General features: G+C 50.2%; 3 protein-coding genes across 4 annotated transcripts; 1 reads left to right on the top strand and 2 right to left on the bottom strand.

Moving 5' to 3' along the window:
• Window positions 1–20,801: 20,801 nt before the first annotated feature.
• Window positions 20,802–29,119, bottom strand: LOC146813602 (uncharacterized). 2 transcript variants are annotated; one of them, XM_085620347.1, is made up of 3 exons: window positions 21,745–29,119; window positions 21,546–21,641; window positions 20,802–21,065 (listed from the first exon to the last, which is right to left on the bottom strand). In XM_085620347.1, exon 1 carries the CDS (start codon window positions 26,772–26,774, stop codon window positions 25,620–25,622), a length of 1,155 nt encoding a protein of 384 aa, XP_085476473.1. In that variant the 5' UTR covers window positions 26,775–29,119; the 3' UTR covers window positions 20,802–21,065; window positions 21,546–21,641; window positions 21,745–25,619. The 2 variants fall into 2 exon arrangements, with proteins under 2 accessions (XP_085476473.1, XP_085476472.1); XM_085620346.1 differs by having other exon boundaries at window positions 21,546–29,119.
• A 4,873-nt stretch (window positions 29,120–33,992) lies between these two features.
• CASP2 (caspase 2) lies at window positions 33,993–372,488 on the top strand. Its single transcript, XM_085620348.1, has 11 exons — window positions 33,993–34,094; window positions 64,672–64,816; window positions 64,916–65,083; window positions 115,269–115,344; window positions 142,249–142,346; window positions 174,287–174,463; window positions 224,784–224,912; window positions 227,383–227,473; window positions 241,283–241,432; window positions 320,809–320,918; window positions 371,750–372,488. The coding sequence occupies exons 2-11, from the start codon at window positions 64,673–64,675 to the stop codon at window positions 371,891–371,893; spliced, it is 1,287 nt and encodes a 428-aa protein (XP_085476474.1). The 5' UTR covers window positions 33,993–34,094; window position 64,672; the 3' UTR covers window positions 371,894–372,488.
• Window positions 103,842–106,113, bottom strand: LOC146813604 (uncharacterized). The gene is made up of 2 exons (XM_085620349.1): window positions 105,042–106,113; window positions 103,842–104,877 (listed from the first exon to the last, which is right to left on the bottom strand). Exon 2 carries the CDS (start codon window positions 104,788–104,790, stop codon window positions 103,999–104,001), a length of 792 nt encoding a protein of 263 aa, XP_085476475.1. The 5' UTR covers window positions 104,791–104,877; window positions 105,042–106,113; the 3' UTR covers window positions 103,842–103,998.
• Window positions 372,489–535,406: the final 162,918 nt, after the last annotated feature.

Here is a 535,406-nt window from a genome sequence, read left to right on the forward strand (position 1 = left end):
GATTCAAAGACTGTCCCGCTACCCCTTTTCCCCTCATCACGAGATCGCTGCCGCTCGTGGCATTAATTCTGCACCTGCCTGCCGGATCATAAAGATCCCTGACAACCACCGATAAAAGCATATTATCTTACAACGAATTACTGTGTGGTGTCCCTCTATCCGAAGAAGAGAGTAAGCGCAGCGTGTGCGATCCTAGGTACGAGACCCTTCCAGGAAGGGCCTCCCTGCTCTTGCTCGGCCTAACTCTGGGTAAGGTGGGCCTCCGGGTGGTCAGGAACGCATTCCGCAGCCTCCCCGGGGAACGCCTTCCAACATTTGGTGGCAGGCGACGGGATCCGAGCCAACACCTAGAGATCGTGCAGTAGACGGCTTACGCACTACCAAAAAGAATGGAAGGAGAAACTTCCCTAGGTGCCGCAGGCACCAACCCGAGCACGGCATTCCAAAAGGACCAGTTAGAATCTTATACGCACCGAGAACTGAAACAATTTTGCAAAGACTTTGGAATCGCTACCACCGGACTAAGCACGAAAGAGGACTTCCAGGGGGCATTAAAAACTTGGGTCGAGGCGGAAACTCCCCGGACACCAACAGAAGGAGAGCCTCCCAACGAAGCACCCCGGGGAGGAACGGCGCCCCCGAGAGGGGCCTATCCCCAGAGGAACTAGCGGACCGAGAAAGAGGTCGCAACCACGAACTAGAACTAGCAAAATTAAAAATCGAAGGAGAGCTAAAACTGGCTGAAAAAAAACTGGCGGTGGAACAGTTACGCCTACAAGGAGAACTAGAGGAAAAGAAACGACAGAGAGAACACGAAGAGAAAAAACTCCAACTAGAGCACGAACGTAGCCTAAAAGAAATCGAGCTCAAGGCTAAGAAGGAGGAGGCCCGACCCTCGGAAACCCAACCCATCTCCTCCACCGTGGAACCAAAGGTCCACATCCCCAAAGATGTGGTGAAAGAATACTATAAGAACGACGATATTCAGCAATGGTTCAAGGCCTACGAAGTCGCCATGACCTCCCACCGAGTCCCGCAGAAAGACTGGGGGGCTGGGCTGTGGGGCCGGTTCCTGAGCGAGGGGAGAGATACCCTGCTGGACCTGCCCTCCACGGTGATGAACTCCTACAGTCACATGAAAGAGGCCCTAGTAGCCAGATATGGGCTCACCCCTGAAATGTACCGGCAACGGTTTAGAGACTGCAAAAAGATACCCGGTACCACCTGGGTGGAGTACGTGAACTTTTACAGCCGGGCCTTGGACGGATGGATCAAGGGCAGCAAGGTCTCCACCTTTGAGGAGCTGTTCGACCTAATCGCATGGGAACACTTGTCCGCTAATTGCTTCGTAGAGCTGCGCCAGCACCTCCTGGACAGCAAACTCACAGACCCTCGAAAACTGGCCGTCGAGGCTGACCGGTGGGTGAACACCCGGGCCTCCCGGGGCCCCGTGGGAGACTACGGTCGCCACAGTCAGGGACCCCCCCCGCCAGAGGGGCGGAGGGAATCAAGGCCGGCAAAGGGAGCTCCCGGGGGGATCCCCGCTCAGCCCTCCCAGAGGACAATCTCCGCCCTTTCCAGCTCCACCTCCGGCCAGCACCGGGCCACCAGGGAGGCCGGGGCCCCGAGTGAGGATCACCTGTTTTCGCTGCCAACAGACCGGACACTATGCCAGCGACCCTCAATGTCCCCTGTACCAGCGGACCACCACAACAACCCCGCCGGCTCGACAGATGGCCTCCGTAGCGCTGGGGGAAGAGATGGAAGACTCCGAAGAATGGAAACCAGCCGCCATGGCCTTGATCTCCCTAGGGGACCGGGAGATGGTCCCCGGAACGTCCCTGCCCGCCAACACGAAGAAGTACCGACAGCAGGTAACGGTCAACGGTCACCGCATCGAGGGCCTCCGGGACACGGGGGCGAATGTCACGGCGGTTCATTGTCACCTGATCTCCGAAGATCAGATCCTGCCTGGCGCCTTTTGCCCCGTCATATCATCAGACAATTCCGAGAGCCTCTGCCGGATGGCCCTAGTCCCCTTCGAATGGGGGGGGAGTCACCAGCAAGTTAAAGGTGGCGGTCCGAACCTCCCAGCCCGTGGACTGCCTCCTGGGCAACGACCTTGAGAACTCCCCGTGGGGACAAGTGGAACGAAGAGCCCACCTCGAGATGATGGGCCTACCCGAGTGGGTATGCGCCACCACGCGCTCAATGACTCTCAGGGCGCCTTCCTCCGAGGGGAGAGAGGCCATGCCGCTAGACACCGCCACCATCCCCGAGATCCAGAATACACCACCAGAGGCCAACGATCCCCTTCTGGACGAACAGACCGCTCCCGACGAAGGGTCAGTGCCTTCCGACCCCGACCAACCTCGAGGACTTGCCAGAACTGGCCCAGTGGCCCTGCGAAGGGGGCCCCTCCCGTGAAGAGTTCTGCCAAGAACAATCCACCTGCCCGTCCCTCATTGGACCACGACAACAGGCCGAGGCCCAAGCAGCAGGCGACCGGACTGGCACCCACTGGGTATAATGGGAGAACGGCCTCCTGTACAGCGAACAGAAGTCGGCCGAGTTGGGATCGGCCCGGGTACTAGTGGTACCCCTACGCTTCCGAAGTCTCCTCCTGGGCCTGGCCCATGATGTACCCCTGGCCGGACACTTAGGCCAAGATAAGACCTACCAACGACTCGTCACCCACTTCTATTGGCCCAAGATGCGAGCAAATGTGGAGGCCCACTGCAAGTCCTGCCCCACGTGCCAGGCCAGCGGAAAGAGTGGGGGCAAGCGCAAGGCTCCGCTACAGCCCTTCCCCGTCGTCAGTACCCCTTTTGAGCGGGTAGGAATCGACATTGTGGGACCGCTGGACCCCAAGACCGCCCAGGGCCACCGGTTCATCCTCGTCCTGGTGGATCATGCCACCCGTTACCCCGAAGCCATCCCTCTCCGCACCGTGACGGCCCCCGTGGTAGGCCGGGCCTTGATGGGGATCTTCTCCCGCATGGGGTTCCCCCGCGAAGTCGTGAGTGACCAGGGTACGAACTTTATCTCCCGATATATGAAGTCCCTCTGGCAGCAGTGCGGAGTATCGTACAAATTCACCACCCCGTACCACCCCAAGGAAACGCCCTAGTCGAGCGCTTTAACAAAACACTGAAAGGAATGATCATGGGCCTCGAGGAACCCCTACGCCGGAGGTGGGACGTCCTCCTCCAATGTCTCCTGTTCGCCTACCGGGAGGTTCCCCAAAAATCCCTGGGATTCAGCCCATTCGAACTACTATATGGACACCCCGTCCGAGGACCCCTGAGCCTGGTCAGGGAGGGGTGGGAAACAACCCCCCGGGGGACCCCTCCGGATGTGTTCCGATACATCTTGGCGCTCCGCAACCAGACCCGAAAATTCAGAGAACTCGCAGAAGCGAACCTCGAGGCTAGTCAGGAAGAAATGAAGCGCTGGCATGACCAGAATGCTACGCTGGTCGAGTTTCAGCCGGGCCAACAAGTCTGGGTCATGGCCCCGGTGAGACCCTGCGCTCTCCAAGATAAATGGACTGGGCCCTTCAAGGTGGTCGAGCGGAAGAGCCAGGTCACCTATCTCGTCGATGTGCAGTCCCCGCGGAACCCCCTCCGGGTTCTCCACGTGAACCGCCTCAAACCTCACTTTGTACGGACCGAATTGAGTTTACTCCTGGCCACTGACGATGGGGCCGAAGAAGACACCGAGCCCCTTCCAGACCCCCTGGGGGCGGAAGAGACCGATGGGTCCGTGGAGAGAGTGAGACTGTCAACCGCCCTCACAGCCCAACAGTCCGACGACTGCCGCCAGCTACTAGGGCAGTTCGCGGACCTCTTCTCCCTGACCCCTGGGGTCACCAACTGGTGTGTCCACGACGTAAACACCGGCGACAGCCCGCCAGTGAGACATCGGGCCTACCGGGTCCCTGATCGGGTCCGAACCTGCATCCAGACCGAGGTGGCGAAGATGCTCGACCTCGGGGTGATTGAACCCTCCGACAGCCCCTGGGCCAGCCCGGTAGTCCTGGTCCCGAAAGCGACTACCCCGGGTGTTGCCCCCGAGCTGGGGTTTGCGTGGACTACCGAGGACTCAATGCGGTCACCCGAGCGGACGCTCACCCTATCCTCCGTGCCGACGAGCTCATTGACCGCCTTGGGGCCGCTCGCTACCTCAGCACCTTCGACCTGACTAGTGGATACTGGCAGATTGCCCTCACCGAGGGAGCCAAGGAGCGCTCCGCCTTCTCCACCCCGGATGGACACTACCGCTTTAGGGTGATGCCGTTTGGAATGAAGAATGCCCCGGCCACTTTCCAGCGGCTGATGAACAGGGTCCTGTCCGGACTAGAGGGGTTCAGCGCAGCATACCTCGACGACATAGCGGTCTTCAGCTCCCAATGGACCGAGCACCTCCAGCACCTCCGTCAAGTCCTGCTGGCTCTGCGCCGGGCCGGCCTCACCATCAAAGCCAGCAAATGTCAAATTGGGCACGGCTCCGTAACCTATCTGGGGCACCAGGTGGGAAGTGGGCAGGTCGCCCCCCTCCAGCCGAAGATCGACGCCATCTTGTCCTGGGAACCCCCCGCAACCCAAACGGAAGTCCGGGCCTTCCTGGGCCTCACCGGCTACTACCGAAGGTTTATTAAGAACTATGGCAGCATCGCAGGCCCCCTCACAGAACTAACCTCCAAAAAACACCCCAAGAAAGTACACTGGACTCCCTCCTGCCAGAAGGCGTTCGACACCCTAAAGGCCACCATGTGCGCGGCTCCAGTGCTCAAAGCACCCGACTACGCCCAGGAGTTTGTGGTCCAGACGGACGCCTCGGAACACGGCATCGGGGCAGTCCTCTCCCAGTTCGACGACAAAGGCATAGATCGGCCCATAGCCTTCATCAGCCGAAGGTTGCTGCCCCGGGAACAGCGGTGGAGCACAATTGAAAGAGAGACCTTCGCAGTAGTCTGGGCCCTCAAAAAGCTACGGCCCTACCTGTTCGGAACACACTTCCGAGTACAAACAGATCATCGACCCCTGCGGTGGTTGATGCAGATGCGAGGGGAAAACCCCAAGCTGCTACGCTGGTCCATCTCCCTCCAAGGGATGGATTTCACTGTGGAACATCGCCCCGGGACGGACCACGCCAACGCGGACGGCCTGTCCCGATTCTTCCGCTTCAGCGAGGAGAACCCCCAAGTGGATGGGTAGTTCTCCCCGCCTTTCAGCTGGGGGGGGCACGTGTGAGACCGGCCTCGTGGCGTGGGCCCTCCCGACCAGCAAGTTACACTACAACCACGCCGAACCTCGTGGACACGGCCTTCCGGCTCCCGTGGGCCAACATCCCGAGGGCCGCCCAGATCCCCAACACGCATGCCCGGCCGAGGGCGAACGAAACCCCCCCCCCCAAACCAGACCGAGAGGCGCCGACCCTGTCACACCTCTGGTCTCTCCCCCGAGGGAGGTTTCGATCGACCACCAGGCCCCCGGTGAGCGGGCGCCTCGCCTGCTGGGCGTCTGGAGTCCCTCCCGGACCCACCTGAACAGATCAAAGGGCCGAGCGACAGGAAACCCCATCACACCGCCCCCCAGGCACCAGACCCCTCTCCGCGAGGACTCCGGACTTCAAAGAGGAGGGGGGAGTATAACAAGGGGTGCTGACGGGACGGGGGCAGAGAAGACCTGGACTGATGAGAGCCTGCTGACTTGGTCGCGGCTCGATCGCTCCCCGAACAGAAGAACGCTACCCGAACTCTGAACCATCTGAGCCCTGCTGACGCTGTCGCGGCTCCCCGAACTCTGAACCTTCTGAGCCCTGCTGACGCTGTCGCGGCTCCCCGAACTCTGAACCATCTGAGCCCTGCTGACGCTGTCGCGGCTCCCCGAACTCTGAACCATCTGAGCCCTGCTGACGCTGTCGTGGCTCCCCGAACTCTGAACCATCTGAGCCCTGCTGACGCCGTCGCGGCTCCCTGAACTACGACCCTCCGGTGCCTGCTGAGTGACTCGCGGCCCGCTCCTCCAAGAGAATCGGCAGAGATTGCCGAGAGAAGCAACATCCCCTCAGCTCGAGGATTGAGAGCTGGGCGCCGGATACCTCGCAGAGACACTGATTCAAAGACTGTCCCGCTACCCCTTTTCCCCTCATCACGAGATCGCTGCCGCTTGTGGCATTAATTCTGCACCTGCCTGCCGGATCATAAAGATCCCTGACAACCACCGATAAAAGCATATTATCTTACAACGAATTACTGTGTGGTGTCCCTCTATCCGAAGAAGAGAGTAAGCGCAGCGTGTGCGATCCTAGGTACGAGACCCTTCCAGGAAGGGCCTCCCTGCTCTTGCTCGACCTAACTCTGGGTAAGGTGGGCCTCCGGGTGGTCAGGAACGCATTCCGCAGCCTCCCCGGGGAACGCCTTCCAACAGTGCCGGAGTGGGAGGCAAACCTAAGAGGGGGTAGGTGATGGGGACATAGAGGGAGTGTACCTCACATGTCATTCATTGGGTGGTGGGGACTAGGGCAGAAGTGGGTGAGCGACTGGAGCCCATGAGAAGGGGAGGGGGGAAAGAGGGCGGCTTATGGGGAGAAATTAATGGGGAGGGGTGAAACTGGAAGAGAATCGAGGGGTCGAAAAGGGAAGGCTTGAGAGAAGAAGGGAGGGGTCAGAGAGAGGGTGAGGGGACAAGGAATAGCAGGGTGTGAAAAGAAAAGGAAGGGGTGAGAGAGGAGCGGGTGGACTCGGAGAAAAGAGAGGTGGGAAGGAGAGAGTAGTGTGAGAAAGTGCCATCTTTCTTGCATGGTATGCCCCCACTTTTTGCTGAATTGCTGAATGTACTTTGACTGAGTGTGCCCTGGACTCCTGCCAGTCAGGTGCCCAGGGCCTATGTTCCTCACCTAAAACACACAAAACCAAAATTGGCAAACCCTGGCCACATGTCAGCCCCTGGTAAATGGTACCCTAGGTACCCAGGGCCTTGTGACCAGGGAAGGCCTCTAAGGGCTGCAGCACTCATTGTGCCACCCTAAGAGGCCCTGTACCCTTACACACACACACTGCCTTTGCAGGCTGGGTGTCTGGGTGCAAGACAAAACAAAGTCGACATGACACACATCCCTGTGTGCCATGCCCATCACCTACACTGCCATGGCATACATCAGCCACCCCTCTAGCTGGGTGCCTTATACCAATGGCGTGGGCACAGGAGCCCTGTGCCCCTACAGTACCCAGGTCCATTCTTGAGCACTGTAAGTGCAGTGCTGCCATTTAAGAGTACATGGTGCTGAGAGCTCGTCAAACACGAACTCCACAGCACCATAATGGCAACACTGAAGAATGAGAAGTTTTGTATCAAACTTCTCAGCACATTAAACCCACACTGATGCCAGTGTGGGATTTAATGTACCAAGCACCCCAGAGGGCATCTTAGAGATGCCCCCTTAAACCTAACCTACAATCCACGTCTGCTCTGAGGCTGCCTAGGCTGCCACACAGCAGACATGTTGCTGGACCCCTGGGTGGGAGAGCCCCTGCTCTCCTGGGCCTGCAACAATGCACATCCTGGGCGAGGTGCTAAATCTCCTCCCCCAGGATGGGCAGGGGGAAGCTTCAAAGGCATGCCGCCTCTGTGAGCTTCCCCAGGCCGCTGCAACCCCCCACTCTGGTGGGAAGCTTTGGCCGGAAACCCCAAATAAGGACAGGGGATGTGCCAGCCTGCCAACCCCACCCCTCAGGTGGGGGAGGCGAGGTGAAGCACATCTCCGGGCTCTCGCCATCTTGAAGATAGGAAGCCCTATCAGGACTAGGCTACTGCCCCCCTCCCACAGGAGAGAGGCAGGATAGGGGGTGTACCCACCCCAGGACAGGGACCCATTGGTCCCTGCCCTTCAACTACCCTGCCCTTCAACTACCTGTAACACCCCTAAATCTAGTATTTAGGGGCACCCTGAACCTTCCTTCCCCAGATTCCAGAATACAAAGAAGAGCAAGAAGAAAGAAGACCTGCCCTGCAGCTGCTAAGAAGAGGAAGACACCAACTGCTTTGGCCCCAGCCCTACCGGCCTGTCGACCCTCGAACCTGCTCCTGCGCCAACCCAGAATCTCTTGTGGCCAGCAACCTCACAAACCCCAGAGGACCTGGCTACCTTTTGGCTCTAAGCCCCTGGGACTCCCATGAGTAGAGGCTCTACTCAAAACCTACCTCTAATCCCTGGCAGAAGCCCGGAACCGCGAACCCAGCACACTCTGCACCAGCCAGGCCTGGCCAGTGCCGGAGTGAACAAAGACCACGAGGACGACCCCACGGCGACTGTGACCCCGAGTCCGGCACCCAAGGACCTCCCTCGACACTCCTGAAGAAGCCTGCAGCCTCAGAACAAGGTGCCCCCCCTACCGCGATCAAGAGGATAAGATTTCCCGACACCAAAAGGCACCCCTGCACGCAGCGCCCCGCGGCCCCCTGTGCCCAATCCCGGGGTACCTACCTATACTCCAACTACCCAACTTACCTCTCGAAGTGGTGGTGGCACCTGAAGAATCCTCGCCCCCTAGCTTGCAGTCTTTTTTCTAAACCGGCGATTTCACATTGAAATCAATTGAGCGCCCGAAGGCTCATAAGCACCCTGCACCCAGCCGCCCGACTGGCCCTGGCAGTGCAACCTCTACACCTACCTACTTCCCCACTTGCCCGGAGTAAGTGACCAGGAGCCCGGCTCCCACAGCCGCGTGGCTTGCTAGTCAGCAGCCACCAACCAAGGCCCCCCTATCCCTCATAGGATAACATTGGGCCTAACTCTCTCTGCACCCGGCCGCCCTAGAGTCGCTGTGTCATGACCCTGCTAAGGGGACGGCTGTCGAGGCACAGTTCCCCCGTCCAATCCACAAGCCAATGCCAAAAAACGACACTTCCCAGAACACCTCCTCCTTCTCAGCCGCATCACCAGAACCAGAGAGCTTCCTGATAGGTCGGCTATATAGCCCCGCCCGTTCCAGGAAACAGGGCTTGACAATCTTCCCTGATCCACAGCCACACGAGAGTGCCAGGCGGACGGTGCTTCCCCGCCGGAGGTCGGGCGCTTTTCCACCCTTCACGAACCCAGTTCGCAGCGAGGCTTCCCGGAGCTGTTTTCGGCACTTCAGGCGAGCGCCAGGCGGATGGTGCTTCCCCGCCGGAGGTCGGGCGCCTTCTTCCGTGACTTTCCCGCAATCTCTGCAACCGGAACAGGTAGAGTTCCTTGCTCGTGCGAGACCCTCGCTTTTACTATTCCGGACGTAGCTTTGAGCTTCCTTTCATACTAGGTACTTAGGACCTCGCGCTTGTCTTTCGACGCGTGTCCCCGTAAACCCGTGCTACTTCCAGCAGGAGAACTATTGGGCAGTGACATTAAGCTACCATGCCCTCGTTGTGCAAATAACAGTGTGAGTGTGGGATTGGCTTAACTGCTGAGAATACGACGCCTCACAGTGCCGCTACGGTACGTGGAAGATTACCAGCAAAAGACTTCTTGTTTTGTTTCCCTCTTGAGGCTCTTCCGACGGGGGGCTCCTTCGCTCAACCTACTCACGTGCAGGTAGGCGGGGGGAAAAAACCTCTTATAAAGAAGGGTAGCAGACTCCACCGGATATACCACATTCCTTCCTTCTAACGCCAGTCCTTGTAACTTTCTTTTGGTACAGTGCCACCCACGACACGTGAGCGGATACAGCGAATCTCCATAGCCGCCCTGAAGGGGTACCTCACAGAGCCATCCTTTACTATTCCCTTCTCCCCCGGGGGGGCGCCTTCCTACAGAGTAGTGTACTCCTCTCTGGGGAACGATGCGCCTTCGGGAAGGAGGGAACATTCTTCTGATCACCGTCCCTGCTGCCTTCTTGTCAGGTTAGCGGCGTTCTCACAGTTGTGTCACTAACGGTGCTGCGACACGCTGAGGGTGAACCAACTGTACCTACCTGACCCTGGGGGACCCCTGAGTCTATGCCCAGAACCTCAACTCTGCCAGTCGAGTACTTACCTTTAAACCGATAACTCTATTTTCTTCATAGGGCAACATTGACTGGCTTTTTCCTGAAATTTCTTCTAAGTGTGGACTTTTCAAATCTTAAAATATTCACCAAAAATCGGCCGAGTGACGAAAACAAAAATACTCACCTGCTCTTATGTGAGCTCCCAGTGCTGGATCTTGGTGCCCAGCACCGACTCTGAAAAATACTTACAACTGTACCAGTAACCCAATTTTCTCCCATAGGAAATCATTGACTGTTTTTCTGTGAAATTACTTCTAAGTGTCAATTTCTGCAATCTTTAAATATTCTTTAAAAATCGTATAATATCTGAAAACATAATTACTTACCCGTTTTGGATAAAGGTCCCAGTACTGAGTCTAGGCACCCAGTACTGGATTACAAAAGTAACGAGAACATACTGTACCTGCAACTTGAATTTTCTTCCATAGGGAATCATTGACTGTTTTCTTTGAAATATTTTTTAAGTGTCAACTTTTAAAACAGCTAAATATTGTTTAAAAATCATCACAGTAATTAAGTCGACTTTCATCACTTGATTCTAAGTACTGACCCAGGACTGAATCTAGGATCCAGTCCTGGAATTCCAAAAGTAATCCTAAAAGTAATCTGTTGCAAATAACTTGAAATTTCCATTGAGCTCAATGCATTGTTGCGTTTAAAATAGAGTTGCCTATTGCAACCACTTGTAACTGTTTACAAAAGTCAATTGCATATTGCAAAAGTATTTATATAAAGCATATCATTCTGAGAAAGTATATTTTAAATCCAATTGTTGATTCTAAAATAAAACAAGCATATATTTTTTATATATAAACCATTGGCCTAGAGTTCAGTTATTGAGTGTGTGAGACCATTTGCTGACTGAGTGTGTACAACAAATGCTTTACACTGTCCTCTGATACTGCCTTACTGCTCGACCAAGCTACCACTTTAGAGAGTAAGGTTATATCTAACTTTAGCCTCTGTCAAACCCTTGGGGACTGTGGACTCTGTACACCCTGTACCTATTAAGGAACAGTATATACAGAGCCACTTTCCCACAAGTAGGCATTGATAGGTGAAAGGACAGAGTGAAGCGAGGTAGCAAGCATAAGCTGGAGAGGATGCAAGAGTGAGAGCCCTGACCCCCACCCTGTGCAGGTGGACACGATAATAAAACAGGGAGCTGGAGGGGGGTAAAGGGAGAGTCCAAGGAGGAGGGGGTGACGCCGGTGAGTGGGAGAGAACGAATAACAGGACTCATCAGAGGCAGATGAAGGCAAACGCATCGAGAGTGGAGGGCAGTGAATAAATGAGGGCAAAAGCGAAGGTTAAAAGAATAACACTGCTAAAAAATATTTTTTACTCTTAACACAACTGCTTGGATCACCAAGCTGCAGGTAATGGCTCCCACACCCCTATCCCAACTTCCTCTGGGGGAGAGACCGAGGTACTTTATACGCAATTGGGCAAAGGTCACTTTGATTCTTGAGTTCTAAATACTACTCAGGGTTATCGGATAGAACTGTCTCACCCTCTCCATCAAGACTCCCTACACACCCTCCTTTTTTCCAACAAGATGAGTCTTTTATAGACACCAAACTTCTGGAACTTTTGTCGAAACAGGCAAGTGCACTGACGTCCCCTCACCCCAAGGACGTTTGCAGCAATGCGTTTCTAGTACAAAAGAAAGGTGGGGGTCAAAGATTAGTTCTGAATCTCAAGCTTTTCAATCTTTTTTGTGATTTATCATCACCTCAAGATGGAGGGCATCCATCTATTAAGGGATCTTCTGCATAAACCAGACTGGATGGTTTGTCTAGATCTCAAAAATGCATCTGTCAGTCCCTATTTGCCCCTCTCATCATCAATACCTGCAAGTTCACTGGAAAGGTCTTTGGTGCCAATATCACTCTCTCCCGTTCGGTCTATCCTCGGCTCCCTGGGTGTTCACCAAGCTTTTGTAACCAGTTGTTGTCCGTTTAAGAGAGATTGGGATTTGTATGATCATCTATCTAGACGACATGCTCCTCCAGGCTCAAGATCACGGTCCTATGTTAACTCATTTGTTTTGGACAATGTACCTTCTCCAAGATCTGGGGTTTGTGATAAACACCAAAAAAATCCATGATCGTTCCATCCCAACAAGTGGAGTTTCTGGACTTTCAAGTGAATTCCTTCACAGCGCAGTTGCTCCTTCCGCCCTTGAAAGTGAAGTCCATCAAGAGGGAATTCAGATCGATTCTGTGGAAACAGATGGTGTCTTTAAGGTCCCTGGCCCGTATCGACAGGTTGCTGGCATCTTCCATTCAAGCGATTTTTCTGGGCCCATTGCACGACAGGGCTCTCCAATGCCAGAAAGCTCTCCAATGCCAGAAGGTTCATTACTTGCAACAGGGTTTCAATTATGACCATCTGATTCCCTTAGCGGCCGAAGCACAAGAAGAACTTCAGTGGTGGCTCCTCCACATGGAAGTCTGGAACAGCAAGATCATTTTCGGAGCATGCCCAAACGTAATCATCGAATCAGACGCAATTTGTTGGGGCTGGGTTGCTCGATGCGGAGATTTTTCTACAGGCGGTCGTTTGTCAATCAAAGAATTATGACTGTATATCAATTGCCTGTAGCTTTTGGCAGGCTCTTTCACCATTCAGTCAATCTCTCACATCAAAAGCAACTGCTGCATTCTCTTGCGGATGGACAATATCTCAGCAGTCCAATACATCAACCACTTGGGAGGCATGAGATCGCGTCTGCTGGCCAACATTGCCCGAGACTTCTGGTACTTCTGCCTTTAACAGAAAATTACGGTTCTGGTGGAGTATCTTCCGGGCAAAGAAAACCTAGTAGCGGATTGGAATTCCAGATTCATGAGGGCCTATAGCGACTAGAAACTCTATCCTCACATTTTTCAGGAGATGTCTGCTTGGGGTCCATGCAAGGTGGCCTGTTTGCTACCCAGCTCAACACTCGATTGAAACGGTTCTACAGCTGGAGGCCGGATCCGATGGCCATAGGGACGGGGGCCTTACTCCAGTCATGGAGAAATCAGTTGAATTAAGTTTTCCCACCATTTGCCATGATTCCGAGGGAGGCGGCACAGGTCCAGCGCAACTCAGGTTCTGATTTCCCCTTTGTGGAAGACTCGATCATGGTTTCCAACTCTGTTGGAATTATCTGAAGCTCTTCCCATCCTCCTCCTGGTTTTCCCTCAGCTACTCCTGGATCCTCTGGGTTCGCCGCATCCTCTAATTCTTCAGGGCCAATTGAATCTCTTGGTCTGGATGGTATCAGGAGACATGAACAGATTGTGGGACTTTCGGTGGGAGCTGCAGAATTTATATATCAAGCTTGGGCTTCGTCCACCCGCAAACTATATTCTTCTTCATGGAAACGATGGGTTGGTTGGTGCCTCAAAGGGAAGGTGGATCCTGTGAGAGCCTAGTTGAAAGATATCCTGAATTTGCTTTCTGAGTGTGCTCAATCTGGATTATGTTACAGGTTAGTAAATAATTTTAGGTCAGCACTGTCAGCTGGATATAACCCTATCGATGGCAAACCTGTGTATGTAAACTACTAAAAGGTATTAGGGTGGTCGTCCTCTGAAGCCTAAGTACAATCAGTTATGGGAAGTCACAAATGTTTTATCTTTATTAGAATCATGGCCTAATGATTTAACCTTGAAACAAATTTCTGCCAAATTGACTATGCTTTAATGCTTGATTTCGTGCCCATGGGTGTCAGACGTACGTGCTCTGGACCTGGCAACCTCCGTTTTCTCTTCATGTGATGTCATTTCTTTTACTATTACAAAAAGAACGAAGACCATGTCACAATCTATTGATTACCCTGCTTTTCCACACAATACTAAATTATGCATTGTAGAAAATTTAAAGGATTATGATGAACGTACTTTGGCTCATAGAACTGATCCTCTTGGTCCATTATTGCTGGCTATACAAAAACCACTGTGCCCAGTAACAGCTGTGACATTGGTTTGTTGGGTCATGTCAGAAGCTGGAATTGATATTTCATTGTATAGTGCTCACTCAGCTAGAGGGACTATGGCTTTTAAAGTTTTCGCTTTGAGTTCTAGACTGAAAGATATTCTCTGGGCTTCTGATTGGTCATCTGATTCCATGTTTAAGATTTTTTACTATAAACCTTTGTGCATGTATCCTCGGTTGTTGTTGGTGAGCTTTGAACCAGCATAATTGGAGCCTACGGTCCTGTCATAGAATAGAACATTTTCTAGCATCTGCAAGAAGAATTTTAGATTCTATTAAGGACCCGGAGGCGAGGATTATACCACCCGTTGGAACAGGTAAAATGTATGATCTCATTGCTGTCAATGTATGTGTATAAATATTATTGTGATTCAAATTTGTAGAGCGCATTATCGCCGTCAGGTCTCCAAGCGCTGTCAAGAGTGAGAGGAGCGTCCGGCCCGGGGGCGATTTTAGATTAGGGAGAGCCCCCATGCTTCAGAGAAGAGGATAGTTTTTAACCTTTTCCTAAAGGGGAGAAGGGCCTGCTCCTTGCAGAAATTCTCTGGCATTTTGTTCCAAAGTGGGTGGGAATCGAGTTAGAGAAAGCTCTTCCTCCCATGGTGGCGAGGCTGATGCGGGGACATGCAAGTAGGCATGCCTCTGAGGATCGTAGGGTCCGGTTAGGGGTATAGAGGTTTAGGCGGTCTTTAATGTAGGTGGGGCATGGCCATAGATGGCTGTGTGTGCAATGCAGAGGCCCTTGAATTTGGCTCTCTGCTAGACGGGTAGCCAATGCAGCTGGCGTAGGAGGGGGGTAGCGTGGGTTTTCCTGGGGAGTCTGAAGATCAGCCTGGCTGCGTCATTCCTAATGACCTGAAGTCTAGTTAGTGATTTTTCCGGGAAGCTGATGTACAGGGCGTTTCCATAGTCAATGCGTGACATTATCATGGCCGACACGGCTAGTCTAAGAGTAGAGAAGGTAAGGAGGGGGGCCAGTTTACGCAGTAGTCTCATGAGGCCAACACATGTTCCCACCACAGCGGACACTTGCTGGGTCATCGTGAGTTTGGCATCGACCTTTATCCCTAAGCTCTTTACAACCACTGCTGGTTCTGGGTTCGTGCCCAAGTCCTGGGGCCAGAAGAGGTCGCTCCAAGGATTGGAGTCGGTGGTGACGGCCAAAATCTCGGTTTTATCAGGGTTGATTTTGAGGGAGTTAGCAGTCATCCAATTGCCAGTGAATTTAAAGAGGTTTTGAATTCTGGCGTGGGAGATAGAGGAGCTATCAATTTGGATGATGATTTGGGTGTCGTCTGCATAGTTGTAGATCTGGCAATCCATGAAGTTCAGTGCGGCTCTCAGGGGTTGTAAATAGGCGTTGAAAAGAAGGGGAGACAGCGCCGAGCCCTGTGGAACCCCACAGGAGAATAGATCTGTGTCGGATGCGTGCTTTGACAGTTGGACTTTCTGCGAACGGCCACTGAGGAAGGATGTGAGCCACCTCAGGGTTGTGCCCTGGATACCTAGTTTGGAGATTCGTGACAGGAGTATGCAGTGGTTGACAGTGTCGAACGCTGTGGACAAGTCCAGCAGGACCAGGGCACACGGCTTCTTTTTGTCGGCCCGAAGCCTGAGATCATCTAACACTGCTAGCATGACAGTTTCCGTGCTGTGATGGGCCCTGAATCCGGCCTGGTTGAGTTGTAGATTGTTTGCTTCTAGATGATGGGAGAGGGTTTTTAGCACATGCTGTTCCAGCACTTTCGCCAGGAAGGAAGTTGGGAGATAGGCCTGTAGTTTTTATGGTTCTTCACATCCGCCCCTGGTTTCTTTAGAAGTGGGATGACCCGGGCTTCCTTGAAGTTGGCAGGGACGTGGCCAAGTGCCAGTGATCGATTGAGGAGCGACCGCACCTCATTTTCGATCCCAGGTAGGGACATCTTGAAAACCCTCGGCGGGCAGGGGTCCGCAGATGTTCTTTTTTTCCCTCTCTTCTTCTTACACTCAAATTAAGATTGGATTAAAGTTATTTTTCTCTTTTAGGATCAGATTCGAAACAAAATTAATGCCCATGGCTTGGCTGATTCTGTGGGTTGATGTTCAACTTCACTGGCTCAGTCTGGATTTCCTTCTTGCTGCCCCACACTGCCTTGAATGCACATGCTGGCGCAAAAACAGACTACCCGGCCCATAACCAATGCAAGCTTTGCTCTCATGCTTTTTATAATTCAAGCGCAAGACAGCAAAGCAATGATTGGTGTGGACAGGTGAAGCCAGTCTTCCAAAGGAGACCAGGGGGCTGTGCTGAGCTTGTTTATTTATTTATTAAGCTTATAATGCGCAGCAGCTACCCAAAAAGGGTTTCCCCGCGCAGGGGCAGATCAGACTGAGATGGAGAGGCTAGTAGGTTACTTGTTAAAAGTCACGTCTTCAATGACTTGCGGAATTTGACGTATTCTGTTTCATTTTGAAGAGCTGTAGGCAGGGCATTCCAGAGGGCGGGGCCCAGATAAGTGAAAGATCTTCCACCCATCCTGCATCCTGAATAGTTTAATTTTGGGAACAATGAATTTCCCCTGAGTGGATGAGCGGAGGTTCCGAGTAGGAACATAAGGACTAACCAGAGATTGAAGGTATTGGGGGGCAGCTCCAGCTTTTATTTTATCCATATAGCTCAGAGCTTTGAACTGGATGCTGTTCTCCACCCTGAGCCAGTGTAGATTATGTAAGTGTCCAGAGATGGAGGCGGTACTCGGCATAAAAGCCTAACAGTGGAGTTCTGGACCATCTGGAGCCTGTGAGTGGCCTTGTTTGAGCCCAAGTAAAGAACATTTCCGTAGTCCAGCCTTGATGTGATCAAGGCATGGAGCACCGTGTTCCGAGTGGGTTTTGGTAGCATCCAGATGACATTCTACAGCCATTTAAGAATGGTGAAACAAGTAGCTGCTACTTTGACCGCTTGGGCATGCATGCTGAGCGAGTCATCAATGGTTACGCCCAGGTTGAGGACTTGGCGGGTGGGGGAGGGAAAGGGACCTAGCTCATACGGCCAATGTTGCGGGCCCCAGAGATCCTTATTTTTCCCAAATATAAGGACCTCAGTTTTCCCCATTAAGTTTTAGGGAGTTTGATCGCATCCCTGATGCTATTCTGCTCAAATCCAATTGAAGGGGAGAGGGTCCAGCTGCGTTCTTCATAGAGAGTGAAAAAATTATTTGGGAATCATCCGCATAAGGAAACAGGGACAGCCCGGATTCTTCCGCCACCTTGGCTAAGGGTCGCACATATAAATTAAAAAGTAGCGGACTAAGGATAGAGCCTTGAGGGACCCCATGGGTGATTGAAAGGGAGTCGGATCTGGCTATAGGGGGAAAAACCTGAAGTGTTCGATTTGAGAGAAAAGAAGAGAGCCAGCTCAGAGCGGAGCCGCAGATGCCTAGCACACTTAAGGTATTAATTAGCACGGTGTGAGACACCGTGTCGAAAGCTGCGCTCAGATCCAATAAAATGAGGGCCACTGTGTCACCGGCATCCAAAAGACGACGCAGTCTTTCAGTTACCCCCAGTAGGGTAGTCTCTGTGGAGAAGCCCGCTCTAAAACCAGACTGGGCGGGATGAAGAAGCCCTTGAGTTTCGACGAATAGAGACAGCTGTGTGTGGACATGCTTCTCCAAAATTTTAGAGAAGGCGGGAAGTAGCATAATGGGTCGATAGTTGGAAGGTAGATCGGGGTCAGCAGTGGCCTTTTTGAGGAGAGGTAGAATCATGGCATGTTTCCAGTCAGGCGGGACGGTGGCTTCCTGTAAAGAAGCATTTAGAAGATCCTTGATCACGAGCAAAGGAGCCGGGTCCAGCTGCTGCAGTACAGAGATGGGTAAAGGGTCCATAGGTGATCCCGATTTTATACTGTCTAAGAGTTTTTTCAAGGTAGGAACGTCTAAGCAGTGGCCATGTATCAATATAGTTTGCAGATAAATTAGATGTCACAACCTGATCAGCAGTCATGCTATACGTTAAAAAGGGAGCAAGTGTTACTAGAGGGGAGAGAGGGTTGTCATCAAGTTATGCATGGACTATGTCCAGGTACATTTTCTCAACCTTATGGACAAAGAAGGAAGCTAGCGCCTCACATTGATGTTTATTGATTGCAGGGGGCCTGGTTTGGGTTTTGGAGCCAGCGAGCTCCTTGACCGTGTTAAAGAGGGTTTTGGAGCAGTTTAGGGCATCAGAAATGGTGGATGAGACATAGTCCGCCCTAGCAGTTTTGCGAAGGTTATGATAAACTTTTAGGGTGGTTTTGTAACTGATCTTAGTTTTGGGAGAATAGTTCCTTCTCCACCTGCGCTCCATAGCTTTGCATTTGGCCTTCTCTGCCTTCAGAGTTTCGATGAACCAGGGTGCTGGGGGCCGGTGATTGTTAGTCCTTTTTTTGGAGAGAGGAAGACAAGTGTCGCACAGAGGTGGAGAGCAGGTTTACCGTCTGCTTGGAGATGGGCAGGTGCGAAAATAAAAACTTGTTTAAGGCAGTAATGTCTAATTTTTTCCAATCCCTAGTTGAAATGCCTGGGATAGGGGAGGCAGACGCAGAGTGCCCAGGAAGTGTCAGATTGAATTTGGTAAGAAATTGATCCGACCAGCATATCGGCAGTGCCAGAGATCATTTAATCCCAGTGAGATTAGAAAAGATGGAGTCCAGCAAATGACCTGCTTCATGCGTGGGGCCTGAATTAATTAGTTCAACATTTAAGGCTGACAGATCAGAGATTAGTGCTATTTGTGCATGTGGGGTCCTCTAAATGAAGGTTAAAGTCACCAAGAATTGAAAAATTGGCTGCTTTCATATTTAGAGGGGCGATTAGTTCAGGGAGGGCAGAGGTCCAGAGGGACCGGGAGGGCGATATAGAAGAACGCCGAAAAAGGTAAAATTTGGCGTTAGGGCCAACTTAAATACGGCTGCTTCGCAGTTAGGAAGTAATAGATGTTCAAATTTGCATTGGTAATCCCTTTTAAAAATAATGGTAATGTCCCCTCCAATCTTAGGATTGTGTTCCCCCTGCCATCATAGCAGAGAGCTGGGGCAAAGCGCGAAGTGCGCCAAGTAGGGCTGGCCACAGTCAGAACTGTTCAACCGACATGTGCACTAAACTTCAGCTGACATCTACGAAGATTGGTTCCAGCAGAAGTACTAGATTCCGCCACGATGTACAGCAGCGTGGCTGCCTTGCAGCACTGCTGAAAATTTAAAAAAAACAATGAAGTGACATGGCATTTTCATTTTTAATTGCTGGCGGAAGGGAGGGCGGGAGTCAAGACGACAGGATGAAAGGCATGTAGGGAGCAACATAGGCAAAGAAGTGCGTATGGAAAAAAATGCTATGAACTAGCCAGCGCTGGCCAGGTCAGGGCTTTTTTTTTTTGTTAAGGCAGGGGGGTACACGGACCATGGAAGAAAGACGCTTGGGAGGGACGACATGGAAAACAGAGAGAGAGCAGGTGCGAAGGACAACACAGACAACAGAGGGAGGGTGGCAAGGGCAATACTGACAGAGGCCCAGGTAGGAAGGACAACGGAGGAAGGGCAGGTGGCTGGAAGGTAAACAGACAGCCAAGGCTCGGCGTACGAGAGCAACACTAAGTGGGTAGAAGTTCTCCTCTAGTACAGTGCTTAAACAAAAAAGTAGCGCCAAAAAGAACAAGCATTTGCAATGCAACAGGACTCGCGTTTACTCGAGTTTGAGCTATTCGCATTGTAAATGACGATGACTTTTATGTTTTAGTTTTTGAAACATAAATAAAATGCACTGTCATTTACAATGCCAATAACTTAAACTTGTGTAAATGCGAGACCTATTGCATAGCAAATGATTGTTCTACCCAGGCTTTCTAGTCTCATACACACGTCCAATATAGTACTGGACCGGGTACAGCTCCTAAAACAGGTTATGTGATATTAGCCAACTTTGAGAAAGATTATAGGTTTCTAAGCTGCTACCAGAGAGATTATAGGTGCTTGGCCAGCCTGCACAAGGATGATAATGTCTTTCTAACCGATGGCAAAAAATGATAGCTTCTGACCACGTGTGAAAACGACAAAATAGTAAAATATTAATGTTACAAAATATGCCTCATTTCACACCCAATGTGCTTTTTCTTACCACATAATTAAGTCAACCCTGCCACATAAATTGGTCCTACCCTTTTGAACCGGTTGCATTATTCCATTTTCCTACTTATTACTCTCCTTAAACCCCATATTTAAGCATGCGATTATTCTCCTTTTGCATCCTCCAGTTTTATGGATTGTAACCCTTGCTTTGGGGCTTCCTCTAATTTTCGAAAGTCCAGCGTGTTACGGACGTCACTTCCAAACCTAATTCTGGATCTCCATTGCGTTGACCCCAGGGCATATCTTGAGCCCTGTCAGAGGACATGATGTCACTTCTACCTTGATAAGGTCGTCTGGACCTATGTCTCCAGTCTCCTTGTTACCCTCACTGGGGATTTATATTGTAGATTATGAACACCTCATAACCCTTTCACTGCAGATCTCTCAAGCTATAAAAAGCACCTAGAAATAATGCGGTCACAGAGTGCACGCTTTACAGGCAAACATACCTACGCGCATAACATTCAGCAGGTTAATCACGCCCTAGAGATACACACACAGAACAAGAAGCAGCACAAACACACATACTGGTTACACACAGAACAAGCAGCACACATAAATACTGGTTACACACAGGACAATACACAAACGAAACGGGGTAGGTATCTCAATGCACCAATTCATCTAGTTAGGTCAAAAATTATCAATATTTTTCAGGTGCCACGGATCATGAGGTTAGATACCCCTAAACCTCCTTAGGATCAAAAGATCCAGCAATATGTCAACAAAACACTGAGATCCAGCACTCCACAACGTTATTTTGCAATCATGTAATATATCAGTCCATTCAGCAGGTGTGATTTCACAATTGTTTCTTTATTATATTCTTCTTTTCTTTACAAATGTAAAAGACATAAACAGCGTAGCCGACGCGTTTCGTCCAAGCGGACTTCTTCAGGGCTACAAACAAACAGATACAAAATATCTTACAAACATGTCTATCAGATTATATACAATTTAAAACATTTATAATATTAAAATTCTGTATAAACCACTCTTTTATACAGAGAAAAGCTAAAAACACCAATAATTTTTCTATAGTTCCTTATACACATATCTTACAGGTTGCTACAGTAATCCATTATAAACCTTGCTACACCTGCCACTTCAATTTTCAATTTTGCATTTCTTCCTTATGTTCATGTTCTGGAAATATATTGATTCATTATTACACGAACAGTCTTTATATTTAGTCAAGTGAAGGCATTCAGATAAATCTATTCTCCTCTTCATATGTCAGGTAGTTTCTAAGTATTCATAGAACCACTTGTTATTACACATTTCACACAAATATTGTCGATGTACATAGTTGAAAACGTCTCATTATCTAGCATCTTATTCCAATCCTAGATTAGTCATAAGTATATCATATGCTCTTACCAATCACTTGTGTAAAGAAGGTTTCAACTTGTTTCCCTCCAACTTCAAGAAATATAGCTATACCTTCCTCTAGTAGTCCCAGTCAAATACGTTTTCCTTATAATCAAAAGAGAGAGTGAATATATCAGTGATAACCTTCCTATTTCTTATAATGTATTGAACTTTTGTTGCAAAAGTTTAAGAAAATCCTAGTGCATACCTTATTCTTCGTTTGTTTGATCAGGTTAAGTTCTTCAAATATATTTATTTCATTAGTATACAGTTAAAATGATATCTGAAAGTTATAAAAAAGAGAAAGGAAAATGGATTGAAGCTAAAAGGTATGTCATTATTCTTAAGATCTTTGGTCCAATAAGATAAATTAGATTGAATAAGAGACAATGCGATCAAAGTGATCCCTATCAATTAGACAGCAATTGTTTTCATCAACAATTATACCTCTCATTGTGTAAAGCATTATGTAAAGCATTAAAATTATTAATAGCATAACGCGTCTAATGCTAATTATGCATGTGAGTAGAGGAGTTTATCCTTAAAGCATAGGGGTCAAACCCTATGATAAGTAAGGTTTCAACCAACTGGAAATTATGACTAGGACCTTTAAGAGATCAACCAGGTATTGGGTACAGGGGAACAAACACCATTATTTTTTTATTTTATTTTTTTAAATAATAGCAGCAGCAATGTTTAACCCAGAAGCATCTAGGTCAAAATTAATACTATGCAAAGTTCTGATTAAATGACTATTGTTAGATAGTCACATAAGAAGATCTATTCTGGGATCACTAAAGTCCTAAATTGTAGTCAAGCTTACCCGTATGTAGGAGCAGATTCCCTCCATCTAGAGGTCCCGGCTGTAATGAGCTCTGTTTTTCAGTTGGTTTAAATACACTCTCAAAGGCTCACCTGTTCAGAGTTAAGGCTATAACGAGGGAAAATTATGGAAAACCAGGCTGCCATCTTGTAATAGTGTATTTTAGCACCATATCTATATATTTCACATATGGTATTGCGTCATTTATTTAAAAGCATGTAAATTTCCAAAGATAGAGTTCAACACATCACAATGTTTGAGATGTGGACGCATTAAGGCTATAACGAGAGAAAATTATGGAAAAACATTATGGAAAACCGGGCTGCCATCTTGTAATGGTGTATTTTAGATAGTGTTTTAGCACCATATCTCTATATTTTACATATGGTATTGTGTCATTTATTTAAAAGCATATAATTTCCAAAGATAGAGTTCAACACATCACAAAGTTTGGGATGTGGACGCATTAAGGCTATAACGAGAGAAAATTATGGAAAAACATTATGGAAAACCGGGCTGCCATCTTGTAATGGTGTATTTTAGATAGTGTTTTAGCACCATATCTATATATTTTACATATGGTATTGCGTCATTTATTTAAAAGCATATAATTTCCAAAGATAAAGTTCAATACATCACAATGCTTGTGATGTGGAAACATAATTATAAAGTCTCTTAGTAATCGAGAGTATTATCTCCATTTTGAACTATAGAGATCGGAGCCACCATCTTTAGATGGAGTGTTTAAGTAACGTGTACCAACTATTTTAAACAAACACTGTTCGGTCTAAAGTTTTATTTATCAAAAACATATCACAAGTTCCTTTTTAGTATTTTGTCCTATTGTATATCCGTTATTTAAAGGACAATGTCTGTAGCTCACTGATGTTACTTGCGCATATTCTAATGTAGGAGTATCAGGCCGCCATTTTGGAATGGGCAGCAGATTTTAAACGATATTAGCTACATATATCCAACCAGGTTCTTATATCAAAACCGAAGTAAAGATCACCCCTGATATGGGCATTATCTAAACAGATCCAAATGGTACCTAATAAATGTTAAAGGTCATAATAAATAAATAAATTTTCGCCGCTATCCTCGACTGTAGCACATAGTGCGTATTGATTCGCTGTGCAAACCCAATAATTTAGGATGTCAACCCGAAATCAGACAACAGATCCAGTTTATCTCAATACTATGTCCATTGGTAATAGATGATTATAATTACCTAACTAAGCCATAGTTCAAAACGTTATGACATAAGATCCATATGAGTGTAATTCAGTTTTCTAACATGGCCATTCCTTCTCCAATAGGAATACATTATGCCAATTTATTCAATTAAACAATTCAAAGAAAATGATACATTTCATTGTTAATATTCAAACCCATGTTGATAGTCCTAAGGCGACAAATCCAACTTGCCTCAGCCTGTCTAAACATTCTTTCTCTGTCTCCACCCCTTTCGGGGACCTTTATATGGTCAATTGCATGAATCCAGATTGTTGTCTTATCCGGGTGTAGTTCAGCAATGTGAGTGGCAATTGGGTATCTATCATCTCTGTTCCTTATTGCTCTCACATGTTCCTGTATTCTTGTTTTGAGGCAGCGAATACTGCTACCCACATAGACTTTATCACAGGAACATCCAATTGCATATACAGTAAATGTCGTGTTACAATTGATAAAAGCGTTAATCTTAAACTCCCTTTCAGCAGGGATGTGGAATTCCTATAGCCCGACGTCCGTTACATACTGTTTGGGGTCAAGGGCCACAAGTTTTCATGTGTATTTTGTCCTTGGGACAAGTAGGCCCAACCCCCTACAGCACAAACCCTTTGGCTGCCAGTTTACAGTACCACATTATGGATCAGGGAAAGGCATTGCCTGCAGTTAAGGTAATATATGTGTCCATGTGTTAATGCTGTCCAAACCTGTATTTATGGTTCATTAATGCAAAGCCTTTATTATTAGGGTGAGCTCTCTAAGTAAATGTTGTAAGCTCAGACTGCACTACTGACAGTGGTTAGAGTATAAAAATGTGCCACACGTTAGCAAAGTTTAACAATATGAGGATATGTATGCTGCTCCCAGAATGCTCTCTGTTTACATGCAAATATTTGAAGAAGCCTGAAAGCATGTTTGATTCTTTGTTTTCAAAATAAAATGTTCACATGAAAAATGTAAAACATTTTGCTAAACTACTGAAAAAATGTAGGTAACATTTCTTTGTAGCATCATTTAGTAAAATGTGTTGATGCATGCTAGTATTTCCCAAAAAGATTAATAATGGAAAATAAGTGTAACTAGTTTTAATAAAATTATGGGAAACAAAAATAAACAAGCATTGGTAATGCCAGTACATCGGAAATTGTTGGTCAGCCTTTTGGTTTTGTAAATGCGTGATTTGTTTTGGCATGGTGTTTGTAAAACATTATTAGTGTGGGAGCTGCTGGGCCCTGAGCCATTATAGCAAACATTGGAAAAGCAAAAATTGTTTTGGTCTCAAAAAGCACACATTGCATAGTAGTTCCTGGCACTGAACAAAACAACTGTATCGATATGCTCCTTGTGAAAGAACAGAATGCTGTCACTCCCAGTGAAGCTAGCCGATAGACAGAAAGAGAGACTACATTTTAATACATACCAAAGGTCATGATTAACGCCAGACCTATAGGGGCCCAATTATAAAATAAAGTGCACCCATGTCCTTGGATTAAGTGCAGATGTACAACTCTCGTGAATTCACAAGACTTTACAGAAGTAGGCCAAGAAATAGTACTCCTAGAAAATATTTTTGAACTGCATTTTAGCATGATCAAATATGCAGGTGTAGATTTGCTCATGCAAAAATCTGAGTGTTCGCAAGTTCACTTTCCCTCTAAACCACTTATTTCTCAACCCTTGAAGAAGTTTTAGGTCTGCCATTGTCAGGAGTAAATATCCATTCTTTCTCAGTATGGGAAAAGATTAGAGAAGAGTTGGTGAAAACTCTTAAAACATGCAAGTTAGTAGATTTGCACAGACTCAGAAGGGCCTTCCAACCCTGGAACTACTGCTTACCTTTACCTTTACCTTCAGCCCCAGTATGTAGATCTGCGGAAACGTGGCAACATAGGGGAATTGCTGGTATTCAAACCCTACTATGAAGGAGCCCAGGCATAAACAGAGAGGCTATTTCAGAGCTCTCATATAATGGGATTGCTGTCATAATTTGTCGCCGCATTACATTGCACAAAAGGGACAGCTGGATTTTGTTACAGGACAAGTAGATTTATGAAGCAACCTGCCCTATGGACAAGTAGATATGTTATTAAATTCCACACCCCTGTTTCAGTATTGTATTTAAACTTGGATTTTTTATGTACTCCAAATTGGCAGATGTTACAATTACCACAGACAAAGAAGCCAGACGGTTTTTGGGGGAGCCACATACCTGTTTGTTCTTTTTGTTTTTTCACATAACTGGGGCATAAGATGTTTTTAATGGTTCTGCCTTTCCTGTAAACCACCTTAGGTTTTGGAGAGATAGTACCCTCTGGAAGTTGTGCTTTCATTAATAAATGCCAGTTTTTTCGTAGTATGCCATATATATGATTACTAAAGGCATTATATTCAGTTATGAAAGTTACATTTTCCTTGTTCGTTCTATTCTCGTTTTTCTTTTTTTGTAGAAGGGTGCTTTTCCTATCCAATCTCCTGATTTTAATTTCAGCATGCTCCAAAGATTTTTTAGAGTATCCTCTCTTCATGAAGTTATTTTTTAAGGACCCTAAGTTAGTGTTAAAGGAATCTTCCTCACTGCAGTTCCTGCGAGTGCGGACCATTTCGCCATATGGTATCGCATTAATCGTTGCACTGGGATGGGCACTTTCAGCATGAAGTACACTGTTACATGCAGTGGGTTTTTTATACACTTCGCTTTGTATTCTTTGATTCTTTATATATAGTCTCAAGTCAAGAAATTCAATTTCCTTACGTGAATAGTTCATAGTTAATTTAACATTGAATCTATTCGTATTTAGGTAAGTCTGGTATTCCAGTAATTGCATTTCAGACCCGTTCCATATCATAATCACATCATCAATGTATCGACCAAAGAATATGACATTGTTGGTCCATTCCTTAGCACCTGGTCCCCAGGCATGCTCCGCCTCATACAAACCCATGAAAAGGTTTGCATAAGACGGAGCAAACCTGGATCCCATGGCCGTACCCTGCTTCTGTAGGAACCACATTCCATTATGTAGGAATACATTCATGGTCAGGATACTACGTGACATCTCCAAAAGCATGGTAGAGTGTTCTAGATGTTGGGCATTTCTTTTGTATAGGAAGTGTTGTAAAGCTTCCATACCACGCTCTATATGGATACAGGTGTACAAGCTTTCAACATCCATGGTGACAAACATAAGATTTATGCTGTCCCATTCAAAGTCTTCGAGCCTGCACAACACATCCCTACTGTCTTTAAGGTGGGAAGGTAGGTTTTTCACAAAGGGTTGTAAGAAACCGTCAACATATTCTGAGAGTCGTTCGGGCCGCCATTCCCCGAAATGATTGGTCTACCTGGTGGGAATGCCCCTCCTTTATGTATCTTCGGGAGTACATATATACATGGATATCTTGAGTTATGAGTCTGTAAATAGCGGTATTCATGTTCAGACAATAGACCTGTTTCATGCCAATCCCATAGTTTGGCATTGATAGTTCTTTCTATTTCAGGAATGGGTTTTGTCCTTATCCTCTCATAACAACACTCATTATTCAATTGTCTCTCTATTTCACCCAAATAATCATTTAGATCCATAATCACTACATTCCCCCCTTTATCTGCTGAACGTATCACCAGTTGTGGATCTTCCTGTAAATCCTTGAGGAGCGCTTCCTCCATTCTTGACAGGTTATGATGATGTGTGCAGTGGGAGTTTTTACTGTGTCTATCCTCTAGTTTATGTAACTGTTGTGTCACTCTTTCAACAAATTCCTGAATATGGGTATCTTGAGCTGTTGGGGGTATGAACTTAGATTTATTTCTTAACCCACTATCAATGGTTGTGTCTTCTCTTATGTCTAAGAGACACACAGGACAAGCAACATCACTGACACACAAACCCGCACTAGGTACACCCAGAATGTGTCAAGAATTCCTGTCATACAAGGGAAACACGCCCTTATGTAAACAGGAGAGCTGTTACATAACTCAAGGGAAACACGCCCTTATGTAAACAGGAGAGCTGTTACATAACTCAAGGAAAACACGCCCTATAAAGGGAGGAACCGGGAGGTACAAGGCTGTCGGATATTGTGTTTACACCGACGTACCTGCTTCGTGAAGAGCAGTGTTCCGGAGTGGTGCTCCAGTAAGGCAAGAACGGAGGTAGGTCGAGTCGTTACTCCCTGGGCCGTGTCTTGCCCCATCGTCACCTGTGAAGGACCCGGAAGCTCTACCGGTCAACCATTGAGCTTCGCTTTTTGACTCGGCTGAGTCCAAGCGCAGTGGCGCTTTTGCTGGTTGGAGTCGTAACTCCCAGCCCGACCAGAGACACAGGGACTGCCAGCTGTAACGCACACCAGGAGGTGTTTGCCGCGTTACAGACTCGGAAGTCCACAGGATCGATCGAGCGGCTGCTCTCGGTTCAGTCTTCTTGCTTGTGATTGGGGTATCGGTGACGCATCACCAGGAGGTGACTCCGCGTCCCGGTGCAGTCTGAGGAAGAGGTTGAGCGGCTGCTCCCTTCAGGTAGAGACCCCGGCTGGGTGTTTCCCTGACTCCTCGATTCTCCCCAACACTCTTCGTGCCCCTCACAGCCTACCGATTGGCATTGTCGGCCATTTCATTTCTGCCCTCTGTTGGCATACGCCGGGATCGGCGTATATGCAGAGGACGGTTAGGACCATCCGTGCTGTGGGCTGGTAACGTACTTAGCCTGGAGGATTCCAGTGACTATAACTTTTGTTTGTTCTTTGTATTTTATTTGCCTTCATTAAAAGAACTAACCCTTCACAAGTGGTTGCGTCCTCATTGTCGTGTCTGTTAAACGATCCTGAGACGTTCAGGGCGTTACAGAATGGCAGGACAGACACCAACTCACACTAGGTGCACACAGAACAGCAGCACAAACACATACACACTTGGTGCACACAGAACAGCACCAGCACAGACACATCAACCCGCGCTATGTGCACACAAAAGAGCAGCACAGACACATAACACTTGGTATACACAGCAGTGATAGTGGCACTGCTGCCTGTTCCTACAGGATACACCCCGGCGCCAGACCTCCCGTTGCCGTCACTCACGTCACCCAGTTCTGCTGCCAGAGCACTGTTCGCACCAAGGTGAGAGTTACCAAATCAGAAGAGCAGCATGCACCATTTGCCCAAGGTAAACAGGGCGCCAGCTCAGGTCAGCTAGGCCGGGAGTCACAAGTGGGCTGAAACAATGTTCGAGGTGGGACACACACCGGCACATTATCGGCACCAGCACCACTTGTAGGGAAGTGAGAGTTACTGGGATAGCGCCTGCACTTCTATTCTAAACAGGACAGCACCACTTTCTGACAGGGCAGTGTCAGTACTGCTCCATGGAACTGTGTAGGAGAGTAGGGTCTGCTTTCTATGTTCACCCCCACTTTTTGCTTTTGCTTTACTGGTTTTCGACTTAGATGTGGCTGTGGGCCTGCTAATCAGACCCACAGCCCTGCTGTTCTCTCTCTAAATTGATACTATGTACTTTAGGTGCATAACCCATTGGAATAGGATCACCTTATTGGCCCCTGTACAGTGTACCCTAGGTACCCAGGGCATAGGTGTACCCTAGGCCTACCAGGGGCTGCAGCATGTATTATGCCACCCCTGGCCTGGCCTTCCATTTTGACACAACTGGCTGATCACTCAGCTGGGGCAAGGTCGTGTAATCACCCCTTGCTTAGGTGTAGTATTCTTATACCTAACTTACATATAGACACATGTGTACCTATCAGTCACTCCTATGGCAGGCCTTGACAATCCTGGAGGCAGAGTGCTTGGTAACATGTGAGATGGTGCTCTAGCATGAGCTGAGCCTGTCTGCAGCTTTCGGAACCTTGTCCTTATAGCTGTTCTATGATATAGCCTACCATATACTCTTAAAGTGCCTTATAATCTTAGACGGTTATGGTAACTATGGTTTGGCTTTATCGAAACATGTTGTGTAAGGTGTCTAACACTGTGGAATAATACCCCCATGCCATTTCTGGGCATGAGAATATTATTCCCCCCTTCTAGAGGGAAAGACATGTTAAAATCATACTTCAACTGTTAGCCTCTAACCAAAGCCTCAGCATCACAAAATGGATGCTGCTGCCACAGACACAAGTCTGACCTCCTGCTGCTGGGAGTGATCCCAGCCAGAGAGGCCTGGACAATAGGTTTCCTGCTTGGGGAGGTGCTAGCACCTCCCCAGACAGCCTTTAGTGTATTGGGGCAGGGTGGGCTGAAAGGAATGAGACATGCCTGGGGCACACAAGGTGTTCCTTGCATAGTCCAGTTCAAACCGGCGCTGGGGCACTCCAGCCCCAGCTCTGGCGCGAAACTGGACAAAGGGAAGTGGGTGTAACCACCCCCTCCCAGGTCCCACCCATAAGGCGTGACCTAGCAGGTATCCCAGCCCCCCAGATTAGTATAAGAGTGGGAGTTGGGCCTCAAGAGATTAGATTATCCTGAACCTGCAAAACTGAACAGAAACTCTGGACCTTCGACATAAGAAGAAGACTGAAGAATCTCCCTTGTAGCCAAGGAGTGGCTACCCTGTGCAAACAGGCACCATCAAGAGACTACCCTCTGCTTTGCCCACGTTCTACGAGGAACCGACTGCAGAGCCCGACCAGAGCCTTGACTTCCAGACTTCTCCGACCCTGATCCACATCTACAGCAGAGCTGAGATCCGTGGAGGCGACGAGCGACGTGGGACCGGCTACCTGGAAAAAGTGGCTAGTAACTTAAGCGCAGCTTCTGAGGTACCCTCGAAGTTGTGCACCGGGGATTGAGAAGCCCCAACCCCAAGCACCATCTGCACCGAAGATCAGCCCTCCACACTCCACGAGTCCTGCGTGGGGCCCTTCAGCATTTTCCTGCTTGCCGCGTCTGTCCGGTTGCTTGCCCGCTGGCTAGTGGCCTTTGTGACGACGCACCCTGAAATCTTCTGCGCTTGTTTGGCTCCTCCAGACTGGCTCCCGCTTCTCTGCAAAGAAGAAACACCCCAGACCTTCCTGGTCTGCACCAGAAGCAAGTCCTCCGTTCTTCGTGGGTTCCGCTTGCCAAGGCTTGGTGAGTCCTAGTCCAACTTCGACGCCGCCGACAGCAAGAGCCTTCGTGGGACAGCTCGCCTCCTGGTCCTGGTCGTCCTCGACGCTTCCTGGTCCTCCTGGCTGCAGCGACAAGCTTCACCTTCACCTGCAATCTTCACGACATCGCCTGGTTCCTTCCTGGTTCCACGTGGTCACTGGCTAGTGACCTTGACTCTGTCCCTTCTGCTTGCAGGTTTCTTCTCTTCTTGATCCCAGCCTTGGGATCCACCGGACACTCTTCACTGACTGCCTGTCAGCATCTTTCTTCAGGCATCCATAGGAGTCGACGACGAAAACGACGCATCTTCACCCCTATGCACCCGCAGCCTGTGGGCTAGGTAACTTGGGTACTCCGGTGCTCATCAGGATAGTGACTATCCTAGTGTCTAGTTTTCAAGTCTCAACTTCCTAGCTACTCCGGAAGTGTCCTAAATCTACCGTTTTCTAAACTGTACTATTGATTTTGACTTTTACGCATTACGCGTGAGTGTTTCCACTCTGCACACGAATCCCGTGGGCCTCCCACTTCCTAACTAACGCTAGTGTAGCCCCAGCGATTCCCTAGGCCTATTCTATTTCCGTGACAGTGGTTCTTATACCACTTACTTAGTATATGGTTTGCGTGGCCCCTAGGGCCTAACTGTATTACTTACCTGTGTGACTTAATGTATGCTTAAATAAGACTGTGTTGTACTTACCTCTAATCTCATAAAGAGTGCTGAGGGTTTGACTAGAATAAATACACTTTATTTTATATATATATCTGTTGTGGTGTCCTTTCATTTGGTATTCAAGGGATTATATATGGTATCACAGCTGGCTTCACATGCCATTCAGAGTTTAGCCTAAGACTGCTCTTGTCCATGCTACCACTAGGATAGCTGGTCTATAAGGTTGACTTTACAACCAATCACCATAAGGGTATTTGGACTGATATAAGGTGTACACTAGAACTAGTGACATCATACATCAGGCCAACTTCTCACAAACTGGGAATGGTTAGTACTAGCACTTCTCAGATGGGGGTTTAATGGGACAGCCCCAGCACTTTTCTGGGCTGGGACAGTAGTGTCCTGTATTTCACTCCGCCCTGCTCGCAGCAGCGCCCCCCGGAGTGTGATAACTCGCTGGTCTTGTATGGCGATATTACGGAGCCATGTCTGAGAAGCCCTGGCTTCCATGAGGAGAAAGGCAGCTTGAGCGGTCACTCTCCTCTGGGAAACCTTTGGATACCTCATGGCCACCCTCTGCGCGGCTGTACATCTGCACGAGGCATCCCCACGGACCCCAAATCTCTCGCATCAGCTGTGAATGTGGGAGTCCTTTGGCCTTGCATTATTCTATTGCATTCTATCTCTCTGCCCCTCCTGCGCAAGAGCCCTTCGCAGCGCTTTACCTCTTCTAGCGGAGGGCACGCTCGGCTGCTCTTTCCCTTGAAGAGTGCAATGACCTCTGGGTGTGCCTCGGCACCACGCGCTACACAGTGCTAGGACTGTCCCAATAGGGCTCCGAGGGGCGGGGGCACACCGTGTGTGAGAGCACACAGATAAGGGAACTACACCTCTGTGAGAGGGGTGGGAATTACACATAACGACCCTCGAAACAGTATTAAGTATGCAGTACTCTTTATGTCGACCCCGCAAAGATAAAGGGCTGAGTTACGCAGCATTAAAACTTTCGCCTGCATGTTTTGACCATCTGCGCACGGACAAAGAACCCATGCAGCTGCCTTTACATTGAGAAGACTGTCTGGCAGGGGCCTGTCCTATAAGCCCCTGTTCTTCTGCCCAACTTCTACTGCGATCTCTCTGAAGGTTGCTGCCTTCTCTGCAGATCTCGTCCACTCGGGCCTTTAGTGAGCATTACCCCCAAGGAAGGGGTGCCCGAATCTTCACAGCAAGTAACAGTCAACAGGGGTACTTCCCTGTGTTCGTCATAATCGACGTATTACTATACAAGCGGTCGCCATTGTGCGAAAAAATAAAAAGTGCTTTACAGACTAATTGGAGGACACAGTATAACGCCGCAAGTAAACTATCCAGTCCAGATGGGCAGGACCAAGAGGAGACAGGGCGGTAACAAAAAAGCCTAATTTTCAATGGGAAGCCACCATTTAACATAAATGACGACACCAGCCAATAAGGCTTTATGTCCACTAATGAAGTCTCCTGCATTACAATAAGCCTCGCAGAGCGAGCAGCGCATGCGCGCTGCAACGCTGGTCTGCGAGACCTAATAATGGACACAAGTGATGCGTACAAAGAGCTTGAAGTATAAAGAAGATCAAGAATTACACCTGTGAAAGCGATGTACTCTCAAACGGATCCCAAACCTCTTATGTACATTTTCAATACAAACAATCTTCACTCTTCTATGGCTGGCTCGAACCCTCGGGTTCAGCACCGGACCGGTAATAATAGAGAGAAGCCAGCGCGGCCTCCTCCTACTTAGAAATGACAGATGTTGACTAAAGAAGCGGAGATGCGTCCCAACAACCGGGAGATGTGTTCAACACTAGGAAAAGACTGCCAGGCGGTGCTCTGGAGGGCTGGCGGGGATCCGAGCCTGTCCAACCGGCAGAGGGTGGAGCGCAGCGGGCGGTGCTCTGGAGGGCAGGACTGGCGGGGATCCGAGGCGCCTGTCCACCCGGCAGAGGGTGGAGGGCAGCGGGCGGTGCTCTGGAGGGAAGAACCGGCGGGGATCCGAGGCGCCTGTCCACCCGGCAGAGGGTGGAGGGCAGCGGGCGGTGCTCTGGAGGGTTGGCGGGGATCCGAGGAGCCTGTACACCCGGTGGAGGGCAGCGGGCGGGTGCAGAGAGAATAAACTCCGTGTTGTGGCTCTTGGTGACCCCGGTTTTGGCTCCTGATGGCCGCGTGACCCCGGTTTACTGATCCGGCTCCTTTCAGGGTAAAGAAGGAAAACAACCAGACACCGAATCTGGGTCGAACCCGGCGAAGTCACTTCCGGGGCAGCTGAGCGCGGCAGACTCTCTGCTACTGCAGCGGCTTCTTCCGGGTCACTGAGGGCGGAGATTTCAGGAAGTCTATTTTGTTTTAACCAATCAGAGGCTGTGGGCGGCGCGGCCTGCCTCTTGTCTGGCCCCGCTTCCTCTCACTCACAGAGGGCGGTGTTTTCCGGGTAATTGATTCGTTTTAACCAATCATATGCTGTGGGGCGGTATAGCGTTCCCCTTCGTTAGTCTGTCAACGCTCTCCACGCCTGCCATTGGTTCTGTCCCTACCTGCGGGGTGATGTTCCCTCAAAAGTTGATTTGTTTGGACCAATCACAGGCTGCGGGGCGCCACGGCCTCCTATTGGCTCTGTCACTTGTCACTCACTGCTGGCGGTTAGAGTGGAAGCTGAGGGTCCTGGAGCTCCCGTGTTGGGGGCGGGAGCCGGGAGGTAAGGGCACCCCCCCCTCCATCCCCGGGGGGCTCTGACTGAAGCCAGACCCCCAGCTGAGCCTTTCAGTAAAGTTCCTGCTCTGGACTTTGGGAGAGGGGCTATTGTGCATCCCCCGTGATGTAATTAGAGTCCCCACAGTTCCTCTCCCTAGAGAGCAGAGGATTACACCCGATACCCCCCCCCCTGCATACCACTCTCAGCCTGGGCTGCTTCCCTCTGTGCCCCCCCCCTGCAGCCTCAAGCTGGGGGGGCATGTCTTGCAGATCTCCCCCCCCCCCCCCGCTACAGGAGGCTGAACAAACCCTTCTACATACCACTCTCAGCCTGGGCTGCTTCCCCCTGCCCACCCCCCTACCGAGGTGCAAGAGGCTTAACGCCCCCCCCCCGCTCCTACATCCTCAGCCCGTGCTCCTTCCCACTGTCCCCCCCCCCTTTTTTTTATTTTTATTTTGTAAAGTTTTATATAGCACTAGCTTGACCCGTAGGTATCAGAGCGCTTTGCATACATACTGTAAAGAAAAACAGACGGACATTGCATTACATAGTAGGCTACATAGTAGGCAGGCAGTACGGAAGCAAAACCAGGGATAAAAAAAAAATACAGCATGGATGATAAGGTGGTTAACACAGTCCGGTCACCAACTATCCTTGGATGTCAAGAGAGAGAGAAGTAAACTCGGATATCTGGCGGGTGGGGTCCTCTGTAGGCCTCATTAACAGACCTCCATCTCTTTTACACTCGCACAGATTCCCCACTTAACCCCCCTCCCCCTGAGCTACAAGAGGCTTAAACCCCCCCCCCCCCAACTCCTACATCTACCCCCCTCAGCCGGGGCTGCTTCCTACTGCCCCCCCCCTCGAACTACAAGAGGTGTAACACCCCCCGCAACCCCTACCCCACCCTCAGCAGGGACTGGGTCCCACTGCCCCCCCACGAGCTACAAAAGGCATAACCCCACCAACTCCTACATCTCCCCCACTCAGCCGGGGCTGCTTTCCACTGCTCCCCCCCCCCCCCCCCCCCCATCGAGCTATAAGAGGCGTAACACCCTAATTGCTGGGGCTGCTTCCCACTGATAGCTGCCAATGTTTCAGGTTGCCTATGTGTGACATTTACATAATGTCAGTGTAATTATGAGTGACATTCAACGACTATGAGTGACACTTTCTCCTGAGCAAAATAAGCAATGATGGAAAGCGGTAAATATTAGAAATTACAGCTTTTTAACAATGGAAAGCACTAAAATGTCTTCGAACTGTTCAGAATTCCTGAAATGGAAGGTTAAGATACTGATACCAATGAGACATCAGTTTAGGGCACCAATATCACATTATAACAGTCAGAAATGTAATAGCAATAGCGCTAAACGTTTGCAAAGAGCTGCAGAGTGTACAAGGGGAAGCTTGTCTGGAGGATAAAACCGTGCAGACAGTTGCAGGTTACGGCTTCTACCATCGTCTTCAGCCCTAGCTATCCTGCTGTCTTGGAAGACCCCAAAGCCTTGCTGTTTTCAAGCCTCCAGGGCCTAATAGCTAACTCTCAGCGTTGATTCCTCTCCTGCTTATGGCACTTGGCACCCACCATCTCACAGAGGAGTTGTTGGAAACAGCCCACTCCGCAGGGTGGTGGTGGACCTTCCCGACACAATGGGGTAGCTTGGCTCGAGTGGTCAGGAAACAGGCGCAGTGCTAAGCATACAATATACCCATACAATAACCATGCGTGCATCCGTTCCAAAAACGACTCTACACCGTAAAAATTATGAAAATATTCTTTCTTTATCTTTTTCTCTTAGTTGCTGATTGGAAAAATAAATAACAATCACAATATACAAATTCTTAAATAGAGCAGGTCAAATAAATATTTGCTGTTTGCTGAAATAAATAGGGGTGATCATAAATAACAGGGCATAAATACAAGTGCAATATATACAGACAATTAAATACTTTGAGGTAATAAATACTGTACCAATAAATACTGTACCAATAAATACTGTACACCAACAAGTCCTGTGGACCTATAAATACAGTGCAGCATTAAATAGATAAGAATTTAATAAATACAGTTTCCCCAATAAATAATTAGAAGTATACAATAACACTCATGAATCAGATGACACTCCAATACTTAAGGGCTGATTTGGCCCAGGCACAGCTTGTAGGGTGTTGAAGGCTTGGGGGGTCCTACTCCCTGGCTGAGGCAAAGGCTGAGGCCTAAACTGAGGTAGATCAAAGGGGGGAATTCCAATACCCTGGCTTTCCTCTCCACACAACCTCTCTAGGTTAGTCCCAGTTCACCCCAGGCACAGTCAGATGGGTTTCAGCACCTCCCTAGCCCCTTAGAGTAGTCTCTCAGGTCTCCACAGGGCCTTAGGCGCCCTCTACTCCACTTACTGCCCTTTTCTGATGTTCCGACGCCGCTGGAGTCGTGTCGACGCCGTGAGGCGGTTCCGGTTCGGTCTCGGCGGCCTCGGCACAGTGTCAGTTCTTTGTCGACGCCGGTAGGCGGTTCCGGTCCGATGTCGGTGGCCTCGGTTCGATCTCGACCTCCGATTCGACGGCGTCGGGCAGTCTCTTCACGATGTCGACTTCGGGCGGCTCCGGTCCGATGGCGCTCTCGGCTCCGATGACGTCGGCCGGCCTGGCCTCGCTGTCGACTTCCGGCGACTCCGGGGTGCGATCCTCACCCCCGACCTCCGGTGCTCTTCCTCACAGGTTCCGGGCGACTCCGGAGTGCGATCCTCACTCCCGACCTCCGGTGCTCCTCTACCTCGGTCTCCGACGACTCCGGAGGGCGGACTTCACTCCTCCGATGACGCCGCTCGCTCGACCTCGGTTCACTTCCTCCTCGACCTCTGGTATTCCTCACGACCTCCGTCGGCGCCCTCTCACGACCTCAGGCGGCTCCGGGTACGACGTCTGCTACTTCAGTCAGCGCCGCTTCTCCACCTCGGGCTCCAGGTCTCAGGCTACTCGACGCCGGACTCCAGGGAAACCAGTTCTCAGGTCAGAATCTTGCTGTTTTCTTGGTTCTAAGGCCTGTTCCTGCTGTCCAGGTCCTTAGGATAAGTTTCTTCTGTCTTCTTCCCACACAGGGCTATAGGCTGGGATCCATCAGTAGGGACAAGTATCAAGGGTGGGTTTATGGACCCCACTCCAGGCACAAGTTTCCACCCCTGCTGCTTCACTCCTTCCTCCTTCACTGTTGTGCTCCTCTCTCTTCACCAGTCAGGTGCCAACTGCCAGCTCCAACTGCCAACTGCCTCTCTTATCCTCCCAACATTCTAAACGGTTTCCAACTGTCACACAGTTCTGGAATCTCCTGGAAGGTTCTGGAAGGTGCTGGTAGGTTCCAGTGGATGCTGGTGATGTCACAGGAGGCCACCATTTTGTGCTTCAGGCCCTCAGACAGAAGTTTCAGGGGTAGCCAAAATGGCTCCCTGAATCTGTAGCAACACTAAAAAGTCTGGTGGTTCCCAAAAAGGAAAAATTCAAACAGGGTTTTGAGGCAAAAGTGGGACAAAATAAATAATGATGAGGAGGGACCACCCAAAGGGCTGACAGGTCTAACACGCGTCCCCCCCAGCTGAAAGTGGGGAGAGCTACCCAACCCCTTGGGAGTTCTCATCACTAAGGCGGAAATACCTTGAGAGACCGTCTGCATTGGCGTGGTCCACTCCAGGCCGATGTTCCACCTGAAAGTCCATCCCCTGTAGGGAAATAGACCACCTCAACAACTTGGGATTCTCCCCCTTCATTTGCATCAGCCAACGAAGGGGTCTGTGGTCGGTCTGAACTAGGAAGTGCGAGCCAAACAGGTATGGCCGCAACTTCTTCAGAGCCCATACCACTGCAAAGGCTTCACGCTCTATTGCACTCCACTTCTGTTCCCTGGGAAGTAGTCTCCTGGATAGGAAGACCACGGGTTGATCCAGACCCTCTTCGTTGAGTTGCGATAACACTGCCCCAATGCCATGTTCTGATGCATCTGTCTGGACAATGAACTTCTTGGAAAAGTCTGGGGCCCTTAAGACCGGGGCCTCGCACATGGCTTTCTTCAATTTCTCAAAGGCTTGCTGACAAGCCTCCGTCCAGACTACCCGTCGAGGTTGTTTCTTGGACGTGAGCTCCGTGAGAGGGGCTACGATGGTACCGTACCCCTTCACGAAGCGGCGATAGTATCCCGTGAGGCCCAAAAATGCTCGGACCTCAGTCTGTGTCTTGGGGGGTTCCCAGGCCATGATGGCCTCGATCTTCGCCTGGAGGGGTTGCACCGTTCCCCTACCCACCAAGTGTCCAAGGTACACTACCGACCCCTGCCCGATCTGGCACTTGCTGGCCTTGATCGTCAATCCAGCTTGTCTCAGGGCCTGGAGAACAGCTTGCAGGTGACGCAAGTGATCCTCCCAGCTGTTACTGAAGACGGCTATGTCATCCAGATAAGCAGCAGAGAAACTCTCCATTCCGGTGAGGATCTGGTTTACCAGGCGCTGAAACGTGGCAGGTGCGTTCTTGAGCCCAAAGGGCATCACACAGAACTGGTAGTGGCCATTGGGCGTGGAGAAGGCTGACCTTTCCCTTGCTCCATTAGTCAAAGAGATCTGCCAGTACCCTGAAGTAAGGTCAAAGGTACTTAGATATTGGGCAGCTCCCAGCCGGTCAATTAATTCATCCGCCCTAGGGATCGGATGAGCATCAGTCTTTGTCACTGAATTCAGTCCCCGGTAGTCCACACAGAACCTCAGTTCTGGTTGGGCACCCGGTGGTGCAGCTTTTGGTACTAACACCACCGGACTGGACCAGGGGCTGCTAGAAGGTTCAATCACTCCTAGCTCCAGCATCTTAGTGACTTCACTATGAATGCTGGCCTTCACCTTGTCTGACATCCGGTAGATCTTGGACTTCACCGGTGGGCTGTCTCCTGTGTCCACGTCATGGACGCACAGGTGAGTCCTACCCGGGACAAGGGAGAACAACGCAGAGTACTGCCCCAGGACCTGGCGACAGTCCTCCTGCTGTTCAGGAGTTAGAGATGGGGAGAGAATCACTCCCTCCACCGACCCATCCTTTTCTTGAGACGCAAACAGATCAGGGAGAGGCTCGCTTTCCACGTCCTCTCCTCCGTCAGTCACCATCATCAAGATGACTTCGGGCCTCTCGTGGTGGGGTTTGAGGCGGTTGGCATGCAGCACCCGCAGGGGCTGACGAGGGGTCTTCAGGTCCACCAAGTAGGTAGCCTTACCCTTCTTCTCCAACACCTCAAAGGGTCCTGACCAGCGATCCTGGAGGGCACTAAGCTCTCCTGGTTCGATCACCCACACCTTCTGGCCAGGCTCCAACTCCACCGGGTGAGCGTTGTGGTCATACCACGCCTTCATTACTGCTTGGCTGGCTTCCAAGTTGTCAGAAGCTTGCTTCCACAACTTAGCCATTTGGCTCCGGAAGGCCAGCATGTAGCTCACCACATCCTGGGGGAGCTTTCTGGGAGTTCTTTCCCATCCGTCTCTCACCAGGTTAAGAGGTCCACGTACAGGGTGCCCATACAGAAGCTCGAAGGGGCTGAAGCCCACTCCCTTCTGTGGCACTTCCCTGTAGGAAAAAAGTAAACAGGGTAGGAGGACGTCCCATTTCCTCCGCAGGCTTTCAGGCAGACTTCTGATCATGCCTTTTAAGGTTTTGTTAAACCTTTCCACCAGACCATTGGTCTGGGGGTGGTAAGGAGTTGTGAACCGGTAGGTCACTCCACACTCCTTCCACATTGCCCGCATATATGCTGACATGAAGTTGGTCCCCCTGTCGGACACAACTTCCTTGGGAAAACCCACTCGGGTAAAGATTCCCATCAGGGCCCTAGCCACAACAGGTGCTGTTATGGTCCTCAGAGGTATTGCCTCTGGGTACCGTGTGGCATGATCCACCAGAACCAGGATAAACCTGTGACCAGCTGTAGTTGGTGGATCTAATGGACCCACAATGTCGATGCCCACCCTTTCAAAGGGGGTGCTAACGACAGGAAGTGGTTCCAGGGGAGCTTTCAGCTTCACCCCTGTTTTCCCACTGGCTTGGCAAGACACACATGTCCGGCAGTAGGTATCGGACGACACTTTCATCTGAGGCCAATAAAAGTGTGGGACAAGACGGGCGAAGGTCTTGTCTTGCCCCAGGTGTCCTGCCAATGGTATCTCGTGAGCCAACTCTAAAAGGAAGGCTCGGTAACGTTGAGGAACTACCAAGGCTCGTGACGATCCATGTAGGGGTGCCTTGGGTTCACTGTAGAGGAGGCCATCCTCCCAGTAAACACTGTAGTTCCCTTCAACGTTCCCTGCTGCCTGGGCTGCGGCCTGTCGCCTCAGCCCCTCAAGGGTAGGGCACTCCCTCTGGCCCTCGCAGAATTCCTCCCTGGACGGGCCTCCCTCCACGTGCCACTCGGCCGGGATGGGTAGGTCCTCCAGGTTGGTAACGTCCCCCTCCGCAGACTCCTGGCCCACCACCTCCGGTGGCCTATCCGTCCTACGGGGTGGAGACGCCGAGGCAGGCTCCTCCTGTCCTCGGTTCTTCCCTTGACTGGCAGCTGGCTGGGCCTTTGTTCCAGGCTCCAGCCGGAATAAACTCCCTCTTCGGGTAGTCTCGGACCTTGTGCTAACACAGGCCCAGTCAGGTGTACCCAGCATCTCGGTATGAGTCCGGTATTCCACCTCCTTCCAAGCGTTGTGCTCCATGTCATTGCCCAGCAGACAATCGACTGGCACGGCAGGGCTTACGGCAACTCGAAGTGAACCTGCAACCCCCCCCCATTCAAAGGGAACCTCAGCCACGGGATAGTGGCCGGTTCTGCCGTCAGCCATCGCGGCTGGGTGGAGTACATCGGGAATTACCTGCTCTGGAGACACCAGTTGGCTACGCACCATAGTCATACTGGCTCCTGTGTCTCTCAGAGCCTCCCCTCTTTGGCCGTTGATGGTGATCCACTGCCCATACTTTGCAGTATTTGCGGGCACCTGGATCTTAGGAACCATCTCCCGTTCTCCCAGGGACACTAAAGTGACTCCCGCCCACTCCCTTCCCTTAGTTAAGGGCATCTCCTCCCCGAGCACTACACTAGCTACTCCGGGGGGCTTTCCTCCAGTGGGAGGGGGTGATCGTTTCTGACACTTCGGATCTCCTTTATAGTGTCCAACGCCACCGCACTCGTAGCAATGGACAACCCTTGGCTGCTGACTCTGGCCAGGATTAGGGTTTCTGGGTGGGTTAGCCTTAGAGGTGAATCCTGTTCCCTTCCCTTGGAAGTTATTTTGGGGGCCTTTGGAGAACTCCTTTTTCTTTTCCCCTCCCTCTTTCTTCTGGGGGGCGCCCTGTCCGGCCTTTTGAGTATCCCCTCCAGTCCCCCTTGTGGACACCCGGGTACTAGCCCAAATGTCCGCCTCCTCAGCAAGCTTCCGGGGACTGGTCAGCTTGCTATCCACCAGGTGTTGCCGCAGTTCAGGGAAACATTTCTCGAGCAGGTGTTCCTTCAGTACTAGGTCAAACAACTCCTCGTAGTTCCTCACTTCACTGCCCTGAATCCAACCTTCCATTGCCTTCTTCGCATAGTCCAGGAAGTCCACCCAATTCTGCGTGCCCAGCTTGTGACTACCCCTGAACTTCTGTCTGTACTTTTCAGGTGTTAGTCCAAACTTTCTGATGAGCGCCAGTTTCATGGTGGGGTAGTGGGTCTGCTCATCCTCTTCGAGGGCCAATAAAGCATCCCTACCAGCTGGAGGCATGTACTTGTACAATCCCCCTCCCCAGTACTTCTCCGGAACCCCATGGGCCCTCAGTGAGACCTCATAGGCCGCTAGCCACTTGGCGATATCGTCGCCCACTCCATAGCTAGCCACTATGTCCTTTGGCAGGTAAGGTTTGGATTCCCTGGTGTTCTCTTGGGTTTGGCTGCCACCATTAGGAACAGGTTGTGCCCCGATTCTCAAGATCTGAAGATCTATTTCTTTCAGTCGCAATTCGTGGGCCATCCTCTGCTCCTCCTTTTCCTTTTCCAGCCTTGCTAAGTCCCATGTGAGCTGTCTTTTCTCCCTCCGGTCCGTTAGCTCCACTTCAGACAAGCCACCGCTAGAGGCACTGCTGCCCTTCCTAGAAATGGTTCTGGGCCCTGCTGACAGGTTCCCCACCTCAGGTTGGTACATCTCAGCCCCCTCAGGGTCAGGCTCTCCATCCCTGTCTTCCTCCTCAGCCTTGCTTTCCCTGCGTGCCTCCCCCCAAGCCCTTAAGCTGGTTTGAAGTGCACCCTTCTTTGCTCCTGGGGGACAGTACACCCCCTCTCGCTGGCAAAACTCCCTGAGTTGGGCCACAGTGTACGTGTCTAGATTTTCAAGAACAAACTCCATCTTGCCCACTCAGGTTAGAGGACAGGTTTTGTGTAGTAACAATGCAGGGGGGTACCTTTAGTAATACCTCCTCCCACCACCAGAGTAAATTTGGAAAAAACAAAAACCCACAATTAGGAAGGCCGCTTTTGAGAAAACTCCCGGTGTAGGCCTATGGACTACCCACAGTTATTGTTGAGTATATGTAGGCACAGCTCTATCCCACCGCTGCCACCAATTTATGTTGGAAACAGCCCACTCCCACTCCGCAGGGTGGTGGTGGACCTTCCCGACACAATGGGGTAGCTTGGCTCGAGTGGTCAGGAAACAGGCGCAGTGCTAAGCATACAATATACCCATACAATAACCATGCGTGCATCCGTTCCAAAAACGACTCTACACCGTAAAAATTATGAAAATATTCTTTCTTTATCTTTTTCTCTTAGTTGCTGATTGGAAAAATAAATAACAATCACAATATACAAATTCTTAAATAGAGCAGGTCAAATAAATATTTGCTGTTTGCTGAAATAAATAGGGGTGATCATAAATAACAGGGCATAAATACAAGTGCAATATATACAGACAATTAAATACTTTGAGGTAATAAATACTGTACCAATAAATACTGTACCAATAAATACTGTACACCAACAAGTCCTGTGGACCTATAAATACAGTGCAGCATTAAATAGATAAGAATTTAATAAATACAGTTTCCCCAATAAATAATTAGAAGTATACAATAACACTCATGAATCAGATGACACTCCAATACTTAAGGGCTGATTTGGCCCAGGCACAGCTTGTAGGGTGTTGAAGGCTTGGGGGTCCTACTCCCTGGCTGAGGCAAAGGCTGAGGCCTAAACTGAGGTAGATCAAAGGGGGGAATTCCAATACCCTGGCTTTCCTCTCCACACAACCTCTCTAGGTTAGTCCCAGTTCACCCCAGGCACAGTCAGATGGGTTTCAGCACCTCCCTAGCCCCTTAGAGTAGTCTCTCAGGTCTCCACAGGGCCTTAGGCGCCCTCTACTCCACTTACTGCCCTTTTCTGATGTTCCGACGCCGCTGGAGTCGTGTCGACGCCGTGAGGCGGTTCCGGTTCGGTCTCGGCGGCCTCGGCACAGTGTCAGTTCTTTGTCGACGCCGGTAGGCGGTTCCGGTCCGATGTCGGTGGCCTCGGTTCGATCTCGACCTCCGATTCGACGGCGTCGGGCAGTCTCTTCACGATGTCGACTTCGGGCGGCTCCGGTCCGATGGCGCTCTCGGCTCCGATGACGTCGGCCGGCCTGGCCTCGCTGTCGACTTCCGGCGACTCCGGGGTGCGATCCTCACCCCCGACCTCCGGTGCTCTTCCTCACAGGTTCCGGGCGACTCCGGAGTGCGATCCTCACTCCCGACCTCCGGTGCTCCTCTACCTCGGTCTCCGACGACTCCGGAGGGCGGACTTCACTCCTCCGATGACGCCGCTCGCTCGACCTCGGTTCACTTCCTCCTCGACCTCTGGTATTCCTCACGACCTCCGTCGGCGCCCTCTCACGACCTCAGGCGGCTCCGGGTACGACGTCTGCTACTTCAGTCAGCGCCGCTTCTCCACCTCGGGCTCCAGGTCTCAGGCTACTCGACGCCGGACTCCAGGGAAACCAGTTCTCAGGTCAGAATCTTGCTGTTTTCTTGGTTCTAAGGCCTGTTCCTGCTGTCCAGGTCCTTAGGATAAGTTTCTTCTGTCTTCTTCCCACACAGGGCTATAGGCTGGGATCCATCAGTAGGGACAAGTATCAAGGGTGGGTTTATGGACCCCACTCCAGGCACAAGTTTCCACCCCTGCTGCTTCACTCCTTCCTCCTTCACTGTTGTGCTCCTCTCTCTTCACCAGTCAGGTGCCAACTGCCAGCTCCAACTGCCAACTGCCTCTCTTATCCTCCCAACATTCTAAACGGTTTCCAACTGTCACACAGTTCTGGAATCTCCTGGAAGGTTCTGGAAGGTGCTGGTAGGTTCCAGTGGATGCTGGTGATGTCACAGGAGGCCACCATTTTGTGCTTCAGGCCCTCAGACAGAAGTTTCAGGGGTAGCCAAAATGGCTCCCTGAATCTGTAGCAACACTAAAAAGTCTGGTGGTTCCCAAAAAGGAAAAATTCAAACAGGGTTTTGAGGCAAAAGTGGGACAAAATAAATAATGATGAGGAGGGACCACCCAAAGGGCTGACAGGTCTAACAGGAGTGTTCAAAGCAAACCTACCCAGGGCTTCAGTCCAGTTCTACCTTGGTGGATCTCAGTAATGTAGCAACACAGCCGGTAGGGCTGGGTTGTGGGGCAGCGGGCTTGGTTCCCTGACATGACGGCAACACACAAGAAAAGGAAGCACAAACTATAACATTGCACCCTCACAATGAATTGGTGCTCACAATTCACAAGTACGTTATTTATTCTGATAGAAAACATCCCCTCTTTGGAATCTCCATGTGTGGTGCGCCGACCGGCACAGGTTTAATTGCTCCGACTCTCTCGGAGGTTGATTACGTTTCATTTACACTATTTAGGTCTCACCTATGAGCTGAACCTTGTATGGACTCCTCTGAAACACTCGTACAGCTCTTCTAGTAACAGCAGCAGACAGCAGCAAGCACCCCCAGTCACTTTGGGCAAGACAGCCTCAGGCATACACTTGGTCACACCCAGCCCACTGGCACCCTCGAGCCTGCAGCCGTGCCTGGGCACAAGAACTCTGAGCTACAGTTTACTGAAAGACGACCAGCACTGAGGCAGCGGATTGCACTGCAGCCAAAAAGCAAATGATTTTCTTGAATTTAACCCACTCTGTAGCAAGCACTATCTGTCTAACTTACTTGGGAGGCCTCAAGGCCGCGATCCGAGCCACCACAATTCAGGTTTACTGCGGCAGGCTGGCCTGGCTGCCCGCCTCTTCAAAGTCCAGACCTGCCAACTGCAACGTTCACTCCCCCAGCAATTAGCAGCGGGGCCATCATTGTAATTTTACATTTATTTACTGCAGCCTGGAGCCACGTGGCAATGCGATTAGGGGAGCACGGCCATGATTTGCTGAACAGCTACCTCAACGTGATGCCGTCAGCCTGAGCCGCGCCAAAGCTGGCAATCTCCTATAGTGATTGATACATTGTAGCAGCCAGTTGCTGCTAGCTCGGCCTACCAAGACCCCAAGCCTGTAAATGGTGTGTGCACGCCAGTCCGTGTGCTGCCAGTCACTCCAGCTCTACTTAAACAGTAGGTAGCGCTAGCGGCATGACAGCTGAAGCGCTATGTTAATGCTTGACAATGCATTTCAGTGCGGTGATGCGCAGCACCACACTGAAATGCGTTAGTGTAACGCCTGATGCGTGGTACTTGGCAGGAATGCCCACTGTCTCTTCTCCTCGCCCCACGTGCTACAAGAGGTGTAACACCCCCTAACTCCTACCCCGCCCACCACCCTCAGCCAGGTCTCTGCTTCCCACTGCCCCCACCCAACCGAGCAACAAGAGGCTTAACACCCCACCAACTCCTACCCCACACCCTCAGCCGGAGCTGCTGTGCCCCCCCCGTAGCCTCAAGCCCTGAGGGGTTCCCCCCACCTAGTATGATGTATCTACCTGTTATAATTTCTTTCCCACATGTAGCCGGGACTTTAGTCCGTATTTTTCTTGCATTATGTATCCCCTATTTTGCCCAATTGATCCCTCCCTTCCCAACGCTTTGTATACCACCCTTAATCCTGTAAAGCGCTCTGATACCCTCACGGGTCTGGTTCGCGCTCTATAAAATAAATAAATAATAAATAAATAAACAATCTCTGACAGGGTCCCATTCAAGCCACTCTCTGATATTTATGCGGTTTTATATCGCACGGGCATTACCCAGAGGTGCTGGAGTTTTAGATTGGACTCTGCAAAGTGCTCCCTCTGCTTCCTTTCCAGGCGAGGAGAATCATGGTTCAGGCCCTGATACTCTCCCGCCTGGATTATGGAAATGCTTTATACCTAGGAGCCCCGGCAGCAGTGACCAACAGGCTCCAAGTCACGCAAAACTGTGCCGCCCGATTACTGTTCAACATCCCCCGTTGGCAGTCAGCCAAGAAAGTCCTAAAAGAACTACATTGGCACCCAGTGGCTGCTAGAGCACAGTTTAAGGCCATGTGCATTGTGCACAAATCCTTCCACCGAACAGGCCCTTCCATCCTGTTCCCCTTAGTCGTGCCCTACGCCCCATCCAGAGCCCTCCGCTCCGGTTCACTGCATCTAGCAACCACAACTAAAATCAACAAAGCCCGATGGGGCGGCCGTTCTTTCTCCCACACCGCCGCGAGGCTTTGGAATTCTCTCCCCCTAGCTCTTAGAGAGAATAATAACCGGATGGCATTCAGAAAAGCTTTGAAAACTCATCTGTTCGCAAAAGCGTGTTAACCCACCCTGTAGCCCGCCACAGTAATCAGTCAAAGCGCTGCGAGGCCTCCGGGTAGTTACACGCAATACAAATATAATTTTTCATTTCATTTCATTACATTACAATACTATATTAGAGACTATATATATTAAGTAACCTCATAAACGGGTATGAGGTTCAAGAGAGTATGCAACATCGAGGGAGAGATGGAAGCTTCAAGGCAGGGCCCCCAGCAGACCCCCCATACACTTCCAGGCTGTGCTACTTCCTACCACCATATTCTCTAAAGGCTCCAACGGTTTCTCCTCTTTATCCCCACCGTCGCTCAAATATTTGTCACGCTGACACCCCTTTTCTCCTGCACACCCGTGGGGGGCAGAGAAGTTGGAAAGGGTTCATTCATCGAAGGCATTGGAAACAGTTCTTTGGGTTGGTGGGTAGTCTGATCCCTTTCAGATCCACTGGAGGTGTCTGATATGAGCCCAAAATACTTAGCATATTGTGCCGCCCGACTTGTATTTTGCTGTTTCAGTCATTGCATCCAGATATATGATACAAGTAACATCATACCTACAAGAAGTCAGGATTATTGGCTTTGTCAATTGCATAAGATAAATAAGCAGCAACTATGGCTTGTATATAATATTGAAAAAGCTTCCACTTAAAGACCTGGTGACACCATGACAATGTTGCTGCGCCTGAGTTTTAAAAAGAGAAGGGAAATCCAGAGAGAAAATGACTCTTTAAAGGATTTTCTTTCCCCTACAACGCTCACCTGGCATGGCGTCATGCTGTAATTTCTCCACTAGTGAGAAGTGAGCAGTGTACATCCATGTGCCTGCTGTCACTGCAGTCCGGAAAATAACGGACCGCCTGTGCCACGGCACAACACAGAGCCCGATAGAGACCCTTTCGAGACCTTTTTTAAAAAACTGCCGGTGCTCAGCTGTAACGCCCTGAACGTCTCAGGATCGTTTAACAGACACGACAATGAGGACGCAACCACTTGTGAAGGGTTAGTTCTTTTAATGAAGGCAAATAAAATACAAAGAACAAACAAAAGTTATAGTCACTGGAATCCTCCAGGCTAAGTACGTTACCAGCCCACAGCACGGATGGTCCTAACCGTCCTCTGCATATACGCCGATCCCGGCGTATGCCAACAGAGGGCAGAAATGAAATGGCCGACAATGCCAATCGGTAGGCTGTGAGGGGCACGAAGAGTGTTGGGGAGAATCGAGGAGTCAGGGAAACACCCAGCCGGGGTCTCTACCTGAAGGGAGCAGCCGCTCAACCTCTTCCTCAGACTGCACCGGGACGCGGAGTCACCTCCTGGTGATGCGTCACCGATACCCCAATCACAAGCAAGAAGACTGAACCGAGAGCAGCCGCTCGATCGATCCTGTGGACTTCCGAGTCTGTAACGCGGCAAACACCTCCTGGTGTGCGTTACAGCTGGCAGTCCCTGTGTCTCTGGTCGGGCTGGGAGTTACGACTCCAACCAGCAAAAGCGCCACTGCGCTTGGACTCAGCCGAGTCAAAAAGCGAAGCTCAATGGTTGACCGGTAGAGCTTCCGGGTCCTTCACAGGTGACGATGGGGCAAGACACGGCCCAGGGAGTAACGCCTCGACCTACCTCCGTTCTTGCCTTACTGGAGCACCACTCCGGAACACTGCTCTTCACGAAGCAGGTACGTCGGTGTAAACACAATATCCGACAGCGTTGTACCTCCCGGTTCCTCCCTTTATAGGGCGTGTTTTCCTTCAGTTATGTAACAGCTCACCTGTTTACATAAGGGCGTGTTTCCCTTGAGTTATGTAACAGCTCTCCTGTTTACATAAGGGCGTGTTTCCCTTGAGTTATGTAACAGCTCTCCTGTTTACATAAGGGCGTGTTTCCCTTGAGTTATGTAACAGCTCTCCTGTTTACATAACCTCTCAACCGCTAAGCATCCTGGGAGATGTAGTCCGTTTTCGCTGGTTACCGTTTTCCTCCCCTCGTATGACAGGAATTCTTGACATCAGCACAGGTGAGACCCGGTCCACTTAAAGCCCTGAGTCTGATGATGATTTGTGCACGCTGTCCCTTGGTATTGTTGTGGGTGTTAAGATTGAGATTTTTACCCAGGGTGAAGTCTATGGATTTTGCTGTATCCATGATTGAGGGTTTATAGTTGACAATGTGTGATATTTAGCCAGGATTGATTGGAAGTGCTACTCCGGCATTGTGAGATCAGATGGAATACAGTCTTCTGAGGCTTCAGTTTGGGGTGATAGCGAGTCACCCAAGAGGTGTGGCTCCATCATCACTCTCCCAGTGAAGTTATGTCATCTGGTGAAGAGACACTCATGTAAGATTGTGTGTTGTCGGCGAAGTGGTGGAATGAGGCACCTGAGTTATTCAGGAGAGTGGTCAGGGGATCCATGTTTAAATTGAAAAAGGTGGGTGAGAGAATGTAACCTTGAGGGGGCTTCTTGTTAAAGTAGGTGGGGGCAGTTGGGATGTTTGTGATTTTACCTGTTGGGCTCGGTTTAAGAGATAAGATTGAAACCACAATAGAACTGGGCTCTCGAGCTACTCGTTCATTGAGGATCTTTAGTGGCGAGACTGGTTGGCTAAAAAATGGTTGCTGCGCATCCTAGAAAGGGTGTGTCCCCCTGGGCACAACTTTGCGTTTTGAATTATTGAGATCCTCAGGTTGTAAATAAAGATAATCCAATGGTAGTGTTCAATATTTGCTTTTATTCATGCTTCATATTGGTTCTTCGCATTATATATTTATGGCGGTAAACCTTAAATCATAATGACTGGACTAGGATATCTAATGCATTCCGGTATTTTACCCTTCATCAGGGACCAATCCTACAACAAACATATAATTTCATGAGGAACTCAAAAATTACATAAAGTTTGACGTTACAGTAATGCATGTGAATTGCATACAGTCACGTTAATCACAACCATATTATTGTGCACATGCTAATCAAAGGTGTTGGTCTCTCAGAGATTGCTCTTTGTAGATCGATGGTATAACATTTATAAATTAATGGGGCTTGTGTCTATATCTGGGTTAAGTTGTGAGTAAATGGTGTCAGAAATATATGCTTTTGAAAGCAGGGGTTAAGTTAAAGATACACGTTAGAGTGCCCTTAGTGTATTAGTTGTGCATTATTGTAAGCTACAGTTTTGAATTTTTTTTTGGGCATGCTGGTATGTATTGATGTGGTCTATTCAATGAAAAGTTCAAATCTACATTGGTTTTACGAGAGCCTGGATATTTTAAACAAGGTCAATATATTTGAGTTGTTATCGTGCTGTGACTAAACAATGTGCGTAGCGATGCGTGGTAAAATTAAAAAACGCGGGTAGTGAATAATGGTGCAATTTTTTCGCGTAGCGAGCGTGTGGATTTCAGTGCTCGGCCATAATCTAAGACGAGTGAGCGATTAAAACGGTGCGCTATTAGAAATTGAGGGACTTACGATCCAGTCATCTTGTCTTTGCTCGATTCGGCTTTTTGTGTACACGCAGGTGTTCACGGGTTTTAAAACGGGTGACTTAGAAATTGATGAAGGACTATCCGGTTTTGGTTAGGCGGCCATCTTTGAGTGGTTGTTGCGATATGTGTGTGAGTGTAAGCCCGTTATCAACCTATGTGGTTGCAATCTTTATGCGTGTAGATCCCAAATGGTGTATGTAAAGTGTATAATCTATAAGGGGTGATGGATACTATAGTGAATCATTTCATGGATGGTGAATTGAAAATTAATATGTAAACAATATCATAAAACTTCTAACTCTTAATGGGCACAATAAGAAAACAAACATGTCAATGTACATAAGCTCTGTATACTACAGATCGTACGCAAATCCTATGCGCTCATTCATGCCGTATGGTTTCAAACAGTCCAATGTTTTTATCCAGTGATTTTCACGCTGGAGGAGGAATTTTCTGTTATCGCAACCCTCTTTTTTTGTAACCACTTCTAGGATCAAGAATTTTAACGGACTAATATTATGGTGATTTTCATGGAAATGGTTTGCCACAGTTGATTTTATGTTCTTCGTATCAATGTTTGATTTATGTTCATTAATTCTTACTTTGATTTTTCGTTTGGTTTTTCCGACGTATACTTGTGCGCAGGGGCATTTAAGTAAATACATTGTGTTCATTGTATCACATGTGGCTGTAACATGTAGTTTGATATTATGGGCTTTTCTAGGATGTGAGATGGTTGCTCCTGTTATTATGTTGTGGCAGTTATTGCCGTTGTGACATGCCATGGTTCCTTTAAAAGTTGCTTGGTCTTTCTTTTTGGTGTATTTCAGCATCTCACCCATATTCTTGTTTCTAGTATATGCAAAAATTGGAAGTTCTTCGAATAAATGGTTGAAGTCCGGTTCTAAAGCTAGTATCGGCCAAAGTTGTTTTATGATTCTTTTGACGCTTTTGCTAGCAGTGGAATATTTAGACACCATCACTATACGATTGGAGGCTTAGTTGGGTGATTTCTGTAGACGTTCTTGCCTTTTTTTAGAATGGCATCTTTGTTTTGCTTGGTCCAGTATGTGCGTTGGATAACCTCTTTGTCTAAATCATTGTCATTTCATCTAATCGTTTTATCGCAATTTGCTGATTGGATACTATCTGTCTTACTCTGAGCATTTGGGAGTATGGTAGGTGTCGTTCCAATGTTTCCCGATGAAAACTCCAATAGTGTAAGGTGGTGTTGTGATCGGTGGGTTTTCTGTAGATGTCTGTTTCAAAGGTGTTCTCTATGATAGTTATTTCTACATCCAGGAACGTGATTTTTTTCTTTCTGTATATCTTAGGTAAATTGTATTCTTTCATTGATGTCATTGAGGTTGGTCAATGCTTCATTTAGTATAGCTTCTGAGCCATTCCATATTAAGAACATGTCATCTATGTAGCGTAAAAATTTACAATGTTCAATCCAAGGTTGTTTGGTTAAGATATTTTCTTGTTCAAATTTTTCCATAAACAAATTTGCATACGCCGGCGCGGCACAATCGCCCATAGAAGTGCCTGTCGTTTGTAAATACCATTGGTCTTTCCATCTAAAATAACTTTGGAACAGAGTGAATTGTAACAGTTCCATCAGGAATAATTGCATATCTGGACTTAAGTCCGTGTTTAACAGAGTATGTTCAATGGCTTCTATTCCCAAGTTGTGTGGTATCGAGGTGTACAATGATTTGACATCTATTGTGCACAAGTACGTGTTCATCCGTGCTGATTTTCGTCTGTTGGAATTTGTTTAGGAAATCTGTTGGCCGCTGACGAGTCCAAAATAACTAATGTATAGGATTCAACCAGCCTAAGACGGTGAGAGCGTAGTCCGTTATTTGTAGCATAGCCAATACTGTACTACAGCAATAGCTGACTCCAGATTGGTGAGGGTCGAGCATGTTGCTTTCCTGGATAAATGCTTTCAGCTGATTCTCCAGACTGCTTCTGTTAGGATCTCTCACCAAAGTATCAGCAGCAGCACGTGAGACTCCGCCCAAAAATATCTGAACCAGCCCATGGAAGCTGACCAGAGTATCAGCTGTAGCACGTGAGACTCCACCCAAAGTATCTGCTCCAGCCCATGGATCGCTGACCAGAGTATCAGCTGCAGTACTTGAGACTCCGCCCAAAAGTATCTGCTCCAGCCCGTGGATCGCTGACCAGAGTATCAGCTGCAGTACGTGAGACTCCGCCCAAAAGTATCTGCTCCAGCCCATGGATCGCTGACCAGAGTATCAGCTGCAGTACGTGAGACTCCGCCCAAAAGTATCTGCTCCAGCCCATGGATCGCTGACCAGAGTATCAGCTGAAGCACGTGAGACTCTGCCCAAACGTATCTGGTCCAGCACATGGACCGCTGACAAGAGTATCAGCTGCAGCACGTGAGACTCCGCCCAAAAGTATCTGCTCCAGCACATGGACCTCTGACCAGAGTATCAGCTGCAGTACGTGAGACTCCGCCCAAAAGTATCTGCTCCAGCACATGGACCGCTGACCAGAGTATCAGCTGCAGCACGTGAGACTCCGCCCAAAAGTATCTGTTCCAGCCCATGGACCGCTGACCAGATTATCAGCCGCAGTACGTGAGACTCCGCCCAAAAGTATCTGCTCCAGCACATTGACCGCTGACCAGAGTATCAGCAGCGGCATGTGAGACTCCGCCCAAAAGTATATTTGGCAGCATATGGACCTCTCACCAAAGTATCAGATGCAGCACCTGAGACTCCGCCCAAAAGTATCTGTGGCAGCACGTGAGACTCCGCTCAAAAGTATCTGCAGAAGAATGTGAGACTCCACCCAAAAGTATCTACTGCAGCACATGGACCTCTGATCAAAGTATCAGCGCTCTGACCAGAGTATCTGCGGCAGCACATGGACCTCTGACCAGAGTATCTGCAGCAGCACGTGAGACTCTGCCTAAAAGTGTCTTAATTCAGAACCCCACCATGCAAGAACCTAAAGAATCCAGGTCTGTTTAGTCAGTGATAAATTCAAAGCCTCCCCCTCATCACAAGCCCTTCATCTCACTCACACAGTAACAAAGTGTTCTTGGTTGCAAGGTCTGCAAACCCCTACTTTAAAAACCACAGACCCCGTTGATTCTATGTAGCTATGTGTATTTTTCTGGGCTCACGTGAGTCCATCCTTCTCCCCCTTTTCCTCTATCTGTTCAATTTCTCTCTTCATTATATCCCTTTATACTCTTTCTTTCCCTCCTCTCTCTCTACCATGTTTCTATCACTTCATTTACTCCCATTTTCCTACTCCTTTTCCACTTCCTTTCTCTCCTTTCTGTTTCTTTTCCTCCTCCAGCTCTCTCCCTCTTCCGTCCCCTTCTTCCCTTCTCCCTCCCTACTTTCCTACTCCCCTTTGACCCTCTTAGTCTCTCCGCTCCCTTTATTTTCTTTCATTCGTCTGTACTCTTTTGTCCTCGTTTTGCCTCACCCTCAAAAATATCTTTCTGTATTTCCTGTCCACCCTTCCTCCCTCCACCTCCCCAATCCCACTGTTTAGCTGGTTGGAAACGTTGAATCTGCTCAGAATGATATCCATGCTGAAGATCCTTTCATGTGCTGTGCACTTTGTAAAACCTTTAATCTGTAGGTGAAGGATTCAGTCTGAAGATCCTCCAGTAAGGCTTGGGATGTTATAAGGGCTTGAATCTGCGGGAGACTGGATCCATGCTAAAGGTCCTCCAACTCTCTGGGGATTTTTAAAACACTTGAATCTCCAAGCAATGGAATCCATGCTGAAGATCCCCCTCCTGGACTAGAGATGCTGTAAGCACTTGAATCTCTGGAGAGGAGATCCATTCTGAACATCCTCCACTGAGGCTTGGGATGTTTTAAATGCTTGAACCTATAGGAGACAGGATGGGATCCATGCTGATGATCCTGCTGTGAGCCAGAGTTAGTGTAAGCTCTTGAATCTCTCGGGGATGGGATCCATGCTGATGATCCTCCCGTGAGCCAGAGTTGGTGTAAGCTCTTTAATCTCTCGGGGATGGGATCCATGCTGATGATCCTCCCGTGAGCCGGAGTTGGTGTAAGCTGTTTAATCTCTCGGGGATGGGATCCATGTTGATGATCCTCCCGTGAGCCAGAGTTGGTGTAAGCTCTTGAATCTCTCGGAGACAGGATGGGATCCATGCAGACAATCCTCCCTTGGGCTAGGGTTGGTGTAAGCGCTCAAATCTGTAGGACATATGATCCATGCTGAAGATCCTCCCGTGAGCCAGAGTTGATGTATGTTCTTGAATCTGTAAGGGATGGAAATCATGCTGAAGATCCTCCCAGAGGCAGGGGTTGGTGTTAGCTCTTGAATCTCTAGGATACGGGATGGGATCCATGCAGATGATCCTCCTGTGAGCCAGAGTTGATGTATGTTCTTGAATCTGTAAGGGATGGAAATCATGCTGAAGATCCTCCCAGAGGCAAGAGTTGGTGTAAGTTCTTGAATCTCTTGGGGTTTGGATCCATGCTGACAATCCTTCTGTGAGCCAGACTTGGTGTAAGCTCTTGAATCTCCAGGGGATGGAATCCATTCTAAACATCCTCCTCTGAGCTAGAGTTGGTGTTAGCTCTTGAATCTGTAGGAGACGGGATATGATCCATGCTGACGATCCTCCTCGGAGCTAGAGTTGGTGTTAGCTCTTGAATCGCCAGGGGATGGGATAGGATCCATGCTGACGATCCTCCTCGGAGCTAAAGTTGGTGTTAGCTCTTGAATCTCTAGGACACGGGATGGGATCCATGCAGACGATCCTCTCCTGAGCAAGAGTTGGTGTAAGTTCTTGAATCTCTCGGGGTTTGGATCCATGCTGACAATCCTTCAGTGAGCCAGATTTGGTGTAAGCTCTTGAATCTCTTGGGGATGGGATCCATGCTTAAGGTGTTCCCGTGAGCCAGAGTTGATGTAAGTTCTTCAATTTCTAAACGATGGAATCATTGCTGAAGGTCCTCCCAGAGGCCGGGGTTGATGTAAGCTCTTGAAGCACTAGGAAACAGGGTAGGATCCATGCTGATTATCCTCCCCTGAGCCAGAGTTGGTGTAAGCTCTTGAATCTGTAAGAGATGGGATGGAATCCATGCTGACAATCCTCCCCTGAGCCAGAGTTGGTGTAAGCTCTTGAATCTGTAGGACTCGGGATGGGATCCATCCTGATGATCCTCCTGTGAGCCAAAGTTCACTTGAACTCTTGAATCTCTAGGAGATGGGATGGGACGGGACCTATGCTGACGATCCTCCCTTGGGCTAGGGTTGGTGTAAGCTCTCAAATCTGTAGGACATGGGATCTATGCTGAAGATTGTCCCGAGAGCCAGAGTTGGTGTAAGCTCTTGAATCTGTAGGAGACAGGATGGGATCCATGCTGAAGATGCTCTCTTGGGCTAGGATTGGTGCAAGTGCTCAAGTCTGTAGGAGACAGGATGGGATAAGTTCTGATGATCCCCCCGTGAGCCATAGTTGGTGTAAGCTCTTGAATCTGTAGCAGATGGAATGGGATCCATTCTGACAATCCTCCCCTGAGCCAGAGTTACTGTAAGCTTTTGAATCTGTAGGAGACAGGATGGGATCCATGCTGAAGATCCTCCCGTGTTCCAGAGCTGGTGTAAGCTCTTGAATCTCCAGGACACGGGATAGGATCCATGCTGAAGATGGTTCTGTGAGCCAGAGTTGGTGTAAGCTCTTGAATCTCTCGGGGATGGGATCCATGTTGAAGATCCTCCTTTGAGATGGGTTTGTCTAAGCAGTTGAACCTGCAGAACATGAGATCGATGCTGACTATCCTCCCAAGGGCAGGGTGTGTTGAAAGCACTTGAATCTCCCAGAGATGGACTAGGATTCGTGCTGAAGAACCTATTCTCAGCTGTGGATGTTGTAAGTAATTATTTGCTGTGGCAGATGATCTCCATGCTGAAAACCCTTTCACGGGCCAGAGGATGTTGTAAGCACTTGAATCTGGAGGAGATGGGATTGATGCCGAACATCCTCCCACATCTTGCTGCTTGAATATCCTCCCAAAGGCTGAGGGTTGTCTAAGCTCTTGAATCTGCAGGACATGGGATCCCATAGGCAGGGTGTGTTGACAGCACTCCCATCTCTCGGAGATGGGATAGGATTCATGCTGAAGAAACTATTCTCAGGTGTGGATGTTGTAAGTACTTAGTTGTGAAGACCCTTCCATGTGCCAGGGGTAGTTTTAAGCACTTGAATGTATTGCAGATGGGATCCATGCTGAATACCATCCCATGGGCCGAGGCTTGTCTGAGCACTTGAATCTGCAGGACATAGGATCGATGCTGAATACCCTTCTATGGGCCAGGGTTGGTGTATGCTCTTGAATCTCTCGGAGAAGGGATGAGGTCCATGCTGAAAATCCATCTCCTAGGCTGGCAAGTTTGTAAACACTTGAATGCTGTGCAAGATGTTACCCATGCTGAAGATCTTCTCTGGGGCTGCGAATGTTCTAAGCACGTTAATATTTCACAGGTGGGATCTATGCTGGTTGTTGTAAGCTCTTGAATCTCTCGGAGATGGGATGGGATCCTTGCTGAATATCCTCCATAGATGGTTGGTGTAAGCACCTGAATCTGCAGCAGACTGGGCCATTCTAAATAACCTACCATGGGCTGGGGATGTTATAAGCACTTGTATGCGAGGAGAAACAGCAAAGGTCCTCCTTCGAGCTGGGGCTGGTGTAAGCACTTCAGGGCTCGAAAAATCTGAAAAATGGTACTAGTCCTGCAGGACTAGTACCTTGAAAAATCTCCTCGCCCTAACAGTGACCTACTTTACCTCCGTCTCTGAAAGCGGAGCAAAAGTGACAAGATAACAAGATTTAAAGGCATTTTTATTGCTCATTTGCTTTGTGAGCAATAAAAAGGCCTTTAAATCTTGTTATCTTGTCACATTTGCTCAGTTTTCAAAGACGGAGGACAAAAGTTAGTATCTTTTCCTACTCGCCAGAAAGGGCGAGTAGGACCTAAAAATAGCTCGACCTCATAAAATTTACCTCGCAAATGCGAGCGGTCGAGTGGATTTGTCGAGCCCTGCACTTATATGCGAGGAGAAACATAGCGAAGGTTCTCCAGTATTGGGGTGTCTTTCATAGATTCACATGCTTGAATATTCCCCGTCGTCGAAGTGGGAGTCCCACGGTACATAAAAAAGCAATAAGTCTCATGTATCTAGATACGTACATAAACCATATAAGAATAAAATGCATGTCTAAATAAACTTTATAAGTTCAAAATAACATATCAAGTCAAAAGTACCATAGGATAACATTGACACATAGGAAAGCATTGAGAACAAATAATCACTTTTTCTGACATATCCATGTCGTTTTTAATAGTCCAAACTCTAGCCAATCAGGCGCAAGCACCCTCTAGAACCTTCTCCTCAGAGGCTCAGGCCCTCAGATTTTCTACCGCACGTCGTGTGAAGGGAGTCTCCCTGAGCTCTGCTCAGTTTATTACTCTGGTTTGGATTTTTCCTCAATTTCTCCTCATGTCTTCAAGTAAGAAGTCTCTTTTTCGTCCCTGTGCTTCTTGTGGGAAGTTAAGACTTTTTTCTGAGGACCCTCATGAAAAATGTATTTACTGCCTTTATCCCAACCATAAGGTGGGCAACTGTAAAATCTGTAGAACTTTCTCACAGAAGACTCTAAAGGACAGGGAGGGTCGCCTCCTGTTGTGGCTCCAAAAATTGAAGGACGAAGATAATCCTCTCTCTGAGGTGGAAAGTGTGGCTTCTGCTCGCACCGGAGTCTCCTCCAAGCGTAGTAGTGTACAGGACTTGCCCTCTCCCTTTCTAAAAAAGAGAAAGCTTCACCCTTTGGGAGTTTCTAAAGTGCCAGTACATTCTGCTACTACGTCAACGCCCCCGAGATCTTACTCTCAGGCGTCTGTGACTCCTTCAGCGCATGTTTCTGCTAAAAAACGTGCCAAACCGTCGACGGGCTCGTCGTCGACGAAATCTGCTGCTTCTTCAACCTCGTCGACGACGGTTTCAAGCAGATTCCCTATGTCGTCAACAACGGCTTCGTCGACGTACTCTCCGTCGACAGTGGTATGTGTTTCATTGAAGGCTGTCTCGTCGACGATTCCTTTATCCCGTCGACGTCCAAATCTTCATCGACGATGAAAAAGAAGAAGTCGTCGGCGTCGATGATTAAATCTTCGTCGACGGCAGCTTCGTCGACGGTGGCCTCGTTGGGGGTGGCCTCGTCGACGGTGGCTTCGTCGACGATGGCTTCGTCGACGGTGGCCTCGTCGGGGGTGGCCTCGTCGACGGTGGTTTCAACCTTCGCATCTCTGCCTCTGGTGCCGTTGTCTACGCCAACATCTGCTCCTGTTGACGAATCCTTGCTTCAGCGTCGTCACGCTGTTTTGGACTCCGTTCCTATGCCACCGGCCACTCAGCCACCGCAACAGTTGTTTCCCTCTGGCAACGAGGATGACTCTGCTTCTGATGAGGACATTCATTCCACTTTCCGGGCTGCTCGGAGTCCTTCTGAACTCTTCATCAAATGTCAGGATTTCGAAGACGAGAATCTGGAAGATTATTGCTATCAGGAAGAGGAACAGGATCCTCCTAAACAGGTCCCAATGGCACAGCTTCCTTTGTCTCTCATCTCCAACCTCCAATTTATGTTGGAGGATTACAACCGCCGTTTTCCACCTTCATCTCACAGTTCTCCACGTGACACACCATCAAACTTTCCGAATCCTCCTCCAGTGCCGGCGGAGCCAACGCCATCCACCCCTTCACTCGTGCCCCCTGCAGAGGGTGACGGTGACGTTCTTCAGGATACGGAAGATGGAGAGCTCCAGGGCGATGACGACGACACCATGGCCGACTGGGATGATTATCAAATAAATTTGCCTTCTTCGCCTCCAAAGTCGCCAGTGAACTCTCCACCTGTTGACATTGCAGGCTTCCATCAGGTGATGGAAAGAGCGGCACAGCGATTTCATCTCCCCATGATCATGAGAGAGGAGCATTGCTTTCTGTATGACTTCAAATCACAACCACAGAAACAAGTTTGGGCCGTGCCCATAATTGACGTTATTTGGAATGAAGGGATTAAGCTAATGAAAACACCAAATTCAATCCTGGCAGTTCTTCCGAGGTTGGAGAAAAAGTACAAGGCCCCGGACTCTTTTCCCGCTTGCTTGGTGTCCCAGCCTAAGCCGGATTCAGTCATCACCCAGGCGGCACAACGTCGCTCGAAGAATCCCTCGTCTCCACTTTCCTCTCCACCTGACCGTGATGGCCGTCGCCTGGACGCCATAGGGAAGAAGTTCTCTACCATGGCTTCCACAACAGTACGGGCGGCGAATTCTTTGGCCATCTTGGGCCGTTACGATCGCCAAATGTGGTCGGACATGGAGGCTTTCGTTAAGCTCATTCCAGAGCCCTCTAGAGCGGACGCCCTCAAAATCTTGCAAGAAGGTGAAAGAGCTTCTTCAGAGATTATTGATTGCTCTGTAGACCTTGCCTCCACTGGTTTTCGACAGCTGGCTGGAGCAGCTGTTTTAAGGAGGCAAGGCTGGCTTTGTTCCACTTCTTTTTGTCAAGAAGTCCAGGCAAAGATTCTCGATATGCCCTTTGATGGGGAGTCCTTGTTTGGACAACATGTGGACGAGGCCCTCCAAACAATCAAGAAGGACACTGAGACGGCTCGTTCCCTCGGCACGCTCCAGTTTAGAAGGCAGCCTTTTCGGGGTGCTGGCGGACGCAGCACCACCTCTTCCTTTCGTGGTAATTCCACCCAGTACCGCTCCTACAGCCAAGGACACCAACGTTTTTCATCCCAAAACTCAGTCTTACAGACAACAGACTGGTAAATCCTACAGAGGCAAGTCCAACTATAGGGGGAGCTCCTCCAAAAAACAATGACTCTCTTTGTTTATGTCCCCCTCCCCTCAGCCCCCCCCTCATCCCGAGTTGGAGGACGGATCTGCCAATTCTTTTCAAATTGGTCATTGATCACTTCAGACCGTTGGGTGTTGGATATCTTTTCGAAGGGCCATGCCCTCGAATTTGTCAAGTTCCCTCACAACACCCCTCCATCCGGTCCTCCACCCGCTCATCTCAAAGAGCTTTCCCATCAGATCAGCATTATGCTCAAGAAAGGGGCCATCAAAGTGGTTCCGAAAACACAGAAGGGGCTAGGCTTCTATTCCCGTTTTTTCCTCGTATTAAAGAAATTTGGGGAGTGGCGCCCTATCCTTGACCTGAGGTCCCTCAACAAGTTTCTGAAAGACCAATCATTCCGCATGCTCACGCTGAGGGACATTCTTCAGTTCCTTTCTCAGGACGACTTCATGACAACAATCAATCTTCAGGACGCTTATTTCCACGTGCCAATTTTACCACGCCACAGGAAATACCTACGCTTCCGTGTAGGCCACAGGGACATTCAATTCAAGGTTCTGCCCTTCGGGCTTCGCTCAGCTCCTCGAGTCTTCACGAAAGTCCTTGCCCTGGTGATGGCCCATTTGCGGTTGCGAGGCATCCAAATATTCCCATATTTGGACGATTGTCTCCTCAAGTCTCAGTCCTCCCACCAAGCATCCCTAGATACTCAGTATTGTCGGACTTTGTTCCACTCTCTGGGACTGTCGGTCAACATACAGAAATCTCAGCTCACGCCAGCTCTGCACAGAACGTTCCTCGGCGCTACCATCAATACCTCCATGGCCATGGCTTTCGCATCCGCCGATCGGCAAACACGGATCCTGCAGCTCGCAGCTTCCATCAGATCAAAGCGGTCCGTTTCAGTCCGCATATTGAAGTCCTTTCTGGGGATGGCGTCCTCATGCATTTCTTTGATCCCACATTGCAGACTGAAGAGTCGTCCCATTCAAGAGGAACTAGACAAGCAATGGCGTCAGGTCTCCGGTTCTTTCAGCGACCGGATCTTCGTAACCGCTCGCATGGCTCAAGCTCTGCACTGGTGGACACATCCTCGCAACATCGCAGCTGGAACTTCTTTTCTGGCGACAGCCCCGGAACTCGTTCTTACCACGGATGCCTCCCTGGAAGGGTGGGGCGGACACCTTCAAGATCTGTCCATCAAGGGCAAATGGACTCTGTCTTGACGTTCTTGGCACATCAACAGACTGGAACTGATAGCAATTTTCCTTGCGCTCAAATCCTTCCGGCTCCAGCTTCAAGGGGAATCAGTGCTCATTCAGACGGACAACACCACCAGCATGCACTACCTGAACAAGCAGGGTGGGACAAGATCTCCACTGCTTTCCCAGCTGGCTCAGAAGATCTGGGATTGGGCCATGCTCCATCGGATCACACTCACTGCCGTCCACCTGCCTGGCATTTCCAACATTCTCGCAGACGCACTCATTCGGTCAACGTCATCAACCCACGAGTAGGAGTTGCACCAGCCGACTCTAGACTTTGTCTTCAGCCTTTGGGGTCACCTGAACCTCGATCTCTTTGCAACTCCACAGAACAGCAAATGCCAGTCTTACGCAAGGCGGCTTCCCCACAGAGGGTCGCGCGGAAATGCCCTTTCGATGGACTGGTGCAAGATATTTGCTTACGCTTTTCCGCCGATCCCTCTGAATTCTCGAGTGTTGTGGAAAATGTGGAGAGAACCGTGCCACATTCTCCTGATTGCTCCACGGTGGCCTCGGCAGGCATGGTTTTCGGAGCTGCTGCTCCTCTCTCAGTGCGAGCCTATCCTTCTTCGCCCTCGGCCGAACCTTCTAACAATGAACAACGGTCGGATCTGCCATCCAAATCCCAGTTCACTCAAATTGTCTGCTTGGAACCTGAGCACCTTGAATTTGCTCACTTGAACATTCCACCTGCCTGCAGGGAAGTTCTGGCCAGGGCTCGGGCGCCTTCCACGGTGAAGACCTACAAGCTAAAGTGGAATCGCTTCTGTCACTGGTGTTCGTCTGTTCACATCCACCCAGTGCATGCCTCCCCGGCGCAGACTCTGCCTTTCTTTCTGCAGTTGGCACAGTCAGGACTGTCTCACTCCACCTTAAAGGTCTTTCTAGCGGCAATCTCTCGCTTTCGTCAGGACGGCTCTTCCTCTCTCTATTCATCTAGAGTAATTCAGCAATTCTTTAAACGGCTGCTCCGGATGTTCCCGCCCATTCGGCGTCCTCCGCCCACGTGGCGTCTTAACATCGTATTGGCGCAGCTTATGAAGGCGCCCTTTGAGCCAATCCATTCAGCGGATTTCAAATTTTTAACATGGAAGGTCGCCCTCCTGCTTGCACTGACTTCCTCTCGCAGTCAGTGACATTCACGCCTTTACAATCCAACCTTCTTTTCTTCAATTTAAATCGGACTGTGTTATCCTCCGCACTAACCCAGCTTTCATGCCAAAGGTGCCGTCCGATTTTCATCTTAATGAACCCGTAATTTTAAAAACATGTTTTCCTCATCCGCAATCTCCAGCGGAACAGAGTCTACACTCTTTGGACTTAAAGAGGTGTCTCCAGTTTTACATCAGCAGAACGGCGCCCTTTCGCAAGTCTGATCAACTGTTCATTGCCTACAGACAAACCAGTAAGGGACATTCTGTTACCAAACCAACAATTGCACGTTGGATTTCTTCAGCGATATCTTTCTGCCATCAGAAGGCTGGCAAGCCTCTTTCTTCTGGAGTGAGGGCGCATTCTACGAGAGCAATGTCCTCCTCCACTGCTTTATTCGCTGGTGTGCCCATCCATCAGATTTGCCGAGCAGCTACATGGTCCAGCAGGCACACTTTCACGAGGCACTACTGCCTGGATGCAATCAATGAAGCGGATACGGCTGTGGGCCAAGCAGTTCTTCGGAATCTCTTCAAATAAGGTGAGCCTCTGTTACTTCCCTCCTCCTTGGGTTGTTATCAGCTGCGTATTTTTATCATGCAATGTCATTGTATTTCATGCAACGTTGATACGGCCTCTTCAGGCTGCAGAGTACTGCTCACTATTCTATTCAAGCATGTGAATCTATGTAAGACACCCCAATACTGGAGAAGAACAAATGTTACGTACCTGTAAACTGTGGTTCTCCAGTATTGGTGTCTTTCATAGATTCACATGCGACCCACCCTCCTCCCCTCAGAGGCTCTCTTCTCCTCATTAGACTCTTTTGTCACTCTTGTGCTACGAAAATCTGAGGGCCTGAGCCTCTGAGGAGAAGCTTCTAGAGGGTGCTTGCGCCTGATTGGCTAGAGTTTGGACTATAAAAACGACATGGATATGTCAGTAAAGTGATTCTTTGTTCTCAATGCTTTCCTATGTGTCAATGTTATCCTATGGTACTTTTGACTTGATATGTTATTTTGAACTTATAAAGTTTATTTAGACATGTATTCGACTCCCATATGGTTTATGTACGTATCTAGATACATGAGACTAATTGCTTTTTTATGTACCGTGGGACTCCCACTTCCACGACGGGGAATATTCAAGCATGTGAATCTATGAAAGACACCAATACTGGAGAACCACAGTTTACAGGTAAGTAACATTTGTTCTTCTCCTTCGGACTGCGGCTGGTGTAAGCACTTGTGTGCGAGGAGAAACATAGGGGCCCTCCTTTGGGCTGGGGCTGGTGTAAGCACTTGTATGCAAGGAGAAACATAGCAAAGGTACTCCTTCGGGCTGGGGCTGGTGTAAGCACTTGTATGCGAGGAGAAACATAGCGAAGGTCCTCCTTTGGGCTGGGGCTGGTGTAAGCACTTATATGCGAGGAGAAACATAGCGAAGGTGCTCCTTTGGGCTGGGGCTGGTGTAAGCACTTGTGTGCGAGGAGAAACATAGCGAAGGTCCTCCTTCGGGCTGGGGCTGGTGAAAGCACTTATATGCGAGGAGAAACATAGCGAAGGTGCTCCTTCGGGCTGGGGCTGGTGTAAGCACTTGTGTGCAAGGAGAAACATAGCGAAGGTCCTCCTTCGGGCTGGGGCTGGTGTAAGCACTTGTGTGCGAGGAGAAACATAGCGAAGGTCCTCCTTCGGGCTGGGGCTGGTGTAAGCACTTGTGTGTGAGGAGAAACATAGTGACGGTCCTCCTTCGGGCTGTGGCTGGTGTAAGCACTTGAATCTGTTGGGGATGGGACAGGGTCTCTGGTGAGAATCCTCCTCATTTGAGGCCATGGGAGGTGATATCCATGCTGAAGACTCTCCAGTGCAGCCTAGGATTTTGTGAATCTGTAAGGTCCTTCTCTGGTGCTGGACAGCTTATGAGTATTTACCACAGTTTGAGCTGGTACCCATGCTGAATACCTGTGTCTTTCCCGCAGGATGCTGGGGGGCATGCAGGACGCCCACCAGCAGGCCTTGAAGAAGAACCGAGTGTCCCTGGCCAAGCAGCTGGAACTGGATGAACTCCTGGAGTTTCTGGTAGAAGAAGATGTCATCACCATGGTCATGAGGGAAGCCATTGAGGTACGCAAGCAGTGGAGTGCTGGGGGCTCCTAGCTGATACTCCATAGTCATCGTAAGATGTGGATGTTTATTACAAATGCATCCTTTTTCATGCTCCAGGCCAAGAGTGGGAGTTTCAAGCAGAACATTGAGCTTCTGAACCTCCTGCCGAAGCGCGGACCCCGGGCTTTTGAAGTCTTCTGTGAAGCGCTGCACGAGACCAAGCAGGGGCACCTGAAGCAGCTTCTGCAGAATGCCATCTGCAACCAAGAAGAGCACAGCATGAGGGTGAGGAGCTGGGCACCAAGAAAGGCTCTGAGGGACCAGATCTGGAAGGGTGCAGTGTGGAGCAGCACAGGATCTGGAAGAGTGCAGTGTGGAGCCGCGCAGGATCATGAAGGGTGCAGTGTGGAGCCGCGCAGGATCTATAGGGGTGAAGTGTGGAGCAGCGCAGGATCTGGAAGGGTGCAGTGTGGAGCAGCGCAGGATCTGGAAGGGTGCAGTGTGGAGCCGCGCAGGATCAGGAAGGGTGCAGTTTGGAGCCGCGCAGGATCAGGAAGGGTGCAGTGTAGAGCAGCGCAGGATCAGGAAGGGTGCAGTGTGGAGCAGCGCAGGATCAGGAAGGGTGCAGTGTGGAGCAGCGCAGGATCAGGAAGGGTGCAGTGTGGAGCAGCGCAGGATCAGGAAGGGTGCAGTGTGGAGCAGCGCAGGATCAGTAAGGGTGCAGTGTGGAGCCACGCAGGATTTGGAAGGGTGCAGTGTGGAGCAGCGCAGGATCAAGAAGGGTGCAGTGTGGAGCCGCGCAGGATCAGGAAGGGTGCAGTGTGGAGCCGTGCAGGATCAGGAAGGGTGCAGTGTGGAGCAGGGCAGGATCAGAAAGGGTGCAGTGTGGAGCAGCGTAGGATCAGGAAGGGTGCAGTGTGGAGCAGCGCAGGAAGGGTGCATTGTGGAGCAGTGCAGGAAGGGTGCATTGTGGAGCAGTGCAGGATCAGGAAGGGTGCAGTGTGGAGCAGCATTGGATCAGGAAGGGTGCAGTGTGGAGCAGCAATGGATCAGGAAGGGTGCAGTGTGGAGCCGCTCAGGATCAGGAAGGGTGCAGTGTGGAGCCACACAGGATCAGGAAGGGTGCAGTGGGGAGCCGCGTAGGATCAGGAAGGGTGCAGTGTGGAGCTGCGCAGGATCAGGAAGGGTGCAGTGTGAGATCAGGAAGGGTGCAGTGTGGAGCAGCGCAGGATCCGGAAGGGTGCAGTGTAGAGCAGCGCAGGATCAGGAAGGGTGCAGTGTGGAGCAGCGCAGGATCAGGAAGGGTGCAGTGTGGAGCCACGCAGGATCAGAAAGGGTGCAGTGTGGAGCAGCGCAGGATCAGGAAGGGTGCAGTGTGGAGCAGCGCAGGAAGGGTGCATTGTGGAGCAGCGCAGGATCAGGAAGGGTGCAGTGTGGAGCCGCGCAGGATCAGGAAGGGTGCAGTGTGGAGCCGCGCAGGATCAGGAAGGGTGCAGTGTGGAGCCGCGCAGGATCAGGAAGGGTGCAGTGTGGAACAGCGCAGGATCAGAAAGGGTGCAGTGTGGAGCAGCGTAGGATCAGGAAGGGTGCAGTGTGGAGCAGCGCAGGAAGGGTGCATTGTGGAGCAGCGCAGGATCAGGAAGGGTGCAGTGTGGAGCAGCGCAGGATCAGGAAGGGTGCAGTGTAGAGCCACGCAGGATCAGGAAGGGTGCAGTGTGGAGCTGTGCAGGATCTGGAAGGGTGCAGTGTGGAGCAACGCAGGATCTGGAGGGGTGCAGTGTGGAGCAGGAAGGGTGCAGTGTGGAGCAGGTCAGGATCAGGAAGGGTGCAGTGTTGAGCAGCGCAGGATCAGGAAACGTGCAGTGTGGTGCCCCGCAGGATCAGTAAGGGTGCAGTGTGTAGCAGCGTAGGCTCAGGAAGGGTGAAGTGTGGAGCAGCGCAGGATCAGGAAGGGTGCAGTGTGGAGCCGCACAGGATCTGGAAGGGTGCAGTGTGGAGCCGCGCAGGATGTGGAAGGGTGCAGTGTGGAGCCGCGCAGGAACTGGAGGGGTGCAGTATGGAGCAGCGCAGGATCAGCAGGGGTGCAATGTGGAGCAGCGCAGGGTCAGGAAGGGTGCAGTGTGGAGCAGCGCAGTATCTGGAAGGGTGCAGGAGCACAGGATCAGGAAGGGTGCAGGGTGGACCGCGCAGGATCAGGAAGGGTGCAGTGTGGAGCCACGCAGGATCAGGAAGGGTGCAGTGTGGAGCAGCGCAGGATCAGGAAGGGTACAGTGTGGAGTCACACAGAATCAGGAAGGGTGCAGTGTGGAGGAGCGCAGGATCAGGAAGGGTGCAGTGTGGAGCAGCACAGGATCAGGAAGGGTGCAGTGTGGAGCAGCGCAGAATCAGGAAGAGTGCAGTGTGGAGCCGCGCAGGATCAGGAAGGGTGGAGCCGCGTAGGATCAGGAAGGGTGCAGTGTGGAGCCGCGCAGGATCTGGAAGGGTGCAGTGTGGAGCAGCGCAGGATCTGGAAGGGTGCAGTGTGGAGCCGCGTAGGATCAGGAAGGGTGCAGTGTGAAGCCGCGCAGGATCAGGAAGAGTGCAGTGTGGAGCCACGCAGGATCTGGAAGGGTGCAGTGTGGAGCCGCGCAGGATCAGGAAGGGTGCAGTGTGGAGCAGCATTGGATCAGGAAGGGTGCAGTGTGACATCAGGAAGGGTGCAGTGTCAAGCAGCGCAGGATCAGGAAGGGTGCAGTGTGGAGCCACGCAGGATCTGGAAGGGTGCAGTGTGGAGCCGCGCAGGATCAGGAAGGGTGCAGTGTGGAGCAGTATTGGATCAGGAAGGGTGCAGTGTGACATTAGGAAGGTGTTAGAAAAGGTAGACGGACCGGGAGGGTCGGCCGGGGTCAGGAGGAGAGGTCTCCGGGGAGAACCGTCTCCAGCGATCGTACAGACAAGTAACTTCCCCCCCACAGACAGATACCACACACGGATAAGGTTCAGTGTTCTTTATAAGCACTTCTTAAGGTACGGTTGAATGGTACAAGGAGGTCTGGACTCAGGGGTCCCCTCGATTCGAGTCTCGCAAGGTAGGAAAGGGGGTAGCGGGACAGTCTGTTTACCAGTCAGGTAGTTCGGATGAGATGATGAGCTCACAATCCTCGAGCTTGGTGGTTAGGTGGTACGGGCCGCGGCAGCGCCAGCAGGTCCCGGTGATTATGGTCGTTACAACGGGCCGCGGCAGCGCCAGCAGGTCCCAGGAAGACGGTCGATGTACGGTCCGCGGCAGCGCCAGCAGGTCCCGGTGAAGATGGTTGTTACAACGGGCCGCGGCAGCGCCAGCAGGTCCCAGGAAGATGGTCGATGTACGGTCCGCGGCAGCGCCAGCAGGTCCCGGTGACGATGGTTGTTACAACGGGCCGCGGCAGCGCCAGCAGGTCCCAGGAAGATGGTCGATGTACGGTCCGCGGCAGCGCCAGCAGGTCCCGGTGAGGATGGAGATTGCAGAAGGCCGCGGCAGCGCCAGCAGGCAGAACGATGGGTCACAAGAGCGGGCTACGGCAGCGCCAGTAGACCGTCAAGGCTGAGTTCACTCGGTGTCTCTCGACTCCAGGATACAACTGCCTTCCTGCTCCGGAGCTGCCCCAGTTATAGGGCTGGTGCCCTTTGATGTCCGGACCCTCGCACTTGGAGGTCGGAGGGTCCGGGATGAAGGTGTCCAGACACCCAGCAGGGGGTGGAGCCAGTGCCTGGGGGAGCTGGGGGCGATCGGCACCTGGCGGGGGAGAGCCTTTGACACCTCGTTCTCCCATTGACCTGCCAAGTGGTCCGCTCACCTCCTGGGTGGATGGTGGTGCCGGGATGTCGGGGCCGGCCAGGCCCGGGGTTGGGGTCGGGGTGAGGCCACGCGGCCGCGTGGTGCAGGGCCCAAGATGGAGGCTTGACCCGGCCGGGGAAGCCGGTGGGGCTGGACCCCGTGATGAGTAGTGGTCCGAGGGCAGAAGATCCGTCGGGAGACGGGGTACAGGTGCTTGTCGCGGGGGTATGCCTGGTGGGCCGGAGCTCGGGCCCTGTCGTGCGGGGAGGGAGCAAGCCCTCTGTGTGGCCTGTCCAACATGCGTCCCCCCCAGCTGAAGGCGGGGAGAGTCACCCATCTCCTTGGGGACTCTCTTCGTCGAGGCGGAAAAAGCGGGACAGGCCATCCGCGTTGGCGTGGTCTTGGCCTGGTCGGTGCTCCACGGTGAAGTCCATTCCCTGCAGGGAAATGGACCAGCGCAAGAGTTTTGGGTTCTCCCCCCGCATCTGCATCAGCCATTGCAGGGGTCGATGGTCGGTTTGTACCCGGAAGTGGGTACCGAAGAGATAGGGTCGGAGCTTTTTGAGGGCCCACACTACTGCAAATGCCTCCCTCTCGATGGTGCTCCAACGCTGTTCTCGGGCCAGGAGACGTCGACTGATGAAGGCCACCGGCTGGTCATGACCTTCGGGGTTCAACTGAGAGAGGACGGCCCCGATGCCGTGGTCGGAGGCGTCGGTCTGCACCACAAATTCCCGACTGTAATCGGGGGCCTGGAGCACAGGGGCGGTGCACAGGGCGGCCTTCAGCTTCTCGAAGGCCGCTTGACAATCAGGAGTCCAGTTAATCCGCTTCGGTTGGTTCTTGGACGTGAGACCCGTGAGGGGCCCCACGATGCTGCCGTAGTCCTTCACGAACCGCCGGTAGTAGCCGGTGAGCCCCAAGAAGGCTCGGACCTCGGTCTGGGTGACGGGGGGCTGCCAGGACTGGATGGCCGCAATCTTAAGTTGTAGGGGGGCCACCAGCCCGCTCCCCACTTGGTGCCCAAGGTAGGTCACCGACCCTTGGCCAATTTGGCACTTGCCGGCCTTAATGGTGAGGCCGGCCCGCTGGAGGGCTTGTAGGACCTCTTGGAGGTGACGGAGGTGGTCGGACCAGTGGCGGCTGTATACAGCGATATCGTCCAGGTAGGCAGCGCTGAACTCTTCGAGCCCCGCCAAGACCTGGTTCACAAGGCGTTGAAACGTGGCGGGGGCATTCTTCATGCCAAAGGGCATGACCTTGAATTGATAGTGGCCATCGGGGGTAGAGAAGGCTGACCGTTCCTGAGCCCTGGGTGTGAGGCCGATCTGCCAGTAGCCCGCTGTTAGGTCGAAGATACTAAGGTAGCGGGCGGCCCCCAGCCGGTCGATCAGCTCGTCTGCTCGGGGGATGGGATGAGCGTCGGTCCGGGTGACAGCGTTCAAGCCCCGGTAGTCGACGCAGAATCTCAGTTCAGGTGCGGTGCCGGGGGCAGCGGCTTTTGGAACCAATACAACCGGACTGGCCTAGGGACTGTCCGAGGGCTCGATGACCCCGATCGTGAGCATCTTGGCCACTTCCTCTTGTATGCAGGCCCGTACCCGATCTGGTACGCGGTAGGCCCGGTGTCGGACAGGGGGACTGTCCCCGGTGTCTACGTCGTGCAAACACCAAGGGGTGACCCCGGGGGTGAGGGAGAACAGGGCAGCGAACTGCAGCAGGAGGTTCCGGCAGTCCTGGCGTTGCTCCGAAGTGAGGGCGTCAGAGAGCCGGACCCCGTCCACGGAGCCGTCATTCTCCTGAGTCTTCAGAAGATCCGGGAGGGGTTCGGAGTCTTCCTCTGCCCCACTGTCCGTAGCCATCAGGAGGCTGAGTTCTGAGCGCACAAAGTGTGGTTTGAGTCGGTTGGTGTGGAGGACCCGAAGGGGGTTCCGGGAGGTCCCCATGTCGATGAGGTAAGTGACGGGGCTTTTGCGCTCGACCACTTTGAAGGGCCCCGTCCACTTATCTTGCAAGGCACATGGTTCGGTGGGGGACATCACCCATACCTGCTGACCAGGCTCGAATTCAACGGAGGAGGCATTGTGATCATACCACCTCTTCATGTCCTCCTGGCTGGCCTCGAGGTTCGCCTTGGCCATCTCCCTGAAGCGCCGGGTCTGGTTTCGTAGGGCCAGGATGTATTTGAAGACGTCTGGAGGGGTTGTTAGGGGGGCCATCTCCCAACCTTCCTTGACTAGGCTGAGGGGCCCTCGCACAGGGTGCCCGTACAGGAGTTCGAAAGGGCTAAAACCGAGGGACTTCTGGGGAACTTCCCGGTAGGCGAAGAGGAGGCACGGGAGTAGTACATCTCACTGGCGACGGAGGGGCTCTTCCAATCCCCCAATCATCCCCTTGAGAGTGCGGTTAAAACGCTCCACTAGTCCGTTCCCTTGGGGGTGATAGGGGGTCGTGAATCTGGAGGTGACCACGCATTGTTGCCAGAGGGACTTCATGTATTTGGATATGAAATTTGTGCCTCGGTCGCTGACGACTTCTCTGGGGAAGCCTACCCGGGAGAAGATCCCCATTAGGGCCCGGCCAACCACCGGAGCTGTCACGGTCCGTAGGGGCACCGCCTCGGGGTAGCGGGTGGCATGGTCCACTAGCACTAAGATGAACCTGTGTCCTTGTGCCGTGCGGGGGTCCAGAGGCCCCACAATGTCTATCCCCACCCTCTCGAACGGGGTGGTGACCACCGGGAAGGGTTGCAGAGGGGCTTTCAGCTTCCGACCACTCTTCCCGCTGGCTTGGCATGTGGGGCAAGATCGGCAGTGGTTCAGGACGTCATTCCTCATTTTTGGCCAGAAAAAGTGGGTCACTAGGCGACTGTACGTTTTGTCCTGGCCCAGGTGTCCAGCCAGGGGGACATCGTGGGCTAAGTTGAGCAGAAAGTCTCTGAAGCGGAGAGGTACCACCAGAACTCGACCGGCCCCCAGCTCGGCGATTCTTTGCTCGCTGTAGAGCAGGTCGTTATCCCAGTAGACCCAGTGGGTTCCGGTGGCGTCCCCTGCGTTTTGGGCGCTGGCTTGTTGGCGGAGTCCCTCGAGGGAGGGACAGGTCTTTTGTTCCTGGCGGAACTGTTCTTGGGTGGGCCCCCCATCTTGACGCCACTGAGCCAGATCCGGAAGGTCCTGGGGTTGCGCGTCCTCTTCGGTCGTCGGGTCCGGGAGGCCGGCCTCGCCGTTGCCCTCTACTGGGGCGACCGGGGGCGGAGGTGCTGGCCATTCGGGTTCTTCTGATCGGGGGGCGGCACGGGCGGCCATGGACCGGGTGGTTATGCAGGCCCAGTCCGGGAGGCCCAGCATCCCCAGGTGCTCTCTTCTCTCGACGGTGGCCCACGGGGAACTCTCGAGATCATTCCCCAGGAGGCAGTCCACGGGGGCATCATCCCGGACCGTCACTTTCAGCAGGCCGGCGACCCCTCCCCATTCGAATGGGACGCAGGCCATTTTACACATACTCTCAGAGTTATCTGCCGAGCGGACGGGGCAGAGAATGTTCGGCAGGATCTGCTCGGGCTTCACCAGGTGACAGCGGACGGCCGTCACACTGGCGCCGGTGTCACGCAGGGCCTCGGCCCTCTGTCCATTAATGGTCACCCACTGACCGTATTTCCTGGTGTTGGCGGGTAGGGGAGCCCGCGGGACCATGTCTCTTCCCCCTAAGCACGCCAGGACCATGGCGGCCGGTTCCCACCCTTGCTGGGCCGGCTCATACTCTTCGGGTTCCTCCGATAATCGCTCTTCCCCCAGGGCGGCGGCCGCTACCTGGCGGGGCTTGGGTGTTTGGTTTAGCGGGCAGCTCGGGTCATTGGCGTAGTGGCCTAGTCGCTGGCACCGGTGGCACGTGACGTTGGCTCGGAACCCGGGCCGCAACGGGGGGTTGCCCCGGCCGGCCGGAGGCGGGGTGCTGGCCACGGGTGTTGCTGGCAAGGCGTCTCTCCCTCGACCCTGGCCCCCTCCTCCTCCCCGAGGACGGTGCTGGCCTTGGTTGCTTCTGTTCTGTTCGTGTGGCCCCCTCCGGCCCACTCGGGTGCTTTCCCATCGGTCAGCTTCGGCGGCGAGCTGCCGGGGGTCAGTCAGCTTACTGTCGAGGAGGTGCTGCCTGAGCTCGACGAAACAGTTGTTTGACAGGTGCTCCCATACCATAAGGTTGAAGAGTTGTTCGTAGGTGGTGACCTGACTCCCCTTGATCCAACCCTCGAAGGCACGGCTGAAATAGTTCACGTATTCTACCCAAGTTGTACCTGGGATCCGGGTGCAATCTCTGAACCTCTGGCGGTACATCTCGGGTGTGAGGCCGTAGCGGGTGAGGAGGGCAGCCTTCATGTGGTCGTAGGACGAGATTTGGTGATCTGGGAGCTGCAGTAGGGCATCGCGACCCTCGTTGATAAACCTCCCCCAAAGTCCGGCTCCCCAATCACTCCGGTCGATCCGGTGGGAGGTCATGGCGATCTCATAGGCTTTAAACCATTGCTGTATGTCGTCTTCTCGGACATACTCGCGGACAACATCCTTGGGGATATGGACTTTTTTCTCAATTGGCCCCGGGGTGTGTGGTCGCTCAGGCACCCCCAGTTCCTTATTCTGTTTTCGCAGTTCTATCTCCGCTAGTCGGCGCTCGTGCTCGAGCGTTATTTTTTTCTCCTCCAGCTCTCTCTGTCTCTGCTTCTCTTCTCGTTCATCTCGGAGCCGCATGTGCTCGAGGTTGAGTTTCTGTTCAGCTAACTTGAGTTCCCCATCCATCTTGAGTCGTGCCATCTCCAACTCGTGTAATCTGATTCTGTCTCTTTCTCGGATCTCCTCCTGTGAGAGGCCCGTTCCCCGCTCCTCGGGAGCCGTGGCGTTCCCCTCTGGTGTGATGCTGTTTTGGTCTGGTGTGACGCTGCTTTGGTCGGAGGGTCCTGCGACCCCAGTTTCTGTCCATGACTCAAGGGCGCGCTTTAGATCATCCTTGGTACTTAGGCCGGTGGTAGCAATGCCAAGTTCTATGCAAAATTGTCTCAGTTCGCGGTGGTTGTATTCTTCTAATTTCTCCATTTGGAATTTCTCGGTGGGGCTGCTATCTTTGGTCGACATCGTGTTTTTGTCGTGGGGTGAGCTACTCTCTGTACGATTACGCGTTGATTCGGATCGCGCCGCTGGCCACCAATGTTAGAAAAGGTAGACGGACCGGGAGGGTCGGCCGGGGTCAGGAGGAGAGGTCTCCGGGGAGAACCGTCTCCAGCGATCGTACAGACAAGTAACTTCCCCCCCACAGACAGATACCACACACGGATAAGGTTCAGTGTTCTTTATAAGCACTTCTTAAGGTACGGTTGAATGGTACAAGGAGGTCTGGACTCAGGGGTCCCCTCGATTCGAGTCTCGCAAGGTAGGAAAGGGGGTAGCGGGACAGTCTGTTTACCAGTCAGGTAGTTCGGATGAGATGATGAGCTCACAATCCTCGAGCTTGGTGGTTAGGTGGTACGGGCCGCGGCAGCGCCAGCAGGTCCCGGTGATGATGGTCGTTACAACGGGCCGCGGCAGCGCCAGCAGGTCCCAGGAAGACGGTCGATGTACGGTCCGCGGCAGCGCCAGCAGGTCCCGGTGAAGATGGTTGTTACAACGGGCCGCGGCAGCGCCAGCAGGTCCCAGGAAGATGGTCGATGTACGGTCCGCGGCAGCGCCAGCAGGTCCCGGTGACGATGGTTGTTACAACGGGCCGCGGCAGCGCCAGCAGGTCCCAGGAAGATGGTCGATGTACGGTCCGCGGCAGTGCCAGCAGGTCCCGGTGAGGATGGAGATTGCAGAAGGCCGCGGCAGCGCCAGCAGGCAGAACGATGGGTCACAAGAGCGGGCTACGGCAGCGCCAGTAGACCGTCAAGGCTGAGTTCACTCGGTGTCTCTCGACTCCAGGATACAACTGCCTTCCTGCTCCGGAGCTGCCCCAGTTATAGGGCTGGTGCCCTTTGATGTCCGGACCCTCGCACTTGGAGGTCGGAGGGTCCGGGATGAAGGTGTCCAGACACCCAGCAGGGGGTGGAGCCAGTGCCTGGGGGAGCTGGGGGCGATCGGCACCTGGCGGGGGAGAGCCTTTGACACCTCGTTCTCCCATTGACCTGCCAAGTGGTCCGCTCACCTCCTGGGTGGATGGTGGTGCCGGGATGTCGGGGCCGGCCAGGCCCGGGGTTGGGGTCGGGGTGAGGCCACGCGGCCGCGTGGTGCAGGGCCCAAGATGGAGGCTTGACCCGGCCGGGGAAGCCGGTGGGGCTGGACCCCGTGATGAGTAGTGGTCCGAGGGCAGAAGATCCGTCGGGAGACGGGGTACAGGTGCTTGTCGCGGGGGTATGCCTGGTGGGCCGGAGCTCGGGCCCTGTCGTGCGGGGAGGAAGCAAGCCCTCTGTGTGGCCTGTCCAACAGAAGGGTGCAGTGTGGAGCAGAGCAGGATCAGGAAGGGTGCAGTGTGGAGCAGCGCAGGATCAGGAAGGGTGCAGTGTGGAGCAGCGCAGGATCAGGAAGGGTGCAGTGTGGAGCCGCGCAGTATCAGTAAGGGTGCAGTGTGAAGCAACGCAGGATCTGGAAGGGTGCAGTGTGGAGCCACGCAGGATCAAGAAGGGTGCAGTGTGGAGCCGCACAGGATCAGGAAGGGTGCAGTGTGGAGCAGCGTAGGTTCAGGAAGGGTGCAGTGTGGAGCAGCGCAGGATCAGGAAGGGTGCAGTGTGGCGCAGCGCAGGATCAGGAAGGGTGCAGTGTGGAGCCACGCAGGATCAGGAAGGGTGCAGTGTGGAGCCGCGCAGGATCAGGAATGGTGCAGTGTGGAGCCGCGCAGGATCTGGAAGGGTGCAGTGTGGAGCAGCGCAGGATCTGGAGGGGTGCAGTGTGGAGCAGGAAGGGTGCAGTGGGGAGCAGGGCGGGATCAGGAAGGGTGCAGTGTTGAGCAGCGCAGAATCAGGAAGGGTGCAGTGTGGTGCACCGCAGGATCAGGAAGGGTGCAGTGTTGAGCAGCGCAGAATCAGGAAGGGTGAAGTGTGGAGCACCGTAGGATCAGGAAGGGTGCAGTGTGGAGCCGCGCAGGATCTTCAAGGGTGTAGTGGTGAGCCGCGCAGGATCAGGAAGGGTGCAGTGTGGAGCCGCGCAGGATCTGGAAGGGTGCAGTGTGGAGCCGCGCTGGATCAGGAAGGGTGCAGTGTGGAGCAGCATTGGATCAGGAAGAATGCAGTGTGGAGCAGCATTGGATCAGGAAGGGTGCAGTGTGGAGCCGCGCAGGATCAGGAAGGGTGCAGTGTGGAGCCACGCAGGATCAGGAAGGGTGCAGCGTGGAGCCACGTAGGATCAGGAAGGGTGCAGCGTGGAGCCGCGCAGGATTAGGAAGGGTGCAGTGCGGGATCAGGAAGGGTGCAGTGTGGAGCAGCGCAGGATCAGGAAGGGTGCAGTGTGGAGCCGCGCAGGATCAGTAAGGGTGCAGTGTAGAGCAGCGCAGGATCTGGAAGGGTGCAGTGTGGATCAACGCAGGATCAAGAAGGTTGCAGTGTGGAGCCGCGCAGGATCAGGAAGGGTGCAGTGTGGAGCAGCGCAGGATCAGGAAGGGTGCAGTGTGGAGCAGCGCAGGATCAGGAAGGGTGCAGTGTAGAGCCACGCAGGATCAGGAAGGGTGCAGTGTGGAGCCGCACAGGATCAGGAAGGGTGCAGTGTGGAGCCCCGCAGGATCTGGAAGGGTGCAGTGTGGAGCAGCGCAGGACCTGGAGGGGTGCAGTGTGGATCAGGAAGGGTGCAGTGTGGAGCAGGGCAGGATCAGGAAGGGTGAAGTGTGGAGCAGCGTAGGATCAGGAAGGGTGCAGTGTGGAGCAGCGCAGGATCAGGAAGGGTGCAGTGTGGAGCCGCGCAGGATCTGGAAGAGTGCAGTGTGGAGCCGCGCAGGATCTGGAAGGGTGCAGTGTGGAGCTGCGCAGGATCTGGAGGGGTGCAGTGTGGAGCTGCGCAGGATCTGGAGGGGTGCAGTGTGGAGCAGCGCAGGATCAGGAGGGGTGCAGTGTGGAGCAGCGCAGGATCAGGAAGGGTGTAGTGTGGAGCAGCGCAGGATCTGGAAGGGTGCAGGGTGGAGCCGCGCAGGATCAGGAAGGGTGCAATGTGGAGCAGCGAAGGATCAGGAAGGGTGCAGTGTGGAGTTGCGCAGGATCAGGAAGGGTGCAGTGTGGAGCAGCGCAGGATCAGGAAGGTTGCAGTGTGGAGCAGTGCAGGATCAGGAAGGGTGCAGTGTGGAGCCACACAGGATCAGGAAGGGTGGAGCAGCGTAGGATCAGGAAGGGTGCAGTGTGGAGCCTCGCAGGATCTGGAAGGGTGCAGTGTGGAGCAGCACAGGATCTGGAAGGGTGCAGTGTTGAGCCGCGCAGGATCAGGAAGGGTGCAGTGTGAAGCCGCTCAGGATCAGGAAGAGTGCAGTGTGGAGGAGCGCAGGATCTGGAAGCGTGCAGTGTGGAGGAGCGCAGGATCTGGAAGGGTGCCTTGTGGAGCCATGCAGGATCTGGAAGGGTGCAGTGTGGAGCAGCGCACGATCAGGAAGAGTGCAGTGTGTAGCCGCTCAGGATCAGGAAGGGTGGAGCAGCGCAGGATCTGGAAGGGTGCAGTGTTGAGCAGCGCAGGATCAGGAAGGGTGCAGTGTTGAGCCGCGCAGGATCAGGAAGGGTGCAGTGTGAAGCCGCGCATGATCAGGAAGAGTGCAGTGTGGAGCCGCGCAGGATCAGGAAGGGTGCAGTGTGGAGCAGCGCAGGATCAGGAAGGGTGCATTGTGGAGCAGCGCAGGATCAGGAAGGGTGTAGTGTGGAGCCGCGCAGGATCAGGAAGGGTGGAGCAGCGCAGGATCAGGAAGGGTGCAGCGTGAAGCAGCGCAGGATCAGGAAGGGTGCAGTGTGGAGCCGCGCAGTATCAGTAAGGGTGCAGTGTGGAGCCGCGCAGTATCAGTAAGGGTGCAGTGTGGAGCCACGCAGGATCAAGAAGGGTGCAGTGTGGAGCTGCACAGGATCAGGAAGGGTGCAGTGTGGAGCAGCGTAGGTTCAGGAAGGGTGCAGTGTGGAGCAGCGCAGGATCAGGAAGGGTGCAGTGTGGAGCAGCGCAGGATCAGGAAGGGTGCAGTGTGGCGCAGCGCAGGATCAGGAAGGGTGTAGTGTGGAGCCGCGCAGGATCAGGAAGGGTGCAGCGTGGAGCCGCGCAGGATCTGGAAGGGTGCAGTGTGGAGCAGCGCAGGATCTGGAGGGGTGCAGTGTGGAGCAGGAAGGGTGCAGTGGGGAGCAGGACGGGATCAGGAAGGGTGCAGTGTTGAGCAGCGCAGGATCAGGAAGGGTGCAGTGTGGTGCCCCGCAGGATCAGGAAGGGTGCAGTGTTGAGCAGCGCAGGATCAGGAAGGGTGAAGTGTGGAGCAGCGTAGGATCAGGAAGGGTGCAGTGTGGAGCCGCGCAGGATCTGGAAGGGTGCAGTGTGGAGCCGCGCAGGATCAGGAAGGGTGCAGTGTGGAGCAGCACAGGATCAGGAAGAGTGCAGTGTGGAGCAGCGCAGGATCTGGAAGGGTGTAGTGTAGAGCCGCGCTGGATCAGGAAGGGTGCAGTGTGGAGCAGCATTGGATCAGGAAGGGTGCAGTGTGGAGCAGCATTGGATCAGGAAGGGTGCAGTGTGGAGCCGTGCAGGATCAGGAAGGGTGCAGTGTGGAGCCACGCAGGATCTGGACGGGTGCAGTGTGGAGCCACGTAGGATCAGGAAGGGTGCAGTGTGGAGCCGCGCAGGATCAGGAAGGGTGCTGTGTGAGATCAGGAAGGGTGCAGTGTGGAGCAGCGCAGGATCAGGAAGGGTGCAGTGTGGAGCAGCGCAGGATAAGGAAGAGTGCAGTGTGGAGCAACGCAGGATCAGTAAGGGTGCAGTGTGGAGCAGCGCAGGATCTGGAAGGGTGCAGTGTGGATCCACGCAGGATCAAGAAGGTTGCAGTGTGGAGCCGCGCAGGATCAGGAAGGGTGCAGTGTGGAGCAGTGTAGGTTCAGGAAGGGTGCAGTGTAGAGCAGCGCAGGATCAGGAAGGGTGCAGTGTGGAGCAGCGCAGGATCAGGAAGGGTGCAGTGTGGAGCAGCGCCGGATCAGGAAGGGTGCATTGTGGAGCCGCGCAGGATCAGGAAGGGTGCAGTGTGGAGCCGCGCAGAATGTGGAAGGGTGCAGTGTGGAGCAGCGCAGGATCTGGAGGGGTGCAGTGTAGAGCAGGAAGGGTGCAGTGTGGAGCAGGGCAGGATCAGGAAGGGGGCAGTGTGGCGCAGCGCAGGATCAGGAAGGGTGTAGTGTGGAGCCGCGCAGGATCAGGAAGGGTGCAGCGTGGAGCCGCGCAGGATCTGGAAGGGTGCAGTGTGGAGCAGCGCAGGATCTGGAGGGGTGCAGTGTGGAGCAGGAAGGGTGCAGTGGGGAGCAGGGCGGGATCAGGAAGGGTGCAGTGTTGAGCAGCTCAGGATCAGGAAGGGTGCAGTGTGGTGCCCCGCAGGATCAGGAAGGGTGCAGTGTTGAGCAGCGCAGGATCGGGAAGGGTGTAGTGTGGAGCAGCACAGGATCAGGAAGGGTGCAGTGTGGAGCAGCGCAGGATCAGGAAGGTTGCAGTGTGGAGCAGCGCAGGATCAGGAAGGGTGCAGTGTGGAGCCGCGCAGGATCAGGAAGGGTGCAGTGTGGAGCAGCGCAGGATCTGGAAGGGTGCAGGGTGGAGCAGCGTAGGTTCAGGAAGGGTGCAGTGTGGAGCAGCGCAGGATCAGGAAGGGTGCAGTGTGGAGCAGCGCAGGATCAGGAAGGGTGCAGTGTGGCGCAGCGCAGGATCAGGAAGGGTGCAGTGTGGAGCCGCGCAGGATCAGGAAGGGTGCAGTGTGAAGCCGCGCAGGATCTGGAAGGGTGCAGTGTGGAGCAGCGCAGGATCTGGAGGGGTGCAGTGTGGAGCAGGAAGGGTGCAGTGGGGAGCAGGGCGGGATCAGGAAGGGTGCACTGTTGAGCAGCGCAGGATCAGGAAGGGTGCAGTGTGGTGCCCCGCAGGATCAGGAAGGGTGCAGTGTTGAGCAGCGCAGGATCAGGAAGGGTGAAGTGTGGAGCAGCGTAGGATCAGAAAGGGTGCAGTGTGGAGCCGCACAGGATCTGGAAGGGTGCAGTGTGGAGCCGCGCAGGATCAGGAAGGGTGCAGTGTGGAGCAGCGCAGGATCAGGAAGAGTGCAGTGTGGAGCAGCGCAGGATCTGGAAGGGTGCAGTGTGGAGCCGCGCAGGATCTGGAAGGGTGCAGTGTAGAGCCGTGCTGGATCAGGATGGGTGCAGTGTGGACCCGCGCTGGATCTGGAAGGTGCAGTGTGGAGCAGCGCAGGATCTGGAGGGGTGCAGTGTGGAGCAGGAAGGGTGCAGTTTGGAGCAGGGCAGGATCAGGAAGGGTGAAGTGTGGAGCAGTGTAGGATCAGGAAGGGTGCAGTGTGGAGCAGCGCAGGATCAGGAAGGGTATAGTGTGGAGCCGCGGAGGATCTGGAAGGGTGCAGTGTGGAGCTGCGCAGGATCTGGAGGGGTGCAGTGTGGAGCAGCGCAGTATCAGGAGGGGTGCAGTGTGGAGCAGCGCAGGATCAGGAAGGGTGCAGTATGGAGCAGCGCAGGATCTGGAAGGGTGCAGGGTGGAGCAGCGCAGGATCTGGAAGGGTGCAGGGTGGAGCCGCGCAAGATCAGGAAGGGTGCAGTGTGGAGCAGCGAAGGATCAGGAAGGGTGCAGTGTGGAGCAGCGCAGGATCAGGAAGGGTGCAGTGTGGAGTTGCGCAGGATCAGGAAGGGTGCAGTGTGGAGCAGCGCAGGATCAGGAAGGGTGCAGTGTGGAGCAGCGCAGGATCAGGAAGGGTGCAGTGTGGCGCAGCGCAGGATCAGGAAGGGTGCAGTGTGGAGCCGCGCAGGATCAGGAAGGGTGCAGTGTGGAGCCGCGCAGGATCTGGAAGGGTGCAGGGTGGAGCAGCGCAGGATCTGGAAGGGTGCAGGGTGGAGCCGCGCAAGATCAGGAAGGGTGCAGTGTGGAGCAGCGAAGGATCAGGAAGGGTGCAGTGTGGAGCAGCGCAGGATCAGGAAGGGTGCAGTGTGGAGCCACGCAGGATCAGGAAGGGTGCAGTGTGGAGCAGCGCAGGATCTGGAAGGGTGCAGGGTGGAGCAGCGTAGGTTCAGGAAGGGTGCAGTGTGGAGCAGCGCAGAATCAGGAAGGGTGCAGTGTGGAGCAGCGCAGGATCAGGAAGGGTGCAGTGTGGCGCAGCGCAGGATCAGGAAGGGTGCAGTGTGGAGCCGCGCAGGATCAGGAAGGGTGCAGTGTGGAGCCGCGCAGGATCTGGAAGGGTGCAGTGTGGAGCAGCGCAGGATCTGGAGGGGTGCAGTGTGGATCAGGAAGGGTGCAGTGGGGAGCAGGGCGGGATCAGGAAGGGTGCAGTGTTGAGCAGCGCAGGATCAGGAAGGGTGCAGTGTGGTGCACCGCAGGATCAGGAAGGGTGCAGTGTTGAGCAGTGCAGGATCAGGAAGGCTGAAGTGTGGAGCAGCGTAGGATCAGGAAGGGTGCAGTGTGGAGCCGCGCAGGATCTGGAAGGGTGCAGTGTGGAGCCGCGCAGGATCAGGAAGGGTGCAGTGTGGAGCAGTGCAGGATCAGGATGAGTGCAGTGTGGAGCAGCGCAGGATCTGGAAGGGTGCAGTGTGGAGCAGCGCAGGATCTGGAAGGGTGCAGTGTAGAGCCGCGCTGGATCAGGAAGGGTGCAGTGTGGAGCAGCATTGGATCAGGAAGTGTTAGAAAAGGTAGACGGACCGGGAGGGCCGGCCGGGGTCAGGGGGAGAGGTCTCCAGGGAGAGCCGTCTCCAGCGATCGTACAGACAAGTAACTTCCCCCCCCACAGACAGATATCACACACGGATAAGGTTCAGTGTTCTTTATAGGTACTTATTTACGATACGGTAGAATGGTACAAGGAGGTCTGGACTCAGGGGTCCCCTCGATTAGAGTCTCGTAAGGTAGGGAAGGGGGTAGCGGGTCAGTCTATTTACCAATCAGGTAGTTCGGATGAGATGATGATGAGCTCACAATCCTCGAGCTTGGTGGTTAGGTGGTACGGTCCGCGGCAGCGCCAGCAGGTCCCGGTGAGGATGGTCGGTACAACGGGCCGCGGCAGCGCCAGCAGGTCCCAGGAAGATGTACGGTCCGCGGCAGCGCCAGCAGGTCCCGGTGAGGATGGTCGTTACAACGGGCCGCGGCAGCGCCAGCAGGTCCCAGGAAGATGAACGGTCCGCGGCAGCGCCAGCAGGTCCCGGTGAGGATGGTCGTTACAACGGGCCGCGGCAGCGCCAGCAGGTCCCAGGAAGATGAACGGTCCGCGGCAGCGCCAGCAGGTCCCGGTGAGGATGGTCGTTACAACGGGCCGCGGCAGCGCCAGCAGGTCCCCGGAAGATAAAGATTGCAGAAGGCCGCGGCAGCGCCAGCAGGCAGGACGATGGTTCACAAGAGCGGGCTACGGCAGCGCCAGTAGACCGTCAGGGTTGAGTTCACTCGGTGTCTCTCGACTCCAGGATACAACTGCCTTCCTGCTCTGGAGCTGCCTCAGTTATAGGGCTGGTGCCCTTTGATGTCCGGGCCCTCGCACTTGGAGGTCGGAGGGTCCGGGATGAAGGTGTCCAGACACCCAGCAGGGGGTGGAGCCAGCGCCTGGGGGAGCTGGAGGCGATCGGCACCTGGCAGGGGGAAGAGTCCTTGACACTTCGTTCTCCCATTGACCTGCCAAGTGGTCCGCTCACCTCCTGGGTGGATGGTGGTGCCGGGATGTCGGGGCCGGCCAGGCCCGGGGTTAGGGTCGAGGGGAGGCCATGCGGCCGCGTGGTGCAGGGCCCAAGATGGCGGCTTGACCCGGCCGGGGAAGCCGGTGGGGCTGGACCCCGTGATGAGTAGGGGTCCGAGGGCAGAGGGTCCGTCGGGAGACGGGGTACAGGTGCTTGCCGCGGGGATAGGCCCGGTGGGCCGGAGTTCGGGCCCTGTCGAGCGGGGAGGGAGCAAGCCGTCTGTGAGGCCTGTCCAACATGCGTCCCCCCCAGCTGAAGGCGGGGAGAGTCACCCATCTCCTTGGGGACTCTCTTCGTCGAGGCGGAAAAAGCGGGACAGGCCATCCGCGTTGGCGTGGTCTTGGCCTGGTCGGTGCTCCACAGTGAAGTCCATTCCCTGCAGGGAAATGGACCAGCGCAAGAGTTTTGGGTTCTCCCCCCGCATCTGCATCAGCCATTGCAGGGGTCGATGGTCGGTTTGTACCCGGAAGTGGGTACCGAAGAGATAGGGTCGGAGCTTTTTGAGGGCCCACACTACTGCGAAGGCCTCTCTCTCGATGGTGCTCCAACGCTGTTCTCGGGCCAGGAGACGTCGACTGATGAAGGCCACCGGCTGGTCATGACCTTCGGGGTTCAACTGAGAGAGGACGGCTCCGATGCCGTGGTCGGAGGCGTCGGTCTGCACCACAAATTCCCGACTGTAATCGGGGGCCTGGAGCACCGGGGCGGTGCACAGGGCGGCCTTCAGCTCCTCGAAGGCCGCTTGACAATCCGGAGTCCAGTTGACCCGCTTCGGTTGATTCTTGGATGTGAGACCCGTGAGGGGCCCCACGATGCTGCCGTAGTCCTTCACGAACCGCCGGTAGTAGCCGGTGAGCCCCAAGAAGGCTCGGACCTCGGTCTGGGTGACGGGGGGCTGCCAGGACTGGATGGCAGCAATCTTAAGTTGTAGTGGGGCCACCAGCCCGCTTCCCACTTGGTGCCCAAGGTAGGTCACAGACCCTTGGCCAATTTGGCACTTGCCGGCCTTAATGGTGAGGCCGGCCCGCTGGAGGGCTTGGAGGACCTCTTGGAGGTGACGGAGGTGGTCGGACCAGTGGCGGCTGTATACAGCGATATCGTCCAGGTAGGCAGCGCTGAATTCTTCGAGCCCCGCCAAGACCTGGTTCACAAGACGTTGGAACGTGGCGGGGGCATTCTTCATGCCAAAGGGCATGACCTTAAATTGATAGTGGCCATCGGGGGTGGAGAAGGCTGACCGTTCCTGAGCCCTGGGTGTGAGGCCGATCTGCCAGTAGCCCGCCGTTAGGTCGAAGATACTAAGGTAGCGGGCGGCCCCCAGCCGGTCGATCAGCTCGTCTGCTCGGGGGATGGGATGAGCGTCGGTCCGGGTGACAGCGTTCAAGCCCCGGTAGTCGACGCAGAATCTCAGTTCAGGGGCGGTGCCGGGGGCAGCGGCCTTGGGAACTAATACAACCGGACTGGCCCAGGGACTGTCCGAGGGCTCGATGACCCCGATCGTGAGCATCTTGGCCACTTCCTCCTGTATGCAGGCCCGTACCCGATCTGGTACGCGGTAGGCCCGGTGCCGGACAGGGGGACTGTCCCCGGTGTCTACGTCGTGCAAACACCAAGGGGTGACCCCGGGGGTGAGGGAGAACAGGGCAGCGAACTGCAGCAGGAGGTCCCGGCAGTCCTGGCGTTGCTCCGGAGTGAGGGCGTCAGAGAGCCGGACCCCATCCACGGAGCCGTCCTTCTCCTGAGTCTTTAGGAGATCCGGGAGGGGCTCGGAGTCTTCTTCTGTACCACTGTCTGTAGCCATCAAGAGGCTAAGTTCGGAGCGCACAAAGTGTGGCTTGAGCCGGTTGGTGTGGAGGACCCGCAGGGGGTTCCGGGGGGACCCCATGTCGATGAGGTAAGTGACGGGGCTTTTACGTTCGACCACTTTGAAGGGCCCCGTCCACTTGTCTTGCAGGGCACATGGTTCGGTGGGGGACATCACCCATACTTGCTGCCCAGGCTCGAATTCAACGGAGGAGGCATTGTGATCATACCACCTCTTCATGTCCTCCTGGCTGGCCTCGAGGTTCTCCTTGGCCATCTCCCTGAAGCGCCGGGTCTGGTTTCGTAGGGCCAGGATGTACTTGAAGACGTCTGGAGGGGTCGTTAAGGGGGCCATCTCCCAACCTTCCTTGACTAGGCTGAGGGGCCCTCGCACAGGGTGCCCGTACAGGAGTTCGAAAGGGCTAAAGCCGAGGGACTTCTGGGGGACTTCTCGGTAGGCGAAGAGGAGGCACGGGAGTAGGACATCCCACTGGCGACGGAGGGGCTCTTCCAATCCCCCAATCATCCCTTTGAGAGTGCGGTTAAAACGCTCCACTAGTCCGTTCCCTTGGGGGTGATAGGGGGTCGTGAATCTGTAGGTGACCCCGCATTGTTGCCAGAGGGACTTCATGTATTTAGATATGAAATTCGTACCTCGGTCGCTGACGACTTCTCGGGGGAAGCCTACCCGGGAGAAGATCCCCATCAGGGCCCGGCCAACCACCGGAGCTGTCACTGTCCGTAGGGGCACCGCCTCGGGGTAGCGGGTGGCATGGTCCACTAGTACCAAGATGAACCTGTGTCCTTGTGCCGTGCGGGGGTCCAGAGGCCCCACAATGTCTATCCCCACCCTCTCGAACGGGGTGGTGACCACAGGGAAGGGTTGCAGAGGGGCCTTCAGCTTCCGACCACTCTTCCCGCTGGCTTGGCACGTGGGGCAAGATCGGCAGTGGTTCAGGACGTCATTCCTCATTTTCGGCCAGAAAAAGTGGGTCACCAGGCGACTGTATGTTTTGTCCTGGCCCAGGTGTCCAGCCAGGGGGACATCGTGGGCCAAGTTGAGCAGGAAGTCTCGGAAGCGGAGCGGTACCACCAGAACTCGACCGGCCCCCAGCTCGGCTATTCTTTGCTCGCTGTAGAGCAGGTCGTTGTCCCAGTAGACCCAGTGGGTGCCGGTGGTGTCCCCGGCGTTTTGGGTATTGGCTTGTTGGCGGAGTCCCTCGAGGGAGGGACAGGTCTTTTGTTCCTGGCGGAACTGTTCTTGGGTGGGCCCCCCCTCTTGACGCCACTGAGCCAGATCCGGGAGGTCCTGGTGCTGCGCGTCTTCTTCGATAGTCGGGTCCGGGAGGTCGGACTCGCCGTTGTCCTCTACGGGGGCAACCGGGGGCGGAGGTGCTGGCCATTCGGTTTCTTCTGATCGGGGGGCGGCACGGGCGGCCATGAACCGGGTGGTTATGCAGGCCCAGTCCGGGAGGCCCAGCATCCCCAGGTGCTCTCTTCTCTCGACGGCGGCCCACGGGGAACTCTCGAGGTCGTTCCCCAGGAGGCAGTCCACGGGGGCATCGTCCCGGACCGTCACCTTCAGTAGGCCGGAGACCCCTCCCCATTCAAACGGGACGCAGGCCATCTTACACATGCTCTCAGAGTTATCTGCCGAGCGGACGGGGCAGAGAATGTTCGGCAGGATCTGTTCGGGCTTCACCAGATGACAGCGGACGGCCGTCACGCTGGCGCCGGTGTCACGCAAGGCCTCGGCTCTCTGTCCATTAATGGTCACCCACTGACCGTATTTTCTGGTGTTGGCGGGTAGGGGAGCCCGCGGAACCATGTCTCTTCCCCCTAGGCATGCCAGGACCATGGCGGCCGGTTCCCACCCTTGCTGGGCCGGCTCGTACTCTTCGGGTCCCTCCGATGATTGCTCTTCCCCTAGGGCAGCGGCCGCTACCTGGCGGGGCTTGGGTGTTTGGTTTAGCGGGCAGGTCGGGTCGTTGGCGTAGTGGCCTAGTCGCTGGCACCGGTGGCACGTGACGTTGGCTCGGTACCCAGGCCGCACCGGGGGGTTGCCCCGGCCGGCCGGAGGCGGGGTGCTGGCCACGGGTGTTGCTGGTAAGGCGTCTCTCCCTCGCCCCTGGCCCCCTCCTCCTCCCCGAGGACGGTGCTGGCCTTGGTTGCCTCTGTTCTGGTCGTGGGGCCCTCTCCGGCCCACTCGGGTGCTTTCCCACCGGTCAGCTTCGGCGGCGAGCTGCCGGGGGTCAGTCAGCTTACTGTCGAGTAGGTGCTGCCTGAGCTCGACGAAACAGTTGTTTGACAGGTGCTCCCATACCATAAGGTTGAAGAGTTGTTCGTAGGTGGTGACCTGACTTCCCTTGATCCAACCTTCGAATGCCCGGCTGAAATAGTTCACGTATTCTACCCAAGTTGTACCTGGGATCCTGGTGCAATCTCTGAACCTCTGGCGGTACATCTCGGGCGTGAGGCCGTAGCGGGTGAGGAGGGCAGCCTTCATGTGGTCGTAGGACGACATTTGGTGATCGGGGAGCTGCAGCAGGGCATCGCGACCCTCGTTGATAAATCTCCCCCAAAGTCCAGCTCCCCAATCACTCCGGTCGATCCGGTGGGAGGTCATTGCGATCTCATAGGCTTTAAACCACTGTTGTATGTCGTCTTCTCGGACATATTCGCGGACAACATCCTTGGGGATGTGAACCTTTTTCTCACTTGGCCCCGGGGTGTGTGGTCGCTCAGGCACCCCCAGTTCCTTATTCTGTTTGCGCAGTTCTATTTCCGCTAGTCGGCGCTCGTGCTCGAGCGTTATTTTTTTCTCTTCCAGCTCTCTCTGTCTCTGCTTTTCTTCTCGTTCCTCTCGAAGCCGCATATGCTCGAGGTTGAGTTTCTGTTCAGCTAACTTGAGTTCCCCATCCATCTTGAGTCGTGCCATCTCCAACTCGTGTAATCTGACTCTGTCTCTTTCTCGGATCTCCTCTTGCGGGAGGCCCGTTCCTCGCTCCTCGGGAGCCGTGGCGTTCTCCTCTGGTGTGACGCTGGTTTGGTCGGAGGGTCCTGTGACCCCCGTTTCTGTCCATGACTCCAGAGCGCGCTTTAGATCATCCTTGGTACTCAGGCCGGTGGTAGCAATGCCGAGTTCTATGCAAAATTGTCTCAGTTCGCGGTGGTTGTATTCTTCTAACTTCTCCATTTGGAATTTCTCGGTGGAGCTGCTATCTCTGGTCGACATCGTGCTTATGTCGTGGGGTGAGCTACTTTCTGTACGATTACGCGTTGATTCGGATCGCGCCGCTGGCCACCAATGTTAGAAAAGGTAGACGGACCGGGAGGGCCGGCCGGGGTCAGGGGGAGAGGTCTCCAGGGAGAGCCGTCTCCAGCGATCGTACAGACAAGTAACTTCCCCCCCCACAGACAGATATCACACACGGATAAGGTTCAGTGTTCTTTATAGGTACTTATTTACGATACGGTAGAATGGTACAAGGAGGTCTGGACTCAGGGGTCCCCTCGATTAGAGTCTCGTAAGGTAGGGAAGGGGGTAGCGGGTCAGTCTATTTACCAATCAGGTAGTTCGGATGAGATGATGATGAGCTCACAATCCTCGAGCTTGGTGGTTAGGTGGTACGGTCCGCGGCAGCGCCAGCAGGTCCCGGTGAGGATGGTCGGTACAACGGGCCGCGGCAGCGCCAGCAGGTCCCAGGAAGATGTACGGTCCGCGGCAGCGCCAGCAGGTCCCGGTGAGGATGGTCGTTACAAAGGGCCGCGGCAGCGCCAGCAGGTCCCAGGAAGATGAACGGTCCGCGGCAGCGCCAGCAGGTCCCGGTGAGGATGGTCGTTACAACGGGCCGCGGCAGCGCCAGCAGGTCCCAGGAAGATGAACGGTCCGCGGCAGCGCCAGCAGGTCCCGGTGAGGATGGTCGTTACAACGGGCCGCGGCAGCGCCAGCAGGTCCCCGGAAGATAAAGATTGCAGAAGGCCGCGGCAGCGCCAGCAGGCAGGACGATGGTTCACAAGAGCGGGCTACGGCAGCGCCAGTAGACCGTCAGGGTTGAGTTCACTCGGTGTCTCTCGACTCCAGGATACAACTGCCTTCCTGCTCTGGAGCTGCCTCAGTTATAGGGCTGGTGCCCTTTGATGTCCGGGCCCTCGCACTTGGAGGTCGGAGGGTCCGGGATGAAGGTGTCCAGACACCCAGCAGGGGGTGGAGCCAGCGCCTGGGGGAGCTGGAGGCGATCGGCACCTGGCAGGGGGAAGAGTCCTTGACACTTCGTTCTCCCATTGACCTGCCAAGTGGTCCGCTCACCTCCTGGGTGGATGGTGGTGCCGGGATGTCGGGGCCGGCCAGGCCCGGGGTTAGGGTCGAGGGGAGGCCATGCGGCCGCGTGGTGCAGGGCCCAAGATGGCGGCTTGACCCGGCCGGGGAAGCCGGTGGGGCTGGACCCCGTGATGAGTAGGGGTCCGAGGGCAGAGGGTCCGTCGGGAGACGGGGTACAGGTGCTTGCCGCGGGGATAGGCCCGGTGGGCCGGAGTTCGGGCCCTGTCGAGCGGGGAGGGAGCAAGCCGTCTGTGAGGCCTGTCCAACAGGAAGGGTGCAGTGTGGAGCCGCGCAGGATCAGGAAGGGTGCAGTGTGGAGCCACGCAGGATCAGGAAGGGTGCAGTGTGGAGCCACGTAGGATCAGGAAGCGTGCAGTGTGGAGCCGCGCAGGATCAGGAAGGGTGCAGTGTGAGATCAGGAAGGGTGCAGTGTGGAGCAGCGCAGGATCAGGAAGGGTGCAGTGTGGAGCAGCGCAGGATCAGGAAGGGTGCAGTGTGGAGCAGCGCAGGATCAGGAAGAGTGCAGTGTGGAGCCGCGCAGGATCAGTAAGGGTGCAGTGTGGAGCAGCGCAGGATCTGGAAGGGTGCAGTGTGGATCCACGCAGGATCAAGAAGGTTGCAGTGTGGAGCCGCGCATGATCAGGAAGGGTGCAGTGTGGAGCAGCGTAGGTTCAGGAAGGGTGCAGTGTGGAGCAGCGCAGGATCAGGAAGGGTGCAGTGTGGAGCAGCGCAGGATCAGGAAGGGTGCATTGTGGAGCCGCGCAGGATCAGGAAGGGTGCAGTGTGGAGCCGCACAGGATCTGGAAGGGTGCAGTGTGGAGCAGCGCAGAATCTGGAGGGGTGCAGTGTGGAGCAGGAAGGGTGCAGTGTGGAGCAGGGCAGGATCAGGAAGGGTGAAGTGTGGAGCAGCATAGGATCAGGAAGGATGCAGTGTGGAGCAGCGCAGGATCAGGAAGGGTATAGTGTGGAGCCGCGCAGGATCTGAAAGAGTGCAGTGTGGACCCGCGCAGGATCTGGAAGGGTGCAGTGTGGAGCTGCGCAGGATCTGGAGGGGTGCAGTGTGGAGCTGCGCAGGATCTGGAGGGTGCAGTGTGGAGCAGCGCAGGATCAGGAGGGGTGCAGTGTGGAGCAGCGCAGGATCAGGAAGGGGGAAGTGTGGAGCAGCGCAGGATCTGGAAGGGTGCAGGGTGGAGCAGCGCAGGATCTGGAAGGGTGCAGGGTGGAGCCGCGCAGGATCAGGAAGGGTGCAGTGTGGAGCAGCGAAGGATCAGGAAGGGTGCAGTGTGGAGCAGTGCAGGATCAGGAAGGGTGCAGTGTGAAGTTGCGCAGGATCAGGAAGGGTGCAGTGTGGAGCAGCGCAGCATCAGGAAGGGTGCAGTGTGGAGCAGCGCAGGATCAGGAAGGGTGCAGTGTGGAGCAGCACAGGATCAGGAAGGGTGCATTGTGGAGCAGCGCAGGATCAGGAAGGTTGCAGTGTGGAGGAGCGCAGGATCAGGAAGGGTGCAGTGTGGAGCCACGCAGGATCAGGAAGGGTGGAGCAGCGTAGGATCAGAAGGGTGCAGTGTGGAGCCTCGCAGGATCTGGAAGGGTGCAGTGTGGAGCAGCACAGGATCAGGAAGGGTGGAGCAGCGCAGGATCTGGAAGGGTGCAGTGTGGAGCCGCGCAGGATCTGGAAGGGTGCAATGTGGAGCAGCGCAGGATCAGGAAGGGTGCAGTGTGGAGCCGCGCAGGATCAGGAAGGGTGCAGTGTGAAGCCGCGCATGATCAGGAAGAGTGCAGTGTTGAGCCGCGCAGGATCAGGAAGGGTGCAGTGTGGAGCAGCGCAGGATCAGGAAGGGTGCATTGTGGAGCAGCGCAGGATCAGGAAGGGTGCAGTGTGGAGCCGCGCAGGATCAGGAAGGGTGGAGCAGCGTAGGATCAGGAAGGGTGCAGTGTGGAGCCACGCAGGATCTGGAAGGGTGCAGTGTGGAGCTGCGCAGAATCAGGAAGGGTGCAGTGTGAAGCCGTGCAGGATCAGGAAGAGTGCAGTGTGGAGCCGCGCAGGATCAGGAAGGGTGCAGTGTGGAGCAGTGCAGGATCAGGAAGGGTGCAGCGTGGAGCTAGAAATGGGGCAGTGTTGGGGCTCAGTAAGGGCTTGGAGGGATGGAGGAGGTTTTCAGAAGGGAGATTGTGTGATCTAGGATAACAGCGACCCTTGCATGACAAAGTGGAGTCCAGGATGGCTCAGAAGGTAAACTGTACTGTGATAATCAGTAAAGGGTTGGAGGTGAGGGAAGACAGCTCTAGGAAGGGGGGGGGTGTGTGACGATTTGGGGGTGGCAGAGGCTTGGGTGATTAAGTGGTTCTCAAGATCAAAAGAGGTAAAGCAGGCGCCCAAGGAGGGATTTTCGCGCTGGGAATGGGAGCCTTTAGTGAACGTGGTGGCGATGTTTTCGGGCAGGAATGGAAGGCCGCTGCGATGGGCTGCTGCGGAGATGGAAGTGGAAACCCCACAATGACAGTGGTGTGGGAATTGTGGGACAGGAAGCGAAGGCCTCTGAGAAAGGAAGCTGTGAAGAAGGTAGTATCGTTAGACAGAAAGTGAAGGCTTCTGGGTGCAGGACTGTGGTTTTTATGAGACGGTTCTAAATGACGCTCAGAGAATCCTATAGTGAAATATGAAAGTAATTTGAGTGGTGGATAGGTTAGTCAGTGTTGGACAGGCCTCACAGACGGCTTGCTCCCCCCCCGCACGACAGGGCCCGAACTCCGGCCCACCTGGCATATCCCCGCGACAAGCACCCGTACTCCGTCTCCTGACGGACCCTCTGCCCTCGGACCCCTACTCATCACGGGGCCCAGCCCCACCGGCTTCCCCGGCCGAGTCAAGCCGCCCTCTTGGGCCCTGCACCACGCGGCCGCATGGCCTCACCTCGACCCTAACCCCGGGCCTGGCCGGCCCCGACATCCCGGCACCACCATCCACCCAGGAGGTGAGCGGACCACTTGGCAGGTCAATGGGAGAACGAAGTATCAAGGACTCTCCCCCGCCAGGTGCCGATCGCCCCCAGCTCCCCCAGGCACTGGCTCCACCCCCTGCTGGGTGTCTGGACACCTTCATTCCGGACCCTCCGACCTCCCAGTGCGAGGGTCCGGACATCAAAGGGCACCAGCCCTATAACTGAGGCAGCTCCGGAGCAGGAAGGCAGTTGTATCCTGGAGTCGAGAGACACCGAGTGAACTCAACCTTGACGGTCTACTGGCGCTGCCGTAGCCGCTCTTGTGAACCATCGTCCTGCCTGCTGGCGCTGCCGCGGCCTTCTGCAACCTTCATCTTCCTGGGACCTGCTGGCGCTGCCGCGGCCCGTTGTAACGACCATCCTCACCGGGACCTGCTGGCGCTGCCGCGGACTGTACATCTTCCGGGGACCTGCTGGCGCTGCCGCGGCCCGTTGTATCGACCACCCGCACCGGGACCTGCTGGCGCTGCCGCGGTCCGTACCACCTAACCACCAAGCTCGAGGATTGTGAGCTCGTCATCATCTCATCCGAACTACCTGATTGGTAAATAGACTGTCACGCTACCCCCTTCCCTACCTTGCGAGACTCTAATCGAGGGGACCCCTGAGTCCAGACCTCCTTGTACCATTCCACCGTATCTTAAATAAGTGCTTATAAAGAACACTGAACCTTATCCGTGTGTGATACCTGTCTGTGGGGGGGAAGTTACTTGTCTGTACGATCGCTGGAGACGGCTCTCCCCGGAGACCTCTCCCCCTGACCCCGGCCGGCCCTCCCGGTCCGTCTACCTTTTCTAACATTGGTGGCCAGCGGCGCGATCCGAATCAACGCGTAATCGTACAGAGAGTAGCTCACCCCACGACATAAGCACGATGTCGACCAAAGATAGCAGCTCCACCGAGAAATTCCAAATGGAGAAATTAGAAGAATACAACCACCGCGAACTGAGACAATTTTGCATAGAACTTGGCATTGCTACCACCGGCCTGAGTACCAAGGATGATCTAAAGCGCGCTCTTGAGTCATGGACAGAAACTGGGGTCACAGGGCCCTCCGACCAAAGCAGCGTCACACCAGACCAAAACAGCAGCACACCAGAAGGGAACGCCACGGCTCCCGAGGAGCGGGGAATGGGCCTCTCGCAAGAGGAGATCCGAGAAAGAGACAGAGTCAGATTACACGAGTTGGAGATGGCACGACTCAAGATGGATGGGGAACTCAAGTTAGCTGAACAGAAACTCAACCTCGAGCATATGCGGCTTCGAGAGGAACGAGAAGAAAAGCAGAGACAGAGAGAGCTGGAAGAGAAGAAAATAACGCTCGAGCACGAGCGCCGACTAGCGGAAATAGAACTGCGCAAACAGAATAAGGAACTGGGGGTGCCTGAGCGACCACACACCCCGGGGCCAAGTGAGAAAAAAGTTCACATCCCCAAGGATGTTGTCCGCGAATATGTCCGAGAAGACGACATACAACAGTGGTTTAAAGCCTATGAGATCGCAATGACCTCCCACCGGATCGACCGGAGTGATTGGGGAGCCGGACTTTGGGGGAGATTTATCAACGAGGGTCGCGATGCCCTGCTGCAGCTCCCCGATCACCAAATGTCGTCCTACGACCACATGAAGGCTGCCCTCCTCACCCGCTACGGCCTCACGCCCGAGATGTACCGCCAGAGGTTCAGAGATTGCACCCGGATCCCAGGTACAACTTGGGTAGAATACGTGAACTATTTCAGCCGGGCCTTTGAGGGTTGGATCAAGGGAAGTCAGGTCACCACCTACGAACAACTCTTCAACCTTATGGTATGGGAGCACCTGTCAAACAACTGTTTCGTCGAGCTCAGGCAGCACCTACTCGACAGTAAGCTGACTGACCCCCGGCAGCTCGCCGCTGAAGCTGACCGGTGGGAAAGCACCCGAGTGGGCCGGAGAGGGCCACACGACCAGAACAGAAGCAACCAAGGCCAGCACCGTCCTCGGGGAGGAGGAGGGGGCCAGGGGCGAGGGAGAGACGCCTTACCAACAACACCCGTGGCCAGCACCCCGCCTCCGGCCGGCCGGGGCAACCCCCCGTTGCGGCCTGGTTACCGAGCCAACGTCACGTGCCACCGATGCCAGCGACTCGGCCACTACGCCAATGACCCGAACTGCCCGCTAAACCAAACACCCAAGCCCCGCCAGGTAGCTGCCGCTGCCCTAGGGGAAGAGCAATCATCGGAGGGACCCGAAGAGTACGAGCCGGCCCAGCAAGGGTGGGAACCGGCCGCCATGGTCCTGGCGTGCTTAGGGGGAAGAGACATGGTTCCGCGGGCTCCCCTACCCGCCAACACCAGAAAATACGGTCAGTGGGTGACCATTAATGGACAGAGAGCCGAGGCCTTGCGTGACACCGGCGCCAGCGTGACGGCCGTCCGCTGTCATCTGGTGAAGCCCGAGCAGATCCTGCCGAACATTCTCTGCCCCGTCCGCTCGGCAGATAACTCTGAGAGTATGTGTAAGATGGCCTGCGTCCCGTTTGAATGGGGAGGGGTCTCCGGCCTACTGAAGGTGACGGTCCGGGACGATGCCCCCGTGGACTGCCTCCTGGGGAATGACCTCGAGAGTTCCCCGTGGGCCACCGTCGAGAAAAGAGAGCACCTGGGGATGCTGGGCCTCCCGGACTGGGCCTGCATAACCACCCGATCCATGGCCGCCCGGGCCGCCCCCCGATCAGAAGAAACCGAATGGCCAGCACCTCCGCCCCCGGTTGCCCCGGTAGAGGACAACGGCGAGTCCGACCTCCCGGACCCGACTACCGAGGAAGACGCGCAACCCCAGGACCTTCCGGATCTGGCCCAGTGGCGTCAAGAAGGGGGGCCCACCCAAGAACAGTTCCGCCAGGAACAAAAGACCTGTCCCTCCCTCGAGGGACTCCGCCAACAAGCCAGTACCCAAAACGCCGGGGACACCACCGGAACCCACTGGGTCTACTGGGATAACGACCTGCTCTACAGCGAGCAAAGAATCGCCGAGCTGGGGGCCGGTCGAGTTCTGGTGGTACCGCTCCGCTTCCGAGACTTTCTGCTCCACCTGGCCCACGATGTCCCCCTGGCTGGACACCTGGGCCAGGACAAAACGTACAGTCGCCTGGTGACCCACTTTTTCTGGCCGAAAATGAGGAATGACGTCCTGAACCACTGCCGATCTTGCTCCACATGCCAAGCCAGCGGGAAGAGTGGTCGGAAGCTGAAGGCCCCTCTGCAGCCCTTCCCGGTGGTCACCACCCCGTTCGAGAGGGTGGGGATAGACATTGTGGGGCCTCTGGACCCCCGCACGGCACAAGGACACAGGTTCATCTTGGTACTAGTGGACCATGCCACCCGCTACCCCGAGGCGGTGCCCCTACGGACAGTGACAGCTCCGGTGGTTGGCCGGGCCCTGATGGGGATCTTCTCCCGGGTAGGCTTCCCCCGAGAAGTCGTCAGCGACCGAGGTACGAATTTCATATCTAAATACATGAAGTCCCTCTGGCAACAATGCGGGGTCACCTACAGATTCACGACCCCCTATCACCCCCAAGGGAACGGACTAGTGGAGCGTTTTAACCGCACTCTCAAGGGGATGATTGGGGGATTGGAAGAGCCTCTCCGTCGCCAGTGGGATGTACTGCTCCCGTGCCTCCTCTTCGCCTACCGGGAAGTTCCCCAGAAGTCCCTCGGTTTTAGCCCCTTCGAACTCCTGTACGGGCACCCTGTGCGAGGGCCCCTCAGCCTAGTCAAGGAAGGTTGGGAGATGGCCCCCTTAACGACCCCTCCAGACGTCTTCAAATACATCCTGGCCTTACGAAACCAGACCCGGCGCTTCCGGGAGATGGCCAAGGCGAACCTCGAGGCCAGCCAGGAGGACATGAAGAGGTGGTATGACCACAATGCCTCCTCCGTTGAATTCGAGCCTGGGCAGCAAGTATGGGTGATGTCCCCCACCGAACCATGTGCCCTGCAAGATAAGTGGACGGGGCCCTTCAAAGTGGTCGAGCGTAAAAGCCCCGTCACTTACCTCATCGACATGGGGTCCTCCCGGAACCCCCTTCGGGTCCTCCACACCAACCGGCTCAAACCACACTTTGTGCGCTCCGAACTAAGCCTCTTGATGGCTACAGACAGTGGTACAGAAGAAGACTCCGAGCCCCTCCCGGATCTCCTGAAGACTCAGGAGAAGGACGGCTCCGTGGACGGGGTCCGGCTCTCTGACGCCCTCACCTCGGAGCAACGCCAGGACTGCCGGGACCTCCTGCTGCAGTTCGCTGCCCTGTTCTCCCTCACCCCCGGGGTCACCCCTTGGTGTTTGCACGACGTAGACACCGGGGACAGTCCCCCTGTCCGGCACCGGGCCTACCGCGTACCAGATCGGGTACGGGCCTGCATACAGGAGGAAGTGGCCAAGATGCTCACGATCGGGGTCATCGAGCCCTCAGACAGTCCCTGGGCCAGTCCGGTTGTATTAGTTCCCAAGGCCGCTGCCCCCGGCACCGCACCTGAACTGAGATTCTGCGTCGACTACCGGGGCTTGAACGCTGTCACCCGGACCGACGCTCATCCCATCCCCCGAGCAGACGAGCTGATCGACCGGCTGGGGGCCGCCCGCTACCTTAGTATCTTCGACCTAACGGCGGGCTACTGGCAGATCGGCCTCACCCCCAGGGCTCAGGAACGGTCAGCCTTCTCCACCCCCGATGGCCACTATCAATTTAAGGTCATGCCCTTTGGCATGAAGAATGCCCCCGCCACGTTCCAACGCCTTGTGAACCAGGTCTTGGCGGGGCTCGAAGAATTCAGCGCTGCCTACCTGGACGATATCGCTGTATACAGCCGCCACTGGTCCGACCACCTCCGTCACCTCCAAGAGGTCCTACAAGCCCTCCAGCGGGCCGGCCTCACCATTAAGGCCGGCAAGTGCCAAATTGGCCAAGGGTCTGTGACCTACCTTGGGCACCAAGTGGGAAGCGGACTGGTGGCCCCACTACAACTTAAGATTGCGGCCATCCAGTCCTGGCTGCCCCCCGTCACCCAGACCGAGGTCCGAGCCTTCTTGAGGCTCACCGGCTACTACCGGCGGTTCGTGAAGGACTACGGCAGCATCGTGGGGCCCCTCACGGGTCTCACATCCAAGAACCAACCGAAGCGGGTCAATTGGACTCCTGATTGTCAAGCGGCCTTCGAGGAGCTGAAGGCCGCCCTGTGCACCGCCCCTGTGCTCCAGGCCCCCGATTACAGTCGGGAATTTGTGGTGCAGACCGACGCCTCCGACCACGGCATCGGAGCCGTCCTCTCTCAGTTGAACCCCGAAGGTCATGACCAGCCGGTGGCCTTCATCAGTCGACGTCTCCTGGCCCGAGAGCAGCGTTGGAGCACCATCGAGAGGGAGGCATTTGCAGTAGTGTGGGCCATCAAAAAGCTCCGACCCTATCTCTTCGGTACCCACTTCCGGGTACAAACCGACCATCGACCCCTGCAATGGCTGATGCAGATGCGGGGGGAGAACCCGAAACTCTTGCGCTGGTTCATTTCCCTGCAGGGAATGGACTTCACCGTGGAGCACCGACCAGGCCAAGACCACGCCAACGCGGATGGCCTGTCCCGCTTTTTCCGCCTCGACGAAGAGAGTCCCCAAGGAGATGGGTGACTCTCCCCGCCTTCAGCTGGGGGGGACGCATGTTGGACAGGCCTCACAGACGGCTTGCTCCCCCCCCGCACGACAGGGCCCGAACTCCGGCCCACCTGGCATATCCCCGCGACAAGCACCCGTACTCCGTCTCCCGACGGACCCTCTGCCCTCGGACCCCTACTCATCACGGGGCCCAGCCCCACCGGCTTCCCCGGCCGAGTCAAGCCGCCCTCTTGGGCCCTGCACCACGCGGCCGCATGGCCTCACCTCGACCCTAACCCCGGGCCTGGCCGGCCCCGACATCCCGGCACCACCATCCACCCAGGAGGTGAGCGGACCACTTGGCAGGTCAATGGGAGAACGAAGTATCAAGGACTCTCCCCCGCCAGGTGCCGATCGCCCCCAGCTCCCCCAGGCACTGGCTCCACCCCCTGCTGGGTGTCTGGACACCTTCATCCCGGACCCTCCGACCTCCCAGTGCGAGGGTCCGGACATCAAAGGGCACCAGCCCTATAACTGAGGCAGCTCCGGAGCAGGAAGGCAGTTGTATCCTGGAGTCGAGAGACACCGAGTGAACTCAACCTTGACGGTCTACTGGCGCTGCCGTAGCCGCTCTTGTGAACCATCGTCCTGCCTGCTGGCGCTGCCGCGGCCTTCTGCAACCTTCATCTTCCTGGGACCTGCTGGCGCTGCCGCGGCCCGTTGTAACGACCATCCTCACCGGGACCTGCTGGCGCTGCCGCGGACCGTACATCTTCCGGGGACCTGCTGGCGCTGCCGCGGCCCGTTGTATCGACCACCCGCACCGGGACCTGCTGGCGCTGCCGCGGTCCGTACCACCTAACCACCAAGCTCGAGGATTGTGAGCTCGTCATCATCTCATCCGAACTACCTGATTGGTAAATAGACTGTCACGCTACCCCCTTCCCTACCTTGCGAGACTCTAATCGAGGGGACCCCTGAGTCCAGACCTCCTTGTACCATTCCACCGTATCTTAAATAAGTGCTTATAAAGAACACTGAACCTTATCCGTGTGTGATACCTGTCTGTGGGGGGGAAGTTACTTGTCTGTACGATCGCTGGAGACGGCTCTCCCCGGAGACCTCTCCCCCTGACCCCGGCCGGCCCTCCCGGTCCGTCTACCTTTTCTAACAGTCAGTTATTTGGATTCAGAAGGATAGCGGAAGGATAGAAGAGGGAAAAAGGTTTGCATTTATATAGCGCTTGTAACCCTGATGGGGTGTTGAAGCATGCTACTCCGGAACCCATAAAGGATTAGTGGTGAATTAGTATAGTGAAATATGAAAGTCATTAGAGTGCTGGATGATATGTTAGTGATGTTAACCTGTGGGTTGCGCTCTGCTCCGAGGGTGTGCTACGCACTGAAAGGGGTGGTCTGGCTGTGCACGACATTCAGTGCAGGAGTTGTGAAATAAGTGACTTGATTACCTTTTTAGTACTGTATAAATATTTTAGATATTGACTCAAAGTTAACCCTGTCTTCTCTGTGCCGTCGCATCCAGGGGGTTGAGCTCAGATTAATTTAGTGACTTTGAGCATTCACCGTGTCAAGGATTTTGATCATCATTTGTGGTGGGTGCCTACACCCCTCAACTAATGCCTCAATTTTACACGCATGCAATCAGAAATCTGGTAATCACGTATTAGGAAATATGTGATTACACCTTTCACTATTTTTTGTACCACATCATAGTGGGTCTTTAATTGGCGTTAGCATAACCGTGACTTAAAACAGCCATCCCCACTTCACTGAATGGGCGGAGAGGTGTATTTTGTTATTTGGTATCCATACATTTCCGCAGTGTCAAATGTAAATGATATTAATATAAAATCTCTACAAAAGTAAACTGTACTTTGCTATGACTTATCATCACCATTATAACAAGTACCACTGCATGTTTCTTAGCACACTAGTGAGGTCAATCATTTTTGTGGTGCACAGAGAGAGAGAGACAAATACTGGAGTTGATTTATGAAAACACTGAGGCTGTTGAACTTGTACGACAGAGGCCGTGTTGTCATCTCTAGTCTTTTGATGCCGCTTCCCTTGATGGCATGTGTCGAGGCAGGTAGATGGGGAAGTTCTAGCCCGGGGCTAGTAGCAGCGGAGAGAGGTGGTTGAGGCCTGCTGTTAGTTTATTTGAGTCTGTTTGCACCGCGTGATAATACAAATACAACATAAACCAACAAACCTGTACAATAAACAAAGATACCTAAAACAAGGGCAAACAACCCATTATATCCACCACAGGCATAGTGTAAACGGAATGTAAATATACACGACAGCAACCGGAACGGCTCCATAGAGAACAAGAAAACATCAAGGTGCAATGAATGAATGAATGAAAGGGGATTTATAAAGCGCTCTTACCCTGCACGTATCAAGGTACAATGAATGAATGAATGAAAGGGGATTTATAAAGCGCTCTTACCCTGCACGTATCAAGGTACAATGAATGAAAAGGGATTTATAAAGCGCTGTGAACCCGCAGGCATCAAGGCACAGTGGTTGCTAGGCAAAAGCAACAAAACGCTCAGCAGGTGTATCGCAAAGTGCAAAATTGATTGAACTGTGGATAATGCAAGGATGATAAAAGAAACATTGATTTAAACCTAACACAATTTAAAAGGAAAAACTTAAACCAATCAGGTTTTGAAGGGTATTTGAAAGCAGTCTATCAGATTCGTAGATCTGATGTTGTTAAGTAACTAGTTTCACTTTTTCTGACCAGGAAGAGTCCTTTCACTCTTGCCCCTCTAACGTAGGTCATGGTACATCAGGCAACTAAAACTTGTTGGTAGACTGATTTTCTGAGTGGATAACGGGTTGTTTTCTCCTCTGTATGCTTGGGTTTTGTTTATTGAAAACATTGAACAATAAGACTCAGAATTGTATAGTCTCGCGCTATTCAACAGGTCACAGACTCCAGGTTGGGGTGTGACTGGATACCCTTGGAGGGAGTTGTGCCTTCTTCTCCGAACAAAGCCGTTTGTTGTCACAGCTCTGCAGGGTAATGATCTGAGTTCTAATGGAGACCAGAACTTTCTATACTGAGGGAACGTAGAAAAGTACAAAGTGCCCAGTGAATGTTAACCTCCTCTCGGCTCTCTTCGTCAGGAGACAAGAGCTCTAGATTCTTTGACCAGTTATGGTTTAAAATGCTTTGATAAGATGGAATAGATTCCTTCAAGTATGATAGCTTTTAAGTAGAGAGTTATTGATGGATATGATTTAAGGGCGGGGTAGTAACCAGTGGAGCTAGAAGTTGCCTGGGTTGATATAGGATGATTACTAATGGCATGAAAGGGTACAGGCCAATCCATGACCATCGAACGGCTCTGACTGAACTATCAGCATCAAAGGTACAGGCAGCTTTGTGAGTGGTGAAGGACACAGACCAATCTGTGAGCACATGAGGCTACAGGCCAACACCGGAGCATGGAACTTCACTGATAGGTCTCTGAACATTGAAGGATACAGACAGATCCATGCTCGTCGAAGGCTCCAGACCTATCTATGGACATTGAAGCACATTGACCAATCTATGAGCATAACTCTGAACAATCTGTGAGCATTGAAGGATACAGACCAATCTGTGAGCATCAGCGGCTACAGGCTAACCCTTGAGAACGGAAATAAACAGACGACTCTCTGAACATTGATGGGTACAGACAGACCTGTGCTCATCGAAGGCTTGAGGTGAATCTATGAGCATTGAATGATATAGGACAATCTGTAAGCATTAGAAGCTACAGGGCAGTCCCGGAATACAGACATTTAAAGACGAATCACTGAACATCGAAGGATACAGACAAATCGCTGAACATCGAAGGATACAGACGAATCACTGAACATCGAAGGATACAGACAAATCTCTTAGCATCGAAGGATACAGACGAATCACTGAACATCGAAGGATACAGACAAATCACTGAAGATCGAAGGATACAGACGAATCACTGCACATCGAAGGATACAGACAGACCTCTTAGCATCGAAGGATACAGACAGATCTCTTAGCATTGAAGGATACAGACGGACCTCCGAACATTGAAGGGCACAGACCAATCTGTGAGCATCAGAGGCTACAGGCCAACACCTGAGCACGGAAAAATACAGATGGATCTCTGAACATTAAAGGGTACAGACAGATCTATGCTCATCGAAGACTTCAGACCAATCAATGAACATCAAATGGCACAGACCAATCTGTGCGCATTAGAGGCTACAGGCCAACTTCTGTGCACGGAAAAATACATACGGATCAAACATCGATGGGTACAGATGAATCTATGCTCATCAAAAGCCTCACACAGATCTATGAGCATTGATGGATACACAGCAATCGATGAGCCTCAGAGGCTGCAGGCCACTGTCGGAGCACATATCCAGATGGATCACTGAACTTCGATGGGTACAGATGGCTCTATGCTCATCAAAGGCTCCACACCAATCTATGAGCTTTGACGGATACAGAGCAATCAATGAGCATCAGTGCTCCAGACTGATCTGTAGGCTTTGAAGGAGTCAGACCAATCTATGAGCATTGAAGGGTACAGATCGATTTATGAACATTGATGGGCACAGACTAATCTATGTGCATCAAAGGCTTCTGAAACCAATGTGTTCATCAAAGGATACAGATCGATCTAGGAGCGCCAAAAGCTCCAGACATATCTAGGAAAACCAAAGGCTACAGATGAATTAATGAGCATCATAGGCTCCAAACAGATCATGAGCATCAAAGGTTACACATCGGTTAATGAGCTTCACAGACTCCAGACAGATTTATAAGCATCAAAGGATACCGATCAATTAAGGAGCATCAAAGGTTAGAGATCAGTTAATAAGCATCGCGGGCTCCAGACCGATCTATGAGCATCGAACGCTGCAGACCAATCCATGAGTGGGAGGAAATGGGGTGTATTATATGGTGCGGTTGTGCGACCTCCCCATGTAATGTGCTTACTAACCCCCTTAGGTCCAGTAGGTTTCATCTGTAAAACCCTCTGCTCAACCCTGGGTAGCTGTGGCACTGAGCAGCGAGGCTCACACGGGAGCAAGTGTAAAGCTTTTAAAGAACATCAAAACAATTGAGGAAGAAATCAACAAGACACTCAAGAAATCCCACACCAATTTATAAAAATAGATTGTATTTTTAAAAGAATTTAGACACTAGAATTAAAAGGATCCACCGGAGGTTCTGGAGATACAGATTTTACAAGCAATAATACATCAGAGCCGTTTCACACCACCGCAAAGAAGCCGTGGCAGAGTCAACGAATTGGACACTTAGAAACGTTATAAAAGAATACTTGGGTAAGTGTCATTGCGGTGGACCAACTCCGGCAGGGAGCTAGTTAGTTAAGTTCTCAAGGTCCTCTAGAACAGTTACCTTCACAGAGGATGCCGTCCTTCAGCAGTTCTAGGCACTTGATGTGTGTTACAATGGATTCCGACAGAGTGGTCCTGATACAAGGCATGAGGGATGCTGAAGATGCTTTCAGGATGCTGAGCCGGTGTTAGGGGAATCATGGGCGTGGTCCTGATACAAGGCATGAGGGATGCTGAAGATGCTTTCAGGATGCTGAGCCGGTGTTAGGGGAATCATGGGCGTGGTCCTGATACAAGGCATGAGGGATGCTGAAGATGCTTTCAGGATGCGGTGGATGCGATGCCTTCAGGGGTTTTCCTGCCATGATTCCTTGGTCCACAAAGGTGGTGAGGGGGTCCGAGCTGCAGGGTTGCCATCCCACGAAGCCCTCCCTAATGAGGCCGACATCCAGCCACAACTGGGCTGCCAGTTGCTCGTTGTCATAGTTGTAAGCCATTCCTTCCGGAGTTGATACCTCACCCTCTCAGGGTTTGTGCAATTCACTGACAGTACTCCCAGGCTCAGTGAACTCGGGTGCAACTCTGAGTGTCGGGTCTTGGTCCTCAGTGCTGCACAGCAGTGGTGGTTGTGACTTGAAGACTTGGTATTGTAATTTGTATTGTGATTGCATTTATATAGCACTTACTACCCCTGACGAGGCGTCAAAGCGCTTTTTCGGCGAGTAGTACGCTACTCTGGAACCCAAGAAGAATTAGTGTTGAATTAGTATAGTGAAATATGAAAGTAATTTCAGTGGTGGATAGGTTAGTCGGTTATTTGGATTCATAAGGATAACGGAGGGATAGAAGATGGAAAACGGTCTGCATTTATATAGTGCTGGCTATCCCTGAGGGAGTGTTGAAGTGCTTTTTTTGGCGAGTAGCACGCTACTCCATAACCCATAAAGGATTAGTGGTGAAATAGTATAGTGAAATATGAAAGTAATTTGAGTGCTGGATGATATGTTAGTCGGTTATTTGGATTGAAAAGGGTAGCAGGGGGATACCAGAGGTTTGTGTGTGTGTATGTATATATGTATATATATATATCTCGCTTGATGCGGTGTTGAAGCCCTTTTTCGGCGAGTAACGCGCTACTCCGGAACCCATAAAGGATTAGTGGTGAATCAGTATAGTGAAATATGAAAGTAATTTGAGTGGTGGATATTGGTCAGTTATTTGGATTGGGAAGGATAGCGGAGGGATAGAAGAGGGAAAAACGGCTGCCTCTGGAGACCTCTTTACCTACATATTGCGATACAGACAGATTGATGACCATCTAAGGGCACAGACTGACCAATGAGTATTGACCAACTGATGAGCATCGAAGACTGAGTCCAAACTGATCTATGTTCTTTGAAGGATACAGAGCGATCTATGAGCATTACTGGATCCAGACCGATTTATGAGTGAGTATCTTAAGGCACAGACTGATCGATGAGCACTGACTGATGAGCATCAAAGGCTTCAACATCAAATGATGCTGATTGATGAGCACTGATGGATGAGCAGCAAAGTCTCCAGTCTGATCTATGTTCATCGAAGGATGCTGATCGATAGGTACTGACGGATGAGCATCAGTGGCTCCAGGCTGATCGATGAGCACTGACTGATGAGCATCAATGGCTCCAGGCTGATCTATGTTCATTGAAGGATGTTGATCGATGAGCACTGACTGATGAGCATCAATGGCTCCAGGCTGATCTATGTTCATCGAAGGATGCTGATCGATGAGCACTGACTGATGAGCATCAATGGCTCCAGGCCGATCTATGTTCATTGAAGGATGTTGATCGATGAGCACTGACTGATGAGCATCAATGGCTCCAGGCTGATCTATGTTCATCGAAGGATGCTGATCGATGAGCACTGACTGATGAGCATCAATGGCTCCAGGCTGATCTATGTTCATTGAAGGATGTTGATCGATGAGCACTGACTGATGAGCATCAATGGCTCCAGGCTGATCTATGTTCATCGAAAGATGCTGATCGATGAGCACTGACTGATGAGCATCAATGGCTCCAGGCCGATCTATGTTCATTGAAGGATGTTGATCGATGAGCACTGACTGATGAGCATCAATGGCTCCAGGCTGATCTATGTTCATCGAAGGATGCTGATCGATGAGCACTGACTGATGAGCATCAAAGGCTTCAGACTGACCTGTGTTCATTGAGGATGCTAATTGATGAGCACTGACTGATGAGCATCAAAGGCTTCAGACTGACCTGTGTTCATTGAGGATGCTGATTGATGAGCACTGACTGAGCATCAAAGGCTTCAGGCTGATTTGTGTTGATTGAAGGATGCTGATCGATGAGTATCAAAGGCTCCCGACTGATCTATGTTCATCAAAGGATGCGGAGTGATGAGCACTGACAGCATCAAAGGCTTAAACATCAAAGGATGCTGATTGATGACCACTGACTGATGAGCATCAAAGGCTATAACATCAAAGGATGCTGATTGATGAGCACTGACTGATGAGCAGCAAAGGCTCCATGCTGATCTATGTTCATCGAAGGATGCTGAGTGATGGGCACTGACTGATGAGCATCGAAGGCTCCAGACTGATTAGTGTTCATCAACGGATGCTAAGTGATGAGCGCTGACTGAGCATCAAAGGCTCGATACTGATCTGTGATCATCGAAGGATGCAGAGCGATGAGCACTGACTGATGGGCAGCAAAGGCTCCAAGCTGATCTATGTTCATCGAAGGATGCAGAACAATCTAAGAGCATCAGGTGCTGCAGACAGACGCATGGGCATCGAAGGACACAGACCAATATTTGAGCATTTGAAGATGCAGCCTAAGCCATGTACATCGAAGGGCACAGATAGATCTAGGAGCATCAACATGTTCGAACCAATCTGTGATCATCCACCCCGGGTCAGAGTGGGGCTCGGATGGGCCGAGTGTCTAATGACAGACCGTGTCAGTAGGCATTAACTTCGTCAGACCCGCTAAGCCGGGTGGTCGAGGACTGTGTGCAGTGACTGATTCCACCGCTCCTTCTGCTGGTATCAGAAAGGAGGCAACTCCTCTCTCAGGCTGGCTTCTCACTGCCCAGGAGCCCACGCACACTCCAGATCACAGGATAGGAGTGGGACCCATGCCAGCTAGCACTGCCGAACTAAAGAGCACCTGTGGCATACTGGAGCCCGCCTAAATGTCAGCAAGAAGTTCAAAATGCAACCGCATAAGGGTAGAGTGCTCAAAGGCATGAGTCCCAGACAGTGAGACTGAGCACAACAAGCATTTACAATGCAATAGGTCTCGCAACTGCGAGTTTTGGAGCTATTGGCATTGTAAATGTCAATGCCTTTTATGAAAAAAATTAAAAGGCATTGTAATTTACAATGCCAAAGCAACACCTATTGCATTGCAGAGCGCGGTGTCCATGAAGTGGGTGCCACACTCATTAAAGTGAAAAAAAGAAAAAGAAAACCCAAGCGCGGTGTCCCTGAAGCGAGCGCTGTGTTCGGTATGACATTTAAAAAAATAATAAAATAAACCGAGCGCGGTGTCCCTGAAGCAGGTGCTGCGCTCTGTATTAAATTAAAAAAAAATAATAATAAACCGAGCGCGGTGTCCCTGAAGCAGGTGCCACTCTCAACATGCAAATACGACAAAATAAGGCAGCCGCCATTGTCCCCATCACTGTCAATAACAAATAGTGCTCACTCACTAGATAAAGCAGTCTGTGTAGCGTGCCAGGTAAAAGGTCCAGTCCTTATGAGCGGTAACAAATGGCGAGAAGGCGGTAACATGGAGGGACTAACAAGCCTCATAATGAAGGACAATGACACTAGCGGAGAGGGGCGAGGCTTCCACAGCATACTCTGCTACAGCATGCCTCGCAGAGCGAGCAGCTCATGCGCGCTGCTGCTAGGCTCGACCTAAAAAGAAAAATTAAACTTTTCAGTTTCGTTTTTTAAGGGCAGGCAGTGGTCCCTGGACCACTGCCTGCTCTTAAAAATATTTACGCACCCATTCACAAAGGGGAACCTTCCCGTTTGTGAGTGGCTTACCACCCTTTTGGAAATGCGGTTGCAAAACAATCTCACATGGGTGATGGACTCGCTATTAGGAAGGGATGCCCTTGGTACGCCCTTCCTAATAGCGAGCCGCAAACCATATTTTGCGAGTCGCTAATAAGTTAGTAATTAACAAAATATGGTTTGTACATGGGGGTGACCTATTTTGCGGTCGCAAAGGGGCCAAATTCTCGTTTGCGACCACAAAAAATTGGTCGTATATCTGCCCCATAATGTATTAATAGTTGGAAATGACAGAATGTGAGCTGGGCGTACAACAACCGGTCTTAGAATATTTGTTAGAAATGGGATTTCTGGCTGGCTAGGGCTTGCGCCTAAGCTAGGCAGAAACCACCACTCTAGTCAGGGCTGGGGAATTACACGCCAAAGATAACCCCTGCTCACCCCTTTGGTCGCGTGGCACGAGCAGTCAGACTTATCCCAGAGGCAATGTGTAAAGCGTTTGCGCAAACACACATGAACACAGCAGCAACACACTAGGCACAGCACAAAAGGAACGCCACACAAGGTTATATAAAAAAAATAGCCTTTATATTTTCATAAACACATTAGAAACACAATCACACATTTACACTGTGCCAACTGGCAACAGGCAATATTCACAGGGGATTATATACAAGACAGGGCCAATCGAGCCACTGTCAGAACCATCAGAACAGGTAAGTAAATATAAAACATAAGCAGTAACTACTGGAATAATGACCTTAGCATTATCACATTAGGCATAAACCCAATAGGCCCACCTCATTAGCATAAACAGATTACGCAATAGGCCAACATGAACACATTATGCAATAACATCATAAGCATAAACATCAGAGGCATAAATCATGGTGCATAAATCACATTTGTCATAGGCATCACATAAATCACATTAGGGCCTTGCGCCCTCCCAACCTACAGCTGACCCCCTGGCCAACTGGCCTGTGTCCCAAATGTCAGGGCTTACTCCAGGGCGATCCAATTAGTCCTCTGGCTGCCAATGCAGCAAGCAAAGTGAGCAGTTGCGCTGGGGCGTGGGGTGCAACTCACCCCTATCTTATCACAAAGAAATGACCACCCAAACGTGGGATCTGCCTGCGCTCTCGCAGGGCAGCTGGGCTCCTCACATAAGCGCAAAGAACTGGCACTACTAGTGCCTCCGGGGTCCCCACTGGGACTCTTCAAATCAAAGTACCCACATTGCAGCTGCCTGCGACTGCGGTGCAGCTGTGTAGCAAACCAGGACTGGCACTCACTGTGCTTGGGGAGCACTAAACATGCTCCCAAACTCAGCCCCCACGGTGCAGCTGCCCGCAGCTGTGAAGAAAAACAGGGGCCCGGCCACCTCTGTGCCCTGGAAGTGACCATGGGGGAAGGCACCGACAATGTGCCTCGACACCCCCCACCCACTAAGCTCACCACATAGCCCCACTCACCGGGACTTCCTCGCGATCTCCGCTCCTCCGGACGTCTCCGTGTGCAGCGCGGTCCCTTGGTTGCGTCTGCCTCTCTTTTGGGGGCGGTCTTCTGGCGACAGGCTCCCTCCTCACTCCGGTCCCCTCCAGGCAACACCGCAGGGCTCCCCCACACTCAAGGGAGCCCCGTTTCAAAAGGCACTATTTGGCCGGACCTCCTCTCCGGCCGGACTCCCCACGGGCTCCGCCCACAGTCAGACGGCTCTTGCCTGGCTTCCTGCTGCTCCATTCGGCAGTGCAATGCGGGGTGGGCACCCGCTTTAACATAAACATAACAGCGGGGTGGGCACCGGCTCTCGGAGGCAGGAAACAGTGGGGTGGGCTCCCGCTGAAAATCACAAACGCGGCGTGGGCACCCGCTTTGATGAGCAAAACGCGGAGTGGGATCCCGCTAAAGCACACAATGCGGGGTGGGCACCCGCCAGTAGACACCCGCTTTTCAAAGGTGGCTGAGTGCCGGGTGGGCTCCCACTCTGATCAGCAGCGCAAGGGGGAAATCCCTACGCTCTGGATTCCCTCGGCAGGCCCTTCAGCAGCGCGCTGCCAGACGCCAGCTCCTTTTAGTAATAAAAGTAAAGCGCTCACAAGGCGCAAGAATCCAAAAGAACAGGGGGGCAAGGGCTGGGCCCTGGCAGGCCAGCACACAGGGCCCTCCAGCAGGGAGGCAGTCCCTCGTGGCGGAGCCTCCTGGGGCCCAGCAGCAGCAGTCCTCTTGGAACCCAAAAGCACAACAACGTCATGGGGTCACAGCCCCTATATTTATATTAACATTTTTCTTTGTCTACAAAGCACAGGGCTTGGGGGAACCAGTCCCAACTGGTTCTGTTTTTTTTTTTTAGAGCACTCTATTTACAGGGCTCCTCTTCCCCTTCGTCGGGTGGGAGCTCTGTGATCAGACACACAACAGGGGGCGGAGCCAGCATTGTACAGGCTAGGCACAGACCTATTCAGGGACCAGGGACTTCTCCCACTAATCCAAATGCAGATGTTCCATTCAGCCTAGCGCTGACTCAACCTGCCCCTCTTGGAGCCACACACACCTCGCCAGCCCCTGTCACTCAAAAGCCAGACATGCAATTCACATCAGGCAGGCAGACACATAGCACACAGAAATGCCAACTTCTAAAAGTGGCATTTCTAAAATAGTTATAATAAATCTGCGCACACCATTGCTCAGTATTTATTATTACCATTCCAAATATACCAAACTTGACCACGCTGCTCCTCTCATATCAGGAATTACCACTGAAACACTTATCAGGGAATCCCCAATGCATTCCTATGGGAGGGCAGCTTCACAGTAGTGAGAAACCAAAATGGCTGTTTGTCACTAACAGGACATGTCACACACTTAAGGTACATGTCCTACCTTTCACCTACAATGCACCCTGCCCATAGGGCTAGCTAGGGCCTACCTTAGGGGTGACTGACATGCAGTAAAAGGGAGGTCACAGGCATGGCACACACTTTAGGTGTCACGTCACAGCGGCAGTAACACTGCGCGCACAGGCCCTGCAATGACAGAGGCCTGGGATAGGTTTGAAAGGCTACTTTGGTGGGTGGCGCTATAAGCGCTGCAAGCCCACCAGTAGCATTTAATTTAACAGCCCTGGGTATATGAGATGCCACTTTACAAGGGACTGACAGGTAAATTAAACAGGTGTAGACCAAACGTACCATGTTTATCACCGAGAGCACACGCACTTTACACTGGACAGCAGTGCTAAAGGGCCCAGAGGCCTAAAACCACCAACACCATGTCAGAACACAGGTGCACCACTGACCTACCCACACCTGTCTATACCACATCACTCGGGCACAGAACACTGGTGCACCACTGACCTACCCACACCTGTCTATACCACATGACTCAGGCACAGAACACAGGTGCACCACTGACCTACCCACACCTGTCTATACCACATCACTCGGGCACAGAACACAGGTGCACCACTGACCTACCCACACCTGTCTATACCACATCACTCAGGCACAGAACACAGGTGCACCACTGACCTACCCACACCTGTCTATCCCACATCACTCGGGCACAGCACACAGGTGCACCACTCACCTACCCACACCTGTCTATACCACATCACTCAGGCACATGCCACAGGTGCACCACTCGCCTACCCACACCTGTCTGTACCACATCACTCAGGCACAGAACACAGGTGCACCACTCACCTACCCACACCTGTATATACCACATCACTCAGGCACAGAACACAGGTGCACCACTGACCTACCCACACATGTCTATACCACATCACTCAGGCACATGACACAGGTGCACCACTGACCTACACACACCTGTCTATACCACATCACTCAGGCACATGACACAGGTGCACCACTGACCTACCCACACCTGTCTTTACCACATCACTCAGGCACAAGACACAGGTGCACCACTGACCTACCCACACCTGTCTATACCACATCACTCAGGCACATGACACAGGTGCACCACTGACCTACCCACACCTGTCTATACCACATCACTCAGGCACATGACACAGGTGCACCACTGACCTACCCACACCTGTCTATACCACATCACTCAGGCACAGAACACAGGTGCACCACTGACCTACCCACACCTGTCTATACCACATCACCCAGGCACAGGACACAGGTGCACCACTGACCTACCCACACCTGTCTATACCACATCACTCAGGCACAGAACACAGGTGCACCACTCACCTACCCACACCTGTCTATACCACATAACTCGGGCACAGAACACAGGTGCACCACTCACCTACCCACACCTGTCTATAGCACATCACTCAGGCACATGACACAGGTGCACCACTGACCTACCCACACCTGTCTGTCCCACATTACTCAGGCACAGAACACAGGTGCACCACTCACCTACCCACACCTGTCTATCCCACATCACTCGGGCACAGAACACAGGTGCACCACTCACCTACCCACACCTGTCTATACCACATCACTCAGGCACATGCCACAGGTGCACCACTCGCCTACCCACACCTGTCTGTACCACATCACTCAGGCACAGAACACAGGTGCACCACTCACCTACCCACACCTGTATATACCACATCACTCAGGCACAGAACACAGGTGCACCACTGACCTACCCACACATGTCTATACCACATCACTCAGGCACATGACACAGGTGCACCACTGACCTACACACACCTGTCTATACCACATCACTCAGGCACATGTCACAGGTGCACCACTGACCTACCCACACCTGTCTTTACCACATCACTCAGGCACAAGACACAGGTGCACCACTGAGCTACCCACACCTGTCTATACCACATCACTCAGGCACATGACACAGGTGCACCACTGACCTACCCACACCTGTCTATACCACATCACTCAGGCACATGACACAGGTGCACCACTGACCTACCCACACCTGTATTTACCACATCACTCAGGCACAGAACACAGGTGCACCACTGACCTACCCACACCTGTCTATACCACATCACCCAGGCACAGGACACAGGTTCACCACTGACCTACCCACACCTGTCTATACCACATCACTCAGGCACAGAACACAGGTGCACCACTCACCTACCCACACCTGTCTATACCACATAACTCGGGCACAGAACACAGGTGCACCACTCACCTACCCACACCTGTCTATAGCACATCACTCAGGCACATGACACAGGTGCACCACTGACCTACCCACACCTGTCTGTACCACATCACTCAGGCACAGAACACAGGTGCATCACTCACCTACCAACACCTGTATATACCACATCACTCAGGCACAGAACACAGGTGCACCACTGACCTACCCACACCTGTCTATACCACATCACTCAGGCACATGACACAGGTGCACCACTGACCTACCCACACCTGTCTGTACCACATCACTCAGGCACAGAACACAGGTGCACCACTCACCTACCCACACCTGTCTATCCCACATCACTCGGGCACAGAACACAGGTGCACCACTCACCTACCCACACCTGTCTATACCACATCACCCAGGCACAGGACACAGGTGCACCACTGACCTACCCACACCTGTCTATACCACATCACTCATGCACAGAACAGAGGTGCACCACTCACCTACCCACACCTGTCTATACCACATCACTCAGGCACATGACACAGGTGCACCACTCACCTACCCACACCTGTCTATACCACATAACTCGGGCACAGAACACAGGTGCACCACTGACCTACCCACACCTGTCTTTACCACATCACTCAGGCACAAGACACAGGTGCACCACTGAGCTACCCACACCTGTCTATACCACATCACTCAGGCACATGACACAGGTGCACCACTGACCTACCCACACCTGTCTATACCACATCACTCAGGCACATGACACAGGTGCACCACTGACCTACCCACACCTGTATTTACCACATCACTCAGGCACAGAACACAGGTGCACCACTGACCTACCCACACCTGTCTATACCACATCACCCAGGCACAGGTTCACCACTGACCTACCCACACCTGTCTATACCACATCACTCAGGCACAGAACACAGGTGCACCACTCACCTACCCACACCTGTCTATAGCACATCACTCAGGCACATGACACAGGTGCACCACTGACCTACCCACACCTGTCTGTACCACATCACTCAGGCACAGAACACAGGTGCACCACTGACCTACCCACACCTGTCTATACCACATCACTCAGGCACAGAACACAGGTGCACCACTCACCTACCCACACCTGTCTATCCCACATCACTCGGGCACAGAACACAGGTGCACCACTCACCTACCCACACCTGTCTATACCACATCACCCAGGCACAGGACACAGGTGCACCACTGACCTACCCACACCTGTCTATACCACATCACTCATGCACAGAACAGAGGTGCATCACTCACCTACCCACACCTGTCTATACCACATCACTCAGGCACATGACACAGGTGCACCACTCACCTACCCACACCTGTCTATACCACATAACTCGGGCACAGAACACAGGTGCACCACTCACCTACCCACACCTGTCTATACCACATCACTCAGGCACAGAACACAGGTGAACCACTGACCTACACACAAGTGTCTACACCACATCAGTCGGGCACACACACTCTTCTCCCCACAACTGCCTAGACCACATCATTCAAACGCACAAACAGACGATTGGTTTACCACTTCTCCACACAACTGTTTATGCCACATCACTAAGGCACACTCACAACACAGGTGCACCACTCTCCACCGTATAGCTGTCCCATATCGCTCGGACACAGTGAAGACAAGTGCACCACTCTTACCCACAACTGTCTATACCACATCACTCAGACACAGAGCACAGGCGCTCTACTCTCCTACCCACACCTGTCTATACAACGTGTCTAAGGCGCACACAGAACACAGGTGCACCACTGATCTACCCACACCTGTCTATACAACGTGTCTAAGGCGCACACAGAACACAGGTGCACCACTGATCTACCCACAACTGTCTATGCTACATCACTCAGGCATACACTCTCACAGTTTGTATCACGAGCGCAGACCTACACACAGTGCACAAGTTTAACCCACTACCCCACCAGTATGGATAACACCCTGTACCACATCACTTAGGCGCACACAGGTTTACCACACTTCTTTGTACAACTATACTACATGCACATACACTGAATACAAATGTACCACTTTTACGCACAAGTCTATCTGTATCAATGCCTCACGCACATAAACCATTGTAACACTCTCATAAGCACAGTAATCTGTACCACATCCCTGAGGCACACTGTGGCATGGAGAGATGTTAGAGCGCTCTTGAGGCATAGGGGGCTATGGCATGGAGAGCTGTTAGAGCGCTCTGGAGGCATAGGGGGCTATGGCATGGAGAGATGTTAGAGCGCTCTGGAGGCATAGGGGGCTATGGCATGGAGAGATGTTAGAGCGCTCTTGAGGAATAGGGGGCTATGGAATGGAGAGATGTTAGATTGCTCTGGAGGCATATGGGGCTATGGCATGGAGAGATGTTAGAGCGCTCTGGAGGTTTAGGGGGCTGTGGGATGGAGAGATGTTTAAGCGCTCTTAAGAGGTAGGGGGCTGTAGAATGGAGAGATTTTAGAGCGCATTGGAGGCGTAGGGACCGGTGGGAGGGGGAGATGTTAGAGCGCTCTGGAGACGTAGAGGGCTGTGGCATGAAGAGATGTTAGAGCGCTCTGGACGCATAGGGGGCTATGGCATGGAGAGATATTAGAGCGCTCTGGAGACATAGGGGTCTGTGGCATGGAGAGATGTTAGAGCACTCTGGAGAGGTAGGGGGCTGTGACATGGAGAGATGTTGGAGCACTTTGGAGAGGTAGGGGGCTGTGACATGGAGAGATGTTAGAGCGCTCAGGAGAGGTAGGGGGCTGTGACATGGAGAGATGTTAGAGCGCTCAGGAGAGGTAGGGGGCTGTGACATGGAGAGATGTTAGAGCGCTCTGGAGAGGTAGGGGGCTGTGACATGGAGAGATGTTAGAGCGCTCTGGAGAGGTAGGGGGCTGTGACATGGAGAGATGTTGGAGCGCTCTGGAGAGGTAGGGGGCTGTGACATGGAGAGATGTTGGAGCACTCTGGAGACATAGGGGACTGTGGGATGGAAAGAGGTTGGAGTGCTCTGGAGGCGTAGGGGACTGCGGTACAAGCACCTCTGGAGATGTAGGGTGCTGTGGTACTGGTTCTCTGGTGATGTAGGGGCTGTGGTATGGAGGCCTCTGGAAATGTAGGGGCTGTGGTACGGGTGCATCTGAGATGTAGGGGCTGTAGAACGGGGTCTCCGGAGTCCACCTTTGTTAACGGAATTCTGAAGGGCCGTGGGACTCTGGGGGGATGTGGAGCTCTGTGGGGCTCTGAGGGGTTGTTGGTTTTAAAGCTCTGAGGGGCTGTGGAGCTCTATGGGGCTGTGTGAGCTTTGAGGGGTTGTTGGTTTTGGAGCTCTGAGGGGTTGTGGGGCTTGAGGGGCTGTGGAGCTCTATGGGGCTGTGTGAGCTTTGATGGGTTGTTGGTTTTGTAGCTCTGAGGGGCTGTGGGACTCTGAGGGTCACCTCCATGGGCCTGACCTCGATTTCTCATTCTCCTTTTGTTTCCGCAGCGGACCAATGACGAGAGCTGCCCCCGTCTCTCCATCCAAGAGACCTACCCATCCGCCAAAAAGATGCGATGGAGAGGTGAGTGAGAGCCTGGGGTGGGGTGAGTGAGACCCGAAGGTGGGGTGAGGCCTGCTTCATCAGTGCTTGACCGATGCAGAGCAGCGCCTTCTTAAAGGCATGTCATGGGGTGCTTTGGGGTGAGACCCTGAGGTGGGATAAGGCCTGCTTCATCAATGTTTGACCGATGCAGAGGGGTGCCTTCCTGAACGCATGTCACGGGGTGCTTTGGGGTGAGACCCTGGTGTGTGGAGAGACCTGCTTCATCAGCACTTGACCGATGCAGAGGGGTGCCTTCCTGAACGCACGTCATGGGGTGCTTTAAGGTGAGAAACTGGGGTGGGGTGAGACTGGCTTCATCAATGTTTGACTGATGTAGAGAGGCACCTTCCTGAAGTCATATCATGGGGTGCTTTGGGGTGAGACCTTGGGGTCGGGTGAGGCCTGCTTCCTCAACTTTTGACTGATGCTGAGGGGCGCCTTCCTGAAGGCATGTCATGGGGTGCTTTGGGGTGAGACCATAGAGCTGCAGTGAGACCTACTTCATCAACCCTTGACCGATGCAGAGGGGCGCCTTCCTGAAGGCGCGTCATGGGGTGCTTTGGGTGAGACCTGCTTCATCAGTGCTTGACCGATGCAGAGCAGCGCCTTCCTGAAGGCACGTCATGGGGTGCTTTGGGGTGAGACCATAGAGCTGCAGTGAGACCTGCTTCATCAACCCTTGACCGATGCAGAGGGGTGCCTTCCTGAAGGCGCGTCATGGGGTGCTTTGGGGTGAGACCATAGAGCTGCGGTGAGACCTGCTTCATCAGTGCTTGACTGATGCAGAGCTGCACATTCCTGAAGGCGCCTCATGGGGTGCTTTGAGTTGAGACCCTGGTGTGGGTTGAGACCTGCTTCATCAACGTTCGACCGATGCAGAGAGGCACCTTCCTGAAGGCACGTCATGGGGTGAGTGTCAGCAGGCTTGGGTGGGACAAGCTGTGTGGACACAGACGCAGATGGGCCCCTTCCTGAAGGCACGTTATGGGGAGCTGTTTGGTGAGTGAAACCATGGGGCAGGTTTGGGCTTGACACAGAGGTAGAGGGTGCCCTCCTAGAAAAAACCTGGGGTGCTGAGGCGCACCCTCTAAGAGATCCCATTCTGAAGGCCTTTGCTATTTTAGCCCTGGGCGCCCCATGCTGTCTCCCATACATACCGCTGATGGCACCAGGCTCCTTCTGTCACAGCTTGCAGACCCCTTGGTGAAGCATGCTCTCTTCAATTGTGAGCCGGAACCGTGAGAGGCTCAGTGCAGAGAGGGATCTTGGTGAGCAGGGACCGTGTGCGTGAGAGGCTCAGAGCAAAGAGCTTCTAGTGAGCAAGAATCGTGTGTGTGAGAGTCTCAGAACACAGGGCTCCCAGTGAGCAGGAACCGTGTGCTTGAGAGGTGCAGAAAAGAGAGGGCTCCTAGTGAGGAAGAACGTGTGTGAGAGGCTCACAGCAGAGAGGGCTCCTAGTGAGCAAGAACGTGTGAGAGGCTCACAGCAGAAAGGGCTCCTAGTGAGCAGGAACCATGTGCATGAGAGGCCCAGAGCAGAGAGGGCTCCTAGTGAGCAGGGACCGTGTGGGTGAGAGGCGCAGAGCAGAGTGCGTGAGAGGAGCAGAGAAGGCTTCTAGTGAGCAGGAACCGTGTGGGTGAGAGGCGCAGAGCAGAGTGCGTGAGAGGAGCAGAGAAGGCTCCTAGTGAGCAGGAACCGTGTGCGTGAGAGGCGCAGAGCAGAGGGGGCTCTTAGTGAGCAGGAACCGTGTGCGTGAGAGGCATAGAGCAGAGGGGGCTCCTAGTGAGCAGGAACCGTGTGCATGAGGGGCAGAGCAGAGAGGGCTCCTAGTGAGCAGGACTTGTGTGCCTGAGAGGATCAGAGCAGAGAGGGATCCTAGTGAGCAGGAACCGTGTGCGTGAGAGGATCAGAGCAGAGAGGGATTCTAGTGAGCAGGAACCGTGTGTGTGAGAGCATCAGAGCAGAGAGGGATCCTAGTGAGCAGGAATCGTGTGCGTGAGAGGATCACAGCAGAGTGGGCTCCTAGTGAGCAGGACTCGTGTGCGTGAGAGGAGCATAGAAGGCTCCTAGTGAGCAAGAACCATGTGCGTGAGAGGCGCAGAGCAGAGAGGGCTCCTAGTGAGCAGGAACCGTGTGCGTGAGAGGCTCCGAGAAGGCTCCTAGTGAGAAAGAACCGTGTGCGTGAGAGGCACAGTGCAGAGGGGGCCCCTAGTGAGCAGGAACCCTGTGCATGAGAGGATCAGAGCAGAGAGGGATCCTAGTGAGAAGGAACCGTGTGTGTGAGAGGATCAGAGCAGAGAGGGCTCCTATTGAGCAGGAACCGTGTGCATCCGAGGCGCAGAGCAGAGAGGACTCCTAGTGAGCAGGAACCATGTGCGTGAGAGGCACAGAGAGGGCTTCTAGTGTGCAGGAACCGTGTGCCTGGTAGACGCAGAGTAGAGAGGGATCCTAGTGAGCAGGAACCGTGTGCGTGAGAGGATCAGAACAGATAAGGATCCTAGTGAGCAAGAACCGTGTGCGTGAGAGACGCAGAGCAGAGTGGGATCCTAGTGAGCAGGAACCGTGTGCGTGAGAGGATCAGAGCTGAGAGGAATCCTAGTGAGCAGGAACCGTGTGTGTTAGAAAAGGTAGACGGACCGGGAGGGCCGGCCGGGGTCAGGGGGAGAGGTCTCCGGGGAGAGCCGTCTCCAGCGATCGTACAGACAAGTAACTTCCCCCCCACAGACAGATATCACACACGGATAAGGTTCAGTGTTCTTTATAAGCACTTATTTAAGATACGGTTGAGTGGTACAAGGAGGTCTGGACTCAGGGGTCCCCTCGATTAGAGTGTCGCAAGGTAGGGAAGGGGGTAGCGGGACAGTCTATTTACCAATCAGGTAGTTCGGATGAGATGATGATGAGCTCACAATCCTCGAGCTTGGTGGTTAGGTGGTACGGACCGCGGCAGCGCCAGCAGGTTCCGGTGCGGGTAGTCGATACAACGGGCCGCGGCAGCGCCAGCAGGTCCCCGGAAGATGTACGGTCCGCGGCAGCGCCAGCAGGTCCCGGTGCGGATGGTCGTTACAACGGGCCGCGGCAGCGCCAGCAGGTCCCAGGAAGATGAAGCTTGCAGAAGGCCGCGGCAGCGCCAGCAGGTCCCAGTGAGGATGGTCGTTACAACGGGCCGCGGCAGCGCCAGCAGGTCCCAGGAAGATGAATGTTGCAGAAGGCCGCGGCAGCGCCAGCAGGCAGGACGATGGTTCACAAGAGCGGCTACGGCAGCGCCAGTAGACCGTCAAGGTTGAGTTCACTCGGTGTCTCTCGACTCCAGGATACAACTGCCTTCCTGCTCCGGAGCTGCCTCAGTTATAGGGCTGGTGCCCTTTGATGTCCGGACCCTCGCACTTGGAGGTCGGAGGGTCCGGGATGAAGGTGTCCAGACACCCAGCAGGGGGTGGAGCCAGTGCCTGGGGGAGCTGGGGGCGATCGGCACCTGGCGGGGGAGAGCCCTTGACACTTCGTTCTCCCATTGACCTGCCAAGTGGTCCGCTCACCTCCTGGGTGGATGGTGGTGCCGGGATGTCGGGGCCGGCCAGGCCCGGGGTTAGGGTCGAGGTGAGGCCATGCGGCCGCGTGGTGCAGGGCCCAAGAGGGCGGCTTGACTCGGCCGGGGAAGCCGGTGGGGCTGGACCCCGTGATGAGTAGGGGTCCGAGGGCAGAGGGTCCGTCGGGAGACGGAGTACGGGTGCTTGTCGCGGGGATATGCCAGGTGGGCCGGAGTTCGGGCCCTGTCGTGCGGGGAGGGAGCAAGCCGTCTGTGAGGCCTGTCCAACATGCGTCCCCCCCAGCTGAAGGCGGGGAGAGTCACCCATCTCCTTGGGGACTCTCTTCGTCGAGGCGGAAAAAGCGGGACAGGCCATCCGCGTTGGCGTGGTCTTGGCCTGGTCGGTGCTCCACGGTGAAGTCCATTCCCTGCAGGGAAATGGACCAGCGCAAGAGTTTTGGGTTCTCCCCCCGCATCTGCATCAGCCATTGCAGGGGTCGATGGTCGGTTTGTACCCGGAAGTGGGTACCGAAGAGATAGGGTCGGAGCTTTTTGAGGGCCCACACTACTGCAAATGCCTCCCTCTCGATGGTGCTCCAACGCTGCTCTCGGGCCAGGAGACGTCGACTGATGAAGGCCACCGGCTGGTCATGACCTTCGGGGTTCAACTGAGAGAGGACGGCTCCGATGCCGTGGTCGGAGGCGTCGGTCTGCACCACAAATTCCCGACTGTAATCGGGGGCCTGGAGCACAGGGGCGGTGCACAGGGCGGCCTTCAGCTCCTCGAAGGCCGCTTGACAATCAGGAGTCCAGTTGACCCGCTTCGGTTGGTTCTTGGATGTGAGACCCGTGAGGGGCCCCACGATGCTGCCGTAGTCCTTCACGAACCGCCGGTAGTAGCCGGTGAGCCCCAAGAAGGCTCGGACCTCGGTCTGGGTGACGGGGGGCTGCCAGGACTGGATGGCCGCAATCTTAAGTTGTAGTGGGGCCACCAGCCCGCTTCCCACTTGGTGCCCAAGGTAGGTCACAGACCCTTGGCCAATTTGGCACTTGCCGGCCTTAATGGTGAGGCCGGCCCGCTGGAGGGCTTGTAGGACCTCTTGGAGGTGACGGAGGTGGTCGGACCAGTGGCGGCTGTATACAGCGATATCGTCCAGGTAGGCAGCGCTGAATTCTTCGAGCCCCGCCAAGACCTGGTTCACAAGGCGTTGGAACGTGGCGGGGGCATTCTTCATGCCAAAGGGCATGACCTTAAATTGATAGTGGCCATCGGGGGTGGAGAAGGCTGACCGTTCCTGAGCCCTGGGTGTGAGGCCGATCTGCCAGTAGCCCGCCGTTAGGTCGAAGACACTAAGGTAGCGGGCGGCCCCCAGCCGGTCGATCAGCTCGTCTGCTCGGGGGATGGGATGAGCGTCGGTCCGGGTGGCAGCGTTCAAGCCCCGGTAGTCGACGCAGAATCTCAGTTCAGGTGCGGTGCCGGGGGCAGCGGCCTTGGGAACTAATACAACCGGACTGGCCCAGGGACTGTCCGAGGGCTCGATGACCCCGATCGTGAGCATCTTGGCCACTTCCTCCTGTATGCAGGCCCGTACCCGATCTGGTACGCGGTAGGCCCGGTGCCGGACAGGGGGACTGTCCCCGGTGTCTACGTCGTGCAAACACCAAGGGGTGACCCCGGGGGTGAGGGAGAACAGGGCAGCGAACTGCAGCAGGAGGTCCCGGCAGTCCTGGCGTTGCTCCGAAGTGAGGGCGTCAGAGAGCCGGACCCCGTCCACGGAGCCGTCCTTCTCCTGAGTCTTCAGGAGATCCGGGAGGGGCTCGGAGTCTTCTTCTGTACCACTGTCTGTAGCCATCAAGAGGCTTAGTTCGGAGCGCACAAAGTGTGGTTTGAGCCGGTTGGTGTGGAGGACCCGAAGGGGGTTCCGGGAGGACCCCATGTCGATGAGGTAAGTGACGGGGCTTTTACGCTCGACCACTTTGAAGGGCCCCGTCCACTTATCTTGCAGGGCACATGGTTCGGTGGGGGACATCACCCATACTTGCTGCCCAGGCTCGAATTCAACGGAGGAGGCATTGTGATCATACCACCTCTTCATGTCCTCCTGGCTGGCCTCGAGGTTCGCCTTGGCCATCTCCCTGAAGCGCCGGGTCTGGTTTCGTAAGGCCAGGATGTATTTGAAGACGTCTGGAGGGGTCGTTAAGGGGGCCATCTCCCAACCTTCCTTGACTAGGCTGAGGGGCCCTCGCACAGGGTGCCCGTACAGGAGTTCGAAGGGGCTAAAACCGAGGGACTTCTGGGGAACTTCCCGGTAGGCGAAGAGGAGGCACGGGAGCAGTACATCCCACTGGCGACGGAGAGGCTCTTCCAATCCCCCAATCATCCCCTTGAGAGTGCGGTTAAAACGCTCCACTAGTCCGTTCCCTTGGGGGTGATAGGGGGTCGTGAATCTGTAGGTGACCCCGCATTGTTGCCAGAGGGACTTCATGTATTTAGATATGAAATTCGTACCCCGGTCGCTGACGACTTCTCGGGGGAAGCCTACCCGGGAGAAGATCCCCATCAGGGCCCGGCCCACCACCGGAGCTGTCACTGTCCGTAGGGGCACCGCCTCGGGGTAGCGGGTGGCATGGTCCACTAGTACCAAGATGAACCTGTGTCCTTGTGCCGTGCGGGGGTCCAGAGGCCCCACAATGTCTATCCCCACCCTCTCGAACGGGGTGGTGACCACAGGGAAGGGTTGCAGAGGGGCCTTCAGCTTCCGACCACTCTTCCCGCTGGCTTGGCATGTGGGGCAAGATCGGCAGTGGTTCAGGACGTCATTCCTCATTTTCGGCCAGAAAAAGTGGGTCACCAGGCGACTGTACGTTTTGTCCTGGCCCAGGTGTCCAGCCAGGGGGACATCGTGGGCCAGGTTGAGCAGAAAGTCTCGGAAGCGGAGCGGTACCACCAGAACTCGACCGGCCCCCAGCTCGGCGATTCTTTGCTCGCTGTAGAGCAGGTCGTTATCCCAGTAGACCCAGTGGGTTCCGGTGGTGTCCCCGGCGTTTTGGGTACTGGCTTGTTGGCGGAGTCCCTCGAGGGAGGGTCAGGTCTTTTGTTCCTGGCGGAACTGTTCTTGGGTGGGCCCCCCCTCTTGACGCCACTGAGCCAGATCCGGAAGGTCCTGGTGTTGCGCGTCTTCTTCGGTAGTCGGGTCCGGGAGGTCGGACTCGCCGTTGTCCTCTACGGGGGCAACCGGGGGCGGAGGTGCTGGCCATTCGGTTTCTTCTGATCGGGGGGCGGCACGGGCGGCCAGGGATCGGGTGGTTATGCAGGCCCAGTCCGGGAGGCCCAGCATCCCCAGGTGCTCTCTTTTCTCGACGGTGGCCCACGGGGAACTCTCGAGGTCATTCCCCAGGAGGCAGTCCACGGGGGCATCGTCCCGGACCGTCACCTTCAGTAGGCCGGAGACCCCTCCCCATTCAAACGGGACGCAGGCCATCTTACACATACTCTCAGAGTTATCTGCCGAGCGGACGGGGCAGAGAATGTTCGGCAGGATCTGCTCGGGCTTCACCAGATGACAGCGGACGGCCGTCACGCTGGCGCCGGTGTCACGCAAGGCCTCGGCTCTCTGTCCATTAATGGTCACCCACTGACCGTATTTTCTGGTGTTGGCGGGTAGGGGAGCCCGCGGAACCATGTCTCTTCCCCCTAAGCACGCCAGGACCATGGCGGCCGGTTCCCACCCTTGCTGGGCCGGCTCGTACTCTTCGGGTCCCTCCGATGATTGCTCTTCCCCTAGGGCATCGGCAGCTACCTGGCGGGGCTTGGGTGTTTGGTTTAGCGGGCAGTTCGGGTCATTGGCGTAGTGGCCTAGTCGCTGGCACCGGTGGCACGTGACGTTGGCTCGGTACCCAGGCCGCAACGGGGGGTTGCCCCGGCCAGCCGGAGGCGGGGTGCTGGCCACGGGTGTTGCTGGTAAGGCGTCTCTCCCTCGCCCCTGGCCCCCTCCTCCTCCCCGAGGACGGTGCTGGCCTTGGTTGCTTCTGTTCTGGTCGTGTGGCCCTCTCCGGCCCACTCGGGTGCTTTCCCACCGGTCAGCTTCGGCGGCGAGCTGCCGGGGGTCAGTCAGCTTACTGTCGAGTAGGTGCTGCCTGAGCTCGACGAAACAGTTGTTTGACAGGTGCTCCCATACCATAAGGTTGAAGAGTTGTTCGTAGGTGGTGACCTGACTTCCCTTGATCCAACCCTCGAAGGCCCGGCTGAAATAGTTCACGTATTCTACCCAAGTTGTACCTGGGATCCGGGTGCAATCTCTGAACCTCTGGCGGTACATCTCGGGCGTGAGGCCGTAGCGGGTGAGGAGGGCAGCCTTCATGTGGTCGTAGGACGACATTTGGTGATCGGGGAGCTGCAGCAGGGCATCGCGACCCTCGTTGATAAATCTCCCCCAAAGTCCGGCTCCCCAATCACTCCGGTCGATCCGGTGGGAGGTCATTGCGATCTCATAGGCTTTAAACCACTGTTGTATGTCGTCTTCTCGGACATATTCGCGGACAACATCCTTGGGGATGTGAACTTTTTTCTCACTTGGCCCCGGGGTGTGTGGTCGCTCAGGCACCCCCAGTTCCTTATTCTGTTTGCGCAGTTCTATTTCCGCTAGTCGGCGCTCGTGCTCGAGCGTTATTTTTTTCTCTTCCAGCTCTCTCTGTCTCTGCTTTTCTTCTCGTTCCTCTCGAAGCCGCATATGCTCGAGGTTGAGTTTCTGTTCAGCTAACTTGAGTTCCCCATCCATCTTGAGTCGTGCCATCTCCAACTCGTGTAATCTGACTCTGTCTCTTTCTCGGATCTCCTCTTGCGAGAGGCCCGTTCCCCGCTCCTCGGGAGCCGTGGCGTTCCCCTCTGGTGTGATGCTGTTTTGGTCTTGTGTGACGCTGCTTTGGTCGGAGGGCCCTGTGACCCCAGTTTCTGTCCATGACTCAAGAGCGCGCTTTAGATCATCCTTGGTACTCAGGCCGGTGGTAGCAATGCCAAGTTCTATGCAAAATTGTCTCAGTTCGCGGTGGTTGTATTCTTCTAATTTCTCCATTTGGAATTTCTCGGTGGAGCTGCTATCTTTGGTCGACATCGTGCTTATGTCGTGGGGTGAGCTACTCTCTGTACGATTACGCGTTGATTCGGATCGCGCCGCTGGCCACCAATGTTAGAAAAGGTAGACGGACCGGGAGGGCCGGCCGGGGTCAGGGGGAGAGGTCTCCGGGGAGAGCCGTCTCCAGCGATCGTACAGACAAGTAACTTCCCCCCCACAGACAGATATCACACACGGATAAGGTTCAGTGTTCTTTATAAGCACTTATTTAAGATACGGTTGAGTGGTACAAGGAGGTCTGGACTCAGGGGTCCCCTCGATTAGAGTGTCGCAAGGTAGGGAAGGGGGTAGCGGGACAGTCTATTTACCAATCAGGTAGTTCGGATGAGATGATGATGAGCTCACAATCCTCGAGCTTGGTGGTTAGGTGGTACGGACCGCGGCAGCGCCAGCAGGTTCCGGTGCGGGTGGTCGATACAACGGGCCGCGGCAGCGCCAGCAGGTCCCCGGAAGATGTACGGTCCGCGGCAGCGCCAGCAGGTCCCGGTGCGGATGGTCGTTACAACGGGCCGCGGCAGCGCCAGCAGGTCCCAGGAAGATGAAGCTTGCAGAAGGCCGCGGCAGCGCCAGCAGGTCCCGGTGAGGATGGTCGTTACAACGGGCCGCGGCAGCGCCAGCAGGTCCCAGGAAGATGAATGTTGCAGAAGGCCGCGGCAGCGCCAGCAGGCAGGACGATGGTTCACAAGAGCCGCTACGGCAGCGCCAGTAGACCGTCAAGGTTGAGTTCACTCGGTGTCTCTCGACTCCAGGATACAACTGCCTTCCTGCTCCGGAGCTGCCTCAGTTATAGGGCTGGTGCCCTTTGATGTCCGGACCCTCGCACTTGGAGGTCGGAGGGTCCGGGATGAAGGTGTCCAGACACCCAGCAGGGGGTGGAGCCAGTGCCTGGGGGAGCTGGGGGCGATCGGCACCTGGCGGGGGAGAGCCCTTGACACTTCGTTCTCCCATTGACCTGCCAAGTGGTCCGCTCACCTCCTGGGTGGATGGTGGTGCCGGGATGTCGGGGCCGGCCAGGCCCGGGGTTAGGGTCGAGGTGAGGCCATGCGGCCGCGTGGTGCAGGGCCCAAGAGGGCGGCTTGACTCGGCCGGGGAAGCCGGTGGGGCTGGACCCCGTGATGAGTAGGGGTCCGAGGGCAGAGGGTCCGTCGGGAGACGGAGTACGGGTGCTTGTCGCGGGGATATGCCAGGTGGGCCGGAGTTCGGGCCCTGTCGTGCGGGGAGGGAGCAAGCCGTCTGTGAGGCCTGTCCAACAGTGTGCGTGAGAGACGCAGAGCAGAGTGGGATCCTAGTGAGCAGGAACCGTGTGCGTGAGAGGATCAGAGCAGAGAGGGATCCTAGTGAGCAGGAACCGTGTGCGTGAGAGGATCAGAGTAGAGAGGGATCCTAGTGAGCAGGAACCATGTGCGTGAGAGGCGCAGAGCAGAGGGCTTGTTGGACTTGGCCCTTCTGGCAGGTTCACCCCTGAAACTTTTTGCTTTTTAACTGTGACTTGTGTTAGTGATTTTTGGTTTCTGCACACTTTCCCTGTGTCCCAGAGTAAAGTGCGTGCGCATTCTGAGTGCATATGGTGAGATAGGCCTGCCCTTCCATAGGAATGCATGGGGAATGTATGTGTCCCTGGTAGTTCCTGATGCGTGGGGTGTGCAGGCCCGAGTTTGGTATGTGCGGACTCGTGTGATTGAATGCTGCGCGATGATGTGTGCAGCGTGCATGTACCTAGTGTGGAAGTGCCACTTCTAGAAGTGGGCACTTCTGTGTGCAGTATGAAATGTGTACCTTGTCTGGCGATTGGCTGTTTGAGGTCATGTGACGGGTTAGGGAATCCCCAGAGTAGGATGAGTCACCCAGTGGTGAATGGGGAGATCAGCAGCTAGATGGGTGGGAGGAGTACACCTGGGTCCTGAATAGGGCTGGGTTTTCCCTACACAATGCTGGCTCCGCACCCTGTGGTGCGTCTGATGACCCTAGCCCTGCCAGTGAATAGGGAGAGGGGCTGAGCAAAACAAAGTGCTCAGGAACCAGTTGTAACTGGTTCGCCCCTTCCCTGCACCTTGAGACAAAGGGTTTTACAGTATAAGAAGGGGCTGTATCCCCTTACAATTTGTTCTCTTGCTGATCCTAACTTGAGGGGGGCCTGCTGCTGCTGGGCGCCAGGAGAGACCGCCACTGGGGACTGCCTCCCTGCTGGAGGGCCCTGTGAGCTGGCCCCTGGGCCCAGTCTTTGCCCCCCCTGCATCTGAGGGACTTTTCCTGGACTTTTGCCTGCAGCGCCTTGGAGCGCTTTATTTCTCATTCGGAAGGAGCACTTGACTTTGGCGCTGAGGAGCGCTGTGTTTCTGGCCAAGAGGACTGCTGGTGGCCTGCAGCGCCAATCTGCAACGTGGGGGGAATCTCCCCTCACCCTGCCCCGGTGTTTTGCTGCGTTTCTGCAGTCTTTGGTGCTCCTTTTTAATTGTCGAGCAGGAGCCCACCCTGCTTATTCTTGTGTGTTTGATCAGCGGGTGCCCACCCCGCGTTTTTGTGTTTCGTCGCTCGCGGGTGCCCACCCCGCTTATTTCCTTGTCCTCAGTGCGGGAGCCCACCCCGCATACTAGTGCTGCCTTGAGGGGTGATTTGCTGATAGCGGGTGCCTACCCCGCGTTATTGCCGCCATACGGATTCACTGCTTTGAAAGCGGGTGCCCACCCCGCATCACGGCGCTCATTGGCGGGTGCCCACCCCGCATTTGTTTAATCTAAAAACGGGAGCCTACCCCGTATTTCTCGCCAAAGAAAGCTTCACCGCCGCGGCCCGGAAGCCGCCTGACTGGGGGCGGGGCCTCGCGACGGAAGCAGGAAGCCGTCCGGGAGCCTCGCGGGCTCCATTCCCACCCCCTCCCCTCCCGGGTCCGTGAGGAGAACCGCACCAGAAGAAGAGGCCGGTGTCTACCCCCGGGGCTCCTGGGAGGGAGGAGAGCCCTTTGTGCAGCGGAGAAGGGCTGAAGTATATGAGGAGTCCCAGTGAGTGGAACACGCGGGAGGAGGGGTTGGGGGGTGTGTTAGGACACAGTCCCGGGGCCCGTCCTCCCCCTAAAAACCGTGCCTACTTCTTCTGGGGGCATTATTCTTTAGCATTCCAAAGCGCGAGTGGCGCTCCAACTACGGGGGCATTTTTCCTGCAGTCAGAGCGGCCCCGGAAGGCAGCGGGCCGCTCCAACGAAGGGGCAGAGTATTTGTTTCGAACCCACGAGGCTCCACATATAAGGGGGCATTGCTTTCGCAGAGCCCAGTGAGGCTCCAACGTGTGACATTTGTTCCAAGGGCACAGTGGTGCCCACGCTCCTCTCCACAGCTGCCCAGCACTTAGTGGGCAGCTGCCACGTTTAGGTTGGGGGCCCTTTACGCTTTGGCTTGCACAGCCTGCACAGTCTGGCCCTGACTCTGCTGGACAGGGCGTCCCCGCCCCGACAAGGCCAGTTGGCCTAGGGACTGCCACAGGTGGTGGCTTATGTGAGTTCTTGCGCAATTGTGTTTCCCTGCACCTCTGAATGTGTTTTTATGCGTCATGTGCCTTGTTTTACACCGCTGAATGTATTTTATGCATCATGTGTTTTCCTTCCCTACACCTCTGAATGTGATGCATCATGTGTAATGTGCGTTTACCCCTACAGGTATTGTGATACTTAGGTGGTTGTTTTCTCCTAGTACAGGTGGTGCTAGTGAGGTCCTGGTTCCCTGCGCAATATTTTCCTAAGGTGGTTAGGGTTGCGTAGGTGGTACTTACCTGTTACCAGTAGTTACTGGTTGTGTGCTACATCTGCTATTTTGTACTACAGTATTATTCCTATGTTCTAAGTGCTAATTTCCAAAAGTTCTAATTCCTGACAGTGGTCCATGTGGCCCTGTCCCCTGTACATATAATCCCTTGTAAATTCTGCCCGTGCCTGTTGGCACATTGTAGAGTGTGTTTTTATCTAATGTGTTGTGGTATAATACAAAGGTTATTTTTATATAATACCTTGTGTGGAGTTTCCTTTGTGGTGGGCCTTGGGTGTTGTTGCTGGGTGCGCGCGCAAACGCTTTACACATTGCCTCCGGGATAAGCCTGACTGCTCGTGCCAAGCTACCAAGGGGGTGAGCAGGGGTTATCTTTGGCGTGTAACTCCCCAGCCCTGACTAGAGTGGTGGTTTCTGCCTGGCTTTGGCGCAAGCCCTAGCCAACCAGAGATCCCATTTCTAACAGGGCTCCTAGTGAGCAGGAACCAAGTGCGTGAGAGGCGCAGAGAGGGTTCCTAGAGACCAGGAACCGTGTGCGTGAGAGGCGCAGAGAGGGCTCCTAGTGAGCAGGAACCATGTGCGTGAGGCGCAGAGAAGAGAGGGTTCCTAGAGACCAGGAACCGTGTGTGTGAGAGGAGCAGAGAGAGCTTCTAGTGAGCAGGAACCGTGTGTGTGAGAGACGCAGAGCAGAGAGGGCTCCTAGAGACCAGGTACCGTGTGCATGAAGCACAGAGAGGGCTCCTGGAGACCAGGAACCATGTGTGTGAGAGGCGCAGAGAAGAGAGGGATCCTAGTGAGCTGGAACCATGTGCGTGAGGTGCAGAGAAGAGAGGGTTCCTAGAGACCAGGAACCGTGTGCGTGAGCAGATCAGAGCAGAAAGGTATCCTAGTGAGCTGGAACCGTGTGAGTGAGAGGCACCAAGCAGAGAGGGCTCCTAGTGAGCAGGAACCATGTGCGTGAGAGGATCAGAGCAGAGAGGGGTCCTAGTGAGCAGGAACCGTGTGCGTGAGAGACGCAGAGCAGAGAGGGTTCCTAGAGACCAGGAACCGTGTGCATGAGGTGCAGAGGGGGCTCCTAGAGAGCAGGAACCATGTGCGTGAGAGACGCAGAGCAGAGAGGGATCCTAGTGAGCAGGATCCATATGCGTGAGAGACGCAGAGCAGAGAGGGATCCTAGTGAGCAGGAACCATGTGCGTGAGAGGATCAGAGCAGAGAGGGATCCTAGTGAGCAGGAATCGTGTGCGTGAGAGGATCACAGCAGAGTGGGCTCCTAGTGAGCAAGAACCGTGTGCGTGAGAGGCTCAGAGAAGGCTCCTAGTGAGCAGGAACCATGTGCGTGAGACTCGCAGAGCAGAGAGGGCTCCTAGTGAGCAGGAACCATGTGCGTGAGAGACGCAGAGCAGAGAGGGCTCCTAGTGAGCAGGAACCAAGTGCGTAAGAGGCGCAGAGAGGGTTCCTAGAGACCAGGAACCGTGTGCGTGAGAGGCGCAGAGAGGGCTCCTATTGAGCAGGAACCATGTGTGTGATGCGCAGAAAAGAGAGGGTTCCTAGAGACCAGGAACCGTGTGCGTGAGAGGATCAGAGCAGAGAGGGATCCTAGTGAGCAGGAACCGTGTGCGTGAGAGGAGCAGAGAGAGCTCCTAGTGAGCAGAAACCGTGTGTGAGAGACGCGGAGCAGAGAGGGCTCCTAGAGACCAGGAACCGTGTGTGTGAGAGGCGCAGAGAAAAGAGGGATCCTAGTGAGCTGGAACCATGTGCGTGAGGCGCAGAGAAGAGAGGGTTCCTAGAGACCAGGAACCATGTGCGTGAGCGGATCAGAGCAGAAAGGTATCCTAGTGAGCTGGAACCGTGTGAGTGAGAGGCACCAAGCAGAGAGGGCTCCTAGTGAGCAGGAACCATGTGCGTGAGAGGATCAGAGCAGAGAGGGATCCTAGTGAGCAGGATCCGTGTGCGTGAGAGACGCAGAGCAGAGAGGGATCCTAGTGAGCAGGAACCATGTGCGTGAGTGGATCAGAGCAGAGAGGGATCCTAGTGAGCAGGAATCGAGTGTGTGAGAGGATCACAGCAGAGTGTTCCTAGAGACCAGGAACCGTGTGTTTGAGGCGCAGAGGGGGCTCCTAGAGACCAGAACCGTGTGCGTGAGGCGCAGAGAGGGCTCCTAGAGACCAGGAACCGTGTGCATGAGGCGCAGAGAAGAGGGATCCTAGTGAGCAGGATCCATGTGCGTGAGAGACGCAGAGCAGAGAGGGATCCTAGTGAGCAGGAATCGTGTGTGTGAGAGGATCACAGCAGAGTGGGCTCCTAGTGAGCAGGATCCGTGTGCGTGAGGCGCAGAGAGGGCTCCTAGTGAGCAAGAACCGTGTGCGTGAGAGGCTCAGAGAAGGATCCTAGTGAGCAAGGACCGTGTGCGTGAGAGGCGCAGAGCAGAGAGGGCTCCTAGTGAGCAGGAACCGTGTGCGTGAGAGGCGCAGAGAAGAGAGGCATCCTAGTGAGCTGGAACCGTGTGTGTGAGAGGCTCCGACCAGAGAGAGCTCCTAGTGAGCTGGAGCCGTGTGAGTGAGAGGCGCCAAGCAAAGAGGGCTTCTAGTGAGCAGGAACCGTATGCATGAGAGGCGCCAAGTAGCGAGGGCTTCTAGTGAGCAGGAACCGTGTGCGTGAGAGGCGCAGAGAGGGATCCTAGTGAGCAGGAACAGTGTGAGTGAGAGGCGCAGAGAGGGCTTCTAATGAGCAGGAACCGTGTGCGTGATAGGCGCAGAGAGGTATCCTAATGAGCAGGAATCGTGTGCGCAAGAGGATCACAGCAGAGTGGGCTCCTAGTGAGCAAGAACTGTGTGCGTGAGAGGCTCAGAGAAGGCTCCTAGTGAACAAGAACCGTGTGCGTGAGAGGCGCAGAGCAGAGAGGGCTCCTTGTGAGCAGGATCTGTGTGCGTGAGGCGCAGAGAGGGCTCCTAGTGAGCAAGAACCGTGTGCGTGAGAGGGGCAGAGCAGAGAGGGCTCCTAGTGAGCAGGACTCGTGTGCGTGAGAGGAGCAGAGACGGCTCCTAGTGAGCAAGAACCGTGTGCGTGAGAGGGGCAGAGCAGAGAGGGCTCCTAGTAAGCAAGAACCGTTTGCGTGACAGGCTCAGAGAAGGCTCCTAGTGAGCAAGAACCGTGTGCGTGAGAGGCGCAGAGCAGAGAGGGCTCCTAGTGAGCAAGAACCATGTGCGTGAGAGGATCAGAGCAGAGAGGGCTCCTAGTGACCAGGAACCATGTGCGTGAGAGGCGCAGAGAAGAGAGGGATCCTAGTGAGCAGGAACCGTGCGCGTGAGAGGATCAGAGCAGAGAGGGCTCCTAGTGAGCAGGACTCGTGTGCGTGAGAGGATCAGAGCAGAGAGGGCTCTTAGTGAGCAGGAACCGTGTGCGTGAGAGGATCAGAGCAGAGAGGACTCCCAGAGATCAGGAACCGTGTGCTTGAGAGCATCAGAGCAGAGAGGACTCCCAGAGATCAGGAACCGTGTGCTTGAGAGGATCAGAGCAGAGATGGCTCCTAGCGAGCAGGAACCGTGTGCGTGAGAGGATCAGAGCAGAGATGGCTCCTAGCGAGCAGGAACCGTGTGCGTGAGAGGATCAGAGCAGAGAGGACTCCTAGAGACCAGGAACCGTGTGCTTGAGAGCATCAGAGCAGAGAGGACTCCCAGAGATCAGGAACCGTGTGCTTGAGAGGATCAGAGCAGAGATGGCTCCTAGCGAGCAGGAACCGTGTGCGTGAGAGGATCAGAGCAGAGATGGCTCCTAGCGAGCAGGAACCGTGTGCGTGAGAGGATCAGAGCAGAGAGGGGTCCTAGTGAGCAGGAACCGTGTGCGTGAGAGGATCAGAGCAGAGAGGACTCCTAGACACCAGAACCCGTGTGCGTTAGCAGACCCTCGTTAGCAGACCCTCTTTTGCAGACCCTCTTTTGCAGACCGTCGTTAGCAGGCCCTCGTTAGCAGGCCCTCGTTCATTAGCAGACCCTCATTCGTTAGCATGCCCTCGTTGGCTGGCCCTCGTTGGCTGGCCCTCGTTTGCAGGCCTTCGTTTGCAGGCCTTCGTTTGCAGGCCCTCATTAGCAGGCCCTCATTAGTAGACCCTCATTAGCAGGCTTGATTTACCACTGGCAGCATAGGGCTGGAGAATTAAACCTGACATGTTTTGGTCCACACAGATGGAACAAGGCAATGAATGGACAGAACGCAGGGACGGTAGAGAGAGATTGGAAATGTGTGCCACTGAGCCCACAGGGGCCGCTGAGCCCACAGGGGCCGTTGGGCCCAAAAGGGCCGCTGAGCCCACAGGGGCCGCTGAGCCCACAGGGGCCACTGAACCCTCAGGGGCTGCTGGCCTCTTTTAATATCAGACTGCTCAGCTTTTAGCCTGTTGGCCCTTGAAGTCCTTCCATGTGAATAGATTGAACGTGTCTGGTAAAAGCTGTCCAGAGGATCCGAGGGCCCCAGGCCTCCTTGTTGTGGAGCTCGGAGGCACGCCGGTCCTCTATGTATTTAGGTGGCCTGAGAGCGAATCTGTTCAGTGGGGTGTGGCCCTTCGCCCCTAAGACAGGTCTAGGGCTTTAAGGTTTTAGTGAGAAGAGTCTGCCTTTTCACATGCTCCTTGTAGGAAAGTGGCTCTGTATATACTGTTCCCTAATAGGTACAGTGTGTATAGAGTCCACAGTCCCCAGAGGTTTGGCAGAGGCTAAAGTTAGATATAACCTTACTTTTTAAAGTGGTAGCTTGGTCGAGTAGTAAGGCAGTATCAGAGGACAGTGTAAAGCATTTGTTGTACACACTCAGTCAGCAAATGGTCTCACACTCTCAAGAACTGAACTCTAGGCCAATGGTTTGTATACAAAATATATGGTTGTTTTATTTTAGAACCAACAATAGGTATCAAAATATACTTTCTCAGAATGAGAGGCTTTAGTTAAATACTTTGCAAAGGCAACTGACTTGGAATGCAATAGTTACAGTTTGTTGCAATAGACAACACATTTTCAAACACAATAATACATTGAGCTCAATGGGAATTTTAAGTTCTAAGCAGTTGATTACTTTTCTAACTCCAGGACTGGATCCTAGATTCAGTCCTGGGACAGTTCTTGGAAACAAGTGAGTAAAGTCGACTTAGTTACTGTTGTGATTTTTAAACAATATTTTACTATTTTAAAAGTTGACACTTTGAAACTTTTTCTAATAAAATCACCAATGTTATCCTATGGGAGGAAATTAACTTAGCAGATAAGTGGGGTTAGGGTTACGTTTTCTAGGTCAGTGTTGGATCCTAGATCCAGCACTAGTGTACCACCTGTAAGCAGTTGAGAAACTACTGGAACATCTATCTAAAACAGGTAAGTAATTAAGTTTTAACAGTTGGTACGATTTTTAAAGAATATTTGTAGTTTGCAAAAATCGACACAGAGAAGAAATTTCACAGAAAAACAGTCAATGGTTTCCTAAGGAAGAAAATTGAGTTAGTGGTAAGTACGGTTGTGAGTTCTTTTCAGGGTCAGTGCTGGGCACCAAGATCCAGCACTGGGATCTCTCCTAATAGCAGGTGAGTATTTCCGTTTTCGTTACTCGGTTGATTTTAGGTGAATATTTTAAAGTTTGGAAACTCCACACTTAGAAGTAATTTAACGAGAAATCAGTCATTGTTACCCTATGGAAGAAAAGTGAGTTATCGGCTTTTGGGTAAGTTTTCGACTGGCAGAGTTCTGGGCACAGACTCAGGGGTCTCCCAGGGTCGGATAAGTACAGTTGTTACACCCTCAGCGGCACAGAGGCAGCCGGGTGCAGAGTGAGGTAGGCCCAATGTTATCCTATGGGAGGCAGGGGGCCCTTGGTTGGTGGCTGCTGACTAGCAGAATACGCGGCTGTGGGAGCTGGGCTCCTGGTCACTTGCTCAGGGCAAATGGGGAAGTAGGTAGGAGTAGAAGTTGCACTTCCAGGGCCACTCGGGCGGCTGGGTGCAGGGTGCTTTTGAGCCGTCGGGCGCTCAATGGATTGCAATGGAAAAGCTCAAGAACGAACAAGGACTGCAAGCTCGGGGACGAAGATTCTTCAGGTGCGACCACCACTTCGAGAGGTAAGTTGGGTAGTTGGAGGATAGGTAGGTACCCAGGAGTTAGGCACAGGGGCCCGCAGGGCGCCGCGTGCAGTGGTGCCTTTTGGTGTCGGGAAATCTTACCCTCTGATGATCACGGTTGGGGGGGTCCCTGGTTCTGAGGCTGCAGGCGTCGTCAGGAGCTTCGAGGTGGGTCCTTGGGTGCCGGATTCAGGGTCAAAGTCGCCGGGGGGACGTCCTCGGGGTCTTTGTCCAATCCGGCACAGGCCAGGCTTGGCGGGTGCAGTATGCGCAGGGTTCGTGGCTGATGCCAGGGGTCAGTTACTTGCTTTGAGCAGTGCCACTGCTCGTGGGAGTCCCAGATGCTCAGTCTTACAAGGTAGCCAGGTCCTCCAGGGTTTGTGAGGTTGCTGGCCACGGGAGGTGCCGGGATTTAGCAGGAGCAGGTTCGAGGGTCGGCAGGCCGGGAAGGCTGGGGCCAAAGCAGTTGGTGTCTTCCTCTTCTTAGCAGCTGCACGGCAGGTCTTCTTGCTTCTTGGTCTTCTTTGCTGTTTCGGAATCTGGATCTAAGGAAGGAAGGTTCAGGGTGCCCCTAATTTCTAAATTTAGGGGCGTTACAGGTAGGTAAAGGGCAGGGACCACTGTTCCCTGCACTGGGGTGGGTACACCCCCGATCCTGCCACTCTCCTGTGGGAGGGGGCAGTGGCCTAGTCGTGATTAAGCAGGGCTCCACTTCTTCAAGATGGCGAGAGCCCGGGGATGTGCTTCAACTTGCCTCCCCCATCTGAGGGGTGGGGTTGGCAGAGGCTGGCACACCCCCTGTCCTTCCTTGGGGTTTCTGGCCAGTCTTCCCGCCAGAGTGGGGGTTTAGAACCGGTAGGGGCCAGTTGCTGAGTACAGCAAGTGGCCTGGAGAAGCTCACAAAGGCGGAATGCCTTTGAAGCTTCCCCTGTCCATCCTGGGAGAGGAGACCTAGCACCTCACCCAGGATGTGCATTGTTGCAGGGCCAGGAGAGCGGATGGTTCTATACCCAGGGATCCAGCAACATGTCTGCTGTGTGGCAGCCTAGACAGGCCCTCAGACAAGACGTGCATTGTAGGTTAGGTTCAGGGGGCATCTCTAAGATGCCCTCTGTCGTGCATTGTACATTAAATCCTGCACTGGCATCAGTGTGGGTTTAATGTGCTGAGAAGTTTGATACCAAACTTTTCAGTCTTCAGTGGAGCCATCATGGTGCTGTGGAGTTCGTGTTTGACTGTTTGACGATCTCCCAGCACCATATACTCTTAAATGGCAGCACTGCACTTACAGTGCCCAGGAATGGACCTGGTTACTGTAGGGGCACAGGGCTCATGCTCCTGTGCCCACACCACTGGCATAGGGCACCTAGCTAGAGGGGTGGCTGATGTATGCCAGGGCAGTGTATGTTGTGGGCATGGCATACAGGGATGTGTTTCATCGACTCTCTGTTTTGTCCTGTACCCAGACACTCAGCCTGCAAGGGCAGTGTGTTTGTGTTAGGGTACAGGGCCTCTAAGGGTGGCACAATACGTTCTGCAGCCCTTAGAGGCCTTCCCTGGTCACAAGGCCCTGGGTACCTAGGGTACCATTTACCAGGGGCTGACATGTGGCCAGGGTTTGCCAATTTTGGTTTTTGGTTTCAGCATAGTTTTTAGGGAAGGAACATAGGCCCTGGGCACCTGATTGGCAGGAGTCCAGGGCACACTCAGTCGTAGTACATTCAGCAATTCAGCAAAAAGTGGGGGCATACCATGCAAGAAAGATGGCACTTTCTCACACTCCTCCCTCCTGTTCTCAGTGGCGGGGCCCTTCTTCCTTAGACAGGTGTAAGAGGTTTAAGGTTTGTAGTAAGAACAGTCTGCCTTTTCCACGTGCTCCAGCCCTTGTCAGAGCAGTCCCATGGACATGATGGTCTCTGTCCATCTGCTTTGCTTTACGAAAGGAGCACTGATCATGGGACAAGGCAGAGAATAATATTCGAGGCATATGAGCTGCAGATCACACACTGAGGATAAGATCGCCATCTGGTGTTGGGCTCGGATGATTGCAGGTTGTTGTTGTCTTCGGAAGAAGCCTTTGGTCACGAGATAGGTGACTCCTTCCCTGGACAACAGTGCGCATGGGCATCCACTCCATCGTCAGATTGTTTTTTTCCGCCATTGGGTTCGGATGAACTTTTTTCCGCTCCAGCAGAAAACTTCCAGCAATCGAAATAACTCTTCAATTTTCATTCCATCGACATCGAAATCAACTCGGACCGGTTCCGGAAGCGGCTGATGGACAGGACACCTTTTAAAAAATGGCCCCAGTGTGGCGCGAAGTTCCCCCACAGTGATCACCACGAGGTTTGCAACCTCTGCCTGTCGCCGGAACACAACGAATCGAACTGTCCAGCTTGTGCCGCTTTCCGTTCCAAGAAGACCATCCGGGACCGAAGAGCTCGACGCCATATTATGGCCAGGCCAGCTCCAGAACCGGAGGACATCTTTGCTCAGGATGTTCCTGAAGATGACACCGAAGATCTCGAGATCGTGTCCGAGGCCGACGATTCCGATGACCTCATCACTCCAGGGCAGCGTGTCAGTACCACCCCCCCTGCCCCTACCCCATCCAAAAAGACATTGGTCAAGACTCCGCCAGCTGGGCCCAGTCGTGACCGAAAATCCTCTTCAGAAGCCCCGCCCTCGGGCCCGGCTCCGAAGACATCTAAGCCTGTAGGTGGCTCGGGCTCGAGCAAACCTCATGTTATTGTACCTATAATACCTCCGGCACCGAAAAAACTCCACTGTCGGCACCGAAACAGGCTTCAAGACCGAAATCTCGTTCGGCACCAAAACGTTCCTCGGCACCGAAGTCTCCACCGGCACCGAAACGTTCTTCGACACCGATGCCAAAAGATCCATCGGCACTGAAAAGTCCCTCGGCACCGAAGATTCCATCGGAACCGAAAAAACCTTCGCACCGAAAACTCCGTCGGCACCGAAAAAAGTTCATAAAGACCCGAAACGGCCATCGCCACAACCACTTTCGGAGCCGGATGAACTTTTTCGCCCAGATCCTACTCAAAAGCGGATCTACATTAATCCCAAAACCGGACATGTGACCGCAGTCCCATACAAAAAACGGAAGCTGGACATCACACCACCTCCAGCTCCCATACGGAAGAAGGACTGTGCTACTTCACCGCTTCGTCCTTCCTCTCCTGTGTTACCTCCTGACCCATCCCCCCCTCCCCCTCCTCCTTCTCCTTTACCTTTACCATCTCCTTCTCATACACCACCTCCACAGGATGATGATGATGATTTAGGGGGAGGGGCGGACACTGATTTCCTTAATGATCCTCTTGATCCAAACGACCCTTTTACATTCCTAGACACAGCACCAGTAGATGACTGGTCTTATCCAGTACCTGACATGCCTGACCCCACTACCTACCCTTCCAAGCCCTCCCCTCCTGATGACCATTTGAGGTTTGGCCAACTTATAAATAGGGCAGCAACATTCCATGGTGTCACAATGCACACAGACGCCCTTGAAGAGGACTTTCTCCTCGATACTTTTGAGCAGTCACAGAAAACTGTTCACATACTGCCCATGATTAAAGGGGTTATAAAGCATGCCACTGAAGTCTTTAAGGACCCTGTTAGAGCTAGGGTTCTCAACCCCCGCATTGAAAAAAAAATACAGACCAGCCCCGCAGGACCCCGCATACATTAAAGCTCAGCTCCCTTTAGACTCCTTGGTCGTGTCAAATGCCAGGAAGCGTGTTAACTCACAGACAACTGGAGAAAGGCCTCCCCCGGACAAGGAGTCTAAGCTTTTAGAGGCCTCAGGCAAACGAGTCGCCGCACAGGCGGCAAACCACTGGCGTATTGCCAATACCCAAGCCCTGTTAGCCCGGTATGATAGAGCGCATTATGACCAACTTGAGGACCTTATGCAACATCTGCCTGAGCCATTTAAATCCCAGTCTAATGACCTCATTCAAGAAGGCAAATTAATATCTAATGCCTCCATTAAATGCGCCTTGGATGCAGCAGACACTGCTTCTAGGGCGGTCAATACCAGCGTCTTACTCAGACGACATGCCTGGCTCCGTATTTCCGGTTTTAAACCGGAGGTACAAACCACAATTCTAGCTCAACCTTTTAACCAAGAGCAGCTATTTGGCCCTGCAGTGGACACTGCATTAGAAAAAATGAAGAAAGATAATGAGACTGCCAAATCTATGGGAGCACTGCAGTCTCCTCAAACCCGGGGTTCCTTTTCATCGCTCCTTTTATAGAGGAGCCTCCAAAAATCTGGGAACTGAGACCACGTCCACCTTTAAAAATTCTGGACAAACATCCCCTAACAGAGGATATTTTCGAGGGGGTTATAGGGGAAATAACACCAAAGGTCGAGGGCGGGGCAACACCACTACCCGCACCTCCCCAGCCACTAAACAGTGACTTGCCACCACTCCCCCCAGACCATTCCACTCCGGTCGGGGGGCGGCTCCAACAGTTCCTACCTGTCTGGACTTCTATCACCACAGACAGGTGGGTAAGACAAATTATCCAGTCTGGCTACTGCCTCGAACTGATACAATCCCCCCCAAACATACCACCCAAACACCGTCCAATGTCCTCACATCATCTCTCTCTCCTCAAACAAGAAATTCAATCCTTGTTACAAAAACATGCAATAGAACCAGTCCCTCTTCAACATCGGGGAACAGGAGTATATTCCCTATACTTCCTCATTCCCAAAAAGGACAAAACGTTAAGGCCCATACTGGATCTCAGACTACTAAACCAGTATATACATTCGGATCATTTTCATATGATCACCCTCCAACAAGTCCTCCCACTATTACAACAGGGAGACTTCCTCGCCACATTGGACCTCAAGGACGCTTACTTTCACATCCCTATGCATCCCGCTCACAGAAGATATCTACGATTTGTGGTAGACGGGCAACACTATCAGTTTACAGTTCTCCCATTCGGAGTAACAACAGCACCCAGGGTGTTCACCAAGTGCTAAGCAGTCGTGGCAGCGCACCTCAGAAGACAACAGATCCATGTCTTCCCCTATCTGGACGATTGGCTCATAAAAGCCAATACTCACCAAAAATGCGTTCTCCACACTCATCGCACTATTCAAACCCTCCACAACTTGGGATTCACTATCAACTACCCCAAATCCCATCTGCAGCCCTCCCACGTACACCAGTATCTAGGAGCAACCATAGATACATCCAAAGCCATAGCTTATCCCAGCACTGCCAGGATAACCAGTATACAAAATCTCATCTCTCAATTTCAAACTCATCAATCTCTTCCAGCAAGAGTGTTCATGCAGCTATTAGGCATGATGGCGTCATGCATCTCCATAGTCCCACACGCACGACTTCAAATGCGTCCCTTACAGGAATGTCTAGCACAACAGTGGAACCAAGCTCACGGACAACTTACCGATCTGGTGTTGGTGGACAGTCGCTCACTGAAATGGTGGAACACCATCAACCTGTCCAAAGGACGGCCGTTCTTAGAGCCTCTTCCACAAGTTGTGCTGACTACCGACGCATCTCTCACGCGGTGGGGAGCCCACCTCCTTCAACATACCACTCAGGGCAGATGGACCAGTCAACAAAAACTGCTCCACATCAATCACCTAGAACTTTTAGCGGTGTTCCTGGCACTAAAATCCTTTCAGGTACACCAAAAGAACAAAACTGTCCTCATACGCACAGACAACATGACGACAATGTATTATATACAAAAGCAAGGGGGGACACATTCTCTCCAACTGTCCCAACTGGCACAGCAAATCTGGAGATGGGCAATTCCCCAAAACATCTACCTGTTAGCAGAACATCTCCCAGGAATTCACAACCAGGTGGCTGACCTAAGTCGCCACACACAGCAGATCCACGAATGGGAATTACACCCCAAGGTTCTACTCCCATTCTTCCAAAAATGGGGACAACCAGACATAGACCTGTTCGCCACTCCCGAAAACACAAAATGCCCAACCTTCGCCGCCAGGTTTCCACACCCACAGTCGAAGGGCAATTCCCTATGGATGAACTGGTCAGGCAGATTTGCATACGCTTTTCCGCCTCTCCCACTGGTTCCATTTGTGGTACGCAAACTGAAACAACAGTCGCTAACACTAATTCTAGTAGCTCCCACTTGGGCACGCCAACCGTGGTTCACCACACTTCTGGAACTATCTCTAGTCCCACATCAAAAACTACACCTCTCCCCGGATCTATTAACCCAGAACCATGGAGAAATCAGACACCCAGATCCTCAAACACTGAACCTGGCGATCTGGCTCCTGAAGTCTTAGAGTTCGGGTACCTCAACCTCCCTCCAGACTGTATGAATATCATAAAGGAAGCCAGATGACCTACTACTAGAGCATGTTATGCCGCAAAATGGAAACGATTTGCCATTTACTGCGCTAATAATGACATACATCCATTGGATGCTTCCATCCAAAACATCATTTGCTATCTACTACACTTGCAAAGATGCAATCTAGCGTATTCCTCTATACGTTTACACCTAGCGGCCTTGGCAGCCTACTTGCAAAATAGGCAACACCTGTCCCTCTTTAAGGTACCAGCCATCAAAGCGTTTATGGAAGGTCTTAAAAGAATTCTTCCTCCAAGATTACCACCTTCCCCAGTGTGGAATCTCAATATTGTTCTAACAAGACTTATGGGTCCCCCATTTGAACCAATGCACAAATGTGAATTACAGTTCCTGACATGGAAAGTAGCTTTCCTTATCGCAATCACTTCCCTACGAAGAGTAAGTGAAATACAAGCCCTGACTCTGGAGGAACCTTTCTTACAACTACACCGTAACAAAGTAGTTCTTAGGACAAACCCTAAATTTCTTCCAAAAGTGATTTCCCCTTTCCACCTTAACCAATCAGTAGAGCTACCAGTCTTTTTCCCTAACCCAGACTCCGTAGCTGAAAGGGCCCTACATACCTTAGATGTTAAAAGAGCCTTGCTTTATTACATCGACAGGACAAAACCTTTTCGAAAGACAAAACAACTCTTTGTTGCTTTCGCACCACCACATAAAGGCAATCCTATCTCCAAATCCGGTATAGCCCGGTGGATAGTTAAGTGTATCCAAATATGCTACCAAAAGGCTAAACATACTCTTACAGTTCCCCCTAGGGCGCACTCCACGCGTAAAATAGGGGCTTCTATGGCCTTCTTAGGTAACATTCCCTTAGAAGACATTTGCAAAGCAGCCACGTGGTCTACCACGCATACCTTCACTAAACACTACTGTGTTGATGTGCAAGCCAAACAACAGGCCTCGGTAGGCCAGGCTGTCCTAAAAACTTTATTTCAAACTGCTGCAACAGATACAGGTGACCACCGCTAAGGGGAGACACTGCTATATAGTCTATCCTCAGTGTGTGATCTGCAGCTCATATGCCTCGAACGGAATATGCTACTTACCAGTATGCATCTGTTCTTGGCATGTAGAGCTGCAGAGCCACACACGCCCACCCGCCTCCCCGGGACCTGTACCTGTTCCAGCATTTGTCTTACTTAGACATTACACATTGACATCCTTTCTTTTCATTCCTATACACTCCATCTTTTGGCGAAAAACAATCTGACGATGGAGTGGATGCCCATGCGCACTGTTGTCCAGGGGAGGAGTCACCTATCTCGTGACCAAAGGCTTCTTCCGAAGACAACAACAACCTGCAATCATCCGAGCCCAACACCAGATGGCGATCTTATCCTCAGTGTGTGGCTCTGCAGCTCTACATGCCAAGAACAGATGCATACTGGTAAGTAGCATATTCCTTCTCACCAGTACATGGTGGCCACGTAACAGCTTTTATGTATGGAAGGAAGAAGGTCAAAATAAATACCTGCGGCGAGGGGGCTTTAAGTTCATATTCACACACAAATAGTTCAGTGTCGATGAGGCACCCCACAGGCAGCAGGAGGGAAGCTTCAGGGAAGCAGTGGTCTACTGGTCCCCAGCCCTGAGCTCGAGAGGCCTACAGGTGCTGTATCAGGTGCTCTTGTCTACCAGGTGTCCCACGCAGCAGGTGCGCTATCTTCCAGAAGATGTAGAGTTCAGAGGTGCAATTCTGGCTCCACGTAAACCACAGGTATCTGAGACTTTGGCGATGGTTTGAACACTGAGAGAGTAGAGGTGCATACTAGTAGACGCAGGAGGACAAACCAGGCTGCTACTTCCAGTGTGATGCTTTGTGTCTTCGTGGATGTGTCCACACAGACTGCTGAGTACCAAGAGTTCTTCTATGTTTGATTGCAGAAGTGATGTTTTGTTCTGTTCTTTGTTTAACAGACGCCCTCTCTCCCTTTCTCTAGCACCACCCATAGAAACCTCCCTGGATGATGGTGATGGTCCCCCAACTCCCTTCTTGAAGCCCTGCTCCCCCGACTTCTACCGGATACACCTTTACTCTGTGAGTACCTGAACACGAGGGCCTCAGGGCCACACCTCATAGTAGCAGGATGCAGCCAGTTATGGGTGTTCCGAAACCCAGTGTGAGTTGAGAAGGATGGGTTCTGAGGTTGGCATAAGAGATTCATTTTCACACCCCTAGCCTGTGAAAGAATGGCTATTCGCTTTCATGTCCCAAGCCTGTGAAAGAATGTCTGTTCTCTCTTTCATGTCCCAAGGCTGTGAACAAATTCCCGTGCTGTCTTTCACGCCCCTTGCCTGTGAGCTGTGCTCTCTTTCATGTCGCAAGCCTGTGAAAGAATGGCCGTGCTCTTTCACATCCCAAGCCTGTGAAAAAATGGCCATGCTCTTTCACGTCGCTAGCCTGTGAGCCGTGCTTTCATGTCCATAGCCTGTGAGCCGTGCTCTCTTTCACGTCCCTCGCCTGTGAAAGAATGGCCATGCTCTTTCACGTCCCCGGCCTGTGAGCCGTGCTCTCTGTCACGTCCCTCGCCTGTGAACCGTGCTCTCTGTCACGTCCCTCGCCTGTGAACCGTGCTCTCTGTCACGTCCCTCGCCTGTGAGCCGTGCTCTGTCACGTCCCTCGCCTGTGAGCCGTGCTCTGTCACGTCCCTCGCCTGTGAGCCGTGCTCTGTCACGTACCTCGCCTGTGAGCCGTGCTCTGTCACGTCCCTAGCCTGTGAGCCGTGCTCTTTCATGTCCCTAGCCTGTGAGTTGTGCTCTTTCACCTCCCTATCCTGCGAGCTGTGCTCTTTCACGTCTCTAGCCTGTGAGCTGTGCTCTTTCACGTCCCTTGCATTTGAGCCATGCTCTTTCACGTCCCTTGCCTGTGAGCCGTGCTCTTTCACGTCCCTAGCCTGTGAGTCGTGCTCTTTCACCTCCCTAGCCTGTGAGTCATGCTCTTTCACGTTCCTAGCCTGTGAGCTGTGCTCTTTCATGTCCCTAGCCTTGAAAGAATGGCCGTGCTCTTTCACATCCCTTGCCTGTGAGCCGTGCTCTTTCACGTCCCTTGCCTTTGAGCCGTGCTCAATTTCACGTCCCTTGCCTGTGAGCTGTGCTCTTTCACGTCCTTTGCTTGTGATCCGTGCTCTCTTTCACATCCCTTGCCTGTGAGCTGTGCTCTTTCATGTCCCTTGCCTTTGAGCCATGCTCTCTTTCAGGTCCCTAGCCTGTGAGCCGTGCTCTTTCACGTCCCTAGCCTGAGAGCCGTGCTCTTTCACGTCGCTAGCCTGCGAGCCGTGCTCTTTCACGTCCCTAGCCTTGAAAGAATGGCTGTGCTCTTTCACGTCCCTTGCCTGTGAGCTGTGCTCTTTCACGTCCCTTGCCTTTGAGCCGTGCTCTCTTTCATGTCCCTTGCCTGTGAGCTGTGCTCTTTCACGTCCTTTGCCTGTGATCCGTGCTCTCTTTCACATCACTTGCCTGTGAGCCCTGCCCTTTCACGTCCCTAGCCTTGAAAGAATGGCTGTGCTCTTTCACGTCCCTAGCCTGTGAGCTGTACTCTTTCACGTCGCTAGCCTGCGAGCCGTGCTCTGTCACGTCCCTCGCCTGTGAGCCGTGCTCTGTCACTTCCCTCGCCTGTGAGCCGTGCTCTGTCACATCCCTCGCCTGTGAGCCGTGCTCTTTCACGTCCCTCGCCTGTGAGCCGTGCTCTTTCACGTCCCTAGCCTGTGAGCTGTGCTCTTTCACGTCCCTAGCATGTGAGTTGTGCTCTTTCACGTTCCTAGCCTGTGAGCCATGCTCTTTCACGTCGCTAGCCTGTGAGCCGTGCTCTTTCACGTCCCTTGCCTTTGAGCCACGCTCTTTCACGTCCCTTGCCTGTGAGCCGTGCTCTTTCACGTCCCTAGCCTGAGTCGTGCTCTTTCGCGTCCCTAGCCTGTGAGTCATGCTCTTTCACGTCCCTAGCCTGTGAGTCGTGCTCTTTCACGTCCCTAGCCTGTGAGCTGTGCTCTTTCAAGTCGCAAAGCCTGCGAGCCGTGCTCTTTCACATCCCTAGCCTTGAAAGAATGGCTGTGCTCTTTCACCTCCCTTGCCTTTGAGCCGTGCTCTCTTTCACGTCCCTAGCCTGTGAGCCGTGCTCTTTCACGTCCCTTGCCTTTCAGCTACGATCTTTCACGTCCCTAGCCTGTGAGCTGTGCTCTCTCACGTCACTAGCCTGTGAGCCATGCTCTTTCACGTCCCTCACCTGTGAAAGAATGGCCATGCTCTCTTTCACATCCCGAGCCTATGAGCCGTGCTCTTTCACGTCCCCAGCCTGTGAGCCGTGCTCTTTCACGTCCCTCGCCTGTGAGCCGTGCTCTTTCACGTCCCTCGCCTGTGAGCCGTGCTCTTTCACGTCCCTCGCCTGTGAGCCGTGCTCTTTCACGTCCCTCGCCTGTGAGCCGTGCTCTTTCACGTCCTTCGCCTTTGAGCCGTGCTCTTTCTCGTCCCTAGCCTGTGAGCTGTGCTCTTTCATGTCCCTTGCCTTTGAGCCGTGCTCTCTTTCACGTCCCTAGCCTGTGAGCCGTGCTCTTTCACGTCCCTAGCCTGTGAGCTGTGCTCTTTCACGTCGCTAGCCTGCGAGCCGTGCTCTTTGACGTCCCTAGCCTTGAAAGAATGGCCGTGCTCTTTCACATCCCTTGCCTGTGAGCTGTGCTCTTTCACCTCCCTTGCCTTTGAGCCGTGCTCTCTTTCACGTCCCTAGCCTGTGAGCCTTGCTCTTTCACGTCCCTAGCCTGTGAGCTGTGCTCTTTCACGTCGCTAGCCTGCGAGCCGTGCTCTTTCACGTCCCTAGCCTTGAAAGAATGGCTGTGCCCTTTCACGTCCCTTGCCTGTGAGCGGTGCTCTTTCACGTCCCTTGCCTTTGAGCCGTGCTCTTTCACGTCCCTTGCCTGTGAGCTGTGCTCTTTCACGTCCTTTGCCTGTGATCCGTGCTCTCTTTCACATCCCTTGCCTGTGAGCCGTGCTCTTTCACCTCCCTTGCCTTTGAGCCATGCTCTCTTTCACGTCCCTAGCCTGTGAGCCGTGCTCTTTCACGTCCCTAGCCTGTGAGCCGTGCTCTTTCACGTCCCTAGCCTGTGAGCTGTGCTCTTTTACGTCGCTAGCTTGCGAGCCGTGCTCTTTTACGTCGCTAGCCTGCGAGCCGTGCTCTTTCACGTCCCTAGCCTTGAAAGAATGGCTGTGCTCTTTCACGTCCCTTGCCTGTGAGCCGTGCTCTTTCACGTCCCTTGCCTGTGAGCCCTGCCCTTTCACGTCCCTAGCCTTTGAAAGAATGGCTGTGCTCTTTCACGTCCCTAGCCTGTGAAAGAATGGCTGTGCTCTTTCACGTCCCTAGCCTGTGAAAGAATGGCCGTGCTCTCTTTCACATCCCTAGCCTGTGAAAGAATGTCTGTGCTCTTTCATGTCCCTAGCCAGTGAAGGAATGGCCTTGCTCTTTCACATCCCTAGCCTGTGAAAGAATGGGCGTGCTCTTTCACGTCGCTAGCCTGTGAGCCGTGCTCTTTCACGTCCCTTGCCTGTGAGCTGCGCGCTTTCACGTCCCTAGCCTGTGAAAGAATGGCCATGCTATTTCACGTCGCTAGCCTGTGAGCCGTGCTCTCATGTCCCTAGCCTGTGAGCTGTGCTCTCGCCCGTCACTAGCCTGTGAGCCATGCTCTTTCAGGTCCCTCACCTGTGAAAGAATGGCCATGCTCTCTTTCACGTCCCGAGCCTGTGAGCCGTGCTCTGTCACGTCCCCAGCCTGTGAGCCGTGCTCTTTCACGTCCCTCGCCTGTGAGCCGTGCTCTTTCACGTCCCTCGCCTGTGAGCCGTGCTCTTTCACGTCCCTCGCCTGTGAGCCGTGCTCTTTCACGTCCCTCGCCTGTGAGCCGTGCTCTTTCACGTCCCTCGCCTGTGAGCTGTGCTCTTTCATGTCCCTTGCCTTTGAGCCGTGCTCTCTTTCACGTCCCTAGCCTGTGAGCCGTGCTCTTTCACGTCCCTAGCCTGTGAGCCGTGCTCTTTCACGTCCCTCGCCTGTGAGCCGTGCTCTTTCAAGTCCCTCGCCTGTGAGCTGTGCTCTTTCATGTCCCTTGCCTTTGAGCCGTGCTCTCTTTCACGTCCCTGGCCTGTGAGCCGTGCTCTTTCACGTCCCTCGCCTGTGAGCCGTGCTCTTTCACGTCCCTCGCCTTTGAGCCGTGCTCTTTCACGGCCCTTGCCTGTGAGCCGTGCTCTCTTTCACGTCCCTTGCCTGTGAGTCGTTCTCTCTTTCACGAGTCTTGCCTGGGAAAGAAAGGCTGTGCTCTCTTTGCGTCCCTTGCCTGTGAGCTGTGCTCTTTCACATCCCTAGCCTGTGAAAGAATGGCTGTGCTCTTTACGTCCCTTGCCTGTGATACTTTGTCTTTTATGTTTCTCGCCTGTGAAAGAAAGGCCATGCTCTCTTTACGTCCCTTGCCTGTGAGCCGTGCTCTCTTTCACGTCCCTAGGCTGTGCTCTTTCACGTCTCTAGCCTGTGAGCCGTGCTCTCTTTCACGTCCCTAGCCTGTGAGCCGTGCTCTCTATCACGTCCCTAGCCTGTGAGCCGTGCTCTCTATCACGTCCCTAGCCTGTGAGCCGTTCTCTTTCACGTCCCTAGCCTGTGAGCCGTGCTCTCTATCACGTCCCTAGCCTGTGAGCCGTTCTCTTTCACGTCCCTAGCCTGTGAGCGGTGCTCTTTCACGTCCCTAGCCTGTGAGTCGTGCTCTTTCACGTCCCTAGCCTGTGAGCAGTGCACCTTAACGTCCCTAGCCTGTGAAAGAAAGGCCATGCTCTCTGCAGCCTCTTGTATAAATCTTGGCATTACTCTGAAGGTTGCAGCAGTTAGCAGTGTGAGCTCCAGGCTGATGCCTACAGGTTAGTGTTCTATAGAGACACAGGTGAAGTTTTCAGTTTGTGGTCCAGTCCTCCAGCTCTCACAAGCCATGCTTGACACAAGTAGTTTGTGGTTTCCACCTTCTTTGTTGAAAGATCTGTTGTGTGCAGTAATGATACTTGCAATGGGCTTTGAGTCAGTCCGTTGCTGATCGATCATTGATTGGCGTCAATCTCATTTGCTTGCTTCTTATTCGATGGCTTGCCTTCCAGTTGCCGTCTTTGTCCCTGTCTTGGAGAATAGCTTCTTTACATTCTTTGAGTGGATGATTTGTGGCGCCCTCTCGCTTGTGGCCCGGTGGAGGCGCCCTCTCGCTTGTGGGCCGGTAGAGGTTCCCTCTCGCTTGCAACCTTGTAGAGATGCCTTTTTACTTGCGGTATGGTAGAGGCGCCCTCTCGCTTGCGGTCCGGTAGAGGCGCCCTCTCCCTTGTGGCCTGGTAGAAGCGTCCTCTCGCTTTCTGCCCGGTAGAGGCGCCCTCTCCCCTGTGGCCTGGTAGAGGCGCCCTCTCGCTTGCAGCCTGGTAGAGGCGCCCTCTCCCCTGCAGCCCGGTAGAGGTGCCCTCTCCCCTGCAGCCTGGTAGTCGCCGTCTCCCTTGCAGCCCGGTAGAGGCACCCTCTCCCCTGTGGCCTGGTAGAGGCGCCCTCTCCCCTGCAGCCCGGTAGAGGCACCCTCTCCCCTGCAGCCCGGTAGAGGCACCCTCTCCCCTGCAGCCCGGTAGAGGCACCCTCTCCCCTGCAGCCCGGTAGAGGCGCCCTCTCCCCTGCTGCCTGGTAGAGGCGCCCTCTTCCCTGCAGCCTGGTAGAGGCGCCCTCTCCCCTGCAGCCCGGTAGAGGCGCCCTCTCCCTTGCAGCCTGGTAGTCGCCGTCTCCCTTGCGGTCCGGTAGAGGCGCCCACTCCCTTGCGGTCCGGTAAAGGCGCCCTCTACCCTGCGGCCTGGTAGAGGCGCCCTCTAGCTTGCAGCCTGGTAGAGGTGCCCTCTCCCCTGCATCCCGGTAGAGGCACCCTCTCCCCTGTGGCCTGGTAGAGGCGCCCTCTCCCCTGCGGCCTGGTAGAGGCGCCCTCTCGCTTGCGGCCCGGTAGTGGCGCCCTCTCCCTTGCAGCTTGGTAGAGGCGCCCTCTCCCTTGCAGCCCGGTAGAGGCGCCCTCTCGCTTGCAGCCCGGTAGAGGCGCCGTCTGGCTTGAGACCTGGTAGAGGTTCCCTCTCGCTTGCGGCCTGGTATAGGCGCCGTCTGGTTTGAGACCTGGTAGAGGCGCCCTCCCGCTTGCAGCCTGGTAGAGGCGCCGTCTGGCTTGAGACCTGGTAGAGGCGCCGTCTGGCTTGAGACCTGGTAGAGGCGCCCTCCCGCTTGCAGCCTGGTAGAGGCGCCGTCTGGCTTGAGACCTGGTAGAGGCGCCGTCTGGCTTGAGACCTGGTAGAGGCGCCCTCTCCCTTCCACCCAGCAGTTTAGGAATTATAAAGGTAGGGCAGAGACTGTTTTGAGCACCTCTCACCTTCTGTGTCTGCAGTTTACTGAGCATCTCTGCCCAGGCCTCCAGCTCTGAAGAAGCAATCATTGTCAACCCTTTGGCATTCATGCAGTGTCCCACGTTGTTTTATTTATTCATTTACATTTTTTGTACAGTGCATGCATTCATCCCCAGAGGGATATCACGGCGCATATACCTACCGTTACATTTCCGCATAATAGTGACTGGAGTCGGGGCTACACGTCAGGGAAGAGTCAAGTTTTCAGTCTTTTTCTAAAGTCTGAACAAATTGCCCCACTTGGGGCCAACTATGTCACCTCGGACCACCTCTCAGCCTTCCATGCTAAATGAAGAGTCTGAGAAACAGCGGAGAATATACACCAATAATAATTTATTATACACTCTCAGAGCGGGGCTCCGTCTGCTCAGTCTCGTGAGAGTACTACAGAGGGAAGTGAGTAACAGTAAGCATAAGGATTCCGTATATGCATTGCATGGTCAACTAGTAACACACCCACAGTGGAATTTTCCCAACAGATGGTGATGATCTACGTAGAGACAAAAAAAAGGTTTTCACTCTTGTATCTTGCACAGCTCAGAACACTTTCAAGGCTGCTCCACCCAGAGCTGCGATCGAGCTGCCAGACAGGTGGGAGAGGTTCTTTATCGAGGGAAAGCTACACATTGGCACAAACAGGTCCTTGTTACAGAAGCAAAGCTTAGCAAGGGGCATTTCTCGGAATCAAACAGGATTAGTTTTGAACAGTAAAGAAAATGGCGCCTGCAAAAGAAAATGGAGTAGCGAACGCTAACTTATACATGGCATTAAAGAGCATCAACGAGCATCAAGGGGCATCAAGGAGCATCAAGGGGCATCAAGGAGCATCAACGAGCATCAAGGAGCATCAACGAGCATAATCCAACAATGCAAGGCCGTCCTCGGATCTTCGAATATCCAGGGGGAGCACTTTTCGGTGGGTGGCTGGCAAAAAACCAAAGGAGCGTCCACCTGCTAGGCTTTCTTGAGCTTAATCACTTTAGCAAAGGTCACAAATGATGATCTTCGCTGTGTTGTAGGTTCATAGAACTCCACCCTATTTCTCAGGAGCAGTGGAACGGAATTAGGGAGCGCTCTATGCGCATGACAGCATAGCTTAAATTGAGCCTTCCTATGTACTGGCCACCAGTGTAGTGATTTTCAGCACAATCGTGTCTGCCTTTATTGCCAGTTAGTTTAGCGGCTGCAGTATGGATCATTTGGAGGCGTGCAAATAGATACTCCGCCATACCAATGTATAGTGCATTTCCGTAGTCCAGGTGACTGATGATCAGAGCCTGGACAGCTGTGCGGCGCCAGTCCTTCGGGATTCATCTAAACAACTTTCTAAGAAGTTTTAACAGTCCAAAGCAACTGCCACAGGTTGCCAACGCTTGAGTTTCATGGTGAGAGATTGATCTATAATGATACCAAGATTATTTGCCGCCTTTTTCAATCAAAATTGGTGATAGCCGTTAAAACAATAAAGTGTGGGCATGGGTCCTGTTGGAAGGCGTTCCCCGGGGGGGCTGCGGAATGCGTTCCCGACCACCCGGAGGCCCACCTTACCCAGAGTTAGGCCGAGCAAGAGCAGGGAGGCCCTTCCTGGAAGGGTCTCGTACCTAGGATCGCACACGCTGCGCTTACTCTCTTCTTCGGATAGAGGGACACCACACAGTAATTCGTTGTAAGATAATATGCTTTTATCGGTGATTGTCAGGGATCTTTATGATCCGGCAGGCAGGTGCAGAGTTAATGCCACAAGCGGCAGCGATCTCGTGATGAGGGGAAAAGGGGTAGCGGGACAGTCTTTGAATCAGTGTCTCTGCGAGGTATCCGGCGCCCAGCTCTCAATCCTCGAGCTGAGGGGATGTTGCTTCTCTCGGCAATCTCTGCCGATTCTCTTGGAGGAGCGGGCCGCGAGTCACTCAGCAGGCACCGGAGGGTCGTAGTTCAGGGAGCCGCGACGGCGTCAGCACGGCTCAGATGGTTCAGAGTTCGGGGAGCCGCGACAGCGTCAGTAGGGCTCAGATGGTTCAGAGTTCAGGGAGCCGCGACAGCGTCAGCAGGGCTCAGATGGTTCAGAGTTCAGGGAGCCGCGACAGCGTCAGCAGGGCTCAGATGGTTCAGAGTTCGGGTAGCGTTCTTCTGTTCGGGGAGCGATCGAGCCGCGACCAAGTCAGCAGGCTCTCGTCAGTCCAGGTCTTCCCTGCCCCCGTCCCGTCAGCACCCCTTGTTATACTCCCCCTCCTCTTTGAAGTCCGGAGTCCTCGCGGAGAGAGGTCTGGTGCCTGGGGGGCGGTGTGATGGGGTTTCCTGTCGCTCGGCCCTTTGATCTGTTCAGGTGGGTCCGGGAGGGACTCCAGACGCCCAGCAGGCGAGGCGCCCGCTCACCGAGGGCCTGGTGGTCGATCGAAAGCTCCCTCGGGGGAGAGACCAGAGGTGTGACAGGGTCGGCGCCTCTCGGTCTGGTTTGGGGGGGGGGTTTCGTTCGCCCTCGGCCGGGCATGCGTGTTGGGGATCTGGTCGGCCCTCGGGATGTTGGCCCACGGGAGCCGGAAGGCCGTGTCCACGAGGTTCGGCGTGGTTGTAGTGTAACTTGCTGGTCGGGAGGGCCCACGCCACGAGGCCGGTCTCACACGTCCAATGGGGAACCAGACTTTCTTTCGGTTATGGTTTTCTCCACCTGTTATATAGAGACACAGGTGAAGTCTCCAAAAGGTGCATGGGCTTAAGGATGCGGCCCAGCAGTTTATATGGAGCATCTAACCTAAGAGCTTGGAGTCAAAAGAGCAGTATATTTTCTCTATTTTGTCAGTGAAGTAGCCAGCAAGGGATTCAAAATGTTGCTTGTGATTGTTTGGGACAGGCTGCTGGGTTTTGATAAATCCTTGACTATTTTAAATAACTCCTTTGACGACCCACTGTTCTTTTAATAATGTTTTTTTTTACTTTCTTAATCTGTTTGTAATAATCATTTAGTTGGAGTTTATAAAGCTTAAAATTTGACGCTGACCCTTCAGTGTCAATGTGGTGGAGGTTGTCGACCCTTTGGTGTTGACGCAGTGGCCCACGTTGACCCCGCAATCTCAGTGCAGTGAAGGTTGACATTGCCGGGGTTTGTATGTCCCCTCAGTCTCTCTGGACAGATGTCTGAACACTATACTAGGTGTCTCTGGGCCGGGGCTGTCTGTGTGCTGCATTACATGCCGGGGTCTGTATGTCCCCTCAGTCTCTCTGGGCAGATGTCTGAACACTACACTAGGTGTCTCTGGGCCAGGGCTGTCTGTGTGCTGCATTACATGCCGGGGTCTATATGTCCCCTCAGTCTCTCTGGGCAGATGTCTGAACACTACACTAGGTGTCTCTGGGCCTGGACTGTCTGTGTGCTGCATTACATGCCGGGGTCTGTATGTCCCCTCAGTCTCTCTGGGCAGATGTTTGAACACTACACTAGGTGTCTCTGGGCCAGGGCTGTCTGTGTGCCGCATTACATGCCGGGGTCCGTATGTCCCCTCAGTCTCTCTGGGCAGATGTCTGAACACTACACTAGGTGTCTCTGGGCCAGGGCTGTCTGTGTGCTTGTTGGACCCGGCCTCGTGGCGTGGTCTTAACCCTCTTGGATTGTGCTCGTCCCCCCGCACCGGCCTACACGGGCCGCCCTTTCAGGCCGCCAGGGACCCCTCCTCCCTTCGAGGCCCCCTTTGGATTGTACCCGTTTTCCTACACCCGCCTCAGCGGCCCCCTTTTCCAGGCTGCACAGGGGCCCCTCATTCCTTCGGGGTCCCCCCCCCCATACTTGCTCCACGCACCAGCCCACGCAGCCCGGCTCCCTCCGGCCTCGGCCCCAGCGAAGCCCCGACATCGAGGCACCAAGATCTGGCCAGGGGGCACCGCATGGCCACTTCACCACTCCCGGAGGAGGAGAGTTTCGATGGGACCCCCACCGTCCCTCAACACCTAGGTGCGATCGTCCTCCGGCCTCCCCGGGCCTGGCGCCTCTCCCGCTTGGCGTCTGGCCTCTCCCAGCCCGGCCTCTCCGCTCCCCCAGGCGCAAGGGTCCGGACATCAAAGGGCTCCAGACCTATATCTGGGGCAACCCCGCAATGGGACAGTAGTTGTATCCCGGAGTCAAGAGCCCTGCTGATGGAATCGCAGCTGACCCTACGGAGAAGAACTCTTGCTTGACACTATACCACGAGCCCTGCTGACTGCGTCGCGGCTCCACCTTATTGAGACAAGGAACCTCACGGAACATCGGAGCCCTGCTGACGCTGTCGCGGCCCAACCTCGCTGAAACCTCCCCCAGAGCCCTGCTGACGTCGTCGCGGCTTGAGCTGAACTGAAACACCTTAAAAGCCCTGCTGACCTAGTCGCGGCTCAAGCTCCACGAACTGATCACCAGAGCCCTGCTGACGCTGTCGCGGCTCGACCCCTCCGGGACCCGGAGTCCCTCCAGCTTGAGGATCAAGAACTGGGCCTAAGGTACCCAGCTGCTACTAAAGACTGTCCCGCTACCCCGTCCCTACCAAAGACTTTGAGACTCTTGCGGATCCCTCGATCCCCCCTTGTATATATCGATAACCGTAACTTCCTAAATGCTGATAAAGAATTGCTCGTCTTGATAAACATCCTCGAGTCCTGTGTGGTGGTGTTACTGTGCTAGTACGGTATAGGAGAAGGACCTCTCCTAGGAGGCTTCCCAGCAGCGCTCGGCTACTTCGTACAGTGTGGGGGGGCCCCCCTGGGTGGTCTCTCCGACCCCCCCGAGGTCCGCCTTCCAACAGTGCTGCATTACATGCTGGGGTCAGTATGTCCCCTCAGTCTCTCTGGGCAGATGTCTGAACACTACACTAGGTGTCTCTGGGCCAGGGCTGTTTGTGTCGCATTACATGCCGGGGTCCGTATGTCCCCTCAGTCTCTCTGGGCAGATGTCTGAACACTACACTAGGTGTCTCTGGGCCAGGGCTGTCTGTGTCGCATTACATGCCGGGGTCCGTATGTCCCCTCAGTCTCTCTGGGCAGATGTCTGAACACTACACCAGGTGTCTCTGGGCCTGGACTGTCTGTGTGCTGCATTACTTGTTGGGGTCAGTATGTCCCCTCAGTCTCTCTGGGCAGATGTCTGAACACTACACTAGGTGTCTCTGGGCCAGGACTGTCTGTGTGCTGCATTACATGCCGGGGTCTGTATGTCCCCTCAGTCTCTCTGGGCAGATGTCTGAATACTACACTAGGTGTCTCTGGGCCGGGGCTGTCCTTGTGCCGCATTACATGCCGGGGTCTGTATATCCCCTCAGTCTCTCTGGGCAGATGTCTGAACACTACACTAGGTGTCTCTGGGCCAGGGCTGTCTGTGTGCTGCGTCTCTCTGGGCAGATGTCTGAACACTACACTAGGTGTCTCTGGGCCAGGGCTGTCTGTGTCGCATTACATGCCGGGTCCGTATGTCCCGTTAGTCTCTCTGGGCAGATGTCTGAACACTACACTAGGTGTCTCTGGGCCTGGACTGTCTGTGTGCTGCATTACATGCCGGGGTCCGTGTGTCCCCTCAGTCTCTCTGGGCAGATGTCTGAACACTACACTAGGTGTCTCTGGGCTGGGGCTGTCCGTGCGCAGCATTGCATGCCGGGGTCTGTATGTCCCCTCAGTCTCTCTGGGCAGATGTATGAACACTACACTAGGTGTCTCTGGGCCTGGACTGTCCGTGTGCTGCATAAGATGCAGGGGTCTGTATGTCCCCTCATGCTCTCTGGGCAGATGTTTGAACACTACACTAGGTGTGTCTCTGGGCCTGGACTGTCTGTGTGCCGCATTACATGCCGGGGTATGTATGTCCCCTCAGTCTCTCTGGGCAGATGTGTTAACACTACACTAGGTGTCTCTGGGCTGGACTGTCCGTGTGCTGCATTACATGCCGGGGTCTGTATGTCCCCTCAGTCTCTCTGGGCAGATGTCTGAACACTGCACTAGGTGTCTCTGGGCCAGGGCTGTCTGTGTGCTGCATTACATGCCGGGGTCTGTATGTCCCCTCAGTCTCTCTGGGCAGATGTCTGAACACTACACTAGGTGTCTCTGGGCCAGGGCTGTCTGTGTCGCATTACATGCCGGGGTCCGTATGTCCCCTCAGTCTCTCTGGGCAGATGTCTGAACACTACACTAGGTGTCTCTGGGCCAGGGCTGTCTGTGTCGCATTACATGCCGGGGTCCGTATGTCCCCTCAGTCTCTCTGGGCAGATGTCTGAACACTACACCAGGTGTCTCTGGGCCTGGACTGTCTGTGTGCTGCATTACTTGTTGGGGTCAGTATGTCCCCTCAGTCTCTCTGGGCAGATGTCTGAACACTACACTAGGTGTCTCTGGGCCAGGGCTGTCTGTGTGCTGCATTACATGCCGGGGTCTGTATGTCCCCTCAGTCTCTCTGGGCAGATGTCTGAATACTACACTAGGTGTCTCTGGGCCGGGGCTGTCCTTGTGCCGCATTACATGCCGGGGTCTGTATATCCCCTCAGTCTCTCTGGGCAGATGTCTGAACACTACACTAGGTGTCTCTGGGCCAGGGCTGTCTGTGTGCTGCATTACATGCCGGGGTCTGTATGTCCCCTCAGTCTCTCTGGGCAGATGTCTGAACACTACACTAGGTGTCTCTGGGCCAGGGCTGTCTGTGTCGCATTACATGCCGGGGTCCGTATGTCCCGTTAGTCTCTCTGGGCAGATGTCTGAACACTACACTAGGTGTCTCTGGGCCTGGACTGTCTGTGTGCTGCATTACATGCCGGGGTCCGTGTGTCCCCTCAGTCTCTCTGGGCAGATGTCTGAACACTACACTAGGTGTCTCTGGGCTGGGGCTGTCCGTGCGCAGCATTGCATGCCGGGGTCTGTATGTCCCCTCAGTCTCTCTGGGCAGATGTATGAACACTACACTAGGTGTCTCTGGGCCTGGACTGTCCGTGTGCTGCATAAGATGCAGGGGTCTGTATGTCCCCTCAGTCTCTCTGGGCAGATGTTTGAACACTACACTAGGTGTGTCTCTGGGCCTGGACTGTCTGTGTGCCGCATTACATGCCGGGGTCTGTATGTCCCCTCAGTCTCTCTGGGCAGATGTCTTAACACTACACTAGGTGTCTCTGGGCTGGACTGTCCGTGTGCTGCATTACATGCCGGGGTCTGTATGTCCCCTCAGTCTCTCTGGGCAGATGTCTGAACACTGCACTAGGTGTCTCTGGGCCAGGGCTGTCTGTGTGCTGCATTACATGCCGGGGTCTGTATGTCCCCTCAGTCTCTCTGGGCAGATGTTTGAACATTACACTAGGTGTCTCTGGGCCGGGGCTGTCTGTGTCGCATTATATGCCGGGGTCTGTATGTCCCCTCAGTCTCTCTGGGCAGATGTCTTAACACTACACTAGGTGTCTCTGGGCTGGACTGTCCGTGTGCTGCATTACATGCCGGGGTCTGTATGTCCCCTCAGTCTCTCTGGGCAGATGTCTGAACACTGCACTAGGTGTCTCTGGGCCAGACTATCTGTGTGCTGCATTACATGCCGGGGTCTGTATGTCCCCTCAGTCTCTCTGGGCAGATGTCTGAACATTACACTAGGTGTCTCTGGGCCTGGACTGTCCGTGTGCTGCATAAGATGCAGGGGTCTGTATGTCCCCTCAGTCTCTCTGGGCAGATGTCCGTACACTACACTAGGTGTCTCTGGGCTGGACTGTCTGTGTGCCGCATTACATGCCGGGTCTGTATGTCCCCACAGTCTCTCTGGGCAGATGTCTGAACACTACACTAGGTGTCTCTGGGCCAGGGCTGTCTGTGTAGCATTATATGCCGGGGTCTGTATGTCCCCTCAGACTCTCTGGGCAGATGTCTGAACACTGCACTAGGTGTCTCTGGGCCGGGGCTGTCTGTGTGCTGCATTATATGCCGGGGTCTGTATGTCCCCTCAGTCTCTCTGGGCAGATGTTTGAACACTACACTAGCTGTCTCTGGGCCAGGGCTGTCTGTGTGCTGCATTACATGCCGGGTCTGTATGTCCCCTCAGTCTCTCTGGGCAGATGTCTGAACACTGCACTAGGTGTCTCTGGGCTGGACTGTCTGTGTGCCGCATTACATTCTGGGGTCTGTATGTCCCCTCAGTCTCTCTGGGCAGATGTGTTAACACTACACTAGGTGTCTCTGGGCCAGACTATCTGTGTGCTGCATTACATGCCGGGGTCTGTATGTCCCCTCAGTCTCTCTGGGCAGATGTCTGAACACTACACTAGGTGTCTCTGGGCCAGGGCTGTCTGTGTGCTGCATTACATGCTGGGGTCTGTATGTTCCCTCAGTCTCTCTGGGCAGATGTCTGAACACTGCACTAGGTGTCTCTGGGCCAGGACTGTCTGTGCCGCATTACATGCCGGGGTCTGTATGTCCCCTCAGTCTCTCTGGGCAGATGTCTGAACACTGCACTAGGTGTCTCTGGGCCGGGGCTGTCTGTGTGCCGCATTACATGCCGGGGTCTGTATGTCCCCACAGTCTCTCTGGGCAGATGTCCGTACACTACACTAGGTGTCTCTGGGCTGGACTGTCCGTGTGCCGCATTACATGCCGGGTCTGTATGTCCCCTCAGACTCTCTGGGCAGATGTCTGAACACTACACTAGGTGTCTCTGGGCCGGGGCTGTCTGTGTGCTGCATTACATGCCGGGGTCTGTATGTCCCCACAGTCTCTCTGGGCAGATGTCTGAACACTACACTAGGTGTCTCTGGGCTGGACTGTCCGTGTGCCGCATTACATGCCGGGTCTGTATGTCCCCTCAGACTCTCTGGGCAGATGTCTGAACACTGCACTAGCTGTCTCTGGGCCAGGGCTGTCTGTGTCGCATTATATGCCGGGGTCTGTATGTCCCCTCAGTCTCTCTGGGCAGATGTCTGAACACTGCACTAGGTGTGTCTGGGCTGGACTGTCTGTGTGCCGCATTACATGCCGGGGTCTGTATGTCCCCTCAGTCTCTCTAGGTCAGGGCTGCTTGTGCACACCATACACACAGACCTTCCAGGCCAGAGCTGCCGCACCCAGGCTCTCTGAGCCAAGGTCGCGCCGGCGCTCTGCACCGCAGGCTGGAGTCTTCCCTGTGTTTGTTTCGTGGGCTGTGCTGGAGCCCGGCCTCTGAGGCTGGGTGCGCCCAGCGGGGAAGCGGCTCTGTCCTCCGGGTGCTGAGCTGCAGCAGTGTGAGCAGGTAGAGCGAGTCGACGACAGCCTTTTCCTACCCAGAGGCAGTGCGACGCGTCTCGCTTTTGAGACGGCAGTTGTCATCTGGGTAAGTCAATCCGCTGTAATATGGAGGGTGAATCCAAATGGCGCGCCTGGAATCACACATGGCTTTCTTCAGGGATGGGCAGTTTCTACAGTGTGTTGATGCGCTGCTTAAGACCTCACATATTACATCATGAATGACATCTCAAATCTATGTCAGAGCAAGTTATACTTATGTCAGTTATGTACACCTGGCAGATTGCCCTGTTTTTAAACAGTGCTTCTTGTTTTCTGAATGTTTTTTTTTATCTTAAGTTTAACTTAAGTTAAAATCTTCTTTACGTATTGCTCAACTTTAAGCTTCGTTTTTGTAGTGAAAATATGTATATATATATGTATATACACACACATTACTATCAATAAAGCCACCAACAGATGCAGACATACTCAACTCCCTTAAAGATACTTCTTTTGAAGATCAAGTTTTGCCATCAGAGCTGTGTCAGGAGCTTCTCTTACCCCTACTCACAACCGTCAATGCTTCCCTCATTCAAGACATCTCTCAGAAGAGCTCAAGAGCGGCCAGATCCTCCCAAACCTAAAGAAACTTACACTCGACCCTTATGACCTCACCACTACCGGCCAATCACTCACCTGCCACTCATCTGCTGGATCATTGAAAAAGCAATCTGTTAAACTCCAAGATCACATCAGTGCTAACCTGCACGACTACCAGTCTGGCTTCAGATCGCCCTGCAGCACGGAGGCCGCCACCTTCCACAGCACAGACGCACATCAGTGCTAACCATCTTCAGTGCCGGTACCAGTCTGGCTTCAGATCGCCCTGCAGCACGGAGGCCGCCACCTTCCACACCATAGACTCACATCAGTGCTAACCATCTCCTGCGCGACTACCAGTCTGGCTTCAGATCGCCCTGCAGCATGGAGGCCGCCACCTTCCACAGCATGGACGCGCATCAGTGCTAACCATCTCGTGCGCGAGTACCAGTCTGGCTTCAGATCGCCCTGCAGCATGGAGGCCGCCACCTTCCACACCACAGACGCACATCAGTGCTAACCATCTGGTGCGCGACTACCAGTCTGGCTTCAGATCACCCTGCAGCATGGAGGCCGCCACCTTCCACAGCATAGACTCACAGTGCTAACCATCTTCAGCGCCGTTACCAGTCTGGCTTCAGATCGCCCTGCAGCACGGAGGCAGCCACCTTCCACTCCATAGACGCACATCAGTGCTAACCATCTTGTGCACGACTACCAGTCTGGCTTCAGATCACGCTACAGCACAGAGGCTGCCACCTCACACACCATGGACACGCATCAGTGCTAACCATCTTGTGCGCGAGTTCCAGTCTGGCTTCAGATCGCCCTGCAGCATGGAGGCCGCCACCTTCCACACCATAGACGCACATAAGTGCTAACCATCTTGTGCACGACTACCAGTCTGGCTTCAGATCGCCCTGTAGCACGGATGCAGCCACCTTCCACACTATAGACGCACATCAGTGCTAACCATCTAGTGCATGACTACCAGTCTGGCTTCAGATCACGCTACAGCACAGAGGCTGCCACCTTCCACACCATAGACGCACATAAGTGCTAACCATCTCGTGCGCGAGTACCAGTCTGGCTTCAGATCGCCCTGCAGCACAGAGGCCGCCACCTTACACACCATAGACTCACATCAGTGCTAACCATCTCGTGCGCGAGTACCAGTCTGGCTTCAGATCGCCCTGTAGCATGGAGGCAGCCACCTTACACACCATAGACGCACATCAGTGCTAACCATCTGGTGCACGACTGCCAGTCTGGTTTCAGATCGCCCTGCAGCACGGAGGCCGCCACCTTACACACCATAAACGATGCCCCCTAACCACAAATGAAGGTGACCGCTGCCTCCTGCTATTTCTAGACCTCATCTGCCTTTGACACTCAACCATCCCTCCCACCCTGGAGTCTTGAATGGGATTCACCAGTGATGTCCTTCACCTCCTACCTTTCAAACCAACACCAGTTTGTACACTTTGGGGACTTTGAGGTCACAAAAGGTCCCTAACATCTGTAGAGTCCTCCCGGGCCCCATACGGTCTCCTGTTATCTTCAGCAGGTACATGGAGCCATTCAATGCTCTAATCACAGGCAGGAGCATCAAAATTCACCAATATGCCGATGATACACATCTCTACTTGTAAGTCTCCACTGCTTCAGACATCCAAATCCTCAAACACTGTCTTACGTCATCCAGACCTGGATGTCCCGCGACTACCTGCAGCCCAGCTCAACCAAGACAGAATGGCTCTTATTTGCCAAGAACAGCAAACAAGATACAGTATGAACCCGACTCAATGACTAGAAGCTTGATGACTTTGAATCACGGCTTTCACTGAATGCCAAGTTACTTGGATTCACGCCGGCCAACAACCTCACCTCAAGGAATACATCCCCCAAAAAAACAAAGACGGCTTGGTGCCAACTGTCTCTTCTAAAGAAAGTCTAATCTTTTCTTTCAGAATGCAACTTCAGAACTGCTGTTCAAACCCTCGTCCTTCCATATCTGGCTGGATTGTATGCCCGACTCTGGAGCCCTGTGGGTGCCACGCTGGCTCTTCGGGCATCCTGCTTGCTGCAACACATCTCTTGCAGGGCCTGAAGAAGTGTGATCAGATAACTGTCATCCTTATGGAACTCCACTGGCTCCATTGCCAGCCTGTACCATGTTCAAAACCAGCATTATTTGCAAAGCCATTGTGTCCAGCACCCCCGCTTATCTTGAAAAACACGCTCACCATCTCGGTGGCTCTGGGCACCCCTCCCTGGACACCTTCAGGAAGACCCTCAAGACCTGGCTCTTCGACTGAACGGAACTGCGGGCCCCCGCCTCCCTCCAGCGCCTTGAGACCCTCACGGGTGAGTAGTGTGCTTAAAACACCCTGATTGATTGATTGGCACACCAGCAGGCAGGACACCATCAAACTACTGACTAAGAGCCTGATTTAGTATTTGGCGGACGGTTACTCAGGTACAAAGGTGACTGGTAACCCATCCTAATGCACGTGTAATGAGCTGGACGTGCTGTCCATCATGTTTATGACCGAGTACATGTCCTCCAAACTCTAAATCAGACCCTAAGAAGTGTGGAAAAAGAAAAAACAAGAACGAAAGACCTGTTGCATCTATGCACCCTTGATCTAGATAGAACAGCACCCCGTATCCATCAGGACCTCCTGAACGCTGCTTCTGTTTAGGAAAGAGTTGAAGCCTTGCCTCTTCGAAGGACACTACGTCACGGTGCCTTAACCGTCCTCATTCCAGCTCCTCTTATTGTTTGACTTAATGCTGGTCTTCGACCATGCGCAGTGCTGCGCTGCCTTTTGGCTGTTTGTGCTACTGAAATGCCACAAACGTACATGTACGTGTTCACTGAAAAAAGAAAGCTTAGAATAACGTTTTGGTTAGCTTTGTTTCATACACATTTATACATGTAAACTTGAGAAATTCATTGAAAGAAACCACAAATAAAGTGGTGTTATGGTTGCTAATTGGAACCGAAAAACCACTGAAAGCCACAGTTAATGGTTATTTTTGTATACATAACTTGCACAACAGACATGTAAACCATAAGACGCGCACCGGATGCAATGCTCTTAACCTCACCCTTGATGTGAGAGATGCAATGTTGTACATAATCTGACAGATATGAAATTACACTAATCAAGAGATGGCTGTGAGTGTCGCAGTATTTATTGTTTTCAGTCTGTGTTAAGTTTGCTTTTAGATAGTGTTACTTTGGAGATAAATATTTTGAGGTCGTAAGAAGTGCATTGGGTGTGCAAGTTGTGGTTTGCATGAGCCTGTTGGTCCGGTTAGGTTCACCGTCCCCATTATGCCCTTTTTAGGTCTCGCCTGGTGTTAGCAGCGTGCATGTGCTGCTCTTGCCATGTGGGGGCTTCTTGGAATCGATACGGTTCCATAAGTCATGTCTGAGCTCCGCCCGCAGTTGTGATTTGTGCGCGTCGTTTGTCGTCATCAATTATTCAAAACACAGTGTCATGATTGTACCTGAGGTATTTTAATCCCTCCTGGTTGCCACCCTGTCCACTTTTGGCCCCGCCCACCAAGATTGGATCGTTTACTTGCGGCGGGAGACAGTGTCTCTTAATTAGCCGCTAAGCACTTTTTTGGGGCTATTACAGCGTTTTGCTTCAACAATGGCTGACCCGCCTTTTCTTTTCTCTGGCGCGGTGGCTTGTTTTTTTGTAGTTTTAGATAGCGTGAACCGGACCCGAAGGACACGTTCATTATTTGATAGGAATGCCGTGATTAAGTGATTTGCCCAGAATCACTTGATGTTGAGCCGATGCCGAGGCTTGTTTTTTAAAATCATTTGCATGGCGCCCGCTTCACATTACTTTTCTCTGCACGGGCGTCATGCTTTATATTAACATCAAAGCATGACATGATATTGAGTTCTACCCCCTGTGGGACCAGCGATCCGTCTCCCGCTCAGTTTAAGACTAAAAACTCCCTAGGTCCTCCGTGCCCACCTAAAGTTTCTGCATAAAGGTACTCCGTGCCCCAGCCTCTCCACACTGCAGCGTCTGTCAGCAAGTGCCTTGAACCTTCTAGGTGCCCTGAAGGCGCCCGCTCGTCCATTAGTGAGCGGCAGCGCTCCACGCCTTTCACTAATTGCCAGCTAGAGCTGATGCCAAGTGGTCAGCACGCCCTGCTTCCGCCCCGAGCTTTCATTTGATAACCTATTGTGATCTTGGAGTTGAAGTTTCGGTTCCTTTCCATTGAAAGAACCAGTTACACCATCAGTCCCAGTGCCAATGTTTTGCCACAGATATGCCCAGGCCTGCAAAGATGGCAGCTAGAGGGAGGGGCATCTAGAACAGGCGTGCCCTCGATGGGTCGGTTGTTCAGTGTGGCATAATAACCACAAGCCGACCTGCAGGTTCCTAGCTGAATATATTGGTGGCTGTGGACAGGTAATGCCTAGTGAAGACGCAGGCCTGGGAGTCTTGCAGCGGGTAGGTAGGGCTACGTTTCATTCCCATGTTAGTTCTAAATTGTGTAATCTAGGATAACGCCGGCAATGAGACTCGTCTCTGCGGGACACGAATGGGGGGCGTGAATGCTCTTTGAACAAGCATTGAAAATGCAATAGATCTTGCCTTTGGTTAAGTTAAAGCCATTTGCTTTGCTAATGGAATTGTATAGCAAAGCAAATGTCTTTAACTTAATCAAAGGCGAGACCTATTGCATTTTCAATGCTTGTTCTTTTAAGTGTGTCTCAACACAGTGCTGAGTTCACTGTGATTGGTAATGGGGACTGTACCAGAAATTTCCTGTGATGGCAAGACAGTCAGAGTGCGATGGATTTGTGGATCTGCAAATCCTGCCCCAGGCGTAAAAGCCACCTAGTCTAATGGTCCGGTGATTCCTAGGTCTGCTGGCTTCCTGCATTCTCCTAGTCCCCGGGGCACACAGGGGTCTTTGCAGTGGTGTCTAATATGGCAGTGCCTACAGTACGGAGGAGACCTGGCGAACTCCATTGTCTCCCCCAGCACTGTGACAGAAGTTGCTTAATGGGTGAACGAGGTGAACCTGATATACGGATGGCCTTCACTTCTCTGCCCGCTGCGGCTACAGTAGCGACAAATGCCTCCAACCTGGGCTGGGGTCCTCATCTGGAAATCAGGGTCTGCTGGTCTCCAGAGGAGCACGTGCTTCACACCAGACTGCTAGAATTCCAGGTGTTTCGGCTGGCGCTCAAGGCTTTCCTCCCTTCCGTTGGCGGTCGGTCCATCCAGATCTTGACAGACAACATGACAGCAATGTGCTATGTCAACAAGCAAGGGGGAATAGGGCCTCACCGCTGTAGTCTGGAACCATGAAGACTGTGGTCTTGGACACACTGCCAAGCGCTATGGCTCCTCGCCAATCACCTAGCGGGGTCTCTGAATGTCAGAGCCAACAGCCTGAGCTGGCATCTGCTGCCGGAGGTAGTCCAAGACATCTTCACCCAGTGGGACACTTCTCGGGTGGACTTGTTCACTTCCTTGGAAAATGGTCAAAGCCCACATTTCAGTGCCCTCCAGTATCCATTGAGAGGAGCCTTGTAGGACGCCTTTCAGTTGAGGCGGACGATTGAGCTGCAGGTCACGTTTCTCCCCGTACCCTTGATTCCTCGGGGTCTGAGGAACATTTGCCAAGACTGGTCCCAAGTCATTACCGTAGCCCCAGATTGGCCAATAAGGGTGTTGTATGCAGACCTCCTGGGCTTCTCTGCTCCGCCTGCCAATCGGGCCGGATCTTCTCTCCCAGTCTGTGGGAATGGTTCTGCACCCCAGTCTGAGACCTCCACCTGCATGCTTGGAGATTGAGAGGGCACAATCCAGCTCCTTTCAGATACCACCAGAGTTTTAGATGCCATCTCATTAGCGTGTCGCTTCTTCACTAAGGCAGTCTATTCCGGCAGATGGGGAACTTTATTGTATGGTGTGCGGACAATAGTGTGCAGCGTGAATCCCTTGCAGGCCACATTATCCCACGTGCTTCAGTTGGCACTTTCTTTGGCTTAGAGAGGATGTGCCATTGGCACTGTGAAGGGTTATTTAGACGCCTTGTCCGCCGGATCTTCAATTCCTGATTAAGTCCCCTGTTGTCCTGCGTTTCCTCAAGGGCCTGACCAACCTTGTTCCCCTACTCCCTTTGTGGTTCTTCAATGGGACTTAAATGTGGCTCCTACATTTTTATGGGGACTCCGTTTGAGCCACTTCACGGTTGTATTCTTTAGTATGGTAACTCTGAAGACAGTGTCCTTGGTTACAAAAACGTCTGCTAGGAGGGTCAGTGAGTTACAAGCCCTTAACTGTTGCTCTCTCCTGGAGCCAGGGCTGCTTTCCTTCCCGAAGAAGTCACTTCCTTCCACCTTGCCCAGTCCATCACTCTTCCGATGTTTACTCTCCTCCTCATCCCACAAAGGAGTAAGAACAGTTGCATTGGTTAGATCCTAGGCATGCCGTGCCAAAAAGGGAAAGGCAGTTCAAAAAGGGCTCTATCAAGATGAGGCCGCCTCTGCATTAAAACTTGCTGCGCCTTGGCCAAGGAGCCGACTGAGGGGATCTGTGCTCATTCTGCTAGATCCAAATCTACCCCTTCTGCTCTGGCGTGGGGCGTTTCAATTGCAGATCTTTGTAAGGCAGTGACTTGGGCCTCCCTACACACATTTGCAAAATATTATTGTCTGAACTCAAATGTGAGAAGAGATGGTCAATTCGCTAGGCTGGTTCTACGCGATGTCCTAGTCCAATCATCCATCCACCGTCGTCCTACGTAGGGTATTGCTGTGGAATCTGTTCTACTGGTGAGGAGTCTGCAGGTAGAAGTATCCATCAGAAGAAAAAGTTACTTACCTGTGGTAATGATCTTTCTGGTGAAACTCACACACATTCTTTTGCTACTGTGAGAAGTTTTCAGCATTGATTCTGCCCTCTTGCCTTGGAGAAAATGAAGGGTAACAGACGTCAGTGTTGGCTCTGTATTGCCTCAGAGGCATCAACTGACATCACTTCCGGCACCAAGTCCAGCGCCCTAAAGTGGCGAACTCGATGCCTTGAAGTTTCAGGATCCAGTCTGACGCCTGGGATAGTTCTACAGGTGAGGAATCTGCAGGTAGATAGAGTATCCATCAGAAAAATTGTAACTGCAGGTAAGTACCTTTTTCTTATGCCCCAGTAACTACTGTACCTTGATCCCAACTTTAGAAAAAGATAAACATTTACCCATCTATGCAATGCATGGTCTATTGAGCTGTTGAAATGTGGTTCTCTTCTGTCTGTTCTTGAACAGAGGACTTGTTTGTAGGATTCTTGGTGCTTAATTTGAGTCAGTGGGGCCCACCGGCGCTTATTTTTGGGGACTAGCACCTATTTTTCTTCATTGGACATTTCACGAGAGCAAGAGAGAACAAGCCATACAAAGGCGGGAGGGGGAGTCGGTACAACCATCTCAAAGGGGGAAAGCAGGAACCTACAAGTGTTGGGTAAAAGGGCAGGGAGTGTCTAATAATGGATTAAAAAGGCCTGCGGCAGATTCAGATCTACTCAGCCTTGGTGTCCGTCATGGTGACATTTAAGAGCCCCAGCCCGGGCTTCTCGGCAGAGCGCTGGGCACAGACACTCCTTCTTTTAGAAATTCGGCACAGAGTAGTCTAAGATGGGCACAAAAAGAAGACGGAGAGCAAATTGTCACAGAATGTTTCCACCCCTCCTGCTCCAGGCTCCAGACACAACAGCTGAACTCTATATTATTATAGGAAGGTGGTCCCAGGGCATAAGTAATTATATAACAAAGTCAAAAAAAGGGAAATCAAATTATAATGCAAACCATCAAGTGATGCTGAAGCGTTATTTAATCACACTTCAGCAAAGTTATCAATTCTTTATAACAATCAATTTGCAGCAATCTTACAAAATTAAATCGCAACGAGGTGCCCAAGGGGGGAGAAACGGGAGAGAGGGGTGAGGGGGGTGGGGGGAAGGAGTGGGGGGAAAAAAGTGTTTGAAAGTGACTTCAACACATTTCTTGCAGTATCACACGTCAATTGTTAGGCATAGGATTCATTGCCAACAGATTGAAACAGAGATAGAATCTTCAATTATACATTTGTTGAAAAAACCATGTACATTTTGAGACAACACAGTGGTGGATGCACTATTGCTGGTACTGGTACAGGTTAAGTGTCGACGTTTCGACCCCTGAATCACTAAATATAATTTTACCGAAATATTTAGTGATTATCCTCACATTGACACCTTATATTTTTTCAGGTGTCCTTTCACTCCCACCTCCCGTGGAGCGCGACAGCCCTACATCTGCGACGTCCATTTAATACCCACCTGGTTCCTTCTAATCGGTAAATAGAGGATTCATTTCCCGCTGAGTCCTTTTAAGTGCTCTTCTAGGACTTAAATCATTTTCTACCCTTTTAACATGTAATTATCCCATTCCTAGGTGCCCCTCCTCCCTTCCTTCACCCGAGTCCTGATGAAGACCCCGTCTGTAAGGACCCAACTAACCTACTTGATGTTCAGGGGTCGAAACGTCGACACTTAACCTGTACCAGTACCAGCAATAGTGCATCCACCACTGTGTTGTCTCAAAATGTACATGGTTTTTTCAACAAATGTATAATTGAAGATTCTATCTCTGTTTAAATCTGTTGGCAATGAATCCTATGCCTAACAATTGACGTGTGATACTGCAAGAAATGTGTTGAAGTCACTTTCAAACACTTTTTTCCCCCCACCCCCCTCACCCCTCTCTCCCGTTTCTCCCCCCTTGGGCACCTCGTTGCGATTTAATTTTGTAAGATTGCTGCAAATTGATTGTTATAAAGAATTGATAACTTTGCTGAAGTGTGATTAAATAACGCTTCAGCATCACTTGATGGTTTGCATTATAATTTGATTTCCCTTTTTTTGACTTTGTTATATAATTACTTATGCCCTGGGACCACCTTCCTATACTACTAGACACCCAGGTCCCAGTGATCCTTGGGTATACCCTTTGTCCTAACGAACTCTATATTATGTCAAGATGCTTGCAGACACCAGTTCAGGTGAAGCCTTCGACCATCCATCCCCCCATTCCTGCTCCACCCCTTTTGTTCACTTGCACGTTTGTCTGGTGACCTTGTGAGTTTGTTGGAGTTCTGTTGTTGGACCAGTTATCCATACTGTGAAGTGTTCTCAGCCCCTGCCCCCGGGAGTCTAGGAGTCCCACATTGGAGAAGGTAACGTTTATTCTGTGCAGCAATAGTTTTAGCATTCCAAGTGTCCACCTGTGCATCTGCAGAAGACCCTGTAACGGGGAAGGGATCTTTTGGGTCGTACCCATAGTTCTTTGGCATTGAAAGTTCTGTGGACCCTCCCACGACCATCTCTTGGAGAAGGAACATTTTTATAGCGCAAATCTTTCTGGATTCACTATTCTGTGCATTATTCCGCCATCTTGTGGTTGGGTCCGCAATTGTAGTATTTTCTCTTTTTTTTGTGGCCCAGGTGGGCGGCGACGTCCCACCATTTGGTGTCCTTCATGACGTCGGCGCCCTTCATGCGGAAGCTCCCACCTTTGGTCGCCATCTTCAGATTCTTTTTTCCGCCGTTGGGTCTGCATCATTACCGAAGAGTTCCCGAGTTTTGGAAGAGGAATCAAGAAAAATCGCAGAAGATCGACGAAAATCAAGTTGTCAGCGACACCGGACTACAGGTCAGGTAACCGGAACGACGAGGGAGATATTTTGCGACCAAAACCTCGACGTTCGGAGAATGCGCTCGCAGGGGGCTCCCTGAGCGAGGGGATAGACAAAACACAGTTCAAGTTTTGCACCAATTGCCACCACAAGTACACCCAGAAGGATCAGCATTCAGTCTGCAACCTCTGCCTGCCGCTCAACCACAGCAGCGAAGACTGCAACGTCTGCTCGACATTTACACCCAAGACCCTCAGAGTAAGGGAGAGGCAGAGAAGGGTGAACCATAGCATGCATGGCCAGGGGCCACCTCCATCGCTCCGAGACTTGGGTCTCTCCAGTGGAGAGGAGGACAACAGCGCCAAAGGACCGGAGAACTGCATGGTCGTCGAGGTCCATAAGACGTTGAAGGAGGTAAGGGAGTCGTAGACCCCTAAACACTCAGGCGACACTCGAAAGGGTGAAGCAAAAGCCATGAGCGACACTCGTAGAAGTGAAGCTAAATCCTCGAAGGGAGCTTTGCCGTCGAAACACTCGACGAAAGCAACAGCTACCAGGGACAATCAACCGAGCGGATCCTTCCAAAAGGACTCCCAATCGGCGAAAGCCCTCGAGAAACAAAGTTCGAAGGTTGGCCTCGAAAAGGACACCTCGGCGCCGAGAAAAAAGGGCAGATGTCGACGTCCCCGAAGAGAAGCGCCCCAACCCTCGACGACGAATATGCCACCGAGATGGATAGGGAGAAGAGGAGGTTCGAGGTCGAAATGGCGAGCATCCTGCAGCAGAAAAAGGACAAAGATGAGAAGATGAGCCAATATACCATCCCGTCGAAACCCCGCGGTCGAAGTCGAAAGAGACGACGCAGAACCGCCCAAAACGCCCAAACCAGTCAAGGAACTCGGAGATAAAGACTTCTATTTCGAGGGAGAAGGCGATGAAGACCTTCAATCCTACCGGGACGCGATGTCCTCGGAGGCACAAGATATGGAATGGCAAGATCTCGAAGCTGAATCGCTGGAAGAAGGGGTAGACACGTACCCTTTGAGACCCTCGCCGCCAGACGACTTAGGGATCTACAACATGGTCGTGCAGAAGGCTGCACAGACTTATGGAGTAGACTTATGGAGTGAAGATGGAGGAGGAGAAGCCCAAGGCATGTTTCCTCCTGGAGACTCTACTGCCTCAATAAACTAGAAGCCAATTCCTGCCCATGCTCCCTAGTGTGCTGCATCAAGGAAGAGAGGCCTTTAAGGAGCAAGCAGTATTCAAAGCTGTGACCCCTAGAACGGAGAAGTACAAACATTCTTCAAAGGACCCTGCATACATCCAGGGATCAGTGCCAGCAGACTCCATAATTGCAGCTATGCCTAGGAAGAGGGCCAATGTACCCACTAATGCCGGACCACCTCCAGACAAGGAAAGTAGGAGGATGGATCTCACAGGGAGGAAGGTGGAGAGAAATGCGGCAATACATTGGTGCATCGCAAACTCCAACATTCTGATCAACAGGCACGCATACCAGCACTGGGATGAAGTGGGGCAGCTCCTAAAGCATCTACCAGACCAGTTCCAACAGAGAGCAGCTCACCTGGTAGAAGAAGGGAAGAACATGGCGAACACATGCCTAAAATCGGCATTGGATGCTGCAGAAACATCTAGCAGGCTAATGATGATAGGAGTGACCGAGAGAAGGGACGCATGGCTCAGAATTTCTCGATTCAAGCCAGAAGTGCAAAGCAGCATCCTGAACACACCTTTTAACGGAGAGCAACTGTTTGGCACGCCAGTTGACACAGCTCAAGAAGGACAACGAAACAGCAAGGTCCATGGGAGCGTTGCAGTCCATAGAAATGAGAAGAGGCACACCCACAAGAAGGCCGGGCGGTAGAGGAGGCAACGTGCCTAGCACATCGCACCAAACGTTCCAGCAAGGCTACCGAGGTAACAACCAAGGCCAGCAGCAGCAGGGACAGCAGCAGCGGAACTGGCGGTACCAGCCCCGGGGACAGTCCTTTCGAGGGCACGGAAATGGACGAGGACAGACACGAAGATGAGGCCAACAGCCCTCAACCAAGTGACTCCACCATGGAACAGGCCCCCACCCTAGCAAAACCTCGGCGTGGGTGGAAGGACATAAAAACTGCAGCCGAGCGTTCAACGACAAACAGTACCTCGAATACTCAACACCGGAAGGGGGAAGAATAAGAGACTTCATCCAGGAATGGAGGAAGGTCACATCGGACAATGGATACTAAACACCATACAATACGGATACTGTATAGAGTTATAAACACCCTCCGAACAGAAAACCAAGAAGGGCACACTCAGCAAAGGAGCTCTCGCTCTTGCAACTAGAGGTTCAAGAACTGCTCAGCAAGGAGGCAATAGAGGTGGTACCAAAAAAACAAAGGAACAAAGGGGTTTAATCAACTTACTTCCTGGTGGACGAAACACTAAGACCGATCTAAGGTTCCTGAACAAATTCATAAGAACTCAAAAGTTCAAGATGACTTCCCTACCAGAGGTAATACCACAAATACAACAAGGGGACTTCATGGCCACCATAGCTTTAAAGGACGCATACTTACACATCCCCATCAACCAAAAACGCAAGCGCCTGCTAAGGTTTGTGATCAACCAAAGCCACCACCAGTTTACAGTACTGGCATTCAGCCTGAAATCCGCACCAAGGGTGTTTACAAAATGCCTAGCAGCTGTCGCAGCACACCTACGAAGGCAAGGAATACATGTATACCCCTATCTCGACGACTGGCTCGTAAAGGCAAGTTGGTACAGCCAATGCAAGCTACACATCCAGCAGGTCATACTAACACTGACAAGACTGGGGTTATCGATCCATTGGGAGAAATTGTCAACAGAACCAGAACAAATCAAGATATTCTTAGGGGAAGATCGACACCATACAGGCCAAAGTGTTCCCCAGCAGGAAGAGAACATTGGCGATACTGAAGGAAACGCGTTATTAACGCAAGGCGCAAGTTCTGACAGTGAGGACGGCGAGCAAACCAATGGGAATAATGGAGTCATGCATCCACCTAGTCCCAAATATACGACTACACATGAGACCATTCCAGGAATGGATCCAGCAGCAATGGTCACTGGCAACAGGGAGGTGGGAAGATCTTGTGGTTGTCACACACGCAGTGCATCAGGAAATAGCATGGTGGAAAAAGGAAAACATATCACAGGGGAAGCCATTCACCCAACCAACTCCAACACTGACCATCACAACGGACGCCTCCCAGCTGGGGTGGGGCGCGCACATGAACAAACTCAAGGTGAGGGGTCTATGGTCGCATCAAGATACGGTCAGACACATCAACTACCAGGAGCTAAGAACTGTATTCCTAGCCTTAAAAGCCTTTCAGAAAGAGTTGTACGGAAAAAGGGTGTTGTTCCAAACAGACAATACAACCACCATGTTCTACATCAACAAACAAGGAGGAACACAATCAGTGGCACTATCGGGGCTAGCACAGGAAATATGGAGATGGGCCATCCCACTAAGAATAGACCTACTAGCAATACATCTCCTGGGGAAGGACAATGTGGAAGCAGACCAACTCAGCGAATGGGAGCTCAACCAGCAGGAAATAGAGAAGCTTTTCAAGAAATGGGGTACTCCGCAAATAGACCTATTTGCAACACACAAGAATGCAAAATGCCAACACTTCGCGTCCAGACAACCAGACCATCGGTGCCAAGGGAATGCGCTATGGATAAGTTGGTCAAAGACATTTGCATACGTTTTCCCCCGATACCACTGATACACAGGGTACTCAGCAAATGCAGAATCCGCAACATGACACTAATAGTGATAGCACCTCAGTGGGCCAGGAAGTCCTGGTTCTCACCGATAGTGGAAATGGCACGAGAAGCAGGACACAGGTTCCCAAGAAGAAGGGACCTGTTAACGACGCAGAACGGAAAGGTACTGCACCCAGAACCAGAGAGGCTCAGCCTAGCAGCAGGGTTCCTGAAGACCTAGAACAGAGAGGCCCAGCCTAGCAGCAGGGCTCCTGAAGACCTAGAACAGAGAGGCCCAGCCTAGCAGCAGGGCTCCTGAAGACCTAGAACAGAGAGGCCCAGCCTAGCAGCAGGGCTCCTGAAGACCTAGAACAGAGAGGCCCAGCCTAGCAGCAGGGCTCCCGAAGACCTAGAATTTGTGCACCTCAAACTACCAGCAAGTACTATGGCTGTACTCAGGGAGGCAAGGAGGCCGACCACAAGAAAGTGCTACGTAGCAAAATGGAAAAGGTTCTCCCAATGGCGCATCAAGGAGAAGCTACAACGGAAGGTCACAAGGGAATCAACAGTACTAAAGTACTTAACGCACCTGCTACAAAGCGGATTAAGCTACACATCCCTAAGGGTGCACTTAGCTGCGGTAGTGGCCGACACGAGGAGAAACAGGGAAAAGTTTCTTCACCTCTCAAGTGGTGAAGAGATTCTTGGAAGGGGCGAAGAGAATCGCACCCCCTAAGAGGATGCCAGCACTAGCATGGAACCACAACGTAGTGCTAACTCAATAGATGAAGGCACCGTTTGAACCTATTCACAAGGCTACACTGCACATGCTCACACTAAAGACGGCCTTAGTGGCTATCACATTACTACGAAGAGTAAGTGAGTTGCAAACGCTCACACTCCAAGAGCCCTACTTTCAAATACACAAGGACAGGATTCTAATGAGAACGGACCCACACTTCATGCCAAAGTTGGTGTCTCGGTTCCATATTAACCAAACAATCTAAATACCAAGTTTTTTTCCAAAACCCGACCACAAGAACAGAAAGGGCGCTACACACAATACACGCCAGAAGTGCTGTAAGGCACTATATGGAGAGGACAAAGGAGTGCAGAAAGACAAAACACTTCTGTGTCTCCTTTTCCAGCAGTTTTCTGAGACGAGCAGTCACCAAGAATACCATTGCACGATGGATTGCGCAGACAATTCAACTCTGCCACAAGCAGGCAGGACAACAGTTACAAGGAGCAGCTCAAGTTCAGTCAAGGAAGAAAGGAGCAACAATTGCGTTTCTAGCGAACACACCTATCCAAGACATTTTCCAAGCGGCGACATGGTCTTCAGTGCATACGTTCACAAAGCACTACTGTGTGGATATCCAGATGAACAAAGAAGCGCAAGTGGGACAGAAGGTCTTACAGCACATATTCAGTAACCAGTGCTCATCTTCCACCCAGCCACCACAATAAGGACAAACCGCTGCAAAGTCTATGCACAGCATAGTGTATCCAGAAAGATTCACGCTGCAAAACATATAGTTTCCTACCTGTCGGTGTAGTTTTACAGCTTGAAGACTTTCTGGATTCACTAGCGAACCCACCCTCCTCTGCCAGAAAGATGAGACAGGAGGAAAGGGATTAAAAATGAACAAGACTTTAAGAAAATAACAGGGAAAACAAGATTAACACAGGACAAGAAAAAATAATCCGACGATGGCGACCAAAGGTGGGAGCTTCCGCAGGAAGCGCGCCAACGTCACGAAGGACACCAAATGGTGGGACGTTGCCGCCCAGCTGGGCCACAAAAAAAAGAGAAAATACTACGATTCCGGACCCAACCACAAGATGGAGGAATAATGCACAGCATAGTGAATCCAGAAAGTCTTCAAGCTGCAAAACTACACCGATAGGTAAGAAACTATACTTTACTTTCATTTCACTATAGTTCTCTTCTCAAAGGGGTTCAGGGTTCGCCCACCATACTGCTCCACGGTGTGCCCTCACTCTAATGCTTGAGGAGGTCACATGCTGGAGAAATGAACCTTTCTCGTGCTGCATGGCTTTCAAAATGGAGTCATGATGGTTCTTGCTGGGAATTGAAGGAAGTTGTGAGCTAGTGAACCTGCAGAAGGTTCCATGCTGGAGAAGGGAGGGTTACTGCTCTGTAAAGCTGGGTGAGCAGCATGTTGAAGAACTGATCATAGATTTGTGACTTCAGCTTGTTCGAGCAGATGGATACTAATGCTTCTTTCGTTCTCTCACTCTCTTTCCCTCTTTTCTTTCTTGGCCACTCCCAGGCCTATCAAATGAAATCCAGACCCCGGGGCCAGGCCATAGTAATCAGCAATGTGCAGTTCGGTGGCAGCGGGGAGCTGGAGTTCCGCTCAGGCGGTGATGTGGACCAGGCTGCACTGGAGAAGCTCTTCTCCTCCATGGACTTCACAGTAAAGCTACTGGAGAACCAGACTGCAGAGGTGAGATGGGAGAGGGCGCGACTCCCACATGAAAGACTCCCTAGAAGAGTTTGATGGTCGCCTTGTCTACTCCTACCACCCAGATCACCCTTATCCTCCTATCCTCTTACTCCTACCACCCAGAGCCCCGTAACCTCCTCACCTTACTGCCACCACCCAGACCCCCGTATCCTCCTCATCTTACTCCTACCACCCAGACACCCCTAACCTTCTCAGCCCTTTTTCCTACCACACAGATCCTCCTCACCTTACTCCTACCACCTAGACACCCTGTATCCTCCTATCCTCTTACTCCTACCACCCAGACCCCCTCTTATCCTCCTCACCTCTTATTCCTACCACGAGACCCCCACATTCTCCTCACTTCTTACTCCTACCACCCAGACCACCGTATCCTCCTCAGCTCTTACTCCTACAACACAGACCCCTGTATCCTCCTTACCTTACTCCTACCACCCAGACCCCTGTATTCTTCTCAGCCCTTATTCCTACCACACAGATCCTCCTCACCTTACTCTAACCACCCAGACCCCCTGTATCCTCCTATCCTCTTACTCCTACCACCCAGACCCCTCTTATCCTCCTCACCTCTTACTCCTACCACCCAGACCCCCGCATTCTCCTCACCTTACTCCTACCACCCAATCCCCCTTATCCTCCTCACCTCTTAATCCTACCACCCAGACCCCTGTATCCTTTTCAGACCTTACTCTTACCACCCAGATCCCCTGTATCCTCCTCACCTCTTACTCCTACCACCCAGACCCCCGTATTCTCCTCACCTCTTAATCCTTCCACTCAGAACCCCATATCCTCCTCACCTCTTACTTCTACCACCCAGACCCCGTATCCTCCTCACCTCTTACTCCTACACCGCAGAACTTCCTATCCTCCTCACCTCTTACTCCTACCACCCAGAACCCCATATCCTCCTCTTACTCCTACACCCCAGACCCCTCTTATCCTCCTCACCTCTTACTCCTACCACGCAGACCCCCGTATCCTTCTCACCTATTACTCCTATCAATCAATCAATCATTTGTAAAGCGCACTACATACCCGCGAGGGTCTCAAGGCGCTGGGGGGGAGGGGTGGGGGGGCACTACTGAATTGAACAGCCAGGTCTGAGTATCCTCCTGAAGGTCAGCAGGTCTTGGGTCTATCGTAGGCTCAGTGGGAGGGTGTTCCATGTCTTGGCGGCGAGGTGGGAGAAGAATCTCCTGCCGGTGTTTTTTCTTCGGATGCACAGGACGGTGGCAAGTGAGGGGTCGGGGGAGCGTAACTGGCAGTTGGGGCTGTAGAAGGAGAGCCGTCTGTTGAGGTAGGCTGGGCCAGTCTTGTGGAGTGCTTTGTGTGCGTGGATGAGGAGCTTGAAGGATATCCTCTTGTTGACAGGGAGCCAGTGCAGGTTTCTCAGGTGGGGGATGATGTGGCCGTGTCATGGTACGTCGAGTATCAGTCGTGCCGAGGCGTTTTGGATGCGTTGTAGTCGTTTGATGAGCTTGGTCGGGGCTCCCGCGTAGAGGGCGTTTCCGTAGTCGAGTCTGCTGCTGACGAGGGCCTGGGTGACTGTCTTTCTTGTATCTGTCGGTATCCATCTGTAGCATGCGGAGGGTGTTGAAGCAGGAGGAGGAGACGGCGTTGACTTGCTTGGTCATTGAGAGCGTTGAGTTGAGGATGATTCCCAGGTTGCGAGCGTGGTCGGTGGGTGTCGGGGCTGCCCCCAGTGCCGTCTGCCACCAGGAGTCGTCCCAGGCTGAAGGGTTGGAGCCGAGGATGAGGACCTCCGTCTTTTCCGAGTTCAGCTTCAGACGGCTGATATTCATCCAGTCGGCGACGGCCTTCATTCCTTCGTGGAGGTTGGCTTTGGCGGTGATGGGGCCTTGGTGAGGGAGTGGATCAGTTGAGTGTCGTCGGCGTAGGAGATTATGTTGAGGTCGTGCTGTTGGGCGATGTTTGCGAGCGGGACCATGTAAATGTTGAACAGTGTCGGGCTGAGGGTACGCCGCAGATGATCTCGGAGGCTTTGGAACGGAATGGGGGGGGGAGGCGGACGCTCTGGGTTCTGCCGGAGAGGAAGGAGGTGGTCCATTCCAGAGCCTTGTCTCGGATCCCTGAGGCGTGCGCGTAGTGTGCGGTGGCAGACGGTGTTGAATGCGGCGGAGAGGTCTAGGAGGATGAGTGCTGCGGTCTCACCGTTGTCCAGCAGGGTCCTGATGTCGGTGGCGGCGATGAGGGCAGTCTCTGTGCTGTGGTTGCTGCGGAACCCTGACTGGGAAGGGTCCAGGATTCTGTTTTCTTCGAGGTATCGGGTTAGCTGTCTGTTGACGATTTTCTCGATGACCTTGGCCAGGAAGGGGAGCAGAGAGATGGGCCGGAAGTTCTTGAGGTCTCTTGGGTCTACCTTAGGTTTTTTGAGTAGGGCGTTTATCTCGGCTTGTGTCCAGCTCTCTGGGAAGGTCGCGGTCTCGAGGGAGAGGTTGATGACGTTGCGTAGGTGGGGTGCGATGGAGCTGCTTGCTTTGTTGAAGACGTGGTGCGGGAGTGGGTCTGACGGAGACCCGGAGTGGATTGTGCTCATGGTCTTGATGGTGTCATTGACGTTCACGCTGGCCCAGGCTAGCAGGGGGTCGTGGTTGATGGTGTGCAGAGGGTCTGTTGTGTTGCTGTCTGTTGAGGCTGTCTGGGTGTTGAAGCTGTTGTGGATGTCTGCTATCTTGCGGTGGAAGAACGTGGCGAGGAAGTCGCACAGGGCTTGAGACGGCGGGATGTCGTTGGTGTTGGAGCTAGGGTTGGAGAGTTCCTTCACGATGTTGAAGAGCTCCTTGCTATTGTGTGCGTTGTTGTCGAGGCGGTCTTTGAAGGAGGTCCTCCTACCACCCAGACCACCCCCTATCCTCTTACTCATACCCCCAGACCCCTCTTATTCTCCTCACCTCTTACTCCTACCACCCAGACCCCCGTATCCTTCTCACCTCTCACTCCTACCACCCAGACCCCCGTATCCTTCTCACCTCTCACTCCTACCACCCAGACCCCCGTATCCTTCTCACCTCTTACTCCTACTACCCAGATCCCCCTTATCCTCCTCACCTCACTCATACCACCCAGACCCCCTGTATCCTATCCTCTTACTCCTACCACCCAGACTCCTCTTATCTTCCTCACCTCTTATTCCTACCACCCAGACCCCCTTATCCTCCTCATCTTACTCCTACCGCCCAGACCCCCATATCCTTCTCACCTCTTACTCCTACCACCCAGACTCCCTGTATCCTCCTCACCTTTTATTCCTACCACCCAGACCCCCGTATTCTTCTCACCTCTTACTCCTTCCACTCAGAACCCTGTATCCTTCTCACCTCTTACTCCTACCACCCAGACCCCCGTATCCTTCTCACCTCTTACTCCTACCACCCAGACCCCCGTATCCTCTTCACTTCTTACTCCTACCACCCAGACCCCCGGTATCCTATCCTCTTACTCCTACCACCCAGACCCCCGTATCCTCCTCACTTCTTTCTCCTACCACCCAGAGCCCCATATCCTCCTATCCTTTTACTCCTACCACCCAGACCCTTGTCTCCTTCTCGCCTCTTTACAGGTGACGTACAAGATTGACTGAATGTTGGGAGGTTGCGTTTTCAGGTTTATGGTCAGAGTGAAGTCTCAGGTAAAATAACGTCATTATCCAGGGATGGAAATGTTTTTCACCCTGAATGGCAGTTCTAAAGGAGAGACTGTCCCCTTGATTCAATTTGTAGAATATTTCATAGCCAGCAGACTGGACCCTAAAACACCAGCATTTTGTTATATGTCCTCAATAATCCACTAATGTAAATATGTTTTGTCCTTTCACTTTTCAAAACCCTTTTTGGTCTCGCCTGGCTTTAGCAGCGCGCATGCGTTGCTCTCGTCATGCGAGGGCCTTTTGCGATCAATTCAGCCAAAGCTGAACATGCACACTTACAGATGGACAAACATGGCTGCTCTCGCCATTGACACAAAGCAAAACATGTACGCGTACGTACGGACAGTGGACAGTCCGACACCATCTTGTTTTACTTGTGCCACACACGCGCGCATGGCGGCGTGCTTTTAATTACAATCGCTTTTACTTTCACACGTCAATAGCTTTCACACGCACGCGCATGGTGGCGTGCTGTTAATTACAGTCGCTTTTACTTTCACGCCGCACTTGTTCTTGTTGTTATCATTTCACTAAATTGTTTTAACTTGTTCTTTATTGAGCCACTTTTATCGCACGCACTGTGAGAAAGTGCCATCTTTCTTGCATGGTATGCCCCCACTTTTTGCTGAATTGCTAAATGTACTTTGACTGAGTGTGCCCTGGGCTCCTGCCAATCATGTGACCAGGGCCGATGTTCCTTCCCTAAAAACTATGCTGAAACCTAAAACCCAATTTGGCAAACCCTGGCCACATGTCAGCCCCTGGTAAATGGTACACTAGGTACCCAGGGCCTTGTGACCAGAGAACGCCCCTAAGGGCTGCAGCACTTATTGTGTCACCCTTAGAGGCCCTGTACCCTGACTCAAACACACTGCCCTTGCAGGCTGAGTGTCTGGGTATAGAACAACACAGAGAGTCAACATGGCACACATCCCTGTGTGCCATGCCCACAACGTACACTGCCCTGGCATACATCAGCCACCCCTCTAGCTGGGTGCCCTATGCCAGTGGTGTGGGTACAGGAGCATGAGCCATGTGCCCCTGCAGTACCCAGGTCCAATCTAGGGCACTGTAAGTGCAGTGCTGCCATTTAAGAGTATATGGTGCTGGGAGATTGTCAACACGAGCTCCACAGCACCATGATGGCAACACTGACGATTGAGAAGTTTGGTATCAAACTTCTCAGCACATTAAACCCGCACTGATGCCAGCGCAGGATTTAATGTACAATGCACGACAGAGGGGATCTTAGAGATGCCCCCTGAACCTAACCTACAATGCACGTCTGGGCTGAGGGGCTGCCTAGGCTGCCACACAGCAGACATGTTGCTGGACCCCTGGGTAGAGAGCCAGCGGTCCCTGCCCTTTACCTACCTGTAATGCCCCTAAATTTAGTATTTAGGGGCACCCTGAACCTTCCTTCCTTAGATTCAGAATCCGAAACAGCAAAGAAGAGCAAGAAGAGAGAAGACCTGCCGTGCAGTTGCTAAAAAGAGGAAGACACCAACTGCTTTGGCCCCAGCCCTACCGGCCTGTCGACCCTCGAACCTGCTCCTGCTAAATCCCGGCATCTCCCGTGGCCAGCAACCTCACAAACCCCGGAGGACCTGGCTACCTTGTGACTCTGAGCATCTGGGACTCCCACGAGCAGTGGCACTGCTCAAAGCAAGTAACTGACCCCTGGCATCAGCCAGGAACCGCGAACCCTGCACACTCTGCACCCGCCAAGCCTGGCCTGTGCTGGAGTGGACAAAGACCACGAGGACGTCCCCCTGGCGACTGTGACCCCGAATCCGGCACCCAAGGACCGGATTTGACGCCCCCGACGCCTGCAGCCTCAGAACCAGGGACCCCCCCAACCGTGATCAACAGAGGGTAAGATTTCCCAACACCAAAAGGCACCCCGGCGCCCTGCGGCCCCCTGTGCCCAACTCCTGGGTACCTACCTATCCTCCAACTACCCAACTTACCTCTCGAAGTGGTGGTGGCACCTGAAGAATCTTCGTCCCCGAGCTTGCAGTCCTTGTTGGTTCTTGAGCTTCTCCATTGCAATCCATTGAGCGCCCGACGGCTCAAAAGCACCCTGCACCCAGCCGCACGAGTGCCCCTGGCTGTGCAACCTCTACTCCTACCTACTTCCCCATTTGCCCTGAGCCAAGTGACCAGGAGCCCTGCTCCCACAGCCGTGTGGCCTGCTAGTCAGCAGCCACCAACCAAGGGCCACCTGCCTTCCATAGGATAACATTGGGCCTAACTCACTCTGCACCCGGCTGCCCCTGTGCCGCTGAGGGTGTAACTACTATACTTACCTGACCCTGGAAGACCCCTGAGTTTATGCCCAAAACCTTAACTCTGCCAGTCGAGTACTTACCTAAAAGCCGATAACTCACTTTTCTTCCATAGGGTAACATTGACTGGCTTCGTATGAAATTTCTTCTGTGTGGAGTTTCTAAACTTTATAGTAACGAAATCGAAAATACTCACCTGCTATTAGGAGAGATCCCAGTGCTGGATCTTGGTGCCCAGCACTGATCCTGAAAAATACTTACAACCGTACTTACCGCTAACTCAATTTTCTCCTATAGGAAACCATTGACTGTTTTTATGTTAAATTTCTTCTCTGTGTCGATTTTGCAAACTACAAATATTCTTTAAAAATCGTACCAACTGTGAAATCGTAATTACTTACCTGTTTTAGATAGATGTCCCAGTACTGAGCCTAGGAGCCCAGCAATGGATTACAAAAGTCTCTGCTGCACGCACCGGGTCCCGTCTTTGCTGCTCGCACTGGGTGCCGTCTGTGCTGCACGCACCGGGTCCCGTCTGTGCTGCACGCACCGGGTCCCGTCTGTGCTGCACGCACCAGGTCCCGTCTGTGCTGCACGCAGCGGGTCACGTCTCTGCTGCACGCAGCGGGTCACGTCTCTGCTGCACGCAGCGGGTCACGCCTCTGCTGCACGCAGCGGGTCCCGCCTGTGCTGCACGCAGCGGTTCCCGCCTGTGCTGCACGCAGCGGGTCCCGCCTGTGCTGCACGCAGCGGGTCCCGCCTGTGTTGCACGCAGCGGGTCCCATCTGTGCTGCACGCACCGGGTCCCGTCTGTGCTGCACGCACCGGGTCCCGTCTGTGCTGCACGCAGCGGGTCCCGTTATATTCTGCTTGTTGGTGGCTGTAGGGTGGAGGGCTGTTCACGAAAATCGTGGCTTTAATCTCGGGGCCTTCACTCGCCTACAAAGTGATTCTGAACTGGGAACTTGACCCCTCTATGCCAGAAATATCCACGAGATGGATGAGGGGGGGCACTTACATTTCAGCTCTCTGACCGTGTACACAGTGTCCTCCTAATGCAAGCCAACAGGTGGACACTTGTCCCGTGAGAGCAGCGTCCCCTCGGATGGCGTCCGTGGTGTATACTACATCCCCCCTCTTCAGCGTCGCCCATTAAAGCCCTGCGTGTCACAGCAGCGGGGGGGACTTGTGTGCTCCTCTGCACAGTCACCGCAGCTTGGATGTAGATCGTCATCCTGCACGTGTGATAAACGTCATGTGCGGATCCTGTGCCACCAGCCTTTGACCCTGTCACAGCCTCCTAGCTTTGCCCCTCTCTCCTCCATGCTTTGTGGGTGGTAAAGACAAACATTGATACATATGTTTTTAGTAGGGTTTGCTACAAAGCAGCGTTTTAGCGCCGGTTTGCCTTTTCTAAACTCTGTGAATAACGTTTTACTATTACCTGATTTAACGGTACTCTGCTTTTCGACCTCGGAAGGATGATGGGCTGAGGTGGCTCTGCAGAATGGCAAACTTAATTTTTCGACCTTGGCTCTGTTTGAGGGAAACAAACCTGTGCCACGTGCAAAATGTCAGCTGTGATCGAGTAATGTTTGCTTTATAGTAAAAAGAAAACACGAATTTGTTCTCCAAGATATCAGGTAGGAAATATTGATTGCAGTGCGGTGGTAGACGAAAAAGCGTCCACCGTGGGAAGTGTTTGGAAAAGTCGTGGATGAGTGCGTTGCACTTTAAGAAGCACTTAGCCTGTAGGCACTTATACCGTGTATCTCCTAGGGCACATTTGATCGCTTTAAGAGATACCGTCCCTTTGAGGAGCTGTTAATAGCATACTTACCCGCCCAGGATCACACATTGTGGTCAAACGTGAAAGCCCGGACTGGAACCTAGACAATAAAAATCAAAACACAACTTGACCCTACACTGGGGCCTCCCAGACTTACCTGGAGCCGAGAAACAGAGACTTAAAAAAAGTTATAATACCCCGGATGGGCAGTGCGGCAAAATCTAAGACTAAATAAGCTGCAAAGTGGTGGTTAGAGGAGGGTGGCATGCTCCTTCTACGATGTTGGCATCTTTTATAGCTTCGCGTGACTCTCCTTACTCATCAAACTGCGATTACTTTCCCTTTGTGTCTTCTCATAGGATTGTGGATTTAGACCTTTCCACCTCTTTGGCTCTGATGCAGAACCTAGCAATGACGCAGATGTTCTCCAGATATATACTTTTAATCATATACAGTTTAATACTATTGTGCACAACGCTTTTAGAGCGATTTACACCTTAATGACATTTAATTCTGTAAAGTATTCAAAAAGTAGTGGATAGAATCCTTGAATGAATCTCAAACACTGGCCATTAATCTGCCATTAATGCAGCCGTTGTTATTTTGATCACCGTGACACCTCACTTTGAACCCAGCCATATGCAAATCAGTCTTACACCAATATGTACCCGACTGATTGCCGTAACTGGGGCAAAACCAGTCCTGGGTTGCTTCTGTTTCGGTTCACTCATAAATAAAAGGCATTTAAATTTACAATGCCAGTAGCCCAAACTCTTGCAAATGCGAGACCTATTGCATTGCCAAAGCTGGTTTGAACTTGTCTGGAGGTCTGTAACAGCATCAAGGGGAGGCTCTGAATTTAGTGGTTTGCACTTAATGCATAGTTTGTCAGCACCTGGATTTTAGAAATGGATTACATTTTTCTTTTGTATTTTTTTTGCAGGGCAGTCATTGAAGGTTTAGTTTGGTTCTTGCATGTGCCAAGAGTTTTGCAGCGTGAATCTTTCTGTATTCACTATGCTGTGCATTATTCTGCCATCTAGTGTTGGGTCCGGAATCGTATTTTCTCTTTCTTCTTTTTTTAATTTTTTTTCCCATGGCCCAGGTGGGCGTCGACATCCCACCATTTGGTGTCCTTCGTGACATCGACGCGCTTCCTGCGGAAGCTCCAACCTTTGGTCCCATCTTCAGATTCTTTTTTCCGCCGTTGGGTCTGGATCGTTGCCGAAGAGTTCCAGAGTTTTTGGAAGAGGAATCAACGAAAAGGAGAAAATCAACAACAATCAAAGTTTTCAGACACACCAGACTACAGATCAGGTAACCGGGACGACGAGGGAGAAGGTTTTCGACCGAGATCTCGACGTTCAACGGAGAATGCGCTTGCAGGGGGATCCCTGAGCGCTGGGATGGACAAAACATCCTTCAAGTTTTGCACCAATTGCCACCACAAATACGCCCAGAAGGACCAGCATCCAGTCTGCAACCTCTGCCTGCCGCTCGACCAAAGCAGCGAGGACTGCAACGCGTGCTCGGCGTTTACACCCAAGACACTCCAAGTAAGAGGAAGACAGAGGAGGGCGAACCACACCATGCAGGAGCAGGGGCCACCTCCTTTGCTCCGAGAATTGGGCCTCTCCAGTGGAGAGGAAGACAACATCGCCGAGGGACCGAAAGACTGCACGGTTGTTGAGATCCAAAAGAAGACGTCGAAGGAGGTAAGGGAGTCGTCGACCCCCAGGCATTCGAGCGACACTCGAAAGGGTGAAGTTAAAGCCCCGAGCGACACTTGTAGGAGTGAAGCTAAGTCCTCGAAGGGAGCATTGCCACTGAAACACTTGGCGAAGGCAACAGCAACCAAGGACAAACAGCCCAGCGGATCCTTCGAAAAGGACACCCAGATGGCGAAAGCCCATGAAAAATCTAGGTCGTCGAAGGATGCCCCCGAAAAGGACACCTCTGCGCCGAGAAAAGAAGGGCCAACAGCTACGTCGACGACCTCGAAGCGGAGCGCTCCATCCCTCGACGTCGAACAGGCCGCCTAGATGGAAAGGAAGAAAAGGAGGCTCGAGGCCGAAATGGTGAGCATCCTGCAGCGGAAAAGGGATTTCGACGAAAGAATGAGCCAATACACCATCCCGCCAAAACCCGCGCTCGAAGTCGAAAGAGACGACGAGGATGCAGAACCTCCTAAAACGCCTGAACCGGTCAAGTAACAGGAGGAAGAAGCCCTGTATTATTTCGAGGGCGAAGACGACGAGGATCAGCAGACCTATCGGGACTCGACGTCCTCGGAGACACAAGACTTGGATTGGCATGACCTCGACGCCAAATCGCCGGAAGAAGGGGTAGACACATACCCTTCGAGGTCTTCACCACCAGACGACATAGGGATCTACAATGTGGTCTTCCAAAAGGCTGCACAGACTTATGGGGTAAAAATGGAGGAGGAAAAGCCCAAGGCATGTTTTCTCCTGGAAACTCTACTGCCTCAACAAACTAGGAGCCAGTTCCTGCCCATGTTTCCTAGTGTGCTGGACCAAGGAAGGGATGCCTTTAAAGAAACAACTGTATGCAAAGCAGTGACGCCAAGAACAAAGCAAAAGTATAAGCATTCCTCAAAGGACCCTGCATACATCCAGGGGTCAGTGCCAGCAGATTCCATAATTACAGCAACAGCTAGGAAAAGGGCCAATGTGGCAACAAATGCCGGACCACCTCCAGACAAGGAAAGTAGAAGGATGGACCTCACGGGGAGAAAGGTGGAGCGAAATGTGGCAATCCATTGGCGCATCGCGAACTCCAACGCCCTGATCAACAGGCAGGCTTACCAGCAGTGGGAGGAAGTAGGGCAATTCCTGAAGCATCTACCAGACCAGTACCAGCAAAGAGCGGCTCACCTGGTAGAAGAGGGCAAAAGCATGGCAAATACATGTTTAAAATCGGCCTTGGATGCTACGGAGACATTCAGCAGACTAATGATGGTTGGAGTGACCGAGAGAAGACACGCATGGCTTAGAATTTCAGGATTCAAGCCAGAGGTACAAAGCAACATCCTGAACACGCCTTTTAATGGAGAGCAACTGTTTGGCACACCAGTTGACGACAAGTTAACCCAGCTCAAAAAGGACAACGAGACAGCAAGATCGATGGAAGCGCTGCAGTTCAGAGGGATGAGAAGGGGTACACCCGCAAGAAGGCCAATTGGTAGGGGAGGCAACGTGCCGACCACATCGCACCAAACGTTCCAATAAGACTATCAAGGCAACAACCAAGGCCAGCAGCAGCAAGGTCATCAGCAGCAGAACTGGCAGTACCAGCCCCGGGGACAGTCCTTTCGAGGGCGCGGAAACTGACGAGGACAGACACGAAGAGGAGGCCAACAGCCTTCCTCCAAGTGACTTCGTAATGGAACAGGCCCCCACCCTAGCAACACCTCGGGGTGGGCACAAAGACAGAGAGAAAAACAGAACCCTGACGTCCCACAAAAAACAGTCCCTCGAACACACAACACCAATAGGAGGCAGGATAAAGGACTTCCTCAAGGAGTGGAGGAAGGTCACTACAGACCAATGGATACTAAACATCATACAATACGGACACTGCATGGAGCTAGAAAAACAACCTCCGAACAGAAAACCAAGAAACAAGGCTCACTCAGCAAAGGAACTTTTGCTCTTGCAACTGGAAGCAAAGGAACTGCTCAGCAAGGAGGCGACGGAGGCGGAACCGCACAACCAAAGGAACAAGGGGGTTTACTCAACTTATTTCCTCGTGCCAAAAGTGGACAAAACACTAAGACCTATCCTAGATTCTTTTCTTTTTAAACTGTTTTTTATTGATAACAAAAATGCATCGGTGCAAGGCATCATACAGACATCTTTTGTCATGTCAAAACAATATATCAACAGTGTTTCACTGCATAGTCTGGATCAGGAGTGCATAAATCCGGTAGCCCCGGAGGTTGCCTCTTCCTCTATAGGTACTACAGTATCACAAGTCAAAAAAGACATGAGAAAGCAAACAGCTGGTCCGTTTGCAATAGCCTCTTATTGTTGGCTGCCCAGTGTGGAGGTAACTATAGTCTCTCCCAATCTGCCCACCAATGTTTGTCTCTCCCTTCTCAATTCCACCAAAAGAGAAATGCAAATGTCCCCCCTATATTTGTTCCACTTTCCCCATTTATGGTCCCATTTTTTGGGACAACCCCTTCCCTCGAACACCGTTTTTTCTGCAATCATGGCACTGCCCATGTCAGTTGCCTAATCCTGTACTCGTGGAGTCATGTCCACCCCCCATTTTTGGGCAATATCGCGTTTGGCGATAGTCCATCCCATCGTTGCCCACGACTGCTCCGCTTGTGAAAGGTCTGTAGCCTCCCAGATATTGAGGAGGCAAAGTTTGGGGGAGTGTTGACTGGGTTTGTCACATGTCCTAGCGAGTTGCTGGGTGACTTCTTTCCAATACTGTTGCATGTGGGGGCTGGGGGCAGTCCCAAGGATATGCGTGAATGTGCCGGTCTGGTTACATCGTCGGAGGCAGAGCGGATCAGGTCTCCTACCCAACCTAAACAATAGTTTGCATCAAAATGGACCCGGTGGCGAACTTTGAGTTGGACAAGTCGAAGTCGCATAGGGATCGCCACCTCTCGGGGAGAGTCGAGTGCATCTCTCCATTCCTCGTCATCTATATCCCCAAGGTCATTTTCCCAGCACACTCGTGGTTTCAGCATTGGGTCAGTATGGTTATTCACTAATGTTTTGTATGTGAGGGAAATGGCTTTGCGGTCCTTTGGATCCAGTGGTAGTCGGTCCTCCAAAGGGCAGAAGTCTGGAAGGGGGTACCCGAGTGACCCGAAGTCTCCGAAGGTGCAAGGTGATACTTAACCTGAAGATCAGCAAATGTGGCCTTTTCCCTTCACCCACATGCCCCCCACGGTGGAGATACCAATTGTGTCCCATTTATCAAAACCCGGACAGGTGCTGAGGCGACCCAAAGTATCAGGTTCCCAATAGAGGAGTTGCCTTTGTCAGGCGGTTATGCCACCCCAGTTTGCAGTCAAGTGTAACTTCCGATAGTTAGTATAGAGTACCCTAGTGTAGCCCCCCTTCCCCATGAGCCAATGGTCCTTGCGGAAGTTGGGATCATTGTGCGAACCGAACACCCGTCTATTAATGGCCGTCAGCTGTAATGCCTGATAATAGAGACGCATGTCCGGTAACCCTATACCTCCGTCATACCATCCCATGGTAAGTTTGTTGATGGCAATTCGTCAAGGTCGGCCCTCCCACAGTAACCCTCGCACTACTGCTTCAATTTGTGAGAAGTATGAGTCAGGGACAGGATTGGGGGCGTTTTGCAGTGCGTAGAGAAAGCGCGGGATGGCGAGCATTTTAAACAGGGATGCACGGCCCAAGACAGTAAGAGGCAGCGATCGCCAATGTGTAACGTCCGACTTCAAACGCTGAAGGGGCACCAGCAGGTTCCGTCCGTAAGAGAGATTAACATCGGATGTAATAAAAATGCCCAGGTATTGAAAACCCTGTCGTGCTACTGGAATGTCATAGCCCCGCGGACTATATGGGGGCTCATCCCAGAGTGCATACATCTGGGATTTGGACCAATTTATCTGATATCCCAAATGCACACCAAATATATAGATCTGAGATTCTTGAACAAACTCAAAGATTCAAGATGACTTCCCTACAGGAGGTAATACCACAAATACAAGGGTTTACATGGCAACTATAGATTTAAAGGACGCGTACTTACACATCCCATTGTGAGATGTTGGCCTGGTATATGCTGTTCACTAGTTAAAGTGGACACCTTGCACCAGCACAATTTGACTCTTATGGTAGATAGGTTTAAGACAACCTTTAAAGAAAGCTATCCTAGTGGTAGCTGTGGAGAGCAGCCTTCAGGCTAAGTATTTAGAGGAATGTAAAGCAGCTTGTTTTACCTTATAATCTCTTGAATCACTAAATGGAAGGACACCACACATGTATATATATCAAATATAGATCTATTTATTACTAGACACACTCTACTAATCTCTTTATGAGATTAGAAGTCAGGAACATATGCACAAATCAACGTTTCACAATAAATTAAGCACAAATATGGCTGGGGGCGTACCAGACCATATACTAAGAAAGAGACTTAAGAATAACTACTTGAGAGGGGACAAGGCCTAAGGTCTTCAGAAGCGCTGGGGCCTCACTAATCCACCCAAGGCAGGTAAGTAAAGGAGACGCATGCAGTGTGAGAACACAGCCGTGGATCCAAATTGACTTCAATGGAGCAAGTTGCGGTTGGAATTTTAGAGTTTTAGGATACTTCGGGAGAGTCTACAAGCAAGTCACTTACAGGGTAAGTAGTTCTAGAGCCGACACACAGGAGCACCGTGGTGCTGGAGTTACCTCACCCAGGGAAGCCGGGTGCATAGGTGTCTTTTGGTGTCGGGTCCCGGCGTTGTTTTCAATGGGATCCAAAGAAGATTTGCTGCTAGTGAAGACAGGAGAAGTGTCCGGTGGAATCCAAGACTGGATTCAGAAGAAGGAAGACATGAAAGCAGAGGGAACAGTGTTCAAAGTCACTTGGCAGTGACCCGGGGCAAGGAAGCCAGATGCCCACAGTCGTCGGATGATTTCAGGTGATCACGGGCCTCTTGACTCTTCAGCCACGAGGTCCAGGAGGTGTCGACGATGACCAGGAGCTGGATTCGTCGTGTCCCATGAAGTCTGCAGCTTACTGCGGTGTCAGTGACCAGATTGGAGCCAACAAGCCTTGGTAACAGCAAGTCTCGGGGAAAGGATAAAAAGTTAGCGGTGCAGACCAGAAAGGTCTGAGAGACTCACCCAGTGAGGGTAAGTCAGGGCAGGCCTGGAGCAACCAGGGAGCCCTGTGGAACTGTAGAAAAGTCTTCTGGGGACCCACAAGCCAAGCGGCAAGGGATCGCGAAGACGCCTCAGGAGGATTCACTCAACAGGGGCCCACGGTCACTCGGGACGGGGTAGGCCTCTGATCTTTGGTGGAAATCCTGCTGGAGGCTTGGACCACTCGTGGTCCAATGCACAAGTTCGTAGAACGTCGTGAAGGGTTTGCACTCGAAAATAGTGCACGGTAGCCATGGATTGCGGTTCCTCGTCACTCGTGGGGTCCACTTGTCTCAGCGTCGCTGGGGACTCACGATGGCCTTGGAGAATTCAGGCAATCCTCTTCCTGGGCTGCAGGGACTTCGGACTCCGGCGGGAGCAGGAAAGTTTGCGACCGTTGATTGTAAGATTGGGTGCCTGCCAAGCAGGGGAGTCACTCCTTGACTCCAAGGAAGATTCTGCCGTCTTCCAGAGGTACTGGAACGTCGGAGGTCCAGGATTCTTCTTCAGAGTGTCGTCCAGGGATATCTAGTTTGCAATGGCAAGGGTTCCCTAACTTATACTAGAAGGAAGGTAGGGACTAGCTCTATGACCCCTCCTATGGGAGGGTCAGGGGAGTGGGTGGTTACACCAACTTCCCTTTGTCCAGTTTCGCGCCAGAGCAGGGGCAGGTAGCCCCTGAGCCGGTTTGAACTGGCATATGCACAGAGGAGCCTACTGCTCCCTCAGTGCAGGGCTTCAAAGCACTCTAGGAGTGCACCCACCCAGCCCCAATACACTAAACCCTGTCTGGGAGGTGGTCACCCCTCCCTGTGACAGGATACCTATTGTTGGGCCTCCTCCACTGTGAGTTTCGGTCATCAGCAGGAGGGCAGCCCAGTGTCTGTGACTGGTGGCATCCATTTTGTGATGCCAGGGCTCTTCAGGATTCTACCGCTTTTCCACAGTAGGTGCATGTCTATCCCTCTAGAAGGGTGGGATCATACTCCCACACCAGTTACTGGTGTGGGGTTATGATTCCAAAGCGTTTGACACCAAACACGACATGTTTTGATGCAGTCATTCCAAAGTTAGCATTAACCGCGAGGTTATAATGCACTTAAGAGTATATGGTTTGACCGCATTCACAAACAGCCCCAGAGAATAGACTTTGAGAGCTGCAGAGGGGCCCTGCTCAGAGGCACCCCCTCACATGGAAACCAAGCACCCTGCCCTCAGGATTGACAGGGCCTGCCTTAGGGGTGACTGATAGGTTTAAATGTGTGTGCAGGGAGAGATATAGTAAACCTATATCTCAGTGAGGGGTGCTAGCACCACCTCACCCAGTCTGCAGTAGCAGGCCTGTGGTATCAGATTTAGTCTGCTTCCCAGGGGTGGCATAATACATGCTTCAGCCCCTAGTAGACCTGTGAAGAACCTATGCCCTTGGTACCTAACGTACGATATACTAGGGGCTCATAAGGTACCACAGTATCCAATCACTAGTGCACCTAATATGCACTCCAAGTTGTTTAGAGAGAACAGAGAGGCTGGGACCCTGATTAGCAGGGTCCCAGCCAGACTATAGTCAGAAACCAGTGTAAACATCAGAAAAAAAAGTGGGGGCAACATAAGGTGCAGATCCTACTCTCCTACACCCATCAACCACAAGCACAAACGTCTAATAAAGTTTGTGATCGACCAATCTCACTACCAGTTCAGAGTGCTGGCATTCAGACTCAAATCCGCACCAAGGGTGTTTACAAAATACCTAGCAGCAGTAGCAATGCACCTATGAAGGCAAGGAATACACGTATATCTTTACCTCGACAACTGGTTCGTAAAGGCAAGTTCATACAACCACTGCAAAGAACACATCCAGCAGGTCGTTCAAACACTGAGCAAACCGGGGTTCTCAATTCATTGAGAAAAATCGTCAACCGAGCTGGAGCAGATCAAAATATTCTTAGGGGCCGATATCAATACCATACAGGCCAAAGTGTTCCCCAGCAGGAAGAGAACATTGGTGATACTGAAGGAAACACGTTATTACCGCAAGGGGCAAGTTCTGACAGTGAGGACAGCGAGCAAACCAATGGGAATGATGGCGTCATGCATCCACCTAGTCCCAAATATACGACTACACATGAGACCATTCCAGGAATGGATCCAGCAGCAATGGTCACTGGCAACAGGGAGTTGGTAAGATCTAGTGGTTGTCACGCATGCAGTGCATCAGAAAATAGCGTGGTGGAACAAAGAAAACATATCACAGGGGAAACCATTCACTCAACCAACTCCATCAGTGACCATCACAACGGACGGCTCCCAGCTGGGGTGGGGCGCGCACATTAACTAACTCAAGGTGAGGGGGTCTATGGTCGCAGCAAGATGCGGTCAGACACATCAACTACCTGGAACTAAATACGGTGTTCCTAGCCTTAAAAGCATTTCAAAAGCAGCTGTACGGAAACAGGGTGTTGATCCAAACAGACAACACAACTACCATGTTCTACATCAACAAGCAAGGTGGAACACAATCAGTGGCACTATCGGGGCTAGCACAGGAAATATGGGCATTAGCCATTCCACTAAGGATAGACCTACTAGCAATACATTTCCCAGGGAAAGACAATGTGGAAGCAGATCGACTCAGCAGGCGGACGTCAGCATCCCACGAATGGGAGATCAACCAGCGGGAAATATAAAAGATATTCCAAATGTGGGGAACACCGCAAATAGACCTATTTGCAACACACCAGAATGCAAAATGCCAACACTTCGCATGCAGACAACCAGACCATTGGTCCCAAGGGAATGCGCTATGGATAAGTTGGTCAAAGACATTTGCATACGCTTTCCCCCCCCGATACCACTGATACACAGGGTACTCAGCAAATGCAGAATCAGCAACATGACGCTGATACTGATAGCACCTCAGTGGGCCAGGCAGTCCTGGTTCTCACCGATAGTGGAAATGGCACAAGAAGCAGCGCACAGGTTCCCAAGAAGAAGGGACCTGTTAACAATGCAGAACGGAAAGGTGCTGCACCCAGAACCAGAGAGCCTCAGCCTAGCAGCAGGGCTCCTGAAGACCTAGAACAGAGAGGCCCAGCCTAGCAGCAGGGCTCCTGAAGACCTAGAACAGAGAGGCCCAGCCTAGCAGCAGGGCTCCTGAAGACCTAGAACAGAGAGGCCCAGCCTAGCAGCAGGGCTCCTGAAGACCTAGAACAGAGAGGCCCAGCCTAGCAGCAGGGCTCCTGAAGACCTAGAACAGAGAGGCCCAGCCTAGCAGCAGGGCTCCCGAAGACCTAGAACAGAGAGGCTCAGCCTAGCAGCAGGGCTCCTGAAGACCTAGAACAGAGAGGCCCAGCCTAGCAGCAGGGCTCCTGAAGACCTAGAACAGAGAGGCCCAGCCTAGCAGCAGGGCTCCTGAAGACCTAGAACAGAGAGGCCCTGCCTAGCAGCAGGGCTCCTGAAGACCTAGAACAGAGAGGCCCAGCCTAGCAGCAGGGCTCCTGAAGACCTAGAATTTGTGCACCTCAAACTACCAGCAAGTACTATGGCTGTACTCAGGGAGGCAAGGAGGCCGACCACAAGAAAGTGCTACATAGCAAAATGGAAAAGGTTCTCCCAATGGCGCATCAAGGAGAAGCTACAACGGAAGATCACAAGGGAATCAACATTACTAAAGTACTTAACGCACCTGCTACAAAGCGGATTAAGCTACACATCCCTAAGGGTGCACTTAGCTGCGATAGTGGCCGACACGAGGAGAAACAGGGAAAAGTTTCTTCACCTCCCAAGTTGTGAAAAGATTTCTGGAAGGAAAGAAAAGACTCGCACCCCCAAAGAGGATGCCAGCACCAGCATGGAACCACAACGTAGTGCTAACCCAACTGATGAAGGCACCCTTTGAATGTGTTCACAAGGCTACACCACCCGCTCACACTAAAGACGGCCTTCTTAGTGGCGATCACGTCGCTACAAAGAGTAAGTGAGTTGCAAGTGCTAACACTCCAAGTGCCCTACTTACAAATGCACAAGGGCAGGATTGTAATGAGAACGGACACACACTTCATGCCAAAGGTGGTGTCTCGGTTCCACATTCACCAAACAATCCAAATACCAAGTTTTTTCACAAAAACCGACCACAAGAACAGAAAGGTCGCTACACACACTTGACGTCAGAAGGGCTGTAATGCACTATATAGAGTGGACAAAGGGGTGCAGAAAGACAAACCGTTTTTTGTCTCCTTTGCCAGCAGTTTTCTGGGACGAGCAGTCAACAAGAATACCATTGCACGATGGATTGCTCAGACAATTCAACTCTGCCACAAGCAGGCAGGACAACAGTTACAAGGAGCAGCTCAAGCTCACTTAACAAGGAAGAAAGGAGCAACAATTGCGTTTATGGCGAACACACCTATCCAAGACATTTGCCAAGCCGCAACATGGTCTTCAGTGCATACGTTCACAAAGCTACTACTGTATGCATATTCAAATGAACAAAGAAGCGCAAGTGGGACAGAAGGTCTTACAACACATTTTCAGTAACCAGTGCTCATCTTCCACCCAGCCACCACAACAAGGACAAACCGCTACAAAGTCTATGCACAGCATAGTGAATCCAGAAAGATTCACGCTGCAAAACGTATAGTTTCCTACCTGTCGGTGTAGTTTTGCAGCTTGAAGAGTTTCTGGATTCACTAGCGAACCCACCCTCCTCCGCCAGAAAGATGAGACAAGGGGGGCTAAACTGCACACATAGCTAAATGGATCAGCAAAGAAGATAACACAAAACCAGAAAAAAGAATCCGAAGATGGCAACCAAAGGTAGTAGCTTCCGCAGGAAGCACGTCGACGTCACGAAGGACACCAAATGGTGGGATGTCGACACCCACCTGGTCCACGGGGAAAAATAAAAAGGAGAAAGAGACAAAATACTACGATTACGGACCCAACCACTAGAATAATGCACAGCATAGTGAATCCAGAAAGTCTTCAAGCTGCAAAACTACACCGACAGGTAAGAAACTATACGTTATTTGAGTTTGTTCCGTGAGCTGTGAGTTTGCTGCCGCAGACATGTGTTTGGCATCAGTATGCCCCATTTATTGGTTTTCCTTTCTTTTTACATTCAGTCAGATTTCGGGTGAGTCTTTGAGCTCTGTTTGAATCCAGTCTCCTGAGTGTTCATCTTTCTTAGAGTGAAGCCTCGGAAACAAGTGAATGTCTCCATTTGCCTGTTTCCCTGCAGTGTGATCAGCGATCGTCAGAATAGTGTTGCTAAAGTTGTCAACTCTGGTATGAACGTTGAAGTTTAGAGCTTTGGACGAGTGAGAGCCGTTAGTCGCTGGTTCAAGTCCATCAGAAGTGATACTTCGAGCGATATCCTGAGATGTCTTGTTCTGCTTGTTATTGGTGAGGTGCGTTTGAGACCAGATTTCCACTTGGATGATCACGTGGTTGGACAGATCCACATGTATGGGGTGGGCGAGATCCTCCTCTGCTGTGAGTGGGTGGAGCGCAGAGTTAGTTTAGTCGCTGCTGCTGAGCTGACGAAGCTGAAAGGTTTGTCCTGAGGATTTCTCCAGCGGCTGTAAAAGTGCACCTTAGAAGTAAAATTTTGGAAGCATATTTGTTGTTGCTCTAATTTATTATTGCTTGTAAAATCAAGTTCGAGGCATATGAGCTGCAGATCACACACTTAGGATAGTAGATCGCCATCTGGTGTTGGGCTCGGATGCTTGCAGGTTGTTGTTTTCGGAAGAAGTCTTTGGTCACGAGATAGGTGACTCCTCCCTTGGACGATGGTGCGCATGGGCATCAACTCCATCGTTAGATTGTTTTTTTCCGCCATTGGGTTCGGATGCAACTTTTCCGCTCCAGTTGGAAATCTCAATTCCAAGCTTTTCGAAGCGAAACACTTGTTATGTTATGTTAATGTTATGTTATGTTAACATGGGACTTATATAGCGCAACGGCTACTCCAAAGGAGTGTCCCGGCGCTTTGTACTCCAGACCTAAAGAGAGAGCTGGAAAAACATAACAATAGAAAGACAGGAGCCTACAAGAGAGAACAGACTAACCAGAGAACAACCAAGTTTTCAGGTCTTTCCTAAAGGCAAGCAAGTTCGACGTAGCCCTCAAGGGCACCGGTAGAGAATTCCATAGCTGAGGGGCAAGAAATCTGAAGGACCGGCCACCAAGGCGGGCCCTTTTGATGCGTGGTACCCGAGCCAGAGCTAATGTTTCCGACCTAAGGGATCGTGTAGGTCGGTAAAATTCCAGCCTCTTCTGGAGATATTTTGCACCATTACCATGCAAGGCCTTATGGGCTAGGGTCATGGCCTTGAACAGTATCCTCTTCCGTACAGGAAGCCAATGGAGGGCAAGAAGAAGATTAGAGGCACTAATACGACGATGTAGACCGAAGATCGCTCGAGCAGCCGCGTTCTGGGTCACCTGCAGACGCTGAAGGAGATATTCTGGCAGACCCAGATATAGCACATTTGCGTAGTCCAATCTGGATCCTATAAGTGCCTGGACAGTTATCCTCCGATGTTCCTCAGTAAGAAGGGGAAGGAATTTACGCAACATTCTAAGGATCCCGAAACATGTTCCCGTCAGAGTGGAAACCTGGGATTTTAACGAAAGCTCATTATCAATTTTTACTCCCAGGTTCTTAGCCCACTTGGATGACTGACTTGGAGGGAACATGTCAGCAGGCCACCATCCATGCCAATCTGGTTCCGATGGGCACCCGAAGAATAGTATTTCGGATTTGTCCGAGTTGCACTTGAGGCTGCAGAGTTGAAACCAATTAAAAACAGCCCCAAGGCACTCGCGGATCCTTCCTCCATCGAACTCTTCGCTCTTACGGCAGGTGAACAGAAGCTGGGTGTCGTCAGCATAAGGGACGATCCGGGCCCCATAGGACTCTGCCAGTGTCGCCAGAGGGGTCATAAGAATGTTAAATAGAGTGGGGCTCAGTACGGAGCCCTGAGGCACTCCGACTCCCAATGGCGGCATTTCGGCAGATCCAGGTGGGACCCAGACCGTCTGCCGGCGGTTGGCTAGAAAGGAACGAAAACTTCGAAAACATCGAAGCACCTTCATCCTCGACATCGATTTCATCGGTTCGATTCTGGACGTCGACGCGGGCCGCTGGGCCTATCCACGCCGTGAGGCCTACGGCTCATGGAAAGGATGCCTTTCAAAAAATGCCCCCAGTTTTGAGCAAAATTTCCGCACAGTTGTCACCACAAAGTCTGTAACCTGTGCCTATCACCTGAACACGACGAGTCCAGCTGTCCAGCCTGCGCATCATTTCGAGCCAAAAAGACCATCCGAGATCGAAGGGCTCGACGCCACATCATGGCACAGAGACCAGCTCCGGAACCAGAGGACATCTTTGATGAGGGCCCCGATGTCCCGGAAGAAGATTCTGAGGATCTACAAATCATCTCCGAAGCAGGCGACTCAGACGACCCCATCACTCCTGGGCAACGTGTGAGTACTACTGCCCCTGCTCCAACCCCTCCAAAACCAAAGGCATTGGTCAAGACTTCGCCTGCTGGCCCCAGTCGAGACCGAAAATATCCTTCAGAAGCCCCGCCTCCGGGCTCGGCTCCGAAGAAAAATAAGCCTTCCGGTAGCTCGGGACCGAGCAAGCCGCATGTCATTGTTCAACCGGCACCTTCAGCACCGAAGACAAAAGACCACTCGGCACCGAAATCGGCTCCGAAGCCTTCGGCCCCGAAAACACCAAGGCCAATAGATGAACCGGCACCGAAGGTTCCCAAGCCTAAGGATACAACTTCGGCTCCGAAACCATCATCGGCACCAAAACCACCGGCTAAGGACTCTCATACACCACCTAAAGCCAAAAACTCCACCGATCAACCAAAACCTCGATCGGAACCGAAAAAATCGGCGCCAAAACCTGTTCCAGAGGAACAAGAACTTTTCCATCCAGATCCCATTTATCCAAGGCAGAAACAGATTTATATTAATTCCAAAGACTCGACATATCACTGCGGTGCCATGTAAAAAACGGAAACTGGACACACCACCTGCCCCAGTTCCTATAAACAAGAAGGACTCTGCAACATCGCCTATGCCTCCTTCCTCTCCTATACTGCCTTCTAACCCACCCCCTCTGCCTACACCACCCTTGCCTTTACCCTCTTCATCACATACACCACCTCCACTGGATGATGATGACCTAGGGGGTGGGGGTGACCCTAATGATCCGTTTACGGATCCAGATACCGCACCACTGGATGATTGGGCATTTCCTCTACCAGACATGCCTGACCTTCAGCCATATCCCTCCAAACCATCGCCTCCAGATGATCACCTGGGGTGTGGCCAATTATTAACTAGAGCGGCACTTTACCATGGCGTCACAATGCACTCCGACGCACCTGAGGAAGACTTCCTATTAGATAGTTTTGAGCAATCTCAAAAGTCTGTACAAATTCTGCCTATGATTAAAGGAGTCATAAAACACGCCCCCGAGGTATTTAAAGACCCCGTCCGTGCCAGGGTTCTTAACCCAAGGATAGAAAAGAAATATAGGCCTGCCCCTGAAGATCCTAGTTACATAAAAGGGCAGCTCCCTTTGGATTCTTTGGTCGTTTCCATTGCTAGAAAACGCGCCAACTCCCAAACCACAGGAGATACACCACCCCCTGACAAAGAATCCAAACTGTTAGAAGCCTCTGGCAAAAGAGTAGCAGCACAAGTCGCTAATCATTGGCGTATTGCCAACACCCAAGCCCTACTAGCACGCTATGACAGGGCCCACTACGACCAATTAGAGACTCTTATTACAACATCTGCCAACAAGTGGGTAAGACAAATTATCCAGTATGGTTACTGCCTGGAACTCACAACTACCCCCTACACATACCGCCCAATCAGCGTTCCATGTCACCAGACCATCTTTCGCTCCTCAAACAAGAGGTTCTCTCATTGCTTCAAAAACACGCAATAGAACCAGTTCCCTTAGAACATCAGGGTACAGGGGTATACTCACTCTACTTCCTAATCCCCAAGAAGGACGGGACTCTAAGATCAATACTCGACCTCAGACCCCTAAATATGTACATAAACTCAGATCATTTCCATATGATCACTCTTCAACAAGTGCTCCCACTACTGCAACAAGGTGATTTCCTTACCACACTAGATCTCAAGGACGCCTACTTCCACATTCCCATACATCCTGCCCACAGGAAGTATCTAAGGTTTGTGGTGGACGGACAACACTACCAGTTTACAGTCCTTCCATTCGGGGTAACAACTGCGCCCAGAGTATTCACGAAATGTCTAGCAGTAGTAGCAGCACATCTCAGACAGCAACAAATTCATGTCTTCCCGTATCTAGACGACTGGCTAATAAAAGCCAAGTCATTCAACAAGTGTGTTCTACACACTCGCCAAATCTTACACAACTTGGGATTCACAATAAACTATCCCAAATCTCATCTCCAACCCTCTCACATACATCAGTATCTAGGAGCCACCATAAACACCTCCACAGCCCTAGCATATCCCAGCCCAGCCAGGATAGCCAATATACAAGCTCTTATCACAAAATTTCAAATCCAACACTCTCTTCCAGCCAGAGTGTTCATGCAACTCATAGGCATGATGGCATCTTCATTGTACCTTATGCAAGACTTCAAATGCGTCCCTTGCAAGACTGTCTAGCACGTCCGTGGAACCAGGCTCACGGACAACTCACAGATCTGTGTTGGTGGACAGCCGCTCACATCGCTCTCTGAAATGGTGGAACATAATAAACCTGTCCAAAGGGCGGTCGTTCCTCGAGCCTCTTCCACAAATAGTGCTAACAACGGACGCATCACTCACGGGATGGGGAGCCCATCTCCTAGGACACACCACTCAGGGCAAATGGACCACTCAACAGAAAGTGCTCCATATCAATTACCTGGAACTACTGGCAGTATTCCTAGCACTAAAATCATTCCAAATACATCTCCAGAACAAGACTGTCCTCATCCGTACGGACAACATGACAGCCATGTATTATATACAAAAACAAGGAGGCACACATTCTTTGCAGCTGTCCCAGCTCGCACAGAACATTTGGAGATGGGCCGTTCCCCAGAACATATTCCTGCTTGCAGAACACCTTCCAGGGGTTCACAATCAGATTGCCGACCTGTTAAGTCGACAAACTCAACAGATCGACGAATGGGAACTACATCCCCAAGTCCTACTGCCCTTTTTCCAACAATGGGGTCAACCAGACATAGATCTGTTCGCCACACACGAAAACGCAAAATGCACAACCTTCGCTGCCAGGTTTCCCCACCCGGAGTCAAAGGGCAATGCGATATGGATGAACTGGTCAGGCAGATTTGCGTACGCTTTTCCGCCTCTCCCACTCTTTCCATTGCAAAATGAAAGAGATTTGCCATTTACTGCACTAACAATCATATAAACCCACTGGATGCATCCATCCAGGACATCATTTGCTACTTACTGCACTTGCAAAGATGTAATTTGGCATACTCATCCATACGTCTCCACCTAGCAGCATTAGCAGCCTACTTACAAAATCGACAACACTTGTCACTATTTAGAGTACCTGCGATCAAAGCCTTCATGGAAGGCCTTAAGAGGATTATTCCTCCCAGATTACCACCCTCTCCAGTGTGGAATATAAACATTATTCTTACAAGGCTCATGGGATCCCCATTTGAACCTCTGGATAAATGCAAACTACAGTTCCTCACATGGAAAGTGGCTTTCCTTATGGCTATCACATCCCTCAAAAGGGTAAGTGAAATCCAGGCTTTAACCATACAAGAACCATTCTTACAATTACACCGTAACAAAGTGGTTCTTAGAACAAATCCGAAATTCCTTCCAAAAGTCATATCTCCGTTCCATCTTAACCAATCAGTAGAGTTACCCGTGTTCTTCCCAAATCCAGACTCGGTAGCTGAAAGAGCTCTTAAATACCTTAGACGTTAAAAGAACCCTGCTCTACTACATTGACAGAACCAAATCATTCCGCAAAACAATTGTTTGTTGCTTTCTCTCCACCACTTAAAGGCAACCCCATTTCCAAGTCTGGGATAGCTAGGTGGATAGTTAAATGTATCCAAATATGCTACCACAAGGCTAAACGCACACTAACGGTTCCCCCTAGAGCGCATTCCACACGCAAAATAGGGGCTTCCAAGGCATTCTTAGGAAACATTCCCTTAGAAGATATTTGTAAGGCAGCCACATGGTCTACAACACACACCTTCACTAAACACTATTGTGTTGACGTGCAAGCAAAGCAACAAGCTTCTGCGGGTCAGGCTGTCCTTAAAACTTTATTTCAAACTGCTGCAACTGATACAGGTGACCACCGCTAGGGGAGATACTGCTACATAGTCTATCCTAAGTGTGTGATCTGCAGCTCATATACCTCGAACGGAATATGCTACTTACCAGTATGCATCTGTTCTTGGCATGTAGAGCTGCAGAGCCACACACGCCCACCCACCTTCCCGGGACCTGCATCTGTTCCAGCATTGTCTTACTTAGACATCACACATGGACATCTCTCTCTTTTCTACAAACTCCATCATTTCCCATCATGGCGAAAAACAATCTAACGATGGAGTTGATGCCCATGCGCACTGTCGTTCAAGGGAGGAGTCACCTATCTCGTGACCAAAGACTTCTTCCGAAGACAACAACAACCTGCAAGCATTCGAGCCCAACACCAGATGGCGATCTACTATCCTAAATGTGGCTCTGTAGCACTACATGCCAAGAACGGATGCATACTGGTAAGTAGCATATTCCTTTCTCGGAAACCCTCCAGTGGTTCTTTTTCGTTGTAGTGTCTATGGGACACATGTATGAAAGTACAGGTTTGCGAGTCCTTGATAGTGATTTTTTGTGAATCGCTATTAAGGACTCGCAAACTGCTATGTAGGTAGGTTTTGCATTTAAAATTACGATCCCTACGCATTCCTTATTTGCGAGTCGTAAATAAGGAATGGCTTCACATTCATTTCTATGGGCCTAGAGGCCCATAGGAATGAATGGGAATTGCGTGCGCAGTTTGTGAGCACCCAGTAGGTACTCACAAGTTGCGCACTCAATTGCAAGGGTTCCAAAAGGACTCCCTGTTGCACCCCTGAAATGTGCATGTGTGCACATTTGGCGCACACACATGTCCAAAGCGCATCTATGTGTGCCGCATGGCATTTGAAAAAAGCAAAAAAGTGCTTTTTTTGATGAAATCACAAATGACCACCAACTTGAAGTTGGTAATTTGCGATTCCTTACAGCAATATCGCAGTTTGCGATGTCTATTAGAATAGCATGTAGGGAATTGCAAATTGCGATTCTCAAAATGTTGCGATTCCTTACTTTGTGAGTAGGTTTTTGCTTACCTACATTGCACACAGCTAAAGTGTGTTCGCAGTTTAGCTTTATACATCTGGTCCTAAATTCCTACAAAAATACAATCTATTTTTGTCAATTGGTGTTGCATTTCTTGAGTGTTGTCTATTTCTTCTTCAATTGTTTTGGTGCTGTTTAATGCTTCACACTTGTTCCTCTGTGTCAGCCTTGCTGCTCAGAGCCACAACTACCCAGGGTCAAGCTGAGGGTTTGATAGACGAACCCTAAGGGTCCTAAAGGGATTGGTAACTGCGTTACCCGGTGCGGTTGCACAAACACACCATACAACACACTAATTTCCTTGCGCTTGTGCCTAGCGGTGGGATCCAGAACGTATGTCAAGCCGTACCATACAGTTGTTGAAGTTAAGACCTCTGAGAATGCGCACAGGTAGACATCTAGAAAAGAAGCTCTTGCTCCCAAAAAGTATTTTCTGTGTACATAGTTGAACTCCTGAGTACAATCTCCAAAGAGTGAGAACCTTTCCCAAGGAGCAGAGGAGATTTTGAAAAGTTTGTCAAAGTTCAAGTAAAAGTTTTGAACGGAGTCCAGGAGGCACATTCGACAAGGAAACATGGAGCTAGACTTGGCAAATCTGTCCTTCTACAAGAGGGATGACCTGCGGGCATTTTGTGAAGAGAGGAAGCTCATCATGGGAGCCAAACCCAAGAAACGTTTTGATTAAGGCCATGAGAGCTTGGGAGGAGGCTCACAGGGAACCTCCATACCTGAGGAAGGTTTTACCCCAAGGTAGTGAGAATGAAGAGGAGTTGGAGGACAATCGCAGCCTGGTAAGTGGAGCCGGTAGTGCAGGTGGAGACCTGTCCCCCCTCCCCAATCTTCACCCACCCTGGAAGACCCAGGAGGGTCCCCAGGGCCCACAGTCTGACTTGCTCTGAACACAAGAAGAGAGACATATAGGAGAGCATGGTAGCCCTGGTCTTGTAGGAGAGGGCCACTGATCTGGCTGTCGCTCATGGAAAGCAGGCCAGGCTGGGCTTGGAGCCCAGAGAAGATGGTGGCAGCATATCTGGAGGTGCTGATGGTGGTGCCCCTGGTGTAAGGTTGCCTAAAGGGCTTGTCCCTAGTTATGTTCCAGGGGGTGACATTGACAAATGGCTGGCCTCACACGAGACCTCTCAAGGTGTGAGGGTGGGTACACAACACTCGTGAACTTTACAAGCAATAATAAATCAGAGCAATTTCACTTTACTTTCCACAGTAAAAAGAATCATTTGGTGTTTTTATTGCTGGAACATGTAAAAGTACAGGTCCCACCTTTTTTAACATACAGCACCCTGCCTTGGGGCTTGTTAAGCCTGCTGTATGAGTCACTTGCATACATTAAAAAGAGAGGTTCGGGCTTTGCCATTACCTTAAATGGCAAAGTTGAGTTAGTTTTAAACTGCTCTTCCAGTATGCAGTGGCAGACCTGGAGCCATGTTTTACCTTCTCCTACTCTGGATGCTGCAAGGGGACACTCTAACCTACAGACCCTAGGTACCCCATGTACAATATACTAGGGACTTACACGTAAGTTAGGCAATGCCAAATAAACATGCACAATTTTAAGGTTCCAGACACATTTAGTGAGTCCTGTTTAGCAGGGTTCAGGGCATTTCAGAGTCATTACACCAGTACTTTGTAGATACATTGGGGCAAAAAGTCAGGGTAAACCTGCAAAAAGCCTGTTTCCTTGAAGTGACCAGAAGAAAAGTGGTCAGGCCCCCTTCTGAGGGGCAAGATGGGAGGGGGGATAAAAAGAAAGATAGCACAAAAGCGTCCACAAACGTAGCCCATGGGGAGTCCCGAGCCACATCCCATTTAAAGGGTAATGGGTACCAGAAAATTAAGGTTTATTTTATTTATTTTTTAATTTATTTTATTTATAGAGATTTATATAGCGCGAACATGATCCTTGGGTATCAGAACGCTTCACAGTTACATGAGGTATGATTGCGAACATCTAGTAAAGCAGCAATAACATCTATGTACAGTTTTGATATACAACTAGAAAGCAGGAGTGTCTTATCAATCTGAGATTCCTGCACAAGTCTTTCTTCTCGTGTTCGGATAGCAATTTTTGAAAGCTAACTAGTGTACAAGGTGTAACAGTTTTCACCCGTTGAAGGCAGGGGTGAGCTTTGACTGTACCCAGCATGCACCAAAAAGGCACCCACTGGTGGCCAATCCAAATGGGTGCCTAGTGTAGGGATTGGTTGGGAAGTTGCTCCTATAGACCCCAAAGGGTACACAGAGGCCACCTTGGTGTCCCTGGGGTGGGAAGAACATTGAACCTTTGGCCCACTGGCATCCTAGCATGGAGAAGTACAGGCAGTGGCCAATAATCAGTGGAGTGGAGGTGAAGGCTCTGAGGGATAGCCATGGTGATGGCCAAACTGGTTTCCCCAACCAGATCCTACCTGAGGAGGTGCACGAGATTGTCAGCGCTGACAATGTAACAAAGTATGGAGCAATAGTTGGTTGTGTAGGGAAGAACAATATCACTTGTATAAACCTCTTTGTTTCCTGTTTAACCAGGAATGCGTGGCACAACCCATCGGGTTAGTAACAAGAAATGAATCATTGTCACAACGGGTTTTTGAAATATGACGTGGTATATTAACACTCGTGTACCATGGAGAATTACATATAATGACGTGCCTCAACAGTTCACAGGACCAAACATAAACATAGAATTTTTTTTTAAAACTAATAGATGCAGAATTGATACAGTGTATCACAACTAAAAACATTTAAATACACAAGACATTACATAATTTAATGCAAAATTCAAAAATTACTCCAAGGGGTGTCCAAAAGAAGTTTATATAGATTCAAGCATATGTCCTTATTAGTCCTTATTATTTGGATGTGGGATATGCTCAACCGAGGTCTGGAACACCAATAGTAATCGTTGACGTTTTGACCCAATACAGTTCTGTGCTCAGATCAAACACCACCACAGGTCTTCATCAGGACAAGTAAACAGAGTGTGTTGCCTGTGTGGCAAAAGATAATCTGTGTCAGTGATGTGAATAAATCCAAATAATTATTGTGGCAAGATCTATTCACAGTTACAACGTCTCACCTTGTGAAAATGGCCGCTAAAGGGACTTCCTCTTCAAATCATTAATGTAGTATCCACAGTGAGAAGGCCTTTATGATTAGTAGATTTAGATACCTAAGTAATAGAACATATGTTAATTAGAAAATATATGGAAATGATGAGCAGCAAATGTAAGGAAAGGCAAACCAGAATTGGCCTTACCTTAGGCACCATGTAGGTATTCAAAATGCTATTTTAATTCAGTTTAGAAGGTGAGCCTTCTTGTCGACTCACAAATAGGTATGGTGAATTAACCAATACCTTAGAGAACTAGTGTGGATTCTCTGTTGAAACAAAATTAGTAAGAAGCGATTAGTTCACCTCACTCTCTAACGTAACGGCCAGTCAATTTCATGTTTATCACATATAGCTCACAGTAACGGGTCAATAAGTGCGAATGAGTCACGTCTTGACAGTCAGGAAACCAAATCAAACAACGTGTGGCCAAAACCTGCATAGACTTATGTGGTAATAAACCGCTGGAGGATCCATGCAAGCCACACTGCCAGCCAAGCGCTATCCAGCTACACCACCAGCCAAGCGCTATTCACTCACATTGCCAGCCAAGTGCCGACCACGCACATCAGCGGCCAAGCGACAGTATACGCACATCACCAGCCAAGTAACAGTCCACGCACATTGCCAGCCCCCACCCCTTCTTTATTAAAACAAGAAATCATCCCTGATGCCTAGTGGGCTTTCTGCCCCCCCCCCCCCCTCCCCCCCCCCCCCACCCGGGGGCCAGATTGGGGGCTATTGCCCTCATCGGCACCCCAGTGGGGAAAAGATTGTGGCAATTTTTCTTTTGGGGGGGGGGGGCTGAGGTTAGGGTAAGTCCCACCCCTAAGTACTAAAATAAAAAAAAACCCTGGTGTCTAGTGGGCTTTTGCCCCCCCTCCAGGGGGCAGATCCGGGGTAATAACCTTAATCTGCCGCCCGGGGGAAGGGGGGGTGGAAAGACTGTCCCCTTTGTGTTGGGGGCATTTGTGGGCAGCCCCCATCCCTCTTATAAAAATAAAAACCTATCATCCCTGATGCCTAGTGGGCTTACTGTCTCCCCAGGGGGAGCAGATCGGGGGCTATTGTCCCCATTTTCCCACTAGGGGGGTGGAAAGACTGTGGCAAATGTTTGAGAGGGTTGGAGGCATTATAGTGCCCATTTAGGCCAGCCCTCACCCCTAAGTATTAAAAAAGTTATCCCTGGTGTCTCGTGAGCTTTTTGCCCCCCCATCCTCCCTCGGGGGGCAGATCAGGGTAATAACCTGGGGAGGGGGCAGAAAAACTGTCCTCTTTATGTTGGAGGCATTGGTATGCCCATTGTTGGCAGCCCACACCCCTCTTTTATAAAAATAAAAACCTATTGTGCCTGTGGCAGCCCCCACCCCTACTGCCCCCATCTGCCTCTTGGGGGGGGGGGGGGGCAGCAAGACTGAATATGGCCATATAGTAATGGGGGGGAGCAAAGGCCCTTGCCCAAGGGGCCGCTCCCCTTCCCTACTACCTAGTGGTGGATCCCTGCATGGGGATCGCCCTCCTGCGACGATCCCCAAGCAGGGATCAACTAGAGAAGGATACCATCGGAAAGGGGAGATTCTCCTCTTTTCAATGATACCTCTCGTGTGTTTCGGTGCTTGGGCGAGATAACCCCACGAGCTCCGAAGCAGTGAACCTGAAACAAGCCGATCGGCTAATCTCAGTTTGAGTTTCAATGTAATGACGTCAGAGCGCCATCCGCGCAATCGTCATTACATTGAAAATAACATGCCTCGGGAGGTTGGAGAAGCTCTTCCCCACCTCCCGAGGCAAAAAGAGAAAAGGAAATCCCTCTGCTGTTTTCAGCAGAGGGATTAGTCGGCGGTGTCCCTTGGGTGTTACAGTTACGTCCATGGCACCGGAGCACCACAGTCATGGACGTAACAGTTACGTCCATGGCACCAAAGGGGTTAAATGCCTTTAAAAAAAAAAAAAAAAAAAAACACTTAAAAAAATGCTTCGGCATAATCCATATATACAGATTCACGAAGTTTAATACGCTATTTATTGGCGCTGTTACTGGAGGGGTGGGGTGTTCTAACCCACAAAAGGGGTTGCCACACTGTAAAAGCTCCTAATACCCTTATACAGTACCCATCCTTGAGCCCTAAACTCTCCTTACCATGCTAACACTGCTCATCGCTGAACCACCAAAACTCCTTAATACCGACGAGGAGCCTAGCGCGCAACCAAGATGGCCGCGTAGGTGCGAGGCTCCCGAGGACCTCCGCGACCTCCTGAATTAATCCTGGCGATATCCTGTCCTTGTTGAGGGGACTGTGTCGGTGAACCCGAGCTGAGGCGCCGCCCGTTTTTTGGGCTCGAATCGGACCCCGAACACCGGTGGGAGCATCGATTGAAGGTTGCGGCCTTCTCCTCGCCGGCCCCCCGGATTGGAGTAGTGGGGCGATCCGGGGCCGAAGTGAATAACAGCGGCGAGCGGGGCTGGGCGACTCGCGTACCCCGCACTTTCACTTTCGCTTTTGTGCCCTCCTTGCCTCAGGCGGGGTCGGGCTGCGGAGCGGGGTGCGGTGGTGTTGCCTTGTCCAGGTGCCCGGCTGACCCGCCGGCGGTGGGTTGACCCGCGGCCCGGTGGTCGCCCCCGTCCCCCCCCCTGACACCCGTGATTTGGTGTGGCGGCCCGTTTGGAGATCTTGGCACGACGGTGTAAGGGCCAGCATGTCCACCAAACAAGATGGCGACCGGGCGAAGATGAAGACAACCCGCCGTGGCACGGCGCACCAGGCCAATAGTATGGATCGCTATACGCTCCAGAAGGGTTCTCCGGAGACAGCGCGGTCATCCCTGGTGGGCCCGACGGAGGCGCCTGCCCAACCGGTGGATCTGACCCTCCGGGACGTCATGGGCGCCATCGCAGAGATGAAGGCCTCGGTGGACCAGCGTTTCGATACCTTGGCGCAAAAAATTGACTCGGTCCTGGTGGATGTGGGCCTTGTGAGGGCAGACTTGTCAAAAACGAACGACCGAGTTGACTCCCTGGCCCACACCACAACGAGCCTCACGACGGACGTGGTGGCCCTCCAGAAGGAGGTGCGCCGGCTTGGCCAGGCGAGCGCCCTGATGGACCGGCGACTGGAGGATTCCGAGGGTCGGGCCCGGAGGAACAATGTTCGCATTATTGGTGTGCCGGAGGGCCGAGAGGCGGAGGCGGCAGATCTCTTCGTGGAAGAATTGATCCTGACCCATCTCCAGCCCCGGGGGCTGAGTAAGCTTTTTGCGGTGGAGCGTGCCCACCGGGTCCCTGGGGGCCGCCCTAAGACCGGTGCCCCGCCGCGGCCTATTATTGCCCGGATTTTTAATTTCCGGGACAGAGACGCCATCCTCCAGACCTCCAGGCAACAGGGACCGGTCAGGCTGGACAACATGGATGTACACTTCTACCCAGACTTTACTCCGGCGGTCCAGAAGCAGCGACAGAGCTTTCTTGGTATTAAACGTCGCCTAAGGGACCTAAACCTCAAGTACTCAATGCTCTTTCCGGCTAAGCTGAGGGTGGAGGTGGATGGCCGTACGCACTTCTTCGACCGGCCCGAGGCGGCTGGGGACTGGTTAGATACTTTGCCTGGAGATCGGGGTGGGGGGGGCGCGGCTGGCGGGGAGGGCCCGCCGGATCAGAATTGAGGGGTGACTGTATAGGCCTTGCTCTGGATATTATTCCTTTACCATATATTGCTTTCGTATGTTCCCCTCCCATGGAGGTCGGGTGGGGTCTGCTGGGGGCTTCCCTCCTCCTCTGGGGGACTAGTTAGTACTTAGCTATGGGGCGACAGGCACACTGCACTTTGGGGGGGCTGTCTGGGCTCATGCAGGGGTGCAGGGAGGGGGGAGTTCTGTTGGGACCGGGGGGTGGGGGGGGTGTGTTGTTTGTTAACACCGCAAGGCAAACCCGCAACTGTTTTGTTGTTTTTCAGATGCTCGGTGGGGGGCGACCGATTGTTTTGACGTATGATGGGGGGTAGGGATTTGATTGTGTTGTCATGGAATGTTAACGGCCTGGGGGATAGGATTAAGCGTGGTGTGGTCCTGCAGTATTTAAAACGTATTTCACCAGATGTTGTCTTCCTGCAGGAGACACACCTTATAGGTAACACCTTTCATGCAATGAATCGGCGGGGATATCGTTTGGCGGCCCACTCCGGCTTCACTTCGGGCTCGCGGGGGGTGGGTATTATGGTCAAGAACTCGCTCCCGTTGGAGATTGACGAGGTGCGCCATGATGAGAGGGGACGTTACACTGTTCTGGTGGGACGAATGGAGGGTAGAGTGTTTATCTTTATATCAGTGTACGTCCCGCCTGGGTTACAAGCCACTACATTTGCGGACCTGGGGCGCCTCCTTCTGGACCTTCCGGGTGGCCTGTTGGTGGTTGGAGGGGACTTTAACGCGGTTGCCTCTGGGTCTATGGATCGCCATCCCCCTAGGGACCTCCCCCGGGCACAGGCGTGGCTGCCCGGCCTTTTAGACACGCTGGGCCTGGTGGATTGCTGGCGCTTAAAGCATCCCGTATTGCAACAGTACACCTTCCACTCGGGGGCCCATGGTAGCCTCTCGCGGCTTGATTACATCCTTGTCCCGGCGGCCCATGCAGGGAGGGTGGGGGAGGTGCGCCATTTGGCACGGGGTATCTCAGACCACTCCCCATTGTTGTTGCATTTCGATGTCTTCCCGAGGGGGGATGGCAGAGTGGCCCCGATCAATGCATGGTATTTGCGCGACCCCACCATTCGTGCCGACTTGATCAAATCCTTACAGCGCTATTTCGATGAGAATGTGGGGTCGGTCCCGTCTGCCATCTCCCTGTGGGAGGCTTTCAAGGTGGTTCTTAGAGGGGAGGCCCTCTCCTTTATTTCCAATGCCCGGCGGCGCGAGCGGGAGGAGGTGACCCGGGTTGAGGCCGAGATTGCAGAACTGGAGGGTGACCTGGGGAGCGGGGTAACAGACGCCAAGTTGCATGTTTTGCACTTAAAGCAGGCGGCCTATCGGGCCCTCGTCACGGAGGCGGCCAGGGGCCTCAGTAGAGAGCAGCAGGGGCGATTGTATGATGTGGGTGACAAGGCGGGCAAATTGATTGCGTGGTTGGACAAGAGGGAAAGAGCGAGCCGCGTGGTGCCTTTGATTGAGAGCATGGATGGTGTGTGCGTCACTGAGCCGGAAGCCATTGTCTCCTGCTTCGCGGATTATTTCCGCGAAGTCTACTCCCCGGTTTCTCCCTGCTCGGAGGAAGATTCCCATGCCTTGCTTCGGGACATCGCACTGCCCTCCCTTACGGTGGAGGACAGGGATTCGCTGGATGCCCCGCCCACCTCGGACGAAATTGCCTCGGCTATTCGCTCGGTTGCAGCCGGCAAGGCCATGGGCCCCAATGGTATTCCCATTGAGCTATACAAACTACGCCCGGATGTGTTGGCGCCCCACCTGCGCGCGATGTTCCTTGCGGCCCACTCGCAGGGCTCCCTCCCGCCGGACCAGCGTCTGGCTACAATTGTGGTGATCCATAAGGAGGGGAAGCCCCGTGAGCGGGTCACATCCTATAGGCCAATTTCGCTTCTGAACGCGGAGCCCAAAATCCTCGCCAAGGTGTTGGCCAACCGGTTGGTTGGCGTGGTGGGCGATTTGGTCCACCAAGACCAATCGGGCTTTATACCACACCGCAACACGGCGCTTAATCTGCGGCGCTTACACGGGGTGCTCGCGCGTGTCCCGTTTGTGCGGGAGCCGGCCATCTTGGCGTCCTTGGACGCCACCATGGCGTTTGATACGCTCGAATGGCCATATATCTGGGCGATGCTGGCGAAGTTTGGGTTCGGCCCGGGTTTCGTCAGCTGGGTCAAATTGCTATATTCGGGCCCGTTGGCGCAGGTGGTGGTGAATGGGCGAGTATCTGCCCCATTCGCGCTGGGGCGGGGCACGCGACAGGGTTGTCCCCTGTCGCCTCTCCTGTTCGCCCTGGCCATGGAGCCCCTGGCGGAGTGGCTGCGGTGGCACCCTTCTATCCGTGGTCTCCGCTGGACCCCCGAGCATGAGGACCGCGTGTCCCTCTATGCTGACGATATCCTTTTGTATCTCGCCTCCCCGCGCAAGTCACTGATCGTCCTGGTTGATGTTTTGCGCTCCTTCGGTCGCAACTCAGGCCTGGTCATCAACTGGGCGAAATCCTGTGTCTATGTGCTCTCCGGGGAGGCCCCGGTCCTGCCACGGGACTGTCCGATCCAGATTGCCTCCCAGGGTTTCCGGTACCTGGGTATATATATCACTCTTGACCCGGAGGCCCGCTATGAGCGGAACTTGCTGCCCCCCCTCCAGCGTCTGAGGGAGGACGTGGTGCGCTGGCGGCGTCTGCCGCTCTCGCCGCTCGGCCGAGCGGCCTTATTTAAAATGATGTCCCTGCCGCGCTTCCTCTACGCCCTCCAGAATACCATGGACTTGGTCCCGGCACGCTACTTTCGCGAGGTGGAGGGCCTCCAGCGGCGCCTGTTCTGGGACGGGAGGCCGCGTATTGCTCTGGCTAAATTGACGCTCCCGTGGTACGATGGAGGGGTCGCCCTCCCGGACATCAAACGGTATTACTGGGCCTCCCAACTAGCTGCAATTAATCATGGCCTTTACGGGCCCGCCTTAAACCCGGCATTTGAGATGGACAGGACGCTTCTGCCCGGTGGCGATTATAATCGAGCGCTCTACTCTGGCGCGCCCGACTCCCGTTTGACGGGACCGACGCGTGTCATGGTGCGTGTCTGGCACGCGGCTAATGCAGCTATGGGGTGGAAGGACCGTTTGACCCGAGCGTCTCCGCTGTATGCATCTGAGAGGTTGGGCTCCCTGTGGACGTCGAAGGGCTTCGAGAAGTGGGACACGATCGGAATCAGCACGGTGGGAGATCTCTGGACGAGGGGGGGATTCAAAACTTTTGAGACGCTGCAGGCGGAGTTTCAGCTGCAGGGCAGTGAGTACTTTCGGTACCTACAGGTCCGCCGTGCGCTGGGCTCCGTCTTCCCGGATGTTGCATCCATTCCGGAGTCTTCCCCCCTGGAGGACAGAGTGCTAGATGGCCATGTCCCGGACAGCACGATCTCCCTCATATACAAAAAATTGATTAACGATAGATCGTGTCTGCTGACTAGTCTCCGCGAGGCTTGGGTTGCCGACGGGCTGGAGCTGGACGACGAGGATTGGATTTCCGCGGTGGCCTCTCCGAAAGAGGTGGCCATCCCGGCTCGCCTTCGTTTCGTCCAGCTCAAGATCCTTCACCGGGTCTACGTGACGGGGCCAAGGCTTTTACGTATGGGTTTTGCCGGTGATGGAATGTGTAAGCGTGGCTGTGGTGCGTTGGCGACTTTCATGCATATACTGTGGGAGTGCTCGGAGGTGGAGCGATTCTGGCGTGGTGTGCATGAGGTTCTACGAATGGTTACGCGTGTCGCGCTGCTGCCTGAAGCGAGGAGATGCTTGCTGAATGTCTGGGAACCAAATGACTACTCGGTCCCGCAGGCGCGGTGGGTGACTCTGGGATACATGATAGCCAAGCGTGATATTGCCCAATTGTGGGGATCCCAGAGCCCCCTGCGGTGTCGGCCTGGAAAGAGCATATGGATTGGTGTATGTTTCGTGAAAAGGTGGTGTATGTGGCGAGGGGTAAGCCTGGGGCGTGGATGAAACTCTGGGGCCCCTGGAACGCCTACCGCGGGGGTATTTGTGAGCCGCCGCTGCTACCGGCGGCCTCGCCGGCTCCGTCTCCCTAGATGGCGCCCCTCCCTTGGCCGCGGGCGCGCGGTCCCCCAGTCCCTGATCTACTCCCGTCCCCCCCTTCAGAATTTTGCTGCTGGTTTGGATCCCCCACTTATGGAGCACGTGTTGTCACTTTGGATCGAGGGTTGCCTTGCGGTTGTGGTTTGTTTACGTTGTTTTGCATTAAGAAAATGGAACCGTACTGTGGGCATGGAGCTGTGAGGCCTGCACCATTGATCACTCCTGTCTTCCTACTGTGCACCGCTGAGAAAGCTTTTTGCTGTATGTATGTAATATGCTTCTGATGCTCTAGCGGCCGGCCGGGTGGTTGTAGGCCCATACCTGTAACTTCTATAAACTGCAATAAACGGTTTCAAAAAAAAAAAAAAAAAAAACTCCTTAATACCAGTTAACCCAACTCCTTACTACCTATCCCTGAACCCCAGGAACGTTTTACTACGCCTATACACTACCCATCCCTGAACCTTAAAAACACATTAGTATTCCTATAACTACCCATCCCTCAACCCTAAAAACTACTTACTACCCCTATACACTGCTCATCCCTAAAGACGTCTTAGTATTCCTATCACTACCCATTCCTGAACCCTTAACCCCTTCCATGCTCATGACGGAACGGTTCCGTCATGAGCCACGGTTGAGCTGTGCTCATGACGGAACCGTTCCGTCATGAGCCCGCCCGCGCTCGAACCCTTCAGCACCGCGGCGGAATTCGCCCAGCGCTGAAGGGGTTAAAATACCTTAATACTCCGATCACTACATTTCCCTGAACTCTAAAAACTCCTTAGTACTCCTATCAGTATCCGTGTCTAAACCCTAAAAACTACTTGCTACTCCTACACGCTAACCATTGTTGAACCTTTACAATGACTTACTATGCCCATACACTGTCTATAGTTGAACGCTAAAAGCTCCTTACAACCTCTACAATTAATTTAAAATATTTAAAATACTATGACATATTTAGGAAACAAAACTTTAACACTATATATGTTTGTGTATAATACATATCATACACAGAGAAGTAAAGATCTGCAAAGTCAGAGGCAGAAAACTAAACTGTGATGTAACTCTTGCGATGCAATGACTCCTGATGTAGAGCCTGCGCAGTAAAGACAACACATAAGTCTGGGTGCCGAGAGCCTGGAATTCTACCCTTGTAAAGAATAACCTACCAGTCTGGGTGCTGTGAGCCTGGAATTCTACCCCTGTAAAGGATAACCTACCAGTCTGGGTGCCGGGAGCCAGGAATTCTACCCCTGTAAAGGATAACCTACCAGTCTGGGTGCCGGGAGCCAGGAATTCTACCCCTGTAAAGGATAACCTACCAGTCTGGGTGCCGGGAGCCAGGAATTCTACCCCTGTAAAGGATAACCTACCAGTCTGGGGGCCGGGAGCCAGGAATTCTACCCCTGTAAAGGATAACCTACCAGTCTGGGTGCCGGGAGCCAGGAATTTTACCCCTGTAAAGGATAACCTACCAGTCTGGGTGCTGGGAGCCTGGATTTCTACCCCTGTAAAGGATAATCTACCAGTCTGGGCGCCCGGAGCCTGCAATTCAACTCCTGTGGTTGGTGCTTATTTTGTGAAACACTCAGTATCCCTCTTTCTCAATTTGTTAATATGCTGTGACCGAAGTACCTTTGTTGTGTAAAACAGACCTACTGTGCTCGCTCTTGAACGGTCTCCGAAGACCTCATTGATGTACAGCCTTTTTGCTTCCTGGCGTGGTTGGATAGATATATATATATATTACCTACTGGCGGTCGCCAGTAGGTAGATATAGTTAGGACCTATTTTCCATAGGAAATCCGCAACATTCAATTTGGAATAACGTTGGCGCCGATTGACGAATCTTCTCGAAATTTTCCAAACTTTTGGCCAGCTCCGGTCCGCTCCTATCCTGAAAATTTCAGGCCCAAAAAAAAAGTATTTTTTTTAAAATCGCGGGATGCATCTCACTGACGAAAAAAAAACGAAGCTGGGCCTCCCGCGCTTCGTTTTTATTTAGCCCCCGGCAAATTGATATTATAATGGGGAGCCCAGAGGGGCCCCCCAGCCCCGAGGACCGCATGGCGCATACTGGAGGTACCTGGTGGGCTAGTTGGCCCCCAGGGGACCTCAGGATTGAAGAGGAATTAATTCCCCAACTTAAAACGCGCCACAGGGCGTGTTTGCACACGTCACCTCAGGCCCCGCCCCCTTCCTTCACCATTGTACAAATATTCCTCTAAAATCAGCCAAACTACGAATTCCGATTTACTCACCTGTTATCAGGAGAGAACCCAGGGCTGCATCTTTTAGCCCAGCACTGACCCTGAAAAGTAATTCTAAGCGTACTTACCAGTAACTTGTATTTCCTTCCATAGGAATCCATTGTGTGGTTTTCAGCAGAAAAGTTTCTAAGTGTCCATTTTTGAAACGTACAAATATTCCTCTAATATCAGCCGAACTACGAATTCCGATTTACTCACCTGTAATCAGGAGAGAACCCAGTGCTGCATCTTTTAGCCCAGTACTGACTCTGAAAAGTAATTCTTAGCGTACTTACCAGTAACTTGTATTTCCTTCCATAGGAATCCATTGTGTGGTTTTCACCAGAAAAGTTTCTAAGTGTCCAATTTTGAAACGTACAAATATTCCTCTAAAATCAGCCGAACTACGAATTCCGATTTACTCCCCTGTAAACAGGAGAGAACCCAGTGCTGCACCTTTTAGCCCAGCACTGACCCTGAAAAGTAATTCTAAGCGTACTTACCAGTAACTTGTATTTCCTTCCATAGGAATCCATTGTGTGGTTTTCAGCAGAAAAGTTTCAAAGTGTCTATTTTCACAAACTAAAAACATTCCTAAAAAATCGTCTGTATGACTTAAATACATTCTTTCAACTGTTTACAGGAGGTTGGCCAGTGCTGGATCCAGGATCCACCACTGAGTAAGAAAAAGTAATGAAAACACTACTTACCTGCTAAGTGAATTTTCTGCCATAGGATAACATTGGTGATTCTATGTGAAAATTTTTCCAAGTGTCAACTTTTAAAATACAATAATATTCCTTAAAAATTACTACTGTAACCAAAATGCTTTTACTCAACTGTTTACAGGAGATGTCCAAGGACTGAATCTAGGATCCAGTCCTGTGGTTAGAAAAGTAATCCATAAAGTAACTAATTGCATTTAACTAGAAATTCACATTGAGCTCAATGTTGCTTTGTGTTTGAAATTGTGTTGCCCATTGCAACAACTGTAACTACTGTACTTAAAAGTCTGTTGCCTATTTGCCAAGTATTTAAACTAAAGTAATTTATTCTGAGAAAGTATATTTTGTATTGTAATGTATAATGTAATTAAAAATATATCTAAAGATAAATAGTTTAAAAAATGTAGTAAATCAGTATAAAAAAATCAGTATAATAATTAATACATAAAAAATTGTCATTTACAAAACCTTTGAAAATCACTGAAAAAATCATAGGTTTCAGGCCTGATATAGTTAGGAATTTGCATTTAAAAAACCTTAGAATTTCACTGAAAAAACAATAGTTTTTAGGGGTGTTATAGTTAGCTGTACATTTCACTCGAACAAAACCATTGAAATTCCTCCGATATAGTTAGTTGTACTAACTACATCTCGCGCGCCCGCAATCCACTGCTGATGATGTCACATATCACATCATTCATGACATGGTCAGTGACATCACTGATGACATCTCAAATGATATCACTGATGGCATCATCCACGTGACAATCAGATACACCTCATCATACACTAGTATAACCTTTCATCACTCACTGTAAAATACAGAGCGCCAGATTTAAAACCATTGACACACCAATACAAGTTTCTAAACACCCACTCAGTGATTCCTAGATCTATACATACATCTAATCACTTACCTATAGATTCACTCATACATGCTGTCAATGATCAATAGAACACTATCACTTATACACCTATATCGACGTTACACACCAGCACACTTCCTAATCACTTATGAAGTCATCCTACTCACTTATGCAAACAATGGATCATACTTACTTTTACTTACCTATACACTTATAAAAACACCACTTCATCTATTCATATAGATAATAAATCATACTTAGTGTGTTATAAAAACACTATTACAAGTATACAGTTATCCATACAGTCACTCATACAATCACTGAGTCATATATATACTTATTTTATACAACTGACACATACACTGGCTTTTATTTTCCTAGTTTGTTGGACATGTACCATTGAGACATGTATTGGCTCATAACCACACCCATAAAGATATTCACTCACCCAAACAACTGTTATAACATGTAGTTTTAACTTCATATATGTACTGAATCAACTATTCACACATCTTTGAGCAGTCACAGACCCCCCACCGAACCCCACACACCAGGGATGGTCAGCTATAGACCCCCCAGCTCTAGCACTCAGGTTCAGGCGCTCCTGGATGTCGTTGCGGCTCAGTCACTGACCCACTCAAGAATGTTGCTCTTGGGGGATTTTAATATGTGGGAGAATGGGGTTCATGATAGCCATTTAAGAGACTTGACGGAAATTTGTGAGAGTCTTAACCTGCATCAGTTGGTCCAGCAACCTACCCATCAAGGGGGGCATATTTTGGATCTTCTGTTTGCTGACGCTAAAGAAACTGAGGTGGTTAATATCCTACCTCAGACCTGGACAGATCATTCGCTGATCCAGTTCCGGATTTGTATCCCGGATGGTAAAATAAACAGATTGCCTCCTGTTACATACCGGATGGGGAGAGATTGGGCGAAACTCATGAGGAGCAGGGCTGGGCCACTTTTTCAAAATCTGCCTCCTTTTAATCCTCATGAGTCTGTGGACCTAAACTATCGTCTATATCAGAAATACATTGTTGAGGTACTAGATCAGCATGTACCTCTGAAACGTTTGAAGGCCAGAACAAAGCCCTCCGCGCCGTGGTTTACTGAGGAGTTGAGTATTATACGCAAAGCCTCTCGGCTGGCAGAGAGGAACTGGCGAAAGCATTATGCTGAGGACGATAAAGTGGCTTTCAAAAAAGCACAAGCCCAATATAAAGAACTGTTGGCTAAGGCCAAAGTGGACTTTTTCCTCAATTCTATTCTATCAGCACCAAATAGTGCCAGAGCTCTTTTTAAGATCATTAGGGACCTTTCTAACCCCACTAGTGTGGGACATAAGGTGGTAGCTTCACAGAGGTTATGCAATAAAATCGCCTCTCATTTTGAGGAGAAAATTGCTAACATTGTAGGAGGTCTTAACATGTCCGACCCATCTCTGTTGAATGCTATTGGACAATCGCCCCTGGTAGAACAAGAGGGAGTTACCTCATTGGAGCACTTTACACCACTCACTAATGAGTTGTTTTTTAAATGTGCACAGAATGTGAGGTCAGGGTCTCCATTAGACCCCATACCTAACAGGATCTGGAAAGATCATGCTCCGGCCTTGTTCCCACGACTTTGGCAGATATGCTGTCAATCCCTGGATGAAGGGATGGTGCCTGAAACTTGGAAGCTGACTGTGGTTACTCCATTATTAAAAAAAACATCTTTAGATCCAGGAGACCCTACTAGCTTTAGGCCCATTTCCCTGCTACCTTTTCCTATTAAAATCCTTGAAAAGGTAGTGAGTAGCTCTCTTTCTGGGTACCTGGAGGAGTTCCATCTCCTGGATAAGAGCCAGTTTGGCTTTAGGCCAGGGCATGGAACGGAGACAGCCCTGGTTACGGTGCTAGACAACCTCCGGATGCGGGCTGACAGAGGCCTCTCATCAGTAATGGTCCTCTTAGACATGTCAGCCGCATTTGATACGGTAGAACACCGAATCTTGCTGAACAGACTGGAACATTTGGGAGTTAGGGGATGTGCTCTGAGGTGGATACGTTCCTATCTCACAGGGAGACAACAATTGGTCTCCCTGCCCCCTTTTACTTCCAGCAAGACCTTGGTGGAGCATGGGGTTCCCCAGGGATCGGCCATCAGCCCCATTCTCTTTAATATCTATTTGCAGCCACTAATTCCCATCATCAAGGCGCATGGGGTTGATATTGTCAATTATGCGGACGACACCCAGTTGGTGTTCTCACTAGAGGGAAAGGATGCCTTAAATATGGATGAATTCCAGAAATGCATGAGTCAGACCTCGGACTGGCTCAGGGCTAACTCCCTGCAATTCAACGGAGGCAAGACTGAGATGATCTACTGTTCCCCAGCGAGAGTAAGGGATATGCCTTTTGATTTTAGACTGGCCCCTGATATGGATCCCATTGTCCCTGTGACTTCGGTGCGGAACTTGGGGGTCATGTTCGATAATGATCTGCAAATGACTTCGCAAGTTAAAAAAACTGTGGGGGTCTGCTTTGCTCTTATGAAAGCTCTACGGCAGATTCTTCCTTTCCTGCCGATGGAAAAAAGACCTCTGGTAGTTCGCAGTATTATCTTGAGTAGGCTGGACTACTGCAATTCTCTGTATTTATGAGCACCTCTTTACATCTTTCAGAGATTGCAGAGGGTCCAGTCTATGGCAGCCAAACTGGCGCTGACCAGAAAACGTGACTCTTCATCCACGCTGGCGCTTCGAGAGCTTCATTGGCTTCCTATGAGGGAAAGGGTCAAATTTAAATCCCTGTGCATTGTTTACAAAGCGGCACATGGCCTTGGCCCTTTTTCCTTACAAGAGAAGATTTCTTGGTACAAACCTAAAAGGACTCTTCGTTCCTCGAACACTTTTCTGTTAAACACTGGCAGGATTAAGAAGGCCAGAATGGGAGGTAGGGCTTTTAGTAATGTGGCCCCACGCTACTGGAATGAACTCCCGCTGAATATCAGACAGGCTAACTCTCTGATGGAGTTTAGGCAAAATCTAAAAACCTGGCTCTTCCCTAGAGAGGGGTCTATGGCCTCGCTACTTCCCTAGTTTTGGTTGGGCTCGTGCTCAGCCTTTTTCCTCCCTCCTACATGTCTCTGCCGATGCACTTCTCGTTGGTTTTAAAGGTCTATTCCATCACAGTCTACGCGCCAAGATACCCGGTGGGTGAAAGCTGCGCGATATAAAAACTAAATACAAATACAAATACAAATACAATTCACACTCCCATACAGATACTCAGTTACTAATCAATCAATAATATAGACTTTCACGTAGCTAGTAACCAACTGGTGCAGCAGTTTACACAACAACTTACAAAGTGATACCGATATTCACACAGTTTAGTCACTATCCAATATATTTAGTGAGACACTATACATTAGTCAGGTAAACAGTCAATCACACTGCTACTAAATCCTCCATCCAGATATTTATATTTATATATCCACTCATTCTTCAATGCAAATTGCTATATATATATAATACATATTTAAATAACGAACCGAACCACATTGACTGGATGATGTCATCAGGGATGTCATTTGAGATGTCATCAGTGATGTCACTGACCATGTCATGAATGATGTGATATGTGACATCATCAGCAGTGGATTGCGGGCGCGCGAGATGTAGTTAGTACAACTAACTATATCGGAGGAATTTCAATGGTTTTGTTCGAGTGAAATGTCCAGCTAACTATAACACCCCTAAAACCTATTGTTTTTTCAGTGAAATTCTAAGGTTTTTTAAATGCAAATTCATACCTATATCAGGCCTGAAACCTATGGTTGTTTCAGTGAATATATATATATATATATATATTACCTACTGGCTGTCGCCAGTAGGTTGTTATAGTTAGGACCTATTTTCCACAGGAAATCCGCAACATTCTATTTGGAATAACGTTGGCGCCGATTGACGAATCTTCGCGAAATTTTCCAAACGTTTGGCCAGCTCCGGTCCGCTCCTATCCTGCAAATTTCACAGTGATTCGTCAAGCGGGGACCGAGAAAAAAAGGGGGTTTTAAAACGCATTTTCCCCATGCATTTTCCCATAGGACCTGTTGACGCAGCTACAGCCCGAACTGCTGAACGGAATTACACCAAATTTGGCAAAGAGGTAGTCCCCAGTTCTGACTCGTGCCTTTTGCTTAAATGGTGTAAATCCGTTCAGTAGTTCCTGAGAAAATTAGAGTGAAAAAGATAGATATATCTGGGCGGAGCCTAACCACACATCTCATTGTGAGATCTGATTGGCTGTCAGTACTTCATCCAAGAAGTGTTGGCAGCCATCTTGGGACCAATATACCTGATAGCACCTCATTAAAAAGCACTGCAGTTAATAGAAGGTTTTAAGACTTTAGTTACATTATAAATCATTTGTTGATGGTACCATACTCATTTTAGGAATTGTGGTGTGTTCTAAGGTGATTTTACCATGTGAAAAAACCTTCTGCTGTGATATCATGAATCATGTTTGAGAGAAAACTATTTTCTCATGCTTTTCCCACAGAGGTTTGGAAGGTGATCTATAAGCTAAACTGAGAGCATATTTTCTGTAAATTCACATTATCTTTCTCAGTCATGTGAGAATGAAGTCTGACATTTTCAGTAAAACATGTACATCCAACAAGGGCAGAGACTGTCAGTTGATTCCTTTGTGTTCTACTGCAGCTTCCCAGAGTGTTCTAAAGAACAACGAGAGCGCGAACAGTCTTACTTATGACAAAAGTATGGCACACCTGAAGCCATCTTGATTGTAATAAAGTGGTAACACTTAAAACATTTAATTTACAAAGGAACAAAATGAGGGGGTTCATTTTGCCATAGAAATTATGATTAGTGCTGCAGAAAGAAAAATTAGGGCACATTTTGACTTCTCAAATCCTCTTCTATTTCATAAAAAAATTCTGACATGCAGACTGAAACATGCACTTTGAATACCAGCAGCAGGCTTCCCTGGTGAGCAGTAGCTTTACTACAGTGATCTAATGAGCAACTAGAGTGCTAACATTCAGAATGTATGGCAAATGTGTGACACATCTGAATGCCTTCTTGATGGAACTAAAGTAAAAAACTTAAATATTTCCTACTGAGGAGACTGCAGTAATTGAGGAAATTAGGAAACTTCATAACAAATACATTTCACAAGATGGCCACCAGAGACAAAAGAGCCCAAATGTAGCCCAAATATCACCCAGATGTAGCCCAAGTATAGCCCAATGACAGAATGTCCCAGAGTCTTCTTAAGAACAACTAGAGCGCTTACTGTCTTACTTATGACAAAAGTATGGCACACCTGAAGCCATCTTGATTGGAATAAACTAGTAACACTTAAAACATTTAATTTAAAAAGGAACACAATGAGGGGGTTCATTTTGCCATAGAAATTATGATTAGTGCTGAAGAAAGAAAAATTAGGGCACATTTTGAGTAAAAAAACTGAAAGCATTTCCTACTGAGGAGACTGCAGTAAATGAGGAAATTAGGAAACTTCATAACAAATAAATCTCCCAAGATGGCCACCAGAGACAAAAGAGCCCAAATGCAGCACAAATATCACCCAGATGTAGCCCACATGTAGCCCAATGACAGAAGTGTGCAAAACACTTATTTTGTGTGTATTTGCAGTTTTATATAGTGCAGACTTGTCAGGTATTGGAGTGCTTTACATGAGCATTGGTTACATCACACAAGATCAAATTCATTTTGGTTGTAGACATGGGGAGATACTGGGGCATATCAGCAACACCCGGCGATAATTATTGCTCAGCGCTCTTAGCGTGAGGATAATTATCGCCGGGTAACGTGGATTTTTATCGCTGAGATAGCGTGCTATTAGCAACGCTTTTCTCCTCAGCGATAAAAATCCTCACGCTAACTGCCTAACGTGAGATTATCGCTGGAAACCCAGTATCCTAATCACTTATGAAGTCATCCTACTCACTTATGCAAACAATGGATCATACTTACTTTTACTTACCTATACACTTATAAAAACACCACTTCATCTATTCATATAGATAATAAATCATACTTAGTGTGTTATAAAAACACTATTACAAGTATACAGTTATCCATACAGTCACTCATACAATCACTGAGTCATATATATAATTATTTATATACAACTGACACATACACTGGCTTTTATTTTCCTAGTTTGTTGGACATGTACCATTGAGACATGTATTGGCTCATCACCACACCAATAAAGATAATCACTCACCCAAACAACTTTTATAACATGTAGTTTTAACTTCATATACCTACTGAATCAACTATTCACACATCTTTGGGCAGTCACACACCCCCCACCGAACCACACACACATTCACTCTCCCATACAGATACTAACTAATCAATCAATAATATAGACTTTCACGTAGCTAGTAACCAACTGGTGCAGCAGTTTACACAACAACTGACAAAGTGATACAGATATTCACACAGTTTAGTCACTATCCAATATATTTAGTGAGACACTATAAATTAGTCAAGTAAACAGTCAATCACACTGCTACTAAATCCTCCATCCAGATATTTATATTTATATATCCACTCATTCTTCAATGCAAATTGCTATATAGATATATATAATACATATATGTCATGAATGATGTAATATGTGACAACATCAGCAGTTGATTGCGGGCGGGCGAGATGTAGTTAGTACAACTAACTATATCGGAGGAATTTCAATGGTTTTGTTCGAGTGAAATGTCCAGCTAACTATAACACCCCTAAAACCTATTGTTTTTTCAGTGAAAATATATATATCTATATTCACTGAAAAAACTATAGGTCTCAGGGGCGTTATAGTTAGGAATTGGCATTTAAAAAACCTTAGAAATTCACTGAAAAAACCATAAGTTTCAGGGGCATTATAGTTAGCTGGACATTTCCCTCATACAAAACCCTAGAAATTCCCCCGTTATAGTTAGTTCAGCTAACTATAACTCGCGCCCCCGCAATGCACTGCTGATGACGTTACATATTACATCACTCATGACATGGTCAGTGACATCACTCATGACATCACTGATGACGTCATCCAGTGAGTCTGTGTTTCTGTAAAGTTTTAATATGTTTAATATATATAGGGAAAGGCCTGTTGAAGAGTGAGTGGGTGTACAAGTGTGTGAATGGATGATTTTCTATGTGCGTAACTGACTCTATAAGTGAGTCATTAAATGTATCTTACTGCAGACTAGTGACTAAACTGTGTGAATGTCTGTATGTGTCTGTGTGTTGGTGTATAAGTGGCTGCATGGTTTTGTGAATAGCTATATGAGTGTCTATATGGGTTATTGATTGGTTGTTTGAGTATCTGTATGGGTGCCTGAGTGTTTGTGTGGGTAGGGTGTGTGTGACTCTGTGCATAGATGTGTGAGTGGGTGTTTCTATGGGTGCATGGTTTTAAGAGTGCAACTGTGATGGACTGTATGGTTGGGTGAGTGTATGTATGGGTGTGTTAGTGATTGAATGTATATCTCAGTTGTACATGTGTCAGTAACTACATATGTGAAACGCAGTGTATATGTGTGTAAGAGTATATAACTATCTATATGTGAGAGTGTGTGATTGCGGGAGTGGCTGTATGGATGAGTGTGTGCTTGTATCAGTAATTGTATAAGAGCGTCAGAATTTATTAGTATTTTTATGAGTAAGTGAATTTGAGTGTGTTTAACTGTATAGGTGAGTAAATTGGACTGTGATTAATTATTTGCATGACTGACTAGGTGTGTCAGTACCTCAATGGATGATTGGCGGTGTGTGAGTGTCTATATAGGTATATAAATGCATATGATAGTCCTGTACGGAGTGACTGTAAGTATGAGTGACTGTACAGGTGAGTGAGTGGAGATGTATGTAGACCTAAGAGTGAATGAGTGGGTATGTAGTTATTGGTATTGGAGTATCTATGGTTTTCAAAATGGCCGTCTGAAATTTTGAGTCGGTGTATCAAAGGTTATATTAGGGTGTGAGAAGATGCACTAATTCATCACATGGATGACGTCATCAGTGTTGTCATCAGTAATGTCATTTGAGATGTCATCAGTGATGTCACTGACCATGTCATGAGTGATGTAATATGTGACGTCATCAGCAGTGCATTGCGGGGGCGCGAGTTATATTTAGCTGAACTAACTATAACGGGGGAATTTCTAGGGTTTTGTACAAGGGAAATGTCCAGCTAACTATAACACCCCTTAGACCTATGGTTTTTTCAGCGAATTTCTAAGGTTTTTTTAAACGCCAATTCCTAACTATAACGCCCCTGAAACCTATGGTTTTTTCAGTGAATATATATATATATCCTCATCATCAGTATGTTGTTAATGAGGTCTCCTGCTGATTGTCATTCATGAGCCCTCATCAAGCGGACCCCACTGTGACACCTTTTCCTGAAGACTGTGCTCCTGTGCTCACTTTCTCTTCCTTCCTGTCTCCAGGAGATGAAATCCCAGCTCGGGTTGTTTTCCCGCCATCCTGACCATCAGCAGGCCGATGCCTGCATTGTGGCGCTGCTCTCACATGGTGTAGAGGGGGCCATCTACGGCACGGACGGCAGCTTGTTTCAGGTAAGTGGTCCTGGGATGAAAATAAAAGTTGGTGGGTCAAAGGGTGTGGTCAAGTCCATAGGAGATGTCACTTATCTTAGGGCTTTGGGAGCACAGTGAAATCATTAGACGGAGCCATGAATGTTCAAGGTGTGGCGTCAGAGGTCTTTTCCCCAAAGTTGGACAAAACTCTGCTTTATTTTGTTGTGAATGTCCTTGGGTTAACCTCTCTATCCTTTTTGTGACACTTTGTAGTGAAGTTCCATGGTCTCTTACTGAACCCACCCTTTTACCCCACTTCTCTCTCCCAACATACATCTGCCATAGCCCACCTTCGCACCACCTTCTGCAGGTATGCCAATGGGTAGTATTGTCAGTGGCTTGGATGTTCCAAGTGGCATGGCTGCCCCTGATTACTTGGATGTTTCTGTTGGTCTGGATGGCCCAGTGTCCCTTGGTGTCACCCCTTCCCTTGGCCTGACCCCTGCCCTTGGCCTGACCCAGTGTCCCTTGGCCTGACCCAGTGTCCCTTGGCCTGACCCAGTATCCCTTGGCCTGACCCAGTGTCCCTTTGTCTGACCCAGTATCCCTTGGCCTGACCCAGTGTCCCTTTGTCTGACCCAGTGTCCCTTGGTCTGACCCAGTGTCCCTTGGCCTGACGGCTGCCCTTGGCCTGACGGCTGCCCTTGGCCTGACGGCTGCCCTTGGCCTGACGGCTGCCCTTGGCCTGGCGGCTGCCCTTGGCCTGACCCCCTGCCCTTGGCCTGACCCCCTGCCCTTGGCCTGACCCCCTGCCCTTGGCCTGACCCCCTGCCCTTGGCCTCTCCTCTGCCCTTGGCCTCTCCTCTGCCCTTGGCCTCTCCTCTGCCCTTGGCCTCTCCTCTGCCCTTGGCCTCTCCTCTGCCCTTGGCCTCTCCTCTGCCCTTGGCCTCTCCTCTGCCCGTGGCCTCACCTCTGCCCTTGGCCTCACCCTTTCCAGTACCTCTGTCCTTGGTGTCACTGCTAGCCTTTGTGTTTCTGGTTTCTTGGTGTTCCTGGTGACCTGGATGTTCCAAGTGACTTGGATGTTTGCATTGGCACAGACGTTCATAGTGGTACAGATGTTCCTGATGGCCTAATTGCTTTTGTGGGCCTGATGTTCCTGAAGGCCTAAATGTTGCTGATTTGTTGGTGTTCCTAGTGGCACGGATGCTCCTGAAAGCCTAAATGGTGTAGAAGCTTGGATGTATTGGTGATTCTGGTGCACCAGATGACTGATGGCAATGGGCAAGGTGTCCCAGATTGCTTGGGATTTCTTTGTGGTTTAAATGTTCCTAGCGGCTTAGATGATCCTGCTGGACTACATGATCTAGGTGGCCTGATGTTCTTGGTGCCTACATATTCCTTTTAGCGTGGGTGGTGGCTCCGTGTGTTCGTGATGGCCCTAACTGTTCCTGGTGTGGTAGATGTTCCTCTTGGCCTGGGTGATGGCCTGGGTGATGACCTGGGTGATGACCTAGGTGTTGATCTGGGTGTTCCTCATAGCTAAATTGATCTTGGTGGCCCAGGGTGTTCCTATTTGTTCGCTTATATGTTCCTCTTGCCTAGATGGTAAACTGGATGTTCTTGCTTGCTTAGATGTTCCTGGTTACTCGCATGCTCCTCATCACCTTGGTGTAGCTAGTGTCGGTGTTGATGGTGTCGTGGGTGTTGATGGTGTCGTGGGGGTTGATGGTGTCGTGGGTGTTGATGGTGTCATGGGTGTTGATGGTGTCGTGGGTGTTGATGGTGTCGTGGGTGTTGATGGTGTCGTGGGTATTGATGGTGTCGTGGGTGTTGCTGGTGTCGTGGGTGTTGCTGGTGTCATGGGTGTTGCTGGTGTCGTGGGTGTTGCTTCTGGCCTAGGTAGTGACCTGGATGTTTCTAAAGGCCTGGATGCTTTTGTCACCTCAGTATTTCTGGTGGCCTAGGTTTTGCTAGCTGTCCTGGCAGTTGCTGGTGGCCCTGGATATTCTTATTTGTCTAGGTGTGCCAGGAGGCATGAATGTTCTTAGTGACCACCATACGTGCGTAACAGATTCACGACTCGGAAGTGATTTTAGAGTCTTATCTACCACGGCTTTACCTTCACCTACACGAATGATCTCATTTCTAAAAGATCTTGCCTCCCAGAGCTGAACTCACTTGATGAGTGCATGCCGGCCTGAAATCGTGTACGCCCCTCCATAAAACCAATGAGGCCAAAAGGGAGAAGCCTCTTAGTTGGACCCAGAGCAGAACCAGTTCTCCAGCCCGCTACCTTCAACGAAGTTTGTCCAGATTATGCCTGCTCATGTTCTACTGTGTAGGACAATGCTAGGCATAACCTCACACTCTCTATCCCTGCTGGCAGACTGCTGCTGTTTCATGCAGCCTATTGTGTGGTGACCCTCACACTTATGCCATGTCTTCAGTTAGTTCATGTTAGATTGCTGGACATGAACTAGTTCTAACCCTTCTTTTACGCCCACAGATACATGAAGTGTTCCGGCTCTTTGACAATGCCAACTGCCCTAACCTGCAGAACAAGCCCAAAATGTTCTTCATCCAGGCATGCCGCGGAGGTGAGTTTAGGGTGGGCATAGAGGGTCACTCTTTGGGGGTGGGAAGGGTTTCTCTCTCTTGTTCTTTTCTTAACTCTCTTTTATATCTCTTGTCTGAATCTGCTGTCTCTTGCCCGTAGTGGATCTTGCCCTGCAGCTGAATGTTTTACATAAGCATTTCTGTAAGTCTCATATTGCTTCAGCTAAGCATGGGCTGACACTGGGTGCAGGATTTGCATCTATAATAACTAATGTTTCTAGGTTGCAGTGTTGTACGAATTCTCCTCAATGTTTAGTTTGGGGTTCTTGGTCTAGTCTTGATTGATACTTGGCTTCGAATGCAGCGTTCAAACAGGCATGATTTGGTGTATTGTACTGCTTGGTGATTGTCATGCAATCTGCTTTAACCTGGATATTGCTGAATGTGTTGTGCTTTCGTGTGGTCCTTGCTCGGGCCTCTGCTTTCACTTGGTTACGAGTGGGTGCATTATAGTTTTTATTGGTCCTTTCTCGGGCCTCTGCTTTCACTTGGTGATGAGTGGGTGCATTATAGTTCTTATTGGTCCTTTCTCGGGCCTCTGCTTTCACTTGGTTATGGGTGGGTGCATTATAGTTTTTATTGGTCCTTGCTCGGGCCTCTGCTTTCACTTGGTGATGAGTGGGTGCATTATAGTTTTTATTGGTCCTTGCTCGGGCCTCTGCTTTCACTTGGTTATGATTGGGTGCATTATAGTTTTTATTGGTTCTTTCTCGGGCCTCTGCTTTCACTTGGTGATGAGTGGGTGCATTATAGTTTTTATTGGTCCTTGCTTGGGCCTCTGCTTTCACTTGGTTATGATTGGGTGCATTATAGTTTTTATTGGTCCTTGCTCGGGCCTCTGCTTTCACTTGGTGATGAGTGGGTGCATTAAAGTTTTTATTGGTCCTTGCTCGGGCCTCTGCTTTCACTTAGTTATGAGTGGGTGCATTATAGTTTTTATTGGTCCTTGCTCGGGCCTCTGCTTTCACTTGGTTATGGGGGGGTGCATTGAAGTGTTTATCAGACCTTGTGTAGGCCTCCACTTTCACTTGGTTATGGGTGGGTGCATTGAAGTGTTTATTGGTCCCTGCTCCGGCCTCTGCTTTCACTTGGTTATGGGGGAGTGCATTGAAGTGTTTCAGTCCTTGTATAGGCCGCCACTTTCACTTGGTTATAGGTGGGTGCCTTGAAGTGTTCATCTTTCCTCACTCGGGCCTTTGCTTTCACTTGGTTATGGGTGGGTGCATCGAAGTGTTTATCGGCCCTTGCTCGGGCCTCTGCTTTCACATGGTTATGGGTGGTTGCATTTTAATTTGATTGGTCCTTGGTATGGCCTCTGCTTTCACTTTTTATGGGTGGGTGCATTGACATGTTTATTTGTCCTCGCTTAGGCCTCTGCTTTCACTTGGTTATGGGTGGGTGCATTGAAGTGTTTATCTTTCCTCGCTCGGGCCTCCGCTTTCACTTGGTTATGGGTGGGTGCTTTGAAGTGTTTATCGGTCCTTGTATAGGCCTCTGCTTTGAATTGTGGTCTGGGGGGTGTTTTTTTAAGTCTTCCCATGGATCTGTTGCCTCCTAAGCATGGCTTGGTGTGCTCTGTATTTGCAAGATCCCTGGTTCAGGGCTGGGCCTGTTATGGTGGTGTTTGCTCCCTCCGTGGTGGGCCATCTGCAGAGCATGACGGTGAGTGGCTTTTGGTTTTGAGTTGTTCTTGCATGGGTCTTTGCTTTCACCAAGGAATGGCAGGATGTGTTGTATGTTTGTTTGGTGCTTCCTTGGGCCTCTGTTAATCTATTCTGTTTGTGTGTGATCAGGTGCTGCTTGACCTTCACATGGGATTGCTTTTGTTATTAGTCTTTGCTTTGTGTCATTTTGATGCATGCGCTCAGGATTGTTGGTTTTCTTGTATGAACGGATTAAAATATCAGACACCCCCTTCAGAAGACGTGCAGACCTCGGCCAGTCAACTGGAATAGGTGTTTTTGTAATAAAGTATGCTTTGTTGTTTAATTATTTGTATAGAGCTCACTCATGGTCCGATAGAGCCTGAAGGTGAGTAGAAGGGAAGCCTCTGAGTCAAGGTGCTGGATAAATAATCACTTCTTAGTTCTCTTATAAACTAAACGTTGTAGGTCGTCATTTGCTGCCCAAGTGGTAAACTTTTCAAGGTTGTGGTGCTAAGTAGAAGCCCGGCCCAGATATGCTGTGTACTGTAGGTTTATATGGAGGCGCATCTGATGTGAATAGCAAAACTGCTTAGTATCTTAATCTGAAAGAACAAGGGTGCTCGACCGTAGATTGTTTATTGCACAATGCACATCACTTTAAGTGGCTTTACTGCTGTACATTTGTGTACCCTTCTCAGGATCCTTACAACCAGGTTTTGAACATCCTCCGGCACAAGAGAGCCCCATTGATAGAACTAGGCACCTTTCCTCAACAAATATAAACAGTACGAAACTCCTATCTGGAGGAACCTTTGGGAACAATCCTGCACCACGTAGTGAAATTGGATTCTTGTGGACTATCAGTGCACCCTGAGATCCTCGGTATAAGTCAGACTGAGCAGGGAAAACATGACCTCAAATGCTCTTAGATGGGGTAGACATCTCTGGTGCCGTGAAGTGAATCTAAATATTCTGAATCACACACACAGCCAGTACACACAAATGTGGCACAACCGGAGTCTCTTCCAGGATTGCACCATATAATGGGTGGATGGTGTGGATAGGCTTTCAGAGTTGCACAGTTGAGACCCAAGTTTGACATGGTACTACTGCAGTGTCTTTGAAACTGCTCTCTCGCCTGTGAATCTATACCAGACATCAAACTGCAGATTGTGCTCCCTTCTAACGCATGTGAATCTGTACCAGACCCCACACCGCAGACTGTGCTGCCTGCTAACATGTGAATCTGTACCAGACCCCACACCGCAGACTGTGCTCCCTTATAACATGTGAATCTGTACCAGACATCAAACTGCAGATTGTGCTCCCTTCTAATGCATGTGAACCTGTACCAGACCCCACACCGCAGACTGTGCTGCCTTCTAACATGTGAATCTGTACCAGACCCCACACCGCAGACTGTGCTCCCTTATAACATGTGAATCTGTACCAGACCCCACTCCGCAGACTGTGCTCCCTTCTAACATATGAATCTGTACCAGACGCCAAACTGCAGATCGTACTCCCTTCTAACGCTTGTGAATCTGTACCAGACATCAAACTGCAGATTGTACTCCTTTCTAACATGTGAATCTGTACCAGACCCCACACCGCAGACTGTGCTCCCTTCTAACACATATGAATCTGTGCCAGACCCCACAGCGCAGACTGTGCTCCCTTCTAACACATATGAATCTGTACCAGACACCAAACTGCAGATCGTACTCCCTTCTAACGCATGTGAATCTGTACCAGACACCAAACTGCAGATCGTACTCCCTTTAACACCTGTGAATCTGTACCAGACCCCACACCGCAGACTGTGCTCCCTTCTAAAACCTGTGAATCTGTACCAGACACCAAACTGCGGATCGTGCTCCCTTCTAACACGTGAATCTGTACCAGACCCCACTCCGCAGACTGTGCTCCCTTCTAAAACCTGTGAATCTGTACCAGACCCCACACCGCAGACTGTGCTCCCTTCTAACACATATGAATCTGTACCAGACACCAAACTGCAGATCGTACTCCCTTCTAACACATGTGAATCTGTACCAGACACCAAACTGCAGATCGTACTCCCTTCTAACACAAGTGAATCTGTACCAGGCCCCACACCGTAGACTGTGCTCCCTTCTAACACATATGAATCTGTACCAGACACCAAACTGCAGATCGTACTCCCTTCTAACGCATGTGAATCTATACCAGACCCCACACCGCAGACTGTGCTCTCTTCTAACATGTGAATCTGTACCAGACCCCACACCGCAGACTGTGCTCCCTTCTAAAATGTGAATCTGTACCAGACCCCACACCGCAGACTGTGCTCCCTTCTAACACATATGAATCTGTACCAGACAGCAAACTGCGGATCGTGCTCCCTTCTAACACATGAATCTGTACCAGACCCCACTCCGCAGACTGTGCTCCCTTCTAACACCTGTGAATCTGTACCAGACACCAAACTGCGTATCGTGCTCCCTTCTACCATGTGAATCTGTACCAGATCCCACTCCGCAGACTGTGCTCCCTTCGAACACATATGAATCTGTACCAGACACCAAACTGCAGATTGTGCTCCCTTCTAACGCTTGTGAATCTGTACCAGACACCAACCTGCAGATTGTGCTCCCTTCTAACACATGTGAATCTGTACCAGACACCAAACTGCAGATCGTGCTCCCTTCTAGCATGTGAATCTGTACCAGACCCCACACCGCAGACTGTGCTCCCTTCTAACATGTGAATCTGTACCAGAACTCAAACTGCAGATCGTGCTCCCTTCTAACACCTGTGAATCTGTACCAGACACCAAACTGCAGATTGTGCTCCCTTCTAACACTTGTGAATCTGTACCAGACACCAAACTGCAGATTGTGCTCTTTTCTAACACCTGTAAATCTGTACCAGACACCAAACTGCAAATTGTGCTCCTTTTTAACACCTGTGAATCTGTACCAGACCCCACACCGCAGACTGTGCTCCCTTCTAACATGTGAATCTGTACCAGAACTCAAACTGCAGATCGTGCTCCCTTCTAACACATGTGAATCTGTACCAGACACCAAACTGCAGATCGTGCTCCCTTCTAACACCTTTGAATCGGTACCAGACACCAAACTGCAGATTGTGCTCTTTTCTAACACCTGTAAATCTGTACCAGACCCCAAACTGCGGATCGTGCTCCCTTCTACCATGTGAATCTGTACCAGACCCCACGCCGCAGACTGTGCTCACTTCTTACACCTGTGAATCTGTACCAGACACCAAACTGCAGATTGTGCTCCCTTCTAACACATGTGAATCTGTACCAGACACCAAACTGCAGATCGTGCTCCCTTCTAACACCTGTGAATCTGTACCAGACACCAAACTGCAGATCTTGCTCCCTTCTAACACCTATCAATCTATAACAGACACCAAACTGCAGATTGTGCTCCCCTCTAACACATGTGAATCTGTACCAGACCCCACACCGCAGACTGTGCTCCCTTCAATACAAGTGAATCTGTACCAGACACCAAACTGCAGATCGTGCTCCCTTCTAACGCTTGTGAATCTGTACCAGACACCAAACTGCAGATTGTGCTCTTTTCTAACACCTGTGAATCTGTACCAGACACCAAACTGCAGATTGTGCTCCTTTTTAACAACTGTGAATCTGTACCAGACCCCACACCGCAGACTGTGCTCCCTTCGAACATGTGAATCTGTACCAGACACCAAACTGCAGATTGTGCTCCCTTCTAACACCTGTGAATCTGTACCAGACACCAAACTGCAGACCGTACTCCCTTCTAACGCATGTGAATCTGTACCAGACACCAAACTGCAGATCGTACTCCCTTCTAACGCTTGTGAATCTGTACCAGACACCAAACTGCAGATTGTGCTCCCTTCTAACACCTGTGAATCTGTACCAGACACCAAACTGCAGATTGTGCTCTTTTCTAACACCTGTGAATCTATACCAGACACCAAACTGCAGATTGTGCTCTCTTCTAACATAAGAATCTGTACCAGACCCCACACCGCAGACTGTGCTCCCTTCTAACATGTGAAACTGTACCAGACCCCACACCGCAGACTGTGCTCCCTTCTAACACATGTGAATCTGTATCAGACACCAAACTGCAGATTGTGCTCCCTTCTAACACATGTGAATCAGTACCAGACCCCACACCGCAGACTGTGCTCCCTTCTAACATGTGAATCTGTACCAGACCCCACTCCGCAGACTTTGCTCCCTTCTAACACCTGTGAATCTGTACCAGACACCAAACTGCGGATCGGGCTCCCTTCTACCATGTGAATCTGTACCAGCCCCCACACCGCAGACTGTGCTCCCTTCTAACATGTGAATCTGTACCAGACCCCACACCGCAGACTGTGCTCCCTTCTTACACCTGTGGATCTGTACCAGACCTCACACCGCAGACTGTGCTTCCTTCTAACGCTTGTGAATCTGTACCAGACACCAAACTGCAGATTGTGCTCCCTTCTAACACATATGAATCTGTACCAGACACCAAACTGCAGATCGTGCTCTTTTCTAACACCGGTGAATCTATACCCGACCCCACACCGCAGACTGTGCTCCCTTCTAACACATATGAATCTGTACCAGAACCCAAACTGCAGACTGTGCTCCCTTCAATACAAGTGAATCTGTACCAGACACCAAACTGCAGATCGTGCTCCCTTCTAACACCCGTGAATCTGTACCAGACACCAAACTGTAGATTGTGCTCTTTTCTAACACCTGTGAATCTGTACCAGACACCAAACTGCAGATCGTACTCCCGTCTAACGCATGTGAATCTGTACCAAACTGCGGATCGTGCTCCCTTCTACCATGTGAATCTGTACCAGACCCCACACCGCAGACTGTGCTCCCTTCTAACGCTTGTGAATCTGTACCAGACACCAAACTGCAGATTGTGCTCCCTTCTAACACATGTGAATCTGTATCAGACACCAAACTGCAGATCGTGCTCCCTTCTAACACCTGTGAATCTGTACCAGACACCAAACTGCAGATCTAGCTCCCTTCTAACACCTGTGAATCTATACCAGACACCAAACTGCAGATTGTGCTCCCTTCTCACACAAGTGAATCTGTACCAGACCCCACACCGCAGACTGTGCTCCCTTTAATACAAGTGAATCTGTACCAGACACCAAACTGCAGATCGTGCTCCCTTCTAACACCTGTGAATCTGTACCAGACACCAAACTGCAGATTGTGCTCCTTTTTAACACCTGTGAATCTGTACCAGACACCAAACTGCAGACTGTGCTCCCTTCTAACGCTTGTGAATCTGTACCAGACACCAAACTGCAGATTGTGCTCCCTTCTAACACATGTGAATCTGTACCAGACACCAAACTGCAGATCGTGCTCCCTTCTAACACCTGTGAATCTGTACCAGACACCAAACTGCAGATCGAGCTCCCTTCTAACACCTGTGAATCTATACCAGACACCAAACTGCAGATTGTGCTCCCTTCTCACACAAGTGAATCTGTACCAGACCCCACACCGCAGACTGTGCTCCCTTTAATACAAGTGAATCTGTACCAGACACCAAACTGCAGATCGTGCTCCCTTCTAACACCTGTGAATCTGTACCAGACACCAAACTGCAGATCGTGCTCCCTTCTAACACCTGTGAATCTGTACCAGACACCAAACTGCAGATTGTGCTCCTTTTTAACACCTGTGAATCTGTACCAGACCCCACACCGCAGACTGTGCTCCCTTCTAACATGTGAATCTGTACCAGAACCCAAACTGCAGATCGTGCTCCCTTCTAACACCTGTGAATCTGTACCAGACACCAAACTGCAGATCGTACTCCCTTCTAACGCATGTGAATCTGTACCAGACACCAAACTGCAGATCGTACTCCCTTCTAACGCTTGTGAATCTGTACCAGACACCAAACTGCAGATCGTACTCCCTTCTAACGCATGTGAATCTGTACCAGACACCAAACTGCAGATCGTACTCCCTTCTAACGCTTGTGAATCTGTACCAGACACCAAACTGCAGATTGTGCTCCCTTCTAACACCTGTGAATCTGTACCAGACACCAAACTGCAGATTGTGCTCTTTTCTAACACCTGTGAATCTGTACCAGACCCCACACCTCAGACTGTGCTCCCTTCTAACATGTGAATCTGTACCAGACCCCACACCGCAGACTATGCTCCCTTCTAACACATGTGAATCTGTATCAGACACCAAACTGCAGATTGTGCTCCCTTCTAACATGTGAATCTGTACCAGACCCCACACCGCAGACTGTGCTTCCTTCTAACATGTGAATCTGTACCAGACCCCACTCCGCAGACTGTGCTCCCTTCTAACACCTGTGAATCTGTACCAGACACCAAACTGCGGATCGTGCTCTCTTTTGCCATGTGAATCTGTACCAGACCCCACACCGCAGACTGTGCTCCCATCTAACATGAGAATCTGTACCAGACCCCACACCGCAGACTGTGCTCCCTTCTTATACCTGTGAATCTGTACCAGACCTCACACCGCAGACTGTGCTCCCTTCTAACATGTGAATCTGTACCAGACCCCACACTGCAGACTGTGCTCCCTTCTAACACATATGAATCTGTACCAGACCCCACACCCCAGACTGTGCTCCCTTCTAACTTGTGAATCTGTACCAGACTCCACACCGCAGACTGTGCTCCCTTCTAATTTGTGAATCTGTACCAGTCACCAAACCGCAGACTATGCTCCCTTCTAACTTGTGAATCTGTACCAGACCCCTCACCGCAGACTGTGCTCCCTTCTAACTTGTGAATCTGTACCAGACCCCACACCGCAGACTGTGCTCCCTTCTAACTTGTGAATCTGTACCAGACCCCACACCGCAGACTGTGCTCCCTTCTAACTTGTGAATCTGTACCAGACACCAATCCGCAGACTGTGCTCCCTTCTAACTTGTGAATCTGTACCAGACCCCACACCGCAGACTGTGCTCCCTTCTAACTTGTGAATCTGTACCAGACCCCACACCGCAGACTGTGCTCCCTTCTAACTTGTGAATCTGTACCAGACTCCACACCGCAGACTGTGCTCCCTTCTAACTTGTGAATCTGTACCAGTCACCAAACCGCAGACTGTGCTCCCTTCTAACTTGTGAATCTGTACCAGACCCCTCACCGCAGACTGTGCTCCCTTCTAACTTGTGAATCTGTACCAGACCCCACACCGCAGACTGTGCTCCCTTCTAACTTGTGAATCTGTTCCAGACCCCACACCGCAGACTGTGCTCCCTTCTAACTTGTGAATCTGTACCAGACACCAAACCGCAGACTGTGCTCCCTTCTAACTTGTGAATCTGTACCAGACACCAAACCGCAGACTGTGCTCCCTTCTAACTTGTGAATCTGTACCAGACACCAAACCGCAGACTGTGCTCCCTTCTAACTTGTTAATCTGTACCAGACCGCACACCGCAGACTGTGCTCCCTTCTAACTTGTGAATCTGTACCAGACCCCACACCGCAGACTGTGCTCCCTTCTAACTTGTGAATCTGTACCAGACACCAAACCGCAGACTGTGCTCCCTTCTAACTTGTGAATCTGTACCAGACACCAAACCGCAGACTGTGCTCCCTTCTAACTTGTGAATCTGTACCAGACCCCACACCGCAGACTGTGCTCCCTTCTAACTTGTGAATCTGTACCAGAACCCACACCGCAGACTGTGCTCCCTTTTAACATGTTGATCTGTACCAGGCCCCACACTGCAGACTGTGCTCCCAACCGCAGACTGTGCTCCCTTCTAACTTGTGAATCTGTACCAGACCCCACACCGCAGACTGTGCTCCCTTCTAACTTGTGAATCTGTACCAGACCCCACACCGCAGACTGTGCTATCTTCTAACTTGTGAATCTGTACCAGACACCACACCGCAGACTGTGCTCCCTTCTAACTTGTGAATCTGTACCAGACTCCACACCGCAGACTGTGCTCCCTTCCAACGCTTGTGAATCTGTACCAGACACCAAACTGCAGATTGTGCTCTTTTCTAACACCTGTGAATCTGTACCAGACACCAAACTGCAGATCGTACTCCCTTCTAACACGTGAATCTGTACCAGACACCACACCGTAGACTGTGCTCCCTTCTAACATGTGAATCTGTACCAGACCCCACACCGCAGACTGTGCTCCCTTCTAACACATGTGAATTTGTACCAGACATCAAACTGCAGATTGTGCTCCCTTCTAACGCATGTGAATCTATACCAGACCCCACACTGTGCTCCCTTCTAACTTGTGAATCTGTACCAGACCCCACACCGCAGACTGTGCTCCCTTCTAACTTGTGAATCTGTACCAGACCCCACACCGCAGACTGTGCTCCCTTCTAACTTGTGAATCTGTACCAGACCCCACACCGCAGACTGTGCTCCCTTCTAACTTGTGAATCTGTACCAGACTCCACACCGCAGACTGTGCTTCCTTCTAACTTGTGAATCTGTACCAGACCCCACACCGCAGACTGTGCTCCCTTCTAACTTGTGAATCTGTACCAGACTCCACACCGCAGACTGTGCTCCCTTCTAACTTGTGAATCTCTACCAGACTCCACACCGCAGACTGTGCTCCCTTCTAACGCATGTGAATCTGTAACAGACCCCACACCGCAGACTGTGTGCTCCCTTCTAACTTGTGAATCTGTACCAGACCCCACACCGCAGACTGTGCTCCCTTCTAACTTGTGAATCTGTACCAGACACCAAAGTGCAGACTCTGCTCCCTTCTAACTTGTGAATCTGTACCAGACCCCACACCGCAGACTGTGCTCCCTTCTAACTTGTAAATCCGTACCAGTCACTAAACCGCTGACTGTGCTCCCTTCTAACATGTGAATCTGTACCAGACCCTCCCTTCTAACATGTGAATCTGTACCAGACACCAAACTGCAGATTGTGCTCCCTTCTAACGCATGTGAATCTATACCAGACCCCACACCGCAGACTGTGCTCCCTTCTAACTTGTGAATCTGTACCAGACCCCACACCGCAGACTGTGCTCCCTTCTAACGCTTGTGAATCTGTACCAGACACCAAACTGCAGATTGTGCTCTTTTCTAACACCTGTGAATCTGTACCAGACACCAAACTGCAGATCGTACTCCCTTCTAACACGTGAATCTGTACCAGACACCACACCGTAGACTGTGCTCCCTTCTAACATGTGAATCTGTACCAGACTCCACACCGCAGACTGTGCTCCCTTCCAACGCTTGTGAATCTGTACCAGACACCAAACTGCAGATTGTGCTCTTTTCTAACACCTGTGAATCTGTACCAGACACCAAACTGCAGATCGTACTCCCTTCTAACACGTGAATCTGTACCAGACACCACACCGTAGACTGTGCTCCCTTCTAACATGTGAATCTGTACCAGACCCCACACCGCAGACTGTGCTCCCTTCTAACACATGTGAATTTGTACCAGACATCAAACTGCAGATTGTGCTCCCTTCTAACGCATGTGAATCTATACCAGACCCCACACTGTGCTCCCTTCTAACTTGTGAATCTGTACCAGACCCCACACCGCAGACTGTGCTCCCTTCTAACTTGTGAATCTGTACCAGACCCCACACCGCAGACTGTGCTCCCTTCTAACTTGTGAATCTGTACCAGACCCCACACCGCAGACTGTGCTCCCTTCTAACTTGTGAATCTGTACCAGACTCCACACCGCAGACTGTGCTTCCTTCTAACTTGTGAATCTGTACCAGACCCCACACCGCAGACTGTGCTCCCTTCTAACTTGTGAATCTGTACCAGACTCCACACCGCAGACTGTGCTCCCTTCTAACGCATGTGAATCTGTAACAGACCCCACACCGCAGACTGTGTGCTCCCTTCTAACTTGTGAATCTGTACCAGACCCCACACCGCAGACTGTGCTCCCTTCTAACTTGTGAATCTGTACCAGACACCAAAGTGCAGACTCTGCTCCCTTCTAACTTGTGAATCTGTACCAGACCCCACACCGCAGACTGTGCTCCCTTCTAACTTGTAAATCCGTACCAGTCACTAAACCGCTGACTGTGCTCCCTTCTAACATGTGAATCTGTACCAGACCCTCCCTTCTAACATGTGAATCTGTACCAGACACCAAACTGCAGATTGTGCTCCCTTCTAACGCATGTGAATCTATACCAGACCCCACACCGCAGACTGTGCTCCCTTCTAACTTGTGAATCTGTACCAGACCCCACACCGCAGACTGTGCTCCCTTCTAACGCTTGTGAATCTGTACCAGACACCAAACTGCAGATTGTGCTCTTTTCTAACACCTGTGAATCTGTACCAGACACCAAACTGCAGATCGTACTCCCTTCTAACACGTGAATCTGTACCAGACACCACACCGTAGACTGTGCTCCCTTCTAACATGTGAATCTGTACCAGACCCCACACCGCAGACTGTGCTCCCTTCTAACACATGTGAATTTGTACCAGACATCAAACTGCAGATTGTGCTCCCTTCTAACGCATGTGAATCTATACCAGACCCCACACTGTGCTCCCTTCTAACTTGTGAATCTGTACCAGACCCCACACCGCAGACTGTGCTCCCTTCTAACTTGTGAATCTGTACCAGACCCCACACCGCAGACTGTGCTCCCTTCTAACTTGTGAATCTGTACCAGACCCCACACCGCAGACTGTGCTCCCTTCTAACTTGTGAATCTGTACCAGACTCCACACCGCAGACTGTGCTTCCTTCTAACTTGTGAATCTGTACCAGACCCCACACCGCAGACTGTGCTCCCTTCTAACTTGTGAATCTGTACCAGACTCCACACCGCAGACTGTGCTCCCTTCTAACTTGTGAATCTCTACCAGACTCCACACCGCAGACTGTGCTCCCTTCTAACGCATGTGAATCTGTACCAGACCCCACACCGCAGACTGTGTGCTCCCTTCTAACTTGTGAATCTGTACCAGACCCCACACCGCAGACTGTGCTCCCTTCTAACTTGTGAATCTGTACCAGACCCCACACCGCAGACTGTGCTCCCTTCTAACTTGTGAATCTGTACCAGACACCAAAGTGCAGACTGTGCTCCCTTCTAACTTGTGAATCTGTACCAGACCCCACACCGCAGACTGTGCTCCCTTCTAACTTGTAAATCCGCACCAGTCACTAAACCGCTGACTGTGCTCCCTTCTAACATGTGAATCTGTACCAGACCCTCCCTTCTAACATGTGAATCTGTACCAGACACCAAACTGCAGATTGTGCTCCCTTCTAACGCATGTGAATCTATACCAGACCCCACACCGCAGACTGTGCTCCCTTCTAACTTGTGAATCTGTACCAGACCCCACACCGCAGACTGTGCTTCCTTCTAACATGTGAATCTGTACCAGACCCCACACCGCAGACTGTGCTCCCTTCTAACGCTTGTGAATCTGTACCAGACCCCACACCGCAGACTGTGCTTCCTTCTAACATGTGAATCTGTACCAGACCCCACACCGCAGACTGTGCTCCCTTCTAACGCTTGTGAATCTGTACCAGACCCCACACCGCAGACTGTGCTCCCTTCTAACGCTTGTGAATCTGTACCAGACCCCACACCGTAGACTGTGCTCCCTTCTAACATGTGAATCTGTACCAGACGCCACACCGCAGACTGTGCTTCCTTCTAACATGTGAATCTGTACCAGACCCCACACCGCAGACTGTGCTTCCTTCTAACATGTGAATCTGTACCAGACCCCATACCGCAGACTGTGCTCCCTTCTAACGCTTGTGAATCTGTACCAGACCCCACACCGCAGACTGTGCTTTCTTCTAACATGTGAATCTGTACCAGACCCCACACCGCAGACTGTGCTCCCTTCTAACGCTTGTGAATCTGTACCAGACCCCACACCGCAGACTGTGCTCCCTTCTAACGCTTGTGAATCTGTACCAGACCCCACACCGTAGACTGTGCTCCCTTCTAACTTGTGAATCTGTTGCGGAGGCTAAGCTACAAACTCAGCATGTTATTGTATTGCCAGTATTTCACCCCTGCATGTCCCAGCATCTCTGTGGTGTAATGTCCGCTCTCACTTGTCTTCATCCAGAGGAGACTGACCCTGGCGTGGACCAGCAGGATGGCAGAGGGCGCTCGGACTCACCTGGCTGTGAAGAGACCGATGCTGGCAAGGAAGAGAGCCTGCGTGTACGACTGCCTACTCGCTCCGACATGATTTGTGGCTATGCCTGCTTGAAAGGTGAACCATTCCTTCCACAGCAGTGGTTTGTGCATGCCACATTCAGCTTTGCTGTATACATTCCCTGCCTCTTTCTGCTCGGAATCCCTTTTTCCATCCCCCCTTACTGAATTACCTTTTCCCCTTCACTTAGTCTATTCTCTGACCCTCCGTTTTCTGTGAATTATCTGTCCACCCTCCTTTTTGCTGTCTACCTCTTTGTTAAATGTATTCCATTTCCGCTAGAATCTTCTAACTGCAGATTCCTCACTTTGATTTTCCCCAAGTGCCAGGCTAGAGTCGGACATTCTTCAGCAATTCCTGTGTGGGCGACAGGTGGCGTCGTGCGGGTCCGCCTCCGAGCTGTCCCACTCTGGATATGACGTCAGGGCTCCTATATATGTGCTATTGACTGGCACTCAGTGCATATATAAAGGACCCCCTGCTAAGACTGAAAGTCTCCTAGGGCAGGGCAAATAGCAAATATGAATCTAAACACCCTAAGCAGTCTAGATATGACAACTATGTAAGGATAACAACCATAACTTATTCAAAAGGGATCTCAGTGTACACAATATTTATAAAAACTTATTTGATTTTTATTATATATAGATTACAAAAGACATATTGATAATATATATATCTACATTGAAAGCAATGATGTGTGTATAATCTCAAATTCTTAGACAAAAATACAATACATTACGTAAAACATATATATACATGACAGATCAATATACAATGTGATAAACATAATTACACATAAACAAAGACAAAAACGGTGGCTGTAATCAAGATCTTCTCAACGCGCGTTTCGACGCTAGGAAGCGTCATCAGGAGAGCCACAGATTCTTTTCCTTTGTAGATTGTCTTCTGACAGACTTTTTCCCTCAAAAAAGTATTGTAAAGAGTGCAGCCATGGCCCTAAACTAGAGTTTTCGAGCAGTGTCGGAACTGTAACTGGCAGATGTCGGTTGTGACACCCAGGACACCTAACTCTGGTGCCTCACACGACACGAAGTCATGAAAGGACGACAGGACAATCTGCAACCGTGAGGCCAAACTCCAGAACTCCACAAGAAGTCACTGAGGCGGTCCCGGCCGCAGTGGAGAGTTTGGAGGCCTCTCTCTGCCGAGACCAGTCATGTGACTAGTTCACTTCGAGGTTGGAGAACCCGGGTAAGTCCTAAATGTTTCATGAAAAGCACCAAATAACCCCACGCTGCTCCCTGACGTCCCGCCATTCGCAGGTTTGAGTCATGCGATGTCCTTGGTCCCTCCATTCCTAGAGGGAACTTCTCCAGGTCTGCACCCTGATCGCCCTCTTTGTCGGATAGCCACAGCAGAGGAATTACACCAGCGGTAAGAGGTTGGGGACAACATCTTGTGTACCGCACTGAATCCCACTGGAGTGACTTCAGGCCAACGGATTCGAGGAGGCTTCCCTGACTCCGTCCATGCGACTTGAAGTCCACCGGAGGTCGGCTGCAGCCCCAGTGCAACACCCAGTGCCATCAATAACACCGAGATCGACACACCGGCCGAGCCTCAACACCATCTGTCTCTTTTTAAATGTTTTATTTTGTGACATTGCTGATTTTGCTCTTTGGAGTGTGTTAAACTCCCTTTTTACTGGCTAATCTCGTCCTGGCATTTTGAGGGGAAACGTGGGCTTGACTGGACATTTTGTTAGTGCCACGCGTTCTCCCCAGTCAGCGCTCTAGTCGCTGCTCGCAGGACGTCAATCCTCACTTCTTAATGGCCACTGCTCGGACGCGCATAGGTTGCGCGCAGCGGGCGCGCCGAAGGCACGCCTAAGGCAAGCCCGCCTGCGCCCGTCAGCGCACCGACAGTGGCTAGGACCAGTTATGCTGCCCAATTGAAAGAGGCGGGTGGTGAAAGGTTCATATGGTCTGCGGCGTTCCTTAAAGCTCTTCGACCAACTACGTGTTCTCCCCAAGGCAGGAGTATCTCACCGTGCCGCCGGGACTATGTGTGCGATACCTGTGGTTTTATGCCGATTTTAGACCCTCCAGATAGGATTCCCCTTAGTTTGGCATCTAGGTCCCAGTGTATTCAAGCTGCTCTTATTAATGTGAGATCTCTGAGGAAGCACCATGTTCGACCTGATATTAGATAACGGCTTAGATTTGCTGTTCATCACGGAGACCTGGTTAGATGACACTTTGAATCCTATTGCTGATCTTGCCACCCCAGTTGGCTTTAAGATCGCCCGTTTAGACCGGAAGGTTGGAAGGGGGGGGCGGGGGTGGTGGTAAATTTTGTATAGGGAAAAGTGGTCTCTCCACATGGAGGACATCAATGTGTGGGGTGACAGTGAAGTGCTGGACTTTAGCTTGCATCTTTCCGCACTCTTTACGTTGGGTGGCTCTCTTATTTATCGCCCCCCAGGCCCGGCTAGCTCTTTTCGCATTGCCTTTAGTGATGCCATGGCGGAACGGGCGCTTCGTTTTTCACATTACCTGGTCTTAGGAGATGTTAATCTCCATCTCGATCAGCCTGAGACCAGGGATTCCAGTGACTTCCTGGATTCGCTCCATTTGGCTCAACTCTCACAATGGGTCCGCCTTCCCACGCACCAGGGTGGCCACTTATTAGATCCCATCTGCTCTAATTTCCCTATTCAGGCTGACCAGCCTCGGCCGGTCTCTTGGTCAGACCACTTTCTTGTCTGCTTTTCATGGGAGGTTCTGCAGCAGATGGTGCCATTGGAGTCCAATCTGCCCCCAGTGTTTCGTAAAATTGATCCTCAGCAGTTTAACAGTGCCTTAGCTTCTTCGCGGCCTATTTGTCAGCAGGACCTGGAAGGGTGTCTGCTGTCGTTCACCAAATGGATCTCTAATTCGGTGACCGTGCTTTCTTTACCGCGTGCCTCTACGCTCGCTAGAGACTCCCCCTCCAAACCCTGGTTTTCGCCGGAGCTCTGTTTACTGAAACATGACTGTAAGGTATTGGAGAGATTATGGCGTGCCAATAACTACTGTCCACTGGCGAAACATGCGCTTAGAACCAAACAAAAGGACTATTATAGGGCGATTGTTGAAGCAAAAAATCGGTATTTTTCCTTGCGCATTTATCAGGCGAATAATAACCTGAAAGAAATCTTTTCAATTGTACAAAGCTTTGTGTCTCCTCGTGCCCAGGTCTGTTCGACACCAATCTCGGAGGCTTGGTGCAATGTTCTTGCCAAGTTCTTCCTAGATAAGATTCAGGCTATCCAGGCGGCTTTTTCCACCTGTTTCCAGGGACCTTTTGTTCCCTCTATTCCCTCTGGATTCTTAGCTGGCCCTACTCACAAATTACTTGCTTTTTCATCAGCAGAGCTGCCTTGTACCCTTAGAATTTTTAAGGGTTTGAAATCGGGCTCACCCGCTGATCCGTGTGCAGCCAGGCTGCTAGCCTCAGCTGCTGATATCATTAATATTGTTAATATGTCCCGGTCAGAGGGGCGGGCGCCTGTTACGTGGACGCAGGCTTTGATTCTTCCTCTCTTAAAAAAGCCTTCACTTAACCCTTTGTCCCCGGGAAATTACCGGCCAATCTCTTCTGCCAAGCTTGGCAAAAGTTTGTGAGAAGGTGGTTACGAGACAACTCACGACCTTTGTTGAAGATGCTGGCCTGCTGCACCCTGCGCAGTCTGGCTTTTGAGCAACCTATAGTACAGAGACTGCGTTGATAGAGGTTTCGGAAGCCATCCAAGAGTGTCTGGATGCTGGCGGGAGGGCAGCCTTGTTTATGCTGGACCTCTCTGCGGCATTCGACACGGTGCCTCACTCCCTTCTTCTTGCTCGCCTTTCGGAGATTGGTATTGCCGGTTCCGCCTTAGGCTGGCTCACCTCTTTCTTGGCCGACAGGTCGCAGCAGGTCTGGCTCCCACCTTGTGTTTCAGCATCTCAGCCAGTACCTACAGGTGTTCCGCAGGGATCCTCCCTTAGCCCCTTACTCTTTAACATCTAGGTTACCCCGCTGATATATTTAGCGGAGGAGCTTGGGGCTGAGGTGATTGCCAATGCGGACGACACTCAGTTGCTGTTTACCTGGAAGGGTGACGATGCAGAGGTCTGCTCTGCTCAGCACTTCTTGCTTTCAATATTTCGCTGGTTGGCTCAGGCCCAACTGAAGTGTAATGAGGAGAAATCCGAAATACTTCTTTATGGTAAATTTCCGCCTAACTTTAGAGAGTTATTATGGCCGGCGGGGTTTCCCCTGCCCTGTATGTCAGACACGGCTGTAAAAAATCTGGTCAACATTAAGAAATTGGCGGGGTCCTGTTTTGGCATTCTGAAAACCGTGAGGAAGTTTCTACCTCTTCTCCCAGAGGATGCGAGGGAAACTGTGGTCCGGGCATTGATTCTTTCTCGCCTGGACTGTGCTAATGCACTTTATGTCGGGTCCCCCGGTTATTTGGTAAAGAAGCTTCAGGTGGTGCAGAATTCAGCGGCCCGCCTCCTCCTAGATCTCCCCAGAAGGAGTAGTGTGCGCCCTCATTTGTGCACCCTACATTGACTTCCTATGGATGTGCGGATCAAATTTAAAGTCTTGTCAATTGCCCATTCTGCCCTGTACGGTCGGGGACCCAGTTATTTGCAGAAGAGGTTCTCTTTTTATTTACCGTCAAGACAACTGCGTTCCGCCTCCAAATTGTTGGTTCAGATTCCCCGTTTTATCCGTCAAAGGTTGGGCGGCTGCTCCCTTGTTCGGAAGGCGGCTCTTGGTTGGAACGCATTGCCTTTGGCTATACATAGTATTCAAGACGCTCGGATCTTCAAGAAAAAGCTGAAAACGTTCCTGTTTTAATCTCTAGAATCATGATCTATTTCATGTTTCGCACTGGGACACACTCTGGAGTAGCTGCGCGTGCTATAAATACATATAACAATAACCAGCACCAAAATCACAGATGACGACCCAGTCATTAGTGTCAGATTTGAAAACTCAACCCCTAACTCCATGCAACACTTGCCTCTCCAACCCAGAGACACACATCACTATGAGGATGATGGTGGTGGTGTTGACGAGGAGCATTTTTACGAGGGAGGAAACACTTTTTAAAAAAAAAAGAACCTTCAAGATACCAGTGGGTTGCGCACACCCCCAGACATTAAATTTGCGTCTTTAAACCAAGCTATGGCTACAGAAGACTCTGCCGCTTCATTCATGGTGATCAGGAAGGCGACAAAGGTTTGCACCTCACTCTACCAATGCAAGAAGTCAAAACCAAAACTAATGAAGGTCCCTAACCCTGCAGCTGCCCCACAAGAGCTCCTATTGCCCTTCAGTGCGGCACTTACGAACATTACGGCAGGAACCACGAAAAAACCAGAGCTTGCCCATAGTAAAAGGCAGGGAGCAAGAGGACATGCGCCTGCTCCCAGGTAACCCTGACTTTTTGTTACAACATCCCACCCCCGAGCGCTCGGTAGTGCAGGCGCCCTCCAGTCGCCCCAGCCCATTTCCTTCAATTCCTGTTCTCCTCATTAGGAGTTTAAAAGAATGGAAACCTTTGTACGAATAGAAAGTATGTTTCCGGTGTCAGTACCGCCCTACAGTCCGTTAACACTTCATGCTTCCTTGGAAGGTACATTCATACTTTATGGGGAAAGGTGGCAGCCATCTTGCTGGCTGTCCCGGATGAAATTAGACCAACCCTGCAACTTCTTATGTTAGATGGGCAGGTTGCAGCTCAGTATGCCTTCTTTTCAAGCCTGCCGACTACCAGCTGCCTGGGAAGGGCAGCTGGGACCACTGTGGTGAATCCGCACCACCCCTGGATTCGCTCCACGGGCTGTTCATCGGACATGCAGCCGTCCCTCATGCACCTGCACTTTGATGGCTCAAAACCTTTTGGAGCTACGGCTGACATGGCCCTTTGAAGTTCAAGGAGAGCATGGCCACCACCCGCTCTGTTTTCTGTGTGCTCAGCACCAAAGGAACCTATCAAACTCCATCCAGGTATTGAAGGAGACTGCGAAAATCTGCAGTGGTGGCTGCTCAAACACAATTGGACCAGCCGCAGGCCCCTTTCCCCACACCCACTAGAGCTAACTATTGTGACGGAAGCATCGTTGCTGGGTTGGATAGGTCACCTGGGAGTGGTGGAGATCAGAGGACTCTGGTCTCCAGCAGAGGCTCGCCTCCACTTCAGTTAGTGGGAGTGGCAGGCAATTTGCTTGGCACTGAAGGTCTTCACCCGACCATCAAGGGGGAGTGGGTACAGATTCTCACGGACAAACCGACCGCCATGAGGTATGCAGAAGATAGGGTGGCCTGGGTTCTGTGCCAACAGGCATTGTGTCTGGAAATGGCTGAATGTGCAGGGCATCTCTCTGATGGCTCAGCACCGGGCAGGATCTTTAAACACCAAAGGAGAGGAAATCAACCGAGATCGCCTTGTGGATCACGAATAGCAGCTGCACTCAGCGGTGGCGCGGGACATCTCCCTCACGGCCCAGCACTGTGCAGGATCTTTAAACGCCAGAGCAGAGGAACTCAACCGACATCTCCAAGGGGATCACAAATGGTAGCTGCACTCAGGGGTGGCGCAGGGCATCTCCCTTCGTCCCAGCACCGGGTGGGATCTTTAAACACCAGAGCAGAGGAACTCAACCGACGTCGCCTGGCAGATCACGAATGGCAGCTGTACTCAGGGGTGGCTGCATCATGTGCTGCTTGGAGCAGGGAAGGAGGCTGCATCATGTGCTGCTTGGAGCAGGGAAGGAGGCTGCATCATGTGCTGCTTGGAGCAGGGGGGAAGACTGCATCCTATGCTGCTCGGAGCAGGGAAGAAGGCTGCTTCCTGGGCTGCTTGGAGCAGGGAAGGAGGCTGCATCCTGTGCTGCTCGGAGCAGGGAAGAAGGCTGCTTCTGTAGTAGGGGATCTCTGTGTATAGTCATAATCTATGAATAATCCCCGCCCACGTGCGGGGACCCCGGAGCAATCAAAAATATCTCTTAAGCTGTCCCGCATTTGCAAACCTGCAAAGACACTTAAGAGACAGACAAAATAATACAGCCTAATAACCACAAGGCTGCACTGGCCAGCACTTCCTCTGAAGTGAACACAAAAGCCAAAATAAAGTTGAAATGTCATTTTTATTCACATTTGACATGTTCCTTTATTATCACACACTCCCTTCACCAAAATCCCTTTAAACAATAGAGAGGAAGGGGTGGACAGACAAGCCCTATAGGCTGTCATTATGTGTCTGCTAAAGGGATACCGTGCCTTTAAGAAACTCTCCTGAGACCCCCGGTATCCCAGGATGCACAGCCAACACAAGTTACTTTCAGTTCTTTTTTCCGGCTCCTGCTAGCAGGACCCTGGAGCTTGAGCTCTACCCTTTTGGGTGGTTTAATTGATTAAAATCGGATTTTTTGGATTAAAAGTGGTTTCATTCGACGTCTAAAGCCTTTGTCTACTACTGCCTGCAATCTGGAGCAGTTTTGGCCCACTCTTTATTCGATAAATGCCCTGAGTGTGGGAGGAAGAAGGCTAAGACGGACCCACATGAGGTGTGTATCCTCTGCTTGTCGCCCTCACATGTCCCAGCTGCCTGTGACATCTGCAGCACCTTTTCGAAAAGGACCCTGAGGGACAGGGAGAAGACTCGCCTTCAGGGACAGGAGAAGCAGAGGACCGGTGAGACTTCAGGGCATGGAGGGTCCCATTCCCCCTCCTCCGCCCATGCTTCAGCCCCTGGAGGGACCTCCGGGCAGAAAAAGGAGCAGAAACGACACCTACCGGCTGGTAGGTCGCGTTCGACGTCGAAGGCGACGTCGTCGACGGCGAGAGAGAAGGCACCGGTATGTTCGCCGTCGATCCAGGGCTCTGGGTCGCGGCAGCCTCGGCGTTCGACGTCGAGGGAGGGGCCGGCGAGACCCGGGACCGGGTCGCCGTCGCAGGTGTCACGGTCGACGTCAACAACACATCGACGTCGTACCGAGCCCCATGGACTGCACTCGCCGCCGTCTACCCACGGCTCGACGCTGACGGAGTCGACGCCGAGATCCCGGCGCCCGCCGTCGAGGCGGAGGCGGTCGACGCCGAGACGCAGGTCGACGTCGAGACATCAACGATCGACGTCAAGACATCAACGATCGACGTCGAGATACCAACGATCGACGTCGAGACATCAACGATCGACGTCGAGATACCAACGATCGACGTCAAGATCGCAGCGGTCGACGCCGAGGCACCGGCGGTCGACGTCGAGACGCCAGAAGTCGACGTCGAGGAGACAGTCGACGTCGAGGCAGACACCCCGGCGACGGCGATCAAGGCGGGGCTCGACGCCGAGGAGGCATGGGTCGACGTCGAGGAGACTTGGTTCGACGTCGAGAGGACGATCGACTGCGGGGCGGCACTCGTCGTCGAGGGCGAAGAGACGCCGTTCGAGGTCGACGTACAGTTCGACGTCCCAGACATCGGGGAATACGTCCTCGGTGATTACGATCTCCAGTCGGGGATCGGGGAGGCGCGGACGTTCGCCTTCGGTGGCTTCCCCGCGGGACAGGCCCGCCAAGAAGAGGAGAGTGGCCGCGAGCCCGGACAATGATGATGGGGGCTCTCCGGCTAGAAGTGATGGGGCTTCAGACCATCTGACCCCGCTGCGTACCCAGCAGCCGCCTTTGCCTCCGGTGCCCGACCTTCCACCGGCGCCTCCACCGGTGCCTGCACTGCCTCCTCCTCCTCAGCCTCCTCCTCTTCCTCCTCCTCCTCTTCCTCCTCCGCCACCTCCTCCGCTGCCTCTGCCCGTGCCTCAGCTGCCTGCCTCACCACCGCAGCCACCGCCTCCTCCCCCGAGGGTCCCTCACCGGCAGAGATCTCGCTCTCGCCCTCGCAGGCGATCACGGAGTAGGCGCAGATCCTCCACTCGCTCTGGACATGGTCGACGGAGGTATCGGTCCCGTTCCAGAGGGTCGAGGGGCACGCACTCTTCGGGGGCTGGCAAGTATTCGCCCTCGCTGTCAGAGACGCCTCCTACCCGCGTCTCTCCAGTGGATGACATTGCCACGTTCCAGGAGGTGTTGCTGAGAGGGGCTGCGAAGTTGGGGATATCAGTGACTACCCCTATTCCCACTACTTCTGTGATTTTTGAGACTTTGCATAAAGTACATCTGTCGCGCCCCCTCCTCCCGCTGGTCCCAGGACTGGAGGAACCTGCGATGGAAGTGTTCTTAACGCCGGCCGTGGTGAAGCCGGCGCCCTCGAGACTGTCAAAGAAGTACAGGGCCCCTGACTCGGATCCGGCGTTCCTCAGAGTGGACCCCCCACCGGATTCTGTTATCGTGGCGGCGGCTCGTAAGCAACACTCTACGACGCCTTCCTCCACGGCTCCCCCGGATAAGGAGAGTCGCAAAATGGACTCCTTGGGGAGGAGGATGTGCTCCACGTCGGCTACTACAATGAAGGCCGCTAGCGCCTCCGCTCTGTTGGGGCGCTATGACAGGTCTCTTTGGGACTCCCTGCAACAGTTCGCAGCCTCCCTGCCCAGAGACAAGAGGGAGGATTTTCAAGAGGTGCTGAACGAGGGCATGATGGTCTCTAATCAGATCATCAGTGCGGCGGGGGACGTGTCGTTGCTGGCGGCCCATGGGTACTGCCACGGCATACATATGAGGAGGCATTCCTGGCTGCGGCTGACTCCGCTCAAGCCGGAAGCGCAGCAGAAGATCGCCAATCTACAATTCTCTGGCACGACGTTATTCGGGTCGCATGCGGATGACGAGATGGCCCGCATGAAGGCTGAGGCGGAGACTCTGAAGGCGGTGGGGCTGGAGCGGCCTAAGGAGCAGAGGAGGTCCTTCCGTTCCTCGGGCAGGCGCTACACCAAGCAGAGGGGCCAAGGGCGTCAGTCGGGCCCCCAGCAACAGCCCCAGCAACAGCAGCAGTACCAGAGGCAGCCCTTTCAGAAGCGCCAGAGGGGCAGAGGCCAGCATCAGTCCTCGGCGGGGAACAAAGGCCCGTCCGGGTCGAAGCCCTGAAAAGTTACTTCCCCCTCATCCGTTACCCGCTCCGGTGGGGGGGAAGTATTCAACACTACCTGGCAGAGTGGAGGACAATAACACAGGACAAGTGGGTGCTGAATATTGTTTGCAATGGCTACTGTCTTCGTTTCACCAGTTCGCCTCCACAGATTCCACCAGTGCTCTCCCTTTACATGGTGCGGGAGCTCCAGCGGGAGGCGGACGTTCTATTAAAAAAGAAGGCGATAGAAGCTGTTCCTTTGAGGCAAAAAGGAAAAGGTCTCTACTCACGGTTCTTTCTCGTAAGAAAAAAAGACAAGAACGAGTTCAGGCCTATTCTGGATCTGCGTCAAGCAAACAGGTGGATCCGACGAGAAAGGTTCCGTATGTTGTCCCTGCATCAGATTTACCCTCAGTTGCATCGAGGAGACTGGCTGTGCGCCATAGATCTGCAGGACGCTTACTTTCATGTGCTGATCGCACCGAAGCATCGCAAGTTCCTGAGGTTTCTGGTAGGCAACAACCATTACCAGTATTCCGTACTCCCGTTTGGCCTGAAGTCTGCGCCACGGACGTTCTCCAAGTGCATGGCAGTGGTCGCGGCACACCTGCGGAAGACCAAGGTGTTTGTGTACCCTTACCTGGACGACTGGTTGATCAAAGCGTCCACTTATCAGGAAGCCCAGTGCCATTTCAACAGGACGGCGGCTTTGCTTCACCGTCTGGGGCTGCACATCAACATGACGAAGTCAGTGCCGATCCCTGTGCAGTGTCTCCAGTACTTGGGGGCTGCAGTCAATACCTTGACCGCAAGCGTGTGTCCTTCGGAGGAGAGACGCTTATCGATCCGTGGGAAGGCTCTGCATCTCATCTCAGCCCGCTCTCCTACGGTGAGGACGGTGTCTTCATTACTGGGGTCGATGGCTTCTTGCATCTTCCTCACCCCCAATGCACGTCTGCATATGAGGCCCCTGCAGGAATGTCTGGAGGATCAATGGGACCAGAGGAGGGGGCGCTGGGAGGACAAGATCCAGTTGTCTCAGCACGCTCGGCAGTCTCTGAAATGGTGGTGTTCCCCAGAGAATGTCTGCAAGGGGACCCCTTTTCACAAGGACATTCCGGCCCAGACCATAGTGACCGATGCGTCTCTCCAGGGCTGGGGAGCGCATTCGGGCCCTCTTCAGATTCAGGGGATATGGTCGCAGATGGAGACGACCTACCATATCAACTTTTTGGAACTCAGAGCAGTACACTTGGCCTTGAAGGCGTTCCATCACTCCTTCAGGACGTCCTCCCTGCTGGTTCAGACGGACAATACTACGACCATGTATTACCTCAACAAGCAGGGGGGCTCCCGGTCACGCACCCTGTCTCGGGAGGCACAGGCGATCTGGAACTGGCTGGCGGCCAGGAATCTGACGATCACGGCGACCCACCTGCCGGGAGTGCAGAATGCCCAAGCAGACGCGCTCAGCAGACTCGTTCAAGAGAACCACGAGTGGGTGCTAAACGACGACGTGCTAAGAGACGTCTTCGCAGAATGGGGCACTCCGGATATAGATCTGTTCGCTACGGCAGAAAACAGCAAATGCCGCGACTTCGCGTCCAGGTACTACCAGCCAGGGACGCTGGGGAATGCACTATGGATCAGCTGGTCCAACAGCTTTCTCTACGCCTTTCCACCCATTCCCCTGATTCCGGCGGTGCTGATCAAGCTGTCGCAATCCAGAGCCAGAATGATCCTGATTGCTCCGGAGTGGCCGAGACAATGGTGGTTCACCGACCTTCTTCACCGGTCTGTTCTGCCACACCGGCGCCTGCCGTGCCGGCCGGACCTCCTCACGAAGTTCGGAGGGCAGATGGTTCACCCCAATCTCTCGTCCTTGAGTTTGGCAGCATGGCTCCTGAGCTAGTGCAGTATGGACACTTGAAACTGCCTCAGGACTGTATGGAGATCTTAAAAGAGGCTAAGAGACCGTCTACGAGGACCTCCTACGCCTATAAGTGGAAGAGATTCTGCTTATGGTGCAAGGCGAAGGACTTTGACCCTACATCCTGTAAAGAAGACGTTATTTTGCCTTATCTGCTGCAGTTAGCTCAGTCTGGGCTTAATTTTCAATCTATTAAGGTTCATCTCGCAGCTCTGACTGCGTATAGGAAGGGCCCTTCTCAAACCTCATTTTTTCAAATCCCTGTGATTAAGGATTTTTTGGAGGGTTTGCGTAAGGTGTTTCCCCCTGTTAGAAGGCCTTCTCCACCTTGGGAATTGAATGTGGTGTTATCTAGATTGATGAGGGAGCCTTTTGAACCTATCCATAAGGCTTCGCTGCAGCATTTGTCTTGGAAGGCGGCCTTCCTTGTAGCCATTACATCGGCCAGGAGGGTGAGTGAGATTCAGGCTCTGTGTTGCCAAGAGCCGTATACTGTTTTCCATGCTTCTAAAGTAGTGATGCATACCCATCCTAAATTTTTGCCTAAGGTGATATCAGATTTCCATGTGAATCAGATGATAACTTTGCCTACGTTTTTTCAGCATCGTCCTCTCCGGCGGAGAGGTCTCTGCATTCACTTGATGTGCGTAGGGTGTTGAAATTCTACCTGGATAAGACAAAAGATATCCGCAGGTCGGATCAACTTTTTGTGAATTATGGTTCGGTAAGAACTGGTTTAGCTACCTCAAAGCAGTCCATCTCCAGATGGATTGTGTCCTGTATTCAGCTTTGTTACCAAAAAGCTAATAAGACGTTATGGGGTAAGCCTACAGCACATTCGACTAGAGGAAAGGCGGCTACCACCGCTTTGCTTAGGAATGTTTCCATTGCTGACATTTGTAAGGCTGCCACCTGGAAGTCAGTCCATACGTTTACAAAGCATTACTGCCTGGACTCTGATGCTAGGGCAGATGCGCAGGTTGGACGGGCTTCGCTAAGGAATTTGTTTGCACAGTGATTTGTTGGTGGTTGGTCTTACTCCACCGCTTCTTGTTGGTTGGGTTGGGCTTGCCATTCTATTCATAGATTATGACTATACACAGAGATCCCCTACTACAGAAGGAGTAGTTTCTTACCTGTAACTCCAGTTCTGTAGTAGGGGTATCTCTGTTATAGTCATAAGCGACCCTCCCTCCTCCCCGGTGGAGTAACCTGACGGTATCAGGCCTGTTGTTATACACCTTCAAAAAGAACTGAAAGTAACTTGTGTTGGCTGTGCATCCTGGGATACCGGGGGTCTCTGGAGAGTTTCTTAAAGGCACGGTATCCCTTTAGCAGACACATAATGACAGCCTATAGGGCTTGTCTGTCCACCCCTTCCTCTCTATTGTTTAAAGGGATTTTGGTGAAGGGAGTGTGTGATAATAAAGGAACATGTCAAATGTGAATGAAAATGACATTTCAACTTTATTTTGGCTTTTGTGTTCACTTCAGAGGAAGTGCTGGCCAGTGCAGCCTTGTGGTGATTAGGCTGTATTATTTTGTCTGTCTCTTAAGTGTCTTTGCAGGTTTGCAAATGCGGGACAGCTTAAGAGATATTTTTGATTGCTCCGGGGTCCCCGCACGTGGGCGGGGATTATTCATAGATTATGACTATAACAGAGATACCCCTACTGCAGAACTGGAGTTACAGGTAAGAAACTACTCCTTCCTGGGCTGCTTGGAGCAGGGAAGGAGGCTGCATCTTGTGGCGTTTGAAGCAGGGAGAAACTTGCATCCTGTGCTGCTTGGAGCAGGGAAGAAGGCTGCATCCTGTGCTGCTTGGAGCAGGGAAGAAGGCTGCTTCCTGGGCTGCTTGGAGCAGGGAAGGAGGCTGCATCCTGTGCTGCTTGGAGCAGGGAAGAAGGCTGCTTCCTGGGCTGCTTGGAGCAGGGAAGGAGGCTGCATCTTGTGGTGTTTGAAGCAGGGAGAAACTTGCATCCTGTGCTGCTTGGAGCAGGGAAGAAGGCTGCATCCTGTGCCGCTTGGAGCAGGGGAGGATACTGCCTCCTGTGCTGCTTGGAGCAGCGAAAACGGCTGCATCCTGTGCTGCTTGGAGCAGGGAAGAAGGTTGCATCCTGTGCTGCTTGGAGCAGGGAAGAAGGCTGCTTCCTGGGCTGCTTGGAGCAGGGAAGAAGGCTGCTTCCTGGGCTGCTTGGAGCAGGGAAGAAGGCTGCTTCCTGGGCTGCTTGGAGCAGGGAAGAAGGCTGCTTCCTGGGCTGCTTGGAGCAGGGAAGGAGGCTGCATCATGTGCTGGTTGGAGCGGGGGGAGACTGCCTCCTGTGCTGCTTGGAGCAGGAAGAAGACTGCATCCTGTGCTGCTTGGAGCAGGGAAGAAATCATGTGCTGCTTGGAGCAGGAAGAAGTCTGCATCCTGTGCTTCTTGGAGCAGAGACAAGACTGCCCTCTGTGCTGCTTGGAAAAGGGGGAGACTGCATCCTGTGCTGCTGGGAGCAGAGACAAGACTGCCCTCTGTGCTGCTTGGAAAAGGAGAGACTGCATCCTGTGCTGCTGGGAGCAGAGAAGAAAATATTCTCCAGTATTGTATCTTTTATCGATTCACATGCTTGATTCTTCCCCGTCGTCATGCTGGGAGTCCCACAGTAACAGTAAAATAGCAGTATTACAGCTTAACATTGAAAAGTCCTTAAGAATTCAGTAACTTTAGTAACCTATAACCATTGCTATAAAACATCCAAACGCCAGCCAATCAGCGCATAGACCATAGAATCTCCCCCAGATTTCTTACCGCACGTCGTGTGCTATGGAGTCTCCCTGAGCTCTGATCAGTCAGTGTTTCTACTGTTCCCTTTTGAACTCCAGCTAAAGATTTATCTTTGCGTTCGTTTTTCTTCTGAGGCACCAGTCAGGAGTGTGAGTGCCCATTTTTTCTTCATTATGCCTGAGTCTTAAAAAGGGTTGTTTAGACCCTGTAAGACTTGTGGAAAGTCCAGACTTTATTCTGAGGACCCACATAAAGAATGCTCTACTGTCCTTACCCAGAGAATGCAAGTACTGTCGTACTTTTTCCTCAAAAACCCTTAAGGACCCTGAGGGTAGGCTGCTTCTCTGGCTGCAAAGGAAACAAGCATTTGCAATGCAATAGGTCTTGCATTTGCGAGAGTTAAAGCTATTGGCATTTTGAATGACAATACCTTTTATTTATGTGTTTTGAAAACCAACACATAAATAAAAGGCATTGTCATTTACAATGCTAACAGCTCAAAGTATCAAAACGGCGAGACCTATTGCGTTGCAAATGCTTGTTAGAAGCAGTAACCAGCCGATGTCTATTAAGGAGGACAGCAACCCCACAGCAGTCCACGAGGGGGCAGCAGAGCAGAGGTACTGCTCAAGATTTTACAGTCATACACTTGGACCATAACATTCAGCAATTTATCCCAGGGTTCAAACTTTCTGCGTTACCCTGTAATAATAACTGAAAGTGCATGCACGGTCAGGGGGCTGCTTAATGCTAAAAAGGAGACTGCCCTGCCGTAGCATCCAAGTCAAACGTGCAGAGATGCTGCCATTCTGTTACCCAGTTATTAGCCACTGTATGGCAAGCCTTGACAGCTCAGACTCGTCACTAAGGGCAGGCAGGATGCAAAGTGACCGACTATAAGTCCTGAAAGCAGTGAAAGGCAGGCATGCGCTTTAATAGGCCACACATCTTAGGAACCCTCAAAGGCCTTATGGGTGTTGTGCTTAAGCGATGTCCTCTCTTGACTTTGCCGGGACTACGATAAAGATCAAAAGCAAAGCTCTAACCATCATTACGTCTTTTGAAAGATATGAAGAACAAGGGCCTCGTCCTTGTCCCCCCGGCTGGCTACAGACTGGCCTCAGACAAGCATCATTGCTGGCCTGTCTTATTTTGTTCCCATGACTCTAGAAGAACATTATTGTGGAAGGGGGTACATTACAGAGCCGCAGACTTTAATGAAGTCTAGTGAAACTCTTTGACCCTCACACTACTCGCAGGTTGTGCTGCATTTTGAGTCTGGCTTTAATGATTAGTCATTGGTAAATCTGGCCACAACAGCGCTAAAGACAGTGAGTGCCTTTAGTCTGTGAGAGGAATAGGGGCATATTTAGTAACTGCCAGACCCCTCTCCTTTTGTTGCCAGCAGGGCTAGCACGGGGGCAGTTAGAGCTAATGCAAGATCTTAAGGCTCAAACTGCAGCCAGGTTGAAAGATGGAAAAGGACATGTTCACTCCTACCACGAGACACACAGATAGCTTGAATGACTGTGGGAACCAGACAATACGCTATTTTCAGTGCAGTTCTTGGTTGCTTTTCGGTATCTTTTATAGTTTCACGTTCTTAATTAATGACTTCAGGGCTGTGACCATTTCCTCCCAGGGAACCGAGCTTTGACGCAGCCTTCTAGCCTCAGGCCACACCAGCTATAAATTGTAATAAAAAGGCAGTGCTCTCTTTACGCTTTGAATACGTTTGCGTATTTTTTCACAAAATATAGGCGTTCAAATCACAGGGCAGTTAGACCAAAATAACGACACATCAGTGCAATTAAAATGTGTTTTTGGTTATGAACTAGTTACCAGCAGGCCACCTCGAGACAGGACCTAGTCCGGGTAATGTAGAATTTACTATAAGTAACCGCATATCAATACCAGAAATACAGACAAATGCCAAAATAAGAGACTAACATAAGAGACCGATCAACAGCAACATCGATGGAATACCACTAGTATTTCAAATAGTATCATATGTTGGCAAGGATTGAGCTGCAGACACACTCAGAGCAGGACCTAGCTACATTCAGATTAACATAAGCAACGTGCATTCGCAAAACCGCAGGGAAGCGTAGGATGGAAGCAGGCGAGGGGGACACGTTTGAAGCAGGCAGAGATAAAGAGGGTGTGAGATGGGATCAGGCAGAGAAGGGCAGAACAGGGTGGCAGCGGGGACTGGAGCAGGCAGTGTAGAACGGGAGCATATGGTCGACCAGATGATGGTGGAAGGAGGGAGATGGGTATACTTGGCAGAATCGAAGCTAGCGGAGGAGGGCAGAACATTAATGGAACGAAGAGACAAGGGTAGAAGGGGACAGCGATCAGAACAGTCGGGGCAAAAACAGGCGGGAGCGGTCACTTGAGGACAGACAGGGAGGTGAGGTTCTGGACTTTTCTAGAGTCCAGAGGTGTCAGGGAAACAACACCCAAAAGACCCCTGAGTTCCTTCCTGCCTTGGTGCACAAATAAACAGAGACACGGGCTTCTCGATGGTGGCGTCAGACACAAGGTTTATTTACTGCAGGGACACAGAAGTCGTAGGAACCACACAAAGGCAGAATCTAGGAGACTGTTCAAATTGTATAAAGTGGGTCGCTCCTTAAATACACCAAATGTGTCCTCAGGCAACGTTGCAAAAATATCTTTCATGCCTAGCCCGGTATCCCAAACAAACAATAAACATATACCAAACGATAATTATTTGTAAGTTTCCAGTGTTCGATCAAGTCTTCATGTCAGTTTTCCATTCTTCGACGATCCTCCCCATCATAAAAATTGTATCCTCCCCATAGTAAAAGCCCAGAAGGAGAGGAGCGGAGCCAGGTGGGAAAGATTGATAAGTAGGATAAGAGATGCTTGTGGGTCATAAACGGGCATGGCTACTGGCTTCGGCCTCCTAATCGTGATCAGGCCAACGAACACAAGAACCAGTATAGCACGATTGGCCTCAGGCAAGGGAGGTAGCTTCTGCCTAGTCACGCAGCATCAGCTTCCTTGGACTAACGCTTACGTGTCCTTAACAAGGTGATTCAGCCAGGGTCATTGCCTGTCCATTGACTATGTGAGGGCAAGAAACAAGATGGATGCCGTATCTAAGATGGATGCCATGAAGTTACAACGGAATGCCCTATTTCTCAGTGAATCCATGCTCGTAGCACAGCGAAAACACTGTCACATACTAAATGGATCATTTACAGTTCACTGGTGCCAAGATCGTGTCAGTGCTACGATACCGAACACACAGGTTCGGATCGAGACAGAACCTCAGACCGTCCTTTTGCCCTTACATAGGCAATAACTTACTCTAGTCAGAATCCATTTCTATATTCATCAGGTCACTGATATGTTGTTGGAGCATTATTCTATCCCGTGGCGTATCTCCTAAAACCGGTGGTCTTCTTACGCAGGTTGCAGCACAGAGGCCACATAAGGCAGGACCACACTGAACGATGAGACAACATGAGTATAAAAATACCAACAAAACACCAATGACTATCAGAACCTTCCATCCCCACGCAGATAACAGATTCCAGAACGATCCCATCAGTGACCAATCACCTTTGTCTACATGAATAGAGTCAGTGATCTTGTGTAACTTAGAAATGGCCTCATATACTGTTGGCGCATTATTTGGGATAAAGACACAGCAACTCGATTGGATCATCTTACATACTCCACCTTGATCTGCAAGTAATACGTCAAGGACCATACGGTTCTGCAACGTCATGAGGCGATCCGCTTGAAGCTCAGCTGTCAGGTTACTAAGGGCACCAGCAGTTTCAGTAATGGTGGATTCAACTACCCGTGTTAGTTGACGCAAGTTCCTACTGTTGGCCATGGGCCCCCAGAACGGAAGGAAACCTTTGAAAAAGTCTCCTGCTTCTTGGCCAGCTGTATCTTCCTTGTCGAAGACACCTCTCACAACTCTAGTCTTGTGATAATCCGGTGCAGCAGTGTATGTCGGAGGTAATAGTCGGGCAATATAACATGAGCCTGAAAAGTCAGCAGGCAGCCATGTATATGCTCTGTCTTTGCAGACAAAATAGGTACCCTTAGCAGCTAAGAATGCAGGGGAAGACTGTGATGGAAAAACGTACGTTTCAGTACAGTCACTCTTCCCTAGTCGAGCTCTCGGATTCCTCTCATTCCCTTGTAAACAGACCTGACCTTGGTGAGGTACGACCCAAATCGGAGTCGAGCTTTTACGCTTGTTTTCACCCAAACTAATGCCGTACCCCGTAGCATTCCAACCCATATAAACTCGTAACTCATCCTTGGGAATAAATGGAGTGTCATTGACATCTCTAACCATGTCAGTAATTCCCTTTACCAAGGCTCTATTAGCAGAGTTATACCTAGTGGAACGCGGAGGTCGCGGGGGATAGGTCTCTAGAGCATAGGCGAACATGGTCTGAAATGCCCAAAATGATCCATTATAACTAAAGGGCAGAACCAGATAGGGGATACCCTTGTTCATGGTATGTGGTATCAGACCACACACCCAGCAGTTCGTTGTATTTACTACTAGTTGGTGTTGGTGCAAGAGCTGAATGAAAGTGTTATTTATAAACTCAGAGCGTCGAGCTTGCTCGTGTGCAGGAAAAGGGTGAAAAGAATGAAGAGAAACAACAGTCGGAGAAACAGAAACATGGGGAGGCACTGTAGATGTAACAGGTGCAAAAATCAGTTGGATACCAAAAACGATTCCGCCTACCAAAGTTATTAAAACAATCAGAAAGGTTAGAGCGCATTGCATCATGAAACATTTGCTATGCAAAATTTTATACAGTTTTGTCTTACGAGCATTTATGACGTTAGCTCGTCGCAGTTCAGGAAGCTCCATCTTCTACAACCGTTCACAACGGATGGTTTGTACCTGGTGAAAAATTGCCTCTGCTTACCCTGGGAGTTCCCAAAATAAACAGAAGAGACCGACCTTGTGTCTGGCCCCTTGCAAGTTAAAACAAGGCACACGTTACGACCCTACGGCAACCCAGATGGCAAGGCGAGAGAACAACAAAAACAAAAGGACAAAAAAATCATAGAGCAAACTTCCTGACTGAATGCAACGTGATAAGATCAAAAACAGTTTTCAAACGGAAAGGTGATTATGCAATGTTATTGGTTCATGGAATGAGAACGTAGGTTCAATGTTATCGGTTCATGGGATGAGAACGTAGGTTATATCTGTACTTTCCGGGTCTTGTCTGATCTTGAAACAGCTGATCCGCAGGTGCAGTAATGTTCAAATCCGCAGGTGGCAAATGTTCACTTTGTACAACGCTCTGTTCAGGGTTCAACGGAAACGTTCCCGGTGCAGTATCAGAGTTCTGTGTTTCAGATCGTTTGTCCGTCATGTACTCTGCATCACTGAACGGGATAAGCCTAGGAACAGGTCCTGTTTCGGATACACCAAATCCCTGTCTAACCCAGTTGTCGTAGGGGAGTGGGAGAGGCTCACGCTTCGTATGGGCAGCGTGCACCCAATTTTTCCTGCCAGCCAGGCGTACAGCAGTTCTCGTGGCCAGGAGCACCTGAAACGGACCCACGAATCTTGGCTGGAGGTTCCGGGTCCGTCCAAAGTTCCGCACCACAACCAGATCACCGGGTTTCAATGTGTGACCTGGACTCTCTGGCAGCTTAGGCAAGGATTCAAATACCTGTTGGTGAATAAGACTCAATTTAGCAGTCAGGTCAAAAAGGTAATCGATCAACATTGGATATTCGATCTGTTTGAACTCCTTGGGCCTAGGGACTCCCCAGACATTAGCAGGGCGACCAAACACAATCTCATATGGGCTAAGCCCTACTCGAGAGTGTACAGTCGCTCTGGTGGACAATAAAGCCAAAGGCAGTGCGTCTGGCCAAGATAAACCAGTGGAAGCTTGGATTTTAGCAAGTTTCAGCTTCAAGGTACCATTGTACCCCTCAACCAAACCTGCTGCCTGTGGGTGATTCGCGCTATGGAATTTTTGCTTGATTCTCAAACCCGTACACACACTCTGCATAACTTTCCCTACGAACTCACTTCCATTGTCCGACCATACAATCCGTGGCATACCATACCTGGGGAAGTACTCTTTGAGGAGGATTTTGGCGGTGGACATAGCAGTGTTATCCTTTAACGGATAAGCGTCAATCCATCTTGAAAAAGCACAGACCACCACTAGGACATATTTGAGATTATTACACCTGTCCATGTGGATAAAGTCCAACTGAATCACTTCAAAGGGACAAGAAGGGGGAGCAAAGTGACCAGTTGGGGTTGGGGTTCCCTTGCCAGGATTATGCATCAGGCATACCATGCAATTTTTCACCACTATCTCCGCGCACTTAGTAATTCCATCGTTCTTCCATACTGGAGCTAACATCTTACAGATCCCTTTCGAACTGATGTGCGCCGCTCCATGCGCCATAGTGACTACCGCAAGTACATACGCGTCAGGTAGCATCCAACGCTGATGCTCAGACAAATCAACCCAACATCCACTCAAATCCATTTTACCCGTTTTCTCCCTCCATGCATTCTTCTCATTTTCAGTTGCTTCATTCTGGATTGCCTTCACACTTTCAATCGTGTTCTCACACATTCCTGATTCAGCAATCCATCTTGCAGACGTTGCAACGTACATTCGGCTCATCATGTTCTTGGCCGTCTCTTTGGCGACCTCATCAGCAAACGCATTCCCACGGCCAACATCATCCGTAATCTTCCGGTGTGCACTGCACTTCACAATCGCAACTTCATTCGGTAAGGTCAGAGATTCCAACAGGTCATTGACTAACTGTCCATGTTGGATCTTAGTCCCATGGGACGTGAGAAAACCTCTCTCTTTCCACAAGCGACCAAAACTATGTGCTACGCCGAAGGCATACTGGCTGTCAGTAAACACATTCACTCTCTTTCCCTCAGCTAGAATACACGTTCTTGTCAATGCAATTAATTCTGCAGCTTGGGCAGAATTCTGACTCACTCTTGCAGTCTCGACAACCGTACTCAAAGTCGTAACTGCATACGCAGCCGTCACATCACCAGTCTGTAGCTTGAAACACGATCCATCGACATACAAAGTACCATCTGGATCCAGTAACGGAGTATCTTTTAAATCAATTCTACCTTTTGTCTCTTCCTCAGTTCTAAAACAACAGTCATGGGGCTCTGAATCACTCGACTCTTGAGTAGTCGGCAACAGCGTTGCTGGATTCAATATGTTGCATCGCTTAATCTGAATGTGACTTGCCAAAAGTGTCAGCTCATAGCCTGATAGTCTAGCACTGGTGAGGTGCTGAGTTTTCGTTCGATTCATGAGTGTATCCACAGCATGTGGGACCATGACTACTAACATGTTGTTCATGACTAGTCCAGCAGACTGTCGAATAGACACTGCAGCTGCTGCTGTAGCTCTCAAACAACTTGGCAACGCTCTGGCTACCGGATCTAATGTGGATGAGAAATACGCACAAGGTCGCTGTTTGCCACCAAATTGTTGCGTCAAGACACTCAACGCACATCCCTCTCTTTCATGGACATATAGTGTAAACGGCTTACCGTAGTCAGGAGTACCTAACACAGGAGCTGAGCATAACGCATCACGCAATTCCGAGAAGCTCTGTTGACATTCATCAGACCATGGCAAAGGACTCGGAACGCCTTTTCCAGTCAGAGCCACCAATGGTTTTGCCATGAGAGAAAAATTTGGGATCCATTGTCTGCAATATAACGTAATACCCAAGAACGCCCGCACTTCTCTCTGTGTGCTTGGTACAGTCATCTGTGAAATTGCTTTGATTCTCTCTGGGGTCAGCCTTCTTCCCTCCTTTGACAAAAGATGACCTAAGTAGGTCACTTCTTGGCAACAATATTGTAGTTTAGAAGGCGAAACCTTGTGATGCAAGTCTGATAAATGACGCAGCAAAGAAATTGTAGCTATTTTGCAAGTTTCCTTGTCGTCAGCGGCTACTAAAAGATAATCTACATATTGGATCAGAGCAACACCAGGTGGAAGTACAAAAGCATCTAATTGGCTTTTTAATGCTTGGCTGTAAATTGAAGGGCTTTCACAATAGCCTTGTGGGGCGCGCTTGAATCTGAAACTACGACCACCTAAGGAGAAACCAAAAATATCCCTACTTTCCTCGGCTATCGGAATGCTGAAAAAGGCATTCTTCAAGTCGATCACTGTAAACCATGAGGCTGAGGCAGGAATCAACGTCAATAATGCAGTGATATCTGGGACCACAGGAAACTGTGGAACCACTATTTTATTAACCTCTCTGAGGTCAATCACAAATCTGTAGATTGGAGGTTTGGAAGGGTCAGTGCGTTTCAAAATCGGCAGAACAGGACTATTGCAGACGTTTCCTCTAGTTTCTTCTATCACATCTTTCTGTATCAAATCTTGCACTATCAGTAAAAGCGCACGTTCACCTTCATTTGAAATCCGATACTGTGGGATTCGTGGGAATCTAACATTTGCCTTCAGACTCACTACATAAGGGGGGATTTCCAGAAGACCTACATCATTAGGACCAGTCGCCCAAAGGTTATCAGGGAGAGAACGCAGCTCCGGTGGGAGCTTATCCATCGACAAGTACATTGGAGAGATGACTCTCTTACCCAACGTGAGCTGTACTCCCGAAGGAGAACAGTACAATGTCGCATGCAGGCGTTTCAACAGATCTAAACCAAGCAGATTCTCATTACAACCGGTCGTCAGAATAAGGGATGCTTCTAGTTGACATGGCCCAACAGAAATTGACAAAGGACCAGAAACAGGGTTGTGAACAGGGGCGCCTGAGAAACCTACTGAAATGTTCGTTGAGCCAGACAAAGGTGCGCCAGGGAGTTTCGCGTGCATAATTGAACTTTTTGCTGCACCAGTATCCAACAGAAACGGTTCAATCACGCCTGATGTAGCTACTGCGACATAAGGTCCACTCTGATCAACTGGAACTGATACTACTCCCTCTCTCTGCCTGTGGCTGTCCTAGTACTCACTTTGCTGAACTTCTTCACTACCTTCATAGTAATCCTCGACATGGTATTGGGGAGATCTACCTGATTGTGTAGATTGTACATTTCGCTGATCGAAATAATTAGATGGGCGATCAGTCTGTGGAGGCATAGTACCACGTCCTCTACCTCTAGGAGCTTGCATAGACCCACCACGACCTCTCTGAGCTGGGACACCACTAGTTTGTGAGTGCAGAACTGGACACTCATTTTTATAGTGACCCTCCTTTTTACAATAGGCACACTGATTCCATGCTAACTGTTGTCGGGGAAAACCATAGTCAGATCTTTGGGACATCCCTTGCTGGAATTGTGGCTGTTGCTGAAACTGAGGTCGTTGCTGCGAATCTGACTGATTCGAGCGAGACGGATACGCCTGTTGCAAAAGAACTTCAGTTTTCAAGTCTTTTGTCTTCTTTTCTGACTTTTCCTTCTCTTCTTTTTCTCTATTTTCGTAATACTGAGCAGTTGCGAGTATCTGTGCTGTCGTCGATACCGCCCATGCACTCTCAGAATCCTTCAACTTGTTACTAAGCTCAGGCAATAAATTAAACACAAACTTGTCGACAAACAACCTCTGACCTCCCTCAGTACTCATATCTTGCCCACTGTGGTCTACGAAGGTCTCTTCAAATCTAGTGAAGAAATCAGAGACGCTTTCGTCCTTCTTTTGCTTGCATGCTGATAATTTATCCCAGTTGACCCGTAACGCCGGCATCAGCGTTTTCATCAAATTGATTATTCTGCCAGGCAAAGCAGCAATCAGAGGCTCAGGTTTAGCACCACCAACTTGTTGTGCATCTGCCGCTACAATAGCTGGCCAATCACCTCCTAAAGCAACTTGGTGATTCTCATGGCGAATTTTGGCCCATATAGGCTGTGGCACTACGTTGCCAAATAGCATTTCGATGTCTGCCAAATTCATGACGCATGCTTGAACTGTCTGGGTTAACTCTTTATAATACCCAGCAGGATTCTTACGCGGGTCCGGCAACGCCTGTTTTACTGCTAATACTTCGGCCCGCTTCCAAGGGATGTGTATCCACACTCTATGGAAATGTGCTGGAGCAGCTAAAATATTATTAGCCGCATCAGCTTGAACTGCATCGCGCCATATCGGCGGAACTTCCCTCATCGGATACTGACCTCGCTTCTTCCTAGTAATCGGAGAACCATCAGAGTCCCTTGGTGCTCGAAGAGGAGAATCAGACCTGTATGCTAGAATCAGTTCTATCGCTTCCTTTACTTCCGAACCTATTACCATTCCTGCAGCGAACCTTCTCTGAATATGTATCAAGTCAGCGGGAACGGAATCTAAGTCATCATCATCCCATTCCTCACGCAAAAGGGAACACATCACGTCAAAGACATAACGCTGAGTTGGTTCATTCCATTGCATAAATGTATCCAACACTCTTCGTGCATCATACTTCACAGCTTTCGACATCCACCTAAGAGCTGTCGAATCTAATATTCCTCGCTCCTGGGGACCAGGAAGCTGACTACGTCTCTGTGTAGAGTCAGAAACGGGTGTCTTAATTAAAGACCTGTAGAGAGGAGTTAAGATATTAGTTACAGAGTCGGTTATTTTCCGACGAACAGAAAGCGGAGTCAGAATGTTTACAGGGTTCGGGGACAAGGAAGCTGGAGCAGATGAAATTGTAAGGGTAGAAGTAGTAGAAGTAGTAGGTAAAGCAGTTTGCGAAACGTCAGGCAAAGGCGGAATAGGCAACCCAGGCAGAGGGGGTGCCGAAGGAACATTAACCACAGGAAGAATAGGAGCTCGAATCAAAGGAAAAGGAACAACTATTCCAGGCTGACCATCAGCCGGTTGCACAACAGGTGGTAACTGTGGTGCTGCAATACCCTGTACGTACGGTGGAGGTGATCTCAATAGGTAAGACAACAGGGGATCCTTTTCAAAGTCCTCTATTGGCTTAGCAGGACACGATGGCAAGGCAGGGTAGCACTTGTCAATCGCCAAATTATGTTCTCTATTTGCTACCTCTATTGCTTTTTCAGTTTCGTTGACATGCAACTGCCTAGCAGACTGCATTAAAGTCAACCCTTTCTCTTTCTGTTACTTCTTTATTTTTCTAATTTCTCTCTGTCTAGCTTCTTTCCGCCAAAAGCGAAAAGAATCGAACATTGCCGGCCGGGCTTTCTTTTTAAACAACTTCACTTCTAGATTGTCTAGAATTTTAGTTTCAAAGCTACCATGTGGTGGCCAACTAAGGACACCATCTTTCCTGGTGTAACGGACCCACACTCCATTATAAGCGATAGGACCCACACCATGTTTACAATAGAGCTCATATGTAGGAGTTCCGATTGGAGGAACCGGACACGAGTCCTCCAACCGGGAATCCCTGCTGCAACTTAACCAGGACAAGAAACAATTACTACGGTTAGCCATTACGAGCTGAAGACAAATTTTAACCAAAATGCGCAAGGAACTTAGGCCTACCAAATGAACCAATACCAAACCAAAGATTATCTTAACAAGAGCAACCAGTGATAATCTACAAATCCAAAACAAACGTACCCAGAGAGCAAAAAGGATTATCCGAACAAGAGCAACCAGTGATAAATCCTTACAAGAGCAACTAAGAGCAATCAGACTGGGCGCGACCCACTTAATACTAAACTGAAATGTCGAAGACGTCACCAAGGAGAATTTGCCTACGTCTCGCCGTACTAAGGTCTGCACCTCGGGTCCAAGACAGGGCGACAGTCAGGGCAGCGGTCCTCTGTAGCCGTCTGGGAGCGGGAACCCTCGTGGAAGAGATCGTCGGGCCACTTTTACGACATACAGGGATCGATGAAGTGGGGTACCCCCTTCCGGAATCTTCACACGAAGCTCCTCGAAATCTTCAGGCTTTGAACCGGTACCGGTTGACGTCGCCCCACGTTCGGCGCCAAATGAGGTTCTGGACTTTTCTAGAGTCCAGAGGTGTCAGGGAAACAACACCCAAAAGACCCCTGAGTTCCTTCCTGCCTTGGTGCACAAATAAACAGAGACACGGGCTTCTCGATGGTGGCGTCAGACACAAGGTTTATTTACTGCAGGGACACAGAAGTCGTAGGAACCACACAAAGGCAGAATCTAGGAGACTGTTCAAATTGTATAAAGTGGGTCGCTCCTTAAATACACCAAATGTGTCCTCAGGCAACGTTGCAAAAATATCTTTCATGCCTAGCCCGGTATCCCAAACAAACAATAAACATATACCAAACGATAATTATTTGTAAATTTCCAGTGTTCGATCAAGTCTTCTTGTCAGTTTTCCATTCTTCGACGATCCTCCCCATCATAAAAATTGTATCCTCCCCATAGTAAAAGCCCAGAAGGAGATGAGCGGAGCCAGGTGGGAAAGATTGATAAGTAGGATAAGAGATGCTTGTGGGTCATAAACGGGCATGGCTACTGGCTTCGGCCTCCTAATCGTGATCAGGCCAACGAACACAAGAACCAGTATAGCACGATTGGCCTCAGGCAAGGGAGGTAGCTTCTGCCTAGTCACGCAGCATCAGCTTCCTTGGACTAACGCTTACGTGTCCTTAACAAGGTGATTCAGCCAGGGTCATTGCCTGTCCATTGACTATGTGAGGGCAAGAAACAAGATGGATGCCGTATTTAAGATGGATGCCATGAAGTTACAACGGAATGCCCTATTTCTCAGTGAATCCATGCTAGTAGCACAGCGAAAACACTGTCACATACTAAATGGATCATTTACGGTTCACTGGTGCCAAGATCGTGTCAGTGCTACGATACCGAACACACGGGTTCGGATCGAGACAGAACCTCAGAGGGGAGCGGGAAGGATGGATCCGGAGCTGGGCAGAGGGTGGACACGGGGGTAGGGTCGGAGCAGGCTATCGACGTGAACAAGGTGAGAAGAGGCAGTGAAGGGGAGGAAAGAGCAGGGGCGGCCAGAGTAGGACTCAAGTCCTGAGTCTCTGGAGTAGGGTGGCAGTGAGGAGATGCGTGACGAGCAGAGACGGGCCGGAAGGGCAGGTGGGACCGGAAGGCGGGGACAGGAGAGGCGGGCTGATAGTGGTGCGGGGGAGATAGAAGTAGTAAACAAGCCAGCGAGTGGTGTGCACGCTCCACAGCGAGACGTGGTTTCACTTATCGCGCCCGTGTCTGGGCACGATAATTGAAACCACATGGCGGCGGTGCGGGTAACCGACACCAATAGGCCATGGGTGGAGCAATGCGCCCGCCTTTGGCCAATTGCGTGATGTCTTTGTTAAAAAGGCACACGCAAAGGCCAATAACGTGACCCAAAAGGAAAAGCCCATGCACGAGCGTGTGCGATTTCTAGGTCAGCTTTCAAACCCCCTACAAGAGGTCTCTCGCGCGAGCAGTGCTGCACACTGCAACGCTAGGCGCGAGACCTAACAAGCAGCAAAGGACTCTGAGGCAGAGGAGAAGTCCCATACCTCCTCCAAGGAGAGAAAATAAGAAGGATTTTCTTCATCTCTTAGAGATCCCAAAAAGTCCAGATTTCAAAGTAAGGAGAGAGTTGGGAAAGGAGGTAAAAAAAAAGCCAGCCTAGCCCCTCCTCATCACATCAGAGGTCAGGTTCTGCCTCTCCGTCAACGCCTCTATCTCCTCCCAGGGATTCTTCAAGTGACAGAGAACGCCCGTCGAAGAAGAAAACACCATCTACAACATCCAGCTGGGCGTTCAGTCGTCGCTTTTGTCAGCAACACCTACTACGTCGACAGTCAAGACGACGACGGCGGCCATGTCGACGACAGCAGTGATGGTATCACCGTCGTCGACCGCGGTTAGGCCATCTCCGTCGAGAAAAGTTTCCCCGCCGACGGCTCAACAAGTTGGTTCACTGTCGACAGCTATCCTTCCGTCCATTACTCCGTCGATGATACCGTCGACAATCCCGTCGACGAAGGTGAAGATTGGTCTGCTTCTGAAACCGTCGGCTTCTCTGATGCAGGATTTTTCAAAGGTTTCTCCTCTGCCTCCTTCCCGCCTTCTAGATTTTCAGGAGTCTAAAGATGATGGACACTTCAGTCCTGCTTAGTCCTTCGCAACTCCGGGTTAAATGCCAGGACTCAGAGGATGAAGGCATGACGGAGGATCCATCCACTTATCTGGAAAGAGACTATTCTTTCTTGGATAGGGAAAGTCCAGCTTCTCATCGGTTGTATGCTTCCAAGAACAAACTCAAGAACCCTTAATTAAAGTCCCAATTTCATTGGTGTCTGACCTCCGGCTAATGCTCAATGACTATTATAAAAGATTTCCAGAGGCGAATTCTGCTCCACCTCTCGCTCAGGAAGTCACCACTCAAGCGTCGCGGGTACTACCTCTGCCTCAGAAGAGTAGCACTATAACAACTTCTGCTCAGGTTCCTGCGTAAAGTCGAGATGATGACGACCAGCAGTTGGAGGTAGGGGAATTACGTTTGGACCAGGATATCCACGACGAGTGGGATGACTAGGCGATCCCCACTCTAACTTCTCCTACTCCACCCTCAGCTGACTCTCCGCCCGCAGACATCGGTGGGTTTCATGATCTGCTAGAGAGCGCCTTCAGGCGCTTTGACCTTCCCATGCCCGTTAAACAAACCGAGTGCTTTTTGTATGATTTTAAGCCTACTACACAACGCTCCTCTCGTATCCCGATTGTGGACTTCTTGTGGCATGAAGGCTTGAAATTAATGAAAACACCAGCCTCTATTCCTGCTGTAGTACCGAAGTTGGACAAAATGTACAAGGCACCTGAAGACTCTCCCGCGTACCTGATCGGGCATCCTCGGCCTGATTTGGTCTTTATGCTAGCAGCTTTAAGGAGTTTGAAGAACCCTTTCTCTCCGTGCTCAGCTCCCTCTGACAAGGATGGGCGCCGTTTGGATAACATCCAGAGGCAAAAGCTTCTCCACTTTGTCAGCCACTGCCATCAGACCCTCCAACGCCTTATCTATCCTTGGGAGGTATGACTGCCAGATGTGGTCCGACATCTCGGCTTTGCTGGAATTCCTTCTAGAAGATAAGGAGGAGGAGGCACGGGAGGTGCTGTCAGAAGGTGAAAAAGCTTCTTCACAGATGATTGACGTGGCCATGGACATTTTGTCAACGGCCTTCAGACAGATGGCAGGTGCAGTGGTACTGAGACGGCAAGGGTGGCTGAAGGCTACTGTCTCTCGACCAGAGGTTCAGGCAAAGATTCTGGACATGCCATTCGATGGCAAATTGAATCGCTATTTGGGAAGCATGTGGATGACACTTTGCAATCAATTAAGAAGGATACGGAGACAGCTAAATCTTTGGTAAACCTTCAGCAAAAAAGATTTTCTTCTTTCCGGGGCAGAGGCAGAGGTTAACCTCTCTCTCGCCCCCAGCTTCAACAGCGTTTCCAGCCCTATCAGGGTTTTCGTACACTGTACTCTTAGCCCTTTTGGCAAAACTCAACATCGACCTACTCTAGACCAGCAGCACATTGACACCAACCATCAGGTGGTAAGGCTCTTACTCTAACAAGAGACAATGAGGTTCCGCAGGCCCCTGCCTCCGCAGTCCCACTTCAGTTCGGCTTCTTTTGTTCCAAATTCTTCAATCAATGGAAGCGTATATCTTCCGACAAGTGGGTGTTAGACGTATTTCTCCACAGTCACACCCTGGAATTTGTTAAACAGCCTCCTATCATGCCTCCTCGAAGGACTTCTCTCCGCCATCTCCGTATTCTCAAGAAGGAGGTCCAGTTGCTCCTAACCAAACAGGCGATCAAAGAAGTACTGCCGGTCAACACAATCAGGGGTTCTATTCCCACTTCTTTTTGATAAAAAGAAAGACGGGAACATGGATGCAGATAATGGACGTAAGATCACTAAACAAGTTCATCAAATCCCAACCTTTCAGAATGTTATCGCTCCAGGAAATTCTGCTTCTAATGGATACAGGAGACTATATGTCTTCACTGGATCTTCTGGACGCTTATTTTCACATTCCTATTCACCCAAAACATCGTCCGTTTCTGAGGTTCGAGGTTGCAGGGTGCCATAACCAATTTTGAGTACTTCTTTTCGGGCTGAAATCGCCTCCAAGAGTCTTCACCAAGTGATTGGCTCCGGTGGCGGCCTTTCTACGATGAATCGGTCATCAAGTATTCCCTTATCTAGACGACTGGTTGGTCAAGGCCCCATCACTTCAACCCGCCAAGAGATCGACAAATGTCTGTGTCCAGCTCTTTCGTTCTCTGGGGCTCAGAATCAACTGGGAGAAGTCTCCCTGGATCCCTCCAGGTAAATAGTGTTTCTAGGAGCAACTCTGGACACTACACTCTCGAAAGCTACTCCCACAAAAGATAGAATCCTACGTCTGCAGAGGACAGCGAGGGGTCTGTCCGCAAAAAAGTATGTATCTGTAAGGACATACAAGTCAATGCTAGGGATGATGTCATCCTGTATCCCGCTGATTCCAAATTGCTTCTTAGGGATGAGGCCTCTCCAGGAGGAGCTAGACATTCAATGGAGGCAATTTCAAGGCTCATTCGAGGACGTCATATCAATCACTTCGAGGATGGTCTCAGCAATGTCCTGGAGGACGGTCAAAGACAATCTTTCACAAGGTCTCTTTCCTTATGAAGAAAACAAAGTTGGTCATGACATCAGCTGCTTCCATGGACGGATGGGGGGCTCACCTGCAAGAATTGCAGGTCCACGGAAAATCGTCTGTTCAGAAAGCTCAGTGTCACATAAAATTCTTGGAACTCAAAGCGGTCTTTCTGGGTCTTCAAGCTTTCCTGCCAAAAATCAGGTCATCGATCCATATCTGTGCGGACACCACCACCACCTCGTTTTATCTGCTAAAGCAGGGAGGAACAAGATCTCAGACCCTCTTAATCCTGGCTCAACAAATTTGGGAATGGCTAATAGCCAACGAGGTATCGATTCAGGTTCAGCATGTGCCGGGAGTCCAGAACGATTTGGCAGATTCAATCAGCAGAGACACAAGGCAGTGTCACGAGTGGGACTAGACAACAAGCAGTTTCAAAAACTTTTTCACTGCTGGGGATTTCCAACCCAAGATCTGTTCGCTATATCTCTCAACAAAAGTGCAGATCCTCCGCTAGCAGGTCTCCTCAACCAGGCTCTCTGGGAAATGCCTTCCACTTCTCATGGGAGGGAGCGTTCGCCTACGTATTCCCTCTGTTTCATCTCATTCTAAAAGTTCTCCAAAAGATCAAACGGGAACCTTGCTGTGTCATTCTAATCGCCCCGGCGTGGGCGCGACAATATTGGTTCACAGAGCTGTTTCGCCTATCAAGGTGCTCTCCGATTCACTTGCAGCCAAAAGAAAATCTCCTTTCTATGAACTAGGGTCAAGTAGTTCACCTCCAGGTTTGCACGCTCAACTTGACAGCCTCGCTCCTCATCACACAGAGTTCGGCCGATTAGAGATTTCTGAAGCATGCCAAACAATACTACAGAATGCTCCTGCTCCCTCCATGATAAAATGTTACTCGGCCAAGTGGAAAAGATTCTGTATATGGTGTGCCACAAACTCTCTTGATCCGCTTTCTTCGTCACCTGATGACGTTTTGCCTTATCTATTATCTCTTGCCAAGGCTGGTTTGGCGCATGCATCCATCAGGGCACATTTGGCGGCAATCTCCAGGTACAGACGACGTTCTGGTTCTTTGTCTCTGTGGTCTAATAGACTAATAAAGGAATATATGAGAGGACTTTTCAGAGTTTATCCTCCAATAAGACCTCCTCCAGTACAATGGCAGTTAAATACTGTCCTGTTGCAGCTCATGAATTCACCTTTTGATCCTATTCACAAATGGGACTTAAAGTATCTCTCTTGGAAGGTGGCCTTCCTGTTAGCTGTCACGTCAATAAGACGCGTTGGTGAGATCCAAGCCTTCATGACAACAGAGCCCTACCTCCAATTCTTTCCAGTCAAGGTGATTCTTCGGACAAACCCATCTTTCATTCCTAAAGTGCCTTTGGCATTTCACCTAAATGAACCAGTGGTTTTGCCCTCCTTCTTTCCAGCTTTTTCTGAGAGGGCACTCCATTCTCTGGGCATTAAAAGATGTTTGAAATTTTACTTGCAAAGGACTCATTCTTTCAGAAAGTCTACTCAGTTACTTGTTGCCTTTTCTGACCCTAAGAAGGATCAGGCTTTGACGCAGGCGTCTATCGCTCGCTTGGTCTCATCAGTTTTGCAGCGAGAATCTTTCTGGATTCACTGTGCTGTGCATTATTCCGCCATCTAGTGGTTGGGTCCGGATTTGTTGTATTTCTTCTATTGTTTTTTTTTCTTTTTTCGTGGCCCAGTTGGCATCGACATACCACCATTTGGTGTCTTTCGTGACATTGACGCGCTTCCTCTGGAAGCTCCCTCCCTTCGTTGCCATCTTCAGATTATTTTTCCCGCCGTTGGGTCTGGATCATCAGTAAAGGAGCTCCACAACTTTGGAGAGAAGAATCCACAAAAATCTACAGGAAGAGCGAGAAATCACCGGAGAACATACCGGATTACAAGTCACGTAAAGGGGACGAGGAAAGAGGAGAAATAACATCGAGAACTTTGACGTTTTTACGGAGAATGCGCACACAGTGGGCTCTCTGGGCGCTGTGATGGACAAAACTCCCTTCAAATTCTGCGCCAACTGCCACCACAAGTACGGGCAAAAGGACCAACACCCAGTTTGCAATCTCTGCCTGCCGCTCGACCATCGAAGCAAGGACTGCAACGCCGGCGCGGTATTCAATCTGAAGACCCTCAAAGTAAGGGAGAGGCAAAGAAGAGCAAACTACAGCATGCAGGGGTAGGGGTCACCTCCATCTCTCCCAGATTTAGGACTCTCCAGTGGAGAAGACAACATCGCCGAAGGACCGGAGGACGCCATAGTCGTCGAGGTCCAAAAGAAAATGCCGAAGGAGGTTAGAGAGTCATCGAACCCGAGGCACTCCACTGATACTTGCAAAAGTGAGTCAAAGTCCTCGAAAGGAGCATTGCCGTTGAAACACTCGACGTCCACAACTGCATCCAAGGACAAACAGACCGTCGGTTCCTTCGAAAAGGACTCTCAGACGGCGAAAACCCAAGAAAAGGGAAAGGCGTCGAAGACCAGTCATGAAAAGGACGCTTCGACGTCGAAAAATGAAGGGCTGAAAGCAGCTACGACTTCAACGTCAACAACTGCGAAGAGGAAAGCCAAAACCCTCTACGCTGGACACGCCGCCGAGATGGAGAAGAAAAAGAAAAGCCTCGAGGCCAAGATGGCAAGCATCTTGCAACGCAAGAAGGACTTTGACGAGAAGATGAAACTGTTCACTATACCATCGAAACCCACACCCGAAGCCGAAGGGTGCGTCGAGGAAATTCAATCACCAACCACACCAGACCCTGGCGAGGAACAGGAGGAGGAAGAGCTGTACAACGGCGACGCCGAAGATGAGGAAGACTAGCAAATTTACCAGGGCTCGGCATCCTTGGAGGCGCAGGACTTGCAGGGACAGAATCTCGACGCCGAATCACCGGAAGAAGGGGTAAAGTCCTATCCTTCGAGGCCTTTGCCGCCAGACGACATTGGGATCTATAACCAGGTCATCAAAACAGCTGCAGACACACATGGAGTACAGCTAGAAGAGGAGAAGCCCCAATCTTGCTTCCTCTTGGAGACATTGTTGCCATCACAGACAAGAAGTCAGTTCCTACCCATGCTCAAGTGTGCTGGACCAGGGGAAGGAGGCCTTCAAGGAACCTGCTATGTGTAAAGCAGTAACCCCAAGGACTGAGAAAAAATATAAGCACTTTTCTAAAGACCCTATGTATATTAAGGGATCAGTATCATCGGATTCAATTATAACATCCACGGCTAGGAAGAGGGCAAATATACCCACAAACACAGGACCACCTCCAGACAAGGAGAGCAGGAGAATTGACCTAATGGGGAGGAAGATGGAAAGAAGTGCGGCGATACAATGGCGTATCGCCAATTCCAATGCGCTCATCAACAGGCACGCATACCAGCACTGGGAAGAAGTGGGCGAACTCCCAAAACACCTACCAAAGCAATACCAGAGAAGGACAAGCCACCTGGTAGAAGAGGGAAAGAACATGGCAAATACATGTCTGAAGTCGGCCCTGGACGCAGCAGACACATCAAGCAGGCAGATGATGCTGGGGCATGCATGGCTGAGGATTTCGGGCTTCAAGAATGAAGTACAAAATAAGATACTCCACACACCCTTCAACGGGGAACAGCTTTTCGGCGCTCCAGTTGATGAGAAACTGAATCAACTCAAAAAGGACTACGATAGACCGCTAGGTCCATGGGGGCACTGCAGTTCAGAGGAATGAGAAGGAGTACACCTTCAAGGAGACCAACGGGTAGGGGGAAATCACCAACCTGTAGCACAACACCAATCCTTTCAGCAGGGTTACCAAGGAGGTAACCAAGGACAACAGCAAGGACGGCAGCAGCAAAACTGGCAGTACCAGCCCCGAGGACAATCCTTGCGAGGGCGCGCACAAGTAAGAGGAAACAGACAGAGAGGGGGTCAACAACCCACATCCAAGCACACCCAGTCTACATCTCTAGGGGTGCAGCAAGAGACAACACAAAGACTAACTCAAGACAAACAACAGTTCCTCCAGCACATACCGCCAGTAGGCGGCAGGATAAAACACTTCCTCCAGGGGTGGAGGAACATCACATCAGACAAATGGATACTAAACCTTATACAATACGGTTAGTGTTTGAGCGAAGAAAAACCAACTCCAAACAAAAGGCCAAAAGGCAGAGCACACTCAGCAGAGGAGCGTTCTCGTTTGCTACAAGAAGCACAAGAACTTCTAAAGAAAAGGGCCATAGAGATAGTACCATACAAGGAATGGGACATGGGGTCTACTCCACCTACTGCCTCGTACCAAAGGTGGACAAAACCTTACGGCCAATTCTGGATCTAAGGTTCTGTAGTAGGGGATCTCTGTGTATAGTCATAATCATGTGAATAGTCCGGCCCATGTGAGTGGACCCCGGAGCACTTCAATAGATATAGTCTCTTAGGTTGTCTTCTTCTGCAGTCCTGCATAGACACTTAAGAGATAATAAAAGACAATAGTGCAGCCTGAAAACAACTAGGTTACTCTGGCCATTACTTCATCCTGAAGTGAAAAAGATAGCCAGGTAACAGTTTAATTTAACTATTTTACAAAGTTTCACACATAGAGAAACTCCCCTTCACAAAAATCCCTTTTTCATGGTCGAGATGAAGGGTTGGACAGACATGCCCCATAGGCCCCCATTTGAACCTCTACATAAATGTGAACTTCAATTCCTCACATAAAGTAGCTTTCCTTGTAGCAATCACCTCTCTCAGGAGAGTAAGTGAGATCCAGGCTTTAACCATACAAGAACCATTATTGGGGTCTTGGCTATTTTATTTTAGTTTATAGATTTAATTTGCTTTACATTATATTATAAGGCTGACTGTTTTTTATTCCATTTTACTGCTCCAAGAAGGCGACTCTCGTGAATGCACTCTGACCTATTGTCCTTCTTCTAATTATTGACTAGCGACGCGAACGCCTGTGCCAGTACGTATATATACAGGACTGTCATGGCGCTCGCTCTCTTACTTTCATCTGATTTCAGAACACGACTGGAGTACTCTCCATTTATTAGGTAAGAATCTGGACGTTGAACGAATGGTTCACCGCTATTGGACTGCCTTATCCGTTGATATGGAGGTTTCTTTCATTAATATTTTAAGGAGTCTTTATATTACGGTTTAAAACAGAGCGGATCTTTAATGTCTAAATAGCGACATATATATGATTTATTAACTGGATGCGTTACCATGTAGGGGCCTACATAGGGGTTGATGTTTGTGGATGTGTGTTCTTGATGGGACGAACCTTGCGATGACATGCCTTGGTACTTCTTTGTTTTTAGACCGTTTACTGCTTCGCTGACTTCACTTGCTGACCGGGATATACTCCTTCGAGTCATCTTCGAATCCCCCGAGACTTTCAGGGTAGGAGCGGAGCGGAGCGCCCCGCCTATTTTGAAAATTTCGCGAGGATTCGTCAACCGGCGCCAAAGTTATTCCAAATAGAATGTTGCAGATTTCCTATGGAAACACGGTCCTAACTATAACTATCTACTGGCGACCGCCAGTAGATAAGATATATATATATATATGCAAAAACAATGAATCGTTCCCGAGCATAAACAAATCAGTATTCAAAATAAAAGTATCAGCATTTCAAGAACAAAGTCCAATCCATATGTGTAAGAAAATGTTCTTTATTGTCTCAGTTGTCAGGATCTCCCCTCATGAATTTGACATGATAGATCATGTTTACAAGAAGACCAAGGATGTTTGTAGCCAACACGTGTTTCGTCTTAGGGTAAATAGCCCAAACGACTTCCTCAGGGCTACAAAATAATGACAGAAGATTCTAGTCAAACAATATATTATTGCTGATAACATGAATTCCTAATTGGCAATGACACCAAATAGGTAAACCATTAAAACAAAACGACCCAGATTGTTAGAGGTAAGAAATTAGAAATTAACACCCAGTGAATACAACTATAGATTTAATAGTGCATTCAGATAAAGCCAAAGAACGAGATGAATAGAGAAAGAGTGTGAAAGGAAAAATAATCCAGAAGATTGTGTATAGCAAGATAAAAAGAAATCTCGCGAAATAAGTCACAAGCCCAAGTCGAGCATTACAGTCAAAAACATTCTGTTCAGACTGGCTATGCATCTGTGTAGTAGAACACAGATGCCAACATGTAGTCAGGAATTCTAAAGATAGCGACTCGTGGTTACCGTATTCAAATGAAGTGAGACACCTTCAAGAATAATAGCGTGAATTGCGAGTAGTAACCATCCCAAATAGGGTAAATACTTCAGTCAATTTCCCTCAAGGATAATTTAAAAGCAAGTATCTGAAAATAAATATAAAGTGGTATTAGCAAAGGTCAGGACCTGTGCACAGACAAGAAAGTTCAGGGGAAGGGGCCTCACAGCAGACCGCACGGGGCAGGCAGGAAGAGCAGTTGCAGCACAACAGACCAGGGAGGGCAGAAGGGTGTGGCAGTACAATGGACCATGTAGGACAGGAGGAAGAGGATAGGGGCATGGCATGTGGACAGGCAGGGTGGAGGTGGCAGGGACAGGTTACAGTCAGCTGACAATGCTAGGCAGGTGGGAGGGGAGTGGCAGCTCAACAGAACACTCAGAGTAGATAGGAGTGGCAGGTCCATGGAACATGGTGGGCAAAAAGGATGGAGCAGGGACATGCACAAAGACATTGGAGGGCAGGGGGAAGGAGAATAGGGGCAGCAAGCTAAGCACAGAGTTTAAACAGGAGGTCAATGATGGGGCATAGAATTGGGCAATGGAGGGCAGGAGGAGTGGACTGGTACATCATACTAAATTGAGGGCAGTGGCAGCACATCAGACCATGCATGGCAGAGGGGAGGAGGCTAGTCCATGGATTCACACAACAGAGGATAGGGAGGAGGGGGATGGGGCAGCAAGCTAACTGTTCAGAGAAGGCGGGTATTAGGAACTTTATTGTTTTTAAAAACAATAAAGACGTGTGTCTGTGCGAACTACTTAAAATATGAACAAGTATGCAGCATAATCTCACTTTTATTCAGGAAGAAGAGGACGTTTGTGACTGTGACTCCGGGCTCACTTGGCAGAAACACCCCCTGACCCTCCACCCCCTATCGCAAAATGTAATGCCTGTGAAAAGGGTAGGTGAACACAGTGTTATATAGAACATAGTCCTGAGAGCACGATTGAAAATGAAAACTAGATATAGTGTATGGTATAAACTATGCACCAAAAAGTGTGATATAAGATGAACCGGGCGTGAAATATAATATGCAATACATTGTGCGCAATGACAGATTCATTGGAGAGCGCGAGATAGCACAGGCACTAGCGCGTGCTATGCGATATGCGCCTTGGAGTGTAATATGCACAGGGCAGTGTTGTGTAACCTAACTAGTCTCTAAAGTTGTAATATAAAATATGTGCTGGGGAGTGTAACGTTGCATATGCACTGTGACAAAGATATGGATCCCAGATTGTAATATGTATGGCATAGCACTGTGCGTTATAACATAGGCATCGAGGAAGGCACGTTAGATGACAAGACAAGTGTGGCATGACATATTCACGGGGTGGTGTTACAGTGCACATGGGCTAGAGAGTGTCATTGCATATGCACTAGCTAGTGGAATACAACACAGAGGTGTGTGGCACTCAGCAGGCAATGGTGGGTGTAACACAGCATTGGGCTCTGCCAGGAGCGCGCTGTGACTCTCAAGTGATGTTCGTCCCCTTTCCAGAGAGTAAAATAAAAAGTATTACACATCTGGCAGTGGATGTGTGTTTTATTAACCGTGAGTGGGGTTTCTTGCATAGTTTTGGACTCATTTTTGTCGAATCCCCTTTGAATGGCTTGGTGTGCATGTGTATTAAATGTGCCCGTCAATAGCTACCCATGTTTGTATAAATAAACGACAAGGGTGTCTACCGGGATTAGGCACGGTAGGGCATCAGACATGTCAGAGCTTCACTAGTGGGTTAAATGCATTCCACGTGGATTCATTGTATGCATAGTCACCTTTTAATGAATATCACGCAAATCGTCATGGTGATAGGTACGTACGGTTTGTCCAGCATGTCCTAGGTGTGTCTATAAATATATATTTTTTAAAAATAATAAAAATCAGTGGCCGGCCCTGTGGATTGGGGTCAAAAAAATATAATTAGGAGACAGGCCCTGGGGGATGGGGTCATCAGGGCCAATAAATTAGAATAAGAAGGGGAACCACACAGCCCCTCTTCTTAAAAAATTAAAATAAATAAAAGACTGGCATCGTGCCGGAGGCCACGCCCCCTCCTTGCAGCACTCTGCAAACGCGCCCCCTGGCGAGTTGTAAGTTGGGGAATTAATTCCTCTACAATACTGAGGGTCCCTGAGGGCCAACTGGCCCAACAGGCATCTCCAGTATGCGCCAGGGAGCTGCGCTGCAGACAGGTGTTCTGAGGCCAAGCCCCTTTTTACACCTCTCTGCAACGCAGCTCTGTGGCGCTTACTGGAGGTACCTAGTGGTCTAGTTTGACCCTAGGGACCCTTAGGATTCAAGGGGACTTAATCTCTCAACTTAGAACAGCCACAGGGCGCGTTTACACAGTGGCGAAGGGAGGGGACGGGGCCTGAGGTGACGTGTGCAAACACGCACTATGGCACGTTTTAAATTGGGGATATAATTTCCCTTCAATACTGAGGGCCCCTGGGGGCTAACTAGCCCACCAAGTGCTTCCAGTAAGCGCCACTGAGCTGCATTGCAGAGAGGTGGTCCAGGCCGTGCCACTTTTTACACCTCTCTGCAACGCAGCTCTGTGGCACTTATTGGAGGTACCTAGTGGGCTAGTTGGACCCTAGGGACCCTCAGGATTCGAATGAACTTAATGTCCCAACTAAAAACGGACACAGGGCGTGTTTACACAGTGGTGAAGGGAGGGGACGGGGCCTGAGTTAACGTGTGCAAAAACGCCCTGTGGCCTGTTTTAAGAGGTAGTTTTAATCCCCCTGCCCTATTATATACTGGGGGCTTACAGAGGAGGTCATGCTAATCACAGGGGGACCCCAACGCATAATGTTCCCTAGTGTATGTAGGTGTTTTCACTGTATTATAAGTATCTTTTAACATAGCACTGGCTCTAGGACTGGTTAGTCAGACTCAGTTACCACCAGTATCCGTCTGAAAAAGTTGAGGGTACAGGATGATTTTGCAACAAGGCTTCTTTCTGCTCTTCTTTTTGTTCTTTCTGCACGTTATCCTTCTTCCTGCACTTTTCTTCGTCTTTGAGGACTTCTGTTGCTTCTTTCTGCACTTCTTTTTTTTCTTTCTGTGCATTTTTTCTTCTTTCTTCACATGTCCTATCTCTGTAGGCATAGTTAGAAATTAGCATTTAAAAAACCTTTGAAATTCACAGAAAAAACCATAGGTTTCAGGCATGTTATAGTTAGGAATTAGCATTTAAAAAACCTCAGAAATTCACTGAAAAAACCATAGGTTTCAGGGGTGTTATAGTTAGCTGGACTTTTCACTTGTACAAAACCATTGAAATTCCCCCGTTATAGTTAGTTCAGCTAACTATAACTCGCGCGCCCGCAATGCACTGCTGATGACGTCACATATTACATCACTCATGACATGGTCAGTGACATCACTCATGACATCACTGATGACATCTCAAATGACATCACTGATGACATCTCAAATGACATCATCCGTGTGATAGAGTGGCAGACCTCCTCTCACCCTAATATATCCTTTGATACACACATTCAAAAATAGAGACTACAATTTTCAAAACAATGGACATACCAATACAAGTTACAACAACCTCTTCAGTAATTCTAAGATCCACATACACATCCACTCATTCACCAACAGTCCTATACAGTCACTCATACATGTACTCACTCATCATATGTACTCATACACCTATACATCCTGTTACACAATGCCACTCATCCATAGAGTTACTCACACACATAGTCACTCATGCTAATAAAGAATCAAACATACATTTACTTGCATATACAGTTATACACACACCACCACACTTACTTCTACGGAAACTTACACATACTTAGTCTTTTAAACAATCACTTATAGAAACACATACTTATTCATACAGGAACTCTTTCAATCTCTCACTCTCACATATACTCATTTATATACACCAATAGTCACATATACTAGTTTAAAACATATGTAGTTACTCATAAAGACACTATTGAGACAGTCATTCACTCACTAACACACCCATACACACACTCATCCACCCATACAGTCCTGCACACATGCTGTCTTCAACACATACAAACAGTGAGTCACTCATTCATGCACCTATGCACTACGTAATACACCCCACCGAACCATGTAGACAATCAGACTGATACTCAAAAAACCAACTAATAACCTATATAGACACCCATGTAGCTACTCTCCAACCCATGCAGCCACTTATACACAAAGTGAGAGACTGATACAGATATTTACATATTTAAACATTACTCACTAAGCCATGTATTCACTATGATACACTTAATCAGTCAGTTACACAATCAATTTTTCAAAAACAAATCATCCATTTAGACACTTATATACCCATTTATTCTTCCATCGACCTTGAGATATACATATATAAAACATATTTAATTTTCAGAAAAACACACATTCACTGGATGATGTCATCAGTGATGTCATTTGAGATGTCATCGGTGATGTCATGAGTGATGTCACTGACCATGTCATGAGTGATGCAATATGTGACGTCATCAGCAGTGCATTGCGGGCGCGCGAGTTATAGTTAGCTGAACTAACTATAACGGGGGAATTTCAAAGGTTTTGTACAAGTGAAAAGTCCAGCTAACTATAACACCCCTGAAACCTATGGTTTTTTCAGTGAATATATATATATATACATGTATATGCATATGCATTTATATATATGTATGTGTATATATATATTCACTGAAAAAACCATAGGTTTCACACACGTTATAGTTAGGAATTAGCATTTAAAAAACCTTAGAAATTCAGTGAAAAAACCATAGGTTTCACACATGTTATAGTTAGCTGGACATTTTACTCGTAAAAAACCAATGAAATTGCCCCGTTATAGTTAGTTCAGCTAACTATAACTCGCGCGCCCGCAATGCACTGCTGATGACGTCACATATTACATCACTCATGACATGGTCAGTGACATCACTCATGACATCACTGATGACATCTCAAATGACATCACTGATGACATCACTGATGACATCATCCAGTGAATGTGTGTTTTTCTGAAAATTAAATATGTTTTATATATGTATATCTCAAGGTTGATAGAAGAATAAATGGGTATATTACTGTCTAAATGGATGATTTCTTTTTGAAAAATTGATTGTGTAACTGACTGATTAAGTGTATCATAGTGAATACATGGCTTAGTGAGTAATATTTAAATATGTAAATATCTGTATCATTTTTTCACTTTGTGTATAAGTGGCTGCATGGGTTGGTGAGTAGCTACATGGGTGTCTATATAGGTTATTAGTTGGTTTTTTTGAGTATTAGTCTGAGTGTCTGCATGGTTCGGTGGGGGGTATGACGTAGTGCATAGGTGCATGAATGAGTGACTCACTGTTTGTATGTGTTGAACAGAGCATGTGTGCAGGACTGCATGGGTGGATGCGTGTGTGTATTGGTGTGTTAGTGAGTGAATGACTGTCTCAATAGTGTCTTTATGAGTAACTACATATGTTTTAAACTAGTATATGTGACTATTGGTGTATATATGTGAGTATATGTGAGAGGGAGAGATTGAAAGAGTTCCTGTATGAATAAGTATGTGTTTCTATAAGTGATTGTTTAAAAGACTAAGTATGTGTAAGTTTCCGTAGAAGTAAGTGTGGTGGTGTGTGTATAACTGTATATGCAGGTGAATGTATGTTTGATTCTTTATTAGCATGAGTGACTATGTGTGTGAGTAACTCTATGGATGAGTGGCATTATGTAACAGGATGTATAGGTGTATGAGTACATATGATGAGTGAGTACATGTATGAGTGACTGTATAGGACTGTTGGTGAATGAGTGGATGTGTATGTTGATCTTAGAATTACTGAAGAGGTTGTTGTAACTGGTATTGGTATGTCCATTGTTTTGAAAATTTTAGTCTCTATTTTTGAATGTGTGTATCAAAGCTTATATTAAGGTGAGAGGAGGTCTGCCACTCTATCACAAGGATGATGTCATCAGTGATGTCATCAGTGATGTCATTTGAGATGTCATCAGTGATGTCATGAGTGATGTCACTGACCATGTCATGAGTGATGTAATATGTGACGTCATCAGCAGTGCATTGCGGGCGCGCGAGTTATAGTTAGCTGAACTAACTATAACGGGGCAATTTCATTGGTTTTTTACGAGTAAAATGTCCAGCTAACTATAACATGTGTGAAACCTATGGTTTTTTCACTGAATTTCTAAGGTTTTTTAAATGCTAATTCCTAACTATAACGTGTGTGAAACCTATGGTTTTTTCAGTGAATTTCTAAGGTTTTTTAAATGCTAATTCCTAACTATAACGTGTGTGAAACCCATGGTTTTTTCAGTGAATTTGCAAGGTTTTTTAAATGCTATTTTTTATTTTTTTTTCTTCATTTTTTTCAAACATATTTTTAATTTAATTTTCTTACCTTTTATAAAGACTATGCTTAAATTTTTAAAATCATTAAATATTTATTTTATATAAATTTTTTAAAATAAACATGTAAAATTTATTTCCAGATTTTTTTTTTTTTTTTTTATAGTACGCGTACCGTAAGCTCACGGTAAGCGTACGGTTTACGCAACGCCCGTAATCTATCTACGCTGCTTGCGTATAGTTACGTACTTTGCGTAGCCGCGCGTACTGCGCGTGGGTCGCGTGCGCGCTTACGCCACACGCGCACGTTACGCGGAAGTACCGGGGAGTGACTGTTATGCGCATGCGCGCAAGCGCGTGTCTTTTTTACGCGCATGCGTACTTTTTGCCGTAAGCGCACCGTAAGCGTACCGTAAGCGTACGGTAGGTCATGTGATCATGAAACACAACTTTTGATTGGTTGAAAGTACTTTCAGTTCTAGAACTCTCCTACACCACACCCATTCCCCTCATTTCTGCTTGTGATCCCTTGGGAGAAGGAGCTGGTTTGTCTTTGGGATACGATGGCAGAACAGCAGAGCTCTTCTGAGAGTGAGGCTAGCACCAGCAGCACTGTCTTGAGGCAGAGAGCGAGGAAAGTAAAGCCTTCTTATGTTTGGGATTATTTTACTTTTCCAGAAGGCCAGCAAAAGGTGAATGCACCTTTAGTTACTTGCAAGCTGTGTAAGCGTGTACTTTCTAGAGGTAATCCTAACAGGAAGTATTCCTTTGGGAATCACACCATGAAGAGACACCTCCAGGATGTACACAGAAGGACACATGGTCATCTTTTTGGAGGTAACTCTTCAGAAAGACGAGCCAGTACATCCACAGCAGCTCAGCCTGGACCATCACCTGCAGGGCTTACTCCTTCTTCTGCAGGTCAGGTGAGCCCTTCATCTGTGGGGGGAGAATCTCCTTTTGCTGGCCCTCTGGAAATGAACCTTCGATTTCGGAAGGTTGATATTCATTGCACATTTTGTAAAGGTCTAATTTGTCATAGGGAGACCAGTGTTTCCCTAGTGAACAACAAAATAGATCAGCACATTTGTAGCTTTGAATGATTTTCCCATGCTTCCTTTCCTCTGTCCCTGCATGAACACAACGGTTCTTTTAAGAGCCAACCTTATCTTCCATCTTTTTTTTACTTGTTTTTTAAAACTTTTTTTTTTTTTTTTTTACCGTACGCGTACGGTAAGCGTACCTTTTTTTATTTTTTAAAAAAAAACACTAAAAATCATTTATCACATTACAAAGTCCTTGAGAGACTACAATTTTTATTTTTGACTTACCATACTCACTCAAAAAAATATTTATTCATTTGTTTTTTTAAAAAATAGTTTTTAAAATGGTTGTAGTTTCCGAAAATTTTCTATATCGATCTGAAAATAAAGAAAAAAGTATTAATATTTTTAAACCATTTTATAATACAGTACACATATTTACATTTTTTACCAAAAAATATTTTTGCCTTATTTTTGCTGTTTTCAGAATATATTGCATTTCACTATTAATTGTGAAAGCAATTGCATTCATCATTTTACAGCGGGCAAAAAAAATTAACAATCACAAAGATTGTATTAAAAAAGCCCAGAATCTCTTCTCACTTAAACTTATCATTACAGAAATGCATATTATTCTAAAAAAATATCATCTAAAAACAATACTTTTTTCTTTAAAATACCGTCTGATATGTTTGTTTGAGAAGTATAATCACAATATTATATCTCAAATAACTCCAAAATACATCTGATTTTATTTCCTTTAGGCCAAATAGTATTTTTTTTTTTTTTCCTGGAATAAATTTCCAAGGGAAATCCATTAAAATTCTAAAGTTTAATCTGTCCAGATCTCACCGATTCTCTGTAACATTTTGGTTCACGAAAATTTTTTGAATAATTTATTTAGTCCACAATAGAATTGCTTACTTTTCCACATGGCCAAATAGTAATTTTGTAAATCTTTTTTGAAAAAAATTTCCAATGGCAGTTCAATAGCATTCCAAAATTTAAAATGTGCAGAAGTTACCGATTATCTCTAAATTATTGGTTTTTCAAAATTGCATTAAAAATTAAAAAAGTCCACATTCCAATTGGTTATCTTTCCATTAGGCCAAATGATAATTTTAAAAATCTTTTTTTTACAAAATTGCAATGGTAATCCAGTAAAATGGTAAAATTATTTTGTCCAGATCTTGCCAAGTCTCTCTAAAATTTAGGTTTCAGGAAGATTAGATAGGAATTTGCTAAATCAAAAGGCAAACGTTGTTTGAAAATCAATTGGGAATCATTACACAGTGTCCAGCCTTTTTCACATTTTAGATAAACTGTGTAATGTCCAGAAGTAACAGTAGGTCCATCATGGAAAATTATTGCAACAGTTACAAAAGTTTTTCCTGAAATTGATAATTGCTGTCCTGTAAACTTCTTTATTAAAGTATCCAATTTTGATCCATCAGCTCTACATCGTTGCATCATTAAAATTACATACTGTCCGTATTCCCTTAAAATTAATGTTGATAACATGTCAGAATTACACTCACCACATTTCATGCTATGATTAGCATCTTTAACTAATTTTGCAAAAGTGACTGTTTTACTCTCTGGCAATGTCAAATAAATAAACCTTTCATTATCAACAATAGAGCCACATATATTATAACAATTATCACAACTATGTTCCCATTTATAAGAGAGACCAAAAAAAATGTCAATGGGAACTCCTTCTTCTTCCACTACCTGAAGAAAATACATCAAAAATTCGTGTGCATCTTGCTGTTCATTTTGAGAAAACTGTGTTCGTCCTGAACATACATCTAAAAGTTTTCTAATGTCAGTAGCACTTTCTATTTGAGTTTTATCTTTACTCAGCTTTTGAAAAAGGAGACTCAGCTCTGAACAGAATCTTTTTCCCTGATTTACTATTATCTGCTCTTGCAAACTTTCCAGATAAAATGCAACATTCAGCACTACATTTGCATAGCAGTTGACACCAGAGCTATTTTCAAAATGACATCCTACAACCTGTTCTTCATTTTCCTTTTTCTTTTTGCTTGCAATTACATCACTCCTCTTTTTTTTCCTCTTCTCTATATCTTCATTACAGATATTCTCATTTCTCCTTTTACGAGAAACTACACGTTTCTCCAACACAGGATACTGACCTAAATGAGGAGCATAGCTTCTTCTTAATCTATTATACTCCTTTACACAGTTTGTATCAGCACTAACTTTTGAGTCATCAAAGTCTATCATGAATAAACCTGATAATGTTTTGACTCGTGACAAAGCTACATATGCCATACCTTCTTTGAACACAGTTGAACCAATGTTCACAAATGCACAATCTACAGTCAATCCTTGAGACTTGTGAATAGTTACAGCATATGCTAGAGAAAACGGAAACTGCTTCCTACGTACATATAAGTCTTTCACAAGCATAAAACGAACTGTACAACGACAAATATCTTTAACTTCTTCTATCTGATCAAATTTTATTTTTAAACATTCAATTCCTTCTTTTTTCTGATAATTAATAAAACCCACAACTCTTCCCATTGCTCCATTCACTAAGCCTTTCTCAACATCCAAATTTCTCCTTAAAAACACTCTACAGTTCATGCAAACATATAGATTTTTTTCTAATCCTGCTGTTTTGGAGATGTTCTTCTCTAGTGAGTCCAATTTATTTTTCAGTTTGCCTGTTACTGTGACAGTAATTCTTCCATCCTCAATTTTGTCCACTGCTTCCAATTTCCTGATGTCTTCCTTTTCCAATTTCAAAAGCTCCTCATTAAATATTGAGCATTCACGTAGAGTTGGCATTAAGCAGATGACACTTTTGTTTTCTGCAATATTCTTGTATATTTTCTCTGCAACTATTTCTTCCTTTGGAAATAAATTATGTAGCAGCCGACTCTGTAATGCTTTTTTCCCAACTTCTGTGAGTATTCCAATCCTGATATCTTTCAGAATACTTCCATATTCTTCATCGTTTGCTTGCCTCATATTAGTTGTAAGTTCCTTGTACTCAAAGAAGGACCAAATATTTGTATTTCCAATGCTTCCCAATGACTTCTTCGTGTCTTCATGTGTCACAGTATTAAACACTGGTTGTCCTTTAACTGGAGTAAGTTGCAAAAGATCCCCAAAAACTATGACGTGTTTTCCACCAAATAACACGTCATAGTCTGTCTTCAAAATTTGCTGCATTCTTAAATGCACAAAGGCAAGCATTAAGTTCGATACCATGCTCACCTCATCAATAATGAGAACTTGCATCTTCTTCAATACTCTTGAAACTTCCAAGGATGCTTCTCCAGTTAGCTTGTTGAATTGTATTTTGTTCTCATGCTCCACTGGTAACATTAGCAAACGATGTAAGGTGATTCCTTTTATGTTATATGCTGCTAACCCAGTTGGAGCAGTAACCACACAAGACAAAGTAGAATCCGTTTTTTGCTTTAGGTAGCTTCTGATGACTTTAATTAGGAAACTTTTTCCAGTGCCAGCTTGTCCGCTTACATACATCCTGATTGGATGAAATGATGTGCATGAGCACTCTTTTTTGATATGTAGAAATCCGTGATCAATTTTGTTTTTGATCTCTTCATAAATTTGTTGCTGCTCTTGATTCAGTTGTCTTTCCAAATTTTCTAAGTCTATAAATTCTTCTTGACCTTGATTCATAGCCGTTTCCACTTCATTCATGGCTATTGATGCTTCATTTTCAACGATTGGTTGTCCTAGGGGATCTTGACTGTATGTTCCTGAACTTTGGCTGTCCTGAGAACTGTCTCTAGCTATTTCTGCTGCAATTGTAGTTTCCTGTTCAATTTCTTCATTTAACATTTGCAGATAAGTTGAGAATGTACTGCATTGTATGCTGTCTTTACAAGCATTAAAAGAATCTTCATAGCTCTGGAATTCTCCCAGTAGTTCATCCTCTGTACGCCATGGTTTAAACAACTGTAAAAGAGCCAAGTAGTAAAATTATTTCTTGTCGGTAGTGTCGCAACTCAGCTTCCGGTGATTTATCAAACTTCCTTTGGTTTGCTTCACCAAACATCCTTCTTCACCAACAACTTTATATTTTCCACTGTTGATGTCTTCTGCAGCTTTCCGTGAATAAATGTAGTTCTGTAACACTTCATAGAGACACATGTTCTCCAGATGATGACTTCTCTTGGGATAATATGTGTCCAACATGTTTGTTTTCAATATATCTGTACTTTCTGGGTCATTCTCAGCCAAATATTCAATTTCTCCAACAGATTTCAGTACCCGATTTCTCATTGCTGCAAGGCCTAAACTTGCCCAAATTATTCTTCTTGACTTCGAGTAGAGACTTGCAGAAGATAACCTATCTGAACATTCGTAGGATCCAATTTCTCGATGCGATAACATCTTCAAACTGAAACTGTACAGCTTCTTACTGACAGTCTTCTCGTGAGAAATCTCTTCCCACATTTCCTTCAATTCTGTTTTTTCTGATTTCGTAATGTAAGACGTTACATATCGAGCAACAGCAATGGAATTGTCAGCAACATACTGTATATCCATGTTAGCGTTCCACATGGATAAAATGACTGGGTTGTAGTCATTTATATTTTTTGATTCTTCTTTTCTTTTAAGGTTGTAGGTATTCTTAGGTGATTTTCTTGTGATAGTATGTCTCACAGCTGACATAAAACTGTTGACTCTTCCATTTGAAAGAACAGGTCTAGGAAATCCAAATCGACATTTAGTGTAGTATTTTTCTTTGCTCTTGTATTTCCGTCGACAGTATTTTCCACACCGATGACTTTGGAAACGTAGAACTTGCTCCTTTAACTTGTTCTCTTCTGTGCTTTTTGGTATAGCACATGTTGCATATTCTTCAATGTAAGATAACACTGCTTCATCAGTATCTGTTCCAAACTTTGGGGCATCCTTGATCCACAGCAGCATATGAATATGAGGAGCACCTCTTGCCTGGTACTCTTTTCTCCAAAAGAAATCCACTACTTCTCCAAGGGGTGGATTTTTTTTATTGCAGATGAAGGACATCATAGCCTCAAATCTATGATTGAAATATCTGCAAACATTAACCGGATCCAATGAGCACAGTTCTCCTGCTGTCTTGTATTCGATGTTTTTAATGTTTGAATTGGCCTCTCGTAGAAAATCCAGTAAATCATCCCAAGCGTACTCGGCACAGCTTAGGGTAAGGAACCATGTTGGTGTTCCTAAATTGCGTAACATGCATTTTAGTTCACCATGGCGTCGGTACCAATATTCATTTGTCCCACGCTGACAAGCCATCAGATTGATCAGTTGTGTTTCCAAATGATCATCTCGGTGCTGCACTTTCTCCATAAAATCCTTAGCAGACACATTTTGTAAATGTACTCCACTTTTTAAAATGTGATTTACTGCATAAGACAGTGCAGACAAGTCGCTTTCAAATAAAAGATGGAACAAATAAGGAATACTTTGTCGAAATCTGGGATCTTCAGCATATAGTCTTGTAGTTCGATACTCTGAAGCTGGAATCTGTTCTGGACGTTCATCGTATCGTCCTCCTTTTCCTTTAGGAAACAGCTGGGGAAAACATCGAGCTTCCAAGCTCTCCTCCCATACACTCACGGGATTTCCTTTTGCTTTCTTCATCTGAAAGAGATCAATATTGTCTCCCATAACTTCTTTCGAATGGAGAGGATGTAAGCTAAAATGTTCATAAATTTCTTCTTCCTTTGACTTGTCCACTTTTTCAATTTGTCCAGTTGGTGTTTCTGTGTCTCCTTGTAAATCTTCTTCTTCTTCTTCTTCTTCTATATAAATTGATTCATACCATTTGTTATTTTTTTTCAAATACAAATTTGCTCTTTGTACTTTCCGCACATCTACCAGCTCCTGCCAAATCTTCTTATTCTTTGTAGGTACACCATTAACCAGAATAATTAATGGTTCAGTTTCCAAAGTATCCGCATCAATAGTTTCCCTTTTTTTTTTCAAATCCAAGGGCAAATACACCACTCTACCTTTTAAACCTCTCAGTAAATCTGAAGGAGGTAATTTACCAGTTTTGAGCTCCATACGTACTATGGTCTGGAACGGATGAACACATTGAATGAGTATAGACTCATATGTATTTAATTCAGAAAGTTCAGCAGGAATAGCATCCAATTCTAAATAATTATGTACAGCTCTGGTCGGCATTCTATTTTCCTCTAACTTATTATAACAGTATTTACAAATACGCTGATCTTCACCCAATTCAAAACAATTTTCTAGAAATATATATGTGGCAAAATCCTTCCACTTATAATTATCTTCATTTTCACTCTTTCTGTAGAGATCAACATTCCTAGTTTGTTTTCTATAATGAGTTCTGCGGCAACAAATACAAGTAAAATTTGGTCTTTCATTAGAGACTATTGCAAATTTTGTTATGTGATCATTAAATGTGTTACTTACAGAGGGTTCTACATTCTCTTCCACTTCTTCCTCATTTACTGTGTCCTTCTCTGCACTGTTTTGTTCAGGACCAAAGTAACAAAACTGAATTTCATCAACAACCTTCTCTACATCTGATACCGTTCCTCGGAACAGAGCCCTATTCAATTCATTTAACTTTATTGCTGGACTTTTGGCAAAATACAACCGTCTCACAAACTTTCTCATTTCAGTATGATGAACAGCCAGCATCCTAAAATGATGGAAAACACTATTGCACACTTTTCTAGATAGACAAGCAAGAGAATGACCCTGCAAACCAGTATTCTCTCTCACTCTGCATGGATCCAGACTTTGAAGCACCTTAATCTTTTGTTTTACACTTTTTTTACTATATTCTCTTAGAAACTCTCGAAATCTGTCAATAGATTCCTGACGCACAGTGCAAATACTACTACAATTCCAAGTGTACACTGGGGCTTTAGGACGTCTCCCCATTGCCTCATCTGCCATCACTTGTACCTCATCTCTTGGAACCATTATCTCCTTCTCCATTATGCAACCATTTTTTACTTCGTATGAACGACCTCTGGTGTCAACTGCATGCAGCAAACTATTACTTTGAAAATAGCTCTCTTCATTAAAAAAAGGTTCACTACTTGAACTATGCATCCACTTTCCTAAAAACACTTTACAAAAGTTTGTTCTGTTCACTACTCTTTTGCTTTTGCTTTGTGATTTCAGTACATTAACCATTTTATCTAATGTACGCATCCTATTCAAAATTAATATGAATAGTTTCCTTTTTAATTCTAATGCTTTTGCTGCAATGGCTTCAATTTCTTTTTTTCTCTTGTAATATTTAGCCTTTTGCTTATATTTCTTTATATCCTTTATCAAATTGGACATAACTCTTCTCTGAAACATTTTTCTACGTATCTCTTTAAATGCTGTTTTTCTGTTTATGTTAAACTTTTCAATTGCAGAAGGTATATTTGCATTAACTAAATTCTCAATTTTTTGCTGTTCTCTATGTTTTGTTACATTTTTCCGAGAACAGACATTTTGTACATTTTTCTTTGTTTTAAATATTTTGTTTAGGAATTGTTTTTTTTCCTTACCAGAAGATTTTTTCTTTTTCCCAACATCAGCATCTTCTACTAACTTTGGTCCTCCAGTTGTCTTCAAATATAGTTTTTTTTTTAGCGTTTTTTGAACTCGAGATTTTGTAGGCATCTTAAATTTTGTTCACTGTTCTTCAGCAATACCCGAAAAAAACTAAAAAAAAAATCTGTTATTGTATTTAAATATATTACTACATTTCTTTTCACAATAGTCACAAAACGAAATTTCTTTGCCAATTTGAATGCACACAAACTGCTCTTTTTTTTGGGCAAGTGAAAATCTCTTTTACAAACTGTCACATTATGAAACCACTTTTCAGATTTTTTAAAAAGCCCATGTCCACAGTGCTACACTCCACCAAGGGCAACCAGCCTTAGTGATGCTGAATGTATTTGCATTACAGACTTAAACCTGAAAACCCCACTGGCTTCTAAATACTGTGCATGACTATACACGGCAAGGACATGGGTGTGTGCTAAGCCTCTGCTTCTTCCCCCAATAATTCGCTCCCCCTTTCCATCTAATGCAACTGTGAAATCACCAGAGCAAGACGCAATAAATCTCTGCCTATAATTCTTCTATGCACACAGAGTCATGTTTTCACATTAGTCCCAAAACGAAATTTCTTTGCCAATTTGAAAGCACACTTACTGCTCTTTTTTTTTCGGGCCAAGTGAAAATCTCTTTTTACAATTTGAAATCACTTTTACAGATTGACACATTATGAAACCACTATTTTTGATGTATTTAATTGCACGTGTCCAAGCTGTTTTTTTTTCAGACCACCACCATGTGCATTCTCTGTGACTGCCTACACTCCAGCAAGGGCAACCAGCCTTAGTGATGCTGAATGTATTTGCATTACAGACTTAAACCTGAAAACCCCACTGGCTTGTAAATACTGTGCATGACTATACACGGCAAGGACATGGGTGTGTGCTAAGCCTCTGCTTCTTCCCCCAAAAATTCGCTCCCCCTTTCCATCTAATGCAACTGTGAAATCACCAGAGCAAGACGCAATAAATCTCTGCCTATAATTCTTCTATGCACACAGAGTCATGTTTTCACATTAGTGCCAAAACGAAATTTCTTTGCCATTTTGAAAGCACACTTACTGCTCTTTTTTTTTCGGGCCAAGTGAAAATCACTTTTTACAATTGGAAATCACTTTTACAGACTGACACATTATAAAACCACTTTTTTTGATTTATTTAAATGCACATGTCCAAGCTGTTTTTTCAGACCACCACCATGTGCATTCTCTGTGACTGCCTACACTCCAGCAAGGGCAACCAGCCTTAGTGATGCTGAATGTATTTGCATTACAGACTTAAACCTGAAAACCCCACTGGCTTGTAAATACTGTGCATGACTATACACGGCAAGGACATGGGTGTGTGCTAAGCCTCTGCTTCTTCCCCCAAAAATTCGCTCCCCCTTTCCATCTAATGCAACTGTGAAATCACCAGAGCAAGACGCAATAAATCTCTGCCTATAATTCTTCTATGCACACAGAGTCATGTTTTCACATTAGTGCCAAAACGAAATTTCTTTGCCAATTTCAAAGCACACTTACTGCTCTTTTTTTTTCGGGCCAAGTGAAAATCTCTTTTTACAATTTGAAATCACTTTTACAGACTGACACATTATGAAACCACTATTTTTGATTTATTTAATTGGACGTGTCCAAGCTGTTTTTTTTTCAGACCAACACCATGTGCATTCTCTGTGACTGCCTACACTCCACCAAGGGCAACCAGCCTTAGTGATGCTGAATGTATTTGCATTACAGACTTAAACCTGAAAACCCCACTGGCTTGTAAATACTGTGCATGACTATACACGGCAAGGACATGGGTGTGTGCTAAGCCTCTGCTTCTTCCCCCAAAAATTCGCTCCCCCTTTCCATCTAATGCAACTGTGAAATCACCAGAGCAAGACGCAATAAATCTCTGCCTATAATTCTTCTATGCACACAGAGTCATGTTTTCACATTAGTGCCAAAACGAAATTTCTTTGCCAATTTGAAAGCACACTTACTGCTCTTTTTTTTTCGGGCCAAGTGAAAATCACTTTTTACAATTGGAAATCACTTTTACAGACTGACACATTATAAAACCACTTTTTTTGATTTTTTTAAATGCACATGTCCAAGCTGTTTTTTTTTCAGACCACCACCATGTGCATTCTCTGTGACTGCCTACACTCCACCAAGGGCAACCAGCCTTAGTGATGCTGAATGTATTTGCATTACAGACTTAAACCTGAAAACCCCACTGGCTTGTAAATACTGTGCATGACTATACACGGCAAGGACATGGGTGTGTGCTAAGCCTCTGCTTCTTCCCCCAAAAATTCGCTCCCCCTTTCCATCTAATGCAACTGTGAAATCACCAGAGCAAGACGCAATAAATCTCTGCCTATAATTCTTCTATGCACACAGAGTCATGTTTTCACATTAGTGCCAAAACGAAATTTCTTTGCCAATTTGAAAGCACACTTACTGCTCTTTTTTTTTCGGGCCAAGTGAAAATCTCTTTTTACAATTTGAAATCACTTTTACAGACTGACACATTATGAAACCACTATTTTTGATTTATTTAATTGCACGTGTCCAAGCTGTTTTTTTTTCAGACCACCACCATGTGCATTCTCTGTGACTGCCTACACTCCACCAAGGGCAACCAGCCTTAGTGATGCTGAATGTATTTGCATTACAGACTTAAACCTGAAAACCCCACTGGCTTGTAAATACTGTGCATGACTATACACGGCAAGGACATGGGTGTGTGCTAAGCCTCTGCTTCTTCCCCCAAAAATTCGCTCCCCCTTTCCATCTAATGCAACTGTGAAATCACCAGAGCAAGACGCAATAAATCTCTGCCTATAATTCTTCTATGCACACAGAGTCATGTTTTCACATTAGTGCCAAAACGAAATTTCTTTGCCAATTTGAAAGCACACTTACTGCTCTTTTTTTTTTTCGGGCCAAGTGAAAATCTCTTTTTACAATTTGAAATCACTTTTACAGACTGACACATTATGAAACCACTATTTTTGATTTATTTAATTGCACGTGTCCAAGCTGTTTTTTTTCAGACCACCACCATGTGCATTCTCTGTGACTGCCTACACTCCACCAAGGGCAACCAGCCTTAGTGATGCTGAATGTATTTGCATTACAGACTTAAACCTGAAAACTCCACTGGCTTCTAAATACTGTGCATGACTATACACGGCAAGCACATGGGTGTGTGCTAAGACTCTGCTTCTTCCCCCAAAAATTCGCTCCCCCTTTCCATCTAATGCAACTGTGAAATCACCAGAGCAAGACGCAATAAATCTCTGCCTATAATTCTTCTATGCACACAGAGTCATGTTTTCACATTAGTGCCAAAACGAAATTTCTTTGCCAATTTGAAAGCACACTTACTGCTCTTTTTTTTTCGGGCCAAGTGAAAATCTCTTTTTACAATTTGAAATCACTTTTACAGACTGACACATTATGAAACCACTATTTTTGATTTATTTAATTGCACGTGTCCAAGCTGTTTTTTTTCAGACCACCACCATGTGCATTCTCTGTGACTGCCTACACTCCACCAAGGGCAACCAGCCTTAGTGATGCTGAATGTATTTGCATTACAGACTTAAACCTGAAAACCCCACTGGCTTGTAAATACTGTGCATGACTATACACGACAAGGACATGGGTGTGTGCTAAGCCTCTGCTTCTTCCCCCAAAAATTCGCTCCCCCTTTCCATCTAATGCAACTGTGAAATCACCAGAGCAAGACGCAATAAATCTCTGCCTATAATTCTTCTATGCACACAGAGTCATGTTTTCACATTAGTGCCAAAACGAAATTTCTTTGCCAATTTGAAAGCACACTTACTGCTCTTTTTTTTTTTCGGGCCAAGTGAAAATCTCTTTTTACAATTTGAAATCACTTTTACAGACTGACACATTATGAAACCACTATTTTTGATTTATTTAATTGCACGTGTCCAAGCTGCTTTTTTTTCAGACCACCACCATGTGCATTCTCTGTGACTGCCTACACTCCAGCAAGGGCAACCAGCCTTAGTGATGCTGAATGTATTTGCATTACAGACTTAAACCTGAAAACCCCACTGGCTTGTAAATACTGTGCATGACTATACACGGCAAGGACATGGGTGTGTGCTAAGCCTCTGCTTCTTCCCCCAATAATTCGCTCCCCCTTTCCATCTAATGCAACTGTGAAATCACCAGAGCAAGACGCAATAAATCTCTGCCTATAATTCTTCTATGCACACAGAGTCATGTTTTCACATTAGTGCCAAAACGAAATTTCTTTGCCAATTTGAAAGCACACTTACTGCTCTTTTTTTTTTTCGGGGCAAGTGTAAATCACTTTTACACACTGACACATTATGAAACCACCATGTGTAACTACAACAAAAACAATTCCCATTTCTATTATTCATTTCTTAAGTTACCACATACATCCCCTCTCAAACTGTAAACTCACCTTTAAAATTAGTTAGTTGTGAAAGAAATGTGACACTCAAACAGCAGATTATCAGAGCCAGGATCTCTGTTCTGTTCACCTCTCTCCTCTCAGCAGAACCAGATAATGGCAAACTTTCCCTCTTTTTTTCCACACATATACATGTAAGTTTCAAATCTCAGTGCTTCCCCCTTTTTTTCACATGTATTCACACATTTCTATTGGTTGAAAACCAACCCTTTTCCAAAAGTACCCTGCCCCCAACTTGACTTCTGCCTAGTACCCTTCCCCCAACTTGACTTCTGCCTGCTACCATAGCAACAGCTCATGGAACACTGCTGTGTGCAGTTAGGTCAGAAGTTCGACACACAATGTTTCAATTCCACAGAGCAAGAGTGCTTGACTTTTCAAACCTTACAGCAAATCCATAGTACTGTTCTTTGGTTACACATTTTTTTGTACCAATACAAAACATGCTTCTATTAATTTTCACATACAGCCTAGTTTTTATTCTAGAATGGTATGAAACAGCCAATCAGTTCTTTTTGTTTTAAAAAAATATGTATGCCTCCATTTCCAAACTGTCTTTCTTTTCTTATTGCCATTCTACTGAAAGACACCTCCTGAGTGCATCCAGTTCTCCTTTGAAGATGTTCACAGTGTGGATTGTAGGGCACAGCTATGTCTTCTGGAGTGAAAAGTTTGCAGAGAAAACAGATATGGTGAGAGACCTTGCTTTGCCAAATGTAGACATTAAATGGATTGGTCAGAGAGGGTTAAAGTGGCACCAATTGATGCCATTGGTGAAATCCTTCATTCAAATCCAACACCCTGACCTCATAATAGTGCACTGTGGTGGCAATGACCTAGGCACTTTGACTGGGGTAGGTCTGGAAATGCTTATGAAGGACACCTTTGCACAACTGTTTACACTTTTCCCTAAAACTGCCTTTGTGTTTTCCAACATATGCCAAAGGCAAAAATGGAACTGGTCCAATCATTTCTGTCCACAGATTGACAAAGCAAGAAAGCACGTCAACAAATCTGTTTCTGCTTTCCTCCGTGACTATGGTATGGGTGCCATTTACCACAACAACTTGCGTTATGACATGCAAGACATTTATAGAGGAGATGGTGTGCACTTCAATGATGAAGGGAACAGAGTCTTCCTCTTGAACCTTAGACTCTGCATCGGTACTTACTTGTAGGTACCACTAAAAAAATGACTTCATAAACACAACAGCTCTTTTTAGAGCTCCCTAATTTCTAAACTCTTAAATCTGCTTTTCATTTATCTATTTTTTTTTTTTTTACCGTACGCTTACCGTAAGCTTACCGTACGCGTACCCCGTGATTTTTTTTTAAATCAATAAATGTTTTTTTTGTACTTTTCTGTCCTTCTTTGACCCCCTTACAAATGTTAGGGGGTCTGTAACTCTCCTCATTGCCCCCTTTCCTTGTTTTCACTCTTTTTTTTTCAGAGTGAAATACACAAAATGGCGGCCGCCGCTTCCTGGTTTCGACCGATTCGAATGTTTACTAAGATCTAACAGCCAATCAGAATCGCGCTCGCGCACGCCGCCGTACGCTTACCGTAAGCGTACGGTAAGCGTACCGTAAGCGGGCTCAGATATATATATTGATTTAAAGGCTATTTTCTCAGAATCTACTGAACAGATTTACACCAAACCTACAAAAGGCACTTCCTTGACCTGAGGACTACCTCTCTGCCAAATTTCAAGTAATTCTGTTCAGCCGTTCGGGCTGTAGCTCGTTCTAAAGGTCCTATGGAAAAATGAATGGGAAAAACGCGTTTTGGGACCCCCCTTTTATCTCAGCCCCCGCTTGACGAATCCCCCCGAGACTTTCAGGGTAGGAGCGGAGCGTAGCGCCCCACCTATTTTGAGAAATTCGCGAGGATTCGTCAACCGGCGCCAAAGTTATTCAAAATAGAATGTTGAGGTTTTCCTATGGAAACGTGGTCCTAACTATAACTACCTACTGGCGACCGCCAGTAGGTAATATATATACATATATAAACATATATATAATCTGCATATCTATATAAATACAAATATAAATGCATGCATACATATATGCAAACATATGCATGTTATGTACATGATAGTTTGAAAAACACTAATACGAGCAAAGCTAAAACGCCACCTAATTACAAACAGAATTGCTTTAACTGAAACGAGGGCGAGACCTATTGCATTTTCATTGCTTGTTTACTTTGGTTCCATCAAGAAGGCATTCAGATGTGTCACACATTTGCCATAAATTCTGAATGTTAGCATTCTAGTTGCTCATTAGATCACTGTAGTAAAGCTACTGCTCACCAGGGAAGTCTGCTGCTGGTATTCAAAGTGCATGTTTCAGTCTGCATATCAGAATTTTTTAATGAAATAGAAGAGGATTTGAGAAGTCACTCAAAATGTGCCCCAATTTTTCTTTCTGCAGCACTAATCATACTTTCTATGGCAAAATGAACCCCCTAATTTTGTTCCTTTGCAAATTAAATGTTTTAAGTGTTACCACTTAATTCCAATCAAGATGGCTTCAGGTGTGCCATACTTTTGTCATAAGTAGGACTGTTAGCGCTCTAGTTGTTCTTTGGAAAACTCTGGGAAGCTGCAGTAGAACACAAAGGAATCAACTGACAGTCTCTGCCCGTGTTGGATGTACATGTTTTACTGAGAATGTCAGACTTCATTCTCACATGACTGAGAAAGATAATGTGACTTTACAGAAAATATGCTCTCAGGTTAGCTTATAGATCACCTTCCAAACCTCTGTGGGAAAAGCATGAGAAAATATTTTTCTCTCAAACATGATTCATGATATCCCAACAGAAGGCTTTTTCACATGGTAAAATCACCTTAAAACACACCAGAATTCCTAAAATGAGTATGATACCATCAACAAATGATTTATAATGTAACTAAAGTCTTAAAACCTTCTATTAACTGCAATGCTTTTTAATGAGGTGCTATCAGGTAAATTGGTCCCAAGATGGCTGCCAACACTTCTTGGATGAGGTTCTGACAGCCAATCAAATCTCACGATGAGATGTATGGTTAGGCTCCGCCCAGATATATATGTGATTTTGATTTTCTCAGGAACTACTGAACAGATTGACACTATTTAAGCAAAAGGCACAAGTCTGAGCTGAGGACTATCTCTTTGCCAAATTTGGTGTAATTCCGATCAGCAGTTCGGGCTGTAGCTGCGGCTAAAGGTCCTATGGGAAATTGCATGGGGAAAACACGTTTTGGGACCCCCCTTTTTTCCTCAGCCCCCGCTACACAAATCATCCCGAGACTTTCAGGATAGGAGCGGACCGGAGCGTGCCAAAAGTTTTGAAAATTTCGCGAAGATTCATCAATCGGCGCCAAAGTTATTGGGAATAGAATGTTGTGGATTTCCTATGGAAAATAGGTCCTAACTCTAACTACCTACTGGCGACCGCCAGTAGGTAATATCTTTATATATTGTCAGAGTCCGACCCTCCACAGACCGAATCCAACCCACGGTGACGATACAACCCCTTCTTTACCATTCCAGCCCCTCGATTGGCAGACTGCCTCACCTGGACCGATACAACTTCCTGTTGCGGGTAGCTGGCCCTTTAAGACCCAGGATGAACCACCCGTGACGAGCGTTTGGGGGCGGAGCCTCGGGGCACCGTTGCCCAATAAAGAATGGCCAAGAGGAGAAGAGGGCGGAAGTATCCCGAAGGAGGCAGACGCGGAGCGAGCGGAGGAGAAGACGGAGAAGGACCCGAAGACCGAAGAGACGAGTGTAAATGTAAATGTAAATGTTGTAGACTTGTAAAGCGCACAGCTGCCCCAGCAACGGGGCGTCCCGGCGCTGTAGACCGCTGGGGAACCCGTCCTGGCTATCCCTGTGAGATGGTCCCTTTCTGGGTATCTCCAAGGTGAAACCAGGCATCCCCGGCGTCTGTGGGGGGCCGTTGTAGAGATGAGGCAAGCTTAATGCCCAGAGTTGCCGAGTGTGTTCCTGGTTAGAGTAGGTACCGAGGCGAGAATTATCGAGTCCGTTTTGACCCTGGTCCACGACCCTGCCGCGTCGGGAATTGAACCCTGGTCCCTGGCCGATTCTCTGCTTACGGGTCTGCCGCCTCTAACCAGTGAGCAACACCTCTCCACCACGAGTGTGGAACCAAAGACCGTCAAGCCAGGAGGCCAACGGACCGGCTCTTCGCCCAGCCACTCCCCGGGGGGGACGTGGCTCACCCAGGTGCGGCAGCGCTTGCGAGGGCCGTGGGAGGCGGGTAGGGAGTCCGGAAAGCCGGGGTAGAGGGAAGCCTGCTTCTGCGCAGCTCGCGCTTACATAGAGAACAGAGCAAAACCCCCCGCAATTCCCTTGTCTTGGTGACGGATCCCCCCCCTCACATACTCCTCCTTTAGTTAATCTGGTGGAAAGCTCCTCACCTCCTCTTCCCTGACACGAGTGATAGAAGTCAACAGACTGAAACGTGTCCTTTCTTTCTTTCTTTAATGCCCGGGAGTCCAAGCTGAGAACCAAGCTGTACACCGGAGAACCGCCCTGGAAGAGAAACCTCTTTGGTGGAGAACCCTAATTAGCTGACCGAGGACTTTACCAGGACGAAGTGACTTTCTGTTTTCTTTGTTCATTACCACGTCCTAATAAATAAAATCTCAAGTGAACCCGTTCGCTGTTGGGTCTCTTCTTCACCCCTCGACATGTGGTGGAGAATGAGGGCACTTTGACCTCTTGCATCGGAATTCTCCATGGAGAATCACATCGTCGAGGGCCAAAAGAAGCTCGAATGGGCCGTGGAGCGTCAGTTGACCTCCGCTCAGGCCGATAGAGACACATTCAGAGACCTTATGAAGGCTCAATTGGAGACCCTGATAAAAGTAGCAGAAGAACCGGTCTCATCCCCTACGGGTCATAGGCTATCCAAGGGCGTGTCCGCCCTTCCTACAGTATCTTTACAGAAATATGTGCCCGGAGAAGATCCGGACGCATTCCTATTGAATTTTGAGAGGGCGGCCCGGGCCTCAGGCTGGCCTGTAAGCAAATGGCTGTTTTTTTTGGCTCCTCTTTTGACAGGAGAGGCACAAGCGGCCTATCAGGTGGCAAATGCTGGTGGGGTCACCCCCTATGAAAACATCAAAACCCTCATTCTAGACCACTTAGGTATGGACACGGAAGCCTATCGATTACGATTCCGGAAGGAAAAGGGAACCCCTGCAGACACTCCCAAAACCCTCTATTTTAAATTGAAGCTAGCCGCAGAGAAGTGGTTAAAACCAGCGGAGCGATCAAAAGAAGAGGTCATGGGGGCGGTAATATTGGAGCAATTTCTGGACGCCCTACCCTTCTCAACGCAAAGGTGGTTGCGACAACATGCAAACCTCACGGCTGAACAAGCGGTGGAATTAGCAACTGCCTTTTCTCGTGCACAGCCTCGGACCTCTCCTTGGGAGCCTGAGAAGCCGAGACCAGCTCCTGCCCCGAGGAAGCCCCTAAGACCTATCAAAGAACCAGAGAAAATACGACACCAAAGAAGCGAACCTCCTTTTAGATCCGCCCAGTGCTTTGATTGTGGGGAGTGGGGCCATATGGCCCGTTTTTGTCCGCGCAAGAGAACAGAAGAACCGATGGACGTTAGTTACCTCCCCCAGAACCTCATGTATACAGCCGAGATGGGAACCTCCTTTTACGTAAGTTTCTATCTGAATGGGGTACAAGTCAAGGCACTTCTAGACTCCGGTTGTCGGCAGTCCGTGATACGGGCTTCCCTCGTGTCCCCTTCCCAACTTCTGCCTGGCAGGAAGGTCCTCATCCGCTGTGTACACGGAGACGTCCGTCCCTATCCTGTAGCACGGGTTACTTTACAACCGGGGAGAGGAGTTCCTTCATCAGTGATGGTTGGGGTCTTAGACACTCTACCCGAGAAACTTATCATAGGTACCGACAATCCCTCCTTTCTCTCTTTCTTTCAACAAATACTACATGGAAAAAGGGCAACCTCCTCTAAAACCCCCGTCCATGGTGCACTCTTAACACAAGAACCTTGGGTGTCTGATAGGGATTTCCGTTGGGCACAAAGCAACGACGCTTCCCTCGCGCATGCTTGGGCGGAAGCCCGACAACCCACAAGCCGCTCCTACCCTACCTTCCAAATTACTGACGATTTGTTGTATAGGATACCGGGACCTGGCGAACACCCTCAGCTCTTGGTCCCTCAAGACTTTCGCGAACAAATACTATTCTTCGCCCATTCCCACCTCCTTGCCGGCCACATGGGGGCCGAGAAAACCACACAGGGACTCCTACGTCTTTTCTACTGGCCCGGTATATACGCACAAACCAAGAAGTACTGTAGTGAATGTCCCGTTTGTCAAAAAACGAGTTCTTATACACCCACACAGGCCCCTCTACAGCCTTTGCCTATAATAGGTCAACCCTTTGATAGGGTAGGGATGGACCTCATTGGGCCTCTACCCCGCTCCCGGAAGGGGTTTCAGTACGTGCTGGTATTGGTAGACTACTGTACCCGTTTTCCGGATGCATTCCCCCTCCGAGCACCCACTACCACCAACATCTCGGATAAATTGATAGAGTACTTTTCTAGGGTGGGTTTCCCTCGACAAATCCTAACGGATCAAGGCACCCCGTTTGTCTCCAAATTGATGGCCCAGATATGTAAAACCCTTGACGTGCGACATATAAAAACATCGGTTTAGCATCCTCAAACCGATGGTCTTGTCGAAAGGTATAACGGTACCCTGAAGCTTACATTAAAAAAACTCTTGTCGGGGGAGGGAAAAGATTGGGACCGCCTGCTCCCCCTTGCCCTTTTTGTCATCCGGGGTCAAGTCCAGAGTAGTTTAGGGTGTTCTTCGTTTGAGCTTCTTTACGGGAGACAACCCCGTACGCTTCTTGAAATGACCAGGGAAGCCTGGGAAAAAGGACAGACTGATACACAAGACATGCTAGAATACACCCAGCAACTGCGGGCGAAAATAGGGAAACTTCGGGATTTAGCCCACGCCAAACTGGATAGAAAACAAACACTGCAGAAACAGCAGTATGACAAAGGGAAAAAGCTACGAACCCTGCGGGTGGGGGACTGGGTGTTGGTCCGTATACCCTCCTCCCTTTCTTCCGTTAAGACGGAATGGAAAGGACCCTTTGAGATTATTAAAACCTTAGGAGCCACCACCTATCATGTTCGCCTGGGGCCACGAAAGGTTCAGACATACCACATAAATCTCTTAAAAAAATGGCTAGGACCCCCACCAATTCCTAACCAACTAGTACAGACCTTACCCCAGGACCCCTGCACTCTCTCTCACCTGCCCATTAACGAGACCTTGACCTCACAACAAAGGGAGGAGTTGTGGCAGACACTAACAGACTTCCAAACCCTGTTTTCTGACCAACCTGGGAAAACCCACCTTCTTGAACACAGTATCGAGACCGAAGCAGGGAAAATAGTTAGACAAAGACCATATCGACTTCCCGCCTCCCGACAACAGGCAGTCTCCGATGAAATACGACAGATGTTACAAACAGGAATCATCCGTCCCTCAACTAGTAACTGGAACTCTCCCATAGTCCTAGTACCCAAACCCGACGGGTCGATCCGGTTTTGCATTGACTTCAGACAAGTAAATGCCATCTCAAAACTGGACGCATACCCCATACCTCGAGTAGATGATCTAGTAGAACGACTGGGGGAGGCCTGTTATATAACTACACTCGACTTAACAAAGGGTTATTGGCAGGTACCCTTACGGGCCTCGGACCAAGAAAAGACCGCCTTCTCCACACCTGACGGTCTTTTTGAGTTCACAGTCCTTCCCTTTGGGCTACACGGAGCACCAGCTACAATTCAGAGGTTGATGAACACCATATTAAAACCTCATCAGGCCTTTTCCTCTGCATATCTGGACGATATCGTCATCCATAGTCCCACCTAGGAACGCCACCTAGAGGATATACGCAAGGTCTTAAGCTCCCTACAGCAGGCTGGGTTGCATATCAATGCCAAGAAATCCCGAGCTGCTTTCCATAGGGTACGGTATCTGGGGTTCGTTATAGGAGATGGGTGCATTGAACCCCAGGACGAAAAGATCAGAGCCATCCAACAAGCCCCCTTGCCGACAACGAAGAAAGAAGTTCGGGCGTTCCTGGGCTTATTAGGCTACTACCGTAGGTTCATCCCCCGTTATGCAGAAATCTCCGCACCCCTTACTGATCTCCTACAGAAAAACACTCCGAAAACCGCCTTATCCACGCCCTCCCTTGCTGTACGAACGGCCATTCATGAACTAAAACAGGCAATCACCAGTCGTCCCATCCTCATCTCCCCGGATCACTCCCGACCCTTTGTTCTCCAGACTGACGCCTCAGAGGTGGGAATAGGAGCTGTGTTGTCCCAATCCACCAGGGAGTGGGTCGAAAAACCTGTCCTGTTTATTAGCAGGAAGTTGTTTCCGAGGGAACGAGCCTACCCCGTTATCGAGAAGGAATGTCTTGCCATTAAGTGGGCCGTGGACAAACTCCAATATTACCTGGAGGGTACTCATTTCATCCTGTTTACGGACCATGCCCCCTTAGTTTAGATGAGCCGGAATAAGGGTAACAACCCCCGTGTCATGAGATGGTTCTTGTCCCTCCAGCCATATTCCTTTGAGGTGCGTCACCGTAAGGGTCTCCTCAACGCCAACGCTGACTTTCTCTCTCGCTTGCCTCTTGTCCCCGATCGGGACGATGCTGGGGTGGGGGTGTGTCAGAGTCCGACCCTCCACAGACCGAATCCAACCCACGGTGACGATACAACCCCTTCTTTACCATTCCAGCCCCTCGATTGGCAGACTGCCTCACCTGGACCGATACAACTTCCTGTTGCGGGTAGCTGGCCCTTTAAGACCCAGGATGAACCACCCGTGACGAGCGTTTGGGGGCGGAGCCTCGGGGCACCGTTGCCCAATAAAGAATGGCCAAGAGGAGAAGAGGGCGGAAGTATCCCGAAGGAGGCAGACGCGGAGCGAGCGGAGGAGAAGACGGAGAAGGACCCGAAGACCGAAGAGACGAGTGTGGAACCAAAGACCGTCAAGCCAGGAGGCCAACGGACCGGCTCTTCGCCCAGCCACTCCCCGGGGGGGACGTGGCTCACCCAGGTGCGGCAGCGCTTGCGAGGGCCGTGGGAGGCGGGTAGGGAGTCCGGAAAGCCGGGGTAGAGGGAAGCCTGCTTCTGCGCAGCTCGCGCTTACATAGAGAACAGAGCAAAACCCCCCGCAATTCCCTTGTCTTGGTGACGGATCCCCCCCCTCACATACTCCTCCTTTAGTTAATCTGGTGGAAAGCTCCTCACCTCCTCTTCCCTGACACGAGTGATAGAAGTCAACAGACTGAAACGTGTCCTTTCTTTCTTTCTTTAATGCCCGGGAGTCCAAGCTGAGAACCAAGCTGTACACCGGAGAACCGCCCTGGAAGAGAAACCTCTTTGGTGGAGAACCCTAATTAGCTGACCGAGGACTTTACCAGGACGAAGTGACTTTCTGTTTTCTTTGTTCATTACCACGTCCTAATAAATAAAATCTCAAGTGAACCCGTTCGCTGTTGGGTCTCTTCTTCACCCCTCGACATATATATATATCTTTTAGCATTCATATGCATTATTGTGAGTTCATATTAAATAATTAGTTTTTGGGACGCATGGTAAGATGGTTCACCTTCCCGCCGCCTCGGCCTTTTCTTCTGGTACTGCTTGCTAGTCTGATTCAAGCATGTGAATCTATAAAAGATACAATACTGGAGAAAAAACAAGTTACTTAACTGTACACTGTGGTTCTCCAGTATTGATATATTTTCTAGATTCACATGCGACCCTCTCTCCCCCATGTTCAGGTTCACCTTCCATACCTCTTCATTACCTAGGGCACTCCTGCTCAAAATCTGAGGGTATGGTGGCCCTGCAGGAGAATTAGATTCTGTGGTCCACCTCTGATTGGTTGGAGTTTGCATGTTTTATAATAATGGTTATAGGTTACTAAGGTTACTGAATTCTTATGGGCTTTTCAATGTTAAGCTTTAATACTGCTATTTTACTGTTAACGTGGGACTCCCACCATGACGACGGGGAAGATTCAAGCATGTGAATCTATAAAAGATATCAATACTGAAGAACCACAGTGTACAGGTAAGTAACTTGTTTTTTCTGTGCTGCTTGGAGCATGGTGAAGACTGTAGCACACTCAAGACAGATTTCATTTAGCCTGTTCCCCCATTTGTTGTGTATCCGTTTGCTCTTTGCCGGTTTCCCACTAACTCTTGATTTCTCTTTTCTGTTCCTTCTCCTGCTCGCAGCCTGCCTCCGTACTCCCTCTGTGTCTTGTCCCAGCTGGCTCCTGTTCCTTCTCCTGCTCGCAGCCTGCCTCCGTACTCCCTCTGTGTCTTGTCCTAGCTGGCTCCTGTTAGTTCTGCTCGCGGCCTGCCTTTGTACTCCCTCTGTGTCTTGTCCCAGCTGGCTCCTGTTCCTTCTCTTGCTCGCAGCCTGCCTCCGTACTCCCTCTGTGTCTTGTCCCAGCTGGCTCCTGTTCCTTCTCCTGTTCGCAGCCTGCCTTTGTTACTCCTCTGTGTCTTGTCCCAGCTAGCTCTTGAATGCAGATTATTCTCAGTGAAAATATGTAGTTGTAATTGCATTGATATAGCACTTAGTACCCCTGACGAGGCATTGAAGCGCTTTTTCGGCCAATAGCACGCTACTCCAGAACCTATAAAGGATTAGTGGTGAATTATTATAGTGAAATATGCAAATAATTGTGGTGAAATACACTACCGAAAAGAATAAGAATCATCAACAATCAGTTTCTAAGGCTGAAGAGATACAGCAGAAAGGCACAGACTGTCCTCTAGTGCGCCCCAGCACCCAGACTTCCTCCACGGTTATATACCCGGCAAACTGTTCTCGAGTGTGCCCCAGAACACAAGCTTCCCCCTCGTTTATAGAACCAGCTGACTGTCCTAGAGTGTGCTCCAGAAGCCAAGATCCTCCTCGCTTATAAAACCTGCAGACTGTCCTAGAGTGTGCCCCAGAAGCCAAGCTTCCCCCTCGCATATAGAACCAGCAGACTGTCCTTGTGTTCCCCGTAAAATCAATCAATCAATCAATCATAGGCATTTATAAAGCGCACTACTCACCCGGAGGGTCTCAAGGCGCTAGGGGGGGGGGGGGGGGGGTCCGCTACTGCTCGAACAACCAGGTCTTGAGCTTCTTCCTGAAGGAGAGGTGGTCTTGGGTCAGGCGTAGGTCGGTCGGGAGGGCGTTCCAAGTCTTGGCGGCCAGGTGGGAGAAGGATCTTCCTCCTGTTGTCGCTCTGTGGATGCGGGGGACGGCTGCGAGGGCGTGACTGGTCGAGCGGAGGTGGCGTTTGGGAGCGTAGAAGTTGAGGCGGCTGTTGAGGTAGGTCGGGCCTTGGTTGTGTAGGGCTTTGTGTGCGTGGGTGAGGAGCCGGAAGGTGATTCTTTTGTTGATCGGGAGCCAGTGCAGGTCTCTCAGGTGTCTGGAGATGTGAGTTCGTCTGGGGACGTCGAGGATGAGTCTCGCCGAGGCGTTCTGGATCCGCTGGAGTCTCTTCTGGAGCTTGGCGGTGGTACCGGCGTAGAGGGCGTTGCCGTAGTCCAATCGACTGGTGACGAGGGCCTGGGTGACCGTCTTCCTGGTCTCGGTGGGGATCCACCGGAAGATCTTACGTAGCATGCGCAGGATGTTGAAACAGGACGAGGAGACGGCGTTGACTTGTCTGGTCATGGAGAGGGAGGAGTCCAGGATGAAGCCCAGGTTGCGTGCGTGGTCTGTCGGTTTGGGTGCGTTGCCCAGGGCGGGGGGCCACCAGGAGTCGTCCCAGGCGGAGGGTGAGGAGCCCAGGATGAGGACTTCCGTCTTGTCTGTGTTCAGTTTCAGGCGGCTGGTCGTCATCCACTCGGCCACGTTTTTCATCCCTTCGTGTAGGTTGGCTCTGGCGGTGGCGGGGTCGTTGGTCAGGGAGAGGATCAGCTGGGTGTCATCGGCGTAGGAGATGATGTTCAGGTTGTGTTGGCGTGCGATGGCCGCAAGGGGGCTCATGTAGACATTGAAGAGGGTGGGGCTGAGCGAGGAGCCCTGAGGGACGCCGCAGATGACTTCCGTGGCTTCTGATCTGAATGGGGGCAGGCGGACTCTCTGTGTCCTTCCAGTGAGGAAGGAGATGATCCAATCCAGTGCCTTCTCCTGGATTCCGACGTTGTTGAGGCGCTGCACTAGGGTGCGGTGGCAGACAGTGTCGAATGCCGCGGAGAGGTCTAGGAGGATGAGGGCCGCTGTTTCTCCGTTGTCCAGCAGGGTTCGGATGTCGTCGGTGGCAGCGATGAGGGCGGTCTCGGTGCTGTGGTTGGCCCGGAAGCCTGACTGGGAAGGGTCGAGGGAACCGGTCGTCTCGAGGAAGGCTGCCAGTTGCTTGTTGATGGTCTTCTCGATGACTTTGGCTGGAAACGGGAGGAGCGAGATGGGGCGGTAGTTCTTGAGTTCGGTGGGGTCCGCCGTTGGTTTCTTTAGTAGAGCGCTGAGTTCGGCGTGCTTCCAGCTCTCAGGGAAGGTGGCGGTGTCGAGGGAGGTGTTGATGATGTCCCGCAGGTGGGGTGCGATGACAGCGTCGGCCTTGTTGAAGATGTGGTGAGGGCAGGGGTCGGTTGGGGATCCGGAGTGGATGGAGTTCATCGTGCTGATGGTGTCTTCGAGGTTGATCGGTGTCCAGGCGTTGAGGGTGGTGGTGGGGGGCGTTGGTTTGGTCGTGGGGAGCGTTGGTTGTTCCTCCTCGCTTATAGAATACAGCCGGCGAGAGGCAGGGAGGTGCAGAGGATGCAGGCGAGGCGGGTGACCTGCTGCACTATAGCTAGCAGCGGTGATAGGCTGCACTACAGCTGGCAAGAGGCAGGGGGGGTGCAGAGGAATGGGCGGTGATAGGCTGTATTTCAGCCGGGGAGAGGCAGGGAGGTTCAGAGGAATGGGCGGTGAGAGGCTGCACTACAGCTGGCGATAGGCAGGGAGGTGTCGATGAATGGGCAGCGATAGGCTGCACTACAGCCGGCGAGAGGCAGGGGGGTTGCAGAGGAACAGGCGGTGATAGGCTGCACGTCAGCTGGCGAGAGGCAGGGAGGTGCAGAGGAATGGGCAGTGATAGGCTGCACTACAGCCGGCGAGAGGCAGGGGGATGCAGAGGAATGGGCGGTGATAGGCTGCATACAGCCGGCGGGAGGCAGGGAGGTGCGAGGAATGGGAGGTGATAGGCTGCACTACAGCCGGTGAGAGGCAGGGGGTGCAGAAGAATGGGCGGTGATAGGCTGCATACAGCCGGCGGGAGGCAGGGAGGTGCGAGGAATGGGCGGTAATAGGCTGCACTACAGTTGGCGAGAATCGGGGAGGTACAGAGGAACAGGCGGTGATAAGCGCATACAGCCGGCGGGAGGCAGAGAGTTGCGAGGAATGAGCAGTGATGGGCTGCACTACAGCCGGCGAGAGGCGGGGAGGTACAGAGGAACAGGCGGTGATAAGCGCATACAGCCGGCGGGAGGCAGAGAGTTGCGAGGAATGGGCGGTGATAGGCTGCACTACAGTTGGCGAGAGGCGGGGAGGTACAGAGGAACAGGCGGTGATAAGCGCATACAGCCGGCGGGAGGCAGAGAGTTGCGAGGAATGGGCGGTGATAGGCTGCACTACAGTTGGCGAGAGGCGGGGAGGTACAGAGGAACAGGCGGTGATAAGCTGCACTACAGCCGGCGAGAGGCAGGGGGTGCAGATGAATGGTCGGTGATGGGCTGCACTACAGCCGGCGAGAGGCAGGGGGGTGCAGAGGAATGGGCGGGATAGGCTGCAATACAGCCGGCGAGAGGCAGGAAGGTGCAGAGGATGCAGGCGAGGCTGGAGACCTGTTGCACTATAGCTGGCAGCAGGAAGGGAGGATGCTGTTGAGGTGGGTGACCTGCACTACAGCTAGTAGCAGGCAGGGAGGACGCAGGCGAGGCGCATGAACTGCTGCGCTATAGCTAGAAGCAGGCAGGGAGGATGCAGGCGAGGCGGGTGACCTGCTTCACTGTAGCTAGCAGCAGGCAGGGAGGATGCATGCGAGGCGGATGACCTGCTGCGCTACAGCTAGCAGCAGGCATGGAGGATGCAGGCGAGGTGGATGACCTGCTGCACTGTAGTTAGTAGCAGGAAGGGAGGATGCAGGCGAGGCAGGTGACCTGCATTATAGCTAGCAGTAGGCACATGCAGCAAGCATGCAGGTGAGGCAGGTGACCTGCTGAACTACAGCTAGCCAAAACACTGATTATACAGACAAAAAAACTCAACTAAATGGAGGACTCTTCGCCATTGAACTTTAAGAGCGAGACGCCGGAGGATCCAAGGAAGCAAGGGTGCTCCTGGTTCTTGGTATTTCAGTTGCATGCGGACGAAAGCCGCCGTCCGACAGTCTTTTTCATTGTGTGCGCTCCACTGTCGGTGGAGTACGCTTCAACATTGCACTCCGAGCGAGAGACGCCAGAGGATCCAAGGAAGCACTGGTGCTCCTGGTTCTTTGCAATTCTTTTCTTCCACATTTATAAGAAAGAAGCACGGGCATTTTAGATCCCTAAGTTATTCTTGAGTTTATGGGACTGAAAGGGGGAAGATTGTTTGACAACTTCATTACCATAATTGTTAAACTGCCCTTCGATGGCTTCTTACGATTAGACACCTGTATCTGGATATACAGGTCATCGAACAATTGACTGCGAGGCTAGCTGTTTCTCCATTCCCCTGAGACAATTGTCTCTAGAAGGCTGTACACAATAGTTATTTAGTCCTGATGGAGACCCAACGGTGATGTCTCTTAAACACACACACGTAATCAAGTGGTCGAAATGTCGACGTTCACTAAATAAGCGCTGTTGCCCAACTAGACCTTAACAACAAAGAGGATAAATCATCGGTCTTGTTAGGGTTGTTTCACTGTCTATACAACTTTCTGAAATCAATTTATGTTTTATGTGTTATATTTGTTATGTACATTTTGTATTGTTGATACATGTAAAAAAAACCCACACTTTATTCACTTACCCTTTTTTGCCAACGTCGCTGAAAATTGTTTATTGTAGTTGTGTACATTGTGTTTCTGATGGATACATCTGCCTGTGGATTCCTCACCTTATGAATAACCCCTGCGCCAGCATTCCGCGGAATTTTTTCCCTAGTTCTCCACGCCGACAAGGACGTCGGCTCCGCTCTCCACTCCGCATGACGTCACCGGGGCCATAAGAGAGCCTCGTAGGCGTGATGACGTCACTTCCCTTTTTTCCGCGCCGTCAACGCATAATGGTTTTCTAGCACTCTCCATATTTTGTAGAGTTACTTTGTTGTTCCTTCAATTTTAACTGTTGCTGTTGTGATGTCGTCTTCGAGGAAGTCTGGGTTTAAGCCCTGTAGGGAATGTGGGGGTCACATGTCCATCACTGACCCCCATGAAGATTATTTATGGTGCTTGTCGTCGGATCACGACGTGGAGGACAGTTCCTGTTGCAGGAAAATGAATCCAAATGCGCTTGAAGAACGGGAAGCCAAGTTGTTTCTGGCCAAGGCGAAGAAAGAAGGAAGAGGGCGTAAGAGAGATAAGTCGAAGTTGTCGACTTCGCATACATCGAAGTCGAGAAAACATAAGAAAAACAGTAGACATGGATCTCGGCACTGTTCGACGAAGGGTAAGGCTTCGAGGTCCCCTGCGCCCGCTCCTTGACGTCGCCGTAAAGACTTTGTATCTCCTTTGCCCTCGCCTTCACGTCGTGCGACTCTGGAGAGGTCTCCTTCGCCTAGAGGCGCTCCGGCGCTGAGGGATTCACCGGATTCCGAAGCCGAGCCGGTTCAGGATGATCCATCTTCTCCTGTGCCTGAAAATGAACCGGTGGATTCTGCAGTGGATCCGATTGTTTTGACGTCGGATACTCGCCATTTGGATACTGGCTCGAATCCATATCCACAGTTCCCTACTCCAGGTTTCGATCCGTCGCATTTTTTTAATGCAATGTACGGAGTGTTTGCAAGGGCAGCTTTCCCATCCGGAGCACCTTCTGGTCCCGTGGGTCCGCTGGCTTTCAACTTGGGCGTGCCCCAGCACTATGCCCACGCACCCTTCATGCCTTTCATGCCGATGGCGCCGCTATGGCAATTTCCGGCACTGAGAGTCTCGACGCCATTGTTGGAATCCTCGACGCCGTCTGGTGAGCCTTCCTCTCGGCCTCGTGCGGATCTCATGCCTCCTTCAGAACCTCCTTCGACGCTGGCTCCTGAGCAGTCAGCGCCGCGTACGACGCCGCGCTCATGGATTCGTCCAAGGAGAGAGGCGCAGAGACTGTTGGAAGAGGAGCAGTATCGCAGAGAGGAAGTAAAAGAGGGCGAATTGGAAGAGTCTCTAGATGAATTCGAGGGAATTCAGGAGGCAAGTGGATTGGACACCTCCCTTGATTGGGAACTTTCTTCAACAAGGGCTTCTCCTCCTCAAGAGGTAGCTCTCTACCATATAGTTATAAGAAAAGCTGCAGAGCTTTTGCATTTACAGTTACCTACTGCCGAGTATAAGCCAAATTTGCTAACTGAGGTCTTGCATTCGCCTTCTTCTACAGTTGAGCCTCTGTTACCCTTTATTGGAGCCTATCCTCGAGGTTTGGCGTAAACCACTCTCTTCGCCTGCTGTTTCTAAGGCTTTGGCTAGAAGATATAGTACTGCACCCGGGGATCCACTATTTCTCTCGTCTCATCCATCTCTAGAAAGTTTGGTGGTGCAGGCATCTTGTTCCAAACAATCTTCAGGTGCTTTTCCTCAGGCTCCAGCTGACAGGTACTCTAAGAAAATGGAGCCGTCAGCTAAAAGGTCTTCTCTTCGTCTAGCATGGCACTTAAATCGACCAATGCTACCTGTCTGTTGGGCCGTTATATACATCCTTGATGGGCTCGGCAAAACAGTTGGCCCCCAAGTTACCTGATGAGGAGAGGGTAAACTTTATGGAGTTTCTTACGGATGCTCAGGCTGCAGCTAGACCGGTTATTCAATCAGGCCTGGATATGGCTGACTCAGTGGCCAGGGTTATGGGCTCCTCCATAGATACAAGAAGGCAAGCTTGGCTTCGATCCACTCTTTTTGATTTGCCCTTTGATGAATCTAAACTCTTCGAGGAAAAGGCCGATTCGGCTTTGCAAAGGTTTAAGGATAGCAGAGCCACGGCGAAATCCTTGGGATTGCAAACCCAGTCAAGGGGTTTTGGCTACAAAAAATATCGTGGCTTTGGAAGATCTTTCTTTCGCAGCTTCCGTCAACCTCAGCAGCAGCAGAATCCACTCTATACATCTTATAGAGGAAGAGTCAAAGGTTGCCAACGTGGTTCTGCCCGCAATCACTCCTCCTCCTCTTCTGCCTCCCCCGCTCCCTCTGGTACCGCAGGAAAGCAGCCCTAGATCCCCCATCCTGGATCAGGTGTGTCCTGTAGGGAGTCGGCTGTCTCACTTTCTACAAGGTTGGAAATCGGTCACATCAGACCTTTGGGGTTTAAACCTTGTAGAGAATGGGTACGCCCTTCCTTTTCGGGAATTTCCTTACCCTCCTTGCCAAGGTTTTTGTTTGGAGGCCATTTGCTTTTTCTACAGAAGGAGGTCCTTGCTTTGTTACAAAAAGGTGCGATAGAGGTGGTTCTAGAGCAGGAAAGGGGTCAGGGATGCTACTCTCGGTATTTCCTGGTCCCCAAAAAGGACGGCAGGTTACGTCCGATTCTGGAGCTCAGGGTCTTGAATTTTTACCAGAAGCAGGAGAAATTCAAGATGCTGACCGTTGCTCAGGTTCTTCTGGCGCTGCAGCAAGAGGACTGGATGGTGTCAATCGACTTAAACGATGCGTATTTTCACATCCCCATTCTGAAGTCGCACAGGAAGTATCTCAGTTTTACAGTAGGGCCGCAGCACTACCAGTTTGCGGTCCTCCCGTTTGGTCTTACTACTGCACCTCGAGTCGTCACAAAGGTGATGGCAGTGGTGGCAGCTCATCTCAGAAGGTTGAGGATTCCTGTTTTCCCCTATCTGGACGACTGGCTGCTCAAAGCGGAGTCGCCAGAGATGGTGCTTCATCATCTGCGAGTAACATCTCAACTGTTGTTCAACTTGGGTTTTTCAATCAGTGTGCTCAAATCTCACCTGGTGCCCTCTCAGCACAACCTGTTCAAAGGGGCGGTACTGGACACTACTGTGTGTCGAGCTTTTCCTCCTCCACAAAGAATTCTCGACATTCGGGAGATGATTCCTTTGTTTTACGATGGAGCGGTTGTTCCGGTCTTGAAAGTCCATCTCCTGCTCGATCTGTTCGCTTTCTGCATTCTGTTGGTCAGTCATGCGTGTTGGCACATGAGTGCGCTCCAGTGGTGCCTCCCCAGACAGTGGTTTCAACACAACGGAGATCTCAGGGAGTCAGTCAGAATCTCCAGAGACGCTACAGCGGAGCTGACTTGGAGGAGTGTGCAGGGTAACCTGTCTCAAGGACAGCCCTTTCAGCCTCCTTCGCCTGTGGCCACAGTGATCACGGATGCCTCCACTCTAGGGTGGGGTGCTCCTCTGGGGGATCTGGAGGTCAAGGGTCTTTGGTCTCCAGAGGAAAAGTTGCTTCACATCAACCTTCTGGAATTGCGGGTGATACTTTTGGCACTAAAGGCTTTCCTTCCCTCACTTCGCGGTCAGTCGGTTCAGGTTCTGATGTACAACACTACCGCGATGTGGTACATCAACAAACAGGGAGGTGTAGGGTTGTATCGTCTGTCGAGAGGCTCTGCAACTCTGGTCCTGGGTTCAGAACCATCAGATTTGTGTGTTTACAAATCACCTAGATTTTGTGCTGAATGTTCAGGGGGACAGTCTCAGTCGGCGTTACTCAGTCGATCACGAGTGGCGGCTTCATCCGGAGGTGGTCCATCACATCTTCGGATGTGGGGATCTCCTCGGTTGGACCTGTTTGCCACCCAAGAGAATGCGCACTGCCCGTTGTTCTGCAGTCCCCAGTTTCCGTTGCATGGAGCGCTGGGGGACGCGTTTCAATTGGATTGGATCTCACAACTCCTTTACGCGTTTCCTCCCATACCCTTGATTCCTCGGGTTCTCAGGAAGATTCGCCAAGACCGGGCCCAAGTCATATTGATCGCCCGGATTGGCCAAGAAGGGTGTGGTACACAGATCTTCTTCACCTCTCATCGATACCTCCGCTCCGTCTCCATCTCAGGGCAGACCTCCTCTCGCAGTTGCAGGGGCAGGTTCTACACCCCCAACTCCAGAGTCTGCACCTTCATGCCTGGAGATTGAATGGGGCAACCGGAGTTCCTTCTCTCTCCCACCAAACGTTGTGGATGTTGTCTTATCTTCCAGGCGACACTTCACAAAGTTGATTTATTCCTATAGATGATCTAAGTTTGTTAAATGGTGTGGAGAGAGATCCATTGATCTTTTAAAGGCCCACTTGTCGAATGTTCTTCAGTTTGCTCTTTCCTTGGCTCAGCAAGGTTGTGCTGTGGCCACGGTTAAGGGCTACTTGTCGGCTTTTCTGTGTCTACCTGATCAGCTGTCTTTATTTAAGTATCCTATCGTTTTGAGGTTTATAAAGGGCCTTGCCAATAGGTTTCCGCCTACTCCCTTCGTTATGCCCCAATGGGATCTAAATCTTGTTTTAACTTTTTTGATGGGTTCCCCGTTTGAACCCTTACATAGCTGTCCTTTGAGGCTTTTGTCTTTTAAAACAGTCTTTCTGGTAGGTATTACCTCAGCAAGGAGGTTGAGTGAGCTTCAAGCTTTTAGTTCAAAACCCCCGTTTTTGACCATACATGCTGAAAGGATGGTCCTCAGGACCTGGGCTGCTTACTGCCTAAGGGAATTACTCCTTTTCATCTGGGGCAGTCCATAACTCTCCCTGTGTTTTATCCTCCCCCCTCACCCTTCCAAGGAGGAGGAGAGACTTCACCGCCTGGACCCTAAAAGAGCGGTGAGCTTTTATTTGGACAGGACAAAGGACTTAGGTTTGGACGATCAGCTCTTTGTGGGCTACGTTGGATGATCAAAAGGCAAGGCTGTGCACAAGCGCACTCTATCCAGATGGATAATCTTGTGCATCAAGATCTGCTATGCCTGTGCTGGTAAGGAACCACCTGAGGGTATTAGAGCTCATTCTACTAGAGCCAAGGCTTCCACCTCTGCTCTGGCCAGAGGTGTTCCTGTAGTGGATATTTGTAAGGCAGCGACTTGGACCTCCCTCCACACTTTCGCAAAGCATTATTGCTTGGACTCCGAAATGAGGAGGGAGGGCCATTTTGCGCGCTCTGTCCTGCAGGACTTTTTGGTATAGAAGGGTGGACACCCTCCTCCGAGAGCGGGACTGCTGTGGGAATCTATTCATAAGGTGAGGAATCCACAGGCAGATGTATTCATCAGAAGAGCAAGTTACTTACCTTCGGTAACATTTTTCTGGTGGATACAGTATCTGCCCGTGGATTCCTCACTGACCCACCCTCCTCCCCGTTGTCCACCTTTGTATACCTTATAGGATGCCTTGTTTGGCATGCTGTTTTACATTGTATCGACTTTTTATCTGCTACATTTATTGGAAATGCTTATGTTCTCTAGCTTTCAATCAATCACTCAATCACAGAATTTGTAAAGCGCACCACTCACTCGCGAGGGTCTCAAGGTGCTGGGGGGGGGGGGGGGGGTTGCCGCTACTGGTCGAACAGCCAGGTCTTGAGTTGCCTCCTGAAGGTCAGCAGGTCTTGGGTCTGTCGTAGGTTCAGAGGAAGGGTGTTCCAGGTCCTGGCGGCGCGGTGGGAGAAGGATCTGCCGCCGGTGGTGGTTCTTCGAATGCGCGGGACGGTGGCCAGGGAGAGGTCGGCGGAGCGGAGCTGGCGGTTGGGAACGTAGAAGGAGAGTCGACTGTTGAGGTAGGCTGGGCCGGTCTTGTGGCGTGCCTTGTGTGCGTGGATGAGGAGTTTGAAGGAGATTCTCTTGTCGACGGGGAGCCAGTGCAGGTCTCTCAGGTGGGGGGTGATGTGGCTATGGTGCGGAATGTCGAGGATCAGGCGTGCAGAGGCGTTTTGGATTCTTTGTAGTCGTTTGATGAGCTTGGCCGGGGCTCCAGCGTAGAGGGCGTTTCCGTAGTCGAGTCTGCTGCTAACTAGGGCCTAGAGCTTTCCTCTTTGATTTTGTACTATGTATATTTGTTCAAATGTTGTGTACTGTGTATACTTTGAATCTGTTTTCGGTCCACCTGTTCGCCTCGGAGGCACGGAAAAAATGGGTGGAACTGACGTCATCACGCCGACGGGGCTTTCTTATGGCTCCGGTGACGTCATGCGGAGTTGCGAGCAGAGCCGACGTCCTCGTCGGCGTGGAGAGCTAGGGAAAAAATTCAGCGGACTGCTGGCGCAGGGGATATTCATAAGGTGAGGAATCCACAGGCAGATACTGTATCCACCAGAAAAAGCTTTATCGAAGGTAAGTAACTTGTTGATTAGTCCTGTCATGTTTCACAAATTCTTTAAATAAATGATTTTTTTCAATACATCAATTAACCTCTTCAGTGCCCATGACGAGCTGGTCTCGTCATGGGCCGCGGTTGCGCTGTGCCCATGACGAGACCAGCTCGTCATAAACCCCGCCCGCTAATGAAACGCCCGGCACAGGGCGGGGAAAGGGGCGGGCACTGAAGGGGTTAACTCTATTTAATTTAGTTGAGTTTTTTGTCTGTATAATCAGTGTTGTGATTTGTTGAACCATTAATTGCAGTCCTACCTCTGTGAGGACAAAGAAACAAATCTATTAGTTCCTTTTGTGGCAGAACCACTGCTCATTTAACGTACTTGTCCCCAGGTTCTGCACATGACTGAGTTACCCCATTGTTATTATTGGTTGCACTACAGCTAGCAGCAGGCAGGGAGGATGCAGGCGAGGCGGGTGACCTACTGCACTTTAGCTAGCAGAAGGAAGGGAGGATTCAGTTGAGGTGGGTCACCTGCTGCACTATAAATGGTAAGAGGCAGCGAGCATTCAGGCGAGGCGGGAGTCCATCTGAGCCCTCCCCTGAACTTTAACTGAAGCTGTTCTAGCTTGCAAACCCACTGTGACTTGGGCAGTGACTTCTTGTTTGCCACTTCTTACCACAACTGTCATTTCTTCCTTTAGTCCCTGCACACCATATTGTCTGTGATAGGCTATTAATTATCTTTTTGTGTTCCTTCTCCAGGCACGGCAGCTCTGCGTAACACCAAGCGAGGCTCTTGGTACATTGAGGCCTTAACATCTGTCTTTGCTGAGAACGCCCGATGCATGCATGTGGCTGATATGCTGGTGAAGGTAAGTGAAAGGCTCAGCTCCCAGAGAGGTGGGAGACAGGTGTGTATGGGAGTGGGACAGGCTCGAACCATCCAGTACACCCTCCACAACCAAGCTCTTCTTCAGTCCCTTCATGGCAGTGTCCCTGCCTCAACTGCTGAACAACCTGGTTGGCGGACGTCTCCGTGAGCCTATCACAATAGTCGGAGACTCTGGTCTCTTTAGATCTGTAAACAGGATCACCACATGCCTGTGTGTGACAGACCAGGTGGACCGCCCACATGGCAGGTGCATTGAGGCAAGTTTGAATTATCCTCCGGCGCTGCCTGACCTAAACTGAAGGCCTCATCAGTGCTTTGCAAGCTGGAGGGTCATTGAGACCCCGCAGATCGGAGGGTTAATATTAGCAAGCTGGAGGGTCATTGAGACCCCACTGATCGAAGGGTTAATATTCTAAGCAAGCTGGAGGGTGCATTGAGACCCAGCAAATCGGAGGGTTAATATTCTAAGCAAGCTGGAGGGTCATTGAGACCCAGCAGATCGGAGGGTTAATATTCTAAGCAAGCTGGAGGGTGCATTGAGACCCAGCAAATCGGAGGGTTAATATTCTTAGCAAGCTGGAGGGTCATTGAGACCCCGCAGATCGGAGGGTTAATATTCTAAGCAAGCTGGAGGGTGCATTGAGACCCAGCAGATCGGAGGGTTAATATTCTTAGCAAGCTGGAGGGTCATTGAGACCCCCCAGATCGGAGGGTTAATATTCTAAGCAAGCTGGAGGGTCATTGAGACCCCCCAGATCGGAGGGTTAATATTCTAAGCAAGCTGGAGGGTCATTGAGACCCCCCAGATCGGAGGGTTAATATTCTAAGCAAGCTGGAGGGTCATTGAGACCCCGCAGATCGGAGGGTTAATATTCTAAGCAAGCAGGAGGGTCATTGAGACCCCGCAGATCGGAGGGTTAATATTCTTAGCAAGCTGGAGGGTCATTGAGACCCCGCAGATCGGAGGGTTAATATTCTTAGCAAGCTGGAGGGTCATTGAGACCCCGCAGATCGGAGGGTTAATATTCTAAGCAAGCAGGAGGGTCATTGAGACCCCGCAGATCGGAGGGTTAATATTCTTAGCAAGCTGGAGGGTCATTGAGACCCCGCAGATCGGAGGGTTAATATTCTTAGCAAGCTGGAGGGTCATTGAGACCCCCCAGATCGGAGGGTTAATATTCTAAGCAAGCTGGAGGGTCATTGAGACCCCGCAGATCGGAGGGTTAATATTCTTAGCAAGCTGGAGGGTCATTGAGACCCAGCAGATTGGAGGGTTAATATTCAAAGCAAGCTGGAGGGTCATTGAGACCCCGCAGATCGGAGGGTTAATATTCTTAGCAAGCTGGAGGGTCATTGAGACCCAGCAGATCGGAGGGTTAATATTCAAAGCAAGCTGGAGGGTCATTGAGACCCAGCAAATCGGAGGGTTAATATTCTAAGCAAGCTGGAGGGTCATTGAGACCCCGCAGATCAGAGGGTTAATATTCAAAGCAAGCTGGAGGGTCATTGAGACCCAGCAGATTGGAGGGTTAATATTCAAAGCAAGCTGGAGGGTCATTGAGACCCCGCAGATCGGAGGGTTAATATTCTAAGCAAGCTGGAGGGTCATTGAGACCCCGCAGATCGGAGGGTTAATATTCTAAGCAAGCTGGAGGGTCATTGAGGCTTAGCAGGTAGAGGTGGGTGAATCGCTTGTTTAAATCTGCAGTAAGAATATATGAAACCTCTTATAATGGCACCCGATTCCAATGGGTATTTTTCATCCCTACCTCGCCTATATAAAAAAAAAAAGTCAGATTGCAGATGGGTCGACCTTCAGCAAAAGTACTCCTAGTTCCCTGCAGTGAGAAGTACTCTGAAAGAGAATAGCTGTGCTGTGACCTACACTGTCAGGGGCTAAGTAATGTTATCTTAATGGTTTAAGGCCAGCACTCACCCCTGCAGCGCCGCCGGTCTCCAGCCCTTCCAGGGTTCGAGCCAGCAGCCGGTCCGTGTGCCGCTGCTCTTCCCCCTGCAGCGCGTCCATTCTCTGGTGCTCCCCTCTGTCCCTCTTGTTGCCACTTGCCCCTCGTGTGCCTTGGATTGTGCCCCTATTCTTGCCACTGATCTTTCATTTGTGCATTTCTTGCGTTCTCTGCTGTATTTTCACTCTACTGTTGTGCCTGTTTCCCGCCACTGCTGCCCTTGCGCCTCCTGCTTCCGCCCGCTACCTCTGCTCCCGCCCCCCTCCCCTTCATATGGCGACCGCAGCGCAGTCGCCCTGGCCCCCGCGAACGGCACATCACCCGACGCTGCTACGACGCCAACACCCTCCACGCACTCAACGCCGGCCGACCCTCCACCTGCTTCCAGGTCGCCCCGAAGCAGACCCACGGACCCTTCACCTGCCGAAACTGCAGCTACACCAGCCAGCGTGCACCTGCACGGCCTGCCCATCTCACCATCGCAGGCCACAACAATCTCAGATGCATACTGACCCTCCACCCGAGCCCCTCGACACCAATGCAGCGGGCCACAACTTCAGACAATAGATTGACAACTGCGCTAACACCCAGGCCCCATCAGGAAACCCTCAAACAGGCGCACCGACACGAGAGCCATCTGGTTCAACGCCAACCTCCAGACTTCCAAGCAAACCTGCCGAAGAATCGAGAAGCAGTGGCGCCAAGACCAATCTCCAGACAACCACGCAGCCCTGACGGACGCCAGACGCAAGCACCACCAACTCATCCGATCCGCCAAGAGGACCTCCTTCAAGAAACGCATCGACAACAACGCACACAACAGCAAAGAGCTCTTCAGCATCGTGAAAGAACTCGCCACCCCAGATCTGGCTCAAATGACATCCCGTCGTCACCAGAACTCTGCGACTCCCTGGCCACCACCTTCCACCCCAAGATAGCAGACATCCACGACAGCTTCGACACCCAGACTCCTATGACAGACGCCGACACCACAGACCCAACACCCACCAAACACACCGACCTCCTGCTCTCCTGGAACTACGTCAACGACGAAGACACCGCCAAAATCATGAACACCATCCACTCCGGCTCACCTTCCGACCCCTGCCCCCACCACATCTTCAACAAAGCAAGCTCCATCATCGCACAACCAACTCCGAAAGATCATCAACAGCTCCTTCGAGACCGCCACCTTCCCGGAGAGCTGGAAAAACACAGAGATCAACGCCCTACTCAAGAAACCCAAGGTGGACCCTAATGACCTCAAGAACTTTCGACCCATCTCCCTGCTCCCGTACCCGGCAAAAGTCATTGAGAAGACCGCCAACAGACTACTGACCCACTTCCTGGAGAAGAACAACATCCTGGACTCCTCCCAATCAGACTTCCGCAGCAAACACAGCACCGAAACCGCCCTCATCGCAGCCACGACGACATCAGAACCCTACTGGACAACGGCGAAACCGCAGCCCTCATCCTCCTGGACCTCTCGGCTGCCTTCGGCACCGTCTGCCACCACACCCTTCGCACACGCCTCCACGATGCAGGGAACCGCGACAAAATCCTGGACTGGATCACCTCCCTCCTCACCGGCAGAACTCAGAGAGTCCGCCTCCCCCCCTTCCGATCCGAAGCCATCACGATCACCTGCGGCGTACCCCAAGGATCGTCCCTCAGCCTGACCCTTTTCGACATCTACATGGCACTGCTTGCCAACATCGTCCGAGCGCACCACCTTAACATCATCTCGTACGCCGACGACACTCAGCTCCCTCACCAAAGACCCGGCCACCGCAAAATCCAACCTCCACGAGGAAATGAGGGCCGTTGCAGAATGGATGAAGACCAGCTGTCTGAAACTGAACCCGGATAAGACTGAAGTCCTCATCCTCGGCATGGGACGACTCCTGGTGGCCAGCCACGCTGGGAGCTGCCCCAACACCCACCAACCACGCACCAACCTAGGGTTCATCCTGGACTCAACGCTCTTCATGATCCAGCAAGTCAACGCTGTCTCCTCCTCCTGCTTCAACACACTCTGCATGCTGTGCAATCTACAGATAGATCCCCACAGAAATCAGAAGAACGGTCACCCAAGCCCTCGTAAGCAGCAGGCTGGACTACGGCAACGCCCTCTACGCGGGAACCACATCCAAACTCCAGAAACGACTCCAACGCGTACAGAGCGCCTCCGTGCGCCTCGTCCTCGACATCCCCCACCACAGCCACATCACCACCCACCTGAGAGACCTGCACTGGCTCCCGATCAACAAGAGGATCACCTTCAAGCTCCTCACCCATGCTCCCAAAGCACTCCACAACGCCGGACCAATGTACCTCAACAAACGACTCGCCTTCGACACCCCGCACCTCCAGCTCCGCTGACCACGCCCTCGTCACCGTCCCACGCATCCGCCGAACGACCACCGACAGCAGATCATTCTCCCACCTCGCCGCCAAGACATGGAACACCCTCCCCATCCACCTATGACAGACCCAAGACCTACTGACCTTCAGAAGACAACTCAAATCCTGGCTTTTCGAACAGTAGCAGCATTCCCCTCCCCCTGCGCCTTGAGACCCTCACGGGTGAGTAGCGCGCCTTACATATGGATTGATTGATTGAATGGCAGTTCCTTTAAGCCAAATGATATAACCCCGCCCTGACAGGCGGCCTTTGTGTTTGACATGCCTGTCTAAGTACTAGGAGCAACACACAGGCTTCCCTTCTGGGGAGGATGCGTTCATGATTCCAGGTAATGTAATTACCTTCATGCCCTTCTATTCTGATGGATACTTCTATCTGCAGATTTCCTCACTTTGTGAAACCCGCGACATTAAACTGGATCCGTAGATTTTGTTTTCTGAGCAATTTCCTCGCGCCCCGGAAGCTATGGTTGTGCGGCTCCGCCCCCTCTACTTGTCACTGTCAGTTCCTGTCTTTCCTTACTGATCCAGAGCGCTCTCGATGTCTGTCATACAACAGACTTAATTTTTGCACTTAAAAAAAAAAAAAATCCAGTGTGCAAGGGACACATCGCAACCTAAAACGTTTGGTTTGTAAAACCTGTGAGGAAACCCCAAGCGCAGCGGCCTCGAGGCGCCGTGCAGGAGTCGTGCAGCGACCGCGCTTGGCCGGACTGTCGCCGAGCACCCTCGGCTCAGACTCCAGGGTGCAGTGTCATCACACTCAAAGTCCTCAGGTAAGTCAAAAACAAAAGCACAATAGGTCCAGACACGCACCCCCTCTTCCCGGCAGCCGAAGTCTTGTGGGCTTCAGGGTCCCTCAAAGTTGTGGTCTTCGTCTCTGACCCCAAGCTGGCTGTGGTTCTAATCCAAGCAGAGTTTTTAGGCCCATCTCTGATTCTGCAGCAGATCCAGGCCTTCAGAGAGGGCCTGCGTGGATTCTTCTACTCCACTGAATCCCGTTGGAGTATCTTACGGACCCCAGGGATCCAGGAGGGCCCCCAGTCTGTTCTTCGCCAGCTGTGCTTCTCGACCCATTCCAGATGCGGGTCTCAACTCCCCTGCTGCTCTTTCCCCTGAAGAATCTGCCGCCTTTGCAGGTGATCGATGAGCAACGGATGGGTTGGACTTACAACTTTAAACCAGTTGAAGTAAAAACGAATGTGCCCCCCCCCCCCCAGTAAAAAGGCCAAAATCCAGACGGCATAGACCAGCTCCATGGGACCCAGCTTCGCTCCTGCAGCATCTCGCATCTGAGCGCCTGATCGTCCAGGCCTCTACCTGCAGGCAGAATCCCGCCTTGTTTCCAACCACCCCGCAGAAAGAATTGAAACGTGCAAAAGTATGGGTTCTTTTGTGTAGCTTTTTTACGGAGAGGAGGTGACATGCACAACAGTTTCGTCAACTCCCTCATGTTTCTTGGTGAGTGATGTTAATATTTCTTTTAATTCAAGAATGACATTTTCATCTTATTATCTCTGCAGGTGGTGACGAAAGGTCATTAGGCCTTATGATCGCTGCATGGAATTAATGCATAGATAGGTAGGGAATGTAAGGCAATACACCCGCATGGGCTTTTTTAGATGGCCGAAACATTTTGGCATAAAAATATGGCTAGATGAGTCGTCGCATCTCACCGTAGGCCTGACCTTTTTCTTTTAATCATACCTGTAGTGCCCAACAATAGAGGGTAATCCTTGGGTTTACCTTTAAGTATTTTTTATTGTTTATCTGGATCCCTGTGAAAAAATCCAGCCAGCATTTATATAAGAATTCCCAGCAATGATGGATGTGAGAAAGTGCCATCTTTCTTGCATAGTTTGCCCCCACTTTTTGCTGAATTTTGAATGTACTTTGACTGAGTGTGCCCTGGACTCCTGCCAATCAGGTGCCCAGGGCCTATGTTCCTTCCCTAAAACCCAAATTGGCAAACCCTGGCCACATGTCAGCCCCTGGTAAATGGTACCCTAGGTACCCATGGCCTTGTGACCAGGGAAGGCCTCTAAGGGCTGCAGCACTCATTGTGCCACCCTTAGAGGCCCTGTACCCTTACACACACACACTGCCTTTGCAGGCTGGGTGTCTGGGTGCAAGACAAAACAAAGAGTCGACATGGCACACATCCCTGTGTGCCATGCCCATCACCTACAATGCCATTGCATATATCAGCCACCCCTCTAGCTGGGTGCCTTATGCCAATGGTGTGGGCACAGGAGCAGGAGCCCTGTGCCCCTACAGTACCCAGGTCCATTCCTGGGCACTGTAAGTGCAGTGCTGCCATTTAAGAGTACATGGTGCTGAGAGCTCGTCAAACACGAACTCCACAGCACCATAATGGCAACACTGAAGACTGAGAAGTTTGGTATCAAACTTCTCAGCACATTAAACCCACACTGATGCCAGTGTGGGATTTAATGTACCAAGCACCCCAGAGGGCCTCTTAGAGATGCCCTCTAAAACCTAACCTACAATCCACGTCTGCTCTGAGGCTGCCTAGGCTGCCACACAGCAGACCTGTTGCTGGACCCCTGGGTAGGAGAGCCCCTGCTCTCCTGGGCCTGCAACAATGCACATCTGAGCGAGGTGCTAAATCTCCTCCCCCAGGATGGGCAGGGGGAAGCTTCAAAGGCATGCCGCCTCTGTGAGCTTCCCCAGGCTACTGCAACCCCCCACTCTGGCGGGAAGCTTGGCTGGAAACCCCAAATAAGGACAGGGGATGTGCCAGCCTGCCAACCCCACCCCTCAGGTGGGGGAGTCGAGGTGAAGCACATCTCCGGGCTCTCGCCATCTTGAAGATGGGAAGCCCTACCCTATCAGGACTAGGCTACTGTCCCCATCCCACAGGAGAGAGGCAGGATAGGGGGTGTACCCACCCCAGGACAGGGACCCATTGGTCCCTGTCCTTCACCTACCTGTAACACCCCTAAATCTAGTATTTAGGGGCACCCTGAATCTTCCTTTCCCAGATTCCAGATTCCGAAATACAAAGAAGAGCAAGAAGAAAGAAGACCTGCCCTGCAGCTGCTAAGAAGAGGAAGACACCAACTGCTTTTGCCCCAGCCCTACCGGCCTGTCGATCCTCGAACCTGCTCCTGCTCCAACCCGGCATCTCTTGTGGCCAGCAACCTCACAAACCCCGGAGGACCTGGCTACCTTTTGGCTCTAAGCCCCTGGGACTCCCATGAGTAGAGGCTCTACTCAAAACCTACTTATAATCCCTGGCAGCAGCCCGGAACCGCGAACCCAGCACACTCTGCACCAGCCAAGCCTGGCCAGTGCCGGAGTGAACAAAGACCACGAGGACGACCCCACAGCGACTGTGACCTCGAGTCCGGCACCCAAGGACCTCCCTCGACACTCCTGAAGAAGCCTGCAGCCTCAGAACAAGGTGCCCCCCCCAACCGCGATCAACAGAGGGTAAGATTTCCCAACACCAAAAGGCACCGCGGCGCCCCTTGGCCCCCTGTGCCCGATCCCGGGGTACCTACCTATCCTCCAACTACCCAACTTACCTCTCAAAGTGATGGTGGCACCTGAAGAATCCTCGTCCCCGAGCTTGCAGTCTTTTTCTAAACCGGAGATTTCCCATTGAAATCAATTGAGCGCCCGAAGGCTCAAAAGCACCCTGCACCCAGCCGCCTGAGTGACCCTGACAGTGCAACCTCTACACCTACCTACTTCCCCACTTGCCCTGAGTAAGTGACCAGGAGCCCAGCTCCCACTGCCGCGTGGCTTGCTAGTCAGCAGCCACCAACCAAGGCCCCCCTATCTCTCATAGGATAACATTGGGCCTAACTCTCTCTGCACCCGGCCGCCCTAGAGTCGCTGAGGGTGAACCAACTGTACCTACCTGACCCTGGGGGACCCCTGAGTCAATGCCCAGAACCTCAACTCTGCCAGTCGAGTACTTACCTTTAAACCGATAACTCTATTTTCTTCAACGCTCCTGTTCACTACATAACTGTGGAGCTGAATCTGCCTCCTCTTAACCCTAACCTCAGTTGGTATGCTTAGCGCTTGGACGCCTCAGGGCAGCTACGTGTGCTTTAAAAATCTGAGTTCATTCATTCATTCATTCATAGGGTAACATTGACTGGCTTTTTCCTGAAATTTCCTCTAAGTGTGGACTTTTCAAATCTTAAAATATTCACCAAAAATCAGCCGAGTAACGAAAACGAAAATACTCACCTGCTCTTAGGTGAGCTCCCAGTGCTGGATCTTGGTGCCCAGCACTGACTCTGAAAAATACTTACAACTGTACTTACCAGTAACCCAATTTTCTCCCATAGGAAATCATTGACTGATTTTCTGTGAAATTTCTTCTAAGTGTCAATTTCTGCAATCTTTAAATATTCTTTAAAAATCGTATAATATCTGAAAACGTAATTACTTTCCTGTTTTGGATAAAGGTCCCAGTACTGAGTCAAGGTACCCAGTACTGGATTACAAAAGTAACGAGAACATACTGTACCTGCAACTTGAATTTTCTTCCATAGGGAATCATTGACTGTTTTCTCTGAAATATTTTCTGTCAACTTTTAAAATAGCTAAATATTGTTTAAAAATCATCACAGTAATTAAGTCGACTTTCATCACTTGATTCTAAGTACTGACCCAGGACTGAATCTAGGATCCAGTCCTGGAATTCCAAAACTAATCCTAAAAGTAATCTGTTACAAATAACTTGAAATTTACATTGAGCTCAATGCATTATTATGTTTAAAATAGTGTTGCCTATTGCAACCACTTGTAACTGTTTACAAAAGTCAATTGAATATTGCAAAAGTATTTATATAAAGCATCTCATTCTGAGAAAGTATATTTTAATTCCAATTGTTGGTTCTAAAATAAAATCAGCATATTTTTTTTTATATATAAACCATTGGCCTAGAGTTCAGTTCTTGAGTGTGTGAGACCATTTGCTGACTGAGTGTGTACAACAAATGCTTTACACTGTCCTCTGATACTGCCTTACTGCTCGACCAAGCTACCACTTTAGAGAGTAAGGTTATATCTAACTTTAGCCTCTGTCAAACCCTTGGGGACTGTGGACTCTGTACACCCTGTACCTATTAGGGAACAGTATATACAGAGCCACTTTCTCACAATGGAGTACACTGAGGTGGTATTTACCTGCTGAGGTGTGGGGAACCGCTGATGGTGAAGCATGCCATGAGAAGTTGTGGTTGACGCATTTTCCCCAAAACATTTGGATTCCTCTAAGTTTACTAGGATAGCTTCTCACATACCCTAAGCATCTTTAGCAATTTCTTGTGATAACGGAGGTTATGCTTAGATTTGTTCCTCCCTCTCTCACCAGTGTGATCTCATAAAGCAATGCAGCCAGGTTGAGCAGAAAGGGCACTTAGCCTGTTTAGACCTGCAGGATTTCTTGGTTTGAGCCAATCCACAGACCTACCAGGGGAAGTACGGCTTTAGTATCTATTCACAAGGTGAGGAATCTGCGGTTAGAAGCATTGATCAAACGAACAAGTTAGTTTCCTTTGGTAACTCTGTTCGAGGCATATGAGCTGCAGATTACACACTTGTGCATAGATCGCCATCTGGTGTTGGGCCCGGATGTTTGCAGTTTGTTTTTCCTCTTGGAAAGTCTTTGGAAGTCACGAGGTCGGTGACTCCTCCTTTGGATCGTATTGCGCATGGGCTTCGGCTCCATCCTCAGATTGTTTTTTTCCGCCATCGGGCTCGGATGTAATCTTCGCGCTCCGGTTCCGAACAGCTTCCAGTTCAACGATCGACGCACAATCCTCACCCCAAATCGCGGTATTGTTTCTATCGCGATCTCCCCACTCTCCAAGCTCCGGTCCTGGCTAATGGAAAGGACTCCATTTAAAAAGTGCCCTCGATGTGGGTCCAAATTTCCCCACACCGATCTCCACGAGGTATGCAATCTCTGCCTCTACCCTGAACACGAGGCTCGAGACTGTCTGGCGTGTAAGTCCTTCCGGTCCAAAAAGACTATTCAGGACCGAAGAGCCAGAAGAACCATGGCACACTCCTCGACGATGATTCCGGACGACATCTTCGGAGAAGGCCTCGACGCTCCAGAACATCATTACACCGACGAGGGCCTCGTCAGCACTTCCGAAGCCGACGACTCAGATGTGGAGGACATCACCCCGGCGCAGAGGGTCGTGAGTACTGATCCCCCCCCCCCCCCCCCACACACCCTTGCCGGCACCGAAAAAGGCTTCGTTCACGCCTTCGCCTCCGGGCCTAGGCAAGACCAAGGACACTGCTTCCAACACCGCACCTTCGGGCCCGGTAAATAAGCCAACCAAGCCTTCCGGCGGCTCGGGCTCGAGCCAGCCTACCGTTGGTGCCGATAAACACGCTTCGGCACCGAAAAAGAAACCGGCCTCCATCTCGACTCCGAGCCCCGCACCGAAACACTCGGTGTCGAAACCCAGCTCTTCGGTACCGACACCACCTTCGGTACCGACCAAAGCACACAAGGCCACCGGCACCGCCACTTCGAAGCCGAAACCCATCTCGGCGCCGACCAAGCGACCGGAGGTTCCCAAACCGGGTTCCAAACAACGAACCGGCACAGAAAAGCCTAAAAAGCCAACGGCCCCGGCGCCGACGGACCGACCAACCTCACCAGACCTATTTACACCGGATCCCTTGCAAAAAACACTCACCAAGGATCCAAAAACTGGACATTTGACACTCTCTACCAAAAAGAGACATTTGGAGAAGCCTGCTCCACCTCCACCTCCAAAGAGGAAGGACTCTGCTACCTCTCCGTTCAGAATACCTTCCCCACCTCCTCCACCTTTCCCCCCTCATCGTTCTCCGACCCCTTCTCCACACGATGATGATCAGGGGGACCCATATGATGACATAGGGGATGTGCCCCAGGACCTACCCACAGGGGACCCCACCCCTACAGGATCCCCAGACCCATGGGACGATTACAATATCCCTAACGTCCCACAAGACGATCTTTACCGTTCCAGACCATCTCCACCGGAAGACTCATTGGGGTTCAACCATTTACTGCAAAGGGCAGCACACTATCACGGGGTAGACTTGCATACCGACCCCGTGGAGGAAGATTTCCTCCTCGACACATTCAACACCACACATAGGTCCACCTCCATATTGCCTATGCTCAAAGGAGTGGTAAAGCATCCGCCAGAAGTTTTTAAGGACCCAGTTAGGGCCAGGGTCTTTAACCCGCGCATCGAGAAAAAATACAAATCTGCCCCCACAGATCCCTCCTTCATCAGAAGGCCAGCGCCTCTAGATTCTCTAGTGGTATCCACCGCACGTGAAAGGGCAAACTCCCAGGCGTCAGGCGAAGCACCACCACCTGACAAAGAGTCAAAACTACTGGACGCATCAGGAAAGCGTACTGCATCACAAGCGGCCAATATATGGCGTATCGCCAATACTCAAGCGCTATTGGCCAGAAATGACAGGGCACATTATGACGAGTTAATTCAGGAGGGTAAAACTATTACTAATACCTCCATACGTTGTGCCCTAGATGCAGCAGACACAGCTTCCAGGGCCATCAATACCAGCGTCCTCCTCCGTCGCCATGCTTGACTAAGAATATCAGGGTTTAAACCAGAGGTACAAGCCTCCATCCTTAACCATCCCTTTGACCAAGAACATCTATTTGGCCCAAAAGTGGATGAGGCCCTAGAAAAAATGAAAAAGGATACTGATACGGAAAATCCATGGGAGCCTTGCAGTCACACCCTCCTAGACGCTCATTTTGCCGCTCTTCCTTTCGAAGTACTTCTAGAGACTACTCCTCAGACACCGCGTCCACTTCATACAAATCCCCGACTCAGTCCACCTTCACAAGGGGTTATCAAAGAGGCGGCTATAGGGGTAACAATAACAAGGGGAGAGACAAAACAAACACCGCCCGCTCTGCCACACCGCCTACACAATGACAATTAGACACAGTGAAAGGAGTGACGCCTGGGGACTGGGCTGGGTGTTATAACAAACGAACCGTGTTTTTAACTTGCGATTTTGCACATTACATTAAAAGTTTATTTGATGTTTTTGCATATGAAACAGTGAAATAGTGTAGAGCACTTTTTAGCTCCACGTTTTGTATTCTGTCGATTCTGTTTTTAAAAAAACGATTGTTGGGTGTTGGTGTATTAGGGTTAGTGCTCCCACTACCTGGGCGACCTTGCTCGGCTGAGCTTGCGTTGCGTTAAGGAGGTTAGCACTCTAGTGTTCTGCCTTGTGGCGGTAATATTACACCACACTGGAGCGACCGCGCACCATTAGACACAGTGAAAGGAGTGACGCCTGGGGACTAGGCTGGGTGTTATAACAAACGAACCGTGTTTTTAACTTGCGATTTTGCAGATTACATTAAAAGTTTATTTGATGTCTTTGCATATGAAACAGTGAAATGGTGTAGAGCACTTTTTAGCTCCACGTTTTGTATTCTGTCGATTCTGTTTTTAAAAACGATTGTTGGGTGTTGGTGTATTAGGGTTAGTGCTCCCCCTACCTGGGCGACCTTGCTCGGCTGAGCTTGCGTCGCGTTAAGGAGGTTAGCACTCTAGTGTTCTGCCTTGTGGTGGCTATATTACGCCACACTGGAGCGACCGCGCAGCGGACGCGCGCAGCGGGCGCACCAAAGGCAAGCCCGTCCGCACTCCGGTCGCGCCTAGCGCCAGAAATTATGCCGCCCCAGCTTCAAAAGTATGTAAAGATAAGGACACTGCTCGGCACCGCTACACTATAGAACAGCTGTGCGAGTTAGGTAAGCACAGCTTTGCTCTGGGGGTGCCGGGGCTAAGGCATCTGATGGGGACCGGTTTTTCTCCACTACAAGTGGAAGCCTTGAACTGTGGCCTCCTTAATGTTAGGTCACTCCCTAAACATGCAATTGAAATTCAATTGCTAATTGAGGAGCATAATTTAGATGCCCTGTTCATGACTGAAACTTGCTTAGAGCCGGGGCTGGATCTTGAATTGGGGTCAGTGTGCCCCTCAGGATTTAAAGCCTTTCACAAACCGAGATCCAGTGGCGGGGGGGTGGAACCGGGATCTTATATAAAGATTCCTGGGACTTCTCGCCACTGGATATAGATGAGATCATGCATATGGAAACTTTGGGCTTCTCGTTAAAAGATAGGTCCGGGCATTTTCTGACTGGCATGGTCTGCTACAGATCCCCAGGGGCTATAAGTGACCAGTCACAACAGCAATTACTTGATGTGATCAGTAATCTGGCACTTACTCATCACAGACTGCTAATATTGGGAGACTTTAACCTCTGGCCCAATGTAAAGTTGGCAACAGCCTACAACAATATCATTCAATCATGTGCCAATTTAAATTTGCCACAATTGGTTTTGGAGGCTACTCATACTGCAGGCCATGTGCTTGACCTGATATTTTCTGGGGATAATGTGGTGGCCATGGACGGAATTTTACCAGTGGATTGGTCCGACCATCATTTGGTCAAATTCCGAGTGCTACCGGTCCTAAGAAGTAGGCCCCCTGTCCGGGAGGAAAGGTGTGTCCCGGGTAGGGATTGGAAGGCCTTATTGAGGAAAGCCCAATCAGCGCCACTTTTTGGCTTGGTCTCCCCCTTTGACTTGGGGAAGTCGGTCGATGAGAACTATGGGGCGCTTTGCAGGCATTTGTTGGACACCATTAATCTGCTTGCTCCCCTGAAGCGGATCAGGAAACGGGGGTCTCCCTCTGCCCCATGGTTTTCGGAGGAATTAAGGAGTTTTAAGATCCAGTGCAAACACGCAGAGAGACAGTGGCGTAGTCAGTACTCGGATAATGATAAAATTATCTGGAAGGATCTTTTAGCCAGGTACAAAAAAGCTATAGTGGCCACGAAGGCGACGTATTTTGCGGACCTTATACTAAAGGCACCTAACAGTGTGAAATGTGTTTTTAACATTTTGAGAGACATTACCAACCCGGAGTGTATTTGCAACAAGATTACTCCCTCACAGGAGTTATGTGATGGGCTGGCAGCCTTCTTCCATGATAAAATTAAAGGAATCATTGAGGGTCTGCAACCTGACCCCTTGTCAAGTACTAGGGTCGGGGTAGAGCCATTGATAGTTAACCCATCCGGTTGTACGGACATTGGAAAAAAACTGTCTATGGCAGGGCCTTTTCTTGATCATTGGGCCTGCCCCACAGAGGAGGAGTTCATTAGGTTGGCCAAGGACGTGTGCTCTGGTTCGCCGCTGGATCCTATCTCTCAGACATTTTGGAAGGAACTGGGTTTTGAGACTTTTCCGCATCTCTACCAGATGTGTATTCAATCACTCAGTAGCGGAGTGGTTCCGTCTTGCTGGAAGGATGCGATGGTCTCACCCCTTCTGAAGAAACCTTCTCTGGATCCCTCTTGCTATGCGAACTATAGACCTATTTCCCTGCTGCCTTTTCCGGTAAAGATAGTGGAGCGCCTGGTCAGTCAGGAGCTCTCTGGATTCCTGGAGGGCAATAATAAGTTGGAGGAAAATCAGTTTGGCTTCCGCCACGGGCACGGAACGGAGACCGCACTGGTTACCGTATTAGACGATCTTCGGATGCGTGCGGACAAGGGTCAATCTGTAACATTGGTACTGTTAGACCTATCCGCCACATTTGATACGGTTAACCATGATATTCTACTGCAAAGGCTAGAGGAGGTGGGAGTCACAAATCTGGCTTTGAAGTGGCTTCGCTCCTATCTGTCGGGCAGACGGCAGGCAGTATTTCTGCCTCCGTATCAATCAGTTTTTCTGCCTAACGAACACGGTGTTCCTCAGGGATCCTCAATCAGCCCGGTCTTGTTCAATGTATATATGCGACCACTGGTGGAGATTATTAAAACTAACAAAATCAGGGCGGTCAATTATGCTGATGACACGCAACTGATTGTATCCCTGGAGGGGGACCATGCGGACTCCTTAACAATGTTCCACAAATGTATGGCCGAAATGGTGTCTTGGTTGAAAAATAATGCTTTGCAATTTAATAACGCCAAAACTGATATTCTGCACTGTGCAGTGGGTAAAGTGCCGAAGGCTTTGCCACCTAATTTTTGGCCTCTTCCCCTGGACACACCTCTGGTCCCTGTGAAGACAGTGCGTAACCTGGGGGTTATCTTCAATGAGAAGCTGAGTCTGGAGTCACATGTGAATAAAGTGGCCTCGAACTGCCATATGTTCATCAGAGGCCTACGCAAGGTTTTACCACTTCTTCCCTCTAAAGTCAGAGGCACAGTGGTCCGATGTACTATTCTTACTCGCCTGGACTACTGTAATGCCCTGCTGCTTGAGTCCCCTGGCTACTTGATTCTGCGACTCCAGCGTATCCAGGCAGCAGCAGCAAAGCTTGCTTTAATGAGATCGCGCAATGCATCAACTAGTAAGGCATTAGCGGAGCTACATTGGCTCCCCGTGCAACAAAGAATCTTGTTTAAATATTTGTGCACAGTCTTTAAAGCTCTTCATGGGCTTCGACCTGGACCGCTGCAACGTCGATTCAGCTGGTATGTCCCCACGCGCAGCCTGCGCTCCGTGGCAGCCAGGTTAGCCAGGATCCCAAAGACAAAGAGATCTACTATGGGGGGGACGAGCGTTCAGCGTTGCAGCTGCCCGTCTGTGGAATAGTCTCCCTTTAGAGTTAAGACAGGTCCAGGATCTGCCACAGTTCCGTAAGCTTATTAAGACCTGGCTCTTTCCCAGAGCATAAATTCGTGGGTTTTGTCCATTGATAGCTGTTGTTTAGCTTCTTCACTGTGTCTTAAGCGCCAGGATGCCCGTAGGGTTATAGTGCGCTCTATAAATGAAAATACATACATACATACATGACCTCCCCCCAGACCATTCCACTCCGGTCGGGGGCAGACTCCAACATTTCCTTCCTGTCTGGGCTACCATCACCTCAGACAAATGGGTAACACAAATAATTCGGTCAGGCTCCTGCCTAGAACTAATATCTACCCCCCCAAACATTCCACCCAGACAACGCCCAATGTCACAAGAACATCTAATGCTCCTAAATCAGGAGGTAATCTCCCTCCTACAGAAACAGGCAATAGAACACGTTCCTACCAACCAACAAAATATGGGGGTCTACTCCCTATATTTTCTCATACCAAAAAGGGACGAGACTCTTCAACCCATCCTAGATCTCTGGCCCCTAAACACATACATACACTCAGACCATTTTCATATGGTGACGCTTCAGCAGGTACTTCCGCTCCTCTCCCAAAACGACTTCCTGACCACTTTAGACCTAAAAGACGCTTATTTCCACATTCCAGTGCACAAAGCTCACAGGAAGTACCTCAGATTTGTAGTGGACGGACAACACTACCAATTCAAAGTGCTCCCGTTCGGAGTCACAACAGCGCCACGGGTATTCACCAAGTGCCTAGCAGTGGTGGCAGCACATTTGCGAAGACAACACATTCACGTCTTCCCATACTTAGACGACTGGCTGATAAAAGCCAGGTCATACAATCAGTGTGTACAACACACGTCCACCACTATTCAGCTACTCCACCAACTGGGCTTCACAGTAAACCACGAGAAGTCCCATCTACAACCATCCCACATAAAACAATACCTCGGTGCTACCATAGACACCTCAAGAGCGCTAGCCTACCCCAATCCTGCAAGGATTGCAAGCATTCAGGATCTACGCACAAAATTCATAGCACAACACTCCCTTCCAGCTCGAGTGTTTATGCAACTAATAGGGATGATGGCCTCTTGCATCTTCGTAGTGCCTCACGCAAGACTCCAGATGTGTCCTCTCCAAGAGTGCTTAGCGCGACAATGGAACCAGGCCCAGGGTCAATTAACAGATCTGGTGTTGGCAGACGGTCGCACCCATCGCTCTCTGCAGTGGTGGAACACCACAAACCTTTCCAAAGGTCGACCGTTCCTGGACCCGGTTCCTCAAATAGTACTGACAACGGACGCATCGCTCTCCGGCTGGGGAGCTCATATATTACATCTCACCATGCAGGGCAAATGGACACCTCAACAAAAGTTACTCCATATCAACCATCTGGAGTTACTAGCAATATTCTTAGCCCTAAAATCTTTTCAAACCCAGATTTCAGGCAAGGCAGTCCTGATCCGCACAGATAACATGACAGCCATGTATTATAGTCAAAAACAAGGCGGCACACACTCTCCACAGCTCTCTCAGCTTGCACAGAGCATATGGAGATGGGTCATACCCCAGAAAATCTTTCTCCTAGCTCAGCATGTCCCAGGAGTCCAAAACACAGTGGCAGATCTGCTCAGCAGACAGACACAACAGATCCACGAGTGGGAGCTTCACCCGCAAGTTCTTCACCCGTACTTTCAAATGTGGGGACATCCACAGATAGACCTCTTCGCCACCCACGAAAACGCCAAATGCCCAAGCTTCGCCGCCAGATACCCACACCCATTGTCCAAAGGAAATGCGATATGGATGAACTGGTCAGGCAAATTTGCGTACGCTTTTCCGCCTCTCCCACTCATTACACTAGTGGTGCGCAAACTACAACACTCCCTCACACTAATCCTAGTAGCTCTGTTGGAAGGCGGACCCCGAGGAGTCGGTGAGACCACCAAGGGGGGGGCCCTCGCACTGCACGAAGTAGCCGAGCGCTGCCGAGAAGTCTCCTGAGAGATCCTTCTCCTATCACGTACTAGCACAGTAACACCACCACACCGGACTCAAGGAGGTTGTCTCAAGACAAGCAATTCTTTATCATCAATAAAAGGTTACGAGTTCAATATTTACACGAAGGGATCGAGGGATCCACCAAAAGTCTCAATGTCTCTTTAGGAGGGTAGGGGTAGCGGGACAGTCTTTGGCAGGAATGTGGTACGAGGGTACCTGGGGCCCAGTTCGTATCCTCAAGCTGGAGGACCTCCGATCTCGGAGGGGTCGAGCCGCGACGGCGTCAGCAGGGCTCTGGCGTACAGTTCGTGGAGAGCCGCGATTCAATCAGCAGGGCTCTCAAGATGGTTTCTGCTCAGCTCGAGCCGCGACGTCGTCAGCAGGGCTCCGAGGAAGGTCTCAGCGAGGTGGGGCCGCGACGGCGTCTGCAGGGCTCCGATGTTCCAGGTGGTTCAGGAAAGGTTCATAAGAGGGAGCCGCGACGCAGTCAGCAGGGCTCGTGATGGTTCCGACAAGAGTTCTTCTCCGTAGGGTCAGCCGCGATTCGATCAGCAGGGCTCTCGACTCCGGGATACAACTGCCGAGCTGTGGTGGGGTCGCCCCAGATATAGGTCTGGAGCCCTTTGATGTCCGGACCCTTGCGCCCGAGGGGGCGGAGTGGCCGGGTGGAGGTGGCCAGACGCCCAGCAGGAGAGGCGCCAGGCCCATGGGAGTTTGCAGGGCGTTCACACCTCGAGAGGGGAGGACAGTTGGGGGTCCCAACGAGACCGTCCTCCGCCGGGGGCGATGAATGGTTCCTGCGGCACCCCCTGGCCAGTCCGTGGTGCCTCGATGTCGGGGCTTCGCTGGGGTCGAGGCCGGGTTGAGCGGGGTCGCTCCGGCTGGTGTACGGGGTGACGTAGATGCCAACAAGATGGCGGAGCCCTGAGGAGCATGCGACCACGTGCAGTTCCAGGTGAAGGGCCTTGGAGCAGTTCAGACGGGTGGCCCGTGAAGGCCGGGGCGGGGAATGGCCACAGTCCAGGGGGGTTAAGGACCACGCCACGCGGCCGGGTCCAACAAGCTCCAACATGGGCCAGACAACCGTGGTATACCACACTGCTGGAACTATCTGTAGTACCGCACCAAAAACGACACCTCTCACCATGCCTCTTAACCCAGAACCATGGAGAGATCAGGCACCCGGACCCAGCTCAGCTCAACCTTGCGATCTGGCTCCTGAAATCCTAGAATTCGGGTACCTAAATCTTCCCCCTGACTGTATGAACGTCATCAGAGAAGCTAGAAGACCTACCACTAGAGCCTGCTACGCCGCCAAGTGGAAACGTTTTGTTGTTTATTGCCATAACAACACCATCAATCCACTGGACGTGTCCATTCAACACATCATAGGCTACTTACTCCACCTGCAAAGGAGCAATCTAGCCTATACGTCCATTCGACTGCACCTCGCAGCTATTGCAGCTTACCTACAAAACAGGCAACCTCCATCACTCTTTTGAGTACCTGCCATTAAAGCCTTCATGGAAGGCCTTAAAAGAATAATTCCCCCCAGAGTGCCACACTCACCTGTGTGGAACTTAAATATCGTTCTCACAAGGCTAATGGGGCCTCCCTTCGAACCTCTGCACAAATGTGAACTACAATTCCTAACATGGAAAACCGCTTTTCTTGTAGCCATCACTTCCCTTAAAAGGGTCAGTGAGATACAAGCACTTACCATTCAAGAACCTTTTCTCCAAATGCACCATAACAAGGTTGTTCTCCGTACCAACCCAAAATTCCTCCCTAAAGTCATTTCTCCTTTTCACCTAAACCAATCAGTAGAACTACCAGTATTTTTCTCGCAACCACTAACCGTTGCAGAAAGGGCTCTTCACACACTAGATGTCAAACGAGCCTTACTCTGCTACATCCAGCAAACACAACCTTTCCGTAAGACCAAACAACTGTTTGTCTCTTTCTCTCCACCACACAAAGGCAACCCCATCTCAAAATCAGGGATAGCTAGGTGGATTGTAAAATGCATTCAAATCTGCTACCACAAAGCAAAGCGAACGCTATCCATTCCCCCTAAAGCCCGTTCTACATGAAAAATAAGGGCTTCCATGGCATTCTTAGGGAACATCCCATTAGATGAAATCTGCAAAGCAGCTACATGGTCAACACCGCACACTTTCACTAAACACTATTGTGTAGATGTGCAAACTAAGCAACAAGCTAGTGTGGGCCAGGCTGTACTCAAAACATTATTTCAAACCACTGCAACAGATACGGATGGTCGCCGCTAGGGTTGGGAACTGCTATATAATCTATGCACAAGTGTGTAACCTGCAGCTCATATGCCTCGAACGGAATATGCTACTTACCAGTATACATCTGTTCTTGGCATGTAGAGCTGCAGATCTACACACGCCCACCCGCCTCCCCCGCTACCTGTATCTGTTCCAGTCTATCTTATTTAGATACACACACATGGGCATCTTCACTATTATTACTACGCTCCATCTTTCCCTGCTGGCGAAAAACAATCTGAGGATGGAGCCGAAGCCCATGGACAATACGATCCAAAGGAGGAGTCACCGACCTCGTGACTTCCAAAGACTTTCCAAGAGGAAAAACAAACTGCAAACATCCGGGCCCAACACCAGATGGCGATCTATGCACAAGTGTGTAGATCTGCAGCTCTACATGCCAAGAACAGATGCATACTGGTAAGTAGCATATTCCTTTCTGTTCATCAAAGGTGCCGGTCAGCAGTCTAGGCAACTCGCCATAATCCCTCATATATTTGTGCCATAACATAAACATAACATGAACTTAATAGGGCCAAGTTTTTTGTACATGTCAAAATTTTGGATGCCATCCGGAGGTGCTTGCTGACTTTCTTCCAATTGAGCATCTGCAGAACAATGACAGCCTAACCACAGAAAACTGCTAAAACACAGCATTTTCAAAAGAAAACAAGCTCACTATTTATGCCAAGCAGATATTGGCAAACACCTTTATCAAAGTCTGTTCTCAAATTTATCAAATACAACTCAAAAATGGTACCATGTTCATAGAGAACTCTTCAAGCGCTTGTCCAAAGACGGTCCTCAGACCGTGCCAAATACAAATCAAAATGGCGCCATATCCATAAAGAACCAAAGCAAACTCACCTGCTGCACACAGGTCAAACAAAGTTATTCTCCACTGCCAACTCTTCGGACCGAACAGTCAGATCCAAGGGTTTCACCTTTCAGGACCCCAATCGGGATGATCATTAGAGTACAAGATTCTCGTGCAGGGATTCCCGGTCCGCCTGTCCGACCTGACATGGCCCCGACTTCCTCACCCGTCCAGTGGCAAGATGGGTCACCCAATGGAGTCACTTGCGACCACCGCTCAGCCTTCCATACAAATAAAGAGTCGGTCAGACACTAGAGAATACATACCAAAGACATTTATTGAAAGTACACTCGAGAAGAGTCCGGTCTGACCAGCCTCTTTAGATTGCTTCAGAGGGACTGACTTCAGTCACCATGGCAATGCATAAAGTACATTTCCACTACCCCTAAAGACACGCCCAGACTGAAATTTTCCAGTTAGTAGCTGGTGAACAAAGGAGATACAGAAGGATGGGTTGCAATCCTGGGACCGGGCACACATTATCTTGCAGTCAAGGTTACACTGCCTATTCTCGCCGCTCTGAGCGATGGGAGCAGGCCTATCTAGTCAGGAAGGTATGCGATCATAAGAACAGTCTAGTCATTAGCCCAGAAAAACTCAACCTTGGAGAAATACACGCACAGAGAATACAGTGGCAGCTGTTTTTCGCTGAGGCAGACAGAAAATGAGACAGAAGTTAGTTTCGATCATTGCTCAAAATGGCGGCTAAATACCAAATAGCGTAACAGATGCTGACTTCTGTCGTACAGTGCATAGAAAATTCAGCAAAAGTATTTTTTTTTTGTCCAACAGGGTGACAGGGACAATATAGTTAGGTTCAGATTTTACACACACAAAACCATAGAAATTCAGCTGTTATAGTTAGTGTTATCTGAAGAAACTATAACTTGCGCCCCAAGTTGACTATAACTCACGTCCTCACCATGCGCTATTTACCCCACATATTACATCACTCATGACATCATTGATAATATCACTGCAGCATTTGCAATTATTGATGAGAAAACCGTGAATGGCTGGGGCGCGAGTTATAGTTTCTTCAGATGACATTAACTATAATGAACAAGTTACTTATCTTTGGTAACAATACATCTGTAAGAGACATAGATTAGTTATGGATTCCTCACTTTAGATTTACTCCCAGGCGTCGGACTGAATCTGGAGAATTTTTTCATCAGCAGTAGCCCTGAGAGTCGATAGGTGGTGTCGGTCGACTCCGTGTTAGTCGTTGGCATCGTGGTCACCAGGATGATGTCGCGGTATCTACTTAGAAGCCACCCTTGCTTGCTGACGTCAGTTTATTACACGACATTCCACGCCAGAAGCGCAGAGCCATGCAAGACACTGACCACTGGTGCACAAAACTAGGGCCCTGAAAGAGAATCCTTAACCCTAGAAGTCAGTTCGCAGAACTGGGAGGATGGGTGGGTCGGTGAGGAATGCATAACTATATATCTATGTCTCTTAAAGATATATCGTTACTGAAGGTAAGTAACTTGTTCATCTAAAAGAGACAATTAGTTTTGGATTCCTCACCTTAGAATAGATACCGCAGCAATAACAACCCAGGAGGTGGGTTTGCGAACTTAAGTTCACACCAGAAAGTTCAGGAACCCATCTCCCCGTACTTGGCTGTCCAGGCAGTAGTATTTGGTAAACATGTGCAATGAAACCCACGTGGCTGCCTGGCAGATGTCATGAAGGGGGACTCCACACCCCAAAGCAGTAGTGGCTGCCATCGCCCTTGTGGAATGGGCGCGCAGTCCCACTGGAGGTTCCTTTTTCGCTAAGGAGTAGCAGATTTTGATGCAAAGAACGTCCTATCAGGAGATGGTCTGTTTTTGCACGGCACAACCCTTCTTGGCGCCCACATAGCCAACAAATGTGAGAAGGTGGCCTGATATATGCTGTCCACTAGTTCTAGTGGGCACCTTGTATCAGTCCAAACAACCCCTTATGGTGAATGGTTAAAGACAACCTTTATTGAAAGCTATCCTAGTGGTAGCTATGGAGAGCAGCCTTCAGGCTAAGTCTTCAAGGAATGTAAAGCAGCTTGTTTTACCAGTCTATATTCTCTTGAATGATCAAATGAAAAGACAACCATACCAGGTATATATTCAAAATATATGTATTTAAGATAATACACACCCCTCTAGTCTCTTTATGAGACTGGATTTCGAAGTATTTTAGTTACAAGTGTTTAAGCATCAGTAAAAGCACAAATACACGTTTGGACCCTAGGGACGTACCAAACCATATACTAAAATAGTGGTATAAGAACCACGACTGAAATAGGCAGTGTTCCTATTACCTCTAGAAACGCTGGGACCCCAAGGAACCACCCAAGGTAGTGACACAGGGGACCCACCGGAGACGTTTGCAGTGTGGAAATACAACTGCGGGTTCCTATTACTTTCTATGGGGTATGTCGCAGTTGGAATTTTAAAGATTAGGGACACTTCTAATCGAACTAGGACCAAACCCTTTTGGACTTAGACAGTTCTAGGGTTAGCACACTCGAGAGTACCGGAGTACTTGAGTTACCTCACCCAGGTAAGCTGGGTGCATAGGTGTCTTTTGGTGTCGGGTCACGTCATCGATTCAATCAATCAATCATTTGCATTTATAAAGCGCGCTACTCACCCGTGAGGGTCTCAAGGCGCCGGGGGGGGGGGGGGGGGGGTCAGTGCTCGAAGAGCCAGGTCTTGAGCTGCCTTCTGGAGGAGAGGTGGTCCTGTGTGGCACGAAGGTGGCTGGGAAGAGAGTTCCAGGTCTTCGCTGCTAGGTAGGAGAAGGACTTGCCTCCGGCGGTGGTTTTGCGGATGCGAGGTACGACAGCCAGGGCTTGTCCGGTTGAGCGTAGGGTGCGAGGAGGAGTGTAGAAGGAGACTCGGTTGTTGATGAGTTTTGGTCCGAGATTGTGCAGGGCTATGTGTGCGTGGGTGAGGAGTCTGAAGGTGATCCTCTTGTTGACTGGAAGCCAGTGGAGTTTCATCAGGTGTCCGGAGATGTGGTGGTGGCGAGGTATGTTCAGGATGAGTCGTGCGGCCGCGTTCTGGATTCGTTGAAGTTTTCTCTGCAGTTTGGTGGTGATGCCGGCGTACAGAGTGTTTCGGTAGTCCAAGCGGCTGGTGACGAGGGCGTGGGTGACGGTCTTCCTGGTGTCGGTGGGGATACAGCGGAACATCTTGCGGAGCATGCGGAGGGTGTTGAAGCATGCAGAGGTCACCGAGTTGACCTGTCTGGTCATGGAGAGGGATGAGTCCAGGATGAAGCCGAGGTTGCGTGCGTGGTCGGTGGGTTGGGGAATGCTGCCTAGGGCGGGGGGCCACCAGGATTCGTCCCAAGCGGTGGGTGTAGGGCCGAGGATGAGGACCTCCGTCTTCTCTGAGTTTAGTTTGAGCCGGCTGTCTGTCATCCAGTTCGCCACTTCCTTCATGCCTTCGTGTAGTCTGGTTCTTGCTGTGGTGGGGTTGTTGGTGAGGGATAGGATGAGCTGGGTGTCGTCGGCGTAGGATATGAGGTTGAGTCTGTGTTTTCGTGCGATGTTCGCCAGGGGGGTCATGTAGATGTTGAAGAGGGTGGGGCTGAGGGAGGATCCTTGGGGGACGCCGCAGATGATCTCCGTAGCTGTGGATCTGAAGGGGGGGGAGGCGGACTCTCTGAGTTCTTCCGGAGAGGAAGGAGATGATCCAATCCAAGGCCTTGCCTCTGATGCCGGTGTTGCTGAGGCGACGTATCAGGGTACGGTGACAGACCGTGTCGAAGGCTGCAGAGAGGTCCAGGAGTATGAGGGCCACGGTCTCTCCTTTGTCGGTCAGAGATCTGATGTCGTCCGTGGCTGCGATGAGGGCGGTCTCGGTGCTGTGGTTAGCTCTGAAGCCGAACTGTGAGGGGTCGAGTGAGTCGTTGGCTTCCAGGGCGGTGGTGAGTTGAGCGTTGACAATTTTCTCAATCACTTTGGCGGGGAACGGTAGGAGCGAGATGGGCCGGAAGTTTTTGAGTTCGGTGGGGTCTGCTGTTGGTTTCTTTAGGAGGGCGTTGAGTTCGGCGTGTTTCCAGTTCTCCGGGAAGGTGGCGGTGGTGAAAGATGTGTTGATGACGTCTCGGAGATGGGGTGCGATGATGTTGTCGGCTTTGTTGAAAATGTGGTGCGGGCAGGGGTCGGATGGTGATCCTGAGTGGATGGAGTTCATGATGCGGGTGGTTTCCTCGGTGGTGGTTGGGTTCCAGGTGTCGATGGTGGTGTTGTCGTTGGCGGGTTCCGGTGGTGGGTTTGTGTTGGTTGTGGTGAAGCTGTTGTAGATGTCGGTGATCTTGTGGTGGAAGAAAGCTGCGAGGGAGTCGCAGAGGTCCTGTGAGGGGGGGATGGAGTTGTTTTCGGCGTCGGGGTTGGAGAGCTCTTTCACGATGCCAAATAGTTCCTCGCTGTCGTGGGCGTTGGGTCGATTCCAATGGAAGCCTGCAAAGAACTGCTGCTGTCGTGAAGAGAAGTGTCTGGAGAGATCCAAGCCTGGATCTAGGATGTAAGGAACCTGAAAGCAGAGGGGACAGAGTCTGGGTCACTGGCCAGTGACCTAGGGCAGGATGGACCAATGCCCACAGATGTCGGGTGCTTCAGGTGAGTTGATGGGTGTCTTAACTCTTCAGCCACGAGGTCCAGCAGGCTTCGACGAAGTCCACAAGCCGGATTCGAGCTGTCCCACGAAGTCTGTCGAGTGCTGCGGTGTCGGTGTCCAGAAAGGACCCAACAAGCCTTGGCAACTGCGGTGCTGACCAGCAAGGTCTGATGGACTCAACCAGCAAGGGTAAGTAAGAGCAAGTCTGGAGCAACCAGAAAAGCCCAAGTAGAAGTGGAGTTGTCTTCGTGGGGACCTGCTAGCCAACGGGCTAGTGATCGCGAAGGAGCCTCGAGCGGTCGCACTTGGAGCTGGCCCACGGGTCACTCGTGGAGTGGAGGCCAACAATCTTCGGTGCAGGAGGTGCTGAAGGCTGGGGCTACTCGGAGCCCAAAGCACAACTTCGAGGATGACCAGGAAAGTGTTGTTGCTGCAAAAGTTCACGGTGTCTAGGGGTCACGGTTCCACGTTACCCACGATAGCCACGGTGTGAGAAAGTGGCTCTGTATATACTGTTCCCTAATGGGTACAGGGTGTACAGAGTCCACAGTCCCCCAGAGGCTGATAGAGGTCAAAGTTAGGTATGACCTTACTCTCAAAAGTGGTAGCTTGGTCGAGCAGTAAGGCAGTACCTGAGGACAGTGTAAAGCATTTATTGTACACACTCAGTCAGCAAATGGTTTCACACACTCAATAACTGAACTCTAGGCCAATGGTTTATATATATAAAATATATGCTTGTTTTATTTTTAGAACCACAAAGGGAATAAAAATATACTTTTCTCAGAATGAGAGATTGAATATAAATACTTTTGCAATAAGCAATGGATTTTTGTAAACAGTCACAGTTGGTTGCAATAAACAATCCTATTTCCTAAACATAACAATGCATTGAGCTCAATGGTAAGTTCAGGTTATCTTGTAATAAATTACTTTTCAGATTACTTTTGAAATTCCAGGTCTGGCTCCTAGATCCAGCTCTGGGTCAGTACTCAGAATCAAGTGATGAAAGTCGACTTAATAACTGTAATGATTTTTAAATAATATTTAGCTATTTCAAAAGTTAGCACTTAGAAAATATTTCAAAGAAAACATTCGATGGGTCTCTATGGCAAGAAATTCAAATTGCAGGTAGAGTACTTTATCGTTACTTTAGTAATCCAGGACTGGGTACCTAGACCCAGGACTGGGGTCCTTATCAGAAACAGGTAAGTAATTTTGTTTGCAGAAATGGTACGATTTTAAAAGAATATTTCAATTTTGCAAAAATAGACACTTAGAAGAAATTTCACAGAAAAGCAGACAATGGTTTCCTATGGAAGAAAAATGAGTTAGAGGTAAGTACAGTTGTGGACACTTTTCAGAGTCAGGGCTGGGCACCAAGATCCAGCACTGGGAGCTCACCTAAGAGCAGGTGAGTAAATTCGTTTTTGTCACTTGGCTGATTTTTAGTGAATATTTGCAGTTTTGAAAAGTTCACACTTAGAAGATTTTTCAAGAAAAAGCCAGTCAATGTTACCCTATGAGGAAAATGAAGTTAGCGGTTTAAGGGTAAGTACCCGACTGGCAGAGTTGAAATTCCGGGCATAGACTCAGGGGTCCCCCAGTGTCAGGTAGGTACAGTTGGTTCACCCTCAGCGGTTTCAGGACGGCCGGGTGCAGAGAGAGTTAGGCCCAATGTTATCCTATGAGGGATAGGGGGGCCTTGGTTGGTGGCTGCTGTCTGGCAAGCCACGCGGCTGTGGGAGCTGGGCTCCTGGTCACTTACTCAGGGCAAGTGGGGACGTAGGTTAGTGTAGAGAGTGCACTGCCAGGGCCACTCGGGCGGCTGGGTGCAGGGTGCTTTTGAGCCTTCGGGCGCTCAATGGAAGTCAATGGGAATGTTCCGGTTTGGAAAAAGGCTGCAAGCTCGGGGACGAGGATGCTTCAGATGCCACCACCACTTCGAGAGGTAAGTTGGGTAGTTGTAGGTTAGGTGGGTACCCCGGGATTGGGCACAGGGGGCCGCAGGGCGCCGGGTGCAGGGGTGCCTTTTGAGGTCGGGAATCTTACCCTCTTGTTGATCGCGGTTGGGGTGGCACTCTGTTCTGAGGCTGCAGGCTTCTTCCGGAATGTCGAGGGGGGTCCTTGGGTGCCGGACTCTGGGTCACAGTCGCCGTGGGGTCGTCCTCAGGGTCTTTGTTCACTCCGGCACTGGCCAGGCTTGGCTGGTGCAGAGTGTGCTGGGTTCGCGGTTCCGGCCTGCTGCCAGGGGTTAGAGATAGGTTTCTGAGTAGAGCCTCTACTCATGGGAGTCCCAGGGGCTTTAGAGTTCAAAGGTAGCCAGGTCCTCCGGGGTATTTGAGGTTGCTGGCCACAAGAGATGCCGCGCTGGAGCAGGAGCAGGTTCGAGGGTCGACAGGCCGGTAGGGCTGGGGCCAAAGCAGTTGGTGTCTTCCTCTTTTTAGCAGCTGCAGGGCAGGTCTTTGTTCTTCTTGCTCTTCTTGTAGTTTCGAATCTCGGATCTGGGGAAGGAAGGTTCAGGGGGCCCCTAAATACTAGATTTAGGGGCGTTACAGGTAGGTGAAGGCCAGGGACCAATGGGTCCTTGTCCTGGGGTGGGTACACCCCCTATCCTGCCTCTCTCCTGTGGGAGGGGGGCAGTAGCCTAATCCTGATAGGGTAGGGCCTCCCATCTTCAAGATGGCGAGAGCCCGGAGATGTGCTTCACCTCGCCTCCCCCACCAGAGGGGTGGGGTGAGCAGGCTGGCACATCCCCTGTCCTTGTATGGGGTTTCCGGCCAAGCTTCCTGCCAGAGTGGGGGGTTGCAGTGGCCTGGGGAAACTCCAACTGGCGGCATGCCTTTGAAGCTTCCCTTTGCTCATCCTGGGGGAGGAGATTTCTCACCTCACCCAGGATGTGCATTGTTGCAGACCCGGGAGAGCAGGGGCTCTCCCACCCAGGGGTCCAGCAACGTGTCTGCTGTGTGGCAGCCTGGGCAGCCTCAGAGCAGACGTGGATTGTAGGTTAGCTGTTAGGGGGCATCTCTAAGATGCCCTCTGGGGTACTTAGTACATTAAATCCCACACTGGCATCAGTGTGGGTTTAATGTGCTGAGAAGTTTGATACCAAACTTCCCAGTCTTCAGTGTTGCCATTATGGTGCTGTGGAGCTCGTGTTTGACGAGCTCTCAGCACCATGTACTTGTAAGAGGCAGCACTATACTTACAGTGCCCAGGAATGGACCTGGGTACTGTAGGGGCACAGGGCTCCTGCTCCTGTGCCCACACCATAGGCATAAGGCACCCAGCCAGAGGGGTGGCTGACATATGCCTTGGCAGTGTAGGTGATGGGCATGGCACACAGAGATGTGTGCCATGTCGACTCTTTGTTTTGTCCTGCACCCAGACACTCAGCCTGCAAAGGCAGTGTGTGTGTGTAAGGGTACAGGGCCTCTAAGGGTGGCACAATGAGTGCTGCAGCCCTTAGAGGCCTTCCCTGGTCACAAGGCCCTGGGTACCTAGGGTACCATTTACCAGGGGCTGACATGTGGCCAGGGTTTGCCAATTGGGAGTTTGTGTGTTTTAAGGAAGGAACATAGGCCCTGGGCACCTGATTGGCAGGAGCCCAGGGCACAACAAGGAAAAGTGCATCAGCTATTAGGCAAAAAAAAAGGGGGGGGGGTCACTGCAACAGAAACCCACTTTCTCACACAAGCCCCCCCCAGCCCAAAGGCCAGGAGACTTCTGCCAAAGCTGGGAGAGTCTACCTAGTCTTTCAGGCGAGGAAGAGTTGGGGAAGTGGTTTGAAAGTTGCAGGGCCTACTCTGCCTTACATCCTTCTGCCTAGGTCAGTCCCTTTGGGGAGCTGGCCTGTCTTATTAGTTTCAGGACCTAACTCCCAAGGCTCCTCTCCTTGTCTCTTACTGTCCTGGTCCCATCTTTCTATTTTGGGTTTAGAGGTGTATACCTCGGTAGTTTCTAACTTAGCCAGGGCTAGGCCCAGCTTACCCACAGAGGCTACCCACAGCTTGAGCAACCCCACCATGACCAATAAGGTCAGGGGGCCTGACTTGCTATTTGGCAGGGGGTTAGGCCACCATGCCAAGGATAGGGCTGCCATGAAGGCTAACACCCAGCAGAGGCTGCTGACAGCTGTCAGTGCCCAGAACCACACCTTTAGCTCCTGACTGGCAAGTGAGGGGGCTATTTTATAGTTCTCTTTGGGTCCTGGCTGTTGGTCTGTTTGAGGATAGGGGGTCCCTACTCTTGGTAGGGAACACCCCTCCTCTACCCTTTGTTCTGCCACCTGAGGAGCCACTAATTCAGGCTGGACAGTTGCCTGACTAGTCAGGTCTTGCTGTTGGCTAGGGGGGGCTTTACCAGTGCCATTGTGGGAGTTTTCCCTTACTGGGATAGAATCTCCCTGGCTCTCTGGAACTGTGGCTAACAGTTGCCCACCTTTCCTACCCTGTTTCTTCTCACTCTTTTGGGACTCAGCTGCACTGACTGCAGGTTGAGCCCCCACAGGTTCTTTGGGCGAGGCCTGGCATTGGGCCAGCACCTCTCTTTGGCTCAGTTCCACATCTAAGTGATCATTCCCCAAGAGACTATCAAGGGGGAGGTTTTTACTGACTATCACTTTTCTCCATCTAAGGGACCCAGCTGTGGCTAGGGGCACTATAGCCACAGGCCTAACAGTGACTCCCCCTGGGACAGTTCTTACCTTTCTTGTTTCCCCTGGGACATATTGGTGTGGGAATACCAACCTGTCATGTACCACAGTGTGACTGGCACAGGTATCTCTCAGGGCAGTGGCTGGGATTCCATTCACCTGTAGGTGGTGGAAGTGTCTACTTCCTTCTGGGATCTCCAGCTTGCTATTTGGGCCCATTCCCCAGTTGAAAGCTAGGAGGACTTCCTCATCTGAGGACCCTCCCTCCCAAGCTACACTGGCAACCCCTGGGGCTACACTAGTCACCCCTGGAGCTGTACTAGGAAACTTATTTTTAGGACAGCTAGAGTCCTGGGTGTGGTGTCCAGCCTTCTGACAGTTGAAACACCATATTCTGTTGGGATCCCAATTCTTACCTTGGTACCCTGGTTTAGTTTGTGAGGTGTCTTTGGGCCCACCCTCCTGGTCAGGGTTTTGGTGGGCTACCTGGGACTCCTTTCTTTTATCCACAAGGGGTTCACTCTCTTTCTTCTGGGAAGGCTTTGGGACCCCTTGGTTCTGGTCCCTCCCAGTGGACGTCCTAGTCACCCTAGTCTTGACCCAGTGGTCTGCTTTTTTTCCCAATTCTTGGGGGGATTTTAGACCTAGGTCTACCAAATGCTGATGCAACTTTTCATTTGTGCAGTTACTCAAAATATGTTCCTTCATGAATAAATTGTACAATCCAGTAAAATCCTGCACACCATGTCCAGCTAACCAACCATCCAGTGTCTTCACTGAGAAATCTACAAAATCAATCCAGGACTGGGTCTGGGTTTTGTGAGCCCCCCTGAATCTAATTCTATACTCCTCAGTGGTGAATCCAAATCCCTCAATCAGAGCTTCCTTCATGAGGTCATAGGATCCTGCTTCTGGCCCAGAGAGGGTCAGAAGCCTGTCTCTGCAGTTACCAGAGAACAGTTCCCATAGGAGTGCCCCCCAGAGAGGTTTCTTTACTTTTCTGATATCACAAGCCCTCTCAAAGGCTGTGAACCATTTGGTGATATCATCACCTTCCTCAAATTTAGGGACAATCCCTTTGGGGATTTTAAGGTCAGAAGTTTCCTCCCTATCCTTGTTTTTATTATTGCTGCCACCATTGATGGGTGCTAAACCCATCTCTCTCCTTTCCTTTTCTAGAGCCAGGAGCCTGGACTCTAGATCTATTCTTTTGGCCAGCCTCACAAGGCTGTCCTCTTCACTGGGGGGTCCCCCAGTGTTGTCTCTGGGACCAGAGCCACCTGTGTGGTCTCTAGGTGCCCAGATGCTAATTCTTGAGTTGGAGGGTATGGGTGCCATCTCCTCCCTAGGGAATAGTATGGGGAGGTTGTTGTCCACCTCCTCTGTTTCCCTTTCCTCATCTGACTGGCCATCACCATGTTCAGATGGGTGGTCTTTAGCATACTCAGCCAGGAGCTCCTGGAGCCCTTGTTTGGTTGGATGCAGACCCATTTGTAAATTTTTGAGTTTACATAAGGACCTCAATTCCTTGAAAGACAAGTGTAAGTAAGGTGTGAGGTCGAGCTCCTCCACCAGGTCCATGTTATTATTATCACTAATAGCTGGGTTTGTTTGAGACATTCTAACCTGACAGTTCTATACCTCTACCCTGACTATAGTGACTTATTTTTCTAAAATTCTAATGGGACTTAACCAAGGCCCTAGCAAGACTTTTAGTAATTTTGGAAAAACCAATCAGAATTCTAAAGGCAATTTTTAAGAGTTCTGTCGTGTGATCAGATGGTAACCAAGTAGTCCAACAAATGCAAGTTTGTATCCCACCGCTGATCCACCAATGTGAGAAAGTGGCTCTGTATATACTGTTCCCTAATGGGTACAGGGTGTACAGAGTCCACAGTCCCCCAGAGGCTGATAGAGGTCAAAGTTAGGTATGACCTTACTCTCAAAAGTGGTAGCTTGGTCGAGCAGTAAGGCAGTACCTGAGGACAGTGTAAAGCATTTATTGTACACACTCAGTCAGCAAATGGTTTCACACACTCAATAACTGAACTCTAGGCCAATGGTTTATATATATAAAATATATGCTTGTTTTATTTTTAGAACCACAAAGGGAATAAAAATATACTTTTCTCAGAATGAGAGATTGAATATAAATACTTTTGCAATAAGCAATGGATTTTTGTAAACAGTCACAGTTGGTTGCAATAAACAATCCTATTTCCTAAACATAACAATGCATTGAGCTCAATGGTAAGTTCAGGTTATCTTGTAATAAATTACTTTTCAGATTACTTTTGAAATTCCAGGTCTGGCTCCTAGATCCAGCTCTGGGTCAGTACTCAGAATCAAGTGATGAAAGTCGACTTAATAACTGTAATGATTTTTAAATAATATTTAGCTATTTCAAAAGTTAGCACTTAGAAAATATTTCAAAGAAAACATTCGATGGATCTCTATGGCAAGAAATTCAAATTGCAGGTAGAGTACTTTATCGTTACTTTAGTAATCCAGGACTGGGTACCTAGACCCAGGACTGGGGTCCTTATCAGAAACAGGTAAGTAATTTTGTTTGCAGAAATGGTACGATTTTAAAAGAATATTTCAATTTTGCAAAAATAGACACTTAGAAGAAATTTCACAGAAAAGCAGACAATGGTTTCCTATGGAAGAAAAATGAGTTAGAGGTAAGTACAGTTGTGGACACTTTTCAGAGTCAGGGCTGGGCACCAAGATCCAGCACTGGGAGCTCACCTAAGAGCAGGTGAGTAAATTCGTTTTTGTCACTTGGCTGATTTTTAGTGAATATTTGCAGTTTTGAAAAGTTCACACTTAGAAGATTTTTCAAGAAAAAGCCAGTCAATGTTACCCTATGAGGAAAATGAAGTTAGCGGTTTAAGGGTAAGTACCCGACTGGCAGAGTTGAAATTCCGGGCATAGACTCAGGGGTCCCCCAGTGTCAGGTAGGTACAGTTGGTTCACCCTCAGCGGTTTCAGGACGGCCGGGTGCAGAGAGAGTTAGGCCCAATGTTATCCTATGAGGGATAGGGGGGCCTTGGTTGGTGGCTGCTGTCTGGCAAGCCACGCGGCTGTGGGAGCTGGGCTCCTGGTCACTTACTCAGGGCAAGTGGGGACGTAGGTTAGTGTAGAGAGTGCACTGCCAGGGCCACTCGGGCGGCTGGGTGCAGGGTGCTTTTGAGCCTTCGGGCGCTCAATGGAAGTCAATGGGAATGTTCCGGTTTGGAAAAAGGCTGCAAGCTCGGGGACGAGGATGCTTCAGATGCCACCACCACTTCGAGAGGTAAGTTGGGTAGTTGTAGGTTAGGTGGGTACCCCGGGATTGGGCACAGGGGGCCGCAGGGCGCCGGGTGCAGGGGTGCCTTTTGAGGTCGGGAATCTTACCCTCTTGTTGATCGCGGTTGGGGTGGCACTCTGTTCTGAGGCTGCAGGCTTCTTCCGGAATGTCGAGGGGGGTCCTTGGGTGCCGGACTCTGGGTCACAGTCGCCGTGGGGTCGTCCTCAGGGTCTTTGTTCACTCCGGCACTGGCCAGGCTTGGCTGGTGCAGAGTGTGCTGGGTTCGCGGTTCCGGGCTGCTGCCAGGGGTTAGAGATAGGTTTCTGAGTAGAGCCTCTACTCATGGGAGTCCCAGGGGCTTTAGAGTTCAAAGGTAGCCAGGTCCTCCGGGGTATTTGAGGTTGCTGGCCACAAGAGATGCCGCGCTGGAGCAGGAGCAGGTTCGAGGGTCGACAGGCCGGTAGGGCTGGGGCCAAAGCAGTTGGTGTCTTCCTCTTTTTAGCAGCTGCAGGGCAGGTCTTTGTTCTTCTTGCTCTTCTTGTAGTTTCGAATCTGGGATCTGGGGAAGGAAGGTTCAGGGGGCCCCTAAATACTAGATTTAGGGGCGTTACAGGTAGGTGAAGGCCAGGGACCAATGGGTCCTTGTCCTGGGGTGGGTACACCCCCTATCCTGCCTCTCTCCTGTGGGAGGGGGGCAGTTGCCTAATCCTGATAGGGTAGGGCCTCCCATCTTCAAGATGGCGAGAGCCCGGAGATGTGCTTCACCTCGCCTCCCCCACCAGAGGGGTGGGGTGAGCAGGCTGGCACATCCCCTGTCCTTGTATGGGGTTTCCGGCCAAGCTTCCTGCCAGAGTGGGGGGTTGCAGTGGCCTGGGGAAACTCCAACTGGCGGCATGCCTTTGAAGCTTCCCTTTGCTCATCCTGGGGGAGGAGATTTCTCACCTCACCCAGGATGTGCATTGTTGCAGACCCGGGAGAGCAGGGGCTCTCCCACCCAGGGGTCCAGCAACGTGTCTGCTGTGTGGCAGCCTGGGCAGCCTCAGAGCAGACGTGGATTGTAGGTTAGCTGTTAGGGGGCATCTCTAAGATGCCCTCTGGGGTGCTTAGTACATTAAATCCCACACTGGCATCAGTGTGGGTTTAATGTGCTGAGAAGTTTGATACCAAACTTCCCAGTCTTCAGTGTTGCCATTATGGTGCTGTGGAGCTCGTGTTTGACGAGCTCTCAGCACCATGTACTTGTAAGAGGCAGCACTATACTTACAGTTCCCAGGAATGGACCTGGGTACTGTAGGGGCACAGGGCTCCTGCTCCTGTGCCCACACCATAGGCATAAGGCACCCAGCCAGAGGGGTGGCTGACATATGCCTTGGCAGTGTAGGTGATGGGCATGGCACACAGAGATGTGTGCCATGTCGACTCTTTGTTTTGTCCTGCACCCAGACACTCAGCCTGCAAAGGCAGTGTGTGTGTGTAAGGGTACAGGGCCTCTAAGGGTGGCACAATGAGTGCTGCAGCCCTTAGAGGCCTTCCCTGGTCACAAGGCCCTGGGTACCTAGGGTACCATTTACCAGGGGCTGACATGTGGCCAGGGTTTGCCAATTGGGAGTTTGTGTGTTTTAAGGAAGGAACATAGGCCCTGGGCACCTGATTGGCAGGAGCCCAGGGCACAACAAGGAAAAGTGCATCAGCTATTAGGCAAAAAAAAAGGGGGGGGGGGGTCACTGCAACAGAAACCCGCTTTCTCACACAAGCCCCCCCCAGCCCAAAGGCCAGGAGACTTCTGCCAAAGCTGGGAGAGTCTACCTAGTCTTTCAGGCGAGGAAGAGTTGGGGAAGTGGTTTGAAAGTTGCAGGGCCTACTCTGCCTTACATCCTTCTGCCTAGGTCAGTCCCTTTGGGGAGCTGGCCTGTCTTATTAGTTTCAGGACCTAACTCCCAAGGCTCCTCTCCTTGTCTCTTACTGTCCTGGTCCCATCTTTCTATTTTGGGTTTAGAGGTGTATACCTCGGTAGTTTCTAACTTAGCCAGGGCTAGGCCCAGCTTACCCACAGAGGCTACCCACAGCTTGAGCAACCCCACCATGACCAATAAGGTCAGGGGGCCTGACTTGCTATTTGGCAGGGGGTTAGGCCACCATGCCAAGGATAGGGCTGCCATGAAGGCTAACACCCAGCAGAGGCTGCTGACAGCTGTCAGTGCCCAGAACCACACCTTTAGCTCCTGACTGGCAAGTGAGGGGGCTATTTTATAGTTCTCTTTGGGTCCTGGCTGTTGGTCTGTTTGAGGATAGGGGGTCCCTACTCTTGGTAGGGAACACCCCTCCTCTACCCTTTGTTCTGCCACCTGAGGAGCCACTAATTCAGGCTGGACAGTTGCCTGACTAGTCAGGTCTTGCTGTTGGCTAGGGGGGGCTTTACCAGTGCCATTGTGGGAGTTTTCCCTTACTGGGATAGAATCTCCCTGGCTCTCTGGAACTGTGGCTAACAGTTGCCCACCTTTCCTACCCTGTTTCTTCTCACTCTTTTGGGACTCAGCTGCACTGACTGCAGGTTGAGCCCCCACAGGTTCTTTGGGCGAGGCCTGGCATTGGGCCAGCACCTCTCTTTGGCTCAGTTCCACATCTAAGTGATCATTCCCCAAGAGACTATCAAGGGGGAGGTTTTTACTGACTATCACTTTTCTCCATCTAAGGGACCCAGCTGTGGCTAGGGGCACTATAGCCACAGGCCTAACAGTGACTCCCCCTGGGACAGTTCTTACCTTTCTTGTTTCCCCTGGGACATATTGGTGTGGGAATACCAACCTGTCATGTACCACAGTGTGACTGGCACAGGTATCTCTCAGGGCAGTGGCTGGGATTCCATTCACCTGTAGGTGGTGGAAGTGTCTACTTCCTTCTGGGATCTCCAGCTTGCTATTTGGGCCCATTCCCCAGTTGAAAGCTAGGAGGACTTCCTCATCTGAGGACCCTCCCTCCCAAGCTACACTGGCAACCCCTGGGGCTACACTAGTCACCCCTGGAGCTGTACTAGGAAACTTATTTTTAGGACAGCTAGAGTCCTGGGTGTGGTGTCCAGCCTTCTGACAGTTGAAACACCATATTCTGTTGGGATCCCAATTCTTACCTTGGTACCCTGGTTTAGTTTGTGAGGTGTCTTTGGGCCCACCCTCCTGGTCAGGGTTTTGGTGGGCTACCTGGGACTCCTTTCTTTTATCCACAAGGGGTTCACTCTCTTTCTTCTGGGAAGGCTTTGGGACCCCTTGGTTCTGGTCCCTCCCAGTGGACGTCCTAGTCACCCTAGTCTTGACCCAGTGGTCTGCTTTTTTTCCCAATTCTTGGGGGGATTTTAGACCTAGGTCTACCAAATGCTGATGCAACTTTTCATTTGTGCAGTTACTCAAAATATGTTCCTTCATGAATAAATTGTACAATCCAGTAAAATCCTGCACACCATGTCCAGCTAACCAACCATCCAGTGTCTTCACTGAGAAATCTACAAAATCAATCCAGGACTGGGTCTGGGTTTTGTGAGCCCCCCTGAATCTAATTCTATACTCCTCAGTGGTGAATCCAAATCCCTCAATCAGAGCTTCCTTCATGAGGTCATAGGATCCTGCTTCTGGCCCAGAGAGGGTCAGAAGCCTGTCTCTGCAGTTACCAGAGAACAGTTCCCATAGGAGTGCCCCCCAGAGAGGTTTCTTTACTTTTCTGATATCACAAGCCCTCTCAAAGGCTGTGAACCATTTGGTGATATCATCACCTTCCTCAAATTTAGGGACAATCCCTTTGGGGATTTTAAGGTCAGAAGTTTCCTCCCTATCCTTGTTTTTATTATTGCTGCCACCATTGATGGGTGCTAAACCCATCTCTCTCCTTTCCTTTTCTAGAGCCAGGAGCCTGGACTCTAGATCTATTCTTTTGGCCAGCCTCACAAGGCTGTCCTCTTCACTGGGGGGTCCCCCAGTGTTGTCTCTGGGACCAGAGCCACCTGTGTGGTCTCTAGGTGCCCAGATGCTAATTCTTGAGTTGGAGGGTATGGGTGCCATCTCCTCCCTAGGGAATAGTATGGGGAGGTTGTTGTCCACCTCCTCTGTTTCCCTTTCCTCATCTGACTGGCCATCACCATGTTCAGATGGGTGGTCTTTAGCATACTCAGCCAGGAGCTCCTGGAGCCCTTGTTTGGTTGGATGCAGACCCATTTGTAAATTTTTGAGTTTACATAAGGACCTCAATTCCTTGAAAGACAAGTGTAAGTAAGGTGTGAGGTCGAGCTCCTCCACCAGGTCCATGTTATTATTATCACTAATAGCTGGGTTTGTTTGAGACATTCTAACCTGACAGTTCTAACCCTCTACCCTGACTATAGTGACTTATTTTTCTAAAATTCTAATGGGACTTAACCAAGGCCCTAGCAAGACTTTTAGTAATTTTGGAAAAACCAATCAGAATTCTAAAGGCAATTTTTAAGAGTTCTGTCGTGTGATCAGATGGTAACCAAGTAGTCCAACAAATGCAAGTTTGTATCCCACCGCTGATCCACCAATGTGAGAAAGTGGCTCTGTATATACTGTTCCCTAATGGGTACAGGGTGTACAGAGTCCACAGTCCCCCAGAGGCTGATAGAGGTCAAAGTTAGGTATGACCTTACTCTCAAAAGTGGTAGCTTGGTCGAGCAGTAAGGCAGTACCTGAGGACAGTGTAAAGCATTTATTGTACACACTCAGTCAGCAAATGGTTTCACACACTCAATAACTGAACTCTAGGCCAATGGTTTATATATATAAAATATATGCTTGTTTTATTTTTAGAACCACAAAGGGAATAAAAATATACTTTTCTCAGAATGAGAGATTGAATATAAATACTTTTGCAATAAGCAATGGATTTTTGTAAACAGTCACAGTTGGTTGCAATAAACAATCCTATTTCCTAAACATAACAATGCATTGAGCTCAATGGTAAGTTCAGGTTATCTTGTAATAAATTACTTTTCAGATTACTTTTGAAATTCCAGGTCTGGCTCCTAGATCCAGCTCTGGGTCAGTACTCAGAATCAAGTGATGAAAGTCGACTTAATAACTGTAATGATTTTTAAATAATATTTAGCTATTTCAAAAGTTAGCACTTAGAAAATATTTCAAAGAAAACATTCGATGGATCTCTATGGCAAGAAATTCAAATTGCAGGTAGAGTACTTTATCGTTACTTTAGTAATCCAGGACTGGGTACCTAGACCCAGGACTGGGGTCCTTATCAGAAACAGGTAAGTAATTTTGTTTGCAGAAATGGTACGATTTTAAAAGAATATTTCAATTTTGCAAAAATAGACACTTAGAAGAAATTTCACAGAAAAGCAGACAATGGTTTCCTATGGAAGAAAAATGAGTTAGAGGTAAGTACAGTTGTGGACACTTTTCAGAGTCAGGGCTGGGCACCAAGATCCAGCACTGGGAGCTCACCTAAGAGCAGGTGAGTAAATTCGTTTTTGTCACTTGGCTGATTTTTAGTGAATATTTGCAGTTTTGAAAAGTTCACACTTAGAAGATTTTTCAAGAAAAAGCCAGTCAATGTTACCCTATGAGGAAAATGAAGTTAGCGGTTTAAGGGTAAGTACCCGACTGGCAGAGTTGAAATTCCGGGCATAGACTCAGGGGTCCCCCAGTGTCAGGTAGGTACAGTTGGTTCACCCTCAGCGGTTTCAGGACGGCCGGGTGCAGAGAGAGTTAGGCCCAATGTTATCCTATGAGGGATAGGGGGGCCTTGGTTGGTGGCTGCTGTCTGGCAAGCCACGCGGCTGTGGGAGCTGGGCTCCTGGTCACTTACTCAGGGCAAGTGGGGACGTAGGTTAGTGTAGAGAGTGCACTGCCAGGGCCACTCGGGCGGCTGGGTGCAGGGTGCTTTTGAGCCTTCGGGCGCTCAATGGAAGTCAATGGGAATGTTCCGGTTTGGAAAAAGGCTGCAAGCTCGGGGACGAGGATGCTTCAGATGCCACCACCACTTCGAGAGGTAAGTTGGGTAGTTGTAGGTTAGGTGGGTACCCCGGGATTGGGCACAGGGGGCCGCAGGGCGCCGGGTGCAGGGGTGCCTTTTGAGGTCGGGAATCTTACCCTCTTGTTGATCGCGGTTGGGGTGGCACTCTGTTCTGAGGCTGCAGGCTTCTTCCGGAATGTCGAGGGGGGTCCTTGGGTGCCGGACTCTGGGTCACAGTCGCCGTGGGGTCGTCCTCAGGGTCTTTGTTCACTCCGGCACTGGCCAGGCTTGGCTGGTGCAGAGTGTGCTGGGTTCGCGGTTCCGGGCTGCTGCCAGGGGTTAGAGATAGGTTTCTGAGTAGAGCCTCTACTCATGGGAGTCCCAGGGGCTTTAGAGTTCAAAGGTAGCCAGGTCCTCCGGGGTATTTGAGGTTGCTGGCCACAAGAGATGCCGCGCTGGAGCAGGAGCAGGTTCGAGGGTCGACAGGCCGGTAGGGCTGGGGCCAAAGCAGTTGGTGTCTTCCTCTTTTTAGCAGCTGCAGGGCAGGTCTTTGTTCTTCTTGCTCTTCTTGTAGTTTCGAATCTGGGATCTGGGGAAGGAAGGTTCAGGGGGCCCCTAAATACTAGATTTAGGGGCGTTACAGGTAGGTGAAGGCCAGGGACCAATGGGTCCTTGTCCTGGGGTGGGTACACCCCCTATCCTGCCTCTCTCCTGTGGGAGGGGGGCAGTTGCCTAATCCTGATAGGGTAGGGCCTCCCATCTTCAAGATGGCGAGAGCCCGGAGATGTGCTTCACCTCGCCTCCCCCACCAGAGGGGTGGGGTGAGCAGGCTGGCACATCCCCTGTCCTTGTATGGGGTTTCCGGCCAAGCTTCCTGCCAGAGTGGGGGGTTGCAGTGGCCTGGGGAAACTCCAACTGGCGGCATGCCTTTGAAGCTTCCCTTTGCTCATCCTGGGGGAGGAGATTTCTCACCTCACCCAGGATGTGCATTGTTGCAGACCCGGGAGAGCAGGGGCTCTCCCACCCAGGGGTCCAGCAACGTGTCTGCTGTGTGGCAGCCTGGGCAGCCTCAGAGCAGACGTGGATTGTAGGTTAGCTGTTAGGGGGCATCTCTAAGATGCCCTCTGGGGTGCTTAGTACATTAAATCCCACACTGGCATCAGTGTGGGTTTAATGTGCTGAGAAGTTTGATACCAAACTTCCCAGTCTTCAGTGTTGCCATTATGGTGCTGTGGAGCTCGTGTTTGACGAGCTCTCAGCACCATGTACTTGTAAGAGGCAGCACTATACTTACAGTTCCCAGGAATGGACCTGGGTACTGTAGGGGCACAGGGCTCCTGCTCCTGTGCCCACACCATAGGCATAAGGCACCCAGCCAGAGGGGTGGCTGACATATGCCTTGGCAGTGTAGGTGATGGGCATGGCACACAGAGATGTGTGCCATGTCGACTCTTTGTTTTGTCCTGCACCCAGACACTCAGCCTGCAAAGGCAGTGTGTGTGTGTAAGGGTACAGGGCCTCTAAGGGTGGCACAATGAGTGCTGCAGCCCTTAGAGGCCTTCCCTGGTCACAAGGCCCTGGGTACCTAGGGTACCATTTACCAGGGGCTGACATGTGGCCAGGGTTTGCCAATTGGGAGTGTGTGTGTTTTAAGGAAGGAACATAGGCCCTGGGCACCTGATTGGCAGGAGCCCAGGGCACAACAAGGAAAAGTGCATCAGCTATTAGGCAAAAAAAAAAGGGGGGGGGGGGGTCACTGCAACAGAAACCCGCTTTCTCACACAAGCCCCCCCCAGCCCAAAGGCCAGGAGACTTCTGCCAAAGCTGGGAGAGTCTACCTAGTCTTTCAGGCGAGGAAGAGTTGGGGAAGTGGTTTGAAAGTTGCAGGGCCTACTCTGCCTTACATCCTTCTGCCTAGGTCAGTCCCTTTGGGGAGCTGGCCTGTCTTATTAGTTTCAGGACCTAACTCCCAAGGCTCCTCTCCTTGTCTCTTACTGTCCTGGTCCCATCTTTCTATTTTGGGTTTAGAGGTGTATACCTCGGTAGTTTCTAACTTAGCCAGGGCTAGGCCCAGCTTACCCACAGAGGCTACCCACAGCTTGAGCAACCCCACCATGACCAATAAGGTCAGGGGGCCTGACTTGCTATTTGGCAGGGGGTTAGGCCACCATGCCAAGGATAGGGCTGCCATGAAGGCTAACACCCAGCAGAGGCTGCTGACAGCTGTCAGTGCCCAGAACCACACCTTTAGCTCCTGACTGGCAAGTGAGGGGGCTATTTTATAGTTCTCTTTGGGTCCTGGCTGTTGGTCTGTTTGAGGATAGGGGGTCCCTACTCTTGGTAGGGAACACCCCTCCTCTACCCTTTGTTCTGCCACCTGAGGAGCCACTAATTCAGGCTGGACAGTTGCCTGACTAGTCAGGTCTTGCTGTTGGCTAGGGGGGGCTTTACCAGTGCCATTGTGGGAGTTTTCCCTTACTGGGATAGAATCTCCCTGGCTCTCTGGAACTGTGGCTAACAGTTGCCCACCTTTCCTACCCTGTTTCTTCTCACTCTTTTGGGACTCAGCTGCACTGACTGCAGGTTGAGCCCCCACAGGTTCTTTGGGCGAGGCCTGGCATTGGGCCAGCACCTCTCTTTGGCTCAGTTCCACATCTAAGTGATCATTCCCCAAGAGACTATCAAGGGGGAGGTTTTTACTGACTATCACCTTTCTCCATCTAAGGGACCCAGCTGTGGCTAGGGGCACTATAGCCACAGGCCTAACAGTGACTCCCCCTGGGACAGTTCTTACCCTTCTTGTTTCCCCTGGGACATATTGGTGTGGGAATACCAACCTGTCATGTACCACAGTGTGACTGGCACAGGTATCTCTCAGGGCAGTGGCTGGGATTCCATTCACCAGTAGGTGGTGGAAGTGTCTACTTCCTTCTGGGATCTCCAGCTTGCTATTTGGGCCCATTCCCCAGTTGAAAGCTAGGAGGACTTCCTCATCTGAGGACCCTCCCTCCCAAGCTACACTGGCAACCCCTGGGGCTACACTAGTCACCCCTGGAGCTGTACTAGGAACCTTATTTTTAGGACAGCTAGAGTCCTGGGTGTGGTGTCCAGCCTTCTGACAGTTGAAACACCATATTCTGTTGGGATCCCAATTCTTACCTTGGTACCCTGGTTTAGTTTGTGAGGTGTCTTTGGGCCCACCCTCCTGGTCAGGGTTTTGGTGGGCTACCTGGGACTCCTTTCTTTTATCCACAAGGGGTTCACTCTCTTTCTTCTGGGAAGGCTTTGGGACCCCTTGGTTCTGGTCCCTCCCAGTGGACGTCCTAGTCACCCTAGTCTTGACCCAGTGGTCTGCTTTTTTTCCCAATTCTTGGGGGGATTTTAGACCTAGGTCTACCAAATGCTGATGCAACTTTTCATTTGTGCAGTTACTCAAAATATGTTCCTTCATGAATAAATTGTACAATCCAGTAAAATCCTGCACACCATGTCCAGCTAACCAACCATCCAGTGTCTTCACTGAGAAATCTACAAAATCAATCCAGGACTGGGTCTGGGTTTTGTGAGCCCCCCTGAATCTAATTCTATACTCCTCAGTGGTGAATCCAAATCCCTCAATCAGAGCTTCCTTCATGAGGTCATAGGATCCTGCTTCTGGCCCAGAGAGGGTCAGAAGCCTGTCTCTGCAGTTACCAGAGAACAGTTCCCATAGGAGTGCCCCCCAGAGAGGTTTCTTTACTTTTCTGATATCACAAGCCCTCTCAAAGGCTGTGAACCATTTGGTGATATCATTACCTTCCTCAAATTTAGGGACAATCCCTTTGGGGATTTTAAGGTCAGAAGTTTCCTCCCTATCCTTGTTTTTATTATTGCTGCCACCATTGATGGGTGCTAAACCCATCTCTCTCCTTTCCTTTTCTAGAGCCAGGAGCCTGGACTCTAGATCTATTCTTTTGGCCAGCCTCACAAGGCTGTCCTCTTCACTGGGGGGTCCCCCAGTGTTGTCTCTGGGACCAGAGCCACCTGTGTGGTCTCTAGGTGCCCAGATGCTAATTCTTGAGTTGGAGGGTATGGGTGCCATCTCCTCCCTAGGGAATAGTATGGGGAGGTTGTTGTCCACCTCCTCTGTTTCCCTTTCCTCATGTGACTGGCCATCACCATGTTCAGATGGGTGGTCTTTAGCATACTCAGCCAGGAGCTCCTGGAGCCCTTGTTTGGTTGGATGCAGACCCATTTGTAAATTTTTGAGTTTACATAAGGACCTCAATTCCTTGAAAGACAAGTGTAAGTAAGGTGTGAGGTCGAGCTCCTCCACCAGGTCCATGTTATTATTATCACTAATAGCTGGGTTTGTTTGAGACATTCTAACCTGACAGTTCTAACCCTCTACCCTGACTATAGTGACTTATTTTTCTAAAATTCTAATGGGACTTAACCAAGGCCCTAGCAAGACTTTTAGTAATTTTGGAAAAACCAATCAGAATTCTAAAGGCAATTTTTAAGAGTTCTGTCGTGTGATCAGATGGTAACCAAGTAGTCCAACAAATGCAAGTTTGTATCCCACCGCTGATCCACCAATGTGAGAAAGTGGCTCTGTATATACTGTTCCCTAATGGGTACAGGGTGTACAGAGTCCACAGTCCCCCAGAGGCTGATAGAGGTCAAAGTTAGGTATGACCTTACTCTCAAAAGTGGTAGCTTGGTCGAGCAGTAAGGCAGTACCTGAGGACAGTGTAAAGCATTTATTGTACACACTCAGTCAGCAAATGGTTTCACACACTCAATAACTGAACTCTAGGCCAATGGTTTATATATATAAAATATATGCTTGTTTTATTTTTAGAACCACAAAGGGAATAAAAATATACTTTTCTCAGAATGAGAGATTGAATATAAATACTTTTGCAATAAGCAATGGATTTTTGTAAACAGTCACAGTTGGTTGCAATAAACAATCCTATTTCCTAAACATAACAATGCATTGAGCTCAATGGTAAGTTCAGGTTATCTTGTAATAAATTACTTTTCAGATTACTTTTGAAATTCCAGGTCTGGCTCCTAGATCCAGCTCTGGGTCAGTACTCAGAATCAAGTGATGAAAGTCGACTTAATAACTGTAATGATTTTTAAATAATATTTAGCTATTTCAAAAGTTAGCACTTAGAAAATATTTCAAAGAAAACATTCGATGGATCTCTATGGCAAGAAATTCAAATTGCAGGTAGAGTACTTTATCGTTACTTTAGTAATCCAGGACTGGGTACCTAGACCCAGGACTGGGGTCCTTATCAGAAACAGGTAAGTAATTTTGTTTGCAGAAATGGTACGATTTTAAAAGAATATTTCAATTTTGCAAAAATAGACACTTAGAAGAAATTTCACAGAAAAGCAGACAATGGTTTCCTATGGAAGAAAAATGAGTTAGAGGTAAGTACAGTTGTGGACACTTTTCAGAGTCAGGGCTGGGCACCAAGATCCAGCACTGGGAGCTCACCTAGGAGCAGGTGAGTAAATTCGTTTTTGTCACTTGGCTGATTTTTAGTGAATATTTGCAGTTTTGAAAAGTTCACACTTAGAAGATTTTTCAAGAAAAAGCCAGTCAATGTTACCCTATGAGGAAAATGAAGTTAGCGGTTTAAGGGTAAGTACCCGACTGGCAGAGTTGAAATTCCGGGCATAGACTCGGGTCCCCCAGTGTCAGGTAGGTACAGTTGGTTCACCCTCAGCGGTTTCAGGACGGCCGGGTGCAGAGAGAGTTAGGCCCAATGTTATCCTATGAGGGATAGGGGGGCCTTGGTTGGTGGCTGCTGTCTGGCAAGCCACGCGGCTGTGGGAGCTGGGCTCCTGGTCACTTACTCAGGGCAAGTGGGGACGTAGGTTAGTGTAGAGAGTGCACTGCCAGGGCCACTCGGGCGGCTGGGTGCAGGGTGCTTTTGAGCCTTCGGGCGCTCAATGGAAGTCAATGGGAATGTTCCGGTTTGGAAAAAGGCTGCAAGCTCGGGGACGAGGATGCTTCAGATGCCACCACCACTTCGAGAGGTAAGTTGGGTAGTTGTAGGTTAGGTGGGTACCCCGGGATTGGGCACAGGGGGCCGCAGGGCGCCGGGTGCAGGGGTGCCTTTTGAGGTCGGGAATCTTACCCTCTTGTTGATCGCGGTTGGGGTGGCACTCTGTTCTGAGGCTGCAGGCTTCTTCCGGAATGTCGAGGGGGGTCCTTGGGTGCCGGACTCTGGGTCACAGTCGCCGTGGGGTCGTCCTCAGGGTCTTTGTTCACTCCGGCACTGGCCAGGCTTGGCTGGTGCAGAGTGTGCTGGGTTCGCGGTTCCGGGCTGCTGCCAGGGGTTAGAGATAGGTTTCTGAGTAGAGCCTCTACTCATGGGAGTCCCAGGGCCTTTAGAGTTCAAAGGTAGCCGGGTCCTCCGGGGTATTTGAGGTTGCTGGCCACAAGAGATGCCGCGCTGGAGCAGGAGCAGGTTCGAGGGTCGACAGGCCGGTAGGGCTGGGGCCAAAGCAGTTGGTGTCTTCCTCTTTTTAGCAGCTGCAGGGCAGGTCTTTGTTCTTCTTGCTCTTCTTGTAGTTTCGAATCTGGGATCTGGGGAAGGAAGGTTCAGGGGGCCCCTAAATACTAGATTTAGGGGCGTTACAGGTAGGTGAAGGCCAGGGACCAATGGGTCCTTGTCCTGGGGTGGGTACACCCCCTATCCTGCCTCTCTCCTGTGGGAGGGGGGCAGTAGCCTAATCCTGATAGGGTAGGGCCTCCCATCTTCAAGATGGCGAGAGCCCGGAGATGTGCTTCACCTCGCCTCCCCCACCAGAGGGGTGGGGTGGGCAGGCTGGCACATCCCCTGTCCTTGTATGGGGTTTCCGGCCAAGCTTCCTGCCAGAGTGGGGGGTTGCAGTGGCCTGGGGAAACTCCAACTGGCGGCATGCCTTTGAAGCTTCCCTTTGCTCATCCTGGGGGAGGAGATTTCTCACCTCACCCAGGATGTGCATTGTTGCAGGCCCGGGAGAGCAGGGGCTCTCCCACCCAGGGGTCCAGCAACGTGTCTGCTGTGTGGCAGCCTGGGCAGCCTCAGAGCAGACGTGGATTGTAGGTTAGCTGTTAGGGGGCATCTCTAAGATGCCCTCTGGGGTGCTTAGTACATTAAATCCCACACTGGCATCAGTGTGGGTTTAATGTGCTGAGAAGTTTGATACCAAACTTCCCAGTCTTCAGTGTTGCCATTATGGTGCTGTGGAGCTCGTGTTTGACGAGCTCTCAGCACCATGTACTTGTAAGAGGCAGCACTATACTTACAGTGCCCAGGAATGGACCTGGGTACTGTAGGGGCACAGGGCTCCTGCTCCTGTGCCCACACCATAGGCATAAGGCACCCAGCCAGAGGGGTGGCTGACATATGCCTTGGCAGTGTAGGTGATGGGCATGGCACACAGAGATGTGTGCCATGTCGACTCTTTGTTTTGTCCTGCACCCAGACACTCAGCCTGCAAAGGCAGTGTGTGTGTGTAAGGGTACAGGGCCTCTAAGGGTGGCACAATGAGTGCTGCAGCCCTTAGAGGCCTTCCCTGGTCACAAGGCCCTGGGTACCTAGGGTACCATTTACCAGGGGCTGACATGTGGCCAGGGTTTGCCAATTGGGAGTTTGTGTGTTTTAAGGAAGGAACATAGGCCCTGGGCACCTGATTGGCAGGAGCCCAGGGCACAACAAGGAAAAGTGCATCAGCTATTAGGCAAAAAAAAGGGGGGGGGGGGGGTCACTGCAACAGAAACCCACTTTCTCACACACGGGCCTCAGCTTTGCTGTGGACTCAGGGTAGCCTCGGGGGGAGTCTGGAAATCCACCTCTGGTGATGCAGAGACTTCGGCGTCTGGCGGGAGCTTCAGTAATGCAGACCGGTCAGTTGCTTCTTTGGTGCCTGCCAAGCAGGGGAGTCACTCCTTGACCCCAAGGGAGATTTTTTCCGTCTTCTAGTCGTGATAGAAAGTCGAAGATCCAGGATATATGTTTCAGAGGTTCATCCAGGGTAATCTAAAGTCCTAGGGACTGGATTCCTATACTTATACTAAGTTTAGGGGATGGACTAACTCTAAGGCCCCACCTATGGGTGGGCCTGGGTGGTTACACCCCTTCCCCTTTGTCCAGTTTCGCGCCAGAGCAGGAGCTGAGTGCCCCTGCAACCGGTTTGAACTGGGCTATGCACAGGGACACCTTGTGTGCCACAGGCAGTGTCTCAAAAGCATTCTGTGAATGCACCCACCCTGCCCCAATACACATCTGCCTGTCTGGGGAGGTGGTTACACCTCCCTGTGACAGGAAACCTATTGTCCAGGCCTCCCCTGCCGGAGTTTCAGTCAGCAGTAGGAGGCCAGACCCGTGTCTGGCAGTGGCATCCATTTTATGATGCCAGGGCTTTTAAAAGATTTAACCGGGTTTAGCCAGTGTGAACATGTCTCTCCCTCTAGGAGGGTGGAATGCTACCCCCGCCGCCAGAACTGGTGGTGGAGGGTAGTATTCCAAAGCGTTTGACACCAAACACGACATGTTTTGATGCAGCCTTCCCAAAGTTAGCATTTACCGCGAAGTTATAATGCACTTAAGAGTATATGGTATGGCTGTATCACAGAACAGCCATAAGGAAGTATTTCCGAATGCTGCAGAGGGGCTCAGTTCATGCTTGGGCACCCTCTCACATAAAACCAAGCACTCTGCCTTCAGGATTCTCAAGGCCTGCCATACGAGTGGCTTATAGATTTATATGTGTCTGTATAAGGTAGTGATATAGGTAGCCTATACCACAGTAAGGGATGCAAGCACACCCTTACCCAGGTTGCAGTAGCAGACCTGTGGTGTCATTTTGGAGTGCTTCCCAGGGGTGGCATAATACATGCTGCAGCCCCTGGTAGGCCTCTGAGGTACCTATGCCCTAGGTACATAGTATACCATATACTAGGGGCTTATAAGGCACTCCAGAATCCAATTAAAGATGTACCTAATGTACATGGAAACCATTTTAGAGAGGAAGCAGCTAGGCTGTGGTCCTGATTAGCAGAGCCACAGCCAGACTAAGGTCGTAAAACAGTGAAACACCAGCAAAAAGTGGGGGTACCCATGTGAAGCAGATCCTACTCTCCTACAATAAAGAGCTGATAATCCACTCGGAATTCTTTTGTGCGATCCAGATAGAATGAAAGCACACGTGTTTGATCCAGACGGTGGAGCCTCTCCTCGTTAGAAGGATGCGGGGGCGGGAAAAGGGTGGGCAAAGTAGTGGTCTGTCCTATATGGAAAGAGGTAACCACTTTGGGAAGGAAAGAATGCCTAGTACGAAGGACAACTTTGTCCGGATGAACAACCAGGAAACGAGGCTTAGAAGAAAGGGCTTGAAGCTCACTCACCCTGCGAGCAGAGGTGATGGCAACCAGAAAGGCAGTCTTAAGAGTCAGAAACCTCCGAGGACAGTTTTGTAAAGGCTCAAAGGGAGCGCACGTACGATGGTTAGAACCAAGTTAAAGTCCCACTGGGTCATCACGAAAGGAGTTGGATGAAACAATTGAGTAATGCCCTTAAAGGAGCGATTTATAACAGGGGACTTGAAAAGTGAAGGCTGGTCAGGCAGCCAAAGGAAGGCCAAAATGGACCGAGAGATATCCTTTTAGAGTGCCCAGAGCAGAGCCCTCCTGGGCCAAAGAAAGAATGAAGAGGTGAACCTCTGAAAGGGGCGCAGAAGGGGGATCCACAGCCTTTGCTGTGCACCATGCCACAAATGTGTTCCATCTACAGGCATATACTGTTTTGGCGGAGGGATGCCTGGCTGCCAAGATAACATTACAGACTTCGGGAGGAAGGTCGAAAGCTGTCAACTGTCTCTGCTCAATCTCCACGCAAGGAGGTGGAGTCTGGACAGGTTCGGGTGGAGAACCGTCCCCTGCTGCTACGACAGAAGATCCTCCCGAAGAGGCAGTCTGATCGGCGGATCGATGGCCATGTGTAATAGCTTGGAATACCAGACTCTTCGTGCCCAATCCGAAGCCACAAGAATGATTTGGGCCCGCCCGCGCTTAATTATCTTCAGCACTCTTGGCAGAAGTGCAAGTGGAAGACCGCAACTCCACTTGCTATGAAAAGCGTCGCCTAGCGAGTGACGCCTTGGAAATTCCAACGTTCAGAACTGCTGACATTGCGCGTTCTCTTCGGTGGCGAATAGATCTAACCAAGGCTCTTCCCACTGCTGAAAGAGACCTTGCACCACCTCCGAGTGAAGACGCCATTCGTGATCCATCATGCACCTGCGCCTGAGTTCGTCCGCCCTGGCGTTCAGTGAACCTGCCAGGTGTTGAACCTCCAGGGCTATGCCCTGATATAACAACTGCAAACATCCGGGCCCAACACCAGATGGCGTTCTATGCACAGTGTGTAGATCTGCAGCTCTACATGCCAAGAACAGATGCATACTGGTAAGTAGCATATTCCTTTACACATCTGGACTCAACACTAGATGGCAGGAGTATGCAAAGGATGTGAATCTACAGCACTACATGCCAAGAAAAATCCCTGAACACTAGATGGCAGGAGTATGCAACGGATGTGAATCTGCAGCACTGCATACCAAGAACACATGCTTACAGGGTAAGTAACATAATCCTCTCACCTTTTACAAACCTCAGTCTTGAGTATGGCTCAGTGTTAGTTCTCTTTCGAGCACTTACCACAGAAGCAGTGTTGGCCAGCACTCCTTGCTGAAATGTCTGTAGCAGCCACAAATTGTGTTCACCCTTCTTCCATGCACTGCTCTCTAGACAGGGTCTTCAGTGGCGATGTTGGTATGGTCAGTTCACCCTTGAAGATCTGTTTACGTAAGACTCATTCCTTTGTGTAAAAGCTCCTGTTCTTCATTCATTGCTTAATGTTTTATGTTACTCTCCTTGGAGCTCTTGGTCAGTGTAGGAATTTGAGGTTGCAGATCAATCTTGCCCAAGACTTGACTCTTTCCTTCTTCATCTTCTCCTACCCCACTCAACAGGTGAATGGCATGATCAAGGAGAGGGAAGGCTATGCCCCTGGCACAGAGTTCCACCGCTGCAAGGAGATGTCGGAGTACAGCAGCACCCTATGCAAGGACCTCTACCTCTTCCCTGGCCTGCCAGCATCCACAGAAGAGGCCTGACAGTCAGATGGTGCACTCTGCTGACCATGCCACCTCTTACTTCGGCAAATGGTCTTCTTTGAGGGCCAGTGGACATCAGGGCCCTGTTGCACACTGAGTTTGCCCTGTACCAGAGCAGGGTGAGGTATTGAGAGTGGGTGGCAGCAAGTCATGCTCTCACACTGTGCCACTGTGAGCAAGGCTTCTGACCATAGCTCATATCACTGCCCATCCGAGGGGTCCGTTCTCTTACTCAAGCCCTCTGACTCGCCTGTAAGGCATAGTGTAGTAGTGAGGGCACTAAATATCTCCGTTATTAGCGATGCCTGTGGGGCACGCTGTGTTCCATCCATTTTCTCTCTTTTATCCCACCATGACACCTTGTGGTAAAAACCAAAGATTTCATAAGAACTAAGCAGAGATTGATATTTTTATATTTGAAGTATTTTCTTTATTCACACTCTTTTTGCTATTCCTGTCATTTTTATGGCCAGTGTTCTTTGGGGGAGGGCTTTTTATCTTCCTTTTATACAGTGTTTATGCATTTTTGTACAGAAATCCAAAATACCTGCCGTTGTGTTTTTTACAATAAATTCTTAATTGAGTTTAATTTCCACCAAGGTGTGCTGCTCCTGTCTGGGCCTAGCTGTTTCTGTTCTGTGTGCTGTGTATGCTCTATCTCTGTTGAGTATGCTGTGTCCCTGTTGTCTATGCTGTGGTGTCCCTGTTGTGCATGCTGTGTCCCTGTTGTAAATGCTGTGTCCCTGTTGTGTATGCTGTGTTCTTGTGGACTGTCGGTGAGAGAGATTGGTGTCGCTATGTCCAGTTTGGGGACTTGAAACTAGCTACCTGTCACAGGGACATGTGGGGTTGACTATTTCATAGAGGTTTCGGATCCTTGTAAACGTCTCAAAAGTGTTTTGTTGACAATGACCCATTTCGAGTGGAATTAAACATATGCATTTTAGGAAATTTGTGGTTCAATCATAGTCAGGGACATTTAAGTGCAATTAGCTTTGTTCAATGGAGATTTCTTGCTGTTGTCAGTCATATGAAACTTGTTAGCTATAACAATTGAAGGCTTGAACACCACCTCGAACATTACCCTCGTTGACGGATTCCAGAAAGAGACCTGGCTCTTCGACTACACCCAGCAACTGAAGACCCTCATGGGTCATAAGCCACGCTTTACAAGTACCGGTTTATTGATTTACCTTTATTTCAGGGAGATTTGTAGTTCCCCAGTTATTTTTGGGAGATGAATCCATGGACATTTGAAATCAACAGTATTCCCAAAATAGTTTATATAGGGGATACTTTTGCAAACAATTTCAAAGATTTCTGATTGGTTTAAAGGATACAACAACGCTATGTGATGGATACAGAATATTAGAAATGTATTTCAAAGTTAGTTTGTTTTTAAGAGTGGCTGGTGATCCCATTGCCAAAAGTCACAATGCATACTGATAGAATCTATGTTCACATTTTGTTGCCAACGGATACAGAGATAAAGTTGAGTGCTTGTCCATCTGTGAAACACGCACTGCACTCAGTCGTGAATCACCTACAGACCCCTCTGAAGTGACCCTGCCTTCAGCAGCCAGCGAGTCATCGAGCTACAAAAGTGCATGTATCCTGCACCTGCAAAGACTGTTCACAACCACCCCTATCACCTTCATAAATTACTGAGGGGCAGAAGTTAGGTCGCAGGGTAGGACAAATGCAAGAAGTCAGTGTCAGACTTAGTCCCGTCACTTCCACTCTGATGGGAGGTCACACAGTCGGCACTCAAAGGACTTGAGTCCACTTTCATTGTCTGAATCCGAGACTGTTCCAAAGCTGCTCCTAATGTGCTCAGAGTTCCTGGGCTATGGTCGTCGACCCCAATGTGGATAGAGACCTTTAGGGGAGCCTTGCTACAGCCTTTCCAGGCTACACCTGCTTCCTCTTGCATGCCTTTAGGCCCCATCGTGCTGCAGGTCAGCCAGTCAGACTTCCACTTGAGGAACCTGAGCCAACTAAACCTGTTGGGTCTCTGTTTGGCCACCAGTGGATGACAGCAAACCTCTTTACATCTTTGGGGTCCCCCGTCAACCTAAAAGGGTCTCACCTATCGCCCTGACTGAGGATGCAATTTATTGGAGCAGCACTGGAACAGTGGCGTGCCGGGATTTCCCTCTGATGAAATGAGTCTAGGTCTAGGACATTCAGGCTATGAACCTAATGTTTCAAGCCTCCTACATCATCCTCATCAACTTTTCCAGGGGACACATGCAAACTCTACAATGGAATTTGAAGTTCCAGTGGGACCAGTAATAAGGCAATCAGATCAATGCCACCCAATTCCCAGAGGAGCCAGCTTGATATATGCAGTAGTGCCTGCTCAAACGCAAATGGTCCAGTGGCGGGGCCCTCTTCCCTTCCCCACCCAGAGTTGTCCCTGGTAATGGATGTATCCCTTCTGGGCTGAGGAGGTGAAGGATCAGGAGACTGATCTATGGTGCAGGGCTGGTTCCACATTAATCTGCTTGAGTTGTGGGCCATTCGTCTGGCTCTGAAGGCCTTCCTGCCATCCAACAAAGGGAGGCTGGTACAGGTTCTCAAGGACAACAGCACCTCCATGTAGTGTTTTGACAAGCAAGGTAGAGTGGGCTTTTGCGACCTGTGTCAGGAGAAGGTGCTTGGAACGCCAGGACATTTTCCTGATAGCGTGCCAAAGTGGACAAACTGAGCAGGCTGCGTCTGGCAGATCACGACTCGTGTCTCCATCCCAATGATGGCAGAACCTTGGCTAGATCTTTTTGCCACTGTCAAAAACATTTACTGTCAAATGTTTTGAGCAGTGGACTTTGAAGATTGAAAGGTGGGAGCTCCTGGCGTTGGATCAGCTGCCTGAAGTGGTGGGTGCCATACTTGCTGCCAGACACCCTGTCACATAATCCATATACACCAGCCGCAGAAAGTCATTTGGGGACTGGAATGGCATTCTCATGGCTGACTCCCATGAACAAAGCTGTTGTTCATCCTCTTGCTTGTTTTCTTTGACCAACAAGGCTTTGCAGTGGGCTCGTTTAGATGTTGTTTGTCAGGTCTTTCCAGTTTTGCGGTGTGGGAGAGTAGGATCTGCTTCACATGGGTACCCCCACTTTTTGCTGGTGTTTCACTGTTTTTCGACCTTAGTCTGGCTGTGGCCCTGCTAATCAGGACCACAGCCTAGCTGCTTCCTCTCTAAAAATGGTTTCCATGTACATTAGGTACATATCTAATTGATTTCTGGAGTGCCTTATAAGCCCCTAGTATATGGTATACTATGTACCTAGGGCATAGGTACCCCAGAGATCCACCATGGGCTGAAGCATGTATTATGCCACCCCTGGGAAGCACTCCAAAATGACACCACAGGTCTGCTACTGCAGCCTGGGTAAGATGGTGCTTGCACCCCTTACAGTGGTAAAGGCTACCTATATCACTACCATTGCACACATATAAAACCTATAGGTCACTCCTGAAGGCAGAGTGCTTGGTTTTTATGTGAGAGGGTGCCCCTGCATGAGCGGAGCCCCTCTGCAGCGTTCGGAGTACCTCCTCTGATGCTGTCTGTGGTGCAGCCTGACCATTATACTCTTGAGTGCATTATAACCTCGCGGTAAATACTAACTTTGGACTGGCTGCACGGAAACATGTTGTGTTCGGTGTCAAACGCTTTGGAATACTACACCCCCCCCCCCCCGCCACTTCTGGCGGCGGGGGTAACATTCCACCCTTCTAGAGGGAGAGACCTGTTCACACTGGTCTAACCTGATAGGACTTTCTAGAGCCCTGGCATCACAAAATGGATGCCTCTGCCACAGGCCTGGACAATAGGTTTCCTGTCCCAGGGAGGTGTAACCAGACAGGCAGATGTGTATTGGGGCTGGCCGGGAGCACTCTCTGGTGCTTTGAAGTCCTGCACTGCGGGCACACTTGGTGTCCCTGTGCATAGTCCTGTTCAAACCGGTTGCAGGGGCTACCTGCCCCTGCTCTGGCACGAAACTGGACAAAGGAAATGGGTGTAACCACCCCTCTTTCCAAACCCTCTCATAGGTGGGTCCCTAGAGTATGTCCAACCCCCTCCCAGGGAGGTGTAACCAGACAGGCAGATGTGTATTGGGGCTGGCCGGGAGCACTCTCTGGTGCTTTGAAGTCCTGCACTGCGGGCACATTTGGTGTCCCTGTGCATAGTCCTGTCCACTTCTCCTCTACACGACAGCAGCACTTCTTCCCCAGCATTCATTGAAATCGACGACGCGACCCGACCCGACACCAAAAGACACCTATGCACCCGGCTTCCCTGGGTGAGGTAACATGAGTACTCCGGTGCTACCGTGGGTGGTAGCCCTAGAACTGCTTAAGTCCAAAAGGGTTTGGTCCTGACTTGATTCTAAGTGTCCCTAATCTTTATATTTCCTACTGTGGCATTGCCCATAGAAGCTAACGGGAACCCGCAGTTGTGTTTACAACTGCACACGGCCCCCGTGGGTCCCCTGTGTCACTACCTTGGGTGGTTCCTTGGGGTCCCAGCGATTCTACAGGCTCTAGGCTTTGTTTCTAGTTCAGTCGTGGTTCTTATACCACTTTTTTGGTATATTGTTTGGTATTCCCCTAGGGCCCAAACGTGTATTTGTGCTAATATTGCTGATAACTAACTTGTAACCTAAGTACTTCGAACTCCAGTCTCATAAAGAGACTAGAGGGGTGTGTTTTATCTTGAATACATATATTTTGAATATATACCTGGTGTGGTTGTCCTTTCATTTGGTCATTCAAGAGATTATAGACTGGTAAAACAAGCTGCTTTACATTCCTTCAAGACTTAGCCTGAAGGCTGCTCTCCATAGCTACCACTAGGATAGCTTTCAATAAAGGTTGTCTTTAACCTATCACCATAAGGGGTTGTTTGGACTGATACAAGGTGCCCGCTAGAACTAGTGGACAGCATATATCAGGCCAACTTCTCACATGCGGTACCAACTGTTCTTTTTTAATCAACCTGTTGTGAGATTTTAAAGGGTTTGACAGTGTTCCCTCCCAAACCGTTTTTGATACCACAGTGGAACTTAACTTGGTCTTGATGTTTCTGAAATGTTTGCCCTTCAGGCCGAAGCATATCTGCTTGCTGCACCTCCTGTTCCTAAAGACCATCTTCCTCATTGCACTTATGTCCGCTCATGGCGTGAACCCTCCTACACCTCACTTTTCCCTGACAAGCTAGTGCTTGGGCAGCATTCTTACCAAACGTGTTTCCCTACCGCATTGGGAGATCCATCGCTCTACCAGCATTCTTTGATTCTTTGGTCCACCTCACACATCAAAAGAGGAGAGGCTTTATCAATCGGGCCAGAAATAGTTTTTAGCTTTTACATTGATCATATGAAGGACCATCGAGTGGACGGTTAGCTTTTTGTGACGTTTTCCAGAGTAAAGAAAGGGAAGGCTGCGCAGAATAGTACCTTGTCGAGGTGAGTAGTCCTCTGTGTTAGGATATGCTAGGCAGTGACCAAGAAACAGCCGGCGCATAGCCGATCCCATTGCCCCAGGGCCAAGGCTGGTACCACTACATTGACATGCAGACTGCCTGTCCTTGACCTCTGTAATGATGCGATATGGACATTAGTGCATGCACTCATGAGGCACTACTGCTTTGACAACCAGGTCTGACGGGAAGGGCATTTTGCCTGTTAGGGCCTGCAAGGCTTTTTAGTCTCATCCCATTCCACAGACCCTCAAACCTGGGGATGTACTGCTTAATCTATTCACAGGTGAGAAATCTGCACTTAAAACTAACCATAAGAAGTACAATATACTTAAACTTGGTAGCTTTCTGTTTGAGGTATGTGTGCTGTAGATACATAAACGTTGCATAAGTCCGCCATCTAGTGTTGAGCTCAGATGATTACAAGTTATTTTTGTTCCAGGAAGTGTTTTTCAAGTCTTGAGGCTGTGTGACTCCTTCTTTTGATAATACTGTGCATGGTCACCGAAGGCATCTTCAGAACGTTTTTTTCTGCCGACGTGTTCGGATATAATCTCTCGCGTTCTGGTTCGAGACTCCTTCAAGTTCCCTTTAGTTCTCTAATAGATCTCCACTCAACGGTATTGTCTTGATTGCGTAGTTTCATTGCGTCCAAGCGCTCACCCTTCTGCATTGCGGGTCTTCGACTCGCTTTCTCGGGCCATGCCCGGCCAGGCCTCCCTTTCTCCACATTCAAAGTCCTTCAGAGAACGACCTGCCAATGGAACGAAGCCCGTTTCACTTCTGTCCAAATTGTCACTATAAGTATCTCCATACCAAACAACACTCCGTTTGCAACCTATGAATCTCGCCCGATCGAGATGAAAGCTGTGAGGCCTGCACATCTTTTTGATCAAAGGAGACTCTTCAAAATCGACGTGCTCAATGCCAAGAAATGCAGCGTAGGCAAACAGACGATGTACTGGACATCTTTGGTCGACAACATTAAGATGAGGAAGCTTCAGAAGCACAGGAGGAATCACTATCCATGATTCCAAATCAGAGTCCTAATCTGACCAGGTCTCTGCCACCCTTCAGCCGGCACAGAAGCATCGAACAGTGAGTACTTTTACCCCTAAACCATGCGGTCCCACATGCCAGACTACCACATCAGTTCCGGCCGAAAACACTGCTCACAGTCTGCCACTGCAAAAAGGCCATGGTGCGCTCTGAAAAACTGACTCTAAAGACCCGCCCTCGGGCTTGGCTCCAAAAATTTGGCCTGCAGCAGGGGCATCGACCTTTGTTTTTGGCACCAAAACAAAAACTGGTTATTTCGAATCCAACAACAGCTCCGCCTAAGTCGAAGCTTCCTCCACCAAAGTTTTCCACTGTCAGATCGAAAGCTTCACCGGAGCTGATTGTCAGGATCCCTAATGCGAGTTTCAAAGTGAAGCGCAAGGGGTTAAACTCAAGTGGTGCTACAGGATTGACCAGGCATCAATGGTCGAGTTGGTGGCATGTCCGCAATTCCAAGATGGCCGCTAAGGCGCTGGGGTCGGCGGTCTAGTTGTTGCAATCCGGAGAGGCTGATGTGACGCGCGCACGCCTGAAGTATTGCGTACTTCACTAAAGACTTTCCCTCAGAGAAGACTGTTTTCCGAGTGTTCCCAGTTTGAAGTGTATTACCTTAGAGTACGAAGTTTTCATTGTCTTACCCCTTCGAGACCAATTCCTTAGTCAAAGAAACAATACTTACCTGAAGAAAAAAGAAGACGCTTGGAGTTCGTGTTGAGAGACTTACCTGAGTAGAGATTGGAGACGCCCCGTCTCTTCAGTTCCGAGTTGAAGATTCTGCTACACCTGACAGCGAACAAGCAGAAAGCTAAGTGAATTACTGGAAAGGTTTTCAGGCATATAAATGATGTCAAGCAATGCCAAAAGATGCAATACCGCTGAAAGTAATTAAAACTTAACGTATCTGCATTAATAGGATTACCTGGTCCTGTAAAAGAAAAAAGAGAACTAAAACGATTATAGAGAAGTGAGTTAGAGAGGTGCAGAACCATAGCCAAATAAAAGCTGTAAAACGAGCAGGGAAAAGAGTTGTGAGGAGAAAGACTTTCCAGAGCAATTCCACCACAGTATTAACCTGATGTCAAAGTACCAAATCTCCACAGGAGCCGATGATGGTCCCAACGCCCCGCCACCTCAGGCGCCACCCAAGATCAACTCGAGGTAGCGACTAAAGCAGGGGGGAAAGGGGAAGTGGATGAGAAACAAGAGAGACTGCCTGGTAAGTTGGTGGTACTTCACTCGGTCGTCTGGGTGGATCTTCTTACTGCACCTGGATTTAAAGACATACATGTAAAAACTGCCTAAACATGTTTAATGCTAGATGTAACACTACAACACTAAATTTACCCTGTCGACCCCAGGCTATTGCTTCTCTCTGTGATGTTTTATAATTGGGTTAATTTTCTGCATCTGAATGTAAAGGAAGAAGACAGCACTTGTAAATTGTTTTTTTCCCAAAGAACTAAACACTCTGAATGTGTACTCTTAGTTAGCGCTCTACTATTCACCTTAGCTACGAGTAGTAGCTCTTTAGTTTATCTGTCCGTAATTAATTCTGGAAGAAGTTATAACTCCCTGAGGTTCCCTCTAAAACACCAGTAACTGGAAACCCCAAGTCTTTTTAAAGTCTCGGTTTCATGTGCTTCAGGCAAGAAAGCTTTTATAATGTCAAATAAGCACTTTAGTTCTTTTAGGTTGAAATTTACCACTCTGTCCTCGGGAACATAAGCGTTACAAAGGTGTTACCTTAGAAATGCTAGGAAGATTGGAACAAATACCGCAACTGGAACATGTAGGCTGAAGCGTTGCTTGAAATTCTCTTCCTTCGATAAATTCTTGTCAGGATAGTCGAATCCCACGTTGCGCATGCGTTATAGAACCAAAGAATTGTGTTTACGTTATTTCCTGAGGTAAATACCAAACAAGTTCTGCGCCTCACAGTGACGCTACTCTCCTCCAGAAAACTACAGTTGAAGTGCGCAGTTCTCCTGTGGAATGCGCACCTTGAGCTCCCTAATTGTCGCGTGAGGGGAAACACTAGACCGCTGACCTGCTTTGGATCTGTACCCATTTGCGCGGCCATTTTCCTCACCTGAGTTTCTTATCATAGTTAAGCATTGTCTCAACAGGATTTTGGGCGTCACACACTTTCGTTTCCTACATGGATGCTTAATTTGTTTTGTCCATGAGTTGCCTCTCGCTTTGGCTGTAGTAGTGGCCAAAGTCTTGACAGTACCTCCCTCCAAAAGGGGCTCCCCCAATTTTGGTTTCATGGGATTGATCTTATGGAATTCTCTAATTAACTTGGGTGCATGCACATTAGAATGAGGCTCCCACGATCTTTCCTCAGGCCCAAACCCTTTCCAATCAACCAAGTAATGCAATGTATTTCTGGAGATTTTTGAGTCTAAAATTCTGCTCACTTCGAATTCATCTCCGGACTCCACTCTAACTGCGGGGGGGTCTGGTTTCAGCCTTGCATTAGGAGGACTCTTTTTTAGCAGTGATATGTGAAAAGCTGGATGGATCTTTAACTGTTTAGGCAGTTGTAACCTCACTACTACTGGATTAATGATCTTAAGGACCTTGAAAGGACCGAGGAATCTCGGCTGAAACTTCCTATTCCCTTTTAGTCGCAGATGTTTGGTGGACAACCAGACTTGATCTCCCACCACGAACTGGGTGCCCACCCGTCTCTTCTTATCAGCCTGTCTTTTGTAGGACTCTTTTGCCTTGAGTAAGTTTGCTTGTGCCCTTTTGTATGAGTTCTTCAACTCCCTCACCATTACTGTGACTGCTGGCACTGTTTCGTTTAATTTTCCCATCATTAAATCTGGGTGTCTTCCAGAGTTCAGATAGAACGGGGAATACCCAGTTGAACTATGCACTGCGTTGTTGTAAGCAAACTCCGCAGTCCACAAAAGATCCGACCAGTTTCCATCCTGCTCCAACAAATAAAGTCTCAGATATTGCTCCAGCTCCTGATTGACTCTCTCAGTCTGACCATCGGTTTCAGGATGATAACTGGTAGAATATCGTGTGTCAATCCCTAAACTGTGCATGAAGGTTTTCCAAAATTTGGAAATGAATTGAGTTCCTCTGTCAGAAATGATTATTTGTGGAATTCCATGTGCTCGAACTATGTGTTGATTAAATATCTGAACTAGTTGGGGGGCAGTTGGTAATCTCTTTAACGGAATGAAATGGCTCATTTTGGAAAATGAATCCACTAACACCACTATGACTGTATGACCCTGACTATCTGGTAGATCTACTATCAAGTCTAAAGACACAGTGTGCCATGGGTATGGTGCATTAGGCAGGGGCTGCAATAGCCCCTGTGGAGCCTGTCTACTGGGCTTCCCTTTTATGCAAGTCTCACACGTTGAAACGTACTGTCCCACCTGAGCTGCCATGCCAGGCCACCAAAAATTCCTTTCAATCAACTCCAAAGTTTTCTTTACGCCTTTGTGGCCCGCCAAACGATCATCATGACAACCTTTCAGAGCCTTGATCTGCAAGTCTTCAGTGGGTAGATACAATTTCCCATCATAGTACGGAAGACCTTCTGATATAGTTTTCTTGTTGTCCTCTCCGACCCATTCTTCCCAAACTCGGTCTGAGCAGTTTTCTCGGATTTCCTGAGTAAGTTCTTCCAGATGGACAGCTCCTACAATTTTATCCAACGGAATGATTGGTTCCACCTTAGGGACTCTCAATTCTTCTGGTGCATTCATTCTGGACAGGGCATCCGCTTTTCCGTTTTTTATTCCAGGTTTATAGGTGATCACGAAGTTAAAGTCTGAAAAGTACAAAGACCATCTTAATTGCCGTGGAGTGAGTGTTTTAGCTGATTTCAGAAACTGCAAGTTACGATGATCTGTGAATACTGTCACGCAATGCTTGGCTCCCAATAAATAGTGTCGCCAATCCTGGAAGGCTTCTTTTACCGCCAACAGTTCTTTGTCTGCAATTGAATAGTTAATTTCCGGTTCTGATAACTTTCTTGATCTAAATGCCACTGGATGAAGCTGCCCCGTCAGTTTGTCCCTTTGTGACAGAATCCCTCCTGTAGCGAAGTCAGACGCATCGGTTTCCACAAAGAAGGCCTGTTCCGGGTCTGGGTGCATCAAGATTGGGGCTGTAATGAAGGTTTTCTTAAGGAATTGAAATGCTTCTTCAGCTTCGTTGGACCACTCAAATTTTTTCCCTTTCTTCAGGAGTTGAGTAATAGGGGACACCTTGGCCGAAAAATCTGGAATAAATCTTCGATAAAAATTGGCAAAGCCAAGAAAACTTTGTATTTCCTTCACATTTTTCGGTGAAGACCAGTCTTGAATGACTTGCACTTTTGCGGGATCCATAGCAACTCCTTCAGCGGAAATTATGAAACCGAGGAACTCCACACGCTCCACATGAAAAGAGCACTTTTCCAATTTGACGAATAGATGGTTTTCTAATAATGTTTGTAAGATTGCTCTCACATGTTTCACATGGTCTTCCAGGCTGTTCGAAAAAATTAGAATGTCATCGATATAAACCACGGCTACTCGATCCAGATATTCCCGAAGAACATCATTTACAAGATGCTGGAATGCCGCAGGAGCATTGCTTAATCCATATGGCATCACCTGATACTCGAAAAGGCCATATTTTGTCCTGAAGGCTGTTTTCCACTCATCACCTTCAGCCACTCTCACCAAATGATAAGCGCCACGTAAATCAAGTTTAGTAAAAACTTTAGCTCTTTTGACCTGATCCAATAGAGGTGAAATAAGAGGTAACGGGTATCGGTTCTTCACAGTTACCTGATTCAATGCTCTGTAATCAATACAGGTGCGAAGAGTTCCGTCCTTTTTGGGTCGAAAAAATAGCGGCGATGACACTGGCGATTGGGAAGGTCGAATGAAGCCAATCTTCAAGTATTCATCTATGTATTCCTTGAGATAGACATTTTCAGCTTCAGTCAAGGCGTAGATACGACTACACGGCAAGGTGGCTCCGGGTTCTAACTCGATCTTGCAGTCGTATTCTCGATGTGGCGGAAGTCTCTCCGCATTTCTTTTGTCGAATACGCTTGCCAAATCTTGATATTCCACTGGAATTTCTTGTGTTCTTAAAGTACATATGCAATTGGTGAGTTGAGCCAATTCTGTAGCTGGAGTTCCTTCTGACCTGGTTTTTGTTCCTGCGAAACAATTCTGGATACAATGCGCAGAGTTCATTTTGACTGTTCTTCTTTCCCAGTCAATTGTGGGGTTGTGCTCAGTCAACCAGGGTAAACCAAGAATCAGTTGGAACTGTGGAGCATCAATGAGATTGAATCTTATGTACTCTCGGTGACTCTGTAATCCAACTAGCTCTAAAGTCTCAGTTTCATCTGTAATGGGCCCTGACGTGAGGTTTGAGCCATCTACTGAGTTGACCACTTCTAGATTCTTCTTTCTGATTGCTCTTACTCCTATTTCTTTTGCGTAGCTCAGGTCACAAAAATTCCCTGTGGCTCCAGAATCGATCATGACTGCCACCCCAGGAACCTCCTTGTGCCCAAACTTAATTGTAAATGACACAATCAAATGCGGAGCTGACGATTGTAGTGTATTAACCAATTGTTGGTGTTCTGGAGTCGACTGATCCTTGTTTCCCACCAGGGCAACTCCCTCTACTGATGGGATCTGTCTTTTAACCCCGAGTTGGTCTTTGGTTTTTTGAGACAGTCTTTGACAAAATGTCCAGAATCTCCACAATACATGCATAGATTTTTTGTTCGTCTTTTCTCTCGCTCTTCTTTGGTAAGAGGCCCTCTAATGGATCCTATCTGCATAGGTTCTTCTCCACTAACTGCATCTGTTTTGCTACTGTCTGTCTTGACACGGTCCCAACGGGGAACAAAAGACCGGAACTCTTTCTTCTTCTCCGAACGTCTTTCATATAATCGATGATCGATTTGAAGGACTAGGTCAATCAACTCTGAAATTTCTTGAGGTCTCTTGGGAATTTGGGCTAGAGCGTCTTTTAAGTCGTCCTTTAGACCTCGATAGAATAAGGCTGAACGTTTATCCTCTGGCCAGTTGGTCTCCACAATCAGTTTGTTAAACTGTGCGATATACGCTACCAAATCACGACTCCCTTGTTTCAGATCCAGCAGTTCATTGTCTGTGGCTTGGTTGGCGGTTCTCCGATCAAAAATTCTCAGAAATTCCTTCTTAAAAAGCTCATAGTCGTACAGGGCTGGGTCATTCCGAGAGATCAAAGGCATTGACCAGGCGGCAGCATCACTACTCAAGTAGGACAGCACGAATGCAACCTTAACCTGCTCTTCCTTAAACACTACTGATCTACACAAAAAGTGTAAGGAACACTGTGTTAGAAATATCTGTGCCTTGTGAGGATCCCCATTGAATCTTTCAGGATTAGCTAAAGGTACTATTGGGGCAACTGAATGAATAACTTGTGTAGCTACCTCTGCCGCTGACCCACGGGTTGTCTCCAATGGAGTGGTTCCAGCAAGGAACTCTTCCATTTTCAATTTAATTTGATGAGTCTCCTGTTGAGACCTCCTAATCTCATCCCTAAGATTTCGATTTTCATCAGCTGATTGAGTCAATTGGTTTTGTAAACCTTCAAGCACTCCAGCCAAAGCCTTTAAATCGAAACCCTCAGCCATATCGACTCAGGTGGATTAGCGACGGCACTTCAATCTGTCAAAGTACCAAATCTCCACAGGAGCCGATGATGGTCCCAACGCCCCGCCACCTCAGGCGCCACCCAAGATCAACTCGAGGTAGCGACTAAAGCAGGGGGGAAAGGGGAAGTGGATGAGAAACAAGAGAGACTGCCTGGTAAGTTGGTGGTACTTCACTCGGTCGTCTGGGTGGATCTTCTTACTGCACCTGGATTTAAAGACATACATGTAAAAACTGCCTAAACATGTTTAATGCTAGATGTAACACTACAACACTAAATTTACCCTGTCGACCCCAGGCTATTGCTTCTCTCTGTGATGTTTTATAATTGGGTTAATTTTCTGCATCTGAATGTAAAGGAAGAAGACAGCACTTGTAAATCGTTTTTTCCCAAAGAACTAAACACTCTGAATGTGTACTCTTAGTTAGCGCTCTACTATTCACCTTAGCTACGAGTAGTAGCTCTTTAGTTTATCTGTCCGTAATTAATTCTGGAAGAAGTTATAACTCCCTGAGGTTCCCTCTAAAACACCAGTAACTGGAAACCCCAAGTCTTTTTAAAGTCTCGGTTTCATGTGCTTCAGGCAAGAAAGCTTTTATAATGTCAAATAAGCACTTTAGTTCTTTTAGGTTGAAATTTACCACTCTGTCCTCGGGAACATAAGCGTTACAAAGGTGTTACCTTAGAAATGCTAGGAAGATTGGAACAAATACCGCAACTGGAACATGTAGGCTGAAGCGTTGCTTGAAATTCTCTTCCTTCGATAAATTCTTGTCAGGATAGTCGAATCCCACGTTGCGCATGCGTTATAGAACCAAAGAATTGTGTTTACGTTATTTCCTGAGGTAAATACCAAACAAGTTCTGCGCCTCACAGTGACGCTACTCTCTTCCAGAAAACTACAGTTGAAGTGCGCAGTTCTCCTGTGGAACGCGCACCTTGAGCTCCCTAATTGTCGCGTGAGGGGAAACACTAGACCGCTGACCTGCTTTGGATCTGTACCCATTTGCGCGGCCATTTTCCTCACCTGAGTTTCTTATCATAGTTAAGCATTGTCTCAACAGGATTTTGGGCGTCACACACTTTCGTTTCCTACATGGATGCTTAATTTGTTTTGTCCATGAGTTGCCTCTCGCTTTGGCTGTAGTAGTGGCCAAAGTCTTGACACCTGAGGAGAAAACGAGAACAGAGATAAAAGGGTTTAAACTCAGGAAGAAATAATCTAGAAGACAAGAGTAGAGGATTTAAAGAACAGAAAAAGAAAAGACTACGAGATTAAAGAGAAAGCCCCAGTAAAACCAACTGCTGATAAATAAAGACATCCATAACAAGGAACGAAGAAATCAGAGTTGGTCAGGAAGAGAAGCTGAAGATGAGCCCGGACAGAGCGAAGTGCCCATATCCTAATCTTGCACCCGAACAGAAAAGAAATGGTTGAGGGAATTAATTTACAGACCTTAGGGTCGGTACTAGAGGCGATACAAAAGGAACTGGTAGGAGTTAAAGAAGAGAATCAAAGCCTAAGACAGGAGGTCATGAATTCTAGGAAGGAGACGGCAGAATTAGCACAGAGAATAAGACAACCGTATGCTGCTGGAAGGGAGGGTCCCACCACATCTATGGGAGACACAAAACAATTAACAACACAAGTAATACATTCCTTATCTCCAGTGATACCGTTGGCAGCGCCCGAGAGATTTAGTGGGGACCCACAAAAGGCGCAGGTGTTTATTACTCAATGCTCACTTCATTTCATGTGCCGCCCTTCTATTTTTCCTGATGCGCAATCTAAGGTAGCCTTCATTTTGTCATATTTAAGTGGAGATGCTGCGGCATGGTCGATGCCGATAGTTTCACGAGATGATCCATTATTGCAGAATTTTGACGAGTTCAAGAAATAATTTTTGACCGAAGACGGATCTCTCAAGCTGTAGATAACGAACTATTGGAGCTGAAGCAGGGAAATAGAGACTTGGTGGCTTACCTAGCCTAGTTCAACAAGTTAGTAATGGAAACTGATTGGCCGGAGAACAAGAGGACAGCAATATTCTATCGAGGCCTGCGAGATGAACTAAAAGATGGTTTGGCTCAAATACCGAACCGTCCAACTGAAATCTCCGCCCTAATAGATCTGGTTCTAGAATTGGATTTCCGGCAGGGAGAGCGAAGGGGAGAGAGAAGACGAGAATTCAGAAGTACGGTCCCACGTTTCGACAGAGCTAAGACAGAAATAGGAAAGGGCACAGAAGGTGTCTCAGGATCTGAACCTATGCAAATAGGAATAATCCGGGGACCGCTCACTAAAGAAGAAAAGGAAAAAAGGCGAGTCAGCAACTTATGTATGTATTGCGGGTCTAGTGGGCATTTTGTGAGAAATTGTCCAAAAAAGCCAAAGGGTTCATTTAAACCGAAGGAAAACTCGCAGCCCCACCTGTAGAAGGAGTTGTGCAGGTGGATGCGAATCCGAAATCAACTCCCCAGGAACATCGATTGGCGAATACATTACAGTCGTCTTCACCCCATTTGATTTTATCTGTGACAATCCGATTTTGTAGAGAAACAATGAAAGGAGTAGCGGTGATGGTGGACTCAGGAGCCACAGGTAATTTCTGCGATCTGAAATTCGCAGCAAAAATTGGGCTGCAGGCAATAGCCAAGACAAGAGAAGAACCAGTTAGAGCGATTGATGGTACCAACCTATCCTCAGGGCCTATCACGAGTCACACAGAATTGGTAGAGCTGATTCGAGAAGATGGGCATAGAGAAGCTATACACTTTAATTTAATTGATGCCCCGCAATTTCAACTTATATTGGGACTTCCATGGCTCACGGAGCATAATCCCTCAATTAATTGGAATGACAGAACAATCGAAATGAACTCAGAATATTGTAGAGAGAACTGTTTTGGAGCTCACAAGGAAACAAGTAAACAAAACCCAGCTCACGCCTTATGTTCGGCCGAAGTCTCCGTGTGCGTAATCAATACGCAATCAATACCACCAGAGTATCAGGACTTCGAGGACGTTTTCAACGAACAGGAAGATGAACAACTGCCGCCTCATCGTGTTTACGACTGCAAGATAGACCTAGAGCCAGGGGCGAATTTACCTTGCAGTCGGGTGTATGCCTTGACAGAACAAGAGAATCATTATCTGAGAGAATATATTGACAAATACCTGGCCAATGGATTTATACGTCCTTCTCAATCTCCAGTGTCTTCGCCACTATTTTTTGTGCCTAAGAAGGAGCAGGGCGAGTTGAGAACGTGCATTGATTATAGAGTCATAAATCGAATAACAAAGAAGAACAGGTATCCTCTCCCCCTTATCTCCGTCTTATTGGACCAGATCAAAGGAGCACAGATATTCACGAAGTTGGACTTGAGAGGGGCTTACCACCTTATTCGAGTTAGAGAAGGTGACGAGTGGAAAACGGCTTTCAGGACATGCTTTGGGCTATTTGAATACCAGGCTGTGCCCTATGGATTGAGTAATGCGCCTGCAGCGTTCCAACATTTTATAAATGATGTACTCAGTGAATTCATTGATCAATGCGCAATTGTATATATTGATGACATACTGATCTACTCTGAAGATACGCAGGAGCATCAGACACAAGTTAGAGGAGTTTTACAAAAGCTGCGAGAGAATAAATTATTTGTCAAGTTGGAGAAATGCGCTTTTGGAGTTTCGCAGGTAGAATTCTTGGGCTTTGTGATCTCGCCAACAGGAATTCATATGGACAGACGGAAAATTCAGGCTGTACTAGAATGGAAGTCACCCACCAGTGTCAAAGAAGTCCAAGCGTTTATTGGGTTTGCAAATTTCTATCGAAGGTTTATTGGAGAATTTTCTCGACGAATACTACCCTTGACGCGATTACTGAAGAAGGGAACACGATTCGAATGGTCAGAAGAAGCAGAGCTAGCCTTTAAGGATTTGAAGATTGAGTTCACCACTGCACCCATCCTCCTTCATGCCGATCCGATGGAGCCCTTTTATGTTGAGACAGACGCCTCTGACTTTGCGGTAGGAGGAGTTCTTTCTCAGAGGAATAAGAAAACTGGCCAATTACACCCGGTGGTTTATCGATCTAGGAAGTTGACGCCGGCTGAAATTAACTATACAATTACTGAAAAGGAGTTGCTGGCTATTAAAGACGCTTTCAAGGAGTGGAGACATTATTTAATGGGCGCCCACCATGTGGTAACAGTTTACACGGACCATCGTAACTTAAAATTCTTGAAGTCAGCCAGAACTTTGACACCTCGCCAACTTCGTTGGTCATTGTATTTTGCTGATTATGATTTCGTGAAAACCTATCGACCGGGTACACAGAATGGGAAGGCGGATGCCTTGTCGAGGATGGGAACTGGAGAAGAAAGGAATCCGCTAAGTGCTCAAGTGATTATTCCAGATGCCAAGATCATTTGCGCCACAGATATACTGAACTTCAAGGAAAAAGTAATCCAAGTTTTGACCCCAGAAGAAATGCAGAAGTGGGCGCAACTAGAGCCTGGAAGAGAAGTTCGAGATGATCTACCATTTAAAGAAGGTGCATTGTATTTGCCGACTACAGCGTTGCAGAAGCAAGCCTTGCAGGAATGCCACGACCATTTGTTGGCTGGGCACAAAGGAGAGTTCAAGACCGCAGATCTGATCAAAAGAAAATATTGGTGGCCACAGATGAGTAAAGATATAGAACAATATGTAAAGACTTGTGAGATATGCGCTCAGGGAAAATCAGAACGGCACGCTCCTCAGGGACTGTTGCAGCCCTTGCCCATTCCTCCTCATCCTTGGCACACAATCACTTTAGATTTAATTACAGACATACCATCCTGTCATGGGACAAATACAATCCTAGTAATAGTAGATGCATACACGAAAATGACACATTTCTTGGCCTTAAAGGGAATCCCTACAGCGAAACAGCTAGCAAGTCATTTTAGTGCACAGATTGTAAGGCTGCACGGAATACCCAAGGTCATAATATCAGACCAGGGAACCCAATTCGTCTCACATTTCTGGAAGGCATTTTTGAAAGGGTTAGGAGTAGAAACTCGTTTTTCCACCAGTTTCCATCCGGAGACGGATAGACAAACGGGAAGAGTGAACCAAGAATTGGAGCAATATTTGCGACTGTTCTCGCTGAAACAGGATGGGGAATGGCCGGACTACTTGTGGACAGCTGAATTCGCTCATAATAACGCGAAGAATGTGTCCACTGGTTACTCTCCGTTCTATTTAAACTATGGTAGACATCCAAATTCCGCAGTACAAGATGTGGAGCTCTCAGTCCCAGCAGTCAAGGATTTGGTGACTCATTTGAATTCTGTACATGAATTAGCATCAAAGAATCTAGAATAGGCTAAGGAAAAGTATAAGAAGTATGCAGATAAGAAAAGAAAGAAACCTCCCCCTTTAGAAATTGGAGATGAAGTCTGGTTGAATACAAAAAATTTAAGACTAAAAGGGAACCGAAAATTCCAACCCCGATTCATTGGTCCTTACCCAATTGTGGAGCAGATTAATCCAGTGACCTATAAATTGACCTTGCCCTCCAAATTCAAGATTCACCCAGTGTTTCACGTTTCTCTCTTGAAGAAGGCAGTTCCCAATTTGAGAAAAGAAGCGATTCCAAGCCCTATTCAGCTAGACACAGGAGTGGAGTTTGAGGTAAAAGAAATTCTGGACTCAACATTAGTTAGAGGAAGACTGTATTTTCTGGTTGATTGGAAAGGTTATGGTCCAGAGGAACGGTCCTGGGAATTAGATTCAGATGTTCATGCTCCTCGACTAATAAAACTTTTTTATCAGCGCAATCCAACCAAACCTAGAGTGGGAGGACCATCTTTGGTGGGGGGTACTGTCAGGATCCCTAATGCGAGTTTCAAAGTGAAGCGCAAGGGGTTAAACTCAAGTGGTGCTACAGGATTGACCAGGCATCAATGGTCGAGTTGGTGGCATGTCCGCAATTCCAAGATGGCCGCTAAGGCGCTGGGGTCAGCGGTCTAGTTGTTGCAATCCGGAGAGGCTTATGTGACGCGCGCACGCCTGAAGTATTGCGCACTTCACTAAAGACTTTCCCTCAGAGAAGACTGTTTTCCGAGTGTTCCCAGTTTGAAGTGTATTACCTTAGAGTACGAAGTTTTCAGTGTCTTACCCCTTCGAGACCAATTCCTTAGTCAAAGAAACAATACTTACCTGAAGAAAAAAGAAGACGCTTGGAGTTCGTGTTGAGAGACTTACCCGAGTAGAGATTGGAGACGCCCCGTCTCTTCAGTTCAGAGTTGAAGATTCTGCTACACCTGACAGCGAACAAGCAGAAAGCTACGTGAATTACTGGAAAGGTTTTCAGGCATATAAATGATGTCAAGTAATGCCAAAAGATGCAATACCGCTGAAAGTAATTAAAACTTAATGTATCTGCATTAATAAGATTACCGGGTCCTGTAAAAGAAAAAAGAGAACTAAAACGATTATAGAGAAGTGAGTTAGGTGCAGAACCATAGCCAAATAAAAGCTGTAAAACGAGCAGGGAAAAGAGTTGTGAGGAGAAAGACTTTCCAGAGCAATTCCACCACAGTATTAACCTGAGGAGAAAACGAGAACAGAGATAAAAGGGTTTAAACTCAGGAAGAAATAATCTAGAAGACAAGAGTAGAGGATTTAAAGAACAGAAAAAGAAAAGACTACGAGATTAAAGAGAAAGCCCCAGTAAAACCAACTGCTGATAAATAAAGACATCCATAACAAGGAACGAAGAAAACAGAGTTGGTCAGGAAGAGAAGCACAGAGTTTAGGATTATGGGTAGGTAGCAAATCACAAGGGAAATGAAGAAAAGAGATAGAATAGTGTAGAGAAAGGGAAAGAATAAAATTGTTGTGTGTTTAGTTTTCCTTAGGAGTCTTCGGTAGGCAGTGCGAAGGCTGAAGAAGATATCCAGATAGAAAACCAGAAGGTCCAGAACCAGTCTCTTCTTAAATTTATTATTTTATCCACTTTCCCCCTTCCCCCTCACTAATCAGTTAGCCCCCTAAGTACAACTGGGGGCTGAGTGGTTGGAAGTGGGAGTTGGGAAGCTAGCGACTTCTGTTCCTGTGCAAGACAACAGAAAATCAGCGAGAAGCTGAAGGTGAGCCCTGACACTGATCCTCAAAATAATGCAAGAAAGACTCGACACGAAGCAAAAAAAAGCTCCAGTTTCAACCGGAAACTAAGAAAATAGTGCTTCAATCTGCAAAACTACACTCTTCTAAAAAAATAATTGACTTTCCAGGACACTTTGGATGCTCCTTTACAGCTTCCAAAGAAGGAGGAAAAGGATTCTGCAACCATCCCTTTACACACACCTATTCCATCACCTACTCCAACACCAGCACCATCCACTCCACCACCTCACTCACCAGCATTATTTAAGCCAGGTGACATGTCTCCTCACTCACCCATAATAGATGATGAGGATGACATACCACAAAATATACACCCTTACGCCTGGGATGACTGATGTCAAACTACAAGGGGATACATACCCTGATCTATATCCCACACAACCATCACCACCTGATGACACTTCTACGTATCGGGATCTCATATCCAGAGCAGCAGCTTTCCATCAGGTCACCTTACATAAAGGCACAATAGAAGAGGACTCACTTTTTGAAACTTTTGCTCAGAGCAGGGCACAGTACTTACTACTAAAGGGCATGGTACGTCACGCAGAGGATGTTTTTAAGGACCCTGTCAAATCAAGAATTATAACACCACATATTGACAAAAAATATAAGGCTGCACCCTCAGATCCTATATATCTGAAAGAAACACGTAGTGGTAGATTCCTTACCTTAGAAATACCCCCAGGCGTGAGACTGGATCTGGAAAGTTTTTGGCAATAGTACCCCTGCGGGTCGGTAGGCGTCGTCATGACGTCGCTGGAGATACTTAGACCCGCCCACGCACGCTGATGTCGGTTCTTTTTTTCTTCCGTGCCAGCAAGCGCAGATCCGGGAAGAGCAAGTACCCCCAGTCACTTTTTGACTGAGTTTTTTCGAGGCCTTTTGTCTCATTTTCTTCGAGCCGATAGACTCCTGGTGTCGTAGGGATGCCTGGCTTTAAGAACTGTGGAGACTGTCACCGCATGATGTCGGTGACGGACCCACACCGCGTGTGTCTCTACTGCCCGGGGCGTGACCACGACTCCAAGTTGTGCCCGGACTGCCGGGCCATGGCGCCGAAGACTTTGCAGGAGTGGTCCCGAATGTTGCTGGAAGTCCGGCAGTCGGTTCAGCGCCGCTCAAGGTCCCGGTCCCGTGGGAGGTCGAGGGACTGGTCGCTGAGCCGTCACCATCGTTCCGCTGGATCTAAGAGTTCGCACACGGGGTCTGGTAAGTCGAAGCATTCCTAAAAGAAGTCGAAGAAGCGTCGCTCCACAACTTCCCCTTGCCCGTCGCAGTTGAGGGTGCGGGTGGTGCCAACACCGCGGCTCCGGCGGAGTCTGCGAAGTCGCCGCCGGCCTACCCACCCTTTCCGTGTCCGTCTGCGACGCCTGCTCAGGTGCAAGAGTTTCTTGCTGCCATGGCTCTACTCTTTGGGCTGTCTGGCCCCACTGATGCGCCTATGGGCCCCACAGGCCCGAATGGGGGTCCTGCCCTTCCATCGCCGGCAGCCCCGGCTTCGCCATCTGCTCCGGCCCTGGCGCCGCAGGTCCTCCCTGGATCCTGGCTCGGATCCCGGGCGACACCGGTTGACCTCATAACACCTCCACCGGTGTCGACCCCTCCGGCACCACCTCAGACGTCGTCCGAGTCCGCTGTCGACCCCAGTTTCAGTCCTGAACCGGATATGGTGCCGGATCGGTGGCGCTAGACGCCGATGCCGATGGGGCAGTTTTTCCCCTATGTCCGCACTCCTTATTTTCAGCCTGTTTCACATACTTTGGAGAAAGGGGAGGACTGGGAGGAGTCTGGGGACCCTCTCACACAACAGTGTGATTATGATCCGGACTGGGCAGAGGATTTGGGGGATGCCAGTGGTCTTGACACCTCACCTGACCTTGGCATGCTGTCTCTTCCTACCGTAGCTAAGGAGGAGCGAGCCAGTTACGCAGTGGTGTTACGTAGGGCAGCCGAGGCCCTCCACCTCGAACTCCCTACAGTGGCTGTCAGGACTAATGTCCTGACAGAAGTGCTTCAGCGGGCGGCGACCTCTTCGGAGCCCTTGCTGCGGTTTAATGATGCACTTTCTGACGTCCTTTTGGGCACTTGGTCAAGGCCCAACACAAGAGCTCCTGTGGATAGGAACGTGGCCTGACGCCATCGCCCGGCTCCGGGCGACCCCCCCTTTCTCTCCCAACACCCCACTCCCAAGAGCTTGGTTGTCCAAGCCTCTGCTTCCCAGAGCGCGTTCCTTTCTCATCTTCGGATAGGGAATCCAGAAATCAGAAGCTGTTTACATCTGCCAGCTTAGGGCTGCGGTCGGTGAACAACACATGACTCTTGGGCAGTTATACCCACTCTCTGTGGGATACGGTTGCGCAGGTGCTGCCCAACTGTTCGGAGGAGGCACGGACAGTACTCTCCCAAGCTGTAACAGCTGGGTGAGACGCAGCGAAGTTCACTATTCGTTGTAGGCTCGATACCGCCGACTCGCAGGGCAAGGCGATTTCCACGACGGTGGTGCTTTGGTGCCACGCCTGGCTGAGAACAACTGGCTTCTCAGGGGATGTCCAGAACACTTTGATGGACATGCCCTTTGATGGCAATCGCCGTTTTGGCCATAAAGTGGATAGTGCGTTGGAGCGCTTTAGGACTCGTGGGCTGCGGCCAAGTTCTTGGGCCTGTCGGCCACTCGCCCTGCTCCGCCTTCTGCTTTTCGCTCCTTTCGTGGCCACGGAAGGGGTGCTTCCAACGCGTTTGTTGCAGAGCCTCAGGCCTGCGCAGCAACATCTTCAGCGCGGCCACGGATGTGGGAACTGTCGAGGTGGTTCTGGGGGCCAGCGGGCAGGTCAGTCCACCTCCACCCTCACAGCGTCCACTGCAAAGCATTCCTAGTCCGACTCTCAGGCCCATCAAATGCCAGCGGGCAGCAGGATTCACCATCATCTCCCCCACTGGCGCAACATCACATCAGACAAGTGGGTGCTGCAAATTGTCCCAAGGGGCTACTCCCTCCCCTTCGAGACTGCCCCTCCAGCCATGCCACCTTAGTACCATCGCATGTCGGAAGACCATCTTGTGCTTCTTCAACAGGAAGTCACAGCCCTCTTGGCCAAGAGGGCCATGTGAGCGCGTTCCTGGGCCAGAAGTAGGTCGTGGTTGTTATTCCCACTACTTTCTAGTCCCCAAGAAGGACAAGGGCCAACGTCCTATCTTAGACCTTCGGAACGTCAATTGCTTCCTCCGGAAGGAGAAGTTCAAGATGCTCACACTTGCTCAAGTCTTATCTGCCTTAGACCCTCAAGACTGGATGGTAGCATTGGACTTGCAGGACGCTTACTTTCATATCCCGAGTCCTGCTGGCCCACCGGCGTTACCTGCGATTCATGGTACGCCACGAGCACTTTCAGTTCACTGTGCTCCCCTTTGGCCTTACTAGCGCCCCTAGGGTGTTCACAAAAGTGATGTCGGTGGTCGCAGCTTATCTGCGCTGATCAGGGGTTCCAGTCTTCCCCTATCTCAACGACTGGCTGTTGAAGGCGGGCACGCCCCAGGCAGTCGTCTCCCACCTCCAGACTATGGCCGACCTCCTGCATTCGCTGGGGTTCTCCATCAACGTGCCGAAGTCGCACCTGATTCCCTCTCAGAAGCTCCTCTTCATCGGAGCGGTTCTGGACTTGGCACAGTTTCGGGTTTATCCTCCCGAGCAGCGAGTCTGGGATATTCAGGCTATAATACAGATCTTTTAGCCTCTATCCCATTTTTCAGTCAGGATGACCCTCCACCTACTGGGCCTGATGGCCTCCTGCATCCTGTTAGTGGATCATGACAGATGGCATATGCGGGCTCTGCAGTGGGAACTGAAGTTCCAGTGGGAACAGCATCAGGACAACCTGTTCGACCACGTCCAGATCTTGGAGGACACTGCACGACAATTGCAGTGGTGGCTCACGGATCGCGATTGGGTCAGTGGCAGATCCCTCTCCCTTCACCAAATGGAACACACAGTGGTGACGGATGCGTCCCTTCTGGGATGGGGCGGCCACATGGGAGAGGCGGAAATCAGAGAACTCTGGTGGAGTCCCGGCTCCATATCAACCTTCGTGAGGTTCGGGCAATCCGACTTGCACTGAAGGCATCCTTTCCCTCTGTCAAGGGGAGAGTAGTGTACGTGTTCACAAACAACACCACCACCATGTGGTACTGCAACAAACAGGGCGGGGTGGGGTGGTGGACCCTATGTCAGGAGGCTCTGCGTCTCTGGACATGACTGGAACATCAGGGCATTTCCCTGGTAGTTCAACACCTGGCAGGTTCTCTGAACGCCAGGGCAGACGAACTCCGCTGCAGGTGCATGATGGGTCACAAATGGCGTCTGCACTCGGACGTAGTGCAAGGTCTCTTTCAGCAGTGGGGAGAGCCTTGGTGAGATCTATTCGCCAACGGAGAGAACGCGCAATGTCATCTGTTCTGCGTGTTGGAATTTCCAAGGCGGCACTCGCTAGGCGACGCTTTTCGTTGCGAGTGGAGTTGCGGTCTACTATACGCCTTTCCGCCTATACCGCTTCTACCCAGAGTGCTGAAGAAGATCAAGCGTGACCGGGCCCAAGCCGTTCTTGTGGCTCCGGACTGGGCTCGAAGAGTATGGTATCCCGAGCTATTCAGCATGGCTATCGATCCCCCGATCCGACTGCCTCTTCGGGAGGATCTTCTGTCGCAGCAACAGGGGACGGTCCTCCACCCGAACCTATCCAGCCTCCTCCTCCTTGCGTGGAGATTGAGCGGCGGCAGTTGACGTCTGTTGACCTGCCTCCCGAAGTTTGTGACGTAATCTTGGCAGCCAGGCGTCCCTCCACTAAGACGGTATACGCCTGCAGGTGTAATAGGTTTGTGGCATGGTGCACAGCAAAGGCTGTGGTTCCCCTTTCTGCCTCTCTTTTGGAGGTCCTTCTATTCCTCCTTTCTTTGGCCCAGCAGGGCTCTGCTCTGGGCACTATCAAAGGCTATCTCTCTGCCATTTCAGACTTTTTACAGCTTCCAGATCAGCCTTCCCTTTTCAAGTCCCCTGTTGTAAATAGATTTTTGAAAGGCATTACTCATCTTTTCCCTCCTGTTCCATTCGTAATGCCTCAGTGGGACTTGAACCTGGTTCTGACATATGCCATGTGTGCTCCCTTTGAGCCACTTCACAACTGTCCTCTTCGTCTTCTCGCTTTAAAGACAGCTTTCCTGGTGGTCATCACCACTGCCAGAAGAGTGAGTGAGCTCCAGGCTCTTTCTTCTAAACCTCCTTTTCTCTCTGTCCATCCGGACAAAGTGGTTCTAAGGACGCGTCCATCTTTTCTGCCAAAGGTTGTCACTGCCTTTCATATTGGGCAGACCATTACTTTGCCCACTTTATTTCCGTCTCCGCATCCCTCAAAAGAGGAAAAGAGGCTCCACCGTCTGGACCCAAAACGTGCGCTCTCATTCTACCTGAAGCACACACAACAGTTCCGGGTGGATGACCAGCTCTTTGTTGGCTACGTGGGCGCCAAGAGAGGTCGGGCCTTGCACAAGCGGACCATCTCTCTGTGGGTCGTTCTGTGCATAAAGGCTTGTTATTCTTTGGCTAAAAAGGAGCCTCCGGTGGGGCTGCGCGCTCATTCTACCAGGGCGACGGCAGCCATTACTGCTTTGGGACAGGGAGTTCCCTTGCATGGCATCTGTCAGGCAGCTACGTGGGCCTCGCTGCACACGTTTACCAAGCATTACTGCTTGGACAGCCAAGTCCGGAGAGACTGCTTCTTTGGCCGTTCTTTTCTCCAGGATTTTCTGGTGTGATCTTGGTTCGCAGACCCACCACCGGGGTTGGTATTGCTGGGGTATCTATTCTAAGGTAAGGAATCTATCACTACGTGTTTCTTTCAGATGCACAAGTTACTTACCTTCGGTAACAATATATCTGTAAGAAACATTAGTAGTGATAGATTCCTTAGTGCCCCACCCATCCTCCACGTTCTACGGACTGATTTCTAGGGATGAGGTCATCCCTTTCAGGGCCCTAGTTTCATGGCACCAGTGGTCAGTTTCTTGCATGGCTCTACGTTCCTGGCGCGTAAAGTCGTTTACAGAACTGACTTCAGCATGTGTGTCGGGTCTAAGTAGCTCCAGCGAAGTCATCTCAGCACCAACGATGAACGCGGAGCGCACAACGACGCCTACCGACGCGCAGGGGTACTGCTGACAAAAACTTTCTGGATCCAGTCTGACGCCTGGGGGTAATTCTAAGGTAAGGAATCTATCACTACTAATGTTTCTTACAGATATATCATTACCGAAGGTAAGTTACTTGTGCACTAGAGGTCAGTTAACCCCAGAGTCTCTGGTTACCTCCAATGCAAGAAGAAGGACCAATTTCCAAACATCAGGAGATGCACCACGCCAGAGAAAGAATCTAAACTAAGATACTTCTGGAAAATGTGGGCTGCCCAAGCAGCTAACCATTGGCCGTAGTCAACAACCAGGCTCTATTAGCTAGCTACGACAGGGCCTATTGGGACAAAATGGAGGGGCTCCTCCAACACCATCCAGAGGAACACAAAAAATTGTTAATGAAGGAAATCTCATCACTAACAACTCTATTAAATGTGTGTTAGATGCAGCTGACACTGCTGCTAGAGGGATAAACACTAGCCTCCTGACTAGCCACGCATGGATCCGTGCCTTGAGATTCAAGCCTGAGGTACAGCTGGCAATTTTAAACCTGCTGTTAGACTTGGGGGTCTCTAGTTGGCACAGGTATGCACTTGTGACAAATAGGGACCCTCGCCTCTAGTCAGGGTAAAGGGATACACTCCTAAAATAAGCCCTGCTCGCCCCCTTGGTAGCTTGGCACGAGCAGACAGGCTTATCTCAGAGGCAGTGTGTGAAGAATCTGTGAACACATACGGTAATCAAGTGACAACACTACAGATGGACACCACACAGGTTTTATATCAAAAATAAATATTCTTTATATAGATTTACCACAAGACCATTAAACGACAAAAACCCACAATACTGTTACTTTAGATGGTAGAATTTAGCTTAGTTCTCTTTAGTTCTTAAATGCAACACTTTAAGTCAATGTACCTTAGATGCGACACGCAGGGCAACAAAAGTGCTACAGCTGCAGCAGCGACACACTTTACGGGATGCAACGACAGCAGCCTTGGCGGCGACACTCTTCGACGTTTGTGAGATGCTTCCGCTCGATGCGACAGCTTGCAGCGGCGACACACTTTACGTGATTTGACAACAACAGCTCCGACGGCGGCACGCTTCTCCGTGGATGCGAGGCGCTTTTCTTGATGCAGTACAATGCGACAACTATGATGGCGACACGCTTCTTCCTCGATGCAAGACTCTTCTTGATGCGGTGCAATGCGTCAGCTACGATGGCTGCGATGGTAACCCGCTTCTTCGGCGCTGCGAGACACTTTGATGACGCGAGACGCTTCCGCTTCATGCGACAGCTGCAGCGGCGACACACTTTACGTGATGCGACAACAGCTCCAACGGCGGCACGCTTCTCCTTCTCGAGTCGCGTTTCCAGCTCCTTGCGACACGCAGTCCCTCAGAAGGCCCAAAGACAGCAGCAGGCACTTCCAAAGAACTCTGGGGAGCTGGGGGTGAAGTCTGTTGTTCCTGAGACTTCAGCAGGAGGCAAGTTATTTTCCAAGCCCTTGGAGATCCTTCACAAGTTGAGCAAAAGTACACACAAAGTTCCTTTCTCCTCTCTTTTCAGTAGGCAACCTGTGCAGGCCAATCCCCCAGTTTCAGGGAAAGTCTCTCCTCAGTTTCTTCTTGGTTCCTCTCCTCAGCAGAGTTTCTTCTTGTTTCCCAAAGTGATCTAAATTTTTGGGATCAGGATCCCAATACTTATACCCAAAATCCTTTGTCCTCTGAAGGCAGAGGGGTCTTTGCCTTGTTCAAACCGGTTCTGGTCAGTCCTGGAGCACTTTGTTTACCTGACTCCTTCTTTCCTTTCAGAATGCAGGGCAGAGACAGGCTGCTTCTGTGGGTGACACAACCAGTGCTGCAAGCCCACCACCAGCATTTGGATTTACAAGCCCTGGGCACCCCTTGTGCACTGTACTAGGGTCTCACAGGTAAACCAAACCAACCAATCATGGAATCACAAATTCATACATCAATTTACAATAGGAAGGACTTGCACTGTGGCACTGGACAGCAGTGGCACAGTGCCCCCCTAAGCAACTAACACCAGCAAAAACATATGAGGCAACAGCAAAAAATGAAAGGGAGACCCACGCCAATGTGCCAGGTCTAACACCTGCCATTTGATAAAGAAGATCTTTTCGGACCTCAAGTGGACACAGCCCTTGAAAAAATAAAAAAGGGCACAGTGGTCGCAAAATCAACGGAGGGGCTCTACAAACAACCACATACTGCGGTCCCTTTCGTAGGTCCACCTATAAGTAGGGTGCAGGGTCTGCCTCCTTTCTCAACACTGGGTCAACATATAAAAACAAGGGACAACCTCTACTCCAAAAACATTTTATAGAAGTTCCTACTGAGGAAACAATTTTTAAAGGAAGTGTCGCAGAAATAATATCCGCACCTCCAACAGCAATACTAAACAATGACTTCCTTACCATTCCCCCAGACCACTTAACACCTGTTGGGGGTCGTCTTCAAAACTTTCTTCCAATCTGGAAATCAATCACAACGGATCAGTGGGTTTTGGATATTATCCAACATGGTTACTGTCTGGAACTTGTTACAACTCCTCCAAATATCCCAAATCACAAACAAACATACACTATCAATACAACATCAAATTCTCCAGCAACTGGAAATAGTAGCTCTATTACAACAAGCATTGGCATAGCCAATAGGTCTCGCCTTTGGGACCTTAAGTGTTTAGCCATGCAACAGTTGATGTTGCACCAAGGATATTGTGCTGCATAACTGAATACTTACAAGGTCCCAAAAGCGAGACCTATTGGCTATGCCAATGCTTGTTATTTAATTGAAAGCAGTTTTAACAAGCATTGAAAATGCAATAGGTCTCGCCTTTGATTAAGTTAAAGTCATTTGCTTTGAGATGATGCGTGCATGAAGCAGGGCAGTGCACACAGCAGGCGTGCTATCAGTGACCCTGGCAACGAGGGAGGCCCAAGAACAGATAGGCAGAGGCGGCAGTGCAGACACTAGGGGCACAGAGGTCACTGCGCTGCTGCACGCCTGTGATCAGTGAGGCATCCACTGTTTATTTTTGCATCGCGCTCACTGGACGGGGCTGGAACATCAGGGCATGTCCATGGTGGTTCAACACCTGGTAGGTTCTCTGAACATACAAAAACGAACTGGGGGTCAATAAAGAAGCACAATGGGAAATATACACACTAATTGAAGGAAATCAATTCTATCACCCTAGGCATTCAGAGCAGAGCAAGGATTACCATCAAAACGCGTTAGGTGGTAGAGCTAAAGTGTCAAGCTCAGATGATCAATGTTATCATTTGGTCATCCGCCAAACCCAGAAGGACAATCCTTTGATCATAAGGAATTGCTTCTATGGCAAGCTCTTGTGCTCTCAAAAAATGCCTTACCAACCCGAGGCAGACAATAGATACAGAAAAGTATATTTAGTGATGAAAAAATCTAATGTGATGCAGTGCAAAGAAAAACAGAGTTAAAAAGATTATGTGGAAAGACTAGAAACTCTAGGTAGTATATCTCTCCTCACACCTAGTAAAAATGAAAAAAAACAAATAATGCAGTAATCCTTAGTAACTGCTATTAAATCATAGAAGTAAACACAGTGACTGCTAATAAAGGGTCGACATGTTTCAGCCTAACTGGTAATTGCCCACGGCTTTCTTCAGGACCTATACTCTTGTAGCTACTGCATATCCATTAAACTCTTATTGCATAAGAGCAAAAAGTTAATTAAAACCATACAACCTTGCTTGATGCGAAACCTTCAATCACGGGGTGCAATCATCACCTATGGAGATATAAATCAATTACCATACTCTGTGCTTGAAAAATAGTGAAACACACAAACAACGAGGTATGCCCACTCAAACAGCAAATCTTTGCTTACCCTGCATGATCAAGGCTCAAACCTCACCTCCCTGGAACCTTTCTCAGGTAAAGATGGGGCCCTGCTCTGCGGGAAAAAAGAAAGAAGGCAGAGCATGAATCACGCAGAAACAATGATAACGACAATGCCCCAAGTGCTTATTCGTTTAGCATAGACAAATGTATCCAGTATGTCTACTCAGAATGCATACTGACATATATCTCAACTCTTAAAAAAGAAAGCGCTAGTCCTCGGTCAGGAAAGTCTAAAAAGCTGGCAGTATTCGTAGCTAGGATATATAATGTGAATCGATGTAGCCAAGGTGATAATCAATCCACATCGTTGTATACAGCTTGTAAATAATGGCATAGAAAATGTCGCCGAATTTCAAGGGAGAAAATCCCTGCACCAAAAGCAAGCATTTGCATGGCATAGCTCCTAGTGGAGTTAGTAGCGTGCGTTTTTTGGTTTGCAATGTCAGTGCAAAAGAATGCCACCAAATAACACAGGAGATCGTCTCACACCAACTGACCTGTCCGTCGGTACCTCTGCGTGTAGCCGAGTCAGGGAAGGAGGCACAGAGAGACCATCTACGTGGGTTTAAATACGTAAGAACGCCTAGTGTTAGTCCTTGTGCTTCCGGCGCGGGATTCTGGCGTCAAGCGCAAAATGCGAAGCACTGACAGAGCCGCGGTAATCACGTCGAACTACAGCATGACGTCATGCGCTCGTGTTTTGTAGTTCCAAGATAAAAATGCTGAACTCCGAAGTGCCGCTGCAATAATCAATGAATGCAGTGCGCAAGTGTACAGCCTCTACAAAAGTCCGAGTACAGAAACTCCTCTAAAGGGTCCTATAGCGATCTGAGGTGTCCCAAAATGCGTTACTGCACAGAGTCAACACATAGTAAACAAGACGGCACCAGACACTAGGAACACTATGACTATGTTAAAACCAGTAAGTGCATAGACCTGCAGCATGACGTAGCTCACTCTCTAATTGTAATAAGAAAGTCACACTGCAAGTGTTCTCAATAGCATCAATAAATGTCATGGCTGCTAATACGGTAGAGCTGTAGCTCGCTTCAGACATTCAAAGAGCCTGATCAAGTTCAATCGTATGGGATGCCCCTGGCAATTGGGCTTCCAGATGTTTGAAAATTGCAGTCTTAACTATTAATATAGTATGCTCAAAATGCACAACAGGATGCATCTATTGATAACCACCCGAATAAAAGACCCCACAATCGCTCATGCCCTCAGAACCTATATGCGAGCTAGGATTAAGATCACTCTAGGTACAAAGGGCGTGGTTTCCACCGCAAATATCAAAAACAGTGAATGTCTGGTAGGGAGGTGCAGATCAGTTAGGGAAATGGAAAACCGCCAGCTATAGACTCACCCAAGGTATGTCGTCATTCAGACCCAGAGTATCACTACGGAGCTTATATACCCATCTTTGCTCTTTTATAAACAAGTATCTAGAGATATCACTAACATGTAGGGGTATGTTGGGTTTTTCCAGAACTGTCCATTTGAAATCCTCTGGTCCATGGTGTTCAGAGAAATGTCTCATGAGTCTCGTAGTTAACTTTTTGCACCTAAAAGTGCTTTTGTGTTCTAGCATCCGTGCCTTGACTTTGTGAGTTGTCATCCCCACATAATTTATCTGGCACGGGCAGGTGATTAGATAAATCAAGTTACTACTGTTGCAGTTGGTGAACTGATATTGTACCCATGGTTTGTGGGTTCCTATCTCAATAGACGTAGTGTGTGAAGTCTGTGGACAAATGGAACACTCACCACAGGGATGATGACCTGTGGCTGCTGGTAGCCCCCAGAGTGTGCCTAACTGTCTCGGCAATGGTGTCTTGGGGCGTGTATGAACCAATCTATCCTTAATATTGCTGCCTCTTTTGAATGCAAATAATGGCAAAGCAATCTTCTCTTTGCAGCAATTTAACAGACGCCAGTGGTGTCGAATGCTCTTCTGTATCTGGTTGGATAATGTACTAAATGTATGTACAAAAGTCAACCTGTCCAAGGGTGGTTTCTGCACTGGTGGCTCAAGAAGAGCCTCTCGGTGATTATTAGTGGCTCTCTTTAGAGCGCGCCTCACTAGTCTGCGGGGATAGTGTCTCTCCAAGAGGTGTGTAGTCAGCATCTTGGTGTGTACATCAAAGCACTCTGAGGTAGAACAATTTCTCCGGACACGGAGGAATTGTCCGTAGGGTAAATTATCTCTGAGTGCTTTTGGATGCTGGCTGTCATATCTGAGTAGTGAGTTTCTCGCCATAGGTTTTCTGTAAATCTCACTTTAAAGGCCCTGTTGTGTGGCAAAAATGGACAGATCGAGAAATGCCAGTCTGGTCTTCCTCATCTCAACTGTGAACTTCAAAAAATCATTCTGTGCATTCAGCCAGTGATGAAAAGCAACGATGGAATCTTGATCACCCCGCCAAATGACCAGCACATCGTCGATGTATCGCTTCCACAAGCGGATAGATGCAAAAAAGGGATTAGTGGAAGCTAAGACATGTTCCTGCTCAAATACATGGACATATAAATTCGCCAGGCTAGGCGCGAAGACACTTCCCATGCTTGTTCCTGATGTTTGCAAGTATAGGGAGTCTTCATATTTGAAATTTTTTTCTTTCATTGCCAACTGGGCAAGTGCCATGATGAAATGAACAGGCGTGATGGAATGCAAATCGGTAGCCTCCAAAATTGACATGACTGTCTCCAAGGTTTCATCTTGGGGAATTGAAGTATACAGAGATTCAACATCGAAAGAAACCAAGTAATCTCTCTCCATGTCGAATTCAATTGAGGGTAGTAATCTTAATACATCCTTTGTATCTTGCAAATACGTGGGCATTTGTTGTACAATGGGTCTTAAGAAGAAGTCTACAAAAGTAGACAAAGGTTCCAAAATAGAACCCTGTCCGGAAATGATGGGTCTTCCAGGGGGAGGTCTTTGATCTTGATGTACCTTTGGAAGTATGTAAAAATAAGGGGTAATGGGGAATTTAGTTCGTAAGAACTGAGCTTCCTGCGCTGTAATCCATCCCTCATTTAGTCTCTGGGTAGGGTCCTCATTCAGAGCTCTGTAGGATTTCTCATCATGAAGCTGACGTAGACATTCAGCCCTATAGTCATCAGAATTTAAGATGACTATAGCGCCACCCTTATCAGCTGGTTTGATGATAATATCATATTTGGCTAAGGCTTGTAGAGCCAGGTGTTCAGAGCGCGGTAAGTTCTTATAGCTGGTATGCTGCTGGTTACACAGATCAGTGATCTCGCTCCTTACTGCGTTCTCAAAGGTCAGGACCTGGGGTGGAACCACATGACCAGGAGGGTTGAACGTAGATTTTATTCTCATACCTGTGTTGAGTTCAGTGTCCACATCTGTAGTATGTTCCTTATCCTTAAAAAAATAGTGAAGTCTTATTTTTCTAAAGAATTTGGCAAGCTCGCACTGTATTTGAAAAGGATCACCCTCCGAAGTAGTGACAAAACCAAGGCCTCTATTCAGTACAAGCTCCTCATCCTTAGATAGGGTCCGTTTACTCAAATTCACTACTAAGTTGGATTTAGGTTTGTCCCTAACTGGGCAGAGTTCTTCCTTGTGTTGCTCCTGGTCCCGGCATGTGGACCGGTGGACTGGTCCCAGTGAACCTGGCCCTGCAGATCTCTTCTTCTGCCTCTGGATCTTGGTGGGCCATAGCCTAAAAAAGACTGGTCGTCATATGTCGGTTGGTAAGGGGTCATAGGGGTTTGAAATAGCAGTTACTAAGGATTACTGCATTATTTGTTTTTTTTTCATTTTTACTAGGTGTGAGGAGAGATATACTGCCTAGAGTTTCTAGTCTTTCCACATAATCTTTTTAACTCTGTTTTTCTTTGCACTGCATCACATTAGATTTTTTCATCACTAAATATACTTTTCTGTATCTATTGTCTGCCTCGGGTTGGTAAGGCATTTTTTGAGAGCACAAGAGCTTGCCATAGAAGCAATTCCTTATGATCAAAGGATTGTCCTTCTGGGTTTGGCGGATGACCAAATGATAACATTGATCATCTGAGCTTGACACTTTAGCTCTACCACCTAAAGCGTTTTGATGGTAATCCTTGCTCTGCTCTGAATGCCCAGGGTGATAGAATTGATATCCTTCAATTAGTGTGTATATTTCCCATTGTGCTTCTTTATTGACCCCCAGTTCGTTTTTGTATGTTGAATGAGTTTGCAGTAGGGGATTAGGACTCGGGCTGGTCATTAAATATAGTTTCCCTTAGATCCTGTTTGTTCACCGGTTTACTGAGGTTCTCTGAACGCCAGGGCAGACGAACTCCGCTGCAGGTGCATGATGGATCACAAATGGCGTCTTTATTCGCAGGTGGAGCAAGGTCTCTTTCAGCAGTGGGAGAGCCTTGGTTAGATCTGTTTGCCACCAAAGAGAACGCGTAATGTCAGCAGTTCTACGCGTTGGAATTTCCACGGTGGCACTCGCTCAGCGACGCTTTTCGTCGCGAGTGGAATTGTGATCTTCTATACGCCTTTCCGCCTATACCACTTCTGCTTAAGAAGGTCAAGCGTGACCGGGCCCAAGTCATCCTTGTGGCTTCGGACTGGGCACGAAGTGTCTTTTTTGCCGAGCTCTTGAACATGGCTATCGATCTTCCAATCAGACTTCCTCTTCGGAAGGATCTCCTGTCGCAGCAGCAGGGGAGGGTCCTCCACTGGAACCTCTCCAGTCTCCACGTCCTTGCGTGGAGATTGTGCTGCAACAGTTGATAACTTTTGGCCTTCCTCCCGAACTCTGTAATGTCATCTTGACAGCCAGGCGTCCCTCCACTTAAACAGTATACGCTTGTAGATGGAACAAATTTGTGGCATGGTGCACAGCAAAGGATGTGAATCCCCTTTCTGCTCCTCTTTCCGAGGTTCTCCTCTTCATTCTTTCTTTGGCCCAGCAGGTCTCTGCTCTGGGCATACGTAAAGGCTATCTTTCGCCCTTTCTTCACCTTCCTGATCAGCCTTCTCTTTTCAAGTCCCCTATTGTCAATATATTTCTTAAGGGCATTACTCGCCTCTTTCCTACTATCACTTTCGTAATGCCCCAGTGGGACTTGAACTTGGTCTTGACGTACCTTATGTGCGCTCCTTTCGAGCCATTACATAATTGCCCTCTCAGACTTTTGACTTTAAAAACTGTTTTCCCGGTTGCCATCACCTCTGATCGCAAGGTGAGTGAGCTTGAGGCACTTTCTTCTAAGCCTCCTTTCCTTGCTGTTCATCCGGACAAGGTTGTCCTACGAACTAGAACTTCTTTTCTTCCCAAAGTGGTTACCTCTTTCCACATAGGACAGACCATCACTTTTGCCATCTTCTTCCTGCCCCCACATCCTTCTAAGGAGGAGGAGAGGCTCCACTGTCTGGATCCAAAACGTGCGCTATCATTTTATCTGGATCGCACAAAACAATTCCGGGTGGATGATCAGCTCTTTGTTGGCTACGTGGGCGCCAAAAAAAGGTTGTGCCGTGCAAAACGAACCACCTCTCAAGTTGTTCTTTGCATTAAAATCTGTTATTCCTCGGTGTAAAAGACTCCAATAGGGTTGCGCGCCCATTCCACCAGGGCGACGGCAGCCACTACTGCTTTGGGACGTGGAGTCCCCCTCAGTGACATCTGCCAGGCAGCCACGTGAGCATCATTGCACACGTTCACTAAACATTACTGCCGGGATAGCCAAGTCCGGATAGAAGGCTTCTTTGGCCGTTCAGTTCTCTAGGACTTCCTGGTGTGAACTTGGTTCGCAGACCCACCTCCGAGGTTGGTCTTGCTGGGGTATCTATTCTAAGGGGAGGAATCTATAACTAATAGTGTCTTTCAGATGAACAAGTTACTTACCTTAGATAACGATATATCTGTAAGAGACGTATATTTAGGCTTTCCTGTTTTCAGTTTCTATTTTTGGTGAATTCTGGTGGTGTTTTTTCAGTGTTTTCCAGTGATTTCAAAACCTCAAAAAAACAGTGCTTTTCAGTGGTTACTCATTTTCGCCCCATAAAAAACAACTGAAACGGTGTTTTACCAGTGTTTATGGAACGCTTTGCTTTTATTATTGTACTGGTTGGCCAGACATGGACCAGTACAGTTGGCTAGAGTTCTCCGTTCCCCATCGCCATTTGAAAACATCTAGCCTGGACAAGAAGTGCAAAGAAGTTATAGGAGCCCATTATACTCCAGGGGGAAACATCCTTTACCATGCAACCATTACAACGCGGTATGGTTACATCGTGGTTTTAACAACGCAAGTCGTTACACTGACTTGCACTGGAGGGCGCTGTAGGCTAAGGAATAGTGTGAATTACTATTCCAACACCTTCCCTACTGTACGTAGACTGGAGTTGGAATAGTAATTCACACTATTCCTATGTCCAGCGCCCTCCAACGCAAGTCGATGTAACGACTTGCGTTGTTAAAACCGCGATGTAACATACCGCGTTGTAATGGTACGCGTTGTTACATCATACATCCTACTCCAGGGCAGTTTGCAAATGAGGATGCAAAGTGGGTACCGACTGCTTTGCAATCTGCTCTTCAATTTGAAATGTTTATGACATATAAATGAATCACATCACAACATATATATTTGTAGAGAGTGAAAAACCTCCAGCCTCATGAATATTAATGATGCATGTCACATTTTGTACATCTTATTGAATTTTCTTCGAATGTACGACAGAGGCCTAAGATAGACAGCAGGCCTCCGTGCCTGTGTTGGCAGTCCCAGCATGTCATCATGTTTTAAGCATCCCTTGTCTCTTAAAGGAACAAGCGCTGCTTTTATTTTATGTTTTGTAATTGACATGCTGGCAAGACACTGGAGAGTGGTCCCCTGGACCACTGTAAACTCACCCTGAAACTACGCGATTCCTAAAGGAGAAACTGTCACGTTTGGGTCTGTAACAGTCAAAGGTTTTGCAGCACAGTTGCGTCACAGACCTCTGATACCCCCCACTGTGACCATCAAACAGGAGGGGGTGGAGTATTCTATTTGTGCTTCGCCCTGAATCACGGAAGATGTTCTGTGAGTCAGAACTAGTTTTCCGATGTATAAACGATGTTTCCACAAATCACAAAGCCTGTATTTCTGCAATCTGCAGACTTTTTGACATGTTTTTATGCGACTCATATGTATTAAAATCACGAGCAACATCTGCAGATAATATAGGACATGTCAGGATCCCGCCTCAACCACTTCTCCCAACGTTATCAATGTGTCCCTCACTATTCCAGTTCCATGACCTAAGCTATCAAAGTGCATAGAAACATGACACAAAACAAAACACAAACAATGTTTAACGTTACTCCTCCTTTTATCTGCGACCTGTTGTGTTCTTACCAGCTAAAAATCCAGGAAATGTGTGGGCTCTTGGAGTTCATTAAAAGTGGAGGGATTTCTCAACAAATGTGTTGTCAATTAAGTCGCTAAAATGTAGCACTCAAAACAGGTCTTAAGCATCCGAAATGCTCTATGCTCACGTCGTAAAGAAAAATACGCACCCCTATATAGAGCGCAAAAACAATGCCACAAAGTCGGGATGCAGCAGCGGTGTAAATTTGATCAGCGCGCAACGCTCCGTTCTCCACAATTCCAGTGCCAGGTATATTTGTAATAGAGGAGTGCGCGAGCAGACAGGCGCATCACCTGTTGGGGCCCTTCCTGCTCACGGGCTGTCCAGCAGAAGCAGCGGCAGCTGCAGCCGGCTTGTCCGGTCAGTAACCACTCAGTAGTGGGGCGGCATTTCACGGAGCATGGACCTGCGCTTCTGTGAGGCGCTGTACTTCAGGGAGCTGCACGGGCTAGAGTAATAGCGCGTCACCGCTGCTTATACTCTGCATGACGCAGATCTGGGGGGCTTTAAGCTTCTGTCGGGACTGCAGGGGCAACCGCCAGAAGACATGGAGGAAAATGAACGCCAGACGCCTGATCATCTCGACAGCAGGCAGATGACGGGTGAGTAACCGAGCCGAGTGACTACGGGGGCCACACGGACACGGCAGCTCCTGTAACCCAAGGCAGTGACGGACATTTGTATTCGTATATTTTGCGTGTAAAACGTGTCAACTAACACGTATGTACTGCACCAAGCAATGTACAGTATATTTGGAAAGTTGTTTGCTTCTTGGCAGCTCATTACGTGCATGGTTTGTTGATGCTACTTTTAGTGACACCAGGAACATGATACCCTGGGTTTCACGCACTGAGGCGCCATCATATCCAATGGCATCTGCAGCTATAATGTCTGCCCGCAGTGCACTGGCGGCAAACTACGCTTTTACGACGGTAAATGACGTTACCTTGTTTTTTTTTTTTTTTTTTTGTTTTTTTTTTTTTTTTGGAAAACCTTTATTTAACAGTATGTGCAGACAAATACGGGCCTACAACCCTCAGGCCGGCCTCGACAAAAAGGGGCACAGCAGCAAGCAATTATACGAGTCAGCAGCATATCAGTACAAGCACGAATAGACCAGATTACGTTATACACAATTGTGCCGCCGAGCGCCAGGATGATGAGGTTTAAGTTTTATAAAGTTTTGAAAGAAGTCCATAGCAACAGGTCTGGAAGGATCCGAATCAGAGCAATGCAGTTAGGACTATAGTGGGCAACGATCATCAGAAGAGTCAGCAAGCATTATCCGTAAGGTAATCAATCGCACTCAATAAAATCAGGATAGAAAAGAAGCACATCACATGACGATCCCCAAGCACTACCCACAAGTTCCCAAACCTCCCCTCGACCCAAGAAATAAGAAAGGAAAGAACAAACGAGAAAGGTAAAGAGTAGAAAGGGAGAAGAGAAAGAGAGAAAAGAAAGAAAGAAAAAGGAGGCCCATAGAAAAAAAAAAAAAAAACCAACAAGGAAATATACCCCCCACCCTACACGCATGCAGAGGCTACGGCCTACCCCCCCTAGCAGTGTGTCTGTCGCCCCAAAAGAGTACCCGAAATGTAGGAGAAGAGAAAGAGAAGAAAAAGAAAAAGAATGTCACGGTTGATCGGAGGAGGGCCAAGGATCTATTCAATACAAGCAAAATCGTTACCCGCGGTCACCCAACCCCAGGCCCCGACCTAACACCCTGCTACATGTACCTCCAACAGTCACAAGTCCCAGTCCCAGCCATATACGTATCAATGTGCAACAAGAAAAACCCCCTTCCTCAGCCTTGGCCCCTTCGAATCTGCAGTCCAACAGAGTCCAATTGCAGTACAGCCAACCTGGACGGGATGGGCCACCATGGAGTCCGTTGCAGCAATCGAGGGGTAAGAGACAAGTCAAACTGGAGCGAAGCTCGATAGTAAAGGACCACAGAATGCGCCACTGCTATGCGGTGGCTAGCACAACAGGGAGCAGGACGATGCATAAATCCCAGAGTAGCGGCCGGCCGATGTACAGGAAGCAAGTCCAGGAGGACGCTCAGAGACGTGGCACCAAAGGACAAAGGAGATGGGCAAAACGGCGGCTGAGGCACAAGCTCCGGCCATACCAAGGGAGCAGGATTGTCCGACTCCTCCAGGGCAGAGCCGAGGAGTACCGCAGCGGGCACTGGGACACGTCCCCCCGTCACCGCCACATACCTCAACTCGGGTGATCCACCGACAGTCGACTGAAGATGTGGCTTAACATGCCGCACTGGAGAATCATCATGGCCAGCTGAAAAAGTCCGATCAAACCGGTCCTCCAAACCAGTGGCAGAGTCGCGGAAGGCCAACCACAGGTCCTCCAGTGCTGCCAGGATGTCGCGAAGCCCCAGCGGTGGATCAAGGATGGAGGGTGCTGTTGCGTCCGCCATCTTAGGCAAGCAACCATCGAGCGCCCCGGGAAGCAAGCCCCCTTCACCAACCATCGGTATCTGGAAGGTGATAAGCTCTCTGCGGGGCCCCGGTGGTGCAGGAAACGTGGAGGCAGCCGGTCGTGGAAAGGCTTCAAGGACAGGGGAATCTGTGGTGCAGGGAAACCCACCGGCGAGACCAGGGCTTCCGATGCGGAAGATGGCGTCCGCTGCTGTAGGATGCAACAAAGAAGCGATCCCGGCCCTCTCCCAGCTGGGCCGGGATACAGTATACGGGAGCTGGATACAATGTTGCGAGCGGGGCGCGCTGGGCAGCCGAGCATGAAAAAGGCTGCTGTGAGAATCCCAGCGCCGCGCTCCAGGTCCGGTGTACCGGCTCCTCCCTCTCCACAGCGGCCGCTGCTGTCGTTGTCGCCGCCGGCCGTCCCCACTAAACAATGGCCCGGCTGCGACCGCTTGGAAGGCCGGAATGGAAACCGGGGCCCAACTCCGCCGGGGCAGCTCCGTTTTCGACCGGAGTCAAAGTATCGTGGTCAGGGACGTGGCGCAGGTAAGCGTAGGGCTCGGAGGCGCAGGATTCTTGCCAGGATATCGACGAAGGGCGAAAGGGTCGGCGGAGCCGAAGAGCTAGGCGGCCATCTCGGCTGCAGGCTAGGCTCCTCCCCCCGACGTTACCTTGTTTACTTTGAGCACGCGCTGTAATAAGAAAATGACTAGTGCTGTGAGGATGCCAGACTTTGTTTACTGTGGCGAAAACTACAGAAGGCATGCAACAAGTGGATGCACTATCAGTGTGTGCGTGTTCCATTCACGAGTATTCCCTCTTAGTCTGCCCTCGACGAGTTAGCTGTCTACTGGGCCCTCTAAGTGGGCTACTATTTCATCTTAACAACCTACCCGGTTTCTGCGCTCAGCCTCGCCCACAGGGGCTCTGAGAAGAGGCGAAAGAACAACAAAGCCTCGTTATCTAAATGGTCTTTTTAAAGACCTGTGAAGTACTCGGGTGCGGCCGCAGTCAGAGAGACGGAAGTCCACAACAGCTCCTCTCCCCGTCAACTATGAAAATCAGTGACACTCGGTTTAAACCAGGTCAGCTGATTTTCATCCGGTAGGGTACTGTCAGTCAGATTCGGTTTAAACCGAATTCCGGACAGCCTACGTATATTAGTTATAGATTTCACACCACCACACCCATCATCCCCGTTCTGCGAACTGACTTCTAGAGCAAGGGACTCCCTTTCAGGGCTCTAGTTTTGTGCACCAGTGGTCAGTGTCTTGCATGGCTCTGCACTTCTGGTGTAGAATGTCGTGTAAACAACTGATGTCAGCGTGCAGGGGTGACGTCTAAGTAGATACTGCGACGTCTTTCCAGCGATCAAGACACCAACAACGAATACGGAATCGACCGACGCCACCTACCGACGTGCAGGGGTACTGCTGAAGAAAATTCTCTGGATCCAGTCTGACGCCTGGGGGTAATTCTAAGGTAAGAAATCTTTAACTAATATATGTCTCTTACAGATATATCGTTACCGAATGTAAGTAACTTGTTCCATAGAAGAAGTTCAAAAACAATTTCAAGAAACGGGTATACTCACTCTATTTTCATGTCCCCAAAAAAGATAGGTCTTTACTCCCCATTCTCGATCTCAAACCACTAAATCATTACATCATATCACACTTCCATGTAGTCACTCTTCAGGAAATGATTCCTTTGCTACAGAAAGGCGATTTCATGACTGCATTAGACTTAAAGGATGCATACTTCCATATACTCATCCATCCCGCACACAGAAAATATTTAAGGATTCAGTTCCAAGGCAACCATTATCAATTCAAGGTTCTTCCATTTGGAATTATCGCCATGCCATGTGTATTCACAAAATGTCTAGCAGTAGCAGCAGCGCATCTCCGTAGACAAAACATTAATTTCTTTCTATGTTTAGGCAACTGGGTATTAAAAGCAAACAGTCTCAGCCTTTGCAACCAGAATACTCAAAAAACCCTAAATATCTTACATCAATTAGGGTTCACCATCAGCCTACAAAAGTCACATCTCCAAGCAGGTACCATACAGTCGTATCTTAGAGCCATGCTCAACACACATTCAGCATTAGCATACCCAAATACAGACAAGATCAACAATATAATAATATTAATTCAACAGTTTCAAACAGGGACTCGTATCCCAGCCAAAACATTTCTACGGCTTGATGGCATCTTGTATTTCAATAGTCCCACATGCCAGACTACACATGAGAATGTCTCATCAATTAATGCAATCACGGAGTCAACTTCATGATCTAGTGTTGGTAGAGAGTCGCACGCATCACTGTAATGGTGAAATCCACAGAACTTATCCAAAGGGCGGCTGTTTCAAGACCCAGTTCCACAAATAATTCTCACAGCGGATACTTCCCTAATTGGTTGGGGCGGTCATCTCCAAAATCTCACATTTCAAGGGGTATGGGACTCCAAACACAGGAATCTCGATTTCAGTCACCTAGCAGGGAAAGCCTTCCTACCTCACCTGCAACACAAAGTTGTCCTAATTCGAACAGACAATATGATAACTGTGTATTATATATAAGGCTCCCTGTTTTTACTGATAAATACAGACAGAAAACACTGTCTCTCCTGTCTGTATTTATTTTTAAAAACTGAAAAATACATATAATGTAGCTTCTTTTCAGTGAATCACCATGCTGAGATGAATGATCTTCAGGCCAGTAGCTGTACATGATGACAGCGCGGGAGCTGCAAAGCTCAACGAGATGCACTTGCATTGCTGCATATCTCATCATGTATGGGTGTCATTACACTATTTCTAATGTGGGTTTACATTTTATTCTCTTTGGCTGTGTAGTGTGCTAAACCGTGACAGGCATCAAAGTATGAGTCCACGTTTATCCGCTAAATAAATGCGGAAATATAAGAATTATTACCTCATCTGTTTACAAAACACAGATTAAATATGGATAAATACCAATTAGACGGCAAAAAATAAATATGGATAAATACAGATGGAAATGTTCAAAAAATAAATACCATAAATCCGGGAACCCTAATTATATATTTTTTTAAAAGGTGGGGGGGGGGGCACACTCTCTCCAAATATCTTGGTTAGCACTGAAAATATGGAGCACACCAATACATCACAACATTCATCTCCTAGCAGAACATGACCCAGGGTCAAGCAACCAAATTGCGAACTTTCTAAGAAGGACACAGCAACAAGTCCATGAATGGTAACTTCACCACACAGTCCTTCTACCATACTTCCAAAGATGGAGGTTCCCACAATAGCTGTTCGTAACCAGAGAGAATTCAAAATACCCAAACTCTGCAAGCAGGTACCCACACCACCAATCCTAGGGTAGTGCTCTGAAGATGAGCTGCTCAGGGATATTCGCCTGCGCTTTTCCGCCTCTCCCATTGCTTCCATTAGTGGTCGGGAAACTACTGCAAACCTCTCTTACAATGATACTCATTGCACCAACATTGCCCCGCCACCCTTGGTTCTCAACACTTTTGGAACTATCCCTCGTTCCACATGAAAAGCTTCATCAACTTGCCACAAGAATGCATAGACGTTCTTAAGGAAGCACACAAACCTACCACAAGGCAATGTTGTACAGCTAAATGGAAGAGATTTGTTATTTACTGCTAAAAACAAAACATCAACCCTCTTCATGCAAAAGAACAAACACAGATTACTTACTCATAGCATTTACAGACCACAGGGTTGGCATACACGTCTATACGCTGACACCTTGTGGCTATTGTAGCCTATTTACAGAATAGACCACACTGGTCATTATTTAGAGTTCCTCTCATTAAAGCTTTTATGGAGGGACTTAAAAGAATCATTCCTCCCAGAGCTCCTCCTGCACCAGCGTGGAACTTGAACATTGTATTAACATGACTCATGGGTCCTCCTTTCGACTTCACTGAGAAGGGTCAGTGAAATTCAGGCATTAACCCTTGAACCTTTCTTCCAACTACATACGGACCAGGTAGTACTCAGAAGAAATCCTAAGTTCCTCCCAAAGGTGGTTTCAAATTTTAATCAATCCATTGACTTACCTGTTTTTTTCCCCACAGCCAGATTCTGTGGCTGAAAGAGCATTATGCACTTTAGATGTCAAAAGGGCCCTAATGTATTATATTGACAGAATTAAAACTTTTAGAAAGAAGAAACAATTGTTTATTGCCTGCGCACCTCCTCGCATAGGAAAGGCCATTCCAAAATCAGGCATTCCAAGATGGATATTTAAATGCATCCAAACTTCCTATGCAGAAGTGGAAAGTCTTTTACCTGTTCCTCTTAGAGCTCACTCCACTAGGAAAATAGGGGCTTCTATGGCTTTTTCAGGGAACATTCCTATGGCTATTTGTAAAGCAGCAACATGGTCCACTCCACACACTTTCACAAAACATTATGCGGATGTCTTTGCACGCCAACAAGCAATGTTGGTCAAGTTATTTTAAGAACTCTTTTTCACACTGTGTTAACCACTGCCTAGGGAGAGGGACTGCTTTACGGTCTATGCAAAGCATGAGTATCGACAGCACACATGCCTCGAACGGATTATGTTACTTACCCTATAAGGATCTGTTCTTGGCATGTAGTGCCGTAGATTCACCTACGCCATCCCTCCTCCCCCAAAAACCATGTGTTAGATTGCGGTTCGCATACTTTATATGCTTACAGAATATTATTGCATGGCCAGCACATTGCTGATACATAACACTATTACATTCTCACCTACCTACGACAAAACAATCTGAAGATGGTGTCGATGACCATGCGCAGTATTACCTGGAGGGGGAGTCACACAGCCTCGTGACTCTATGAAAACTGCTTGGAACAAAAACAGCTTTTAATCATCCGAGCCCAACACTAGATGGCGGACTTATGCAAAGCATGTGAATCTACAGCACAACATGCCAAGACCAGATGCTTACAGGGTAAGTAACAATCCTTCTGGTGGATTTTCTACTCCTTGCCTTTCAGCCGTTCTGTCGAGTGGCCTCTTTTATACCATCTATAGAGGTTCCAAGTAAGTATTCCTCACGCAGTTAACAGTTGTTCATGCTCTGTGTCTGAGGGTGTGGCAAGGGAAATGGCAACAAACTGATATCAGCGTGCATGGGCGATGCTTATATTCTGCTCTGCGGTATCACTTTAGGGCAATGTAGAGCCACCAAAATGGCAACTGTTGGAACGCAGGAACACAAGCCATCCTGGTGCCCTAATTGCGCTCGAATTTTCTGGTATTCTACTTTTCTGCTTTCAGGACTATCTGTTTTCCCAGTGTCAGGACATAATATTCCACTGAACCGCCTCAGTTTGCACCTTCATGTTATGCTGTGACCAAAAAGCATCCCTCGAAAGGCCATAGAGCTTGTTCCATCAGAGCAAAGGCTGCTGTTGCTAGGATTGCAGTTTTGGACATGTGCCAGGCCGCGATTCTTGCTTCCGTCCATACTTTCACTAGGCATCCTCCATACTGATCGACAACCTCGCCAACCTCGGACTGAAACAGCTCGTCACGACGCCGACCCACATCGCCGGCCACACGCTAGATGCCATCTTCTCCTAATGCCCCCACGTCACCTTCAGCCACGCCTCCAAACTCACCTGGACAGACCACCACTGCATCCACTTCTCCTTCCGAAAACCCCTCACACACCACCGCACCCTACAGACCCCCCCCGCCGCTGCTGGGGCAAAGTCACTGAAGAACAACTACAGACAAGCCTCGCACTCAACCCTCCGACTAACCCCACCAACCCCGATGAGGGTGCACTCACCCTCGAACGCTGGATGAACGACTGCGCCAACATCGTAGCCCCGCTGAAAAAAACCACCAACAGAGACACCAGCAAAAGAGTCAGCTGGTTCACCCCGGAACTCCTCGACTCAAAGCGCACCTGCCGGAAATTGGAGATCATATGGCACAGCGACAGGACGCCAGACAGCCGCGCTGCCCACAAAGACGCCATCCGCAACCACCACCACCTCATCAGGACCGCCAAAAGGACCTCCTTCACAGACCGCCTTGACAACAACGCACACAACAGCAAGGAGCTCTTCTCCATCGTGAAGGAACTCTCCAACCCCAGCTCCAGCGCCAACGACATCCCACCATCACAAGCCCTGTGCGACTCCCTCGCCACCTTCTTTCACCGGAAAATCACCGACATCCATGACAGTTTCAAACCCCGGACGACCCCTGCAGACCTCGCCGCACCGGACCCACCGCACCCCACCGCCCACAACACCCTGACAACCTGGGCCAACGTGAGCATCGAGGACACAATCAAGACCATGGGCACAATCCACTCCGGATCCCCGTCCGACTCTATCCCACACCACATCTTCAACAAAGCCAGCAATTCCATCGCACCCCACCTGCACAAAATCATCTACCTCTCCTTCGAGACTGCCACCTTCCCTGAGAACTGGAAGTACGCAGAGCTCAACGCCCTACTGAAGAAACCCAAGGTGTATGCGAGCGACCTCAAGAACTTCCGACCCATCTCCTGCTTCCGTTCCCAGCAAAGGTCATCGAGAAGATAGTTAACACCCAGCTCACCCGTCACCTCGAAGACAACAACATCCTGGACCCCTCCCAATCAGGATTCTGCAGCAACCACAGCACCGAGACCGCCCTCATCGCCGCCACAGACGACATCAGGATCCTTCTAGACAACAGCGAGACGGCGGCCCTCATCCTCCTGGATCTCTCCGCCGCCTTCGACACCGTCTGCCACCGCACACTACGCACGCGACCAAGACGCAGGGATCCGGGAGAAGGCCTTGGACTGGACCACCTCCTTCCTCTCCGGCAGAACTCAGAGAGTCCGCCGCCCTCCGTTCCGGAACGAGGCCTCAGAGATCATGTGCGGCGTCCCTCAAGGATTTTCCCTCAGCCCGACGCTGTTCAACGTCTACATGGCACCACTAGCACGCATCGCCCGACACCACGACCTCAACATAATCTCCTACGCCGACGACACGCAGCTGATCCTCTCCCTCACCAAGGACCCTCTCACCGCCAAATCCAACCTCCACCAGGGAATGTAGGCAATCGCAGACTGGATGAAGGAAAGCCGACTTAAGCTGAACTCAGACAAGATGGAGATCCTCATCCTCGGGTCTAACCCCTCAGCATGGGATGACTCATGGTGGCCCGCATCACTGGGGACCCCCACTGACCACGCACGCAACCTGGGAATCATCCTCGACTCAAAACTCACCATGACCAAACAAGTCAACGCAGTCTCCTCCACCTGTTTCAACACCCTCTGCATGCTCCGCAAGATCTACAGATGGAGCCCGACAAACACGAGGAAAACAGTCACCCAGGCCCTAGTCAGCAGCAGACTCGACTACGGAAACGCCCTCTACGCCGGAGCCTCGTCCAAGCTCATCAACAGACTGCAGAGAATCCAGAACGCCTCTGCACGCCTGATCCTCGATGTTCTGCGCCGCGACCACATCACCCCCCACCTGAGGAACCTGCACTGGCTACCCGTCGACAGGAGAATCTCCTTCAAGCTCCTGATCCACGCACACAAGGCACTCCACAAGACCGGACCAGCCTATCTCAACAGTCGACTCTCCTTCTACGTACCCAACAGGAAACTCCGCTCTGCTGACCACGCCCTGGCCACGGTCCCGCGCATCCGCAGAACAACTTCCGGAAGCAGGTCCTTCTCCCACCGCGCCGCCAGGACCTGGAACACCCTCCCCCTCTACGAACGACAAACCGAAGACCTGCTGACTTTCAGGAGACAACTCAAGATCTGGCTCTTTGATCAGTAGCAACAGCACCCCCCCCCCCCCCCCCAGCACCTTGAAACCCTTACGGTTATGTAGTGCGCTTTACAAATTACATGATTGATTGATTGATTGCATTTATTCGCAGGTCAAACGTCTTTTTGCCTGTTTTGCATAACTTCCTGGTCTAAGGTCCCTCATCAAGCTCACCTATTGGGTGTGCAGGAATGTTTTGGTATTGATTCAAAATGTAAGAACCTGTGAGTAGAAATGTCCATCAGAAGAATAAGTTACATAACTTCGGTAACTCTTTCTAGTTGATAGTCGTTTACCTGCAAATGGCTGCCTTACTTTGGCTTTTGTCAGACTCATCACTGTCTGATGGTGTGGAAAAAAGGACAAAAACTCTCAGCGCATTCGGACAGGCATGTCCCCTGCACGGTGAGCGGATGAGTACTTCTGTCCTGAGTGCCCAGTTATGTGTGAAACTCTTATCATGGTGATATGCTATTTTAGCGTGGGAGCAGGGGCGTGGACCTATATCTGGCAGTGTGAAGTCTAGGACCTGTTCTGTGGTCTGGACGGGCACACCGAGCTTGTCCTCATAGTGGCATTGGACTCCTGCCCATGCCATGGCTGCCTCAGAGAAAAGCCGTGGTAGCACTGTATCTTGTTCAGTGAATCTCTAGTTGACCATACCCCTTTCTTTGCGTTAATGAGATGTGCTATCTGGTCTTCTTGTGTAAATATCCAGTAATGTGACACCTAGAACATTGTGTTGGTATCCCATGTGCATGATGTGTGTGTTTTGCTGTTCTGTGACAGCCAGAACCTTGTGTTAGCATCACATGTCCATGTCGAGTGTATGTTCTGCTGTTATGTGACATCGAGAGTCTTGTGTTGGCAACAGATGTGCATGTCGAGTGTATGTTCAACTGTTTTGTGACACCCAGAACCTAGTGTTGGTGTCACATGTGCATGTCGTGTGTGTTCCGCTGTTATGTGTCACCCAGACCCTTGTGTTGGCATCTTATGTGCATGTCAAGAGTGTGTTTGTGCAGTGGAGTGGTGTGGCGCAGCGGCCAGGGCGGCTGACTCCAGAGCACGAGGCTCACGGTTCGATCCCCAGCACCGGCTGCAGCTCAGCTCAGCACCATGTGACTCAATAGCTCACTTGATCTTCCCAACGGCCCCCAGCGCCTTGAGACCCTTATGGTTAAGTAGTTTGCGCTTTACAAATACCGGGTTATTATTTATTTCATTTATGAGTGAGTAGCACATGTTTGGCTGTAAGAATCTGTGTTCTTTGAGTCTGAGTACTGGGACCAGTGGGATAGATTTTGGAATCCCCTTGTTTTAGGACGGCAGACACTCGAATGATCGGAACAGCTTCCCTCGGGCGTTGTTAGTGTTGTCTGCATTCCTGTAGCTGGAAGGCGGAGACCTTGACAGAGGGAGACTAGAGACACGGCTACCGTTAGAAATTCAATGAGAACCTTGCTAACAAAAGGGCTGGTGATAAGTTGCTGGATCAGAGGCCATGCCCAGACTGCTCTCCAGACTCAACACGTTGTTGCACTATAAGCAATATTGCCTCTCGTGCCTTGCATGCCTTTTAGCGCATAGGCTGCACGAGTGTCACGACTTAAAGTGCTATGGCCCACCCTTCATACTTCACTCAGTGCCTCAGACAAGGCAGTTGGAACAATGCCGGCACAACCCGATGACAAGTGTACAGAGCATCCGATGGTCTTCATTAGTCATTTGTCACTTGGCAGAGAACAGAACTGGGCAGCCATTGAGTAGTGATGCTTAATCCTAGTGTGGACTTTAAGCCGGCCCCTACAGTAACTCTAGGGTTAAGCGTTTGTGGTCCAGACAAATCACAAACCACTCAAGTGGTTAATGGTATTGAGGGGCGAGAATTCCAAATTGCTGCGATGGTCGATCTCGTTGCAAGGTCTAGATTTCACAGTGGAGCACGAAGCCGAATGAATCTTGGGGATGCAGATTAACTTTTTGCTGGTTTTGAGATGTGACGACGGCTTCTCAAACTGTACAGTTAGGACCAGCATAGGGATCTGGGAGGAGCGTTTGTTGGAATGGGAATGTTTGCTACACGGTGCACAGTCGTGTTTTCCTGCCCTTAGTGCTCAACTGTGTATCTGGTATCCTGACTTGATTTCTGGCTCTAGTGTCATGCTTATCTAATGTGTGCACAGAGTCCCAGGCCTGTTCCTTGACATAAGTAAAGTCTATTCCTGTGATCTGGAGACTCGCCAAGTGTTTTCGCGTTTTGAGCTGTTTCCTGTCGTGGACACTAGGCCTACCCACACAAGTGAGGTAGTGTTTTTATTGGGAGACTTAGGGGAACACAGAATAGAACAAGTGTTATTACCAATTGACTTTCTTTGCATTTCTGCCTTCCAATTTGTAAAAACATAAGTCAAAATGACCTCTAATTCACATGCTTGTATAAGTACCCACAATTTTAGAGATGTGCAAAAAACCACTGCTTATAAACTCTATATTTTGTTCCCATTTCGGAAACATATTGGTTTCTTTTGTACCTATTTTTCACTCTTTATATTTTACCAAATGAATTGCTATATACCCCGTACACGATGAAAAAACATTGCAAGACGCAGCTCAGTTATTGGCTCTTGGCTACAAGCTTCATAAACACTTAGAAGAAGTTACAGGTGAAAATGTTGGCACAAAAGGCTGTTTTTTTAAACTCAATATCAATATTTTCTATTTTCAACTGTTAGTTTCTATAAAAACAACTTTGATGGATCTCCACAAATGACTCCTTGTTGAATTCAGAATGTTGTCTAGTTTTCAGAAATGTATAGCTTTCTGGGATCCATTATTGCTCTCACATCCATGTCTTCCACTAACTGGAAGGAGGTTGAAAGCACAAAAAATAGGAAAAACAGGCGATGTCCCAGTAAAATGCCAAAGCTGTATAGAATATTTTGGTTTTCTGACGAAAGTCTGGCTGTCCCTGAAAGCTGGGAAGATGGTGATTTCAGCACTACAAACCCTTTTTTGATGCCATTTGCAGGGAAAAACAGACATTTTCTTCTGCAGCAAATTTCCCATTTAAAAAACAAAATAAATGCTGTATTGTGACTAATATCTGGGTACCCTCTAGGGGAATCCCCAAACACTGGGTACCTTTAGAATCCTCTGGGTGTTGGAAAAAAGGACGCAAATTTGACGTTGTTAACTTATATGGACATAAAGTTACAGGGGCCTAAGCGCGAACTACCCGAAATAGCCCAAAAAGGCTTAGCACGGAGGGGGGATTGCGGGGGTGGAGGAGGGGAGGAGGCCTAGCAGTGAAGGGGTTAGAAAACCTGACCGGTATCAGTATACTGATACACGTTCCTCTCGCTCTTTTCAGTGTTCATCAAAACACTCGGAGAGGGAAGGACGGTCAGAACACAGATCAGAAGAGCGAGTCAAGCCAAGAGACACACATTGCACTTCAGACCACATTATCAAATAAGAAGTTAAACCGAATACTAATCCTCAATTTAAAAAGAAGAAGGTAGCTGGCCTTAAAATAAGAAATGCCCAGGCTACTAAGGACTCTACTACTGAACGGGGAATGGGCTCTGATGATGCCAGACAGCTCAGCAGAAGTAACAATAGCTAGCCAGAACCTGATGGAATTTCTGGTGACAGCAACGTTGAATGAACATATCATGGTGGAGACACTGGATACAAGAGTAAGTGTCCCACATCGTTTACACAAAATTACGCTCCAAAAGGAGGGGGCATACCCAGGAAAGTAAAAGATCTCTTTTGGGAGAACTTGATATATGGATACAATGTCCTTTTGGCTGAAAAAGATTGGCCGCCTGAGTTAGTTATGGAGTGCCCAAAGGGGAAAGATATCATTTTACCCGCTTTCTCTAACCTCGTTCCAGAGTCACTAAAACATTCATACTCGCAGGAGTGGGCATTAACGCTAGCTCCAGCACTTTATCGCAATCATGTAGGGTGGGATGCTGAGTCATCTCATTAAAAACTACTCCTACTCCACAGAGGGAGTACCCAATAAAATATGACAGAAAGAAACAAGTCAGGGAGATCTTAGATAAACTTGAATACCAAGGTGTTATTGAAAACTGAACCTCTTCCATGAATAATCCTTTGTTTCTTGTAATGAAACCCGACAAATCATACCATCTAGTTTTAGACTACAGGCATTTGAACACATGCACACGAACATTTGCAGTACAGAATGCACACAGTACCGCATTAATGAAGAACATTGTGCGGAAGAAATACAAAACAACACTAGATATCGCAAATTGATTTTTCTGCCAAAATATAGCGCCTGGAAGCAGATTTTGACAGAATTCCTGGCCCTTGGCTTTCAATGCCAATTTTGTAGACTGCCCCAAGGGTGTAAGAATACCCCTGGGTTATTCTCCTTGAGAGTAACAGAGTTCCGTCAAAATTGTGATGAGGAAGCATTGTCCTATGTAGATGATATTTATCTGATGGACGATGAGCTATTGGAACACTTGAACAGGGTGAACAACATACATTTGGGGTTCGACACTGTGGGCTACAAATTTAATTTAAAGTAATTGAAAATTGCCCACCTCAATGTCCTATATTTGGGAAATGAGCTATCAATTAAAGGGAAAAGCCTGGCAGCTAATTGTTTTTGAAAGATGTGCACTGCTCCAGCCTCCAAAGACTCTGAAAAGTTTACAATCCATTTTAGGATTCCTAAATTTTAGCCGACCATACATTTTAGAATACGCAGAAAGGGTTAAACCCTTCTATGACCTAATTAGACTGGATTTTTCAGCTCAACATTTGACACAGGAACACACACAAATTCTCACTTCCGTACAAGCTGACATGATAGCTTCTAAACACTTACACATGTGTATAAATGCCACAAATATAGTGATCCATAGAGTTGTGGGTCAATCAGGGTACACTTACCACACCTTCAATGGAGGCGAAATGGTTCTAACAGCATACAAATCACATTTGTACATGAACGCTGAAATGCGTTTTGCATCCACTGAAAAAATACTGACAGCAGTAAAAACTGCTGTAGTGAGAGAAAGAGCACCAGTACAGGGGAAACACATAATTGGCGTGACTCCAGTACCAACCTTAGAGGCTCTTACCAAAGCAAGCGTTCCTAACGTGTAGTCATTGCATCTGCAATGGATACAATGGGCTAATTCTCTCACTGGAACAGATGTAGACTACAAATTTGATTCTACATTAAAAACAGGAAACAACCATTACAACAGTCATTACAACGCACTACCTTTACAACGCAACTGCTTTTACATGAAATACATTTACAACGCATGCCATTACAACGCATGTCACTACAACACATGCAATTACAATGCATACCATTACAATGCATACCATTACAACACATTATAAGGGAAGTAATGGGTATTTTTTTGTTTTAGGGTGGGTATGTAAATGTAAATGTACAGATATTTATATAGCGCAAATCACCAACCGGTCTCTAAGCGCTTGCTTAGGGAACCCGTCCTGGTATTCCCCTGTGAGATAACCCAGCAGGGCATCCACAAGGTGAAAGCCAGGCATCCCGCCGCGAGGGGCCATTGTGGAGATTAAGCAAGCTATTGCCCAGAGTCGCAGAGTGTGAACCCATGAATCGAGTATGCACTGGAGCGAGAATTATCGAGTCCATGGACAATTTATGGACTCAAGACCCAGCCGAGCCGGGAATTGAACCCTGGTCCCGGGCTGACCTCTGCTTCCAGGTCTGCCTACTCTAACCAGTGAGCCACACTTCTCTATGGGTTTTGGGGTACATGGGGGTACATGGGGATAGTATTTTTACCCCTACAATATCCAACACTTACCCTACTGTTGCACTCACTGGAGAGGGAATAGTAATTTTTACCCCTACATAATCCAACACTTACCCTACTGTTGCACTCACTGGAGTGGGAATCGTAATTTTTACCCCTACACTATCTAACACTTACCCCACTGTAACCCCAAAAGTAATGGTATGCGTTGTAATGGTATGCGTTGTGGTGGTAGTTTCTAAAAATGCGTTGTAATGCAATGCGTTGTAAAATCATGCATTGTAATGGTAGTTGCGATGTAAGAACCACGTTGTAAAGGCATGCATTGTAATCGTTTGCATTGTAACGTCATATATTCATTAAAAACACAAACATTTCTGCAGTATGAACAAGAATATCCTCTCCCAAATGAAATAATGCTTTTTGACCAGTATGAATACATAATTTATACAGATAGGGTTTGCCCAGCCTGCCGTAGGAAGTAAACAGCAATACAGCACAGCATGTGCGATTGTGAAAGGACGTATGCGGGATGGCAAGTTCCGTCCTAGTGATACACAGATGCAGTCTCTAGGAGATTGCTCGGCACAGCTGGCAGAAATGAAAGCCCTGATACTGGCACTAAAAAATACAGATCTGGAATTTCCCACACTCATTGTGTGCGATTCATTTTATTGTGTCCAGTCATACAATGAATATCTTCACTATTGGGGCCAGAATGGGTTTAGAAAATCCAAAGGTTGCACAATGTGGCACAAGTTGCTTTGGGAACAGATGGCAGATCTGAAAAAATGCTTGCCACAGGCTTATGTAATTCAAACATTGAGTCATCAGCGTGTTGCCGTGCACGTTCAAAGGAATTAATTGGCTGATAAAGCCGCAAAGGCGCCAGTGCGAACTGCTGCAGTTGCTACAATCACTTGTTCTAGCACGAGGATAGACGGACAGATAATGATAGCTGTAAAAGCTACACACAACAGCTCAGCCTTGCCAAAAGGTTTTCCACTCAAGTACTCCTACAGGTTAGATGTGCAACATATTCCAGGAGTGGAGAATAGAGTAATGCCAAACATGGAACGCAGATTAGATTTAATTCTAGCTGCACACGAGGGTCTGGGTTCAGCACACGCAGGAATCGCTGCAACTATTTCATTAATGAAGCAGCGTTATTGGTGGCCACGTCTTACTAAACAGACCATGAGTTATGTCCTTAAGGGTGACATCTGTCAACAGATGAAAGGTTCCATTGTAGCACGTCCACCACAAACACCATTACTGATATCAGACAGACCCCTCACATGTGTCTATTTGGACCATTGCGGCACCCTACAGCTCCCTAACAGGGCCCCCTGACGGAGCTTACAAGTACATCTTGGTAGCAGTGGATTCGTGCTCTAGATTACTGTGGGTTTGGCCTCAGCGCTCGGCTGACGCCCGAACTGTTATAAAGGATTTGCAAGACTTCATAGTGACATACGCAATTTGGTACTTTACATTCCAATCATGGCCCTGCGTTTAGCTCACCGCCTTACAAAGAAGCCATGGGAGGTTTGGGTGTTGCATTGCTGTACTCCTCCATGTATCATCCCAAGGGAAATTTGATTGTGGAGAGGAAAAACCCGGACTTAAAGCAATCCTTAACAGCTCCAGTTGCAGTTGGGTCAATCACCTATATGGGGTCCAGAGGGCACTAAACAACAGGCCAAGAAGTTCCCTGGGGGACCGTATTCCATACAAAGTCCTGTTTGGGATAAGAATGTGGGTACCAGATCTCGACTGTGACAACAATGATCGCTTGCCTGTTTTACAGGAACTCAATGAATTCCGGGCATTACAAAGCAACGTCCAAGTAAAACGCACTGCCACTGGAGAAGTGAAAGCTGTAATGACAGGCCTGCCTGGATCTCGAAAGTTGGAGATCTGGTCAGAGAAAAGATTGTGGACAAAAACGAATTTGGGCCATCCTACAGCTCGCCGGTACCTGTGTTGGCTGTCGAAGGAACAAGAACAGCACTTCTTCCACCTCCTGCGTCAGCTGCAAAAACAAGAGATTCATCTCAATTGATCTGCACAAACCATACTATGTGGCCGATACTCAATAGTAGGCCATGTGGGTTCCTGGGTAGCACCAGATCTCCTCTTGCTACCATACACGAAGTTCAGATGGAAAGATTAATAACTTTTGAAGACTCCACTTTGCGAGGTGGAGTTACCAACAATGGAATGCAACTTGTACCTGTTGAAATTGAACAACATCAAACTACAAATGAAACATAGATCTCAATTTGGCCTAACACCAACGTCTATGTGAATATGTCTCAAACAGAGGCATCTGACAGTTCCACAAAACCTGCTGAGCTACCAAAGATAGATCGAACTGAGTCTGGCTACTTCATTGATTTGACAATTTCTCATTGGATCCAAGTGAACCCGAGTTACCACCACTGCCTGTTTCCCAAAAACAACAAATTTGTGATTTCTATCTTTGGCTGAAAAAGACTTACTTATTTATTTAATGTTTGTTAGACCTGGCACCTTGGCGTGAGTCTCCCTTCCACTTTTTTGTCGCTGTGCCTCATGTGTTTTTATGGTGTTGGCCGCTCAGAGCACTGTGCCACTGCCAACCAGTGCCACAGTGCAAGTGCTCCCTATGTAATATGTATATGTTGGTTGGATTCCATGATTGGCTTATTTGGTTTACTATCAGACCCCAGTAAAGTGCACCAGGAGTGCCAGGACGTGTAAATACAAATGCCGCTGGTGGGCTCGCAGCACTGGTTGGGCCACCCACAGAAGCGGCCTGGTAAAATGTGTCTAGGTCTGCCATTGCAGAACCTGCGTGCAGTCTGGTACTGACATGCTGACTGCGCAAGTGCACACACTTGCCAGTCCCTAAACCTTCCCTTAACTTCATGTTAGTCACCCCTATGGTAGGCCCAAGGGCAGGGTGCATTGTAAGCATAAGGTTGGACAAGCCCTGATGTGTGTGGCATGTCCTAGTAGTGAATTACAGCCATTTTCGTTTTTCACTATTGTAAGGCTACCCTGTTCTCATAGGCCAGAATGGGCTGTTAAGATTGTTACATCCTATGATCCTAACAGACCCAGGGAACAATGTAGAAAATCGAGTTTAGTATGCCTGAACTCAGAATAATAAGGTACATCTTTTCGTAAGGTTTATTTTAATATTCTACGTTTGCAAATGCCACTTTTAGAAGGTTGGCATTTGCTTGCCTAACCATCTCAGCCCGCCTCTGCGTGATCTGTATCTGCTGTCTGGCTTGTGTGAGTGACAAGGCTGGGGAAACCCAGATGGGCAGGGCTAGGTAGCCTGGTGGTGAATAGGAAGATTGACAGATAGATGGGTGGGAGGAGTACACCTGGACTCTGGATAGGGCTGTGCTCTGCCATCACAATGCTGGCTCCGCCCCCTGTGGAGCGTCTGATGGCTCTGCCCTGCACCCTGAAAGAAGCAGCCTGCATCATGTCAACAAAGTGCTCAGAAACCGGACTGAACTAGGCAAAGGCCCCCCTGGCCTGAAAGAACAAAAGAAATGGCGTATAAATGTAGGAGCCCTGCTCCTAAGAAATCAGATCCTGTCCTGCCAAGAAGAAACCTCTGTCCGACGAGAAGGAACTGGGAAAGCTGCATGGAGGAGTACTGTCCCTGACCTGGGGGATTGGCCTGCAGTGGTTGCCTTGCTGCTGAAGAAGAGGAACAAAGACTAAAGAGACTTTTTATTTTGCTTGTGCCTGAAGATCTCCAAGGGCTTGTGAGTGAGCTTGCCCCCTGAACGAAGTCCCAGGACCAGTGGACTTCACCGCCGTGAGATCGCCTTGGAAAACGGACCGTTTTCCTCGCAACTTCACTTCGAACTGCTGTGTATGTCTTGCTGATCGCAGCGTACTCCCCGTAAGCTGATATCCCGCTGTCCGGCACGAACAACGCGTCTGAGGCCCCTCTACAAGCCGTAGCTCGCACCGGAAAGGAAGGTACTGCCGGCCTGAGCAACGCGACTTACAGCTCCTACGAGTTGTAGCTCGCACCGTAACTGAAGGACATCGCCTGTACCCGCTTGCACCCCCCTGCGGATCGTACTCCAAGCGTACGCGCCTGCCCCCTGCTTTGGGAAAGGCTGCGGTGCGTCTGGGAGTCGTACGCCTCCTGCACGGAGCGTACTGTTCGCCTGTATCAGCAGCCCAAGTGAAGCCCAGCGATCCCAGTATGACGCGTAGACAGCGTCTGGCAGTACGAGCCGTACTCTCACCCCGTTCCCTGAGCCACGCACGCCCAAGGTCTCCCGTACCGTAGTATGCGCCGCCTGGAGGACATCGCACCGTACTGTGCGCCTGCTGCCAAGGAAGTGTCCGTGACGAACTCTGAAGCTTAAGGTACTGTGTGTCCGTCCCGCTCCCCAGCCTATCTTTAACCGCGTACGAAGCGTACGCCTGGGAGCGAAGAGTACGACCCGTTCCCAAACCCATTTTCAAGCGCATACGAAGCGTATGCCTGGGAACGAAGCGCACAGACATTGAAATCATCGTTAAACTCAAGAACTCTTTGCAACTAAGTATTGTGGGCCATTTTTAAATGCTAGTTTGGTCTTGTGCTAAGCCTGATAAATATATAAAGAATTATTTTTGAAATATATCCCGTGTGGAGTTCATTTGTGGAGGGTCGCTATATTACTGTGTGGGTTTTCACAAATGCTTAACCAAAACGCCCTGAGATAACGCCTTGTCTGCTCGCGCCAAGCTACCTAGAGGGTGAGCAGGGGTTATTGTTGGAGTGTATCCCCCTACCCTGACTAGAGGAACGGTTCCCTGCTTGACACAAGTACCTACCTGTGTCAACCAGAGAACCCGGATTCTAACAATGTTTTATAGAGCGCGTACATGACCTGTTAGGGTATCAGAGTGCTTTACCGGGATAACACGCTGTATACAGGTATGAAATAGTCAAAGAGAAAAAAACATAAGTAGGAGTAGAAGGAAGTGAAACATTTGGGGAATAACAGGGTGTATACAACGTTCAGATCATAATGCAGAGAAATCCAGCAAGTACATTTGTGGGAGTACAAGGACTGTACAAGATGGATAGCAGCCAGTCAGTACAAACTCTAGGGGCAACAAAAATAAGCAAAGTCGCTGAGCGGTGTGTGCAATGCATGATTTATGGGAGAAACTTGCCCATTAGGAACGTTTTGGCTTCCTTTTTGAATCTTGACAGAGAAGGAATTCTTCTGATGTTGGGCAGCAGCGAGTTCCAGATTATTGGTGCGGCCACAGAGAAAGCACAATTGTACGTTTTTCCTTTCAGAAGCGGGGTAGCTGGAGCATAAAGTCTGGCTGACCGGGAGTTTCTGGCTCCTCCAGAAACCATGATGTTCTTGGCGACGTATGCAGGGTATGTCATGTGTAGTGCTTTGTGGGTGATACATGCCAGTTCGCATTGGATTCTAGCTTCAAGAGGAAGCCAGTTCAGCGCCTTCAGATGCTGTGAGATGTGGTTGAATTATTTTGAGCCTGTTAAGAGTCTGGTGGCGGCATTGAGGCAAACTTTTAGGGGGTCATCGAGATCTTGAGCAGGCAAGAAAGGGTTGAGCATCCGTATTCAATTCTGTAGATAACTAATGCCTGGACAGCCGTTTTTTGGTCCTAAGCATCAAGGAAAGGTTTTAGTTTCCTCAGATAGCTCAGGTGAAACCTGGCAGTTTCGCCATCGAGTTGATGTGGTCTCACATATTCAGGTTGCTGTCTAGGATTATTCTGAGAGATTTGGCAGATTCCACGATGGTCAGTGTGCAGTTTAGTGCTGTGATCGACTTGGCTCATTCCCGGATGTCAGTGTTACTTTTAAGGGGGAAATTAGAAGGAACTCTGTTTTTTGTGCATTTAGTTTGAGTTGGTTGCAGGCGAGCCATTGAACAGTCAGCTTTAGGGCCTCATTCAAAGAGTAGATCTCCTTTAGAGATGAGATTTTGATGTAGATCTGGATATCATCGGCATATATGTGGAAGGAGATGTTGGCAGTACGTAGTAATTCAGCTAACGGTGCAAGGTAGAGATTGAAGAGGGTTGGGGAAAGAGTTGATCCTTGAGGAACTCTGATAGTTATCGGGGAAGGAGCAGATAGATTACTGTTGACTAAGAATTTCTGGGTGCGGTTCCGGAGGAAGGATCTAAACCATTCGAGAACAGTTCCCCTTACTCCCATCCTGTATTCAAGGCGTTCGAGTAGTTTCTCGTGGTTGACCGTGTCGAATACCGAGGATAAATCCAGTATAATTAGGAGACATGTTTTGCCTCGGTCAAGGGCTTGGAGAGCATCATCCACATTATGGAGAATAGTATTTTCCCTGCTAATTGGAATTCGTCTAGCAGATTAAAGTTGGCGATACGTTGGCTTAGTTGAAGTTGCACACATTTCTCCAGAGCTTTCGCTAGAAGTGGGATATTGGATATTGATCTGAAATTGTCTGGAGTAGCAGGTTTCAAGGTGGGTTTTTTAAAGGTGGGGACGTCTTGACCGGCTTTTAGAGAGTCAGGTATGGACCCTGGTAGTAGGGAAGCATTGATTATTGTAGTCCAAACGGGAATGATAAATTGGGAGGTTGCAGCCACGCAGCTGGAGGGGAGTGGGTCATTAAAGTGGTTATTCAGATTCAAGGAGGATAGAATTTTCGAGATGGAATGGTCGTCATATAAGACATCTTACAGTGTTGGGAAGTTTGACCAGTGCGCTTGGTTCTTGGGTGTTGTCTGGGGGGGAAGAGAGGAGAGATGGTACCCTGCAGGAAGAGGTCAGATGTTGGTGGCGGAATTAAGTTCTTTTCCTAGGGGGTAATTTTCTGATCTAAAGAACTCTTTTTTTTGATTTGAGAATGTTCCTGTTGTAAGCATTTCTGATCTGTCGGAGAAGTTTTAGTTGGGAGGCTGAGGGGTGCTATCTCCAGGTTCTTTCTGTTAGCCGGAGGGTTCTCCTTTCATTGTTGAGGGATCCGTTGAACCGGGGGTTTTTTTCTTCAACTCAGGATCTTTTTAGCTTTAGTGGAGCAAGATCATCAATTATGTCAGACATAGTCGAGTTGTAGTGTGCTGTAAGGTCATTGACCTTTGAGAGATATGGGGGGAGAAGGTCTTCTCACAACATGCAGCCAGCTTCTCGAGATCTAGGCTCTTAGTGTCCCTGAGCCAGAGTTTCGGTTTCACAGGTTGCGCTGGCCTTGTCTTGTGGATGCCACGTAATAGGAAGGTAATAGCGTCAGACCAGTCGCATGGCTTTATTGAGGGGAACAACCTTTACAACGCAACTTTTACAACGCACTACACTTACAACGCATTTTTTACAACGCACAATCCATTACAACGCATGACATTACAACGCATGACACTACAACGCATTTTTAAAAACTACCTTTACAACGCATTCCATTACAACGCATACTACCATTACAACGCATACCATTACAACGCATAATATAGTAATTTTTACCCCTATACTATCCAACACTTACCCTACTGTTGCACCCCCTGGAGTTAGAATAGTAATTTTTACCCCTATACTATCCAACACTTACTCTACTGTTGCACCCCCTGGAGTTAGAATAGTAATTTTTACCCCTATACTATCCAACACTTACCCTACTGTTGCACCCCCTGGAGTTAGAATAGTAATTTTTACCCCTATACTATCCAACACTTACCCTACTGTTGCACCCCCTGGAGTTAGAATAGTAATTTTTACCCCTATACTATCCAACACTTACTCTACTGTTGCACCCCCTGGAGTTAGAATAGTAATTTTTACCCCTATACTATCCAACACTTACCCTACTGTTGCACCCCCTGGAGTTAGAATAGTAATTTTTACCCCTATACTATCCAACACTTACCCTACTGTTGCACCCCCTGGAGTTAGAATAGTAATTTTTACCCCTATACTATCCAACACTTTCCCTACTGTTGCACCCCCTGGAGTTAGAATAGTAATTTTTACCCCTATACTATCCAACATTTACCCTACTGTTGCACCCCCTGGAGTTAGAATAGTAATTTTTAACCCTATACTATCCAACACTTACCCTACTGTTGCACCCCCTGGAGTTAGAATAGTAATTTTTACCCCTATACTATCTAATACTTACCTTAAATGCAATTTAATATTATGCGTTGTAATGGTATGCGTTGTAAAGGTAGTATGCGTTGTAATGGAAATGCGTTGTAAAGGTAGTTTTTAAAAATGCGTTGTAGTGTCCTGCGATGTAATGTCATGCGTTGTAATGGATTGTGCGTTGTAAAAAATGCGTTGTAAGTGCATGCGTTGTAAAAGTGTGCGTTGTAACGACATACATCCCTTTATTGAGTTAAGCCTGACCACTGTTGCCTTAGAAATTAACCAATCCAGTGTGGCGCCTTTCGTGTGAGTTGGTAATGTGCAGGCTTAAGTAAGTGATTGGTCATCAAGGAAGTCTTTGAGGGCATTAACCTGAGGGTCATTGAGGTCATTGCAGTGCAGATTAAAGTCTCCGAATAAAATGTCATTGGAGTGGGGGGAAACTTAGCTGTAATGAATTCCATGAGGTGGTCGATGAAGGCGTCATTCTTGCCTGGGGGGTGGTAGAAGATGTGCAGTTTGCACAACTGAGTAGAGTCGTTACATATGGCGAGTGCAAGATATTCGCAGGAGTCAGTGGGGTTGGAGTGAAGCTCAGTGACGAGGAGGTCTGAGCGGTAAATGCAAGCAATGCCCGTCTTTTTTTAATTGCCTGTCAAGCCTTAAGATGCTATAATTTGAGGGGCCAATAGATCTAGGTAAGGTGACAATAATTCGGTAAGGATTGCTACATCAGATTTTTGGCTCAGGATGACAGCGGCGATGTTGGAGGAATGCTTGGTGCTGATCAGCAGTTAATTAGGAGGCCGGAGAGAGGAGGGTCGGTGCATGTTTTGTGAGTTAGGGAGGATAAGGGTACTTACGCTAAGTTCTTGCTGTTTACTCCTTTCTTACAGAGAGTTGATGGTCTATTAGAGTTGATTGCAACCATGTGAATTAAGCATTCATATTTCTTGTCTGGGGAATTGGGGGGATCAGGAGAGGACTTCTAGGATAAGAGGAGAGCTTGAATTAACTACCTCCGAAAGGTGGTTGGGATGCTTGCGTGGGCGAAGGTGTCTAAAGGCTTGCGGCAAGGGTTGAAGGAAGGGCTTGGTGAGAGGAGGAAGAACTGAGTTCTGGGAGAGCTTGATATTCGAGATAGATTGTTCTGTGAGGTCAAGGATGCTTTTCAGTTCAAGAACGGAGTTATGGATGTTCTGAGCTATGTTGGCTGCCCTAGGTTCAGAGTTTCAAGGTCCATAAGTGAAGGTTGAACTTGCAGGAAGGCGACCCGTGGGTCAGGACTTGTTCTGCTGGCGTGGTAGGGTGGCCTGGTAGTGAAGCTCGACCACCCTGCATCAAGGTTTCTGAGAGGAGGGGTGTGCGAAGGGCTAGGCGCTCTCAGCAGGGTGGACATAGCGCAACGGACACCCGCCCCAATAGCCCTGTCAGTGACTAGTGTGTTAGTCACTATGAGTGATGGAGAGGAGCGAGGGTTGAAGAGGGCGGCGGTGGCGTTGTCTTATTGAGAGATGATGGAAGTTGGAGGGGAGTGGAGGGCGGTTAACTGGTTGATATAGGGGAGATGCTGCCCAGAGTGTTGTCTTGCGTGGGGAACACCATGGGTAGAGTCGAGTCAGTGTGAACCTTCGGAGAGGGGGTGCAAGTGGGAGTGGATGTAGCTTTGGTGGACATTAATGGAAAGCCCTTAGCCTTGTCCTTAGAGCTGCATTGACCAGAGCTATGAGAAGAGTCAGATGGTGGCAGCAGGTGCTGGGGGAGCGTAGAGGGAGTCATGCACATGTTTTTTAAGGAAGGTAAAAAAGTCAGCAAATTTGTTGAGATCTGTGTTTGGCGCTTGGATCAGAATGGTGCCTTTTTTGTATAAGGTAATGGTAAGGCGAGCTCTTAGATTATGGGAGGGCACGATTGGGAGTTTGGCGCTGTGCGGAATGTTCCTGGATTCATGTACGTTAAGTAGGTTAGATATGGCTGCGCGCCATAGTGCTGTTTTTCTTGAGTAGAAAATAAGGTCATTGATAATTGTGCCCTTGTCGGCGTTAAAGTACAGGTCGGAGATCAGAGTCTCGGGAGGGCATGTTTGAAGGTTTTAGCAGCGGTCCTGGAGAGAGTGTATACTATGGTGTAGGAGTTGCCCCCTGATGCATTCAGGCAAGAGCCTGCCATACTGGTGAGAGAAGGGTATTGGTGAGGTCAGGAGGGTGAACCTTGATAGGCTGCAGGAGTGGTTCAAGCGTTAATTCTGGGAGATTCCTTCTTTGGGGTACAGTCAGAGAGGGCTGCTGAGTTGCAGGGTGTCAGGAAGAGGGAGAACCTACAACAGATCCTGAGCCCAGGCAGCATGGGCGATGCCCATTCATGGTGCTGATTGATCATGAGGAGGGGCGGGGCTCGGTCAGTGAACGGCCCTTCGTAATCCAGTAGGTAAACAACAAGGCCGACCTTTTGAGGCTGACCTTAGCTAAGGCAGTCCATTTTGTTTTTCCCTGGCTACAGCTCTTGATTGCTATTGGTCTATTTTTCTGGTCCTGTGGATTGGTAAAAAGACTGTCTTTTTCTTGCTCCTGAATGGACATTATCTCCAGGAACGCTCTGCAGTACAACATGTGAACTTGGTCCTGAATCACAATTTACGATTCTCCAAATACAATGCAGGAAGCGCTTTTTAAATTGCGACCCTGCTTTAAGGAATTGCAATTTACCACCAACTTCAAGTTGGTGGTAAATTGCAAATCCTTAGAAAAATGCAAATTTTTGCATTTTCCTAAGTGCCATGTCACTGACACTGGTTCAATAAATGCTTATTGAAAACATCCCCAATATTTATTCAGCGTATCTCTCTGAGACAGGGTGAGTACGATTGACTGAGCGAAATGTACTGTACTGTTTCCACGATCCCTGAAGGATCATGGGTTGTCATGTTTGATGGTTGCCAGAAACTATTCGCTCCTTGGTAAGGTTAGGGGGCTTATGGTGGCCCTGTGAGCTAGCTGCTCTAGCCTCTTCCGTGCGTCGGATGGCTCCCGGCCGTCCGACGTCATGGTGGGCGTGTGCGGAGGGCGGCTGGGTGCCGTCCGAACCGCGCACGTGTTGACTTTTTCAGCGCCGCGGGGGAATTCTGGCCGCATCGAAGCGGTTAAAGGCTAACATACCCTGTGGGGGTGTCTGGAATCAATCTAGACACCAATCCCTTAGTTTATGTCACCTACAAACATGCAAATCCTATGTATTTTTAGGAACTACATGACAAATTAACAGGACCATTCCCAGTGAACAGGAGGGTAAGGCAAGGTTGTGTCCTCGCTCCTACGCTGTTCTCATTGTACATCGATGGCCTTGTAGATTATCTTGAGCTGTGTGATAATGAGGCACCCAGGCTGGCTAAGCTGAGACCCCCTGCACCTATGCTTGTGGATGATACGTTGCTCCTCTCTGAATCACCTATGGGTTTACAGAGGCGATTGGATCGTTTCACCAGCTTCTGTAACGAGAGGGGCCTGGAGATCAACTTAGGCAAGACAAAGTTTCTGATTTTGAACCCAGGGAATTTCAATAGGGCTAACTCCAAGCTAGCAGGCATTTCTTTTAAGTGTGGGAGTACATTTGATTATCTGGTGTAACCTTGACAGAGCGTATGGGGTGGCACACTCACCTCAGGTGCCGTAGGCTTACGTTCGAACAGGCACCGGGGGATTAATTAATATCATATTAAGGTTCCAGTTTCCACCCATCAGCCCTGCCTTCGAAATATATAATTCTCAAGCACTGGGCACGGCGTGTTATGGAGCCGAATTATGGATCATCTCAAAGTGGACCTTATTTCAGCTGTTGAAAACCATTTTATGTAGCAGCTGATCGGACTCCCTGTTGGCACACCTTTGCTGCCGCTTGGGTTGGACCTAGGGTTGAGACCAATCTCTGATAAAATAGGGTTACTATTGCAAGGGCCTGGAAGAAATCCTGTCTCTTCCTGGTTAGATATCTCATGGATAAAGTATATTAAGGCTGCTTTAATGGAGATCGGGTTAGAGAGCCTGTGGAGTTCTCATGGTGCAGTTAGGGTTACACCTAAGTTACTGCTTAAATCAGTGTTTGGGCAATCCAAAGACACTGCACAACTCTCAGGCAGCGCTCTGGATCCTGGCGGAAATTTTCATCTCTGTTAAAAGCTTCTTCGGGAAGGAGAACTTTCTGGCCTGTATGCATCCGCAGCTTGCCAGGTGCCTGTACTTTCAGTTTCGGCACGGAACCCTGCCTATTGGCTTGTTCATTGCTAGTTGGGCCGAAAACAAGGAAACTGATGTCCCCCAGTGTTTAATGTGTGGCGCTTACAAAGAAACTGTTGAACATGTTCTTTTTTGCCCCCCCCCAAAGTAAATGCAGGAAGAGATGGATCATTCCTCTGTCAAGGACTGGGAGTTGGAATTAACACAGAGGCCAGTATGATGCCCAAAGGGAGGTTCTTGGCCATTTTCCGAAGGGTGGAGGAGCCTGGGGTATCTTGGAGGCCTCACAGGTTCCTCAGGAGAGACAGCAGGTTGCAAAGGTTGAGCCTTGGCAGAGGCAGGGGTTTCTGCCAGGTTCTACTGAGTCGGGACTTCAGTTCTTGAAACGCAGCAATTTTCTTCTGTTGTCTTCTTGTGTCTGTCAAATCTGAAGTCAGGTTCTTGTGGAGACATCTAACTGCGGAATTTAGGGGCGTTCTAAGAGCAACCAGTTTGTAGTCAATGGGTTACCTAACTGTAGGGTGTCTACACCCTCTTTATGCTCACCCCTTGTAGGGAGTGGGCATACCCTGACTTCTAATAAACTACTATCTAAATCTTCAAGATAGCGGATAGTGATAAGTGGGGTCTACCTCATCGGCCCCACCTGAGGGGTGGTACAGGAGGAGGCAGATACACCTCCTACTTTACCTACTTTTCATGCCAGTCCTCCCACCAAAAGCTGAGCAGGACTGGAGTTGCCATCTGCTTCTAACAGCAGAGAGCTAGGTTCAAAGGAGGCATGTGCTTTGAAGCTCCCGCTTCTGCAGAGGCAGTCCCTGCAGGGGGGAAGGTGTGACCACCTCCGCGCAGAACAGTGCACAGGCCGCCTTCTCCTCACCCAGTGTTAACAATGAACAGTGCACAGACCGCCTTCCTCTCACCCAGGGTGAACAATGAACAGTGCACATGCCGCCTTCCTCTCACCCAGTGCGAACAACGAACAGTGCACAGACCGCCTTCTCCTCACCCATTATCAACAACAAACAGTGCACAGGCCGCCTTCCTCTCACCCAGTGTGAACAATGAATGGTGCACAGGCCGCCTTCCTCTCACCCAGTGTGAACAATGAATGGTGCACAGGCCGCCTTCCTCTCACCCAGTGTAAACAATGAACGGTGCACAGGCCGCCTTCCTCTCACCCAGTGTAAACAATGAACAGTGCACAGGCCGCCGCCTTCTCACCCGGTGTGAACAACGAACAGTGCACAGGCCGCCTTCCTCTCAATCAGTGTGAACAATGAACGGTGCACAGGCCGCCTTCCTCTCACCCAGTGTGAACAATGAACCGTGCACAGGCCGCCTTCTTCTCACCCAGTGTGAACAATGAACAGTGCACAGGCCGCCTTCTTCTCACCCATTGTGAACAATGAACAGTGCACAGACCGCCTTCCTCTCACTCAGGGTGAATAATGAACAGTGCACAGGCTGCCTTCTTCTCACCCACTGTGAACAATGAACAGTGCACAGGCCGCCTTCCTCTCACCCAGTGTTAACAATGAACAGTGCACAGACCGCCTTCCTCTCACCCTGTGTGAACAATGAACAGTGCACAGGCCGCCTTCTTCTCACCCAGTGTGAATAATGAATAGTGCACAGACCACCTTCCTCTCACCCAGTGTGAACAATGAACCGTGCACAGGCCGCCTTCTTCTCACCCACTGTGAATAATGAACAGTGCACAGGCCGCCTTCTTCTCACCCACTGTGAATAATGAACAGTGCACAGGCCGCCTTCTTCTCACCCACTGTGAACAATGAACAGTGCACAGGCCGCCTTCCTCTCACCCAGTGTGAACAATGAATAGTGCACAGACCGCAATCGCGCGATATCCCTTTTTGCTACCATGTTACCCAGAGTCACCCATTGGGTCATCGAGGTCAGTGGGCCCCCAGACGTTCAGGAGGCAGTACCGCGCCTCCGGCTGTACCGCAGTGCCCGTCACCTCCCCCATAACTGCATGGACTCTCCTCCAGAACTCCACAATGGCACTACATTCCCAAATGATGTGCAGGAAAGTACCCACCATACCACATCCCCTTCTGCACAGGCCGTCCTCCGAGAATCCCATGTGGACCAGTCTTGGCCCCGTCACGTACACCCGGTGCAGTATTTTAAGCTGCACCAGCCTCAGACGCGACGGGATCGCAACCTCCTTAGGAGAGGAAACCGCTGACTGCCAGTCCTCATTATCCAACTCAAGGCCATCCCTAGTCCACTGTTCTCTCAGCCCCAAAAGCATGTCTGCCCGGACGTTAATCAACTTCTTATATATAAGCGAGATCGTGCTCTCGGGCATATGGCCATCAAGGACTCGGTCCTCAAGGGGAGAGGACTCCGGCACCTTCTCACCCTCCACGAGGACTGATCGGAGGGCGTGGCGCAGCTGGATATACCGGAAATACTCGGAGGGCCCCAGCTCATACTCAGCCTGCAACTCCTCGAAGGACTTCACCCTCCCTTTATGCAGCACGTCTCCCACCTTGGATATACCTATCAGGTCCCACTTATCAAAGCCCTTCGTATGCCAGAGTCTTCCCAATCTTTCCGATTCAAACAATGGGGTAGCGAGGGTGAGCCTACCCTTCCAGCCCAACGAGTCAGTCGCCATCTTCCATACACGCACAGCCACGCCTGTGGGCCCCGTAAGGGACGAGTCTAAGGACCGCGAATACAACGCCCTGTAGTAGTTGCCGCCACGCAGGAGCCACCTATCCATGGCATATCCAGGGCTGAGGGCAGGGCCATAAAGCCCATGGTTGATCGCGCTCAGCTGCGTGGCCCAGTAATACCGTCGGATGTCTGGGAGCGCGATGCCCCCATCGTACCATGGGAGCGTCAACTTTGAAATAGCTCTTCGCGGCCGCCCATCCCACAGCAACGTCCGTTGGAGGCCTTCGACCTCCCGAAAGTATTTAGCCGGTACCCAGTCCAAGGTGTTCTGGAGGGCGTAAAGGAAGCGGGGAAGAGACATCATTTTGAACAGGGCCGCACGCCCAACGAGGGAGAGCGGCAGCCTCCGCCAACCTTCAACATCTCGCCTCAAGCGCGCCAAGGGGGGGAGCAGATTCCTCTCATAGCGCACTGCAGGATCCATGGATATAAAAATCCCCAAATACACGAAACCCTGCTGGGCAACCTGTATCGAACATGTTCTAGGGATCGGTGGGACCTCGCCACTAAGAACGTACAAGTACGATTTGCCCCAGTTAATCACCAGCCCCGAATTCCTACCGAACGATGCGAGTACGTCACAGACCACTATAAGTGACTTCTTAGGTGAGGCAAGATACAGTAGGATATCATCGGCATAAAGTGAAATACGGTCCTCGTGATCAGGGGACCACCGAAGGCCCCGTATATCGGGGTGCCAACGTATCCACGCTGCCAACGGTTCAAGGGCGAGGGCGAACAACAGAGGCGACAGGGGACAACCCTGCCGAGTACCCCTACCAAGCTGAAACGGAGTAGATGCCCGACCATTCACCACCACATTCGCTAGTGGCCCCTCGTACAGCAACCGAACCCAACTCACAAAACCGCGACCGAAACCAAACTTGGCCAGCACGGCCCATAAGTATGCCCACTCCACCGTGTCAAAGGCCATCGTGGCATCAAGAGATGCCACAATAGCCGGTTCACGAAGCGTGCTCGCCCTGGCGATGACGCCATGTAGACGCCTAAGATTTAATGCTGTGTTTCGGTGCGGGATGAAGCCAGATTGATCCGGGTGTACCAAATCGCCAAGTACCCTAATCAAACGAGTAGCCAGGAGTTTGGCCAGAATTTTCGGCTCAGCGTTGAGGAGTGAAATGGGCCGATAGGAAGCGCACCTATCTCGGGGTTTACCCTCTTTATGTATGACCACGATCGACGCCAGCTGCTGATCCAACGGAAGGATCCCATCCCCCCGCGCCTCCAAAAACATGGCGCGCAGGTGAGGGGCGACCCTATCCGGGAACAGTTTGTACAGGTCGATCGGCAGTCCATTCGGTCCAGAGGCCTTACCCGAGTTTAAAGCGCGAATCGCCCCCGCCACCTCGTCAACCGTGATGTCACCATCCAAATCGTCCCTATCTATGTCAGAGAGGCAGGGCAACTCGATATCCCGGAGGAGATCAGACGAGTCCTCGGGGGGCCTGTCCGACACCGAGGAATAAACCTTACGAAAATACTCCGCAAAACACTTCACAATCCCCTCAGGTTCCACAATCGCCTCTCCCCGCTCTCCCGTCAACTCTGGCACCACTCTATTGACCCGTTCCTTCCTGTCCAACCACGCCAGGAGTTTTCCTGCCTTATCACCAACGTCATATAGGCGGCCTTGTTGTTCCCTACTAAGGGTCTTAGCGGCGTTCGTCACCAAGTCCCTATACTCCGCCTGCTTCAAGCAAAGCTCGTGCAGTGAGGACTCTGTAACCTCCTCCTCCATAGCCCCCTCAAGGGCCGCGATCTCCTCCTCCACCTGCCGCACCTCGCCATCCCTCCGATTCTTGGCAGCCACCACCAGGGAGAGGGCTTCCCCCCGAAGGACGGTCTTAAAAGATTCCCACAGCGACACCGCCGAGTCCACGGTTCTCAGATTGTCCTTAAAGTAATTATCTACCTTCTTTACCAGGGCGCTGCGCATCTTGGGGTCTCGGAAATACCATGGGTTGATGGGGGCCACCCTCCCTCCTCCCTCCCGATCTAGATCCAGCCGGATCCACACTGGCGAATGGTCAGAGATGCCGCGTGCCATGTGCCTCGCCTCGGATATCAACGAGGCATGTGCGGCCAGAGTGAGCAGGTAATCAATCCTGGAGAGGCTACCATGCGCCCCGGAGTGAAACGTGTATTGACTCTGTGTGGGGTGCCGGAGCCTCCAGCAGTCTATCAGACCAAACGTATCCAGGAAGTCTGGAAGCCATTTCTGAGCCCCCCCTGTGTCCCTGGGCGGGTATCTATCCAACAGTCCGGAGCCCACAGCGTTGAAATCCCCTCCCACCACCAGCAGTCCCCCCGGGAGAGTCAGCAAAGCCCTGCCCAGTTCAGCAAAGGTGGAGGCCTGCAGGGCCGGCGGGACATAAACCGAAACCAAAACCAAAGTCCTTCCTTCCCACCGCCCCGCCACCGCCACAAACCTCCCCCTATCATCAACAATGGTGGAGTCCACCTCAAAAGGCAACGATGCTCTAACGAGGATGCCCACACCCCTAGACCCAGAAGTGAATCCCGAGTGTGCAATGAATTTATACCCCTTCCTATTCAGGGCATAGCACGTATTACCTATGAGATGCGTCTCCTGCAGCAGGACAACATCTGGCATTGAGCGTTTCAAAAATTGCAAAACAATCCCCCTCTTGATGCGATCCCCCAAACCGTTAACATTCCAGCTTATAACACTTAAGCCCCTACCCCCCATCCTCAAACGGAAAGAGGCCCACCCCACACCCGAGGAGCCACCATGGAACAGCCCTGAGGATAATCATCATGCCTTGCAGAAATAAACCCCCCAACAACAAACTCAAAATCCCAAAAACTCCCCCCACCCTGCACCCCTGCTGCAGCTTACAAAGCCCCCCCAACTTGCAGTGTGCCTGTCGCCCTACAAAAACAAAAAATCTACAAAAAGCACCCTAAGGGAGGAAAAGAGCACCCCTCGTCCTCCCGCAACCCTCCACAGTTACTGCACTCCGTTCGATTCTGCAAGTATAGTCAAATCAAGTCAGGCCGGCTCTAAAATATCAACCCTGTCCATCTCGGCCACTGTCTCCATGCTCGGCTGTGTCGTCCCCCGTCCGTCGCCTGGGCAAAGCGTCCAGCCATTCGTCGGCCATAACAGGAGAGTCAAAAAAGAATGTCCGATCTTCATGCACCACCCGTAGTCTGGCAGGAAAAATCATGGCATACTTCAGATCCAGTTCCCGAAGTCTCCGCTTCACCCCCAGGAAGCTCTGTCTCTGTCTCTGCACCTGCTGGGTGAAGTCCGGATAAAAATTCACCGACGCATTCTGGAAGGGGACTGGGCCCGTCACCCTCGAAGCTTGCAGGATAGCGTCCCGATCTCGAAAGTGAAAGAGCCGGGCGACAATCGGCCGCGGCGGGGCACCCGCCTTGGGCCGCCCGCCCGGCACCCTATGGGCCCTTTCCACCGCAAAAAACTTTCCAAGGCCCTTAGGCTTCAGATGATTGAGGACCAAATCCTCCACCAGCAGGTCCGCCGAGGCCTCATCCGAGGACTCCGGGACCCCGATGACACGCACGTTGTTGCGCCTGGCCCGGCTCTCGAAGTCCTCCAGCCGGCGGGCGGCGAGGTCACTCTCGGCCCTCAACTTCCGAACCTCGGTCTGCAGATCTGCTACATCATCAGTGAGGCCCGTGGTCTTGTGGTCCAGGTTCTTAACGCGTTCGTTCGTCTTGCCCAGATCCGAGCGGATCAGATTGACATCTACCAGGATGGCATCCACCTTATGCGCCAGGGCCTCGAACTGTTTCCCCATCGAGGACTGCAGCCCGTCGAGCGCGCCCATGACATCCTGGAGGGAGAGCTCCGGTGTCCCAGGCGAGTCCTCCTTCTGGGCATCCGGCGCCTGGCTCGACCCACTCGGCGATGTTTTCAGGAGGGCGTAGCGGTCCATACTGTTTACTTGGGAATACGTTCCCCGCCTGGTGGACTTAGTCTTCAGCCGATCCCCTTCTGCTTTGCCCGACATAGTGGGCTCCAGGCAGTTAAGACTGTTCACTCTCAAAGAGAGGAATAAGGAGTGAGCAGGTCCGCCCTATGCCGCCAGAGCAGCCCGCCGAGCGTCCCTGGGGTAACAGAGCCACCCAGAGCTCTGCAGTGTCCGGGCAGACAAAGGGAACGAAACCGAAAGTGAAAGAGCGAGGACCTCCGTCCGACAGTTCACACCTCGCCAGGCCGTTGTTGATCAACTAGGAGTCGGGCATCCTGCCAACTCAAGCCCCTGGCATCCCCGGGAGTTAGGCCACAATCTTCTGCCGGTCGTAAGTCCGGTTCCCGAAGGGCGATCCGACCGTGGGTAGCATCAATCGCCTCCCTGACTACTCAGCAACACGGTGCCATGCATACCATCAGGATTGGAGACAGGATAGTCGACGGAGGGCGCGAGGGTCTCGGGAGCTCTAAGCTCACGCGGCCATCTTAGTCAAGCGCTAGGCTCCTCCGGCCCCATATTTTTGATACAAAACAATTGGCCTAGAGTTCAGTTCTTGAGTGTGTGAGACCATTTGCTGACTGAGTGTGTACAACAAATGCTTTACACTGTCCTCTTATACTGCCTTACTGCTCGACCAAGCTACCACTTTAGAGAGTAAGGTTATATCTAACTTTAACCTCTGCCAAACCTCTGGGGACTCTATACACACTGTACCTTACTTTGGTCCAGTATATATAGTGCCACTTTCCTACACCATCCCCTCCCTTCATCACTGTTTAAACGCGCCCTGTGTCCGTTTTAATTTGGGAGATTAAGTCCCCTTGAATCCTGAGTGTCCCTAGGGTCCAAGTAGCCCACTAGGTACCTCCAGTAAGCGCCACAGAGCTGCGTTGCAGAGAGGTGTAAAAAGGGGCACGGCCTAGTCCACCTCTCTGCAACGCAGCGCAGTGGCGCTTACTGGAAGCACCAGGTGGGCTAGTTAGCCCCCAGGGGCCCTCAGGATTGAAGGGGAATTATTTACCCAACTTAAAACGCGCCACAAGGCGTGTTTTCACACGTCACCTCAGGCCCCATCCCCTCCCTTCACCACTGTGTAAACGTACCCTGTGGCCGTTTTAAGTTGGGAGATAAAGTCTCCTTGAATCCTGAGTGTCCCTTGGGTCCAAACCAGCAAACTAGCCCACTAGGTACCTCCAGTACGCGCCACAGAGCTGCGTTGCAGAGAGGTGTAAAAAGGGGCACGGCCTGCACCACCTCTCTGCAGCGCAGTGTCACTTACTGGAAGCACCTGGTGGGCTAGTTGGCCCCCAGGGGCCCTCAGGATTGAAGGGGAATTAATTCCCCAACTTAAAACACGCCACAGGGCGTGTTTGCACACGGCACCTCAGGCCCCGTCCCCTCCCTTCACCACTGTGTAAACGCGGCCTGTGTCCGTTCTAAGTTGGGAAATGAAGTCCCCTTGAATCCTAAGGGTCCCTAGGATCAAACTAACCCACTAGGTACCTCCAGTAAGCACCACAGAGCTGCTTTGCAGAGAGGTGTAAAAAGGGGCGTGGTCTCTGAACAACTGTCTGCAACACAGCTCCCTGGCGCATACTGGAGATACCTGGTGGGCTAGTTGGCCCTCTGGGACCCTCAGTATTGAAGGGGAATTAATTCCCCAACTTACAACTCGCCAGGGGGCGCGTTTGCACAATGGTGAAGGAAGGGGGCGGGGCCTGAGTTGACATGTGTGCAAACATGCCCTGTGGCGCATTTTAAGTTGGGGAATTATTTCCTCTTCAATCCTGAGGGCCCCTGGGGGCCAACTAGTCCACCAGGTACCTTGAGTATGCGACAGGGAGCTGCGTTGCAGAGAGGTGTTCAGAGGCCACGCCCCTTTTTACAACACTCTGCAACGCAGCTCTGTGGCGCTTACTTGAGGTACCTGGTGGGCTAGTTGGCCCCCAGGGACCCTGAGGATTGAAGAGGAATTAATTCCCCAACTTAAACAGCGCCACAGGGTGTGTTTGCACACATGTCAACTCAGGCCCTGCCCCCTCCCTTCACCACTGTGCAAACGCATGGCCTTTTTTTTTTTTTTTTGATTGTTTTGGAGGGGGGCTGGGTTGCCCCCCTCCTCTGGCCACTTATGGCCCTGGGGACCTCATCCCCCGGGGCCGGCCTTTCTATTTTTTTTTTTTTACTTATGGTGAGGGGGGCTGCGTGGCCTCCCTCCTGGGCCACTAATAGCCCCGGGGACCCCATCCCCCGGGGCTGGCCCTCTCCGTTGGGGGCCGTGGGGGGTCCCCAATCCCCCCACTGTCCTGCCGTCTCCCCGCCTCCTGCGGGAGCCAGCATTGCTTTTCCACATGGGGAGCTGCTAACATGCAGCTCCCCGTGTGGAAAAGCAATTTGGTTTGAATTTTGATGGAGAGAGCAGGTTTCCCTGCTCTCTCTTTCAAAATCCAAACCTAGTTTGCTATGGCAGGACGGGAGCCGCGAGGCTCCCACCCCGCCACAGCAAACTACAGTGTCCCGGGGGTGGGCACACCGGGACACTGCAGGAGCCGGCCCTGGGGGGTGGCGGTCCCCAGGTCTATCATTGGTTCTGGGGGGGCCATGCGGCCCCCCTCCCACTTAATTGAAAGCCTCAGTGGTGGTGGTCCCTGGGGCATGGGAGTCCATAATGGACCCCTTATTGTAAATATTTAGTGCCCCGGGGAGGTGGCGGTCCCCAGGGCTTGGGGGGGGCCGTGAGCCCCCTGCAAATATGTAAATAAAGCCCCGGGGTGGCCTTTGAGCCCCCCACCCATTTAATTTTGTAGCCCCGGGGGGTGGCAGTCCCCGGGGCTAGGGGGGTCTGAGAGCCCCCCACATAATTTTATAAAACCCCGGGGGTAGCGGTTTCCAGGGCTGGGGGGGCCCCTATGGGCCCCCCATTACAATATGCACATTGCCCTTGGGACTTGGCCCCCCCCGGGGCTAATTAACAACAAAGCGCGGGAGCCATGCTCTTCGTTTTCTTTTGCTGCAGCAGGATGCACGGATTCCGCGATTTTTCGGTGTCCTTGTGGGACCCAGGTCTAGGGGGTCAGGGTGTTTCTACCGTGCCCCCTTTGCGTGTTTTTCACGTTTGTTTCACATCAGTCACCCCTAAGGCAGGCCCTATCAATCCAGAGGGCAGGGTGCTGGGTTTCCATGTGAGGGGGTGCCTCTGCCTGAGCAGGGCCCCTCTGCAGCTCTCAGAGTCCATTCTCTGTGGCTGTTTGTGGATGCGGTTAAACCATATACTCTTAAGTGCATTATAACCTCGCGGTTAATGCCAACTTTGGAATGGCTGCATCAAAACATGTCGTGTTTGGTGTCAAGCGCTTTGGAATCATACCCCCACACCAGTAACTGGTGTGGGAGTATGATCCCACCCTTCTAGAGGGATAGACATATACCTACTGTGGAAACACGGTAGAATCCTGAAAGAGCCCTGGCATCACAAAATGTATGCCACCAGCACAGACACTGGGCTGACCTCCTGCTGCTGACCGAAACTCGCCGTGGAGGAGGCCCAACAATAGGCATCCTGAGACAGGGTTTAGTGAATTGGGGCTGGGTGGGTGCACTCCTAGAGTGCTTTGAAGTCCTGCACTGGGGAAGCAGTGGGCTCCTCTGCGCATATGCCAGCTCAAACCGGTTCAGGGGCTACCTGCCCCTGCTCTGGAACGAAACAAACCACCCACTCCCCTGAACCTCCCAGAGGAGGGGTCATATGGCAAGTCCCTCCCTTCCTTGCAGTATAAGTTAGGGAACCCTTGCCATTGCAAACTAGATATCCGTGGACGACGCTCTGAAGAAGAATCCTGGACCTTCGACGTTCCACTACCTCTGGAAGACTGAAGAATCTCCCTTGAAGTCAAGGAGTGACTCCCCTGCTTGGCAGGCACCAAAACTTTGAATCAACGGTCAAAAACTTTCCCGCTCCCGCCGGTGTCCGAAGTCCCTGCAGCCCGAAAGTAAATTTCCTGACTTCTCCAAGGCCATCGTGAGTCCCCAGCGACGCTGAGGCAAGTGGACCCCATGAGTGATGAGGAACTGCAATACCTGGGTACCAGGCACTATTTTCGGGTGCAACCCCTTCACGACGTTCTACGAACTTGTGCATTGGAACACGTGTGGTACAAGCCTCCAGCAAGATTTCCTCTGAAGATCAGAGGCCTACCTCATCCAGAGTGACCGTGGGATCCTGGTGAGTGAATCCTCCTGAGGTGTCTTTGCGATCCCTTGCCGGTTGGCTTGTGGTTCCCCAGAAGACCTTTCTACAGTTTCAAAGGGCTCCCCTGGTTGCTCCAGGCCTGCCCTGACTTACCCTCGCTGGGTGAGTCCCTCAGATCTTGCTGGTCTGCCCTGCTGACTTTTTACACTTTCCACAAGACTTGCTGTTACCAAGGTTTGTTGGCTCCAATCTGGTCACCGATACCGCAGTAAGCTGCAGACTTTGTTGAACGCGCTGAATCCAGCTCCTGGTAGTCATCGACACCTCCTGAACCTCGTGGCTGAAGAGTCAAGACACCCGTGAGCTACCTGAAAACACCCAACGACTGTGGGCATCCATCTTCCTTGCCCCGGGTCACAGCCAAGTGACTTTGAACACTGTCTCCTCTGCCTTCAGGTCTTCCTTCTTCTGAATCCAGCCTTGGATTCCACCGGACACTTCTCCTGTCTTCACAGGCAGCAAGTCTTCTTTGGGTCCCATTGAAAACAACGCCGCGACCCGACACCAAAAGATGCCTATGCACCTGGCTTCCCTGGGTGAGGTAACTCCAGCACTACGGTGCTCCTGTGGGTGTCGGCTCTAGAACTACTTACCCTGCAAGTGACTTGCTTGTACACTCTCCCGAAGAATTCTAAAACTTTAAAATTCCAACCGCGACTTGCTCCATAGAAGTCAATTGGGATCCGCGGCTGTGTTCTCACACTGCATGCGTCTCCTGTGGGTCCTTTACTTACCTGGCTTGGGTGGATTAGTGAGGCCCCAGCGCTTCTGATGGCCCTAGGCCTTGTCCCTTCTCAAGTCGTTCTTCTTAAGTCTCTTTTTTAGTATATGGTCTGGTACGCCCCTAGGGCCCCAGCCATATTTGTGCTTAACTTGTTGTGAAATGTTGATTTGTGCATATTGTCCTGACTTCTAATCTCATAAAGAGATTAGCAGAGAGTTGTTAGTAATAAATACATATATATTTTATATATACCTGTGTGGTGTCCTTTCATTTAGTGATTCAAGAGATTATAAGGTAAAACAAGCTGCTTTACATTCCTCAGAGACTTAGCCTGAAGGCTGCTCTCCACAGCTACCACTAGGATAGCTTTCTTTAAAAGGTTGTCTTAAACCTATCTACCATAAGAGTCGAATTGTACTGGTGCAAGGTGGCCACTATAACTAGTGACCAGCATATACCAGGACATCTTCTCACATCAGCTCTATGTATATTTGCTGCGATCCTTTTTTCCTGCTGCCTTTGTATTCAGTGTGGCCCGATGCTCCGTTCCCTGTGTGTTTCTACCTGTACCTCATGTATACCAGCTAAACGAAATGTTCAGAATGTAAATGCTCGACTAGTAACTGACCAAGAAATTAGTCAATTCATGTTGATAGAATATCCGTGATAACGTCCATGCTCTTCTACGGCTCAGCGATGTCTTCAGCTAATGCTAAAAGGACAGTCTGTGGAAATCGCAGACATTGCTGTTAGCATAAGCTGAAGCCATTTTGTTGTGGCAGCCATTTTTGGTAAGCCATGTGATTCTGCCGTCTTCACTGTTGCCTGCCTTTCAATTCTGCTTGAGTCATCAACTGAAGTTAACTCCTTCAGTACTGAGCCAGAGCACTGTATGCTCAGAAAGGCCTGTAGTTGCTGGAATGCACCTGTCTTAGAATGGAACTGGCAGGCTGTTTCAACTGACATAAGCAGTTCTGTCTCCCCTCCCACTTTGCTGACCAAGTGATATATGTCTGACCATGTCAGTCGATAGCTGTTCCTGTGTATGCTTCTACCTTCTATTTAAGTCTCTATGCTTACTGTGCAACAAATCGGGTATATAAGACCCTTGGTTTCTGTATTCCTTGTACTACCTCCTACAGTGCCCGAGGGTGTTGTATTGATGTAGTCCCACTCATGAGTGATTAATAAACTTGTTATTTGATATTCCAGCTTCAGTGCCAAATCTCTATTTTGTTGGTTTAAGGGTCAGTGGACAGGTAAGGGTGGACCCCTGTACCGGTGGGCCCCTAAAAAGGCTAATTTTCACAAGTCCTGTTCCCTCTTAGGCTGCTGGTGCTGTTTGTTGATTGACTGTAACTCAGACTTTTTCCCTCATATGTTACTGGTACTGTTTGATGATTGGCTTTAACTCACTCCTGCTCCCTCATAGGCTGCTTCTGGTGCTGTTTGATGATTGGCTGTAACTCAGTCCTGTTCCCTCATAGGCTGCTGGTGCTGGTTGGTCATTGGCAGTAACTCAGCCCTGTTCCCTCATAGGCTGCTGCTGGTGCTGTTTGGTGATTGACTGTAACTCACTCCTGCTCCCTCATAGGCTGCTTCTGGTGCTGTTTGATGATTGGCTGTAACTCAGTCCTGCTCCCTCATAGGCTGCTGGTGCTCTTTGATGATTGTCTGTAACTCAGTCCTGCTCCCTCACAGGCTGCTGCTGGTGCTGTTTGTTGATTGGCTGTAACTCAGTCCCGTTCCCTCATAGGCTGCTGGTGCTGTTTGGTGATTGACTGTAACTTAGTCGTACTCCCTCATAGGCTGCTTCTGGTGCTGTTTGATGATTGGCTGTAACTCAGTCCTGCTCCCTCACAGGCCGCGGCTGGTGCTGTTTGGTGATTGGCTGTAACTCAGTCCTGTTCCCTCATAGGCTGCTGGTGCTTTTTGGTGATTGCCTGTAACTCAGTCCTCTTCTCTCATAGGCTGCTGGTGCTGTTTGGTGATTGGCTGTAACTTAGTCCTGTTCCCTCATCGGCTGATGGTGCTGTTTGGTGATTGGCTGTAACTCAGTCCTACTCCCTCATAGGCTGCTTCTAGTGCTGTTTGATGATTGGCTGTAACTCAGTCCTGCTCCCTCATAGGCTGCTGCTGGTGCTGTTTGGTGATTGGCTTTAACTCAGTCCTGTTCACTCATAGGCTGCTGGTGCTGTTTGGTGATTGGCTGTAACTCAGTCCTGTTCACTCATATGCTGCTGGTGCTGTTTGGTGATTGCCTGTAACTCAGTCCTGTTACCTCACAGGGAGCCAATGTTCGCTGTAGACACAGGATGTAGCTCAGTCCTTCATCGCCCTGAGGTTCCCTCAGACATTCAGGAAAGGCTTGTGTTGGGCCGCAGACCACAATTCTTACAAATAGGGTAATATTTTGCAATCAACTCTGCTAATTAGAAAACATGGCCATGGAGGGAAACATTTACTAACTGTTTCCCCAGTTGGCCTAAAGACATCTTAAACAGTGCACATGATTGAACAAAACCGCTTGGAAATGAATGTACTTGGCGTAAAAGGAAAGCAAGTAACGGCCTCTGTGTAATGCACTAGAAGAAGCTGAGCACTGATGCTGCTTCTTGCAGAGGCTTCAGAGGCTGCCGTAGCCCCTCGTGCAGCCCCAGCCCCGGGCGCTCGCTCCTCTGCTTTCTCTGATCCAATATTTGGTTCATATTTTTGTGCTTTTGCAATTTTAATTCGCGCTCCTCCGCCATTAAACCATTTTTGACTAGAAAAGTGCGTTTTCCATGACTTTCCTGTTGCTTTAAGAAGCCACTATGCATCTATTTGATAAATGTCCAGCTGGTGGATGGCAAATGTAAAGAAGAGATGACCGCAGCATCTGTGAGTTTTGTCTTTCTGACTCTCACTCCATCAATGACTGATATTTGTCGGAAAATGCCATATTGGAGGCTAAGATACAAGCGTCCGCCTCAAAGTTAAGGGAGAATCGACCCTTGGGGTCACCTGCTGTATCTGACTCTGCTTTGTAGGGGAGAGTTCCTTATGCCCACCTCCCCGCCTCCTCCCATGAGGCTGGCCCTGCCTGTTCTAGAGGTGGGTGGCAGTGGCCCTCGTGATTGGGATACAGGTAGGCAACGCCAAGGGTCTGACCCTCTTACCCAATCCTCACTTTCCAACTCTAAAAACCTCTTCCTCGGAGATTTTAACCTTCATTGGAACAGAAAGGACGATCGTATGGCTAACCTCCTCACTGATCTGCTCGACATCAATGACCTAAAACAACTCTGCCACTCTCCTACCCACTCCAAAGGAGCCACTCTCGACGCTATCATTACTAGCAATGAGCTGGCCTCCCTTGCCTCCATCGTTCCCATCGACTGGTCCGACCACCACCTCATCCTTTTCTCGATCTCTAACTCTGCACTACCCCCGCCACCCAACACCATCAAACAGATGAAACTGACCAGGAATCTTCATCTCATCCCCCCAGGCGAACTTGAGACCAAAGTCAAAGCTCAACTTCGACTCTCTCCTCCCTCCCTAAATGCCAATGACCTCACCAAAGACTTTAATAAATCCATCGTTGAGGTCCTTGACCAAATTGCCCCAGCCAGACTAAAGCTCTCCTCAGAGCTGCTAGATCCAACTATAAAAACAAATCTTCAATGCTAAAACTTCCTTCTTCCGCTCCCAGCTCGATCGGGCAAAAAACAGACCTAGAGAACTCTTCGGCATTGTTAAAAACCAAACATCCTCTGCACCCCCAGAGGTGACTGCCACCACTGAGAGATGCGAAGAAATTGCCAGCTACTTCTCAGAGAAAATCTCCAAAAATTACCTTTCCTTCGCCCTAACTCCCCTTCCTCTTAACCTACTTCCCTCCCCGGACATTTCCTCCAATTCTCCTTCACTCTCTACGCTTCCTCACGACTCCTCTTTGTTCCCTCCTATTGTCCCTTTTCCTGAACCTGGCCCCATCATACGTGAGCAAAAAAATAATACTTCTTGGCACGACTTCCAACCAGTCACTGAACTTGATGTCCTTAAAGTCATTTCCAGACTCAAACCGTCATCTCACACTAAAGACCCTTTCCCTGCCAACCTTGTCCAAGATCTAAAACATATCATTGCCCCCTACTGGACCTCTATCATCAACTCCTCCTTTACCTCGGGCTGTGTCCCTGCTTCCCTCCAATTGGGACAAATCACTCCCATCCTCAAAAATCCTGCTGGTGACCCTAATGACCTTAACAACCTTCGTCCTATCTCTAACCTTCCTCTTCTCTCAAAAGCCCTTGAAAAATGCGCCCTGCTCCAACTAGATAGACACATCGACTCATTCAATCTTCTAGACTCTTTTCAATCTGGCTTCAGAAAGGGCTGCAGTACAGAAACGGCAAATGCTAAACATAATTGATGACGTCCATCACGCCCTCAACAATAAACAACAAAAACTCCCCCTATTAATTTATCATAGGTGGTACATCCAAAAAGTCATAAGTGAACCTCATTGAACCACAGAAAATATTTTCATTTTAATTTATTCAATGACAGAAATATTGAAGAATAGAAATATACAAAAATATATTCAATTTAAACGATAATCTACGACACTTTGAAATGTGAAACAAGCCAGTCATTTTGGAAGCCCTAAAAAGCAATATACAGAATTATATCTCACAGAGCATATCTCGTCAACAAAAACAATAAGCAATACACCATAACAAAAAAAGATAAGAAAAAAAGAGAAAGAAAAAAAGACAGAATATTGTAATAGCCTTACTGGTGTTGTCATAGCACTATGAATGTTCTATAAGCTCCTTGGTGATGGAATGTTTGTGCTTGAGGCATAGACTCATTCCCTGGAAGCTGTTGCTGAGATGAGCAGTAATAAATATGCCTTCTACCATTAATTGGTTGTGGCTGTGGTCACTTCAATTGGCGACGATTTATGGGATTTTCTGCTCATCTCTAGTTCGTACCCACGTGTGCGTGTGTGGAGCTGTGCCGTTTACTACTATTTTTTTTTCGTCATACAACCGATGGGACATTCTGTCTCGGTTTTTGGACTCATCTGAAGTTATTTGTACAGGTCAAACAACTGACAACGTGTTGAAATTCAGTGAGGCGCTGGCCTCATCTTCACTGTATCTCTACATTCTGACCATCTACCTACGAGACCCTGTGGAGGTATTTGGAAAAACAAGTGTCTCCTGGAATATGCTTGCGGAGCCTACACATGGATGTTGTGCATGTACGGCGATCGCGGTTCCCATGTGAGCAGCGCTAAGGGGGTCCGACAGTGAACGGAGGTTTGGTGATCATCAGGATGTGGTGCATGTACGGCGATCGTGGTTCTCATGTGAGCAGCGCTGAAGCGGTCCGACAGTGAATGGAGGCTCGGTGATCATCAGAACAAACTTTTGGTTCAAGTTGGAGGTGTTAGCAACATTTTTGGGCAGCTTCAGTTACATTTGTTTATTTTTGGAGTGGCTCGCGTACTCACGGCCGTTACTGAGTCACGTGTCTTCTTCATCGCCAGCATTCCACGGCGTTTGTCTTCCTCTGTTCTTGTTCCTCAACGCAGTGCAGCAGGTGCGTGCCTTAAGCCACATGGCATGCGTCTCTGTGCGCACTGACGTCAGCATCACCACACACCAAGAGGTTTCGTCTCTATCGACATAGAGAATGTCACGAAGGTTTTCCTGAACAGACACTCAAGCGGACAAGTCACCGGCCTTTGGCAGTTGTGCTCAGATTATTTCTCGCGTATGAAGTCAAAACTTTAAAAGTTCAACCCACAAACAATTTTTTTTTTGTTTTCGTTCTGGACAAAATCGTTGTCATTATGCTAATACTCTAGCACCATCTAGTGGATTTCTATTTAGTTGCAGCTCATGATTGCCTATAGCATTTTGGACAAATAATTAGTACATATTCAGGCATCATTTTGTATAAGGAATATGTATCGGCACACACATAGATTTTAAAGCAACAGTAACATTATTGTATTGATTAGATATTATTCTAACAGTCAGGGAGAAAGGGGAAATTTACATTGCTGGTGTAAATTGTGTGGTTTGACTTGTTTATTGGTTCATTAGCTTTTTCATTCAAATTTACATCATGCAAAATGTACAAGCACCTTCTCCGTTTCTACAGCTTCCAGGGGATCCACCGGTAGAGTGGAAGGTATGGTACAGAGCTTTCACAAAGTACCTAGGGGCCATTGGGGGTCTCAGATTTAGTGCGGAACGTAAAAGATTTATGCTTGAACATAACTTGGGTTTTGAGGGCCAGGCCGTACTGGAGCATTTACCTTTGCCGGAGTTAGCAGAGGGTGCTGAACCACTCAATGAGTTTGACCAAGCAATTCAAATGCTAGAAAAACAATTTGATGTGGAAAAGAGTTTAGTAGTAGCTAGACATAAGTTCTTCACGAGAGAACAACAAACCTCGGAGAGTATTGTATCGTATGTTGCTTCTCTACGTATTTTGGCATCTGACTGTGAGTTTGAGACATTTACATCTCAACTCATAAGAGATCAAATTGTGGTATGGTGTAGAGACAAAAAAGTTCAACAAAAGTTACTTACCTTGAAAAACCCACCTCTGGAAGAAACTATCTCAATTGTCAAAAGCATAGAGTTATCGCAGTCATCGTCCAATGAGCTGAGATCAGATAAAGCTACTATTGGGGTTGTAAATGAAAGCAAAAATAGTGCAGACAAGAATAGTTCACCTGACAAAAATTCCAGTGAAAGAAATGGCAATGAGGTCAAAGGGAAGTCACAGGTTGTAAAACAAGATAGGAAACAATTCTATTCACAGAAAAAGAATATGTGTTCAAAGTGTGGTTATACTGCACATTTTCCTAATTCACGAGTATGTCCTGCTCGTAATGCTTTGTGTAGGAACTGTGGTAAACAAGGTCACTTTGCCAAAGTTTGTAATTCTAGAAGGAATGTCAATGTGGTATGGGAAGAGAGTGACAGTCTAGAAAGCAACACAGAAGTCGTGAGTTCCATGAGAGATCTCATGTTAGTAGTAAAGGATGATTGTGAAGATTGTGCAGACCCGATCGTAGATATAGTTGTGGATGGCAAAGTTTTAAAATTGCTTGTTGATTCGGGGGCGTGGATGACAATGATTACGGAAGAGTTGTTTGAATCTGTATGGGGTGACAGACATTTAGAACCTCCTGATAGAAGTCCTGTGTCTTACGAAGGAAGAAAGATTCAACTTAAAGGTTTCTTTGAAGGCACGTTAATGTTCAGAGGAAAAATTATCACGGGGAAAATTTATGTAGCTATCAAGGGACTAGATATCTTGGGGTGGTATCATCAAGCTTTGTTTAAAATGACTCTCAGGCCAGGCACTAAAGAACCAGTTTCTATTGTGAACGAGCCTATAGGTGGAAAAGAATATTCCAGCTGGGGAAGCAGTTTTCCCAAAGTTTTTTCTGAATCTCTAGGATTAATCAAAGGTTTTAACCACCTCATCAAGGTGAAGGATGGTGCCATTCCTTGCAAACACAAACTACGAAATGTACCCTTGAGTGTTCGAGATGACTTGGCAAAAGAGTTGGAAAGGATGTGTGAAACAGGGGTGATTGAACCAGTTGAGTCGTCCCTTTGGTTAAGTCCGTTGGTCGTTGCACGGAAAAAAAATGGCAACCTTAGAGTCTGCATTGACTTACGCAGTCTCAATAAAAATATCTGGGTGGACTCACACCCGCTTCCACGTATTGATGACATAGTGTCAAAGTTTCAAGGTTTCAAATGGTTCTCTAAGATAGATTTGTCTTCAGTTTACCATCAGGTGGAGTTAGATGCATCATCTAAACACTTGACTGCTTTTGTTTCTCCATCTGGAACTTTTCAGTTTAAACGAATGCCTTTCGGGTTAGCTTCTGCTGCTTCCGTTTTCCAGCGTGTCATGGAAAAAGTTCTGATGGGTGTGCAGAACACAGTGGTTTTTCAGGATGACATTCTAGTAGCGGGTATTTGCAGATCATCACATGATAAGAGCTTAACTGAGGTGTTGAATAGATTACAAAATAAGGGCATTGTAGGGAACTTAAGTAAATGTGTTTTTGGAGTACAGTCCATAGAGTATCTCGGGCATTGTATTTCAGGCGAAGGCATTCTTCCTAGAGCTGGGTTGATTGAAGCTATTGTTAAAGTTCCGTCCCCTAGATCCAAAGAGCAGGTTTCATCTTTTCTTGGTATGTGTGAATTTTATGCAAAATTCATTTCCAACTTTTCAACTAAGACCGCACATCTTCGGGAACTTTTGAAGAGGGGAACTGTGTTTCTGTGGGATCAGGAATGTCAAGATGATTTTGAGAAAATCAAGAATGAATTGAATCATTGTAATATTCTGACTCCATATGACTCTGCTTTAGAGTCCATTGTGTCTGTGGATGCTAGTTTGGATGGCCTGGGAGGCATGTTGACTCAAATGAAAGGTGGGTCAGAACACACAGTTGGTTTCATTTCAAGATCATTGCGTCCCAGTGAGAAGAATTATTCTGTGATCGAGAGGGAGCTTCTTGCTTGTTGTTGGGCAGTTGAGAGGTTCAAGGGTTTCCTCTGGGGTAGATCTTTCAAGCTTATGACGGATCATAAACCTCTTGTTCCGATTCTCAATGGTGTGCTGGTAAAAGATCACACGCCCAGGATTGCTAGGCTGAGCTCCAAGCTTCTTCAGTATAACTTTATTGTTGAACACATCTGTGAGAAGTTGGCCTGGTATATGATGTTCACTAGTTAAAGTGACCACCTTGTACCATGCCAAGCAACCCTTATGGTGTGGTTGTAAGTCAACCTTTTCGGACTAGCTGCCCTAGTGGTAGCGTAGGCTAAGCAGTCTTTGAGGCTAAACTCGTTAAAGCGTGTTAAGCAGGCTGTTTTACCAAATGCAACCCCCTTTTATACCAATGAAAGGACACCACACAGATATATATTCAAAATATATATGTATTTATTTCTCAAAGTAACCCCTAGTCTCTTTATGAGCACAGGAGCACAAATCGTCAAACAAGATTACAGTAGACTACACAGAAGTTGCACTTTATATGGATAGGCCCTGGTGGCCGCTCAAACCATATACTAAAATAGTGGTGTAAGTACCACGAACAGGAAAGGGAAAAGGCCTGGGGCCTCTAGAATCGCTGGGCCTACAAGGAGCTAACTTCAGTTAGTGACCAGGAGGTCCACGGGTTGCGTGTGCAGAGCAAATAGTCACACGCGTGCTCCCACAGGTTTCAATGGGTGCGTAAAAAGTACAAAGTTACTGCAAAGAGGATCTTCCGGATGGACTAGGAACTTAAGATTGGAAACACAGACACTAGAGATGATTCTCTACACTTGGGCACCGGAGTTCCAGCTTTACCTCACCCACAGGAAGCGGGTGCACAGGCGTCGAAGTGCGTCGGGTTTCTTCTATCTGTTCCGTGGAGCCTGTGGACAAAGATGCTGCAGGCGGTCGGTCTGGAAGAGATGCGGTGGATCCAAGAGTGGATCGGAGATGTTGAAGACCTGTAAGCAGAGGGGACAGTGTTCACAGTCACTAGCCAGTGACCAGCGTGGCACCAGGTGGGTACCAGGCGATGTCGGGTGCAAACAGGAAGGAAGGTGTAGCTTGTCTCTGCAGCCACGTGGTCCCTGAAGGTCGACGACGTCCAGGAGTCGGTTCACGAGCTGCCCCCGCAGGCTCTCGCTGTCGGCGGTGTCGGCGACTTGATCGAAGCAAACAAGCCTTGGCAAAAGCAATTGTTGTGGAAAATGAAATAAACTGATGGTTCTGACCAGCAAGGTCAGAGGGACTGCTCCTTTGGAGGGGAGCAAGGGCCAGTCTGGAGCAACCAGACCAGCGGTGTATTTCTTGTAGTTCGTCGCCAAGATGGCCACTAGCCAGCGGCCCAGCAACCGGTTAGGCGCGTTGAGTGGCAAAATGCAGAAGGGCCCCACGCAGATCGTGGAGATGCTGGAGGGCTCACCTTTGGTGCAGATGCTGCTCGGGTGTTGGGCTTCTCAGATCCCAAAGCACAACTTGGAGGGAGCCTCAGTTGTTGCGCTTGCAGCTTGTCATGGTCTTTTCAAGATGGCTGGCTCCACGTGTCTCGGTGCCTCCACGGGTCTCCTCTTTTCAGGGACTGTGGATCGGGCGGTGAGAGGTCTGGAGGTCCAGGTCTTGTCAGTCTCTGGGCTCGGGCTCCGGCGGGAAGCGGCGGCAAAGCAGACGTTGATTCGCTGGATGGTGCTTGTGTTAGCAAGGTGGTCACTCCCTGACCACAGGGGAGATTGGCTTCAGTCCTCTGTGCGGCAGAGCGTCGAAGTTCCCGTCTTCTTCTTAGTTTCAAGTTGATTCCAGGATGTCTGAAGTCTTAGGACACAGCTCCTACCTTTAAGCGGATTCTAGGGGCCGGACTACCTGCTAGGTCCCTCCCTAAGGGTGGGACCAGGAAGGGGGGTGGTTACACCCCCAATCCTTTGTCCAGCTCGCCCCAGGCCCGGGACTGGTGTGCCCCAGGACCGGATTGAACTGGCATATGCACCGAGGCTCCTTGTGAGCCTCAGGCATGTCTGGTTTCTTTCAAGCCCTACCTGACCAATACACAAAATCCTGTCTGGGGTGGTGCACGCACCTCCCCTGGCAGGAAACCCTTTGTCCACACCTCCCAAGCTGGAAGGACTACCAGCAGCAGGAGGGCAGACTTGTGTCTGTGGTGGCAGCATCCATTTTGTGGAGCTGAGGCTATGTCTGATTTTACCCGGGTTTCAGGTACTGTACATGTCGTGTCCCTCTAGAAGGGTGGAATGCTAACCCCGTCGCCAGAATTGGCGAGGGGTTAGTATTCCAATTCGTATGACACCTTACTCGACATGTTTTGATAAAGCCAAACCAAAGTTAGCATTTAACCGCGAGGTTCATAATGCACTTAAGAGTATATGGTATGACGATATCTGGAAACAGTAGAAGGAAGTTGTTCCGACCACTGCAGACAGGCTCAGCTCATGCCAGAGCACCATCTCACATGGAACCAAGCACTCTGCCTTCAGGATTGTTAAGGCCTGCCATAGGAGTGACTTACAGGTTAACATGTGTCCCATTTAAGGTTAGGTATAGGTATACTACACCTAAGTAAGAGGTGGTTACACCAACTTACCCCAGCTGAGTGATCAGCCAGTTGTGTCAAATTTGTTAGGCCAAGCCTGGGGTGGCATAATACATGCTTCAGCCCCTGGCAGGCCTTAGATACACCAATGCCCTGGGTACCTAGTGTACACTGGTACAGGGGCTCACAGGGTGATCCACTTCCAATTGGTTATGCACCTAGGGTGCATAGTGTAAATTTAGTAGAGAGAACAGCAGGCTGGGGGTCTGATTGGCAGGCCCACAGCCTCAATATGTCAAAAACCAGTGAAGCAAAAAGCAAAAATTTGGGGTGACCATAGGATAGCAGACCCTACTCTCCTACACAACCCCCCCCCCAAACGCAGGGACATTAAACTAGCCTTGACCAGTCTCGTCTTCATGTCCTAAGTGGAAGTACCTGGAGAGACCATCTGCATTCCCATGGTCAGTACCTGGCCGGTGCTCCACTGTAAAGTCCATCCCCTGTAGGGAAATGGACCACCTAAGCAGTTTGGGGTTTTCACCCTTCATCTGATTTAGCCACAAGAGGGGCTTATGGTCGGTCTGAATCTTGAAGTGAGTGCCAAACAAGTATGGCCTCAGCTTCTTCAGGACCCACACCACAGCAAAGGCCTCCCTCTCAATAGCTGACCAATTCTTCTCTCTGGGGGTCAACCTTCTGCTAATAAAAGCAATGGGTTGGTCTTGACCATCTACATTAAGTTGTGACAGCACAGCTCCCACACCCAACTCAGAAGCATCTGTTTGGACAATAAACTCTTTGGAGTAGTCAGGACTTTTCAGGATAGGTGCAGAGCACATGGCCTCCTTCAGGTCATCAAATGCCTTTTGACAGCTTACTGTCCACTGAACCTTTTTGGGCATCTTCTTGGATGTCAGATCATTAAGAGGAGTCACAATGGACCCATAGTTCTTAACAAACTTCCTGTAGTACCCAGTCAAGCCCAAGAAAGCTCGAACTTGAGTCTGGGTGGTTGGAGGGGACCAATCCTTGATGGATTGTATCTTACTCTCCAGTGGTTGAACTTGGCCTCCACCTACAAGGTGGCCCAAATACACAACCTTACTCTGCCCTATCTGGCACTTAGTAGCCTTGATAGTGAGGCCTGCCCTTTGCAGAGCCTCAAGAGCCTTCTTCAGGTGGATCAGGTGATCCTCCCAGGTGGAACTAAAGACAGCAATGTCATCAAGATATGCTGCACAAAAGTCATCCAACCCAGTAAGGACTTGATTCACCAACCTTTGGAAGGTGGCAGGTGCATTCTTCAGACCAAAGGGCATCACCACAAATTGATAATGCCCACCTGGGGTTGAGAATGCTGTTTTGGCCTTGGACTCCTCAGCTAATCTGATTTGCCAATAGCCAGCTGTCAAGTCAAATGTGCTCAAAAACTTAGCAGAAGCTAGTTTGTCTATGAGCTCATCTGCCCTTGGAATAGGGTGTGCATCTGTCCTGGTGACAGCATTGAGACCCCTGTAGTCCACACAGAACCTCATCTCTCTCTTGCCATCTTTGGTGTGAGGTTTGGGGACCAGAACCACTGGGCTAGCCCAGGGGCTCTCTGAGGGTTCAATGACACCTAATTCCAGCATTTTGTGTACCTCAGCCTTTATACAGTCCCTGACGTGGTCAGGTTGTCTGTAAAGCTTGTTCTTTACAGGCAGACTGTCACCAGTGTCCACCACATGGGTACACCAGTCAGTTTGGCTAGGTATTAGGGAAAACAGATGTTGAAATGATTGTAGAACCTGTCTACATTCAGTCTGCTGATGGGCAGTGAGGTTGCCTCCAAGGGTCACTCCTTCAACTGAGCCATCTTCAGGGTTCTGAGACAACAGGTCTGGGAGAGGGTCACTCTCTTCCTCCTGTCCCTCATCTGTAGCCATGAGCAAGCCCATGTCTGCCCTATCAACATATGCTTTTAACCTGTTAACATGGAGTACCCTGTGGGGACTCCTGGGAGTTCCTAGGTCCACCAAGTAGGTGACCTCTCCCTTCTTTTCCAGGATTGTATGGGGTCCAGACCATTTGTCTTGGAGTGCTGCTGGGGCCACTGGCTCCAACACCCATACCTTCTGTCCTGGCTGAAACACAACCAAGACAGCCTTTTGGTCATGCCAAGCTTTCTGTAAGGCCTGGCTTGCCTCAAGGTTTTTGGATGCCTTCTCCATATACTCAGCCATCCTGGAGCGGAGACCAAGTACATAGTCCACTATGTCTTGCTTAGGCTTTTTGAGAGGTAACTCCCATCCTTCCTTCACTAGACACAGTGGGCCTCTCACAGGGTGCCCAAACAACAATTCAAAGGGGCTGTAGCCAACCCCCTTTTGTGGGACCTCTCTGTAAGCAAACAGAAGGCAGGGTAGAAGGATGTCCCATCTTCGCCTGAGCTTTTCAGGTAATCCTTTGATCATACCCTTTAGGGTCTTGTTGAATCTCTCAACAAGCCCATTGCATTGTGGGTGATAAGGGGTGGTGAACTTGTAGTTGACAGCACATTCCTTCCACATAGCTGTCAAGTATCCTGACATGAAGTTGGTACCTCTGTCAGATACTACCTCCTTAGGAAACCCCACTCTGGAGAATACTCCCAGCAGGGCCCTGGCCACAACAGGTGCTGTAGTGGTCCTAAGGGGAATTGCCTCTGGATACCTGGTGGCATGATCCACTACCACCAGTATAAATCTGTGCCCAGATGCAGTGGGAGGATCCATGGGACCCACTATATCTATTCCCACTCTTTCAAAGGGGACCCCCACCACAGGTAGTGGTATTAGGGGGGCCTTTGTTGTGCCACCTGATTTGCCACTGGCTTGGCAGGTCACACAGGAGCGACAAAACTCCTTTGTATCTTCATTCATATGAGGCCAGTGAAAGTGAGGGACAAGCCTGTCCCAAGTCTTGTTCTGGCCTAAGTGTCCTGCTAAAGGAATATCATGGGCCAAGGTAAGAAGGAAGCCCCTAAATTGCAGAGGTATGACCAACCTCCTGGTGGCACCAGGCTTGGGGTCTCTAGCCTCTGAATAAAGGAGCCCTTCATCCCAATACACTTTATGGGTACCTTGAGCATTCCCAGCAGCCTCAGCAGCAGCCAGCTGTCTGAGGGGTTCAAGAGAGGGACAGGATAACTGAGCCTGCCTCAAGTCAGCCCTTGAAGGTCCCCCTGTCCCCAGAAACTCAACCTGATCAGGTTCAAGCTCTTCAGGGACAGTTCCTTCAGGGTCCTCTAGATCAGCTTCCTGGGAAGGTTGATCATCACTCTGAGGCAGGGGGGAAGGCACAGCCTTAACCCTCCTGTTCCTCTTCTTGGTAGGTGCTTGGTCCATTGTTCCAGGATCCAAGACCTGAGGTTCAGTAAGGCACTTTTTGGCCTGTGACCTGGTCACAGCAAGGACATGTGGTGATCTACCTAACATCTCTGCATGTGTCCTGTACTCCACTTCAGACCATAGAGAACTCTCTAGGTCATTGCCCAACAAACATTCTACTGGGAGGTCTGCACTAACCACAACCCTTTTGAGGCCAGTTACCCCTCCCCATGAGAAGTTAACAACTGCCACACTATGTGAAGTAGTGGCATTGCTGGCGTTGGTCACCAGGTAATTCTCACCTGGTATGTACTGTCCAGGATCCACAAAGCCTGGTGTCACCATAGTGACACTGGCACATGTGTCCCTGTAGGCTTGAGCCACTTTTTCATTAATTAAAGGAGTCTGTCTGTACTTGCCCAGGTTACTGGGGCTCACAGTCAGGGACAAGTCAATGTCCCCATCACAGATCAAGACTGCCTGTGTCAGGGTTCTGTCTAAGTCAGAATCTCCTTCAGTTCCCATAGTGATTCCCACTACACCCTTTGTCTGGGGACCAACACTGCTAACAGTAGTACTGGGAGCAGGTGCCTTAGGGGCAACAGTGTTGGGGGCTCCACCCTTTTTACAATCACTAGTCCAGTGAGTTGTATTCTTGCAATGATTGCACCAGGGTTTCTTTTGGCCTTCTTTCTTCTTCCCTTTAGGCTGGGACCCACCCTCCTTAGCAGTAGTTTGGGGCCCTGTTGAAGACTTCTGGTCTTTAGATTTCTGATCTCCACCCTTTTGGTCTGTTTTCTTCTGATCACCCCCTTGGCCCTGGTTCTGGTTCTTTTGCTTAACCCTGGTTCTGACCCATTTGTCTGCCTTCTTTCCCAATTCTTGGGGAGAGGTCAGATCAGAGTCAACCAAGTGTTGATGCAGTTGCTGGTTTTGACAGTTATTTAAAATCTGTTCTCTCATCATCAAATTGTACAATCCTGTATAATCAGATACCTTACTTCCCAGCAACCAACCCTCCAAAGCCTTAGTGGCACATTCAATGTATTCAGACCAGTCCTGAGTCTGTGTCTTTTGGGTGTCTCTGAACATTAACCTGTACTGTTCAGTGGTTAAGCCTAACCCATCAACTAGGACACTCTTCAGGACTCTGTAATTTCTGACATCCTCTTCTCTAGTAGTGAGGAGTCTGTCTCTGCCTCTTCCTTCAAAGGAGAGCCAGAGGATTGCTGCCCACTGGTCTTCAGGAACCTGCTGCACTTTGCAGGCTCTCTCAAGAGCAGTCATCCATTTGTGGATGTCATCCCCACTTTTGTAGGGGGGCACAACCTTAGACAGGTTCCTATTGTCAAAGACCCTATCTTTGTCCTTAGGGACAATGCTGCCACCAGTGGGTATAGACCCACTCTCTCTAGGTTGCCTAGGCTTGTTCAGTTTTTCTTCCATCAGGGCTACCTCTAGCTCCTGCTTCCTGATCCTCAGCTGGGCTTCCTGCATTCTGGCCTCATGTTCCCTCCTCTGAGGGGTGGTCATCCTTCTCCTGGAGTGACCTTGAGAGCCTCTAGAGCCATGAGAAGCATTAGATTCACCTGAGCGATTCCTTTGCCTCCCAAGCCCTGTGTTAAGTCCACTGGGGAGATCCAATGGGATGATCCCATTGTCAGTCCCCAATAGCCTTAGGTTAGCTGGGCCACGTATAACACTTGGCACTGGGCTAATTCTCCCTTCATCCTCACTACTTTCTGTATCAGTACCCTTCTCACTCTCATCCTCTGTGGTATGATTCCCATCTAAGGGGTGACTATTGGAAGGGGGTACCTCAGTAGCATCTTCAGAAGGGGGGCCTCCTGTTCCTGTCCCTGAGGGGGCTAACTGGGAAGCTTTCTCGAGCTCTTTCTGATTTTCATCATTCTATAAGAGTTCTCTGAGCTCAGCAGAGGTAGGGTTTTTGGGCTGTTTAAGGCCTCTAAGAGTTGCCAAATGCCTGAGCTCATTCTGGTTTAGGGTAGCAAAGATGGATGGTGCCCTCTTGGGGTCACTCTCAACAGAGATGGGTACAGTGGACCCCTCTGCCCCAGCCATTGCTCTTAAGTGTGGGTGGATGTGTTGCAATCTACCTACACTTGGGTTTACCTACTAAACCTATCTAGTAGTTGTAGTCAGGGTGTGCTACTCCCTTTGCTCTACAACAACTAAGTTCAGTAGAACTTAAGTATATCTAATCTTGTTTTATATGTACCTACAGGTACCTATGTGATCTTTCAATTGGTAACCAAGAGATTACAATGGTAAAACACAGCAAGCTCAAATCCAACCGCTGCTCACCAATGTGAGAAGTTGGCCTGGTATATGATGTTCACTAGTTAAAGTGACCACCTTGTACCATGCCAAGCAACCCTTATGGTGTGGTTGTAAGTCAACCTTTTCGGACTAGCTGCCCTAGTGGTAGCGTAGGCTAAGCAGTCTTTGAGGCTAAACTCGTGAAACGTGTTAAGCAAGCTGTTTTACGAAATGCAACCCCCTTTTATACCAATGAAAGGACACCACACAGATATATATTCAAAATATATATGTATTTATTTCTCAAAGTAACCCCTAGTCTCTTTATGAGCACAGGAGCACAAATCGTCAAACAAGATTACAGTAGAATACACAGAAGTTGCACTTTATATGGATGGGCCCTGGTGGCCGATCAAACCATATACTAAAATAGTGGTACAAGTACCACAAACAGGAAAGGGAAAAGGCCTAGGGCCTCTAGAATCGCTGGGCCTACAAGGAGCTAACTTCGGTTAGTGACCAGGAGGTCCACGGGTTGCGTGTGCAGAGCAAATAGTCACACGCGTGCTCCCATAGGTTTTCAATGGGTGCGTAAAAAGTACAAAGTTACTGCAAAGAGGATCTTCCGGATGGACTAGGAACTTAAGATTGGAAACACAGACACTAGAGATGATTCTCTACACTTGGGCACCGGAGTGCCAGCTTTACCTCACCCACAGGAAGCGGGTGCATAGGCGTCGAAGTGCGTCGGGTTTCTTCTATCTGTTCCGTGGAGCCTGTGGACAAAGATGCTGCAGGCGGTCGGTCTGGAAGAGATGCGGTGGATCCAAGAGTGGATCGGAGATGTTGAAGACCTGTAAGCAGAGGGGACAGTGTTCACAGTCACTAGCCAGTGACCAGCGTGGCACCAGGTGGGTACCAGGCGATGTCGGGTGCAAACAGGAAGGAAGGTGTAGCTTGTCTCTGCAGCCACGTGGTCCCTGAAGGTCGACGACGTCCAGGAGTCGGTTCACGAGCTGTCCCACGCAGGCTCTCGCTGTCGGCGGTGTCGGCGACTTGATCGAAGCAAACAAGCCTTGGCAAAAGCAATTGTTGTGGAAAATGAAATAAGCTGATGGTTCTGACCAGCAAGGTCAGAGGGACTGCTCCTTTGGAGGGGAGCAAGGGCCAGTCTGGAGCAACCAGACCAGTGGTGTATTTCTTGTAGTTCGTCGCCAAGATGGCCACTAGCCAGCGGGCCAGCAACTGGTTAGGCGCGTCGAGTGGCAAAATGCAGAAGGGCCCCACGCAGATCGTGGAGATGCTGGAGGGCTCACCTTTGGTGCAGATGCTGCTCGGGTCCCAAAGCACAACTTGGAGGGAGCCTCGGTTGTTGCGCTTGCAGCTTGTCGTGGTCTTTTCAAGATGGCTGGCTCCACGTGTCTCGGTGCCTCCACGGGTCTCCTCTTTTCAGGGACTGTGGATCGGGCGGTGAGAGGTCTGGAGGTCCAGGTCTTGTCAGTCTCTGGGCTCGGGCTCCGGCGGGAGGCGGCGGCAAAGCAGATGTTGATTCGCTGGATGGTGCTTGCGTTAGCAAGGTGGTCACTCCCTGACCACAGGGGAGATTGGCTTCAGTCCTCTGTGCGGCAGAGCGTCGAAGTTCCCGTCTTCTTCTTAGTTTCAAGTTGATTCCAGGATGTCTGAAGTCTTAGGACACAGCTCCTACCTTTAAGCGGATTCTAGGGGCCGGACTACCTGCTAGGTCCCTCCCTAAGGGTGGGACCAGGAAGGGGGGTGGTTACACCCCCAATCCTTTGTCCAGCTCGCCCCAGGCCCGGGACTGGTGTGCCCCAGGACCAGATTGAACTGGCATATGCACCGAGGCTCCTTGTGAGCCTCAGGCATGTCTGGTTTCTTTCAAGCCCTACCTGACCAATACACAAAATCCTGTCTGGGGTGGTGCACGCACCTCCCCTGGCAGGAAACCCTTTGTCCACACCTCCCAAGCTGGAAGGACTCCCAGCAGCAGGAGGGCAGACTTGTGTCTGTGGTGGCAGCATCCATTTTGTGGAGCTGAGGCTATGTCTGATTTTACCCGGGTTTCAGGTACTGTACATGTCGTGTCCCTCTAGAAGGGTGGAATGCTAACCCCGTCGCCAGAATTGGCGAGGGGTTAGTATTCCAATTCCTATGACACCTTACTCGACATGTTTTGATAAAGCCAAACCAAAGTTAGCATTTAACCGCGAGGTTCATAATGCACTTAAGAGTATATGGTATGACGATATCTGGAAACAGTAGAAGGAAGTTGTTCCGACCACTGCAGACAGGCTCAGCTCATGCCAGAGCACCATCTCACATGGAACCAAGCACTCTGCCTTCAGGATTGTTAAGGCCTGCCAAAGGAGTGACTTATAGGTTAACATGTGTCCCATTTAAGGTTAGGTATAGGTATACTACACCTAAGTAAGAGGTGGTTACACCAACTTACCCCAGCTGAGTGATCAGCCAGTTGTGTCAAATTTGTTAGGCCAAGCCTGGGGTGGCATAATACATGCTTCAGCCCCTGGCAGGCCTTAGATACACCAATGCCCTGGGTACCTAGTGTACACTGGTACAGGGGCTCACAGGGTGATCCACTTCCAATTGGTTATGCACCTAGGGTGCATAGTGTAAATTTAGTAGAGAGAACAGCAGGCTGGGGGTCTGATTGGCAGGCCACAGCCTCAATATGTCAAAAACCAGTGAAGCAAAAAGCAAAAATTTGGGGTGACCATAGGATAGCAGACCCTACTCTCCTACAACATCCCTGGAGGAAAGAATATTAGACCAGATTTTCTTTCTAGGTTGCCGTTGCCGGAGGTACAAGGAGAATGTGATGCAGAAGATGATGAGGAATGTTTGATTGCAAGCATTGATGTTTGTAAAAAGGGGTGCTTCAAGGAGGTTGAATGGTTTGATGCGTTAAAAGCAGACTCTGTTCTCAAAGAAGTTAAAAGGTGCATCATTCAAGGGTGGCCAAAGGAGAAACATCTAGACCCTGAATTACAACCTTTTGCTAAAGTGGCTGATGAATTAACCTTAGAGGAAGGTGAAATGATTTTGCGTGGTGACAAATTTGTACCTCCAGCGAGTTTGAGAGATCTCATAATTAAAGCAGGGCACGAAGGTCATTTGGGACAGACGTGTACTAAGCGCAGAGTTCGTTCCATATATTGGTGGCCCTCAATGGACCGGCATATTGAGAGTATGGTTGAAAATTGTTACACTTGTTGTTCCAGTGACAAAGTAATCAAAACAGTGACTCCTCCTAAAGTGAGTGTTGAGTTACCTTCAGGGCCTTGGATGAAGCTGGCTCTGGACTTCATTGGTCCGTTCAATGTTTTATCTAACAAGTATAGATTCGCTTTGGTGGTTGGGGATTATTATAGTAAATGGTGGGAAGTGTGTTTTATGACTGAGCCTAATACGACTAAAGTTATCAAGTTTTTGGAAAGCTTGTTTGCAAGGGAAGGTTTTCCTAAAGAATTAGTGTCAGACAATGGAGTGCAATTTGTCTCCAAGGAAATGTCTTGTTTTTTAAGTCAATCTGGTATTCTCCATAAGCGTGTAGCTCTCTATCACCCACAAGGAAATGGTTTCATTGAGCGCATGAATCGTATTTTAGTAGATTGTGTGCAATGGGCTGTTTCCGGAAATATGGATATCAGGGGAGCTGTTCAGAGCATGTTGTGGGCACATCGGACCACACCGGGTATGGAGTTTGGGAAAAGTCCATTTGAATTACTGAGAGGGAGCTTGGATGAGACAGTGGGGATGTGTGTCTAGTTCAGGTTTCTCATCTTCACAGGTATATCATAAAGGTCGTGTTGATGAGAATACCTCTAATTCTTTTGAAAAGAGTTCTTCTAAAGAGGGGTGGTCTCACAATATCAAAGAAGGGGATTGGATTAAGATTAAAATTCCACACAATGTTCCCAAAGGTTGTTCTAAGTTCAGTCAACCTGAGTGTGTTGATTTGGTCTCGCGGCATGCTGTGAGGGTCAAGGGGAAAAATTGGTGGAATGTGTCTAGGGTCTATAGAATCCCTGAAAAGGTTGTGGTTCGAATGGGTTTGAGGAACAATTCTGTACCAGGTATTGGTCATTCTTACCCAGAGGGAGGGGAGTTTGAACTGAATAGGGAAGGTCAGTCCTGCAATGGGTCATCCCGAGACATGTCTCCAGAGGGAAAAAACAATAAGCAATACACCATAACAAAAAAAGATAAGAAAAAAAGAGAAAGAAAAAAAGACAGAATATATCACATAATATCACAAAAATGTGTATAACCATTTGCCTGTATACAGCTGTACATCACAAAGGGAGTCATTAATTTCCTTATGTATACACACTGAGCGCTCAGTGCATATTTCTATTCTTCAATATTTATGTCATTGAATAAATTAAAATGAAAATATTTTCTGTGGTTCAATGAGGTTCACTTATGACTTTTTGGATGTACCACCTCTGATAAATTAATAGGGGGAGTTTTTGTTGTTTATTGTTGATTGTTTCCCCTGCCTGTCTCCCCCTTATAATTGATTTTCAGGGGCCCTCTTTTGTTTAGGTCCATCACGCCCTCGACAAAGGCGAATCCTCCCTTCTCGTTCTCCTTGATCTCTCTGCTGCTTTCGACACTGTTAACCACTCTACTCTACTTAACACACTCAAGGATCGTTTTGGCCTTAACGGTTCAGTCCTCAAATGGTTCACCTCCTTTTTCCAACACAGAATCCAGCAAATTAAAATCCTTGACTGCCTTTCCAAACCTATGCCCGTCTCCCTAGGGGTCCCACAGGGCTCTATCCTCTCCCCCTCTCTATTTAATCTCTTCATGGAACCCCTCACCCTTATCCTTAAACAAGCGGGAATCAATTACCACCTATATGCCGATGACACCCAACTTTACTATAAGATTCAATCCCGCGCGGATGTTCTTCACCTCAATGATGCCTTGAGTAAGATTCAATCCTGGTTCCACTACAACCACCTCAAACTGAACCCAAAAAAGACCGAAATCATTCTTTTCGCCCCTAAGAACAACTCGCTCCCCATTCTATCCTGGATCTCTGACCTTACCGCACTCAACTGCTCTCTCACTATATCAAACTCCGTTAAATCCCTCAGTTTTAACATTGACCGGAACCTTACCCTCATCCCCCACATAAAAAAATTCGCCAAAAGCGCTCTCTTCACACTCCATCACCTCAAGAAAATAAAACCCTTCATTCTGCAGACGACTTTAAATTAGTCGTCCAATCGCTGGTCTTGTCGAAAATCGACTATGGTAACGCCATCCTCGCTGGAACCCCTAAAGCCCACCTAGCCCCAATCAAATCTGTTCTGAACCTGGCCACCAGGCTCATTACCGACCTCAAACGGTTCAATCACATCTCCCCTGCCCTTAAAGCCCTCCAGTGGCTTCCCGTTGAAGGTAGAGCTTCCTACAAGACAGCTTGCATTACGCACAAACCCCTGCATCAACGCTCCCGCAGTACCTCCGACAAACTTCATAAATCTGGCTGCTCTAGAGCATTGAGGAGCTCCAACACCCTCTCTCTTGTCCCTCCTCTGTTAAACAAGAAAACGACACAATCTCGCTCCTTCTCCGGGAAAGCGCCTAACATCTGGAACTCCCTCCCTAAAGATCTTCGTTGCAACCCCTCTTACGTCAGCTTCAAAAAAGACCTCAAACTTCTCCTGCTCAACAAATACTGGGGTCCTTAATCCCTACCCTGGGCACTCATACCACCCTGACCTCCTACTGTTCTCCCCCATCTTCCTTCGCCCACTAACTTCTCCCACTAGCCTTTCCCATAGGACCTGCTTCTTCCCACTTGGTATTGCCTTAACCTACCCCCCTCCTCAGCCTCTCCCCATTCCCATCCCCTTCCTCCCTCTTCTCCATCCGTTCCCTCCCACGCCAGGCTAATCTCTCAGGACTTGCTGTAGCCCATTGCTATGCATGTAATTTGATCGTGTGAAACTGGAGTCGTCATTTTCCTCGTTGTAATTCTGTTACACTACAATTATTATCCATGTATAGCGGTATGATATTGCCTTAACCTACCCCCCTCCCTAGCTTCCCCCATTCCTATACCCTATGTCCCTCTTTTCCATCCTCTCCCTCTCTCACTAGCCCAATCGCTCAGAATTTGCTGTTGCCCATTGCAATTAGTGTAATTAGATTGTGTAATATTTAAGCTGCTTTCTACCATTTTGTATTGGTTTTGGAATTTTACCTCATTGTAAATTTTGATTTATTGCAAAGAATTACCCATGTAAAGCGCTCTGATACCCTCGGGTCCAGCCAGCGCTATATGAAACACTTAAAATAAAATAAATAAATACAAGGGTCTTAACCTCAGGAGACCCTTCAGACAAGTGTTGGATTCAGTGTACATGACGTCACAATTTACCAGTGCTTCAGCGTACGATGTTGAGGTTCTCATAGTCAACATCGATGCACCCTTCGGATAAGGGAATCTGCCACGGTGCTCATTTGGAGTCTGTGAATGTTTATTCGCAAAAATATAATCCTGACACCGCATTGAGCATAAATCTATCAGGTCGCGATGTTTTATGTTTTCATACATGGAGATCCAATGCAGCTCATGCAATGAAAATACAACAGAGGTTCATACATAGAGTTCCAATGCAGATCATGTGATAAACGTAAGACAAAGGTTCATACATGGAGCTCCGATGCAGATCATGTGATAAACGTAAGACAAAGGTTCATACATGGAGCTCCGATGCAGAACATGTGATAAACGTAAGACAAAGGTTCATACATGGAGCTCCGATGCAGATCATGTGATAAACGTAAGACAAAGGTTCATACATGGAGCTCCAATGCAGATCATGCGATAAAAATAAAACAAAGGTTCATACATGCAGCTCCGATGCAGATCATGTGATAAACGTAAGACAAAGGTTCATACATAGAGTTCCAATGCAGATCATGTGATAAACGTAAGACAAAGGTTCATACATGGAGCTCCGATGCAGAACATGTGATAAACGTAAGACAAAGGTTCATACATGGAGCTCCGATGCAGATCATGTGATAAACGTAAGACAAAGGTTCATAAATAGAGTTCCAATGCAGATCATGTGATAAACGTAAGACAAAGGTTCATACATGGAGCTCCGATGCAGAACATGTGATGAACGTAAGACAAAGGTTCATACATGGAGCTCCGATGCAGATCATGTGATAAACATAAGACAAAGGTTCATACATGGAGCTCCAATGCAGATCATGTGATAAACGTAAGACAAAGGTTTATACATGGAGCTCCGATGCAGATCATGTGATAAACATAAGACAAAGGTTCATACATGGAACTCCAATGCAGATCATGTGATAAACGTAAGACAAAGGTTCATACATGGAGCTCCGATGCAGATCATGTGATAAACGTAAGACAAAGGTTCATACATGGAGCTCCAATGCAGATCATGTGATAAACGTAAGACAAAGGTTCATAAGACAAAGGTTCATACATGGAGCTCCGATGCAGAACATGTGATAAAAGTAAAACAAGGTGTTACTCAGAAGCAGAATATGGAGTCAAGGGAGAGTGCACAAACAGCCTTCTAATAGCTACAGAAATGTCAACTTTTGACGCCATGCAAGCTATTTTTTAAATTTCTCGTCTCCAGGATACGGCAGGAGAAAGCTGCTTTACACATGAGGGATGGGCAGAACTTCAAGACAGGATTAGTACTGAGCAGGAAGATGGCACCGCAGTTGCTGTTACACTAAGCAAATATTTTTAACTTTCAGAATTCAATCAATTAATCAGGGTTGGTAAGCGCAGCTACTCACCCATGAGGGTCTCAAGGCGCTGGGGGGACAGCTTTGTTGTGTGCTGGGGTCATCCGAGCGCCAGGTCTTGAGATCCTTCCTGAATTGGGGCCCAGTAGGCCTTGGCGGAGGGGGAGGTCGTTCCAGGCCTTGGCTGTGAGGTGGGAGAAGGACTTTCCTCCCGTTCTGGCCTTATAGATGCGTGCAATGGTGGCCAGAGAGAAGTTAGCTGATTGGAGGTGTCTATTGGGTGCGTGGAAAGAGAGGCGGTTGTTCAGGTATGCTGGTCCGATGTTTTGGAGGGCCTTGTATGCATGAGTGAGGAGCTTGAAGGTTATTCTTTTTTCGATGGAGGTCGCGGAGGAGTTGGGTGATGTGGCTGTGTCTAGGATCAGTCTTGATGCGGTGTTCTGGACGGTCCGGAGTTTGCGAAGTAGTTTCTTTTTGGCTCTGGTAAAGAGAGCGTTGCCATTGTCCAGTTTGCTACTGATGACGGTGTGCATGAGCATTTTTCTGGATTTGGCTGGGATCCACCTGAACATTTTTGGGAGTATGCGGAGGGTGTTGAAGCAGGCAGAGGGTACGGCGTTGATCTGGCAGTTCATCCTGAGCGATGAGTCAAGTATGATGCTGAGGTTTTGTGCGTAGTCTGTCGGGGTAGGGGGGGGTCTGAGGGCGGGGGGCCACCAGGTGTCGTCCCACACGTAGGGGGTGGGGCCAAGGATGAGGACTTCTGTTTTCTCAGAGTTGAGTTTCAGGCAGCTGTTCTTCATCCAGGTGGCGACGGCTTTCATCCCTTCTTGGAAGTTGTGCCTTGTGATGTTGGGTTCTTTGGAGAGGGAGAGGATGAGCTGGGTGTCGTCGGCGTTAGAGACGATGTTGAGCCCGTGGTTCCTGCTGATGGTTGCGAGAGGGGTCATGTAGATGTTGAAGAGGGTGGGGCTGAGGGATGAGCCCTAAGGCACTCCACAGTTGGACTCTGTCGGTTCTGAGAGGTAGGGGGGAGTCTGACTCGCTGGGTTCTGCCAGTGGGGAATGAGCATATCCAGTCGAGGGCCTTTCTGCGGATGCCGGTGCTGTGGAGTCGTGTGCAGTGCGAGATAGTGTCAAAGGCAGCTGAGAGGTCCTGGAGCATGAGGGCTGCTGTTTGGCCATGGTCGAGGAGAGAGCAGACGTCATCGGTGGCGGCAAGTAGGGAGGTCTCGGTGCTGTGGTTACTGTGGAATCCGGATTGGGAGATGTCCAGGATAATGTTTTTTTATTATTTTTATTTTTTAAAATTTTTATTAAATAACATAACAGTGCAGATCTGCATTTGTTACAACAACATCATATAGTTTTCTTTACAGTCACTTAGTCAAATCAATTTTATCGCGATACATCTATATTCACACACCCTTACACGTCTCCGTCCGACTCACTATCATGTTCTGGGGGTGAACAAATTTCTCCTCTATGTGTGTTCCACTTTCCCCACACCCTAGCCCATTTGCGAGGGCACCCTCGGTTTATAAAGGTGGCCTTCTCCGCTACCATGACCATATCCATATCTCTATACCACTGCGCTATTGTTGGTAGTGTTCCCACATCCCATTTCTGCGCTATGTTCCTTTTTGCTATCGTCATGCCAGTTGTGGCCCACAGGCGTTCAGCATGGTTAAGGTCTGTCGGACCCCAGATGTTAAGAAGACAGCACTGGGGCTCGACTGGAACCTGCTTCCCGGTGACTTCTATAATCATGCCTATCACCTCCTCCCAGTAGGGCCTAAGTTTCGGGTATTCCCATAACGTGTGATAATATGTACCGACCTCCCCGCAGAGGCGCAAACAGTTAGGTTCAGGAGCCCTCCCCATCTTGTGTTGTACCGTCCATGTGAAGTAGGTCCTATGTAATATTTTAAACTGCACCAGGCGTAATATGGAGGAAACTGCCACTTCTTTAGGTGAAGCTAGTGCCTCTCGCCAATCGGGATCATCTATATCTCCCACTTCAGACTGCCAAAGTTCCCTTGTCAGGGATGTCGCTTTTTTTGGGAGGTGATCTGTGAGCAGTCGGTCCTCTAAGGGGGAAGCCACCGGAAGCGTCGCCTCCGCCGGGAGTGCTGCTTCAATGGCATGTTTGATTTGGGTGTATCGGAACCTTTCGCCTAGAGCCATGGAGTACTTCCTGCAGGTGAGTGAAGCTGACCACTTTCCCCTTTTGCCAAAGATCGGGAGATGCCAATTAAATCCCACCTGTGGAATCCTTTACTATTGCCCAGTGTTCCTAGTTTACGTGCGTCCCATAATGGTGTTTCGTGAGTGTGTCAGTCCATCCCAAATGCCTGTTTACTGTGTGCCAGATGTGGACAGTATGGGCCGCCGGGCCGATAAGGCCTCAGATTTTCTGTGTATTATAGAGTGCTCTATTAAAACCGCCTTTCCCTAGAGTCAGTCTGTCAAGGTGGTAAGCCGGGTCTGAATCTGGCACGTGAAGCCATTGATTAATGACTGTAAGTTGCGAGGCCCAGTAGTAGACCTTGATATCCGGAAGAGCAATCCCACCATCATACCAGCTCCTCACCCTTTTCGTCGCCGCCACTCTCGGCGGCCTGCTGTCCCAGAGGAGGGAGGCTATCTCAGCGTTTAATGCTTTAAAATATGAGTCTGGGACTGGATAAGGGGTATTATGCAGGGCATATAGAAATCTGGGCAAGGCCATCATTTTAAAAAGAGACGCCCTGCCCAAAAGTGAGAGCGGCAATGACTTCCAGTGTCGAATATCGCATTTTAGTCGTTGCAGGGGGGCTTGTAAATTCAGTGTCAGGAAAGTGTCACGGTCCGAAGTAATATGTATGCCAAGGTATTTGAAAGTGTCTGTGACTATCTGGACCTCACAGTCTTTTGGGAGACGCGGGGGCGGTCCATGTAGCAGATATAATACAGACTTATCCCAGTTGATGGCATAGCCGGATACAGAGCCATATACAGCGCAGATATTAAGCAGTGCATGCAGCGACCTCGTGGGTGAGGCTATATATAATAACACATCATCCGCATACAAGGAAATGCGGTCTTCCCAGTCCTCCCTCCATTTCAACCCTCGAACCATGGGGTCCCATCGTATCCATGCAGCCAGTGGCTCTAGAACCAACGCAAACAGCAGGGGTGATAATGGGCATCCCTGCCTTGTACCTTTCCCCAGGGTGAATTCCCTCCATATGTGACCATTAGCGACTACGTGCGCCACCGGATCAGTATAGAGTAGACGTACCCATGAGCAGAACTTCGGCCCGAACCCCAAATGTTGAAGGACCGCAAAGAGAAAGGCCCACTCCACCGAATCGAATGCCATCCGCGCATCCAAGGATGTCCAGGATAATGTTGGCTTTGGTGAAGTTTGCTAGCTGGGTGTTGATGGCCTTTTTGATGAACGTGGCTGGGAATGGAAGCAGAGAGATGGGTCCGAAGTTCTTGAGGCCCATCGGCTCGGTGGAGGGTTTCTTCAGGAGGGGGTTGACTTTGACATGTTTCCAGTTGTCTGGGAATGTGGCAGTCTTGAGGGAGCAGTTCATCGTCCGGCGTAGTTCGGGTGCAATGGCAGCTCTGTGGAAGATGTGGGGTGGGCAGGGGTCTGAGGGTGCTCTGTAGTGGATGCTCTTTAGGGTGTCTTCTGTCGTGAGCAGGGACTGTAGGGTGACGTCATATGAGGAGGGAGCTGGAGTGATGCGGAGGTCTTGGTTGTCGAAGTTGTAGTCGATCATTTTAATCTTGAGGTATGAAAAGGTGCTGAGTCTGTTGCAGAGGTCTTGGGAGGGAGAGATGTCTGTTGTTCTCTGTTGGGTTTGGCAAATTACTTGATGATGAGAAGAGTTATTTGGTGTTGTGGGTGTTGGTGAGGATTCTGTCTTGGAGGAATTTCTTCTTTGTGGATTTGATGAGTTGGTGGTGTGCTGTGGTGGCTGCTCTGTAGGCGGTGCGTGTTTCTGGGGTTCTGTTGTTCCTCCATGTCTTTTTTAATCTTTTTCAGGAGCTCTTGGATTCTTGGAGTGCAGGGGTGAAACGTCTTGCTTTCTTGATGTGTCGTCCTGTGGCTTTCTTGAGGGGGAGAGTGTGTCGGCACAGTTCATGATCCAGTGGAGGAGGTTGTGTGCCTTGGTGTTAACGTCTTGTGTCATTGGTGGTGGGGTGCTGATGAGGGCGGAGGTAAGCTGGTTTTCAATGACTTTGTTCCAGCTACTACAGGGGAGGTGGTGGGCATGCTTGTGTAGGGTGGGTTTTTCTGAAGGAGAAGTGGATGCAGTGGTGTTCTGTCCAGAGGAGTTCTGTGGTGTGACTGTAGGAGATACTATTTCCTTCTGCGAAGATTGGGTCGGCAGTGTCCTGCTGTGTGCGTGGAGGCAGTGACCAGTTGCTTCAGTCCTATGTTGGCGGAGGGTGATCGTGTTGGGGTTGTGCAGGTGGAAGTTTAGGTTTCCGAGTAGGATGTGGTCAGTGGAGGCGAGGGCGCGAGATGCGATGAGGTCGGCAATGGTGTCGGTGAAAGTAGCGTGAGCTGGGCGGCTTTGTAGATGAGGGTTCTGTGGAGAGACATTTTAGGGTTGGTCTGGATCTGGAAGTGGAGATGTTCCATGAGGGTCGTAGTGTCGTCCAGGCTCATGTGTGCCTTTGTGGACAATGGCAATGCCTCCTCCTGGGCGGGTGGAGCAGTCTTTCCGGAGGATCTTGTATCCGTTGGGAATGGCAGTGGCGATGTCGGGTGCGGAGTTGGCGTTGGTCCAGGTATCTGTGAGGAAGGCAACGTCAGGCTTGTGGGTGTTGAGGAGGTCCCAGATTTCTGTGGCGTGCTTGTGTAGGAAGCGCACATTGAGGAGGATGCAGTGGAGTGGTTTGTGAGCGGTAATGTCTGGTAGGCTGAAGGCTGCTGCTTTGGTCTGGAGGTGGGCGTAGGTGCAGTGGCTGTGCAGACAGGAGTATTCCAAAACAGGAAGGAACAAAGGCTAATTTAAACAGGTCCAGCATACGTAGCCCAGTCACAAATCTAGAAATACAAAGGTATGCTGTTCCTCAAAGAGTGATGTAGGAAAGGCTTTTAATGATATTTGAAAAGTATGAGTCAGCAAAGTCAGGAGGAGTTTCCTCCTTAAGGAAAAAGACCCTCACACATCCGGCAGACTAGCTGTCATATTTCGTCAGCATATGGCCCAGATGTCATGTTTCATCATTAGGTCTGCTCCGAATCGGGGCGGCGCTGCAATCCCCGATCGGCGACCTTAATGGCGCCTTTTAATGGAGATCTTTTTTCCTTCAACTGCCGGTTGGTGTAGTGCAGGTGAGGGCCCTAAAGTGAAGTGTGTGTCGGAGAAAGTGTGTTTAAAATAAGTAGTGGAGATCCTTAGTAACAGAATTTAATAAGAGAGGTCCCACTCTTAATTAAGAACAATAACGTGCGTAATCCTACAGTAAAGGTGTCTGGTTTACGCTCTAGTGGTCAGTGGTCAACATGTTTCTTGCATAGGTAAATGTAACCGCAATTCATCAGGCCCAGAAAGTTCACACACTTATTGGTAGTGGTAGCAACTACTAAAGCACTTACCACTGATACAGCACCCTAATAAGTGGTTACTTATGTGGATAATGTAAAAACGCCTGTAAAAGAGATACAAGGGGACAAACATACAAATCAAAAACATCTTACTAATACAAACTTAGTAAAACGGCCTTATCTATTGCAAGCAATTGGTGTCATGCAATACTCGTAACGTGGTGGTATTCAATCGTATACCATACGTGTGTCAACCAAACTTATTAGTGGCTAAAAGGGATTGCTCCCCATAGTATGACAAACACTGCTGCATAAATCACACATGTCTTAATATTGGCGGAACACCGTGACTTTAAGAAGAAACTATAAAAAACTTTACAGTCAATTCAGCTTGCTCAACAACTCACCCTGAGGTACAATGTTTCAGGTTCCAACGAGAAGGCGCTGAATACTGACACTGAATAGTGCAGTGTCCTGTTATAGAGAAGGGGGGGAAGGGGGAAAAAAATGCGCTAGCATAGGTTTCGTGTATAAAAATACGAACTCGTAAAGAATCAATGTATATTCTAATGTAGCGACTGCCAAAAACTGGTTGTCAAGGTCTTAATCCTGTTAATGCAGAAGGATATTGATGTACAAAAAAGAGGGCTCACCAAACAGTGAGGGATAACTTACATCGGTCCTCAGTCCGGGACGCCTTGAATCCTGTCCTATGTCCGCGCCAGCTCGGGAGACACAACTGGACATTGGCGGGTGGAATAAAACGGGACAGGGAGCCAATCAACGACTGGAACCAATAATCTCCTCAAATAGAGGAGTGGTGCACGGAGTGTACTTCCGGTGGGGCGGGGTAGAGTCATACCCGCAGCAACGTTCTTGTGTCAGAAGGCGTGACACGTCATTTAATGTCGACAAATGAAAAGAGGGAGAGAGAAGAGAAAAGCTAGCGCATGAACTGACTTGTTAAGTCGGGAGAGTAAGCGCGAACCACTCTTCCGGTATCAATCCCATGCAGATAAAGTAGCGTGACAGGTAGAGTTAACATTAAAGGATAGAGTCAATATAGCCAAACGGTGCCAGCCACATATAGATAAAGTAACGTAACAGGTGGAGTTAACATTAAAAGATAAAATAATTTGAGCCAAAAGGGGTGCTCATACCCTGCTGGGTAGAGGATGTATAAAGAGCTATTCCATGAATGGTTCAAGGTTACCGCATGAGGCAAGATGCCAATAACTTAACGATTATCTTCCAGAGGTAGCGGGCAGATCCCTACCCACGGCCACTCACTGAAGGTAAACTCATGTTGTGTATCAACTGGTTATAATCCAACCCTGTGGTTCAGAGATTCAAAAGGCTATTCCAGGGAATGTCTTCGTTCAGCCCTTCCTTGTGGGAGGATAATCTCATTACCCACCTCTGTTCCAACGTAAATAATTTGGTTTTACTAATGTTTCTAAAGGATTGGAGAACTGTCCAGTGTAAAGAGTCAGGGGAGTGTTGTTTCTCAAAGAAATGTGTTGTCATTTTTGTATTCACTTTATTGCATCGAAAATTACTCCGATGTTCGATAATTCTTGTTTTCACCGGTCTAGTCGTCATCCCTATGTAAGAGAGATTGCATGGGCAAGATATTAAATAGATGCAATTAGGGGTGTTGCAGTTGGTGTGAGTTCTGCATTCCCAGGTGAACCCATTGGAAAATGTGATGTTCTTCGTAACTTTGGTTAGCGGGCAGACCACACAGGAGCCACAGGGGTAATGGCCCATTACAGGGGGAAGGTTCCATAAGGTGGGCTGAGTAGTACCCTTAGATTGTTTGGGTCTCGTGTGTATGAGTCTCTCCTTTAAATTGGTGGTACGTTTGAAGGCAAAACGCGGGGTCGCTATTGAAAGCCCCCCGGTCTGAAGGATGCCCCAGTGTTTTTTAATAATCCTCTTCAGTTGGAGCGAGTTAGGAGTGTAAGTAGACACACATGTGAGAGAGTCATTAGTTATGTGGTCGCTTGGTTCGAGTAACCCTTCCCTATTATTGTTGCGGGCACGTTTATATGATTTTCTGACATCTAGACTCTGGTATCCCCTCTGAAGAAGGTTCATGGAAGGACCCTAGATTCCTTTATGAAGTTAGACAAAGAACTACAGTTCCTCCTAATCCGGAGGAATTGTCCAAAAGGAAGATTTTGCTTGAGGGCCATGGGGTGGTAACTTTGGAAATGTAACAGACTGTTTCTGTCGGTGGATTTCCGGTGAAGTGTAGTACTCATTTTATGATCGTTTAGTAGGATCAAGAGGTCCAAAAATGGGAGTTGTTGATCAGAGACGGTGTTCGTGAACCTTAAGTAAGGGTTTAGGGTATTTATCTACTTACAAAACTCATCACAGTGGGCCCGGTCACCCTTCCAAAGTATCAGGATATCATCAATGAATCTCTTCCAAAGTAGGATATTAGCTCTGTAAGGATTAGTCTCATTTAGAATGGCTCTTTCCTCAAAGGCTGCCATGTAGATACAGGCCACACTTGGGGCGAAGGTGCTACCCATCGAGGTATCCTGTATCTGATGATATAATTGTCCCTCGAACTCAAAACAATTCTCTGTCAGAGCTAGAGATGCACACTCAAGGATAAAAGGACGGGGGGTGGCTGAAACCCAATCTTGCCCACTCAACACGTCCTCTATAACATCTAGGGTTGCCCTTTGTGGAATATTAGTATAAAGGGCCTCAACATCCAGGGTGATGAGAAAATCAACTTCTCCCTGGTGCTGAGTACCCTCTAAAAGCCTGAGGACATCGGTGGTGTCTCTCAGAAATGAGGGAGTCCTCTGGACCAACGGTTTTAGGAAGTGGTCCACAAATTTAGAGAGGGGTTCAAGAAGGGAACCGATCCCGGAGACAATGGGTCTCCCTGAAACCGGATTAGTACCCTTATGTATTTTCGGAAGACAGTAGAAGTAAGGAGTTCTTGGTTCACTGGTGATTAAAAAAGAAGCCTCTTTTGTCGTGATCCAACCATGGGTCTCTGCGTGAAAAACCATAGTAGCAATCAATGTACTGAGCTGAGTGGTGGGGTCTTCTTTTATCGGAGTGTAGACAGGAGATCAGGACTTCGGTGTTGCTTGGCGTCGATAGCTGGCAGTAGTTGTTGCGTCCAGGGTTGAAAGAGTGGAGGGTGCTGGGGTCATAGCAGAGGTTGGTCAGAGGACCAGGGTCCCTGGCACTGGTCGTGGTCAGGTCACGGACAGGCACAGACAGGCTTGCCTTTGGTGTGCCAGCGGCAGCCATTAATTAGGGGTCGGGGGAAAGACGGTCAGCTGAGAGAGGGAAGGACACACTAGAGGGGGTAGGGGCTGCGGGGGAAGCAGCGGCGCGGACAACGTAGTGAGTGAGAAGAGAACGGAGACAGGAAAGAGAAAAGAGGGCACAGAAAAACAAGAGAGGCAGAACAGCAGCAGATCAGAGTGCTCTCCCACTGGACCACCAGAGATGAGGCACAGGCAGGAGCCTGCGAGTGGAGGAGGGCCTCAAACACCCAGCAAATGGAGAGCTCAGGGGGCTAAGAGGGCAGCACTTAGTGGTGGAGCTGCGTGTGGGGAGAGCAGTCACACTGACCAGGTCAGTGGGATCTCTTTGTCTCTCAGGCTTTCTCCCACTTCTAAGGGAGATGGGTCACCTTCTACACACAAGACCTGGAAGAAGACTGTACCACCTTAGCCATCTCCTTCGGATTCTGTGGATGAGGTGAGTACTGTTGAGGTGAGTACTGTTTCTACAAATGATAGTGTTCAAACCAATTCTCCTTCGGCACTAAGCGCTCCTCAGCGGGATCATCTTCAATAATCTCCTCCGCCTTCATCGGAGGTACCAAGTACACCTCAGTCAGAGGAGTCTGTGGTAGCTGTGTCAGAAAGATGTGCAGTCCCTTGGCTGTAACTCAGTCCTGTTCCCTCATAAGCTGCTGGTACTGTTTGGTGATTGGCTGTAACTCAGTTCTGTTCCCTCATAGGCTGCTGGTGCTGTTTGGTGTTGTCATGAGCCCAGAGAAGTATTACTATCCGAGTATTCTCACAAAAGATGCAGAGACAGGAGTTACGATTGTTGTGGCAGATGTTGTGGTGTCCCCTTGTCATTCCTAATACAGGTATCACCTCAAGGACGTTGCTCTTCACCTCCAGGTCTGTGGTCTTCACCTCCAGGTCTGTGGTCTTCACCTCCAGGTCTGTGGTCTTCACCTCCAGGTCTTTGCTCTTCACCTCATGGACTGTGGTCTTCACCTCAAGGTCCTTGCTCTTCACCTCCAGGTCTGTGGTCTTCAATGCCAGATCTGTGGTCTTCACCTCCAGGTCTGTGGTCTTCACCTCCAGGTCTGTGGTCTTCACCTCCAGGTCTTTGCTCTTCACCTCCAGGTCTTTGCTCTTCACCACAAGGTCGTTGCTCTTCACCTCCAGGTCTGTGGTTTTCACCGCCAGATCTGTGGTCTTCACCTCTAGGTCAGTGGTCTTCACCTCTAGGTCAGTGGTCTTCACCTCCAGGTCTGTGGTCTTCACCTCCTGGTCTTTGCTCTTCACCTCAAGGTCTTTGCTCTTCACCTCATGGTCTGTGGTCTTTACCGCCAGATCTGTGGTCTTCACCTCAAGGTCTGAGGTCTTCACCTCATGGACTTTGGTCTTCAATGCCAGATCTGTGGTCTTCACCTCAAGGTCTTTGCTCTTCACATCAAGATCTTTGCTCTTCACCTCATGGTCTATGGTCTTCACCTCCAGGTCTGTGGTCTTCACCTCCAGGTCTGTGGTCTTCACCTCATGGACTGTGGTCTTCAATGCCAGATCTATGGTCTTCACCTCAAGGTCTTTGCTCTTCACATCAAGGTCTTTGCTCTTCACCTCATGGTCTGTGGTCTTCACCACCAGATCTGTGGTCTTCACTTCCAGGTCTGTGGTCTTCACCTCAAGGTCTTTGTTCTTCACCTCCAGGTCTTGGTCTTCACCTCATGGTCTGTGGTCTTCACCACCAGATCAGTGGTCTTCAACTCCAGGTCTTTGCTCTTCACCTCCAGGTCTGTGGTCTTCACTTCAATGTCTTTGGTCTTCACCTCAAGGTCGGTGGTCTTCACCTCCAGGTCTGTGTTCTTCACCTCCAGGTCTGTGGTCTTCACAGCCAGATCGGTGGGCCTCAAACACCCAGCAAATGGAGAGCTCAGGGGGCTAAGAGGGCAGCACTTAGTGGTGGAGCTGCGTGTGGGGAGAGCAGTCACACTGACCAGGTCAGTGGGATCTCTTTGTCTCTCAGGCTTTCTCCCACTTCTAAGGGAGATGGGTCACCTTCTACACACAAGACCTGGAAGAAGACTGTACCACCTTAGCCATCTCCTTCGGATCCTGCGGATGAGGTGAGTACTGTTGAGGTGAGTACTGTTGAGGTGAGTACTGTTTCTACAAATGATAGTGTTCAAACCAATTCTCATTCGGCACTAAGTGCTCCTCAGCAGGATCATCTTCAATAATCTCCTCCGCCTTCATCGGAGGTACCAAGTACACCTCAGTCAGAGGAGTCTGTGGTAGCTGTGTCAGAAAGATGTGCAGTCCCTTGGCTGTAACTCAGTCCTGTTCCCTCATAAGCTGCTGGTACTGTTTGGTGATTGGCTGTAACTCAGTTCTGTCCCCTCATAGGCTGCTGGTGCTGTTTGGTGTTGTCATGAGCCCAGAGAAGTATTACTATCCGAGTATTCTCACAAAAGATGCAGAGACAGGAGTTACGATTGTTGTGGCAGATGTTGTGGTGTCCCCTTGTCATTCCTAATACAGGTATCACCTCAAGGTCGTTGCTCTTCACCTCCAGGTCTGTGGTCTTCACCTCCAGGTCTGTGGTCTTCACCTCCAGGTCTTTGCTCTTCACCTCATGGACTGTGGTCTTCACCTCAAGGTCCTTGCTCTTCACCTCCAGGTCTGTGGTCTTCAATGCCAGATCTGTGGTCTTCACCTCCAGGTCTGTGGTCTTCACCTCCAGGTCTGTGGTCTTCACCTCCAGGTCTTTGCTCTTCACCTCCAGGTCTGTGGGCTTCACCTCAAGGTCTTTGCTCGTCACCTCAAGGTTGTTGCTCTTCACCTCCAGGTCTGTGGTTTTCACCGCCAGATCTGTGGTCTTCACCTCTAGGTCAGTGGTCTTCACCTCCAGGCCTGTGGTCTTCACCTCCTGGTCTTTGCTCTTCACCTCAAGGTCTTTGCTCTTCACCTCATGGTCTGTGGTCTTTACCGCCAGATCTGTGGTCTTCACCTCAAGGTCTGTGGTCTTCACCTCATGGACTTTGGTCTTCAATGCCAGATCTGTGGTCTTCACCTCAAGGTCTTTGCTCTTCACATCAAGATCTTTGCTCTTCACCTCATGGTCTATGGTCTTCACCTCCAGGTCTGTGGTCTTCACCTCCAGGTCTGTGGTCTTCACCTCATGGACTATGGTCTTCAATGTCAGATCTATGGTCTTCACCTCAAGGTCTTTGCTCTTCACATCAAGGTCTTTGCTCTTCACCTCATGGTCTGTGGTCTTCACCGCCAGATCTGTGGTCTTCACCTCCAGGTCTGTGGTCTTCACCTCAAGGTCTTTGTTCTTCACCTCCAGGTCTTGGTCTTCACCTCATGGTCTGTGGTCTTCACCACCAGATCAGTGGTCTTCAACTCCAGGTCTTTGCTCTTCACCTCCAGGTCTGTGGTCTTCACCTCCAGGTCTTTGCTCTTCACCTCCAGGTCTGTGGGCTTCACCTCAAGGTCTTTGCTCGTCACCTCAAGGTCGTTGCTCTTCACCTCCAGGTCTGTGGTTTTCACCGCCAGATCTGTGGTCTTCACCTCTAGGTCAGTGGTCTTCACCTCCAGGCCTGTGGTCTTCACCTCCTGGTCTTTGCTCTTCACCTCAAGGTCTTTGCTCTTCACCTCATGGTCTGTGGTCTTTACCGCCAGATCTGTGGTCTTCACCTCAAGGTCTGTGGTCTTCACCTCATGGACTTTGGTCTTCAATGCCAGATCTGTGGTCTTCACCTCAAGGTCTTTGCTCTTCACATCAAGATCTTTGCTCTTCACCTCATGGTCTATGGTCTTCACCTCCAAGTCTGTGGTCTTCACCTCCAGGTCTGTGGTCTTCACCTCATGGACTATGGTCTTCAATGCCAGATCTATGGTCTTCACCTCAAGGTCTTTGCTCTTCACATCAAGGTCTTTGCTCTTCACCTCATGGTCTGTGGTCTTCACCGCCAGATCTGTGGTCTTCACCTCCAGGTCTGTGGTCTTCACCTCAAGGTCTTTGTTCTTCACCTCCAGGTCTTGGTCTTCACCACATGGTCTGTGGTCTTCACCACCAGATCAGTGGTCTTCAACTCCAGGTCTTTGCTCTTCACCTCCAGGTCTGTGTTCTTCACTTCAATGTCTTTGGTCTTCACCTCAAGGTCGGTTGTCTTCACCTCCAGGTCTGTGGTCTTCACAGCCAGATCGGTGGTCTTCACCTCCAGGTCTTTGGTTTTCACCTCCATGTCTTTGGTGTTCGCTTCCGAGTCTTTGTTTTTCACCCCCAGGTCTGTGGTCTTCACCTCCAAGTCTTTGCTTTTCAGCTCCAGGTCTTTGTTTTTCACCTCCTGGTCTTTGTTGTTCACCTCCCGGTCTTTGCTCTTCACCTCAAGGTCTTTGCTCTTCACCTCCAGGTCTGTGGTCTTCACCTCCTAGTCTGTGGCCTTCACCTCCAGTGCTTTGGTCTTCACCTCCAGGTCTTTGGTCTTCACCTCCAGGTTTTTGGTCTTCACCTCAAGGTCTGTGGTCTTCACCTCCCGGTCTTTGCTCTTCACCTCCAGGTCTGTGGTCTTCACCTCCAGGTCTTTGGACTTAACGTCCAGGTCTGTGGTCTTCACCTCCAGGTCTGTGGTCTTAACCTCCAGGTCTGTGGTCTTCACCTCTAGGTCTGTAGTTTTCACCTCCAGGTTTGTGGTCTTCACCTCAAGGTCTTAGGCTTCACATGCAGGTTTTTGGGCATCACCTCCAGGTCTGTGGTCTTCACCTCCAGGTCTTTGCTTTTCTCCTTCAGGTCTGTGGTCTTCACCTCCAGGTCTTTGGTCTTCACCTCATGGTCTGTGGTCTTCACCTCATGGTCTGTGGTCTTTACCTCCCAGTCTTTGGTGTTCACCTCCAGGTCTTTGGTCTTCACCTCCAGGTCTTTGCTCTTCACCTCATGGTCTGTGGTCTTCACCTCCAGGTCTTTGGTCTTCACCTCATGGTCTGTGGTCTTCACCGCCAGATCTGTGGTCTTCACCTCCAGGTCTGTAGTCTTCACCTCCAGGTCTGTGGTCTTCACCTCCAGGTCTTTGCTCTTCACCTCCAGGCCTGTGGTCTTCACCGCCAGATCTGTGGTCTTCACCTCCAGGTCTTTGGTCTTCACCTCCAGGTCTACGGGCTTCACCTCCAGGTCTGTGGTCTTCACCTCATGGTCTTTGGTCTTCACCTCCAGGTCTGTGGTCTTCACCTCCAGGTATTTAGGCTTCACCTCCAGGTCTATGGTCTTCACCTCCAGGTCTGGGGTGTTCACCTCAAGGTCTGTGGTCTTCACCGCCAGATCTGTGGTCTTCACCTCCAGGTCTTTGCTCTTCACCTCCAGGTCTTTGCTCTTCACCTCCAGGTCTTTGCTCTTTACCTCCAGGTCTTTTGTCTTCACCTCCAGGTCTGTGGTCTTCACCTCTAGGTCTGTGGTCTTCACCTCATGGTCTTTGGTCTTCACCTCATGGTCTGTGGTCTTCACCTCCAGGTCTGTGGTCTTCACCTCAAGGTATTTAAGCTTCACCTCCAGGTCTGTGGTCTTCACCTCCAGGTCTGTAGTCTTCACCTCAAGGTCTGTGGTCTTCACCTCATGGTCTTTGGTCTTTACCTCCGGGTCTTTGGGCTTCACCTCCAGGTCTGTGGGCTTCACCTCCAGGTCTTTGGTCTTCACCTCCAGGTCTGTGGTCTTCACCTCCAGGTCTGTGGTCTTCACTTCCAGGTCTGTGGTCTTCACCTCCAGGTCTGTGGTCTTCACCTCCAGGTCTTTGGTCTTCACCTCCAGGTCTGTGGTCTTCACCTCTAAGTCTGTGGTCTTCACCTCTAGGTCTGTGGTCTTCACCTCCAGGTCTTTCAATCAATCAATCAATCAATCAATAATTTGTAAAGCGCACTACATACCCGTGAGGGTCTCAATGCGCTGGGGGGGGGAGCTGCTGCTATTGGTCGAAGAGCCAGGTCTTGAGTTGTCTCCTGAAGGTCAGCAGGTCTTCAGTTTGTCGCAGGTAGAGGGGGAGGGAGTTCCAGGTCTTGGTGGCGCCGTAGGAGAAGGATCTGCCTCCGGAAGTAGTTCTCCGGATGCGTGGGACCGTGGCCAGGGCGTGGTCAGCGGAGGGGAGTTTCCTGTTGGGTACATAGAAGGAGAGTCGATTGTTGAGATAGGCTGGGCCAGTTTTGTGGAGTGCCTTGTGTGCGTGGATCAGGAGCTTGGAGATTCTTTTGTCGACTGGGAGCCAGTGCAGGTTCCTCAGGTGGGGGCTGATGTGGTCGCGGCACGGGATGTCGAGGATCAGGTGCGCAGATGCGTCCCAGATTCTTTGTAGGCTGTTGATGAGCTTGGACGAGGCTCCGGCATAGAGGGCGTTTCCGTAGTCGAGTCTGCTGCTGACTAGGGCCTGGGTGACTGTTTTCCTCATGTTTGTCGGGATCCATCTCTAGATCTTGCGGAGCATGCGGAGGGTGTTGAAGCAGGTGGAGGAGACTGCATTGACTTGTTTAGCCATGGAGAGTTTCGAGTCGAGGATGACTCCCAGGTTGCGTGCGTGGTCAGTGGGGGCTGGGGGGGACCCCAGTGACGTGGGCCACTAAGAGTCGTCCTAAGTGGAGGGGTTGGACCCAAGGATGAGAATTACCGTCTTGTCTGTGTTCAGTTTGAGGCGGCTGTCCTCCATCCAGTCTGCGACTGCCTTCATTCCCTGGTGGAGGTTCGATTTGGCAGTGAGGGGGTCGTTGGTGAGGGAGAGGATCAGCTGAGTGTCGTCAGCGTAGGGGATTATGTTGAGGTTGTGTTGTTGGGCGATGCGTGCTAGTGGAGCCATGTAGACGTTTAACAGTGTCGGGCTGAGGGAAGATCCTCGAGAGATGCCGCAGATGATCTTGGAGGCATCGGATCGGAACGGTGGGAGGCGGACTCTCTGAGTTCTGCCGGAGAGGAAGGAGGAGGTCCAGCCCAGGGCCTTCTCTTGGATCCCGGCATCGTGGAGGCGTGTGCATAGAGTGCGGTGGCAGACGGTGTCGAAGGTGGCGTAGAGGTCCAGGAGGATGAGGGCCGCCGTCCCACCGTTGTCTAGCAGGATCCCAATGTCGTCTGTGGCGGCGATGAGGGTGGTCTCGGTGCTGTGGTTGCTGCGGAATCCTGATTGGGACGGGTCCAGGATGTTGTTGTCTTCGAGGTGACGGGTGAGCTGGGTGTTTACTAGCTTCTCGATGACTTTTGCTGGGAACGGAAGCAGGGAGATGGGCCGGAAGTTCTTGAGGTCGCTCGGATCCGCCTTGGGTTTCTTCAGTAGGGCGTTGATCTCTGCGTGCTTCCAGTTCTCAGGAAAGGTGGCGGTTTCGAAGGAGAGGTTGATGATTTTGTGCAGGTGGGGTGCGATGGAGTTGCTGGCTTTGTTGAAGATGTGGTGCAGGAGAGGGTCGGACGGGGATCCGGAGTGGATTGTTCCCATGGTCTTGATTGTGTCCTCGATGCTCACGTTGGCCCAGGTTGTCAGGGTGTCGTGGACGGTGGGTTGCGGTGGGTTCAGTGCGGTGTGGTCGGCAGGGGCCGTCCGGGGTCTGAAGCTGTCATGGATGTCGGTGATTTTCCGGTGGAAGAAGGTGGCGAGGGAGTCAAAGGGCTTGCGAGGATGGGATGTCGTTGCCGTTGGAGCTGGGGTTGGAGAGTTCCTTCACGATGTTGAAGAGCTTCTTGCTGTTGTGTGCGTGGTTGTCAAGGCGGTCTGTGTAGGAGATCCTTTTGGCAGTCCTGATGAGGTGGTGGTGGTTGCGGATGGCGTCTTTGTGGGCAGCGCGGCTGTCCGGCATCTTGTCGCTGTGCCATATGTTCTCCAGTTTCCGGCAGGTGCGTTTTGAGTTGAGGAGTTCCGGGGTGAACCAGCTGCCTCTTCTGCTGGTGTCTCTGCTGATGGGGTTTTTCAGCGGGGCGACGGTGTTGGCGGAGTCGTTCATCCAGCGTTCGAGGGTGAGTGCACCTTCATCGGGGTTGTTGGGGTTTGCTGGAGGGTCGAGTGTGAGGCTTGTCTGTAGTTGTTCTTGGGAGACTTTGCCCCAGCAGTGCGGTGGTGTGTGAGGGGTTTCCGGAAGGAGAAGTGCATGCAGTGGTGGTCTGTCCAGGTGAGTTTGGCGGTGTGGCTGAAGGTGACGTGAGGGCTTGAGGAGAAGATGGCATCTAGCGTGTGGCCGTCGATGTGGGTCGGCGTTGTGATGAGCTGTTTCAGTCTGAGGTTGGCGAGATTGTCGATCAGGGTGGAGGAGTTGCTGTCGTTGTTGTTCTCCAGGTGATAGTTCAGGTTTCCGAGGAGGATGTATTCATGGAGGTCAGCGCGTGCGTGCTGATGAGGTCGGCGATGGAGTCGCAGAATTGTGGTCGGCGTCCTGGTGGTCTGTAGACGAGGGTGCCTCTTAGGGTGGTCTTGGGGTCCGTGTGGATCTGGAAGTGCATGTGTTCGGCAGTGCTGAGGGCGTCGTTGGTGTTAGTTGAGACCTTGATGGTGTTTTTGTGGACGATGGCGATTCCTCCTCCGGCCCTGTTGGTGCGGTCTCTGCGGGTGATCTTGTACCCGACTGGGATGGCTATGGCGATGTCTGGTGAGGTTTCGTTCATCCAAGTTTCGGTCAGAAAGGTGACGTCCGGTGATGTGGTGTCGAGTAGGTCCCAGAGTTCGACGACGTGTTTGTGTGCGGAGCGGGTGTTGAGCAGGATGCAACTAAGCTGGTTGGGTTCCGTCGCGGCAGGTGTCTTGGCGCTTTCGAGGCAGGAGAAGCTGCAGTTCCGGCAGGTGAAGTGGCCGTGGGTGCGCCTCGGGCAGCCTTGCAGCAGGTGTGGGTTCTTCCTGGGTTGAGAGCGATGAGGGTGTTGGCGTCGTAGCGGAGGCAGTCTTCCTGGCTGGTGCGGGGGCCAGGGGTTCTGGCGCTGGGCGCAGTCCAGGCGCGGACGGGCGCAGAAGGGCTTGCCTTAGGCGCGGCCGCACAGCGGCCGCCATATATATCGGGAGGTGGGGAGGGAGGAGGAGCTGGGAGGCGAGGGACGGGTGTGACGAATGGGCGCGGAGGGGGCGGAGCCGCAGGGGAGGCAGCGGCGGGGATGGAGGAGCAAAAGGGGTACAAAATCAAGGGGCACAGAGGAGCAAAAGGGGTACAAAATCAAAGGGGCACAGAGGCACAAAAGTCAGCACAGGGGTACAAAGAACGGAGGCACAGAAGTTAGCGAGGGGTATAGAATAAAAAGGGGCACAGAAGCAAAGCGGCGAGCGGGGGGCACAGACAGTTACAGGCACAACAGGCAGCAAGCGAAAACGAACCTAAGGCCCCCACTGGCCACCAGGAATGAGGCGCAGGTGGAAGCCTGCGGGTGGTGGAGGGCCTCGAATACACCAGCGGCAGCAGCGACAGCGACAGCGGGGGTGTAGGCAGAGCTGCAGCGGGGGGAGCGACCTACCAGGGAAGGTCAAGGGCCGCTCTCCTCACCGTGCAGCGGCCGCCATATATGGGGAGGTGGGGAGGGAGGAGCAGCTGGGTGGCGAGGGACAGGTGTGACGAATGGGCGCGGAGGGGGCGGGGCCGCAGGGGAAGCAGCGGCGGGGATGGAGGACAGGAGACCGGCGTGGGGCACAGAGGAGCAAAAGGGGTACAAAATCAAGGGGCACAGAGGAGCAAAAGGGGTACAAAATCAAAGGGGCACAGAGGCACAAACGTCAGCACAGTGGTACAAAGAACGGAGGCACAGAAGTTGGCGAGGGGTACAGAATAACAAGCATTTGCAATGCAATAGGTCTCGCATTTATACGAGTTTGAGCTATTGGCATTGTAAATGACAATGCCTTTTATTTATGTTTTAAAAACCCACACATAAATAAAATGCATTGCCATTTACAGTGCCAATAGCTCAAACTTTTAACAACTGCGAGACCTATTGCATTGCAAATGCTTGTTGTCATGATGCGAGGGCGTTCCATCCGAATGCAACATCCCCCCCACCCCAAACAACTCCAATAATGAACCGCTAATTTCACTGCTGGTCAGCTACATGGACGCCTCCATCAGATTAAGTCTGAAAATTACACGGGATAGGAGGAAACATACAGGGTTTGCAGAGATTAGTAAATAATTCAAATGATACACAACCAGATTTACCAAGAAATACAAAGATCTATTCATTAAACACCGGAATTAGCTCAGGTGATAAGACAGGCCATTTAGAGCAGCTCCGTATGGCCCTCCCTTACCTTAATACAGAAACTGCTTCTTAAAAGAGGACGAAGCCTATTTATTATTATTTATTGCTCTCGGGTTCCCAGAGGTCATAGTGTCACCTGAATCATGAACAGCTGCATCAGACAATGTAGAAATGTAGCCTACAGCCGGGTGCGGGAAAGGGGCCGGCTAAGGTGAAAAGGAACCAGCGATGTTGTTGAATATTTCACAAGGGGGCACCGAGAAGTCCTAGGCCCCACGCGTGTTGTTCTTGAATACAGCTTCAGTTTCATTAACCGTGTTGAAAATGACACCCGCGGGAGATGAGCAGGCCTCTTTAATCACAGGCAGACGGGTGGCTCTCTGCACTGGGCGCCCTCCACCTGGGTACAAGGCCCTTCGACTCCCACAGTGAGGGGTAAACCACAGCGCAAACCAGATGGCGGCGGTGTGGAATGAGGCGCCGAGACCTCAGAGACAGCCAGGGCAATAAAGTGTCAGAGCAGGGGGGTTGCCTTGGGAAAGGGAGCAATTATGGCTGGGATTCCCAGTGGCATGCAGATGGGTTTGTGGCCTTTTTGTTAAGCACCTGTAAATTCTTTAGGGTGAGAGAGAGCAGGATGCATCTGTAAAGGTAACAAATATGACACAAGTAATCCTGAAAATCTAAGCTGAAGTTGGCCGCACCAGCCCATCCCCCCCACCTGCTTCCAGGCTTCCCCCAGTTTTCAGTTCTTCAAACACTTATGCTTTGTGAGCACAGCTGTACTGTCAATAACAGCCCAACCTCGGGCCCCCCCTCAAAATAAGCAAACACCACAGTCAGTGCCTCGGTCACGAGTAATATGGGTTTTAAAGCAGATTGTAGTGGAAGGCCTGTGTCCATGTTTTTAATCGCCAATCATCAAGATTGTTTTTTTGCAAAGCATTGAAAAAAAAAACAATTTAAATTAATACCATGACATAGCTGGGAGTCCATCCAGAGAGATGCGTCTGATACGTACCGCGCTGTCTCTCATGTTTGGGCATGAAAGTAACTGTTATAAAGGGCATGTGGAGGCAGGGCTGGACCTATTTATGAACTTTGCTATAATTTCCCTGCAGATGACAACAGGTTCTCCTTGGAAAAGAAAGCGCTATTCACAAGAAATATCGGGACATTTTCGCCGAGTGCAAACAAAGTGAAAACAAAACAAGTCGGTGGCACCCTGTGACATGGAAGCTCTATTGCTATCAGCAGCGTCCAATTGATCCGCACCTTCATCGTCCATATCACGCCATAGGCCATAGAAATAAAGACAGAATAAAAAAACGATATTATCTGAGATGGGGGAAGGAGCGGCCAGGCACGGGGCATAAACGACACAGCTGCAAATACCACCTCTGGCACTGAGAGGGGACCTTGGAGGAAGAACGGATGAAGAGAATGGAGGAGAGGAAAGGAGAGTAGGGAGGGTGAGATAGCAAAGAGAAAGGTCTGGAGAAGAAGAGAACTGATAGAGGCGAGAGTAGGAAAGAAACTAACAGAAGGGCGAGAGGCAGTGGTAAATGAAGGAGGGGTAAGAATGGAATGACTGAGTGAAAGGAGGAGGGGAAAGGACGGGGGCAGATGGTGAATGGAAGAGAGCGGTGGCCGGGGATGGGGTCACGATGTGCTTTACGACGCGTGGATTCTGCTTTAACAGTGCATTAAAGTAGGAAGGGAAGCGGCCGTACGGCCGCGAATGTGAAAGTGATCGCGATCACGATAAAACATCAAAGTGGCCGAGCGGCCGCGAAAGTGAAAGACAACGAGTGCTTTCAGGCTGCCAAATGGTGCGCGCGCCCGGCACACATGCACAGTAGTTGGCGGCCTGAAAGCACTCGTTTGCACTTCCAAAAGTGCTTACTATAAGTCTCGCCAGAGCAGCGCTAAAGCGCTGTCTCAGGCGAGACCTAAAAAGGGGCACAGAAGCAAAGCGGCGAGCGGGGGGCAGGGGGCACAGACAGTTACAGGCACAAAGCAACAGGCAGCAAGCGAAAACGAACCTAAGGCCACCACTGGCCACCAGGGATGAGGCGCAGGTGGAAGCCTGCGGGTGGTGGAGGGCCTCGAATAGACCGGTGGCAGCAGCGACAGCGGGGGTGTAGTGAGAGCTGCAGCGGGGGGGAGCGACCTACCAGTGAAGGTCAAGGGTCGCTCCACCTCCAGGTCTTTGGTCTTCACCTCCAGGTCCGTGGTCTCCACCTCCAGGTCTGTGGTCTTCACCTCCAGGTCTTTGATCTTCACCTCCAGGTCTGTGGTCTTCACCTCCAGGTCTTTCGTATTCACCTCCAGGTCTGTGGTCTTCACCTCCAGGTCTGTGGTCTTCACCTCAAGGTCTGTGGTCTTCACCTCATGGTCTTTGGTCTTCACCTCCGGGTCTTTGGGCTTCATCTCCAGGTCTGTGGGCTTCACCTCCAGGTCTTTGGTCTTCACCTCCAGGTCTGTGGTCTTCACCTTCAGGTCTGTGGTCTTCACCTCCAGATCTGTGGGCTTCACCTCCAGGTCTTTGGGCTTCACCTCCAGGTCTGTGGTCTTCACCTCCAGGTCTGTGGTCTTCACCTCCAGGTCTGTGGTCTTCACCTCCAGGTCTTTAGGCTTCACATCCAGGTCCGTGGTCTTCACCTCCAGGTCTGTGGTCTTCACCTCCAGGTCTGTGGTCTTCACCTCAAGGTCTGTGGTCTTCACCTCAAGGTCTTAACCACAAGGACCAGGCTCTGAGCCTCGATCATCTGATTGGCAGGATTCATCTCTGACTGTTCATGCCTCGTTCTCCTCTAGGATTGCTGCTATTATTCATCTTGTGACCTTCAGGGATTCTCAAGTATAAAGGAGCAGACATCCATCTTGCAGACACCAGGCCACCCCAGGCATCCTTTAGACAATTGAGACGAAGCTTCAAGCTCCCGCCTTGTGTGTTTGGTTCTGATGCCCTGGAGCTTACGGTGGACATTCTCACAGAGTCCTTCTCTTCCTGCTGCCAACAGGTGTCTTGGGCTAATGTCGGATCTACAGGTGATTGTCCAAGTTCCTGAAGGAGACGGGTCCTGCAGGGTCGTTGATCGTGGCGGCTGCGATGACGTTTAATGCTGCTGGCTCGGCTTCCTCTACTCTGCAAGAGAAAGAAAAGAGAGAATGTGTGCTTTGGGGCACAGGGTTTATCAAACATCTGACTTTATCGTGAAAGCTGCCTGAACCTCTGGCTTTAAAAAAAAAATTGCATATTTTTGGGAGATTTCAAAGACAATATAAAAACGTTTGTAACGGTGACCGTTATGTGTACAATATGTGTTGTAATAAACTGCGTCGGACCACCCCCACCCTCCCTGGTTCACCCCCTCTTCCTGGCTCACGCCCACCCCTACCCTCACTGGCTCACCCCACCCTTCCTGGCTCACCACCCACCCCCACCCTCCCTGGCTCACCCCCCTTCCTGGCTCACGCCCACCCCTACCCACCCTGGCTCACCCCCACCCTTCCTGGCTCACGCCCAGCCTTCCTGGCTCATCCCCCACCCCCACCCTTCCTGGCTCGACCCCACCCTCCCTAGCTCACCCCCACCCTTCCTGGCTCACCCCCACCCTCCCTGGCTCGCTCTCGCCCTACCTGGCTCACCCCCACCCTCCCTAGCACACACCCACCCTTCCTGGCTCACCCCCACACCCACCCTCCCTGGCTCACCTCCACCCCTACCCTCCGTAGCTCACCCCCACCCTCCCTGGCTCACCCCCTCCCCACCCTCCCTGGCTCACCCCCACTTTCCCCACTACATCGTGCCCTGCCTCCTCACCCCTGTCTCACCCTCTGCCCTTTGAGCCCCTGTGATCGACTCTTTGGGACTCGAGGCCATTTCTGGAGAGGGGAGCATTTTCCTGAGATGGGGCAGCGAGGGATGATCGCACCGCATCATTGATTGGAGGGACTCCGCTTCCCCCCCAGTGCAGACATTTCTCATGGAGGTCCAACGAGACTCTCTCCCTGGCTCAGACTGGCTTCATTGACATCTCTTGTGCAACCAAGGAAGCAGGACTCACCCATCAATGAGACCGGCCAGGAAGTACCTGCCACTGAAGATGGAAGAGAGACCTTGAGGTCTGTGGGTCCGGCAGTGGGAGGCATAGTGACCGCACCGTCATCCGCTCCACTCAACACGCATGCACAGACGTCACCCAAGGATTACACTGACACATTTGTTATGGGTGAAGAACTGCTGCAGGTTTATTTCATACAACATAAGTATGACGATAGAGTGGGTTATCTTACGGGCGATCCAGGGCAAGCAGCCCCTCGCTGCTCCGCCCGCCTTACGAGCCAGCACGCACGGTGGGTCGATGCCCGACAGCGCGGCACATACTTTTCAGATCCTCCTTTGGATCACGTGATCTGTCTAATACTCCCGCCCCCTTTTCACGGGTGGCGGAGCGTGTTATGGCACACCCCCGGTTGGTCAGGCCCCCCAACCGCCCGAAGGACTAACGGGGCGCCGTCGCGGTCTTCCCAGAACCTCCTTCGGCTCCCGTACCTTGGCTCGGGCACCCTTACTGTGCCGGACAGGGGTACCCTTACTGTACCGACTGTCGCAGAGGTACCCTTACTGTACCCTTCTGCCTCCAGATTGCCCTGTAACTCCGCCTGCAACGCAAGAAAAAACATTATAACATTCCAGTAGTGCGCTGCCTACGCCGCGCAGGGTAAGCGGAAAGGGTGGGATCTCGCGCGGGAAGGAGCGAACCGGAAGCAGAGGGCGAACTGCAGGGGCGGGAGGCATAAATAGGGCTGGCCCCGCCTGCCCAGTGGCCCGCCTCCCCCGGCAGGGCCAATGATAGGGGGGGCCTCCCCTCCCAAGGCACGGCATCCTGAGATAGGTGGAACCGGGGGGGAGGCTCCGACGGGCGGCCACTAGAAGGCTGACCTGCTAATGTCCCCCTGCGTGGGACGCGGCCAGCGGCATAGTGACCGCACCGTCATCCGCTCCACTCAACACGCATGCACAGACGTCACCCAAGGATTACACTGACACATTTGTTATGGGTGAAGAACTGCTGCAGGTTTATTTCATACAACATAAGTATGTCGATAGAGTGGGTTATCTTATGGGCGATCCAGGGCAAGCAGCCCCTCGCTGCTCCGCCCGCCTTACGAGCCAGCACGCACGGTGGGTCGATGCCCGACAGCGCGGCACATACTTTTCAGATCCTCCTTTGGATCACATGATCTGTCTTATACTCCCGCCCCCTTTTCACGGGGGCGGAGCGTGTTATGGCACACCCCCGGTTGGTCAGGCCCCCCCAACCGCCCGAAGGACTAACGGGGCGCCGTCGCGGTCTTCCCAGAACCTCCTTCGGCTCCCGGACCTTGGCTCGGGCACCCTTACTGTGCCGGACAGGGGTACCCTTACTGTACCGACTGTCGCAGAGGTACCCTTACTGTACCCTTCTGCCTCCAGATCGCCCTGTAACTCCGCCACAGCTCTGGGGAGGCTCCCGTCGCTGCCAGAGCCCCCCCTTCCTCCCTTCGCTGTTATAGGCACCCTGCCCATGCGAGCTAGCTTTAGTGGGCTAAATTATGGATCCTGTTCTGAAACCCGTGAACAACAGGAATAATTTGCAACCGATAACCGGGCTTCCCCAGATCCAGCCAAACCAGTCTTAGCCCATGCAGGCCCGGAGCCGGCATGCCCCGTCAGGCAAATACCCCCATACTATCAAAACTCCCCGTGGATTTTGACTGAAGTGACCCGAAACCTAAAATAGGCGTTGGTCCAATGTTACCTTTGCCTGGCTGAAGAACGATACCTATGACAAGCCACTCATGCCAGGAAGTGCCAATGCGGGTGGAGGGAAGAGTTGACAAACCCGCTCTACTTCCTCTTACCTCAGTTATCTGAGTCTAGCCCTAGTCGGAGTATGACCATCACCTTCCGACAGTCAGCACCCTATGTGAAGCCTAGCCCTCCCAAAGTTCTGCCTGCCTGCCAGCGAGCAGACAGGACAGCGTGACCCAGGGGGGGAACCAAAGCATAAGTGCCTCACTATGTTAATACTGGAAATGCCAGTGGTACTCCTGCTACTTTGCAGCCCAAATATGCCTCCCAGGAGTTTGCCCCAAACATATGGACCCAATTGCCCCTGTGGGAAGGCCACTTCCACCGCCTGCATAGTTGCCGGGCAGTGCTCGAGGGCGGGAGAAGTTCACCCCTTACCGTTACTCACTATAAATGTACCTGTATTGTCGAACTAAAGGACAGGCTGCTACGTGAGCTGACCCGGCTCGCCCTTGAAACCAGGGGTCCGACCCCTGCCCCTCTAAGATCTGCAGCTTCACCTGCCTGTTAACACGAATCCCCAGGGCAGACACCGGCCACAGACCCATGCTTGGCCATGCCTGAACTTAAGACACCTCTGAAAAGCAGGACAACAGGCTGTCCACCAGCATTGCATTCTGGATGTTCCCGACACTGCCAAGGAACACGCGCATAGCTGAAGCAACTGGCACCCTACCATAAAAAGTATTAATTCAGCCTTCTCCGCCTGCAAACGCTCTCTTGCGGCTATCCGTATAGTGCTCCCTCCCAACAGGCAGCCCTAACCAGGCAACCCGCACCCTCCGGACACTGGCACACTCCCGCCCCAGCTGCCCTAGGGTGCCTGTTCGATTGTAGACACAACCTTGCGATTTATCACAGACAGATACCAGGGTGTGATGATACTCCGCTGACTACTGCTGAGTGCCCGTAGCACCAACGCAAGTCTGTCTTTGCCTATTCAGTGTCTGGCCGCAAAGTTAGCGGACATTGCCAGCCCCCAGGTGAAAATCCCAGCTATAAAGTCTCAGGTGCTATAGACGGTACCCGTAGCCTGATGGAACAGAAAGTAATTCCCTTGCTCCTGTAGAGCACGAACCCCCAACCAATTGCTCACCATGGTTCAATACCTTCCTGCTGCTAATCATTTCCTAGCAGAATGTTGACAAATCTATGTTCAGCAATGGCACTACTTCGCAGCCTGCACCATTCAGCCAGTGCCGAAAGGACCTTTGTCATGCTGGCTGGCCTAATCAATCTTGCCCTGTTCTAGAAGCGCCCGCTTCAGCCCTAGAGCCAACAATTCGCCTGTAACCCCAAGCTGGCCCAACTGCGAGACAAACCATGCCAAGGCACGCAGGTGAATGTAATAACTAATAGCAGGTCTAACAGCGTCAACAGGCATCCTCAGCTTACAATAGGAGTGATGGAGTAAGGGTATCCAGTGAGAATAAAGATGACCGCTTCCATCTGGCTAACCGGGGTGGGAACCACTCATGTCTATTCTAGTACATATGGTCCCAGTTCACCTGTCACTGCCTGATGTACGTGACCTAGGTCCATGGTCCCCTTGCATGGCGGCATGCCATCGAGACCAACCTCCAGTCCCCGATAGGTACCACTATCTACCCACGCTACAATCTTGATTGCTCTCTCGTCACTTGACCCGACCACGCCTAAAAGAACAAACACCGCGAGAGGAAGCGGCCGGTGACCTGCCCCAGGACTCTACGAAATCCTCCTACCGAAAGATGTGGGAGCTCGCCACCAACCTCTGTCCAAGCCTGCCACCCCACAAGTATTTGGACCCCTATTGCTCCGAGAATTGGAGGGGGGGGGAGGAGGGGCAGTCCTGTCTGGAGATGTGTGTAACGGGGGACATGCGTCCTGGAGTACCTATTGTGTGGATGCACATGGCAGTACCACGAGTACTAGTTGTGTTTAATAACAATGACAGTAGTAGCAGTAATGAGCTCCAGTTACGTACCATACTAAGCACGTCATCGCATCCCTATATTTACTACACACTGGGCACAACATGCAACAAGCCCCTCTATTGGTTAATCAGTGCTGCTAATTGCATATAGTGAAATAATTCCCCCATTATAGCTCAGTTGCATGGCCCCGAGAGCTATTGATTCCAGAACAAAATGACTTTCGAGATTTTGCACCATGACCACTTGCTGTGCCCTTGGCTTGCCTATTTGGCAATGTCCTTTTGAAGGAGTACAGCTCTCAGATATCATTCACCCAGGGCATCTTTTGCTTACTAAAATGGACCCGATCCTTACTTCCCAGAACACAATGCACTTAAAAGTCATCTGGCCCTGGTGCCTATCAAACAACTGTGATAGCATATGTCACCGTCATAAATAAATACTAATAAATACCTTCAAGATGTTATGTATGACCCACAAACCCAGGCCCTCAGCTTGTCTCAAAACAGCACAAGCTGCTGACTTTTCTGTATAGACTAAGCTGCCACTATGACTGATTTGAAAGAAAACATTACACCAGCTGTTTTCGAATAGCAAGGCAAAGATGAAAGACAGCAGCGCCTCTTGACTCAAGCGTGGAACTCACACTAATAACATCGGTATTCCAAATCCAAACCTTTAACCAATATTTGATCACATGTGACTATCTTAATCACCATCAGCCTGGGCCTACTTCCTTAGTAAATTGGCGGGTGGTCCGCAAAAGAGTACCTTTGAAATAGAAAGCCATGCATTTTCAACATGAAGCCAGGAATCGAAGGAAAGCTTGGGGACAATAGTGTGAATAGTGATGGTGGCCTCTGGTTCAGGGCCTTCAGGAATGAAACAGCCGGCAAGTTAAGAGAGACCACTAACTCAACTAGAGCTTGGGAAACTGCCCCATAGGTTGCTTGCATGGATTGTAGTCCCACCAGCGTGTGGGCTGCAATAAGGATTACATTACAGGGACCAATATGAGCATGATGTTGGGCAACCATGCCTATATATCTTACATCAGACTCTGAAAACCATGCTGTTTTGGCAAGCCGTTATGTTCGAGGAAGTAGTCGTAAAAGTAGCCAGTTTCCTGTACCTGCAACTAACAACATGTCTCTATACCAATACTTGTCTCATTCAGAATGTTTCCAATAAAACCCTTCCACAAAGGAAAACATATGACAGCCTTATCGCCCGCCGCAGCGGGGTATCCCAGCTGCTAGTAGGCCCGCTGCAGCGTTAGAGGCCCGACAGTAAAGACTATTCCATACTCCCACTGCTAATGGAACGGCCTGGGCAGCAGGCAATATCAATCTTAATGAGATTGAATTCCTCAATGCATGCTGTAGTGGTACACTCTAAAATTAGACCGACAGTGCTAACTGGAAGCCTGTCCCCAGCGCCAGAGCTGAACAATAAGAGGTGGTGCCATGCACCAAGGACCACACACTCACACTTAGCTTAGTGTGTCAAGGCCCTCCCTGACACCACCCGTCTCCAACTTTGATCTAGTAAGAACCAAGCTCGCTACCCCCGCACATTCCGGCCAGCACAGAAAGTCACCGAAAATACAATACTGCCGCCAAACACCTATGGTGTCACACAGAACTTATTTTACGGTATTTGGAGACATAGGCGGCTGCTGTAGAGATCTAGCTGGTTCAGTCCAGGCTAGGGCTATCAACTAACCGGCTGGCACGGGGGGGTGCTCATGCTGAAACTATGTGTGAGTGCTATCTTGTTACGGACCCCCAATATCCGAAATAGGTGAAGCGCACGCTGCAGACTTACATATGCTTGCTGTCCCTGGCTGCTTCATGACACTGTCTCTGAATGGTTACTGTCACCCTTCGCCAGTGACAGCATTCTTGGCAAGTGATTCGTTGAGACAATCTCACCTTCCTACAGCACGCAATAAAATAGATAAAACTGCTAGCTCTGCCGTATTTACCTTTTCGGCCCACGCTCCCTGTTTTTGCTTCCTTTCACTTTGTATTATAATCCTATTGTTTACTTCAAATGACCAATATCTCCGCAACATCTCCTGGTTTTGGCCTCCCTACTGTCAATAATGACCTGGCATTCTCGGGATCTATCTTAACTAACCAGATAATTCGAGTTTTATTGCATATTCTTGCAAATTAAGTTACATTACATGCGCTGAGGCTTCGGGCCTGGTTCTTCCCCAGCCTATCGTAATTGGCCATGCACTAGCTAGTTGTGCATGGAAAGCATAATTTGCAGTAGCTAAAGTTGTGAAATCTGTTATTTTCTGCCCAAATTTCCGTAACCACACTCTCAGATGCATTGAATTAGTTATATAGCGCCACTCCTACCAGTGTAGGGTGTCCGAGAACTTTGCATCCCACACAGAACCCGCCGAGCCAATCAATCCTATGCATGTGAATCTGTGTATAGGAAATGTTACCTGAGCCAACGGGCTCAAGTGTAGGAGACTCATCTCATCCCTACTGGCAGGCAGTATAGTTTAAGGCTGCTTGGTATGGAGAAGCGCAAGCTCAGTCGATTTCTAGCCCAATTAACCCTCTTAGCAATATTAATCAATGTTCTAATAATGTATGCTTAGCGGTGTGTATGCAGCTCTAGGATGAGTGTTCGTAGTTCACTGTTGACTATTAGGGCTTTAAGATATACATTGCGATTAACAAAAGGATGCCTCTTTTGAACACAGTAACCTGCTGACCTATTTACATCCTACGCACTCTGCAATCTGCTTGGCACGTGTTCTTTGCAGCAGGCATATTACCCTCTGCACTAACTACACCAAAGTCAAAACCTCCACTATACCAATTCCTGATCTCTCACCAGGAAGATAATGAATCACACAAGTTATCTGGACCCTTTTTAAGGGCTGGTACTTGCCGATGAAAGAAACGCAGCATCCGGTGCTGCCTGACGCGCGGCCAGCGTGAGGACTCCCCAGATGCAAACCACCCGTGAACAGACGCGACCTCCCGGGCAGGAACGCGATCCTTCTCAATCGCGTCCCGTTCCCAGCCCAAACGCTAGCAACCCATATGAAACGCGATCCCCCAACAGCAACAGTGTGGCAAGCGAGCAACAACTCAGCTGCAATCAAGCGATGACCTCTGCCCCCCAGCATTCGCCTCCCTGGCACGCAGTCCCAACAGCGCTACGCGCGGCCAATCCCCAGCTGAAAGAGCGACCACCGCACACCTGCGACCTCAAGCCGCGGGCCCCTCCCCATCACCAGGAGGCAGGCGCGCAACACCCATTGGACTCACAGGGCTTCAGCCCCCCCCCGTCGTGTGTGGCAGCCCGGGTGAGACACCTTCCCGGGCAAAAAAGCAGCCGCACCCGAGCACTTCACAGGTCTTTAAACGACCATTTGCATGTTAATGAGGCCTTGCTGTTGTTTCACCCCTTCTAAGAGCCCCTGCAGCTCCACTCTGCCTATTGCTTAAAGTTCAGCCCCCCCGAAATTTTTGCTCAGCCCCCCCCGAAATTTTTGCTCAGCCCCCCCCGAAATTTGGCTCTAGTTGCGCCTCTGCCAGGAGGGCCAACCAAGCAGCTCAGGCCCCCTCTCTCGGCACCATCCGGAACCAAACACTGAAACAACGCACAAAAGTCCCGAAGTCAGAAACGAGCCCATCCAGTGACAATGTAGGCACCGCTCTACGCGCCTCTCCATCTAGAGACCTCCCCCGCACATTCAAGGCAAACGCCCAACGCATGAACATCCCCGTTTCCACTTGCACACGTATCCACATGGCCGCACCCGCGATCCAACGCAGGCTAAACGTCACTCAAGCAGCAAAAGACGGAATGACAAAAAAGTGCAGCCCGCCCAAAATGCAAACAAAACAGAAACAACCACCGCTAAAGCACTTCAGCCACAAACCAGAAACGGGGGAATCGACCATCCTGTGGCAACTCTCGCTGACAACAGACACCTCCCGACCTCCCTCTAAAGACTCGAAACAATTTTACACCCCAACGGCGAGTCGCCAAGAGTGCCCGTTACACAAAGGCAGATGTCAGCCGACACTCGGCTGCAAAATACTGCAATCGTCTGCCATATGCAGCTCACTCAACCGGACGCATGCCGAGCAAACCCGCAACACCCACTCGATCCGAGCGTTCCGGACCACCCACCACACCGCCAAACTGTTCCTCCCTACCGCGCTCGCCCCCCACAAGCCAAACAGCTAGCCCCGGCCCCCAAAGACACCACAAAGGCAGTGCCCGGCCGCGGGCCCACAACACACACATTGCCAAAATTGGGGCCCAGAGCCACACCGTATCGGGGAAAGACGGGAGGCGGCACTGCCCCGCCCAAGGAAAACAACGCTAGACCCGGGACACAACCGCGTGAACCAGACCAGGAAGCAGAGGGCACAGGCACTCGCGCGGCACAGGAGACCAACGGGCGTGAAAGCCCCGCACCATAAAGGCCCCTCCCCCCGGCCTGGCACCCACACCCGGCGCCCCCTGCACACCACCCCGCCGCTCAGCACAAGTCCCGCTCCCATCTGCCCACCTCCCGAGCCCCACCAGGCAACCCAGCACACAGGGGAGCCAGATGGAAACGGCAGTTTCTTCACAGGAAAGAGTCTTCCAGGAGAGGTAAAGGCCAACAGCCTTCCGTGCCAAAGGACGGCACCTGAAAGCAATGACTGCGTCATCATGCCCCCACTGACAGCCCCCACTGTGAACCTCCACTGACAGCCGCCCTGTGAGTCCCCACTGACAGCCCCCACTGTGAGCCCCCACTGTGAGCCCCGACTGACAGCCCCCACTGTGAACCTCCACTGTGAGCCCCCACTGACAGCCCCCACTGTGAGTCCCCACTGACAGCCCCCACTGTGAGCCCCCACTGACAGCCCCCACTGACAGCCCCCACTGTGAGCCCCCACTGACAGCCCCCACTGTGAGTCCCCACTGACAGCCCCCACTGACAGCCCCCACTGTGAGCCCCCACTGACAGCCCCCCTGTGAGTCCCCACTGTGAGCCCCCACTGACAGCCCCCACTGTGAGCCTCCCTGTGAGCCCCCACTGACAGCCCCCCAGTGAGTCCCCACTGTGAGCCCCCACTGACAGCCCCCAAAAGCCCCCACTGACAGCCCCCACTCTGAGCCCCCACTGACAGCCCCCACCGAGCCACCACTGTGAGCCCCCACTGTGAGCCCCCACTGACAGCCCCCACTGAGCCCCCACTGACAGCCCCCACTGTGAGCCCCCACTGACAGCCCCCACTGTGAGCCCCCACTGACAGCCCCCACTGTGAGCCCCCACTGACAGCCCCCACTGTGAGCCCCCACTGACAGCCCCCACTGTGAGCCCCCACTGTGAGTCCCCACTGACAGCCCCCACTGTGAGTCCCCACTGTGAGCCCCCACTGACAGCCCCCACTGTGAGTCCCCACTGACAGCCCCCACTGTGAGCCCCCACTGACAGCCCTCACTGTGAGCCCCCACTGTGAGCCCCCACTGACAGCCCCCACTGTGAGCCCCCACTGACAGCCCCCCTGTGAGTCCCCACTGTGAGCCCCCACTGACAGCCCCCACTGTGAGCCTCCCTGTGAGCCCCCACTGACAGCCCCCCAGTGAGTCCCCACTGTGAGCCCCCACTGACAGCCCCCAAAAGCCCCCACTGACAGCCCCCACTCTGAGCCCCCACTGACAGCCCCCACCGAGCCACCACTGTGAGCCCCCACTGTGAGCCCCCACTGACAGCCCCCACTGAGCCCCCACTGACAGCCCCCACTGTGAGCCCCCACTGACAGCCCCCACTGTGAGCCCCCACTGACAGCCCCCACTGTGAGCCCCCACTGACAGCCCCCACTGTGAGCCCCCACTGACAGCCCCCACTGTGAGCCCCCACTGTGAGTCCCCACTGACAGCCCCCACTGTGAGTCCCCACTGTGAGCCCCCACTGACAGCCCCCACTGTGAGTCCCCACTGACAGCCCCCACTGTGAGCCCCCACTGACAGCCCTCACTGTGAGCCCCCACTGTGAGCCCCCACTGACAGCCCCCACTGTGAGCCCCCACTGACAGCCCCCACTGTGAGCCCCCACTGACAGCCCCCACTGGCAGCCTTCTCGTGGGAGGGGTGTCCAGTAGCCTCTGCGGGGGGTGTAGGTGGGGGCTGGATATTGTCCGGACTGGGTACAACATCAGGTTTTCCAACTTTCCTTCCGGGTTGCTCCATGGGGTTGGGATCATGAAATCCTGGGTGACATCATTCAAGAGACTGACCCTCGTAGAGCAGGAGTGAGCGCCGGTGATGGCGTCATCGCCACAAGGGGCTCCATTCCAGCAACATGAAAGCCCCACGCAGGGTATTTGGCCTATTTTCATGCACTCGTGGCAGAGACGGTTTAAGGCATGGGCTCTGGCCTAGGGCCCTGGCCTTTCAGGGGCCCCTGATAGACACGGGTCTGGCCCAGGGCCCCAGCCTTTCAGGGGCCCCTGATAGACACGGGTCTGGCCCAGGGCCACGGCCTTTCAGGGGCCCCTGATAGACACGGGTCTGGCCCAGGGCCCCAGCCTTTCAGGGGCCCCTGATAGACACGGGTCTGGCCCAGGGCCACGGCCTTTCAGGGGCCCCTGACAGATCCGGCTCTGGCCCAGGGCCACGGCCTTTCAGGGGCCCCTGACAGATCCGGCTCTGGCCCAGGGCCACGGCCTTTCAGGGGCCCCTGACAGATCCGGCTCTGGCCCAGGGCCACGGCCTTTCAGGGCCCCCTGATAGACACGGGTCTGGCCCAGGGCCCCGGCCTTTCAGGGGCCCCTGACAGATCCGGCTCTGGCCCAGGGCCACGGCCTTTCAGGGGCCCCTGATAGATCCGGGCTCTGTTCTCCACAGTCCTGCCCTAAATGCCTTGAATGATTCTTAGGCACAGATTTATTTAAATACTACTTTTTTTAATTTTATTTTTAATACGCGTGTTGTGTGGGAGTGTTTGGCAAACATTTTGCAGAGAAATGTTTGTTTTTCAACACCATGAAATATGCATTTTAAAAAAGTTCCTTTTATATCAACCGCATTATTCGAACTGGCAGGAGGTCGCGGAGGGCATATGCGGTAATATCAGGGCGCTGCTGCTGCTGCCTTAGAAGAGTGAAAACACGTCCCTTGACCCTGAGTTCAGGTAGGTCGCCCCCCTCTGCCGCCTCACGGTCCTCCTGTGACGCTGCCAGTGCCTGCCCCGCTACCTGCTTCTGCCGCTTCCTGCCCTCGTGCCACCGGTACACTTATACTGTATTGTGCGTCTCTTTTTGCTGTATTACCGTAATATTGTGCATCTTTCTATTGTATTTGTGCCTTTGTTCCGCCACATGCTGTTGCCCTTCATTGTACCCCTGCCCCCCGTTTTTGCCTTCTGTATCCCCCCTCCCGCTCCCCTCCCTCACATTCTCCCGCCGCTGCGTCCCTGTGGCCCCGCCCCCCTGCGAGCCCATTCGCCGCCCCGCTCCCGCCTCCCAGCTGCTCCTCCCTCCCACTGCCCTTCTTATGGAGGCCGCGAAGCGGTGAAGGGAGCGACCCTTGACCCTGAGTTCAGGTAGGTCGCCCCCCCTCTGCCACCTCACGGTCCTCCTGTGACGCTGCCTGTGCCTGCCCCGCTGCCTGCTTCTGCCGCTTCCTGCCCTCGTGCCACCGGTACACTTATACTGTATTGTGCGTCTCTTTTTGCTGTATTACCGTAATATTGTGCCTCTTTCTACTGTATTTGTGCCTTTGTTCCGCCACATGCTCTTTCCCTTCATTGTACCCCTGCCCCCCGTTTTTGCATTCTGTATCCCCCCTCCCGCTCCTCTCCCTCGCATTCTCCCGCCGCTGCGTCCCTGTGGCCCCGCCCGCCCTGTGAGCCCATTCGCCGCCCCGCTCCCGCCTCCCAGCTGCTCCTCCCTACCACTGCCCTCCTTATACCAAAGGCAAGCCCGTCTGCGCCCGTCCGCGCCTGGACCGCACCCAGCACCAGAACCCCTGGCCCCCACAGGAACCAGAAGCCCCGCCTGAGATACGACACCGCCGCCCTCCACGCACTCAACACCGGCCGAATACCCGCCTGTCATCAAGTCACCCCGAAACGCACCCACGGACCCTTCACCTGCCAAGCCTGCAAATTCACCTGCCTCCGAACCTGCACCGCGCCCCCCAGACCAGGCGCCAACAACAAACACCTCAAGTGCATCCTGCTCAACACCCGCTCCATCCACAAGCACGCCGTCGAACTCTGGGACCTCCTTGACACAACAGCGCCAGACGTCGCCTTCCTCACGGAAACCTGGATGAACGCCTCCTCGGCCCCTGACATCGCCACAGCCATCCCGGACGGCTACAAGATCACCCGGAGGGACCGCATCAACCAAACCGGAGGAGGCATCGCCATCGTCTACAAGAACACCATCCGCATCACGACCAACTCCGAGGACACCCTCACCGCTGCCGAACACCTTCACTTCCAGATACACACCAACCCCAAGACCACCCTCCGAGGTACCCTTATCTACAGACCCCCGGGGCCACGCACACAATTCAGCGAAGCCATCGCAGACTTCATCAGCCCGCATGCCCTCGCCTCCTCAGACTACATCCTCCTAGGGGACCTGAACTTCCACCTGGAGAACAACAATGACAAAAACTCCACCACCCTGCTAGACAACCTCGTCAACCTCGGACTCAAGCAACCGGTAGACACCCCCACCCACTACGCCGGCCACACGCTTGACCCCGTCTTCTCCTCCAGCAACCTCATCACCTACAGCCACTCTACCGGACTACACTGGACCGACCACAGCTGCGTCCATTTCAACTACAGAAGGACCACGACTCACCACCACGTGCAACAGGCTCCCCGAAGATGCTGGAGCAAGATCACCACCGACCAGCTTACCACTTCCCTCAGCCAAAACCCCCCTACCTATACTTCAGACACCAACGACGCAGCCCGCAACCTCGCACAGTGGATCACCAACTGCGCCGACGACCTGGCACCACTGAAGAACCCTCGAAGCAAACATGGCAGCGGGAAAGCCCAATGGTTCACCGACGACCTCAAAGACTCAAAGAAATCCTGCCGTACCCTCGAGAAAGCCTGGCGCCACGAACAGACGGCAGATAACCTGACTACCCTCAAGAACGCCACCCGAAAACACCACCAGCTGATCCACGCAACCAAAAGGACATTGTTCAGAGAACGACTGGAAAACAACACCCACAACAACAAGGAACTCTTCAACATCGTTAAAGAGCTCTCCAACCCCAGCGCCAGCAGCAACGACATTACGCCTTCGCAAGACCTCTGCAACTCACTCGCCACGTTCTTCCACCGCATGATCGTCGATATACACGACAGCTTTGGCGCCCAGCCAACGTACCCCACCACCGCACCAACGCCCCCCACCACCACCCTCTGCGCCTGGACCCCCGTCAGCACTGAAGACACCACCCACGTGATGAACACCATCCACTCTGGCTCCCCAGCCAACCCCTGCCCCCACCACATATTCAACAAAGCCGACTCCATCATCGCACCCCAACTCCGGAACATCATCAAGAACTCTTTTGCATCCGCCACCTTCCCGGAGAGCTGGAAGCACACAGAGATCAGTGCCCTCCTGAAGAAACCCACCGCGGACCCCACAGACCTCAAGAACTTCCGGCCCATCTCGCTCCTCCCGTTCCCCGCAAAAGTCATCGAGAAGACCTTCAACATGCAACTGACCGCCTTCCTCGATACGAACAACTCCCTCGACCCATCGCAGTCCGGTTTCCGAGTGAACCACAGCACCGAGACCGCCCTCATCGCAGCCACCGACGACATCAGGACCCTGCTCGACAATGGGGAAACTGCCGCCCTCATCCTCCTCGATCTATCGGCCGCATTCGATACAGTCTGCCACCGCACCCTAACAACCCGCCTCCACCACGCCAGGATCCAAGGAAAGGCCCTGGAATGGATCACCTCCTTCCTCTCTGTGAGAAGTTGGCCTGGTATATGATGTTCACTAGTTAAAGTGACCACCTTGTACCATGCCAAGCAACCCTTATGGTGTGGTTGTAAGTCAACCTTTTCGGACTAGCTGCCCTAGTGGTAGCGTAGGCTAAGCAGTCTTTGAGGCTAAACTCGTGAAACGTGTTAAGCAAGCTGTTTTACCAAATGCAACCCCCTTTTATACCAATGAAAGGACACCACACAGATATATATTCAAAATATATATGTATTTATTTCTCAAAGTAACCCCTAGTCTCTTTATGAGCACAGGAGCACAAATCGTCAAACAAGATTACAGTAGAATACACAGAAGTTGCACTTTATATGGATAGGCCCTGGTGGCCGCTCAAACCATATACTAAAATAGTGGTATAAGTACCACGAACAGGAAAGGGAAAAGGCCTAGGGCCTCTAGAATCGCTGGGCCTACAAGGAGCTAACTTCAGTTAGTGACCAGGAGGTCCACGGGTTGCGTGTGCAGAGCAAATAGTCACACGCGGGCTCCCATAGGTTTCAATGGGTGCGTAAAAAGTACAAAGTTACTGCAAAGAGGATCTTCCGGATGGACTAGGAACTTAAGATTGGAAACACAGACACTAGAGATGATTCTCTACACTTGGGCACCGGAGTGCCAGCTTTACCTCACCCACAGGAAGCGGGTGCATAGGCGTCGAAGTGCGTCGGGTTTCTTCTATCTGTTCCGTGGAGCCTGTGGACAAAGATTCTGCAGGCGGTCGGTCTGGAAGAGATGCGGTGGATCCAAGAGTGGATCGGAGATGTTGAAGACCTGTAAGCAGAGGGGACAGTGTTCACAGTCACTAGCCAGTGACCAGCGTGGCACCAGGTGGGTACCAGGCGATGTCGGGTGCAAACAGGAAGAAAGGTGTAGCTTGTCTCTGCAGCCACGTGGTCCCTGAAGGTCGACGACGTTCAGAAGTTGGTTCACGAGCTGTCCCACGCAGGCTCTCGCTGTCGGCGGTGTCGGCGACTTGATTGAAGCAAACAAGCCTTGGCAAAAGCAATTGTTGTGGAAGATGAAATAAGCTGATGGTTCTGACCAGCAAGGTCAGAGGGACTGCTCCTTTGGAGGGGAGCAAGGGCCAGTCTGGAGCAACCAGACCAGCGGTGTATTTCTGGAATTTCGTCGCCAAGATGGCCACTAGCCAGCGGGCCAGCAACCGGTTAGGCGCGTCGAGTGGCAAAATGCAGAAGGGCCCCACGCAGATCGTGGAGATGCTGGAGGGCTCACCTTTGGTGCAGATGCTGCTCGGGTGTTGGGCTTCTCAGATCCCAAAGCACAACTTGGAGGGAGCCTCGGTTGTTGCGCTTGCAGCTTGTCGTGGTCTTTTCAAGATGGCTGGCTCCACGTGTCTCGGTGCCTCCACGGGTCTCCTCTTTTCAGGGACTGTGGATCGGGCGGTGAGAGGTCTGGAGGTCCAGGTCTTGTCAGTCTCTGGGCTCGGGCTCCGGCGGGAGGCGGCGGCAAAGCAGACGTTGATTCGCTGGATGGTGCTTGCGTTAGCAAGGTGGTCACTCCCTGACCGTAGTCAAAAAGAAAGATCTCCCTTGGATCTATGGATAACAAACGTCATTCAAACATGCAGATTTCACACAAACTGGATGAGATACGGCATCAACTAAGCAAACCAATTACTTAATTGCTAATTTATTTCAAATTAATCAAAGGTTGTCACATCAAACCAAATGTTGTACATATACATAAAAGGTAAACAATTTACCAAATGTTAAAACAAGAGTTAAAACTTTCTTAAAAATCATACACAGGAGATGAATGAAATAAATCACAATCAAAATACATATAAAACAGAAAATTGGGAAAAGAGAACAGGATAAATAATCCCACTCAAACACAGGAAATCGTTAGATCACAAATAAATCAGTTCTAACCACAATACATTTCAACCAAACTATGTTTGGCACAGAACCATTATCAATACAGATTTCAAAACGATTTCCTTATATTAGAGCATCGACGCGTTTCGGTAGGCCACAGTATACAGCCAACACCTTCCTCAGGATTAGTTGTAGATCCCAATTTTAATAAATTTAAAATAGTTATAGAGAAAAATCAGTGAATTCCGATCCCTCTTGTCCAAACTGAGTCCACTACTCAGCGCTTAGATTTCATCACGGATCTTATATCTTCTTTAAGTGTGTTTATCGTAGTTGTTTATGTATATTTTCTTAGGTGTCCAAATAAGCTTGAAAATTATACAAGGACCTTACCAAATTCTTCAAGTTAGTACATGCGGGTCCTCTATCTTTTTTTCCTTTATTTCTTGCTGTGTGTGTCTCAGTTTTGAGAACTACCATTTATTCTCCCGGATGACCTCTTAGATACAATGGAGTCCTTCAATTCTAGGTTCACTAGAATTGAAGGAATCCATTGTGCGGAGCTGACCGGACCCGAGTAAGGGAGTTACTAGATCCCAGATTTGGGACGATTTTACCCCTACCGACCTCTAGCCACATAAAGGAAACCTATCTAAGAGGTCATCCGGGAGAATAAATGGTAGTTCTCAAAACTGAGACACACACAGCAAGAAATAAAGGAAAAAAAGATAGAGGACCCGCATGTACTAACTTGAAGAATTTGGTAAGGTCCTTGTATAATTTTCAAGCTTATTTGGACACCTAAGAAAATATACATAAACAACTACGATAAACACACTTAAAGAAGATATAAGATCCGTGATGAAATCTAAGCGCTGAGTAGTGGACTCAGTTTGGACAAGAGGGATCGGAATTCACTGATTTTTCTCTATAACTATTTTAAATTTATTAAAATTGGGATCTACAACTAATCCTGAGGAAGGTGTTGGCTGTATACTGTGGCCTACCGAAACGCGTCGATGCTCTAATATAAGGAAATCGTTTTGAAATCTGTATTGATAATGGTTCTGTGCCAAACATACTTTGGTTGAAATGTATTGTGGTTAGAACTGATTTATTTGTGATCTAACGATTTCCTGTGTTTGAGTGGGATTATTTATCCTGTTCTCTTTTCCCAATGTTCTGTTTTATATGTATTTTGATTGTGATTTATTTCATTCATCTCCTGTGTATGATTTTTAAGAAAGTTTTAACTCTTGTTTTAACATTTGGTAAATTGTTTACCTTTTATGTATATGTACAACATTTGGTTTGATGTGACAACCTTTGATTAATTTGAAATAAATTTGCAATTAAGTAATTGGTTTGCTTCGTTGATGCCGTATCTCATCCAGTTTGTGTGAAATCTGCATGTTTGAATGACGTTTGTTATCCATAGATCCAAGGGAGATCTTTCTTTTTGACTACGGTCCTGCTTGGCACCCCTCTCTCTTGGTTTGGGGTCCCTCTCTCTCTGTTTTTTAACTTTGGTCACTCCCTGACCACAGGGGAGATTGGCTTCAGTCCTCTGTGCGGCAGAGCGTCGAAGTTCCCGTCTTCTTCTTAGTTTCAAGTTGATTCCAGGATGTCTGAAGTCTTAGGACACAGCTCCTACCTTTAAGCGGATTCTAGGGGCCGGACTACCTGCTAGGTCCCTCCCTAAGGGTGGGACCAGGAAGGGGGGTGGTTACACCCCCAATCCTTTGTCCAGCTCGCCCCAGGCCCGGGACTGGTGTGCCCCAGGACCGGTTTGAACTGGCATATGCACCGAGGCTCCTTGTGAGCCTCAGGCATGTCTGGTTTCTTTCAAGCCCTACCTGACCAATACACAAAATCCTGTCTGGGGTGGTGCACGCACCTCCCCTGGCAGGAAACCCTTTGTCCACACCTCCCAAGCTGGAAGGACTCCCAGCAGCAGGAGGGCAGACTTGTGTCTGTGGTGGCAGCATCCATTTTGTGGAGCTGAGGCTATGTCTGATTTTACCCGGGTTTCAGGTACTGTACATGTCGTGTCCCTCTAGAAGGGTGGAATGCTAACCCCGTCACCAGAATTGGCGAGGGGTTAGTATTCCAATTCGTATGACACCTTACTCGACATGTTTTGATAAAGCCAAACCAAAGTTAGCATTTAACCGCGAGGTTCATAATGCACTTAAGAGTATATGGTATGACAATATCTGGAAACAGTAGAAGGAAGTTGTTCCGACCACTGCAGACAGGCTCAGCTCATGCCAGAGCACCATCTCACACGGAACCAAGCACTCTGCCTTCAGGATTGTTAAGGCCTGCCATAGGAGTGACTTATAGGTTAACATGTGTCCCATTTAAGGTTAGGTATAGGTATACTACACCTAAGTAAGAGGTGGTTACACCAACTTACCCCAGCTGAGTGATCAGCCAGTTGTGTCAAATTTGTTAGGCCAAGCCTGGGGTGGCATAATACATGCTTCACCCCCTGGCAGGCCTTAGATACACCAATGCCCTGGGTACCTAGTGTACACTGGTACAGGGGCTCACAGGGTGATCCACTTCCAATAGGTTATGCACCTAGAGTGCATAGTGTCAATTTAGTAGAGAGAACAGCAGGCTGGGGGTCTGATTGGCAGGCCCACAGCCTCAATATGTCAAAAACCAGTGAAGCAAAAAGTAAAAATTTGGGGTGACCATAGGATAGCAGACCCTACTCTCCTACACAACCCCCTCCCCAAACGCAGGGACATTAAACTAGCCTTGACCAGTCTCGTCTTCATGCCCTAAGTGGAAGTACCTGGAGAGACCATCTGCATTCCCATGGTCAGTACCTGGCCGGTGCTCCACTGTAAAGTCCATCCCCTGTAGGGAAATGGACCACCTAAGCAGTTTGGGGTTTTCACCCTTCATCTGATTTAGCCACAAGAGGGGCTTATGGTCGGTCTGAAACTTGAAGTGAGTGCCAAACAAGTATGGCCTCAGCTTCTTCAGGGCCCACACCACAGCAAAGGCCTCCCTCTCAATAGCTGACCAATTCTTCTCTCTGGGGGTCAACCTTCTGCTAATAAAAGCAATGGGTTGGTCTTGACCATCTACATTAAGTTGTGACAGCACAGCTCCCACACCCAACTCAGAAGCATCTGTTTGGACAATAAACTCTTTGGAGTAGTCAGGACTTTTCAGGATAGGTGCAGAGCACATGGCCTCCTTCAGGTCATCAAATGCCTTTTGACAGCTTACTGTCCACTGAACCTTTTTGGGCATCTTCTTGGATGTCAGATCATTAAGAGGAGTCACAATGGACCCATAGTTCTTAACAAACTTCCTGTAGTACCCAGTCAAGCCCAAGAAAGCTCGAACTTGAGTCTGGGTGGTTGGAGGGGACCAGTCCTTGATGGATTGTATCTTACTCTCCAGTGGTTGAACTTGGCCTCCACCTACAAGGTGGCCCAAATACACAACCTTACTCTGCCCTATCTGGCACTTAGTAGCCTTGATAGTGAGGCCTGCCCTTTGCAGAGCCTCAAGAGCCTTCTTCAGGTGGATCAGGTGATCCTCCCAGGTGGTGCTAAAGACAGCAATGTCATCAAGATATGCTGCGCAAAAGTCATCCAACCCAGTAAGGACTTGGTTCACCAGCCTTTGGAAGGTGGCAGGTGCATTCTTCAGACCAAAGGGCATCACCACAAACTGATAATGCCCACCTGGGGTTGAGAATGCTGTTTTGGCCTTAGACTCCTCAGCTAATCTGATTTGCCAATAGCCAGCTGTCAAGTCAAATGTGCTCAAAAACTTAGCAGAAGCTAGTTTGTCTATGAGCTCATCTGCCCTTGGAATAGGGTGTGCATCTGTCCTGGTGACAGCATTGAGACCCCTGTAGTCCACACAGAACCTCATCTCTCTCTTGCCATCTTTGGTGTGAGGTTTGGGGACCAGAACCACTGGGCTAGCCCAGGGGCTCTCTGAGGGTTCAATGACACCTAATTCCAGCATTTTGTGTACCTCAGCCTTTATACAGTCCCTGACGTGGTCAGGTTGTCTGTAAAGCTTGTTCTTTACAGGCAGACTGTCACCAGTGTCCACCACATGGGTACACCAGTCAGTTTGGCTAGGTATTAGGGAAAACAGATGTTGAAATGATTGTAGAACCTGTCTACATTCAGTCTGCTGATGGGCAGTGAGGTTGCCTCCAAGGGTCACTCCTTCAACTGAGCCATCTTCAGGGTTCTGAGACAACAGGTCTGGGAGAGGGTCACTCTCTTCCTCCTGTCCCTCATCTGTAGCCATGAGCAAGCCCATGTCTGCCCTGTCAACATATGCTTTTAACCTGTTAACATGGAGTACCCTGTGGGGACTCCTGGGAGTTCCTAGGTCCACCAAGTAGGTGACCTCTCCCTTCTTTTCCAGGATTGTATGGGGTCCAGACCATTTGTCTTGGAGTGCTGCTGGGGCCACTGGCTCCAACACCCATACCTTCTGTCCTGGCTGAAACTCAACCAAGACAGCCTTTTGGTCATGCCAAGCTTTCTGTAAGGCCTGGCTTGCCTCAAGGATTTTGGATGCCTTCTCCATATACTCAGACATCCTGGAGCGGAGACCAAGTACATAGTCCACTATGTCTTGCTTAGGCTTTTTGAGAGGTAACTCCCATCCTTCCTTCACTAGACACAGTGGGCCTCTCACAGGGTGCCCAAACAACAATTCAAAGGGGCTGTAGCCAACCCCCTTTTGTGGGACCTCTCTGTAAGCAAACAGAAGGCAGGGTAGAAGGATGTCCCATCTTCGCCTGAGCTTTTCAGGTAATCCTTTGATCATACCCTTTAGGGTCTTGTTGAATCTCTCAACAAGCCCATTGCATTGTGGGTGATAAGGGGTGGTGAACTTGTAGTTGACACCACATTCCTTCCACATAGCTGTCAAGTATCCTGACATAAAGTTGGTATCTCTGTCGGATACTACCTCCTTAGGAAACCCCACTCTGGAGAATACTCCCAGCAGGGCCCTGGCCACAACAGGTGCTGTAGTGGTCCTAAGGGGAATTGCCTCTGGATACCTGGTGGCATGATCCACTACCACCAGTATAAATCTGTGCCCAGATGCAGTGGGAGGATCCATGGGACCCACTATATTTATTCCCACTCTTTCAAAGGGGACCCCCACCACAGGTAGTGGTATTGGGGGGCCTTTGTTGTGCCACCTGATTTGCCACTGGCTTGGCAGGTTACACAGGAGCGACAAAACTCCTTGGTATCTTCATTCATGTGAGGCCAGTGAAAGTGAGGGACAAGTCTGTCCCAAGTCTTATTCTGGCCTAAGTGTCCTGCTAAAGGAATATCATGGGCCAAGGTAAGAAGGAAGCCCCTAAATTGCAGAGGTATAACCAACCTCCTGGTGGCACCAGGCTTGGGGTCTCTAGCCTCTGAATAAAGGAGCCCTTCATCCCAATACACTTTATGGGTACCTTGAGCATTCCCAGCAGCCTCAGCAGCAGCCAGCTGTCTGAGGGGTTCAAGAGAGGGACAGGATAACTGAGCCTGCCTCAAGTCAGCCCTTGAAGGTCCCCCTGTCCCCGGAAACTCAACGTGATCAGGTTCAAGCTCTTCAGGGACAGTTCCTTCAGGGTCCTCTAGATCAGCTTCCTGGGAAGGTTGATCATTACTCTGAGGCAGGGGGGAAGGCACAGCCTTGACCCTCCTGTTCTTCTTCTTGGTAGGTGCTTGGTCCATTGTTCCAGGATCCAAGACCTGAGGTTCAGTAAGGCACTTTTTGGCCTGTGACCTGGTCACAGCAAGGACATGTGGTGATATACCTAACATCTCTGCATGTGTCCTGTACTCCACTTCAGACCCTAGAGAACTCTCTAGGTCATTGCCCAACAAACATTCTACTGGGAGGTCTGCACTAACCACAACCCTTTTGAGGCCAGTTACCCCTCCCCATGAGAAGTTAACAACTGCCACACTGTGTGAAGTAGTGGCATTGCTGGCATTGGTCACCAGGTAATTCTCACCTGGTATGTACTGTCCAGGATCCACAAAGCCTGGTGTCACCATGGTGACACTGGCACATGTGTCCCTGTAGGCTTGAGCCACTTTTTCATTAATTAAAGGAGTCTGACTGTACTTGCCCAGGTTACAAATCTATGTCCCCATCACAGATCAGGACTGCCTGTGTCAGGGTTCTGACTAAGTCAGAATCTCCTTCAGTTCCCATAGTGATTCCCACTACACCCTTTGTCTGGGGACCAACACTGCTAACAGTAGTACTGGGAGCAGGTGCCTTAGGGGCAACAGTGTTGGGGGCTCCACCCTTTTTACAATCACTAGTCCAGTGAGTTGTATTCTTGCAATGATTGCACCAGGGTTTCTTTTGACCTTCTTTCGTCTTTCCTTTAGATTGTTGTTGGGACCCACCCTCCTTAGCAGTAGTTTGGGGCCCTGTTGAAGACTTCTGGTCTTTAGATTTCTGATCTCCACCCTTTTGGTCTGTTTTCTTCTGATCACCCCCTTGGCCCTGGTTCTGGTTCTTTTGCTTAACCCTGGTTCTGACCCATTTGTCTGCCTTCTTTCCCAATTCTTGGGGAGAGGTCAGATCAGAGTCAACCAAGTGTTGATGCAGTTGCTGGTTTTGACAGTTATTTAAAATCTGTTCTCTCATCATCAAATTGTACAATCCTGTATAATCAGATACCTTACTTCCCAGCAACCAATCCTCCAAAGCCTTAGTGGCACATTCAATGTATTCAGACCAGTCCTGAGTCTGTGTCTTTTGGGTGTCTCTGAACATTAACCTGTACTGTTCAGTGGTTAAGCCTAACCCATCAACTAGGACACTCTTCAGGACTCTGTAATTTCTGACATCCTCTTCTCTAGTAGTGAGGAGTCTGTCTCTGCCTCTTCCTTCAAAGGAGAGCCAGAGGATTGCTGCCCACTGGTCTTCAGGAACCTGCTGTACTTTGCAGGCTCTCTCAAGAGCAGTCATCCATTTGTGGATGTCATCCCCACTTTTGTAGGGGGGCACAACCTTAGACAGGTTCCTATTATCAAAGACCCTATCTTTGTCCTTAGGGACAATGCTGCCACCAGTGGGTATAGACCCACTCTCTCTAGGTTGCCTAGGCTTGTTCAGTTTCTCTTCCATCAGGGCTACCTCTAGCTCCTGTTTCCTGATCCTCAGCTGGGCTTCCTGCATTCTGGCCTCATGTTCCCTCCTCTGAGGGGTGGTCATCCTTCTCCTGGAGTGACCTTGAGAGCCTCTAGAGCCATGAGAAGCATTAGATTCACCTGAGCGATTCCTTTGCCTCCCAAGCCCTGTGTTAAGTCCACTGGGGAGATCCAATGGGATGATCCCATTGTCAGTCCCCAATAGCCTTAGGTTAGCTGGGCCACGGATAACACTTGGCACTGGGCTAGTTCTCCCTTCATCCTCACTACTTTCTGTATCAGTACCTGTTAGACCTGTCAGCCCTTTGGGTGGTCCCTCCTCATCATTATTTATTTTGTCCCACTTTTGCCTCAAACCCTGTTAGAATTTTTCCTTTTTGGGAACCACCAGACTTTTTAGTGTTGATGCAGATTCAGGGAGCCATTTTATCTACCCCTGGAACTTCTGTCTGAGGGCCTGGAGCACAAAATGGAGGCCACCCATTGTCACCTGTGACATCACTGGAACCTACTAGAACCTTCTGCAACATTCTGGAACCCTGTGACAGTTGGAGGCGGTTTGGAATGTTGGGAAGCTAAGCCAGAGTTGACAGTTGGAGCTGGCAGTTGGCACCTGACTGGTGAAGAGAGAGCAGCAGAAACCTGAAGGAGGAAGGAGTGAGGCAGCAGGGGTGGAAACGTGTGCCTGGAGTGGGGTCCATAAACCCACCCTTGATACTAGTCCCTACTGACTGAGCCCAGCCTGGAGCCCTGTGTGGGAGAAAGCAAGAAAAACCATCTTAAGGACCTGGACAGCAGGAACAGGCCTTAAAAGTAAAGAACAGCAAATACCTGACCTGGTTACTGGTAACTACCTGAAGTCCGACGTCGAGAAGCCTAGAGACCTGGAGCCCGAGGTGGAGAAGCGGCGCTGACTGGAAAGCAGACGTCGTACCCGGAGCCGCCAGAGGTCGAGAGAGGGTGCCGACGGTGGTCGTGGAGAGTACCAGAGGTCGAGGAGGAAGTCACCCGAGGTCGAGTGAGCGGCGTCGACGGGGGAGTGAAGTCCGCCCTCCGGAGTCGCCGGAGACCGAGGTGAAGCGTGCCGGAGGTCGGGAGTGGAGATCGCACTCCGGAGTCGCCGGAACCTGAAGAGAATCGTGCCGGAGGTCAGGAGGGGAGGTCGCACTCCGGAGTCGCCGGAACCTGAGGAAAGGAGCACCGGAGGTCGGGAGTGGAGATCGCACTCCGGAGCCGTCGGAAGTCGACATCGAGCCAAGACTGCCCGACGTCATCGAACCGGAGGTCGACATCGAGCCGAGGCCGCCGACATCGAACCGGAACCGCCTATCGACGTCGTCAAGGACTGACATAGCGCCGAGGCCGCCGACATCGAACCGGAACCGCCTCACGGCGTCGACACGACTCCAGCGGCGTCGGAGCTTCATAAAAAGGGCAGTAAGTGGAATAGAGGGCGCCTAAGGCCCTGTGGAGCCCTGAGAGACTATCCTAGGGGCTAGAGAGGTGCTGGAACCAGCTTGATTGTGCCAGGGGTGAGCTGAGACTAATACAGAGGGGTTGTGTAGTGTGGGAGAGCCAGATCTCTAGATTCCCCCTTGATCTACCTCAGTTTAGGCCTCAGCCTTGTCCAAGCCAGGGAGTATACCCCTCAGGCCATCCACCTAACCATAAGCTGTGACTGGGCCAAATCAGCCCATAGTATTTTAAATGTGATCTGATTTTACAAATGTCACTGTTGGCTGATATTATTTATTGAGGGTACTGTATTTATTGTATTTATCTAAGTTATTCCTGTGATGTATTTATTGTCCTGAGCTAACTTATTCCTGCACAGTATTTATTGCCTCACAGTATTTATTTGACCTGATCCTATTTATTGCACCTGTAAAGTGTTATTATTTATTTGACCTGCACTTTTTAAGAAAAAGCCTTGTGTACTGTGATTGTATTATTATTTTTTAATCAGCAACTAAGAGAAAAGAAGATAAAGAGATATATTTTCAGTATAATTTTTAAGGTGTAGTGTCGTTTTTGGAACGGATGCACGCATGGTTATTGTGTGGGTACGACGTATGCTTAGCACGGTGCCTGACCCCTGACCACTCGAGCCAAGCTACCACAGTGTATGTCCGGGAAAATCCCATTACCACCCTTCCGGTGTGGGAGTGGGGTTTTTCTAACATAATTGGTGTTCAGTGGTGGGATTGAGCTGTGCCTACGTATACTCGACAATAACTGTGGGTAGTCCATAGGCCTACACCGGGAGTTTTCTCCAAGCGGCCTTCCTAATTGTGAGTTTTTGTTTTTCCAAATTTACTCTGGTGGTGGGAGGAGGTATTATCTAAGGTACCCCCCTGCATTGCTTCTGCGAAAACCTGTCTTCTGTTCTGAGTGGGCAAAATGGAGTTTGTGCTAGAAGACCTGGAAACCTATACTGTGGCCCAACTCAGGGAGTTTTGTCAGCGGGAGGGGGTGTATTGTCCCCCAGGAGCAAAGAAGGGTGCACTCCAAACCAGCTTAAGGGCTTGGGGGGAGGCACGACGAGAAAGCAAGGCTGAGGAGGAGGACAGGGATAGAGAGCCCGACAGTGAGGGAGCTGGTTTGTACCAACCTGAGGTGGGGAACCTGTTAGCGGGGCCCAGGACACTTTCTAGGAAGGGCAGCAGTGCCTCTAGCGGTGGCTTGTCTGAAGTGGAGTTAACAGACCGGAGGGAGAAAAGACAGCTCACATGGGACTTAGCAAGGCTGGAGAAAGAGAAGGAGGAACAGAGGATGGCTCATGAGCTAAGGCTGAAAGAGATAGATCTTCAGATCCTAAGAGTTAGGGCCCACCCTGTTCCTGATGGTGGCAGCGAAGAAAGAGAGTTCACCAGGGAACCCAAACCCTACCTGCCAAAGGACATAGTAGCTAGCTATGGGGCGGGTGACGATATCGCCAAGTGGCTAGCGGCCTATGAGGTCTCGTTAAGGGCCCATGGGGTTCCAGAGAAGTACTGGGGAGGGGGATTGTACAAGTACATGCCTCCAGCTGGTAGGGATGCATTATTGGCCCTAGAGGAGGATGAGCAGACCCACTACCCCACCATGAAAGTGGCGCTCATAAGAAAGTTTGGACTAACACCTGAAAAGTACAGACAGAAGTTCCGGGGTAGTCACAAACTGGGCACACAGAATTGGGTGGACTTCCTGGACTATGCAAAGAAGGCACTAGAGGGTTGGATTCAGGGCAGTGAAGTGAGGAACTACGAGGGGTTGTTTGATCTAGTACTGAAGGAACACCTGCTCGAAAAATGTTTCCCTGAACTGCGTCAACACCTGGTGGATAGCAAGCTGACCAATCCCCGGAAGCTTGCTGAGGAGGCGGACATTTGGGCTAGTACCCGGGTGTCCACAAGGGGGACTGGAGGGGATACTCAAAAGGCCGGACAGGGCGCCCCCCAGAAGAAAGAGGGAGGGGAAAAGAAAAAGGAGTTCTCCAAAGGCCCCCAAAATAACTTCCAAGGGAAGGGAACAGGATTCACCCCTAGGGCTAACCCACCCAGAAACCCTAATCCTGGCCAGAGTCAGCAGCCAAGGGTTGTCCATTGCTTCGAGTGCGGTGGCGTTGGACACTACAAGGGAGATGTGAAGTGCCCGAAACGACCACCCCCTCCCATTGGAGGAAAGACCCCCGGAGTAGCTAGTGCAGTGCTCGGGGAGGAGATGCCCTTAATTAAGGGAAGGGAGTGGGCGGGTGTCACTTTAGTGTCCCTGGGAGAACGGGAGATGGTTCCTAAGATCCAGGTGCCCGCAAATACCGTAAAGTATGGGCAGTGGGTCACCATCAACGGCCAAAGAGGGGAGGCTCTGAGAGACACAGGAGCCAGTATGACTATGGTACGTAGCCAACTGGTGTCTCCAGAGCAGGTAATTCCCGATGTACTCCACCCAGCCGCGATGGCTGACGGCAGAACAGGCCACTATCCGGTGGCCGAGGTTCCCTTTGAATGGGAGGGGGTTGCAGGTTCACTTCGAGTTGCCGTAAGCCCTGCCGTGCCAGTTGATTGTCTGCTGGGGAATGACATGGAGCACAATGCTTGGAAGGAGGTGGAATACCGGACTCATACTGAGATGCTGGGCACACCTGACTGGGCCTGTGTGAGCACAGGGTCCGCGACTACCCGGAGAGGGAGTTTGTTTCGGCTGGAGCCTGGAACAAAGGCCCAGCCAGCTGCCAGTCAAGGGAAGAACCGAGGACAGGAGGAGCCTGCCTCGGCGTCCACACCCCGTAGGACGGATAGGCCACCGGAGGTGGTGGACCAGGAGTCTGCGGTGGGGGATGTCACCGAACTGGAGGACCTACCCATCCCGGCCGAGTAGCACGTGGAGGGAGGCCCGTCCAGGGAGGAATTCTGCCAGGGCCAGAGGGAGTGCCCTACCCTTGAGGGGCTGAGGCGTCAGGCCGCAGCCCAGGCAGCAGGGAACGTTGAAGGGAACTACAGTGTTTACTGGGAGGATGGCCTCCTCTACAGTGAACCCAAGGCACCCCTACATGGATCGTCACGAGCCTTGGTAGTCCCTCAACGTTATCGAGCCTTCCTTCTGGAGTTGGCTCACGAGATCCCATTGGCAGGACACCTGGGGCAAGACAAGACCTTCGCCCGTCTTGTCCCACACTTTTATTGGCCTCAGATGAAAGTGTCGTCCGACACCTACTGCCGGACATGTGTGTCTTGCCAAGCCAGTGGGAAAACAGGGGTGAAGCTGAAAGCTCCCCTGGAACCACTTCCTGTCGTTAGCACCCCCTTTGAAAGGGTGGGCATCGACATTGTGGGTCCGTTAGATCCACCTACTACAGCTGGTCACAGGTTTATCCTGGTTCTGGTGGATCATGCCACACGGTACCCAGAGGCAATACCTCTGAGGACCATAACAGCACCTGTTGTGGCTAGGGCCCTGATGGGAATCTTTACCCGAGTGGGTTTTCCCAAGGAAGTTGTGTCCGACAGGGGGACCAACTTCATGTCAGCGTACATGCGGGCGAAGTGGAAGGAGTGTGGAGTGACATACCGGTTCACCACTCCTTACCACCCCCAGACCAATGGTCTGGTGGAGAGGTTCAACAAAACCTTGAAAGGCATGATCAGAAGTCTGCCTGAAAGCCTGCGGAGGAAATGGGACGTCCTCCTACCCTGTCTACTCTTTTCTTACAGGGAAGTGCCACAGAAGGGAGTGGGCTTCAGCCCCTTCGAGCTTTTGTATGGGCACCCTGTACGTGGACCTCTCAACCTGGTGAGAGACGGATGGGAAAGAACTCCCAGAAAGCTTCCCCAGGACGTGGTGAGCTACATGCTGGCCTTCCGGAGCCAAATGGCTAAGTTGTGGAAGCAAGCTTCTGACAACTTGGAGGCCAGCCAAGCAGTAATGAAGGCGTGGTATGACCACAACGCTCACCCGGTGGAGTTGGAGCCTGGCCAGAAGGTGTGGGTGATCGAACCAGGAGAGCTTAGCGCCCTCCAGGATCGCTGGTCAGGACCCTTTGAGGTATTGGAGAAGAAGGGTAAGGCTACCTACTTGGTGGATCTTAAAACCCCTCGTCAGCCCCTACGGGTGCTGCACGCCAACTGCCTCAAACCCCACCACGAGAGGCCCGAAGTCATCTTGATGATGGTGACTGACGGAGGAGAGGACGTGGAAAGCGAGCCTCTCCCCGATTTGTTTGCGTCTCAAGAGAAGGATGGGTCGGTGGAGGGAGTGATTCTCTCCCCATCTCTAACTCCTGAACAGCAGGAGGACTGCCGCCAGGTCCTGGGACAGTACTCTTCGTTGTTTCCCTTGTTCTGGGTAGGACTCACCTGTGCGTCCATGACGTGGACACAGGAGACAGCCCACCTGTGAAGTCCAAGATCTACCGGATGTCAGACAAGGTGAAGGCCAGCATTCACAGTGAAGTCACTAAGATGCTGGAGCTAGGAGTGATCGAACCTTCTAGCAGCCCCTGGTCCAGTCCGGTGGTACTAGTACCAAAAGCTGCACCACCGGGTGCCCAACCGGAACTGAGGTTCTGTGTGGACTACCGGGGACTGAATTCAGTAACCAAAACTGATGCTCATCCGATCCCAAGGGCGGATGAATTGATTGACCGGCTGGGAGCTGCCCAATATCTAAGTACCTTTGACCTTACTTCTGGGTACTGGCAGATCTCTTTGACTGATGGAGCAAGGGAAAGGTCAGCCTTCTCCACGCCCAATGGCCACTACCAGTTCTGTGTGATGCCCTTTGGGCTCAAGAACGCACCTGCCACGTTTCAGCGCCTGGTAAACCAGATCCTCACCGGAATGGAGAGTTTCTCTGCTGCTTATCTGCATGACATTGCCGTCTTCAGTAACAGCTGGGAGGATCACTTGCGTCACCTGCAAGCTGTTCTCCAGGCCCTGAGACAAGCTGGATTGACGATCAAGGCCAGCAAGTGCCAGATCGGGCAGGGGTCGTTAGTGTACCTTGGACACTTGGTGGGTAGGGGAGCGGTGCAACCCCTCCAGGCGAAGATCGAGGCCATCATGGCCTGGGAACCCCCCAAGACACAGACTGAGGTCCGAGCTTTTCTGGGCCTCACGGAATACTACCGCCGCTTCGTGAAGGGATACGGTACCATCGTGGCCCCTCTCACGGAGCTTACGTCCAAGAAACAACCTCGACGGGTAGTCTGGACGGAGGCTTGTCAGCAGGCCTTCGTCAAGCTGAAGAAAGCCATGTGCGAGGCCCCGGTCTTAAGGGCCCCAGACTTTTCCAAGAAGTTCATTGTCCAGACAGATGCATCAGAACATGGCATTGGGGCAGTATTATCGCAACTCAATGAAGAGGGTCTGGATCAACCCGTGGTCTTCCTATCCCGGAGACTACTTCCCAGGGAACAGAAGTGGAGTGCAATAGAGCGTGAAGCCTTTGCAGTGGTATGGGCTCTGAAGAAGTTGCGGCCATACCTGTTTGGCTCGCACTTCCTAGTTCAGACCGACCACAGACCCCTTCGTTGGCTGATGCAGATGAAGGGGGAGAATCCCAAGTTGTTGAGGTGGTCTATCTCCCTACAGGGAATGGACTTTCAGGTGGAACATCGGCCTGGAGTGGACCACGCCAATGCAGACGGTCTCTCAAGGTATTTCCGCCTTAGTGATGAGAACTCCCAAGGGGTCGGGTAGCTCTCCCCACTTTCAGCTGGGGGGGACGCGTGTTAGACCTGTCAGCCCTTTGGGTGGTCCCTCCTCATCATTATTTATTTTGTCCCACTTTTGCCTCAAACCCTGTTAGAATTTTTCCTTTTTGGGAACCACCAGACTTTTTAGTGTTGATGCAGATTCAGGGAGCCATTTTATCTACCCCTGGAACTTCTGTCTGAGGGCCTGGAGCACAAAATGGAGGACACCCATTGTCACCTGTGACATCACTGGAACCTACTAGAACCTTCTGCAACATTCTGGAACCCTGTGACAGTTGGAGGCGGTTTGGAATGTTGGGAAGCTAAGCCAGAGTTGACAGTTGGAGCTGGCAGTTGGCACCTGACTGGTGAAGAGAGAGCAGCAGAAACCTGAAGGAGGAAGGAGTGAGGCAGCAGGGGTGGAAACTTGTGCCTGGAGTGGGGTCCATAAACCCACCCTTGATACTAGTCCCTACTGACTGAGCCCAGCCTGGAGCCCTGTGTGGGAGAAAGCAAGAAAAACCATCTTAAGGACCTGGACAGCAGGAACAGGCCTTAAAAGTAAAGAACAGCAAATACCTGACCTGGTTACTGGTAACTACCTGAAGTCCGACGTCGAGAAGCCTAGAGACCTGGAGCCCAAGGTGGAGAAGCGGCACTGACTGGAAAGCAGACGTCGTACCTGGAGCCGCCAGAGGTCGAGAGAGGGTGCCGACGGAGGTCGTGGAGAGTACCAGAGGTCGAGGAGGAAGTCACCCGAGGTCGAGTGAGCGGCGTCGACGGGGGAGTGAAGTCCGCCCTCCGGAGTCGCCGGAGACCGAGGTGAAGCGTGCCGGAGGTCGGGAGTGGAGATCGCACTCCGGAGTCGCCGGAACCTGAAGAGAATCGTGCCGGAGGTCAGGAGGGGAGGTCGCACTCCGGAGTCGCCGGAACCTGAGGAAAGGAGCACCGGAGGTCGGGAGTGGAGATCGCACTCCGGAGCCGTCGGAAGTCGACATCGAGCCAAGACTGCCCGACGTCATCGAACCGGAGGTCGACATCGAGCCGAGGCCGCCGACATTGAACCGGAACCGCCTATCGACGTCGTCAAGAACTGACATAGCGCCGAGGCCGCCGACATCGAACCGGAACCGCCTCACGGCGTCGACACGACTCCAGCGGCGTCGGAGCTTCATAAAAAGGGCAGTAAGTGGAATAGAGGGCGCCTAAGGCCCTGTGGAGCCCTGAGAGACTATCCTAGGGGCTAGAGAGGTGCTGGAACCAGCTTGATTGTGCCAGGGGTGAGCTGAGACTAATACAGAGGGGTTGTGTAGTGTGGGAGAGCCAGATCTCTAGATTCCCCCTTGATCTACCTCAGTTTAGGCCTCAGCCTTGTCCAAGCCAGGGAGTATACCCCTCAGGCCATCCACCTAACCATAAGCTGTGACTGGGCCAAATCAGCCCATAGTATTTTAAATGTGATCTGATTTTACAAATGTCACTGTTGGCTGTTAATATTTATTGAGGGTACTGTATTTATTGTATTTATCTAAGTTATTCCTGTGATGTATTTATTGTCCTGAGCTAACTTATTCCTGCACAGTATTTATTGCCTCACAGTATTTATTTGACCTGATCCTATTTATTGCACCTGTAAAGTGTTATTATTTATTTGACCTGCACTTTTTAAGAAAAAGCCTTGTGTACTGTGATTGTATTATTATTTATTTAATCAGCAACTAAGAGAAAAGAAGATAAAGAGATATATTTTCAGTATAATTTTTAAGGTGTAGTGTCGTTTTTGGAACGGATGCACGCATGGTTATTGTGTGGGTATGACGTATGCTTAGCACGGTGCCTGACCCCTGACCACTCGAGCCAAGCTACCACAGTGTATGTCCGGGAAAATCCCATTACCACCCTTCCGGTGTGGGAGTGGGGTTTTTCTAACAGTACCCTTCTCACTCTCATCCTCTGTGGTATGATTCCCATCTAAGGGGTGACTATTGGAAGGGGGTACCTCAGTAGCATCTTCAGAAGGGGGGCCTCCTGTTCCTGTCCCTAAGGGGGCTAACTGGGAAGCTTTCTCGAGCTCTTTCTGATTTTCATCATTCTGTAAGAGTTCTCTGAGCTCAGCAGAGGTAGGGTTCTTGGGCTGTTTAAGGCCTCTAAGAGTTGCCAAATGCCTGAGCTCATTCTGGTTTAGGGTAGCAAAGATGGATGGTGCCCTCTTGGGGTCACTCTCAACAGAGATGGGTACAGTGGACCCCTCTGCCCCGGCCATTGCTCTTAAGTGTGGGTGGATGTGTTGCAATCTACCTGCACTTGGGTTTACCTACTAAACCTATCTAGTAGTTGTAGTCAGGGTGTGCTACTCCCTTTGCTCTACAACAACTAAGTTCAGTAGAACTTAAGTATATCTAATCTTGTTTTATATGTACCTACAGGTACCTATGTGATCTTTCAATTGGTAACCAAGAGATTACAATGGTAAAACACAGCAAGCTCAAATCCAACCGCTGCTCACCAATGTGAGAAGTTGGCCTGGTATATGATGTTCACTAGTTAAAGTGACCACCTTGTACCATGCCAAGCAACCCTTATGGTGTGGTTGTAAGTCAACCTTTTCGGACTAGCTGCCCTAGTGGTAGCGTAGGCTAAGCAGTCTTTGAGGCTAAACTCGTGAAACGTGTTAAGCAAGCTGTTTTACCAAATGCAACCCCCTTTTATACCAATAAAAGGACACCACACAGATATATATTCAAAATATATATGTATTTATTTCTCAAAGTAACCCCTAGTCTCTTTATGAGCACAGGAGCACAAATCGTCAAACAAGATTACAGTAGAATACACAGAAGTTGCACTTTATATGCTTGCTTGCTCTCCCCTGAGGCGGAAGCCGGGGGTTCTTTGCTTTCCCTGATTATTTTTACTTGTTACTTGCGTGCTACATATTTAATAAAGTCGTTTTTAAGATTGTAATTATTTTAGATTGCCATTTTTAATTCTTCCTTTACCTGCTGTAAGATTGGCGCTCTGCTCTGAGGCTGTTCGCTTTGGCTGCACTGACACTGCGCTGCTGTTACCGGCCGCTGGCTGCTGCCTGCTCGATTTTCCTCAGCCGCCATCTTAGGCAGGGTAAGGATGCCGGTCTAGTTGCTCCTCCCTCCTGCCCTCCTCCTACATGTATAAAAATCACGGACTACCCCGTCCGCGCAGCGGGCGGGCGCAGCGGGCGCGCCAAAGGCAAGCCCGTCTGCGCCCGTCCGCGGCCGACCGGGGCCGACCGGGGCCAGGACCTATGCCTCTGCTGCTTACACCCCCAGTAATGAAAGCAGATTCATTCATTATACCACCAATGATCTGTTAGCCCTTCGCCCCAAGGTTGAAGACAGTTGCCGCCACACTATGTCTTTAGACTCTGACATATTCTCTACTTACTGCGCTAACTGCCATTTTTCCACCCTTGGTCGGGGTGATGACGGGTTGATGCTGTGTAACATGAAACTCATATTACTAAATTGTAGATCAATGAAGAAACACAAACAGGAGATACATGATCTAGTATTAGACAGGGATCTTGGTGTGCTCTTTTTAACGGAGACATGGCTAGATGACGCCTCTACCCCAGAGTCTTTGGAAGCTGTTCCTGCTAATTACCATTTGCTCAGACTTGACAGAGAAAAGCAGAAAGGGGGGGGATTGGCTATAATTTATAAAAATAATCTCAATTGTTGTTTAGAGAAGGCCACACTACCCTACTGTGAAGGCGGCTTTTTCACTATCGTAGCTAATCCTCATACCATTATTAATGGACTTCTCATGTATCGACCTCCTGGCAAGTCCTCACAATTTAGTAACCAACTTGCAGAGCTAATTACTCAGCAGGCACTACGGTACAAGAAATTCCTCATTTTGGGGGACCTCAACTTTCATTTCGAGGACCCCAGTTGTAAGGAAGCACAGGGAGTAGTAGATAGACTTAAATGTTTAGCACTGAAACTTCAATCTACATCTTCGTCACACCAACTAGGACATCTTCTGGATCCTGTTTTTGCTAACTGGGAGGGGATTATAGTTGCAAAACCGATTCAAATAACATGGTCAGATCACTTCATTATCCCTATTGAGATAGTAATTGACCAACAGAAAGATAGACCTATTAAACCTAAGTTCCAAAAACGCAGAGATTGGAGAAAGTTTACGCCGGATGATTTTAAAGCCGCCCTATTAAATGATTCTCCTCCGCGCAGTAATACTTTGCTTCAGGCATGGAAGGACTATGAGATATGGATGTCTAGGGCTCTTGATTCTGTAGCACCATGGACATCCAAGCCACCAACTAGAAAAATCAAAACTGCCCCCTGGTTCTCTAAAGATCTGATAGTAGCAAAGGCCAAATGTAAAAACTTGGAACGCAGCTGGAGGAAAAATTATTCTCTAGAAGACATGGTGAACTATAAAAGAGAATTAAAAATATACCATAAACTAATAAGAGCAGCCAAAAGCGCTCACTTTAAGAAACTGATTGAACTGGCAAAAAACCTCACTAAAGAACTTTTCTCCATCTATAAAGAACTTACTGTTCCCACCAGATTAGTGGCCCAAGATACCTACTCCAATGAGTTATGTGATAATATTGCGGACTTTTTTGTGAAGAAGGTAGACTTAATACATACCACATTCACTAACAACTTGCCAAATAAACGCACAACAATGAGAACTGATTATGTCTCACAACCCCTTTTGACAAGTTTTAAAGTCCCGGAAAGGCAGGATTTGCTCACTATTTTAAATAGCATCCAGTCGGGTTCCCCACTTGATGTGATCTCTCCCAAGCGATGTAAGGGTGTCCTAGAAGGCATGGTCGATCAGATCCAACACCTTATCACACTTTCTCTTCAGGAGTGCTATGTGCCTGTTGTATGGAAAAGGGCTCAAGTAATTCCTCTGAAGAAAAAAGCTGCAATGCCCATTTCCCAACTACAGAATCTCCGCCCCATCTCTCTCCTTCCGTTCTGTGCGAAAGTGCTGGAGAAGGTAGTTAATATACAAAATTATGAAATTTGTTGAGGAAAACTCTCTTCTCCATCCAACACAGTCAGGTTTTAGAGCAGGCCATTCCACAGAATCAGCGGTTCTTTTTTCCACTGAGTGTCTGAGACAACTAGTTGATGAGGGGCAGACGGCAGCGTTGGTTTTATTAGATCTTAGTGCAGCCTTCGACACTGTGCTGCACTCAACGCTGCTGTCTCGCCTCTCAGACATGGGAGTGAAGGGATCTGCACTGGAATGGATTGAATCCTTTTTGGAAAACAGGAGCTTCCAGGTGCACTGTCCCCCTTATAAATCGTCCCTCAGAAAGCTCAGACATGGAGTTCCTCAGGGTTCCAGTCTGAGCCCGACATTGTTCAATCTCTACATGGAGCCGTTAGCTCATATTGTGGAACCCTTTGGAGTGGGTATCGTCACATATGCTGACGATACCCAATTAATAATTAAACTCACCCACAATCAGGCAGAGGCGGCCACCAACTTCTCTAATTGCATGCTCTCCGTGGCAGGGTGGATGAACGACAACTGTCTGCGCCTCAATGGCGACAAAACCGAAGTTTTAGTGATAGGTAAATCCCCCTCCGCCTGGTCGCATGCCTGGTGGCCCACGGAATTAGGGGTAGCTCCCCTCCCGGTGGAGTCTGTTAGAAACCTAGGGATTATGCTGGATTCAGAGTTTTCCTTTAAGCAGCAGATTAGCAAGATCACAAGCAAATGCTTTGGAATACTCAAAACTCTCCGTAAAGTTCTCGATCTTCTTCCCATCAGTACTAGAAAAACACTCATTCATGCCTTAGTCACTCCACATCTGGACTATGGCAATGCTCTCCTTCTGGGTCTCAGTAAAAAAGGTATTCACCAACTTCAATGTGTGCAAAATGCTGCCGCACGCATGGTGTTAAACCTCCCACGTAGAGCATCAGGTAAAATGGCACTGTATGAACTCCACTGGCTCCCTATTGAGGAGCGAATCAGGTTCAAGGCTCTCTGTTTTGCTCATCGTATCGCCAATGAAAAAGGTCCTGGATATTTGCGCAACCTTCTAATGCTCCACCGACCCATCCGCAACCTCAGATCTGCTGGAGCAATGTTGTTCCAACTTCCCCGCGTTCGCAAGGCCAAGACTGGAGGCGCCTCCTTTAGATTTCTAGCCAGCAAATATTGGAATAGGCTTCCTCTTGATCTACGCATGGAACCCTCTGAAGCAAGATTCAGATTAAAATTAAAAACTCATTTATTTCCACGTAAATGATAGCCTTCTTTTTCAGGACCCAGGCATGCCCTGGGCTTTGGCCTTCAGGGAGGAGTGGCACTTGTTAGCGCGGGGACACACTATGCTAGTGTAACCAGGCGCTTTAGAAATGGTTTTATTATTATTATTATTATTATATGGATAGGCCCTGGTGGCCGCTCAAACCATATACTAAAATAGTGGTATAAGTACCACGAACAGGAAAGGGAAAGGGCCTAGGGCCTCTAGAATCACTGGGCCTACAAGGAGCTAACTTTAGTTAGTGACCAGGAGGTCCACGGGTCGCGTGTGCAGTGAGGAAAGTTACACGCGGGCTCCCATAGGTTTCAATGGGTGCGTAAAAAGTACAAAGTTACTGCAGAAAGGGTCTTCTGAATGGACTACGATCTTAAGATTCGAAACACAGACACTAGAGATGATTCTCTACACTTGGGCACCGGAGTGCCAGCTTTACCTCACCCACAGGAAGCGGGTGCATAGGCGTCGAAGTGCGTCGGGTTTCTTCTATCTGTTCAATGGAGCCTGTGGACAAAGATGCTGCAGGCGGTCGGTCTGGAAGAGATGCGGTGGATCCAAGAGTGGATCGGAGATGTTGAAGACCTGTAAGCAGAGGGGACAGTGTTCACAGTCACTAGCCAGTGACCAGCGTGGCACCAGGTGGGTACCAGGCGATGTCGGGTGCAAACAGGAAGAAAGGTGTAGCTTGTCTCTGCAGCCACGTGGTCCCTGAAGGTCGACGACGTCCAGGAGTTGGTTCACGAGCTGTCCCACGCAGGCTCTCGCTGTCGGCGGTGTCGGCGACTTGATCGAAGCAAACAAGCCTTGGCAAAAGCAATTGTTGTGGAAGATGAAATAAGCTGATGGTTCTGACCAGCAAGGTCAGAGGGACTGCTCCTTTGGAGGGGAGCAAGGGCCAGTTTGGAGCAACCAGACCAGCGGTGTATTTCTTGAAGTTCGTCGCCAAGATGGCCACTAGCCAGCGGGCCAGCAACCGGTTAGGCGCGTCGAGTGGCAAAATGCAGAAGGGCCCCACGCAGATCGTGGAGATGCTGGAGGGCTCACCTTTGGTGCAGATGCTGCTCGGGTGTTGGGCTTCTCAGATCCCAAAGCACAACTTGGAGGGAGCCTCGGTTGTTGCGCTTGCAGCTTGTCGTGGTCTTTTCAAGATGGCTGGCTCCACGTGTCTCGGTGCCTCCACGGGTCTCCTCTTTTCAGGGACTGTGGATCGGGCGGTGAGAGGTCTGGAGGTCCAGGTCTTGTCAGTCTCTGGGCTCGGGCTCCGGCGGGAGGCGGCGGCAAAGCAGACGTTGATTCGCTGGATGGTGCTTGCGTTAGCAAGGTGGTAACTCCCTGACCACAGGGGAGATTGGCTTCAGTCCTCTGTGCGGCAGAGCGTCGAAGTTCCCGTCTTCTTCTTAGTTTCAAGTTGATTCCAGAATGTCTGAAGTCAGACACCTCCTGGGGCTGCAGGGCACAAGAGCCGGCTTTAGTGAACCAGAGAGGGGGGTACACAAGGAAGTCCTGGCAGACACCTCCTGGGGCTGCAGGGCACAAGAGCCGGCTGTAGTGAACCAGAGAGGGGGGTACACAAGGAAGTGCTGGCAGACACCTCCTGGTGCTGCAGGGCACAAGAGCCGGCTTTAGTGAACCAGAGAGGGGGGTACACAAGGAAGTGCTGGC

This window comes from Triturus cristatus, chromosome 7 (assembly GCF_964204655.1).
Source record: "Triturus cristatus chromosome 7, aTriCri1.1, whole genome shotgun sequence".
Lineage (NCBI taxonomy): Eukaryota > Metazoa > Chordata > Amphibia > Caudata > Salamandridae > Triturus > Triturus cristatus.

What these genes read in the sequence shown, in the direction of transcription:
- LOC146813602 (XM_085620347.1), bottom strand. Translation starts at nt 26,774, where the DNA reads ATGTTTGTCACCATGGATGTTGAAAGCTTGTACACCTGTATCCATATA.
- LOC146813604 (XM_085620349.1), bottom strand. Translation starts at nt 104,790, where the DNA reads ATGAACACAGGTCAGTCTGAAGCCTTTGATGCTCATCAGTCAGTGCTC.
- CASP2 (XM_085620348.1), top strand. Translation starts at nt 64,673, where the DNA reads ATGCTGGGGGGCATGCAGGACGCCCACCAGCAGGCCTTGAAGAAGAAC. An exon ending in AAGAAGAGCACAGCATGAGG is followed by an intron (nt 65,084 to 115,268) that starts GTGAGGAGCTGG and finishes TTGTTTCCGCAG; the next exon opens with CGGACCAATGACGAGAGCTG. An exon ending in TGGAGAACCAGACTGCAGAG is followed by an intron (nt 174,464 to 224,783) that starts GTGAGATGGGAG and finishes TCCTGTCTCCAG; the next exon opens with GAGATGAAATCCCAGCTCGG.